General features: G+C 41.2%; 2 protein-coding genes, 2 long non-coding RNA genes, 3 other non-coding genes and 6 pseudogenes across 32 annotated transcripts, besides 10 other annotated features; 3 read left to right on the top strand and 10 right to left on the bottom strand.

The window, feature by feature from the left end:
* Window positions 1–15,571: 15,571 nt before the first annotated feature.
* On the bottom strand, window positions 15,572–33,051 carry L1TD1 (LINE1 type transposase domain containing 1). 2 transcript variants are annotated; one of them, NM_001164835.2, is made up of 5 exons: window positions 32,979–33,051; window positions 31,372–31,465; window positions 24,343–24,453; window positions 20,264–21,381; window positions 15,572–18,117 (listed from the first exon to the last, which is right to left on the bottom strand). In NM_001164835.2, the coding sequence occupies exons 4-5, from the start codon at window positions 21,269–21,271 to the stop codon at window positions 16,528–16,530; spliced, it is 2,598 nt and encodes an 865-aa protein (NP_001158307.1). In that variant the 5' UTR covers window positions 21,272–21,381; window positions 24,343–24,453; window positions 31,372–31,465; window positions 32,979–33,051; the 3' UTR covers window positions 15,572–16,527. The 2 variants fall into 2 exon arrangements, with proteins under 2 accessions (NP_001158307.1, NP_061952.3); NM_019079.5 differs by lacking the exon at window positions 24,343–24,453.
* Window positions 32,196–33,051: an enhancer, noted in NCBI's record as "OCT4-NANOG-H3K27ac-H3K4me1 hESC enhancer chr1:62660521-62661376 (GRCh37/hg19 assembly coordinates)". NCBI's record gives its function as "activates a minimal SCP1, AML or CMV promoter by ChIP-STARR-seq in primed H9 embryonic stem cells {active_cell/tissue: H9 hESC(primed)}" and the evidence as "EXISTENCE:reporter gene assay evidence [ECO:0000049][PMID:30033119]".
* Window positions 33,052–33,908: an enhancer, noted in NCBI's record as "OCT4-NANOG-H3K27ac-H3K4me1 hESC enhancer chr1:62659664-62660520 (GRCh37/hg19 assembly coordinates)". NCBI's record gives its function as "activates a minimal SCP1, AML or CMV promoter by ChIP-STARR-seq in primed H9 embryonic stem cells {active_cell/tissue: H9 hESC(primed)}" and the evidence as "EXISTENCE:reporter gene assay evidence [ECO:0000049][PMID:30033119]".
* RPS15AP7 (ribosomal protein S15a pseudogene 7) lies at window positions 36,929–37,408 on the bottom strand (annotated as a pseudogene).
* On the bottom strand, window positions 38,377–38,803 carry PIGPP2 (phosphatidylinositol glycan anchor biosynthesis class P pseudogene 2; annotated as a pseudogene).
* Window positions 50,366–50,913: an enhancer, noted in NCBI's record as "NANOG-H3K27ac-H3K4me1 hESC enhancer chr1:62642659-62643206 (GRCh37/hg19 assembly coordinates)". NCBI's record gives its function as "activates a minimal SCP1, AML or CMV promoter by ChIP-STARR-seq in naive and primed H9 embryonic stem cells {active_cell/tissue: H9 hESC(naive and primed)}" and the evidence as "EXISTENCE:reporter gene assay evidence [ECO:0000049][PMID:30033119]".
* On the bottom strand, window positions 63,985–485,420 carry PATJ (PATJ crumbs cell polarity complex component). 24 transcript variants are annotated; one of them, XM_011540462.4, is made up of 46 exons: window positions 485,345–485,420; window positions 464,986–465,042; window positions 464,721–464,887; window positions 461,427–461,621; window positions 458,478–458,617; window positions 456,274–456,469; window positions 452,566–452,694; window positions 439,928–440,146; window positions 436,453–436,552; window positions 432,342–432,433; window positions 430,472–430,613; window positions 426,131–426,277; window positions 422,376–422,452; window positions 419,370–419,426; window positions 404,821–404,955; window positions 400,317–400,478; window positions 394,115–394,246; window positions 371,661–371,870; window positions 366,233–366,349; window positions 363,267–363,662; window positions 352,534–352,657; window positions 343,492–343,663; window positions 328,246–328,317; window positions 326,441–326,618; window positions 319,418–319,528; window positions 313,236–313,313; window positions 300,071–300,170; window positions 237,536–237,732; window positions 209,953–210,044; window positions 189,851–189,923; window positions 176,842–176,934; window positions 154,805–154,879; window positions 148,333–148,450; window positions 143,252–143,385; window positions 127,492–127,581; window positions 119,380–119,463; window positions 113,654–113,847; window positions 111,221–111,368; window positions 110,682–110,768; window positions 106,605–106,719; window positions 104,842–104,879; window positions 99,806–99,928; window positions 98,955–99,059; window positions 79,510–79,616; window positions 74,419–74,542; window positions 63,985–66,992 (listed from the first exon to the last, which is right to left on the bottom strand). In XM_011540462.4, the coding sequence occupies exons 2-46, from the start codon at window positions 465,005–465,007 to the stop codon at window positions 66,846–66,848; spliced, it is 5,814 nt and encodes a 1,937-aa protein (XP_011538764.1). In that variant the 5' UTR covers window positions 465,008–465,042; window positions 485,345–485,420; the 3' UTR covers window positions 63,985–66,845. The 24 variants fall into 24 exon arrangements, 23 of the variants coding, with proteins under 23 accessions (XP_011538764.1, XP_011538766.1, XP_011538765.1 ...); XM_011540464.4 differs by having other exon boundaries at window positions 127,540–127,581; XM_011540463.3 differs by lacking the exon at window positions 485,345–485,420 and adding an exon at window positions 480,768–480,801.
* On the bottom strand, window positions 149,041–149,114 carry MIR3116-1 (microRNA 3116-1). The gene has a single exon (NR_036058.1). It is a non-coding gene; the product is annotated as a microRNA 3116-1 (primary transcript).
* Window positions 149,044–149,111, top strand: MIR3116-2 (microRNA 3116-2). The gene has a single exon (NR_036059.1). It is a non-coding gene; the product is annotated as a microRNA 3116-2 (primary transcript).
* Window positions 155,159–155,452, bottom strand: RN7SL180P (RNA, 7SL, cytoplasmic 180, pseudogene; annotated as a pseudogene).
* Window positions 182,038–182,567: an enhancer, noted in NCBI's record as "H3K27ac hESC enhancer chr1:62511005-62511534 (GRCh37/hg19 assembly coordinates)". NCBI's record gives its function as "activates a minimal SCP1, AML or CMV promoter by ChIP-STARR-seq in primed H9 embryonic stem cells {active_cell/tissue: H9 hESC(primed)}" and the evidence as "EXISTENCE:reporter gene assay evidence [ECO:0000049][PMID:30033119]".
* Window positions 187,920–188,522: an enhancer, noted in NCBI's record as "H3K27ac-H3K4me1 hESC enhancer chr1:62505050-62505652 (GRCh37/hg19 assembly coordinates)". NCBI's record gives its function as "activates a minimal SCP1, AML or CMV promoter by ChIP-STARR-seq in naive H9 embryonic stem cells {active_cell/tissue: H9 hESC(naive)}" and the evidence as "EXISTENCE:reporter gene assay evidence [ECO:0000049][PMID:30033119]".
* Window positions 188,514–189,089, bottom strand: LAMTOR5P1 (late endosomal/lysosomal adaptor, MAPK and MTOR activator 5 pseudogene 1; annotated as a pseudogene).
* On the top strand, window positions 196,692–242,234 carry LOC107984965 (uncharacterized). 2 transcript variants are annotated; one of them, XR_001738097.2, is made up of 3 exons: window positions 196,692–196,774; window positions 221,172–221,215; window positions 242,068–242,234. It is a non-coding gene; the product is annotated as an uncharacterized LOC107984965 (long non-coding RNA). The 2 variants fall into 2 exon arrangements; XR_001738096.2 differs by lacking the exon at window positions 242,068–242,234 and adding an exon at window positions 225,919–226,003.
* Window positions 276,764–277,566: an enhancer, noted in NCBI's record as "NANOG-H3K27ac-H3K4me1 hESC enhancer chr1:62416006-62416808 (GRCh37/hg19 assembly coordinates)". NCBI's record gives its function as "activates a minimal SCP1, AML or CMV promoter by ChIP-STARR-seq in primed H9 embryonic stem cells {active_cell/tissue: H9 hESC(primed)}" and the evidence as "EXISTENCE:reporter gene assay evidence [ECO:0000049][PMID:30033119]".
* Window positions 276,889–277,183: a silencer, noted in NCBI's record as "tiled region #795; HepG2 Repressive non-DNase unmatched - State 13:Ctcf". NCBI's record gives its function as "represses a minimal TATA promoter and a strong SV40 promoter by Sharpr-MPRA in HepG2 cells {active_cell/tissue: HepG2}" and the evidence as "EXISTENCE:reporter gene assay evidence [ECO:0000049][PMID:27701403]".
* Window positions 277,567–278,370: an enhancer, noted in NCBI's record as "NANOG-H3K27ac-H3K4me1 hESC enhancer chr1:62415202-62416005 (GRCh37/hg19 assembly coordinates)". NCBI's record gives its function as "activates a minimal SCP1, AML or CMV promoter by ChIP-STARR-seq in primed H9 embryonic stem cells {active_cell/tissue: H9 hESC(primed)}" and the evidence as "EXISTENCE:reporter gene assay evidence [ECO:0000049][PMID:30033119]".
* Window positions 284,412–284,912: an enhancer, noted in NCBI's record as "H3K4me1 hESC enhancer chr1:62408660-62409160 (GRCh37/hg19 assembly coordinates)". NCBI's record gives its function as "activates a minimal SCP1, AML or CMV promoter by ChIP-STARR-seq in primed H9 embryonic stem cells {active_cell/tissue: H9 hESC(primed)}" and the evidence as "EXISTENCE:reporter gene assay evidence [ECO:0000049][PMID:30033119]".
* Window positions 375,298–375,401, bottom strand: RNU6-1177P (RNA, U6 small nuclear 1177, pseudogene; annotated as a pseudogene).
* Window positions 381,724–381,825, bottom strand: MIR12132 (microRNA 12132). The gene has a single exon (NR_162146.1). It is a non-coding gene; the product is annotated as a microRNA 12132 (primary transcript).
* On the bottom strand, window positions 411,378–411,481 carry RNU6-414P (RNA, U6 small nuclear 414, pseudogene; annotated as a pseudogene).
* Window positions 484,959–485,668: a silencer, noted in NCBI's record as "silent region_944". NCBI's record gives its function as "represses an Ori minimal core promoter by ATAC-STARR-seq in GM12878 lymphoblastoid cells {active_cell/tissue: GM12878}" and the evidence as "EXISTENCE:reporter gene assay evidence [ECO:0000049][PMID:35858748]".
* Window positions 485,116–485,902, top strand: PATJ-DT (PATJ divergent transcript). Its single transcript, NR_185910.1, has one exon. It is a non-coding gene; the product is annotated as a PATJ divergent transcript (long non-coding RNA).
* Window positions 485,903–490,204: the final 4,302 nt, after the last annotated feature.

The following is a 490,204-nucleotide window of genomic DNA, read 5'->3' as shown; positions in this document are numbered from 1 at the left end:
GCTCCCTGGAGTTGTACAACAGAGCGCCCTAGGTCCCAACATGAGGTAGGACAGAGCCTCACAGGAGGAGAGACAGGGCATCCAGGCCTTGAAGTTCAGAGGTCTGGTCAGGTAGACAAGGGGACAGAGAGGCAGGCGGGACCATACCAGGGGCCAGGATTTGCCGCCCAGGAGCCTGACCAGGAGTCAGAGGAAGTCGGTGGTCCCAAGATGGGGTTCGGTCCAAGTAGCAAAGAGGGCAATAATTCAGGACAGCAACAATTATGGAGCCACCTGGGTGCCAACCCCAATCAGACCCGATCTGGGTTTTAACGCACTCACATTCGAGGCCGGGCGCAGTGGTTCACTCCTGTAATCCCAATACTTTGGGGGGCCTAGGTGGGCGGATCACCTGAGGTCAGGGGTTCAAGACCAGCCTAACCAACAAAGTGAAACCCCATCTCTACTAAAACAAACAAACAAACAAACAAAAAACAAAAGTAGCTGAGCGTGGTGGCACATGCCTGTAGTCCTAGCTACTCGGGTGGCTGAGGCAGGAGAATCGCTTGAACCTGGGAGGCGGAAGTTGCAGTGAGCCGAGATTGTGCCACTGCACTCCAGCCTAGGCAACAAGAGCGAAACTCTGTCTCAAAAAACAACAACAACAACAACAACAAAAACCACTCACATTCGAGGCTGGCTGTGGTGGCTCACGCCTGTAATCCCAACACTTTGGGAGGCTGAGGCGGGAGGATCGCTTGAGGCCATCACTAAAAATACAAAAAAAATTAGTCGGGCATGATGGTGGGTGCCTGTGGTCCCAGCTACTGGGAGGCTGAGGCATGAAAATTGCTTGAGCCCAGGAGGCGGAGGTTGCAGTGAGCCAAGATTGTACCACTGCACTCCAGCCTAGGTAACAGAGCAAGACTCTGTCTCAAAGAAACATAAAAAAATAAGTAAAATAAAATAAAACATTCATATTCAAATCTAAATGGACATAAGAAAAACAAAATATAAAAACACTCACAGCCCAGCAGGGAACAGACACAGGAACCAAGGGGTCAGCTGAGCCAGGACTGAGCTGGGTCTTGAAGCATGAATAGGAAGGAGTTCACTCAGCAGAGATGTGGGGTAAGCATTCCAGACTAGGGGTGCAGGCAGGAAAGAGCACCGTGATGTCCTCTGACATCCAGCAGTGGGTGGCTACCTGGGGCCGAAGTACTTAGGGGATTACAATAATCTTAAAGGCTATTGTTGATTGATAACTCTGTACATTCACATGCTTAACGTAGATGCCAAGTTTGTTGAAGAGTGAATTTCATAGGCTTCAAGACCATAGCATGCCATGCTGGACCGTAGCTTCAGAATCACCCCATCCTCCTTGAATTCCTCTGGGGTTCCCTTAGGTAACCTGGAGGAGAAGGGAGGGAAGGTGGATGGGGAGGCCACTGGTGCTCTGGTCCTCTCAGAAGTCCTCAGGTTGTGCCAGTTGGCTCTCTTTAGAATGTGTGCCAGCAGGCTGGGCATGGTGGCTCACACCTGTAATCCCAGCACTTTGGGAGGCCAAGCTGGGCAGATCACCTGAGGTCAGGAGTTTGATACCAGCCTGGCCAACATGGTGAAACCTTGTCTCTACTAAAAATACAAAAATTAGCTGGGCGTGGTGGTGCACGCCTATAATCCCAGCTACTCGGGAGGCAGAGGTTGCAGTGAGCAGAGATTGTGCCATTGCACGCTAGCCTGGGCAACAAGAGTGAAACTCTATCTCAAAAAAAAAAAAAAAAAAGAATAATACACAAGATCAAGTGGAGTTTATTCCAGAAATTGAAGAATCAAAGATGGTGCTATATTAAGAAATTTTGGGCCACACGCAGTGGCTCACGCCTGTAATCTGGCACTTTGGGAGGCCAAGGCGGGCAGATCACTTGAGGTCAGGAGTTTGAGACCAGTCTGGCCAACATAGCGAAACCCTGTCTCTACATTAAAAAAAAAAAAAAAAAAAAACTTAGCTGAGTGTGGTAGCGGGTGTCTGTAATCCTAGCTACTTGAGAGGCTGAGGCAGGAGAATCACTCGAACCGAGACAGAGGTTGCAATGAGCTAAGATCGCATCACTGGACTCCAGCCTGGAGGACCGAGTGAGACTCCGTCTCAAAAAAAAAGAAAGAAATTTTGTAATGTAATTATTAAGTCAAAAGAGAAACTATATATATAATCACCTTTATTAATGTTGAAAATACATTTAGTCTGGGAGTGATGGCTCACACCTGTAATCTCAGCACTTTGGGAGACCAAGGTGGGCGGATCACTTGAGGTCAGGAGTTCAAGACCAGCATGGTCAACATGGCGAAACCTCATCTTTACTAAAAATACAAAAATTAGCCTGGCATGATGGGATGCGCCTGTAATTCCAGCTACTAGGGAGGCTGAGGCCCGAGAATCGCTTGAACCCAAGAGGCAGAGATTGCAGTGAGCCGAGATTACACCACTACACTCCAGCCTTGGTGACAGAGTGAGACCTTGTCTCAAAAAACCAAAAAAAAAAAAAAACAACGAAAATACCTTTTGGCCAGGCGTGGTGTCTCACGCCTGTAATCCCAGCAGTTTGGGAGGCCGAGGTGGGCAGATCACTTGAGGTCACGAGTTCGAGATCAGCCTGTCCAATGTGGTGAAACCCTCTCTCTACTAAAAATACAAAAATCCATCATGGCTAACACGGTGAAACCCTGACTCTACTAAAAATACAAAAAATTAGCTGGGCGTGGTGGGGTGCATCTATAGTTCCAGCTACTCAGGACGCTGAGGCAGGAGAATCGCTTGAACCCGGGAGGCAGAGGTTGCAGTGAGCCAAGATCACGCCACTGCACTCCAGCCTGGGTGACAGAGCGAGACTCCGTCTCAAAATACATACAAAAATTAGCCAGGTGTGGTGGCAGGCGCCTGTAATCCCAGCTATTTGGGAGGCTGAGGCAGGAGAATTGCTTGAACCTGGGAGATGGAGGTTGCAGTGAGCCGAGATCGCGCCACTGCACTCCAGCCTGGGTGACAGTGCAAGACTTTGTCTCAAAAAAAAAAAAAAAGAAAATACATTTCACAGCTGGGCGCGGTGGCTCACGCCTGTAATCCCAGCACTTTGGGAGGCCGAGGCGGGCGAATCGCCTGAGGTCAGGAGTTTGAGACCACCCTGGCCAGCGTGGTGAAACCCCGTCTCTACCAAAAATACAAAAATTAGCTGGGCATGGTGGCAGGTGCCTATAATCCCAGCTACTCGGGAAGCTGAGGCAGGAGAATCGCTTGAACCCGGGAGGCGGAGGTTGCAGTGAGCCGAGATTGCACCACTGCACTCCAGCCTGGGTGACAGAGCGAGGCTCTGTCTCAAAAAAAAAAAAAAAACAAAAAAAAACCCCAGAAAATACATTTAAATAAAATTTCTATACCCATTCCTAGTAAACTTCTCTCTTAGTCACCTCAGGCTGCTTTAAGAATGTATCATAGACTGGGTGGCTTAAACAACAGGCTGTTATTTTCTCACCATTCTGGAGGCTGGAAGTCTGAAATCAGGGTGCCAACATGGTGAGGTTCTGGTGGGGCCGTCTTCTTGGCTTGCAGACAGCTGACATCTCACTGTATGGTCACATGGCCTTTCTTTGGTGTGTGCTCATAAAGACAGAGCTCTCTGTCCCTCCTCTTATAAGGAAACTAATCCACTGCAAGGCGTCCACTATCATGGCCTGATCTAAACCTAAGTACTTCTCAAAGGCCCCACCTTCAAATACCATCACATTGGAGGTTAGGGCTACAGCATATGAATTTCGAGGGGACACAAACATTCAGTCCATAACAATCTCTTAATACATATTTACGGGTAGTTCTTTATCTTACTCTTTTATATTGATTCTTCTAAATAGAGACAGAGTCTCACTATGTTGCCCAGGCAAGTCTCAAACTCCTGCGGTCAAGTAATCTCCCAACGTTGGCCTCCCAGAGTGCTGGGATTACAGGCGTGAGCCACCGTGCCTGGCCACCTTTATTCTCTTTTTACCTCTAACAAAAAGTAAATAAAAGTAGCCGGGCGCAGTGGCTCATGCCCGTAATCCTAGCACTTTGGGAGGCCAAGGCAAGTGAATCCCTTGAACCCAGGAGTTCGAGACCAGCCTGGGCAACATGACAAAACCTCATCTCTACAACAAGTACAAAAATTACCTGGGGGTGATGGCGCACACCTGTAGTTTCAGCTACTTGGGAGGCTGAGGTGGGAGGATTGCTTAAGCCTGGGGAGGCGGAGGTAGTTGTGAGCCAAGATCGTGCCACTGCACTCCAGCCTGGGTGACAGAGCCAGACCCTGTCTCAAAATAAATAAATAAATAAATAAATAAAAGTTAAAAGAATTAGTTTGTATTTTCTATTTAATTAAAGATAAAAAGGGCTGGTTTGTATCTTTTTCTTGGAGTCTTATTTTTCCCCTTAAATTTTAACTATCATCATCTTGTCTGATGTCTGTCTTCTCATTTAATTCCATTTTTGTAACTTTTAAAAATAAATGAGGCCGGGCACAGTGGCTCATGCCTGTAATCCCAGCACTTTGGGAGGCAGAGGCGAGTGGACTGCCTGAGGTCAGGAGCTTGAGACCAGCCTGACCAACATGGTGAACCCCTGTCTCTACTAAAAATACAAAAAAAAAATTAGCTGGGCATGGTGGTGGGCGCCTGTAATCCCAGCTACTCAGGAGGCTGAGGCAGGAGAATTGCTTGAACCTGGGAGGCAGAGGTTGCAGTGAGCCAAGATCATGCAACTGTACTCCAGCCTGGGCGACAGAGTGAGACTCTGTCTCCAAAAAAAAAAAAAGGAAAAAAAAAATAAACCCCAAGCAGATATAATAAAGGACACTTCATACAAATGAATCAAAAATGAATTAAAGCCAATTAAAGAAAAAGTTGAAAACATGAAATTAGAGGGAATAAAAGATATGGTGGGTGAAATAGACCCAGTTCTTTAGCCCTGTAAAAAAATAAGATAAACCACATTTTTTTAACTTTTATTTTTTTTGGAGTCAGAGTCTCACTCTGTTGCCCAGGCTGGAGTGCAGTGGCATGATCCCGGCTCACTGCAACCTCCGCCTCCCAGATTCAAGCGATTCTCCTGCCTCAGCCTGAGTAGCTGGGATAACAAGTGTGCGTCACCATGCCCAGCTAATTTTGTATATTTAGTAGAGATGGGGTTTCACCATGTTAGCCAGGCGGATCTCGAACTCCCAACATAAGGTGATCTGCCTGCCTCCGTCTCCCAAAGTGTTGGGATTACAGGCGTAAGCCACCACGCCTGGCCTTATTTTTATGTTTTTGAGACAGGGTGTACTTCATCACCCAGACTGGAGTGGAGTGGTGTGATCACAGCTCACTGCAGCCTCGACCTCCTGGGCTCATACAATCCTCCTACCTCAGCCTCTCGAGTAGCTAGGACTACAGGCGCACATCACCACACCTGGCCAGATTTTGTAATGTATTGTGGAGACAGGGTCTCACTATATTGCCTAGGCTGGTCTTAAACTCCGGAGCTCAAGCAATCCTCCTGCTGCAGCCTCCCAAAGTGCTGGGATTATAAGCGTGAGCCCCCACGCCCAGCATAAAGCACATTTAAGGATACAAAATTCGGCCATGCGCCGTGGCTCATGCCTGTAATCCTAGCACTTTGGGAGGCCAAGGTGGGCAGATCACTTAAGGCCAGGAGTTTGAGACCAGCCTGGCCAACATGGTGAAACCCATCTCTACTAAAAATATAAAAATTAGCCAGGTGTGGTGGTGCATGCCTGTAATCCTAGCTACTCAAGAGGCTGAGGCAGGAGAATCATTTGAACCCAGGAGGCAGAGGTTGCAGTGAGCCAAGATTGTGCCATTGCACACCAGCCTGGGGGACAAGAGTGAAACTCCTTCTCAAAAAAAAAAGGCCGGGTGTGGTGGCTCACACCTGTAATCCCAGCACTTTGGGAGGCCAAGGCAGGCAGATCACGAGGTCAAGAGATCAAGACCATCCTGGCTAACACCGTGAAACCCCATCTCTACTAAAAATACAAAAAAAAATTAGCCGGGCGTGGTGGCAGGCGCCTGTAGTCCCAGCTGCTGGGGAGGCTGAGGCAGGAGAATGGCATGAACCCAGGAGGTGGAGCTTGCAGTGAGCCGAGATCATGCCACTGCACTCCAGCCTGGGCGACAGAGCAAGACTCTGCCTCAAAAAAAAAAAAAAAAAAAAGATACAAAATTAAAAGCCCAATTTGCATAGCTAGATGAGTGCAGTATGGTGGAAGTAATACAAACAGAGGTGTTCTAATCACACTAGAAGTCAACATTGAGCATCGCAAGGTACCATTTTTTTCTTCATTAAAATGTGTTTTAAATTATGCCCTTTGTTGACAGGAAGAGGTGAAAAGCCAGCTCTCTCAGTTGAGACAGTATAAATCACTAACTCTGTTTTTGAAAGTAATATGGATAATATGTAGCACAAGCCATAAAATGACCAGACCCTTTGGTCTATTAATTCCAGTCTTGCTAGCCTGTCCTACCATAAGGGTGGGGTGGAGAAGGAGGGTAGGACTAAATAAAGGAAATTCTTATTCATAAAAATTTACATTTGTATATATGGTGATTAGAAACAAAATGGCTGCAAGGTCCAATGGTTATTTTAGAGGAAAGATTTAATTTAAAAATTGGCCGGGCACAGTGGCTCACACCTGTAATCCCAACACTTTGGGAGGCCAAGTTGGACGGATCACCTGAGGTCAGGAGTTCGAGACCTGCTTGGCCAACATGGCAAAACCCCATCTCTACTAAAAATACAAAAAAAATTATCCAGCACCTGTGATCCCAGCTACTAGGGAGGCTGAGGCACAAGAATTGCTTGAACCCGGGAGGTGAAGGTTGCAATGAGTCGAGATCGCACCATTGCATTCAAGCCTGGACAACAGAGCGAGACTCTATCTCAAAACATAAATAAATAAATAATTGACTTTTAGCAGCTTTAATTGCTTATTATTATTATTTGAGATGGAGTCTCACTCTGTCGTCCAGGCTGGAGTGCAGTGGCACGATCTTGGCTCCCTGCCACCTCCACCTCCGGGTTTCAAGCGATTCTCCTGCCTCAGCTTCCCAAGTAGCTGGGATTATAGGCATGCACCACCACACCCGGCTAATTTTGTATTTTTAGTAGAGACAGGCTTTCTCCATGTTAGTCAGGCTTGTCTTAAACTCCCGACCTCAGGTGATCGGCCTCCCAAAGTGCTGGGACTATGCGCGCAAGCCACCATGCCCGGCCTACTTTTCATATTCTTATGCAAGTTAAGCAAATAATTGAAATATCCCTATTTGTTTATAGACTTGGGTCAGGATGTTGTATAATAACATCTCTAGACTTCTTCAATGTCTCATCTGAAGTGTGAGGCTCCTCAGTCCTCTTTCTCAGGTGTTCAGAGAACACAGTATTGTCCCTTTCATATAACTCAGAAGCCTTAACATTCTTTAATGTCTGGTTTTCCCACTAAGACCATAAACTCTATCAAGTCAAGGAAAGTCTTTCTTGGCATAAAAATATTTGGGCCACCGGTATTGAGTTCACATCCTCCATTGTTGCAGTGAAAGGAGAGATAGATGTCACAATCCCTAACAGCCTGGAGTTTTGCTGCCCTGTTTTTATACTACCATACAGAAAACTTAAATGTCTGCATACTGTCATTTAAAAGCTAATAATAGAGAAGTAAAAAATATGGATTTTTAAATATCTCTAAGCCCCAGCCATACTAAAGGAGAAATAATTCTCTGCATGAGTCAAGTCCTCTCTCCAGCCGGGCACGGTGGCTCACGCCTGTAATCCTAGCATTTTGGAAGGCTGAGGCAGATGGATCCCCTGAGGTCAAGAGTTTGAGACCAGCCTGGCCAACATAATGAAACCCCCTCTCTACTAAAAATACAAAAATTAACCAGGTGTAGTGGCGCATGCCTGTAATCCCAGCTACTCAGGAGGCTGAGGCAGGAGAATTGCTTGAACCCAAGGGGAGGCGGGGAGTGCGTAGGTTGCAGTGAGCCAAGATCGTGCCACTTCAGCCTGGGTGAAAGAGTGAAACTCCATCTCAAAAAACAAGTCCTCCTCTCTCCTCTAGGTTTTTTCAGGCTATTCTTTCTCTTTTTTTTTTTTTTTTTGAGACAGAGTCTCACTCTGTCGCCCAGGCTGGAGTGCAGGGGTGTGATCTCAGCTCACTGCAACTTCTGCCTCCTGGGTTCAAGCAGTTCTCCTGCCTCAGCCTGCCAGGTAGCTGGGACTACAGGCGCTCGCCACCATGCCCGACTAATTTTTGTATTTTTAGTAGAGATGGGGTTTTACCATGTTGGTCATGCAGGTCTTTAACTCCTGACTTCGTCATCCGCTCACCTCAGCCTCCCAAAGTGCTGGGATTACGGGTGTGAGCCACCACGCCCGGCAGGCTATTCTTTCTATCTGGAAGCCCTTTTTCCTGCCCTTGTTGAGCTAAGTCCTAGGATCCTTCAGGACTTGATTCAGTTATCACCTCCCTTAAGAAGTCTCCTTTCAGGCCAGGCGAGGTGGTTGCAAGAATTTGGTGATCTACAGGTACCCTCTAACTCTCTTCCTATGCTGCCTGGGACATGGCCGGGTGTAATGAGTGGCCCATGCCTGTAATCCTAGCACTTTGGGAGGCCAAGGCAGGTGGATCACTTGAGGTCAGGAGTTCGAGACCAGCCTGGCCAACATGGTGAAATCCCATCTCTACTAAAAATACAAAAGTTAGCCAGGCAGTATGGCGTGCGCCTGTAGTCCCAGTTACTGGGGAGGCTGGGGCAGAAGAATCCCTTGAACCTGGGAGGCGGAAGTTGCAGTCAGCCAAGATTTTGCCATTGCACTCTAGCCTGGGTGACAGAGCCAGACTCTATCTCAAGAAAAAAAAAAAAAAAAAAAGACAAGGACACGTGGGCTGGGAGCTTCTAAGTCCCTAGGATGTTTCTATTTCTTTACAAATCTGGTAGTAGATGGGGATGTAAAATGGTGTGGCTGCTGTAAAAAACCGTAAGGAGGTTCCTCAAAAAACTAAAAATAGGCTGGATGCAGTGACTCATGTCTGAAATCCCAGTACCTTGGGAAGCTGAGATGGGAGGATCACTTGAGCCCAGGAGGCCAAGGCTGCAGTGAGCTGTGATCATGCTACTACATAGCAGCCTTGGTGACAAAACAATACCCTGTTTAAAAAAAAAAAATTAAAAGTGGAATTACTATATGATCTGGTCTGGACAGGGTGGTTCATGCCTATAATCCCAGCACTTTGGGAGGCTGAGGCAGGTGGATCGCCTGAGGTCAGGAGTTCAAGACCAGCCTGACCAACATGGTGAAACCCCGTCTCTACTAAAAATACAAAAAAATTAGCTGGGCGTGGTGGCGCACACCTGTAATCCCAGCTACTCAGGAGGCTGAGGCAGGAGAATTGCTTGAACCTGGGAGGCGGAGGTTGCAGTCAGCTGAGATCATGCCATTGCACTCCAGTCTGGGCAACAAGAGTGAAATTCTGTCTCAAAAAATAAACAAACAAAACAAAACCATATGATCCAGCAATTCCATTTTGGGGCAAGAATTCAAAAAGATATTTACACATCCATGTTCATTACAGCATTATTCAAAATATCCAAGAGGTGAAAACCACAAAAACGTCCATCTAAAGGTGAGTACATGAAGATGTGGTATAAACATACAAAGGAATATTATGCAGCCTTTTTAAAAGAAGATTCTTTCACATGCTACAACATGGCTGAACCTCGAGGACGTCACACTGAGTGAAATAAGCCAGTCACACAAGGACAAATACTGTATCCGTCCATTCACATGAGGTATCTGGAATAGTTAAAAAATCACAGAAACAAGTTGGGTACGGTGGCTCATGCCTGTAATCCCAGCACTTTGGGAGGCCGAGGCGGGCAGATCCTTTGAGGTCAGGAGTTCAAGACCAGCCTGGCCAACATGGTGAAACCCAGTCTCTACTAAAAATACAAAAATTAGCTGGGCAGTAGTGGCATGAGGCTGTAATTCTCTGCTACTCAGGAGGCTGAGGCAGGAGAGTCGTTTGAACCCAGGAGACGGAGGTTGCGGTAAGCTGAGATCATGCCACTATACTCCAGTCTGGGAGATGGAGTGAAACTCTCTCCCTAAAAAAAAAAAAGAAAAATCATAGAAACAGAAAGTAAAAAGGTGATTGCTAGAAGTAGGGGGAAGGAGGAATTAGTGTTTAATGGGCATAGAGTTTCAGTTTTGCAAGATGAAAAAGTTGTAGAGATTTGTTGCACAATAATATGAATATACTTAGCACACTACTGAACCGTACACTTAAAATGTTTAAGGTGTCGGCCAGGCACAGTGGCTCACGCTTGTAATCCCAGCACTTTGGGAGGCCGAGGCGGGTGGATCATGAGGTCAGGAGATCGAGACCATCCTGGCTAACAAGGTGAAACCCCGTCTCTACTAAAAATACAAAAAATTAGCCGGGCGCGGTGGCGGGTGCCTGTAGTCCCAGCTACTCAGGAGGCTGAGGCAGGAGAATGGCGTGAACCCGGGAAGCGGAGCTTGCAGTGAGCCGAGATTGCGCCACTGCAGTCCGCAGTCCGGCCTGGGCGACAGAGCGAGACTCCGTCTCAAAAAAAAAAAAAAAAAAAAAAAAAAAAAATTAGCTGGGCGTGGTGGCGGGCGCCTGTAGTCCCAGCTACTCGGGAGGCTGAAGCAAGAGAATGGCGTGAACCTGGGAGGCGGAGCTTGCAGTGAGCCAAGATAGCGCCACTGCACTCCAGCCTGGGCGACAGAGCAAGACTCCGTCTCAAAAAAAAAAAAATGTTTAAGATGTCGAGTTAAATCTTATGTGATTGCAAGCACAATTAAAAATAAAAATTTTTAAAAAACACCTGAAGGCAATACACGAAAATACAAATAACGTAAGTTTGAAAAACACAGATGAACCATTTGAAATTTAAGATCACTGACCGGGCCCTGGCGCAGTGGCTCACACCTGTAATCCCAGCACTTTCGGAGAATGAGGTGGGTGGATCACGAGGTCTGGAGTTCGAGACCATCCTGACCAACATGGTGAAACCCCATCTCTACTAAAAATACAAAAAATGAGCCGGGCACGGTGGCACGTGCCTGTAGTCCCAGCTACTCGGGAGGCTGAGGCAGGAGAATTGCTTGAACCCGGGAGGCAGAGGTTGCAGTGAGCCCAGATCGCGCCATTGCACTCACGCCTGGCAACAGAGCGAGACTCCGTCTCAAAAAAAAAGATCATTGACCGGGCTCAGTGGCTCACGCCTCTAATCCCAGCACTTTGGGAGGCCGAGATTGGTGGATCACAAGGTCAGGAGTTCAAGACCAGCCTGGCTAACATGGTGAATTGCTACTAAAAATACAAAAATTAGCTGGGCGTGATGACACACACCTGTAATCCCAGCTACTCAGGAGGCTGAGGCAGGAGAATTGCTTGAACCGAGGAGGTGGAGGCTGCAGTGAACCGAGATCCCACCACTGCATCCCAGCCTGGGCAACAGAGCGAGACTCGTCTCAGAAAAAAGAAAAATAAAATAAAAACAATAAAAAAAAATGGGATTACTACCCAGATATATGAGGAACTTCTGCAAACTAGCAATAAAAAGAAAAGAGGTGTTTGTTTTTGAAATTGATGAAAGAACATTGATGGTGGCTCATGCCTATAATTCCAGCACGTTGGGAGACCGAGGCAGGTGGATCACCTGAGGTCAAGAGTTTGAGACCAGCCTGGTCAACATGGAGAAACCCCATCTCTACTAAAAATACAAAAATTTTCGGGCCGCGCACGGTGGCTCACGCCTGTAATCCCAGCACTTTGGGAGGCCGAAGCAGGCAGATCACCTAAGGTCAGGAGTTTGAGACCAGCCTGGCCAACATGGCGAAACCCCATGCCTACTAAAAATACAAAAATTATCCAGGCATGGTGGCACATGCCTGTAATCCCAGCTACTAGGGGGGCTGAGGCAGGAGGATCGCTTGAACCCGGGAGGCGGAGGTTGCAGTGAGCCGAGATCGTGCCACTACACTCCAGCCTGGGCAACAGAGCCAGACTCTGTCTCAAAGAAAAAACAAACAAAAAAATCAGCTGGGCATGGTGGCTGGCGCCTGTAATCCCAGCTACTAGGGAGGCTGAGGCAGTAGAATTGTGTGAACCTGCCAGGAGGCGGAGGCTGTGGTGAACCAAGGTCGTGCCACTGCACTCCAGCCTGGGCAACAGCATAAGACTCCATCTCAAAATAAATAAATAAATAAATAAAAGATATTAATCAGCAATTCACAGAAGACAAACTCTAAATGGCTGAAAAATATATGAAGAGATTCTCAACTTCACTAATCAGAGAAGGGATATGGTTTTGTGGTGGTAAAAATGAGAATGCAAGGGAGGATACAGGGAAAATACATATTTCATCCTAGGCCTTCAGGTGGAAGAGACTCAATATACAAACATACAATGGCCAAAGCATACTTGACAACAGAACTCTCACCAACAACTTCTGCAGCAATCACTGGGGAAGCCAAACCACAACCTTTGCAGCAACTGGCCCAGAACGGTCAGAGTTGGTCAGCGACGGCCAATTTCCCTATTTTTGCTCCAAACTCAGGACCAAGCAGAGAAAAAGATATATTCCTCAAAGCCATCACATAAGAAGTCCTGCTTCTAGTTAGCCTCTCCATGCCAACAACTTCCAATCAGAGGACACACATACCTGAGGCCATCCCTTTTTATTTCACTATGAAGCTTTTCTGCTCCCCCTGACTGCCTCTGCCTCTGAGTCTTTGTCAAACACTAGTGATGGTGGCTGCCTCCTTTGCCAGACCAAGGTCTGAATTATTTGTTTGTTTGTTTGTTTGTTTGAGATGGAGTTTCGCTCTTTTTGCCCAGGCTGGAATGCAATGGCACGATCTCAGCTCGCTGCAACCTCTGCCTCCTGGGTTCAAGCGATTCTCCCGCCTCAGCCTCCCAAGTAGCTGGGATTACAGGCATGCACCACCACGCCCGACTAATTTTGTATTTTTTAGTAGAGACGGGGTTTCTCCATGTTGGTCAAGCTGGTCTCGAACTCCCAACCTCAGGTGATCCACCTGCCTCAGCCTCCCAAAGTGCTGGGATTACAGGTGTGAGCCACCGCACCCGGCCATTTGTTTGTTTTTGAGACTGACTGTCGCTGTATCGCCCAGGCTGAAGTGCAGTGGCGCAATCTTGGCTCGCTGCAACTTCCACTTCCTGGGTTCAAGCAATTCTCCTGCCTCAGCCTCCCAAGAAGCTGGGATTACAGGTGCACACCACCACACCTGGCTAGTTTTTGTATTTTTAGGAAAGACGGGGTTTCACCATGTTGGCCAGGCTGGTCTCAAACTCCAGGCCTCCAATGATCCACCCACCTCGGCCTCCCAAATTGCGGGTAGGCGTGAGCCACTGTGCCCGGCAGAGCAAGGTCTGAATATATAGCCTAAGTTTCTCCCCATTTGCATGGTCTTCATTCACTATCACAGTACTACAATCACTTCCATACATTAAGAACACACTCACAAAATGATGTATTTTAGAAGAAATCCATGTCTCCAAGGATTTACATGACACATGGAGTAGGTGAACACTGGGAGGCAGGGGAAGAATGAGTGAGGACTGAGGATAAAGGGGAAAATCAAGAGAGGGACCCTGCCTAGACTTGATCGAGTAGCAGGGACAGGAGATTCTCAATTCTATCTACTTTCTGCACTGGAATTCTCTTTTCCTTTCCCTCAGCCTTGGAAAAAAGTGGCTTAATTACTATACTCAAATAAACCCCACAAGATAAGACAAGTCTTGACTTTGTATAAATATGTCAAAGTGCTCAGGCAAGGTGGCTCAACGCTTATAATCCCAGCACTTTGGGACGTTAAGGTGGTGCTGATCACTTGAGCCCAGGAGTTTGAGACCAGCCTGGGCAACATGGTGAAACTCTGTCTCTACAAAAAACACCAAAAAATTAGCTGGGCATGGTGGTGCATGCCTGTGATTCCAGCTATTTGGGAGGCTGAGGCAGGAGGATCACTTGAGCCTGGGAGGTTGATGCTGCAGTGAGCCCTGATGATTGTGCCACTGCACTCCAGCCTGGGCGAGAGTGAGACCTTGTCTCAAAAATAAATGTCAATGTAAGCATCCATGTTGAGGCTACTGCAGAGGTGCAGACTTCTCTCTCAACCTGGCTGCTGCAAATAAATCAGTAAGCAGATTCCTGTGGTTTGGCCTCTTCTAATCTTCCACCCACCAATATCTCTGCAGCAACCGGCTATGAGTCTAGGGGACAGCGGTGTTTGAGAGGTGAATTGGGTTTGTGACTACTGCATTCATTTTGTAGGCCTGCCATCACAAAGTACCACAAGCTAGGTGACTTAAAATAAGAATGTATTCCCTTGTGGTTCTGGAGGCTAGAAGTCTGAGATCAAGGTATTGGCAGGATCATGCTCACACCAGAAGATCTAGGGAAGATTCCTTCCTTACCTCCTTTAGCTTCTGAGAAGCTAAAGTTGCTGAGAACACATGGTGTTCCTTGGCTTGCAGAAGTATCACTCCAATCTCTGCCTCATCTTTGCAGACAGGGATTATGGGATTGAGCCATCACGCCTGGCCTGATTTCTTTTGAGACGAATTTCACTCATTCTGTCTCCCAAGCTGGAGTGCAGTGGCACAATTTTGGCTCACTGCAACCTCCACTTCCTAGGTTCAAGCGGTTATCATGCCTAGCTTCCCAAGTAGCTGGGATTACAGGTGCCCACCACCACACCCAAGTAATTTTTGTTATTTTTAGTAGAGATGGGGTTTCACCAAGTTGGCCAGGCTGGTCTCGAACTCCTGACCTCAGGTGATTCGCCCGTCTCAGCCTCCCAAAGCACTGGGATTACAGGCATGAGCCACCATGCCCAGCCTTTTTATATTATACCAGTTATGCCAAAATGCTATTGTTTGGGGTTAAAAAAAAATGGAATATACTGAATTAGTCCTAGTAGCAGTCTAAATGACTAGACCACTCCCTCTCCTTAATTTCTTCACTACTCATCCATTGCAAGTGGATTTTTTTTTTTTTAGACGGAGTCTCGCTGTCACCAGGATGGAGTACCGTGGTGCCATCTCAGCTCACTGCAACCTCCGCCTCCCAGGTTCAAGGAATTCTCCTGCCTCAGCATCTTGAATAGCTGGGACTACAGGCAAGCACCACCATGTCCGACTAATTTTGTTGTATTTTTAGTAGAGATGGGGTTTCACCATGTTGGCCATGATGGTCTTGATCTCTTGACCTCCTAATCCACCTACCTTGGCCTCCCAAAGTGCTTGGATTACAGGTGTGAGCAATGGCACCTGGCTGCCTCATTTCATTCTTAAATAATTAAATGAAAACCTAAGTGTCACATGCTATGGAAGAGATTTCATCTCTCCAGGAATGGGTTCGTGCAGTAAAATTTAACTTATCACACTACGTATGACAAAGTACTTCAGAAAATGTAAGATCAAAATTTTTAAGCAAACAGTATACAGTATTCAAAGGAAAAAGATTTAATATATTCGAGTCACATCATGACAAATGATACAAACTTGTGAAATATCATTTCTTCCTCTTTTTGTATTTTTTTGTAGACACTTTCGCCACATTGCCCAGGATGGCCTTGAACTCTTGGGCTCAAGTGACCCACCTGCCTTGGCCCCCTAAACTGCTGGGATTACAGGTATGAGGAACTGAGCACTTTTCTATTTTAACTAACCTTGCCATCTTTTCCCGTGCTTTTCTGTTACTGTCCCCTCCTGTTTTCCTACTACATTGACAGGTTATCTTGACAGGTGCAGCCCTCCCCCAACAGTATAGAAGTTTATTCTTAGACAAGCTAGCACAATATACTTTTTTTTGAGACGGAGTGTCGCTCTGTGGCTCCGGCTGGAGTGCAGTGGTGTGATCTCGGCTCACTGCAAGCTCCGCCTCCTGGGTTCACGCCATTCTCCTGCCTCAGCCTCCCAAGTAGCTGGGACTACAGGCGCCCGCCACCATGCCCGGCTAATTTTTTTTATTTTTAGTAGAGACGGGGTTTCACTGTGTTAGCCAGGATGGTCTCGATCTCCTGACCTCGTGATCCACCCGCCTCGGCCTCCCAAAGTGCTGGGATTACAGGTGTGAGCCACCGTGCCCAGCCAGATAATATAAATTCTAAAAAGACTAGTCAACTGCAGTAGGGAGGTGGTGGGGGGGAAGTAAAACAAGGAATTCTATCTGTAACTGACTGTGATCAACTGAAATAACTCACTACATTGAGACCAGCCTATTTTTTTTAAACATACCCTTTATTAACATCTAGGTAATATCTGTAATATTCCTTGCTCCTCATCCCCAAGTACGCTATTAGCTGTCCATCCTTCTGGGTAGAAGTGTATTTTCGTTTTACTTGTTGATTTTTGGATGCATGCTGGGGGAGGAAAGCATATTGTTTGTAGTCACCCTGGCGTGCTAAGGTATATTATTCCCCAGTAATTCTCTCAAGGTGGGCATATGCAAAACATAATCTCTAAATTCTTCAATACTAAGAAATACCTTTGTTTTACCCCTAAAATCAAATGCCATTTTGGCTGGATATAGGATTCTAGGATTAAAGCCTTTTTCCAGCAGAACTTTGAAGACATTGCTCCATTTACTTCTAGCATCCAGTGTGTCCAGTGATAAGTCTGCTGTCAACCTGATTCTTGTTCCTTGGTAGGTAATTTCTCTTCTCTCTCTAGAAGCCCTTATTATTTTCTCTTTATCACTAGAATTCCAAAATTTCACCAAGATGTGTCTAGGAGTCAGTCTCTTTTCATCAATTTTACTAGGTACTCGACAAGCACTGACAATCTCAAGACTTGAACCTTTCTTTAGTTCTGCAAAGTTTTCATCAATTATTTCTTTAATTATGTCCTCTGCCCTATTCTCATAACTCTCCTTTTCTGGAATTCCTATCAAACGAATGTTGCAACTTCTAGATCTCTCCTCTATATCTCTTTGCCTTTCTTTACTAATTATCTGTTTGGTCATTTGCATTGTATCCTTAGAGAATTCTTCAATTTGATCTTCTAGACTGTCTATTCTTTCTTCAAGTATGTCCATTCTGCTACTCAGATCATCTACTGAATTTTCAATTTCCAAGACACCTGAATGGGAACTTTTCAAATTTCCAATCTCCTCTTTTATCTCTCTGATGCTATTAATCACACTACTTCTCAAGTTTTCTTCTGTTTCCTCTGTTAAGTCTGCTTCTTTGGATGTTAGTTCTTCTGTGTGCAGAGTTCTGTGTTTCTTTTCTTCTGTTTTCTTAAGTTTGGTGACTCCTGTTGAAATACTCAAATTTGTATGTGAATGCTTTTTATGCTCATCATGACTCATCTCTAGTGACTTTGAGGGAGAGGCCAAACATAAGGTCAGACAGGGTGTGCCAGTTCCTTGACTTGTGGGCACAGCTGTTTCCTCTTCCTCCTGGGTTTTGTGCACCACCTGGTGTTTCACCAACTTTTTCTTCCCAGAGTCCCCAACCAAATAACTAAAGGGAATTTCTTTTTGTCTACGTGAGGCTTTTTTCTCAGTCAGGGAGGTAGTCTTTACCTTTCCTGTTTCAGAGCTCTTTCCTTCTTCTTCCTCCTCTGATTCAGAATCCTCTACAGAGTCAATGAAAGTAGTTTCCATGCCATCACTGGTTATCTCAACTTCATGCTTTGCATCTACCAAAGTATGACCCTGAAAGGTTGAGTCCTGTTCTGAAGTCTGTTCCTCTTCCTCCTCTAGCCCTGAGGCCTCATCCTCCTCCAACCCTGAAGCCTCTTCTTCTTCTTCCTCCTCCAGCCCTGAGGGCTCTTCCTCCTCCTCCTCCAGCCCTGAGGTATCTTCATCATCCTCCATCCCTGAGGCCTCTTCATCCAGCTCCTCTAGCTCGGAAAACTCTTCCTCTTGAGTCTCTAAGTTTTTCATCTCCTCTGGCTTAGCAACTTTTACTTCTTTAAGAAATAGGAAGCTCAAGCCATCACTGGTTATTTCTCCAGCTCTATGCTTTGAGTCTATTAGGGTTTTATCCTGAAAGTTAAACAAAGAAGAAAAAAAAGAGTTATTTGTTTAAATCATTTGTCTTTTAAAGAATTAAAATTTCAATTTCACTAATTTTAATATGGCTTCAATTCTGACAGAAAATATCTGAAAAAGTGCTTAAATATTAATTGTTCTTGAAGGCCTAGGTCCCCAAACAAGTCAAGTCTCCCTATGATCATCTCAAGATATTTGTCATTTCTTGTGTAATCTTGAAACAAATTCTGAGGTCATAATGTCTACTTTCTTCCTTCTAGATCCCTGAACACTTACTGCTGTGTATGTGATTGATCCTCAGTAATTACCTATTTTAATCAATTGTCTGCTTATTGTATGTGAGAGTCCTATGGTAAATAGGCATTGTAATCTGGCTAAAGTTTACAATCTGCTTTAGGAAGATCATAAGCACACACAAACAAAAACCCCAGGCTCACATTTACCTTTCTCCACAGACAACAAACCCAATTAAAAAAAAAAAAAAAAAGACCCCAATTGCAGTTTACACTCTAGCCTTAGGACTTTAAAGACAAGCAGGCTTTGGTTAGGAATACAACAAGCTCAGTTCAAAACTATTCAAACCCTGGCCCGATTGCCACATTTGCTACTAGTGCCTCAATTTTCCTTATAAAGCAGGGTCTAATGGCAGCATCACTCCAGGATTTTTGTAATATAAAGTAAGCAAGGTATTGAGCTTCTGATGATGTCTGCAATATAAATGTTGGCTCCTAATATTCCTTGAAGCCCTTAGTCTGCCACTGAGCTTTTCAACCTTCCCAAACCCACCAGACAGGTTAGGTGCCTCATCTGTGAAACACTGGAAGGCAGCTAATTTCTGAGATTAAATACTGATTCTTAAATAATTTGTTGATTCAAGTGTACCTTTTCCTTATGGATTCTCACTTTGCAGAGGTTACACTTGGAAATGTTGGAAAGGCAGAGGAGAAGCGTTCATTTGAAAACATGTAAAAAAATATTGGCTTACGAATATAGACCTTGGCTGGGCATGGTGGCTCACACCTGTAATTCCAGCACTTTGGGAGGCCAAGGCATGTAGACTGCTTGAGCCCAGGAGTTCGAGACCAGCATGGGCAACATGGCAAAACCTCGTCTCTATAAAAAGTACAAAAATTAGCTGGGTGTGGTAGTGCATGCATGTGGTCCCAGCTATCAGGAGGCTGGAGTAGGAGGATTACTTGAGCCTGGGAGGTGGAGGGTGCAGTGAGCCCAGATTGAGCCACTGCACCCCCACCAGGGCAATAGAGCAAGACTTTATCTCAAAAAAAAAAAAAAAAGCCCCTTCCAGCACAGCAGCCATTGGAGAACAGCAGCCACTGCTCTGTGTGACCCCAAGGCTTTGGGTCTCAACAAGGGCAACAAGGTGATCAAGAACATGAGCAAAAGCCCAGGCACTGCCGCTGTTTCAGGCACCTGACCAAACACACTAAGTTAGTGTGGGACATGATCTGAGAGGTGTGTTGCTTCGCCACGTAGAGTATCACACCACGGAGTTGTTCAAGGTCTCAAAGGACAAACAGGCCCTCAAGTTCATCAAGAAAAGGGTGAGGTCACACATTCACACCAACAGGGAGAGGAGCTGAGTGCCGTCTTGGCCACCATGATGAAACCAGCTGCCAAGAAGGACTAAGGCCCCCTTGCCCTCTGCCCATAATAAAACCTTCACAGAAAAAAAAAGTGCCCTTTAAATCATTACTTTTAATATCATGCTTTTACTTTTAAGGAATCATTTTTTAAAATTTGATTTAACCGGCTGGGCCCAGTGGCTCACGCCTGTAATCCCAGCACTTTGGGTAGCCGAGGTGGATCACCTGAGGTCGGGAGTTTGAGACCAGCCTGACCAACATGGAGAAACCCCGTCTCTACTGAAAATACAAAATTATCTGGGCGTGGTGGTGCATGCCTGTAATCCCAGCTACTTGGGAGGCCAAGGCAGGAGAATCACTTGAACCTGGGAGGCAGAGGTTGTAGCGAGCCGAGATCGTGCCACTGCACTCCCACCTGGCCGACAAGAGCGAAACTCCATCTCAAGAAAAAAAAAATTGATTTATCCTTCAAAATAACCATGCCTACTATTACATTTATACATAAGCTTTATACATTTATACATTTGTATGCTTACCCTTTTTTCTTGAATTCCATATTTTCTTCCTCCTTGATTTATTTCTTCCTTTTGTGGGAGTACATCTTTCAGTAATTCTTTCACAGAAGATTTTTGGCTGGCAAATTTTCTAAGGCTTTGCAGATCTGAAAATGTCTTTATTTCACCATCACATTTAAATGCTAATTTAACTTCACACAGAAATTTAGGTTCAAAATCATTTTCTCTCAGAATGTTGAAGACATTACTCCATTGCTTACTAATATCCAGTGTTGCTGATGAAAGGTCGGCTACCAGGGTAAGTACTGCTCCTTCATCCATCAACACTTTTTCTTCTCTGGAGGCTTTTAAAACCTCCTCTTTATTCTTCAATTTCTGAAATTTTCTTTCCTCTCTCATTTCTTTGACAAATTCATCCTCTCCATCCTTCCTACTCTCTCTTTCTGTAAATTCTAAATGGACATTGCGATTTCCATCTCTGTCATCTATATTGCATAAGGTTTCTTCCATACTTCCCATGACTTCGTAACTTCGTGATTCACCCTGGGGTAATTTCTTACCATCATTACTATTGTATTCGTTAGTGTTGTCTAATTTACCACTCAGCTCATTTACTTCTAATTTAAAGGTTAAATTTTCATTATCATCACCTATTTTAGAGTTTTCTCCTTCTATTTTCCCTACCATCCCTGTTTTTTGTAATGCTAAATTGATTATTTGCTGAAACTCTGTCCTACTACTGGAGTTCTCTGAATTCTTTACCTCAGGTATTGTAGCTTTTCCCCCTAAAACTGCTTTTAGGTCATTTTTAAGAGTTTCCCTCATCTCCTCAAACATCAGGTCTTGAATTTCCATTAAGACCTTAAACTTATTCATAATTGCTGATACGTCCTTGCATTTTAAATCTAATACCGGAGCTATGTCCTTATCAGTTTCTGTTAACTGCTCTCTTTTCATATAGGTGATATTTTCCTTTTTCTTTGCAAGTCTAGCAAATTTTGATTGTACACTAGTAGATACATCAGACATTGTGGATATGTTGTCAAGACTGGATTCTGTTTTTAATTCCTACAGAATGATTTTTGTTCTTACAGGCCTGCTAGACTTCAGAAGTTAAAAAAATCTTAAAATACGTCAATCTGAAATACAAAAAAATGAAAAATTACTTACTAAAGAATTCTCTTGAGAAACTTGGTAAGAATATGAGCTTAGTTAAGAAAACTATGCTGGGTGCACTCCATAATAAATTAATAAAAAGTTCACTAGCAAAATGGGTAAGATTAGAAAATTAGAATTCAAAATTTATAAATTATCATGAAAATTCCCTTTACATAGTGATTTGAATGCAATAAATTAACCAAAGAGCAGATAACTAAGAATGAAGCTGTCTGATTTGCCATACTATTAACTTTGTTGTCTGTGTTCTCTATAATGAGATTAATTATAATAGATGTTATTCTTTAAGAAACCAACATATGTATCATACCAAATCATCCAAATCTAAGCTAACTTGAATAGAATCTTACGCAAAATTGAGAAATAGTTGTCCCTTTTGAATTGCAGAGATTGTTAACATTAAGACTTTTTCTGAAAACCAATTATCAAGTCAATTCAAAATGACTTTCTTGGCCAGGCATGGTGGCTCACACCTGCAATCCCAGCACTTTGAGAGGTTGAGGTGGGAGGATCACTTGACCCCAGGAGTTCGAGACCAGCCTGGGCAACATAGGGTGACCTGTCTCTACAAAAAAATAAAAAATTAGCTGGGCATAGTGACACACGCCTGTGGTCCCAGCTACTTGGGAGGTTCAGATGCAAGGATGACTTGAGCCTGGAAAGTTAAGACTGCAGTGAGCTGTGATTGTGCCCCTGCACTCCACACCTTGGGTGACAGAGTGAGACCTTGTCTCAACAGAATAATATTGTTAGGCAGGCACAGTGGCTCACGCCTGTAATCCCAGCACTTTGGGAGGCTGAGGTGGGTGGATCATTTGAGGTCAGGAGTTCAAGACCAGCCTGGCCAACGTGGCAAAACCCCGTCTCTACAAAAATACAAAAATTAGCCAGGTATGGTGGCACGTGCCTGTAATACCAGCTACTCAGGAGGCTGAGGCATAAGAATTGCTTGAACCTGGGAGGCAGAGGTTTCAGTGAGCCAAGTTCAAGCCACTGAACTGCAGGCTGGGCAACACAGCAAGACTGTCTAAAAAAAAATATATATATATATATATATATATATAGAGAGAGAGAGAGAGAGAGAGAGAGAGAAAGAGAGAGAGAGAGAAAGAGAGTTTTCGTTGGTTTTATTTTGTTTTTTTCTTTTGACAGTCTTGTTCTTGTCACCCAGGCTGGAGTGCAATGGCGCGATCTCGGCTCACTGCAACCTCCGCCTCCCAGCTTTAAGCAATTCTCCCGCCTCAGCCTCCCGAGTAGCTGGGATTACAGGTGCCAGGTAATTTTTTTTTGTATTTTTAGTGGAGACGAGGTTTCACCATGTTGGTGGCTGGCCTCGAATTCCTGACCTCGTGATCCGCCTGCCTCGGCCTCCAAAGTGCTGGAATTACAGGCTTGAGCCACTGCACCCAGCCAAGAATATTGATTTTTAGAGTACAGGGAGATCTAGAAAAGGCTTCCCTGGTGAAGGCAGGTGAATCACTTGAGCTCAGGAGATTGAGACCTGCCTGGGTAACATGGTGAAACTGTCTCTAACAAAAATTAGCCTGGTGTGGTGGCGTGCACTGTAGTCCCAGTAATAAGGGAGGCTGAGGTAAGAGGATCACTTGAGCCTGAGGGAGGCAGAGGATGCAGTGAGCTGACATCGCACCATTGCACTCCAGCCTGGGTGACAGTGTGAGACCCTGTCCCCTCCCCTGCAAAATAAGAATCACATAAGCAGCTAAAATGTCATTCTTGTCAGGGCAAAAGATATATGCTCAGCACCCAACCAAGAATTTCAAGCAGGGCACGGTGCCACACCTGTAATCCTAGCACTCTGGGAGGTTAAGGTGGAATGATTACTTGAGCCCAGAAGTTCAACATCAGCCTGGGCAACATAGTGAGACGCTGTTTCTAAAAAATAATTTCAGAAATTTTTCATTGCAATAAAAATTGAATCAGGAAAAAGGATAGCATAAAAGTAAAAGATAAATTAAACTTAAAAACTTCTATGTTTAATGTTTAAATACTAAAGGTTAAAGTTATTTAAATTTTAAAATGACTATTCAGTCAAACTAATGGAGAAACTTAAAATACTAAATCAAAATGATAACTACCTATCAAAACTTGGGGAATGTAGCTAAAGTGGTGCTTTGAGGAAAATGTATAGACTTAAAATTTTAGAATTTTCTAGAAAGAATAAAAATTAAAGTTAAATTACCAGATCAAGGGCAAAATCTACCCAAGAAACCAAAAGAGATGCGCGCAAATCAAAGAAATGAAAAACAGAAACTTATAGAGAATTAACAAAACCAAAATACAAATAAGGAATACTATGAATAACAAGGGGACACAACTACAGATAAAGCATGGTTCAAAAATGGGAGCACCATTCAACTTTCATAATTAAATCAGAAAATTTAGAAGCAACTATTATCTTAGCTGTGCCCAAACTCTTCTAGAGAATAGCGAAAAAAGGCCAGGCACGGCGACTCACATCTAGAATCCCAGCACCTTGGGAGGCCAAGGCAGGTGGATCCCCTGAGGTCAGGACTTTGAGACCGGCCTGGCCGAGATGGCGAAACCCCATCTCTACTAAAAATACAAAAATTAGCAGAGGCCAGGCGTGGTGGCTTACACCTGTAATCCCAACACTCTGGGAGGCCGAGGCAGGTGGATCACAAGGTCAGGAGATAAGACACCATCCTGGCTAATACGGTGAAACCCTTTCTCTACTAAAAATATAAAAACAAAAAATTAGCTGGGTGTGGTGGCAGGCACCTGCAGTCCCAGCTACTTGGGAGGCTGAGGCAGGAGAATGGCATGAACCTGGGAGGCAGAGCTTGCAGTGAGCCTAGATCGTGCCACTGCACTCCAGCCTGAGCGTCAGAGCGAGACTCCGTCTCAAAAGAAAAAAAACATTAGCCAGACGTGGTGGCACGCACCTGTAGTCCCAGCTACTCAGGAGGCTGAGGTATAAGAATCACTTGAACCTGGGAGGTGGAGGTTGCAGTGAGCCAAGATCACGCCACTGTACCGGGCGACAGAGTGAGACCCTGTCTCAAAAAAAAAAGAGAGTAGAATGATAGTTACCAGAGCCTGGGAAGGGTAGTAGGTGGGTGGATGTAGGGAATAGGGATGGTTAATGGGTACAAAAATAATCTAGTATTTGATAGCACAGCAGGGTAACTACACTCAACAATAGCTTATTGTATACTTAAACAGTATAATTGGAATGTTTGTAACAAGAAGAAATGATAAATGTTTGAGGTAGTGCATAGGATACCCCCATTTACCCTGATGTGATTATTACACATTGCATGCCTGTATGGAAATAAATATATACATCTACTATGTAACCATAAAAATTTAAAACAGGCCAAGCGCAGTGGCTCACACCTGTAATCCCAGCACTTTCGGTGGCCGAGGTGAGTGAGCGGATTGCTTGAGCCCAGGAGTTTGAGACCAGCCTCAGCAATGCAGTGAGACCTCATCTCCAGTTTTTTTAAAAAACAAATTAGGCTGGGTGAGGTGGCTCATGCCTGTAATCCCAGCACTTTGGGAGGCCGAGGTGGGCAGATCACCTGAGGTCAGGAGTTCGTGACTACCCTGGCCAACATGGTGAAACCCTGTCTCTACTACAAATACAGATTTAGCTGGGCGTGGTGGTGGGTTCCTGTAATCCCAGCTGCTCAGGAGGCTGAGGCAGGAGAATCAGTTGAAGCCAGGAGGCGGAGGTTGCAGTGAGCTGGGATCGTGCCATTGCCTCCAGCCTGGGCGACAAGAGCAAAAGAGCAAGACTCTGTCTCAAAAAAAAAAAAAAAAAAAAAAAATTAAACCCTGGATGTGGAAGTTGCAATGAGCCCAGATCACGCCTCTGGGCTACAGAGTAAGCCTCTGTCTCAAAAAAATAAAAAATAAAAAATTTTAAATGAACAGCTAAAAAAAAAAAAAAAGAAAAGAAAAAGAAAAAAGCATGATAGTTACAAAAAATTGTTTAAAAAACACGGCACTCATTTATCACAAAGTAACTTCCAAAATATGAGCAACAGGAGGTAAGGGGGACAAATGTATACAGAAAATCTTGATTACACCAGAGTAAAGGTCAAAAGAGGAAACATGTAAAACATGTAAATGATTACTAAAAAAGAGAAGGAATCAATATTAATTACACATTTCACCCTCAGCCTTTTTTTTTTTTTGAGATGAAGTTTCACTCTTGTTGTCCAGGCTGGAATGCAATGGCATGATCTCGGCTCACCGCAACCTCCACCTCCCAGGTTCAAGCGATTCTCCTGCCTAAGCCTCCCAAGTAGCTGGGATTACAGGCATGTGCCACCACGCCTGGCTAATTTTGTACTTTTAGTAGAGACAAGGTTTCTCCGTGTTGGTCAGGCTGGTCTCGAACTCCCAACCTCAGGTGATCCACCCACCTCGGCCTCCCAAAGTGCTGGGATTACAGGCGTGAGCCACCTCACCCAGCCTCATCCCTCTTAATTAAGTAAATTTTAAAAACCCAGCACCAGTAGTGTCTGAATCTAATCAAGGACTGAGAAAGCAACCAAATAGTCCACCGGACAGGTCCATAGGACCCTATACAGGACTTCAACAGGAATAAAGGGGCCCACTCTCATTCAGGAGACTAAGGGAATTCACTAGATGCAATGTACGCTCCCCCTATTTTGGATCTCTATTTGAATGAATCAACTGTAAAATGCAGGGAGTACTGAATATGGACTGATTATTAAATATTGAGGAATATATATTTTATTAACTGTAACAATACTGTATTTAGTTAAGAAAGTCTCCTTATTTTATAAGAGCTACATACTGAAGTTTTTACAGGTGAAATGGCATGATGTCTGGGATTTACTTTAAAACACAGCAAACAACTAAGAAAGAAAAAAGAGAGATTAAACAAATGGGGGAAAATATTTGTTTTTGAATCTAGGTGATGAGTTCTTACTTTTATTGATGTTTGAATATGCTAATTTTTTTTTTTTTTTTTTTTTAAGCAGGGTCTCACTCGCCGAGGTTGGAGTGCAGTGGCACCGGGTCTAGCCTGATAATGCTTCTAATATTTTTTTTTAAACTGAAAATCCTTAAGGAAAACCACTGAGCTCTCCCTGGTGAAATAGACTTCTACTTGACTTGCCAAGATGACACAGAAAGCTGAAAACAAGGGTAAACTTCTACAGGCACATAAGGACAAATTTTTCTGATAACAATTGTGCCTTTATTGTGTCCAATAAACGCTACAATAAATGTACTTGAGGCCGGTTGCAGTGGCTTATGCCTGTAATCCCAGCACTTTGGGAAGTTGAGGAGGGCAGATCACCTGAGGTCAGCAGTTCCAGACCAGCCTGGCCAACATGGTGAAACCCTGTCTCTACTAAAAATACAAAAATTAGCTGGGCATGATGGCGGGCACCTGTAATCCCAGCTATTCCAGAGGCTGAGACAGGAGAATCACTTGACCTCGGTAGACAGAGGTTGAATTAGGGTTAACGCCACTGCACTACAGCCTGGGCAACAGAGCGAGCAAGACTCCATCTCAAAAAAAAAGTAAAAATAAAAATAAAATAAAACAAATAAACTAAAACTAAATAAAATATTTTTAGGAAAGACAATGTAAATCAATAGTAAACATGTGAAAGGTGGCCCAATCCCAGGAGTTGAGTACATAATAAAAAAACAATGAGACCACTTTTACCCATCAGAAGTAGGAATAGTTATTAAACATTTCAGGAAACGAAAAGCCTATTATTAAAGTCAGAAATAATACATATACTCTCCCCTTGAGAATCTACCATTAGGAATGAAACCACCTGTACACTTAGGAATACATGAATAGAAATTTTAGTACTGAGTTTTTTCTGGCCAAAAAATACTAGAAAACAATGTCCTTTAATAAGAGAAGGGTGGAACAAATGATGATTTATGCACACGATGGGATTATATAGAATAGATATAACTATATATAAGTACATAAATACATTAATTTATAAAATATACATTATAATATACATTATGGCCAGGCACAGTGGCTCACGCCTGTAATTCCTGCACTTTGGAAGGCCAAGGCAGGCGGATCATCTGAGGTCAGGTGTTCAAGACCAGCCTGGCCAACATGGTGAAACCCCGTCTCTACTAAAAATACAAAAATTAGCCAGGCGTGGTGGCGGGCTCCACCAGCTACTCGGGAGGTTGAGGCAAGACAATTGCTTGAATGCGGGAGGCGGAGGTTGCAGTGAGCTGAGACCACGCCATTGCACTCCAACCTGGGCAACAAGAGTGAAACTCCGTCTCAAATAATCATAACCATAATATACATTGTTATATATATATACACCATGTTATGATATATATACTCTATATGGTGCATACAATATGTTCAACGTACATATAAAAATTATACCATACATAATAAGAGTATATTAGAATCATACCCATTGGTTAAGGATGTCTTTGGTATACTAGAGGGAAAAAATGGTGCAGAAAATATAGAGTACAATCCAATTTTGTAAACACATATACAAAAACCATATGTACAGTAAACACAAAAAGATTATATTAGTCAGGAGAATGCAAATCAAAACACATTCCAGTGTTTGAACACCCTGATTACAGCCAGTGCAGGGGCAAATATCCACCCTGGCCACATTCATAGTGACCCTGGGGATTTTTTGACCTTTTCAGTAATTAATCTGGCCAGTGCCCTATTATCTAACACTACCTTTTTTGGGTAATGTGTTTTCCAAGAGTCACTCTATAGTACATGACAGGTGCAATGAGAAACTCGAAATTAAGTTATTTTTTTTAAAAGAGACAGGGTCTTGCGATGTTGCCGAGGCTACACTCAAACTCCTGTCTCAGCCTCCTGAGTAGCTGGGAATACAAGCACGCACCACCATGCCTGGCTTAAAACTGAAAATTACAGCCGGGCACGGTGGGATTTATTATTTGTTGTTAACTGTATCAAATGCTGATTTTTTTTTTTTTTTGATACAAGAGTCTCACTCTGTGGATTAGGCTGGAGTGCAGTGGCACAATCTTGGCTCACTGCAAACTCTGCCTCCTGGGTTCAAGCGATTCTCCCGCCTCAGCCTCCTGAGTTGCTGGGACAACAGGCACACGCCACCATGCCCGGCTAATTTTTGTATTTTTAGTAGAGACGGGGTTTCACCATGTTGGCCAGGCTGGTTTCAAACTCCTGACCTCAGGTGATCCACCTGCCTCAGCCTCCCAAAGTGCTGAGATTACAAACATGAGCCACTGCTCCCAGCCTCAAATGCTAAATGCTAAATTATGATTAGCGTTTAATGACAATAAATATATGTGACCTTTTTCACATCCAAGATATCAGATACTCTGAATTCTAGCCAGACACTACCCAGGCACTCTGGGTTCAAAATCCCTGATCAAGAAGAAAGCAGAGGCTGGTACAAGTTTAGCAAATTTTGTCTCAGGGTTGGATGGTAGCCATCAAAAGGGCTCAGGGACCAGACGTCCTGGCTTCTGCCTGCAGTCCCAGCTACTTGGGAGGCTGAGGCGGTCAGATTATTTGAGCCCAGGAGTTCAAGGTTACTCTAAGCTATGATTGCATCACTGCATTCCAGCCTGGGTGACAGAGCAAGACCCTGCCAAAAAAAAAAAAGTGATTAGGGAGACCGGAGATTTTCACCAGTGTACTCCCAAGTTCTGCTTTGTATTTTAAGGAGGTTACTTTAAAAGTATACAATACAGGAGAGCACCGGTTGGAAAGGGCAAGAAATGTTTAGCACTTCCCTCAAGGGACTGGGGGTTGGGAGGGCGGATAAACTTCCTTTAATTTTAGGGATGGAAAAAAGCTTGTTGATTTGCATTGCCTTGGCTTGTGACTGCCATCTTTTCATATGTTTATCTGCTTGCATTTCCTTTGTGGTGTATTACCTTTTCAACACTGGCAGCCTGTTCTTATCGGCGGGGTGGGGCGGCGGCGGGGGGTCGGTGTGTGTGTTTTTCTGAATTTGCTGGGGGGATTATGGACTTCTCTTTTCTTCTTTTTTTTTTTTTTAAATAAGAACAATTACTAGTCCCTCACCTCAGTCTCTATTATCTGACCTCTGAGGCCACCCAAAGTTTGGTGTGGTATCTCTCACAACGTACAGGTGACTTTTGTGTTTTTGCTTTTTTTTTTGAGATCTCACTCTCGCCCAGCGTGGCAAGCAGTGGTGTGATCACTGTTCGCTGGTCACAAACTCCAGGGACCAAGTGATCCTCTCACCTCAGTCTCCTGAGGAGCTGGTATTACAGGCATGCTACCATACCAAGATAAAGTGCCTGGTTTTTATGGGTGCATGGGAGGACAATAAAGGAGAATGCCAACTTCGACTTCTAGTTAGTACGTCTCTCTCCTTGGGTATGGGGACATTTACTTTTTTTTAATAGCTTTATACTTTTAACACTATTTTCTTTTTTTCAATAGGCCATTTGTAATCTTCCAGTTATATATGCACACCTCACTCTTCTATGTGTGACATGCCATATTTTGAACATATTTTGGTTCAATAAGTAATTCCCTCAGCAGTGGGCATTCAAGTAATTTACAGGGTTTTGTTTTGTTTTGTTTTGTTTTCTTCTGTTTTTGAGACAGAGTCTCACTGTCGCCCAGGCTGAAGTGCAGGTGGCACAATCTCAGCTCACTGCAACCCCCGCTTCCCAGGTTCAAGTGATTCTCCTGCCTCAGCCTCCCGAGTAGCTGGGACTACAAGCGTGCACCACTGCACCCAGCTAATTTTTGTATTTTTAGGGATGGGGCTTCACCATGTTGGCCAGGCTGGTCTCCAGCTCCAGACCTCAGGTGATCCGCCCACCTCGGCCTCCCAAAGTGCTGGGCTGGGTGCGGTGGCTCAAGCCTGTAATCCCAGCACCTTTCGGGGCAGCAGGAGCACTTGAGGCCAGGAATTTGAGACCAGCCTGTGCAACATAGCAAAACCATCTCTAAAAAACTTTTTTAGATAATAAAAAATTTGGAATATATGAGCTTCTTAACCTACTACTAAACAAGATTGAGTAGCAGGACTAAACTATATATATATATATATATATATATATATATATATAATTTATTTTTTTTGAGAGGGCGTCTCACTCTTGCCCAGGCTGGAGTGAAATGGCAGGATCTCGGCTCACTGCAACCTCCACCTCCCAGGTTCAAGCGATTCTCCTGCCTCAGCCTCCCACGTAGCTGGGACTACAGGAGCGTGCCACCATGCCCAGCTAATTTTGGTACTTTTTAGTAGAGATGGGGTTTCGCCATGTTGGCCAGACTGGTCTCGAACTGCTGACCTTAAGTGATCTGGCCTCCTCAACCTCCCAAAGTGCTGGGATTACAGGTGTGAGCCACCACACCTGGCCCTACCTTTTAATCTTGAAGTAGTGAGAATGCAAAACCTGCAACAACTGTTATGTGAAACAAAATGTGGTTTCTAGCGATGACGAACTGTGGGTTCTGCTAATAGCACCAGACTGCAAAAGGGTCCTGACCCACACTAGATTATAAGTAGGGCTCATTTCTTTATCAGACCCAAGGTCATTTCCCTTGTTTCACTCTAAAATACCCCTCCCCAGTCCAGGCGCAGTGACTCACGCCTGTAATCCCATCACTTTAGGAGATGGAGGTGGAAGGATCACCTGAGGTCAGGAGCTCGAGACCACCCTGGCCGAATGGCAAAACCCCGTCTCTACTAAAAATACAAAAATTAGCCGGGTATAATGGCAGGCGCCTGTAATCCCAGCTACTTGGGAGGCTGAGGGAGTAGAATCGCTTGAACCCAGGAGGCGTAGGTTGCAGTGAGCGGAGATGGCACCATTGCACTCCAGCCTGGGCGACAAGAGCGAAACTCCGTCTCAAAAAATGAAATACCCCACCCCAACCCCACCCGCACACTTACCCGCCACTAATCCTACCCCTAATCCACTAAACTACTTACCAAGTCTCAGCAGTTCATCCGCCTCTGTACCTTCGCTGGGAAGACGAACTCCGCAGAGCAGGACTCGGGTCTACTCTAAGCTGTGCCTTGGTGCCTAGAATTCAAGTCAAGTTCATAACACCAAAGTTTAAGGTTTATTTAATGTAGAAAATCACCTTATATTGAAGACTGGGAAAAAAAAGCACTTATCTATGCATGTGTTTGCTTAAAAAGGCACACACAATTAGCAGAGTCTGGGGTGTAAGTCGGGAGAGGGCTGCAGGGAATGGGAGGACCCAGAGGTGGATCTGAGGAGGCCAGGGAGGGGCCGGAGAGAATGGTTTCTTCTTTGTGAGAGTTGGGGTCTATTATTATGGAAGGCACGCTTTCCTTTTGCAATTTGAACAAGAATTCGATTTGCCTAACAATCGGAGGAAATTGAAGAAAATGCAAAAGTTATTACTTCCAAATCAATTTTTCCAGTCACATAATTAAACACTTTTTTTTTTTTTTGAGACGGAGTTTCGCTCTGCCGCCCAGGCTGGAGTGTAGTGGCCCGATCTCGGCTCACTGCAACCTCCGCCTCCCCGGTTCAAGCGATTCTCCTGCCTCGGCCTCCCTAGTAGCTGGGACTACAGGCGCGAGCCAACACACCCGGCTAATTTTGTATTTTTGGTAGAGACGGGGTTTCCCAAGTTGGCCAGGATGGTCTCGATCTCCTGACCTCGTGATCCGCCCCCGCCTCGGCCTCCCAAAGTGCTGGAAAATAACACGCCCGGCCCTCCATCTTTTTTTATTTGAGACAGTTTCGCCCCTGTTGCCCAGTCTGGAGCGCAATGGCGCGATCTCGTCTCAGTGCAACCTCTGCCTCTCGGGTTCAAGCGATTCTCCTGCCTCAGCCTCCTGAGTAGCTAGGATTACAGGCATGCGCCACCACGCCTGGCTAATTTTGTATTTTTAGTAGAGACGAGGTTTCTCCATGTTGGTCAGGATGGTCTCGAACTCCGACCTCAGGTGATCCGCCCGCCTCGGCTTCCCAAAGTGCTGGGATTACAGGCGTGAGCCACTGCTCCCGGCCCCTCCATCCTTTTTCTAAAGCTAGGACTTGTCAAGCACCACCTCATTTTCTTGACTTTATTTTTTCTTCACAGAACTACTTTCATGTTTCCAATTTGGGGATAGATAAGTCTTAGGAGAGTTTTTTTCTCATTGCGCCACGGACAGTAAGGGAAAGAGCAGGGAGTCAAGTGAGGGGGCCAACTGCCTGCCCCTACCCGGGCCCCACGCACGCACCCGGATCAGCCTTGCCTGGGGCACCTCGGGCCTCACGTACCTGGGCCAGCCTTACCCGGGGCACCCCGCGCCCTTCGCGCCTGGACCAGCCTTATCCGGGGCACCCTGGACCTCACGCTCCTGGACCAGCCTTACTTGGGGCGCTGCGGACCCCACGCGCCTAGACCAGCCTTACCCGGGGCACCCCGGACCCCACGCCCCTGGACCAGCCTTACCCGGGGCACCCCGGACCCCACGCGCCTGGCCCAGCCTTACCCGGCGCGCCCCGGACCCCACGCGCCTGGGCCAGCCTTACCCAGGGCACGCCGGGCCCCATGCACCCGGGCCAGCCTTACCTGGCGAAAAAGGAATCCGCCTGGACGACTGAGGAGCGAACAAAGTGAGGATGGAGCCTTGTAACTAAGGACTGAGAGGATTCCCGATCTCTGGGGCTGGCTCCTCCCCTCCTGGTGTGTCCCAACCCCCTCTGTCTACATACCCGCGCCTCCTCCCCGGAAATCGCATTCCGCCCTAAGCAATTGCTGACTTCCATTGCTGCCCCCCGACTGAGTCCAATTCCCTCTGTCTCCACCGTGCCTCCGCTTGAACGAGCCCCACCCCTCAGACCCGACTCCAGACTCAAATCTGAATAAAGGCACCACTAAAGCGCCTCATCACCCAGGCCTGAACCCCAAGGTCACCTCATTCCTTTTCTTCAACCCTCGCAGTTAATCCATTCCTAAGTCCTTGAATTTGCCGGCGTCTCTCCAACTCCACAGCTCCAGCCCAGTCCAAGCCCCCGTTGTCTCTCACCTGGATCACTGAAATCACCTCCAACTGCTCCCTGGCCTCTCCCACGACCCCTCTGTAATCCTTCTCCCCCTCCAATACTGTTCAGTGGCTTCCTGTTTCGGTTAAATTTCTACCTTCTCATTCTATCCGGACTGCCCCTTCAACATTGTCTTAGCACTACTCTTACAACAGAAACACTCTCTTTCTGTTCCTCAAAAAACACGGAACTACCTGCCTCAGGGCCCTTGCACTGGCTGTTTCCTCTGCGAGTTATTTTTTTCTTTTTCTTTCTTTCTTTCTTTCTTTTTTTTTTTTTTTGAGACAGTCTCTGTTGCCACAGCTGGAGTGCAGTGGCATGATCTTGGCTCACTGCAACCCCGGCCTCCTGGGTTCAAGCAATTCTCCTGCCTTAGCCTCCCAAGTAGCTGGGATTACAGGAGCACGCCACCACTCCCGGAAAATTTTTGTATTTTTTTTTTTTCTTTTTGAGACAGAGTTTTCTTATGTCACCCAGGCTGGAGTGCAGTGGCGCAATCTCGGCTCACTGCAACCTCTGCCTCCTGGATTCAAGCGATTTCTCCTGCCTCAGCCTCCTGAGTAGCTGAGATTACAGGCCCATGCCACCACGCCTGGCTAGTTTTTGTATTTTTAGTAGAGGGGGGTTTCACCATGTTGGTCAGGCTGGTCTTGAACTTCTGACCTGGTGATCCGCCCACCTCAGCTTCCCAAAGTGATGGGATTACAGGCGTGCGCCACCACGCCTGGCCACCTCTTTATTTTCCCAGTTCTTTCAGGATGGCTTCTGTTCATCCTCAGGTCTCAGGTCCAATGTTAACTCCTCTAACAGGCCTCCCAGACTACCCTTTCTACAGGAGCCAAACTCCCCATATCCCAATACTCTTTTTTTGTTTTATTTTTGTTTCTTAAGAGAGGGTCTTGCTCTCTAACAGAGACTCAAAGGTTCTGGGTGGTTGGACTCCCCAGGCCTGACTTGCAAGGCTCAGGTGGAACTTGACTTGCCCAAAGTCATGCAGCTAATAAGCAAAGAAGCCTCAATATCTGGTAGTTCAGTCAATACACAGCATATGAATAAACAAAGAGAATTCGGTCTTTTGCTTTTAATCCCTTATTTCTTCTTACTGCCTAAAATCCCAGCACTTTGGGAGGCTGAGGTGGGAGGATCACTTGTTCATAGTTTAAAACAAAGATGATAACAGCCCTTTCCCGAAACAAACCCTGGGGATTTAGACTGCCTTTGCAGTACTAACAAATTAGCCACAGGATTAGAAATTATGGTTTAGGAGTCATGCAGCTGGAGGCTACAAGACTCTGACTCTCCCCAAATGGCTTCTGGGGATAAGACCACTACTGCAAAACCTAAGACCAGGGAGATATTCCACAGATATTTTGCAGATCCTGCACTTGACGGATCAGCTGGTACCACCCAGATCAATAAACTGGCTGATATGATCTTGGTGGCCCCCACCCAGGAATTGATTCAGCGCAAGAAGACAGCTTTGACTCCCTATGATTTCATCTCTGATCTGACCAATCAGCACTCCCAGCTCACTGGCTTCCCCCCTCCCACCAAGTTGTCCTTAAAAACTCTGATCCCTGAATGCTTGGGGAGATTGATTTGAGTAATAAAACTCTGGTCTCCCACACAGCCCACTCTGTGTGAATTACTCTTTCTCTATTGCAATTCCCCTGTCTTGATAAATGGGCTCTGTGTAGGCAGTGGGCAAGGTGAACCCATTGGGCAGTTACAATCACACCACTACACTCCAGCCTGGGTGACAGAGCAAGACCTTGTCTAAAAAAAAAAAAAAAAAAAACTGGGCAAGGTGGCTCAAGCCTGTAATCCCAGCACTTTGGGAGTCCAAGGCAGGTGGATCACCTGAGGTCAGGAGTTTAAGACCTGAGGTAAGCCTGGCCAATATGGTGAAACCCCATCTCTTATAAAAGTACAAATATTAGCCAGGCGTTGTGGTGTGTGCCTGTAATCCCAGCTACTCAGGAGGTTGAGGCAGGCGAATCGCTTGAACCTGGGAAACGGAGGTTGCAGTGAGCTGAGATCGTGCCACTGCACTCCAGCCTGGGTGACAGAGCAAGACCCTGTCTCAAACAAACAAAAAAAACGAAAATTTGAACACTGACTGGATATTTGATGATATTAAGAATAACTGTTGGGCTGGGCGCGGTGGCTCACGCCTGTAATCCCAGCACTTTGGGAGGCCGAGGCGGGGCGGATCACGAGGTCAGGAGATCGAGACCATCCTGGCTAAAACGGTGAAACCCCGTCTCTACTAAAAAATACAAAAAAATTAGCCGGGCGTGGTGGCCGGCGCCTGTAGTCCCAGCTACTCCGGAGGCTGAGGCAGGAGAATGGCGTGATCCCGGGAGGTGGGGCTTGCAGTGAGCCGAGATCATGACACTGCACTCCGGCGTGGGCGACAGAGCGAGACTCCGTCTCGAAAAAGAAAAAGAATAACTGTTAATTTCAGTGTAATAAGATTACTGTGATTAGATTTTTTAAAGGTTAAAGCCTTCTGTTACTTAAGATCACGTGTTCTTGGGCTCTCAGTGCAATAGAAATTGACATGAGGCTGAAGGAGTGTTCCCATACAAGGCTTGTTAGAGCTTATGCACAGACATAACGGAGAGGACTACCTGACTAACTCTGCTTTATTAGACAATCAGGGGTAGAGTATGCAGGTTGGGCTGGGCAAAGCACATGAGGGGTAGAGTATGCGGGTCAGCCTTATCTGGTTTTGATGGCTTTATTGAGTAATGGATCACCCACCTGGTGGTCTGGCGAACAGCAACAAGGCTGTAAATCAATTGTTCAGCATTTCTTCCTGAGGTGGGACACTCCACAACCTTAGTTTAATATTTAGATTTCCTAAAGCCAGTTCCCGGAATTCTTTTAAGTAAAAGGCAAGGTTAAACATTATGGGCGGGGTGCGGTGGCTCACGCCTGTAATCCCAGCACTTTGGGAGGCGGAGGCGGGCAGATCACGAGCTCAGAAGATCGAGAACATCCTGGTTAACACGGTGAAACCCCGTCTCTACTAAAAATATAAAAAAATTAGCCAGGCTTGGTGGCTGGCCCCTGTAGTCCCAGCTACTCAGGAAGCCGAGGCAGGAGAATGGCATAGAACCCGTAAGAGCCAAGATTGCACCACTGCACTCCAGCCTGGGCGACAGAGCAAGACTCCATCTCAAAAAAAAAAAAAATTATGAAAGAGGTGCTGTGCCCCATCCTTATTATATTTCACTTCCAGCCCTATGCTACTAGATTTGGGGTAAAAAGACTGGGTTCTGGGTTCCAATGGGCCAATCAAGGCCTATTTATATGAAGAAGTGGAGCTGGCTGGTGGCAAAGGGAATAGGCTAGTGAGGTGGTGGTGTCCTACAGCAGAGGCCTTGATGCTGGTGCATGCTGCCTCTACGGTACTTGGAGAACTTCCAGCAGATAAGTTGGCCTAAACAGTTGCTTTGTTTTGTTTTGTTTGTCCACTGAAGCATTTTATTTGTACATGTGTATTACATCCCTAGAAAAAGAATTCCAGGATTTTACTCGCTGTGTGTTTTCATTTTGCTTCTTCATGGCCCATGATGTCAGGTGAGGTTGTCAGTACAATGAAACCAAACAGAGGGGAAGGGAAGAGATTATTCTGCCATTTTTCTAGATCTTTGAGTTATATGTCGAATCTGGGCCTGATCACTGCACACTTGTGTAACCTTGTCTGAGAGATTCTCAACAATTTTCCCAGCTCTGTGATCATCGATGACCTCAAATTTGCCAATGTTCAAATTTGAACATTTGAACATGCTTCATCATCAGAGTGAGAAACCAGATGTTGTCTTTGGAGCAAAGCCTAATAAGAACCTAGCCTTTGCCTCTCTCTTCAGCATTGTTGATGCTCTTGAGAACATCTGCCAGGACATTTATGTGCACCATTATGGTGGCACAGTAAGACGGCAGAAAGAGCTTGTTGTTGTTGTTTTTAATTATTATTATTTTTTTTGAGACGGAGTTTTGATTTTGTTGCCCAGGCTGGAGTGCGATGGTGCAATCTCGGCTCACTGCAACCTCCACCTCCCGGGTTCCAGCGATTCTCCTGCCTCAGCCTCCCAAGTAGCTTGGACTACAGGCATGCACCACCATGCCCAGCTAATTTTTGTATTTTTGGTACAGTTGGGGTTTCACCATGTTGGCCAGGGTGGTCTCAAACTCCTGACCCCAGGTGATCCACGCACCTCGGCCTCCCAAAGTGCTGGAGTTACAGGCGTGAGTCAACATGCCTGGCCTTTTTAAAAAATATTCATGAAGTATTGTAAAATTCTGTCCATTAGTAACTAATATTTGAGAACATTTACAATATTAATGGAATTTAAAGATAAGTTAGATGTATGTTTTATTTTACATTTCAATACATCTTAATAGGAGATAAAAATAATTACGGTCACAATTATAATGGCAAAAACATATAAATGTTTGGTGTTAGAATATCTATATACAATTCAGTTTTTGGTATAAAGTTCTTGGTTGCCAAAAAGAACATTAGGTTAACTTCATTAACAGGAATATGTGTTAATGCTGGTATGGCTTCTTGGTATTTTTTTCGTTTGTTTTGTTTTGTTTTGTTTGAGACGGAGTCTCGCTGTGTCGCCCAGGCTGGAGTGCAGTGGCGGGATCTCGGCTCACTGCAAGCTCCGCCTCCCGGGTTCACGCCATTCTCCTGCCTCAGCCTCCCCAGTGGCTGGGACTACAGGCGCCCGCCACCACGCCCGGCTAATTTTTTGTATTTTTAGTAGAGACGGGGTTTCACCATGTTAGCCAGGATGGTCTCAATCTCTTGACCTCGTGATCCGCCCGCCTCGGCCTCCCAAAGTGCTGAGATTACAGCGCCTCGGCCTCCCAAAGTGCTGAGATTACAGGCCTGAGCCACCGCGCCCGGCCCTTGGTATTTTTTTCGCTGTTAATTTTTGGAATAGTTGCGTATGATTTTACGAATGGAGTTGAGTGGAGAGAGAGATACTCATTACTTTAGTGCCAAAAAAGAGTACATAACTGGTTACTATAGTACTAAGGAGGTAGACAGGTAATGCAACTGCCCAGTATTTTTGAAGCCAATAATTTAAGCATGAAGAATTTTGCCAAGATTCAGGAGCCAAAGTCCATAGTAGACAAGGCATGAAGCCAAATTGGGAGTTTAAGAAAAGAACAGAGCCATACATTGCTCTTTCTGGCAGATGTAATGGTGAATTCTCCATGACTATCCTACGGCTTTAGACAGTCTCAGCGCTGGGTCCTCTGTGCTAGTGATCAGGAAGCTGCAGGAGGGGGAGACAAGAAAAAATGAGGGAGGCCGGGCGCGGTGGCTCACGCCTGTAATCCCAGCACTTTGGGAGGCCGAGGCAGGCGGATCACGAGGTCAGGAGATCGACCCATCCTGGCTAACACGGTGAAACCCCGTCTCTACTAAAAATACAAAAATTAGCTGGGCGTGGTGGCGGGCGCCTGCAGTCCCAGCTACTTGGGAGGCTGAGGCAGGAGAATGGCCTGAACCCGGGAGGCGGAGCTTACAGTGAGCTGAGATTGCGCCACTGCACTCCAGCCTGAGTGACAGTGCGAGACTCCGTCTCAAAAAAAAAAAAAAAGAAAAATTGAGGGAAAGGTGAACATGCCATGGTGCCCCAACTCCATCCCAGTCACCCTAAGGCGACCAGTTTTCTGAGCCTCAACTTAAACATATATCTATTTTTAAGCGAATCTCCCTAAAAAGGCGACTGAGGTCTGAGAGATTCCCTTTTCTTACCCTTACCTGCCTTTTCCTCAATCTTTCTTTTCCCACTGTGTAAAAAGATGACATTTCTGAACTCATTTTTTTTAAAAGGAGTTTCACTCTTGTTGCCCAGGCTGGAGTCCAATAGCGTGATCTCGGCTCACTGCAACCTCCGCCCCCAAGGTTCAAGCGATTCTTCTGCCTCAGCCTCCCAAGTTGCTAGGATTATAGGTGCCCACCACCACACCTACGTAATTTTTTGTATTTTTAGTAGAGATTGGGTTTCACCATATTGGCCAGGCTGGCCTGGAACTCCAGACCTCAGGCGAGCCACCTCGGCCTCCCAAAGTGTTGGGATTACAAGCGTGAGCCACCGCACCCGGACTTCTTAACTCATAGGGGTATTTCTGCTGGGAAAAATCTGGTTGAGCGCAGGAGTTTGAGACCATCCTGGGCAACAAAGTGAGACCTTGTCTTTACTAAAAAGTAAAGACCCAATTAGCTGGGTGTGATGGCACACACCTGTAGTCCCAGCTACCTGGGGGGCTGAGGTGGGAGGATCACTTGAATCCAGGAGTTTGAGGTTGTAGCAAGCTGTGATTGTGCTACTGCACTCCAGTCCAGCCTGGGCAATGCAGTGAGACTCTGTTATTAAAAAACAAACAAAGCTGGGCGCAGTGGCTCATGCCTGTAATCCCAGCACTTTGGGAGGCCGAGGCGGGTGGATCACCTGAAGTCAGGAGTTCGAGACCAGCCTGACCAACATGGAGAAACCCTGACTCTACTAAAAATTAGCTGTGTGTGGTGATGGATGCCTGTAATCGCAGCTACTTGGGAGGCTGAGACAGGAGAGTCGCTTGAACCCAGGAAGTGGAGGTGGCGATGAGCTGAGATCGCACCATTGCACTCCAGCCTGGGCAACAAGACCAAAACTCCATCTCACAAACAACAACAACAACAACAAAAACAAACAAACAACAACAAAAAACAAGCCAGGTGCAGTGGCTCATTCCTGTAATCCCAGCATTTGGGAGGCCTAGGCAGGCGGATCACTTGAAGTCAGTTCAATACCAGCCTGGCCAACATGGCAAAACCCTGTCTCTGCCAAAAAATACAAAAGTTAGCTGGACATGGTGGCAGGCACCTATAATCCCAGCTACTCGGGAGGCTGAGGCAGGAGAATTGCTTGAACCTGGGAGGCGGAGTTGCAGTGAGCTGAGATCTCGCCACTGCACTCCAGCCTGGGTGAGGAGTGAGACTCTGTCTGAAAAACAAAAACAAAAAAAAACAAAAAAAAAAAACAAGAAAAAACAAACAAACAAACAAACGCCCGGGGGTGTGGTGGTTCACATCTGTAATCTCAGCACTTTGGGAGGCCGAAGTGGGCGGATCACCTGAGATCAGAAGTTCGAGACCAGCCTGGCTAACATGGTGAAACACCGTCCCTACTAAAAATACAAAATTAGCCAGGTGTGGTGGTGCAGGCTGTAATTCAAGGTACTTGGGAGGCTGAGGCAGGAAATCTCTTGAACCTGGGAGGCAGAGGTTGCAGTCAGCCGAGATGGCGCCACTGCACTTTTGTTTTTTGTTTTTTAAAGAAAAGTATATAGAAGCAGGCCTGGCATGGTGGATCATGTCTGTAATCCCAGCACTTTGGGAGGCTAAGGCAGGCAGATCACCTGAGGTCAGGAGTTTGAAACCAGCCTGGCCAACATGGTGAAACCCCGTCTCTACTAAAAATAAAAAAATTAGCCGGGTGTTGTGGTGGGCACCTGTAATTCCAGCTACTCAGGAGGCTGAGGCAGGAGAATCCTTGGAACTCGGGAGGCGGAGGCTGCAGTGAGCTGAGATCGTGCCACTGCGCTCCAGCCTGGGTGACTGAGGGAGACTCCATCTCAAGAAAAAAAAAAAAAAGAAAAATATAGAGAAGCAAACATAAATCACCTCAAATACTTTGACGTACATTCTTCCAGATTTTTCAGATTTTTTTCTATGTACATATGTGCTTATATAAAATATGAATTGTTTACATCTGTGAACTTTCTTTCTTTGAGGATTTTTTTTTTTTTTTTTTTGACAGGGTTTTGCCCTGTCGCCCAGGCTGGAGTGCAGTGGCGCAGTATCGGCTCACTGCAACCTCCACCTCCCAGGTTCAAGCAATTCTCCTGCCTTGGCCTCCAGAGTAGCTGGGATTACAGGTGTCCACCATAATGCCCGGCTAATTTTTGTCTTTTTAGTAGAGACGGGGTTTCACCATGTTGGCCAGGCTGGTCTCAAACTCCTGACCTCAGGTGATCTGCTCACCTTGGCCTCCCAAAGTGCTGGGATTACAGGTGTGAGCCACCGTGCCTGGCCTCTTTGGGAATTTTAATCAAAGTTGAGTTATATAAAAATTAATTGGGGAAGAATTACGTATTATTCAAGCTTTACAGCAATGAAGATGAAATCTCAGGCAAGTTACTTAACTTGCTTTGTGCCTATTTCCTGTAAAATGAGAAATACTATGGTATCAGCCTCATAGAATTGTTGATTAAATAAAGTCAAACATGCAAAGGTGCTTAAAATTGTGCCTATGGCATAGTAAGCCTTCCATAATTTTTTTTTTAATTTTTATTTTTTATACAAGGTCTCACTGTGTTACCCAGGCTGAAGTGCAGTGGCACAATCTCAGCTTGCTGCAACCTTTGCCTCCCAGGTTGAAGTAATTCTTTTGCCTCAGCCACCCTGAGTAGCTTGGATTACAGGAATGCACCGCCACAGCTGGCTAATTTTTGTATTTTTAGTAGTGATAGGGTTTTGGCATGTTGACCAGGCTTGTGTTGAACTCCTGACCTCAAGCAATCCACCCACCTCTGCTTACCAGTGTTGGGATTACGGATGTGAGCCACCGTGCCCAGCCCATAAATGTTTACTATTAACATTGTTAATGCCATCATTTGTTTAAAGTTTTTAAAAATTTTTATTATTTATTTATTAATTTTGAGATGGAGTCTTACTCTGTTGCCCAGGGTGGAGTGCAGTGGCACCATCTCAGCTGACTGAAACTTCTGCCTCCCAGACTCGAGAGATTCTCCTGCTTCAGTCTCCCAAGTAGCTGGGATTACAGGTACGTGCTACCATGCACAGCTAATTTTTGTAGTTTTGGTAGAGACGGGGTTTCACCATGTTGGCCAGGATGGTCTCGAACTCCTGACCTCAAGTGATCCACCTGCCTTGGCATCCCAAAGTGCTAGGAATACAAATGTGAGCCACCGTGCCTGGCCTCATTCTTTAAATTAGAGATGAGGTCTCACTATGTTGCCCAGTCTAGTCTTGAACTTCTGGGCTCAAGGGATCCTCCCATCTCAGGCTCCCTGGGATTACAGGTATGAGTCACCACGCCCAGCTGTTTAAACTTTTTGCATGTTTTTTTTTCTCTGAAATAGATCTTACACATTTTTTTTTTGTAGATATTATTCTTGAATAGCTGGGTGCAGTGGCTCATGCCTGTAAGCCCAGCACTTTGGGAGGTCGAGACTAGAGGATGGCTTGAGTCCAGGGGTTCAAGACCAACCTGGACAACATGACGAAACCCTATCTCTATAAAAAGTGTAAAAATTACCCAGGCATGGTGGTACGCACCTGTAGTCCCAGCTACTCAGGAGGCTGTGGTGGGTGGATCACGTGAGCCCAGGAAGTTGAGGCTGCAGTGAGCTGAGAATGCACCACTGCACTCCAACCTGGGTGTTGGAGTGAGACCCTGTTTAAAATATATATATTATATATATATATATTATTCCTGAGTAAAATTGTAAAATTGATGTTCATTACTATTGTGAATGATACTTTTCCCCTAGTCTATTCCTGATATGTAGGAAAGCAGTAGCTGATAGCCTATGGCTCATGTAGTAGCTCATAGCCTGGCAGTAGTTCATAGTCTAGCATTGAAACCGCCTTTGCAAAATTATGACTGAGACAGTGAAAGAGATCTAACCTAATCAGCTCTATCTTGCTTCTAACCTCCAAGCTGTCCCTGTTCATTCCTGGGCATAGGCTGAACTAACTTTGAGAGAAACTTAATTTATAGTTTAAAACAAAGACAATGACAGCCCTTTCTCAAAGCAGACCTCCTTCTTGCCGGGGGCCTAGATTGCCTTTGTAAGACGAATGCTAGCCACAAGATTAGAAACTATGGTTTAGAAGCCGGGCACGGTGGCTCATGCCTGTAATCCCAGCTCTTTGGGAGGCTGAGGCTCTTTGGGATCATTTGAGGTCAGGAGTTCCAGACCAGCCTGGCCAACATGGTGAAAGCCCGTCTCTACTAAAAATACAAAAATTACCCGGGGGTGGTGGCGCATGCCTGTAGTCCCAGCTACCAGGGAGGCCAAGGCAGGAGAATTGCTTGAACCCGGGGGGTGGAAGTTGCAGTGAGCTGAAATCGTGCCACTGCATTCCAGCCTGGGCAACAGAGCAAGACTCCATTTCAAAAAAAAAAAAAAAAAAAAAGAAACTATGGTTTAGGAGTCACGCAGCTGGAGGCTACCGAGTTCTGACCCTCCCTGAACTGCTCCTAAGATCAGTGCTTGAGATATTTTGCAGACCTTGCAATTGATGGATCAGCAGGTACCACCCAGATCAATACACTGGCTCATTTGATCTTGTGGCCCCCACCCAGGAACTGACTCAGTGCAAGAAGACAGCTTCAGCTCCTTATGTTTTCATCCCTGACCAATCAGCACTCCTGGCTCATTGGCTTCCCCCAACCCACCAAGTTATCCTTAAAAACTCTGCTTCCCGAATGCTCGGGGAGACTGATTAGAGTAATAAGAAAAGTCCGGTCTCCCACACAGCCGGCTCTGCATGAATTACTCTTTCTCTATTGCAATTCCCCTGTCTTGATAAATGTGCTCTGTCTAGGCAGTTGTTGGGAGAAAAGCTGAGTGTTGGGAGAGAAGCTGAGGCAGGGCTTGCATGTGTCCTAGACTTGCTGGCTCCTTGCTTCTAGCACTGCCATTATGTCAAGCAGCCATATGTTTCTCATTCACTTGATACACTGTTTCCTTTCAACCCCCACATCCTCACCACCTGTTTCTTTGTTGGATTACCAATAAATAGTGTGGGCTCCCAGAGCTTGGGGCCTTAGCAGCCTCCACAATAGCAATGGACCTCTGGTCCCACTTCTCTCTCTCAAACTGTCTTTTTCTCAATCCTTTGACTCTGCCGACTTCGTTGCCCCCACGACCTGGTGTTGGGTCTGATCACCCCAACATTCCTGGCTGCCCAACGTGGGGTGACAAAGACCCCAGTGAAGCAACGCTAGAGCATGGGGTCTAAAAGAAGCTTGACAGGAAAGCTGAGCACTTGGAAGAACCAGAGTAACAATGGGACAAAGTGAAAGCAGACATTCCGCTTATTTACATTTCTTAAGGCATTTATTACGAAGAGGGGGAGTAAGTTAGTACTCAGAATTTGTTATCACTCTTTAGTACAGTAAAGCAGTTTTGTCCATGGTTTCCTGAACAAGGGACTGTGGAGTTGGATGAATGGGAGAGAATTGGAAGAGATTTTAAAAAGGCATATAAAGAGGGAGCAGAAATTCCAGTTTTCATTTGGTCAGTGTGGGTGCTAATAAAGACGGCTCTTGAGCCATTTCAAACAGATGATGAGGCAGATTCAGATGAGAAAGAGGACAAGTGTAAAAAACTAACTTCAGATTCTGAGTGTGAGCAACAGCTACCAGAGGAGATTAAAGAAAAGAAAGGAAAATAAAAATATGTTTTACTAGCCCATCGCTTCCACCTGCTGAATTAAGTGAATGGCCACCTCCTGTCTCTCCCCTTAATGGGCAAGAAAAGAAATTAGCTGAAAAACTTACTGCTTCTGTAGTTGCAACATTAAAACCTGGAGCGATTGGTGGTACTATACAAAATTCTATTCAAAAAGCTACAGCCAAGGGAGACCTTGAAGCATGGCAATTTCCCATTACTATAATCCAGCAAGGAGGACAGAATATAACTAATTGGGCCGCTTTTCCTTTTAAGTTACTAAAGGAATTTAAGCAAACCATTAATACGGACCGAACCCTCCTTTTGTGCAAACTTTATTTAAAAATATGACTCTTGATAACAGGTTAACACTGTATGATTGGGATACTTTGACAAAATCTGTTCTCACTCTATCTCAGTACTTGCAGTTTAAAACCTGGTGGGCTGATGAAGCTCAAACTCAGACAAGGGAAAACATACAAGCACAGCCACCTGTGCCTGTTTCCTTTGAACAGTTAATGGGAGTTGGCCCTAATTGGGGTCGGTTAGAGAATCAAGCAGTAATGGAGGATGTTGCCATTGTTCAGCTGCGCTTTGTGTGCTTACAGGCGTGGGAAAGGATAAATGTTACGAGGGAAAAATATCCTTCTTTCAGTTCTGTCCGACAAGGACGTAAAGAACCATATGTTGATTTTATTGCTTGGTTCCAAGAGGCTGTGTATAAAGCCATAACTGATAAAACGGCTCAGGATGTTGTAATACAGCTTCTTGCATACGATAATGCTAATGCAGAGTGTCAAACTGCTATTAGACCCCTGAGAGGGAAGGCTCATTTAGCTGAATATATTAAGGCTTGTGATGGCATTGAAGGTAACTTACATAAGGCTACTGTTTTAGCTTGGGCTATGGCTGGATTAAGAGTAGGAAGGAGTATGCCCCATTTCTCAGGCTCTTGCTTTAATTGTGGGCAATTTGGACATACAAGAAAGGAATGTAGAAAAGGAAATCAAAAGGCAAAAACTACTGCCATCAATCAACAGAAAAGTCCCGGTATATGTCCCTGGTATAAGAAAGGCAATCACTGGGGAAATCATTGTCATTCTAAATTTAGCAAAGATGGACAACCTATTTCAGGAAACGGGAAGAGGGGCCCACCTCAAGCCCCTCAACAAACCGAGGCATACCCGGCACAGCCAGTGCCCTTACAAATGTAAAACAATTGTCCCCCGCCTCAGCAGGCAGTGCTGCTGCCTGTAGACCTCTACAGCACAATTCCCATCTCCTTACTTCTTGGGGAGCCACCAGAGAAGGTCCCCATGGGAGTTAGGGGACCCTTACCGTCAGGAACAGTCGGTCTATTACTTGGAAGATCTAGTCTAAATTTAAAAGGTGTTACTGTACATAGAGGAATAATTGACTCTGATTATACTGGAGAAATTAAATTAGTTATTAGTTCCTCGACTCTGTGGTCTGCCTCCCCAGGAGAGAGAATTGCTCAGTTGTTGCTGTTAACCTTACATAAAGCTAGGAAGCAGCACAGTGAAAAGAATAGGAGGCTTTGGTAATACTAATCCAGCAGGAAAGGCTGTGTATTGGGTTAATCAAGTGTCTGACAAAAGACCTATTTGCACAGTAACCATTCAGGGAAAAGATTCTGAAGGACTAGTAGATACTGGAGCTGATGTCTCTATTATTGCTGTAAATCAATGGCCCTGGCACTGGCCTAAGCGAAAGGCATCCATTGGTATTGTTGGAGTAGGAGCTGCCTCGGAAGTTTTTCAGAGTTCTTTGATTTTACCATGTCAAGGGCTGGATGGTCAGGAAGGGACAATTCAGCCTATCATTACACCTCTTCCTGTCAATATATGGGGTAGAGACTTATTGCAACAATGGGATGCTGAAATATCTATTCCTACGGATCAATATAGTAATAATAGTAGACAAATGATGAAAAATATGGGATATCGCCTGGGAAAAGGACTAGAAAAAGATAAATGACCAATCAGAACCTTTAGAATTAAAAGGGCAAACAGGTCGGACCAGATTGTGGTGCCATTTTTAGGAGCGGCCATTGTTGAGCCTCCGGCTCCCATTCCTCTTGTTTGGCTAACTGCCAAACTGGTTTGGGTGGAGCAATGGCTGCGGAAACAGGAAAAACTGGAGGCTTTAAAAGAACTGTTGCAGGAACAATTGCAAGAGGGACATATAGAGCCTACTTTCTCCCCTTGGAATTCTCCTGTATTTGTCATTAAGAAAAAAGCTGGTAAGTGGAGAATGTTAACAGATTTAAGGGCTGTTAATGCTGTGATTCAACCCATGGGCACACTATAACCAGGGCTGCTCTCCCCAACAATGATCCCAAAATACTGGATTGAATGTGCCTTAACTCGAAATGTGACTGATGAACAACTTTATCTTTTATTTCATTCTTTACAGCAAACAATACAATAAAGGCATTCACCTTTCTGTATCACTCATATGAGAGCACATACTAACCTCCTCGGCCCTTTAACTAAACTTAATCAAAGGGCGGATGCATTGTTGTCTGCAGCCTTTGCTGATGCACAAACATTTCATTCTTTAACCCATCTTAATGCCGCAGGCATTAGAAAAAGATATGGTCTATCATGGAAACAAGCTAAAGAAATTGTGCAACACTGTTCTGCCTGCTAAGTCCTGCATCTGCCACATCAAGGACCAGGAGTTAACCGTAGAGGTTTATCTCCAAATTCCATCTGGCAGATGGATGTAACACATATTCCTGCTTTTGGAAAATTGTCCTTTGTTCATGTTTCAGTAGGTACCTATTCACATTTTATCTGGGCCACATGTCAAACAGGGTAAGCTACAGCTCATGTTAAAGGACATCTTTTATCTTGCTTTTCAGTTATGGGAATCCCCGAAAAAATCAAAACTGGTAACAGCCCAGGATACTATAGTAAAGCCATGGCTACATTTTTTCAACAATGGAATATTACCCATACTGCAGGTATTCCGTATAACTCACGAGGACAAGCAATAGTGGAAAGAGCTAATATAGTACTTTAAAAACTCAAATACAAAAGCAAAAGGGGACCAGGAATATAAGACACCGCATATGCAATTGCATTTAGCTTTATTAACATTAAATTTTTTAAGTTTACAAAAAGATCAACCCATTACGGCAGCTGAACAACTCCTGACAGGACAAAAGGAAAATAAAAAGGCTGGACAAGATATATGGTAGAGGGATGCACATACAAAGAACTGGGAAAAAGGAAAGATAATTTTATGGGGAAGAGGATTTGCTTGTGTCTCTCCAGGTGACAATCAGGTGCCTGTGTGGGTGCCCACCAAACATCTAAAGTTCTATCATGAACCACAACATCTAGTGGACCCACCTGTACAGTGCAAATTGAAGGTTTAAGGATTGCTTTTAAGCCTTGATTTGCTTTCTCTGTGCCTTCTGTTAGAAGGGGCCTGCTTCTCGTTATCAACAGTAAGTTTTGCCCCATGGTAATTAACCAAAGAGGCAGAAGCTGAGTTACAAATGCTTCAGCAATAGCATGCCTCCCAGCTACAGCCACAAACGTTTTTGCTTCTGTTTCAGTAGATTTACTAACATGGGGGTGAAGGTATGCTTGTGTTTTTGCAGGAGATGAACAAACCACGTAGGTGCCCTCAAGATGTGTACGACCATGGAACAGGAGACTGGAAGGACCCATGGATCCCAACCATGGACTGGGTTCCCCTAGTATGAGCCATGCTGAGAAAGTGCTGGAGTGCCAGGGTTTTACCTATAGATACTTAACGAACCAATGCTTTCTGACTGAACTCCTCTCTACCCTGAATACAAGAGACCCTAATAGGTAGGCAGGAGTATCATCGCCCCTATTCAGCATGAAGTTACAGAAGGTGGACCTTCATCCTTCTGCAACCCCTAGGATTAAGGGTCCTCTGTAAAAGGGAAAGGGGAAATATGTAGGAAGCATTCAAACCAGAGCGACTCCATTTTGAATAAGGGCTAAGAAAAATGAAGCTGGATCACCAACTGGCAATTAAGGGCTGCACAGCCTGTGATTGCCTTGCTCAATTAATTTTAGAAAGAGGCCACCTTATGCTAGTAATAATGATAGCTGTGGCGGTTTTTACAAAAAAGAGAAGGGGGGCATGTTGGGAGAAAAGCTGAGTGTTGGGAGAGAAGCTGAGGCAGAGCTTGCATGTGTGCTAGACTTGCTGGCTCCTTGCTTCCAGCACTGCCATTATCTCAAGTAGCCATATGTCTCTCATTCACTTGATACACTGTTTCTTTTCAAACCCCACATCCTCACCACCTGTTTCTTTGAGCACCAATAAATAGCGTGGGCTCCCAGAGCTTGGGGCCTTCGCAGCCTCACACGATGGCCCCCTGGGCCCACTTCTCTCAAACTGTCTTTTTAATCATTCCTTTGACTCCGCCGGACTTCGTCGTCCCCATGACCTGGTGTTGGGTCTGATCACCCCAACAGCAGTGGGCAAGGTGAATCCATTGGGCAATTACAGCATCTCCTGGGAAAGATAGATTCTGTAAACAGGTAATTTTAACACAACATGTTAATTGAAAAGGTAAAAATAAGCAAGCAACAGGTTTCATGGAATGGCAGAGGAAGTTGCATTAGCAAAACTTGCAGAGGATGTCTGGGGAAAAGTTTCTTGGAAGTTGTAATAGGGAACTGAGTCTTGAAGAACAAGGCATTTTGCACAATGTGTGGATGCTGTGCTCTCATAAGTCAGGGAAAACAAACCTTGTAAACAATTTGAAGAGATTTATTCTGAGCCAAGTATGAGTGACCAAGGCCCAAGGCAAAATCTCAAGAGGTCCTGAGAACATGTGCCCAAGGTGTTGGGTTACAGGTTGGTTTTACACGTTTTAGGGAGACATAAGCATCAATCTAGACACGTAAGGTATGCATTGGTTTGGTTCAGAAAGATGGGATAGGTGGATACAAAGATTTTCTGATTGGCATTTGGTTGAAAGAGTTATTATCTAAAGGCTAGGAATCAATAGAAAGGAGTATCTGGGTTAAGATAAGGGGTTGTGGAAACCAAGGTTCTTATTATGTAGAACAGATGGTAAATGTCTCTTATCAAGCCTTAAAAGGTGCCAGACTCTAGTTAATCTCTCTGGATCAGGAAAAGACCTGGAAAGGGAAGGTGATTCTCTACAGAATGTAGATTTCCCCACTAGAATGTAGATTTGCCCACCAGGGCCATTTTAAAATATGTCAGAAGAATATATTTTGGGGTAAAATACTTTGGATTTCTTTCAGGGCCTGCTCTCTGTCATGTGAAACTATACTAGAGTCACGTTGGAATTTGGTATCTTATTGCTACAAAGAGTGGGCTTTGTCAGTCTTAGGATCTCTATTTTAATGGTTTGTTTTTGTTTTTGTTTTTGTTTTGAGACAGAGTCTCGCTCTGTCGCCCAGGCTGGAGTGCAGTGGTGCCATCTTGGCTCACTGCAACCTCTGCCTCCCAGGTTCAAGTGATTCTCCTGCCTCAGCCTCCTGAGTAGGTGGAATTACAAGCGTGTGCCACCACGCCTGGCTATTTTTTGTATTTTTAGTAGAGACGGGGTTTCACCATGTTGGTTAGGTTGTTCTTGAACTCCTGACCTCCTAATCCACCTGGCTTAGCCTCCCGAAGTGCTGGGATTACAGGCATGAGCCACCGCATCTGACTTTTTCTTTTTTTCATTTCTTTTGAGAGGAGGGCTTGCTTTGTTGCCCAGGCCGGTCTTGAACTCCTGGGCTCAAGCGATCCTCTCAAAGTGCCGGGATTACAGGCGTGAGCACCACACCAGGCCTAAAATCTCTTATTTTAATGTTAATGCTGGTCAGTTGTGCCTGAATTCCAAAAGGAGAATGGTATAATGAGGCTTGTCTGATCCCCTCTTCCCATGATGGCCTGAACTGGTTTTTCAGGCTTGCTTTAGAATGGGGGTGGGGGTCTCCATTCAGTTGGTTGGGGGGCTTAGAATTTCATTTTGATTCACACAAAACTAACTCTCAGTGGAGGTCCCAACGTGGTGGGCTCTGCATCTAGCCCTCACTGATGCCAGGACTCAAACTAGGAGCAAAGGAAGAGAACCAGCAAGATGGGTTCAACAATCTAGGGAACCTGGTGCATCCCCGTCCACTAGCCCTGGGACTAGAGGTGATTTTTTTTTTTTTTTTTTGATGGAATCTCGCTCTGTCACCCAGGCTGGAATGCAGTGGCGCGATCTTGGCTCACTACAACCTCTGCCTCCTGGATTCAACTGATTCTCCTGCCTCCGCCTCCCGAGTAGCTGGGACTACAGGTGCGTGCCACCACACCTGGCTAATTTTTTTGTATTTTTAGTAGAGATGGGGTTTCACCGTGTTAGCCAGGATGGTATCTATCTCCTGACCTCATGATCTGCCCACCTTGGCCTCCCAAAGTGCTGGGATTACCAGAGTAAGCCACTGTACCCGGCTGGGACTAGAGGTCTTCTCTCACTTGCACCTGGGGATGGAGGCTAGTTGCTGTTTTTCCTAAATTAAGGCCTACCCTCTTATAATGGCTGGCCCTAACTCTGCAGCCAATATATTAAAAAAAAAAAAAAAGGCGGAGGGATTAATTAGAGCTTTTTTATTTTTTATTTTTTGACATGGAGTCTTGCTTTGTCACCCAGGCTGGAGTGTAGTGGCACAATCTCAGCTCACTGCAACCTCCACCTCCCAGTTTCATTCCTGCCTCAGTCTCCTGAGTAGCTGGGATTACAGGCACCTGCCAACATGCCCGGCTAATTTTTGTACTTTTAGTAGAGACGGAGTTTCACCATGTTGGCCAGGCTGGTCTTGAACTCCTGACCTCCTGATCCGCCCACCTCAGCCTCCCAAAGTGCTGAGACTACAGGCGTGAGCCACCGCACCTGATGCTTAGAGCTTTCTTTTTGGGAGTGTAGTACTCTTCTAGCCTTGTGGACATGTCCTAATTTGCTATGCTTTCTGGAGAGAAGGGTGGCATCTATGGAGATGGGATGCCTATTCCCACCTGTTATAAGTCTTTCTCATTTCTCACTTGCCATCATAATTTCTGGGGAGCCCTCTTCTGACTTAAGTAATGAGATCAAGCAATTTCTTTTGAACAAGATTTCCATCTTTCTAGCCAGGCAGGAGCCAGGTAAATGGAAAACCTGCGCCATCTTCTGGCTAAGATGTGAGTAGCTTTCTGAAGAGTCATTGTTCTTTAATATTAGATACAGGTTTTCCTCTGCTTTTCTAGCTGTTAAATTGGAGGTTCTTCAAAGAACTTTAGAGTATGTACGCCTGTGCGTGTTCAGTGACGAATCAGGGAAGAAACTAGGTTGAAATACAGACTCTGATTTGTACATGTATACCTGCAGCGATCCAGGGTTCTGATGTAAACTGTTCATGGGCCACACTCTGAGAAACAGTAAAAATGTTGCAGTGAAGGCCAAAACTTCATTTCATTAAAGGGAAAATCTGATCACAAAACTCTCCAGATTAAAACAGCTCAGTTGTCCAGGTGGGGTAGCTCATGCCCATACTCCCAGCACTTTGAGAGCCCAAGGCAGGAGGATCACTTGAGGCCAGTAGTTTGAGACCAGCCTGGGTAACATAGTGAGACCCCATCTCTACAATAAATAAGTTAGTTGGGCATAGTGGCATGCCTGTAGTCCCAGCTACTAGGGACACTGAAATAGGAGGATTACTTGAACTCAGGAGGTGAAAGCTGCAGTGAGACGTGATCGTATCACTGCACTGTGGCCTGGGCAACAGAGAGAAACCCTGTCTCAAAAAAAAAAACAAAACAAAAAAACACAAGATCAGTGACTGCATAATGCTGAAAGGATAAATTCCACACTCCGTCAAGTGGCTTAGAGGGCCCTTCCTGAGCGGGACCCTGCCTGTCTGCCTGGTTGCCTGTCTTTCCACTTCTCTCGTCTTATGTTCCAGTCATACTTGATCCAGGAGTTTTTGGAATTCACTATTCTGGCATCCCACTTTGAAATGTTGCTGCTCTCCCTGGCCACCGTGCCATAGTACTCCTCATTGTTCCTTCACCTGACCACCTGGCTAACTCTTACTGTTCTGCAGCCTCTGCAGGTGGTTTTCCTGACCCTTCTTGTACCTCTCATGTCTTTTTTTTTTTTTTTTTTTTTTTTTCCCCGACATGGAGTCTTGCTTTGTTGTGTAGGCTGCAGTGTAGTGGCGGGATCTTGGCTCATTGCAACCTCCGCCTCCTGGGTTCAAGCGATTCTCCTGCCTCAGCCTCCCTAGTAGTTGGGATTACAGGCACCCACCACAATGCGTGGCTAGCTTTTGTATTTTTAGTAGAGATGGGATTTCACCATGTTGGCCAGGCTGGTCTAGAACACCTGACCTCAAGCGATCCACCCCTTTGGAGTCCCAAAGTGCTGGGATTACAGGCATGAGCCACTGCACCCAGCCCTCAGCTCATATTTTTGTTGTTGTTGTTGTTGTTTTTGAGATGGAGTTTCACTCTTGTTGCCCAGGCTGCAGTGGCTCAATCTCAGCTCACTGCAACCTCCACCTCCTGAGTTCAAGTGATTCTCCTGCCTCAGCCTCCCAAGTAGCTGGGATTACAGGCATGCGCCACCACACCCAGCTAATTTTGCATTTTTAATAGAGACGGGATTGCTCCACGTTGGTCAGGGTGGTCTTGAACTCCCAACCTCAAGTGATCTGCCCACTTCGGCCTCCCAAAGTGCTGGGGATTTACAGGCGTGAACCACCTTGCCTGGCCTCATGTCATTTTTTAATAAGAGACAGTTTCACTATGCTGCTGAGGCTGGGGTACAGTGGTTTTTCACAGGTGTGATCACAGCACACTACAGCCTCAAACTCCTGGACTCATTCAGTCCTCCCGCCTCGGCCTCCAAAGTGCTAGGATTACAGGCATGAGCCACTGTTCCTGACCAGTAAGTTGTTTTTGTTTGTTTGTTTGTTTGTTTTTTGAGACAGAGTCTTGCTCTGTCACCCAGGCTACAGTGCAATGGCATGATCTCGGCTCACTGCAATCTCTGCCTCCTGACTTCAAGTGATTCTCCTGCCTTGGCCTCCCGAGTAGCTGGGATTATAGGCATGCACCACCATGCCCAGCTAATTTTGTATTTTTAGTAGAGGCGAGTTTCTCCATGTTGGTCAGGCTGGTCTTGAACTCCCGATCTTAAGTGATCTGCCTGCCTTGGCCTCCCAAAGTGCTGGGATTACAGGCATGAGCCACCACGCCTGGCCTACAAATCAATTTTAATTACTGTCAGGGCCGGGCACGGTGGCCTACGCCTGTAATCCCAGCACTTTGGGAGGCCGAGGCGGGTGGATCACTTGAGGTCAGGAGTTCGAGACCAGCCTGACCAACATGGTGAAACGCCATCTCTACTAAAAATACAAAAAAATTTAGCTGGGGATGGTGGTGGGTGCCTGTAATCCTAGCTACTCGAGAGGCTGAAGCAGGAAAATCATTTGAAACCGGGAGGTGGAGGTTGCACTGAGCCGAGATTGCACCATCACACTCCAGCCCGGGCAACAAGAGGGAAACTCCATCTCAAAAAAAAAAAAAAAAAAAACGACCACTAAATCTGCTAGTGTTTTCCTTTTTTTTTTTGAGACGGAGTCTTGCTCTGTCACCCAGGCTGGAGTGCAGTGGCTCGATCTCAGCTCACTGCAAGCTCCACCTCCTGGGTTCACACCATTCCCCTGCCTCAGCCACCCGAGTAGCTGGGACTACAGGCGCCCGCTACCACGCCCAGCTAATTTTTTGTATTTTTTAGTAGAGACGGGGTTTCACCATGTTAGCCAGGATGATTTCGATCTCCTGATCTCATGATCTGCTCGCCTCGGCCTCCCAAAGTGCTGGGATTACAGGCGTGAGCCACCGTGCCCGGCCTCTGCTAGCATTTTCTAAGTGTATCCTATAATAGCAATCTTACTTAGAGTACTCAAAATGATAAATTCTAGCAACAAGTCTCCTTCAGAGTGCAGACATTGGAAAGGAGCAGGATATGGGCAGGGTGGGGGCGGGGGGGCACCCGAGGACTGAAATCCATGGCCAAACCCTGAAACCCTCACATCTGTATCTTGTTGCTCAATGTCCAGGCCAGGCAAATGGATCTAACTGGCCAATGGAAAAGCTGGGATTAGAAGGCAATGGAACCTGGTCATAGTCAGAGACAAAGCACCAACAGGTATGAGGATCACGTCCACCTTCCCGTACTGTCAGTTAATAACCTGGCTGGGGTTGAAACTGACCTTCTGAGGCTCTGGCCACACTGGAGGTCAGGAATGCTTGCACTACAGCCAGGCCTTTTCTGCCTTCCCTCCCCTCCTGTCTGGTTCCTACTGAGGACTCAGCTAAATGAACATGTTTTTCTCCATTGGTCTGGATGGTTCCAGAGACAATCAGCTGCAGTGCTACAGTGGAAAGTTGGAAGGAAGAGAGTGAGTTTGGGAGGATGTGGCCCAAGCCTGGACTGACTTCATTTCTAGCCTATGAAGATGATTAAACAGCGACTTAGGGTCTAAAGACCAGTACCTTCCAGGTAGCTCTTTAGGTCTGGAATTCTCAGCTCTGCATTCCCTCTCTCAAGGTCTCATCTCTTCCGGAAGAGTTAGTTGGTTATCTGATGGGATAGAAAATCTGAATATTGGGCCAGGTGCTGGTGGCTCACGCCTGTAATCCCAGCACTTTGGGAGGCTGAGGCCCCTGAGGTCGGGAGTTCGAGACCAGCCTGACCAACATGGAGAAACCCTATCTCTACTAAAAATACAAAATTAGCCGGGCATGGTGGTGCATGCCTGTAATCCCAGCTACTCGGGAGGCTGAGGCAGGAGAATCGCTTGAACCCAGGAGGCGGAGGTTGCAGTGAGCAGAAGTCGTGCCATTGCACTTCAGCGTAGGCAACAAGAGCGAAAGACTCCATCTCAAAAAAAAAAAAAAAAAAAGCAAAAAGGTCTTATAGGGAAAAGAGAGATCAGACTGTTAGTGTGTCTATGTAGAAAGGGAAGATATAAGAAATTTCATTTTGACCTTACCCTGAACAATTGCTTTGCCCTGAGATGCTGTTAATCTGTAACTTTGCCCCAACCTTAAGCTCACAAAAACCTGTGTTGTATGAAATCAAGGTTTAAGGGATCTAGGGCTGTGCAGAATGTGCCTTGTTAACAAAATGTTTACAAGCAGTATGCTTGGTAAAAGTCATCGCCATTCTCTAGTCTCGATAAACCAGGGGCACAATGCACTGCGGAAAGCCGCAGAGACCTCTGCCCTGGAAGGTTGGGTATTGTCCAAGGTTTCTCCCCATGTGATAGTCTGAAATATGGCCTCGTGGGATGAGAAAGATCTGACCATCCCCCAGCCCGACACTCGTAAAGGGTCTGTGCTGAGGTGGATTAGTAAAAGAGGAAAGCCTCTTATAGTTGAGATAGAGGAAGGCCACTGTCTCCTGCCTTTTCCCTGGGAACTGAATGTCTCGGTATAAAACCCGATGGTACATTTGTTCAATTCTGAGATAGGAGAAAAACCACCCTATGGCGGGAAGCGAGACATGTTGGCAGCAATGCTGCTTTGTTATTCTTTACTCCACTGAGATGTTTGGGCAGAGGGAAACATCAATCTAGCCTACTTGCACATCCAGGCATAGTACCTCCCTTTGAACTTAATTATGACACAGATTCTTCTGCTCACATGTTTTGTTGCTGACCTTCTCCCTATTATCACCCTGCTCTCCTACCACATTCTTCTTGCTGAGATAGTGAAAATAATAATCAATAAAAACTGAGGGAACTCAGAGACCGGTGCCGGTGCAGGTCTTTGGTATGCTGAGCGCCGGTCCCCTGGGCTCACTTTTCTTTCTCTATACTTTGACTCTGTGTCTTACTTTTCTCAGTCTCTCGTCCCACCCAACTAGAAATACCCACAGGTGTGGAGGGACTGGCCACCCCTTCAAGTCTGAATGTTGTTTGCCTGGGAGTGAAATTTCCTGTAACTCCTTGAGGAGCTTTAAAAAAAAAAATACCGGTTCTTAGATTTCTCCCTTTCTCCCCCTACTCTGGGGTGTGCTTGGGCATTGAGCCTTTAAAATATCCCCAGGTGATTTGAATGAATAGCCCAGGTTAAGAACCACTGCCCTAAAAAGAGCAGCAGGTTTGTGCTATTTCTTTTTTTTTTTTTTGAGACCGAGTCTCACTCTGTCATCCAGGCTGGAGTGCAGTGGTGCAATCTCAGCTCACTGGAACCTCTGCCTTCCGGGTTCAAGATCCTCCTGCCTCAGCTTCCCGAATAGCTGGGATTTACAGGCGCCCCCAAGCCCGGCTAATTTTTGTATTTTTAGTACAGACGAGGTTTCACCATGTTGGCCTGGCGGGTCTGAAACTCCTGACCTCAAGTGATCCACCCGCCTCGGCCCCAAAGTGCTGAGATTACAGGCATGAGCCACCGCACCCTGTCAGGTTTGTGCTTTTTGGACAGGTGGGGCTGTGTGTTGTACCTGTCTGCTAACAAATGTTCATACACCTGGGCATGGTGGCTCATAACTGTAATCCTGGCACTTTGGGAGGTTGAGTGGGAGGATCGCTTGAGGCCAGGAGTTTTAGACCAGCCTGAGCAACATAGTAAGACCTCGTCTCTACAAAAAATTTTAAAAAGCCCACTGTGGTGGTGTGTACCTGTAGTCCTAGCTACTCAGCAGGCTGAGGCAGGAGTGTTATTTGAGCCAAGGAGGTCGAGGGTGCAATGAATCCTAGTCTCACCACTGCACACTAGCCTGGGTGGCAGAGTGAGACCCTGTTTTAATAAAAAAAAAAGAAAGAAGTTCAGTCTGGGTGTGCTGGCTCACGCCTGTAATCCCAGCACTTTGGGAGGCTGATGTAGGAAGATCACTGGAGCCCAGGAGTTCAAGACCAGCCTGAGCAACATGGCGAAATCCTGTCTCTACTAAAAGTACAAAAAATTTGGTGGGTGTGGTGGCATGCACTTGTAGTTCCAGCTACTGGGGAGGCTGAGGTGGGAGGATCACCTAAGCCTGGGAGGTCAAGGCTGTGGTGAGCCATGATCGCGCCACTGCACTCCAGCCCAAGCAATAGAGTGAGACCCTGTCTCAAGAAAAAAAAAAAGTTCGTACAGGTGCAGACTCAGTCTGAGACTGGTTCTAACAGGTAAAATACCTCCAGTGGCAAGGCAGCAAGGAAGGAGCCTTGTGTTTCTTTCTGCCTTTAGCCACTGGAGGCAGAAAAGAACTCGGCAATTTGTGAATGACCACAGACTGGAAAAAAAGGGGAGTGTTCTCCAGGCTTTCAAAGTTTAGTGTTTAGAATCACCAGAAGAGCTTGTTAAAACTCAGATTTTTTGGCCCTACCCCAGAGATTCTGATGCAGTTGGTCTAGGCTAGGGCATACATTTGCACCTCTCCTAGGTGATGCTGATGATGGTGGTCTGCAGTCACATCTTGAGCAGCAGTGCTGTCTATGCCAATGGATAGTGTGCGCAAAGGCCTAAGGGTGTGAGAGTCCGGCTTATCCTGGGATAAGTGCTTAGTGAGACGAGAGTTAACACGACTGCTGGAGGTTAAGGTGGAAGCTAAATTATGAAGAGCCTAACATCCATGCTGAGTTTAGACTTGACCCTGAGTCCACTGAGAAGCCACCTAATTAGGTATACAAATACTTAGGGTCCTTGGGTGGTGGGGTGGCAGAGGCAAGATCTCAAGCCATCTGCTCCTGAGGGTTCTGGGATGGTAGAAGTGATGATGGTGACTGCACCACAGTTGTGGACACCAGAGGGGGCGGGAGGCTGGAAAGGGGTTGTAAACAAGGATAGTGGACACTTCTGCACTTTCCCTAAGGCAAGGCCGTCCCTAGAGGGGTCTGTTCAAGGTCTCATGATGTCTGATGCTTGATCTGTGAATTTGGAGGGTGTTTTTGGATGAGATCAATGTTCCTTTTTTTGTTTGCTTTGTTTGTTGTTGAGATAGGGTCTCGATCTTTCTCCCAGGCTGGGGTACAGTGGCGCCATCTCAGATCACTGCAGCTTCTGCCTCCTGGGCTCAAGTGATCCTCCCACCCTCAGCCTCTGGAGTAGCTGGGACTTCGGGCACGTGCCACCATGCCCAGCTGTGAAACATTCTTCACAGAAAATTATCTTCTGGGTCTTGAGCCTGCTGGCCCACAGTGTAGATTTTGGACTTGCCCACATCCGTAACTGCAAAAGCTAATTCCTTATGATAAATCTTTCTGAATACATACAAATCCTCTCGGTTCAGTTTCTCTGGAGAACACTAACTAATACAATGTTGGACAGGAAGTTTCTGCTCTCAGTCTTTAAGAACAGGTGAATCTTATTCCTCATGGCATGGGGGCCACTGGAGTATGTTTCTTTTCTTTTTGGGGGGAGTGGGAGAGGAGGAACAGGGTCTCACTCTGTTGCCCAGGCTGGAGTGCAGTGTGTGATCATCGCTTACTGCAGCCTCGACTTCCAGGCTCAAGCGATCCTCTCACCTCAGCCTCCAAAGTAGGTGGGGCTGCAGGTGCGTGCCACTGTGCCAGGCTGATTTTTTAAGTAATTTATTATTTTTCAGATAGGGGCCTTACTGTGTCACCCAGGCTGTAGTGCACGATCAAGGCTCACTGCAGCCTCAATATCCCTGGGCTGAGGTGATTCTACCACCTTAGCCTCCGGAGTAGCTGGGACTACAGGTGTGCCACCAGGCCCAGCTCATTTTTGTGTTTTTTGTAGAGACAGGGTCTTGCCATGTTGCCTAAGCTGGTCTCAAACTCCTGTGCTCAAGCAATCCGTCCACCTCAGTCTCCCAAAGTGTTGGGATTACACATGTGAGCTACTGAGCCCAGCCTAATTTACTTTTTGTGGAGATCAGGTCTCACTATGTTGCCCTAGCTGATCTCGAACTCCTGGGTTCAAGTGATCCTCCACTTTAGCCTCCCTGGACTGTTTTCAGACAGCTATCCTGAAGTTCCCCAAAGAGTAACACATGGCTCTGGGGTTGAGAGGAGTTGAATGATGGAGTCCCTTTAAGACATTACCGTTTCTTCTGTTCTCCTGGGAGAGTAATGCTGGGGGCATGCCCAGTAAAGCCATTAGGCAGGAGGAGCCATTGAAACACCTCATCTGTCATCAACTATGTCTATCTAGAGAAGAAGAAGGTTTAAACCATGAGGGGGGAGGGTATCCAGAGTGCCTGGCCTTGGAAATTCTTCCCAGGATGTGGAGATATACGGTGAGTGGATAGACTAGGTCTTCTTTGTCTACATCCAAAAGATGTGTCCTTTTTTCATTTGTTTGTTTTCTTCTACTCTTTATTTTAATCTTTTTTAAATCTTGTGCTTGTATTGTGGAACCAAATCTTGTGGTTGTGTTGAGGGAAAACTGAAATAAACTTACAAATTCAGGCTGTGCACACACATGTTTATAGTGGCTTTATTCCTAATTGCCAAAACTTGGAAGCAACCAAAATGTTCTTTAGTAGGTAAATGGATAAACTGTGGTACATCCACACAACGGAGTATAACTCAGTGCTAAAAAGAAATCAGCTATCAAGTCATGAAAAGACATGGAAGACGGGCTGGGTGCCGTGACTCACGCCTGTAATCCCAGCATTTTGGGAGGCCGAGGCAGGTGGATCACCTGAGGCCAGGAGTTCATCACCAGCCTGGCCAACATGGCAAAACTCCGTCTCTACTAGAAATACAAAAATTAGTTGGGTGTGGTTGCGCACGCCTGTAATCCCAGCTACTCAGGAGGCTGAGGTAGGAGAATCGCTTGAACCTGAGAGGCGGAGGTTGCAGTGAGCAAAGATTGTGCCACTGCACTCTAGCCTCTGAGACAGAGAGAGACTCCATCTCAAAAAAAAAAAAAAAAATTGGTTTCCATGGTTGGGAAGGGGGTTGGAGAAGAATAGGGAGCACACAAAGGACTTTTAGGGCAGTGGAAATACTCCATATACCTTTATGGTAGGCACATATCATATATTTGTCCAAACCCATAGGATGTACATCACCAAGATTCAACCCTCAGGTACTCTATGGAGTTTGGGTGAGAATGATGTGTCAATATAGGTTCATTCACTGTAGCAAATGTACCATTCTGGTGGAGGATGTTGATAATGGGAGAGGCTGTGTGAGTGAGGGCACAGGTATGTGGGAAAGCTCTGCACCTTCCTCGCAATTTTGCTGTTAACTTAAAACTGCCTTTTGAAATTTTTTCGCAGACAGGGTCTTACTTTGTGACCCAGGCTGAAGTGCAGTGGTGCAAACACAGCTCACCATAGCCTCAACCTACCAGGCTCAAGCAATCCTCCCACCTCAGCCTCCCGAGTAGCTGAGACTATAGGCACAGGCCATCATGCCTGGCTAATTTTTGTATTTTTTGTAGAGATGGGGTTTCACCATGTTAGCCAAGCTGGTCTCAAACTCCTGGGCTCAAGTGATCCTCCCACCTCGGCCTCCCAAAGTGTTGAGATTACAGGTGTGAGCCACCGTGCCTGGCCAAAACTGCCCTTAAAAATAGTCTTAACACAGCGAGAGCCCCATCTCTACAAAAAGTTTAAAAAAAAAAAAAAAAAAAATTAGCCAGACGTGGTGTCGCACACCTGTAGTCCCAGCCAGTTGGAGAACTGAGGTGGGAGGGTCACTGGAGACGGGGAGTTTGAGGCCACAGTGAGCCGTGATTGCATCACTGCACTCCAGCCTGGGTGACAGAGTGAGACCCTGACTCAAAAGAGGAAAAAAAAGCTCTCGAGAATATTTCGAACTAATTTAGTAGCCATGTGTGAGTACTCTACCGTAGTTTGCTAAGTTGGTGAATTCCCACTAAGGTTTATTGGAAAACTCTTAGGACTGCAAGCTAGTGGGGGACTGGGATAGTCACTTCCTTTCTCTGGCACGCGTCTCCCACTTGTAAAATGGGAGGAGTGGTGTAGCAGGCAGGACCGACTCCCAGTTCTGAGGTTGCCTCCATTTCAAAAAAACTGATTCTAGAAGGAGGATCAGATACATGTTTGTTCCTGTATAATTTTGCCAAGCATAGGTCCTGATACCCAACAGCAATCTCTCAGGGACCCAAGACCAAAGCAACTTTCTTGCTTCCTCCTTCACATGACTGGAAATGGATATGCTGCTCAGGCAAGGCAGGGGTGAGAGTCTTTTATACACCGTCAAACACACACACACACATGACTCTTCCAAATGTCAGTTTATCTTGGGATTGTGTAGAGAGTGAAATGTTTTTTTTTTATCTTTACTTAAATATAGAGCATCTGAAGATTGAAAGTCAAGCTGTCAAAAACTTAACATTTGCACTAGGCTGGCATACAACTGAGACTATAACCTAAATTTAAATTTTTGTGTTAAAAAAAAAACTCACTGTTCTGGTTGACTTTAATAGAAAAAATATAAATAAAACATAAAATTAAGAAAATTGGGTGCAAAAAATTTTAGTTGTGCCAGACAAGGTGGCGTGCACTTGCAGTCTCAATTACACAGGATGTTGAAGTGCAAGGATTGCTTGAGCCCAGGAGTTCAAGGCCAGCCTGGGCAACATAGCAAGATCCTTGTCTTAAAAAAAAAAAGAACAAGAAAAGAAAAAAGGAAAGGAAAGAAGGAAGGAAGGAAAGAAAGAATTAAGACTTACCTATGGTTCAGGAAACAACTGTTTCATGTGCTTACTTTGAAACTTGAAAACCAATGCTGTAAGGAAAGGAAATGTTGCTGAATCTCCCATGAAAAGAAGGCTGTAGGCCAGGCACAGTGACTCACGCCTGTAATCCTAGCACTTTTGGAGCCTGAGGTGGGCAGATCACAAGGTCAGGAGTTCCAGACCAGCCTGGCCAATATGGTGAAACCCTGTCTCTACTAAAAATTCAAAAATTAGCTGGGCATGGTGGCACGTGACTGTAGTCCCAGTTACTTAGGAGGCTAGACAGGAGAACTGCTTGAACCCGGGAGGCAGAGGTTGCAGTAAGCCAAGATCACACCACTGCACTCCAGCCTGGGCGACAGAGCAAATCTCAAAAAAAGAAAAAGAAATGGCTGTCGTTCTGATCCTGATAATGAGTATTCCTGAAGAGGGGATATCTTCCCTAGGTCACCTGGGCAGGTGTGGCTGTGAACAGGGGTTGGGGAAGGATGCCAACCACTGAGTCAAATGGGCTCTCAATTCTAGAAGTTAGGAGAAACCAGGGACCTTATTGGTAGAGCGCTCCCTTAAGTGTAAAATGCTTACATGAGATTGAATAATCATATTGTGAGACATTTATTCCCAGTAGCATCAAGGATACAGGACTTTTGCTTCCGCATGAAGGATAAGGTGCTCTGGGAATTGCCCTCCCACTGTAGTAAACAACTAGAAAAATGGACATAATATATGAAACATTTTTAGACATCAGATAACAGGCAGCATAGGATTTTGATCCCTGCAAGAAGGAAAACAAGGTAAATTCTACAACTGTCCCAGTTTTATCCCTGGAGGCAGTATCCATGTCACACTCAGGAAGGGGAAACTCACACAGAGTCCACGAGTAGAGGAGAAAGAGATTCACGTTCAGGGAGGCCAGCCAAGTTGGCTAGAACATGTAGTGTCTGGAAAGGAGGGAGCTGTAGGTTGACAGAGCCATGGAGATCGCCTCTTTGTCAAATACTCACCTGCACATGCATGAAAGGGCCAGGAAAGAAACATTAGAGGTTGGCTGGGCATGGCGGCATGGATCCTGAGCCACTGCGCCCATCCTAATTTTTGTATTTTTAGTAGAGACAGGGTTTTGCCATGTTGGCCAGGCTGGTCTTGAACTCCTGACCTAGGTGATCCATCTGCCTCGGCCTCCTAACGTGTTGGGATTACAGGCGTGAGCCACCATGGATTCCAGATTTTAACAGGACACCAAAAAACCTTGTGAAAAGTTGGACTTTTTTTTTTTTTCTATTAGGGAAGAAAATGCTGAAGAAAAAGCACAATTAGATCCAGAAAGTACACTTTTTCATATATAATAAAACTCCATTTGCTCTGTAGGCAACTACATTTATTTAGAATCTTTGGAAATATCTTACACATACAAACATTCAGCAGTTTTATTCTTCCTGGCTTACTTCCCTCTCATGCTAATTCCGATTAGTGATATCATTACTATACTGAAATGGCCCAAATGATGAGGCCAAATATAAGAGCACTACTTCTTTCACAAATTTCCATCTTCATAGCCTCTCAGCTTGTCAGTAAGTTCTGAGGCAAAAATATCTTTTTGGAAAGGCAATTACGTATTAGTCATGTGAGCGGAGACAGAACCGATTATGACAAGTACTAGTTCTATCAATTTAGTGCAGTAAGAAGTATAAAGCATCATAATTCCTTCATCAATATACTTTTACTAGCACGACCTAAAAGGATAATGTATAAAGAAACACCACAACAATGTATTATCTCAAAATGTGTATTTAATGGCCATTCCATCAAAATAAAGCAGAATCCCATTTCAAAACTATTATATGTATATATATTTTTAAGGTGCATTTTCAAGTTTTATTTGGGTTTCATTTCTTCTTGGCTTGCCTGAGGTGTTCTTGCAGGTACAATTAACACAAAATGTTCTGAGGGTAGTAGCTTTTCATGCACTGAAGAATGAGATCCTAACAACATTGCACATCTTGGATACATTAGAAATTTTAAAAGCCATGTGTAATTTCAGAAAACTTAATACCGTCATGAAAGACATTTTCAACACAAAATTTAGGCACTCTATACTTTGGAATAGCCATAAAATATTCCAACAAGAGTTAATGCACTTTGTGATTACATCTACTCAAAGATAATTCTCAATTAAAATCTATACTTATTAAATAACATTTTAAATTAGAGCCCATTAAATTTTGATAATTACTGTGAAATATTTGCAGCATTGTGTTGTAGTTAAATAATGCTGAACTACTTCTATTACTGACTCTAGTACTCATCCTTCATGGTTTTTTTTCTTTTTCGAGACAGAGTCTTGCTCTGTCACCCAGGCTGGAGTGGAGTGGCACGAACTTGGCTCACTGCAACCTCCACCTCCCAGGTTCAAGCAATTTTCCTGCTTCAACCTCCGGAGTAGCTGGGATTACAGGCGCCTGCCACTGCACCCAGCTAATTTTTGTATTTTTAGTAGAGACAGGGTTTCACCATATTGGCCAGGCTGGTCTCGAACTCCTGACCTCATGATTCGCCTGCCCTGGCCTCCCAAAGTGCTGGGATTACAGGCGTGAGCCACTGCACCCGGCCATGGTACTTTTAAAAACAGAGGACTCTATAGCATCCACCAGTAAGCATCTCTCCCTTTTTCTTGCTAATATATGAATAAGATTGCCAATAATCAACTTAAAGGTATTCTTGTATTTTCTGCTGTAGTTGATTTCTTAGCATGCAAAACTTCAGCAAATGGGAGTCTCCTTGGAGATCAGGAAACATCAGCCATGCATTTTCATCACATATTCCTAGGCTCAATTCATTTGCTCACTTTGCAGCTAAGTATGTTGCTCCCTTAGGTTCTTGCAGTCCATGCTGCTGGCCTGACTACTATGGAGGTAAAGGGAAATATAATCAAATATGTCACCCACTTTGCATAAGGCCAAGGCCACCTAGACCTTGTCTGACTTGAGACAAAACTTGCTGATCTCTGCCGTGTGGTTCTGGGGCTTCTACCTCCTTTTCCTAAGACCGAGGGGTGGGAATGATGCCTGCCAACTGAAATGCCATTAATTCCAGGTGATCTTCCTGGACTTGAATGTAATTTAGCACTGTTAGAATTCAGAACATGTATGCTAGTTGTTCCTGCTGAGAATAAGGTTCATTTGCTCAGTGGTATGCATTTATATGGCACAGAAAACAATTAGTCTTTCAGAATTTTTAGAAGATTACAGTCTGTAAATTGACTCATCAAAATCACCAATGACTAGCATATAAAGATCTATCCAGAGAAATGAATTTGAGACTTATTTGACCATAAGTCATACAGAAGACAGCACAGTAATTTCCCATAGGAGAATCTGGTATTTCATCTTGGGGATCACTGGTAAATTAATTACACTGCTAATGTTTTCTTGCTTACTTGAAGAGACAATTAGCATAAGTAAATCATGAGTGAGATGACAAGTTGCTTAACATTTGTTTCTGTCCATTGGATGAGATCTGAGGTTGCTGTTAAGCCTCGGTGTGAGTAGGGGATAGGGAGAGAAGAGTATAAGGAAAGAGAAGTTAACTCCAGTTTTGGTAAATATAATCAGAACCAGTTGGTTAAAATCAGAATACTGGGCTGGGCGCAGTGGCTCACGCCTGGAATCCCAGCACTTTGGGAGGCCAAGGCAGGCAGATCACCTGAGGTCAGAAGTTCAAGACCAGCCTGGCCCACATGGGGAAGCTCCATCTCTACTAAAAAAACAAAAATAAACCCAGTGTGGTGATGCATGCCTGTAATCCCAGCTACTCGGGAGGCTGAGGCAGGAGAATCGCTCCAACCTGGGAGGCCGAGGTTGCAGTGAGCCAAGATTGCGCCATTGCACTCCAGCCTGGGTGACAGAGTGAGACTCCGTCTCAAAAAAAAAAAAAAAAAAAAAAAAAGAAATCGGAACACTGAAATTAAATGCAAAACAGGTAGACTCATTTAAGTTTTAGAAATCAACCTCGCCAACAGGTGACAGGAACTGGGAAACATTAGGAGATGATTGTTGATTTGGGAAATTCACATGAAACCTCAGCCATTTCTCCTGAGCAGAGAGGGCAAGAAATAAGAATGAAGGTGCATTTTAGTTGAGGGTGCTTTTCATACCCACTCAGAACTTCATCTGCCTGTGGATATTCTAAACAACAACATCTATCTTGTGATCAGGCCCGAGGCTCATGACAGCACAGTTAAGGTTACAGTCCCTCTCTGGTGTTTTAGAATGGCGACTGCTTGCTCATGAGTAACACCTTCCAGGGTCTCGCCATTAACAGCTAAAATCTGATCCCCTCGTTTTAATCGGCCGTCATCTGCAGCTGCTCCCTACAAACAAGAAACATTTCAGTTTAATCCAGGGTAAAACACAGTTTATATTAAATTGATATTAAAACCTCTAACATCTGTCTGGTGTGCATATTAAAAGAGTAACTTTAAAAACTACCAATTAAGTTTTTTCTAGGTAATGTTTTAAATTAGGAAAAAAGTAAGATATGCTGTTTGAATAATAATGGTTGAATAGTAACTATAATTATGGATAATCTAAATAACATACTAGTAGAAATGTACTGATACACTGCTTTTAATACAAGTAGAACCTTATTTCACTATTTAGTATTAAATGGAATTGGATGTCATATCATGTCCTATTCATGAAAACGTAATATACAGAAAAAGGCAGATAGAACTGAATCTGGTGTTAGTCTTACTGCAAATACCACCATTATACAGAGTTCCCATTGCATTATTAAGCTATCAGCACTGTGATCTGTCAAAAATAAGTGTAGTCTTTAAATGGGTGAATTGTATGGTAAGTGAATTATATCTCAATAAAGCTGTTATCTACATATAAATATATACGAGTGTAGCATCTCTAAAATTTTGTAATATATTCAAAACCTTCCACTTTATCTTTGATCATCTAAATAGGTTTCTAAATGACTACTTTTATTATATACTCAGTCATGCATAGTTCCTCAAAACGGCACAAAGCCAGTGAAACTTCAGGGTTTTTTCACTCTAAAGCTGCATATCTAAAAATGCCACGATATTACTAGAAACATTTTGGACTGGTAAGGGAAGAAAAGACCTTAAAAAATGATTTACAGGAGGTTTCACCATCTGTAGGGGTAACTGTTTCAGTCCCTTGAAAAGTCAGTGCCAGAAGAATCCTCTAAATGAGGTCAAACTTCAGTGGGCAACCAAAGCCCACAGGCACTTGGCCCTCGACCGACTCAATCAGAAGCCGAGCTAGGAGGCACTAACGCTCCTGAGATCTGTGTCCATGTGCAGCTTGGAGGTCCTGAGGTGCTGGGGAATCAGACAGGTTTTCTAAACCGTGAGAATGGTGGAATTTCTAAATGAATGTGCAATAAAGAATATTCAAAACCTGCTGGGTGCAGTGGCTCATGCCTGTAATCCCAGCACTTTGGGAATCTCAGGCGAGAGGATTGCTTGAGCTCAGGAGTTTGAGACCAGCCTGGGCAACATGGTGAAACTGTCTCTACAAAAAATTAGCCAGGCGTGGTGGCTTATGCCTGTGGTCCCAGCTCCTCGGGAGGCTGAGGCAGGAGGATCACTTGAACCTGCAGAGGTTGGAGTGAGCTGAGATAGTGCCACTGCACTCCAGACTGGGTGACAGAGTGAGCTCTGTCTCAGGAAAAAAAAAAAAAAAAAAAGTATTCGAAATCAGGTCTATACTGTGGGCAAAATATCAAAACTAAATATTAATAACTTGCAACTGGCTGGACATGGTGGCTCATGCCTGTAATCCCAGCACTTTGGGTGGTCAAGGCAGGAGGATCACCTGAAATCAGGAGTTCAAGATCAGACTGGCCAACATGGTGAAATCCTGTCTCTACTAAAAATACAAAAATTAGCTGGATGTGATGGCGCATGCCTGTAATCCCAGCTACTTGGGAGGCTGAGGCTGGAGAATCACTTGAACCTGGGAGGCGGAGGTTGCAGTGAGCTGAGATCATCCCATTGCACTCAGCCTGGGCAAAAAGAGTAAACTCTGTCTCAAAAATAAACCCCAAAACTTGCAACTTCACTCAAATCTTTTAAGAAAGTAATGTGTCAACTGTATTAAAGACAAAATTAAACAAGTAATTTTACTGGATAAAATCAGAATTACTAGGCAAAGTTGATTTTATTAAATTTTACATGCTAAGATTTAAGGGCTTCAGTAAATCTCAGATATCTGTGTAAATTAATTTTTTAAAAACTATGTTAAGCTATTTATCTTTTTTAGTAATGCAAGGAAAGAATTTTTAAATTTTTTTGAGAAGGAGTTTCACTCTTGTCGCCCAGGCTGGAGTGCAATGGTGCGATCTCGGTTCACTGCAAACTCCACCTCCCAGGTTCAAGCGATTCTCCTGCCTCAGCCTCCCAAGTAGTTGGTATTACAGGCGTCTGCCACCAGGCCCGGCTAATTTTTGTATTTTTAGTAGAAACAGAGTTTCACTATGTTGGCCAAGCTGGTCTCGAACTCTTTTTTTTTGTTTTTTTTTTGAGACAGAGTCTCGCTCTGTCGCCCAGGCTGGAATGCAGTGGTGCAATCTCGGCTCACTGCAAGCTCTGCCTCGCCGGTTCACACCATTCTCCTGCCTCAGCCTCCCGAGTAGCTGGGACTACAGGCGCCCGCCACCACGCCTGGCTAATTTTTTGTATTTTTAGTAGAGACGGAGTTTTTTACCGTGTTAGCCAGGATGGTCTCAATCTCCTGACCTCGTGATCCGCCCACCTTGGCCTCCCAAAGTGCTGGGATTACAGGTGTGAGCCACCGTGACCGGCCTGGTCTCGAACTCTTGACCTCAGGTGATCCACCTGCCTCAGCCTCCCAAAGTGCTGGGATTACAGGCATGAGTCCGTGCCCAGCCAGGATGATTTTTTAACTTTCTAGGATTTGGACTTCTTCCAGTGTTGCAGTGCTTGGTTGATGAGCACTTACTGATATGTATCTACTCTCCTACTTTACCAATGCCGCATTTGTAGACTACAGGGAAAAAGGTAAAAAAGAAATAAATGCATGGCTTGAAAACCTCTACCTACTTTGTAATTGTGGCTCTTTACTCACTTGCTATTTGTCCCAAGTTGGTCACTTAGTCTTCTCAGATGCCGTAAAATGGGCATCTACTATCTACCTTGTGGCCTGTTCTAAGGATTAAATGTATGACATATGGCATTTACTCAACGTGGTGGTAATATAATAAAATAAAACACTAGTGACAACCAAGTTCATGGCTCAGATTTCATAGGCTCTGAAAAACTGCTCCTGAAATTTTTAGAGTTGCTGAAGTGTTTAGGTCAATCTCTTATTGGCTTAGGGTAACATTCAGCTGCTGAAGGGACTAAGACCTAAGGCTGGCTTGGATTATTTTTTTTTTTTTTTTTTTTTTTTGGAGACAGAGTCTCACTCTGTTGCCCAGGCTGGACTGCAATGGCATGATCTTGGCTAACTGCAACCTCCGCCTTCCAGGTTCAAGCCTTTCTCCTGCCTCAGCCTCCTGAGTAGCTGGGATTGGAGGCACCTGCCACCATGCCCGGCTAATTTTTGTATATTTTGTAGAGATGGGGTTTTGCCATGTTGGCCAGGCTGGTCTTTAACTCCTGACCTCAGGTGATCCACCTGCCTTGGCCTCCCACAGTGCTGGGATTACAGGCATGAGCCATCATCCCCCTCCTGGCTTGGATTTTTAAGTTTTCAACCGGATACCTGAAAGAAAACGGAAGGACTTGACAGCCTATTAGTCATATTGACTAAGTCTCTCAACTTCTATACGCCCAAAGTGCCAGTGATCATTCGCAGGCACTTTGGGTGTGTAGGAGTTATAAGGGGCTGAATTAAATAATTTCTGGAGGGGTTGAATTAAATAATTTCTTAGTTGAGCAAGATAACTTTTTTTTTTGAGATGGAGTCTTGCTCTGTCATCCAGGCTGGAGTGCAATGGTGTAATCTCCGCTCACTGCAACCTCCACCTCTCAGGTTCAAGCGATTCTCCCACCTCAGCCTCCCGAGTAGCTTGGATTACAGGCACCTGCCACTATGCCCAGCTAATTTTTGTGTTTTTAGTAGAGACTGGGTTTCACCATGTTGGCCAGGATGGTCTTGAACTCCTGACCTCACGTGATCTGCCTGCCTCTGTCTCCCAAAGTGCTGGGATTACAGGCGTGAGCCACCGTGCCCGGCCTAATGAAGTCTTTCTAAAATGAATTCTGATACTGAGTTACACATTTCCCCCACAGGAATTTTGAAAGGTATAGATTTTCATGTGATCTTTTTGGTATCCTAAGTTTCTTTTAATTTTTTTTTTTTTTTGACAGGGACTTATTCTGTTGCCCAGGCTGGAGTGCAGTGGTGTGATCACAGCTCACTGCAGATTTCACCTCCTGGGCTCAAGCCATCCTCCCACCTCAGCCTCCCAAGTAGCTGGGACCACAGATGTGTGCCACCATGACCAGCTAATTTTTAAATGTTTGGTAGAGACAGGGTCTCTCAATGTTGCCCAGGCTGGTCTCAAACTCCTGGGCTCAAGCCATCCTCCTACCTCAGCTTCCCAAGGTGCTGGGATTACAGGCGTGAACCACTGTGCCCAGTCACACAGATTTTTTTAAAACTCACCAAAGTAAATCTTATAATAAATCCTTTGGGACTATTTAAATAATAATAATAACTATTATTTACATTGGAGGTTTTTTTTTTGAGACTGAGTCTCACTCTGTTGCCCAGGCTGGAGTACAGTGGTGTGATCTCAGCTCACTGCAACCCCCGCCTCCCAGGTTCAAGTGATTCTCGTGCCTCAGCCTCCCGAGTAGCTGGGATTACAGGTGCCTGTCATTACGAATGGCTAATTTTTGTATTCTTAGTAGAGATAGGGTTTCACCATGTTGGCCAGGCTGGTCCTAAACTCCTGACCTCAAGTGATCAGCCTGCCTCGGCCTCCCAAAGTGCTAGGGATTACAGGCGTGAGCCACCATGCCTGGCCTACATTGGAGTCTAAAAAAAAATTTTTTTATTTTTAGAGATGGGGATCTCATTTTGTTGTCCAGGCTGATCTTGAACTCCTGGGCTCAAGTTATTCTCCTGCCTCAGCCTCTCAAAGTGCTGGGATTACAGGTGGAGCCACCATGTCCTGCCCTATTGGAATATTCTTTTTTTTTTTTTTTTTTTTTTTTTTACAGAGTCTTGCTCTGTCACCCAGGCTGGAGTGCAGTGGCGCAATCTCGGCTCACTGCAAGCTCCGCCTCCCGGGTTCACGCCATTCTCCTGCCTCAGCCTCCCGAGTAGCTGGGACTACAGGCGCCTACCACCATGCCCGGCTAATTTTTTTATATTTTTAGTAGAGACGGGATTTCACTGTGTTAGCCAGGATGGTCTTGATCTCCGGACCTCGTGATCTGCCTGCCTCGGCCTCCCAAAGTGCTGGGATTACAGGCATGAGCCACCGCACCCGGCCTGGAATATTCTTTTAGTAAGACTGACTGCGCTAAGTGGGCCACTGGATAAGGCTTAGAAATTTGTCTTTTTTTTTTTTTTTTTAAATTCAGAGCTTTTCATTTTTAGGTGTGCCATTCTGTAAGTAACGAAATACATGAAGAATATTCAATATCTATTCCTTACAATGTTTCTACTTCTATGGGTGCTTCCTAAAGGACCTCTTTCAATGGGACCTTTGAGAGGGCATTCTGTGTGAGCCACAGTCCATTCTTTATTCCCACTACTCTTGTCCCACTGTGTGGATGCTGGTGGGTTCTTTTAAAAATTCACCAGCAATGCACAGCCATTTTACTCTTAGCTGTATGTTCTGGTGCCCCGTCAGGGTGTCTGGCTCCCAGCTGTATGTTCTGGTGCCATCAAAAGGTGTCTGGGTCCCAGCCCACCAGTCTATTGAAAGTGCAAACAGCTGGGGCAGTCTGCTAAGCTCTGGGTCCAGGTCAAAAGGCCTTAGAAGCTGACCCATGTTCTGTCTGTATCCAGTTATCATGAAGTGAACGGGTGACTGCAAACATTCTGGAGGAGCTTTGTGGAGGCAACAGCAGGCCAGCAGAACGTGTTAAAACATGGGGGCTAACTCTGCAGCCTTCCCACTGTCCTTATCTACATAGCTGGCTATTTCAAAAGCAAAGTATAATAATGCCCTCCAAAGAATAATTATCCCAAGAACTTAGGGTGTTAAATGTGTCATAGGAGAAGGATGGTCAGTTTATGGTTTATCTACCTTGGGGATAAGCATTCTGCTACCCAGAATGTTTCTGTGCTGCCTTTCCGCTCCTCTTTTGCCTATCACCAGTTTAACAGGTTGTTTGGGAATAACATGCCTTATTAGGCATTCTAGCAAGATGCAGGAAGGGGGTAAATGTGCAGCTGCTCAATGTGGTCCAAAAGTAAATGCCAAATGACTAAAGGGTTTTATGGCAGGTCACTGGGCCCAATTAACAGGTGATAAGATCTAAGATCTGCACAGGTAAAAGCAAGCTTGTATTTAATGTATAGTTTAGCTTTCTGGAAAGAGACAGATTCCTTCTTATTTCTCCTTTCAAAGACCTTTATCTCTCTCTCTCTCTTTTCTTTTTTTTTTTTTTGAGATGGATTGCCCAGGCTGGAGTGTAGTGGCATCATCTGGGATCATGGCAACCTCTGCCTCCCAGATTTAAGGGATTTTCATGTCTCAGCCTCCCAAGTAGCTGGGATCACAGGCATGTGCCACCATGCCCGGCTAATTTTTGTGTTTTTTAGTAAAGACGGGTTTTGCCATGTTGACCAGGCTGGTCTTGCACTCAGGTGATCCACCCACCTCAGGCTCCCAAAGTGTTGGGATTACAGACGTGAGCCACTATGCCCAGCCTCGAAGACCTTTATTTCTTTAGGAAAACAAAGCAGTTCAACAAGATCTGTTCATAAACAAATGACTATGATAAAACCAAAGAAGAAAAAAAAACTGTAGTATCAATTTGAAATACTTCTCAGAGATCTTCAAAATTTATAAAAAATTAAATTCCAATTAAAAAAATCAGTGAAGTTAAAAATAATTACTCAGGCTGGGCACAGTGGCATACACCTATAATCCCAGCACTTTAGATGGCCGAGGCAGGTGGATCGCCTGAGCTCAGTAGTTTGAGACCAGCCTGGGCAACATGGCGAAACCCCGTCTCTACCAAAAATACAAAAATTAGCCAGGCGTGGTGGCATGCGCCTGTAGTCCTAGCTACTGAGGCAGGAGAATTGCTTGAACCCGGGGAGGCAGAGGTTGCAGTGAGCTGAGATCAAGCCATTGCACTCCAGCCTGGGCGACAAGAGCGAAACTCCCTCTCAAAAAATAAAATAAAGAATGCACTGATTCGAGGCTTGCACAGCACAAACCTTTCTGCCTCAGCCCCCTGGTGCCTGTTATTTTCAAGAAGAAAGCCAAATCTTTTTTTTGTTCTAGCTCAGAACAATACTTCCAAGGACACCTTCTAAAGAGTGGCACTGCTCCTTATGCTGTGTTGCTGAAAGAAGACACTCTAAAAATCTGTGAGCATCTGCTTCTGTCACAGAATCCAAAGGAGACTGCACTTCTTGTGACTCCGCCATTGTAAAAGAACTCTTCTCCCACTATTCCTGTGTGAGAATTTCCTATAAGATTCAAATGAAATGAGCATACATGCACACATCCAGGTTTGACCCAAAGTAAAGCAAAGCAAAGCACTTAAAAGAAATCTCACCTAGGTTTAATTTTTTTAAAAAAGTACATTAAAAAAGAAGATATACCTTTGCAAATACAGTCTTGACATAAATTGGCAGGTCTCCATGGGGACTTCCATAACCCCCTACAATACTAAACCCCAAGCCTTCAGAGCCTTTCTCCAAAGTAATAATCTTAGGTGGAGGTGTTCTGAAAACACAATGCATGCTGTTTAATTCGAGAATAGATATTGAGAGGGAATTTCATTTAATTGGAAGAATACAGATTTGAGAGAGACTTTCATACTGCAAAACTATGAAGTTTGGTTTATCAGATCAAACTCTCAGAAAGCAATCTAGAAAGTTATTTTCTAACTTCTCATGTCATGCTAATTAATCACCAATATTCTTGATGTTTTAGAGGTTTCTCTTTCATAAAACTCACTGATTGCTAATTAAAGATAAAGTCATGATGCTGAAATTGTCAAAGCACTCTTCTATATGCTTAGTTTTTAACTCTTTTTTTTTTCTTTTTTTGAGACGGAGCTGGGACTATGGGTGTGTGCCATACCTGGCTAATTTTTGTATTTTTAGTAGAGATGGGGTTTCACCATGTTGGCCAGGCTGATCTCGAACTCCTGACCTCAAGTGATCTGCCTGCCTCTACCTCCCAAAGTGCTGGGATTACAGGCATGAGCCACTGCACCCGGCCAGTTTTTAACTTTTAAACTTACTGCTGACAGCTGAAGGAAGCTGTCGTCACATCCTTGAAGCATGTGCATGGAGACAGAGGTAGCGTGTCTCCTAGTGTGGTGGGAGACTGCCAGTCTTCACATAAACTCTTGTCCATAACAGATAACATCAGCTCGCAGCTCAGGAAACTGCTGCTCCTTTTCTTTTACCTTTTTTTTTTCTTTTGAGACAGAGTCTTGCTCTGTCACCCAGGCTGGAGTGCAGTGGCACAATCTTGGCTCACTGCAACCTCCACCTCCCGGATTCAAGCAATTCTCCTGCCTTAGCCTCCTAGTAGCTGGGATTACACACGTGTACTACCATGCCCAGCTAAGTTTTGTATTTTTAGTAGAGATGAGGTTTCGCCATGTTGACCAGGCTGGTCTCGAACTCCTGACCTCAGGTGATCCACCTGACGCCTCCCAAAGTGCTGGGATTCCAGGCGTGAGCTGCCGCACTCAGACTGCTGCTCCTTTTCTGCCGGAACGCCCTGGCCACTTCCACCTAAGGCAGGAACTCATTCTCCAAACTCACTTCCAATGTGAGGCTCTCCTGCCTCCCTTGGGAGGATGGGTCCCACAGCCTTTTCTGTGCTTCCCCTACATTGAGTCCAAATTTCCATTTTGGCACTGACTGTATCATATTGTAATTACTTAGCCATCCATTTCCTCTACCAGACTATAACCTCTTTGTCTTAGTCATCTGAGACTTCCCAGTACCATGTGTGGTGCTTGTCAGAAACTCAGGATCATGACTGTGTAGATGAGAACTGAAATCCAGGAGAGAAGAGAGAAACCAAGGTGAAACAAAATGGAGAAAGAAAATCTGTTTCAAATGTAAAATTTAGCTTTTCAAAGCTTCATCCAGTGTGGAAGTCTTCTCTCTTAGAAACAACATGGCTAAAAATTAAATTACCTATGTGGGCTCCCAGTAATTTAATCTTAATCTAAGTTTAGGTGATGCCAATTTCTTATTCCCAAATGCTATTGCTCAAAAGGCAGAAACCCAGACCCTGTCTTATTTATGATAGGTAGTTCATATTCGTGTACTGGCAGCATCCTTTGTTTTGTGGCAACATGCATGTCTGAGAGGCGAAGTCATCTCATATAAACTCAGCCATTCATGTACTTAGAGAAATTTGCAAAATGGGGACACAAGCAATCTTTGAATATGTTGTTCTATTTAACTAGAATATTCTTCCCTCTCTCCCTCCTCAATTTTGCTGGGTTTATTTATTTATTTTTTTGAGACGGAGTCTCGCTCTGTCACCCAGGCTGCAGTGCAGTGGCGCTATCTCGGCTCACTGCAAGCTCTGCCTCCTGGGTTTATGCCATTCTCCTGCCTCAGCCTCCCGAGTAGCTGGGACTACAGGCGCCTGCCACCACTCCTGGCTAATTTTTTTGTATTTTTAGTAGAGACGGGGTTTTTCACCATGTTAGCCAGGGTGGTCTCGATCTCCTGACCTCATGATCTGCCCGCCTCAGCCTCCCAAAGTGCTGGGATTACAGGCGTGAGCCACCGCCTGGCCAATTTTGCTGGGTTTATTAAAGGGTTTTCAGCTGGTTCACATTGTTACCAGTTGTTTGTTGATGTACTTACTGTTTGTTTACAGCAGACATCCATAGTTACTGCTGACGATCTATGCTATATAAATTGTTAACTGATTTCTTTTTCTTGTTGTTGTTGTTTTGTTTTTTGAGACAGAGTTCCACTCTTGTTGCCCAGGCTGGAGTGCAATGGCGTGATCTTGGCTCACCGCAACCTCTGCCTCCCGGGTTCAAGTGATTCTCCTGCCTCAGCCTCCCGAGTAGCTGGGATTACAGGCATGTGCCACCACGTCTGGCTAATTTTGTATTTTTAGTAGAGATGGGGTTTCTCCATGGTCAGGCTGGTCTTGAACTCCTGACCTCAGGCGATCTGCCCACCTCGGCCTCCCGAAGTGCTGGGATTACAGGCGTAAGCCACCACGCCCGGCCTTGTTAACTGTTTTTAACTGTTTTGTTTGTCTTTACATTTTTTTATAAACACAGGGTCTGACCATGTTGCCCAGGCCTTGGCCTCTCAAAGTGCTGGGATTACAGGAGTGAGCCACCACACTTAACTATTTTGAATGCCACCTGTTTATTCCAATTCTTTTTTTTTTTTTTTTTTTTTTTTCTTGAGACAGGGTCTTGTTCTGTCTCCTAGGCTGGAGTACAGTGGCACAACTGCAGCCCGTTGCAGCCTCAAACTCCTGGGTTCAAGTGATCCTCCTGCCTCAGCCTCCTTAGTAGCTGAGATTACAAGCATGCACCACTATGCTGGATCCAGTTCTCTTAAAACTGGCTCCAGTTCTCTTAAGCTTAAGCATCAGCTTCTCCAACTACACTCCTTAACTGAGTTATGCCCCATATCCATGGTTTCACAGGACCCTCTCTCAATGAATTTAGCTCTCCTACAGTTATCTTTTATAACTATGGATTTATGGGTCTGTTTTTCCACTTCTCTGGCAGCTCTCTGGGGACTGGGGCAATATCTTTACTTACATTTCTAAGTTTGAGTCCTCAGGACCTAGCACTTGTATCTAAGTGTCTGGCCTTAGAATGGTGCTCAATAAATATCTGTTGAGATACTGATGAATTGCCCCCTATAGGTGAATGATTATGACTCATGAATAAGGCTCTACTTTTCCCCACTTTGTGGCCTTACAAGCACTCTCAGTAACAGCTCACCAGCTGGATACAAATTCGATTCATGTTTCTTCTTTCAAACACAGCCCCCATTTCCAAAGATACTGGAATGAGAAGCTAGATGCCCAAAGCCATTGCTTTAGAGCTACCTCCTGTGGCCATCAAATCATTAAAGACCCTTATAATTGTGCCTATCTATACTCAGGGACATGTTTTCAGGGGAAGAGGGAGGAGTGTGGCTCTACTCCTCAACTGGCAACATCAGATGGAATTTGCCTCTATTGATCTCACAATATCATAACATTTTCAACCAATTAGTTTAAATTTACTTTCATATAGAAGGCTAGTAAAAAAAAAAAAAAATCCCAGTGTTAGCAGTGGTGGGATTATGAGTGATTTTTAAATTCCTTTAAGCTTGTGGTTCCCAGCCTGCCAGAGGCATGGAATTATAGCAAAGGAATTAAGATTACAAGGGGATCTCTGTATTTCCATAGCCACATCAAAGGATGCTAAAGGTACGCTGTACTTCCTATAAAGGTCCTGATTTTTTTTTTTTTTTAAGGAAAAGGCCACCGTAATTTGAAAAATGTTATATTTCTATGTGTTGTCATATGTTCATGGCATGCATGTATTAACTTTTATAATGAGAAAAAGGTAGAATGAGCTTAATTTAATATTCTTTCCTCAAGAAAAATAAACTCAAAGATGTCATTTAGGTGGGGAACTACCAGGAAAAAATTGGGACGGGCTATGACCATGAGATCCTTCAAATGAACCATCCAGATTTGTCAACAAACATTTATTGAGCACCTACTAGTGACCAGGCACTGCTGGTACCTGAGAGGAATAGCTTTAGGCAGCATTTCTCAAAGTGTAGATCCTTTGCCCATCTGTAGCAGAATCACTCTGGGAAACTTGTTAACATCAGGTTTCTGGAATCCACCACAGACCACCTAGTCAGAATTTTGGGATGTGGCCTGGGAATTCGCATCTTTAAACATGCTCCCTAGATTACTCCTCTTTTTTTTTTTTTTTTTTTGAGATGGAGTTTCCCTCTTGTTGCCCAGGCTGGAGTGCAGTAGTGCAATCTTGGCTCACTGCAACTTCCACCTCCCGGGTTCAAGCAATTCTCCTGCCTCAGCCTCCCAAGTAGCTGGGATTACAGGTGCCCGCTACTACGCCTGGCTAATTTTTTGTATTTTTAATAGAGACAGGGTTTCATCATGTTGGCCAGGCTGGTCTCGAACTCCTGACCTCAGGCGATCCACCCGTCTCGGCCTCCCAAAACGCAGGGATTACAGGCATGAGCCACTGAGCCCGGCCCTTAGATTACTCTTATGCATATTCTAGTTTGAGAAACCCTGCTTTAATGAACAACTTTAACTGCGATGACTGGTTTTAATGAAACATGTCAGCAAGTATAACAACAAGATTTCATCTCAGAACAAGATTTTAGCCTAGAAGTTCAGGAAACGTGGTTCCTTGCACAATAAAGCAGCGTGCACCTGGGCTATACATCCGTGGTTTCTTAGGGAAGCAGGCATAGGCACTGTGTCAAAGTGACCAGATGCAGTGTGTGTGCAGGCCCTGCAACAATGGTCTTTCAAGAACTCATGTGGTGGAATTAAGCCTTGTGAGAAATAAGGATTCCCTAGAATTTAGAAAAAGTCACGGGCGCTTTGGCCACTTCTCCTTTAGAGTGCACTTGAGTGTCTGGAAAAGTTCTTCCGAGCTTTGCCCACATGCATAATAGGCCCTCTGCATCTGAAATACTCACTCTGTGTCTTCTGGATGGTGTTCAGCAGTGGGCGAACCAAGGTGGTAGCCTGTAGACATGTTTTCAAGCTGAGCTGCTATGGCGCTTATATTGGTATCTGCTACAACCTGGGGAAAAAGTGAAAAAAAGGTATTTCATTATAAAGAAGGGGAGAATTAGAGAAACCATGCTGTATCCAAGGGTCAGTTCTCAATCCTAATCTTATTCAATTTATCTAGACCATTTGACACAAGGACTATTCTCTCAAACTTTTTTTTTTTTTTTTTTTTAAAGACAGTGTCTCACTCTGTTGCTCAGGTTGGAGTGCAGTGACATGATTTTGGCTCTCTGTAGCCTTGACCTCCCAGGCTCAAGCAGTCCTCCCACCTCAGCCTCCCACGTAGCTGGGACCACAGGCATGCACCACCAGGCCCTGCTAATTTTTTTTTTGAGACAGTTTCACTCTTGTCACCCAGGCTGGAGTGCAATGGCGCGATCTCAGCTCACTGCAAACTCTGCCTCCCGGGTTCAAATGATTCTCCTGCCTGAGCCTCCTGAGTAACTGGGATTACAGGCACCCACCACCATGCCTGGCTAATTTTTTTTTTTTTTTTTAGTCGGAGTCTCGCTCTGTCACCAGGCTGGAGTGCAGTGGCACGATCTCGGCTCACTACAACCTCTGCTTCCTGGGTTCAAGTGATTCTCCTGCCTCAGCCTCCCGAGTAGCTGGGACTACAGGCGAGTGCCAGTACGCCCAGCTAATTTTTATATTTTCAGTAGAGGCGGGGTTTCACCATGTTGGCCAGGCTGGTCTTGAACTCCTGACCTCAGGTGATCCGCCCACCTTGGCCTCCCAAAGTGCTGGGATTACAGGCGTGAGCCACCAAGCCCAGCCCTGGCTAATTTTTTTGTATTTGTAGAGGGAGTTTTTGCCATGTTGCTCAGGCTGGTCTCCAACATCTGAGCTCAAGTGATCCGCCCGTCTCGATATCCCAAAGTGTTGGGATTATAGATAGGCATGTGCTCCTGTGCCCGGCCTTCAACTATTTTCTTCATTTCTTCGTTTGGCTTCCATGACACCACAATTCACTAGTTTATTTTCCACACTTCTGGCCATTCCTTCTATTATTTAAACCTCTAACTGAGGGCCACAGGGCTTAGTCCTTGAGCTTCTTATCTTTTCCATTAAACATATTATCCCATCCCATTGTCTCCCATTCCATCCCATCCCATATCCCATCCCATCCATCTCATGAATGTAAATGCCATCTAAGTGATGATAATCCCTGAATCTGTACCTCTAGCTCCAATGCTTACCTAACACCAGATCCATATATCCAGTCACCCACTGGATGTCACAACTGGATATATGGATCCAGTTGTCACTGGGTCCATAGACATCTATGGGACGTCTCCAGGAATCTCAAAGCTAACATGTCTAAAATGGAGGCTTTGCTCCCTGCAACCTTTGCTCCTGGAGCCTTCTTCATCTTGGGCAACTGTAGCTTGATTTTTCCAGTTTCAAGGATGGTGTCATCCTTGGCTCATCTCTGTCTCTCACAACCCACATTCCATCCTCATGAAATTCTATTGGTTTTTCTTTTTTTTAAATTTATTTTTATTTTTATTTTTTTGAGATGGAGTTTCACTCTTGTTGCCCAGGCTGGAGTGCAATGGCGTGATCTTGGCTCACCGCAACCTCCGCCTCCCGGGTTCAAGCGAGTCTCCTGCCTCAGCCTCCCGAGTAGCTGGGATTACAGGCACCCGCCACCACGCCTGGCTAATTTTTTTGTATTTTAGTAGAGACGGGGTTTCTCCATGTTGGTCAGACTGGTCTCGAACTTCTGACCTGAGGTGATCTGCCTGCCTCGGCCTCCCAGAGTGCAGGGATTACAGGCGTGAGCCACTGCAGCCAGTAAAATTCTATTCGTTTTTCTATGAAATTATTTCTAGCCTTCTCACTGGTCTTCTCGCTTCAGCCCCTCCATCCATAGCGGCTAGGATGTTTCTGTTACAATGGAGCAGATTATTCCAATCTTTTGCTTAAAACTGTCCAAAGGAAACTCGACTCTCTTGGACCATCACTGAAGTCCTTCCTGTAACCTCTAGGGTCATCTGCAGTGATGTGTCCTGTGACATCTCTGCCTCTCCCCTAACATTCTCCTTGGCATTCTCTCCGCCCCATTGTGCCGGCCTCCTCACTGTTTCTCTCACATGCCAGACGCATCCCCACCTCAGCACTTTAACCGCTGTGCCTTCTGCCTGGCACGTTCTGTATTTGGCATCTGTGTGGTTGGCTTCTTCACTACTCTGAGGCCTTTGAGCCACCTTCCCTGGCCACTCTAACCTTTCCACACCAACATCCCAGCTCCATGTTTCATGTTCCCCTTCCCCGCTTCCTGGTTCCTTCTAAATATTTATTTCTTTCATTTATTTATTTGTTTATTTATTTTTGAGACAGAGTCTCACTCTGTCGCCCAGGCTGGAGTGCAGTGGCACGATCTCGGCTCACTGCAGCCTCTGCCTCCCGGGTTCAAGCAATTCTCGTGCCTTAGTGTCCCAAGTAGCTGGGATTACAGGCGCATGCCACCATGCCTGGCTAATTTTTTTGTATTTTTAGTAGAGACAGGGTTTCACCATGTTGTCCAGGCTGGTCTCAAACTCCTGACCTCAAGTGATCTGCCCGCCTTGGCCTCCCAAAGTGCTGAGTTACAGGCATGAGCCACTGCACCTGGCCTTTTCTTTATTTTTTGAGACAGGGACTTGCTCTGTCACCCAGGCTGGAGTGCAGTGGTATGATCTCAGCTCACTGCAGCCTTGACCTCCTGGGCTCAAGAGATCCCCTCACCTCATCCTCCAAGTAGCTGGGACTACCGGCATGCACCACCATGCCCAGCTAACTTTTTATTTTTTGTAGCGACAGTGTCTCACTGTGTTGCTCAGGCTGGTCTTAAACTCCTGGGCTCAAGTAATCCTCCCACCTTGGCTCCAAAAGTAAGGAGGATTACAGGCGTGAGCCACCTTACCTGGCCTGTTTCCTTCTTACCACCATCACTATCTAATGAACTGCATACATCTTACCTTGTTTATCTTATTTATTGTCTATCACTTCATATTAGAATGTAAGGGCAGGAAGTTTGTCTGCTTTGTTCACTCCTGTATTCCCCATCACATAGAAGAGTGCCTAGCACATAGCAGGTGCTCAGTAAATAACTGGTGAATGAAAGAATGGATGAATATCTCTGACTCCCTGAGATTTGCCTCTTAGATAGTCCTAAACAAAGGTATAGTAGAATAGGCTGTGCACGGTGGCTCGCACCTGTAATCCTAGCACTTTTGGAAGCCGAGGTGGGCGGATCACTTGAGCTCAGGAGTTCAAGACCAGCCTGGGTAACATGGCAAAACTCTGTCTCTACTAAAAGTACAAAAGAAATTAGCCGGTGTGGTGGCACAGGCCTGGAGTCCCAGCTACTTGGGAGGCAGAGGTTGCAATAAGCAGAGATCGTATCACTGCACTCCAGAGTAAAACTGTCTCAAAAATAAAATAAGATAAAAATAAACCCACAAACAAAAACAAAGGTATAGTAGAATAATGGCACTTTGTATTCTGCTAATTATATATATATATATATATTTTTTTTTTTTGCAAATAACATTCTAGAGCATTTAGAAGAAATATAGTATAGCTCTGGGAGTCCACAACAGGACTCAGGATGGAGTTCCAGAGTTCAGTTTCAGCCTCTTATCAATGCCATATGTGAGTTTCAGCTTCCTCATCTATTAAATGGGAATCATAAAAGTCTGTTTTGCCTCCTTATCCTGGAGTTGTCTTCCACCTCAACTAGTTACCAGAGATACTTTCTCAAGAGCTCCTTGGTTACCTCTGCTTCTGGGTTATAATTCTCACTGCACAAATACAGAGGGAACTTTGTCTGCCAGCAATGCAAAGCTCGACTTGATTGCAATTTCAGAAAAGGCCAACAGAGGGCACAGCTGCCTAAAATGCTAAATTAAGCTTCATCTGTTAAGTAGAGCAGAAAAAGAAAGAAAATAGGCCTGCCCCAGAACACATTTTGGGTGAAGCATCCTATTCTGGGGAAAACACTGCTATGTCCAAGTTACAGAATCTTCTGGAAGTACCACTGTATGAAGAATGAGAACACATTTTGGGTGAAGCATCCTATTCTGGGGAAAACACTGCTATGTCCAAGTTATAGAATCTTCTGGAAATACCACTGCATGAAGAATGACGGAATGAATTGGGAAATATTTAGGACGAAAGATTAAAGGAGGAAACGATAGATTTCTCCCTGCCCCGAAAAGTCTCTCCTCTTAGCACCAGCTTTCTGCTCTCTTCCACAGCAAGTGTACTGGAAGGTTAACTTGTCCATGAACTCTTTTATCCTCCCTACTCTTGAAGTCCACCATCTTTATAAACCTACCCCACTCCAGCTTCCATCCCCATCTCCCACCCAAACTTCCATGACCCACACTCTTCTGGCTTTCCTTCTGCAGGGGCCTGTTTCTCCATCTCTTTGCTCTTCTTCCATTCATCTCTCATGGTGCAGTCCTGGGCCCATTATCCACTTGCACACTCAGGCTCAAGTGACAGCATGTACATTCCCACAGCTTTACATTCCAACGTGCTCACAATCCCAGCTTAGGCCAGCGTGGTGGCTCACGCCTGTAATCCCAGCACTTTGGGAGGCAGAGTGGGCTGGATCACCTGAGGTAAAGAGTTCAAGACCAGCCTGGCCAACATGGTGAAATCTGGTCTCTACTAAATATACAAAAATTAGCTGGCGTGGTGGTGGGCATCTGTAATCCCAGCTACTTGGGAGGCTGAGGCAGGAGAATCGCTTGAACCCAGGAGGCAGAGGTTGCAGTGAGCCGAGATCAAGCCATGGCACTTCAGCCTGGGTGACAGAGGGAGACGCTGTCTCAAAAAAAAAAAAAAAAAAAAAAAAAAAAAATTCCCAGCTTAGTCTGTGATATCCAATTGCCAACTTGACATCTGCATTTTAATATCTCAAAGATGTATCAAAATTAACACAATATTCAAACTTTTGATCTAACAATTCATCTCCTTCAATTCACTTTTCTTCTAGTTTTCCTCATTTTAGTAAATGGCACCTCCAGATGCCAAGTTAGAAATATACTGGGTGAAATAGTGAAAATACTGGTGTGCTGGCTGGTGCCTGTCTAACTGGAAAGGATGCTAGGATGCCAGCCATATAGCTGATCGCTCTCTGAATATCTGATCCCTCCACTCCTGCTTGCTGTACGTAATCCATCAAGTCCCCTGGATTCTACCTCCAAAATCCTTCTCAAAACTTTACTTTCCATCTACAGGTGACCATCCTAATTCAGTTCATCATCAAGTGCCTGTTAGCTGGAATCCCCATTCACCTTTGTCTCACCTCATTCCCACACGTTAGCCAGTTACCTTTTCAAATATAAAACGGGTATCCGCACTCCCCTGCTTAAAACCTTGTAGTGTTTTCCCTTTGGACTTGGAATAAAATTCAGACTTTAATTATGCATATAAAGTTCCCTCCATAGCCTACTCCTCTAATCCTGTCTCTCTCTCGACTCCACCCCACATTCCAGTTCCCTCTCCAGGCGGGGAATTCCCCCCATCCCCCAAACCAGCGTGCCTGGCATCAGCTTAAATGTCACTTCCCTTCTACAAGCCTGCTTTGACCATCCGTGTTTAATTTCTCCTGTTTTCCTCTCCATAGCACTCTCCAAGTATTTCTCACAAATTATGGTGATTAGCATCTATGTGCATGTTGACTGTATTTCCCACCCAATCACAGGATCCATGAGGATCAGGACTGCTTCTCCTCAGCACAATGCTAATGTGTCTAGCACATAACAATTGCTTAATAATTGTGGAGTGAATGAGCGAATCTAAAACTGTCATAAGGAATAGGGATTATGGGACTCAATTTTCTGTGGTTGCTTTTTGGGACTCAATTTTCTGAATTTCCACAGAGCAGGGTGAGACTGATGGAGGTTACAAGGAGATAGGTGTTGGGTTCTTAAAGGAGAAAAAAAAAAAGTAACAAGGCAGTTATGGAATGGAATGGCACAGTTTGCTAGGACATGAGCACCTCAGTGGAGCAAGCATTCAGATAGAGGCTTGAAATTAATCAATTCAGGATGTAGTGGAGGGGAGTCCTATGCTTTGTGGGAAGTTACACGGGTACTGTTGTCAGCTGTCCATGAAACAGACTGTCCTTATGGGGCTGAGGAAGAAAGTCACTAAAATAGTGTTTTTTTTTAAGGTATCGTCAAATGCCAAGATGTGACAGCAGCCTGCTCCTTCCTTTACTCGCTCATTTATTCAACATAATACAGCATCACTATGGCTGAATATAAAATGAGCACTTACTTTATGCTTATTTTTATTTATTTGTTTATTTAATTATTTATTTTTGAGACAGAGGCTTGCTCTGTTGCCCAGGCTGCAGTGCAATGGCACAATCTCGGCTCACTGCAACCTCTGCCTCCCGTGGTCAAGCAATTCTCTTGCCTCCGCCTCCCAAGTAGCTGGTATTACAGGTGTGTGTCACCACGCCCAGCTAATTTTTTGTATTTTTAGTAGAGATGGGGTTTCACCACGTTGGCCAGCCTGTTCTCAAACTCGACCTCAGGTGATCAACCTGCCTTGGCCTCCCAAAGTGCTGGCCTCCCAAAATACGGGCGTGAGTCACCGTATTTTTTTTTTTTTTGAGACAGAGTCTCACTCTGTTGCCCAGGCTGGAGTGCAGTGGCACAATCTTACCTCACTGTAACCTCCACCTCCCAGGTTCAAGCAATTCTTGTGCCTCAGCCTCCCGAGTAGCTGGGATTACGGGTGCATGCCACCATGCCTGGCTAATTTTTGTATTTTTAGTACAGATGGGGTTTTACCATGTTGCCCAGGCTGGTCTTGAACTCCTGGCCTCAAGTGATCTGGCCATCTCGGCCTCCCAAAGTGCTGGGATTACAGGCATGAGCCAACGCGCCCGGCTATGCTCATTTTACATTCAGCCGTGGTGGTGCTGCATTATGTATGTCTTTAAGCATCCTTCTGAGTCCCTGCTATTATTTCCATATTACAGATGAGGAACCTGAAGCAGGGAGGTTAAGTCACACAGGTAGTAAGGGGTAAAGCCAGGATTTAAATCCAAATCTAGAATCTTGTACTCCTAACTGTGGTGTGAGGCAAATCACCTTGTGTGAGGCAACAGAGTTTATAGGCCATATTTGGAGCATGGGAAGGGGAGGGGCAGAGGGACAGTGGGACAAGAAGATGCAAGTAGAGCAGACCATCATGATGGCATGTGCTTGGCACCAGGGGGTACTTCACTCTCCGGGGTACTTCACTCTCCAGGGTACTGCAGGGAGACAGCCTGAGGGGTGGGAGGCATAACACACCCACCACCTCACCCCCACTTCCTAGAAACCTTCCTAGCTTTCTAGGAAGAAAGCTGTCTAGCTTTTATTTTATTTTTAGAGATGAGGTCTTGCTCTCTCACCCAGGGTGGAGTGCAGTGGTGCGATCATAGCTCACTGCAGCCTTGAACTCCTGGACTCAAGTGATCCTCCCACTTCAGCCTTCTCAGTAGCTGGGAATACAGGCGTGAACCACCGAGACCAGCTCATTGCCTTTTAGAAAGAGATTATCCTTTCAAGAGTCCATGAAATCCACCATACAAATGGTAAAACCAAAGTCATAGTTTTATTTGGGTAAAAATCAATTTTTTTTTTTGAGGTGGTGTCTCGCTCTGTTGCCCAGGCTGGAGTGCAGTGACATGACCTCGGCTCACTGCAACCTCTGCCTCCCAGGTTCAAGTGATTCTAGTGCCTCAGCCTCCCCAGTAGCTAGGATTATAGGCACCTGCCACCACACACAGCTAATTTTTGTATTTTTAGTAGAGACGGGGTTTCACCATGTTGGCCAGGCCGGTCTCAAACTCCTGACCTCAAGTAATCCGCCTGCCTCGGCCTCCCAAAGTGCTGGGATTACTGGCGTGAGCCACCACGCTCGGCCAAAAATCAATTTTTAAAAAGTCTAGCTGCAAAGTATAAAAACACTTCTGTAGCATCGTCTTATGGAAAAACTCACATCCCTCTAAAACCTGAAGTCATTTTGTTCACTCCTCCACCCCGAAATGAAAAAAACTGATAATACTGAATCTTAGAGACCCACCCAGGACACTTGGGGTTGTCCACGCTTCTGCCTATTTTGTAGAAGTGGAATCCAAGGGGCTGAATGAGAAACGTGATGGACTTTCACTGACAGCTTGGTCTTTTGCAGGAAGACAAGGAGAGCACAAATATGTCACCTTAAGAATGACTTTAGGCTGGGCAAGGTGGCTCATGCCTGTAATCCTAACACTTTGGGAGGCCCAGGCAGGCAGATCACATGAGCCCAGGAGTTCGAGACCACCCTGAGCAACATGGTGAGACCCTGACTCTACAAAAAATACAAAAATTAGCTGGGCGTGGTGGTTCATGACTGTAGCCCCAGCTATTTGGGAGGCTGAGGTGGGATGATCACCCGAGCCCGGGAGGTTGAGGCTACAGCACGCCATGATCGTGACACTGGATTCCAGCCTGGGCAACAGAGTGAGACCCTGTCTCAAAAAAAAAGAAAAAAAAAAAAGAATGACTTTTAGACTTTACAGCTCTAAGAAATCCCCATCAAGCCCTTCTGTCTTAAGAGGTGATTGGCAAGTAACTTGATAGGCAGCAGAGTTAAACCTTCCTGGGGCTTTGACTTGTGAAAGGGGATAATCTGATCTCCAAAGGGTGTGTTCAGCTTTGAGTTCATGTAAGTTCAACTCTGAGATATGGTCTGTGAGCTGGCTCAGCCCCGCCACTGAAGAGCTCTTCCACCATCACCATCAGGGACTGACTGAACAACACAGAGGTAAGGCTGGGAGATGTTTGTGTGCTTTGGGGAAGGCAAAGAGTCTAATGAGAAGTTTGCTCTTTTTTTTTTTTTTTTTTTTTTTTTTTGAGATGGAGTCTCGCTGTGTCGCCCAGGCTGGAGTGCCGTGGCGCAATCTCGGCTCACTGCAATCTCTGCCTCCCGGATTCAGGCAATTCTCTGCCTCAGCCACCCAAGTAGCTGGGACTACAGGCGCCCGCCACCACGCCCGGCTATTTTTTGAATTTTTGGTAGAGACGGGGTTTCACCATCTTGGCCAGGCTGGTCTTAAACTCCCAACCTCACGTGATCCGCCTGCCTCGGCCTCTCAAAGTGCTGGGATTACAGGTGTGAGCCACCGTGCCCGGCCAGTTTGCTCTTTTTTAAAAGTAAATCTTACACTCCTGGCTGTAAACTTCTGCGAAAGGTTCTGAGAATAGAGATGGGGGCAGAGGAAACCCAGTGGGAGCAAAGGTTCCCTGCCCTCCAGAGAGCTTGCAGCCAATGTCATCTAGTGTGGGAGGCAGATATGAATACATGCAGGTCAGAGTGGATAGAGGAGAGGGGAAGGAAAGGGATTCCTTCTGGGGAAGGCACAGGGACTCTGAGGTCCTTACCCGGACAATAGGCATTAAAGTATCTGTAACTTGAATGTGCTTCAGAGCTGTAGTGTTTGGAGTCCTTTCACCTGGGTGGGGCCAGCTCCAATCCTAAGATCTGCAGCTGTGGTCTTGCATTTTGCATTACTCAGATCAGCAAACTTTTCTCTCATGTCCCGCTAGACCCAGAGGCCTGGAAATGTGTCTGGTGCCCCGGCCCTCCAACATGGGGGAGGTGGGTTAAATTTATGCTTGCAGGTCCTTTAAACTTATGCTCCTTCTTGGCTGGGTGCAGTGGCTCACACCTGTAATCCCAGCACTTTGGGAGGCTGAGGCGGGTGGATCACCTGAGGTCAGGAGTTTGTGACGAGCCTGGCCAACATGGTGAAACCCCTTCCTACTAAAAATACAAAAATTAGCTGGGCATGGTGGCACACACCTGTAATCCCAGTTACTAGGGAGGCTGAGGCAGGAGAATCACTTGAACCCAGGAGGCGGAGGTTGCAGTGAATTGAGATTGTGCCACTGCATTCCAACCTGGGTGACAGAGTGAGACTCTGTCTCAAACAAACAAACAGAAAACTTAGGCTCCTTCTTGTTAGGCACAGTGCTGCTGTAGACATCTTGAGTGGTTGTTTAAGGGCAGGTAACTAGATCTGGAATTGCTGGTGATGGGTATTGCATCACCATTAAAGTTACTAGAACTTCCTAAGTCGCCAAATGGTTGTGTTTACTTAAAGTCTCACTAGGCATTTAATGAACTACTTGGTTTCCCCTCATCCTCCCCAACTCTTATGATCAAATATTTAGTAATTGCCGACCTGAGGTGGAGGAGACCCCTGGTCTGAAGGAAGAGAAGGAACTCTCCCAACCCAAAGAGGGGGAGGCCACAGACCTGAAGAAAGAGGTGGAGAAAATCTCCTCATCCGAGGAAGAGGAGACTGTGAACCTGAAGGAAGAGGTGGAGAAAATCCCCCCACCTGAGGAGGAGACTATGGACCTGAAGGAAGAGAAGGAGGAGATCCCCCCACCTGAGGTGAGGGAGGCCACTGGCCTGAAGAAAAAGCAGGAAGAAATCCTCCCACCAGAGGACGGGGAGGCTGCAGCCTTGTCCTCTGCGCCTACGGAACAGTTAGAGACGTTTGCATCTGTGGAAGAACAGACAAGCCTGCTTCCCTCTCAATCTGTGTTCCCCCCACAAACTGCTATCCCCCCTCATTCTGTGTTCCCCCCTCCAGAGGTATTTCCCCCTCAGGCCTCTGTCCCCCCTCACTCTGTGTCCCCCCCTCCGGAGGCATTTCCCCCTCAGGCCTCTGTCCCCCCTCACTCTGTGTTCCCCCCTCCAGAGGCATTTCCCCCTCAGACTGCTGTGCCCCCTCACTCTGTGTTCCCCCCTCCAGAGGCATTTCCCCCTCAGGCTGCTGTGCCCCCTCACTCTGTGTTCCCCCCTCCAGAGGCATTTACCCCTCAGGCTGCTGTTCCCCCTCATTCTATGTTCCCCCCTCCGACGAAACTCACTTATTCCATGTTTCCTTCTGCCAATGGGTTTCCCCCTCACTGTTTCTCCAACAGGGTTCTCCCTCTGATGTGAATTTCCTTAATTTGTGCCACCTTCCCCACTGTTTTCCTTTAAGAAGATATTTATTTTCATGTACTCTCTTGTGCTTTGCCTCCATGTTGCATTTAATAACTTAGGGTAAAAGGAACATTAAACTTAATTAGAACTATATGTTCTACAGTGAAATATTGTGTATTTATTAAGCTTTCGAAATGAGTAATAAAGTAGAGGTCTTTACTGCATGGACCTAGGTTGAGTATCTTTCTTTAAAAACAGGTTTAGGTATTATGTTTTGGAGAATTGAGAAGTCAAAATAATTTCCAGATAAGAAAGATATTACAATGCATAAAAGCTTGAGCTCCTTGCTTAGAACTCTCCTAAAGGTTCCTGCGAAAGAAGATGATTAGCCCTTAGACTTATTAGGACCCAAGCCTTTCAGTACCAAATCTGAAATTTAGCACTGGCTGGGTGTGGCGGCTCATGCCTGTAATCCCAGCACTTTGGGAGGCTGAGGTTGGAGGATTGCTTGAGCCTGGCAGATCAAGGCTGCTGTGAGCCATGATTGTGCCACTGCACTCCAGCCTGGGGGACAGAGTGAGACCCTGTCTCAAAAAAACAACACACCACACACACACACAGACACACACACACACACACACACACACAGACACACACACACACACGCAAAACATAAAAATCCTCAGCACTTACATGCAGCTGGACCCTCAAACTATGGGTGCACACATGTTGAAAACAAACAGGAAGGCTGTAAAGTTAAGGTGATCCCTGAGAAAGCTGGCATCTTAAGATGGGGACACATTACAGAAAAACACACACACACACACACACACACAAGAAAAGCCCATGCCTGGCCTTTGGTGTAACTTACTGAAATAGAAAGCACAGCTGCTTAAAGTTTTTGTCCAGAATCTAGTGACCCTGATTTTAGTGACACCAGAATATATTGATTTTTATGTGTCTGTTAAAAATTTAATGATCGGGCTGGGCGTGGCGGCTCACACCTGTAATCCCAGCACTTTGGGAGGCCGAGATGGGCGGATCACTTGAGGTCAGGAGTTCAAAACCAGCCTGACCAACATGGAGAAACCCCATCTCTACAAAAAACACAAAATTAGCCGGGCGTGGCGGTGTGAGCCTGTAATCCCAGCTCAGCTACTCAGGAGGCTGAGGCAGGAGAATTGCTTAAACCCAGGAGGCAGAGGTTGCAGTGAGCTGAGATTGCACCATTGCATTCCAGTCTGGGTAACAAGAGCGAAACTCTGTCTCAAAAAAAAAAAAAAAAAAAAAAAAAAAAATCTAATGGTCTGAAGAAGTGTGAAGCACTTGGAGTAAAATTCGAAAAGGGCAAACTGACTTCCAGCCACATTGCCACCTAGTGGCACACACCTCAAATGCCACCTGGAAAACCACTCCACTTCCAGGATTTTATAAAGGAATTTTAGTATCCTCTAACTTCAAGCCTATGTTAGTACAATGAAAGTAATAAGATACCACTTAGTATTTATCATTTGCAACATCCTGTATTTATTAGACACTTTACATCACACTTCATCTAATCCTCAGAGCAACCTTTTTAAGAAAGGAGCTCCACAGTCCCTGTTTTAGAGGAATAGAAGGTGAGACTTTAGTAAAAGGATTCAAACTCACGACTTTCTGACACTACAGCCTACCTCTCCTACCTAACTTGGGCTAGGTGTTCATTTCAACTTTCAAACCTTGGGTCTTTGTCCTTTTCCTGCAGTTTATCACTGTCTTCATGGCATTAATTTGGCTTTTTTTTTTTTTTTTTTTTTTTGAGACGGAGTCTCGCTCTGTCACCCAGGATGGAGTGCAGTGGCGCGATCTCATCTCATTGCAACCTCTGCCTCCCGAGTTCAAGCAATTCTCCTGCCTCAGCCTCCTGAGTAGCTGGGATTACAGGTATGCATTACCATGCCTGGCTTATTTTTGTATTTTTAGTAGAGGGGGTTTCACCACGTTGGCCAGGCTGGTCTTGAACTCCTGACCTGAAGCGATCCCCCCCACCTCGGCCTCCCAAAGTGCTGGGATTACAGGCGTGAGCCACCACACCTGGCCTAAGCATTAGTTGGCTTTTTATTTGCAAACCCTGGAGACTACTTTTCTTACCCCTGGCTGCATATTAGAATCACCTGAGAAATTTTAAAATCATCTGATGTCCATGCCATATCCCAGAAAAATTAAATCTGAACCTCTGGGGTGGGGCCCAGGAACAGGTATTAAAATCAGTGATTTTATTATGCAACTAAGGTAAAGACCTAATAGCAGATCATTCCTTTAGTGATACTCACATAGGCCATGACGCGCCTGCTCTGCACCCTCAATGACACACCTTTTCCATTTCCAACCCTGGGTAAGCCATCCGTCTTCCTCCCCTCCTGGAATTTTTCTGGACTACATTGGTAACTGTGCTGATTTGTTCCCCTATTAGTTCATGTCCTTCAGCTTGATTGGAATGGCTCAGCAACTCCATGTGGGCAGCACTGAGGAGGTATCTGCTCTGGGCGAGGCCTGCGCCCGAGGCACAGACACAGATTTCTCCAGCTTTGGAGAACCATGGTCTGGAAGGACATCAACACCCAGGCACTCCCTATTCTTCGATGGAGAGTTTCTAAACAAAGGATTTTCCAATATTTATAAAGAAAAGAGGCCGGGCGTGGTGGCTCACACCAGTAATCCCAGCACTTTGGGAGGCTGAGGCGGGCGGATCACCTAAGGTCAGGAGTTTGAGACCAGGCTGACCAACATGGTGAAACCCCGTCTCTACTAAAAATACAAAATTAGCTGGGCGTGGTGGCACATGCCTGTAATCCCAGCTACTCGGGAGGCTGAGGCAGGAGAATCGCTTGAACCTGGGAGATGGAAGTTGCAGCGAGCCAGGATCACGCCATTGCACTCCAGCCTGGGCAACAAGAGCAAAACTCAGTCTCAAAAAGTAAAAAGAAAAAAAAAAAAAAAAAAAGAGAGGGCTGGGTGCGATGGCTCACACCTGTAATCCCAGCACTTTGGGAGGCTGAGGTGGGACAGTCTCTTGAGTGCAGGCCAATAATGAGACCTTGTCTCTCTCTTAAAAAAAAAAAAAAAAAAAGACGAGAGTACGGTGAGAAGGGTGTTTCAGATGAAGAGAATAACGTGGGGAGACCTTTTTCATCCCTAAATAATGCTCTACTCCACTGGGTCTGAGGCATGGGATCTGAATTAGCAGCATCACCAATACCTAGGAGCTTGTTAGAAGAAATGCAAAATTGGCTGGGCACGGTGGCTCACACCTGTAATCTCAGCACTGTGGGAGGCCAAGGCAGGCGGATCACCTGAGGTCAGGAGTTTGAGACCAGCCTGGCCAACATGGTGAAACCCTGTCTCTACTAAAATACAAAAATTAGCCGGGCATGGTGGTGGGTGCCTGTGGTCCCAGCTACTGGGGAGGCTGATGCAGGAGAATTGCTTGAACCCAGGAGGTGGAGGCTCAGTGGAGCCGAGATTGTGCCACTGCACTCCAGCCTGGGCTTCAGAGCGCAACTCTGTCTCAAAAAAAAAAAAAAAAAAAGCAAATTCTTGAATCCCACTCCACTCCTGCAAAATCAGAAAGGCTGGGGGAGCCCTCCAGGTGTTTCCAGAGCGTGCTAAAGTTTGAGAAGCACCATTCTACTCAAATCTGTTTAGCTGCTTTTCAAACAGACCTATATTCTTGGTTCTTTTCTATTCTTTTTTCTCGAGACGGTGTCTCACTCTCGACTAGGCTGGACAGCAGTGGTGCAATCTCGGCTACTGCAACCTCTACTCTCCGGGTTCAAGCTGTTCTCCTGCCTCAGCCTCCCAAGTAGCTGGGACTACAGGCATGTGCCAACACACCCGGCTAATTTTTGTATTTTCAGTAGAGATGGGATTTCACCATGTTGGCCAGGCTGGTCTCAAACTCCTGACCTCAGGTGATCCACCTGCCTTGGCCTCCCAAAATGCTGGGATTACAGGTATGAGCCACCACGCCTGGCCATATTCTATTTTTTCTAAATATTTCTTTTTTGTGTGTACATAATAAAAAATGAAATAGTACAGTACATGATAAAAAAAATTCAACACTTGCCCTCCCTAGAAGCACATTGAACTTTTCTCTTTTTAATTCTAAAGAATAAGCTAAATAATATTCTTATATGCCTATTTTGAAATGTACTATCTTGGTGTCCACTGACTCCCTACTCTAAGAGATGAAAATTTAGCTCGCCAAACTCTTCCACTTAACTGTTACATCATTTCTAAGTTCTACTTGTTTCCTGTGTTTTAAAAATCTACTCAATCCTCTGTAGTTCTAATACTTTCCAACAACTTTTTACCTCAATTAAAAAAAAATCACACCTATTCACTTACTTATGTAATTTTTTTTTTTTAATTTTGAGACAGGGTCTCACTGTCATCCAGGCCGGAGTGCAGTGGCACGATCTTGGCTCACTGCAACCTCTGCCCCCCGGGCTCAAGCAATCCTCCCACCCCAGCCTCGCCAGTAGCTGGGACTACAAGTGCATGCCACTATGCACGACTAATTTTTGTATTTTTTTGTAGAGACGGGGTCTCACCATGTTGCCCAAGCTGGTCTCAAACTTCTGGGCTCAAGCGATCTGCCAGCCTCGACCTCCCAAATTGCTGGGATTATAGGTGTGAACCACTGCACCCGGCCCATTTATATAATTTAAAAAGTCAAAATGATTCTATAGTATTTAATGAAAGAGTCCTTGCTCCTTTACCCCCATTACAGATTCTTACTCCCTAAAAGCAACTACTTTCAGCTGTTTCTCCTAGTATTTGCTTCCATATTCACGTTGCCCAGGCCAGAATGCAGTGGCGAGATCTTGGCTCACTACAACCTCTGCCCCTGGGGTTCAAGCGATTCTCCCGCCTCAGCCTCCTGAGCAGCCAGGATTACAGAGGTGCACCGCCAATCCGGCTACTTTTTTGTATTTTTAGTAGAGACAAGGTTTCTCTATGTTGGCCAGGCTGTGCTTCCATATTCTTAAATAACAGTTTTACTTCTATTTCTTGATTTTAAAATTTTTGATATCTAATCACTTCTTATTGTGGAAGATAAAGATTTAACTCACATTTTCCTTCTACCAAAACACCACAAATCCCCATGCTACTAATAATTCATTCAGCTGGGCGTGGTGGCTCATGCCTGTACTCCCAGAACTTTGGGAGGCCAAGGCGGGCAGATCACTTGAGGTCAGGAGTTTGAGACCAGCCTGGCCAACATGGTGAAATCCCATCTCTACTGAAAATATAAAATTAGCCAGGTATGGTGGTGCATGCTTGTAGTCCCAGCTACTTGGGAGGCTGAGGCAGGAGACTTGCTTGAACCCGGGAGGGGGAGGTTGCAGTGCACTCCAGCCTAGACAACAGAGCGAGACTCCATCTCAAAAAAAAAAAAATAATAATTCATTCATCCTAATATTTGGTTATATTGGTTTTTATTATTATGACATTATAGTTAAATAATGTTATTATTTACTTATTTAGAGCTGGGATCTCACTCTGTCACCCAAGCTGAGTGCAGTGCTATAATCATAGCTCACTGCAGCCTCAAACTCTTGGGCTCAAGTGATCTTCCTGCCTCATCCTCCGAGCAGCTAGTTTCTATGTGCCTTTTTTTTTTGAGACGGAGTCTGACTCTTGTAGCCCATGCTGGGGTGCAATGGGGTGATCTTGGCTCATTGCAACCTCCGCCTCCTGAGTTCAAGCAATTCTCCTGCCTTAGCCTCCTGAGTAGCTGGGATTACAGGCATGCGCTACCACACCTGGCTAATTGTGTCTTCTTATTTATTTGTGAGGAAGACAGAGCTGAACAAATTATATCCATGTGTGAAAATATCAATAATACTAGATTTTGCTAAGGGAGAGAGACTTTTTTCTGGTCAGTTACCATTTGAAGTAGGATCCTCCTAAGGTCTTTGTAATTCAAGGTCCTGGGCTCAGCACTGAAGAGCTGCACTGTACTGCCTCTAGGGGTCAGCATAACGTGAAGGATGAGCAAGCACAGCCACCCATTTCAGAAAGCAAAGGATTTGTAGGGTGGAGGAAGCAATGCAGTTAACTGTGTAGGTTTCCACTGAAAGTGAGGACCAGGAGTTGAGGGGAAGCAGATTCTATGCCCAGTCCGCACAGTGTTTTGGTTTGTGTTCAATAGAAAATCAGGGACCCAAATAATTTAATAATATTTGGCCTATCACATAAACTCCCTTGAAATTAATGACAGGATTTTCTTTTCTTTCTTTTAAAATTTTAACTTAAAGACTAGTGTGATAGTAAACTGACAGGATTTTCATTATACCCCTCATACATACTGAAAGCCACTTACTTTTTAAATGTCTGGACACTTTGGACTTACACCACAGAGATGTAAAACACCACAAATTGCTTCTCCCAAATGTAATGGTTTTTCTTTTTTTCTTTTGAGACGGAGTCTTGCTCTGTCGCCCAGGATGGAGTGCAGTGGTGCCATCTCGTCTCACTGCAAGCTCTGCCTCCCAGGTTCACGCCATTCTCCTGCCTCAGCCTCCCCAGTAGCTGGGACTATAGGCGCCCGCCACCATGCCCGGCTAATTTTTTGTATTTTTAGTAGAGATGGGGTTTCACCATGTTAGCCAGGATGGTCTCAATCTCTTGACCTCGTGATCCGCCCGCCTCAGCCTCCCAAAGTGCTGGGATTACAGGTGTGAGCCACCGTGCCCAGCAGTTTTTCTTTTTTTCTAATTTTTATTTTTTATTATTAAAATTAAATTTTTATTTTTATTTTTTTTGTAGAGATGGGGTATCATACCATGTTGCCCAGGCTGGTCTCAAAACTCCTGGGCTCAAGCAATTCTCCTGCCTTGGCCTCCCAGAGTGTTGGGATTATAGGCGTGAGCCACTATGCCCAGCTATGTAATGGTTTTTCAATTTGAACTTCCTATATGATTTTTATTTATTTTGAGCCAGGGTCTCACTCTGCTGCCCAGGCAGGAATGCAGTGGCACAATACTGGCTCACTGTAGCCTCCAACTCTTGGGCTCAAGCCATCCTCCTGCTTCAGTCTCTTGAGTAGCTAAGACTACAGGCACACACCACCATGCCGGGCTAACTTTTTAACTTTTTTGTAGAGACGGGATCTTGCTATGGCCTAGGCTGGTCTTGTACTGCTGGCCTCAAGTGATCCTCCTGCTTCAGCCTCCCAAAGTGCTGGGACTATAGGTGTGAGCCACTGCACTCAGCCCAAACTTCTTATTTTAAGGCTAGAATGATGAGTGGCTGGCTGGCCCTCTCTCTAAGGTAGTAAGTGGTGGGCTTTATTCTTTATACCTATAAACTAATTTATTTTATTTTATTTTTGAGACAGTCTCACTCTGTCACCCAGGCTGGAGTACAGTGGAGCAATCTTGGCTCACTGCAACCTCCTTCTCCCAGGTCCAAGTGATTCTCCTGCCTCATCCTCCTGTAGCTGAGATTACAGGCACCCACCACCATGCCTGGCTAATTTTTGTACTTTTAGCAGAGACGGGGTTTCACCATGTTGTCCAGGCTGGTCTCGAACTCCTGACCTCAGGTGATCCGCCCACCTCAGCCTCCCAAAGTGCTAGGATTACAGGCGTGGGCCACCGCGCCTAGCCACCTATAAACCACTTTATATTACCTCTGCAGACCTATGGTAAGCATACATTTCTGGGGAAACTCATTAATGAAACTCACTGCCAGTATGCTGCCTCTCAGTCACTGCATGGTGTCAATCTCAGAGACATCTGAAGGGCTAAAATATAAGCAGGGGTAATTAACAGCACACTTTGCTTTTACATCCTGGTATATTTCCTTGTGCCTCTGAACAATACAGCTGGGGACCACAGCTGATAAACAATTGTCTGCCTTGGTTGATGACTGCTACGCGTGACAATTTAACAGTGTTGGCAATCTATGCTAAAGGAAAAAGACCATTGTATTTTTCCTCTTCCTTTAAGGGGAAAAGAAGAAACAGCACTTGGGCAGTTCAGTAACAGTCTTTGGGCATAAGAAAAGAAATCATTTCTTATTCCTTACAAATTCTGATTTACAAAAGAACACTGGAAACTAAAAGCTGTGTTGATTTATCATGTGAAGCAGAGAGTAATTTTTCTCCCCTTGTTATGCTTTCATATAATCATGCTCACTACCTGTATGGGTGGCATTAAAGAATTTCTGAATAAAAATAATAATTTCTTGCTTTCAACCTTCGTAATTCACATCAGCAAGCACCCTGCTGGGTGGCGATGTCTACTGCCAGTGACGCTCAATCTTTTTTGCATGCCACTTATCTGCCTTGCACAGCTGCGTGCTCCGTTGATCGCAATACCTGCAGGATAATGCGCCCGTAGGCGTTCTTCAGCAGATTAACCACATCCGCGTGAGACAGCCCATCCAAAGGTTGCCCGTTAATGCTGACAATCCGATCTCCAACCTGGAAGTACAAAAATGACAGAAAATCACTATCATTAAGAAAAATTAAATTTGAGAAGAATGCTTAAAATTCTTTGCGAGTCCTATTTCCCATTTGTGGCTATTGTGAGGATTCTGCGTTACTACCGTGCATGCATGTTCAAGAAGCATGAGGAATTTTTTTGGCTTTCCCCAAATACAGACAAATCAGAGCAACAAGAAGGGGGTCACATTTGATTATTAAAAGGCACAGTAGGCCATTTTTGTATTTTGGTAATGGTGGTGTTTCATACAACCATTTGCCAGTAAAAGCGAAGTGTACACATCAACCGTTCAATAAAGTTCTAATGAGGAAGCCAAATATTTTCTGCTATATTTTTCTACTGAAGTTAAGATTAAGGGGCAACAAGGGGGAGAAATCATAAAAATGGTGATTCTTTTGATTGAGGGAAGACTCTAAGGTCAAATGTCTCTCAGTTGAGAGCTGATTTTGGGTGGAATGAGGTGCTTAAAAGGGTAAAGGAGGGTTTGCAAAGGGGCTGCAATTTCTTCTTTTATGGAGAAGCTTTGATACAAATAATAATATTTTTATGTGCCTGGGGACCTAATGAATTTCTAAAGGTATCAAGTTTATCTAATGCATCTTGCCCTCAGCCTGGGTCTCTGATGGCTACTGGAATTCCAACTTTAAACAAGGTGCCCAGGGCTGCAACTTCCTCTCCCACCCCAACACATATTGTTAGTCTTTCAACCAGTTCTCTCGTTTACTTTAAGCTTCTGTGTCCGTGCGGCCACTCCGCTAGCCTGAATCATGGCAATAAATACGGGGATATCTCCTAAGGGACTTCCTCTTCCTCCAGCAATACTGATTCCAAGGGCATCACTGAGCTCCTAAAAAAGGAAGAAAACATAATGCTTTTATATTTAATAAAGAGCCACAAACTGACTATCCCTAGATAGATAGCTGTTGGAACAAAATCCCTCCATGAGGTAGGAGGCCAGGATAACATAGGAGTTAAATGTGGAACCTTTGGAGTAGACAGCTCTAGCTCTTTTTTTTTCAGTTTCGCTCTTGTTATCCAGGCTGGAGTGCAATGGCACGATCTCAGGTCACTGCAACTTCCGCCTCCCAGGTTCAAGCGATTTTCCTGCCTCAGCCTCCTGAGTAGCTAGGATTACAAGTGCGCGCCACCACACTTGGCTAATTTTTTGTATTTTTAGTAGAGACAGGGCTTCACCATGTTGGCCAGGCAGGTCTCCAACTCCTGACCTCAGGTGATCCACCCGCCTTGGCCTCTCAGAGTGCTGGGATTACAGACGTGAACTACCCTACCCAGCCCCAGCTCTAGCTCTTAATTAGCTGTGGGGTCTTGGGGGAAGTTACTTAACCTTGTGAAAGTTGTCAGAATCAAAATGGAGTCATTTGTGTCAAAAAAAAAAAAAAATTCCTTACCAATAGAGCCCGGAAAGGCTATGAAGAAAGAGTTCTCAGGCTTGTATGCCTGATAACAAAAATTATCACAAAAGACTGCAAAAACCACAACCCTGCAGGAAGGACATCACAACCTTTCATAAAAAAATACTTCTACAAGTGCATCTGTCCAGCAGATGCCTGTCCAGCCTTGGGCTGTGTGTCACCCCTGTTATTAATCTTTGTAGCCAAGGATAATTATCTCAAAATAATTATATATTTCTCATTTTGTCCTCTAAAACCTTTTATTTTCCTTACCTCCCTGAATATGCACATAGTCTACTATGGCCCGCATATTCCCATTCCTGAATAAACTGGCCCGCATATTCCCATTCCTGAATAAACATCATTTTCCTTTAGAGAGCCTCTCTGTTTGTTATTTAGGCTGACTACCTCTTAAAGCCTCCATCTCTATGTATAAAATGAGAAGAATACTACATACCTGACAGTGTTGGTCTGAGCATTAAATGAGATAGTATGGCACTGTCATGGCCTACAGAAAAGGCTCAATAAAAGGCAATAGCAGGAGTAAATTAAACACACACACACACACACAACACCCTATGCAGCTCCTTAGTTTAGTGGCCAATTCCGATGCAGACTTGGCAAGTATGTTCTCATATGGTGTTTATGATTAAACTGCCACACATACTATGCTCTTCTGGGTGTGAACAAACACATTTGGCTTTAAAAGACTGCGTTAAAACAAAGGATCTGAGAGGACACCCACTGTAGTGACAACAGTTTGAAGACAGACATAAAATGTGGCTGAAAATGTTCCCCAAGACGGACTCTGGTGAAGAGACTTGGCTCTAGTCCAGTTTTTTCCCCACATTAGTATCATAGGGTTAATATTTTTAAAATCACTAAAAGAACAAATGACAAGTTCCAGTTCTGGCATGGCAGCACAGGCACGTGACAGCGTATCTCTCCTGCTGGTTACAATCAAGATGTCTAGTCAAAATGTAAAAAACAACTACCTGTGGCCTCTGAAACAAAAAGAAACCAAATAAAGTATGGTGGAGAGTCAAAACTTGGAGAAATGGCAGCAGCAGGGGAAGTTCCCAGTTTTATTTTTTTTCCTGGCAGCTGTACCCTGAAGGTGATTCCCAGTCAAGGAGCTGGAAAGGTACGGTGAATGCTAACATTCAGATAGAAATTCCATCCTTCTGGGCAGAAGAATCAAGAAAGAGGGAAAGAGAAGAAAAGCAGAGAAGAGGAAGCTGAAGAAAACGAATCCTCAATTCTGTTTGTGAACCCACAGAACTCTCAGGCTGCTTATGTGTGAGACAGACCCAAACCAGCATAGCAGAAGTTTAGAGGCTGGGTGTGGTGGCTCACTCCTGTAATCCCAGCATTTTGGGAGGATGAGGTGGGTGGAACACTCGAGGTCAGGAGTTTGAGACCAGCCAGGCCAGCATGGCGAAACCCTGTCTCTACTGAAAATACAAAAAATTAGCTGGATGTGGTGGCACGCACCTGTAATCCCAATTACCTGGGAGGCTGAGGGAGGAGAATGACTTGAACCTGGGAGGTGGAGGTTTCAGTGAGCCGAGATTGCACCACTGCACTCCAGCCTGGGTAACAGAGTGAGACTCTGTCTCAGGAAAAAAAAAGAAAGAAATTTATGCTTGGATCACGTGTGGTAGAATAGGGTAGGTAGGAGCAGGCTTTATTACAAAAGCCTGTAAAAACAAGTGGCTGAAATGACTAAGGAAATATAAAAGAATATTATTTTTGAAATCTTAGAGGAGAAATTTATGCAATAATGTTTTGGCTTTGTTTAAATCCATCATGATGTTTCCTTAATTTATCTATAATTATATATACTGTTGGTACATTTAACTTCCCCATCATAGGAACATTTGAGTTGCTACTCTGGTGGAAAAATACCGGGAACAAATAAGGCAGATTTAGTCAAAGCTGTAGCTAATAACAACAGAAGCCACTTCCTGGGCATTCCTGATGCACTAGGTGCTATGCTAAAGACATTACATTCATGACCTCATGTAATCCACACAATAATATTTACCTTTGAGGTGAGTTAGTGTTATCACCCCCATTCTACAGATGAGAAAATTGAGGTTGAGTTGCTAACTATTATAGAGCTAATGGCGTTTTTTTTTTGTTTTTTTTTGTTTTTTTTTTTTTTTTTGAGACAGGGTTTTACTCTGTCACCCAGGCTGGAGTGCAGTGGCATGATCACGGCTCACTGCAGCCTCAACCTCCTGAGCTCAAGCGATCTTCCCACTTCAGCCTCCCAAATAGCTGGGAGCTGGAACCACAGGCATGCACCACCACGCCTGTCTAATTTTAAAAGAAATTATTTGTAGAGACGGAGTTTCCCCATGTTGCCCAGGCTGGTCTCAAACTCCTGGGCTCAGTGATCCTCCCACCTCGGCCTCCCACAATGCTGGGATTACAGGTATGAGCCACCGCACCCAGCTGTACAGCTAATGTACAGGCTGAATTGGGTCCCCCTAAGATTCACATGTTGAAGCCCCAAGTACCAGGGCCTCAGAATGTGACTGTATTTGGAGATAGGGCCTTTAAAATGAGGCCAGGGTGTGCCCTAGTCCAATGTGACTGGTGTCCTTATAAGAAAAGATTAGGACATAGGAGAGACACCAGGGATGATGAGTGACACACAAAAAAGGCCACGTGTGGCTACAGCAAGAAAGTGGACATCTGCAAGCCAAGGAGGGGGGCCTCAGGAAAAGTCAAACCTGCAGACACCTTCATCTTGGATCTAGCCTTCAGAACTGTGAGAAAATAAATTCCCACTGTTTAAGCCACCCAGTCTGTGGTGTTTTATAACTGCAGATCTAGCAAACTAATGCAGCTAATAAATGGTAGAATGCCTTCAAACAGAGGTATCATTAAATCTAGAGAAGTAAGTTATGCTGGATATCACTTTACTGCAGTGGATTACCATGATTACAACAGGGTCATTATTTCTTCTTGAACCCCTCATTTAGGTCAAAGTGAGCAAAATAAAAGTCTACTTTTGGCCGGGCCTGGTGGCTCATGCCTGTAATCCTAGCACTTCAGAAGGCTGAGGTGGTCGGATCGATTGAGGGCAGGAGTTCGAGACCAGCCAGGCCAACATGGAGAAACTGTGTCTCTACAAAAAATACAAAAATTAGCCGGGCGTGGTGGTGTGTGCCTGTAGTCTCAGCTACTTGGGAGGCTGAGGCACGAGAATTACTTGAACCCAGGAGGTGGAGGTTGCAGTGAGTTGAGATTGCACCACTGCATTCCAGCCTGGGCAACACGGTGACTCCATCTCAAAAAGAAAAAGAAAAAGAAAAAAAGAGTCTACTTTCATTAGATATCATCACACAGGAGTCTGAAAATCAGGGTTCGACAAATTTATGAATGAAATACATCTTATATAATCTTCTCAAAAGGGAAATTTAGCAACATGTATAAAAGCCTCTAATAACAAGCTTGGCTTTTGACCCCCAAGTTTCATTTCTAGGAATTAATCCTGAGGAAGTTACTCATGATTTGGGCAAAAATATAAAGATGTTTTACTATAAAAGATAGCAAAAATTGAGAAATATGCTAATTGTTCAATAATAGGAAACTGGTTAAGAAACTTATAGCACATTTGGCCGGGCACGGTGCCTCACGCCTGTAATCCCAGCACTTTGGGAGGCCAAGGCAGGTGGATCACGAGGTCAGGAGATCGAGACCATCCTGGCTAACACGGTGAAAACCCGTCTCTACTAAAAATACAAAAAATTAGCTGGGCGTGGTGGCAGGCGCCTGTAGTCCCAGGTACTCGGGATGCTGAGGCAGGAGAATGGCATGAACCCAGGAGGTGGAGCTTGCAGTGAGCCGAGATCGCACCAGTGCACTCTAGCCTGGGTGACAGAGCAAGACTCTGTCTCAAAAAAAAAAAAAAAAAAAAAAAAAAGAAACTTATAGCACATTCATAAGATGGAGTACTATGAAATCGATAAAAATCATACTATATGCTCTCAAAAAATACTTATTTAGTATGTGCCACATGATACCATTTTTGTTTTATAAAACTTTACATGTACAGGTTAAAAGACTAAGATTGAAAAAATAAATAAATAAAAATAAAACTTACACATAGCACAGAATATAGTGGATGAGATTTGCCAAAAAATTCATAGAGGTCATCTCTGTGCTCTACTGTACTTTTCTAAGTCTATTTATTGATGTTATTTAGACCATATTTTTATCTCAGTAACTTGAAAGAGCACACTCACAATCCAATAAACTGTATTGGGGAAAATGTACATTTAGTGCAAATCCAACACAAACCAGAAAAATACATACAGCAAAATGACTGACTTACCCTGTTTATCTCAACAGTCCTTGGTTCCATATCTGTGCCTATAAAGAAGCAACACAATTAACTTTTTAATATTAAAAAATAATATATTTAGCATATAATATTGCCCCATGAAAAATGGTTTCATTTTCTAGGTCTTTCAAGAGAAGACACTAAAGCAAGCAGGTATTGTACCCTTCCTCAGCATCCAAGCTGGTAGCCAAGTCACCAGGGGCCATGTCCTCTTTTTTTTTTTTTTGACACAGAGTCTCGCTTTGTCACCCAGGCTGGAGTGCAGTGGCACCATCTCAGCTCACTGCAACCTCTGCCTCCCAGATTCAAGCAATTCTTCTGCCTCTGCCTCCAAATAGCTGGGATTACAGGTGCCTGCCACCACGCCCGGCTAATTTTTGTATTTTTAGTAGAGACGGGGTTTCACCATGTTGGCCAGGCTGGTCTCAAACTCTCGACCTCAAGTGATCCACCTGCCTCGGCCTCCCAAAGTGTTGGGATTACAGGCGTGAGCCACCGTGCCCGGCCTGCTGTGTCCTCTATTTTAAAGAAGTGCTCTCTGTTTGAGATCAATGTGGCCATAACCATTTGGTCTGACAAAAGTGGATGGGCTATATAGCAGCAGCTGCCTGGAACATGGTGAGTAAATGCTTGGAGGATGACTCATTTTTGTGTGTGTGTGTGGTTTTTTTTTTTTTTTTTTTTTTAGATGGAGTCTCACTCTGTCGCCCAGGCTGGAGTGCAGTGGTCCGATCTTAGCTCACTGCCATCTCTGCCTCTTGGGTTCAAGCGATTCTCCTGCCTCAGCCTCCCAAGTAGCTGGGATTATAGGCATGTGCCACCATGCCCGGCTAATTTTTGTATTTTTAGTACAGGCGAGGTTTCTCCATGTTGGCCAGGCTGCTCTCAAACTCCTGACCTCAGGTGATCCGCCTGCCTTGGCCTCCCAAAGTGCTAAGATTACAGGCATGAGCCACCGGGCCCGGCTGAGTCATTTGTGTTTCATTGTACATTTTTTTCTACCTTAATCAAAGATAACCCTCCATTCAACAAAAGACTTAAAAGGACCCCTTGTCCCACCCTGCCCCCAAGGATATACACACTTTTTTTTTTCTTTTAACTGGCCCAATTTTCCCATAGAAGGTATACACACTTCTGACCTTTCTCCAGTGACCTGTAATTTATTAATTTTCTCTTTGTAAGTAATTTTATTTTACCATGCACTCCAGCTTTCTGCTTTTCTGTTTTTCAGGTGCTTTGTGTTGTGCCACTGAAGGAATTTCTTTTTTTTTTTCTGGAGACGGAGTCTTGCTCTGTCACCCAGGCTGGAGTGCAGTGGCACGATCTTGGCTCACTGCAACCTCCACCACCCCCGCCAGTTTCAAGCAATTCTCCTGCCTCAGCCTCCTGAGTAGCTGGGACTACAGGCGTATGCCACCACGCCCGGCTAATTTTTTTTTGTATTTTAATAGAGACGGGGTTTCACGGGGTTAGCCAGGATGGTCTCGATCTCCTGACCTCAGGTGATCCGCCCGCCACAGCCGTCCCAAAGTGCTGGGATTACAGGTGTGAGCCACCATGCCTGGCCACCACTGAAGGAATCTCTATGGCTTTCCTACCTTCAGAACATGCCTTTCAGAAAGCTCAGCTTATGTGGCCAAGCTCAAAAAATTAAAAAACATTTATATTAAAGAAGACTGGTTTTTAAAAAACACATTTTTTTTTTTTAATTTGGGTAACAGGATAGTTTTGCTCTGGGTGTGTCCGTGTAATACCTGAATTTTTCTGGGAAGGATCTGAAACTCTTTTTGTGCCAACCAGGTTTTGCAGGCCAGTGATGACAGGAGCGAAGGAGGGATGACAGCTGCTGTGTGCACTCTGCTGACTACCCTGAAAGAAAGACCCAGGGGTCACCTGTGTGCAGACACTGACTTGACCCCCTAAATGCATACTTATCCATTAGTGTGCCAATTACTGATGTCACCATAACCATCTAACAGAAAATCGTGAGGAGGCCAGGAAAGAAAACAAAAATCACCCACACTATTCTCTTACTACCTCAACCCAATCCCATTTAGACATTTCCTCCATTGCTTTCTCCATTATGTGTGCTTTTGTATATGGTTTCAATCACCAAGGTGGAGACCATAGAATCATTTCAGCTGTTCTTGCTCCACATAAAATCAAAACCATTTTCCTAGGTTGCCACATAGTGTTTATGTATATATAGTCAGCTAATGGGCACTATGTTTCATTTGGGGTTACAGTCAACTTTATTACCCAAAATGTATTATGTATTTTGCTAAAACAAGTATAATAAGACCTTGATTAGCAGAAACCTGCCAAAATAGAACCCTCAATTGTGGGGAAAAAAGCACCAAATCTGAAGGGAAAAAGACTTGTTTTAGGGATATATAACATTTTTTTCTCAAAGATTTTCCTAGAATCAGTAATAATTTAGTCCAATCTGCTAGATCTCCATTACCTGTCCCTTTATTCATTTAAATGAATATGTGAGGTTAATACTGTGTAGTCTTTTAAGGCTAGTGGCTGTTCAACAAAAACTGTATACATAGTGAAGGGCCTTTCTTATGTAGACGAAAACATTGCAAATAATGAATATTTTTTTCTACCAAATTATTCTGCATCAAAATTTTAAGCTAAGCCTAAGATCACTGTTATCAGTTCATAAATTATAATTTGGTCCATTTTCTTAACTCTATGATGAAAGTTGTTTAATATTTTAATTCCTAAAATATGAAAACCTTCAAATATATAGAAAAGCTGAAAGAATTATACAATAGACATCCATATAAATAGCACCTAGATTTCACAATGAGTATTTTGCTATATTTCCTTTATCACATAGCCATTTATCTATTCATCACTCATCTTTTTTTAAAAAATTCATTTCAAAGTAAGTTGTAGATCTCAGTATACTTCATAGTGGCTATATACATTTAAAGGAGTGTTTTTATACTTTTCCTTAAAGGATATGATTTAAGTAAATGGTACTATAATAGATAACTAATCAGAACTGAGGAAGTACAGTATATTATAACTTTTGCCTTTAAAAAATTTCAGAAAGGTGTGTTTGCCAAGACCTTTATTGCATTGTATTGTAATTTTTGAGGAGTCTCCCTCTGTCACCCAGGCTGTAGTGCAGTGGTGCAATTTCAGCTCACTGCAACCTCCGCCTCCCAGGTTCAAGTGATTCTGTTGCCTCAGCCTCCTGAGTAGCTGGGGTTACAGGAGCCCACCACTATGCCCAGCTAATTTTTGTATTTTTAGTAGAGACAGGGTTTCACCAGGCTCTTTGGCCAGGCTGGTCTTGAATTCCTGCCCTCAAGTGATCTGCCCGCCTCGAACTCCCAGTGCTGGGATTACAGATGTGAGCCACCACGCCCGGCCCCAAGACGTTTATAAAAGTACACTTTGCCTGACTGTGTTCCCTTAGTTGGCTGAGGAAAAGATCTCGCAAGTATTTTTTCCTCTGTGGAGTAAGGAAATTTCTTCCTGGTTTGGGGGAAAGTCATTTTAAAAAAAGACACTTGGTGGCCCCAAAGCTAGAAGTTATTTCTCTCTTAATGAACTCACTTTCTATGAATTAAGTCAAGAGCTTATTCTCCTTAGCGCTCAAAAGAAGGCATTGATCTCCCTATTTTGTAACTGCTCAGAAGGAAATCTGTGTTCCTACAAGATCCTGATTTTTTAAATGGGTCTGGATGTAAAAATGTTTGGCAATGGAATCTTGTTTTTGCCCACCAGGGTCAGTCTTCAACTCATCATGATGGGAAGACATTTCCTTTTCACAGTCGGCTACCAGCCTTCTTCTAATTAGCCAAATAGGGCAAACTCTTCTATCTCACCCATAATTTTAAGCACAAGGTGATGATAAGATATATTTACTGTTTTTAAAAATTGAATTAAACTCCTACCCTCTGAAATTAAAATTCTGTGTAAGAAGATTAGGGCAAAGTATTTGATACTTTGTCCCAGGTTTCCAAAATATGACAACTCACATTCATATACCAGGTAAGTGGAGACGATAGGTTTTTTTTTTTTTTGATATTTAATGATGTAGCTTCTAAATTTGGTAGTTCTGTCTTTGAGTGTGAACTTAAAAATTATGAAGATGCGGCTGGGCGCGGGGGCTCACACCTGTCATCCAGGCACTTTGGGAGGCCGAGGTGGGTGGATCACCTGAGATCAGGAGTTTGAGACCAGCCTGACCAAGATGTTTTGAAACCCCGTGTCTACTAAAAATACAAAAATTAGCCGGATGTGGTGGCGGGCACCTGTAGTCCCAGCTACTCGAGAGGCTGAGGCAGGAGACTCACTTGAACCCGGGAGGCGAAGATTACAGTGAGCTGAGATCGCGCCATTGCACTCCAACCTGGGCAACAGAGTGGGACTCCGTCTCAAAAATAAATAAATAAATAAATAAGAAGATGCTCACATACATCTCTCAAGAGGGACAGAAATCCATTTCTATCCACTACCTTACCTATCGATCAGTCCAAACTTTTCTTAAATCACACAAACACCTGTTACCTCTTTGTGCCTTTGTGTATGCTATTTTCCCTGTCTGAGATGCCTTTTCCTTCTTTTCCCCAAACTCCATTTGGAGTGAGATTCAATGGAACCTCCTCTGTGTAGCTTCATTCTAATCTTCTGTATACAATAAGGCTTTAATGAAATCATTCAACAAAGATGAGTCTTCCATTAAGGAAGAAGCCTGGCTAGACAACTGTTTCGTTTGTTGATATAAGTCTGGTCAATATCATCACTAACTATTAACTCATGGAATCCTACAGCAGCACCATGTCTTAGATATTTGCTGCCCATTATGTAAGCCAGAAATGAAAAAAAAAAAAAGTGTTTCAAACTTAATATGGTGTTTATTGGGTTTGACTGCTTTGAAGATTCCCTAAGACAAGCCAGCTAGTCTGTAATCCTATCTGAACAATGGTATTTTCCTCACTCATTTTTTAACACCAGTGAGGAACAGGAGGCAGCTAATAGCTTTCCAGAAGTAACTGTGTGCTAACTGTAAGATCAGAGCACCTTCTGAACAAAGGCCTTGGAGAGGCTTCAGAAATAAGGCAACCAGGGAGGGGACCAAAAGTCATGCTTTTAACCTCAAAACTAAGGCGGCCTATCCATAACCCAGAGAGGAGACTTAGGGGTCACATATAAGTTTCTATAGTCTCATTATGTACCACATGGGGCTAACCATACAGTCTACCATCTTGATTTTGTCAGCCATTACAATGAAAAAAATATAGTGAAATATACTTTGCTAAAAAAAAATGGCACTTACATCAGCTTTGCAAATAAATATAAGATGTTTGCTAACCCACAAAATATCACCCACTAAGCCCTCCCTCCCACAGGAAAAACCCCCACACTTGGTTCTCCTAGGAATATGCCATTAATTGCCCTCGGCATGTGTGAGTGGCTAGTCACAAGTTAACTTTATAGCAATATTTAATTGAATGAATAGAACAATGTTGTGCTAATGAGGGTCAAATTGCCACCAGATGTTGCCTTTTTTTTTTTTTAAATAAACACAGCTGTGTACATGCGTGCATAGGCAATATAGAACTAATAGAGAGAAAAGAGCTTCCAAGAAAACATTTGCAAGCAATAAAGGAGAGAAAAATCTAGGGATTAATGAATTTCCATCCCACCTTTCATTTTTATTTCAAACACATGAAAGTTCACTAAACTTGGTGCTGTGAATATGCTGTACATTAGATATTATTTCCAAACAACCATTTATTAAATGGGGAACTTTCTCCCAGTGGGGGCAGAAGAGTGAGTCAGTCTGATGAGAAGCCATCGACAACCTGACTGTTCTGTGATGTCGTCCTTGCGGAGGTCCAGGAACCAGCTCGGAGTCTTCCAATCTCTAGCTGCACAAGTCCCTGTGCACACTTGGAAAGGCAAGAAAAGAACAGAAATGAAAAGTAGTAGCATTTATATTCTGAAATATCTTAACAGAGCCTCTCCCTGCAGCCACAAATTATAAAAGGGTAATGAAAGCAACAGGCATAGCCCTAGAGAGAGGAGGATGAATTCTGTGGCTCCTGGAGGGCCCATCTCATCAAATGCATTTAAAGAACAGTGATGGATACTTAGAATTCTCACAAGTATGAAAAACTTGCTTGTGAAATCCCAAAGCAGGTTCCCTTTCATTCTGTTAGTCAATATAACAGAACTTTCTTTTAAAGCTATTCTGGCTCATTTAAAATAATCAGAGATTAAATTTCTAGTAAAAACTAGAGTTAGTATAAAATCCAACCCATTTTATAATCAAGCTAGACTGGAACAGTTCCCACTGGACTTCAGTTGTGCCAGCTGGGTAAAAAGCAGCCTAGCAACTCACCTTGAGGATGGTGGCCACTGTCTCCTGTGAGGCATTTCTCATGTCCTCCCCATTCACAGATAAGATCTGATCTCCCTGAATCAATCTCCCATCCAGGTCTGCGGCTCCGCCTTTCACGATGTCAGAAATAAACACTCCGCTTCCATTTCTGTTAATACCATACAGCAGTGCAGTATTGGCACAACCTAATATTTCCATGCATAATACGTGTGTGTGTGACAGGATGCACACACATATATGCTCCTTTCTTCTTCCAGTTTTGTTTTCTTTTTGTTTCTTTCATACCTTGGTAATTTGCCTTTATCAGCACTTGGAGCTTCCTCATTTTTTAAATAGCTACATACTATTCTATGATGTTTCATAATTTCACTTACCAGTAGCTTACTGATGGACATACAGGTTATTTCCATTCTTTAACTATTGCAATGAGCAATGAATACTTGTAAGTATATCTTTAAGATAAAGTCCTGGTGATGGAATTGTTAGTCAAAGAAAATAGTGACTTTTGAGAACTATACATCTCATCCTTTACAATGCAAGTTTTTGTGCTAAGGAATGTAAATGTTCCTTACAAACTCAACCTGAAATACTGACATTCACTAAAAGCAAAAAACATTGCTGTAAATAAAACCGCACCAGGTATACGCATGTGTCAAAACAAGAAAGCAAACTTCAACACTGGCTCTGTCAGTTGCTCTGCACCCAGATGTGCACTGATTTTTGTTTAGAAATGTAAGAGACTCAGCTTTTTTTGTTTGGTAATGCATTTTCAGAGTGATGGTTCTATGGTGCTGAAGTAAAAAAAAATGAAATTATGACAGCACAATACTTGGCCCAAAATCAGTACTCAAAAATTGTAGCTAATATTTTTATTTTAATAACAGCTTGGCCTGCTGGACAGACACTAGGCTAGTCACCAGAGGTCTGTGAGGGCATATAACATAACATGCATAAAAGCAACTTGATTTCTTCCTTAACAAGATGGTTGATACACTTTAAGGCCATATTAGGATATTACCTGGAAATCCTATAGCCCTGTTGGGATAAATACATACTAGATACCTAAAAGCCAGTAAACCATGGAAGCTAGGCTTTGTTTCAAGCTATTACTTACCTTTCCAATTCACTGCAAGAGAAACTTAGTAATATTATCCTGGAACAAACGACTGTTAAGCAGTATAGACTTCATTTTTCTTTATTTAAAAAATTTTTTTAGAGACAAGTCTTGCTATGTTGCCAGACTGATATTGAACTCCTCACCTCAAGCGATCCTCCCAACTCAGCTTCCCAAAGTGTTGGGATTATAGACGTGAGCCACTATGCCTGGCCTAGGCAACATATACCTCTTTTTATTTATTTATTTATTTTTGAGATGGAGTTTCGCTCTTGTTGCACAGGCTGGAATGCAATGGCGTGATCTCAGCTCACTGCAACCTCCACCTCCCAAGTTCAAGCAATTCTCCTGCCTCAGTCTCCCAAGTAGCTGGGATTACAGGCGTCTGCCACTATGCCTGGCTAATTTTTTGTATTTTTTAGTAGAGATGGGGTTTCACCATATTGGTCAGGCTGGTCTTGAACTCCTGACCTCAGGTGATCCACCCACCTCGGCCTCCCAAAGTGCTGGGACTACAGGCATGAGCCACTGCATCTGGCAGCAACATATATTTCAAAAGAGTAGCCTGGCCACTAGGATCTACCTACCTACATTTTTGGTGCAAACTATTACTTTGGGGACATCTTTCTTTTTTCCTTTTCTTTTTTTTTTTTTTAATTTACAGATGGGGTCTTGTTATGTTTCCCAAGAGGCTCAAGTGCAGTGGCTATTCACAGGCATGATCATAGCACACTATAGCCTTGAACTCCTGGCCTCAAGTGATCTTCCCACATAGCTGAGACAACAGGTACATGCCACTGTGCCCAGCAGGACATTTTTCTTAATAGAAAACTACTATCGTGAAGAATTATGTTTATCTCTTAACTATGTCTACTCAACTAGTTTCAACATAGTATGAAATTAACAGTATCACGAAAAGCAATGTTCCATGTTAATTTCCATGTCGAAGCAATGTTCTTGACCCAACATTGGATAAATCTCATTCTTGATGCTAGCTATTTCTTGGGTATGGTTGCTTTAATCAACCTCTGCAAAACTCCGATCTTAGTAATTCCAAGTGAAAGAACCTTGCTAGTTGTTCTTACTCTGTACAGAAATATATCAGTCTGGATTGATTGGACTTGGAGTTCTATCTTGATATGACAATTTTTCTGGTAAGACCTTGCTCAGAAATATGACCCATGTTGTCAAATTTTCATAAATATCTTATTTTTAGAAATCCCATCACTACTTTACATTAGGCTTTCTCTTTCAGTGTTCACAGGCATCAGAGCTCTGGATGAAAAAGGCAGATCCCAACTCCCACAGCACGTCTTTACCGTTTCCCAACGATGCTCAGGCCCAGGCCCCGGCCAGCTTTCTTCTGCAGATCCACAGGGAAAATCTCCAAGTTCTCCTCATCCCGGTAGTGTGCCTCATCTCTATACACCACCAGCCGCACCTTCTGGGGGGTCTGCCTCAGGGCTGTGATGGCTTCTTCGTGGCTGGAGTTCCTCAGGTCAACCCCATTAACCTGGAACAATGGGCATCCTGAGCTGGGCTGCTGATGGCAGAGGTCTCTGCCTTCTCTGTCTGCTGAATCTCCTTGATCTAACCAGTAAAGAATCTCTAGAAATTTCCAGCCAATCTCAAGGCAAACAGGTAGTGACCACAAGCAGTATGAGCTGCTTTGAATATAAAGGAGATGGCCCTTAAAATATCCTACCCAACATGTGCACAAAGGGTGGATACATGATAATGCAATTTTACATAGCTATAAACTTTACTGTGAAATCAATGAAAGAGACAGGAGAGTGTGCATGCAGGGACTTAACTAGCTCATTTAATTGAGATAAAAGGGAAATAACTATTAATGTTTAGTCAGCATTTTTAGATTCAGTTTGCTTATTGGATATGACATCTTCACTCTCATTTATTTGTTTATTTTTTTAGATAGGGTCTTGCTCTGTTGCCCAGGTTGGAGTGCAGTGGCATGAATGCTGGCTTACTGCAGCCTTGACTTCCCAGACTCAAGTGATCCTTCAACCTCAGCCTCCTGAGTTTCTGGGACTGCATGTGTGTGCCACCATGTCTAGCTAATTTTTTAAATTCTGGAGAGATGAGGTCTTGCCATATTGCCCAGGCTGGCCTCAAACTCCTGGGCTCAGGTGATCCTCCTGCCTCGGACTTTCAAAGTGCTGGGATTACAGGCATGAGGCACCATGCCTGGCTGACATCTTCACTCTTATTTGCTCACATCACAACGACTTCATAACAGGCCCAGAAGGAGATGAGGGAACAGTATTTCCAACAGCATCCAAGACCCCTTGAAGTCTTCTCACTGGAATCTGGTTCTCAGTGAGCACAGACAGGACCATGCATTAGAAAGCAGTGTACCGAAAAGAGCACTGAGTAAAGCCAAGTCATGTAATCTCTGAGCCTCTGTTTCCTTTTCTGTTAAATAGACATTATAGCCAAATTATTTATTCTTTAACTTAAATACTTCTGCAGTGCTTGTGTGCTAGTCCTTAATGAATATTTACTCATTTAATCCTTATACTAACTCTCTGAAATAGATATTGTTATTATCACCATTCATAGAGGAGGAAACTGAGGCACACAGAGGTTTAGGGACTTGACCCAGGTTACACAGCTAGCAGGTGGAGGAGCCAAGATTGAAACCCTTCCACCCTCAGTTCCTATTCCATGCTGCCTCATCATTAACTCTTAGAATGGGTTACTGGAGATCCCCTGTCACAAAGAAAGTCAAATACTGACATTGGTTAGTAAATTTGATATGAGGGAGAAATCGAGGAGCAGAGTAACCTTGGATTCAAAGGAAAGAAGTCAGAGGTGGTGATTCCCTCAAGGTTGCAGCTAGGAAAAGAGTCAAATGAGGGGAAGGATAAGTCCAGCCCACCAGGCAGATGGTAGAGTGCTTGAGCTCCCCCAAGATGTCAGTTCCATTCCTTATTCTGGTCCAGCCCTGTGTGCTACTGGAAGGTCAGGCCAGCCTCTGAACCTTTGTTCCTTTATCTGTACAATGAAGCAATGGTCTAAGGCTTTTTCTTTTTTTCTTTTGAGATGGAGTGTCACTCTGTCACCCAGGCTGGAGTATAGTGGTGCGATCCCGGCTCATTGCAGCCTCCGCTTTCCGGTTTCAAGCAATTCTCCAGACTCAGACTCCCGAGCAGCTGGGATTACAGGGATCAGCCACCACGCCTGGCTAATTTTTGTATTTTTAGTAGAGACGGGGTTTCACCATGTTGGCCAGGCTGGTCTTGAACTCTTGACCTTAGGTGATCCACCAGCCTTGGCCTCCCAAAGTGCTGGGATTACAGGCGTGAGCCACCGCACCCGGCCCCCAAGGCTTTTTTAATTCTAACATTCTAAAGACTAAGGACCAGTGGCATAAAGAATGGTTACGGGAAAGGAGAAAGGAAGAATGAACCCTTCTTGGAGAAGGTGACTTTTGAACTGCCATTTAAAACTGATTCTGTGAGCCAACCAAATGTTTAAAAGCCTAATTTCCAAGCTGCTGTTTATTTTCTGGTATATCTTGGTGGCTTGTGTGTTCACTTAGATGAGCTACATCCAGAATAACAGTGGTAAAGAACATGGGTTTTGGGCTGGGCGCGGTGGCTCATGCCTGTAATCCCAGCACTTTGGGAGGCCGAGGCAGGCAGATCACGAGGTCAGGAGTTCAAGACCAGCCTGGCCAACACAGTGAAACCCCGTCTCTACTAAAAATACAAAAAATTAGCCAAGCCTGGTGGCAGGCGCCCATAATCCCAGCTACTTGGGAGGCTGAGGCAGGAGAATTGCTTGAACCTGGGAGGCGGAGGTTGCAGTGAGCAGAGATTGTGCTGTTACACTCCAGCCTGGGCAACAGTGTGAGACTCTGTCTCAAAAAAAAAAAAAAAGAACATGGGTTTTGGATATAGATGCACTTCAGTTTGAGTGCTGATTCCAACTTCCTGGCTATATGAAACCCTGTGTAAATTACTTAAGCCAAACTTTTGCCATGTCATCTATGAATTGGAGGTAATAATATTTACTTAGTGTTGTGAAGGTTAAATGAAATAAACCCTGTAAATCATTTGGCACAGGGCTTGGCACACAGTTATATCCAATGTAAGTTAGAAGTTGGTATTTTACAAGGAATTGAAGTAACTTCAGTGAAGGCTGTTTTTCCTCTCAGCATGATCATTCACTGCTACTTTAGGCCAATGAATACATTTTCATTGTCTGTGAATGAAACACAAAGAGGAAAAGTGTATTTCCAGGAAATGTGGTCTGAGTTATTTTCCTGTATTCCAACAGATGGCACACAAGACCACTTCTGTCACTCAATAAAAAAAACCCAGTTACCTCTATGGGTTGAAGGTGAACTTTCTAAGCCTCTAAATACTGTTCGAAAGGCCCTAACAAATATACTTTTAATTAAAAGCATTGTCATTAAGCTCTAATATTACAAAGCAATTTCTATTAAATTCCAGCATGACGGTATCTGCTCGGATGGAAGTGATCTAAGTTCATGGTTTCCATTTGCTCCTCTGAGAATCAGGAGATACCACGAAATGTGCCGATAATCATGAGAGAAATATCATGGCGTGGCTAGAACATTGTGGGGAGATGTATTATGTAAGTGCCTTACAGAAGCACAGTATGCATTATTTAGAACATTGGCTGTAGAGGAAGAGGGGTGGAAATAGCAGGGCTTCCTATTTGAGAAGAAAGGCTCCAGGAAGACCCAGTAGTCAAAGGGAGACTACCACATCCCTTGGGTGGAAGGGCCATGTGGGGAAGTGGGTGAACACAGTTCTTGAGAAGGAAAGAATAACAAAGCTAGTGCAGCAGTTCCTCCACATTTTATTGCATAGGGAAAATCAGACGTTAACTCTCTACTCTCTTCTGCTCCCACTTGCAGACTGCGGGGAGGGTATGAGAAGGAACTGGCCTAAAAGGAGAACCAGAAAGGAGACACAGCTGACGCTCATCATATTAATAGAATCATAAATCTTGCCATGCCAAAACATTATTCGTCCCTATCTTTGGAAGCAAAATCTGGCATGTTCTAACCTTAACATGAGGATAGTATTAAAACCATGAAAGGCCAATTTGCGGAATGCGGAGGACTCTCACGAGTGCAAAGGGCATTGTTTGGGAAAGTGCTGATGTAGTGTTACGCTGTTTCATGGTCTCAAAATATCCCACGAAAACAGGCCTGTCTTCTCAAGGCCTCCTGTGGGTCACAGGCTGCCGATGCCTCATCACACATTTGTACTCATCAGCCACAACCAGAACCAGTCCAATGTGAATTAGAAAGCTGTTTAGAAAGGAAACACGTTCCCTGACCAAACTGAGAGCTGTATTTCTTAGCTAAACAAGTGTTAGACTCTCATGAACTAGACCTTGTCTGAGGTAAGAGAGGAGCCTGTACTGGCCATCTTTAATGAGACGTATAGGCCATCCATTCAGAATAGATAATATAATGCTGCCAGTTGCCAGGAAACTGTTAACTTGATTTTTGAAAAATTCTCCTCTCACTTAAAATAAATTTGCTTTATTCAGGTTAACCTTTACTGGGTGTTTGCTTGTACTTGAATATACTTTATAGAAGAGAGCAGCTACAGAGGGTCTACCTAATACAAACAGAAATAGTTTAAAAAAATCCTTATTGAGGTATAATTGATATAAAATAAACTGCACAAACTTAAAGTGTACAATTTGATAGGTTTTGCCAGATGGGTACTTACACCTGTGAAGCCATCACCACATTCAAGATAATGAACATGTTAGATTTAGTTTCAAGTGACCATTATAACTTGCGGACTTAGAAATCATATAAGTATCAAGGCATATGTGCCATTTTAAATATTTAATCTATTCATCTTAAAAAGCCAATTATGATAACACCAATTGATTTGAAAATCTAGGGAGGGAAAAACAAAGAAACCCCAAACTCCTGACTGCTAAAAAACCATGTTGTATGCTAAGGCAGTCAAGCCAGCTCCCAGAGAGGTCTTGCTTATTTTTCTAACCTCATACACTTGTACCTTAATGAATGTACTGGGAATATGTCTTAATCCAATGATGAAACACAGTAAAGGCCTGCAGAGAAATCCTGTAACTTGGGCTGAATTTAATTTGCAATCAGCCTGGCCTCTCCTTTAACCCCTTCTCGCCTATGTTTCCTGCCCTTAATTATATCTCTGGTTTCATCTTGGGAGGCAGAAATGAACCACCAAAGGGAAAAATAAAATTCTATGATGTCATTTGTAAGTGCTATATTAAAGTTGCAAAGCAAAAATGCACATGCTCACCATAAAATGCCAACTATTCAATTAAGTTCATTCAATGAAAAAAAAAAAAACGTGGCCTAAAGGTTTCACACCATCGAGAAAGCTCTTTAGTTCCACCTACCAGAACGCCTGGCATCGCCTTCTCCTTCAGCCATTCCATAGTGCAGACATTGCCTGCTTTGGTACTTTTTAAAAGGCTTTAACAACTTTGCTAAATGAGAGTCAATTTGAAAAAGTTAAGCATTTCAATTTTTAGTAAGCATCATAGGGGGAAGATTTTACATTTTCATCAACTTGAAAACATTGGTGGCAAGGCATGAACTTCCATTTGGCATAAAGATTTATTAAGATTAAGAAAATATGATTTAAGCTGCCATAAAATCTTTAAAATATCAGGTATATATGTGTATGTGTATGTATCTATATGTATGTGTTTTTAGGAGGAATTTAGTAGGGTATAATGGAGAGGCAAAAAATTTGCAATATTATATAGTCTCATTTGATATTAAAATAATAGACCCATAAGTTCTATTTTTCCTTTTAGTTAAAAAAAGTTTTCATAGACAAATGTAGATTGATAACCTGTCATGATTCTAAACCACTGTATAATGTACACTGAAGAAAAAAAGAATATGATAAGTATTTTGTTAAATGGGAGAGGAATCAGTGAAAATACAGTTGAGTAGAAAGACAACTTTATGGATCGAGACCAGCAAAGGAACCACATTTACTGATATAAAATAAAATTCAAAACCATATACCTCTAATATCTGGTCACCAGCCCAAAGTCTTCCATCTCTGGCTGCTGCCCCTTCTTCATAGACTTCATGGATAACTATAGCATTCTATAAAAAATAAAATCTTACTCATTTTCAACAACCACAAATGCTTCCTTAAGCAAACAACCAATAGGCAGCAACCCATAATTTTCTATTTGTTAATAATGTTATATTTTATCTGACATAAAGATAAACAATATACACAGTTATGATATATTCAGAGGTATAATTAAATTTTCCTAAGATTATTATTTCATTCCTTTAAAACTGGCTCTGCCTAATACTTCATGTTAAAGTTCTTCCATGTGTTTTACTGTTAACCCTGTACATTGCTGCTGTGTATGAACTTGAGGTGAACTATGTGTCATTCTTATTTACATTTTATAGTGTATTTTGAAACACGGTTTCAGGTATTTATTGGTATTCTAGGATTTGGCATAGATGTGTGGCCTGATGAAGGAGGTTTTGCCAGGCCTTATTACTTGGGCAATGAAAGAAAAGAACTTAGTGGAATGAATGGGTCCTGGAGGAGAAGAAAACAGGAGCAGGGGAAACAGCATTCATGGACTTAAGTGTGAAACAGCCATGGGTTCAAATCCTGACTCTGCCTTCTTGTAATCTTGGGCAATTAATTCCTCTGAACTCAGCAATCTGAGCCATAAAATTAGGACAACAATATCTACTGTAGGTAAGCTTTGGTTGGGAAAAGTGTTTCATAGTTAATGAATTAAAAAATAATTTGTATCTCTTCAGATTCATAACCTTAAAAATTATTTATCATCATAAAAATGACATGTACCCACGTATAGGATTCAAGTAATACTACCACAGGTTGTTGCAAAGCACAAAAATAGACTGCTTCCCACCCAGACTCAGTCCCATCAATCACCACTCATAGTTTCCAAGGATCTCTCCAGACAATTCACATTTATGCACCCAAATATTTATATATTTTGATGAGAGACTATTCTAAAAATATTAAATTGAGCTTGCCCACCCTCATCCCCCTCCTGTTGAGCAAGTAGTCAAGCTTTGAAATTCTTCGCTTTGGGGATTTTTGTGGAGCTGAAAACTGAAGTAACCAGAAGTCATTGGCTCTTTCTGTTTTTAATAGAACCGAAGAGTGCTGAATGGATTATGATAGGTGTCTTAGAGGGCTGCTGAGAGAGGGACACAGCTTCTCCTTTTTTTTTTTTTGAGATGGACTCTCACTCTGTCGCCCAGGCTGGAGTGCAGTGGTGCCATCTTGGCTCACTGCAAGCTCCGTCTCCTGGGTTCACGCCATTCTCCTGCCTCAGCCTCCTGAGTAGCTGGGACTACAGGTGCCCGCCACCACGTCCGGCTAATTTTTTGTATTTTTAGTAGAGACGGGGTTTCACCGTGTTAGCCAGGATGGTCTCAATCTCCTGACCTTGTGATCCGCCCGCCTCACCTCCCAGAGTGCTGGGATTACAGGTGTGAGCCACTGCACCCAGCCGAGAGGGACACAGCTTTTGAGTGGAGATTAGAAACAGAGGTCTATGGGTCCCACAGTGGGGATTTGAGTCCTGCAGTGCCCAGGGTCCTCCTATTCCTTGCCCCCAGTGCACACACACAGGTTTTAAGACCCTGCTGGCAATGGTCAAGGGCTGACATCTTTGACACTTGTCAGAGCCTAGAGGCTGACACCTATAGGACCCCAGGCATGAAAGAAGTCAAGCAGCAGGACTTCTGGACTTGAGAGATCTTATAGGCTTGGCCAAGAATAGGCTTGATGATGAGCAGGCAGTGCTGATGGCAATGACCACAGGGGCGTCATCAATGTCTGGGTGTTTGGTTGGTACCCTTTGGAGTTAACGAGCCACCAAAATGGCTGAGGTTGAATTTCACCTTAGTCCAGAAGTATGGAGCCTCAGAATTAAGTTCATATGAAGTAAAGAAATGAATATTTCTTGCAAAAATGTGACAAGATAGACAAAATACACACACCTACCCACACTCACACCCACACCAAACCTTGTTTGTTTGCTTTTTAACTTAAAAAATTTTTTTTGAGATTGCATCTCCCTTTGTGGCCCAAACTAGAGTGCAGTGGCTCAATCATAGCTCACTGCAGCTTCGACCTCCCGGGCTCAGGTAATCCTCCTGCTTCAGCCTCCCAAGTAGCTGGGACTATACGTGTGCACAACCATGGCTGGACAATTTTTTTTTTTTAAGTAGAGATGGGGGTCTCACTATGTTGCCCATGCTGGTCTCAACCTCCTGGGCTCAAGCAATCCTCCTGCCTTGGCCTCCCAAAGTGCTGGAATTACAGGTATGAGCCGCTGTGCCCAGCCATATATATATATATATATATATATATATACACACACACACACATATACACATGTATATATGTGTGTTTGTGTGTGTGTGTGTGTGTGTGTGTGTGTGTGTGTGTGTGTATATATATATATATATTTTTTTTTTTTTTTTTTTAAGAGGAGTCTCACTATGTTGCCCAGAACTCCTGGGCTCAAGCGATTCTCCTGCCTCATCCTGGGAGCTGGGACTACAGGCATGTCCCATAGCACCAGGCTTACTTTCTATTAAAAACAAAATAACAACAGAAAAACAAAAAAAGGGCTTCTATACAAATTCCACAATAGAGAAGCAACAAAAGAAAACAAGAGGTCTATAACTAAATAACCCATCTGGATTCCAAATACTTTTACAATGCTAAATACCGTACTTTCATTTTATCACTATACAGTTCTGAAAACATTCTTTATTACAGCAATTAGAGAGGCAGCCCCCAAAAGCCAGGAAAAGTTTCTGGATCCAGACAATTTACATTTCAGATTCTGTACCAGGAATACATTTTAGACCTTTCTTTGTTTTAACTCTGATTTATGAAATTTCCAGACCCAGGGAGTGTTTACACTGCTAAGAGTTTGTTTCTCTGAACTGTTTCAGGGGAATGATTTGGAGGAAACTTGCGGGGTCAGTGGCTTGCGGTGATCCCTGCGACACTAATGAGATCCTACCAAAGGTCATTTGTATTAAGGTAGTACGAGGAGAAACTAATGCAGACTCCTGGTAGCACCCTGTAATGATACTGGTTTTCAAAGTTTGGTCCCCAAATACCCTATTTTCACTGGATTGAAAGAGTCACACACTACACTCGGACTATGCATGGCTTTTACAGAATTTGATTTTCAGCAAAAACTCCTTTGATCTTGGAACATTACAAAAGGCAAATAGAAAATTTCTGTTCACTCGTACTCAAAAGAAAGAAAAGACCCCCTTGGAATTTTTATTCCATAAAAGCGGTCTGAATTCAAAATCCTTAGATATTTTCTGGCGCTCAATGAACTATCCTACATAAAGGATGCCAGTGACCCTAAAGGAATAATATATTAATAGTTTCAAATGCTGAACTCACTGCAAATGATCCATTTTTAGTCCGTAAGTCTTTCTGTATTTAAAATTCTCCATTTCTTTCTTTCTTTTTGTTTGACTGCTACTGTAATTCCTCTTAAAGTTATTAGTGAAGGCTGGGCATAGTGGCTCACGCCTATAATCCCAGCACTTTGGGAGGCCGAGTTGGGTGGATCACTTGAGGTGGGTGGATCACCTGAGGTCAGGAGTTCGAGACCAGCCTGGCCAACATGGTGAAACCCCGTCTCTACTAAAAATACAAAAATTAGCCAGGCATGGTGGCACGTGCCTGTAATCCCAGCTACTCGGAAGGCTGAGACAGGAGAATCACTTGAACCCGGGAGGCAGAGGCTGCAGTGAGCTGAGATCACACCACACTCCAGCCTGGGCAAGACAGAATGAGACTCTGCCTCAAAAAATAAAAAAATAAAAAATAAAGTTATCAGTGAAGATACAAGAAAATACGAGACACTGTGACCTGTCAATAGAAAACGGCCACATTTCTTTTTTTGTTTGTTTGTTTTGTGTTTAATTCATCTAGTGTATTTAGGGGAAAAAAAGGCCACATTTCTTATTGTGTGCCCCTGTAGTCTATGAAGCTGTGGTTCTGGATAATTACATTAATTGGGGGTGAGAGGTGGAAGGTGGGGACCAAGAGCTAAATTAGAAATGTGGGCTCGTGAATTCAAAAGAAAACCTGATTTATGTTTTAAAACATGCAATTCAGAGAGTGGAACAGAAGAGTAAAAAAGATACTGGGTTGGGATATTTTATGCATCTACTTTGTGAATAGATGGAATAATAGGTCATTAATGAAAGACTGACCTTTATTACTTTAAATTAAAAATTTGGTGTTGATTATGCATATGATGCTTATCTCATCATTGGATATCCTCCTAAATTTTAATGCTCTTGAATTATTCAAGCAAAACTGCAGCTCTGAGTGCCTTCTCCCCTACCCGCCCTCCCTTCCTATCTCTGCATATGTAAATAACATTCCAAAACCCAAGACCTCAGTGACTCCAGCCTACAAATACCAGTGATTTCTAAAACTCATCTATTCCAAAAGCAGTCCATTAATCAACCCACTCTGCAGGTGGCTTGCTGGCTCACTCTGAAGACAGGCTATAGAGGCAAAGGATTATGAGCTAGGCTTCTGGAGTCAGACTTCTTTGGTCTAAATCTTGGCCCTGCTACTGTTGGCCGTGGGACTTGGGGGGAAGACTGTTAACCTCCCCAGGGCTCCGCTTTTTAGATGGTTTTAACAGTATTATCTACCAATAAGGCTTTACGTACAGTGCGAGCACACAGTAAGGAAGCGATAGATTGCTTTTTTTTTTTTTTTGGGTTGAGACAGAGTCTTACTCTTTTGCCCAGGCTGGAGTGCAATGGTGCAATCTCGGCTCACTGCAACCTCCACCTCCCAGATTCAAGTGATTCTTCTGCCTTGTTCTCCCATGTAGCTGGGACTACAGGCATGTGCCACCATACTCGGCCAATTTTTGTATTTTTTAGTAGAGATGAGGTTTCACCATGGTGGCCAAGCTGGTCTTGAACTCCTGGCCTCAAGTGATCCACCCGCCTTGGCCTCCCAAACTGCTGGGATTACAGGCATGAGCCATTGCACCCGGCCAGGTAATATTTTTAATAGCACCTGTCCATTCTTATTTATTTTACATCTATGTGCCATAGATGCTACACACTTCCCATTTGTCCAATTTAATCCTCATAACAACTCATCAAATTCAGTGTTATTAGTTCCACTTACAGCTGAGGAAACGAAAGCTCATAAGGGTTCAGACTTGACTAGGTCTCTGCAGCTTCTAATTAGGAGAGATGAAATTCCATCTCAGGATTGTTTAACACCAAAGCCTGTACTCCCACCACGATAGTAAGCTTCTCATCTGTTTTGAATATTTGATTTTGTACTTGTACAAAAGCTAGCTTGGGATTTTCCATATGGCATCAATTCTGTTGAAATATTGTCACCTCAACTCCACAGCAGAAACTTGAGGGCGTGAGTTGATTATTTTACAGAGAGTGAACAAAAAGATGACTTGTGGAAGCAGAAGTTGAAGCCTTTGACTTAATGAGGCGAGGCGATGATCTGTAGATCTCACTAGCTAGTGCTGGCACATGGTTAGGGGTTTGCACTACAGAAAGCATGATGCATAGGCCCCCTCCCAATCTCCAACAGAGTCCCTCTCATTTGTTATTCTTTTTTTTTTTTTTTTTTTTTTTTTTGAGACAGGGTATTGCTCTGTTGCCCAGGCTGGAGTGCAGTGGCATGATCTTGGCTCACAGCAAAGTGGGCCTCCTGGGCTCAAGCAATCCTCCCATCTCAGCTTCCCAAGTAGCTGGGACGAAGGCGTGTGCCACCACACCTGGCTAATTGTGCTTTTTCGGTATTTTTTGTAGAGACAGGGTTTTGCCTTGTTGCCCAGGCTGGTCTTGAACTTCTGGGCTGAAGTGATCCTCTCACCTCAGCCTCCCAAAGTGTTGAGATTACAGGCGTGAGCCACCACCACGCCTGGCCCATTTGTTATTCTTATCTCTTTCCTTCCTTACCTTCAGCTTTTCAGTCCTATTTCTGTGCACCTATATTATTCACTTAATGATTTTTTTCTAAGACAAATACAAAATATTACAATAGATACAAGTGATACATTGATGTTCAAAACAAAAAGTTGTTTAGCCCAAGAAAAAAGATTAATTTCTATCAATTAACGGCACAGAACTGAGGATCATTTATAGGTGATCAAGACTGACAGAGTCAAAAATGAATTTCCTCCTGGTAGTTGTGTGATTTTCACTGGGACAACAGAAATGTAAGTAAGATGACCTGTTTATTTACTGCTTCAGACAAGACCAGTGATTTCCTTTTGAACGTTTTATTTATTTATTTATTTATTTATTTATTTATTTGAGACAGGGTCTCGCTTTGTTGTCCAGGCTGGAGTGCAGTGGTGCAATCTTAGCTTACTGCAGGTTTGACCTCCTGGGCTCAAGTGATCCTCTCACCTCAGCCTCCTGAGTAGTTAGCACTTCAGGCACATGTCACCATGCTCCGCTAATTTTTAAATATTTTGTAGAGACAGGGTCTTGCTATGTTGCCCAGGCTGGTCTCAAACTCCTTGGCTCAAGTGATCCTTCTGTCTCAGTCTACTAAAGTGGTGGGATTACAGGTGTAAGTCACTGTGCCCAGCCTGGATACTTTAAAATTATTCATTTGACTTGCCAACTCAAGAGCCAGTGAAGAACATAATCAGTGAAAGGGAGAATCTCCCAAATAGTGGTTTTCTCATAGCCAGAAGGGTCAGACAGGATTTGAGAGACATGGGAAGTCTTCTGCTTAAAAACTTCTCCCTCAACAGTCTGTCTGAAACACCTTTAACCAAGGAAAACTCCCTTTATTCCACAATTAAACACTTAAAACATCAAATCTTTATAAACATTTAAAACATTAAAGAAAAAATGGACAACCAGGAAGAAGTAGCTGGCTAGCAAATTCATCATGTTGCTTAAGAAACTACTATCTTTAGGCTGGGCACAGTGGCTCACGCCTGTAATCCCAGCACTATGGGAGGCTGAGGCAGGCAGATGACCTGAGGTCAGGAGTTTGAGACCAGCCTGACCAACATGGTGAAATCCCATCTCAACTAAAAACTCAAAAATTAGCTGGGCGTGATAGTGCGTGCCTGTAGTCCCAGCTACTCAGAGGCTGAGGCAGGAGAATCACTTGAACCTGGGAGGCAGAGTTTGCAGTGAGCCGAGACTGTGTCACTGCACTCCAGCCTGGGTGACAGAGCGAGACTCTGTCTCAGAAAAAAAAAAAAAAAAAAAAGAAAAGAAAAGAAACTACTGTGTTAACGTCTCCATTCCTAAGAGAGTATTTATTTTTAAACATGGATAATGTATGCACATGGTACCATACTCAAAATAGTATTCACTGATAAGTATCTCTCTAGCACTTGTTCCTCAGCCACCCAATTTCTCTATCTAGAAACAAGCAGTATTAAGTTTTTTGTGTATTTTTGTGGAGATTTTCCATATATCTATATTTGAAGTATAGGCTACCAAGTGCTTGAGGGTTATGCTTTCTTTTATCTGCTACCTCCTTTGTTTCATGAAATTCTACAAGTGCCACCTCTTCTATAACACCTTCCCTAACTCCCTCCCCTGATAAAGTTGATTGATCCTTCTTGTGAGTCACCACTACGTAAGTTCATTAGTACCACTGAACTTATCACAGCATCATGAATGTCTGTTCAGGGCTCTATGTCTTGCGCCACCTCCCATCCTTGATGGAAGCCTTCAGGACAGAGGCTGCTTCCAACTCATCTTTTTATTCTGGTGCCAAGTCCAGAGTAGGCACTCAATAAACATTCATTAAATGATTGTCAAGAAATTGGTTGGAGATAGATAGAGGTTACAATGACTCAGAAAGGGGAGGCTGGAAAAGTTAGTGTGTCATAATCTTACTCCAACCAAAACCAATTGTATGGTATGAATGTACCCTCCAAAATTCATGTTGAAATTTAATTGCCATTGTGACAGTATTAAGAGGTGAGACCTTTAAGGCGTGATTGGGTAATGAGGGCTCTGCCCTCAAGGATGGATTAATGCTGCTATCTTGGGAGTGAGTTCCTAATAAAAAGAGTTCAGCCCCCCTCCCTCTCTGCCTCATGTGCTCACTTGCCCTTCAACTTCTGTCACAGGATGATGCAGCATGAAGGCCCTCACCAGATGCTGGCTCCATGCTCTTGGACTTCCCAGCCTCCAGAACTGTGAACCAAATACAATTCTTTTTTTAATAAATTACCCAGTCTCAGATATTCTGTTATAGCAGCAGAAAATGGAGTAAGACACCAAGCTTCTGATGGTAAAATAATAGTGACACACAACCAAAATACCCATCACAAATGGATTTTAAATCCATTGAAGTTTCCAGAGGATTTACTTTAGCTCAGAGAGCAATTTAAGAGAACCAAGTATTAAGGACTTAATTATCACTGAGCCCCACAAAAATCCCAAACTCCCCCAAGGGGATTTAAATTCTGAATTGTTGGAAAAGAATTTCACAACATGCAATAGTATATCCTTAGACAGAGTCAATGTCACCAGACACTTCAGCTCATCAATCACCATTTTTATTGTTCAAGCTGCCAACAGGTAGATAAAGTAACTCATAAACACACCAATCATTCAGCAAAAGGCAACCTTATTGTCACAATAGACTCATAACACTTAAAGAAGCCAGGTGTTAGAAAAATTAACTAAGGGTCTCCTGTGGGCTGAAGGATATCAATAAGTACCCTTTTGTGGGTGAACTATTTTAGTAGATGAGATTTTACATTTCTAGATATTTAGTAGATTGTTTTAACAAGCATTTTAGGACAAAACTTTGACAAATAATCATATGTAGATACTATTATAAAGAACTATGAATACACGGCTTAATTACACTGCTTGCAGGCATGTTTTACTTAATTTGATCACTACTCTGGAATTAAACTCAATCTTTGCCATACTCATAAAAGTCCCTACCTGCACTCCCTACACATACAAAAAAAATCCTAAGGGACATTTTAACTACAGAAAAGTTTCACATTAAATCTCACATTGAGGTGAAAAACATATTCACCAGTGATCCAGAAAGAGTGTTATGTCTTATTACCCTGCATTAGGGGAAAAGTCCCTCCTAACAAGAAAAACCCATGAGGACCAAAAAAAAAAAAAAAAAAAAAAAAAAAAAAGTTGGAGATATTGTATACAAAAAAATAGTCATATGTTTTCCTTTGAAAAAAACTATGGTTTGGATCTGTGGCCTTGGAGGAAGGATGTAGCTTTTAAACACCATTTAATAGTTTTTCCCCTCTATGGCTGTCCCTGTTCAGAAATCATAAAGACAGCCATGTCTTCTACACAGTAGATGACTTTCTCAGCAGGAAAGCCGTAAACCAACGAGGGCTGATAATATGGCGGAGGTGGCAAAATCCTCAATCTAGTGCTGTGTAAACCAAAACTACATCCAAATCTACACTGAAAAACACATGGTTATGCATTAAGTTACTGATTTGTGATGTCTACTACAGTTATAGAGTTTAAAAAGAAAGGGTTAGGTTAAAACTTTTAAAGTATATTTCACTTTGAGCAAAGCTGATAGACCCCAAACTGTATTTATATATAAAAAAGGATTCAGTTAACAGAGTAGAATTAAAAAAAATAAAAAAAATTTGAATGTTTTAGAACACGATTCTTTTCCATCCTAAAGCCTTTGTGACCAAATGCTTTAAAAATTTTAAAAAGCTTCCCTATTATATTCAACTAGAATGTGATTTTAAAAAAATGTGCAGTAGTCTGTGAAAGAAAAGACTCAGGACTGGGGGGTCAGAGGAATTAAATTTTCTGACAGCTCTGCAGGTAACCAACTGGATCAATTTGTTCATGACACTAATATTACCAGTAAAGCACAGAGTTGAATGAACTACATGACTTTTTTTTTTTTTGAGACACGGTCTCACTCCGTTATCCAGACTGGAGTGCAATGGCACAATCTTGGCTCACTGAAACCTCCACCTCCTGGGTTCAAGTGATTCTCATGTCTCAGCCTCCTGAGTAGCTGGGATTACAGGTGCACACCACCACACCCAGCTAATTTTTGTATTTTTAATAGAGATGGGGTTTCGCCATGTTGGCCAGGGTGGCCTCAAACTTCTTTTTTTTCTTTTTTCTTTTTTTTTTTGAGATGGAGTCTCCCTCTGTCACCCAGGCTGGAGTGCAGTCGTGCAATCTCGGCTCACTGCAAGCTCCACCTCCCAGGTTCACGCCATTCTCCTGCCTCAGCCTCCCGAGTAGCTGGAACTACAGGCACCCACCACCATGCCTGGCTAATTTTTTGTATTTTTAATAAAGATGGGGTTTCACCATGTTAGCCAGGATGGTCTCTATCTCCTGACCTCGTGATCCACCTGCCTCGGCCTCCTAAAGTGTTGGGATTACAGGTGTGAGCCACCACACCCAGCAAGCCTGGCCTCAAACTTCTGACCTCTAGTGATCTGCCCGCCTCCGCCTCTCAAAGTGCTGGGATTACAGGGGTGAGCCACTGCACCTTGCCTGAACTACATGACTTCTAAAGTCATTCCAGTTCTAAAATTCTAGGCCTCTATGAACCCAAATGTTGTGTAGAGTGAAGCAGATAAAGTCACTGTTTTATACAGATATTTAGGTCCTACCTAAGAATAAGACCTCCTTCTAAATGGTAGGTCAGAAGAATCCTAACTCGCATAGGTTGAACAAGATATAAAAGCTATGGAGGCTGGAGTCAGACTCTGTTTTAGTTACCTTTGGCCGCAAAACTTAGTGGCTTAAAACAACTATTTATTTGTTTACAATTCTATGGGTTTGCAATTTAGGCTGGGCTCAGCTGTGCAGTTCTTCTGCTTTACATTATGTTGCTTGGGTTCTGAAGTGAGCTTGCTGTCAGGTTAACCCAGGCTGGTTGTGTCCTGGATGGCTTTACTGTCATGTCTGGGGCCTCAGCTAGAATGGCTGGGCCTCTCTCCCTCCACGTGGTCTCTCCACATGCTGTTTCATCCTCCAGGAGGCCAGTCCAGACTTCTTCACAGGGTAGCAGTGTTTCAGGAGAGCAAGAGCTAAAATTGCAAGGCCTCTTGAGACCAAGGCTTAAAAGTCACACAATGCTACTTTTGTCACTATTGGTCAGATTGGATTCAAGGAATCTGGAAAGAGCTGCATAAAATTTATAGTCTTTTTTTTTTCCTTTTTTTAAAATTTGAGACAGCACATATAGCCAGTTTCAATGTACCACAGATTCTATCAAGGTTGCCAGAGGAATTTTCCAGCCTGCAAACAGTGGAAGGCAGCAATGTATGCTGGGAAGAGTACTGGCTATGGCCAGATAAACCTGTGTTCAGATTTTAGCTCTGCCACCTATCATAGATTTATGATACTTCCATTAAGTTATTTAACCTCTCTGAGCCAGTTTTTCTGCCTCTGCAAAATGGAACTAATAAATCCCCCCTTTTAGATTTTCAGGATGAGATGGGGTTATATGCCAAGTAAAGTGTCAGCTAAATCACAGGTATTGAGTAATTGCTCATGAGAGCTCCTAACATAGATACTAAGTTTGAAGGGGCATATCTAGTATATAAAACATCTATGTTGGGCCGGGCGCAGTGGCTCACGCCTGTAATCCCAGCACTTTGGGAGGCCGAGGCAGGTGGATCACCTGAGGTCAGGAGTTCAAGACTAGCCTGGCCAACCTGGTGAAACCTCGTCTGTACTAAAAATACAAAAAGTTAGCTGGGTGTGGTGGTGGGTGCCTGTAATCCCAGCTACTTGGGAGGCTGAGGCAGGAGAATCACTTGAACCCGGGAGGAGGAGGTTGCAGTGAGCTGAGATCGCGCCATTGCACTCCAGCCTGGGTGACAAAGTGATCAAAATTCATGACTCTAAGGATGAGTGACACCAGTCTTGTCCATTTTTTTCATTTCTAGTTTTCCTGTTATTATGGTGATCCCAAAATATAACTGAAATATAATCTTTCAAGAAAGATTATACTACAAGGATATTTTAGATTATTTTTCCCAAGTCACAGACTACTCAGGATTAAGCTCAAAGGACCATGTGAATGCCAACAAGCTCTAAGCCAGACTGCAGGAGTCTCATTCCCAGACATTTTGATTTTTCTTGGTCAAGTACAATCCTCACTGATCATGGATTCCATATCTGTGAATCCATCTACTCCCTAAAATTTATTTGTAACCCCCAAATCAATGCTCTCAGCACTTTTGCCATCATTCTCAAATGTACAGTGGTAGAAATTTGAGTCTTCTGATTTCCTTTTTCCCAGCTGGAGTTGAAAAAGGTGTTACTTTGCCTTCTTGTTTCAGTTCCCATACTTCTTGTTTCATGTTGTTTTGCTTGCCAGCTGCATAGTTGAACAGGTAAACAAGAACCCTTTTTGTGGTCTATTTAGTGTCTTTTTTTGTTTTAATTTTTGTGCTTTTTCTGTTTAAAATGGCACCCAAGCATAGTTCTGGGGTTCTGTCCAGTGTTCCTAAGTACAAGAAGACGAGGATGTGCTTCATTGAGAGAGTATGTGTGTAGATAAGCTGTGTTCAGGCATGAGTTTCAGTGCTGCTGGTCATGCATTCAATGTTAATGAACCAACACTATATATTAAACGAGGTGTCTTTAAGCAGAAACATACATAAAGCAATGTTGAAAATGTTGACTAGAAGCTTGGAAAAACCTGCCTCTGTATTTCCCCTAGCAGCAATGGTTCACTCTTCACTAATCAGTGTTTGCCTTGACTTTATAGAATACAACTCCTGTGAACAGTGAGAATCAGCTATAATTCCTACTGTTGCTTTTCCCGGGTGATACTTTACAAAAAAAAACTGGGAAGCACAATGTGAAAGGCAGAAATGCAGACAAATGCTTTCTCTAATAGAGTTGACAGGACTCATGTTGACAAAGGCAGTCCTTGCCACAATGAGGCAGGGGTTGATGAATCCAAGGATGAGAAACTTAAAAATGCATTTCCTCTATGCTGTGGCATGTATTTTTATGCTTATATGTCAATGCATTTTGTGGATCTATATTTTTTGAACCAATTACAAAGGTAAAATGCAGAGATGATTCAAGATGAGTTGGAAAGTTACTTATCTTCTCCACCTTTGGACCAAGAACTTTTCTCTTCTTTGATATAAAGAGTTATTTGGTATCACCTCATTGATTCATGAGAAGCAAAAGATTAAGCACTACTTAATTTCAGTATCTCACAAGAGCATGCAGGACCTGAGGCAGAATGTAGTCAATCGAAATTATACTTACTTTAAGATAATTTTTTTCTTATTTTAACAATTTTACAATTTGGATGAATCTAACACTCAAGTGTACATTCAATCTACTACTTTCCCACCATGGGTCACGATAAAAGATTATTGCCTTTGAAGATACACAGTGTTTGCCGAGCTGATGTTGTTTTGCCTGCCAGCTCCATAGGTTGAACAGATAATTGTTTCTGTTCAGAAAACCTGAGGGACTGTAGCTGTAGAAGGGAAGTCAGCAAGGGTCAAAGGAACTTACTGATCATACTTGAAATCATAGTTTTAAAAAATCTGGATACTCTATTTGGTTCACAAATAATAAATTAGTTTACTGCACAGATTTTCCCCAAAATCTCACAACACAGTCAGACTTCAGTTGACCCTTACAAAACTCTGCTATAAAATAAACACAGAGCTAGTCTATATATCCTAATATTCATTTACAAAATCCCTCAAGAAGGAAGAAAATGGATCATAATGTTCAGTACCTACTGTTTTGAAATATTTGAAACATTCTCAGCTAATAAACTATAGATAACGTAAGTGGGCATTATAACAGCAATAAATAATGGTGGCTCTTTTGACATAAAAAAGATTAAATACTCACTTACACTAGAAGAAATAACACTAACATCTCTGTGTGTGTGTGTGTGTGTGTGTGTGTGTGTGTGTGTGTGTGTGTGTGTGTTGAGACAGAATCTAGGTTAGGTTCAGTGGTTCATGCCTATAATCCCAGCACTTTGGGAGACTGAGGCAGGAGGATTGCTTGAGCCCAGGAGTTTGAGACCAGCCTGAGCAACAGAGTAAGACCCTATCTATATCATTATTTTAAAATATAAAAATAAAAAAAAGAGAAACAGAGTCTTACTTTGTCACCCACGCTGGAGTGCAGTGGCGGCACCACAGCTCACTGTAGCTTTGAGGTCCCAGACTTAGACAATCCTCTTGCTTAGCCTCTCAAGTAGCTGGGACCACAGGGCACACACCACCACACCTGGATAATTTTTAATTTTTTGTAGAGACAGGGTCTTACTATGTTGCCGGAACTGGTCTTGAACTCTGGGCCTCAACTGATCATCCTGTCTTGGCCTCCCAAAGTGCTGGGATTACAGGCATAAGCCACTGTGCCTGGCTGTGTGTGTTTTTTAATGCAATGGACTATGCAAGCAATCCTAAAACCCAAACTCAGGGATTGCAAACTATTACATATATTTACAGGTAACTAATATGTGAAATAAAATCACAGCAATACATGGCTAACATAAGAACTGCTGTAAATATATTAAAAGGTTTTGCATTTCAAGACTGAGCAAGTTTTCTCTTCTTAAGCTCAAAAAAGAAATGGCTTTATATTTATTTAAAATGGAATTCCGTTACCCAAGTCTTCATTTAACAAAAAGTTGATACTTATCAATATGAATATAATTTTTCATACAGAAATATAGACTTATTTTAAGGAAATGGTATATGATTTGCATTATATTTTATAAATCCCCACAGTTCCATTTGGTTATTATTTATTAAATTTGACTTAGCTTACATAATATTTTTGCTTATATTCATATTCTTTAAGACCAGAAATGTCCAAATCTGGAATTCAAAGGTACTATTCATTAACATTCTTTCACTGTGATTCATAGACTTTTTGCAAACTCTGCTTTGATTTTAAAATAAAACTAAGGTAATAAGATGTTTTGTATAAAAATATATGACTTAAGCAATAACAATAAAAGGAGCTTGGCTTTGGTGGATCACATGCCAAAGCAAACCACACTCCTCATGAAATAGACCGTACAAAGTTCACGTCAGGGGGAATAACAAAATAAAACACTTAATCAAATATAAAATAGCTTTCTATTCTGCTTATTTAAAAAATATCCAGTGGTTTAAACTGCTGTAGTCCTACGTTTAAATTATCAAAAGCAGTACCAGAATGCAACATGATGAGGGGTTAAGTGAGGTCACTTCAGAACAACATATGGTTATAGCTAAAGAACAGGTATTCTTTATTTCAATTTCTAGATAGATGAATTTTGCCACATAGTACCCAAATGGGAGAGTATGTCTACCATGATATTTCTTGCTAACGTAGCTGCCCTATAGAACTTCTGTTTAATAAGAATGAATTAAATTGGTATTAAATCAGGTGATTGAAAAAAATGTGGATTTGAAACTTGGAGAGAAATGACAAGATTCTAACTCTCGGCTGGGCACAGTGGCTCATGCTTGTAATCCCAGCACTTTGGGAGGCTGAGGCGGGCGGATTGCCTGAGCTCAGGAGTTTGAGACTAGCCTGGGTAACATGGTGAAACTCCATCTCTACTAAAAATACAACAAATTAGCTGGGTGTGGTCGCGCGTGCCTGTAGTCCCAGCTACTCAGGAAGCTGAGGCAGGAGAATCTCTTGAATTTGGGAGGCGGAGGCCGTAGTGAGCCAAGATCGTACCACTGTACTCCTGCCTGGGTGACAGAGCGAGACTTGGCTCAAAAAATAAAAAAATAAATAAATAAATAAATAAAAGTCGTTTTCTTGCCAGGTGCAGTGGCTCACACCTGTAATCCCTGTACTTTGGGAAGCTGAGCCAGGTGGATCACCTGAGGTCAGGAGTTCAAGACCAGCCTGGCCAACATGGCGAAACCCCATCTCTACTAAAAATACAAAAATTAGCTGGGTGTGGTGGTGGGTGCCTGCAATCCCAGCTACATGGGAGGCTGAGGCAGGAGAACTCCAGCCTGGACGACAAGAGTGAGACTCCGTCTAAAAAAAAAAAAAAAATTCCAACTCTGACATTCGCAGGACTTTTTATCATTAAGAATATCTAAATCTAAAAAGAGAATAGTGCTTGAATCACATTTTTTTTTTTTAACAGGCAAGGTCTTGCTCTGTTGCTCAGGCCGGAATGTAGTGGTGCAATAAAAGTTTACTGCAGCCTTGACCTCCCAGGGTCAAGCCATCTTCCTGCCTCAGCCTGCCAGGTAGTTGGGACTACAGGCACATGCCACCATGCTCAGCTAATTAAAAAAAATTTTTTTTGAGACAGGGGTCTTGCCATGTTGCCCAGGTTAGTCTCAAACTCCTGGCCTCAAGCAACCCTCCCATCTCAGCCTCCTAAAAGTCTGGGATTACAGGTGTGAGCCACTGCACCTGGCCTTGAATCACTTAATTTAATTTTCTTTCCTTTTTTTTTTTTTTTTGAGACAGGGTCTCTGTTGCCCAGCCTGGAGTGCAGCGGTGCGATCTCGGCTCACTGCAACCTCCGCCTCCCGTGTTCAAGTGATTCTCCTGCCTCAGCCTCCCAAGTAGCTGGGACTATAGCCACGTGCCACCATGCTCAGCTAATTTTTGTATTTTTAGTAGAGACAGGGTTTTGCCATGTTGGCCAGGCTGGTTTAAAACTCCTGACCTCTGGTGATCCGCCCACCTCGGCCTCCCAAAGTGCTGGGATTACAGGCATGAGCCACCCTGTCCAGCCTATTTTATTTTTTTTTAAAATAAGAGATGGGGTCTCACTATGTTGCCGAGGCTGGTCTCAAACTCCTAGGCTCAAGTGATCCACGTGCCTCAGCCTCCCAAAGAGCTGGGATTACAGGTGTGAGCCACCTTGCCCAGCCAAATCACTTTTTTAAAGTTTGATGTTGAAAAACAAATATGCAATTGTCTAGGAACAAAGCCACATTTCACTGTCCAGGTAATATACCAAAGACACACAGACAAAGTTAAGGATCTACTTTAATACAAATGTTTATAATTAATAATAACTGAACTCAGTTTAAATAGGCACTGGGTAAAGTTCTTCATATTCATTATCTTAATTAATTCACATGACAATCTTAAGAGGTAGATTTTTGTTATCACCACAGTGGCACAAATGAAGAAGCAGATTTAACTTAGAAAGGCTGTCATTTGTCCAGAGTCCCACAGTTAAATATCTAAAATTCTAATGCCAAAGAACCAGCATCATTACTCTGCTATGGTGCCTTTTAGGTTTGGTAGAACACATTGTCTATAGCCTGGGATCTCTGGCAATGGTATCAGGGAAGGAAAATGCATAGAAAGAGGGTCCTAGAGACCTCATTCTCATTCATATCCTGGGATTCACAGCCTGGGATCTCATTCATAGCCTGGGATCTCTGGCAATGGATCTCAGGGAAGGAAAATGCATAGAAAGAGGGTCCTAGAGACTGCATTCTCATTCTTTCTCCACTTCATTTGTTCAATTCCAAAAACAGTTCAAGTCTGCCAATAATCCAAGATAAAGGATTTAGTTCTGAAGTTTTTCTTCTCTATAATTCCCAAGCCTGATAATAACCCCAGTGAGTGAGTCTGGAGAGCTATCTTTTACTTCTTCTGAGGGTATTGCTGATAAAACTTCTAATCAACGAGTATACATCTCTGAGAAGTGGACATTGAAGGACATCAGGGAGGAGTTTAAGGAATACGATGCAAACATCAGAAAAGGTAAGAGGCCTTGGTCTTTCATTTGACAGAGTAGGATGAGTTCTCTAAGCTGTAGGATTTCATGCAAATTCAACACTCCAACAAGACCAGAGGGGTGGAGGGAGATAGAAGACAGGAAGAAAGGATGGACTGATGGATAGAAGGAAATAAAAATTATGAATTAATATACTACCTCTGATATCCAATATGCCTTATCTGGCTTCCCGGCTAATAAGAAACATAACAATAGCTTATATTAATTAAATCTAGAAAGTGGATGCCATGGCTCTACTCTTTTCTGGCTTCCAGAGGAAGCCCCTATTTTAATAGTCATTATTATGACTTTTCATTGGTTTACCTCCTATATTAGACCATAATCACTAAAAGTCAATAGAATTAACTTGAACGACTGTGTGAGCTCTTCTAGGACAAGGTTATCTCACTCAATCTTGTATCCTTAGCACTAAGCAAAGGGCAGCCTTTGAGCAAACATATGCAACCTATCACAGAAGAGCCGCATCCACCAAAGGCAAGCCTGGGAGCAACATCACAAGATTAAAACAACAGGCAGAAGTCTGTCATTGAGGATTGGGTCCAGGTGTGCTTGTAAACCTTCCCAAGAGGTTCACCCTCATCATTACCTCGGCATTTTAAAAGGTCGATTTAAATACAATGGGATGCTAAGTGAGATCTCCCTCTGTGATCTCAGAAACCGTCTGTCTTGGCTCCAGAGAAACTATTTATAGCAGAGAGGACTGATGTGGTGTCAAGACCAGGTTCCAGAGACTTAACTCCTCTAAAGACAGCAAAAATATCTTTTGGACACACAACAAAGAAGACACAGAAATCTTAATTGGGAGGTTTGGAGCAGATGTTAAGAAGGGTCACCAGAAGTCAGGACATACTCTTTCCCCATGCCAGAGCTGGAGTCAGGATGCATCACTTAACCAAATGTGCGAAGGTTCTTCTGTAGTGAGTCTCAATGTTTTCCACCATTTCGCTTTGATATGCTCTCATCTTTGTTTGCTAACTTTCTGCTAGCTGGATGCCATCCCAAGACCTGACTGGAAAATGTGACCTATGGTATCAGTTAGGTTGCACATTCCATGTCAAAATTTGGAAGGGGAAAAAAAAAAAGAAAAATGAAAGATTTGCATTGTGGTAAATAATAGCTTTATTTGTTAAAGTGCTTTCCAACCCTCACTGTTCAGCCTCACTGAAATGACAGACAGGCCTATATATTTCTCCTGAGTCTAACTTATGGCTTTTGATGAGGTACCTGAGGTTAGGAAATAAAAGCTGTGTCCCATCCCTCATTTTAAAGTCATGCTTATCCTTCCAAGGACAATGGGATTTACAGTCTGAAAAGGCAGAACTATATATTACGAACCTCAAGAAGCTCTTGATTTTTTTTTTTTTTTAGCTGCCTCACAGTGGCAGGGAAAGGAGAGTACAGTATTTAGCAAACAGCCTCACATTCCTTGCAGGAAGTGATGGAATTCAATGGAAACCCTCAAGCTATCAGCCACCAGCACAAATGAATGCAATATTGAAGACCCAAGAGCAGCACAGAAGACACATCTCGTTCAGGTATTCCAACCAACCCAGGTAAAACAAAGTCAGATTAACAGCGGCAAAAGCAAAACCACAACTCATTCAGCTAGGCTGGACGTGCTGATGAAATTCTTCCGATTTCCTATGGGAAATCTATTCCCATATAAAAAGCAATGTAAAAAGACTTTTATTTACAAAAGTAATCAAAGGTTAATTTTCTGTTATGAAGGAATTCACTACAGAATTTAAACTGTAACTTCCCAGGATTATTGTTTTTAATATTCATGAACACCTCCTCGGGAAAGTGTGGAAACACGCCTTGGAAGCAGCCATCACCCAATGTTCAGGGTCAACCAGTAGTTTCTGAATATATATATATATATATGTTCTATATATTCTATATATATATGTTCTATATATTCTATATATATGTTCTATATATTCTATATATATATATTCTACTGTTTATAAGATATCTGATCCTCACCATAACTCAACAAGTCAGGAATATTAAGGTCATTTTGCATATGTGAAAACAGAGAGTTGGAGAAGGTATGTGCCATGGGCAGTGGCTTACTGTGTGCTAAACATCCTATGAAGGTCATCTCTTTGATCATCCTAGTAAGTCTACAAGGTATTATTATCTCTGTAAATAGAGCAGGAAATAGACTGAGAGGTTAAGAAGTCTGCCCCAGCTAGTAAATGGTAGAGAGGGAATATGACTGAGAGCTAAAAGAGAGGAATGGTCAGCATCACCTCTGAGTTTGGCTGAAGACCAATCACAAAACCCAGGGAAGACTTCTTTGGGAAGAGTGGCTTAGAGGAGGTAGAGAAGCTTGATGGGAGCGGAAGGAGGGCAGAAGAGAGCAAATTCAGGGGAGCAGGGCAAAGTCCGAGATGCTGGAGTGCATATGTAGGTTTGGGGAACGATGGTCTGGTCTGGTCCTATGTTGGTGGTATGTGAGACTTTCTACATAAAGTGGGAGCTAGCTGGGTGGCTGGCGCTAGTCAAAGTGTTTCTGTGAACTGCTGAGAGACCAGATGACATAAAATTACAAAGAATTGGCTGGGCGTGGTGGCTTATGCCTGTAATCCCAGCACTTTGGGAGGCTGAGGCAGGCGGATCACCTGAGGTCGGGAGTTCAAGACCAGCCTGACCAACATGGAGAAACCCCGTCTCTACTAAAAATACAAAATTAGCCAGTCATGGTGGTGCATGCCTGTAATCCCAGCTACTCAGGAGGCTGAGGCAGGAGAATCGCTTGAACCCGGGAGGCGGAGGTTGCGGTGAGCCGAGATTGCACCATTTCACTTCAGCCTGGGCAAGGAGAGCGAAACTCCGTCTCAAAAAAAAAAAAAAATTACAAAGAATTATTAAAAATACGATTAGAAGATACAGCGCAGACCAAATTCCTGTATGTATGAAGCCACACAGCAGTTCCTGCTTGCAAAGGCAAGAGGAGAATTCAGGACATAAATTTTCATGAACTCCAGAGAAAAATGTTAACAGTACTTTTATCAAGCAGAAGGAGATAAAATCCTTTCAGGTTCAGGTGAGGTGGTTCACTAGCAGGGTGGGGCTCAAAGCCAGGATTTTCTAGACGGGGCCCAATGGTAGGAAAGGGAAGGACCATGACCAGCAAACATGTAAAAGGCATTAATGATAGGGACAGGAGGCAGAGAAATTCTAGGCAGACATGGGCAGATCCCCAGCAAAACCCCACCTTTGAGCCGAGAAGCCTGAAACCCTTGGTCCAAAGTGATAACTTCTATCCCTGTTTGCCTGCTGTCTCCTGATTGGTTCTTTCTGAATAATGTCTTTTTACCAATCGAATGTTGCTTTTCCCAAAACTACCTACGGCCCGCCCCGCCCCCCATCCTATGCCTACAAAGATCTCAGACTCAGTTGGTAGAGGAGAGAAGCAGCTTGACTGAGGAGAAGCAACTTGACTTTAGAGGGATGGCTGGACTTTGGAGGAGAGACAGCTTAACTTTAGAGAAGAGCCAGCTGGACTTCAGGGAAGACTCTCTGCCTGTGCTGTCCCCTCTCCAGCTCCCCTCTCCACTGACAGCCACTTCCGTTGCTAAATAAAATTCTTCTTCTCCACCATCCTTCAAGTGTCTGTGCAACCTAATTCTTCTCGGACGCCGGACAGGAGCTTGGGACTCACCGAGTGCGGGTACCCAAAAAAGGCTGTCACACTGGCCCTTTGCCCTCCCTGGTGGGGAGCAGCTGCCCCATGCAACAAGGCAAGGGGCCCACTGAGCTGATAACGTACCGCTGTCCACGGACGACGGAGGTTAGCATTGTAACACACTCTCTGGGGCTTCAGGGGTCGCAGGCACCCCTACCTGGTCTGGCCGAGGGGACCCCACAGAGCCTGCTCCTGCCGGCACCCAAAGCAGCCAGCTGGGTCCTGCACTCGCTCTCTCATGAACTCCATCCTACAACAGGCTGAGCGAGGCGCTCCAAGTAAACAGTACCCCTGTTGCAAGTCTGATGAAGGGGTCAAGAGAAAACTCCTGCATCATCAAGACCCTGGTTTCTATCGCCTATGCTGTTCTTGAGTTTCCTAGTGCTTTAGGGAACTAATATTTATTACACAAAAGTAGATTAGGATCTCCCCACCCCCAACAGTACTACCACAAAAATGTTACATTACTGCCCAATGTGGAAAAAAATAGTTTTATAGACCCTGATATGTTTGTTTTATCTGGCATGTACAATTTATTGCTTACTAAATAAAATGGGCAAAAGAAATACCAAAATATTCATTTAAAACATATTCATTAACAAGAGTGATTGTCTCTAGGGAGTCGCCCTGGTTTTAGGTAGTGAAGGGCAGAGCTAGGGCAAAAAGGTAGGAGGGAGATTTATTTTTCACTTTTTTCCTTTTATGGCAACTTAACTTTGTATAAGATGCAGGTATTACATACACACACACACAATTTTCCTTTTGTATCAATTTAACTTTGTATAATATGCAGGTATTAAACACACACACACACATACACACACACACACATGCATTAATTAATCACATCTTGAGTAAATCAAAACCCAGGAAAAGTTTTCATTTTAATGGCGCTACTGAGCAGTGATAAACAAAAGGTATTGAATAATGAAAAATCAATCATCCTGGCCAGGCACAGTGGCTCATGCCTGTAATTGCAGCATTTTGGGAGGCTAAGGTAGGAGGATCGCTTGAGCCTAGGAGTTCAAAACCAGCTTGGGCAACATAGCAAGACCCCATCTCTATTTATTTAAAAAAATAAAAAACAATAAAAAGTCAATCATCCCAGGAAACACTAATATTCTACACCGACTTCTAAAAAAAATTATGAGTAGATATGAAAATGGTCAGTGTAAAATGAACCCTAAATTGTTAGGCCGGAATAATTCATGCATACCTTTTTTTTTTTTTTTTTTTAAACAGAGACAGGGCCTTGCTCTGTTGCTCAGGCTGGAGTATAGTGGCATGATCATAGCTCACTGCAGCCTCAAACACCTGGGCTCAAGTGATCCTCCTTCCTCAGCCTCTTGAGTAGCTGGGAATACAGGTGTGTGCCACCATGCCTTGCTAATTTAAAAAAAATTTTCTTTGTAGAGATGAGGTCTTGCTATGTTGCCCAGGCTGTCTCAAACTCCTGGCCTCAAGCTATCCACCTGCCTCGGTTACCATGCTGGCCTGATGTATACTTTTTATCTACAATTCCATTAAATAATGATGATGAGAATAACAACAGTTCCTACTTACTGAACACTTACTATGTGTGAGGCATCCTCTTAAATACTTCTAAATGCTGCTGTGATACTGTTGGTCTAATAAGTATTTATAAAAATATTCAACATCCTAGATGGAGAAAATCCTGATGAAAGTTTTTTGTTTGTTTTTTTTTTAAGACAAGGTCTTGCTCTCTGTCACCCAGGCTGGCGTGCAGTGGCATGATCACGGTTCACTACAGCCTCGACCTCCTGGGCTCAAGTGAATCTCCCACCTCAGCCTCCTAAGGAGTGGGGCTAGAGTGCAGTAGCACGATCTCAGCTCATTGCAGCCTCTACCTCCTGGGTTCAAGTGATTCTCCTGCCTCAGACTCCTGAGTGGCTGGGACTATAGGTGTGCACCACCATGCCCAGCTAATTTTTGTATTTTTAGTAGAGATAGGGTTTCACCATGTTGGCCAGGCTGGTCTTGATCTCCTCACCTCAAGTAATCTGCCTGCCTCAGCCTCCCAAAGTGCTGGGATTACAGGCGTGAGCCACTGTGCTCAGCCCACCCAGACAATTTTTGTACTTTTTGTAGAGATGGGGTTTCGCCACGTTGCCCAGGCTGGTCTTGAACTCCTGGGCTTAAGCGATCTGCTTGCCTTGGCCTCCCAAAGTGCTGGGATTATAAGTGTGAGCCACCGCGCCCAGCACTGTTGAAAATTAAACACTGAGAAAAACTTGAAAACTAGCTAGACTATGGATGCACATCTATTTATAATCACATTTTCTCCTCATACTATGAAAAAGGCAAGTCTTGCAGAGTTGTGGCGCAGGGCCAAAATTAACCTCAACAACTAGTTCTATGACAGTGGATACATTTTATTTCTAGAAACTTACCAAGGGTGTGTCTTTTCCTCCCACAATGCTGAGACCAAGCCCTGAACGTCCCTTGGATATTTCTATAATCATTTCCTGTCCAGGGACAATGGGACACGTTGCGGGGTCCACTGACAGAGGAGCCTGGAAACCACCTGGAAAAGAATTGAACACAGCATGACTGGCATGTAAGAGCTGCAGCTCAGCCTGCACGTTCCATCACGTGGGGAGTGTGGGGCTTGCATGTGTTTATCACTGCACTCTTTTCCTGCCAAACACCATGAAGCAAAAAGCTGGGTCATTCCTGCCTCTTCAGCCAGGGATGACACTGCTGAGATTAAAACGATAACTCCCACCCCTCAACCCATCAATTTTACTTGAAAGTTTTAAATCTTATTTTATTTATTTATATTTTTGAGACAGAGTCTTACTCTGTCGCCCAGGCTGGAATGCAATGGTACGATCTCAGCTCACTGCAACCTCCACCTCCTGGGTTCAAGCAATTCTCCTGCCTCAGCTTCCCAAGTAGCTGGGATTACAGGCACCCACCACCATGCCTGGCTAATTTTTTTATTTTTAGTAGAGACGAGGTTTTGCCATGCTGGCCAGGCTGGTCTCGGACTCCTGGCCTCAGGTGATCCGCCCGCCTTGGCCTCCCAAAGTGCTAGGACTATAGGTGTGAGCCACTGCACCTGGCTAAAAGTTTTAAAATCTTAAAATACATCATGAAAATCTGTATGGAAAAATTACAATGATTAAATGATTAGGTATATGAAGGCCTATGTTACAATGAGAATAAAGGCTGGTATAACAGGAGATTCTGAGCTATAGGATACTAATTAAGAAACAATGCCTAAATACTTTCAATTAGAGCATATCAGATGAATTAAATTATTAAGATGTATAAAGAATTTAATCAATAAAGTATGAAATACCTGAAAATAACAATTACCTAAAATTTATCCCCAAATATATTACATATATAGTAAAGCAAAATATATTATAAACACAAGACTCAAAAATTACTTGCGGGGTTCATAGAGGAAAAGTTTATTTAAAAGTTATTGCTTTTTTACAAAGGTTTATTTTTAAAAACAATTGTTTTAGGTTGGGTTTTTCCAAAGAGTGAGGGAAAAAATGTTTATAGGCTAAGAAAAAATGTTTACTAACACCTGTTTATCCAGCATAAAATCTACACACATGCATTTTCCAGATAACCTATTAAAAACTCAAAACATTCAGCCGGGCACGGTGGTTCACGCCTGTAATCCCAGCACTTTGTGAGGCTGATCACCTGAGGTGGGAGGATCACCTGAGGTCAGGAGTTCGAGACCAGCCTGGTCAACATAGTGAAACCTCGTCTCTACTAAAAATATAAAAAATAGCTGGGCGTGGTTCATGCCTGTAATCCCAGCTACTCAGGAGACTAAGGCAGGAGAATCGCTTGAGCCCGAGGCAGAGGTTGCAGTGAGCTGAGATCGCGCCATTGCACTCTAGCCTGGCCAAGAAGAGTGAAACTCCGTCTCAAAATGGCAACAACAACAACGAAACCTCAAAACATTCAAAATGTTGAATAGTTTCAAGAGATGCTCATATAAAATGTTGAATAGCTTCAAGAGATGCTCATACAAATCATAGTCTCCAGAGAATGTCATATTTTCTGATAACTGAGTTTGATCACCATGAGTATTGTTTCTTACATTATGATATAATTCAGGAAAGGGCTGATGAGAGAGGGCTCCATCTGCTGGTCAGCTGCAGCTAATGCACAGAGCTGAGATGAGATCCCAGTGCTCATTAAACCTATGTAAAAGCAGGGGTCAGCGGACTATAGCTCGCGGATCAAGAATGGCTTTTCACTTTCAAAAGCTTGAAAAAAAATCAAAAGAAAAATAATGTCTCAAAGCATGTGAAAATGATATGAGTCTAAATCTCAGTGTCTATAAATAAAGTCGTATTGGAACACAAACCCACTAATTCATTTATGCCTAGCCTATGGCTGCTAGCATACTACAATGGCAGGGGTGAGTAACTGCAATAGCGGTTGTGTGGCCCATAAGCCTAAAATATTTACAATCTACTTCTTTATAGAAAAAGCTTGTCAATCTCTGGTATAAAACAAAAAGAAACAGGCTCTAGGTAAGCCTGTGGGGGTTCTGCTCTAACTAAGTGATAATCATGGTCTTTGAGATGAAAAGGCACAGGTTTTGGAGTGGCACAGAGCCACAGTTGAGTTCCTAAGCAGGAATTTAACAGGAGGGTGAAAGTGGAGCTCACTTCTCATCAGAAAAATGCATGTAACCACTATTAAAGAGGCTGTTAGAGAAACTAAATGAACAGTGTGTGTGAGGTGCCCGGCCCAGAGTCTGGCACATTGTGGGTATTCACATATCTTGTTCCCATCCATATGGAATTTATTAATCTAAAGGCCTCCTGGTTAACAGCAAGAAATTCAGTGATACAACCATAAAAAGTGCCATATTTAGAAGTAGCCTATGGCCAGCCTATGGTGGCTAGCACACTACAATGGCAGGGGTGAGAAACTACAACAGAGGCTGTGTGGACCACAGCCTAAAATATTTACTATCGACTTCTTTATAGAAAAATCTTGCCAATAAGACAAAAAGAAAGGCTCTAGGTAAGATACAGGCAAGGCAGAATATTAAATTGTAAACCAAATTTGTCTTTAAATCTTTTTGCAGCATATGTATTTTATACCACATTTCCCATTAATTTACAATAAAAATGACGTACGATAGTGGCACACTTTCATGGGTGCTTTAAAAAGTTTCTATTGCTTTTAGGTCGGGTGCGGTGGCTCACGCCTGTAACCTCAGCACTTTGGGAGGCTGAGGTGGGCGGATCACCTGAGTTCAGGAGTTTGATACCAGCCTGACCAACATGGTGAAACCCTGTCTCTACTAAAAATACAAAATTAGCCAGGCATGGTGGCACATGCCTGTAATCCCAACTACTAGGAAGGCTAAGGCAGGAGAATCACTTGAACCCAGGAGGCAGAGGTTGCAGTGAGCCGAGATCACACCATTGCACTCCAGCCTGGGCAACAAGAGCAAAACTCCATCTCAAATAAATAAATAGATAAGTAAATAAAAAGTTTATACTGCCTTTGTAAATGACTAGCGTAGTCTCCTGAGTGAGAAGAGAGAAAAAAACCTGGTGAGACATCCTGGAGATGGCATTTCTTTTCCCTCCTCCACGTTTGCCTCACCCTAGCCAGTCCTGAGTCAATCTTTTTATTTACTTCTCTCATGGAATCCAGCCCCAAACCCAGCTCATACCAAGTCCTCAATAAATGCTTGGTAAGTAGATGAGTAAATGAATAAAATTTCTATAGATTCAACTGTAGGATGATGAACTTCATTTATTTATTTATTTGTTTATTTATTATTTAACCATGAGAATGAAAACCAGGAAGGATGCTGAATTTCTGTCATCTAAGTATAAATATGTGATATATATTACCAAAACTCAACTTGTCTACCTCCATAGTCAGCATGCATTGTTGGTAAAGTGCCAAGTATACATATTTTAATAGGGCATTACAGGCCAGACTGTCTCTGTTGTGACTACTTAACTCCATCATTATAGTGTGAAAAAAGCCACTGACAATACAGAAACAAATGAGTGTCTATAAACCTGTATTTGTGGACACTGAAATATGAATTTCATAGAATATTTTAATAAAATTTTCTTAGGTGTTTTTTCAACCTTTAAAAAGTGAACACCTTTTTTAGCTTGTAGACCATACACAACTAGCTGGTAGGCCAGATTTGACCCATGCGCCATAGTTTTCTGACCACATGCATCAAATGTTTTAGTACATCTACAATGCTTTAAAATAGTACCTGCTTGATGAACTTTATGAAGTTAATATTTATGAAAAAATATATAAAAGGCAAATACCACAAAGATTTCAGAACTGCTAAATTAATGCAGGGTTATGCTTTGCCATTGGTGAGTACTGTCTTTTAAAGAGTTTTATTTTTTACTGATGTATACTGCACAAAAGCAAAGTAGGGCTGGGCACAGTGGCTCACGTCTGTAATCCCAGCACTTTTGGAGGCCGAGGCAGGCAGATCACTTGAGGTCAAGAGTTTGAGACCAGCCTGGCCAACATGGTGAAACCCCATCTCTACTAAAAATGTAAAAATTAGCCGGGCATGGTGGTGAGCACCTGTAATCCCAGCTACTCAGGAGGCCGAGGCAGGAGAATCACTTGAACCCAGGAGGCAGAGGTTGCAGTGAGCTGAGATCAGCCCCCTGCCCTCCAGCCTGGGTGACAGAATGAGACTCTGTCTCAAAAAAAAAGAAAAAAAAGCAAGTAGAAATACCTATTATTCTTTATAAAGTTCTATTTTCAACCCCCAGTCAGCATAATTCAAGCCAGGAATTTAAAGACAGAATGTGCATGCCAATTTCTTTAAGCATTGAAAATCAACATTCTTCAAACAGCTTAAAGCAACATTTGCAGGGCTAAAAATTGGGTTTGATAGGATTTTTAAAGAGATATTACTCAAGACCTAAATATAATCTTTTGTAGAGATTAGAGAAGAATAATACAGAAGCCTCAGATTCAAATAACATTTACTGAGGTCCTTTTCTTTTCCTTTTTTTTTTTTTTGAGACAGAGTCTCACTCTGTCACCCAGGCTGGAGTGCAGTGGTGCAATCTCAGCTTACTGCAACTTCTGCCTCCTGGGTTCAGGCGATTCTCCTGCCTCAGCCTCCCGAGTAGCTGGGATTACAGGCATGCGCCACCATGCCTGGCTAATTTTTCGTATTTTTAGTAGAGACAGGGTTTCACCATGTTGGCCAGGCTGGTCTTGAACTCCTGACCTACTGAGGTCCTGTTCTGTTCTAGTGCTCTTATATTCAAAAAGCAACAGGCAATGGCGATGGCAGAGAGGAGGAAAAATGATGTAGGAAATGAAGTGACCTATCCAAGCCCCAAAGCTAAGGAAGCGGAGGAAGTATCCAGAGTCAGACTTCTGCCTCCTGGTCCAGTTCTCGTTTTAGGACATTATGATCCCTTGCCTTCTCTAAGGCTTAATGAGCCAGATCTGCTGAGAGAAAGAATCATACCATAGCCTGTGAAGTCTGCATCTGTTGAATGGTATGATGAAGCTGGTGCTAATGGTATCTCTTGTGAACTGAAGGAGACTTTTGTTGGATATTTTTGCTGTTTCATCTGGCTGACAGCCTACAAAAGAAAGGAAAATTAGATGAATATCAAAAAGGAGAAAGGTAACAAGAAAATACTTTAAAACTGGTGTATTGTTACCAAAACAATGGTGCAGTCCAATGATGTCTTTTGAGAATATAAGGTTGGAGGGTGGCAAGAAGTTAGGATGATTTATGCCTCGTTCCTCATTCTTCCCTATTTAACTTTACAACTAAAATGCTTTGATGAAGGGCAGATCAAGGAAGGGAGGAAAGATAAAAGCTGAAGATACTCTGTCAGTGTGATCTGTACATGAAGCTGGGGGTGGGAGGCAAAACAAAAATTATCTTGCAATTTCTACTCATTCTGATGAAATCAGCAAGAAGCCCCTTTATCTATGGACTTTGAAGTGACTTATCTGTGTTGTGCACATTGAAAAACAATCTACGCTGGGGATGTTTAGAGCATCAACACTGTCCATTTCTTCTGGACACACTAGAGTCAAAGATGCATTTGGTAGGTTAATTAAGCAAAATGAGGGGCAGACAAAGAAAACCAACACCTACTGAAAGCCTACTAAATGCCAGCTACATCAGTGACATTTAATTCACATAAAGGAAGCATAGCTCCTTTATTGAGTCCCTACTATGTTCCAGGCACCTACGATACCCAGTGCCTGGAACATAGTAGGGACTCAATAAAGTGCTTGATGAATGAATGAACAAGAAAGAAAGAACAAAGAAAAGCAAAACTGAAGACATGAGTAACTCAGGGTAGAAAGTGAACTTGCAATTCAGTGAAGGTACAGGGACCTCTACTGTGTGAGTTTGGGAAAAATTAACTTGTAATTCTGGATTTTTGCTGACAGTACCTCCAATGAATATTAATATTAAAAAACTAAGGGGCCAGGCATGGTGGCTCACGCCTGTAAACCCAGCACTTTGGGAGGCTGAGATGGGCAGATCACCTGACATCAGGAGTTCGAGACCAGCCTGGCTAACATGGTGAAACCCCATCTCTACTGAAAAAAATACAAAAATTAGCCAGGCGTGGTGATGCATGCCTGTAATCCCAGCTACTTGGGAGGCTGAGGCAGGAGAATTGCTTGAACCCAGGAGGCAGAGGTTGCAGTGAGCTGAGACCGTGCCATTGCACTCCAGCCTGGGCAACAAGAATGAAACTCCGTCTCCAAAAATAAATACATACATACATACATACACTAAGAAAAACCAAAAGGACTCCTTGCTTATTTAACAGGCAGTTAAGAAATATAGGTAGTAACCTGACCTGCCTTCTGGATCTGCAGTTGGCCAGGGAACCCATCCCCAGCTGGAAGAGTCTGGTAGTGAAGCACCAGGTTGCCCCTGGAGTCTAGAAATAGGACCAAGGTAACTGCTCCAGAACTGTAACACCTCAAGATTCTGTCAGTGGAAAGCTGTGCCTCAATACAGGGCATTGTGCAGTGTGCAGTAACAACAAAACAATACCATCCATTGTGCATATGCACTGTGCTTTCTAGTTTTCAAAACACTTTTACATCCATAAATTCATTCAATCACATGAACAACCCCGACAGTTAAATATTACTTTTTTTCTTTTTGCAGAAAACCAAGCATAAATGTCAAGTGACATATTTGAAATCACACTGCTAATTAGAGAAAGAGGTAGAACCGGAAGTCAATAGTTGAAGAATGCTACAAGCTTAAAGTGTTTATCAAACAGCTGATAGGCAATGATTCTATGGAGTTTTTTTGTTTTTTCCTGCAGTTTTTCTATCACCATCTTCTTTTTTTTTTTTTTTTGGACAGGGTCTCACTCTGTCACCTAGGCTGTAATAGTTGTGTGATCTCGGCTCACTGAAGCCTTGATGTCCTGGGCTCAGGTGATTCTCCCACCTCAGCCTCCTGAATACCTGGGATTACAGGCGCACACCACCACGCCTGGCTAATTTTTTGTATTTTTAGTAAAGATGGAGTTTTGCTATGTTGCCCAGGCTGGTCTCGAACTCCTGGACTCAAGCAATCCACCCACCTCAGCATCTCAGAGTGCTGGGATTACAGGCATGAGCCACTGTGCCCCGCCACTATCAGCATCATTTAATATTGACTAAAAAGAGACTTTTTCAATTACATATTTATCAGTGATTTTTAAAGGAAGAAAGTAGAAAAGGACAAATAAGGGGTTACTATAAGAAAACAACATTGAGAGGACTTAGATATCCAATTATTCTAAGGACCACATTTACTAGCCTCATTGAAGGTAGGTGTGCCAACAGGCTAAGTCCTGGTCAATGGGATGTAAACAGAAGTGAATGTACAATTTTTAGGTCATTCTCCTAAGGAGAAAGATCCTGTCTTTCCCTTCTCACTGCTTGGAATACAGATGTGTTGGTAATAACTGAAGCAGCCCTCTTAAACTAAAGAATGGATGCCACCATTTGAGGGTGGTAGAGTAATCAAATAAGAATGGTATAGTAATCAGATAAGAGGTGCTTGGGTCTCTGACACTTTGGAGACACCATATCATTCCCCAACTGACCACACACAGCCACACACAGACTCTTATGCTAAAGAGAACTTCTTGCAGCAATTGAGCCTGTGTCTTAACTCACACAGTACTTACCTCCAACTTACATTTTATATCACCTCAAGAAAGAACATGGATTCCCAACAAAGCTGGGTGCAAGCCGCAGAGTTCTTTTATGAAAAATCACGCGACTTTTAAAATAAGAAAGCACTAAAGAGAGCAATCTAGATTACTAAATTACGACTTTTCTATAGCATGAGATGATTGTTGCTTTTCTTTATATCCCAGTTTCATGTAGCATCTGGTGCATAATAGGTCCCTGATAGATACTGGTGGAATTGAATTCAATTTAACAATAAGGAAGCAGTCCATAGAATCCAAGTGAAATGTCCAAACATATATACATAGAGGCTGGCCTCCAGTTGTCGGTATGTGTGGTGATGGATGAAGGAGTGTTCCCATGACTCATTCATTGGCACAAAACCAAACTACTGTGTAAGAAAGATCAGAAAGAATGGATTTGCTGTTGTATGTTACTGTATTATAAGAACTGAGATGGACTTTATAGGTCATCCAACCTAACTAAACCTGTGGTTTTCAACCCTGTTTCATAATAGGAACACCTACGGAGCTTTTAAAAATTACAGATGCTAGGATCCCCATCGCAGGCAAAATAAATTAGCATCTAGGGGTGTGGGTCCCAGGCAGGTTTTTTTTGTTTTTTGTTTTTGTTTTTAATTGAGACTTATTGATTAAGACTTAATCTTCTTTTAAGAAGCCCTGGCTTAAGAATCCATGGTTTAACTTTAAACGATGTCTCAAAAACAAAACAAAACAAAACAAAACTTGCCTGGGATCCACATCCCTAGATGCCAGTTTATTTGGTCTGGGATGGGGGTCCTAGCATTCGTGATTTTTTTTAAAGCTCTCTAGGTGTTCCTATTATAAAACAGGGTTAAGAACCACTGGTTTAGTTGTAAAACACCCTTGTAGTTGTATCAAAATTGTACTTGTCAGTGTTTTTCTTTTCTTTTTTTTTTTTTTTGAGACGGAGTCTCGCTCTGTTGCCCAGGCTGGAGTGCAGTGGCGCGATCTCTGGTCACTGCAAGCTCTGCCTCTCGGGTTCACATCATTCTCCTGCCTCAGCCTCCCGAGTAGCTGGGACTACAGGCACCCACCACCACGCCTGGCTAATTTTTTGTATTTTTAGTAGAGACGGGGTTTCACCGTGTTAGTGAGAATGGTCTAGATCTCCTGACCTTGTGATCCACCCATCTCGGCCTCCCAAAGTGCTGGGATTACAGGCGTGAGCCACTGCGCCCGGCCCTTGTCAGTGTTTTTCTAGAGAAAGGATTTACACTTCATCAGGCCCTCATGAAAGGAAAATAAACATCACTACTCAAAAGAAGGTATATGTTGCTAAGTTTGCTATCACTAATTAGCTGTGTGACCACAGACAAGTCACTTGACCGCCCCATCTATAAATTGGTGATACATCTATATCTTGCAAGGTTGTTGTAAAAATTAAAGGTAAATAAATAAACCCATCATTGTGCCAGAAATAATTTAGGCTCAATTAATAACAGCTATTAATGCTTTTATGTCCTTTTAGAACATATCAATAAATGATCAGCCAGCTTCTGATTGAAAACCTTCAGGGATGGAAAATTCCACTTCCATGAAGAAGCTCATTCCATTTTGGAGCAGCTCAAAGGGTGGAAAAGTTCTGTATAATGAGCTGCCAGCCTCACTGCAGATGATGCCCACTGACCTCTGGGCCATTTCTCTTTGGAAGCTGCAGAAAGGACTTAAAATCACTTTCCCAAAGGAGAATAATTTAGATGTTTAGGTGCTCATTGTTCTGCAAGAAGAAGAATGTAAGATGATATTTAGGATTCGCCCTAGCTCTAAAATTCTATGGTTGTAATATTTTAGAGATGTTTGATATGTGCTTGAGGTAGGTGGGAGTATATGAAGTTTTGTTTGTGTGTTTGTTTTTGAGACAGAGCCCTGGTCTGTCATCCAGGCTGGAGTGCAGTGCTGTGATCTCAGCTCACTGCAACCTCCGCCTCCTGGGTTCAAGTGATTCTCCTGCCTCAGCCTCCTGAGTAGATGGGATTACAGGCAGCTGCCACCACGCCTGGCTAATTTTGGTATTTTTAGTAGAGATGAGGTTTTGCCATGTTGGCCAGGCTGGTCTCGAACTCCTGACCTCAGGTGATCCACCCGTTTCAGCCTCCCAAAGTGCTGGGATTACAGGCATGAGCCACTGTGCCCAGCCGGGAGTATATAAAGTATTAATACCTTAATGTATTTGCAAACACATTCAAGCAAAACCTGCTTTTAAATTTAAAAATTATAATTGGCCAGATGCAGTAGCTCACAACTATAATCCCAACATTTTGGGAGGCTGAGGTGCGAGGACTGCTTGAGCCCAGGAGTTTGAGGTTAGAGTGAGCTATGATTGCACTACTGTACTCCAGCCTGGGTAACAGAGTAAGACCCTGACTCTTAAAAAAAAAATTGCTTAAAGGTTTTCAGTTGAACTGAATTTGGTTATTTTTAAGGTTCATTCTGTATCTATTTTTTTTTTAATTTTATTATTATTATACTTTAAGTTTTAGGGTACATGTGCACAACGTGCAGGTTTGTTACATATGTATACATGTGCCATGTTGGTGTGCTGCACCCATTAACTTGTCATTTAGCATTAGGTATATCTCCTAATGCTATCCCTCCCCCCTCCCCCCACTATTTTTTTTAATTTGGGTTTTCAGCATATAATTTTACAGAATTTTCAAAGGCATTTTCTTTGGCAATGTTTGAAATATATATTTCCTGTAAACTCTAGTAATCTATAGTTTCTTAAATATAAAAATAGCTAACACAGTAATAATGTATACATTTTAGACACATAAAAACATAGATTAGTACACAGATATGAAAATCTGGAGTTAAAAAAAGCAAGGAAAAAGCTCAACAGCAACAAAAGTATAAAAATGTGATAAAAGTTTATAGTTCTTTAAGAGAAGTGAAATTCAAATGTAAGGAACACTGAAGTTATTTTATAGAAATTCTTCCATTTGTAATTTTTATTTCTAATATTGTGTAAGACATGGTGCTCTCAGAAATTTTTTTGGAGATGGAGTCTCAGTATATCGCTTAGGCTGGTCTGGAATTCCTGGGCTCAAGCAAGCCTTCTGCCTCAGCTACCTGAGTAGCTGGGACTACAGGTATGCACCACTGTGCCTGGCTAGATAGAATTTATTTAAGTGCAAGGGTGTTTTCAGGGATACCCTTTTATTATTTATTTATTTATTTATTTATTTAAAGACAGCGTCTCACTCTGTCACCCAGGCTGGAGCGCAGTGGTGCAATCTTGGCTCATTGTAACCTCTGCCTCCCAGGTTCAAGTGATTCTCAGGCCTCAGCCTCCTGAGTAGCTGAGACTACAGGCATGCACCACATCTGGCTAATTTTTGTATTTTTGGAAGAGATTTTTGTATTTTTAGCAGACTTGCTATGTTGGCCAGTCTGGTCTGGAACTCCTGACCTCAAGCAATCTGCCTGCCTTGGCCTCCCAAAGTGGTGGGATTACAAGCATGAGCCACCATGCCCAGCCAGGGATGCCCTTTTAAGCATCTGTTTAGGGGGTTGGGACAGAGAGGTGAACACAAGATATTTGCATCAACTTGCACAGAATCAATGATACAGTTGTGGCTTGATTTCAGGTTGCATGACACTCCACAACCTCCTGTCAAGTAATAAAAGATCTGATCTCATTGCAATCACCTCCTTTTCTTTTGGAACCCGGTCTATAACGCACGCAACCCCAGAAGAGCAAAACCTAAAGTACAAGTTATGTACATTGTCAGGTGGGTATTCCAGTGCCTTCTGCTGATCTGCCACCATGCCCTGACCAATCACCTGGGACATGTCTTCCTGAAATGTAAAAGACACAACCAATTAGCAGCATTGGAGGGCTCAACCGCACTTTCCAATTTCAGCAGTTAGTACATTTAATTGGGCTTCAGTCTACTACAAAAATGACCAAAACACTGGGCAAAAAAGTTTCATTCACCCACTGGACTAACTCTTAGAAATGAACACAGCCTTGTCATTTCCAAATGTTTTTTCAGCCCTTTCAGATCTGTGAGGCCTTAGACCTATCAGATTTCTTTTCTTTTTCTTTTTCTTCTTTTTTTTTTTTTTTTTTAAATAAAAGACAGGGTCTTTTTATGTTGCTGCTGGAGCGCAGTGTGTTCTTCACAGGCATGATCTCACTGCTAATCAGCACAGGGGTTTTCACCTGCTCTGTTTCTGACCTGGGCTGGTTCACCCCTTTTTAGGCATCTTGGTGGTCCCTCCTCCCAGGAGGTCACCATATCGATACCGAACTTAGTGTGGACACCCAATTGGCAGAGCTCGTTATAGCGTCAAACTTCTGGGCTCAAGTGATCCTCCTGTCTCAGCCTCCTGAGTAGCTGGGACTACACGAGCAACAACACACTCGGCCAGATATCCTTTGATGGTCATTCCAGCCAGAGTTTTTTCTTTTTCGTTACACTAATATCCCTATAAAACTATCTGTTCAGGGCTCAAATCCTGAACTAGAGTTTTTTCCCCTTAAGACATTCAATTAGAATTAAAAAACAAAAAAACAAAAACAAAAAAAACCACGGCTACAGAAAATACTGGGGGATAAAGGTAAGTTAGCTCTAAACCCCACGGAGGAGTGCAGAATCCAGACTTGGGAGAATCCAAACTGCCTAAACACGTGGAAAGTGAAGCATAGCGAAAGGGCAGTTTATTAACTGAAATAAATAATAACACCAATAAATTGACCAGAATGTTTATGTCTGCCTCCCATCATATCCTATTTTTTTTTTAATAGGCACATTTTCAGGGGAAATTATCATACGATGGTTTACTTTAAGGCATAAATTCCTGCAACTGGGTTTGGACAAAGCAGGGAACAGGAGAGACTGGTTTGGATAGGAGAAAGCATGGGTTTACTCTGTCTCTTGGTAACGTCTGAGAGACACCCAGGTGGTGAGGTGTAGTACACAGACAGCAGGTAGGTAAGCTGATCTGGAAGGTAGGGATAACTTGTATAATGAATGGAATGTTAGGAGTCTGTGATCCTAGCTCTTCAACTTAAGAGTTCTGCAAACCTGGCCGGGCGCAGTGGTTCACGCCTGTAATCCCAGCACTTTGGGAGGCCAAGGTGGGGGCGGTGGATCACCTGAGGTCAGGAGTTCGAGACCAGCCTGGCCAATATGGCAAAACCCCGTCTGTACTAAAAATACAAAAATTAGCTGGGTGCCTGTAATCCCAGTTACTCGGGAGTCTGAGGCAGAAGAATTGCTTTTACCTGGGGAGGCGGAGGTTGCAGTGAGCTGAGATTGCACCACTGCACTCCAGCCTGGGTGACAGAGCAAGATTCTGTCTCAAAAAAAAAAAAAAAAAAAAGTGATCTACAAACCTGAACAGGTTATTTGCCCTCTTCAAGCCTTAATTTCCCCATCCATAAAATGGAAAAAAATAAAAGTAGCTATAATTTCAGGATGCTGAAAAGATTAAATGAAGTAATACATGAGCACCCTTAGCAACACACCTGGCAATTAATAATATTTACTAAAGATGCTAATGATGATAGTAAATGGAATTGGGCTATGGTAGCCCCATGTTCCTAAATGCACTACAGGGGACTAGTGCAGAGCCCAGAACATGCACCCATAACCACGGTGCTAAGAGTCTTGGAAGCGACCTAGAAAGGACACTTTTCTCCTGTAGGAAATGCTGGAGGCAATTTTTAGAGTAAGTAAGACTAACTTACCTTTGTATCTCACAGTATTTTCTGTAACTGGTTTTTGTTTGTTTGTTTTTTGCTTTTAATTGAATCTGACATCCCCTGCCTCGGGTCTCTTTCCTAGGCATGTTCACACAGCCTTTCTTCACCAGGCTCCCATTCGATGTATAACAATACAATAGATAGTGACCAAGTTATGCCCAGCTGTTCATTGTTATTAGATTCAGTTACAATCTCATCCTATGTCCTTAATTCCCCATTGGTTTACAACCTGAAAGATTTAACCCCAGTAAGCACTATCCTGAGACTGGAGCCTAGGTCTCCTGGATGACCATGCCTACACTTAGCTGCCTACTTTCTAACTGATTTTTGGGGGGCCAGACTTATCTCACTCATTCAGATTCTCTTTAATTTTCCCCTTCTATGAGAAAGATCCTAGGACTGCTCCCCTGCCCTTTATAAATTTTGCTTCTAAACAGATGATATGATATAAAATGAACTAAAAAAATTACCTCCTCTTGTAATTCTTCCCTTAGCCCCTGGGTGGTGCCCCTTCCACAAGATGAACCAATGAATTTTATCACTTATTTGCAAGATTATATTGTATCTTTTTATGTATGTGTCTCCCATATCTTAATATGATCGACTTTGTCTTATTTCTTTCTTCAACATATGGCAGAATAGAATATGGGCTTTATAAAGTGTTAGTGCTGAGTGAATCAAAGTTCGGGAACTTAAATCTTAAATGCACCCACGTGGATTTGAGAACCAGCCATGAAAGGAAGGTCACACAGTGAAGATGACTCTGTGGCCTTTACTTTAAAGGATCACACTTGAAAAGAGAGAAAAAAGACGTGAAAAGGTCAATAAGGCTCATGGGAATTTTTAGAGGAAAAACTCTAACCTGCCTCGTAAACAGAAACTATTGGTGTTACTCCTACCAGTGTGTATCAAATGGCCTTAGGAGGAGCAAAAGTAAGTGCCTCTGTTTGAAAATGATATTGTAGATCTGCAATTCGACCTTGGTTTCAACCCCAATTAACCAGCAGTGGGACAAAGGACCTGACTTCCCAAACTACAGGTTTAAAAATCCAATTTGCACATCACATGGAAGAAGTACTAATTTGGTTTTATTCTTCCTTATCATTTGAACTTTTTAGAAAAAAGAAATGGCACTGGAATAACAGCCAGATAATCTGGGTTCAGACTTGTTCTGCTACTTACTAGCAGTAATAGTGTTTGGAAACCTTCATTTTTTTATTAAGAATGCAATAACTGCTACCTGAATAAGGGGTTGTGAGCAAAGTTGAATTCAATACATGCTTACTGAGCACCTACTACATGCCAGCACAAACAAAAAGAAAAACAGAGGAGCCCTTGCCCTGAGCACATTTACAGACCTAGTGAGACAGATGTTAAAGAAATAATCATAGAAATGAATACAACTGAATGGTAGATGCGTGAAGGTGTGTGGTGGGTAGCAGGAGCCTGAAGTGTCAGTTTCCTTCCTTTTTTCTTGTCCTCAAAAATGTAGAAGGAATAGATGAGAAAACTGGATTTCTGAAAAGCATCTGGTCTGACGCACTGTCTCATTTCTTATATTGATTACTCTTAAACATCCGAGCCAAGGGATGGAGCTGGTACGTGATGATGATGAAAATTATGACAGCTAAAATCTCCTGAGTATGTGCCTGTTACTGAGCTAGGCATATTACCCATTTGTTGGTGTACACAACAGACCTGTGTATTAGGGACAATTATTGCTCTTATAATTATTGCTCTTATAATATAATTGAGGTATAATTATATACCTCAGCAGAGCTGAGGTAACTGCGGCACAGAGAGGCTAAATTATTATTTGCCAAGCCAGAACTTAACTCAGACACATCTTGCTGCAGAGCCCTTGCTCTTAACTGAGTAAACCTTCAGGGAAAGGGAAAGTACTGTTTACCTCCTCCCAGCAACACACGCAAGATTCTTAGCCAGCAATGACATAGTGATTCCGTTTTTAGATCCAATATCAGGTCAGAACAAGTCATGCCTGCTTATTTTAAACTTGGGTTGGGAAAAAAAATCATGGCAGTAGCCACGGCAGTGACCTTGGGTCGCTTTCCTTCATATTTTGTGTTTAAACATGAATTTATAATTTGCTAATTGCCCAATTATTACACAAAAGGAGCTCTTAATGCCTTCAAAACTGAGGTTTGGGGACATTCTAATGTGTTTACTTTGCAAGGGACCCCTAAAAAAGAAGAATGAAGAAATGTTGTAGAAAGGTCATCTCATTTCATGAAATAAACTGATATGACACATTCTGGCAGCATGATGCTATAATCTTCAGCACAGCACTATGAGCTCTGAAAGAAAATGCTTTGTGGGCCAGGAAAATTACTGTGATCAAGTGAAGGAGCTTCTGAAGGGTGGACATAAAAGGCAACACTGGCAATATCCCATATAACAGATGGGTGACATGTCCAGCTGACAATCCCCAAAGCTGGTTGATCTCTGTCCCAAAGCTGGACAATCAAAATGCCCTGTCTCTCTGGCCACAGTAACTGGTCCAAGGGTGGACACTTGAACCACACAAGAATATTCTACGGATTTTCCAAAGTAGACCCAAGGGAAGAGTCAGCTCTTTTCTGGCAGAGAGGCTTAGGAGCTTTGGGCAGCCATACACACATCAGGCTGAAGAAGCACATCTGCAGGAGGAAAGTCAGATAAACAGAGAGAACCCTGGCAGCAGCAGGCCTCTGGTTCCAACCACCTCTGAGGCTAAGTGTCAACCACACGCTGCCTGCAAGTATATGAAAAACAAACAAACTAACTAACAAACAAACAAACCTCTAGCCCTTGAGTAAATTTCTCCTTTTGTCTAAGTAATGTCAAATTGAGATTCTGTCACTTGCAACAAAGAGATCCCTAATTGAAACAGGGTGGAGCCCATCTCTCCCAGAAAATATCCACCAGGATAACAAACTCAGATGCATCCAGGCATCAGGCTGCAAGGGAGCCAACTGAAGGTGAATGACGTGAACTGAGTATAAGACAACAAATTAGGCCAGGCGCGGTGGCTCACGCCTGTAATCCCAGCACTGTGTAAGGCCGAGGTGGGTGGATCACTTGAGTTCAGGAGACTGGCCTAGGGAACACGGTGAAACCCCATCTCTACAAAAAATACAAAAATTAGCCAGCCATGGTGGTGCACACCTGTGGTCCCAGCTACTCAGGAGGCTGAGGTAGGAGGATCGCTTGAGCCCGGGAGGCAGAAGTTGCAGTGAGCTGAGATCGTGCCACTGCACTCCAGCTGGGGTTATAGAGTGAGACCCCATCTCAAAACAAACAAACAGAGATGGTGGTTCAGCCTAAAAGCATTCAAATTTAACAATTCTTAAAATATGCCCATCAGACAAACAACAAACAAACACTAATGTTTACTACTACTTTTGGTCCTTGGGCTTCCATTTTGTAGCTGAAGCTGCCTTTGCAAAATTATGACAGTAAGAGAAATGTGACATAGTTGACTTGATCTAGCTTCTTGACCACCTCACTGTCCTTGATCATTCCTGCATGTAGGCCATAGTAACTCTGGGAGGAATTTAGTGGATAGTTTAACTTGAAAGCAAAGATGATAATAGTCCCCACCTAAAACTAACCCCTTTCTTGCTTAGGGATCAAAAGCTCCTTTTGTAAGAGTAATGAAAGGCCACAAAAATAGGATTATCGGGGCTGGGCGTGGTGGCTCATATCTGTAATCCCAGCACTTTGGGAGGCTGAGGTGGGTGGATCACAAGGTCAGGAGATTGAGACCATCCTGGCTAACATGGTGAAACCCTGTCTCTACTAAAAATACAAAAAAATTAGCCGGGCGTGGTGGCATGTGCCTGTAGTCCCAGCTACTCGTGAGGCTGAGGCAGGAGAATTGCTTGAACCTGGGAGGTGGAGGTTGCAGTGAGCCAAGATTGCACCACTGCACTCCAGCCTGGGTGACACAGCGAGACTCCATCTCAAAAAAAAAAAAAAAAAAAAAGAAAGAATAGGAATTATGAGAGGGGCCTGAACTCTTTGCTAAGAGAGGCATAATTTCTATAATCCCTTGCTGCTCAGGGGTCATATGGCTAGAGGTCACAAGATTTTTGATTTCCCCAATTGTAGATAACATCACTAGTGTAGAACCTAAGGTTGGTTCTTTGAGATATCTTTCAAACTGACCCCACGTGGACTTGTGACTCATGATTCAACTGATCCTGTGGCCCCACCCAGAGGTGGATCAGTAAACAAGGACTGTGTCCACACCTCTATGAATTCACCCCCAACCAATCAGCAGCACCCATTCCCTAGCCCCCTGCCCACCAAACTGTCCATAAAAACCCCAAAGTCTGAGCCTTCAGGGAGACTGAACTCCAGTTCTCCTGTGCATGGGCTGGTCTTGCGTCAATTAAACTCTTTCTTTACTGCAATGCTGTGGTCTCAGTGGGTTGATTTTGTCTGTGCAGTTGGCAGGAGGAATATACTTAAAAAGCCCTTTCCTGGGTCAGTTCCAGCCTAATTCCTACTCATCTAACCACCTGGATTAGGTGAAATCACATTAGCAAAGTTCCCACAGGCCAGGTGTGGTGTCTCCTGCCTGTAATCTCAACACTTTGGGAAGCTGTGGCAGGAAGACTGCTTGAGCCCAGGAGGTCAAAGCTGCAGTGAGCTGTGATCACACCACTGCGTTCCAACCTGGGCGACAGAGTGTGACCCTGTCTCAAAAAAAAAAAAAAGTTCCCACAGCACGTTACCTTGTCCTTCAATAATACTTATTAACCTTAATAATTACTTATTTAAAGTTGGATTCAAATCTTGGCTATGACACTTATTAGTTGAGTGTCTCAGTTTCCTTATCTATAAAATGGGAATAGTAATAGACCAATCTCATATAAGATACAAATTGATGCACTTGGAATAATGCCTATAGAATGCATAGTAAATGCCATGAAAGCATTAGCTGCTGTTATCCTCGGCAGTTCTGAAAGCTCCCTGAAGGCAGGATTCTTCACTGTCACTACACCTTGTTTAGTGCAGAGCCTGGGACATAACTGGCCCTCAATACAAACTTGCTTAGTTTCTGAAAGAGAAGGTAGATTTATAGTTCCCTTTGAAAGATAACAAAATCAACACACGTTTTAGATTATAGGCTCTTATTATGTGTGCAAATAAGGCTTCCCAGAAAACCGAAAACTTCATAGACTCAGAGAACAGTGCCCAAGCAGCAGCACTTGTTTCTGAGGAGCAGTGGGATTCTGAAAGGAGGGGATGTGACCGGTGTGAGAAAGTCTGAGTTCTGGGTTCTGAGCCCTGTCATTTTACTTCTCTAAGCCCTGCGTGCTAAAAATTACAATTGTGAGATCACTTTCTCAATTTAGAAAAAATCTGATAAGCAAGTGATTCCTTCTGGGCAAGTTAAATTTCAAGTTGAATCAGTCTCCACATTGGACCAGTTACAGTGGTTGGGAATGAATGTAAGCTAGTAGATATCAAAGCTGTAAATTATTATTTTTTTTGAGACAGAGTCTTACTCTGTCACCCAGGCTGGAGTGCAATGGTGTGATCTTGGCTCACTGCAACCTCTGCCTCCTGAGATCAAGCGATTTGCCTCAGCCTCTCGAGTAGCTGGAATTACAGGCAAGCGCCAACTATGCAGGGCTAATTTTTGTATTTTTAGTAGAGAAGGGGTTTTGCTATGTTGCCCAGGCTGGTCTCAAACTCCTGAAATCAGGTGATCCGCCTGTCTCGGCCTCCCAAAGTGCTGGGATTACAGACATGAGCCACGGCACCCAGCCTAAAGCTATGAATTTGTGTCAAAATTGTGTGCCTACATTTCTGCTGTCTTTGAGTTCATGAGGTTACTTGCTCTGTTACCCTGGTGTCTCTACATTATCTTCATTTACTACAGTGAGAGGAAGAGAATAGAAGAAAAAAACAAAAGCTTTTCTCCAGAGACTTTCCTGAAGGAAGTAGACTTGACTGTAAAACCTACAGCCTTTTTTATCACCAAGAAAGGGAAATTTATCATGTACGCAAATCTCAAGTGGTTTTCAGGAATACAAGAGATAAAGAACAATGAGCTGTGAAAAATGCCACATATTTGAATGCACTTGAACTCTGCCATTGGCAATTTGCATACTGTCACAAAAGAGAAGGCAGTGCTGACTCAGTCACACTTTCTTGCTCCTTAGAGGGAATTCCTAGACTCCTGCTACAGATGTATTTTTTATGTTGCATCTGAAACAGAAAAAAAGGTTTGCACAGTGACATTTGCTCCCAATAGCAAACCAGAAATCCAGCAGTTGATAGAGTGCAAATTGGGGGTAAAAATTGATTTTAAGCATACAGTTCAAGATCTCATATTAAAAATGAGTAGGATATAACACCTGGGAATTCTAGCCTGGAAGTAAGACCAGCAAGAAGCCCATAATCATTAGAAACACATTTTAAGCTGTTTTTTCATACTTGGATACCAGCACTTTAAAAACACTTATGAAGGCCCGGCGCGGTGGCTCATGCCACCCAGCACTTTGGGAGGCCAAGGAGGGCAGATCACTTGAGCCCAGGAGTTCGAGACCAGCCTGGCCAACATGGTGAAACCTCATCTTTACTTAAAATACAAAAAAAATTAGCTGGGTCTGGTGATGCACACCTGTAATCCCAGCTACTCAGGTGGCTGAGGCAAGAGAATCGCTTGAACCTGGGAGGTGGAGGTTGCAGTGAGCTGAGATTGTGCCACTGCACTCACTCCAGCCTGGGCATCAGAGTAAGACTCGGTCTAAAAAAAAAAAAAAAAGCATTATGGCTCATACCCCATTTATACTTCAAAAGTCATTAAGTCCATAAGACTAAAAACAAAAACCATATTATCATCTTAGTAGACTCAGAAAAAGCTTTCGATAAAATCCAACATACCTTCATGATAAAAACCCTCAACAAACTAGGCATTGTAGGAACGTACCTCAAAATACTAACAGCCATCTTTGACAAACTCACAGCCAACATATTGATTGTGTAAAAGCTGGAAGCATTCCTCTTCAGAACTGGAACAAGACAAGGATGCCCACTCTCACCACTCCTATTCAACATAGTACTGGAAGTGCTAGCCAGAGCAACCAGGCAAGAGAAAGAAATAAAAGGCATTCGAATAGGAGAATAAAAAGTCAAATTCTCTGCCTTCACTGATGATATGATTCTGTAACTAAAAAACCCTAAAGACTGCCAAAAGACTACCAGACCTGATAAATGACGTCAGTGAAGTTTCAAGACACAAAATCAGTGAACAAAAATCAGTAGTATTTCTATACACCAATAACATTCAAGCTGAGAGCCAAATCAGGAATGCAATCCCATTTACAATAGCCACACAAAAAAATACCTAGGGATACATTTAACCAAGGAGGTGAAAGATCTCTATAAGGAGAACTACAAAACACTGCTGAAAGAAATCAGAGATGACACAAACAAATGGAAAAACATTCTATGCTCATGGACTGGATGAATCAATATTGTTAAAATGGCTATACTGCCCAAAGCAATCTATGCATTCAATGCTATTTCTGTCAAACTACCAATATCACTTTTCACAAAAGTAGGAAAAGCTATCCTAAAATCTGTATGGCACCAAAAAAGGGCCTAAATAGCCAAAGCAATCTTAAGAAAAAAAAAATGAAGCCAGAGGCATCTCATTATCTGACTTCAAACTATACTATATAGCTATAATAACTAAAACAGCATGGTACTGGCACAAAAACAGACATGCAGGGCAACAGAACAAAACAGAGAACCCAGAAACAAAGTTGCACACCTACAACCAACTGATCTTTGACAAAGTCAACAAAAATAAGAAATGTGGAAAGGTTCCACATGTCAATAAATTGTGCTGGGATAACCAGCTATCCATTTGCAGAAGAATTAAACTGGATCCCCTTCTAGTACCATACATAAAAGTTAACTCAAGATGGATTGAAGACTTAATTAAGACCTAAAAGTATAAAAATCCTAGAAGAAAACCTAGGAAATGCCCTTCTGTACATCAGCCTTCACAAAGAATTTGTAACTGAGTGCTCAAAAACAATTGCAACCAAAACAAAAATTGACAAGTGGGACCTAATAATTAAAGAGTTTCTGCATAGCAAAAGAAACTATTAACAGAGTAAACAGACAACCTACAGAATAGGAGAAAATATTCATAAACTACACATCCAACAAAGGTCTAATATCCAGAATCTATAAGGAACTTCAACAAATCAACAAGCCAAAAACAACCATATTAAACAGCAGGCAAAGGCAAAGGACAAGAACACACTCTTCTGGAAAGAAGACATACACCTGGACAGTGTCTCATGCCTGTCATCTCTGCACTTTGGGAGGCCAAGGCAGGAGGATCACTTAAAGCTAGGAGTTCTACATCAACCTGGACAATGAAGTGAGACCCCCATCTCTACAAAAAATTTAAAAATTAGCCAAGTGTGGTGGTGCGCCTATAGTCCCAATTACTTGGAAGGCTGATGTGGGAGGATTGCTTGTGCCAGGAGTTCAAGGTTGCTGTGAGCTATGACCACACACCACTGCACTCCAGCCTGGGAAACAGAGTGAGACCCTGTCAAAAAAAAAAAAAAAAAAAAAAAAAAGGTTGCTGTGGGCTATGACCACACCACTGCACTCCAGCCTGGGAAACACAGTGAGATCCTGTCAAAAAAGGAAAAAAAAAAAAAAAAAAAAAAAAAAAGAAGACAACATAGAAGCAGCCAACCAACATATGAAAAAATGCTCAACATCGATAATCACCAGAGAAATGCAAATCAAAACCATGAGATACCACCTCATACCAGTCTAAATGGCTGCTATTAAAAAATAAAAAAAAACAGATGTTAGTGAGGCTATGGAGACAAAAGAACTCTTATATGCTATTTATTGGTGGGAATGTAAATTAGTTCAGCCACTGTGGCAAGCACTTTAGAGATTTCTCAAAGAACTAAAAATAGAAGTATCATTCAACCCAGTAATCCCATTACTGGTTACATAACCAAAGGAAAATAAGTTATTCTACCAGAAAGACACCTGCATTCATATGTTGATTGCTGCACTATTCACAATAGCAAAGACATGATATCAACCTGGGTGCCCATCAACAGTGGACTGTATAAAGAAAATGTGGTGTAAGTCTTGGTGCGGTGGCTCACGCCTGTAATCCCAGCACTTTGGGAGGCCGAGGCGGGTGGATCATGAGGTCAGGAGATCGAGACCATCCTGGCTAACACGGTGAAACCCCATCTTTACTAAAAATACAAAATATTAGCTGGGCATGGTGGCAGGTGCCTGCAGTCCCAGCTACTCGGGAGGCTGAGGCAGGAGAATGGCGTGAACCTGGGAGGCGGAGCTTGCAGTGAGCCAAGACCACACCACTGCACTCCAGCCTGGGCCACAGAGTGAGACTCCATCTCAAAAAAAAAGTAAATGTGGTGCATACACATGAAATGCTACACAGCCATAAAAAACACTCAACGAAATCATGTTCTTTGCCACAACATGGATGCAGCTGCAAATTAACACAGGAACAGAAAACTAAATACTGCATGTTCTCACGCATAAGTGGGAGCTAAACACTGGATACACATGGACATAAAGATGGGAAAAACAGGCTGGGCACGGTGGCTCATACCTGTAATCCCAGCACTTTGGGATGCCGAGGTGGGTGGATCACCTGAGATCAGGAGTTCAAGACCAGCCTGGCCAACATGGCAAAACCCCGTCTTCACTAAAAATACAAAAATTAGCTGGGCGTGGGGGCGGGCACCTGTAATCCCAGCTACTCGGGAGGCTGAGGCAGGAGAATTGCTTGAACCTGGGAGGTAGAGATTGTAGTGAGCCAAGATCGCACTACTGTACTCCAGCCTGGGTGACAAGAGTGAAACTCAATCTTAATAAAAAAACAAAAAAAGATGGGAAAAATAGACACTGGGGACTACAAGAAGAGGCAAGGAGAGAAAGAGGGAGGGAAGGCTGAAAAACTACCTACTGGGGACTGCGCTCACAGAGGTTCAATCATATCCCAAACCTCAGCATCACACAATATGCCCTTATGACAAACCTGCACATGTACCCCCTGTATCTAAAATAAAAGTTGAATGGCTGGGCGTGGTGGCTCACTCCTGTAATCCCAGCACTTTGGGAGGCCAAGGTGGGTAAACCCTCTGAGATCAGGAGTTGGAGACCAGCCTGGCCAACGTGGTGAAACCCTGTCTCTACTAAAAATACAGAAATAAAATAAAAGTTGAAAGGTCTGGTGCAGTGGCTTATGCCTGTAATCCCAACACTCTGGGAGGCTGAGGTGGGAGGACCGCTTGAGGCCAGGAGATCGAGGCTGCTGTAAGCTATGATCTTACCACTGCACTCCAGCTTGGGCAACAGAGCAAGACCCTGTCTCCAGGACTCTTCAGTTTATAGAGAGATTTACTTACATTATCTAATACGATCCTCACTCCCTCCCACCTACCACCACCCTATTTTCACCCATCAAGTTATGTTAGTGTAGAACTGCTGAACTGAACATGGCGAAACCCATCTCTATAAAAAATACAAAAAAATTAGCCAAGTATGGTACTGTGCGCCTGTAGTCCTAGCTACTTGGGAGGCTGAGGCAGGAGGATTGCTTGAGCCCTGGAGTTTGAGGTTGCAATGAAGCTATGTTTGCATCACCACACTCTGGCCTGGGTGACAGAGCAAGACCTTGTCTCAAAAAATAAATAAAAAATAAAATAAAAGTTGAAATTAAAAATAAAAAAAGTCAGCCCAGTCAAATCCATAAGGCTCTGAATCCTTACTACAGCACTCACAGGCTCTAAGTCTTTGAGCACGTGCATTAACTTCTGGTCCCTCAGCTGCAAAATGGAGATGACGACAGTATTAACGCTTTCATTACGGGAAGGACAGAGGTGGAGAGCAACAGTTTCTGCTCAGTTCCTAACAAATAAGCATAGAATCCAGGTGGATGGTATTGCTATTATTATTGCTGTTTCTATCAGGATAAATGAGATCATATTTTAAAGTGCCCATTATAGTGACAGATATGTTTCTTGTTTTACAGAGACATCTAAAAACAGACAAGAATGAAGGTAATCCTCTTCCCACACAAATCTGCTCTTCCTCCTGTTTCTTTTCTCAGTAAATAGCATCAACCAGCCACCCAGTCAGCTGCCCATGATGCATCTGAGAATCATTTTTGCCTCCTCCCTCTTCAACTTTCATATCTACGTAACCATCAAGTCCCATCCATTCTGACTCCTGTATATGTTGAAAATCTGTCCATATTTCTCTGTCCTAATGGCCAGATCCTTGGTTTCAGTCATTATTAACTTTCATCTCAGTTACTCTAATAGCTTTTTAATTCTCTTCCTGACTTCAGTTTTGACATTTTCTAACTGATTCTTTATATTTTATATGTATATAATTTTCTTTGCAAAATTGAAAATTGACAAAGTATCTAACCAATTCTTTTTTTTTTTGAGATGGAGTCTCGCTCTCTCACCCAGGCTGGAGTGAACTGGCGCAATCTCGGCTCATTGCAACCTCCGTCTCCCGGGTTCAAGCGATTCTCCTGCCTCAGCCTCCCGAGTATCTAGGATTACAGATGTGTGCCACCATGCCCGGCTTTGTATTTTTAGTAGAGACGGGGTTTCACTATGTTGGCCAGGCTGGTCACAAACTCCTGACCTCAAGTGATCTGCCCACCTCAGCCTCCCAAAATTCTGGGATTACAGGGGTGAGCAACCATGCTGGGCCTAACCGATTTTTCAAAGGGCACCCAGAAGGATCTTTTCAAAAGGTTAATCTCATCTTTATAATCCTCTGTTGAAAACCATTTCAAAGGCTTCCCTTGGTATAAAGTCCTTTTTTCCTGGTCCACAAGGCCCTCTGCCAGCCAACCCCTGCTGACTTGGTGGTTTTCACTTCCTGCTACTATATCTGCATGTCCATAGTTCTGTCTCTAGGATTAGGCTAGGAATGCAGACGTGAGGACCTACAGGTGATGCCATTAGGGAAGCAGGCTGCATTAGAGAAGAATGAAAAGGCAGGTACTGAGATAAACTCGGAGTACATAATTGAAGGGCAGCTTGGAATGCTGGTCCATTTCCAGTGGAAAATGGAAACCTGGATTTTTATGGAAAATCTCCTGATTCATAAAACTTAGCTCAAAAATCTTAAGAATGTTGCATAGACTAAATGAAACACATTTGTGGGCTGAATCTGACTCCTAACAACCAGCTTGTGACCTCTGCGTTAGACCAAGTGTGGCACACTCCTGGACATGAAAGCGGTCTTACTTATCTTCACATGCCTAGAGCTCGAAACGCTGCACAGATTCTAACAAAATGTGTACTGAATAATGAGAGCTCTGGCACACCTACATTTCATATAGGCAAAATCTGGTATTAATGATAGCTACCAATAACTGAGCTCTTACTGCATGCCACGTGCTGTGTCAGAAATTTCACATACAAAATCATACTTGATCCTTATAACAAAGAAGTGAGCACCATCTTCTCTAATTTTTGGATGAAGAAAAATAGGCAGACAGGATAAGCCCCTTTCCCACAGGCAGGATCTAAGTCTGTTCAGACTTCAGAGCCTATGATTTGTATCTGACAGCCTTTTTCATCTGGAAAAGCAAGTGTTCCCAGTCCATTTGGCAATACAGGTGTTATTTGTAACACGTGACGCTGTTTAATAAATATGTTTAATTTTTTTATAAGGATCAAATGCATCAAGGTGGAGAGTAAAGAATGCTTCTAAAATGTTGGTATTCTAGCTGACAAGGACTCTGAAATGGTAAAATGCACGGTCAGCTGCAGTGTGCATTTCCATGTCACAGCTCATTTAGGTTACTGGTAAGTTACCTCTGAAAACAATTCATGCTTCCTCAGGCATCTTTCTATCCTGTAAATTCTAAAATCTCCACAAAGAAACTCCAAGAAGAATGCTGCCCTGAGTAGACTGGAATACTCTCATTTTTGTATTCTTGCCCTAAGGGTCAGAAATTATATTTCACAATGAAAGACAACAGTAAAGACAAATACCACTGGAAATTTGAAAAATCATAACATTCTGAAAATTTTTGAAAAATCTAAAGAGTTCTTGAGGCAGCTGTATACAAACCAGGTCTGTAATGACAAGTGTCACTTGACATATAGAGCCCACTGCTGTTATGCAGTTGTACAAAATGAGGGAAGTACAGTAAGCACATCTGTCCAGGGCAATTCTAACACAGTTCTCTTGGGCTCCTGGCCAAGCTTTGGGATTATGGTTGTTCTGAAGCCCTGGATGCTATGGCATTTGCCATTTAAATAGCTCTAAACCTGCATTCAGAGGAAAGCTTTAAAGAACACTTACAGACACAAGGTTTACATACTGGGGGCAAGAAACGTCAATTATTTTACTGACAACTCTCTGTGAAACTTACCTAGTAAACCCATACATTGCCTTGCTGAAGAGTCAAGCATGTTTATTTTACATGATTTTTGCAAAGACAAAACATGAGAATATATATTGTTTCCACCATCTCTCATGGACTGCCAGTGCTGCAATCAACTCTCAACCAGGGCATCAGCGTCCGCTCTGGCCTGTTCTATCTGATGCCACACTGCGGCTACAGTGAACTGGGAGTCATCTCCTGCAGACCTCTGTGGCCTCCCACTGCCATCAGCATGGAGATCACAGTGCTTAACATGGCCTGGCTGCTGCTGATCACTCCAATTTCGCTTCCATCTCACCAATCTGGCAACCACAGACTTTCAGTTCATCAGACTCTCAGAGGCTCTAAGGTTGCCTAAAACCTTCCTTTGTTTTCTTCTTTGTCCCATTCCCAATTATTGTCAGCTTCTCCTTCAAATTCATCCCCAGGGTAGCCCTCCCTCTCAAGGTCAAATCCCCTTTCATACGCTCTCTTAGCACGAAGCAACTCTAGTTCTTAGCTTTGATTAGAGTTGAGGTTTCAGGCCCAGCACAGTGGCTCACGCCTGTAATCTCAGCACTTTAGGAGGCTGAGGTGGGGAGATCACCTGAGGCCAGGAGTTCCAGACCAGCTTGGCCAAACATGGTGAAACCCTGTCTCAACTAAAAGTACAAAAATTAGCCGGGCCTGGTGGCGCATGCCTGTATTCCCAGCTACTCAGGTGGCTAAGGAACGAGAACTGCTTGAACCCCAGAGGTGGAGGTTGCAGAGCAGGGAGCTGAGAAAGCGCCACTGCACTCCAGCCCAGGTGACAGAGTGAGACTTAAAAAAAACAAAGTGTAGTAACCTCCAATTTGAGCCCTGGCTTCAATGGGTGATTTTTTATTTTTGAGATGGAGTTTTGCTCTTTCACTCAGGCTGGAGTAAAGTGGTGTGATATTGGCTCACTGCAACCTCCGCCCCTGGGGTTCAAGTGATTCTCCTACCTCAGCCTCCCAAGTAGCTGGGATTACAGGCATCCAACACCACGCCCAGCCAATTTTTGTATTTTTAATAGGAACGGGGTTTCGCCATGTTGGCCAGGTTGGTCTCGAAGTCCTGACCTCAGGTGATCCACCAGCCTCGGCCACAACTTTTTTTTTTGAGATAAGGTCTTACTCTGTCACCCAGGCTGGGGTGCAGGGGCGTGGTCATAGCTCACTGCAGCCTCAAACTCCTGGCCTCAATTAATCCTCCCACTTCAGCCTCCTGAGTAGCTGGGATTACAAACTGGAGCCACTGTGCTTGGCTCCAAGGCAATTTATTTAACATTTCAGTGCTTTATCTCTTACATGGAAATGATACTACTATATAACTACTATTGTTATGTGAATAAGTTAGCATGTGTTAAAGAGCTTAGAATAATATATTAACTATGATGGTGAACTTTAGGTATCCATCTGAGTGGATTAAGGGATATCTAGCTAGCTGGTAAAACACTATTTCTGGGTGTGTCTGGAAGGGTGTTTCCAGAAATGATGGGCATTTGAAGCAGTGGACCAAGCAAGGAAGACCTACCCTCATCCAGTTTGGGCAAGGCACCATCCAATTGGCGGAGGGCCAGGTAGAACAAAAAGGCAGAGGAAAGGTGAATTCGCTCTTTTCTGAAGCTGGGACACCATTTTCTCCTGCCCCTGGACATCAGAACTCCATGTTCTCCAGCCTTTGGACTGCAGAGCTTTTATCAGCAGCCCCCTGGTTCTCAGGTCTTCACACTTTAACTGAATTTGCTCCTGGCTCCCCTGGTTCTCCAGTTTGCAGACAGCCTATTGTGGGACCTCTCAGGCTCCATAACACGTGAGACGATTCCCTTAATAAATCCCTTCTCAGATATCCATATATCCTATTGGTTCTGTCTCTTCGGAGAACCCTAATACATTAGTAATTGTGCTTTTCAGGTTGAAAAAGTCACTTCAATTTTTCAAGTTATATCTTAATGCTTCACTTGGAATAGTTGTTCCTTCTATGGCTACCCCTTAATGCTTTAATCAGAATGACAGCATCATCCTCATTAACAACAATTCACTCTTTGACAGTGACTACAGCGCACTCTGGTATGGATTAAGTAGTACTTTACTGTTATCAACTCATTTAATTTTTCCTCCCATTTTACAGAGGCATAAACTGAATCACAGAGAGGTTAAGTCATTTCTCTAAGGTTATAATTGTTAGCGAATAGCGGAACCAGGATTTGAACCCAAGTAGTCTAGCTCCAGTGATTGCACTCTTACTAATTTAATTATACCACTTCAAAAGAGCATATTATATGAACATAGATATTCTGAACATTATAAGCACACAAGTTTATACCCAAAAGATTAAAGTAATTATTTTAGGGATCTTGAGCTCCGATGTCAGCAAGCTACCAGGACATCATGAGGCTTTCTGAATGAGTTCCACTTCTCCCAATTTCCAGTTTTTTGATCTTACACTGAGCAGATAAAGTCTCATCTATAAATCTGGGATAAATAATTCTTCTCCTTCTCTTTACATATGGTTATTTTGGGGATAAGATTAAGATCACAAACCAACTAAACACCATTTTAGAAAAAAACTTAAATTTTTTTTTCTTTTTTTTGAGACACAGTCTCGCTCTGTTGCCAGGCTGGAGTGCAATGGTGCGATCTCAGCTCACTGCAACCTCCGCCTCCCAGATTCAAGCGATTCTCCTGCCTCAGCCTCCCAAGTAGCTGGGACTACAGGCACCCGCCACCATGCCCAGCTAATTTTTGTATTTTTCGTAGAGATGGGGTTTCACCATGTTGGCCAGGCTGGTCTCGATCTCTTGACCTCTTGATCTCCCCGCCTCGGCATCCCAAAGTGCTGGGATTATAGGCATGAATCACCGTACCCCGCGAAAAAACTTAAATATTAAAAAAATTAAGCCAATGAGATTATAGATGAAACTGTTTTGCAAATTGGAAAGCTCTGTGCAAGTACTTTCATTCAAGTTCTTTTCAAAAGGCTTCTAACAGGCTCTCATCTAGACTTCTGAAATAGATACCAGACACTTCCCTGCCTCCAGTCTCTCACAATCAGAATCTATGTTTCACAAACCATCAACTGATCTACAAAAAAGTTATTTCCCCCTTTAAAAATATTTTAAAGAAATGGAATACCTTCTGAAATTATTATAAACTCCTTGGCTATGCATCTAGGGCTACTGAGACACAGTCCAAAGCCAACCAACTGAATATACTGAAAATAGCACTGGAGTATGCATAGGCCACGGCTTAGCCTCAGCTCTGAAAATAACTTTTTTTTTTTTGGACACAGGGTTTCACTCTGTCACCCAGGCTGGAGTGCAGTGGCACAATCACAGCTTACTGCCACCTCAACCTCCCAGGTCCAAGTAATCCTCCCACTTCAGCCTCTTGAGTAGCTGAGACTACAGGTGCTTGTCACCACACTCAGCTAATTTCTTCTTTTTTTTTTTTTTTAAATAAAAATGGGGCCCACAATGTTGCCTAGGCTGGTCTGGAACTAGGCTTGTCTTGAATTAATACTTCATTACAAGACAATGACATTTATGTATATGTTAGGTTGAACCATATGAAATTTTTACCTACCAAAATGGCAATTTCATATGATTCAATCCAACATTTTGCTAATTGATGTACTGTCTATCTTCCTTCCCCCTCCAACTGTGGAATGAGTCCATGAGGGAAGGCATTTTTGTACATTTTGTTCACTGCGGTATCTTCAGTACCTGGAACATAGTGGTATTTGGCAAATATTTGTTGAATGAATGAAATGAATTTACTAAGCTCTATTTGCCCTATATTCTTCTGTGTGATTTATATTTTATAGCCCCTTTGTTTCCTAATAGCATCCTAATTACCGTCATTCCTCAGCTGAGGAAACTGAGGTTTGGTGAGGTCAAGTGACTTCTTCAAGACACTTTTTTTTTTTTAGACGGAATTTCGCTCTTCTTGCCCAGGCTAGAGTGCAATGGCGCGATCTCGGCTCACTGCAACCTCCATCTCCCAGGTTCAAGCGATTCTCCTGCCTCAGCCTCCCAAGTAGCTGGGATTACAGGCATGCGCCATCATGCCTGGCTAATTTTGTATTTTTAGTAGAGACGGGGTTTCTCCATGTTGGTCAGGCTGGTCTTGAACTCCCAACCTCAGGTGATCCTCCTGTCTTGGCCTCCCACAGTGCTGGGATTACAGGCGTGAGCCACTGTGCCCGGCCAGACACTCTTAAATAATACTTTATGCCAGGCCATTTATATTTATGCTATAAAAGTTGTCCAAATTCAGGCTATCTTTCCTTTCTGAACTAGAACATGCAGAGATTCTACTGCAAACAGTGATTAAGAAACTCCAGAACCAAAAGGACAGATGGTGGGTAAGGAAGGGAACAGAGTGGAAAAAGACAGACACTAGTCAATGGGTATGGGAAAGCCTTCAATTGTTGGTGAAGTGCAGTATGAAACATTATCTAAAAATGACCCTCAGGCCTCCAGGCCCTCTGCCTCTTCAACTGTCTTGACACCTGCAGCCCTGTCACTGGTGTTGCTTACTTGGGAACTGGGAGTGGATGATGGATGGCTTTTACCTTTGGCCTGCACATGAGCCTGGCTGGGACTACCAGATTCTTCCAGCAAGCAAGAGAGTATTCTCACTCTTTTTACCATTTCCTCTGTGGATGAAATTGGGGATGCCTACCTACAAAATTCTGTTGCTTTAAAAGACTTTCCCCTAACCTGACTATGGAGATATAGTGCCAAACAGAACAAGTTAACATATTTTTAAGTAAAGGGGCTTTCGGTTTGAAATTTGTTGCTGTTCCTCATTTCCCTGTAGTGCAAAAATGCACTCTACCTTTTGGAAAGGGAAATCATAATTTTTTACTGCCATTATTCTTTTTTCTTTTTTTTTTTTGAGACGGAGGTTCACTCTTGTTGCCCAAACTGGAGTGCAATGGCGTGATCTTGGCTCACCGCAACCTCTGCCTCCCCCTGGGTTCAAGCGATTCTCCTGCCTCGGCCTCCCGAGTAGCTGGGATTAGAGTCATGCACCACCACGCCCAGCTAATTTTTGTATTTTCAGTAGAGACGGGGTTTCTCCATGTTGGTCAGGCTGGTCTTGAACTCCTGACTTCAGGTGATCTGCCCGCCTTGGCCTCCCAAAGTGCTGGGATTATAGGCTTGAGTCACTGTGCCCGGTCATTTTTTTTTTTTTTTTTTTAGTCAATCTCTGGTAAATAAACTGCTAGTACTCTTCATGCCAGGGGTCTCAGGTCCCATGTAGGGTTTATTCATGAGTGGCCCATTACAATTTCCACTCTTGCTGAAACATTCTTTCCCTTCAGCCAGAATAAGCTCACTTTCTAGGATATGCAATCTGTGGCAGTCGCAAGATATATTTTCCAAAACCTGAAAGAGGATAAATGGATGATTTCTCAAATGCCCTGAAGTAAAATGAACAACTCTGGGCTGTCATAAAATCAGAGTTAGATGACACTCCTAAGTGATTAATTCTTTGAGATTTGTAGGACATTTTTAAACACAGAGGGGAAAAAAGCCTACATTTCTTCTAGAATTTGTAGTCTAACCCTGGAAGTGCTGGGCTACAAAACAGAAAAGCAGATGATGAGCCAAGGCATGGGAGTCAGAGGGTAGGGCAGCCATCTCCCAGCCTATCACATACTGGCTGGGGGCCTTTGGCAAGTTAGTTAACTTCTCTAACTCTCAGTTTCCTCACGTGTAGGAAAATCAAAGAACAGGAAATGCATGCAGAACACAGCACAGTGTCTGATATGCAACAAATGTTCAATAACTATTAAATAACAAAATATCAAACATTAGGGTACATAAGGAGAAAGAGTTCTCTAAAACTGCCTCTCTTCTAATGCCCTAGCCCCTGGATAAGTTTAAGTATCTTTTGCTTGGAATCAATGGAATAAATTTAACATTTTTTCTTGTGCCTCCAGGACTAATTAAGCACAGCTCTGGCCTTATAAAAATCCAATATTAAACCAGATATAAAGGATAAATTGCAGGCCAGGCACAGTGGCTCACATCTGTAAACCCAGCACTTTGGGAGGCCAAGGCGGATGGATCATCTGAGGTCAGGAGTTCAAGACCAGCCTGGCTAACATGGCAAAATCCCGTCCCTACTAAAAATATAAAAATTAGCTGGGCATGGTGGTGTGCGCCTGTAGTCCCAGCTACTCTGGAGGCCGAGGCAAAAGAATCGCTTGAACCTGGGAGGCAGATGTTGCAGTGAGCTGAGATCATTGCACCACTGTGCTCCAGCCACTGCGCTCCAGCCTGGGCGACAGAGTGAGGCTCCATCTCAAAAAACAAAAACAAAAACAAAAACAAAAAAAAAGAGGAGAGATTGCTTCCTTAATCCCAGACAGCACAATTCAAGTGTTGCCAAGGTAAGAGAAGATGCTCTTCTTCAGAGTCAATGGGTCACTCACTACATATAATAGCTTCTTGTCTCACAGACGAAGATTCCTGAGAGAAGCAAACATGATAGGTGGTTCTTTCCAAGGTGGTACAAAATATAAGTGATACATCCCTAAACAGAATACAGGATGAAAAATACTCAAGATTCTCACCAGTTTGAAGCTTTCACTTTCAGGCAATTGTTTAATACCAACTTCGACGCTGCCATCTTCCTCACTACTAATAGGTTCGGTGCCGCTCTGATCCTATGGAACGTTAAAAAGAAAATGGCAAAGATGTCATTCTTCACTTACACTCCCTCGAATTGTACAGATACTCAATGTCATTTGCTCATCATATGGTTGTGGTGGATATTGTTTCCTCTGAGGAAGTATTTTCTGTTTCTTTCTTTCTAGCAGAAGACTGTTTTGTTGTTGTTGTTTCAGGTATCTATCTCTGCTGCTCACAGATAGGCCTTAGGGAAAGCTGGTCCCCACCCTCTGTTTCAGGTGTAGGCCTGATTGCCTAGGATAGTCTTTTTCTTTTCCCAGTGATTTTGTCCAGAATGGGCAGATCAGGAATAGATTTTGTCAGTTCTGGCCAATGAAATATAAGGAGAGGTTTGCTGGAGATGTGTGGAAAAGTTCTTCTTTAGTCTTAAGAGAGCTGCAAGAAGTCCCTATACCTCCCAAATTAACAAGAGAGCATGAGCCCAAGTTTCCATGGACGACCGTCCCATGACAATGAGGGAACCAGCCTTAGGATAAGGCTGACCCTGTGGGTTACAAAGCAAATGTAGACATAGAAAGAACTGGTTCTCTGCTGGCAAAACTAGGTCACTGGATTGAGCAAACTTGGAGCCCAGCCTTATCCTTAACCACCTTCTGTGAGAGCTAATACATTTCCTTTTGCTTCAACCGGTTTGAGTTAGCCATTCTGTTACCTCCAGCCCAAGCTTTCTCACTGAGTCAGTTGACTGTTTTTTGTATATGACTAAACTGTTTGAGATAAGAGACTGGGTTTATCTTGTTGATTTCTTTTATTTATTTTTTTTATTTAATAAAAAATGTTTCTTTAAAATTTAATAAATGAATTTTTTTTTTTTTTTTTTGGTGGGGCAGACAGTCTCACTCTATCGCCAAGGCTGCAGTGCAGTGGCACGACCTCCGCTCACTGCAACCTTCGCCTCCCGGGTTCAAGTGATTCTTGTGCCTCAGCCTCCTGAGTAGCTGGGACTACAGGTGCATGCCACCACACGGGCTAATTTTTGTATTTTTAGTAGATGGGGTTTTGCTGTGTTGGCAAGGCTGGTCTCGAACTCCTGACGTCAAGTGATCTGCCTGCCTCAGCCTTCCAAAGTGTGTCTTGTTGGTTTCTGAAATCAAGTCCCATCACCATGCCTGGCACGTGGAAACCACCTAACACTGATGGAACTAATGAATGCACTGAGTACTTGTTTTCTTTCGTGACTTTTTCCTGCAGAATCCTGAAAATATGTATTTACATAAATGAGACACCTGGCAATAATACATACCACTAAAAATCTAAAACACATTAGGCATCTCCTCAATTGAATTGTGACATATTAAATGTTATAGTTAACTAACTAGAAGTTATTTTACTTTCTGGGGATATATAAGGAAGGATAAGGATGACAAATGGAATATCCACATTGTACTTACCTGGACTTTTATTTTTAATCACCACCATCCTGGGATTACTACAGATTTGGCTGAAATAGTTTATAGGGAAAAGAGTTTTGATTTTGAGACATTCAATCTCACTCATAATTTGATGCAATTAAAGCAAAGAGAGCATTCTTTCAACTATCAAATGGACAACAGAATAGGAAAAGAACATTCAATATTGGTAATGTCAGGGAGAAAGGAATTTTTATACATCACTGAGTGAATATAAATTAAGATAATCTTTTCAGAAAAAAAAATACTCTGTGTGTGTGTGTGTGTGTGTGTGTGTGTGTGTGTGTGATTGCTTACTTCTGGGGAGTGGAATTGGGGAACGGGTAATTTTTGCATTAATTATTTCTATACTGTTTGATTACAGAAGAATTATCACATACGATTGCATATTTAAACATAAAGTAAGGGGAGACTATGAGAAACACCTAAAAGAAGAAAAAAAAATTAAAGAAAGCAAGCAGCATGGACTTTAGAATTGGGCAGATTTGGGTTCAAATCTCAACTTTGCCACTTAGAATTATATGACTTGGGGCAAGTTGCTTTCAAACCTGAGTACAGGTTAAGTATCCCTTATCCAGAATGCTTGGAAATGTTTTGGACTTCAAATTTTTTCAGATTTTGGAATGTTTGAATTATACTTACCAGCTGAGCATCCCAAAACCAAAATGAAAAATCTGAAATCCAAAATGCTTCAATGGGCATTTCTTTGGAGCATCATGTTAGTGCTCAACAAGTTTCAGAATTTGGAGCATTTCTAACTTCAAATTTGGGATGCTCACCTGTAACTTAACTTGTTTTTAAAGTGCAGATAAAATACCAGATTAAAAATACTACCCTATAAGGTTGCTTTAAAAGATTAATGAGTTAATATGTAAAATATCCATTTGCATAACACCAGGTACAGTTAACTTTTGTTTCTAGATTTTAAATATAATTTACTATTTTCTTTTCTTTCTTTTTCTTTTTTTTTTTTTTTTTTTTTTTTTGAGACAGAGTCTCGCTCTGTCGCCCAGGCTAGAATGCAGTGGCACGATCTCGGCTTACTGCAACTTCTGCCTCCTGGGTTCAAGCGACTCTCCTGCCTCAGCCTCCCGAGTAGCTGGGATTGCAGGCACCCACCACCAGGCCCAGCTAATTTTTGTATTTTTAGTAGAGACGGGGTTTCGCCATGTTGGCTAGACTGGTTTCAAATTCCTGACCTCAAGTGATCCACCCACCTCAGCCTCCCAGAGTGCTGGGATTACAGTGTGAGCCACCACGCCCGGCCTTTTCTTTCTTTCTTTGTTTCCATGTGAATTTGACAGAACTGTTTCTAGCTTTTTGTTGAAGCAGATTCTTTATTCTTGCACTATCTCATATAGTCTTCCTAATAACCTGCTAGGGGAATGTACCACCATGATCCCAATTCATAAATGAGGATAATGATACATTTTAAATCACTTGCTAAACAACTCCAGGCAGTAAAAGGTAGATCTAAGATTCAAAGCTGGGAAAGGGCCATGCTAGGCCCTCAATAAATGATGCTCTCATTTCTCTCTCGTTCTTCCTTTTCAGTATTGAGTGTTGACAACTGATCTTACAGAAGATAAGACTCACAATCTTTCAAACAATTATTGTTAATAGACCATGGATTTTCTAAAACATGTCTTAGGATTTTTTTAACCAGAAAATTGTATTAGATAGAACATCCTCTTCTCAGTGAATTTTGGATAATCAAGGAGTTACCATGTGAAATAAACATACCCAAGTTAATACATCTTGAAAACATACAGATTTTCAGCATTTTTGACAGTGGTAATGTAAGTGTTAGAAACAGAAATTCTGAACAAAGGAATTACTCTTTAAAAATCAGTATTTAATCTATGGAAAACTTGTAATATCCAAATTCCTTAGTGTGTCTAGTTCTGCAAGCTGTGGGAGCCCCTGAAGAAGGCCTGGCGAGGTTACGGTGGCCAAGTGGAGCTTTGAAATAGTCAATGTTGGGCTGGGTGCGGTGGCTCACGCCTGTAATCCCAGCACTTTGGGAGGCTGAGACGGGTGGATCACGAGGTCAGGAGTTCAAGTGGGCAAGATGGTGAAACCCTGTCTCTACTAAAAATACAAAAAAATTAGCCAGGCGTGGTGGTGGGTGCTTGTAATCCCAGCTACTCAGGAGGCTGAGGCAAGAGAATGGCTTGAACCCAGGAGGCAGAGGTTGCGGTGAGCCGATATCACGCCACTGCACTCCAGCCTGGGCAACAGAGAGAGACTCCGTCTCAAAAAAAGAGAAATAGCTAATGTTTGTAGCTGCAGCACATTAGACTGTAGAACGAACCCACAGGTTCTGTTAGTAACCCTGCAAATGGCCACCACCTCTGGTCCCAGAAGAGAGAGATTCTCACATGAAGAGGCGTCAGCTGAAAACATTCATCTAATTATGCACATGTCCCCTTAGGGAAAGGAAAGCGTTCCTTAAATAAATTAGAGGAACCTTTACTTTTACATTTCTCAGCAATATGCATATTGAAGATAAGATATTCTTGGTCTTTATAAAATGAATACTAAAGTAGAGGAGAAAACAGCTGTTTAAGGGATGCGTCAACCTGTAAAATTTAAGAAAACATGGGCAAAGCAGTCTAGGTTCCAAATAGTCTATGCATCCTTTAAGATGTGAATAGAAACAAAAAATACTCTCTATGTCTACACCACATCCCACACTTAGAAACTAGAGGATCAAATGAAGCAGAATTTATCATTCAAAGCCAGGTCTCAAATGTCACTTGTTCCATTGTATCTTTTCCTTCTCCTTACCTGGGGGACATCTCTCCTTCCTCTAAATTGTAACATTCTACCTGAACCTCCTCTGTCACTTAACATTCATCTCTTTTGTATCCTAATTATGCATGTACAGAACTGATCTCCCTGACGGGACTGAAAGATCCTTGAATCGAGCATCTGGGCCTCATTCATTCCCACTGCCTGATTCATTTTTCACCCTAGGTCTGTTTTACTTCAAATTCCATACTCTTTTTAACTGTACTACGCCTCCCCACTTTTCCTCTTAGTCTGAGATGACTCCGTAGAGGAGGGTTTGAAGTCCAAATCTAGATGGAGTTGGGAGTCAGGCAAAAAGGAAGTTGGAATTGAGGGAGGATAGCAATAAAGCATTTACTTTCTAGGAGAGCTAAAGTCTGTAACAGTTTGATGTTCACATTCATGTTACATTACAAGTAGAGCTAAAGTTGTAATGTTTATGCTAAAATGAGGTACAGAACATAACAATGTGGATCCTTTCCCTCCCTCCCTCCCTCCCTCCCTTCCTTCCTTTCCTTCCTTCCTTCCTTTCTTTTTTCTTCACCATCTCACTCTGTCACCCAAGCTGGAGTGCAGTGGCATGATCACAGCTCACTGAAGCCTCGACCTCTTGGGCCCAGGTGATCCTCCCACCTCAGCCTCCCAAGTAGCTGGGACTACATGCATGCACCACCATGCCTGGCTAATTTTTTGTAATTTTTGTAGAGACAGGGTTTCACCATGCTGCCCTGGCTGGTCTTGAATTCCTGAGCTCAAGCACTCCTTCGGTCCTAGCCTCCCAAAGTGCTGGGATTACAGGCATGAGCCCCTGTGCCTGGCCACAACAATGTGGATTCTGCTCTGAGAACAGAATGGCTCATGAGGTAAGGAGTCTTCAAAATACCCCACTCACCAGGAGCTTGGAAAATAGCCAAGAGTCTGATATGGGAAAGGGAAAACAGGTCAGCAGCGTGATTTCTAAGGCACGAGTGAATTAGAGTGGTTTGAGGACCATCTGGCTGACGGATGGGGGCCAGTTGACACCCAAGATGACTCAGCTAATCCGGATGGCTGGGTGTTCCTGTCGTCTCTTGCTGATCTTCAAACCACCTGTCCAAAGCTGCCTGCTCAGCCAGGCAGCTTAAGGAGAACAACTTCTCCCTATGAGATCACAGTCAGTGGATTCCACAGTCAATTATGTTTTGTAGATGAACAAACAGAAAAGGCAAGACTTGTAAGGTTTGCAGATCAACCCCTACTGAGGTTAGTCTTTTTCAGACCTTTAGGAAGTTCCAAATTCCCTCCCCTGGGCTCTCCCAAAATCTTCCACATAAGTGATTGCAGAAGTGATAATGCTTATTATTTTAAACTCCTTTTTTTTTATATCCACCATTTGTCTATAATTTTCTTCAAACTGAACAGCGAATCTTGATAGCAAGAATGCTATTTTATTTGAGAGTAGGCATTCAATAAAAGTTAAATTCGTTAAGGATGTTATTGTGGATTGAAAAAACATTTCCTTTTTTTTTTTTTTATTTGAGACGGAGTTTCACGGTTGTTGCCCAGGCTGGAGTGCAATGGCACGATCTCAGCTCACTGCAACCTCCGCCTCCTGGGTTCAAGTGATTCTCCAGCCTCAGCCTCCCGAGTAGCTGAGATTACAGGCGCACGCCACCACACCCAGCTAATTTTTGTATTTTTTTTAGTAGAGACGGGGTTTCGCCATGTTGGCCAGGCTGGTCTTGAACTCCTGACCTCAGGTGATCCGCCAGCCTCGGCCTCCCAGAGTGTCGGGATTACAGGCGTGAGTCACCGTGCCTGGCCCATTCCCATATTTTCTAAATCCAATGTTCTTTTAGAAAACACACAAAATAATTTTAGTCTCATCGCCAACCTAAATTCACAAATATTTCCCTCTGCAAAACCTTGTTTACCACATGTGACAAACTGAATTTCTTTCTTCTAACCCCAAACGTGAGCTTATTTACTAGGCTGCTCAGAATTCTAGAAAGGCAAGGCAAAATTAAAATAAAATGGAAATTATGCTAATGGAACTCCCTGCATGATCAACCTCCCTGATCTTTATGAGGCCTGTTCCATCTCAGTTAGTACTTTAAAAAACACAACTTCTAAGAAAGCAAAAAGGAGGTCCTTGTTTGTATTGAAGATATTCTAAAAGATTTAGGCTGTCCTGTCAATAAATGGAATAAGTATGTCGGAACCCAAGTTATTTGAGCCCTCAGTACCTCTTACTAGACGACAGCAATGGCTTCTTAATTGGGTTTCCCTCTTCAAGATGTCTTTAACATTGCTATTAGACTAATCTTTCTGGAGTACAGCCTTGATCAGATTGTTTCATTGTTCAAAATGCCTTCAACAGCTCCGAAACCAAAGAATGAAATTCAGACCCTCTGGGATTTAAATGTGGAATCTAAAAAGTTGAACTCATAGAAGCAGAGAGTAGTGGGAGGGGCTGGTGGATGGGGTGAAGGTTGAAGACATGTTGGTCAGAGGATGCAAAATTTCAGTTAAAGTAATAAGTTCTAGAGATCTGTTGTACAGCAGGGTGACCACAGTTAATAACAATGTACAACAATGTACTGTATTCTTGAAAATCTCTAAGAAAGTAGATTTCAACTGTTCTCACCACAAAAATAAGTACGGGAAGAAATACATATGTTAATTATCTTGTTTAGCCATTCTACAACATACACATATTTCAAAACATCATGTTGGCCAGGTGCAGTGGCTCACTCCTGTAATTCCAGCACTGTCTCGAGGGGCTGAGGTGGGAGGATCTCTCGAGCCCAGCAGACTGGGCATGGGCAACATAGTGAGATTCTGTCTCTGCAAAAAAATCTTATAGTAGCCAGGTATGGTGGTGCGTGCCTATAGTCCTAGCTGCTCAGGAGGCTGAGGCAGGAATATTATTTGAGCCTGGGAGGTCGAGGATGCAGTGAGCTGAGATCATGCCACTGCACTCCAGCCTGGCAACAGAGCGAGATCCTGTTTCAAAAAATAACTGCCCCCCCCAAACCAAAACCAAACAAAAAAACCCATCATGTTGTATATGATAAATATATACAATTTTTATCAATTTAGTTTTTAAAAGGAAAAAAAATCCTGTTTTGTATGTAACTATTAAAAATGGAAGATGCTGGAGGCTGGGAGTTCTACTAGAGGGCTGTGATAATATAAGTACAATCACAACAAAAATGAGGTCTTATCATGTGCCAGGAATAGTGCTAAGCCTTTTATAAACATTACTTAATACTTCTAACAAGTCCATAGAATTAATTATTATTATCAAACCCATTTTAAATGTGAGGAATTGAAGTTTATAGAGCATAACTGGCTCAAGTTCACTCTGCTAGTAAATGGTAGAACACTGATTGAGACTTGGCTCTGTCTGACATCCAAGCTTATGTTCACATCACTATGCTGTAGAATTGTGCCAATGGTATTATAATTACCACAAGCACTGCATCATAATCCCTTATAAATATATATAGCTGTAGGAATAAAATATTTTTACACCTGGCCCTCATAACTACCCTTTGACACAGGCAGAGGAGGCTATTAACCTGGCTTTACAGAAAAAGACAGACTTTGGGAGGTTAACTGCCTCTACCAAGGTTGTATGCCCACAGGTAATTGGTAGAGCCAAAACCAAAACCCACATAGTCAGAATTCTTGCTCAGTGTTTTATTAGCACTCTTGCTCACTCAACTAGCACAGAACTACATGAAACAATTTTGTTCTCTGCGATACCCTTCGGGTCTAGAACATTGACACATAATAAGAGCTCAGTGACACTAGGCTCGGTAGCTCACACCTGTAATCCCAGCACTTTGGGAGGCTGAGGTGAGAGGACTGCTTCAGGTCAGGAGTTCAAGACCAGCCTTGGTAACATGGCGAGATCCTGTCTCTACAAAAAATTTAAAAATTAGCCAAGCATGATGGTACGTGCCTATAGTCCCAGCTACTTGGGAGGCTGAGGCAGGAGGATTGCTTGAGCCCAGGAGTTTGAGGCTGTAGTGAGCCATGATAGCACCACAGAACTCTAGCCTGGGCTACAGAAAAAGATCTTGTCTTTTTTTTTAAAAAAATAGCTCAATAAGCATTTGCTGAACAAAGAAATAAATATGAGATACCATTAACATATAATAAAACTGCTACTTAATAATACTGAATTATTATTATCAGGTCCAATTTAATAATGATATGGCTCTATTTCATCTATTTGGTTATGATTTGAATGGGCTGTCTCTTTTAGCCATATGCTGGATATGAGTTATGCTTTAGTACTCAATAGAAACATCTAAGGGGGAAAAAGATATACTAAGAGGGTCCACATAGGCAAATGGGAAAGGAAGAGAAAGTGGTCAGGGATATGCGTCCTCTTCACATACCGCCCACAGGAGGGGTGGCATTCATCATTTGGTAGCAGTTACCACAGCCAACAGTCCAGAGTGGAACTAAAAAGCCCTCTCTAGAATATAATCAAATTGTGATGGTTCAATAGAAACATCGCCCGCATAGCATATGCTGTTAGAGAAAGGGATTTATTATTTATTTATACATTTAAATGCCTAATGTGATTTCATTATTTTTGAAAATGAAATACAAATAATGGCACACAAATTTGATTAAGATACGTGATAATGTTCTTGAAACTTAAGACTGGCATTATTTATACTTTACATATTTTTTACATACTAGCCTGCTTTATTTTCTTATTATTATTATTTATTTATTTACTTATTTATTTTTGAGATGGAGTCTTTCTCTGTCGCCCAGGCTGGAGTGCGGTGGCACGATCTCGGCTCACTGCAAGCTCCGCCTCCCGGGTTCACGCCATTCTCCTGTCTCAGCCTATTTTTTCTATTTTTTAGTAGAGAGGAGGTTTCACCATGTTAGCCAGGATGGTCTCGATCTCCTGACCTCGTGATCCACCCGCCTCGGCCTCCCAAAGTGTTGGGATTACAGGCGTGAGCCACCACGCCCGGCCTAGCCTGCTTTATTTTACATACTAGCTTGTACTTTTTATTTTACATACTAGCCTGCTTGTTTTAAAAATAAAATCAGTCTTCTAAATTTTCAGAACAGCTATTCTTTGAAAGACTCTAGTAAATAGTACCACTATCTACCCAGTTGCTCAAGCCAAAAATCTAGGTTTATCCATGACTCTCTACTTCCCCTCAGCTCCCTCGTTTAATTAATCAAGTTTGACTCAACCTCCAAAACATCAAGGATCTGCTCACTTTTCATTGCTTCCAATACCAACACTTCATCCAAGCCACATTAGGGCCTCACTGGAGCTTTTGCCTTTTACCATATTACTTTCCCACCAACCCACTCCCTACCTAGCAGCTGTGGGAGATGAGAATATGCCACTCTAAAAAGGAAGGATCCATGAGCTGAAGGCAATTAGGAAGAAGCAGATGCAGGAAAACCCTCTGCTCTCCCTCTATTTGTCTAAAAGCAGGACATACATATATAAAGACAAAGGTATCCCCCTCCCTCTGAATCAGGGAGAGCAAAGGTTAACCCCTGAAGGTAACACAGAATGTTTATCCCCTGGAGATGGCACCAGGGGAATCTACATGAGCAAGCTATACCAACTAGCCTTTATCTGCCAGTTGTTTGCCTTCCCTCAAGTTGCCACCCCTAGAGACAAAGTCCTCTTCCTTTGTCTTGTCATTTCTCTAAACATTTACCATTTTTGTTAAAGATGCTATTTAAGCTAGAATTTAAATCTATCTCATTGAGAACTACTCATTCCCTGAGTGTTTGCCATGTATATAAGAAACACATATGTCATTAAACTTCTGTTTGTTTTGCTCTTGTTAATCTATCTTTTGTTTCAAGGGTCCATTCCAACTAAGAACCTATGAGGGTTGAAGAAAAAAGTTATTTTTCTTCCCCTAAATAGCCAAATGGATCCTTTAAAAACTATGTATCAGGTCACCTCACTCCCCTGTTTAAATCCTTCCAGTGGCTTCTACTGCATCTAGAATAAAACCCAACCTTCTAACTCTGACTTACACAGCCTTTCTCTCCCTCTTGTCTCATATTTCACTGCTCTCCCAGCTTCTAAGACGCTTCCAGCCATATTCCTCAAACACGCCCCAGCTCATTCTCACCTGAGAGCTATTTCTGTCCTCTCAGCAGGGAAGGCTCCTCCCTCTTATTTTTGAATGTCTGGCTTTTTCTTTTAATTTTTATCTTATTTAAATTTTACCTTGCCCAAGTGTAACCAAGTACTCCCATTTTTCTAAGAGATAATTATTTTTTTCTCTCTTCTCTCCTCTTTCCCCCAGTTCCCCACTTCCTACTCAGCCCTTTAGAAATGCAAACATAGGGTCATGCCTGTAATCCCAGCACTTTTGGGAGGCCCAGACGGGCAGATCATCTGAGGTCAGGAGTTCGAGACCAGCCTGGCCAACATGGTGAAACCCCGTCTCTACTAAAAATACAAAAATTAGCCAGGCGTGGTAGTGTGCGCCTGTAATCCCAGCTACTCGGGAGGCTGAGGCAGAAGAATCGCTTGAACCCGAGAGGCTGAGGTTGCAGAGAGCCGAGATCACACCACTGCACTCCGCCTGGGTGACAGGGTGAGACTCCATTTCAAAAAAAAAAAAAAGGAAGAAAGAGGAAGAAAGAAATGCCAGTATCGCCTTTTACCTCCCCTTCACCAGATGCTCCCTAGAGAGCAAGTTCATCTAACTATGTGCTTGGGAGAGATCCAGAAAGGAACCCTCACTCACCAGGAGGTTGGCTGGATCAATAACAGCTGATTTCTATGGGCCCCCACCCCCCAACCAGGAGACTGCCTCGAGAGATATGAAACTCTGTCCCACCTGGCGAGTTTTTGGCCTAGTCCTGCACAAGAAGGCACCAGCAGTCACCAGCTCGACTGCCCAGTAGATAAGGCACCGGAGCTAGCACATGGACCTCCCCGTTGCTCATTTCCTCCTCTGCCTTTTAAAAGTGCCAGGTTTCTGCTCCAAAAGCGAAGCAGTTACCCTTAAAGCAGGAAGCCTGTACTCCTTCCCCAAAGCTAGCTTTGGAATAAATCACCTTCTTTATACCAGACCCCCTTCTTGATAACCTGTGTTTCGGCTACACAAGTAGCCTTCTCTGTAACTCAGGAAAGAGGTCACATTCCCCACGTTAATTCTCTCCAAGGCACTGCCCACTATATGATAATTCTTTTGGTTTATTTATTTCTTAATTTGTATCTTTGTGTCTTCAACCATGAAGAGAGAAAGATGATAACAAATTGGTAGGAAGCCTTAGTTTTATTCACACCTAGATCTCTAATGCCTAAAAGAGTGCTTAACAAATAATATGCACTCATTGAACACTTGTTTTTTTTTCCTCCAAACAGATTTATTGGATATAGCAAAATTCTATACACAAAGTGACCTGGACCAACTGCTTCAAAACATGATCCTTTCTTACTAATATTTTGATAGGTCAGTCCATAATGTTAAAAAGCAATTTACTCTTAAGTAAATAGAAAAGTGCCCACTGCACATTAAATGAATGGCCTAACTACTGGAACTTTAGTAGTTCTACAAGACAATTAACAAAGGTAGGATGGAGTTCCTATGACAGGCTGCTGAAGAACAGATACGAGCCATCAAGAGGCCATTTTGTGTACTGCCACTGTGAAGCCATCATGCTTCTGGATCATAATGTTCCCATTATCTGATGCTGGACACACTACAGGAGTATCAGTGGGGTCAGAGGTTAGCTCAGCTGCTTGTTGGGCTAGAACAGATATCACTCCAGCATGCTCATCTGACAGGGTCCCATGGCAACCCAGATTAAGTGAATCTGTGCACAGGACTCCAACAATGGAGGGATTCTTCATTGTATCTTCTATGCGCTGCTCCAAGGTCGCCTCCATCCCACCCACCGTCCACCCCGGCCCAGAACCCTGAACACGTGTTGAAAGAATAAAAATAATGTGTATTGCACAATCACATTTTTATTAAAAGGGACACTATATATAGCTATTTATGTTTACTGTAGAAACAAAGAAAAAAGTATGAAAAGATACTGAATAGTGAACGTTAACTTCCTTAGGGAGGTAGTGAAAGAAAAATTAAGATTTCTTTGAATAACCCTGCACTATTTAATTAGTAACAATAAGTATGTATTTCTTTTTGGAGTTAAAAAATAATTCAATTAATATAAAACGAGAAGAGAAGGAATATCCCCTCAGCTGGGGACACAAACTGATTACACAATTCTTTATCTATCTACTCCAGAAGCTGACCAATATTACAGCAATCTTATTATGCTAGTAATTTCGCCATTCACAGATGAAAGCAATTATTTAAAGACACCTTGATCACAGGTATTAAAGTATTTCAAAACCATAAAGAAAGGGGTACAATTCAGTCATAAACAAAGAGAATTTTCTTGTAAATTCTGAAATGCTCAATTAGGACAAAATTATATATTTAGAGGAGACCTTGAGCAACTTTGAGGAAGGTAATACTTATATGGTTAGGTTCTAATATATTTACTTAAAAAGTTACTTTATAATCAATACCTCAATACTTTCCATTTTGGTTAGGGAAATTTTCCACGAGTTTGGAATACCAAATACTGAATATCAAAAATGTCAGATTGGGGGAAAATGCTCATGACAAATCCATCTAATATACTAAGAGCTAATTAGAAACAACCTTACCTCAATAGAAGATGGAGAACTTGATGGCACTGGAAAGGGAGTAACGGCCATCTGATTGACTGCATCCTCGTTTCTGTGAAGTGTTAAAATAGGCAGAATCAGTACACAGTAAATGCTAAGTTCCTGGCTCAAATTATAAATACTTCCTCAGTTCTCAGTTGAAAATGCACACACAGCATCATAGAATTAAATATATATATATAAATATATAGCTTCCATATATATAGCTTCCAAGCATGCAAAGTTACTATGCATAAAAAATATGTGTAGCTCAAAGGATACTAAGATGCAATTATTAGTGACAAAGAGTGATGATGCTAGGAGTTACTCAAATCCCACTTAGTAAGTCAGGTGCTGCAGAGGATAAGTTTGGAAAGGCTTTGGCTCTTTCAGCACTGCAGAGTATAAATTTTTCAAATGGCCATGTGCAACCTTTAGGCCCCATTAATGTCTGGGGCGTTTTGTTCTTTGAACTGGAAAGGATCCCAGCCTCCTCACTTGGCTTCTAACTTTGTTTTGCCAAATGAAGGATGATGGGGTGTCTACAATAGGGCTGCAAGGTGGAGTATGAGGAGGAGTGATTGAGGGGGAGGGCAGAGCTCCAGACAGACAATGCTTTGTGGGTAGGTGAATTCTCCTCCTCCTCATCCCAATGGAGTAGAGTAGATGGCAGCTGAAACCTCATCACCAGGGTGATCAGAACCTATAATACTGGTTCTGATTATCTGGACCTATTTTCACCACATTACTAGCAAATGGTTGGCAGTGGTCTGTGGGAGATAATGACTATCCTTTATAGTCATTATACCCATTATGATGCACAACCAACATAATTATCTCAAGATTTATGTGAAGTTTGATTTTATGTTTCACAATATAAACCAAGGAAGCTCACAATCAATGCTTCCTGCTGATATGTAAAGTTCTTAGACTGTTCGCAGATTTCTCTCCATATGACCCATGTATATAGAAGAGCTATTGCCTGACTTGGGAGGGCATTCGAAATCCAACCCCATTTTATGCTTTACTTTTCACCAATTGGATTAGGAGACCATTCCTCCCTTGGTGATTTAATCATGTCACTGCCTTTTCTTGAAATGCCTTTCTTTCTCTTTTTTCTTTCCCTTCCTCCCTTCCTCCCTCCCTCCCTTCCTTCCTTTCTTCCTTCTTTTTTTTTTGAGATGGAGTCTCACTTTGTCACCAAGGCTGGAGTGCAGCGGCACAACCTCAGCTCACTGCAGCCTCCACCTCCTGGGTTCAATCGATTTTCCTGCCTCAGCCTCCGGAGTAGCTGGGATTACAGGCATGTGCCACCACACCTGGCTAATTTTTGTATTCTTTATTTAATTTATACCCCACCCATCCTTCCCCTCCAATGTGAGTTCAATGACCTCTAACTAGGTGAATTATTCCCTTCCCTTAAATTCAAAGACTATTGTATATATGGATGTCTTCCAAATTCACATATTTAGCCTAAATCTTTTGAGCTTAGGACTAGGACCTGTGTACCCAACTGTTACTTTATATCTCCACTAGATGTCTTACACGCATCTCAAATAAAATAGACCTTTTTTATCCCGCTCATTCACCATATGGTTCCACAGCCAATTCTCTCCACCAGAGTAAATGTCAACAACATCTGTCCAGTTGTTCAACCAGGAAACAGGGGTCATTCTTGAAAATTATCTTCCTCATCTGTACTTCCAACCACTAAGTCTCATGAATTTCACCTTCAAAACATATCTTGGATCTTTCCACTTCTTTCCATCCTATCCTATCTATAAGCCATCATCATTTCTCACCGGCATGTAAGAGCAACCCAGTTACATCTTCTCTCCAACCCATTCTCCACCCAGCAAAGTTATTATGATTCTAACACATAAAACTGATCATATTTCTAACCCCTTCTTATGGCTTCTTAATGCACTTAGGATCAAGAGCAAAGTCGATAAGGAAGCTCTGAGGTCCCAGCCCCCATCTCTGGCCCCCTCTAGTGCTTCTTCCCCTTGCTCACTTATGCCTCAGTCCAGCTGCACAGACTTTCTTTCCACTTCTTAGCTGAGCTGAGATCTACCCGCCTCAGGGTCTTCTCTTACCCCACTCTCTTCTGCTCTGCTTGACAAATACTTTGGCTGATTTACTCCTATTTCTCCTTCACAGCTCATCATAAACGTCATTTCCTAAAACAAGCCTTCCAGGACCTTCTTAATATGCTCATAGCACCCTAGACAATGATTGCTGTTATAGGTCTGCTCCTTTCATATTTTACCTAACTGATCTGTGTGAACATTTGCTCCAAATCTGAATTTCTCTCTGGGTGGGAAGCATTCCAAGGACAGGACTCATGTCCGTCCTACTCCCTATGACACTATCTAGGGGTAACACAGTGCCTGGCAAGTGTTTGTGCTTAACATAGTTATTGAAAAAAAAAAAATGAATGAATGGTGGGGTGGGTTGGGGTGGGATGTAATGACAACTCTCTTCAATAAGGATACAGAAAAGTAGGAGTCTCAGTTCCAGCCCTGCCGCTAACTAACAGAGTGACTTTGGGGAAATCACTTCTCAGAGTCTCAGTTTCTAAAACCCTTAAGTAAGTAGCTTAACTATTAAGAATCCTAAATTGGTTACTTTTTTTGTGGAATGAAGCACAGTATAAATAAAGACATGAAGTCTAGGTGCCATTTCAAGCTCTATGCTTTTTGGATTCTTAGACTATCTATCTAGGCGTGAACCAAACCAAAGCAATTGGGAGAAAAACTACAACTATAAAGTGACATAGCGTATCAAGCGCATCTGTTTTTTCTGACTGCATTTCAGGTGCCTTGAGCAGACACTATTATGTTAAGAGATGGCTTAGCTATTGTTTTTCAGGGAGTACAATCCATTCCTCAGTAGTTTGCTCACATATAGAAAAAGTAATCCATCACTTGTGGGTAAAGAACAGTATTTTCCCAGTCATAATTCCTTTTCCCACTCAATTTCTCCCATTGAACACCACAATAAAGCTCAGCTTAGGGCCGAAAGCCAACAGGCCATGTCTGCTGTAGATCTGGAACTCACAGCGCAGAGTATACTTGGCAGTAATTAAATAGGTGACTTTTCATATCTCTTTCAAAGGTTACCGGCATTAAAAATATGGCTGTACATGAATTCTTATTGAGAGATCGTGATGAACTGAACCAAGTTAGCTCAAATTGGCCAAGTTATTCCTTCACAATTTAATGATTTTTTCACAAATTAGTATGACTTTAATGGCCTTTAAAGTCCATATTAAATTTTTTTAACCTTACATAATAGAAAACCGACAATTACTCTCACTGAAAAGAAGAAAGCTGCTATAAGAAGTTACAGTTCATAATCCTTTATCATCTACTTAATGGTTAGTGGTCACATCCCTCAGCATCAAGCCATGGAGAGCTGACATAGCTGCTATTTTAAAGAGAAAAGTAGGAAGACGGCAACCAAAGGAGAGAAGGCATTTACACTTCAGACAAGCAGTGGGGCCTGGATGACATCTGGAGAACCTTTGAGCCCTCATATCCTATGATTCTCATAAGTAATGATATCTGTTTGCTTTATAATTAAGCTTTTTTTTTTTTTTTTTTTTGAGACAGAGTCTCTCTCTCTCGCCCAGGCTGGAGTGCAGTGGCGCGATCTCGGCTCACTGCAGCCTCCACCTCCCAGGTTTAAGCGACTCTCGTGCCTCAGCCACTCGAGTAGCTGGGACTACAGGCGTGTGCCAACATGTGCAGCTAATTTTGGTATTTTTAGTAGAGATGGAGTATCACCATGTTGGCCATGCTGGTCTTGAGGTCCTGGCCTCAAGTGATCTGCCCGCCTTGGCCTCCCAAAGTGCTGGGATTACAGGTGTGAGCCATCAAGCCGGGTGAAACTTTCCTTTCCATATAATTAGCCTAAGTTTCTTAGGCCCCAGTGCCTCAAAGAGAACACAGTCAGGAATTGTAATTGTTTGTGGGTGTTTTTATAATTATCTTTAAGAGCTGCTGGGAGAGAGATAACGGACTTTTCCCACAGATAAGGGTGAGACCTGTTTTCCAGAGCACGGAACACTGCATGTGTGTCCTCATTGCTGTACTTGCCATGCTCTGTTAAAATTACTTGTGCTGGTTTTTCTCCCACTCTGAGCACAAGGATGAGATCTTATTACTTCGTATCTCCAGCTTGTAGTGTGGTACCTGGCAGGGAGTAGGTGTACTGTGATGTAAATGTCTGTTGAACAAAAGTGATCTTAATAAGGCAGAAAAAAGAAACCAGAATTACGGAAACCGCCCCATGCTTTCTGAGCTGTTTCCATGAGTTAGTGAGGCTGTGCTGCCTGTAGTCGGCCAGCTATCAGTATTTACCTCATGTAAGGGCCATTTCTTGGGGTGTCCACCTAGCTCACAGTGATTCCTCGGATGGGCCAAAATGTCTACACTAGGTACTAACAGCCCTGCCCTCAAGCAGATTGGATAAAGGGGGCAGATGCCTGCCTCAGTCTGGGGCAAATTCTCTCTCCCAGAGGCTTAACATTTAGAAGAGACATATAAAGATCAGGAGTGCAATGTGAAGACTACCAACGGGAATGCTCAAGGATAAACAGGGGTTCAGAATTCCCTTCTGCTGACATCTCTAGAGCTGCCCTGGTTCCATCTCTGGAGCCTTATTGTATGGATCCTTTTTTAAGAGTCCATGAGGCATCTGGACTCTTACAATACATTCTCCTTTTAGTTTAAGCTGGCTGGTGGTTACTTTGATTGGTTGAAACTCAACTACATAGCTTTGATTTTATTTTGAATATATACATTTCTTTATTTAACAAATATTTATACTATGTACACAAAAATGGATAAAAGACCATTCTTGCCTTTGATGATATTAGCAATTAGTGAAGAATGCAGCTAAGTAAATGAACAACTACAATTGTGGCATTAATACCTGATATGGTTTGGCTGTGTCCTCACCCAAAATCTCATCTTGAATCGTAGTCCCCATAATCCCCACGTGTCAAAGGAGAGACCAGGTGGAGGTAACTGAATCATGGGGGCAGTTTCCCCCATGCTGTTCTTGTGACAGTGAGTGAGTTCTCAGGAGAGCTGATGGTTTTATAAGTGTGTGGTAGTTCCTCATGCATTCATTCTCCTTCCTGCTGCCTTGTGAAGAAGGTGCTTTGCTTCCCCTTGCGCCGTGATTATAAGTTTCTTGAGGCCCCCCCAGACACGCTGAACTGTCAGTTAAATCTCTTTCCTTTATAAATTACCCAGTCTCAGTATTTTCATAGCAGTGTGAGAACAGACTAATACACTACTCAAGGGATCTCAATTTAGTTTTTCTCCAAAAGCATGCTAAGAATACCTCTAATTCAGCTTCTTGTTTGTAGAATATATTTATGTTTGTGGAAAACACACATTCTGGATCCTGATTTGAATTCTGCTTTGTTATAAAAATGAAACTCACATTGGTAAAAATCATATAACTTGTGTTAGACAAAATGCTAACAAGTCTCCCAAAATTCCTGCCCCCAGTTTACAGACAAATTTCACTTCCATAATTAAACTATATGATAAGTCACAGCTGACTGTAAGATAAAGGGAGATTATCAGTTTGGACCTGACCTAATCATACAAGCCCTTCAAATCTGGAGATTTCACTTAGAACCTCATATCCTAAATCCTTAAATTAGTAGGTTGACTTAAATGAATTCTAAACCAATTAAATTCTTTGTGGAATGCCTAGGAAGTCAGAGATTGGAAGCACCATTGTTTGCTTCAGGATGGAGGGGGCTTCCTGACAAGGACTGTGGGGGACCTCTAGGAGCTGAGAGCAGCCCCCACCTGAGAACCAGCAAGAAAATAGAGAATAAGCCTGGAAGCAACTTTTCCCCCAAAGCCTCCAGACAAGACCTCAGCCTGACCAACGCCTTGACTTCAGCTTGGTGATATCCTGGGCAGAGAACTGAGCCATGGCTTGTCATGCCAGCATTCTGACCTACACAACTGTGAGCCAATAAACAGGTATTGTTTTCTGCCGTTCAATTTTGGTAATTTGTCACATAGCAAGAGAAAATTAATACATGACACAAATTTTGATTTGGAAAACATGGTCACCGGAAATATAACTAGAAACATAACATTTGACCGCTTACCAGGTACCATTGTTCAAAATCCTTTACATACATTAACTCATTTTAACCTTCATAACAAGTCTAGGTAGTAGTTAGAATTATTTTTTTCATTTTCTCTTGGTTTTACAGAAAGGTTAAGCAACCTGACCAAAGTCACACAGCTTATAAATCACAAAGCTGACAAATAGCAGAGCTGAGGTTCAAAAACAGCAATCTGGTTTCAAAACCTACTCTTAACTACTATACTACAGTGTTTCCCATTTTCATAGCCTATCCAGAGCCACAGATGTCTCCTTCTCTCATATACGCAAGTTAAAATCCCTAGGTGAGTCCAGGCGATTAAATTTTGGGCTATTACTTTTTAAATTATTTAATAAATTTCCTTGGGGTAAAAATACATGCAAGGTTCTAAGTCTGCTCACTGTATTAACTGCAATCTGTCCACATTTCATATGTGGGTCCTGGGTGTTTTATCTATTAACATATTACCTATCCCTTATAGAGATATAATGACTATAAAATGCTTTAAAATTTCATTTTGTGTGATGGGGCAGGTATAGTGGTGAATATTACAGCGGAGTGTAATTTCCTCAGTACTATTCTGGGATAGATATTAGGGCTGTTCATAAATCCTCTAGCTTCAACTTTTCTTCCTCTTTAAAGGTGAACCAGTGCTTGATTAGCTACGTTTCCTGTTTCTGCATTGGTGATCATGGAAACAAATGCTGAGAAGGAGCCTCTGCTGCCTGGGTACGTGAATGACCACGGTGAACAGAGGGCTCAGTAAGGAACCCTGACGGGTATGTAACATGAGAAAGAAATAAACCTTTGTTTATTTCTTTGTTGTCTTAAGCCATGAGTTTTGGGGCTGTTTGTTACTGAAGCATAACTGTGTCTACCCTGATTCTAACATGCTCTATACAAGTTTATTCAATAATTTTTTAAAAAGCCACGTTCATACCTTATTCATAGTAACTAAAAACTGGAAACAACCCAAATGTTCACCTACAGGAGAATGATCATCAAATTTTTGTATATTCATAGAGTGAAGTATTACTCTGTGATTAAAGGAACAAACTTTTGATAAACACGACATGGATAAATCTCAAAAATGTTATGTTAATGAAAGAAACCAGACACAAAAGAATAAATGCTGTTTGATTCTATTTACATTAAGTTTAAGAACAGTTGAAACTAACCTATAGTGACAGAAATCAGGAAGCAGGTGGCTCTTGGGAGAAGGAGAGAGTGACTGTAAAGGGACACCAGCAATCTTTTGGAGGTGAACGAATAGTCTATATTTTTGTTTTGTGTGGAGGTTACACAGGTGTATGCAATTATCAAAACTCAATAGACTTAAGACATAAAATCTATTGCACTGAGTATAAATTATACCCCAATTAAAAATAAATCCATGATAATGTGTAGTACAAGACAACTATGTTGGCTTGGAAATGAATATAAGCAAAGGCACAGACACCAAAGCAAAGGTATGGATTCTATCACTGATAAGATATAAATAAGATACAAAACAACTTAAAACCCTGGTTTCTCAACCTTTAAAATTGGGATAATGTCTAATATTAATAGAATTGTTATGAGATAATGTAAACGTCAAAGCCAAAGCACACTAACAGAAGTAAATATTTAATGTTTTATGGCTTTGTGATGTTAAATCTCAAATGCTTAAACTTCCAGGTGCTACATCCTCGGTTGCTATTAATTCATTCAGCCATCAACCAAAAAATTTAAAACACCGCTGAGTCTAATGGTTTAATCTAAAGGCTTTATTCTTCTTTTTTCTTTTAATCCCACAGTTTCCATCCTAATTCATGTCCTTTTCATGTTGCCTGGTCTATGACAACAGTATCACTACTTGTTTTCTTGTTCTGCTTTCTCTGCATCTGAATCCATCCAAATTGCTCCCTCTCAACTGTGAAAACTACCCACTGGAACCGAGCCTGAAAATAACCCAACATCAATGAGTTCCCTCTATGGATGTTTGTTTTGCCTGATGTATAGTTTCTTATTTGCATGTCTTTGTAGTTGCTGGAGAACTTCTTACTTAACTGTATGACCTTTTATGGCATATGACATACAGGAGGTACTCAGTAAATCATGAATTTGCTGATGCCATTTGGACTCAGTTCTTTCCTATGTAAGTCTACCTAGCTAGTATTAAATATTAACTAACTCTCGCTGTACCCACTTCTCCAACAGCAATCGCTTGCTCCTTTGAATTTCTAAACTGCTCATGTGGCTTGTCTCAGTAACTTCATTCTATTCTTCTAAGGGTATTTCACTGTATTTTTGGATGCACATATATGTCATATACAGCACTTTGTTGATATAACATTATATATTTATTCTTTATCCCTCAAAGGTGTAACCATAATTCAAACTGTAATAAGGGATTTCATTAACATGTTATTTGATAGCCCTTGACTAATTCCTTAGGATAAATATGGGATACTCTAATATAAACTCGAAAAGAACACTGTAAATTGTTGCCAAAAGAAAAATTAGTGGTCATGAGGAGAACATACTCATGCTTCAGGGAAACACAACAAGCCCATGATGACAATTTATGAATGATGAAAAATAAGACATCTAATGTAACAGGCAGTGTGTGTATGTTTGTAGAATGCCATCACTTCATCAGGATATGAGATATTCCTAAGAAGCATTTCTGCCTCTTCTAAAAGCAAGAAAGTGTGTTTCATCTTAAAATTCATAGGGAATTTCAAGGCATCCCAAATAGCCAAAACAATCTTGAAAAAGAAAAATAAAGTTGAAGGTCTTACCTTTCCTTGATGTTCAAACCTACTGCAAAGCTACGGTAATCAAAACAGTGTGGTACTGGCATAAAGATAGACATATTAACCAATGGAATAGGACAGACAGCCAAGAAATAAACCCTGGTATACGTGTATGTATGTATGTATGTATGTATGTATGTATTTTGAGACAGGGTCTCGCTCTGTCACCCAGGCTGGAGTGCAGTGGCATGATCATAGCTCATTGTAGACTTGAAACCTCAAACTCCCAGGCTCAAGCGAACCTCCCACCTCAGCCTTCTGAATAGCTGGGACTACAGGTACAGGCTACCATTTCTGGCTTTTCTTTTCTTTTTCTTTTTTTTTAAACACAGTCTTCTTCTGTTGCCCAGGTAGCAGTGTGGGTGACATGATCATGGCTCACTGCAGCCTTGACCTTCTGGGCTAGAGCAATCCTCACACCTCAGATTCCCAAGAAACTGGGACCACAGGTGTGTGCCACCACACTGGGCTAATTTTCTTTTTGAATTTTAGTAGAGATGAGGTCTCGCTATGTTGCCCAGTCTGGTCTTGAATTCCTGAGCTCAAGCAATCCTCCCACCTCAGCCTCCCAAAGTGCTGGGATGACAGGCGTGAGCCACCACACTCACCCTGTATATGATTAAGGGATTTTCAACTAGAACACCAAGACCATTCAATGGGGGAATGGATGATCTTTTCAACAAATGGTGCTGGAAAAACTGGATATCTACATGTAAAAGAATGAAGTCTTCTGGATGAAGGTTACACTGATGGGGTGCATCTGTAATCCTAGCTACTCAAAAGGCTGAGGTGGGAGGATGGCTTGAGGCCAGGAGTCTGGGGCCAAACTGTGCTATGATCATGCCTGTGAAGAGCCACTACTCTCCAGCCTGAGCAACATAGAGAGATCCTCAACTCTAAGAGAGGGGAAAAAAAGAATGAAGTCATAGCCTTCCTTTATACCATATATGAAAATAAATTCAAAATGAATCAAGGGCTTAATATAAGAGCTAAAACTATAAAACTCTTAGATGAAAATATAGGGATGAAATGCTTTGTGACATTGGATTTGACAATAATTTCTTGAATACAACACCAAAAGCACAGGTAACAACAACAAAATTAGATAAATTGGACATCAAAATAAAAAACCTTGTGTATATCAAAGGGCACAATCAACAGAGTGAACAGGCAACTTATGAAACAGGAGAAAATATTTGCAAATCACATATCTGACAAGTGGTTAATATCTACAATATGTAAAGACTCCCATAACTCAACAACAGCAAAACAAACAATCTCATTAAAAAAATGGGCAAGGGACTTGAATAGACATTTCTATAAAGAAAACACACAAAAAGCCAATAAGCACATGAAAAGATGCTCAATATCACTAATCCATCAGGAAAGTGCAAATCATGCACATCAAAATCACAATGAGATACCACCTTACACTCATTAGGATGGATACTATCCAAAAAAAAAAAAAAAAAAAAAAAGGAATGTTGGCAAGGTTATGAAGAAATTAAAACCTGTGTACATTGTTGGTAGGGATGTAAAATGGTACAGCAACTATGGAAAACAGTATGGAGGTTCCTCAGAAAATTAAAAATAGAATAACTGTATGACTCAGGAATTCCATTTGTGTGGTATATATCCAAAAGAATTGAAAGCAGGGTCTGGAAGAGATATCTGTATATCCATGTTCATAGCAGCATTATCTACAGTCACCAAAAGGTGGAAGCAACCCAAGTACCTATCAATGGATGCGTGGATAAACAAACATGGCACATACATAAAATGGAACGTTATTCAGCCTTAAAAAGAAATTCTAGCACATGCTGTGACATGAATGAACATTGAAAATACATGCTAAGTGAAATATACCAGTCACAGAAGGACAAATACTGCATGAGTCCACTTATGTGAGGTACCTACGGCAGTCAAATTCAGAGACAGACAGTAGAATGGTGGCTTCCAGGGGCTGAGAGGAGGGAAGAATGGGGAGTTGTTGTTTAATGTATACAGAGATTCAGTTTGGGAAGATGAAATAATTCTGGAGATGGATGGTGATGATGGTTGCCCAACAGTGTGAATGTACTTCATGCCACTGAACTGTGCACTTAAAATGGTAAAGATGGTACCTTTTGTGTTATATGTTATACTCGGTTGCTCCCACCTTTTGGCTACAGCAAATAATGTTGCTATGAACACGGAAATAGAAATATCTCTTCCAGACCCAGCTTTCAATTATTTTGGATATATACTCCACAAGTAGAGTTGCTGGGTCCTATGGTGAAATTGTGTTATGTTTATTTCATTGCAATTAAAATTACCTGAGCAAGAAAAGAAGTGAAAGTGTGATGAAAATATGTTTGAATTATTTAGAATGTCACTTAAAATCATGATTGTCTTCAGCATGCTCTGGGCCTGCCTCTTGGAAACGTCCTTTCAGCAAATCCATAGGATCTCATTTTATGCCAACAAAATACCGTTTTATCAAAAGCAGAAGTTATGTGCCTGAATTCAGCCTGGATTGTTGAGCAGGCTGACTTTATTTATTGCAACTTGTTCTAAAATGATTACAACTACAATCTAGTGCCTGGTACATCATTTAGGTGCATGTACACACACACACAGACACACACACACACACACACACACAAATGTTGAATAAATGAACACATCAACACAACTCACCAGGCCTGGATATTGCTTTCTGATTATACTAAATCTAGTCATCTGAGACATTCCAGGATAGTAAAAAGTAATCTCTATACTTCCTGTATTAATTGGAACATGACACTGAATTAACATTCAGCCAGGAAAGCTCCATGTAAATGAACCAGAAGTAATGTACAAAACAAAGCAAATCATTCTATCTCAATGGGAAAACTCCTTTCCAAAAAGATTCCAGGAGATATTCCTAACTATATGAACAGAGTAAACAGTTCCAATTCACAATTAGAAGAAACTACCAAAATAGCTGAGTATGTCAAATCGGAAATAAAAGTCCATTGACAGTGGAATAATGAGTTCTATTTACTTGGCCCTTCAAACAATGTCAATTACTAATGAGGGCTGCTGGGAGAAAGCAGTTTCTAGACCCACATTCTACACAGGAGGCCTGAGGCATGTTCTAAATAATTGTCACCAGTTGTGCCGAGGAAAAGGTGGCTCATAAAATATTTGGCAGTGCAGGCTGGCAGGGGAGTTGATGTGGGGAACTTAGGACTGGATGGAATGGATGACTTGGCCTAATAAGTTTATCAAAGAGAGCCTTTTATTTATTTATTTATCTATTTGAGACAGGGTCTCTCTCTGTCACCCAGGGTGGAGTGCAGTGGCACTACCTCAGCTCACTGCAACCTCCACCTCCTGGGTTGAAGTGATTCTCTTGCCTCCGTCTCTTGAGCAGCTGGGATTACAGGCACATGTCGCCATGCCCAGCTAATTTTTTGGCATTTTTAGTAGGGACAGGGTTTTGCCATGTTGGCCAAGCTGGTCTCGAACTCCTGGCCTCAAGTGATCAGCCGGTCTTGGCCTCTCAAAGTGCTGGGATTACAGGCATGAGCCACTGCGCCCAGCCATCCAAGAGAGTCTTTCTAAAAGATAGTACCATAGATACTCTCAGCTATTCCCCTCTTATTCCTGGCTGGCAAATCCTAAACGTTCAGATACACAGACCTTAATATACAGCCCTCACCATAAGGCCATGTGCTGGGATCCTCACCCTCAGGGACAAACTGGGACAAATCCTGCCTGATTCCTCTTTGATAATCATGGTAATCTCATTTCAAGAGCCAGCAACGGTTTGGCAATGGTAATGAGTGATGCAGGAGATCCTCAGTAGAGACTTGTTCAGAGGCTTTATACTCTGCTAAAGTCGTTTGAAGGATGAAAAACTCAGAATTCTAAGGCTAAAAGCTTACAAGTGACAGGAAGATGCACAGAGGAAACCAAATGTCTCACTCTGGTTGCTCGTAATTTGTTCAGATAGCTCTATTTCTTATCTGTTCATTAAGATTCTTTGACAGTAAGCAATAAAAATAAATTTGGGCCAACTTAAGCAAAAGAAAATTTACTGGAGGGATACTGAGCTCTCACAAAATTGATAGGCTATAGGATCAGGCTTGGGACAGTTGGGAACTAAGAGACTTCCAGAGGACAAGGAAGTAGGAAACAGAATGATGTAGCAGGAGTGTCTGGCCAGGGCACTGTGGCTCTATGAATAAACACCATTCGTATCAAGTCACTCACATTGCTTGCTTCCAATTCTATGCCTAAGGTATCATATTGCCAAAATGTAAGACACATTGAACACCCGCTGGCCACACTTTGGCAGTGAGAGAAAGAATTGGCTCCTTCACCTTCCACAGAGGGAGACAGGCATCTAGATGTATTGTTTCACTGTGTGTGTGTGTGTGTGTGTGTGTGTGTGTGTGTGTGTGTGTGTGTGTGTGTGTGTGTTGGGAGGTGGGAAGTGGGGGTCTACCCAAGGAAACAGGAATTCCACTGGGCAAATAGTATAAATATTGACCAGCAAAAAAGAAAAAAAGCAAGCTCATGTCATCCCTGATGACCATCTCAATTAGTTGTTTCTGAGTGCCAAAAGAGGTGAAACAAATGTAGGCATAATTCCTGTAAGCTAATATATGCAGGTATTATATTAAGGAATGGACGTAGCAAAGAAAAAATTACCAATTCTGCCCACGAAAGAGTAAAACTGAATAGACCAATATCAACTTCTGAAATTGAATTGGTAATTAAAGAAAACCCTGCCAACCAAAAAAAGCCCTGGACCAGATGGATTCACAACTGAATTCTACCAGATGTACAAAGAAGAACTGATACCAATCTTACTGAAACTATTCCAAAAAAATCAAGGAGGAGGGGCACCTCTCTAACTCATTCTATGAAGCCAGCACCAGCCTAACACCAAAATCTGGCAGAGACACAACAAAAAAAGAAAACTTCAGGCCAGTATCCCTCATGAACATAAAAGCAAAAATCATCAACAAAATATTAGCAAACCGAATTCAGCAGCACATCAAAAAGCTAAACACCACAATCAAGTAGGCTTTATTCCTGAGATGCAAGGCTGGTTCAACACACACAAATCAGTAAATGTGATTCACCACATAAACAGAATCAAAAGCGAAAATCATATGATGATCATCTCAATAGATGCAGAAAAAGCTTTTGATAAAATCCAACATGGCTTCATAATAAAAACCCTCAACAGACTATGCATTAAAGGAACACCTCAAAATGATAAGAGCCATCTCTGAAAAATCTGCAGCCGACATCATGCTACCTTACAGAATTCAAAATGATTGACATACACAGTTATACTTACTCAATGATACTTTCCTAAAGAAGGATTGCTTCTCTCCTAGAAGCAAATGTCCAGGTATTTTGATTGGGTATCCAATTGTGGAATCTTTGGGTTTCTATACATCCTATGACTTTGCTTACTTATCCTTCGAGTCTTAGCCTAAGCATCTTTCTCTGTGATATCTTCCCATGGGCCCCAAAGACTACATCAGATGCATCTCCTATATGTCCCTATAGCATCACAGTACTTATATCACTGGATAAGGTACTAGACTATTGTTTATTCTCTGTCTCCTCCTTTCAGACAGAAATTGTGTTCTTTCCATCACTGACTCCACAGCATTAACACAAGTAGGTGTTCTGTAAACACCTGTTAAAAAAATGAATGAATGTTTCTTTATGAAAGTTAAACTCATGCTTATGCATGCATTCTTTTTTCCTGTTTACCAAAACTAGATCTAATGAATCAAGAGCACAAGAAGGATTTTTTTTTTTTTTTTGAGATGGACTTTCACTCTTTTTGCCCAGGCTGAAGTGCAATGGCGCGATCTCGGCTCACTGCAACCTCCACCTCCTGGGTTCAAGTGATTCTCCTGCCTCAGCCTCCCAAGTACCTGGGATTACAGGCACCCGCCACCACGCCCAGCTGATTTTTGTATTTTTAGTAGAGACAGGGTTTCACCATGTTGGTTAGGCTGGTCTGGAACTCCTGACCTCAGATGATCTGCCTGCCTGGGCCTCCCTAAGTGCTGGGATTATAGGTGTGAGCCACCATGCCCAGCCAAGAAGGATTTTTAAAATAGGCATCCGAGTTGCTTCTTCAGATGGTCATCTCCTTAAGATGACTCTGGCATTCACATTAATTCAAGCAATATCATCTTTCAGGGATATGGCCAGAGGATAACGAGCCACACTATATTTTTAATTACAAAAGGAAGACATATGTTCAATCGATACAGGAAGGTGGAGCCCATGGTGAGTCCACTTTTACTCAGTGGGGCTTGACAGCTAGCACTAAATCTTTCCAAGGATTTCAGTTTCATCTCGTTTCCTTTAGCCCCAGGAGTTTTTACACAGTACACATTTTCCACATGTAATTAAGTAATGGAGAGTGAGTTGTTATACATGACATTCAATTTTTGATAGTGGGGGAAGGTACGACAAGAGCTGCAGGCAAGATCATTAATCTCCTTGGATCCCTGCACTGCCAAATACAGCAATTCATTTGTTGTGTTAATACAGCTCTCCTCTTGTACTTAAATTGGTGTGCTCACATGAAGGGGAGAATGCCAAACACGAAAACCCACAGAATTGAATGTAGAGTACATAGCAAGCACCCAGATTGTAATACACATCTGGATGATCCAGAGTTGAATAATTTAGTGTATCAGGGACCATATGTTTAGGGTACAATTTCCAGGATTATCCAAAATCTAATGATGCGAAAAGCAAAAGGGAAAAAGTGATTATGTAAGTCATGTATAAATAGCTGCAACTTGCTGATTTGTGCTAATGACACACAGACCCCTTGCCAATTATAGATAAATTAGTATATGAATAAATACAAGTGTTAAAAGAATATGACAAGGACCTGATTACAAAATGTACATTGCTATAGACTAAAGGCCTTAGTTAATTAAAATGTTGCCTGCAGCATATTTTAATAGCTTTCTGTGATTACTGCTAATCGTTCTCTAAAACCTGTGGCCAGTTCCCATTTCCATCTCAATTGTCAATACATTTGAAAAACAGTTGTCAAGGTATAAAAGCCAAAATTTTCTGTATAATGGAAAAGCACAGAGAATAATTTCAACTAAGGAAGGAAATTTTGCCAAATAGAAGTGCAAATTGTAAAGAAATACAATTTATAAAAACTAGTCCTCAAAGTAACGTTATAACACAGTACAAGTTATGCAGAGTTTAAAAGAAAAACAAAGTCGCATCTGTGGTACTGAGATGATTTAAGTGTTAACTTCTGGAAACTTGATAATGAATCGAATTTTAACTTCTTCAGGATTTGATTCTAAAATAAGCAAAATCAGGATTCTTATAATAAATAATTATTCAGAATCACTCCTATATGTTTTTTCTCCCTATAAAAGAAGGTATAAAAAAACTTAGCTAATTTGGGAAAGTACTGGGAAGAGGGACTGACGTATGAGGAATTTTGTAAAATACTGAGTTACAGAAATATATATATTTTTAATCCACAAAATAACAACAACAACGAACTTACTATAATTGTTGATTTTGGACAATAAGTAACCTAGAGTTGCTTAGTAGGAGTGAAAAGGAAATTTATTCAATAAAGCTTTCTGAACACTCATTATATGCCACACACTGTAATTGAATGACCATGCAGGAAAGGTTTGTGCTACAGTCTGAATGTTTGTGTCCCCTCAAAATTCATTTGTTGAAACCTAATCACCAACATGAAGGTATTAATAGGCAGGGCCTTTTGGAAGGTGTTTACGTCATGAGAGTGGGGCCCTCATGATGGGATTAGTGCCCTAGAAAGTAGGCCCAAGGGAGCCCCTCCTGTTACGTGAGGATACACGGAATAGATCTATGAAACAGGAAGTGGGCCCTCTCCAGACATCAAATCTGCTAGAGCCTTGATCTCAAACTTCCTAGCCTCCAAAACTGTGAGAAATAAATTTCTGGGCCTGGTGCAGTGGCTCACGTCTGTGATCCCAGCACTTTGGGAGGCCGAGCCAGGCAGATCATTGATGCCAGGAGTTTGAGACCAGCCTGGCCAACATAGTGAAACCCTGTCTCTACTAAAAATAAAAAAAAAACTAGCCGGGCCTGGTGGTACACACCTGTAGTCCCAGCTACTCGGGAGATTGAGGCATGAGAATTGTTTGAGCCTGGGAGGCAGTGGTTGCAGTGTGCCAAGATCGCACCACTGCACTCCAGCCTGGGTGACAGAGCAAGACTCTGTCTCAAAATAAATGAATGAATGAATGAATGAATTTCTGTTCTTTATAAGACACTCGGGTATTTTGTTATAGCAGCCCAAATGGACTAAGAATTAGATTACAGATTTTAAATGTACATTGATACTTCTAAATTGCTTAAAATCACTTCCAGTAAATAAGCATTCAGCAGCATCCTTAATCTTGTGTATACCATTAATTTAGTCAACAAATTCTTTTCTTGATTCTGTTCTGTTCAATGATCAAAACTGAAATAATCAGACTGTAAATTGATGGAGCTTTACTACTATGATTAAAATTCTATTCAGCTTTCCCTTCTGTCTTCTAAATAATTTCAAATTATTTAACCTTTCTTTATGGAAGGAGGAGGGTTTTATTTCCCAACTACACAATTGCATTACATTATTTCCTTTGGACTCTATTCAATTTTCTTTTTGCTCTCTTTAAAATGGCATGGCCCATGTGGATAATAAAAGCCCCACAAATGCTGAAGAGGTACGTACTGTTGATAACAGCTCTTGTGGTAGCAGCCATCACTACGTACTAAATGTACATTTACATTGCATATGTACATAGTACATTGTACCATTTGCAATGGTACAAATCTGCACCATGTGCAGATGCTGATACTGTTAAGTGCTACATATATCTTCTCATGTACTAGCCACAGAATTTTTTTTTTTTGAGACAAGGTCTTGCTGTCGCCCAAGCTGAAGTGCAGTGGCGTGATCATGGCTCACTGCAGCCTCAACCTCCTGGGCTCATGCGATGCTCCTGCCTCAGCCTCCCGAGTAGCTGGGACTACAGGGCACATGCCACCACGCCTGGCTAATTTTTTTTTCTTTTGCACAGATTTGGTCTCACTATGTTGCCCAGGCCAGTCTCAAACTCCTGAACTCAAGCCATCCTACTGCCTTGGCCTCCCAAAGTGGTGGGATTACAGGTGCAAGCCACCGCGCCTGGCCCCCACACAACTTTATGCAAAGTTTTCAAGTCTAAACACACTACTTTTGTGGACTTCTCTTAATGAACAACATCTTAATCTCTTGAGTGCTGACCTTTCTTCAAAGTCTACTCAAGTTTTTTTTTTTAATCAACTAACTCTAATTTTATAACCCTTGCCAAAAGAAAGGACAAGAAAACCAAAAAGGAGACTGGTGTCTAACAGAGGATGTCAAAGGAGAGTAAGGATAAAGGGCTCATCTTAATATACAAAGACATAGGTGAAGGAGGAAGCTTTCACTCTCTGAAAATAGAGTGAAAAACTAGAAAGCCAGAAAGTGCCACTAGATGAGAGAAAAGGATGCTAATATAGGATTTCCTTTTTTTTTTTGAGACAGAGACTCGCTTTGTCAACCAGGTGGGAGTGCAGTGGCGTGATCTCGGCTCACTGCAACCTCTGCCTCCTGAGTTCAAGATGCAATTCTCCTGCCTCAGCCTCCTGAGTAGCTGAGTAGCCACCACACCTGGCTAATTTTTGTATTTTTAGTAGAGACAGGGTTTCACCATGTTGGCTTGGCCAGGCTGGTCTCGCACTCCTGACCTCGTGATCTGCCTGCCTTAGCCTCCCAAAGTGAGCCACCATGCCCGGCCTTTTTTTTTTTTTTTTGAGACAATCTCTCTCTGTCGTCCAGGCTGGAGTGCAATGGTGCGATCTCAGCTCACTGCAGCCTCTGCCTCCTGGGTTCAACCAATTCTCTTGCCTCAGCCTCCTGAGTAGCTGGGAGTAGAGTTGTGCGCCATCACACCTGGCTAATTTTTTGTATTTTTTAGTAGAGACAGGGTTTCGCCATGTTGGCCAGGCTCGTCTCAAACTCCTAATCTCAGGTGATCCTCAGGTGATCCTCCCAAAGTGCTGGGATTACAGACGTGAGCCACCGTGCCTGGCCCTAATGTAGGATTTCTTCAGGAGCAAAGTAGAAGTGGGAAGGGATATTTCAATCACGTTAGTGCCCAAGCTGGGAATAAAACTACCTCCTAATCCCAGTGGTCCCTGGGAATGGACAGATCTTACTGCTGGTAACTAACGAGAAAGGGAAGAATAATAATGATTGTCATAATCCTAAAATAGCAGCTAACATTCTTTCACCCCTTACTCTATGCTAGATGTTGTATTGAGCATTTTCAATTTCTGAAATATCACAATGAATGAGGGAGATGCTTTATTATCCCATTTTACAGATGATAACTGAGTCCCAGAAGGAAAAAGAAGCAGAGCTACAGTGAACATAGAGGGTTAGGTACATGACCTAAAAGTAATTCAGATTTACTTGTCATTTCAGTCCAGTAAAGAGAATCAAACAACCTCATTTCTATTGCTAATGTGGCAATGTTGACTACAAACAGTAAGATTCCTAATTCTGATTTACTTGTACCATGAGGGCTCAATCAGCTTGCAGGGAGGTCTGAGTAAATGTGAAGCCCCAAACACACAACACAACTCTAGGCAGCAGTGCTGAACATCTTCTCTACTCTGAGCTTCTCACCAGCACTCTTAAAAGGAAGCTCCTAAGAATGTCCTCAGTTCTGTTTTCCTGTTTGTTCTTTAATGAAGACATTAATGATTCAGCAAATGTACCAAATAGTAGTGACAGGAAGAGAAGTTAGCAGGTTTCATTATATTTATATACAGGAAAAATGGATCCAGAAAGGGAAGAATGTTTTATAACTGAAATATAAATACTAGCCTCAGCTACCAATTCTATCCCATGAAACATAAGCAAATAAGACAATCTCATAATCAAAACAATCAATACTTTTCTTGAAGTGACAGTTACAAAAGGAATATATGTTTTTAGAAGGAACAGTGATTTCGCTAGACAAATCAAAGATGACATAGTCTTACACTAATAACATCTTCAGAAGAGGTCTTTGATTTTGCAAAACCAGATCTAGCAATCTTACCTGATGAAAACCAGCTTGACCTTTGATGGGGCAGTCTTAATAATGGCAGATGCATTTTGGTGACTTCTTCCATACAGAATCTGATTGTTTATCTGTTTGGGAAAAACCACAATGTACTAAATTATACATGTCTACAAGTATATATGTATATACTTGGAATTAAATGATAAAGTCTACTGAATTTCTTTTCTTTTCTTTTCTTTTTTTTTTTTTTTTTTGAGACAGTCTCACTCTGTCGCCCAGGCTGGAGTGCAATGGTGCAATCTTGGCTCACTGCAACCTCCGCCTTCTCGGTTCAAGTGATTCTCATGCCTGAGCCTCCTGAGTAGCTGGAATTACCAGCATGTGCCACCACGCCTGGCTAATTTTTTTGTATTTTTAGTAGAGAAGAGGTTTCACCATATTGGCTAGGTTGGGGTTGGTCTTAAACTCTTGGCCACAAGTGATCTGCCTGCCTCAGCCTCCCAAAGTGCTGGGACTACAGGTGTGAGCCACCACACCTGGCCCTAAGTCTACTGATTTTTTTTTTTTTTTGAGGCGGAGTCTCGCTTAGTCACCCAGGATGGGGTGCAGTGGCATGATCTCGGCTCACTGCAACCTCTGCCTCCCAGGTTCAAGCAATTCTCCTGCCTCAGCCTCCCGAGTAGCTGGGACGACAGGTGTGCACCACCATGCCTGGCTAATTTTTGTATTTTTAGTAGAGATGGGGTTTCACCATGTTGCCCAGGCTGGGTTAGGACTCCTGACCATGTGATCCTTAGGCCTTGGCCTCCCAAAGTAAGTCTAATGATTGTTAAGTGGGTATATTAGGACTCTCAAATGCTAAAAATCTTAATATTCTTTGTAGTAGAGATTCAAACAGTAATTCTAAACAGCTATCAAAAATCCTTAAATTCAGTTTTGACTACAGTTAATGAAGAACATACAGTCCTTTATCCTTTTGCTAAACTTCAAGAAAGCAGTAGTTAAGCCTGATACAAAAAGTTTAGGACACATATTTCATTTCCTACAGCTTTCCCAGATTCCTTAAAAATGTTGAAAACAGACCAAATTGTGGTATTCACTGGAGCTCTGGAGAGCCCATTAAACATGATTTTGTAAACATGTCAAGGTTATTACATAACATAAATTTGTTACTCTAGGGAAGGTAAATATTATATCCCTGTTTTAAGTCAAATTTTAAACCAACTACACAGAAAGATTTTACTGAACGCCATCAATGAGTCATATGCTCATATCCAAGACATGGTAGAATTTTAAACTTGATTGGATCTACCAAAAGATGACCTAAACAACATTTAAATTCTAAATTTCTTTATTCCTGATTTTCCCACTGATAAACTATGATGATAGCTGGAAACTCTCTTATTTTATTTCACCCAATTGATAACAGCTCATACAGTTTTGACTTTTTCCTTCTATCTCTTTAAAAAGTAGTTAATGATCTATAACTATACTATTCCTATTCAAGTGTGGCATTGACAATTTCTACTATTTAAGAGATAGTATAGTGTACCATATAAGGGACAGTAAAAGGAATTGCAATTAGCATCTAATTTGTTCTGTCTCTGGAATTTTGCATTTTAAGGCACACCTGATGTTCCTTTCAAGACATCTAAAAATGTTATTTTTTTGTCAAAATAGTTATAATGTGACAGCATGTGGAAGTGAACACTTTAAAATATGAAATGAAAATATAGTATTTTCAACTATCTAAAAAGTGGCCCTTCCATCACCTTTCCTAAGTGGTAAAGCTGGGATTCATATCCAAGGCTGATGGAAAGACCAATCTTGAGCTACCTCCTCACTCTGCCTCTTATTCTATCAGCTTTCGTTCTGCACCAAGATCATCAATCTCACCGGGCACAGTGGCTCACACCTGTAATCCCAGCACTTTCGGAAGCCAAGGGAGGCAAATCACTTGAGGTCAGGAGTTCGAGACCAGCCTGGCCAACATGGTGAAACCCTGTCTCTACTAAAAATACAAAAATTCAGCTGGGTGCCTATAGTCAGCACTTTGGGAGGCTGAGGCAGATGGATCACTGGAGGCCAGGAGTTCGAGACCAGCCTGGTCAACATGGCGAAACCCCATCTCTACTAAAAAATACAAAAGTTAGCTGGGCGTGGTGGTGCATGTCTATCGTCCCAGCTACTTGGGAGCTGAGATGGCGCCACTGCATTCCAGTGTGGGTGACAGACTGAGACTCTGTCTCCAAACAAAAACAAAAACAAAAACAAAAAACAAAAATTAGCTGGATGTGGTGGCACACACCTGTAGTCCCACCTACTGGGGAGGCTGAGACAGGAGAATAGCTTGAACCTGGGAGGCAGAGGTTACAGCAAGCCGAGATTGCGCCACTGCACTCCAGCCTAGGTGACAGAGTGAGAGTCCATCACGCACACACACACACGAAATCATCAATCTCATAGAAAGCACCGATTTCCACACTGTCAGTTCTCTGTGCCTCAGTTTCCCCTTCTCTAAAAGAAATCTAAGTACCTACTTCACAAAGCTATTGTGAGAATTAAACAAGATAATGCCTTTACATTTTATTTAGAGTACCCTTGATATCAAAAGGATTTTTAATTTTTATGGGTTCGAAACTACTCATCTTTGCTATTACGTTTCTTTCTTTTTTTTTTTGAGACAGAGTCTTGCTCTGTTGCCCAGGCTGGAGTGCAGTGGCATGATCTCAGCTCACTGCAACCTCCGCCTCCAAGGTTCAAGCAATTCTCCCGCCTCAGCCTCCCGAGTTGCTGGGATTACAGGTGCCCGCCACCAAGCCCGGCTAATTTTTTTTTGTATTTTTAGTAGAGATGGGGTTTCACTATGTTGGCCAGGCTGGTCTTGACCCCCTGACCTCAGGTGGTCCGCCCTCCTCGGACTCCCAAAGTGCTGGGATTACAGGCGTGAGCCACTGCGCCCGGCATACGTTTCTATTCTTAATATCATGCATTTAAAAATACGTCCACTGTCTAGATTATATATTTTCTCCTGACACTTCAGAGTTCAGCTTTTCTTATATTTGTATCTTCTTACCTACTTAGCTACAAGGGAAATGGTTAAAGAAATCATGCAGTGGCCAGGTGCAGAGGCTCACAGCTGTAATCCTAGCACTTTGCGAGGCTGAGGCTGGTGGATTGCCTGAGCTCAGGAGTTCAAGATCAGCCTGGGCAACATGGTGAAACCCTGTCTTGACAAACAATATAAAAATTAGCCAAGTGTGGTGGCATGCACCTGTAGTCCCAGCTACTTGGGAGGCTGAGGTGGGAGGTTTGCTTGAGCCTGTAAGGTTGAGGCTGCAGTGAGGCAAGATTGTGCCACAGCACTCTAGCCTGGGCAACACAGTGAGACCCTGTGTCAAAAAAAAAAAAAAAAAAAAAAGGAAAGAAAAGAAATCGTCTTTAAAAGTTTGTGAAAAAGCATACTTAATGACATAGAAAATGTTCAAAATATACTAACTGGTAAAACCAAGTTTTAAAATAGTATGTCTAGTATGATCATGTTTTTTGCTGACCATATTTTCCAATCTCGTTAATTTATAATTAACTACAAACAAGGTACTTTAAATCATATTTGAAAATCAGATAAGGCCAGGTGTGGTGGCTCATGCCTGTAATCCCAGAGCTTTGGGAGGCTGAGACAGGAGGATCACTTGAGGAGTCTGAGACCAGCCTGGGCAACACAGAAAGACCCTGTCTCTACAAAAAAATAATAAAAAGTTAACCAGTTATGGTGATGTGTGCCTGTAATTCCAGCTACTCAGAGGAAGCTGAGGTGGGAGGATCGCTTCAGTCCAGGAGTTAAAGACTGCAGTGAGCTATGACTGTACTACTGTACTCCAGGCTGATTGACAGAGTGAGAAGAATGGGGGGCTGGGTGCGGTTGCCCATGCCTGTAATCCCAGTACTTTGGGAGGCCGAGGTGGGCGGATCATTTGAGGTCAGGAACTCAAGACCAGCCTGGCCAACATGGCGAAACCCTGTCTCTACTAAAAATACAAAAATTAGCTGGGCATCGTGTCAGGCGCCTGTGGTCCCAGCTACTTGGGAAGCTGAGGCATGAGAATCACTTGAACCTGGGAAACAGAGGCTGCAGTGAGCCAAAATCGCACCACTGCACTCCAGCCTGGGCAACAGAGCAAGACTCTGTCTCAAAAAAAACAAATGACGTTTGGAATGAGCCTGATTCAAGGCCTGGCATTCAGTTAAGCATTTGTGAATGTCTATGTCTTCCCCACTGTGTTCAGCCTCTGCTTCCAGAAGCTTTTTCTAAATCACCTATCCTACCCTCCTGTCTTTGAATCTTGTGGCACTAGGTTTAAAAAAATTTCTCTTCTTGCACTTATACCACAACACAACATGGTAAAGTCAGTCCTTGTTGGGCAGTAACCATCAGCGCAGGCACGCAACACCTACTGAACTGAGTGGAGCTCCTTAGGGCAGGAGCCAACATCCTCCTCTAGGTGGTTCCCAGCTTTTCATGCATAGCTTGTGCATAGTGGCCCTCAATGAGGATGTGCTGAGTTGCAGTCCTGAATGGAAGTGGTGCTTAATCAACTGCGAGTAGGCTTTCACTAACATGGGCTCCAGCCTTCGAAGTGACTAAGGTTAAAAAAAAAATGGTTTTGATCAGCAAAACGCTTGAGCATGTAGGAAATCTAACTGTTTCATGTTTATGGATATGTCTGCTTCTTTAGTGGTGGTCCTCCATTTTGGTAGAATAGAATCTATGGTACTATTATTCTGAGAGAGAAAAATGAGATCCCAAATGAAGAAAGCAGATCGTTAATTTTAATTTACGTAAGAGGAAATCTGAAGTTATGCCTTTCACGGTTCTGTTTCTAAATGTGCAGAGCCTCTGGCAGTGGAAAGGCAAAGCAGCTTGCTTGCTGTTGATGTTTTTTCCAGTGCCAATACGGGTGTTTATGGCTAAGGCAGCTGCTCCCGGCAACATGCCGAGGCCTCTGGAGAAACTCTGCTATGCAGTGGAAAACTGGGAACAGAGCAAGAAACCCAAGAAAGAGTGAACCTTGATTCAACTGGATTAAATCTAAAAGAAAAATGCTGATCTCTGGATAGAAAAATAAATCCAAGACAAAGACTCTTTTATGGCCTTAAAAATAACACATTTAGGGTTAGGGCTAGGGAAAAAAAAAATAACACATTTGCAGCCATTCGCTTTTAGGAGAGGTCTCTCTTTTGTTTTCTTCTTATTTAATATAAAACAATTTCACTATTTAAATAAAAGTTATACAGCTTCCAACTATTCAAGCAGTTTTCATATTTTTTCATCACTAAAGGAAATATGCTCCACTGAAAATTCAATAACTAGTTGGAAAGAATGATATATTTTATGCACAATTAGCTTTAGATTATCATCTATTGTATTATTGAGAAGCTGTTCTCTGAGGGCATTATTCTTTAAACAACAGATATAGAAAGTCTTCCAAATAATATAGGCAAAAAAAGAAAAAAAAGAATTCTTTTTTGGAAGTCTATTAGGTTAACTACAGTTAATAAAGGCTACCATTTACTGAGTGCAGAACACCGTGCTAAACTCATTATGCACAGTATCTCATTTAGATCTCAGAACAACTGGGGTATGATTTACTTTCACTAGATTATGAAACTATAATTTGCCCAAGGTGCTTTAGCAATTAGTTTAAAAGTCTATAATCCTAGGGCATACCCAGAGGTCATATCATCTGAATGGTACACATAAAAAATGAGATAATTTCTAACAGCCATCTCTATAAAAAGATGAGCAAGAACAGATGGTCACTCTACCATCTTAGGTCTTGGATTTTGAGATAAAAAAGTCAGTATCAACCAAAAACCAGGTCACTACAACACATGGGGGAAATGCCCAATAGTTGACTTTTAAGCTATATTTTGTTTTTTGCTTGCTTTTTTTTTTTTTGAGACAGGTTCTCACTGTCATTCAGACTGGAGTGAAGTAGTATGCACATGGCTCGCTACAGCCTCAATCTCCTGGGATAAAGAGATCCTCCTGCCTCTGCCTCCTGAGAAGCTGGGACCACAGGCATGCGCCACCATACCCAACTAAGACTTTTAGGCTTTTTAAAGTCCCAAATGCAATATGGAGTCCCATACAACTGCACCTTTCTCTTCATGCAAACAAATTGCACCTTGAACAATAACATACCCTTATGACACTTTTTTCAGTATATAGGTACATCTCATTTTATTGTTTTTTTTTTTTTTACAAATGGAAAGTTTGTGGCAACCCTGCATTGAGCAAGTCTACTGGCACCATTTTTACAGTGGCATGTGCTGACTTCCTGTCTGTGTCACATTTGGGTAATTCTCTCAATATTTCAAACTTTTACATTATTATTCTGTCTGTTATGGCGATATGTGATCCATGACCTTCAATGTTATTATAATTGTTTTGGGGCACCATAAACTGTGCCCATATAAAATGGCAAACTTAATTAATCAGTTAACACATAATTGTGTGTTCTGATTACTCCACTGACCAGCTGCTCCCCATCTCTTTTTCTCTCCTCCGAGGCCTTCCGATTCCAAGACACAACAATATTAAAGTTAGGCCAATTAATACCCTACAATGATCTTTAAGTGTTCAAGTAAAAGGAAGAGTCCCACATCTCTCACTTTAAATCAAAAGCTAGAAATGATGAAACTTAGTGAGGAAGGCATGTCAAAAGCTGAGCTAAGCTGAAAGCTAGGCCTGTTGCACCAGTTAGCCAAGTTGTGAATGCAAAGGAAAAGTTCTTGAAGGAAATTAAAAGTGCCACTCCAGCGAACACAGGAATGATAAGAAAGCGAAACGGCCTAATTGCTAATATGGAGAAAGTTTGAGTGGTCTGGATAGAAGTTGGAATCAGCCACAACATTCTCTTAAGCAAAAGCCTAATCCAAAGCAAGGCCCTAACTCTCTTCAATTCTATCAAGGCTGAGAGAGGTGAGGAAGTTGCAGAAGTTGTTTGAAGCTAGCAGAGGTTTAAGGCGAGGAGTCTCAATCTCATAAAATGCAAGGAGAAGCAGCAAGTGATGATGTAGAAACTTCAGAAAGTTATTCAGAAGATCTAGCTAAGCTCAATAATGAAGATGGTTACATTAAACAATAAATTTTCAACAATAGCCTTTCATGTGAAGAAGGATGTGTTTGCTTCCCCTTCAGCCATGATTGTAAGTTTCCTGAAGCTTCCCCAGCCATGAGGAACCATGAGTCAATTAAACTCCTTTCCTTATATGGAATCAACCTAAGTGCTCATCAACAGGTGAATGGATAATGAAAATGTGGTATATATACACAATGGAATAATATTCAGCCATAACAAAGAATGAAATCCTGTCATTTGCAATAATATGGATGGAACTGGAGGCCATTATGTGAAGTGAAATATACCAAGCACAGAAAGAGAAATATCATGTTCTCACTCATATGTGGGAGCTAAAAAAGTAGATTTCATGAAGACAGAGAGTAGACTGGTGATTACCAGAGGCTGGGGCGGGGTGGGGAGGGGGTTTTTTGGGGAGCTGGGAGAGAGGAAGGAAAAAAAAGAATATACCTGTATTTATTACCACTGAGCTGTACACTTAAATAAATGTGGCTACAAAAAAAAAAATCAACATTAACAGGAATTTTGGAGAAGCTGATAACAACTCTCATGAATGACTTTGAGGGGTTCAAGATTTCAGTGAAGGAAGTCACTGCAGGTGTGGTGGAAATGGACAGAGAACTAGAATCAGAAGTGGAGCCTGAAGATGGGACTGGATTGCTACAATCTCACGATCAGACTTGAACAGATGAGGAGCTGCTTCCTATGGATGAGCAAAGAAACTGGTTTCTTTCTTTCTTTCTTTTTTTTTTTTTTTTTTGAGATGGAGTCTCACTCCCCCAGGCTGGAGTGCAATGGTACGATCTCGGCTCACTGTAACCTCCCCCTCCCAGGTTCAAGCGATTCTCCTGCCTCAGCTTCCTCAGTAGCTGGGATTACAGGCGCCCACCACCACACTAGGCTAATTTTTGTATTTTTAGTAGAGATAGGGTTTCACCATATTGGCCAGGCTGGTCTCGAACCCCTGACCTTGTGATCCGCCCACCTCGGCCTCCCAAAGTGCTGGGATTACAGGCGTGAGCCACCAGGCCTGGCCAAAAGTGGTTTCTTGACATGAAATCTCCCGGTGGAGATGCTTTGAACATTGTTGAAATGACAACAATGAATCTAGACTATTACATAAACTTCATTGATAAACCAGTCCTAGACTCCAATTTTGAAAGAAATTCTACTGTGGGTAAAATGCTATTAAACAGCATCCGATGTTACTGAGAAATCTTTCCTGAAAGGAGACAATCGATGTGGCGAATGTCATTGTTATCTTAAGAAGTTGTCACAGCCACCCCAACCTTCAGCAACCACCACCCTGATCAGTCAGCAACCATCAACATGGAGGCGAGACTCTCCACCAGCAAAAAGATGACAACTTGCTGAGGCTTAGATGATCGTTAGCAATTTTTAGAAATAAATTATTTTAAAATTAATGTATCTACTTGTTTAGACATAATGCTAATGCACACTTTATAGACCATAGTATAAACATAACTTTCACATATGCGGGAAACAAAAAAACACACATGACTCACTTATTCTGATACTTGCTTTATTGTGGTAGTCTAGAATGGAACCCATAATCTATCTGAAGTATGCCTGTAAATAAATAGGTTCAATATATATATAGGTTGACTACCCTTTTAGCTTTTTCTGACCCAGCCCCAAGGAAAACAATTAAGATATTTCATTTTGGATCAAATATTGCTCCCCACCTTTCATGACCTGAGTGCTCATTCAGATTATCTTGAAATTGGGAAAATATTATTTTTTTCCATTTACTTCCAGTAAATTGAGAGGTAGAGAAACTAAGTGCCTTTCCCAAAGTTTCTTCTTTCAAAGGTGACTGAATGATATAAAGGAAGAATAATAAATTATGTAGACATGTCTTTATCTTTGATATCATCCCACAATGGTGGGAAGAACTATCTTTATTCCTGATTTGATGCTTCCCAATTTACCCAAATATCTATTTATTATCTTAAAATCCAAGATCTACAACTCTTTCATTCAATGGTAATCATATATCCTGATTTTCCTGAGACAGCCTACTTTATTTATGTTGTTCCAATTACTTATTTATTTATTTATTTATTTTTGAGTCAGGGTCTTGCTCTGTCGCCCAGGCTGGAGTGCAATGGTGCGATCATGGCTCACTGCAGCCTTGACCGCCCAGACTCAAACAATCCTCCCACCTCAGCTTCCTGAGTAGCTGGGACTACAGGTGCGCACCACACACCGGGCTCATTTTTTTATAAAGACGGGGTCTTGCCATGTTACCCAGGCTGGTCTTGAACTCCTGGACTCAAGCGATCCACTTGCCCTGGCCTCTCAAAGTGCTGAGATCACAGGCATGAGCCACTGTGCCGATTAGTAGTTACCCAGTTTGGATGATAAATTATATCTTTTTCCCACATTCATCAAGCCATGACTATGGGAAGTGATTTAATGGCATTCTATCTCAATTTCTATATCACTAAGATGAGAAAGCCAGACCAGATGAGGAATGTAGTAGAGATCTAGGGGGATCTTTGCCAGCACACAACTGCTTCTCTTTGTAAGGGACTGTCCTTCAAATCCTCTCATCACAAATACCATCCTTTATGGTGGGCAGCCAAGTTTGTGTTGCTTGTCATGACACTCCAGGCCACAGCTGAGGAGCATATAACATAGGCTAGGACAACCAAGATTCTCTCTTTAGGGGGTTTTAAATTGGAGCTGAGACAACAGCTAGCTTTTTTACATGTTCATTAAGCTTCTGTGAGATGTCCATATTCTGCCACACAGATGAAGGGACTGGAAAAGCCATCATTTCCCAAAGCCCTGGTGCATCCCGATCTTCAGATTCCAGGAGGGATTCACACCATTACAATAGATTCTACTTTTTTGGTGAAGCTATTGTTATGGGCTGAATTTTTATGTCCCTCTGCAAATTCATATGTTGAAGCCTTAATTCCCAATACGATGGTATTTGGACGTGGGGCCTTTGGGAAGTAACAAGGTCATGAGGATGGAGCCCTCATAGAGGAAATTAGTGCCTTTACACTAAGAGACATAATCTCTCCCTTCACCATGTGTGTGCATACAGCAGGAACATTGTCTGCAAACCAGGAAGACAGCCCTCAACAAGAACCAAATTAATCAGCATCTAGATGTTGGGCTTCTCAGCCTCCAGAACTGTGAGAAATAGATGTCTATGGTCAGCCCAAGCTGACTGGGACAATTATTTGAACTAATTTCTGTTCTTTGCAACCAAAAAGTATTCATTGATATGGTTTCTTAGGCTCCTGCTAATTCTGAATATTAATTTGTAAATCTAACTGACATACCTCTTTCAATCTCCTAGTCTTGTGCTCTTTCAGATGTTCAGTAATTTGCCTTGGCATCCAAAAAGATACAAAAGAAGAAAAAAGAAAAAGGGAAAAAGCTTTCTGTCCAAAGGAGCTTTCTATGCTCTTGACCTACAATTCTGGTTTTCTTATCTGTTTTTAGCTTCCTCATCTGATTACTGACAAAGTGGGCCTTCTGAGGTCTTCCAGATAGTTCTAGTAACTTCTGTCTCAGCTTCATGATGCCTAGTCCCTGAAAGACAGTAATATTTTACCTTAGGGGTGAGTTCATTTTTTTCCCAGGTTCTGAATTTCCAACTCAATAAAATGTCGTTCAGTAGCAAATTATAGTAGCTCTGGATACTGAAGATAACAGCCTCAAATGAGAAATACCTCTATAATCAGGTGCCACATAATAATGCCTCAGTCAAGGATGGACCACATATATAATGGTGGTCCCATACAATTATAATACCATATTTTTACTGTGCCTTTTCTGTATTTAGATATAAAAATATTTACCATTGTGTTACAGTTGCCTACAGTATTCAGTACAGTAACATGCTGCCCAGGTTTATAGCCTGGGAACAATAGCCTTATACCACATAGCCTAGGTGTGGAGTGGGCCACACCATCTAGGTTGTACACTTTATGACCTTCATACAACAAAATCACTCAGTGACGCATTTCTCAGAAATGTATCCCTGCCATTAAGGCCTGACTGTATTTGCAAAGCTTCTAAGCTATATTATAACGGATTTTCATTGTGTTTTGACTTTTCCCCTTATAGACTGGTTTCAACTACTGTAGTGGGGGAAGACAATCTGATATGAGGTAAGTCTTCTTATATTTATGTACCAGAGATGGGATACTTAGTTATAACATTAACCTAGCAGAAGTAGAATTAGGGTTAATCCAGTGAAAATTCAGCAAAAGTAAATGAATTCAAATCCTTTTGTTATACTATACAAACTTTCACTTTAGAGATCTTTAATGAGATTTGTTTCAATAAAATTAACTATTCAAAAATATCATGAAGTGATAGGTTTTCAACTACTGTTAATTTTTTATAGTTCAACTAACATGAATAGAAATTTATACTGGGCTGAACACGGTGGCTCACGCCTGTACTCCTAGCACTTTTGGAGGCCAAGGCGGGTGGATTGCCTGAGCTCAGGAGTTCGAGACCAGCCTGGGGAACATGGTGAAACCCTGTCTCTACTAAAAATAGAAAAAATTAGTGGGGTGTGGCGGCATGCGCCTGTAATCCCAGCTACTTGGGAGGCAGAGACAGGAGAATTGCTTGAACCTGGGAGATGGAGGTTGCAGAGAGCCGAGATTGCGCCATTGCACTCCAGCCTGGGGCGACAGAGCAAGACTGCGTCTCAAAAAACAAAACAAAACAAAACAAAACAAAAAAAGAAAAGAAATGTATACTGAAGAGCAGCTCAATTAAATCTACTAAAAAACCCTGCCAAATTGGAAGTAAAAGTTAATTAACTTAAGCTAGGAATGGAAATATTAATTATATAAAAATTAAAGTTTAGCTCAAGTAATAGATTTGCCTGAGGTGTGAATATCACGTCATAATATATTATACCTAACAATACCCCACCCACAATTTTATTAAAGCAGAAGGATTGATTATGAAAAGTGACAAATTATTATTAAAGAACTGAGTTGAAATTCATGTAATTTGAATTGGTGATAATTAAATCTGAGAGTCCTTCTCTGTAATTTACTTTTTTTTAAAGAGGCAGGGTCTTGTTCTGTTGTCCAGGCTGGAGTGCAGTGGCACAATCATAGCTCACTGTAGCCTAGAAGCCTCTAACTCCCAGGTTCAAGGAATACTCCCACCTCAGCCTCCCAAGTAGCTAGGACTACAGGTGTGTGCCACCACGCCTGGCTAATTTTTTTGGTAGAGACAAGGTCTTGCTATCTTGCCCAGGGTGGTCCTGAACTCTTGGGATCAGGCAATCCTCTAATCTCAGCCTCTCAAAATGCTGAGGTTATAGGTATGAGCCACTGTGCCTGGCCCAACTTTTTTTCTTTAATAAACTCTTTTACTGAATGTAACACACAGACGAAAAAAAAAAAAAAACCACATCATATTGAATATTTTTATAGGTTAACTTTTAATCTAATAATTCCACTTCTAAGAATTTATCCTAGGCTGGGCGCCTGTAATCCTAGCACTTTGGGAAGCCAAGGTGGGTGGATCACTTGAGGTCAGGAGTTTGAGACCAGCCTGGCCACTCAGGAAGCTGAGGCACAAGAATAGCTTGAATTCTGGAGGTGGAGGCTGCAGTAAGCTGAGATCACGCCACTGCTCTCCAACCTGGGTGACAGGTGAAACTATGTCTCAAAAAAAAAAAATCCTAAAAAATTTAAAAACCCAGTCATCCCTCTCATGGCTATTCCTTTAAAAGAGAAAAAGTGAAAAAAACTACGTATTAACCAACAAACAATTATACTAATAATCGTATATCAATAAATGGAAAACTGTGGTATTAAACAGAGGTAGGGGAGGATGATACAGATGTAGATGCATTGTCATAGAAAGAAAACACTGCATGCAGAGTGAAGAAAATAACAAATTTCATGCAACCTATTTACCACATTATTTTCATTTATGTAAAAGTTTCTGTGTGGGTTTAAAGAAAGTTCTGTGAGTATCTCTACTAAATGTCAGCAATGATCATATCGCTGGTGGGATTTAAGGTGATTTTCAGTTTGTTTTTCTATATTGACATTTTATAACTATAATAGTACCATTTAATAAATGTTTACAACATAGAAGGCACACACACATACATGTGCACACATGCCTAATACATTACTTGTCTCACTCAAACCAGTAGAGAACTGCATGGTTACGTCATTATATAGATGGAGAAATTGAGGCACAGTGAGTTTAAGAAATTTGACCAACATAACACATCTAGAATCAGAACTTATAGCCAAAATATCTTTCAGTTTAAAAGCTTATTAATTAAAAACATTCCCTAAGGGTATTTACTCGGGGTGAAAAAAAGCCATAGTATAAGTAACTCATTTTTAGTCCTATGAAATCAGAATTCCAATTTATAGGGCTCACAAAGTAGAAACCCCAGACCAAGAAATATTCCAATAAAAGTATAATAGGTATGTTGAATATTCACCCATTTATTCACTTAACAATCATTGCATAAGTGATGAGGATACAGGAATTTTCATTACCATTGTCATCATAGCTGCCATGTATTAAACACTGTGTTCTAGGTACCAGATTCTCTGAAAGTCACTTTGTAGAAATGACTTTATTTAGTCAGATACAGTTGCCGCCCTCAAGGATCCGGTACTCTGTAAGTGACATGGTTTTGGAAACAAATAATTGCATTGCCATATGATGTGTGTAGGCATAAAACAAGAAGCAATTGTCTCATCTTGGAGTTGGGTAGTTTGCTCTTAAGAAGCAGTAGACAGATGTTTAGACAGAAGCTTAGCAGGCACAGGGGAAGTGAGTGGCAAGAGGACTCCATGACTGGGGAAAAGCATATGAAAGGCACGCAGGTGTGAAACTCAAGGTCTCTCTGTAGGAACCACAGGTACTTTTACAGTGTAGCTTTCGGGGTGGGGAGGAGAGAAGTAGACTGACAGAGATAATAGAGGTAGTTTCTTCTTTCCAAAAATCTTGGGCACTGGCCCCCATGAAGAAGATGCCCACTTTCCAAACCATTGCTCCCACTTTGCAGATGGGAGAACCAAAGGGAGGAAAGGAGTACCAGGCTAGGGATGGGACAGGGCAGATGCCTGAAACTCAGGTGAAACACAATTTCACAATAATGAAAAAAGACTTCTGAATAAATTATCACATTAATTTTTTCCTTGGAAAAGACAAAATAGTGTACAACAAGCAGCCACTTCTTAATACCTTGGGCAAAGGAGCAGGTTTCAAGGACTCAGTTTAATGGAAATCGCAGTGCTGAAGTAAGATCTTCCACAGCTGCAATTTAATCTATTTCTTGTGAAGTATAATGTTTCCAAAGGATCACATTCATTTAAAAGGCTTAAAGATGAGAGATTTATTTTCTCTCAAACAAAACTAATTAAATTGAAATACATTCTAAAGGCAGCATAATAGTAATATGCAGCTCACACATCTGTCTAAATTTGTTATATTGGGAAAAGAGTAAGATATCCTTTTGAATTCTAAACCCTGACATGTTTTTGAAAAATACTGACTTCGAGAAAATAGAGAAATATGTTTCTGTGTTGTTCTAATTTTGAATACTCCTGTGAAAGTTGCTCCAATTGCCACAAGCTGTTTCACTTGACCAAATGAAGTAGGTGACTATAGGTAATTTCCCATTAGCTGCATGGCAAAGGAAAGAATAAATGAATGAAAGCACAGTATAATCCACCTCTTATATTACAGAGGAATCAGTGGTTTCCTAGGACATTGAGATATTACAGCCTAACTCTATCAATGGTATTATTAGCCACCTAAGCAGACAGGACTGGTGACCAATGACCGGGAATTTATTCTTCTAAGAACATTGATATATGCTACCAGTCAAGACTTTCCCTAAACTAGGAATGCTTAATGTTTGCTCCTTTTCATAAAAACAGCTGATCTAATTAGAACCCCACCTCAATTCTCTCTGTTGCTAGAAATCTTTTTCTCTTGCCTTCAAAGTATTTCACTTGTCCCTTGTATAGACATAGTGAAAAACCCATTCAGTCATCAAAGGACTCTATCACTCCCTAACTGTGCTCCCTTCCAACTCCAGTTTCTCTCTCTCTTTTTTTTTTTTTTTTTTTTTTTTTGAGACAGAGTTTCGCTCTTGTTGCCCAGGTTTGAGTGCAGTGGCACGATCTTGGCTCACTGCAACCTCTGCCTCCCGGGTTCAAGTGATTCTCCTGCCTCAGCCTCCCAAGTAGCTGGGATTATAGGCATGCACTACCACACCCGGCTAATTTTTTTGTATTTCTGGTAGAGACAGGGTTTCACTATGTTGGCCAGGCTGGCCTCAAACTCCTGACCTCAAATGATCCACCCGCCTCAGCCTCCCAAAGTGCTGGGATTACAGGTGTGAGCCACTGCGCCCCGCTCTCTTTTTCTTTCTTTTAAACAGTTATCTTGTTAGTGAATCAGTCCTGTAGGGGCAGGATTACATGATATACAGTTGATAGCTTTTAAAGTATAACTCATCCAGAGTCCAGTACTACCACACTACCCACCATGAAAGAGAAGGTTGGTGTTTCTGTACTTTTGTAATGACGACGTTGAGACTCACAAACTCAGTGACTTACAAAGGGGTTCTAGGTAAGGAGGTGGCAGAGCCAGAATCCAAGCTCAAGCCTCCTGATCCCAAAGCCTCTAGGTAGGTTTGGGGCCTCTGGAATGGGTAACAAGAAGATGGAACTTGGTGCTATGGGACTCCTGCTACCTCTGTAATACTCAGCCTAATCACCCGCATCCCCAGCTTCCCTGCCACCACTAAAACAACAAAACAAAACCCAGCACCCAATTCTCATTCATTATTTTTTTACAGTGGTAAAGAAAGAGAAAAACCCAACTCAAGTGTCAGCTTTAAAAACTCTGGGCTGTCACGTCCTTTCTGTTTGTTAGTTTTTGTGAAGGACCTCATCAAGGAGAACTACAAACCACTGCTCAATGAAATAAAAGAGGATACAAAGAAATGGAAGAACATTCCATGCTCATGGGTAGGAAGAATCAATATCGTGAAAATGGCCATACTGCCTAAGGTAATTTATAGATTCAATGCCATCCCCATCAAGCTACCAATCACTTTCTTCACAGAATTGGAAAAAACTACTTTAAAGTTCATATGGAACCAAAAAAGAGCCCGCATTGCCAAGTCAATCCTAAGCCGAAAGAACAAAGCTGGAGGCATCACGCTACCTGATTTCAAACTATACTACAAGGCTACAGTAACAGCATGGTACTGGTACCGAAACAGAGATATAGATCAATGGAACAGAACAGAGCCCTCAGAAATAACGCCGCATATCTACAACTATCTGATCTTTGACAAACCTGAGAAAAATAAGCAATGGGGAAAGGATTCCCTATTTAATAAATGGTGCTGGGAAAACTGGCTAGCCATATGTAGAAAGCTGAAACTGAATCCCTTCCTTACACCTTATACAAAAATTAATTCAAGATGGATTAAAGACTTAAACGTTAGACCTAAAACCATAAAAACCCTAGAAGAAAACCTAGGCATTACCATTCAGGACATAGGCATGGGCGAGGACTTCATGTCTAAAACACCAAAAGCAATGGCAACAAAAGCCAAAATTGACAAATGGGATCTAATTAAACTAAAGAGCTTCTGCACAGCAAAAGAAACTACCATCAGAGTGAACAGGCAACCTACAAAATGGGAGAAAATTTTCGCAACCTACTCATCTGACAAAGGGCTAATATCCAGAATCTATAATGAACTCAAACAAATTTACAAGAAAAAAACAAACAACCCCATCAAAAAGGACATGAGCAGACACTTCTCAAAAGAAGACATTTATGCAGCCAACAGACACATGAAAAAATGCTCATCATCACTGGCCATCAGAGAAATGCAAATCAAAACCACAATGAGATACCGTCTCATACCAGTTAGAATGGCAATCATTAAAAAGTCAGGAAACAACAAGTGCTGGAAAGGATGTGGAGAAATAGGAACACTTTTACACTGTTGGTGGGACTGTAAACTAGTTCAACCCTTGGGGAAGTCAGTGTGGCGATCCCTCAGGGATCTAGAACTAGAAATACCATTTGACCCAGCCATCCCATTACTGGGTATATACCCAAAGGACTATAAATCATGCTGCTATAAAGACACATGCACACGTATGTTTATTGTGGCACTATTCACAATAGCAAAGACTTGGAACCAACCCAAATGTCCAACAATGATAGGCTGGATTAAGAAAATGTGGCACGTGCACACCATGGAATACTATGCAGCCATAAAAAATGATGAGTTCATGTCCTTTGCAGGGACATGGATGAAATTGGAACTCATCATTCTCAGTAAACTATCGTAAGAACAAAAAACCAAACACTGCATATTCTCACTCATAGATGGGAATTGAACAATGAGAACACATGGACACAGGAAGGGGAACATCACACTCTGGGGACTGTTGTGGGGTGGGGGGAGGGGGGAGGCATAGCATTAGGAGATATACCTAACGTAAATGACGAGTTAATGGGTGCAGCACACCAGCATGGCACATGTATACATATGTAACTAACCTGCACATTGTGCACATGTACCCTAAAACTTAAAGTATAAAAAAAAAAAAACAAAAAACTCTAGGCTGGGCACGGTGGCTGTCACCTGCAATCCCAGCACGTTGGGAGGCCGAGGCGGGAGGATCACCTGAGGTCAGGAGTTCGAGACCAGCCTGGCCAATATGGTGAAACCCCATCTCTACTAAAAATACAAAAATTAGCCGGGCATGGTGGCAGGCGCCTGTAATCCCAGCTACTCAGGAGGCTGAGAGGCTGAGGCAGGAGAATTGCTTGAACCTGGGAGGCAGAGGTTGCAGAGCTGCGATCACACCACTGCACTCCAGTCTGGGTGACAGAGCAAGACTCTGCCTAAAAAAACCCAAAAAAACAACAAAAACAAAAACCACAACTCTGCCTCACCTCAGCACACTACTACTTTCTTCCTTAACTGTATATGTATATGTGTGAAAAACTTTCTGTAATGACAAAACTTTCACCTATCAGGTTGCCTGAGATCTTATAATACCCAGTATTTGCTAGCTTTTGGGGTGGAAGGAGTGGAACGGTCTCTCTTATATACTGGTTTCTGTTTTGTTTGTTTTTTTGAGATAGAGTCTCACTCTGTCACCCAGGCTGGAGTGCAACGGTGTGATCTCAGCTCACTGTAACCTCCAACTCCTAGGTTCAAACGATTCTTGTGCCTCAGCCCCCCGAGTAGCTGAGATTACAGCTGTGTACCACCATTTTTGGCTAATTTTTGTATTTTTAGTAGAGATGGGGTTTCACCATGTTGGCCAGGCTGGTCTTGAACTCCTGACCTCAGGTGATCTGCCCACCTCAGCCTCCCAAAGTGCCTCTCTTATATACTGTTAATGGGGCAGAAAATATACAAATAAAGTAAAATACAAAAGGCTAATATAAGAAAACTTCTCTCAATTCTAAGAGCATATTTTTCCAGGCTGCATTTCACTACAGTCACTACAATATCCATAGGACAGGAAGGAAGTTGGGAAAGCGCTGGACAAAGGAGGAAATGGAGGCCCAGAGAACAATCCCAGTAGGTTATGGAAGACATGGGGGAAAATCGCAGAAAGAAGAGTCGAGAGAGGCACTGCTGAAAATTACTCCTTCCATAAATTTCTTCCCCAGCATACATTCCTGTCGCTATTTTTTTTTTAACAGATTTCTTCAGTAATCTGCTTCTTCAATCATCATTTTTACTTTCTATTTTCATGGCACTTTCCATAATTTTAAGATAATTTGGCTCACTGGAGAGACCACACATAAAGCTTTTGTGTGAGCAATAATGAGGACTGCAGTAATAAAAAATAAACGATTGTCCTTCCTCCAAGACAAGAATATGGATTTTTGGCCTCAATATTTCAGTGGCATAAGGAAGTATGACTAAATAATTTAACTCTTCCCCTAACAAGCCATAGTCAGAAACAAAAATGGCAGAAATAGAGCTCAAAGACTTCACAGCAGGAAACAAAAAAGAATGAGGCCAACCGATACGAACTAGGTTTTACATAATAGTTCCTGCAGTTGGAAAATAAAACTCGAACTCTATGAAGGAACTGAAGGGTAAAGGTCTTTAATTATGAAGTTCAGACAAGCTCTCCTAGTGCAAGAACAAGCTCAAAAAATAAATTTTCTTCTTCTTTGGTTCTTAAGTGATGAACATAATTTCACTAACTACATTCTGCTTTTAATTAATTCAAAGTGGCGTTAAATTTTTAGAAGACAGGCTGGGCACAGTGGCTCACATCTGTAATTCCAGCCCTTTGGGAGGTTGAGGTGGGAAGACTGCCTGAGCCCAGGAGTTGGAGATTAGCCTGGGCGATACAGAAAGACTTTGACTCTACAACAAATAAAATAAAAATTAGCTGGGCTAGGCGCAGTGGCTCACGCCTGTAATCCCAGCACTTTGGGAGGCGGAGGCAGGCAGATCACTTAAGGTCAGGAGTTCGAGACCAGCCTGGCCAACATGGTGAAACCCCATCTCTACTAAAAATACAAAAAAAAATTAGCCAGGCCTGATGGCTCATGCCTATAATCTCAGTTCATCGAGAGGCTGAGGCAGAAGAATAGCTTGAATTTAGGAGGTGGAGGTTGCAGTGAGCTGAGATCATGCCACTGAACTCCAGCTTGGGTGACAGAGTGAGATTCTTTCTCAAAAAGAAAAAAATATATATTATATAATATATATTTATTATATATAATATATATAATAAATATATAATATATTATATATAATTAATATATATAATATATTATATATACATATATAAGCTGGGCACAGTGGCATGCACCTATAGTTCTAGCTACTCAGGAGGCTGAGGAGGGAGGATCACTTGAGCCCAGGAGTTTCAAGTTACAGTGAGCTATGATCATTCTATTGCACCCCCAGCCTGGGTGACAGAGCTAGACCCTGTCTTTTTTTTTTTTAAAACAAAACAAAACAAAACAAAACAAAACAAAACAAAAAACCGCACACATAAAAAACTAAGAAGATAAGAATAGCATGGAATTGTATTGTGAGAAACTATCTTGGGTGTTTTAAACTAGTACTGGATAAATTGCATTAATCTTTATCTACTAAAACTATTAATACAAAACGGTAATGAATTCACTTATTACCTTCTAGAATCATTATTAATCCAGAACTCAAATAACTTAAAAACACAGCCTACTGCCAGGCAAATAATTAAGTACTCAATGTTAGCTCAATTCCCTATTCAGCACCCTAACCACACTCTCAATTTCTTTTAATGAGCAAGTCTTTTGTAACTGAAACTGAGTATAACACAACTGATTACTTAAGGAACATGATTAGCAAGACACAGATAGCTATTGGTTACAACGCTGTAATGACCAGAGGACTGCACTTAGTGTGTGAGGCTGACCACTCAGCCAGCACCACAGTCTTCTGGTGACTTTTAGAGTTGTGAACCGGGTTGCAGATCATCTTACGAGTAACAAAATGAGGTGACTTTGGCTCTGCATATGGGAAGGTCATATTCAGGGCTTGCTTACAATATGTATTTGTGTCAGGTTTAATCACTCATTTTTTAATAGCTTTGAGATACAATATTGACATATAGCAAATCACATACTAAAGTGTAATATTTTAGTATTAGTGAATAGTATTTAGTATTAGTGAAACCATAGCTACAATCGAACACTTGATCAATTTATTTTTACACTTTTAGCTATTTAGAACCTATCTCTGGCCAGGTGCAGTGGCTCACCCCTGTAATCCCAGCACTTTGGGAGGCCAAGGCGGGCAGATCACTTGAGGTCAGGAGTTCGAGACTAGCCTGGCCAACATGGTGACACCCCGTCTCCACTAAAATACAAAAATTAGCCGGGCATGGTGGTATGCACCTGTAATCCCAGGTACTCGGGAGGCTGAGGCACAAGAATCACTTGGACCTAGGAAGCAGAGGTTGCTGTGAGCCAAGATTGTGCCACTGTACTCCAGCCTGGGCGATAGAGCAAGACTCCATCTCAAAAAAAAAAAAAAAAAAAGAAAAGAAAAGAAAAAAAGAACCTATCTCTATTAATAAAGCTACAGGAAAAGTCATTTTCTTGCAATTTTTAATTCTTTGTTCTTCTTCCTGTTCCTCAAACTACTGTTTCTATAATGGGATATTTTATTACATGAGGTCTCTGAGGGCATAGTTATTTCATTAAGAAACACACTTCATAAAATTGCATCCATGTATGGTAATCTAAAAAAGCCAATCTAGATGACAGAAGCTTCTGACTATAAATTATAAGTAATCTTATCCATACATACACAGAAGCTAGTGATTTATTAAGTACTCTACTGTACTTCCAAACACATCTAAGTTTTCCAAAAGATTTCAAAAACAATTCACTGGCAGCAAGCAGAAAGTCAGGGATAAACTGCTGAGACAGTGGTGCTGGTAAGGGCTCCTGGTAGGACTTTTGCATGAAGCAGCTGCATGTATACCTGGGCCAGTCATTTAACTTTTATGGTTTCGGTTTTTTCTCTTATAAAATAAATATTACTGGACACTGAGATCTGAGATTACCTGTAGCTCTATGTCTTTATCCCTGAAAAATATGGGACACATTCATGCTTTTGATTTTTCATGATTCTTAAATATCATTTTACACATAAGCAAAATGACAGGATTTTACTTGGGTTATCCTTTAGGTGAATGATACAAAGGGAATGTACTGCATACTTCTTCTATCTCAAAAGGCTTGGGAGGCAGACAAAACACAGCTCAATACACTAGCCCAATCAATTGTGCACCTCTTGTGCCACCCACTTTGTTCCTTCTGGCTGCTTCTGGAACCTGACAAATCACTCCAATTCCCTGCACAGCACCATCAACTCTTTTTTCCTACATTGGCACTGAAGGGAAGATTATAAATGAATCCTGTATTCATATGACAGCCCCATGCTCAGGCCTGTGCATTTTCCGGGACTAATTGCTTTGGGAAAGCCAATACTCTAGCATAAGTCTCATTCCAGTCCACATGGTGATTATATGTTAATGCCTTTTGAAATTAATTCAGTAACCCTCTTACTAGCATGGAAGTAAAGGGCAAAGAAGCTGAGATTTAATCATATTGTCTTTTAGGGGCTTAATGTAAAATTTCTTTTGTATGTGAACCAAGCCATTGATGGACAGAATTTGCTGAATGCTCTTCCACTGTAATGGTGCAGTCCCGCAGCAACAAAACTGCTAGCAAATGTCACACCAAAAGTGTGTCATGGACAGGGCTCTCAAAGAGAAGCTGAGTTTCTGGCTTCAAAGAAGCCACAATGTATGCTCAACCTCTCTTTTTGCTATTTTCTATAAATTAACCTCATCTAAGCGTCTGAAGGAATTAAGATCAAATATAACTAAAAGGAGGCTGTGAGCAAAGCCATATCATAGAGACAAAACAATAATGATAAATAATATGTGCAAATAATGAAGTTATAAAAATAATCAAGACATTGAGCATTTTACTTCAATTGAGGGAGAGACGATAAAAATAAACAGTGTCAGGGGGTAAAGCAACCACTCATGATTTGCTCTCAGAAACCCAATAGGTATAATCTAAAAGCCCACTTGCAAATGCTTCCCATATAATGCAGTATACTTCTACAATCTACTACACTGCAATATCCAAAGAACAGCTATTATAACACTGGCTTTAGCTTTCTTGGTACTCATCATTAAATAAATTTCCTATACTCAGCTCAAAAGCACATTGGATTTGATATTATACTACATACAAATTCTTCACATATCATAGAGTAATAATTGCAAATTTTTCTGAGTTATAAAAAGAAAACAGGGAAATGGTTCTCACATGAATTTAATTCTCTATCATCTCTGACCTAAAGCCCAATGAGAAGATGGGTTATAAATGCTTAAGAATCCTGTATATGGGCTGGGCATGGTGGCTCACCCCTGTAATCCCAGCACTTTGAGAGGCTGAGGCAGGTGGATCACCTGAGATCAGGAGTTTAAGACCAGCCTGACCAACATAGTGAAACCCCATCTCTACTAAATACAAAAAATTAGCCAGGCGTGGTGGCATGCACCTGTAATCCCAGCTACTTGGGAGGCTGAGGCAGGAGAATTGCTTGAACCTGGGAGGTGGAGGTTGCAGTGAGCCAAGGTGGCGCCATTGCACTCCAGACTGGGCAACAAGAGTGAAACTCTGTCTTGGGAAAAAAAAAAAAGAATCCTGTATATGCATTTTTCCATTCTCCCAGCTCTTCAGGATGTTGCATAGAGCCATCAAGGAATAAAAAGATGACTTCCCTATGGGACAGACTTTCAGAGACAAAGGCATTAATATAAATGAACTAAAAAGAACTGAGCTATACAACGCTGAAAAAAAATTATGAATAAAATCAAAATCATCTGAAATGTATTAAGGTATTGCTATGTACCAGATACTCTTATTAATTCCCACACTACCCTCTGAGGTTGATGCTGTACAATCACTAGACTGGAAGCTCTGTGAGGGCAGGTATTATGTATTTTGTTCACCAGCAGAGAATCTACACTTTGTTCATACAGCACCTGCTATATGACAGATGCACAGTAAGATATTTGCTGAATGAATTAATTTCTCCATTTGAAAAAGGAGGTAGCTGAGGCTTAAAGAAGATAAATAATTAGCCAAAAATACATGATGCCAGAATCTATATTCCAACATATTTTTATTCGTTATTTTTTTTTAAACTAGAGAATCTTTGTGGAGTGATGGGGAGTTAAGTTATTGGTATGTTTAATCTTTTTGCTCATTCCATCTCTGAATGAAGATGAAATTGCTGAATTGCAATGAAAGGGCCAAATTCCGAAAGTCAAAGGAAAGCATAGGAGGAGTCCAATAAAGCAAAATGTTATTTTTTATCCAGCAGAGTTCTTCTAGACTCTAGCTTAGCAAACAGATACCGGAAGTTTCTAAGGGAGTGGAAGTCTGTTTTCATTAACAGTTAACTATTCACCATGCTGTGCTATTGTGATATAATCAGAAATACATATTTGTTCTCTGCTTGCAGTTTCTGGCACAGAGCTCCTAAAACCCTTGGAATTTCCTGAGCAACAGGGGTGCTAGGTGTTAGGTACATCTCTTGTTTTAATATTTGGTCTCTGATCTGGGTTCCTGACACAGAGCTCCTAATCCCTTGGAATTCCTTGGGTAACAAGAGTGTCTTTTGTTCTAATGAGGCAACTCTTGGTGGGTTCTTGAATGGGAGATGATTGCCAGAAGGACCAAACCACAGCTAAAAGCTTGGAATGTTCAGTTCCGACCCTCAGGGAGAATGAGGTAATAATTGCTCATGCCTACATGATGAAGCCTTAATAAAAACCCCTGAACTATGGGGTTTGAAGAGCTCTTGGCTTGCTGAACACGTGGACCTGTCTGGTGGGTAGCACGCCCAGACAGGGCATGGAAACTCTGCCCTCCCCTTCACTTACACCTCAATCTGTATATCTATCTCTTCATCTGGTTGTTCACCTGTATCTTCGTAACTTCCTTTATGACTAAATATAAGTAAATTGTTTCCCTGACTTGTGTGAGCCACCCTAGCAAATTAATCAAACCTGAGTTAGGGGTTAATGGGAACTCCCAATTAAGAGCTGGTTGGTCAGAAGTTCAGGTCATAACCTGGGATTGCAAACAGCCTCTAAAGTGGTGGGAGACAGTATTGTGGGACTGAGCCCTTAACTTGTGGGACTGACGCTGTCTCCAGGTACCTAGTGTCAGAATTGAATTGAATCATAGGATACTCAATTGGTGTCAGCTGAAGAATTGCTTGGTATGTGGGGGATAGTCTTCACACACTTGATGTCAGTTGATGTTCTGCTGTCTAAGAGAAGGAAAACTCTTTACCTCTTACATACATTATGCTGAGCAACTTCTGAAATACAACCAATAACCAAAAGAATCGAGACAAGTTACGGTAGGTCTTCCAAGTCCAGTGCTTGCTGCCACATACATAGTGCTGAATTTTGTGTTTGACCTGTAAAACACTCTCATTACTCTGCAGCCACAGCTCATTTGTTACCACTGTCTAATAAAATGTCAGACAGAGAAATAAAATACCCATGCTCCTGTTGGTCTGGATATCACAGGACATTCCATCTTGAGTCTTAATAAGGTAGAAAGAACAGAACAAGAATCTTCATATTCCAAATTATAGCCTTTGGAGTATTTCCATGTACCAAGCAAGACAGGAAATCTCTGTCTAGATATGTATAACATAACAGAGTGACTTAATGTACATGATTCCCTGAAGACTAAAGCATCAAAAATCAGGAATCTCCTGAATCTAAACAAATTGGGTTGGTTAAAGAAGTCCCATGGGGACCAGGCCTGGTGACTCACGCCTGTAATCCCAGCACTTTAGGAGGCTGAGGCGGGTGGATTACCCGAGGTCGGGAGTTCGAGACCACCCTGACCAACATGGAGAAACCCCATCTCTACTAAAAATACAAATATTAGCTGGGCATGGTGGCACTTGCCTGTAATCCTGGCTACTCGGGAGGCTGAGGCAGGAAAATCTCTTGAACTTGGGAGGCAGAGGTTGCAGTGAACCGAGATCGTGCTATTGCACTCCAGCCTGGGCAACAAGAGTGAAACTCCGTCTCAAAAAAAAAAAAAAAAAGAATCCCACAGGGAACATAGTATACTTTAGTGGCTGTAACACGGGTCTTGGAGTCTGGCAAGCCTGAGTTCTTATCCACACTTATTCACTTAGTTCTGCAATATTAGGTATACTATTTACCCAGTTTCTAATCCATAAAATGGAGATAATAATAGTTGTTACCATAAAGGATTTTTAAGAATACCGAATACAAATATGTACAATGCATATGCACAGTGCTAGCAATAACTGAGTACACTGGCTCTAACTTTCATCATTTTTACTACCAGCATCACTTTTGTCTCATCTCTGAGGAAGTCTCTAAACATAAGCCAAAGGAAACAAACTGAGGCAATGAATAATATTGGTTACATAAGGTCATCTTTGACTTTATTTATGTAATGATTATGCTAGTCAGTGTTACGACCCAATGTGGGTCCCATTCGTGGTGCTATATTATAAAAGAACAAGAAAAGAAAAGTAATCCTGGAAGTGACTTCTTTGCAGAAACAGGTTTTAAGTGGGGAGAAGCAACCAAGGTTTGGAAGAAAGAGTTGATGGCGATGGTCTTCCTGTTGCACCTGGCCAGCTGTGGCAGTAGTTATTATTAGGCAAGTAAAATTATGGATGACTGTAAATTCTATTCTGAGTCAGAGTCTGAGGAGGAAATCGTAAAATGCAAAATCAGTAAGCCTTCATTTCAAGTAAGCAGTCTAACACTCAGTGTCTCCATGATTTAGCTCCCCTAAATGTCCTAAAGTTGGAACATTTTAACAAATAGGCTTTAAAGCACAATGGTTTACAAAGAGCTACAAGTCAAACTGCCTGCCATTGAATCCTAACACCATCATTTACTTTGTGATCTCACCAGTAAAAGAGGTTGTTGTGTTTGGTACCAGGTATATTTTAGCTGTTATTGTCATCATCATCATCATCATCATCATCATCATCATCATTGCATTTCTTATTTTGTAGTATAAATATCTTTTCACGTCTGTTTTCTTCTTCTAGACTGTGAGCTATACTAATGAAGGAACTGGATGTATTCATCTCTTTTTCTGTTTCTGGTCCTAATAGACACTCAAAAGTGTTAGCTGAAAGAATGAGTGAATGAACAAGCAAATGAGTATCAAACTAAGATAAGCTCAGAACAGATACCTTAAATTTAAGTGTAGAAGAATAAGAATAACCTTTTCAGATTATTAATGAAATTATCTGGAGTAATTAAAAGAGGATCAGTCATCTTCTTAGCTTCTCTTTTGTCTATTCTATTCCTAAAGAAAGAACCTATGTAGCCTTACCCATATCCTGAACTTCACAGACATTAACTATTATTTTTGAGAAGTTCACAGGCTCTTGTTGGCTCTAACATCTTCCCCACTTCCCCCCAAAAAACTGAAGAACCACAACAGTTACATGTATGACTAATTTAAAACCCAAAGAGAATTTTGATAAATACTATCAAAATTAGGTTAATATACAAATTAATTTTGAATACTTAAAAATTGATATTAAAAACAAAGGTTTTAATATGTTTCCATGATATTTTACTGAAGAACTTCTAAAATATTCTGTGAGATTAGTTTTTACTTAAGCAGCAAATAACATTTGCAAACAACAGTTTGATTTCTGTTCTTGCTTTGAAAAATGATTTTAAGTAGTTGAAGGAAATATAATTTGACATCATTCTTCCCTTTCACCTCATTTTCCTATACAACATCCACTGCACCCATCCACTTCACCAAAAGATAAGTTAAAAACACATGCTTCTCACCTCTAAGAGTTCATCTCCAATACGCATTCGTCCATCTGCGGCAGCAGGTCCTTCCGGGTTAATTCCCACCACAAATATGCTCATGCGTGATCGGTCTTTATTACCAGCAAGGCTGAGTCCAAGTCCATTCTTATCTTTTTCAAGTTCAATAATGTGCAGTTCTCCAGGCAGATCTGCATATCTTTGTCTGATTTTTTCTATTAAAAGAATTTTTTTAAAATTAAATAGAGTAGCTTGATCTGTATTATTGAGATGTCAGCATTTCCCCATCCTTACTGTGATTTCTCAACTATGGTACCTTTTTTGTTTTTTAAGAGACAGAGTCTTGCTATATTGCGCAGACTGGAGTGCTGCAGTGGCTATTCACAGGTGTGACTATAGCACACTACAGCCTCCAACTCCTGGGCTCAAGTGATCCCCCTGCCTCAGCCTCCCAAGTAGCTGGAACTATAGTATGTGGCACTGTGCCAAGCTCTATAATAGTTTATTTTTGAGAATGAAGGTACTTAAGGTCATGCATGGCCTTAGATGTAGGTTACAGTTAAAAATTATTTTATTTCCTCCTAAGAAGTTTAACTCACCCATAAGACCTTCTGATTGTTCAGGTTCACACTGGCCTAGACTTTCTGTGGACTCTTTTCTTACCTAAGTCAATCAACACAAAGTGGTAGAAACCATGGTCCCCTTCCTATCTGCCCCAACCCACCCGCACTAAAAAGGGAAGCAAAAACATTAGCTGAGCACCAGATTTGAGGCAAGCAAAGTATTTGGTCTTAGAGATTTAACACTGAACAAAACAATCATGGTTTCTACTCTTAGGACTTACGGTCCAGTAGGAAAGAAAATCAACAATTCTAAATAATTACATTAATATATATTAATACAAAGGGTACCAAATAACACTGGGTTATGGGAGCAAAAGCAAGGGGAATTAAGGGTGTTGGTTTAGCTCTCATATTTGAATTCATTCCACAAATCTACCATTTACTCAATATCTAACAATGAATACATTGGTTTATCTCTATGAGGTTCCACTTTTTCATCTGTAAATTGTTACTATCCATTTCATGGATGTTGAGAAAATTAAACAACATACATGTTGAAGGGCTTAGCGGCTCATAGTTTATAGGTGTTCTATACTTCTCTTATTCCATCTTCTGTCTCACTTTGCTACCTCTATGTTAGGGTCAAAAGGACCTGTTTTAGGAGATGGCTGGCTGTGTCTCACTTGTGTTGGTTCTGTGCAGCAAAACCACACTGACAAATCAGTGTGAGGATGGTACTGCTTTAAGCATGTGCTGTGCCCCGCAGAACACAAGATCAGGCCAGGTGTGCCACCACACTCAAAGGCTTCATGCCTACTACCATGGCTGGAAGCAATCATCTCATCAGCTTTTAAATAACAAATTCGTAGATTGTGACCCTCTTGGAACCCTAAATGCTCATTCTAATGCTTCACTTATATTACATTTGCTGTCCTTAGGAGGGAACCTTGCAAATTAAAAGCTCAAGTCAAATCATTTGTCTTAAGGTAGAGTGGGGAAGAAGACAGCCCAGTCCACTCTATCACTTTACCAGACTTAACAAACACTGCTTTATAAGTGAGTAGGTAAATTTAAACTTGTAAAAATGACTTTATGCATAAATTTATAATAAAAGAATAAAGCACAAGGGGGGGCTTATTTTAGAATGAAAATAAATCGGCTTTACAAGAATTTTGAAGAGAATCTTAAAGAACACTCACTGAACAAAGCTTGTTACTAATAATAATGAACACATTTAGCAAAATACAGTAAAATGAAGGACTTGCAAGATCACAAAACTGTTAACTATATAGGAAAAGAGTTAAGTCATATTAACATTGAAGTGAATAAATACAAGGCATTTTTGCTGGTCGGCAACCAAGAACAAGATGCTGTGTGGGTACTTGAATGAATAGAGACATGTAAGACATGCATTACAGTAAAGATGCTCACACAGCATAACAGGAGAAATAAAGTTAACACAACAAATATTCAACAACTACAATTATTTTTGAAATTCCCAACCATTACGACTGCTGGTCACTGAATAAATACTAACTTATTAGTTAATTAGATCAGTGAATAAATACTAAATTAATTGTGCTACCAATAATTGCTTTTATTTTATTTTATTTTATTTTTTGAGATGAAGTCTTGCTCTATCACCCAGGCTGGAGTGCAGTGGTGCGATCTTGGGTCAGGGCAACCTCCACCTCCCAGGTTCAAGCGATTCTTGTGCCTCAGCCTCCTGAGTAGCTGGGATCACAGGAGTGCGCCACCATACCCAGCTAATTTTTTAATTTTTAGTAGAGACAGGGTTTCGCCATGCAGCCCAGGCTGGTCTCAAACTCCTGATTTCAGGTGATCCGCCCGCCTTGGCCTCTTATAGTGCTGGGATTACAGGTGTGAGCCACCATGTCTGGCCCCAGTAATTGCTTTTAGAATTCCAAGAATGGATATGGCTAGAAAAGATGTTTTGGAATTAGCAAAATTTAAGCAGAGTCTTGAGTAAGGTATGGAATTTGATTATGTGAAGAAGAATCTTGGTGGGTGAAATGGCAAGAGGAAAACGCAGTTGGGATGGGGAGGAGAACATGGGTAGCTGTTGGCTGCAAACTGGAAATTCTTTGGACTAGTGAGTGGGTGATCAGAAATAAGACTGAAAGGTTAATTGATAGGCTGTTTACAGCAATAATATTCCATTTTAGGGGTTCTGCAGAGGTGCCATAGAGTCCCCCAGGGATGGGGGGTTGAGAGGAGGCTCCATTTAAGACCTTTTCTCCCGGATTCAACCAGAGCACTTATGCTCTCATCTGCTTTGTTTATTGGACTTATAGGGTAAGATGGTTAAGAAATGATATCGCAGCTAAGAAAACAACATGAAACACCAATTTTAACACACCTCTCTCAGAAAGTAATAAGGCATCTTTTTTTTAAAAAAAAAGATGTTGATAACTTTAACAAGACAATACACTCAAAATAGTAGATATAAGATAACTCTACAACTGACAGACACAAAATGCACATTTTTTGCAACTCACACACAGAACAAGTACAGAAACAGACTGCATATTGGGCCATAAAAGAAACTTCAATAGCTCTCAAAGACTCAATATTACACAGGCTGTGTTCTTGAAATATAGTGCAATAAAACAAAAAAATTATAAATTAACAATAAAAAGAGAACTTTAAAAACCTCAGGTGTTTAGAAATAAATTAATATTAGCAAAAAACCCAAGATCTTAAACAGAAAATTAAGAAACACAGTATTCACAATTGAATAAAAATTATAATTCTAGATGTCAAACTTGAGAGACACAGCTAAAGAAGAACTTAGAAGGCAATTTTATAATTTTGAAGAATTTACCAGAGAACAAGAAAAGTTAAAAAAAAAGTATTATAACTAAGAAATTGGAAAAATACATAGCAAATGCAAAGAAATAAGAAGACAGAAAATAGCAAAGATAAGGGCATCTACTAATGAATGAATATGGAACTATCACCAACAAACAAAACAAAATAAAAATGCATTCTGAAGTTCAGTGAAATTAAAACCTACTTCTTAGAAAACATTAATAAGATAGGCTCTTTAAAAACTTAACGAGAAAAAATAGGTGATGAAAATAAATTACAAAGCTGGATACAGTGGCTCATGTTTATAATCCCAGCATTTTGGGAGGACTGCTTGAGCCCAGGAGTTTGAGACAAGCCTGGGCAACATAGCGAGACCCCGTTTGTACAAAAAATTTAAAAAGTTAGCCCAGCATAGCGGCACGCGCCTATAATTTTGGCTGCTCTGGAGGTTGAGGCGGGAGGATCATTAAGTCCAGGAGTTCAAGGTTACAATGAGCCATGACTGTACTACTGCACTTTAGCCTGGGCTACAGAGGAAGACCCCCATCTCTAAAAGTAAATAAATAAAAATAAATTACAGAACTAAAAGAGAAAAATAACTGCAGACAGGTTTTTTAAATAAAATTATGGACCGTACATCAACACAAACTATAAGTTGGTACATTTTAAAATCTATATGATGTAGACACATTTCTCAAAAAAATTAAAACACAATATTTAGTGCAAGAATAAATGTAAAACTGTAATGAACTACTAGCTATTAAAGACACTGAAATGAGGCTGGGCACGGTGTTTCATGCCTGTGATCCCAGCACTTTGGGAGGCTGAAGCATCACACATTCTTGTGGCAGAATAGGAAGGGTAAGGGTTAGGGTCACAATTAAGTCCAAACACAAGCTGAGGCACTTAACATCTCTGATTCCTTGGACCAATTACTAAACCTCTATGAACCCAGATTTCTTATGTAAAATGGGGTTGTTACCTTAAAAGTGGATGTTGCCTAAAAATGCCTGGGAGATAGGAGTCCAAATAATGTTAGGGGAAACAAAATCTCATGATTTTTGTTTCCATGATATAGTTATGTCGAGTTTTAAAGTTAGTCTTAAGTTGGTGACCAAGCTGCTCTTTTCTACTTAACTTTTTGTTTGTTTTAAGAAAAATGGAGACTTAAGGAAGAAAGAAGTTTTCCCCATGATGGCATGAAGAAAAGCCACACAGTCCTCTGGCGGGAACCATTAGAGGAAGGGACTAACATTGTTCTCCCCTGAGTCTCTTCTTTGAGGCAGGGAGAAGACCCTGGAACATCTGCAGGTGCAGAGAAATGCCACCACTGGATCAAGTGTTTGTCCTGTGATATGGAGACCACTCAAACAGCTTTACAATTGTGTGCTAGTCAAGTGTAGAATCAAAACCCTTTCTGTAGTTTCTGTTTGAGAAAATAAAAAAGTTCTGGAGATGGATGGTTGTACAATGTGAATGTATTTAACACTGAACAATACAATTAAAGACGGTAAAATAGTAAATGTTGTTATGTATATTTTACCACAATTTAAAAAAGACCCCTATCAGTGGCTTAAAATACCCTCAAAAAATTGGTTCCCTTATCAATATCCCACTGAGGGACTAAGTTATAGATTTATTATTCTGACTTTTGAAACCAGCAGCTTCTTTTTTTTTGAGTCAGAGTCTTGCTCTGTCGCCAGGCTGGAGTACAGTGGCACGATCTCGGTTCACTGCAACCTCCACCTTCCGGGTTCAAGCGATTCCCCTGCCTCAGCCTCCCAAGTAGCTGGGACTATAGGCATGCGCCACCGCGCCCAGCTAACTTTTGTAGTTTTAGTAGAGATGGGATTTCACTACATTGGCCAAGATGGTCTTGATCTCTTGACCTTGTGATCCGCCCACAACGGCCTCCCAAAGTGCTGGGATTATTAGGCGTGAGCCACCATGCCTGGCCAAAACCAGCAGCTATATTTTTCTAGTCAATGCTTTTTTGTGACCCTACTATAATCCTGCTTATTCAATGAATTACTATGAATTGAATCCAAATTCATGCCAGGCTTGTGATACAAAGGGAATATAATACTGAATTTGTTTTCAAGGACCTCAAAATCTATCACTGGAGACAAGCACGCATATGACTAGTTATAATTCAGAGAGATAAGAGCATTGAGAAAAATACCAGTAGCTGAAGTTACCCACTTATTTCAGTGTGTTGTCAGGAAAAACAACTAATATCTGCAAATATACTGAATAGTATAGATGTTCTAGCTAATTCTCAACCCACTGGTCAGCTACACTTTCTACTGTATCATGCCAAGGACTCGTTTTGGTTGACATTTCCAATAATCCTGCATCTATCTTGTTCTGACTTTATTTGCCTAAATGCTAACAGATGAGTTATTCAGCTTTCCTTAATTTCTTTTTATTGTTTTCTGTTTTGTGGGAGAATGAAATAAGCTCAACAGAATAAAGCTCAGCAAAAAAATCCCAACCCTGAAACATTAAAGAATTGGGTATACTTAAGGCCGAGCACAGGGGCTCATGCCTGTAATCCCAGCACTTTGGGAGGCTGAGGTGGGCAGATCACTAGCCAGGTCAGGGGTTCGAGACCAGCCTGGCCAGTATAGTGAAACCCTGTCTCTATTAAAAATACAAAAATTAGATGGCATGGTGACACATGCCTGTAATCCCAGCTAATCGGGAGGCTAAGGCATGAGAATCACTTGAACCCAGGAGGGGGAGGTTGCAGTGAGCAGAGATGGCACCTCTGCACTCCAGCCTGGGTGACAGAGCAACACTCTGCCTCAAAAAAAAAAAAAATAATAATAATAATAATTGAGCGTATTTCATAGTTATACAATTTTATTAATAATTTTGGGGGGCCAGGTGCATCATCCCAGCATTTTGGAAGGCAGAAAGATTGCTTAAGGGCAGGAATTCAAGACTAGCCTGGGCAATATAGCAAGACTCCATCTCTACAAAAAATTAAAACATCAGCCAGGCATGAGGGTGGACACCTGTAGTCCCAGCTACTTGGGAGGCTGAGGTGGGATGACTGCTTGAGCCCAGGAGGTTGAGGCTGCACTGAGCCACAGTCACGCCACTGCACTCCAGCCTGGGTGACAGAGCAAGACCCTGTCTCTAGTTTTGTCCATCTGTCTTCATGGTCCTAGCTGAAAAGTATCTTTTTAGATTCCTTATTTCCTTCGACTTCCCTCCCCTAGAATATAAACTCCATGAGCTCCTTGTCCACCCAACTCTCTGCAGTCTTCTGTACCCACAACAGTGTCTGGCATATATTAGATAGTCCATCTAAAACTACTGAAAACAGAAATGAGTGATTTTGAAGATCCTCTTCAATTGCTAGGACACACTGTTCTGACATTGCTCCAAACAATGCTACATAAAAGTGATTGGAAATCTAAAAGCTTTAGACAGATACAATTTTTTTCTCAAAGATAATTATCCCTTCAGTTAAAAGAAGTAAAAGTTTCCTCTTTAGAGCTGTATTCAAAATTAAAATCCATTAGTAGTACTAGAAAAACAAATTACTACGTGCACATTATCTTTTAAAACCCACTTTATCAAGCTGAAGAAACTTGATAAGCAAAAAGATTTATAGGTAATCATTTTTTTCAGTGCCTCATAAAACAGAAAGCATAATAATAAGAGAATAAAAGTGCCAAATACTCTGTAACACATATACTTCCATTGAATTTTTATTAACATTTTCAGGCCTCAGAATTTGGGTTATCCTATGACTTTTATTTAGACTCATAGTTAGATGGAGTTTAAAAGATGACAGGTCCAGCCCTTCAGATACATTAATTGCTATGTTTTCACCATATCATGAAATCAGAGACTTTTAATTCAGGCAAAAGGAACTAAGAAATCATGGACCTTCTCTTACAGTCACCCCTCCTTAATTTCAGACTCCATTTGATAAAGAAATAAGACCACAGAATGAAAATCTCATATAAGGTTATGAAGCTAATTTATGGGTAGAAACTATAGACTAAAGAGGTAAAGAGTATTCTTTTATTAGGTTGGTACAAAAGTAATTGTGATTTTTGCCAGTAAAAGTAATGAAAAAAACCATAATGACTTTTGCACCAACCTAATACTTGAAGCCAATGAAGTTCTCCCTTAAAATTAAGAAACAGAAAAAACAAAGAACCCATCCTTTGTTGCCACACAAAAATACACACCACACACACATAAATTATGTCAGTACTAGCTTTTGGCAACTAAATATGAAAAGTGTTAAAAAGTCTTCTAGCATATAGTTCAATTTTTTTTCTCTAACAAATCATGTATAAAATTCTCCAATATCATTTTAAAGGAAAGATAAAATGACTTTGAATTTCTCCCTCAGTTTTAAGAAGCTATCGTCAGAATCCTCACATGGTCACAATACCTCCTTATATGAAAGAAACATTTCACAGTTCACTGTGTCATCGATTCTTCCCCACACCTTCGTAAATGCCTCCATTTGCAGATGAACTGACTGATACTCAGAGAACTGAGGTGACCTGGCCAATGTCAGGGTCAGTTCTGCTGAATCCAAGTGCTGTGACCTGTTCATCACACCACAGCCATCTCTTCAACTGGTAGACATTTTAGGTAATAAGATCCCTTCAGAGATGAAACAATGGTTCCCAGGCCTATCTCCTTAGATTATTTGTCAGGCTTAGATTTATTGTTATTGTCAGGATTCAGAACACAATACCCTAAAATGTAGCACCTTAGCAGACTGAGTATTTTACACTGAAGGAAACTGAGAAAACCACAGAAGCAGGATTATGTGTTCTGACCTTCTCTTACCCCCTTCTCCTGAAGTGGCCACAGAAACTAGAAAGCCCCCTGCCCCCACTTCCCAGAAGCAGGCCACAAAACCTAAGAAGGTCACTCTCTGACCTCCCTCCCTTCTCCCCTGCAGATGTGTATGTGACAGGTGTCCTGCCCTATACTCAGAGGAAGGGAATAGCATACAGAGATGCACAAGAATCGCAACAAGGCTGAGTGCGGTGGCTCACGCCTGATACCCCAGCACTTTGGGAGGCCAAGGCGGGTGGATCACCTGAGGAGGAGTTTGAGACCAGCCTGGCCAACATGGTGAAACCCTGTCTCTACTAAAAATCCAAAATTAGCTGGATGTGGTGGCACATGCCTGTAATCCCAGCTACTCGGGAGGCTGAGGCAGGAGAATCGCTTGAATCTGGGAGGCGGAGCTTGCACTAAGCCGAGATTGTGTCACTGCACTCCAACCTGGGCGACAGAGTGAGACTCCGTCTCCAAAAAAAAAAAAAAAGAATCACAACAAATAGGCTTTCCTGAGTTTCCCCCAATTTCATACCACTAGATCATACCCTTTTGTCCTCCAGTCATACTTCTGCAGGACTGTCCATAAAAACACAGTTTTCCCTGGGTCTTTGGGTCTTTCTTTCTGAAGGCTCCTGTGTTGTATAAAATTTTGGATAAACAAATTTGTTATGCTTTTCTCTTGTTAATCTTTTTGTTATAAGGGTCTCAGCCATGAACCTTGCAATGGGTGAGGAAAAAATAATACTTTCTCCCCCTTACTACCTAAAATATCACCCTTGGTGCTTATAAAACAGAACCATGACTGGGACCCACTAGCTGAGATTCTGAGCCAGGTTTTCTGGGGTAAGGTTTAGGAATCTTTGTAACAAGGTGCTCAGGTGCTTCTCATGGGCCACTAGGTTCGTAAACTACAGATTAATCTCTCATGCAGTGCACTCATTTCTTTCCAGGAAAAACATGTTGATGATGACAGTCAACAAAAGTTCACAGAGACCAAATTTAAGGCAGCCTTCACAAGACTAATCTAACATGGACACTATCTCTGTCTCCACAGTCAGGCTTCGGGATTAAATAAAAGGTCTATTTTGATTGCATAATAGATTTCCCTTCCTCTCAGCCTCCTAGGCTGCCTCCCTCCATCCAAAATCTCTGGGGTTTCCTGTAATCTCTGTGACAATTGCTTCTCTTTAGTAAGTACAACAAAAGCTGAACCTAGAATTTCAAGGGGAGAGGGAAAAATGATTTGGTTTTTGAAACTGACTTGGTTTTTCATTTTTAAAAAATCAAGACACTGCAATGCCAGTTTAGTTTTTAATTCAAAACTTAAGAGAGAAATGGTAGCACTCCTCCTGTGCATGGCTGAGTCAGCACAAACTGTTGCGCAGTATCAGACATGTGGCTCCACTGCGGGGAACCCCGCATGGCCTGGCATTTGCTCTAAGGGCTGCTGGGAGTCGTTGCCACAGCAACCAATGGGGTGAGAAAAGGATAAGTGGAAAGAAAATGTATAGAGAATGGTTTTCTTAAAATTTACTAATTTCAATTTCACTGAAAATACATGATTTTAAAGAGGTGGAGTAAAGAGTATTCTTTTACTTGAAGCCAGTGAAGTTCTCTCTTAAAATTAAGAAACAAAAACACCAAAGAACCCATACTTTGTTTACTATATGAAAATGCATACCACACACACACACACACACACACACACACACACACACACACAAATTATATAAGTACTAGCTTTTGGCAACAAAATATCAAAAGTGTTATAATGATCTAGAATCTTCCACATCTGGTATTTCTGGGAAATATTTGTAAAAACAACAACCATCTTTATATAGACTTTTGCTGATTTTATTTATTTTTTATTTTTTTTGACACAGGGTCTCATTCTGTTGACCAGGCTAGAGTTCAGCGGCATAATCATGGCTCACTGCAGCCCCAACCTCCTGGGCTCAAGCAATCCTCCAGCTTCAGCCTCCTGAATAGCTGGGACTACAGGCATGTGCCTCTATGCTCAGCTGTTTTCAATGACTTTTGATGGGATTCAGTACACCCTACATAACAATATGGCATCTTCGCATTTGAGAAAACAGCAGAGGCAGGAAGGTAACTCTCACTCCTCCTACCCCTTCTCCCCTGAAGCAGGTCATAAAACCTAAAAAGGATTTCTCTGATCTTCCCCTGAAGCAGGTGATAAGACCTTCATTACAGAGGTGCCCTGCCTATACCCAGAGGAAGGGAGCATCCTTATCTCTGAAGACACAGGGACACAGAGAAGAATCTAAGCAGCAGACGTTAGTAAGTTCCTCCTAGTTCGTTACCATTAGATCATGCCTCGTTTGTCCAATCTTACCACTCCATGGCTATTTACTTCTTTGGTTTAAACCTAGCATAAAAACCACACAGGTTTGTTTCCTTGGGACTTCATTTCCTTATGAAGGCTCCTGTGTATATTAAATAAATGTGTATGCTCTTCTTTTGCTAATCTTTTTTTTTTTTTTCTTTTGAGACGGAGTCTCCCTCTGTCGCCAGGCTGGAGTGCAGTGGTGTGATCTTGGCTCACTGCAATCTCCGCCTCCCGAGTTCAAGCCACTATCCTGCCTCAGCCTCCTGACTAGCTGGGATTACAGGTACACGCCACCACATCCAGCTAATTTTTGTATTTTTAGTAGAGACAGAGTTTTACCATGTTGGCCGGGATGGTCTCAATCTCCTGACCTCGTGATCTGCCCACCTTGGCCTCCCAAAGTGCTGGGATTACAGGCCTGAACCACCGCGCCTGGCCTAATCTGTCTTTTGTTGTTATAAAGGCCTCAGCCATTAACCTAAGATGGGAAGGAAAGATATTTCTCTTCCCCTCCACTTACACAGTGTGTCAGTCAAGTGGCTGTAGTTCTTTTTTCAAATAACCTAGATGCCCTCCCATTTCTAAATAAAAATCAGAGATGAGTAGATAAGTAAACTACTTCTTTTGGCACCAGGCTTTATTCCAGTATCCCTGAATGAACATCAGACTAGAATAATTGGAGAGAGAACAGTCTCTTGATGCAGCTGAACACTCATGCTTGTTTTAAACATGGATTGTCTAGCCCCAGGACAATGTTATCTGAAGAAAGGAATCCCAAGTTGCTCATAATTCTCTATCAAAGCATCAATGCCTTTTTCTTGTTCAAGAAAGTCAATAACATTTCTCCATTGTCACAGTATGTTTTCCTATCATCATAGGATATTAGGTGTTGCTAAGTAACAGAGCCTTTCTCCCAAGAAAGAAACTTAATTCAAGTCACTGCCCAGTATTTTAATAGCAAATGTTCAACACACTGGAATAATGACTCAATACAATTTCAGAAACATTTAGTTATCTGGTCTGTTTCCAAATAACAAAGAATAATATAATACAGAGAAAACATTTAAAAACACTCTTCTATACATCAAATATAACAATTCCACTTAAAAAAAATCAGGTATAATAAACATCTCAATCTAATTTTTCTTATGCACTAACCAACTTCTAATTCTCTGAGTTAGTACTTTTAGATTTAAGAGGTAAAAATATATAAAAGAAACTGTAACTTATCAGAAGAAACAGCACAGGCTGGGCGCAGTGGCTCATGCCTGTAATCCCAGCACTTTGGGAGGCCGAGGCGGGCAGATCACCTGAGGTTGGGAGTTCGAGACCAGCCTGACCAACACGGAGCAACCCCCTCTCTACTAAAAATACAAAATTAGCTGGGCATGGTAGCACATGCCTTTAATCCCAGCTACTCGGAAGGCTGAGGCAGAAGAATCGCTTGAACCTAGGAGACAGAGGTTGCAGTGAGCCAAGATCGCACCATTGCACTCCAGCCTAGGCAACAAGAGCGAAAAACTCTGTCAAAAAAAAGAAAGAAGAAAGAATAAAGGAAGGAAGGAGGGAGGGAGGGAGGGAGGGAGGAAGGAAGGAAGGAAGGAAGGAAGGAAGATATGAAGATGAAAGTCCAAACAAGTAGAGAAAATGTCTCTTCCTGTAAGAGATGAACAACATCAACCATAAACAAATAGAGAAAATAAGAAAATGATGACTTTCAGAGAAGAGAGAAGAAATAGTCAATCAGAGGAGGCACAAAGTGACTTCTGGGTATTAGTAATGTTTTATTTCATTACCTGGATGGTGGTTACATGGGAATATGTTCTTTGTGAAAATACAGCAAACTATAGTATAGTTTTCTGTTTGTATGTATTTCAATCAACTTATTTTTATTAAAAAAATTTTTTTAAGTTTTTTTTTTTTTTTGAGTCTTACTATGTTGCCCAGGCTAGAGTACAGTGGCTATTCACAGAGGCCCCATCATAGTGTACTAAGCCTCAAACTCCTGGCCGCAGGGATCCTCCTGCCTCAGCCTCCTGCATAGCTGTGGGACTACAGGTGTTCACCACAGCACCCAGCTAATAAATTTCTTTTTTAAAAAGAGATGTAAAATACTGTAATGCCAGCCGGCACAGTGGATCATACCTGTAATCAGTGTTGTGGTTGAATCTGGGAGAAAAAGTCTTAAATGGAGCCCCCCACTCAACCCCTCATCCCTGGGGGGACTCTAGGACGCGTCTACAAAACACCTAAATTGGAATATCATTGCTGTAAACAACCTATCAATTAACCTTTTTAATCTTCTTTTTAAAATTCTACTATTATTTCCTTTTTCTTACACTGGGAAAGATGAATTAACCTTTTAAACCTTCCACCTTATTTCTTATCACCTACCCACTAATCCAAAAAATTTCCAGTTTGGGCTGGGCACAGTGGCTCACGCCTGTAATCCCAGTACTTTGGGAGGCTGAGGTGGGCCAATTACTTGAGGCTAGGAGTTCGAGATCAGCCTGGCCAACATGGCAAAGCCCCATCTCTACTACAAATACAAAAAAATTAGCTGGGTGTGGTGGCACACGCCTGTAATCCCAGCTCCGCGGGTGGCTGAGGTTGGAGAATCCCTTGAGCCTGGGAGGTGGAGGATATAGTAAGCCATGATCACGCCACTACACTCCAGCCCGAGCAACAGAGTGAGACCCCATCTCTAAAAAAACAAGCAAACAAACAAAAAATACTATCATGTGAGGACCTTGTTTGAATCTGATTTGAACAAGCCAATTGTAAGAATATTTTTTGAGACAATAAATTTAATTACAGACTATATATTAGAAAAACCAAAAAATTATGATGTTAGGAAAATTAATGGTATTATAGTTATATGTTTAAGAGATGCATGTGTATGAATAAAATGACATAATGTCTGGGGATAATTTGAAAATATTTCAGTAAAGAAAAATAAAAGAAAATATAAGGAATAGGTGAAACGAGTATAGTAAAATCTTGGTAATTACTGAACCTGGGAGAACATATGGGAGAATTTGCTGACTATTCTCTTTATGTTGGTAAATGTTTGAAAATTTTCACAACTAAAAAAACAAAACAAGTCCGGGCACACTGGCGCATGCCTGTAATCCCAGCACTTTGGGAGGCTGAGGTGGGTGGATTACCTGAGGTCAGAAGCTCGAGACCAGCCTGGCCAAGATGGAGACACCCCATGTCTACTAAAAATATAAAAATTAGCCAGGCATGATGGGTGGGTGCCTGTAATCCCATCTACTTGGGAGGCTGAGGCAGGAGAATCACTTAAAACCAAGAGGCAGAGGTTGCAGTGAGCCGAGATTGTGCCATTGCACTCCAGCCTGGGCAACAAGAGCAAGACTCCATCTCAATAAAACAAACAAACAAACAAAAAAACCCCTCACAACAATGCTATAAGTATAACCATCCCATCTTACAGATAATGAAGCTGAGGCCAGTGGAGGTTATGGAACTTGCCTAAACTCAAAGTAAGTAATTGGTAAGATTTGGGTTTCAGGTTTGGGTCTGTCTCACTTCAAATCCTGTGTGTTTACCCATCAACACAAAGAAAATAAAGAAGCACGTTATGTTCACTTCTGCTAGAGTAGCAGAAGGAAAGCCTAAAACCTTCCTCAGCCCTTTTGGAATCGACAATTTAAGGCGAGACATGGAACACGTATAGGCAATCCCCAGAGCTGAGCCTTAGGAAGCATGGCTGCAGCACACACAGGATGACTTGAAGAGGGGACAAAGAGACAGGAAGACCAAGCATGACTATAAAAGTAGACTGGTGGAGAAAAAATTAGAGGCAAAATTAGCATGTGGTAATAGAAAATAATTTGAAAGCCAACAGGCTTTTGAACTGTTTAGAAGTCCAAAGTAAAGGAAGCTGAAGGCTAACAAGGAAGCTGTTATCTGATCCTTAGAGGCATGGAGTGAAACACAAGCAGGTGAGAATTTACTTTGGGCTGATGTATGGTATCCACAGACAGCTGCAGCCGAATGTGGCTTGGAGCTCAGGAATGAAGGAGACGATAAGCCTGAAACTCCTGCTAGGACCAAGTGGACAGAGGTTCTAAACACCTGGACGAGGCAGAGATACTGAAATGCTTTGAACAGTGTTTGGAGATGAATTACCACTCGACAGTGGGAAGGAGGGCTGACAGGCCAAGAATAGGAAAGCTGACCATTTAGGAGGATATTACCATGTATCCAGCAATTATAGGAATGGATGTACACCGGATTAAGGGCATCAACTGGAAGAGATTAAAAAGAACTCAAAGAGCTGGAGAAAAAAGGAATAGCTGACTTTACTCCATTTATCTATTAAAAAAAAATTCTGAATACTGGCTCTGGGCTAGGCACTATGCTATTTGCTAGAGATATAAGGGTGAAAACAAAGGAAGTAAAGATTGAATTAGGTACTATCAAAAGCATAAAGAGTTCCAAATATGATTTGAGATCTTTCAATCACATAACAGGAGACAAAGAAGGATTCAACTTTGGCAATCAGTACCTAAACTCTTAAGAATCACACTTAATTTGGGTCTGGGCATGGTGGCTCATGCCTGTAATTCCAGCACTTTGGAAGGCTGAGGCAGGAAGAATGCTTGAGCCCAGGAGATCGAGACCAGCTGGGAAACATAGTGAGACCCCCATCTTTACAAAAAATAAAAGAACATTAGCCAGGTGTGGTGGCTCATGCCTATAGTCCCAGCTACTCAGGAGGCTGAAGTGGGAGGATTGCCTGAACCCAAGAGGTCAAGGTCACAGAAAGCCAAGATTATGCCACTGCACTCCAGCCTGGGCAACAGAATGAAACTCTGTCAAAAACAAAACAAAACAAAACAAAACAAAAAAACAACCAACAGTGAAATCACACTTAGTTTGGAGATGGAAGGAAACTAGTCCAGAACCTTCACAATCAAGGACACTACAGGTCACAGAGCTTAATCACAAGTGAATGGCAAAACAATATCATCCAAAACTCCTCATGAATTAAGCCAGTTTTGTAACTGAGTACCCTCATTTTTCTAGGAGATAGAGAATGAGTTATTTTTAAATTATTATTTTTTAGTATAAAGAAAGTGACTTTTTGTTTCAAAGCTAGCTTAGGGAAAGAAGTACAGGCTTCCTGCCTTGAGAGTACCACTTTGCTTTTGGAGCAGAAAGCCCGTTTGTTTGTTTTTTGAGACAGAGTCTCATTCTGTCACCCTGGATGGAGTACAGTGGCATGATCTCAGCTCACTGTTAGCGGATGCTGAGTCAGGAGAATCGCTTGAACCTGGGAGGTGGAGGTTGCAGTGAGCCAAGATTGCGCCATTGCACTCTAGCCTTGGCAACAAGAGCGAAACTCTATCTCAAAAAAAAAAAAAAAAAAAAAAAAAGAGAGAGAGAGAGAGAGATGGGGGTATCTCTGAGGCAATTATCTAATGGAGAAGACCTAGTTGACAAATGATCAATTTACAATGACAAAGTTCAAGTTCAATGACCACCTTTAGGCTTAAAACATAAAATGAAATTAGTTTAGTACAAGGAAGTTTATCCATCCTAATTGGTGGTCACATAGGCGCCCATGCTCAAACTATCAGGCTCACAGTATCAGTTTTGCTCGACATGTCCTTTGAAGCCTTTCTACAGAAGTGTACCACTATGCCTAAACCAGCATGTCCCACTGTGGTCCCAGGATCACCAGAAGTAGTCCTGTATGAAGTGCTGGTGTCTGGGATCCATGTCATATCTACAAAGTCGAAATCTCTGGGGATGGGGCCAAGGAGTCACCATTTAAAAAAGAAAAAAAAAAAGATCTTTATGAAATTCTTATGCACACTAAGAACACTAAGATAAGTCCCTATCCCAGCTCAAAATGCCTTTATAGTCCTTAGAAATGCCTGAATATGAGATTCATAAAAAACGATCTGATTATTACCTCAGATTTTTAACTCAGTCTTAAAACAGTAAACATGCTTTAATTTTGAAAACAGCATTGCGAAAAGCCAAATGTAATTTTAGGAACACTCTCTACAATCATTTGTTGTATATTTTAATTATCAGGAGGACATAGTCCTTTAATCACTATGAAAGTGGTGAGTTGCAAGCTCACTATGGTTACAGTGCAGTAGAAATGTGCTGGGGTTGGGCTAAGTTTGCTTCCTGGTCACCTCACAGTCATGCAATAATGCTCAACAAGAGCTCCGCACCACATCAGATCGTGGTCATCAGCAGTGGCACTGACAACATTAATATTTAATTATATTTCCTAGAAGGAAAAATAATGGTAGTTTTCAGTAATTAAAGGAAACTGTAGTAGAATGCAGAAAAAGGGTTAAAACATGTTATTTGCCAAACTGACCTGGTTCCTTTAGTGACTGATAGCGTGGAACTTCTCTCTGCATACCTGCTTAGGAAACCATCAGGCTGTGTGCCCAGAGCCCTGTACATACGTATTATTTCCAATAACCATCAGAACAAGCTTCAGGGAAGAAGCAGAATTCCAGCTGAGATTGGACGGTATTTTGTTGTGTCATCTTTAGTCATTTATTGCTCGCAGCCCCACTCTCTTGTCAGCTCAATGAGAGAAGAAACTAATTCTGTCTCGTGTAGGCAGAGTTTCTGGCCCAGAGTGGGTACAGCATAATATGTCAATAAATTACAGAAACACAAGCTTGCAAATTTGTCATTATCTGAATTGGTCAAGAAACAGGCTATTTATTAATAAAAATTTCTAATTAATACACTTTTACTTCCCCTAGGAATTAAATTTTAAGAATAGATTCTAAGATTAAGCTGATAGAATACCTTTTTTGGGTAATCCAAATGTTTCATCATTATTAAAAACACTGTCTTTGGGGTATTTTGAACCACAGCCTATCAGAAAAAAAAGTATACAAGCTTTAGAGTCAGAAAGAGCTTCACTAATAGGTACATGGTGAAGTCAAAAAGATCTATTTTGCAAATTCCCCTGAAGCCACACTGTACCTGTTGACCTCCTGAAAATTAATTAACTGTGCATCTGGTTCTTTTAAGTAATCACTTTTCTTGCCCTAGGAATGGCACAACATAGAATTAAAGAATGTAAAGTATTTAACTTAATGCCTCACACCTAGTAGTTATATGTACCAGAAGTTTGCTCCCTCACAGCCAAAACTTCCCTTCCTTATTTCTTATAGAGAGTGTCTTAAAGTAACACGCAAACCAATTTTAATTACATAACCTTACTTTTAAAAATTATTGTTGTCATTTCTTTTACAAATGAGGAAACAGGCTATGAGAGTTTAAGAAACAGCCACAAAGCGACACAGTACATAGCATTGTTTTAACATTTAACTTTTAAATGAAGACAACAGAAAATCCCATGAGATCCCTTAAAAATAGTATTATGAGAAAGAACATCAGCAATATTATAAATTGTTTAATACAAGTTGAGCATTCCTAATCTGAAAATCCAAAATTAGAAATGCTCAAAAATCTGCAACTTTTTGTACACCAACATGAAGTCACAGTCGCATGAAGCCACACCTGACCTCACGTGACGGGTCACAGTCAAAACTTTGTTTCATGCACAAATTTATTTAAAATATTGTATAAAATTATGCTCAGGCTCTGGGTATAAGGCATATATAAAACATAAAGGAATTTTATGTTTAGGTTTGGGTCCCACATATAGCTTATTAGGTATACATAAACATTCCCAAATCTGAAAAAATCCAAAATCTGAAACACTTCTGGTCCCAAGCATTTCAGATAAGACAGATTCAATCTAAACATAATTATTTTTGCTCAGACTTATTTATTTATTTATTTTGAGATAAGGTCTCACTCTGTCACCCATGTTGGAGTGCAGTGGTATGGTCATGGCTCACTGCAGCCTCAACCTCCCGTGTTCAAGTGATCCTTTTGCTTCAGCCGCCCAAATAGATGGGACTACAGGTACCCACCATTGTACCTGGATTTTTTTTTTTTTTAAGAGATAGGGTCTCACAATGTTTCCAGGATGGTCTCAAACTCCTGGGATCATGCAATCCTTCTGCCTTGGCCTCCCAAAGTGTTGGGATTACAGGAGTGAGCCACTTTGCCTGGCCACCCAAATAATTCTAAACAATAACAAATATTTCTTTTAACAGCTTCACCCCACAGTATGTCACAGTCTATGCTGTTTTTTCTTTTTTCTTTTATTTTTTGAGACAGGATCTCACTCTGTCACTCAGGCTAGAGTGCAGTGGCATGAACATGCTCATTGCAGCCTCGACCTCACAGGCTCAAGTGCTCTTCTTACCTCAGCCTCCTGAGTAGCTGGGACTACAGGCATGCACCACCATGCCTGGCTAATTTTTAAATTTTTTGTAGAGACCCTGAGTTTAAGTGATCCTTCTGCCTTGGCCTCCCAAAGTGCTGGGACTACAGATGTGAGCCACCACACCTGGCCTTACGCTGTTTTAAACAGTTGGGGAAAGAAACCAGACACTAACAAAATCTTATTTACTTCTGCAAGAGGCTAACAGTATATTCATATTTTCATGGCCAAAAGAAGAGGCAGGTTGGTAGAGTGTAGAGAGACAATGACTTGGGGTTAAGAACCTAGACTCTACTTTCTAGCCATGAAATCCTGGGCAGTTCACTTAACTTAGTCCAGCCTCAGACTGGTCAATGAGTTAAATGTAAATTATCTTGCCTGCCTTTACCAGCTCACAGAATTTGTAAGATGATCAAAATAAAGAATACCTGTGAAAAAAACTTTAAAAACTGTCATGCTCTAAAAGCATGCAAAGGAGCTGGCAATTTTCTTAAAGAATGTTTTGTGGTTTTGAAGCTTTCGTTAATTAAGCTTGCTTGTGAGAAAGGAAACATAATTCTGATTAAATTTCTACTTCAATGAGTATTAGACCAGGTGACAAACTCTCAGAAGTATCTTATAGTTCTGTAATTTGGACATTGAATACTTTGATGATAGTATCTTCTGAATAGTTCAAAATTTCTGGATTAAAAGTTAACCTCTTGAGTGGCCAGGTGTGGTGGCTCACACCTATAATCCCAGAGCTTTGGGAGGCCAAAGCAGGCGTTAGTGTGAGGTTAGGAGTTTGAGACCAGCCTGGGCAATAGATGAAGAGGTCATCTTTACAAAAAATTTTTAAAAATTAGCCAGGCTTGTGGCACATGCCTGCAATCCTAGCTACTTGGGAGGCAGAGGTGGGAGGATCACTTGAGCCCAGGCATTTGAGGCTGCAGTGAGCTGTCATCGCACCACTGCACTCCAGCCTGGGAAGAATAGAAGAGCACAAAGGATTTTCATGGCAGTAAAACTGCTCTGTATAATACTGTGTGGTAAGATACATGTCATTATAATTTGTCAAAATGTACAGAACATATACCAAGAGTGAATTCTAATGCAAATTATGGACTCTCGGTGATAATGACGTGTCAATGTAGGTTTGTCGAATATAACAGATGTACTCAGGTGCAGGATATTGATAGTGGGAGAGGTTGCCCGTGTGTCGGTGGGGGAGGTATTGGGAACTCTACTTTCTGCTTATTTTTTCATTGAACCTAATACTGCTCTAAAAATTAAAGTCAAATAAAGAGAGAAAAAATGTCTATTACTCCAAACTATAAAATTTGTAGAAGAAAAAATAGATGACAAGCTTCATAACTTTGGATTTGGCAATGGTTTCTTGGATATGATACCAAGAGCACAGATTACAAAAAACAAAAAACAAAAAAAAAAATACAAAAAACCAAATAGACAAATGGTACACATCAAAATTTCACAACTTAAAACATTTGTTCAAAGTACACAATCAAGGGCCGGGCACGGTGGCTCATGTCTGTAATCCCAGCACTTTGGGAGGCCGAGGCGGGCGGATCACTTGAGGTCAGGAGTTCGAGACCAGTCCGGCCAACATGGTGAAACCCCATCTCTACTAAAAATACCAAAATTAGCCAGGTGTGGTGGCATGCACCTCTAGTCCCAGCTACTCAGGCGGCTGAGGCACGAGAATCACTTGAACCCAGGAGGTGGAGGTTGCAATGAGCTGAGATCACACCACTGCACTCCAGCCTGAGCGACAGAGGGAGGCTGTGTCTCAAACAAACAAAACAAAGTACACAATCAAAACAGTAAAATGGCAACCCACAGAATGGGAGAATATATTTGCAAATTATTTATCTGATAAGGGTATATAATATCTAGAATATATAAAGAACTCCTAAAACAACCAAATATAAATCAAATAATCTGATTTAAAAACGGGCAAAGGACATAAACAGACATTTCTCCAAACATGGTATACAAATAGCCAATAAGCATGTGAAAAGAAGCTTCATCAACGAGAAAAATGCAAATCAAAATCACAATGAGGTATCACCTCACTCCCACTAGTGTAGCTACTACCAAAAAACCAGCAAATAATAAGTGTAGACAAGGATTTGAAAAAACTGGAACGTTTATGCATCGTTGGTAGGATTGTAAAATGGTATATAACCCCTATGGAAGAGTATGGACATACCTTAAAAAAATTAGAAATATCATATGATCCAGTAATTCTACTTCTGGGTATATCTCTAAAATAATTGAAAGCAAAGTCTTGAAGAAATATTTGCACACTCATGTTCATAGCAGCACTATTCACAATAGTCAAGAGGTGGAAGCAACTCAAAGGTCAACCATCAGATGAATAGAAAAAAACACAAAGTGGTCTACACAGACAATGGAATACTACGCAGCCTTCAAAAGGAAGAAAACCCTGTCACATACTACAACATGAATGAACTTTGAGAAAATTATGCTATGTGAAATAAGGCAGTCACAAAAAGTCACAATGCAATATGATTCCACTTACACAAAACATCTAAAGTAGTCAAATTCATAGAAACAGAAACTGTAATGGTGGTTGCCAGGTACTAGGGATGGGGGAAAAGGAGTTCTTATAAAACTTTTTTTTAAAAGCAGGAAGTTATTTTTTAATAGGTATAGAATTTCAGTTTGGGCATTGCATGTTCTCACTCATAGGTGGGAATTGAACAATGAGAACACTTGGACACAGGGTGGGGAACATCACACACGGGGGCCTGTCGTGGGGTGGTGGGAGCGGGGAGGGATAGCATTAGGAGACATACCTAATGTAAGTGACAAGTTAACGGGTGCAGCACACCAACATGGCACACGTATACACATGTAACAAACCTGCACGTTGTGCACATGTACCCTAGAACTTAAAGTATAATAATAATTAAAAAAATACATTAAAAAAAGAATTTCAGTTTGGGAAGATAAAGTTTTGGAGAACTAGTTTACAACAATCTAAATATATTTAACACTACTAAACTGTACACTTAAAATGGTTAAGATGATAAATTTTATATATTTTTTACCGTAATAAAATAAACAACATAAGAGTCTATTTTTTAAAATAAGTCGACCCTTGAAAAGGTATTTACGGCTAACGTTGTGATCAAGCTCTGCATTTGCCGAAACAACTGAGAGTGAAGGAGACCCCATGTGTATTCTAAAGAAAAGCCACCGAATGAAAGAAAGCATCTATCCCATACACCTAAAGAAACTGACAAAAAAAAGATTAAGTCCTGAAAAACTGGTAGCTAAGATGAGTTTAATAAAGATGCAGAAAAGCTACCAAAGGCTGTCAAAATAAGCTGACAACACCTGTCATTCACACCCTTCCCACAGAGTCATAGATACTTGTTTTCTCTCCGGTGTTGGTATTTTTGCATGGTTTAATGCTTTACTCCTTGGGCTTTCATATCTTCTTGGATTTTTTTTTCAGGCAGGGCTGAGATGATGACATCGAAAAGGAATTATATCAGACATTGCAGCCAGTCTGTTTTCATTTTTGTCTCATCTTTAGACTCTGAAAGCAGCTGATAGTCAGGTCCTGGACAGGATCTTGCAAATCAGTGAACAATTGCTTTTCTCACAAGATAAAAGATAAACGAGAGGGAAAGGAATTGAGATAAAAAGCAAGCAAAACAGAAAGGCAAAAGCAACAGCAGAGGAGGAAATCAAGCAAGGAAACAAATATTTAAGATTAATCCAAAATCTCTTATGGGCAATTCTAAACCCAAATTTCTAATAACAAATGTTGCCTTTTGAGTGACGGTTACCTTTAAATAAATCATCTCATTTAATACTGCAACAGTCCTTTCTAAAAACAAGAAACAGTGAAGCTGAGAAGGATTAAATGAACTGCTCAAGAACAGCAGCTTGGGAGAGAATCAATATTTTAACATAAATCACTGTCTCTTTTACAAATTATAAATCACACACATTTCCTTAAAAGGTAAGATGAAACTGTACTTAGCACTCTTATCTTTTTTTCTAACATCTAATCAAGTCAATCTTATGAAAAGCAGACATTGAATGCTTCTGAAAGGTATCTTTCCTTGAATAGAAAGTTCAACTCTTAGAGATAGTTTAAGGTTAAATTAGTAAAACTATAGTTTAACTATCAAAAGCAAGTTTAGAAAATTCAAGATTTTAGGAATAAAAAGGCAGTTCTTAGTATATCTAAATAAAAATAAAATGGCTAATAGTAAGCATTTAGTTAACTGACTAATGCTTGATTTGCAAGTATTAATCTTACAAAGAATGAGAAACTGAATATTTTTAATCCTCTCCATGCAATTCAACTCTGCAATAGAATTCTATTGTCAGAGGTGTTTGAACCAGAGCAACTCCATCTTAAATAGGAGCTGGGTAAAATAAGGCTGAAACCTACTGAGCTGCATTCCCAGATGTTGAAGGCATTCTAAGTCACAGGATGAGACAGGTCAGCACAAGATACAGGTCATAAAGATCTTGCTGATACAACAGCTTGCAGTAAAGAAGCCGGCCAAAACCCGCCAGAACCAAGATGGCCACGAGAGTGACCTCTGGTTGTCCTCACTGCTACACTCCCACCAGCGCCATGACAGTTTACAAATGCCACGGTAACATCAGGAAGTTACCCTATATGGTCTAAAAAGGGAAGGCATCCACCTCTTGTTTAGCATATAATCAAGAAATAACCATAAAAATGGGCAACCAGCTGCTCTATGGAGTAGCCATTCTTTATTCCTTTACTTTCCTAATAAACTTGCTTTTTTTTTTTTTTTTTGAGATGAAGTCTCGCTCTTGTCGCCCAGGCTGGAGTGCAATGATGCAATCTCGACTCACTGCAACCTCTGCCTCCCAGGTTTAAGCAATTCTCCTGCCTCAGCCTCCTGAGTAGCTGGGGTTACAGGGGCCCACCACCATGCCAGGCTAATTTTTGTATTTTTGGTAGAGATGGAGTTTCACCACATTGGCCAGGCTGGTCTTGAACTCCTGACTTCAGGTGACCCACCCGGGTTGGCCACCCAAAGTGCTGGGATTACAGGTGTGAGACACCGCATTTGGCCTAATTTGCTTTCACTTTACTCTATGGACTCGCCTTGGCGCGAGATCCAAGAACCCTCCCTTGGGGTCTGGATCCTAACCCCTTTCCAGTAACACTATGACCCTAACAGATTACCATTCAAAAATAAAGACAAGGAGGCACTGGCAGGAGAAAATCCAAGCTACCTGGTACAAAGCACCCAAAGTCTACTTCAACATAAATAATAGACCAGGTGCGGTGGCTCACGCCTGTAATCCCAGCACTTTGGGAGGCCAAGGTGGGTGGATCACAAGGTCAGGAGTTCGAGAACAGCCTGGCCAACATGGTAAAACCTCATCTCAACTAAAAATACAAAAATTAGCCGGGCATGGTGGCATGTGCCTATAGTCCCAGCTATGTGGGAAGCTGAGGCAAGAGAATCCCTTGAACATGGGAGGCGGAAGTTGTGGTGAGCCAAGATCGTGCCATTGCACTCCAGCCTGGGAGACAGAGCGAGGCTCCACCTCAAAAATAAATAAATAAAAATAACATAAATAATAACAGCTTCCTGAATAAATTCCTAGGTGAGTGTTCCTGTGGAACCTGGATCATCCTATTTCACTCTCTCAAACTCTCCTAGTACAAATCTCTCCTACTGTGGCCAAAGCACTGCCTCCTCGGTTAAAACGGGCAATAAAACCTAGTGACTAAGAGTGTGGGCTCTAGAGTCAGAATGTGAGTTCAAATCCTACTTTTGCCACTCGCATTTGGGTGCTATGCCTTCTCTGTACTTCTCAATTTCTCCCGTCACTGGTTAACTCTGTCCCTTGTCAACTGAACTACTTAGCCTCCTGCTACCCACTTCCCCTCGTGGGATCAAATAATAAAAATTAAAAAGGTTCCACTGGTTGACAACGTTAGTGAGAGTGAGAGTTAGAGAACCATTTTGTTCACTAAATGGTTAGGTAACTTTGGGCTCAGAGGTATCAAAAACAAGTACAGATGAAGGTAGAAGATATTAAAGATAATAATTACTGTATTCAAATGCAAATAACATCTACTGACCCTAATTACCATATTCAAATGAAAATAACTCTACTGAGTTTTAGGCACAGTACAGGCTTTTTCATGTTTTTTTCATTGAATCCTGAAACTAATTTTTGAGGTAGGCATTAGCCATGTGTCCTTAAGATGAATAAACTGAAACTCAGAAAGTTTAAATGGCTTGATTGAAAAGGTACAACTAGAAAATAATAAAGCTTCAATCTCTACACATGAAGGCTCCTTTTTTTTTTTTTTTTTTTTTTTTTTTTTTTTTTTTTTTTGAGACAGAGTCTCCTTCAGTGGCCCAGGCTAGAATACAGTGGTGCACTCTCAGCTCAGCTCACGTCACTGCAGCCTCCACCTTTCGGGTTCAAGCAATTCTCTCACCTCAGCCTCCCGAGCAGCTGGCGCTACAGGCACACACCACCACGCCCGGCTAATTTTTGTATTTTTAGTAGAGATGGGGTTTCACCATGTTGGCTAGTCTGGTCTCAAACTCCTGACCCCATGTGTTCTGCCTGCCTCAGCCTCCCAAAGTGCTGGGATTACAGGCATCGGCCACCACGGTCGGCCAGCAGGATTTAAATACCTTTTTTATTTCTTTTTCTTTTTTAAGAGTTGAGGCCTTGCTCTGTTGCCCAGGCTAGACTGCAGTGGCACGATCTTGGCTCACCGCAGCCTCAATTTCTGAGCTCAAGTGAACCTCTTGCCTCAGCCTCCCCAGTAGTTAGGACTACAAATGTGCCACACCACGCCCAGTTAATTTTTGTATTTTTGGTAGAGATGGGGTTTCACCATGTTGCCCAGGCTGGTCTTGAACTCCTGGCCTCAAGCAATCCTCCCATCATAGCCTCCCAAAGCTCTGGGATTACAGGCGTGAGCCACTGCACCCAGCCTTAAATATCTTTTCTATGTGTCATGGAAATCTTTTCTGGAAGCTTTAATCTGCTAATCTATATATATAGTTAACTGGCTATTTTAAGAATAGTCGAGAACACATAAGAAATTATACTGCTTTTTAGGCCAGGTGCAGTGGTTCACGCCTCTAATCCCAGCACTTTGGGAGGCTGAGGTGGGAGGTTTACCTGAGGTCAGGAGTTTGAGACCAGCCTTGCCAACATGGTGAAACCCTGTCTCTACTAAAAATACAAAGATTAACTGGGCATGGTGGTGCACGCCTGTAATCCCAGCTACTTGGGAGGCTGAGGCAGGAGAATGACTTGAATCTGGGAGGCAGACGATACAATGAGCTGAGATCATGCCACTGTACTCCAGCCTTGGTAACAGAGAAAGGAAGGAAGGAAGGAAGGGAGGGAGGGAGGGAAGAAGGAAGGAAGGAAATTATAATGCTTTTTAATACAACTTAGTGTGAACTAAAACTGTGACAAAACAGTTATTACCTCTAGAACTCATTATATTAGAATAAATAACATTCAACTAAAGCTTTTAAAATAGTTCCAAGAGAATCAAAATACTATATAGGCCAAAATTTCCACTCCCTTCTGATTTGGATAGGTAAGTATAAGCAAGCAACTAAACAAATTGTAAAAAGGGATAATGTGTGCTGCTGCTTTTTATTCTATACAATTAACCCTCAGCAATCCAAGTTTAAACTGTGTGGGTTCATGTATATGCAAAATTTCTTCCATCTCTGCCACCCCTGAGACAGCAAGACCAACCCTGCCTCTTCCTCCTCCTCAGCCTACTCAACATAAGGATGAGGATGAAGACCTTTATGATGATCCACTTCCACTTAATGAATAGTAAATATATTTTTTCCTCCTGATGGTTTACTTTTTTTTCTTTTGAGACAGAGTCTCACTCTGTCTCCCAGGCTGGAGTGCAGTGGCGCAATCTCAGCTCACTGCAACCTCTGCCTCCTGGGTTCTAGTGATTCTCCTGCCTTAGCCTCCTGAGTAACTAGGACTACAGATGTGCAACACCACGCCCAGCTAATTTTTTGTATTTTTAGTAGAGACAGGGTTTCAACATGCTGGCCAGGCTGGTCTCAAACTCCTGACCTCAAGCAATCTACCTGCCTTGGCCTCCCAAAATGCTGGGATTACAGGTGTGAGCCACCACGCCCAGGCTGGTTTCCTTAATATTTTCTTTTCTCTAGCTTACTTTATTGTAAGAATATATATAACACATATACAAAATACGTGCCTAACTGATTGGTTGTGTTATTGGTAAAGCCAAGAGTAGGCTATTAGTAAAGTTTTGGGAGATTTAAAAGTTATATGCTGATCTTTAACCTACCAGTGGAAATCCTGCTAATTTGTCCTTTGATATCCATTCTACCTTTTCTCTTGAATAATAGACTGCGTATTTTTTAGCTGGGCATATGTCTGTACAGAAGAAAAAGAACATTTCTCAGCCTCCTTTATAACTATTTGTGTAACTAAACTCTGGACAATGGAATACAACTTAAAGAATTATGTGCTATTTTCCAGAAATATCCTTAAAAGGAGGAAGGTTGCCCTTTCTCTTTTCTCCTTTCCTTTCTGGCGGCTGGGCTGGCATGCCGCCTTGATAGCTGCAGCTAGTATCTTCTTGACATTTTGAGGTGACATGGAGGATGGAGGTCACACATAGGAAAGCAACAATATGAAAGAAGCCCAGGTCTCAGACGCTGTGCAATGTCCACTTCCAGGTCCATATGTGTGAAAAAAATAAACTTCTGTCCTCTAGAATAGCTGTTATTTTGGGGTGTCTTCACTCAGAGTCAAACTTAATCCTTAAGAATATATCTTCTAATTAGTCCTCCTGTTGCAATTTGTCAACAAGTTAATTCTCCCTAATGATCACCGATTAATCCTCTACTAACTAAAAGAAGTCTTCAAAACCCTCCATCATCACACCACAAACCCAGTCCAATTACTCTACACATCTAGATTGATTTGCCTTATATCTGCTTTTTCAACTATAAAACTGCTTTGTAAAAATAACTGAAAACTAAACTCCAGACAGTGTATCTGAAATGAATATTTCAAGAAGGAAAAAATATCGAGACAGAAGGACATATAGTCAGTGCCCAAGCCCCTCCAAATTACATGCCTTCTGCCTAATTTTAATATCCTGTTATTCATCCATTTGCTCATTTAATATTTACTGAGTGTATCATCTGTACAAGGCATTAAACAAGACATGTTGAATTAAAAATTAATCAAGATAGACTATTCTCATGAGGCTATAAATATAATGAATAACCATGTATGAATAATGATAATATCATGGTAGGCTGTGGAAGTAAAAATGAAATAATAGAGGAACCAACAAAAAGAAATACAGAAGACAATACTTCTAACTGAGAGAGTCAGGAAAGGTTTCCCAGTAAGAATAGATGGTATTGTTTGAGTGTCAACACATAGGGCTGCAACCAAACAGAGACTTCCGTATTCACATTTCTTTTCTTTCTTTTTTTTTTTTTTCTAAGACGGAGTTTCATTCTTGTCGCCCAGGCTGGAGTGCGATGGCGTGATCTCGGCTCACTGCAACCTCTGCTTCCCAGGTTCAAGTGATTCTCCTGCCTCAGCCTCCCGAGTAGCTGGGATCACAGGCATGCACCACCACGCCCAGCTAATTTTTGTATTTTTAGTAGAGACGGGGTTTCGCCATGTTGGTCAGGCTGGTCTCAAACTCTTGACCTCAGGTGATCCACCTGCCTCGGCCTCCCAAAGTGCTGGGATTACAGGCACGAGCCACCGCGCCCAGCCCTGTATTCATATTTCTTTTGTCTGCTTTATATCATTTTTCCACATCTTTTGCTGTCAGGTTGGTACTTTTCATGTATTGATCCTGCAGTCAGCAGGCCTGTCTAAAGTGTTTTTGCAAAATATATTTTTTTGTCTCCTATTATATGACTATAAAATATGATAAATTATAATAAAACATTTTATTGCAAATTGGTAGCTAATAAGATCTAGTCAGGGATTCTTTTTCAAGCAAAGTAAATGAGCTGAGAGTACACATGTAGTTATATCCATTTTGGCCCCTGGGAATCTCTTCTGATCATTTCTTTCTTGGCTTTGTGCCTTGGGTAGGACTGGTCAAGATGTCAGAGAGCTAAGTTTCAGAATATCTAGTAACACAGTCAACCATGATTGGTTGTGCAGTATGTACACTGCACAAGGGTGCCAGGCTGCGATAGTGGGTGGGAGTTGTTATGGAATCCATTTGACTGTGTCCAAGGATAAAGGCATTCCTTTTTTCTTTGATCAAAGGCCTTTACCTTGCTAAATCATCTGAGTGCCTCCCTGTTGGCATCGTTCCAGAGCGTGTAGCTTTCTCCAACTCACCCAAAGGTACTGTTCCAGATATTCCACAGAATTAATGACAGTAAAGGGAAGAAAACTTTAGGCTTAACTTTTCTCAGACTGATTTTGAAAGCTGAACCATAAACCTGTCTATGTCTCCATTATTAAAATGGACAGTCCCTTTCCTTCCCATATGAGTGTCTGAATATATTTACAAGATACCAATCCTTCCATCTTTAACTCTGCCCCTTTCAAGAAGATATAACTGTCTAGAACTCAAGAATCAGAAATCAGTGTTTCCCCCTATCTAGACTGGATGAAGCCAAGAGCACTGAGAAAAATGGTCAGCAAAATTATCATTTCTAGAGAACCCACTGGCATCAAGATTTTGGGAAATTTCTTTTAAAAAAATCAAGAGGAATTTGAAATGTTCTCCATAAAAATTGTACTTCGTTCAAAGGTAAAACTTTTTTTTTTTTTTTTGAGATGGAGTTTCGCTTTTGTTGCCCAGGCTGGAGTACAATGGCATGATCTCGGCTCACTGCAACGTCTGCCTCCTGGTTCAAGCTGATTCTTCTGCCTCAGCCTCCCAAGTAGCTGGGATTACAGGTGCCCACCACCATACCTGGCTAATTTTTTGTATTTTTAGTAGAGACGGGGTTTCACCATGTTGGCCAGGCTGGTCTCGAACTCCTGACCCCAGGTGATCCAGCCACCTTGGCCTCCCAAAGTGCTGGGATTACAGGCGTGAACCACTGCACCTGGCCAGATAAAACAATTTTTATGCTGAACTCAGATTTGTGTAATAGGAAGATATGAGGGAAAGGATGGTCATGCAGGGAGAATGTTCTGCATTTCATATGTATTATGTCACTTAGTCCTCTAAATAATCCAAAGAGGTAAGTGCTTCCATTTCCACATTAGAGTTAAGGAATATGTTTCAGAAAGATTAAATAAAGAGATGATCTGGGGCTAAAATTGCATGACTCCAAATCCCATGCTCTTAACCACTAAATAAATGGTTTATATAAACTTATACAAAGATAATTAGACTCATTAGAATACCCAATATTGATATTGAATATAACCATGAAACATCATTTACTTATTTATTTATTTTTTAGAAATGGGGGCCTTGCTCTGTTGTCCATGCTAGGGTGCAGTGCTGTGATCCTAGCTCACTGAAACTTCAAACTCCTGGGCTCAAGTGATCTTCCTGCGTCAGCCTCCCAAGTAGCTGGGACTACAGGTGCATGCCACCATGCCTGGCTAATTTTTAAGTTTTTTGTAGAGATGGAAGTCTGGCTATATTGCCCAGGCTAGCACTTATTCTTTCATACAACATTAAGCAATAATTATGTACAAAGGACTGTGTTGAGACCCATATGACAGAACCATTCTAAAAAAGCAGTGGTGAGGCTGGGAACCATGGCTCCAAGCACTCTGGGAGATCAAGGTGGGAAGATTGCTTGAGTCCAGGAGTTTGAGACCAGCCTGGGCAACCTGGTTAGACCCCATCTCTACAAAGAATTTTTTAAAAATTAGCCAGGCATGGTGGCATGCACCTGTGGTCGGTCCCAGCTACTTGGGAGGCTGAGGTGGGAGGATCGCTTGAGCCTGGTGGGTCGAGGCTGCAGTGAGCCATGATTGTGCCACTGCACTCCAGCCTGGCAATGGAGCAAAACTCTGTCTCAAAAAAAAAAAAAAGAAAAGAAAAAAAATATATTATATATATAATATATATATAGGCAGTGGGAGAGCTCTTTATAGAAATAGAAGTTGTCATTTCCTGACATTCAAAAATTTATCTATTTAATTTTCTTTCTTAAGTTTTATTGTAGCTTAACCAATTTTTGGAGATAAGATGTTATACATATTTATTATCTGCTATGTAATCCCCGGTCCCATACTAATTTCTTTCAAAAAAGTTATACTATAAAGGTCTAGCTGGCCTATTTTGATATGAAGTATCATCTATTCATCCTACCTTTCATGATTTGTATAGATTTGGAACAGTGCTGTTTTTACCTCCCTTGAGCTATGGATTTTATGGATGATATAATAAAGATAACCTCCTCCTCCTTTCAATCCCCCAAATACCCCTCCCCACATTCCAAGAAAATTCAAGGGATTAGCAGACATTTTTGGACTCTTTATGGACTGACAGATTCCAGGCTAAAGGCTCACATTTAGGCTCTTCGTATTTACTGAAAATGTGTATCTTCAAGGTTTTATCTGCCCTAACAAAACAGAACATCCACTCCCCCTAAAAATCACAGGACTAGAAGGAATTTTAAGGGTAATTTAGTCTCACACTCATTTTACAGATTAAGAAAGTGAGGCTCCAGAGAAAGTCAATGACTTGACAACTTGGTCACACACTAACTAGAGGCACAGCCTTGATTTCTGGGCCTCCATATTCTCCCTCTACCAGGTAACCCCTGGGGATCACAATCTCTCCTCTGTGTTCCCTGAGGAAAATCAAAATTCAACATGTATTTGAGGCCGTATATAGGGTCACAGTGGGCTTTTTCTAAGAGGATAAAAAAATTTGCCAAATAAAGCAGACGACACTGCTTAAATATTGGGAAAATCTTCAAGGGAAATCTTCATGGTTTACAAATGGTAGGGTACTTTAACCATAGAGGGCTTTAAGGTGTATAGATATTTTGCAAATATTACACAAGAATATAGGGAATAATATAATATAATGATATTCTATACTAAAGTATTCTTATCTAATCAATTTAGTATTTGCCACTACCATTTGCCAGAAACAATTAGGGTCATGTTTTAAAAAGTTAAGGTAATATTTGAACAGTTAACTTCTTTACAGCAAGGGAAAAACCTAAATAACTAACCAGATTAAATTTAGGCCATGAAATTAACAGAGAGTTAGAAATAATGAGTATACAACTGGTAGTCACAATAAACCTGTAAACAAATTACAAATTACAAACATGTAAACACAATAAACATGTAAATCACAGAGTATACCACAATAAAGGTAACAACTTTCAATCTTACACAAAGGAAAAATAAATGTACCAACATACACAGAAATACATATACATATATTTTGTATATAGCTAAACTTTTCAGAGTGCTTACCATTTACAAAGCAATGTATTAAATACTTAATATATTTTATGCCATTTAATCACCAGGAAAACCTTATTAGGTAGGTAGCATTATCCTTGGTTTGTAGAAAAGAAAATCAAAGTTCAGAGAATTTTCTAATAACGAATTTGCTCAAGTATACACAGTTGACAAGCTATAAGGTAAGATCTGACCTTGAACTCACACCTGATTCAAAGCTTCAACTTCTATAACGTAACTTAGGGGTTGGCAAACTTACTTGAGAGAGCTCGACAGTACGTACTTTAGGCTTTGGGGATCCATGGTCTCTGCTGCAATTATTCAACTCTGGTTTTTTGTAGTTTGAAAGCATCAACAATAAGACTTTTCTTTACCAACACACATAATGGGCCACATGCTGCACCAAAGGTTCACGGGTCACAAAGTGGAAAACTTCTACTCTTTCCTATTTGACCAAGAAACTATCCCGTAACTTGCCCTGAACATGGTGCAATGCATAAATCATATTATAGATTAGTTCAGAAACCACTGAAGAAGTGAACACAAAGTAAAAATGAACTGCTCAATTAAAGTAAGAAAAAAAAGACGGAAAGCAGGAAAATAATCTGCCCATTATTCTAACGCTCATCATTCCCAAATATATAATTCCTTTATGATTATAGAAAAATTATTTGTCTGATAAAAACCATTGTTCCACTGAGAGAAAATGCCCTTTCTTTATATAATATCATTGTACCATGCAGCCCATAAAAAGAACCTTCTAAGTAATACGTGTAGATGGCAGAATGATTCCCTTTTCTTTAGTGAGCCATTGTTCCATGAGAATACCCACTTTATAAATGGAATAGATTTGCCCACTCTCTTATGAATATTCATTAGGTTACATGCAAAATGACCTTTTCTACATCAGTTCAAATAAGGTTTATTAAACATCTACAGTTACCTAAACTCTGGCCATAGACAGCTAAACCCCTAGTCTCAACACAGCACTGTAAGTGCATTAATGGCCACATACTCATGGGGAGGAAATGACTATTTAAATGCAAAGCGAAAGAAACAGGAGCACAGGCCTATGATGGGAGTAACAGACTCAAGGGGGACTGAAGAATGGAAAGCTAGTTTTTGCAGGTTCTGTGATCTGTGAAAACACAGATTATCTGCCTGCCAAAATGATTGTTCTCAAGGAACAGTTGAAACACGTGACTAAACAACTTGCAAATGATCATATAAATGTGACTTAGCAATAAATCAAATCCAATGTCTTGTCATTTGAAGAATCAAAGTATTTAACTTAATTTTACACAGTAGCACAGAGCTGTTTTCAAAGACTTCATGTGGCACAGATAAACAGCCACAACCAATGTAATTTTGTTATTAGATGATCACTATGAACATGTTTTATCCCTGCAGGTATAATCAAAACATTTCCAAGAAGCATGAGATATACTCAAGCGAACACTTAGATGACAGAACCTAGAAACTACCCATTAGATATAAATTTCTTTTTTTAACCTTTCATACCTCATTATCTTTTGCTTTATGGAACTCTAAGGTGCTGCCTTCTCATTCCCAGCCTGCTCTTGTACCTGCACTGGCTTTTGTAAGATTCCAGAGAGCAGATATGGAAAACCCGAAGCAGGTTCAGGCAACACTGAGCCAAAACCCAAATGAAATTCAAAACCTTTAACAAAATGCTCGTACATTTCCATCTTACTTAGGTCAAACATGAAAATACTGAGTGACTCACACTACAATTTGTAAAAATTTCATAATTAAAATAAACTGGAAACCTAAGCACTCACCCATTCCCATCTGGTTAGCATCAGGAGACTTGCTATTTCTTCTCCAAATGCAGACCTTCCTCCGCAATGGAAGATAAGTCAGTTTGTGCTGAGAAGCCTGGCTCATACTGGGCAGCGTGTGATGCCACGGGGAGGTGTACCCTAAACCTCATGGCATGCCTCTGATACTGTATTTTTCTCCAATTCAGCTTCATGTGGTTTGTGACTTTTTCTTTTAAATTGGAACTTTCAATATTAAAATGTGGTTTGCTGGGGAATACAGTAAACATTTTTCAAAATCTGGAACTTCAGTATGCTTTTTGGAGTAATTCCAATTATATGTCTCTTTGTCCAATGAGTGGATGTACAACATGAATTACCAAAAAAGAGAATAGCAATCAATTTGGCTTCACTAATGAAATGGATTACTTGAGAAGATGCATGAAGACACGAAAAATTAAAACTTCTTAAAAGTACAGGCTTTGTAGTCATCTAGACTTGATCTATAAAATAATAAGACTTCAAAAAACTCATAACATTATATGTGTTGAAGAAAACAATGTGTGTAAGGCATTTAGCACAGTGTCTAGAACCTAAGTATTCAAAAAAGTAAAGAAATAAACCTATAAATTTCATTTCAGTGTTCTCAAATGTAGCTACTTGGATTAGCTATCACTATAATTTCTATTTCAGAAAATAAATTCTTGAACTTAAAGTTTTAGAACTCTGTTACACATGTATCCCCTCTTGGCACAGATCATTGCTATCGTTTCCCTCCTACAAGCCAGGCTTGTAGCACTTCTTCTAGTAGACTCACAAGTCTGGAGCTTGGACTCCAAGCCACTCTCACCAACTTCATAAGCTCAGTCTCTTCCAGAGGGCCTTCCAGTGCATGTGTCTCTGCACCTATATATCTTTTTTCTTTTTAGAAATTTTATAAACTTCTTGAAGGCAAAGTTCATATTAGATACTGTATTTCTCCTCTTAACCTTAGGGCTGTATTAGGTTCCAAAAATGCTTAATGATGCATCACCACAGTAACTGCGGCTATGCTATACTTCCACCAACCAATGGATAAACCCCTCCAAGCATTCTATAAAAAGAGTTTTACTATCTAAAAATGGGAATAATAATACTAACATGGAATAGATGTATTCAAAATGTGCAATATGAATTCCTCACACTATACAAGGATCTTAAGAGTTTGGCATACCAGCCAGGCACAGTGGCTCACGCCTGTAATCCCAGCACTTTGGGAGGCCGAGGCTGGAGGATCATGAGGTCAGAAGATTGAGACCATCCTGGCTAACATGGTGAAACCCTGTCTCTACTAAAAATACAAAAAATGAGCCGGGCGTGGTGGCAGGCACCTGTAGTCCCAGCTACTCAGAAGGCTGAGGCAGGAGAATGCTGTGAACCCGGGAGGAGAAGTTTGCAGTGAGCCAAGATAGTGCCACTGCACTCCAGCCTGGGCAACAGAGCGAGACTCTGTCTCAAAAAAAAAAAAAAAACAATAGAGTTTGGCATATCATAAATGTAAGAAAAAGATAAAAGTAAATTGTTTAAAAAATACATATCTAAATATGTAAACATGATAGAAACTTAGGAGTGATATTTCTTACCTCCTGCCCCATTACATTCAGCAAAAAAGAGGCAGTCTCTGCAAGAAAGTAACTTTAACTGCTACTTAATTTTTGATATATTATTTTCTTAATTGAAATAACAATGCCCTCTCTTTGTTCAACATTGGATCAATTAAAATGATGAGTGTTTAACCTATACTTATATATATCAAACCTAAAATACTTTAAAGTGACATAAAACTACTGAAATCAAAGCAACATAAACCCATGTAAAATAATGTGTTTCCAAGCAAGAACAAAAGAAAAGGTAAATTCTCTACAGACCGAGGCCTCATCCTTTATTTATAATTCTACATATTACTTTTTGTAAAATATGCCAAAAAGAAACATGAAATAGAAACATGCTTTTAAAATTGACTGAATGCCAAAGCAGTGAACATAATATAAGATAGACTAAGTCATAAGACTACCAAAGTGTATTAAAATACTTTGGAGTTAAATGTGTATACATAAATAGAAGCTTTTAATAAATGTTGAAAATACTGATTATAGAAAATCAATCCTGATCATGAACACTGAAAAAGTAACTTACATATAACACATAAATATGTGTCCATTTATGAGACACTTTGATAGTTAACAGCCTTTCTAAAAGTGAGTTTATATATTAGTTCAACAAAGCGCAAAGGACACATAAATTCCTAATGACTAGATATACTTGACTCACTTTCTAGAAAACTGCAATGGGGATTTTCAAGGGTTCCACTGCGGTGTTTGGAGCCTGGACAGTGGCGACTTCAAGTCAGTGTGGTAGAGATTAAGAAAATGATCAGGGATGGCCAGTTATACTCAGGAGATTAAAGCATACATGTATTATAATCTGGAGAAATAGATTTTTAAAATCAAGAAATTTCCTAAAATAAAAGGAAAATGAATAAACTGCTCTGAAGAGTCTGAGGAAAAGCAGGCAGGATCCACAAATATCCAGGATGATCCCTATAAGTTGCCTTGTCAATACAAGTTTGAGAAGCAGTATTAAAAAGATGACAGACAACTGAAAGCAATTCCAACTGCAGAATGAAAAGAAACACAATATAGTCAGACAGTTGTCACTACAGGGAATCTGTGACGCATCCATTTAGGAGCTATAGCATTTCCTCCAAATCAAAATAACAGAATTGAATACTAGGTAGTTCAGGACCCCCACAGGGATATCTTCAGAAATTATATTTTAAACAAAAGTTCTTGCTCAATAGTTTTGACAGCATAGCCACAAATAAGGTTGGCTAGCTTAAATCAGGAATGCAGCAAATATTCTACTGTTGCAGTAGAAATAACCTAATTTGCGTGTGCACTGCTGAAAATAAAAAGAAAGGCTATAATGTCATGTCTAACTCTTGAGTTAACAATTGCCTCCCTTAGGCAATAATACTTATGCAAGAATACCCCTATTATGTCTCAATATTCCATTTTATTTAGATAAAAAGAAGCTCTGATTTTAAGAAATTAATTTTTTAAGTCAGGCAAAAGCATAAACTAAGAGTACTCTATTGCATGAAATTATATGGCCAATGTAGCAATGATTGCAAGAACCATTATGTTAACAAGGAAGTCAGTGGTAATACTTCCAAGAGCTGAGCCCCCACCCCTAACGAATTTAAATTTGTAGATTTAGATGAATGAGGCACCAAACACAACTAGCAAATAAAATAATTAATGTGTTATTTTACAATTTAGAAAAAGCAGCCTTTTGTTTACTACTATGAGTCCTTAGTGATATTCTGCTTTCATCTATAACAAAATGCTGAATGGTCAGTTTTTAAAATTAACCAGAATAACCTAGTTCTAACATAAATAGTCTTCCCTTTTTATTATGGTGAAGTCACAAGTAACAACAATAATGATAATAAATGTCCTGGAGGTCTACTTCTCAATTACAATTCTGAAAGGAGAGAATACAGCATGAACAGTGTTGAGAATCTTGGCAGTGAAACTACTGGTATATCTTTGACAGTCTGATTAAACTGCTCCACTTTTCAAAAACATCATAAGGACATTCAAACTACAGTGCACATGAAAGAAAATTGCAGGGGTTTGTTTCTAATGTACAATCACCTTGCACATGCATATGTGCCCTCGCTCTCTTACTTAAGAAAAATGCCTTGGCTTACCATTGTCTAAACCTTTAAAACCACATTCTGCACCAACACTAAAACAGCATCAGATTGCATTCCGAAAGAACCACAGATCACACAGGCAACAGAAATCTTACCTGGGAAACCCCCTTGGACCATTGTTGTGTTCCCTTCAGGGTATCTGCATTCCTGACAAATATCCAATGCTGGACGCAGCTCAAATCCTCACCACAGACTCCTCTCTCTTCTGACGACCTTGGGCCTATTTTTCTCTCTCTCTCTCTCTCTCTCTCTCAGATTTTGTTCTCTTTAAGGGCAACCTGTCAATCTATTTATATCAGGAAAAGCAATCAATTAAGCTAATTTCAAGCTAGTCCTCAAGCTAAACAGTCACCTCTGTCAGCAGGTGAAAGCTGCCTGGAAAACTATGCCGGAGAAGCAAAATCCCTGGTTTCCCACATCAGACCCTTGGATGCTTCACGCTGCTGACTGTGACACTCAGTTACCCTGCTCGCCTCAGGATAATAGCTCTATTTCAGAACAGGAGGCATTATAACCTCAACCATTTATTGTGGCCAGCTTCAATTAATATCATTTTAATGACCCAGCTTTCCTGCTGAGAAACGGTTCATCACATTAGTTACATCTTTCAAATGCAAATTAAAAGGAAACAGCAGTTGATTTTAGCCTGTCCAAAGTGAGGGGAACAGTCACCAACTTGCTCTCTCCTTAATGCTCCCAGCATTGAATCATGTTTATAACAAAGAAGCTGGTGAACCACACTGAGCATGTGGTATCTCTCCCCTAGCGAGATTCATTTGTATCTCAGTAACATTCTAAACGTGCAGTAAAGATTCTATTTAAGCAGTCAAGCCTTCAAGTTAGCTTTCAGGGGGGAAAAATATAAAAAAAAAATGTAGCTTCAGAAAACCCACTAGAAAAATGGTTGAGATTTCTTAAATTTCACTCAAAGTGCTACAGTGCACCCCCTACCCTACCCTACCCCCCACACACCTGAATACCATTATTTAACCAATTACAGTGACTTCAGAAGTATCTACCAATTATACAGTATAATCTTTCTTTGTAAAATGCAGAATAAAAAAATCATCTATGTGATCACTGTATCATATGAGTAATACTTAAAAAGTCAAGAATACCCAAAGAAAACTCAAATACTACTCAAAAGGTATTAAACAATACAATTTTTAATTTACAGTTATAATAAATACATCCAAATTATATCAAGCGCTGAAGCTGAGTTTTCAGAATAAAAAAAACAATAAAAAGCCAAGTTCATCAGTTTTCTCCAATTACAGAGCTAGAATACAAATTCTACTAAATAACTTTTTTTTTCCTTTTTTTTTTTTTAGACAGAGTTGCCCAGGCTGAAGTGCAGAGGTGCGCTTTTTAGACAGCTCTGTTGCCCAGGCTGAAGTGCAGAGGCGCGACCTTGGCTTACTGCAACTCCACCTCCCCGGTTCAAGCAATTCTCCTGCCTCAGATTCCGAGTAGCTGGGATTACAGGCATGTGCCACCAGGCCCAGCTAATTTTTGTATTTTTAGTAGAGATGGGGTTTCACCATGTTGACCAGGCTGGTCTTGAACTCTTGAGCTCAGGTGATCCGCCCGCCTGGGCCTCCCAAAGTGCTAGGTTTACAGGCATAAGACACTGTGTCAGCCTATTTTACTTAACTATGAAAAGCCCAAAAATGGATGATTGTGTAGGAAATGAGAAAAAGAATTTACATAAAACTAAAAAATGAAATCAGCCTTTATTTCTAACACTTTTCCATCCTATTTTGCATTGCCAAAAACAAACAAACAAAAAACAAAAAAAAGAACAAACATACTCAAATATTTGGTGAAATGAACATATAAATTTTGTTAAACACAGTTTGACGTGAACATTCTTAACATTCTTTAAATGCTTGGTAATAATTGCTGTTGATTGTAGTGACACCTATTGGCAAGGTAGAGATCAACTACAGAGTCCACAACGATACAAAAAATAGACAAAATTTTAAACCAAAAGAACTACTAGTTGCTCAATAAATCTTTATTACAAGTTTGCTTCATGCTAAAAACTGGCATGGCACACAGAGAAAGGCACTGGAAGGAAGTGCCTACATGTGGCCCTGAACATCAAATGAGAACCAGATTCTAGTGCTGGTTTCATCAGTAACTAATTTAGTGGTTTGGGGCAAATTAATCACTCTCTGTCTCAGCCTCCTCAACGTAAAATTAGATACCAAATGAGCTCTAAGGTTCTCAAACGCCATCACTGTCAAAAAAATACGTTGCTGTTGATTACTATACTTTTATTCCCTTATTTATTTATTTTTTAGGTGGAGTCTCGCTCTGTCACCCAAGCTGGAGTGCAGCAGCGTGATCTCGGCTCACCGCAACCTCCGCCTCCTGGGTTCAAGCGATTCTCCTGCCTCAACCTCCCCAGTAGCTGGGATTACAGGCACGTGCCACCACACCCAGCTAATGTTTTGTATTTTCAGTAGAGATGGGTTTCACCATGTTGGTCAGTCAGGCTGGTTTCGAACTCTTGACCTCAAGTAATCCGCCTGCCTTGGCCTCCCAAAGTGCTGGGATTACAGGCATGAGCCACCGTGCCTGGTCCCTTCTTTGCTTTTTTGAGACAGAGTCTCGCTCTGTCACCTAGGCTGGAGGGCAGTGGTGTGATCTTGGCTCACTGCAGCCTCTGCCAGGTTCATGTGATTCTCCTGCCTCAGCCTCCCAAGTAGCCAGTATTACAGGCATATGCCCCCATACCTGACTAATTTTTGTATTTGTAAAAAGACAGGGTTTCACCATGTTGAGCGGGCTGGTCTCGAACTCTTAACCTCAAGTGATCCACCTGCCTTGGCCTCCCAAAGTGCTGGGATTACAGGTGTGAGCTGCTGCACCTGGCCTATTCACTTCTTGGAAGTAATTTACAACCTGATCTCTCTTCTTTAATGTAGATCCTTTTATAATAACTTTTAACTCTCTTACGCATGTGATTCTTTAATTTAAAATTATATTTAACTTTGAAACATTTTTAAAAGTTTTACTGAGTATAATTTGCACACTATAAAATTCACTCACTGTAAATATACAATTCAATGATTTTTAGTATATTGGAGTTGTGCAACCATCACAACTATTTGGTTTTAGAACCTTCCCACTTCCCACCACCCCCCAAAAATTCCATCAAACCCAATCGCAACCCAGGCCTGCTTTCTCTCTATATAAATTTGTTTTTTATGGACAGTTTATGAAAATGGAACCATACAGTATGTAATGTTTTGCAGCAGGCTTCCTTTTTTTTTCTTTTTTTTTATTATTATACTTTAAGTTCTATGGTACACGTGCACAATGTACAGGTTTGTTACGTATATATACATGTGTCATGTTGTGCTGCACCCGTTAACTTGTCATTTACATTAGGTATATCTCCTAATGCAATCCCTCCCCGCTCCCCGCCGACCCCACAACAGACCCCAGTGTGTGATGTTCCCCACCCTGTGTCCAAGGGTTCTCACTGTTCAATTCCCACCTACGAGTGAGAACATGCAGTGTTTGGTTTTCTGTCCTTGTGATAGTTTGCTGAGAATGATGGTTTCCAGCTTCATCCATGTCCCTACAAATGACATGAACTTCTCCTTTTTTATGGCTGCATAGTATTCCATGGTGCATATGTGCCACATTTTTTTAATCCAGTCTATCACTGATGGACATTTGAGTTGGTTCCAAGTCTTTGCTATTGTGGATAGTGCCACAATAAACATACGTGTACAAGTGTCTTTATAGCAGCATGATTTATAGTCCTTTGGGTATATGCCCAGTAATGGGATGGCTGGGTCAAATGGTATTTCTAGTTCAAAATCCTTGAGGAATCACCACACTGTCTTCCACAATGGCTGAACTAGTTTACAGTCCCACCAACAGTGTAAAAGCATTCCCATTTCTCCACATCCTCTCCAGCACCTGTTGTTTCCTGACTTTTTAATGATTGCCATTCTAACTGGTGTGAGATGGTGTCTCATTGTGGTTTTGATTTGCATTTCTCTGATGGCCAGTGATGATGAGCATTTTTTCATGTGTCTGTTGGCTGCATAAATGTCTTCTTTTGAGAAGTGTCTGTCCATATCCTTTGCCCACTTTTTGATGGGGTTGTTTGATTTTTTCTTGTAAATTTGTTTGAGTTCATTGTAGATTCTGGATATTAGCCCTTTGTCAGATGGATAGATTGTAAAAATTTTCTCCCATTCTGTAGGATGCCTGTTCACTCTGATGGTAGTTTCTTTTGCTGTGTAGAAGCTCTTTAGTTTAATGAGATCCCATTTGTCAATTTTGGCTTTTGTTGCTATTGCTTTTGGTGTTTTAGACATGAAGTCCTTGTCCATGCCTATGTCCTGAATGGTATTGCCTAGGTTTTCTTCTAGGGTTTTTATGGTTTTAGGTCTAACATTTAAGTCTTTAATCCAACTTGAATTAATTTTTGTACAAGGTGTAAGGAAGGATCCAGTTTCAGCTTTCTACATATGGCTAGCCAGTTTTCCCAGCACCATTTATTAAATAGGGAATCCTTTCCCCATTTCATGTTTTTGTCAGGTTTGTCAAAGATCAGATGGTTGTAGATGTGTGGTATTATTTCTGAGGGCTGCTTCTATTCCATTGGTCTATATCTCTGTTTTGGTACCAGTACCATTCTGTTTTGGTTACTGTAGCCTTGTAGTACAGTTTGAAGTCAGGTAGCGAGATGACTCCAGCTTTGTTCTTTTTGCTTAGGATTGTTTTGGCAATGCGGGCTCTTTTTTGGTTCCATATGAACTTTAAAGTAGTTTTTTCCAATTCTGTGAAGAAAGTCATTGGTAGCCTCATGGGGATGGCATTCAATCTATAAATTACCTTGGGTAGTATGGCCATTTCCGTGATATTGATTCTCCCTATCCATGAGCATGGAATGTTCTTCCATTTGTTTGTATCGTCTTTTATTTTATTGAGCAGTGGTTTGTAGTTCTCCTTGAAGAGGTCCTTCACATCCCTTGTAAGTTGGATTCCTAGGTATTTTATTCTCTTTGTAGCAATTGTGAAGGGGAGTTCACTCATGATTTGGCTCTCTGTCCATTATTGGTGTATAAGAATGCTTGTGATTTTTGCACAGTGATTTTGTATCCTGAGACTTTGCTGAAGTTGCTTATCAGCTTAAGGAGATTTTGGGCTTAGATGATGGGGTTTTCTAAATATACAATCATGTCATCTGCAAACAGGGACAGTTTGACTTCCTCTCTTCCTAATTGAATATGCTTTATTTCTTTCTCCTGCCTGATTGCCCTGGCCAGAACTTCTAACACTATATTGAATAGGAGTGGTGAGAGAGGGCATCCCTGTCTTGTGCCAGTTTTCAAAGGGAATGCTTCCAGTTTTTGCCCATTCAGTACGATGTTGGCTGTGGGTTTGTCATAAATAGCTCTTATTATTTTGAGATACATCCCATCAATACCTAGTTTATTGAGAGTTTTTAGCATGAAGGGCTGTTGAATTTTGTCAAAGGCCTTTTCTGAATCTATTGAGATAATCATGTGGTTTTTGTCTTTGGTTCTGTTTATATGATGGATTACTTTTTTTGGTTTGCATATGTTGAACCAGCCTTGCATCCCAAGGATGAGGCCAACTTGATTGTGGTGGATAAGCTTTTTGATGTGCTGCTGGATTCGGTTTGCTGGTATTTTACTGAGGATTTCTGCATCGATGTTCATCAGGGATATTGGTCTAAAATTCTCTTTTTTTGTTGTGTCTCTGCCAGGCTTTGGTATCAGGATGATGTTGGCCACATAAAATGAATTAGGGAGGATTCCCTCTTTTTCTATGGATTGGAATAGTTTCAGAAGGAATGGTAGGAGCTCTTTTTTGTACCTCTGGTAGAATTCGGCTGTGAATCCGTCTGGTCCTGGACTTTGTTTGGTTGGTAGGCTATTAATTATTGCCTCAATTTCAGAACCTGTTATTAGTCTATTCAGAGAGTCAACTTCTTCCTGGTTTAGTCTTGGGAGGGTGTATGTGTCCAGGAATTTATCCATTTCTTCTAGATTTTCTAGTTTATTTGCATAGAGGTGTTTATAGTATTCTCTGATGGTAGTTTCTATTTCTGTGGGATTGGTGGTGATATCCCCTTTATCATTTTTTATTGCATCTCTTTGATTCTTCTCTCTTTTCTTCTTTATTAGTCTTGCTAGTGGTCTATCAATTTTGTTGATCTTTTCAAAAAATCAGCTCCTGGATTCACTGATTTTTTGAAGGGTTTTTTGTGTCTCTATCTCCTTCAGTTCTGCTCTGATCTTAGTTATTTCTTGCCTTCTGCTAGCTTTTGAATGTGTTTGCTCTTGCTTCTCTAGTTCTTTTCATTGTGATGTTAGGGTGTCAATTTTAGATCTTTCCTGCTTTCTCTTGTGGGCATTTAGTGCTATAAATTTCCCGCTACACACTGCTTTAAATATGTCCCAGAGATTCTGGTATGTTGCGTCTTTGTTCTCATTGGTTTCAAAGAACATCTTTATTTCTGCCTTCATTTCATTATGTACCCAGTAGTCATTCAGGAGCAGTTTGTTCAATTTCCATGCAGTTGAGCGGTTTTGAGTGAGTTTCTTAATCCTGAGTTCTAGTTTGATTGCACTGTGGTCTGAGAGACAGTTTGTTATGATTTCTGTTCTTTTGCATTTGCTGAGGAGTGCTTTACTTTCAACTATGTGGTCAATTTTGGAATAAGTGCGATGTGGTGCTGAGAAGAATGTATATTCTGTTGATTTGGGGTGGAGAGTTCTGTAGATGTCTATTAGGTCTGCTTGGTGCAGAACTGAGTTCAAGTCCTGGATATCCTTGTTAACTTTCTGTCTAATGTTGACAGTGGGGTGTTAAAGTCTCCCACTATTATTGTGTGGGAGTCTAAGTCTCTTTGTAGGTCTCTAAGGACTTGCTTTAGCAATCTGGGTGCTCCTATATTGGGTGCATATATATTTACGATAGTTAGCTCTTCTTGTTGAATTGATCCCTTTCCCATTATGTAATGGCCTTCTTTGTCTCTTCTGATATTTGTTGGTTTAAAGTCTGTTTTATCAGAGACTAGGATTGCAACCCCTGCTTTTTTTTTTGTTTTCCATTTGCTTGGTAGATCTTCCTCCATCCCTTTATTTTGAGCCTATGTGTGTCTCTGCACGTGAGATGGGTCTCCTGAACACAGCACACTGATGGGTCTTGACTCTTTATCCAATTTGCTAGTCTGTGTCTTTTAATTGGAGCATTTAGCCCATTTACATTTAAGGTTAATATTGTTATGTGTGAATTTGATCCTGTCATTATGATGTTAGCTGGTTATTTTGCTCGTTAGTTGATGCAGTTTCTTCCTAGCATCAGTGGTCTTTACAATTTGGCTTGTTTTTGCAGTGGCTGGTATCGGTTGTTACTTTCCATGTTTAGTGCTTCCTTCAGGAGCTCTTGTAAGGCAGGCCTGGTGGTGACAAAATCTCTTAGCATTTGTTTGTCTGTAAAGGATTTTATTTCTCCTTCACTTATGAAGCTTAGTTTGGCTGGATATGAAATTCTGGGTTGAAAATTCTTTTCTTTAAGAATGTTGAATATTGGCACCCACTCTCTTCTGGCTTGTAGAGTCTCTGCTGAGAGATCCGCTGTTAGTCTGATGGGCTTCCCTTTGTGGGTAACCCAACCTTTCTCTCTGGCTGCCCTTAACATTTTTTCCTTCATTTCAACTTCGGTGAATCTGACAATTTTGTGTCTTGGGGTTGCTCTTCTTGAGGAGTATCTTTGTGGTGTTCTCTGTATTTCCTGAATTTGAATGTTGGCCTGCCTCCCTAGGTTAGGGAAGTTCTCCTGGATAATATCCTGCAGAGTGTTTTCCAACTTGGTTCCATTCTCCCTGTCACTTTCAGGTACACCAATCAGACGTAGATTTGGTCTTTTCACATAGTCCTATATTTCTTGGAGACTTTATTCGTTTCTTTGTACTCTTTGTTCTCTAAGCTTCTCTTCTCCCTTCATTTCATTCCTTTGATCTTCAATCACTGATACCCTTTCTTCCACTTGATCAAATCGGCTACTGAAGCTTGTGCATTCGTCACGTACTTCTCGTGCCATGATTTTCAGCTCCAACAGGTCATTTAAGGACTTCTCTACACTGGTTATTCTAGTTGGCCATTCGCCTAATCTTTTTTCAAGGATTTTAGCTTCTTTGCAATTGGTTCAAACATCCTCCTTTAGCTCGGAGAAGTTTGTTATTACCAATCGTCTGAAGCCTTCTTCTCTCAATTCGTCAAAGTCATTCTCTGTCCAGCTTTGTTCCGTTGCTGGTGAGGAGCTGCGTTTCTTTGGAGGAGAAGAGGCGGTCTGATTTTTAGAATTTTCAGCTTTTCTGCTCTGGTTTCTCCCCATCTCCATGGTTTTATCTACCTTTGGTCCCTGATGATGGTGACATACCAATGGGGTTTTGGTGTGGATGTCCTTTCTGTTTGTTAGTTTTCCTTCTAACAGTCAGGACCCTCAGCTGCAGGTCTGTTGGAGTTTGCTGGGGGTCCACTCCAGACCCTGTTTGCCTGGGTATCACCAGCAGAGGCTGCAGAACGGCAGATGTTGCTGCCTGATCCTTCCTCTGGAAGCTTCGTCTCAGAGGGGCACCCAGCCGTATGAGGTGTCAGTCACCCTCTACTGGGAGGTGCCTCCCAGTTAGGCTACTCGGGGGTCAGGGATCCACTTGAGGAGGCAGTCTGTCTGTTCTCAGATCTCAAACTCTGTGGTGGGAGAACCACTACTCTCTTCAAAGCTGTCAGACACGGACGTTTAAGTCTGCAGAAGTTTCTGCTGCCTTTTGTTCAGCTATGCCCTGCCCCCAGAGGTGGAGTCTACAGAGGCAGGCAGGCCTCCTTGAGCTGCGGTGAGCTCCACCCAGTTCCAGCTTCCCGGCGGCTTCATTTACCTACTCAAGCCTCAGCAATGGGGGACACCCCTCCCCCAGCCTCACTGCCACCTCGCAGTTCGATCTCAGACTGCTGTGCTAGCAGCGACCGTGGGCGTGGGACCCTCCAAGCCAGGCACAGGACATAATCTCCTGGTATGCCGTTTGCTAAAGCTGTTGGAAAAGCGCAGTATTAGGGTGGGAGTGTCCCGATTTTCCAGGTACCCTCTGTCACAGCTTTCCTTTGCTAGGAAAGGGAATTCCCTGACCCCTCGCACTTCCTGGGTGAGGCGATGCCCCGCCCTGCTCCATGGGCTGCACCTACTGTCTGACAAGCCCCTGTGAGATGAACCCGGTACCACAGTTGGAAATGCAGAAATCACCCAACTTCTGCGTTGTTCACGCTGGGAGCTGTAGACTGGAGCTGTTCCTATTCGGCCATCTTGGAATCTTCTCAGCAGGCTTCCTTTACTTAGCATGATGAGAATGTAGCAGCATTGAACTCCTTTTCATTGCTGAATAGTATTCCACTGTATGGATATACACTATGTATATCCTGTCACCAGTTGATGGACATTTGGCTTGTTTCCAGTTTTTGGCTATTATGAATAATGCTGCTACGAACTTCTGTGGAGTAGAGTTTGTGTGGACACATGTTGTCATTTCATTTGGGTATATACCTAGAAGTGAAATTGCTGGGTTGTATAGTAAACCTATATGCAGACTTTTAAAGAAACTGCTGGCTGGGCATGGTGGCTCATGCCTGTAATCCTAGCACTTTAGGAGGCTGAGGCAGGCGGATCACCTGATGTGAGGAGTTCCACCAGCCTGGCCAACACAGTGAAACCCCGTCTCTACTAAAAATACACAAATTAGCTGGGTGTGGTGGTGGGTGCCTGTAATCCCAGCTACTCAGGAGGCTGAGGCAGGAGAATTGCTTAAACCCGGGAGGCAGAGGTTGCCGTGAGCTGAGATCGTGCCCCTGTACTCCAGCCTGGATGACAGAGTGAGACTCCCTCTTAAAAAAAAAAAAAAAGAAACTGCCAAACTGCTTTCCAAAATGGCTGGACCATTTCACACTCCCACCAGCAGTGTATGAAGATTCCAGTTGTACTGTCTATCATTTTGCATTAAAATCATTCTAGTGAATGTGCAGTGATTTTAGTTTGCATTTCCCTAATAACTAATGATATTGAGGATCTTTTTATTAGCCATTCAGATGTCTTTGGTGAAGTATCATTTCAAGTTTTGGCCCATTTTCAAAAATTGAGTTAGTTGTTTTCTTATTATGAGCTGTAAAAAGAAATGCTTTTTTTCTTTCAAATAAGCATATTTTGTTATATAGAATTCAAGTAAATTAAATAAAGTTGAAAGCATATATTTTTTCTCAAACCTCCTCTCTCAAAGTAGTTCTGTACATTCTTCTGTACTTTTTTCAATAAAAGAAAAAATACTAGGAATCCTGCAAAGTTCAGCTTTGACCTTTAGAATTTGGTTAAAAACTGCTATTTGGCTTTGACCTCCAGAAGGCCAAATGAAAGATACATCATTCATGGCACCACTGAAGCAGTGCAAGATCAATAATCTGGTGACAGCACATGTTAAGAATGAAAACAAAACTGTATTTATTAATGGCAATAATTCAAACAAGACTGACATTTGGATTTACTGTTACTATTTAGAGTAGCATTCTTGAAGTAACTTTGAAGTGAAAAATCTCTTTCAGTGACAAATGTGGTTGCTATGCTGAAATTCTATCAATTAATTGAAGTAGAATGGTTATTACTACCAGAGTAAAATATTAAAATAATTAAAGACAGGGATGAAAGCTGTAAGTTTTTATATTAAAATTTATTAAAAAGTTAAGTAGGAAAAAATGTTGACAGTTAATATGACTATTAAGAGAATTAACTTTTATTTATTTATTTATTTATTTATTGAGACAGAGTCTCACTCTGTTGCCCAGGCTGGAGTGCAGTGGCATGATCTGTGCTCACTGCAACTTCCACCTCCGCAGCTCAAGCAATTCTCGTGCTTCAGCCTATCAAATAGCTGGGACTACAGGTGTGTGCCACCACACCTGGCTAATTTTTGTACTTTTTGTAGAGATGGGGTTTCACCATGTTGGCCAGGCTGGTCTTGAACTCCTGATCTCGAGAGATCTGCCTGCCTCAGCCTCCCAAAGTGCTGGGATTACAGGCATGAGCCATCGTGCCCGGCTGAAAATTAACTTTATAAACAACATTATACTCTTTGTGAGTCAACAACTGTTCATAAAACGTAAATGCTACAAGGTAGAATAATAAAGTTATGCCATAAGTTTGTTGGGAATGTTTGGCAAACTAGCACTCACATTAAACAAAGTAAACTTTAAAAGCTATTATTTTTAGTTTTTAGATTCCATCTGAACCATTAACTTTTCTCAAAAAATTTTCCTGTGTATTCTTCCTACGTAGGGAGAAATGAAGTTAAAGTAAAATGTCAACCCTACAGCATCAAAATTCCATAGGAAATATGCCAATTCATATTATATACAATTGCTTCTATGGCATATCCACCTTTGATCCAGGGAAAATAAAGAGTAAGAAGAGAAAAAGTATTAGAGAAAAGTGAAGTACTCCAAAATGCCTTTCTCTCCTAGTGATCTCAGTTGAAAGTGAAAATGTAATACTGTGAAGATGCAAAGGTGAGCAGAGAGAATCCAGCAGTAAACAGTGTTAATAAAGTACCGGTCCTATTCAATCTTGCTAAACTTAAAAAAACTGACTTCCAAAATTTAAATAAATTAAATAATAATTTTAGATAAAAGGTTAACATACTCTTATGCTAGAATTTCTTTTTCTTTTCTTTTTCTCTTTTTTTTTTTTTGTTTTTTGAGATGGAGTCTTGCTCTGTTGCCAGGCTGGAGTGCAATGGCATGATCTCAGGTCACTGCAACCTCCACCTCCCGGGTTCAAGTGATCCTCCAGCCTCAGCCTCCCGAGTAGCTGGGACTACAGGTGCGTGCCACCACACCCAGCTGATTTTTTGTATTTTTAGTAGAAATGGAGTTTCACCACGTTGACCAGGATGGTCTCAATCTCTTGACCTCGTGATCCGCCCATCTCGGCCTCCCAAAGTGCTGGGATTACTGGCGTGAACCACTGCGCCCGGCTAGAATTTCATTTTCTAATGGCAATATGTGGCACACATTGAAGAATTTTATATTACTACTGATAATAATAAAAAGCAGTAGCTAGCACTTCTGCTAGCATTTCTGGAGCACTTCCCATGTGCCACTTCTTATATAAATGCATATCTTCTAATCTCTCATAATAACACTGTGAAAAGGGTATTATTGTTATCATATTCCCAATCTTAAAATGAGGAAACTAAAGGAAATAGATGCGACTTGCTCCAGCTCAAATGCCTACAAAAATTTAGAGGCTAAGTGGCTTAGTCAAAGTAAATGATGTATTAAATACATAAATATATATTACTACAATTGCTATTAGTAAAAAATGCTGAAGTAAACATCTTTGTAGAGATATATATCTAAATACACATATATTTACATGGACAATGACTCCCTTAGGATATGAAGCTGAATTATTCTGTCAAAGAATAAGCATATATAGGCCGGGCGCGGTGGCTCACACCTGTAATCCCAGCACTTTGGAAGGCCGAGGCGGGCGGATCACCTGAGGTCAGGAGTTTGAGACCAGCTTGGCCAACATGGTGGAACCATGTCTCTACTAAAAATATAAAAATTAGTCAGGCATGGTGGTGGGTGTCTGTAATCCCAGCTATTCGGGAGGCTGAGGCAGGAGAAACACTTGAACTGGGAGGCGGAGGTTGCAGTGAGCCGAGATCACACCACTGCAGTCCAGCATGGGCGACAACGTCTCAAAAAAAAAAAAAAAAAAAAAAAAAAGCACATAGAAACTTTTTATACATGCTGCCAAACGGGTGCTCAAAAAGAGGTAAAATGATTCCTATTCCTACCAACAGTATATAACAACTCCTGTTTTTCTACAACCACTCTAACAATGATGATTAATATTGTTAAAATATTAAGTACTCTGATAGGCAAAAAAAACCTGATTTTTATAGTTACACTTATTATTAGTGAGGCTGAACACAGATATTTTGTACTTGTTACCCAAATATAACTTATTTTGTTAAATACTGCCTGATCTTTGCTTGTTTTTCTATTGTCCTCTGACTGTATATATATGTGTGTGTGTGTGTGTCTTTCTTCTGACTGTGTGTGTGTGTGTGTGTGTGTGTGTGAATGCAAAGTTTTTAATTTTTATGTAAGAAAACACATGATCATTGTCCGTTATTGTTTTGGTAATAATAATTTGAAAGGCTTTTCTCTGTACCAAGGTTATATTTTAAAAATACCTTATATAGACTTTTTGTAGTATTTCTATGATTTCAGTTTTTAGAATTACATGAATTTTTTTTTTTTTTTTTTTTTTTTTTGAGATGGAGTCTCGCTCTGTCGCCCAGGCTGGAGTGCAGTGGAACGATCTTGGCTCACTACAACCTCCGCCTCCTGGGTTCAAGCGATTCTCCTGCCTCAGCCTCCCAAGTAGCTGGGACTACAAGCGCCCGCCACCACGCCTGGCTAATTTTTTTTTGTATATTTAGTAGAGACGGTGTTTCACCAAGAATTACATGATTCTTTTTAAATCAATTTGTAATTTTCTTGAGAAGATCTCCACATTTTATCCCCAAATGAGTACACAGTCGATCATTTATTGAATCATCTATCTTATTTCTACTATTTAGAAAAAAAAATTTTTTTATGCTCTAAATTCTAAATAAACACCTGGGACTATTTCTACACCAATTTTAATGCAAATATTGAACTGATTTTATTCCTGCAGTTAAAAAATTATTTATTTATTTATTTTTAACAGAGATGAGGTCTCACTATGTTGTCCAGGCTGGTCTCAGACTCCTGGGCACAAGTGATCCTCCTGCCTCAGCTTCCCAAAGTGCTAGAATTACAGGTGTGAGCCACCACACACAGCCTATTACTGTTAGTTTGTTTTTTTATTTCAACTTTTATTTTAGATACAGGGGGTACATGTGCAGATTGGTTACATGAAAATATTACATGATGCTGAGGTTTGGCATATAGATCCCTGTCATCCAGGTAGTAAGCATAATACCAGATAGATAGCTGTTTTGTTTTGTTTTGTTTCTTGTTTTTTTTTTAAACACCCCACCCTCTCTACTACTGCAACTTTAAACAATGTTTATAATCAAGAATGCTGTTACAATACTAGCACTCTGGACAAAATAATTCTTCCTTGTAAGGGACCATACCTTGATACCCCAACCAATCAATGACAGTAGAATCCCCCATCCACTTAGACCAGGGGCCACTTGGCAAGGTGCAGAAACGTTTTTGGTTGTTATAACTGTGGTGAGTGGGAGGGTACTATCAGCATCTAGTGGGAAAAGGCCTGGGATGCTGTTAAACATCCTACAATGCAAAGGACTGCCCCAAAACAAAGAATTATTCTCTCAAGACAGCAACAGTACCAAGATGGAGAAAACACTCACATTCATGTCTAAAAGCTCCAGACTGAGTTTGAAAAGCACCAGTTTAGAAGAGATTCAGATACAAAAAAAGGCAAGTCCCTAGGCCAGGCGTGGTGGCTCATGCCTGCAATCCCAGCACTCTGGGAGGCCGAGGCAGGTGGATCATCTGAGGTTGGGAGTTTGAGACCAGCCTGACCAACATGGGGAAACCCTATCGCTACTAAAAACACAAAATTAGCCAGGTGTGGTGGCGCATGCCTGTAATCTCAGCTACTTGGGAGGCTGAGGCAGGAGAATCACTTGAATTCAGGAGGCGGAGGTTGTGGTGAGCTGAGATCGTGCCATTGCGCTCCAGCCTGGGCAACAAGAGCAACGCTCCGTCTCAAAAAAAAAAAAAAAAAGAAGAAGAAAGTCCCTCGTCATTATCTTTCTTTTCCAAAACTGCCTAGTATTTTATCTCTAAGTCAATTTTCAATCAAGTGCTTGTATTTTTTTTAAAGACTATTCCACCTAGCAAGCAGATGGATTTAAATTACCTTAAATTTACAGATGGATTTAGAAATAACTGAAATCTGTAATACACTTAGTTTTCCAATCAGGAAAATAGTATGGCACTCTATATTTTTCCCAAAATCTTTAATAAAGTTTCCTAATTTTCTATAAGAAAGAAACTATATTGTAGTCCCAGCTACTCAGGAGGCTGAGGCGGGAAGATTGCTTGAGCTCAGGAGGTCAAGGTTGCAGTGAGCCAGGATCATGCCACTGCACTCTAGCCTGGGTGACAGAACGAAACTGTCTCAAAACGAAAAAAGAAAGAAACTATGGGGATTGTTAACCAGTGGTCCTTGAATTCTTAAATGGGCTTCAAGACTCCCACAAAGCTGAAAAAATGTTACATAAAATGTTGTGTGTATATGTGTGTGCACCCATGCACATGGGTGACAGTGTTTCTGTGTATTTGCATACATTTTTCTGGGGAGTAGGTTTATAGCTTTCATTGCAGTGGCACTGAATAAACGACTCGAAGCTATGAGTCATTGCCATGACTTTTATGTTCCGAATTGCATTGTTCCTGGATATTTCCTATTTTTTACAGTTATTGCTATTAGGAAATTTATATCACATTTCCTAAGTAGATAATACTGATAAGAAGATTTAAAAAGATGTATCATTCGGCCAGGCGTGGGGTCTCATGCTACCTGTAATCCCATCACTTTGAAAGGAGGCCGACGTGGGCAGATCACTTGAGCTCAGGAGTTTGAGACCAGCCTGGTCAACATGGTGAAACCCCATCTCTACTAAAAATACAAAAATTAGCTGGGTGTGGTGGTGTGTGCCTGTAATCCCAGCTACTTGGGTGGCTGAGGCACGAGAATCGCTTGAACCCTGGAGGCGGAGGTTACAGTGAGCCGAGATCACGCCACTGCACTCCAGCCTGGGTGACAGAGCGAGAGACCCTGTCTCAAAAAAAATAGAAGTACAATTCATATATAGCCTTACTTATTATAGCCAAAATACTCTGTAGGTTTTGAATTTTTGAGACTGACAATTATATGACCATCTGTAAATAATAATTTAATTTGTTCTCTTCCTTTCCGGCTTTTTTTTTTTTTTTTTTTGGTCTTGGAAGAGGAGAGGAGGTGAGCTTAATGCATTGCTAGGTTCTTGAGGACAGTGGGGCTAGCAAGTATTCTGTTTTCTCCTAAACTTGAATATAGAATATTTTTTGCAAGAAGGGGAGAGGTTTGGGATAGGTTTCCTACTCCACTCCATGGGAACACATAAGAATTACTTTTTAAAAAATTAAAATATATATGTATATATATTTTATATGTGAAATGAATTTTAAATAAATATGAAGTGGAGTGACTGCTAATGAGTAGGGATTTGGGGGGAAGTGTGATGAAAATGTCCTAAATGTTCTAAAATTAATAGTGGTGACAGTTGAACAATTCTGAATATACTGAATTGATAGCCACTGAATTATGCATTTTAAGAAGGTGAATTATATGGTATGTGAATTATATCTCAATAAAGTTGTTATTTTTTTTAAAGTTATCCCTTCTAAGCTTAAAAAAGACTGTGACTCTGAGTAACAGAATTGATAATAAACCACATTTCACAAGGACTTAGCTAGTATCCTGTTCTTAAAATAATTGAAATAAAACAATAAGAATTAAAGTAAAACATGAAGATGCAAGGAATTGGTAATCTAAGTTTTTATTTGCATCGGGCAGTACACAGGTTAATTTTTTTTTTTTCAGACAGGGTCTCACTCTGTTGCCCAGGCTGGAGTATAGTGGCACAATCATGGCTCACTGTAACCTTGACCTCCCAGGTTCAACTGATCCTCCTGCCCCAGCCTCCTGAGTAGCTAGGATCATAGGCATGCACCAACACACCCAGTTAATTCTTTTGTTTTTTGTAGACAGGGTCTTATTATGTTGGCCAGGCCAGTCTGGAATTCCTGGGTTCAAGCAACCCACTCGCCTTGGCCTCCCAAAGTGCTGGGATTAGAGGAATGAGCCACTACGCCTGGCCACACAGGTTAATTTTATAATTATGCTTCATAATCCAAATATACTCTTTATACCAAACATTCCATTATGATATAAGATGACCAGGTCTTTTCTGGGAAAAACAAAATTAGGGTGGAAAAACAAAATTAGGGTAGAAAAACAAAATACCTATGACAGCGTGCTTTTCTGAAATTAAAGTATAAAGGAAGGGCTTTAGGATTCCTACAGTGTGGGGTTCCATTCATATCTCTGCTAGGTCCTTAAAAGCCAGTGGCAGCAAACAAGTCAATTATACTGAGTTTCTAGGACCTTATCTGCATAGACAGAGACATGTCTATAATGTGGTTCTCATTGTTTCTTTATGACTACTCTCTTACATGTTACAAAAAGTCATTCCAAAGCCTTCTGCTCCCCATAGTTGAAAAATGTCGCTGAAAGAATGAATGCTTGCAGGTTAGAAAGACCTGGCTGTTGTAAAAGCATTTAACCTCTGGGATCAAAGTGATCAAAGCAGGGATTTCTGGGGATAGACGCTTCTCTCTCAGGAGACTGAAGCTTTTAGATAAGGTAGGAAATGGCATGTGGGGAAAGAGAAGTCAAGCTGTTCTGCACAGAATGCTCCGAAACTAGGTGGATGGTGCGGTTCGGCAGAAAGAGTATCTCCGAAGCACCACGAGCAAACCTGCATTTTCATCACATCCCCACTGTTGACTATCCGAGGCATATACCCTCTGCCATTAATTCGGCCAAATACTAGGTTTGTATAACGTCCCAGGCCAAAACAGAGAGGGTCATTAGCCTCATGGAACTTAGAGTGTTAAGTGGGGAAGACAGATATTAATCTAGTAAGTACATTAAAATGATATTTTGTTAACTGCTATAAAGGAAAAATGCAGGAATCTATACTGAACTAAGGAGTCAGGCAAGCTTTTCCAAAGGAGGTGACACTAAGCTGAAATCAACAGAAGGTATAATACCTTCTTCAAAGGCTCTTCTGTATATCCAATGAGAATGCATTCAAAGAGTTGGGGAGAATGTATGGCACATAGCAGGTACTCAAGAGACTGTGATTATTACCGTGTAATTACTAAAACTGTGGTGATAAAAATGTAAAGGGCTGGGCATGGTGGCTCACACCTGTAATCCCAGCACTCTGGGAGGCCAAAGCAGGCGGATCACCTGAGGTCGGGAGTTCAAGACCAGCCTGGCCAACATGATGAAACCCCATCTCTACTAAAAATACAAAATTAGCCGGGCGTGGTGGCGCATGCCTGTAATCCCAGCTACTTGGGAGGCTGAGGCAGGAGAATCACTTGAACCCGGGAGGCAGAGGTTGCGGTGAGCCGAGATCGTGCCACTGCACTCTAGCCTGGGCAACAAGAGCGAAACTCCATCTCAACAACAATAACAACAACAACAAAATACAAAAATTAGCGGGGCGCAGTGGCATGCACCTGTAATCCCAGCTACTGAGGAGGCTGAGGCAGGAGAATTGCTTGAACCCGGGAGGCAGAGGTTGCAGTGAGCCGAGATTGCACCACTGCACTCCAGCCTGGGCGACAGAGCAAGACTCCATCTCGAAAAAAAAAAAATGTAAAGGAACAACTACGAATGCGAAAGAGACTGGGAATAAAGATTCATGTATGTTTGTTGATCCATTGTCAGGAAGAGAAATAACAAACAGAAGAGAAGTTTCATTTTAGGGTTGGGGGATGGGAGTGCTGGTAATGGCTTGAGCCAAAACTGAGACTAGAAGGTAAAAGGTCAGCCTTGGAGAAGACATAACATTTTATTTTGGTTAGAAAATTGAAAGTGCTAGTGGAAAAAAGACATGGCATCTTCTTAACAGCCTACTAAAAATTTGGGTCATAAGATCAAAGAAGGATTAAAGTTAGAAAAGAAGACTTTCAAGTCACCACATAACAGTCAACTGAGTGATCTCTTTATGCTCTCAGTGATCTTGAATTCTTTTTTTCCTTTTTTTTTTTTTTTTGAGATGGAGTCTCACTCTGTCGCCAGGGTGGAGTGCAGTGGCACGATCTCGGCTCACTGCAACCTCTGCCTCTCAAGTTCAAGCGATTCTTCTGCCTCAGCCTCCCAAGTAGCTAGGATTACAAGGAGCCCGCCACTACGCCCAGCTAATTTTTTGTATTTTTAGTAGAGACGGGGTTTCACCATGTTGGCCAGGCTGGTCGTGCACTCCTGACCTTGTAATTCGCCTGCCTCAGCCTCCCAAAGTGCTGGGATTACAGGCGTCTGATTTTAATTCCAGGTATGAAAGGCCATTTCCACAAAGTTAAGTCAAAAGTTCCTGCACCATCAATACATACCTTTGACAAATCCTGCAACCTTTGATAATGGTAGTTTTGCCAAGAGCTACGCATTGATGCAGTACATTGTTTCTTAATTTTTTCATAATTCTCAATTAATTTCACTAATTGAACCAGAGTTCAATTATAAGACTTCTTACGATAATTAGACACCAGGATGTCATAAAATATGTGCAACTATGCAAGATAAGTGAGCTAAAATAGAAATGCCCATTACATACCAAACTCTCTATATTGGTTGTTACATTTAAGTTTCATAATAATCTGAACAATAATTACTATGCTTATTATTTTTTGAGGGGGTCGGACAGAGCCTTCCTCTGTTGCCTAGGCTGGAGTGCAGTGGCGCAATCTCGGCTCACTGCAACCTCTGCCTCCAGGTTCAAGTGATACTTGTGCCTCAGCCTCCCGACTAGTTGGGACTACAGGTGTGCAACACCACACCCAGCTAATTTTTGTATTTTTAGTAGAGACGGGGTTTCACCATGTTGGCCAGGCTGGTCTTGAACTCCTGACCTCAGGTGATCCACCCACCTCGGCCTCCCAAAGTGCTGGGATTACAGGGGTGAGCCCCTGCGTCCCGCACACTACAGTTATTTTATCAAGCGTCCTCTTTCTCTTCTTCCTCATCAATTTCTTGTTAAATTCAATGGTTATTTTCATGTCTCCAGCCTCCTCAACTTCTTAGCAGCATTCCACCCTTGACCATTGAAGGTCAGTGACAGCCTTCTTGAAACACCTTTCTCTCATAAACAACACAATCCCCTAATCTCCTGGAAGTGCTCCTTGCTGGCTCATGGAGCAGGTGCTGGGTTTGCTTCTTGTTGCTGTCTACACACTACTCCTAAGTAAACTTATGGGCTCCCATGACTTTAAAGACCATTTCGATCAGTGGTTTCGGTTTTCAGAGTGTAGTCTCTGGATCGGAAGTATAATACCAGCATCACCTGGAAACTAATTCTAAATGCAAATGATCAGGTCCAGGCTTAAGGAATCAGAAATGGCTGGGGCTGTGTGTGTGTTGGGGGGGCAGGCAGGGAATGACCATGACTATCAATTACTGTTTTAACAAGCTTTCTGGAACCTCCTGAGGCACACTGAAGTTTGAAAGCCATGGATCTAAATTAGTGTTTTTCATAATGCAGGTTGCGACTTGTTTGTTAGTCATAAAATATACTGAGTTGCAACCAACATTTAAAAACATGAAATAGAATAAAATAAAAAGAATAAAATTCACACATTATAAAGGTAAGTAATATTTCATGAAACTTTTGTTTCAGTTTTACATACATGTTCCTGTGTGTATGTGTGCATCTATACTGGTTAAGTGAAGTGTATTTCACTGTGGGTCACAGTCTCAAAAAAGCCCTTATCTATATGATGACTACATGAGCCAGATCTTTGCAGTGTGGTTCCTTCTTCATTTAGGTTTCATTTTTGAGACAGAGTCGCACTCTGTCATTCAGCCTGGAGTGCAGTGGCATGATTTTGGCTCACTGAAACTTCCACCTCACAGGCTCAAGCTATCCTCTCACCTCAGCCTTCCAAGTGGGTGGGACTATAGATGTTCACCACCATACCCAGTTAATTTTTTGTAATTTTTGTAGGGATGGGTTTTGCCATGTTGCCCAGGCTGGTCTTGAACTCCTGGACTCAAGTGATCCACCTGCCTTAGCCTCCCAAAGTGCTGGGATCACAGGCGTGAGCCACTGCACCCAGCCTATTTGGGCTTTTCTTAACAATTCTTTGTCTCGTCCAATGCACTTATTCTCATGCTATCATGTTTTGTTTTTATTTTTTATTTTTGTTTTAAAATTTATTTTTAACATAATTTTTAAATTTTATTACTTTGTTTTATTCATAGTCCTTATCACTATTTAAACTATCTGATTGTTTATAATCTTTCTCCCCACCAGAATCTAAGCTAATGAGAGCAACAGCCATGTTCCCTGCCATATTCTCAACACCTAGAACAGTGTCTCCCAAATGCATAACATCCACTCAATAAACACTTCTTATCTGAATAAACTTTATAAATAAGCAACTAGCAAAGCCAGCTCTTAACATGCTTTAGACTAGTGTGTGATGGCTCACGCCTATAATCCCAGCACTTTGGGAAGGATAGTTTGAGCCGAGGAGTTTGAGACCAGACTGGGCAAAATAGCAAGATTCCATCTGTACAAAAAAAATAAAAAAATTAGGCTGGGCGTGGTGGCTCATGCCCATAATCCCAGCACTTTGGGAGGTCGAGGCGGGCGGATCACCTGAGGTCGGGAGTTTCAGACCAGCCTGACCAACATGGAGAAGAAACCCTGTCTCTACTAAAAATACAAAATTAGTGGTGGCGCATTCCTATAATCCCTGCTACTCCGGAGGCTGAGGCAGGAGAATCGCTTGAACCCAGGAGGCAGACGATGCAGTGAGCTGAGATCATGCCACTGCATGCCAGCCTGGGCAACAAGAGCAAAACTCCATCTCAAAAAAAGAAAAAAAAATTAGCCAGGCTTGGTGGCACACACTTGTGGTACCAGCTACTTGGGAAACTGAGGCTTCAGTGAGCCATGATTGAGCTACTGCACTCCAATCTGGATGACAGAACAAGACCCCATCTCAAAAAACCCCCAAAACCATGTGTATCTCATCCCTGGATCTCTCTAATAAAATCAGCACTTCCCTGTAGGCCTAGGGCTTACACTGCAGCCATCCGCTTCAGAATCATGGTCCTTGGGAAAGTTATGTAGCCATACTTTCATCACTGTAAAAACAAAGGCTTAGTCTTCGGACAAGAATCTGATAAAACAGCAACCCGAAATACTTTTAGTTTAGACAGATGAGCAGAGTGTTCATTTAACATGAGTCAAGGAACAAAGAAAAACCCATGGGATCTATTTCAAAGGGAAATACGGGAAGGCCAGAGGCTTCAGGTTCACTTGCATTTCAAATGTGAATTATCTAACAAATACCTCCATACAGTTCAAATTCTTCTGGAGGAGGTTAACAGTAAATTTAATGGGGTGTAAAATGGGGACTGTACACGGGGAAGGAAAAAAATTAGGAAGCAAAATGAATGAAGAGAAAAGTAATATATACAGCCAACATAGGTCTCCTGGAGAATCTGTGAAATGTATAATATTATAGCTCAAGAATGGCTCAATATTAGAAGTCTTTTTCTGCATTTAAGGTAAATTAGCCTCCTTCCTGACCCCACTGCTGCCGTGTATATGTGCCTGTGCATATGAGCTTGTAACTTTGGGGAGGACACTGCTGAGTCTGCCTATTTTAGGCATAAAAGTGATATTTAAAAGAGAACCCCAAATCACTCTGTACCTATTTCTTTTCTTTTTTTTAAGAGAGGGGGTTTCACCATGTTGGTCAGGCTAGTCTTGAACTCCTGACTTCAGGTAAGCCGTCTGCCTCGGCCTCCCAAAGTGCTGGAATTACAGGCGTGAGCCACTGTGCCCAGCTGTACCTATTTCTGCAATCATAATGAGTTTTAAGTAACAGCAAGTATCGATGATGTTATAGGCTCTGGAGTAAGAGTACATGGGTTTGAACCCCATTTCTACTATTTGTTAGCTGTCTAACTTTGGACACATTCTTTAATTTCTCTGAGCTTTCATTTGTATAATTAGAACTTCACAAAGTTAGTATGTTGACTGAGTTAATACTACACATAAAGGCTTTAAAACAATGCCTGGCACATGGTAAACCAGAGCATTTACTAGGTATCACACTGCCTGTACTAAGCTCTTCAAAAGCTTTTTCTCCTCTAATTGTCACAACAATACTATGAGGCAGGTTATAAGATATTCGCTCACCCCCACATAGATAAGCAAGTGTGAATCATGAAGAAGTTAAATAACTTTTCCAAAAACTCACAACTAGCAAGTAATAGAACTAGGATTAGAACATAATCTTAGGTGCACACCTCAACCAGGTTTCCCAATAACTGGGCAAATACTGGCCTTCTAGGAAACCAGAATGTATGGAGTAACAACAATTCAGCTCCATTCCGTGGCAGCTGACATGATATCTATATCAGAACAAGGAAATATATTACACATGTGCACATACATATCAACTTTTTACACCATGTGTAGCTCTCCAAAAAGAAGCTGAGAACTAAAGCCCACAGTACACTTATCACACTTTATTCCCATGCCTTTGCATTATCCCTTCCGAGGTGGTGGCTCAATCAAGACAAAAGGAGCAATGTGTTATTCACTTCATAGCAGACTCACTTAACACTGTTACTAAAAAGCAGATGGTATTCAACAAAGATTTATTGAATGCATGAAGAAAATGACACGAGAAAGGGCTTCATAAAATTGCAAAGTACAATTCAAGTTTTTATAATCAGCTTAATTATCATAAAGTTATTTATTTTATATTTTATTTCTATTTATATATTCGTTATTATATTAAGAAAAATATAAATAGTAATTATTATAACCATAATAGGAGCTATAATACTTATCAAAGACTCACTATGTGGCAGGTTAAAGGCTTTATTGCTTTATTTTAATCCTCATTACAACCCTATGAAGTAGGTATCATTATTGTACCCTTTTTATAGAGGAGGGCATATTTAAGGTCACACTCTAGGAACTGCTAGAGTAAGAATTTTGACTCAATTTCAATATTGAATTCCTTTTCTATATTGTAGAAGGGAAAACATTCTGTTAAGGAAACATATGTTTCACATACCATAAAATTCACCAGTTTACAATGTATAAGTCAGTGATTTTAATATATTCACAAACTGTACAACCATCACCACTATCTAATCTTAGAACATTTCATCACCTCCAAAAGAAATTTGGTATACATTAGCAATAGTATACACTAGACGCACATAAAAGAAATGCAAATTATTTTAGGTAAAGCCACAGTTAAATATATGTATGAATGCATATTTGATTCATCTAATGCAAAAGAAAATCATGAAATGAATTTTAAAGGACAAAATACAAGTTGGTGGGCCTTCTGTAATCCTGCATTAGCAACATCACTTTGAGTAAGGCAAGTAATCAACAACTGAAATCTACATCCAACCCAGATAATTATGGGTCAAATTCTAATTTCAAAGACTAGGGACATTTTTGTATTCACAACCAAACAATAAGATTAGAAGGGAATATAGGAAAAATAGTGTACAGCATAGCTTCCTTCAATATTCCCTTTCTCAGTGTCCAAGGGAAAAGCTTAGGAAATGACGCCACAAAAGCTTCAAAGGTATAGATTTGATTTTTTAGCATACATTCATGCACATTTTTGAAGAACTCACAGCCATATATTTGATAATTTACAACAGTCGTTAAAACATAATTTAATAAGTTCTGCATCTACCCTAAATAGTGAAAAGGCACTCACGGTCGGTAAAGGCATCTTCTTCTTCATTTTCATCACTGTCATCAGTCAGAGCTTTATAAGGAGGAGGAAGTTTCATTGGCGGTGGAGCAGTTCCTTGCCTCTGAAGATGCAAAATTTGAGAGAAGGGTTAAATGCTTCTTGTACAATGCTCTTTCTTCAATGACAAAAAGCATAAAAAGATAGTCTGGAAATATTTAGACCATACCCAACTTCATTCATATCATGAGGACTGTAAAACAAACACAATGTATTATTTTAGGCTTATGTTATAATATAAAAGTGACTCTGTGGTATAAACACACTAATGCAGAAAAACAGGAATTTAAGAGCAAGCTTTTAAGACTGCTGACCTACCTAAAGGAGTGCATTCTTTCTCTAGTGAGACAGTCAGTTATTTGTATCTTCTATACATTGTAGAAGCTTAATTTTGTTATTAATCAGAAAATTCAAATGAAAGACATTTCTAAAATAAATGTAAAAGTAAAAACTATCCATTGTATTAATTCTACAATGATTTAAACTTTTTCTTCAATTGTAGAAGTTACAGATTTTATTCTTTAAAAGACACGTGACATACCAAGATTTTCTAACTGAAAATGTATTCATCTATAATTTATAGATGGTCAACACACATTTTAACATTTTCAAAAAGAGATATCTTCATGATGAATAATTATATCTGCATAAATATTCATTCAATTCACATACCAAATGATACAGCACATCAATATTTGGTTCATACACACAATTAAAGTAGAACTAAACTCTATGATCAAATTACCTTCACAGAATGAAGACATTTTCTTGAACGCTGGGAAAAATAAAACATGCCAAACTCAACGGTGAGACTCAAGCTGCTAAAAAGAATAGGAGCCGATATACCCAAGCACTCCAGAAAAAACAAAATAACTGGATTATGCTACAGGATTTCAGTAAAGTACATTCAATTATGCTTTATATGACAAAACCACTAATGGCAGGATACACTTCAGTAAGTGGCCAATGAGTGGTCCATTACAGAAAGCAGGCTTGTAATAAATTCCTCCAAAATAGAAAATACTATTTGAGAGTCATAAAGGAAAGCACACACCCATATTTACTTAAGATAATGTCGAACCAAAGCAGAAACTATATACACTTGTAGAAAATCCAAAAATCTATAAAATGCAACAGTGATGGCAGAAGATGCCAAATACAAAATGCCTCTTAGGCAATAGGAGAATACAGAAATGTGATCACTTTGTCTCTTTAATTCTTGTAAGTTGAAAAAAAAACTTAAAAGTGAGTGAAATGAAGAGTAAAGGCAAATGAACTCTTTTCAGTAAACCTTTTCCTCAGAACCAGGATATTCTATATCAAAGACAATACTCAGAACAAAGACAGCCAGGTTTTAAACTAATATTAAGAGATGAATTCTCTTTAATGGAATTTTTTACATCTAAGGCAAAACTGTACCACTGATTTATTTATTTAGCTTCTACTGATATTCTTGAAAAAGAATATAGAATAAGCATGTCCTGGTCTCCTTATAGTCTGAATGTGGATTGCCAGATACTGCATGTGAGAGAAGGGTGTGTACAGGGCCAGGCTCTCCCCAGATGTGGCAAAGGCAGCTGGAGCAAGGGATGTACAACTAGATCAGGTGATTATGACCTTCACCAGGGTAGAGCACAAAACAGACTCTGGTATCCTCAACTCTGAGAACAGTCCTGGGAACACAGTAGGCCTCCCTGAACTATTTGCTGAATGACTAAACAACTGGTTGTCACTTGTGCTGTTTGGGTTCCCTGACGCATTATTAACCTTAGAAAAATGTCAGAGATGCAAATAATTCTTGTTCAATGTCATTGCATATTAATTTTGTCTGGTAGAGATGCAAATGATTTTAGTCCTATAGAAAAGATCACTTCAAAGGTTACAGTTTTATTGCCCTGTAAGACATTAACCAGTTTTGTATCTAAATTGGAATCTTAAGCATTCTTTCTTTTAGCACTCTCTTCAATAGCACTTCACTCTCTTCAATTCTCTCTGAACCAGGCTTACCATCTTATTGGTTCCCTCATTAATGAGTTAAACAAATACCTGGCACCTGCACATTTTGCATAATTTTCAGTCATGTTTTTATTTTTTTCTTAAATTATACTTTGAACAGTTTTGGAGGTCCCACAGAGATGCTCAAGCAGACTCACCTACCAGAACCAATTAAATTGTGATGCCTCAGAGATGCAATTCATGAGCTGTTTAAGCCCATTTACATGATTTTTTGGCACCCACAGTTAATTCCAAGTGGCAACAAACTTTGCTTTTTTGACAGTTTCTCTGATTTTTATTTCCAGTTCTATGATTTTGTTTCTGATATGAGACCAAGTTTGGTTCTGATGTGTACTTGTAATTCCTCGCTGATAGTAGGAATAAATGAAGTTTGGTTTTATGGTCTGACCATTTAGAGTTATTTGTTGGGATGAGAATCTATATTATGCTGCTTCTATAAAGATCTATTCTCGATTGATTGAGAGACAACAGAGAATGCATTTTTTAGTCTTCTTGTTTGCCTGTCTGTCTTTTTTTTTTTTTTTTTTTTTTTTTTTTTTTTTTTTTTTTTTTTTTTTTTTTTTTTTTTTTTTTTTTTTGAGACGGAGTCTCGCTCTGTCACCCAGGCTGGAGTGCAGTGGCGCGATCTCGGCTCACTGCAAGCTCCGCCTCCCGGGTTCACGCCATTCTCCTGCCTCAGCCTCCCGAGTAGCTGGGACCACAGGCGCCCGCCACTACGCCCGGCTAACTTTTTGTATTTTTAGTAGAGACGGGGTTTCACCTTGGTCTCGATCTCCTGACCTCGTGATCCACCCGCCTCGGCCTCCCAAAGTGCTGGGATTACAGGCGTGAGCCACCGCGCCCGGCCGCCTGTCTGTCTTTTTGTACAAGAACATGTCTTGGGTCCTACTGGAAAGAACAGCTCTTTAACGTAAAACCAGTAGGGTTTTACATTCCTATGTCTACATTTGACATATGGCTATAGCTGCAGGACAGAAGCAGAATACATTGTGTATCTGCACTGGAGAAAGAAAAGTCCTTACCTTTCATTTTGAGTGTGAAATATTTTCCTACCTTCAGAGCATATTAATAAATTAGATATAAATCTCTCAAAATAAAGAATCTCTTTCTGATTGGTTTATATAAGTGAGCATTATTTAAATGTAATATTCCCAGAGTTTCCAGAAAATAGTTGACTAAAGTTATACTACTTTAAATGTACAAGCCTTTTAATAATAATTTTAAGAATCTCTTTTTCACAAAAACCACAAACTCAGAATCATTTTTATATAAGGATCCAAATTCACATAATCAAAGTTCATAATCTCTTGAAGAAAGAGAATATGTGAAATAACACTGAAGAAAACCTTAGAAAATAGCCAAGAGTTTTTAGGAACCCACAGTTAATACTAGTATTTCTTTTCTGTTTTTGAGACAGAGTCTCACTCTGTCATCCAGGCTGGAGTGCAGTGGTGCCATCTCAGCTCACTGTAACCTCTGTCTCCCGGGTTCAAGCAATTCTCCTGCCTCAGCCTCCCAAGTAGCTGGGATTACAAGCTCGTACCACCACACCTGGCTAATTTTTGTATTTTTGGAAGAGACGGGGTTTCACCATGTTGGTCAGGCTGGTCTTGAACTCCTGTCAAATGATCTTCCTGCCTCGGCCTCCCAAAGTGCTGGGATTACAGGCATGAGCTATTGTGCCTGGCCAGTATTTCTATGAATCCTGATTGCCTATTCTTTCACTCTACGTAATGCAAAACAGGTCAAAAAACAGTGAACTGAGGCAAACTAGAACAAAACTAGAGACTCATTCAAGATCTGCTCATTAGTTTTCTGTTCGTTTGTTTTTAGTCACTTTTTTTTTTTTTTTTTTGAGATGGAGTTTCAGTCTTGTCGTCCAGGCTCGAGTGCAATGGCGAGATCTCAGCTCACTACAACCTCCGCCTCCTGGGTTCATGCGAGTCTCCTTCCTCAGCCTCCCAAGTAGCTGGAATTATAGGCATGTGCCACCACAGCCGGCTAATTTTTTTTTGTATTTTTAGTAGAGACAGGGTTTCACCATGTTGCTCAGGCTGGTCTCAAACTCCTGGCCTCAGGTGATCCACCCACCTCAGCCTCCCAAAGTGCTGGGATTACAGGCATGAGCCACCACGCCCGGCTAGTCACTCTCTTTTTTTAAAGTGAATGATCTCAAACCAAACCTAGACCTCTGTTAGAAATGAGTTTCGGGTGATTTGTATTGTCAATGATTCTAGAGAACATGTCTTGCTTTTATATTAAGGAGAAAATAAGATAAACAAAAAAAACTTCTTCTAGTGATAATAATTTTTAAAGAGATAGATTAGTCTCCTGGCCTCCTAACTTTGAAAAGAGTACGCTCCCAAAGCATGCTGGGCACATTTTTATTTTCATACTAATTACATTCTCTTTATTTCACTACATGTGGCACCATGATCTGAATGCCTCTTATGGTGAAGGCGCCTTGTCATTCCAGAATGTAGTAAAATGCTTGGCATCTAAGATGCAATTTCAGAGAAAAGTAATACAGTAAAAAGAGCATTCTGCAACCACTAAAAGACCATCTGTAATGAAGATGTAGATTCTGATATGATTTCTCCTGTTGCCACATTAACGCAGTGGCTAGGTGTTTTTCTTTGTGACAAATAACTCAGTTGACTTTTGGTATTACTGGGCTCCTACTGGGGTTTTTACTGAATGCAAATATCCTTGCCATGTATTGAAATTCAATTGGTTTAATGGAGCAGTCCAAAGTTGATAAGAATCACACATTTACTTTTTTCTTTCCTGGGATCTTATGTGGAATTTTCCTGAATTGATTACATTATCTTGTTCCCAGATGTGGCTGGAGTAGTAACAAGTTCATTCACCTACGTGGTGTTCATTGTCTGTGTCCCCACAGAGTATTACCTTATATGTTTCCTTTTTGATGTTATATCCCCAGATTGTTGCACAGTAACTGGTTCACTATAGGTAACCAATAAACACTTGATGAATGTTCACATCTTTGCATCAACATATGAATTGACAAAATTCCAGCAATAGGGTAGATTAGATATTCAGAAGAACCCTTCTTAACCACACAAAAATGACAGATTAAAGTTTAAACAGTGCTTTTGTGACATGTGACTGAAGTCAGAAACAAAAATCCTAAATCAGGAGGTCCAGTGGAGCACTGGAAGGTGACACTTGCCTGGAGGGCATCTGCCAATCCTTGGAAACCTAAAGCCAGAGATCTCTTTTGATTTTAGGACTCTTTATTCATTCAAGAAATATATATGATGCCAGGCAGTGTTCTGGGTGATAGAGGTAGAGTAATAATGCAACAGATGAGGTCCCTGCCCTCATGGAGCTTAAATTCCAGTCCCTTCCAGATGTCACATTTTGTGGGTTTCCATGTCTTGTCCCCAAATTACTTTAAAGTAGCAGTTACTGGCCAGGCATGGTGGCTCACATCTATAATTCCAGCCTTTGGGAGGCTGAGGCGGGCAGATCGCCTGATGTCAGGAGTTCAAGACCAGCCTGGCCAACATGGTGAAACCCCATTTTTACTAAAAAAATAAAAAAATTAGCCAGGTGTGGTGGTGTGCACCTGTAGTCCCAGCTATTTAGGAGTCTGAGGCAGGAGATTTGCTTGAACCTGAGGGGTGGAGGTTGCAGTGAGCTGAGATTGCACTACTGCACTCCAACCTGGGTGACAGAGGGAGACTCCATTTTGAAAAAAAATAAAAATAATAAAAATAAAGTAGCAGTTACTGATTCTATCCTGTTTGCCTTGCCCCACTAGAAATGCAAGCTGCAAGACAGCAGGAATTTTTTTTGTCTTTAACAGCTTTAATTCAATATATTGAAGTATAATTGACATGTACAAAACTGCACACATTTAAAGGATACAATTTGAATCCATCACCACAATCAAGATAGTGAACATAACCATCATCCCTAAAAATCTGTTCATGTCTTTTTTAAATCCCTCCTTCCCACCTCTTCCCCTGACACCTCATTCCCAAGGAACCCCTGATCTGTTTTCTCTCACTACAGATTGTATTTTCTAGACTTTTTTACAAATATAATCATCCAGTATCTACACATTTTTATTTAATGAGAGATAAGGATTTAATGAGTCCCAAGTGCCCCCTTGAGGCCAAGGAAGGTGGGAAGTTAGACTAAAAATATCACCCTCCCAAATTCCTATCCCTGAAAATAAAGGCTTGTACCTCTAAAAGATTGACAAAGAATTCTGCAACTAATTACCTGCAATCTGTAGGGAAAAAGAAACACCTCTGCAAGCAATAATCACCATCTTCTGGAATCTTATATATTACCTATGCTTATTAATAGGTGTCCCTCTAAAAAAACCCACAACAGCCTGATCATATGACATGTGCTACTGCTAATCTGAATATAATCTTTGTGATTAAAATCTGAACTGAAAGACAGTGGCCAATCCAGTTAAACAGACAATCCTTTAATTTGGTAAACAACCTAATGACACTTTTCCTCATCTTTTTGCAAAAACTCTTTCCTTAAATCCTCAAGGAGTCAGTGTCTTGACTGGCCCCCATGTATATGTCTGTAATTAAAGTTGTCCCATGGGTTCAATTCAGTTATGTCTTTTTTCCTAATGGGGTGAAATCTGTAGTAGATAAAGGTTTAAAAAAATAAACAAACCAAAATATTGATCACAGAAGATATATTTCCTGGTCTTTGTCTTAGCTTGAGGTGGAAGAGAAAAAGAGGAAAAAGGTGCACCTTAAGAATTCCATACAAGAGGCCAGGTGCGGTGGTTCATGCCTGTAATCCCAGCACTTTGGGAGGCTGAGGCGGGTGGATCACCTGAGGTCAGGAGTTCAAGACCAGCCTGGCCAACATGGTGAAACCCCATCTCTACCAAAAATATAAAAATTAGCTGGGCATGGTGGGCATTCCTGTAATCCCAGCTACTCAGGAGGCTGCAGCAGGAGAATCACTTGAACATGGGAGGTGGAGGTTGCATGAGCAGAGATCACTCCACTGCACTCCAGCCTGGGCAACAGAGCGAGACTCTGTCTCAAAAAAAAAAAAAAAAAAAAAAAGAATTCCATACAAGTCTAGATTCACTGAAGTTAAAGACCTGACTTCATTTTATGTGTGTGGCTTAACGAATTCCAACCCAACATGCCAGGCAAATATAAAAAGAAAGTCAACATGGTTTCAGTGATAGTGGGTATATTAGTCCGTTTTCATGCTGCTAATAAAGACATACCTGAGACTGGGAAGAAAAAGAAGTTTAATGGACTTACATTTCCATGAGGCAGGAGAGGCCTCATAATCATGGCGGAAAGCAAGGAGGAGCAAGTCACCTCTTATGTGGATGGTGGCAGGCAAAGAGAGAGAGCTTGTGCAGGGAAACTCCTGGTTTTAAAACCACCAGATCACACTATCACGAGAGTAGCACAGGAAAGACCCGCCCCCATGATTCAATTATCTCCCACCAGGTCCCTCCCACAACACTTGAGAATTCAAGGTGAGATTTGGGTGGGGAGACTGCCAAACCGTATCAGTGGGTGAAACAGATGTTTAAGGTATTACTAAACACTGCCACATATTAATAAAAGGGCCAATTTCCCAAGGATGATATAAAAATTTTAAACTTGGATGTACTTAATAAATTAACTTGAAAACATGTGAAATAAAAACTAAAAATACACAAAAAACAGACTAATTTTAGTATCAAAAGGGGCAATCATTAGGTTATGCTAACAAAAAAAATCAGTAAGTATAAGAAATCGGAATAACTCAAATAGTTAGTTTGATCTATCAACTTTTTATAAAAACCTGTACTCAATAACTAAATAATAGCTATCCTTTTTAATCACAAATATAACATTTCATAATAACTATGTACTAGGCCATTAAAAACATGTCTCAACCAATGTCAAAGAATTAATATTACATACACAACAATCTCTGATTATAGCTAAATTAGAAAATAAGAACAAAAAGATTTTAAAAAATATTCATGTGGAAACTTCAAAATATATTTCTAAATACATTTTGGGTCAAAGAGAAATCACATTGGAGCCTAAAACAAAAACAAAAACAAACAAACAAACAAAAAACCCTTAGTACCAAAAAACAGAAATTCAATTTAAAATTTTAGAATGTAGTAAACAGGAACTTAGCAAAACTTAGGCTAGAGGCAGTGGCTCAAACCTGTAACCCCAGCATTTTGGGAGGCTGAGGTAGGCAGATTGCTTTAGCCCAGAAGTTTGAGATCAGCCTGCGCAACATGGCAAAACCTCATCTCAAAAAAAAATACAAAAAACTAGCTGGGCGTGGTGGTGCGCGTCAGTGGTCTCAGCTACTTGGGAGGCTCAGATGGGAGGACTACTGGCAGTGAGGTTGCAGTGAGCCATGATTGCCCCACTGCACTCCATCCTGGGCAACAGAGTAAGGGCTGTGTCTCCAAAAAAAAAAGAAAAAGAAAGAAAAAATTTATAACCTTAAATGATTATTTTAGACAAGAAAGAAAGTAGAAAATAAATAATCTCTGCATTTAACTAAAGATTATTAAGGGGTGAAAAAGGGGAATGAATTCAAACAAGGAAGTAAGGCAATATAAAGATGAGAACAAAATTAATTAAGCAGAAAAAAGATATAACAGATAAGACGAACACACTTCAAAAGGTAATTCTTCAGAAAAAAAAATTAAATGAAAAATTACTTTCAAGATTAATCAAGAAAAAGATATAGCAAATAATTACCAATTTTATTTTTTACAATTTATTTTTCATTATTATTTGTTTTATTTTATTTTTTACTTTTTAAAAATTTTTTTGAGACAGGGTTTTGCCCTGTCCCCTAGGCTGGAGTGCAGTGGTGTGACCATGGCTCACTGCGGCCTTCCCTGGCTCAAGTGATCCTCCCAGCTCAGCCTCCCAAGTAGCTGGGACTACAGGTGCACACCACCACACCCAGCTAATATTTTATATTTTGTAGAGACAGGGTCTTCCCAGGTTGCCCAGGCTGGTCTTGGAACTTCTGGGCTAAAGCAATCCTCCTACTTAGGCCTCCTAAAGTTCTGGGATTACAGGAGTGAGCCACCAGGCCTGGCCATAATTACCTATTTCAGAATGAAAAAGAACTACTATGAATGGAGCAGAGATGATTAAAGTTAAGAGAAATGGCTGGGCACGGTGGCTCAGGCCTGTAATCCTAGCACTTTGAGAGGCGGAGGTGGGCAGATTGCCTGAGCTCAAGAGTTCAAGACCAGCCTGGGCAACACGGTAAGACCCATCTCTACTAAAAAATATACAAAAATTTAGCCAGGCATGGTGGCGCATGCCTGTAATCCCAGCTACTCGGGAGGCTGAGGCATGAGAATCACTTGAATCTGGGAGGCGGAGGTTGCAGTGAGCTGATGCCATGCCACTTCACTCCAGCCTGGGTGACACAGCAAGACTGTCTCCAAAAAAAAAAAAAAAAAAAGAATACACAAACAACTTTATGCCAACAAATGTAAAAAACTTAGGTGATATTAATATTCCTACAAAAGTCAATGACCAAAAATGACTAGGAGAAATAGAAAATCCAAATGATTCAATAACTATTAAAGAACTAAATCAGTATTTAAAATTTTTCCCACATAGAAAACACAGGCCCACAACGGCTTCATAGGGTAGCTTGACTAAAGATTGAAGGAATTGATAATGTTTTCTTTCTTTCTTTTCTTTTTTTTTTTTTTGAGACAGAGTCTCGCTCTGTCGTCCAGGCTGGAGTGCAGTGGCGCCATCTTGGCTCACTGCAACCTCCACCTCCCAGGTTCAAGTGATTCTCCTGCCTCAGCCTCCCAAGTAGCTGAGATTACAGGTGCACGCCACCAGGCCCAGCTAATTTTTGTATTTTTAGTAGAGACGGGGTTTCGCCATGTTGGTCAGGCTGGTCTTGAACTCCTGACCTTGTGATTCGCCCACGTTGGCCTCCCAAAGTGCTAGGATTGCAGGCATGAGCCACCACACCTGGCCAATAATTTCTTTTTTTATACAAACTCTCAGAGAACTTAAAAGAACACATGCTCCTACCGATCATTTTAGTAGTTTACCATAACCAAAGCCAGATAGGACAGTATATAAATGAAAATTTCCAGGCAAATCTCACTCATGACCATGGATGGAAAAATCCTAAAATAAATATCAGCAATGGGGAAAAACAAAACAAAACAAATAAATTGCATTCCAGTAATTCAAGATTGGTTCAACATTCTGAAATCTATTAATATAATTTACTACATTAAAGGATTCAAGGAGAAAAAAATTTATAGATGCACATACTTCTTTCACTGGAGATTAGTAATATATCTGATTAAATTCAATGCCAGTGCCATTCATGGTAAAAATTCTTAGCAAAGTAGGAATGAAAGAGAGTATTTCCTTAACCTGATTGAAGCCACCTTTGCAAAAATTATAACTGTCAGAAAACTATGGCAGTGAAAGAGACCTGACCTAACCAACTCCATCTTGCCTTTAACCTCCAATATCTTGGCCTTGTTCATCCCTGTGCATAGGCCAAGCTGACCATAGGAGGAATTTAGTTTATAGTTAAACTTTGGAACAAAGATGGTAACAGCTCTTTTCCAAAACAAACCCCCTACTTGCCTAGGGACCAGACCATCTTTGCAAAACCAACAAATTAGCCACAAGATTAGAAATTATGGTTTAGGAGTCATGCAGTCAGAAGCCACACGATTCCTAACCTCCTCAGTTGCTTCCATGGATAATGTTACTATTATAAAAACTAAGATTAGTGTTTAAGGTATTTTCCAGACTCTGTATTCTGATGGATCAGCCGACGTACCCAGACTGGTAAACTGACTTCTCTGGTCTTCTGCCTCACCTCCCCCAAGGAACTGACTCAGCACAAGAGGACAGTTTTGGACTCCCTATGATTTCATCACCAACCAAACTAATCAGCATTCCCCATTCCCTACCCCCAAAACTATCTTTGAAAGAAGACTCTAGCCTCCAAATTTTCAGGGAGGCTGATTCAAGTAATAATACAATTCCGGTCTCCCATTTAGTCAACTCTGTATGCATTAAACTCTTTCTCTACTGCAATTCCCCTGTCTTGATAAATCGACTGCATTTGGGCAGTGGGTAAGATGAACCCATCAGACAGTTACATGACAGATTATCTACAAATACCTACAGTACATCATATTCAACAGTGAAATATTAAAAGCTTTTCCTTAAATATCAGGAAGAAAAATGACAAGAATGTTAGCTATCATTACTTCTACTAAACACAGTACTGGAGGTCTTAGCAGATACAATAAAATGAGAGAAAGAAAGATTGGAAAGGGAAAAAGAAAATTACCTTATTCCAAAGAGTTTATTATTTATTATATGTATAGAAAATCCAAAAATAAAAATCTACATAGAATAAGAATTTGAGATTCATATTCTTATTAAAAATATCATATATACACACATATATATATGGAGCAGACACACAAAGACACTAAAAGGTTCTATATGAAATGTTTAATAAGTTTATCTTTAGGTGGTAGGTTTATATTTTTATTTTTTTGTTTCACCATTATGGTTTTCCCAGTATTCTCCACTAGATTATTGTATGTTTTAAAAGAATAATGTTACAAGATGTCAAATAAATATATAAAAGTCAATTTTATGTCTACATACTAGAAACAAACAGAAAACACAGTTTAAAGAGATATCATTAAATAGCAAAATAAAATACCTAGGAATAAATCAAGATTTCAGTATCTTTTTAAAGAAAATTATAGGCCAGGCGCAGCAGCTCATGCCTGTAATCCAAGCACTTTGGGAGGCCGAGGCAGGTGGATCACAATGTCAAGAGATCGAGACCATCCTGGCCAACATGGTGAAACCTTGTCTCTACTAAAAATACAGAAATTAGCTGGGCATGGTGGCACATGCCTGTAATCCCAGCAACTTGGGAGGCTGAGGCAGGAGAATCCCTTGAACCCAGGAGGTGGAGGTTGAAGTGAGCCAAGATCACGCCACTGCACTCTGGCCTGGCGACTGAGCAAGACTCTGTCTCCCAAAAACAAAAAAAAAAAAGAAAGAAAAGAAAATTATAAAAATTAATTAAAAGAAATAAAAGAATTTAACAAATTAAAAAATCATATTAATGGCTTAAAAGTCTCAACATCCAAAAGATATAACTTCTTTCTAAGTTAATCTATAGATTCAACAAAATTCCAACCAAAATCCCAAAAGAAACTTTTGTGGAATTTAATAATCTGATTCTAAATGGATATGGAAAATAAAAATGATATAAATAGTTAAGACATGTCTAAGAAGAAGAAACATATAAAAGAAAGTGCTCTATCAGGAAAAAAGATTGATTACTAGGCTTTAATAATTCCGTCAGTGCAGCATTTGTACTGGGATAGACAAGTTGATCAAATGGAACAAAGAGAAAGCTTAGAAACAGACTCCCCCTTGTAACCTGAGATACAGCAGAGTTGGACTGCAAATCAGTGGGTAAAGGAGGTCTATTTTAAAACAGTGGGACAGTAATTCCCCAAGAGAACAACAAGTTCTCTTGATGAGAAAAAATGAAAATTCATCCCTACTTGACACCACATCTTAAAATAATTTTTAGGTCAACAGATTCTACTTTAATAGAGGTGGGCAAACAGGAATGGAGGATTAATTCTGATTGACAGGAAGGATAGTTTTCTCAGGAGAGATGACCTTTGATGTGGTCCTTAAAGAATGAAAAGGATTCTTATGGGAGAGCAATGTGGGAAATGGACTTCCAGGCGAGAGCAGCAAGATCAAAGTCTCAGTGTGAGAGGCATGTTCTGGGAATGGACAAACAACCAGCCTGTCTGAACAGGAAAGAAATCTATAGACGTTGATGGCTGACTGGCCGTTTATAGTATTTTTGCATCTATGCTGCACCAGGTTTCTGTCCTCCATCCTGGTAAGAACCAGTCATATTTGCAGGGAAAAAAATTATAAATATAGTGCTCCTACAACACTGACACTCATCAAAAAGCCACTTCTATTATAGCCCAGATATGGAAAACAAAAACAAAAACAAAACAAAAACATTTTTTAAATCCTTGAGAGGTTCAAGTTACCTTTTCTTTCTTTTCTTGGGTGTCCTGGTTCTGGTTACCGGTGATTTTGTTGGCCTTGTTATGTACGTTAGGAATGACCTATGGTGACAAAAAAAGGGGTGGGGGGAAGAAAACGTTTAAACGACATAATCATTCCTTTTTTTTCTCTTGACATTCCACAATGGAGAATTTTTTTTCAATCATTACATTTCTGTTTTTTTCTTTTTCTGAGATGGAGATTCGCTCTTGTCACCCAGGCTGGAGTGCAATGGCACAATCTCTGCTCACTGTAACCTCCGCCTCCTGGGTTCAAGCGCTTCTCCAGCCTCAGCCTCCTGAGTAGCTGGGGTAATAGGCGCCTGCCACCACACCCAGCTAATTTTTGTATTTTTAGTAGAGATGGAATTTCACCATGTTGGCCAAGCTGCTCTCAAATACCTGACCTCAGATGATCCGCCCGCCTCAGCCTCCCAAAGTGCTGGGATTACAGGCGTGAGCCACTGAGCCTGGCCTATCATTACATTCCTTAATGTATTTGTTTAAACAGCTAAAATCTTAACTTTGTAACTTCATCTAAAGAGTAAAAGTATGAGAAGTACAATTCAAAGCAAACAATAAAACTTGGAAAGCCTGAGAAGATACATAACTCTAAAATATTATAAAGTTATATATATGCCATCAGGGCATAAAAATGCAGGTTTCTGTACGTAGATCCAGAAGCTGAAGACGAAAAAGACTAAAAACAAGTTCACATACTGACTGTAGTCCAAACATCACATTTTGCAAGATAGAGTTTTAGGGGTGATCTAATTAATTATCCAAGAACATAGGATAACACATCTGTTTGACAGATTTACCTTATTCATCATTGTACCCCCAGTTCAAGCATGTTATCTCCCACACTGTGTGTACTCAATATTCCACTATCACTATTAGCATAAGGAGGAATTAACAAATCTATTCCCACCACTGAATAAGCTTAATGAGAGTAGAACTCAGTGTTATTTTTCACTATTTCTCTGGTGCTCAGAAATGGCCTAATACATAGCTGTACATAATAAATGTTTATAAATGAACGAACCAGTTTAATTTTATAAAAAGAAGCTCCTCAAAGAGCTAGCACAGATAATCTTGGCATAAAATCTGGTGAGAGACATGAAGATTAAAAGAAAAAAATAGACCAAGTATAGTGGCTCATATCTGCAATCCCAGCACTTTGAGAGGCTAAGGCAGGAGGATCGCTGGAGTCCAGGAGTTTGAGACCAGCCTGGACAACAAAGGGAGACTCCATCTCTACAAAAATTTACAAATTAGCTGGGTGTGTTGGCGTGCGCCTGTAATCCCAGATACTTGTGGGGCTGAGGTCGAGGCTACAGTGAGCCACAATTGCACCACTGAACACCAGCCTGGGTGACAGGGCAAGATCCTGATTCAAAAAATACATAAATAAATTAAAAAGAAAAAGACAAAAAAAAACTCCTTGCTCAGGAAATTAAAAGACTGCCTGCCTGGAGATAATTAAAAACAAAACAAAAAGCCCATTTTCCCCTAAATGCAATTTAAGATTAAATTTTCATTTTTAATATAGAATGTAAATAAAGTTTAGAATGAGAAAGTCTCAGAAACGTGTCATTTACGTAAAAAACAACAGTAACGATACACTAACATATATACAGTGCTATGTGAAGAGGCACTGTGCTACTAGTAACCTAATATTTCTATCTCTGTTTAATACATATAACAACCTAAGACAGATTTCAAAGACTGGTGGGGTTTACAGGCATGTGTTCCTTGTCCTGAAGAATCTTAAACAAAACACTTTGCCTCCCTGACAAGTCAGAAACTATCTGCCCACACTACTACTTTCTCCCATAGAAAAACTAGCTGATGCTAAATAGAAGCTTTGGGATGAGACAGAATGTCAGCTGCCACTCACAATGTTTACGCTGCCTTCCCTCCCCTCCCCTCCTCTCTACCTTCCCCTCCCCTCTTCCCTCCCCTCCCCTCCCCTCCCTCCCTCCCTTCCTTCCCTCCCTCTCTCTCTCTTTCTTATCTTTCTTTCTTTCATTGGTTTGTTCATTCGTTGAGACAGAGTCTCACTCTGTCACCCAGGCTGGAGTGCAGTGGCCACTGCAGTGCAGTCTTGGCTCACTGCAACCTGTGTCTCCCAGGTTCAAGCAATTCTTGTGCCTCATTCCCAAGTAGCTGAGGTTACAAGTGTAAACCACCGCACTCAGCTACTTTTTCTATTTTTAATAGAGACAGGGTTTCACCATGTTGGCCAGGCTGGTCTCCAACTCCAGACCTCAAGTGATCCTCTCACCTCAGCCTCCGAAAGTGCTGGGATTACAGGCGTGAGCCACTGCGCCCAGCCCACTGTTTTTCAAATAGCAGAGAAATGTTCTTCTGTACATATATCTTTAGCAAAATTTAGAAGACAAAATGCTCAATGAGACTCCACCTTTCAGGAAAACAGAAGACTGTATTTCTCGTGAAAGTAAAAATATATTTATAGGTGATTAATATGCAAAATGTTCATGTGTCAAAAAAAGTAGGTACCCTTATAGAACAATGGTATTGGTAAGCACAACTGGAATACAGGAAGAAAGAAAGCAACACGTGATGATAAACATAATGAGCTGAAGATATCCAATTTTTTAATATAAAAATATATATATATTAATATAGAATGAAAATAAAGTTTAGAATAAATGAGAAAGTCTCAGAAATGTGTCATTTATGTAAAAAAACAGCAGTAATGATACATTAACATATATACAGTGCTATGTGAAGAGGCACTGTGCTAGTACCTAATATTTCTATCTCTGTTTAATACATATAACAACCTAAGTCAGATTTCAAAGACTGGTGGGGTTTACAGGCATGTGTTCCTTGTCCTGAAGAATCTTAAACAAAACACTTTGCCTCCCTGACAAGTCAGAAACTATCTGACTTGTCATATATATGATATATATATATATATATATATAAAAATATATAGATGATGGAATTTCTGTGAAGTGCAGTTATGTTATTAAGTGGAAAAAATTACCTTACAGAAAAACTTTCTATGGGCCTTACTCTCAAATAAGTATTTGCCAAGTACATCCAAGTAGATACACACATTTTTCCAGAAGGCTGAAAATACACTTGAGAAAGTCAGGGTAAGAAGATTTAAAAGGTGTATTGGTGGCTAGGTGCGGTGGCTCACTTTGGGAGGCCGAGGTGGGCGGATCACGAGGTCAGGAGTTCGAAACCAGCCTGACCAACATGGTGAAACCTCATCTCTACTAAAAATACAAAAATTAGCTGAGCGTGGTGGCATGCACCTGTAATCCCAGCTACTCAGGAGGCTGAGGCAGAAGAATTACTTGAATCCGGGTGGCGGAGGTTGCAGTGAGCTGAGATCACACCACTGCATTCCAGCCTGGGCGAAGAGCGAGACTCTGTCCCAAAACAAACAAACAAACAAAAAACAACAACAAAAAAAACCCAAGAAAGTGTACTGGTGATGCTCCTAAGGCAGCTGATAATGCACACAGATAAAAACAACCGCTCAATTCATAGTGTTGAGGAGAATGTTTATGTGACCAAGGTACTTTTAGACATCACCTTTGATGGGCACAACATTAGAAAATGACTTATTTTGGGGGTTTTAAGGAAAGTTCAAAATTTAATGTAAACTAGATAAAAATGATTAAGCATTGCCTATATTTTCTATTTCTGGATAATCAGTACTACTTGCAATAATAAGTAAACCAAAGACAGCACCATTTTACAAAGACATGAAACTTGATTCTCCTTTCATTTGCCTCACTCAATAAGAATCACTTTGCCCTGTCCAGGTGCAGTGGCTCATGCTTGTAATCCCAACACTTTGGGAGGCCAAGGCAGGAGGATTACTTGAGCCTGGAGTTCAAGACTTGCCTGAGGAATAAGGGGAGACCCTGTCTGCGGGAAAAAAATCAAAAACTAGCTGGGCATGGTGATCCATGCCTGTGGTCCCAGCCACTTGGGAGGCTGAACTGGGAAGATTGCTTGAGCCAAGGAGATCGGGGCTTCAGTGAGTCATGATTGTGCCACTGCACTCAGCCTGGGTGACAGAATAAGACCCTGTCTCCAAAAAAAAAAAAAAAAAAAAAAAAAAAAGAGTCACTTTGCCCTATAAACAAAGTTGAAAATGGAACAAGTCATGGACATGGTAATTAACATCATCAATGGGATATGCTCCCTTGGCTAGAACCACAGATGGTTCAATGCCTGATGAACTGAATGTACAATGTGGCAGTCTATTATACTACATAGGGAATAAGTAACTTGAGCATGGCATGGTGCTGAAGAGATTTTCTTTGTTTGAATAATTGAAAGAAATTGCACTGTTTGTGTCATCCAAACAAAAGTTTCCACCTCAGCTCACTAGCAAAGGTTGGATTGAAAGCTTAGCCTTTTTGGCAGGTCATTCACAGCTGGCCACACAAATGTATAATTTGATTGGCTCATTCTCATTCAAAATTATTGATTTGGAAGTATAATTTGGCAAAGAACAATCTGGCCAATTTTCCTGTTGAACTAGGTTTCCAGAAATAAAAGCCATGGCCTCAACTATATTCTCAATATTGTAAGAATTAAAAACTGAATTCTAAAAATTCTTATTGAATTTCAAATTTTATGAAAACAAGAGAACTTTATTCAGCTCACCTCTCTCAATTAGTCTTGATGATGTAAACATAGTGCTAAGAATGGAAGGCACCATACTGCAAAATGCAGTGACACAGCAGAGGTGCCAATGCAGGCTGCAGCTCACTGTGCATAGGCAGATTACAAGCATGCAAAATATTCCATCAATGCCCCCACCACTGGGATAGCCAAACATATACCCACCCAGTTTGCCATATAAGTATTATTTTCTTTTTGCCTTGACATACAAAAATTGGAATGCACTACAAAACTATATTGGAAAGCAAATAATTTTTTAAAATATGCAGTTAGAAGTGCATATGTAAGCCTGGGGAACAAAGTGAGACCCTATCAAAAAACAAAAAAAAATTCACCAGGTGTAGTGGCATGCACCTGTAATCCCAGCTACTTGGGAGGCTAAGGCAGTAAGATTGCTTGAGCCCAGGAGATAAAGGCTGCAGTGAGCTATGATCATGCCACTGCACTCTAGGCTAAGTGACAGAATGAGACTCTATCCCCAAAAACAAACAAAAAAAGAAGTGTCTATGTTTTGAACAGCTGTCTTCCATTATAAAATGAAGAAAAAGAATATTGAATATTGCTTCCAGTTTTAAGGGTGATGTTTCTGTTGCACATTGTAGTATAAAATCCACATCCTGCCACTGACATTTCATATCAGAGTTCCAATTCCATACCAAAGGAGTAATTAATTACAGAAGAAAAATTGTAGGTCAGGCGCAGTGGCTCACACCTGTAATAACAGCACTTTGGGAGGCCAAGGTGCGCAGATCACTTGAGGTCAGGAGTTTGAGACCAGCCTAGCCAACAAGGTGAAACCTCGTCTCTACTAAAAATACAAAAATTAGTGGAGCATGGTGGCACATGCTTGTAATCCCAGCTACTCGGGAGGCTGAGGCACAGGAATCACTTGAACCTGGGAGGCAGAGATTGCAGTGAGCTGAGATCGTGCCACTGCACTCCAGACTGGGCAACAGAGCAAGACTCCATCTCAAAAAAAGAAGAAAAAGAAAAATTTTATGATTAAATATTGCTGTTTTTACATTTGGAATCTCCAACATTAGAACACACAACAGTACAACATGTCAACACGTTTTTATTTTTACATCCTTTAATAAATATACACAACATGTGATAGTATCTCTACAATGTTTTTACACCTGACCCTCTGTTCAAAGTATTTCATAAACAAAGTAACTGGCTCAGAAAAGTAACCTGCAAGTTAGCAAAGCTGGTAAATAAGGAATCAAGAAATTGAAAACAGGTCTGTTTGATTCCAGAAGCAGTAACTTAAACCAATGCACACTGTAATGACTCCAATTTGACCAGAAGATCAAAACTGGAGGGGAAAAAAGGGAACCTTATGACTAAATTTTTATGAAGCTCATACTTTAAATATAGTTTGGGAACTACAATGAAAATATGTGGAAAATACTTAGAGGCCAAAGCTTGGTCTGCAGGTATACAGAGTGTTGTTAAACTTTTTGAAAATATGAACTAAAACTTACTCGTGGAGTGGATGACAAACTCTGAACAATGAACACCACAGGGTTTCCTGCATTCTTAATGGCCTCAACTGCTTCGCTGTGTGAGGCATTCTGCAAATCTACTCCAGACACCTGAAACACAGAAGCAAGTTATTTCAATTAGAACAGCACTAGATATTGTGGACAGGTTAATTCAAAGTTCATGTGCATTATCTAGTTATAAGAACAACCAGAGTCTAATGAGTAGACGGTCAGAAAAAAATAAGATTGGCCCATAAAAAGCTTGGCAATTTTAGAAGAACATGTTCAAGGAAAGTAACATTTCACCTTCAGAAAAGTAGATAAGAAAAATACATTAATAAAAACATCCCTGGTTAAATATAATTATCCAAAACAGGTAGCTCAGTCAGTAACAGAACCTTAAGATGTCTGTCACCTCTGCCAGGAGCACAGTACATAATTCTGAGTGGGATAAGGGAGGCTGGGAATATCTATGGACTTTTATCATCTCTCCATTAAGCTCAGAGGCATAATATTTTAAGTAAATTGCTTGTTATCACAATTGAGTAGTTGAACATTTCTCAAATTATGTTTAAAAAGAAGTACCAAAAAGCATCCACAAGTTCTTTTACTAAAACTATTTATGTGTTCAATAAATTTGAGTAAGTGTAAACAGTTCCTTATTATAGAAAATTTCAGAGAACATAACTTGCTAACATGCCCATAAATCTCCAAGAGCACACTCTGTATTTCCAAAACATGTTTAACAGAACTAATTTTTCAAACCTATAATGTAACAAAGCCTTGGTAAATGCTGGGATGTTCTGTGGTCTCAACGGATAGTGATAATTTGTGAAGACTGCTTTGCTATTAGAGGACCGAGGAAACAGGAATGTGGGTGGAAAGGGATGTAGGATGTTTTTAAGATAGAAGGAAATATTACAGCAATAATGATACAGTGCAGAGAAAAAAATGGATGATAAAGGAGAGACATGACAACTGTAAGGTCAATATCCTTGGACGGTCAAGAGGAAATGATTCCTACTGCACAAGTTAGAGAGACTGGCTTTGGATAGAAGCACAAATGTAGTTCCTTTGCTGTTACAGAGGCAATTAGAAAAAAGATTTGGTGAGCACTGGAAGCAGGGGAAGTTCCCTTTAACTGCCTCTATTTTCTCAACGAAACCTGAAACTAGGACCTTAAACTGAGAGCAAGACTAAGGAAAGAGGCATAAGGGGTTTGGCACAGTTACCTGTTGTATTACTTTGTTCTCACGCTGCTATAAAGAACTGCCTAAGACTAGGTAATTTATAAAGGAAAGAGGTTTAATTATCTCATGGTTCTGTATGGCTGGGGCGGCCTCAGGAAACTTACAATCATAGGGGAAGGGGAAGCAAACACGTGGCAGGAAGGAGAAGTGCCGAGAAAAGGGGGAAAAGTTCCTTATAAAATCATCAGATCTTGTGAGAACTCACTCACTATCACAAGAACAGCAGAATGGGGCTAACCACCCCCATGATTCAATTACCTCCCACTGGGTCCCTCCCATGACATATGGGGATTTTGGGAACTACAATTAAAGATGAGATTTGGGTAAGGACACAGCCAAATCATATCACTTATAAAAACTGGAGACTGAACCAGCTAGGAGAATAATACAGGACAGCAAGGCAAAACTAAAGAACCGCTTGAGTGGCTGCTCATGAGCTTCTAATGAGACCAGATACCATGGCTGGTTATTTCTCCAGCCATGCTAGAGACCTGGAATAAGCAGAGCTGCACTTAACTAGGGTGTGATTCTCCCAGACAAGTTCAGTGAAAGGAAAGAGGATCAACAGTAGGAAGCACATGCAAGGAAGGGGTTGGAGCCACCAACCACTGAACTTGAGCAGGCTGAGGAGAAAGTGGGCACATGAGAAGCTGAGGACATAGATGTGTGTGCCTGTGGTATAATATGAAATGTTCTTGTTCTTGTCACAGAGTACCCTTGGAATTTCCTGAGTGATAGGAGTGTCTTTTGTTATGCATTAATAGCCCCTTTCACATCTGAGTTTATGCTACTGAGGTGGCTTGGGGTAGATCCCCTGGATAGCCTCGGGATGGGGCCAGTCACCACAAAGACCAAAGGATTAGAGAATCCCTGCATTCCCCCTACAATCTCCAAGAAGTGAGGGTGGGGGCTGGAGATGAAGCTCTGTAAAAACCCTTGAACAACAAGATTTGATGAGCTTCTGGGTTGTTGAACATGTTGACATGCTGGAAGGGTAGCAGGTGGTATACCCAGAGTGTGGATGCTCTGTGCCCTCCTCTGCATACTTTGCCCTATGCATCTCTTCATCTGGCTGTCCATCTATAACCTTTGTATAACTGGTAAATGTGTTTCTCTGAGCTGCCCTAGTAAATTAACAAAATTCAAGGGGAGGGATGTGGGAACCCTGGTTTGTAGCCAGTTGGTCAGAAGTATAGGTGACAACCTACTAAGATTGGCGTCTGACCTGGGGGCAATCTTGTGGGACCAAGCCCTTAACTGTGTGATGTAATGCTAGATCCAAGTACATAGTATTGGAATTCAATTAAATTATAAGACAGTTGGTGTCCGCTGGGGATCTGATACTATCTCCAGATACATAGTATCAGAATTATAAGACATCCAGTCGGTGTCGACTGGAGAACTGCTTAGTGTATGGGGGTAAACCCCCACACATCTGGTCACATCTAGTATTCTGTTTTGAGTGTGAGAGTAAAGGGAAAAGGTTGGTAAGAATATGGAGAAACTTACACATTGCTGGTGTGAATGTAAAACGGTATAGCCAGCCACTCTGGAAAGAGTTTGACAACTCTTTTCAAAACCAAAAGTACAATTACCATAAAACCCAGTAATTGCACCCTTGGGTGTTTATCCTACAGAAATGTAGACTTATTTTCACTCAGGAATTTGTACATAAATATTTAGAGCAGATTTATTTGTAATAGTCAATAATTAAAAACTACCCAAGTGTCTTTCAATGGGTGAATGATTAAACAAATTGGTACATCCATATTATGAAATGCCACTGCTATGGTTGGAATTTATGTGTCCTTCACAATTCATATCTTGAAATCCTAACTTCTAAGGTGAAGGTATTAGGAGGTAGGTAGGGCCTTTACAAAGTGATTAGGTCATGAGGGCTCTGCCCTCAAGAATAGGATTAGTGGCCTTATAAAAGAGACCCAAGATAGCTAGCTCATCCCTTCCACTATGTGAGGACACAGAGAGAAGGCACCATCTCTGACACCCCAGAAAACAGGTCCACACCAGACACTGAAATCTGCCAATGCCTTGATCTTGGAGTTCCCAGCCTTCAGAACTATAATGGAATTTCTATGTTTATGGTATTTTGTTTTGGCAGCCTGAATTTCCAAAGACACCTGACTCAACAAAAAGGAAGAAAGTGGTAGTTTCTTTGTAGATAGAGGGTCTCACTATGTTGCCCAAGCAAGTCTTGAACTCTTGGACTCAATCCATTCCTGCCTCCGCCTCCCAAAGTGCTGGGATTACAGGTGTGAGCCACCTCACCCAGCCATGGGAATGAACTATTAATGTGCACAACAAATTGAATGAACCTCAAGGAGATTATGCTAAGTAAAAAAAGGCAATCTCAAAAAATACATAATGCATAATTGCATTTATAAGACAATTGTGAAATAACATATTTATAGACATCAAGAAACAGAAAACTGGTTGTCAGAAGTTAGGGATGGGAGAGAAAGGGAAGAGGCAACCAAAAGTGAAGAAGGTGCCTGCTTCTCCTTCCACCATGATTATAAGTTTCCTGAAGCCTCCCCAGCAATGTGGAACTGTGAGTCAATTAAACCTCTTTGTTTTATAAATTATACACTCTCAGGTATTTCTTCATAGCAGTTGAGAATGGACTAATACAGAAGGGTAATGCAAGGGAGTTTGGTGGTGATGACACAGCTGAGTTTCTCAATTGTGGTGGTGCATATGCAAGGTTTTACATGTGATAAAACTGTATAGAGCTACAAACACACACACAAATCAATGCATGAATAACTGGTGAAATCTGAATAAACTACGGATTGAGCCAATGTCAATTTCTTGGTGTTGCTATTATAGTATAGTTGTATAAGATATTAAAATTGGAGGTGACCGAGTGAAAGGTACATGGGACTTCCCTGTACACTTCTTTGTAATTTCCTATAAATTTATGATGATTTCAGAATACATTAAGAAAAAATATAATACGAAACATTAAAAAATTAAGTTACAATAGATCAGCAATCAAAGTAAAAAGTGAATTCGTCTCACTTATTTTCTAGATGATTAGATTCAAAAAACAAAATTTAGTTGGATGTTGCTTACAAAAAATACAACTAAAACTAAATGAAAAGAATGGTGGAAAAGAAGGAATGAAAAAAGCAAAGTACTGTCCGGGCGCAATGGCTCATGCCTATAATCCCAGCACTTTGGGAGGCTGAGGTGGGCGGATCACCTGAGGTTAGGAGTTCGAGATCAGCCTGACCAACATGGCAAAACCCTGTCTCCACCAAAAAATTCAAAAATTAGCCGGGCGTGGTGGTGGGTGCCTGTAATCCTAGCTACTTGGGAGGCTGAGGCAGGAGAATTGCTTGAACCTGGGAGGTGGAGGTTGCAGTGAGCTGAGATTGCGCCACTGCACTCCAGCCTGGGTGACAGAGAGAGACTCCATCTCAAAAAAAAAAAAAAAGCAAAGTACCATGTAAATTAATAACTAAAATAAAACAAGGTTACCAATATTAATAAAATAGAATTTAAGGCAAAAAGTAACTAATAGGAATACAGAAGAAAACCACATAATGTCAAAAGCAAATCACCAACAACAAATCCACTAAATATGTACAGCAAAACCAACAGAATTACAAAGAATAGCAAACAAATCCATAATCACAGTGGGGGACAAACTCTAACTGAAACTGAGGAAAAAGACCAAAAAAATTAGTAAGAATATGGGACTCCTTATTTGTTTATCTAACTGACTATTATTATATGGATGTCAAATAGGCATCTTAGCCTAACATGTCTAAAACATGTCTCCCCAAATCTGTTCCTCCCACAGTCTTGCCCATCTCAGCAAACAGAAATTCCATCTTCGATTCCTCAAGCTGAAAAGCTTTTGAATTATCTTTGCCACTTTATTCTTTTGCATCCATTCTGTTAGTAAGTCCTATTATTCACCTGCAAAATATACCACAACCTGACTGCTCTCCTCCTGGTCCAGGCCGCCATTCTTTCTCTCCTAAGTTACTGCAACAGCCTTCTGGCTGAGGCCCCTGCTTCCATCCCTGCCCCTGAAGCCAGAATACTCCTTTGAAACAATACTTACCTGTTCATAATTCTCCAGTGACTCTCCGCTGCGTTCAGAGCAGAAGACCTTCCAGAGCTTTCAGGATCTACGTGATGTGGCTTCCCATCACTCCTCAGCCCTTTTCTCTTACCCCTTCTGGCTTGTTCATGCTATGCTATCATTGCTGGACTCACTGCTGCTCCTTGAACACATCCAGGCAAGCTCCTACCTCGGAGCTTTTGCATGTTTTTCTTCCTCCATATATCTATATGGCTCACTCTCTCATTTCCTATATTTGTCCCAATATCATCTTCCATAACAAAGTTATTAAAATTGCAACTATTGCTTTCACCATCCCCAACCCCAACGCTCCTTATCCTCCTCCCCTGCTTTATTTTGTTCCCTAGCTACTTATTGCAATCTGACATTCTACATATACTTATTTTATTGTCTATTCCCCCATTCCCACTATCATGTAAACACCATAAGGGAAGGGACTGTTGGTCATTTTCTTCATTGCCATAAGTAGTATATTTGAAAATTGTTTTAAATATTGCACAGCACAAATATAACTCAACATTTGTATATACAGACAAGCTTTTATGTAGTTCCTTAATTTAATCCTCACAATAATGCTATCGATTTTGAATTCTCATTTCCATTTTATCTGAAAACGGAAAATAAGTAGGTCTAATGACTTGTCCAAAAACACATAGAAAATAAAAAGGACAGACTCCGACTCCAACCCATGACATCCAGGGCTCTTTGTATTCTATCACAGCTGAAACACCATGATTAACAGTTAGCATCATAAAGAATGAATCAAGAACAAGCAGATTATGGGATTACAGATACCCACCATGGTGTCACCCAATTAACCCAATGCAAAGAAATGTATCACATTCAGACCTCAGGGCATTCTCAGTGGTTTAATATGCCTTTTTTTTTTTTTCCTGCTTTGAGACAAGAGTGTCGTTCTGTCACCCAGGCTGGAGGGAAGTCCGATCTTGGCTCACTGAGACCCCCACCTCCAGGGTTCCAGCGATTCTCCTGTCTCAGCCTCCTGAGTAGCTAGGAATACAGGCACGTGCCACTACGCCCGGCTGATTTTTGCATTTTTAGTAGATGGGGTTTCACCATATTGGCCAAGCTACTCTCAAACTCCTGACCTCAAGTGATCTGCCTGCTTCGGCCTCCCAAAGTGCTGGTATTACAGGCATGAGCCACCGTGCTCGGCCTGATGTGCCTTTAAAACTTAGCGCCCACAGAGCGTATCCGGTGCGAATCATGGATCCTCCCCTCACCCAATAGAGTCTTCAACCTTCCAGGGTCAACTTCTTTCTCTAAACAAGCATAATATCCTCCTGACACATAATTATAAAATTTAGGGCTTCAGGAAAAAAATTTAGAGCTTGTTAAAGAATGTGGGAGAAGCATAATGCCTACCATCTGCCCTGTTCTATATAGAGCCCTTTGTTAGTTAAAGTGTTTTTTTGCAATCAGCTGAAGTTTTTATCATTTTATTTGTTTACCCCTGCCCACACTCACTTGAGAAACTCATAAATTGTGCATACAATGTACAAACTAAGGCATATAAATAGAGCACACCAACTGTACACACACGGTCCCCAACACATAAAGAAAGGTCTTCTAGCTAAATGATTATTTCACTGTCTTACCGTATGTTTCCAATAAAAACAGTACTTTAACATCATTTACCTCAAGTATTTTATCTCCAGTTTTAAGTGCGTTCGTCTTCCCTGCTGGACTGTCTTCTAAAACTTGTTTGATGAATATACCTTTAAGCTCCTCTCCATTCTTTAGACGTTTTATAACAGTTTGTCCACCAACAATACTGATCCCAAGAGACACATTGGGTTCTCTAAAAATCTCAACACTATATAAAGGAAAAAAACAAAACTCACTCATCAACAAGTTTAATCTGTTGGACTGTAAGTATTCCATTTGCATCATATCCTTGTGACTCATATTTTATATAAATTTTTGAAATATATTTTTACAAATGTTATACAAATTATACCTAGTTCCAACATTATGTTATCAATAATTCATAACAAATGAAAGTTTTAGTTCTGAAAAGCATAGATTTCTAGAACAATAAATATAACTCTAAATATTCAGTGAAGATTTAGTTAAGCCCAAATATTCCCATCTCCTATTATAATATATTTTCTGTCATTAGTCCTTTTCATTTGTATCCATAACATTAGCAAAGAATGGACTGAAGAAATAACAAATGGGCAAGACAAAAATCAAGAAAGCCACATATGGCTTGGCGCGGTGGCTCACGCCTGTAATCCCAGCACTTTGGGAGGCCGAGGCGGGCAGATCACGAGGTCAGGAGATCGAGACCATCCTGGCTAACATGGTGAAACCCCGTCTCTACTAAAAATACAAAAAATTAGCCGGGCGTAGTGGCGGGCGCCTGTAGTCCCAGCTACTCCGGAGGCTGAGGCAGGAGAATGGCGTGAACCCGGGAGGCAGAGCTTGCAGTGAGCCGAGATTGCGCCACTGCACTCCAGCCCGGGCGACAGAGCCAGACTCCGTCTCAAAAAAAAAGAAAAGAAAAGAAAAGAAAGCCACATATGTCATTTCGGCAAAAAGTACAGACTTTCAGAACAAAATAAATTAGCCACTGAGTGGCTCGTTGTCCAAGTTGCTTTTCCCAGTCAGCAGGTTTAACTCTGTGGTTCTTTAATCAGAGGGCAGATTTTACCTGCTCCTAAGGCCAGAAGGTTTTGTTTTCTTCCTACCTCCGTGTCATTATTTAAAAGAAAGTATGAACTGAAAACTGCCTCCCTCAAAATATTATAGGTTTTGCACTGCAGCCAATAATTAACTCATTAAAAAAAGTAACTCTGAAAACAACTCTTAAATGTTTTAAGACAAATTCAGATTTCAATTACAAGCAAAGAACCAGTTTGGGTGGAGATATCCATTAATAATGGACACGGAATACAGAGAGCAGCTAAAGGAAGACTTTCATCATCTTAAAGTGCAGCCCTGGTGAGGACTTAAAACTACAGCGACTGGTGAGTACTTAAAACTTCCCCCAGATCCAAGGGAAGATGGGTTTTCAACACATTCTGTTAGCACAAACGTGGACTCTCCACCAGGGGAGGAAGGTAGAGATAAACTGATATATACTAGAAACTTCAACTACTGTTACTGTTGTTTACCAGAAAAGAAAGCTTTACTGCATTCAAGGCAGCTTTACCTGACTTGCTTAATGACATAGTGATAAACTATACTTGTTAGATGGACATCTAAGTTGCTTTCTCTGAAAGAGTATCAAAGATGTTCCTAATATTAGTTACAGTCATTTTGTTCAGCTAAAAATCTCTAGATAAGACAAAATGAAACCAAAACGTAGGCCAGCTTACAGGTGAATTATCGCAATTCTCAATCATTAGAGTAGGACTAAATAATGTTCTGTTAAGTTAAAGAAAAGAGCAACTGGTTGTGCTCCTATTGAGAAAGCCACAATAATGTCATCCACATACATTCTCGGTGGACCCCAGTGGCTAAAATTTGGAGTTTCTTCTCCTTCGCCTTCTTCTCTCTCAGGTAACTCACTACAGAGGGAGAAAGAAAAAAATACACACAATTTTAGGGCATACTCATTATTAAAGGTCCTTGGAAGGTTTTGAAATTGTAAAATCTATAGGTAGTTAAATGATTCTCAATTTTTAAGTTTTTAAAATATTTACATCAATAAATATGCAAAGCAAAAATATATTGCTTTAACATTCAACTCAACAAATCCCCACCCAGCATTAGAAAATCACAGAATTATTATAAACACTTTTATTAGTGATATTCTAGACACTAAAAGTTTGCGTTTGATTTGTGCAATTTCAAATTTGTTTCTGTATCAATATGTAAAATGTTATAAAATGTATTCCTTAAAACTTGGTATTGTTTGACCAGCTAAGACACAGAAATCAACATGTATCATAGATATCAAGTATAAATCAACATGAACAGGTCAATATGATCCCTCTTTCTAGCCCTAAGTATTTCCCCGTCATTTGTATCCCATGAATATTTTGCGTACTTATATGGAACTTTTCAGTTACTTATATTATCTAATATGATCCTCACTGCTTCCCACCTACCACCAACATATTTTCATCCAGCAAGTTAAGTTAGTATAGTACTACTGAACTGAACATGGTGAAACCCTGTCTCTACAAAAAAAAAATCAGCTGTGCATGGTGGCACATGCCTGTAGTCCCAGCTACTTGAGAGGCTGAGGCTGGAAGATTGCTTGATCCTGGAAGGTCAAGAGTGCAATGAGTCATGTTTGTGCCACTGCACTTCATACTAGGTGACAAAGCAAGACCCTGTCTCAGAATAAAAAAAGAACTGCTGAACTGGATAACGTAAAATGCTGAGTTACGGAGTATTTGGTTATCAGATTAATGCAATAGTGAATAGACAGTGCCGTGTATTATCTGGAAGAGAAATCAGGAGTCCTAAGCTCAAGTCTAACTGATACCATGAAATAGGTGTGTGGCTTTGGACCGCTAAATGAAATCAGTCCGATGTTGTAAATTGTATTACTCTATACAAAAATCTAGGCACTACCTCTTCCACTTCATTTTCATAAAAACCCTTGGCCAGGTGTGGTGGCTCATGGCTGTAATCCCAGTGCTTCGGGAGGTCAAGGCAGGAAGATCACTTGAGCCCAAGAGGTCAAGACCAACCTGGACAACATGGTGAGACCCCATCTCTAAAAAAAAAAAAAAATTAGCTGGGCATGGTGGTACACCTGTAATCACAGCTACTGGGGAGGCTGGAGCAGGAGGATCATTTGAGACCAGGAGTTCAAGGCTGTAGTGAGCTATGATCACACCACTATTCTCCAGCCTGGGCAACAGAGCAAGATCCTGTCTCAAAAACAAAAATCCCTCTAACCTATAAAGTAAGCACAGCAGATCATATTATATTTTACACAGGAGGAACTGAAGCTCAGAGAAGGCTTAAGCATACAACCTCACAACCTTTCCTCATGTATCCAAATCTGTTTTAGCCCTAAGTTTCAATACTCCCATTTTTCTCTGAACTTAAGTAAGTCTTATAAAATGCAGCAAAACTCCACCTTCTTGGCCCTCTACAGACTTAGTATCTAGGATAAAACTGTTGTAAGGCCATGTGAAAAGGAGAAGGCTGAAAGGATCTAGACAAGCCAAATATCAGTTAAGAAATTAGGATCATTACATCTCACCCACTACCAGATGTCTTTCTTACCTTAGCTAGTCTAATTTTTATTATTGAAAGTATCACAGCATTAGGGGAAAACAACTTGGCAGACCCTTGCTGGTTACTTTCTAACGTCTTTTTCTCCCCTTCTTCCATAAATACATAACCCCTCTTTTATTCTAGGTGGCACTATGCCCAGCTTTGAAAAAAATACATTTTCTAGACTTTCTTTCAGCTAATGGGAACTGTGTGCCACAGTGCTGATCAGTGATATGGAACCAAAAGTCCCTAGATGAGACTTCCAGGAAAACTCATTAAAAGGAAGGAGAATCAGCTGGCAGGAGCCTTTTGCTCTATGCCCTCCCCTTCTTCTTGCCTAGAATTCACAGGTGAAATTGGTGGCAAAACATTCATCTTCAAATCATACAGAAACAACGAGGAGTAAGGCCATACATTAATGGCAGCAGAGCAGAAAGGACGAAGGTATTTAAGACCCTGATGACAACAGCACCACACCATCCTAAGACCACCTTCTTCAGGACTTTTCACATGAAAAAAACTTGCCTTTATTTGGTTAAGCCACACTAAATGGGGTTTCTGTTTATGAGTATGTAACTGTAATCCCTCAATGATACACCCACAATTCCACCAATTCAAGTAAACTGTTTTCACTTTAACCTATCACTTGCTTGTTCTTTGCAACTATATTAGCATTATATAACTGTAATTATAGCACAAACTGTCCTATTTTGATGGTCCTATGTAATAATAACAAGGACTAAATTAGATATTAACTGAGGCTCAACCAATATTCATTTCCTCTATAATTTTTTTCACTTGAACTTATAACAAAAATCTACCCACATAGTATCATTACCTTCATCGTTTTTTATTTACTAGTACCTTAATAGGCCATCGTATTGATGTAATTTATCTGCTATCTCAATATATTATGCACTTAGATTGTATATTAGTCCATTTTCACACTGTTATAAAGATACTACCTGAGACTGGGTAATTTAAAAAGAAATGAGGTTTAATTGATTAACAGCTTCACATGGCTGGGGAAGCTTCAGGAAACTTACAAACATGGCAGAAGGTAAGGGGAAGGAAGGTGTATGTGGCAGCAGGAGAGAGTGCACAGGGGAAACTGCCACTTTTAAATCATCAGATCTCGTGAGAACTCCCTCACTCTCATGAGAACAACATGTGAAAACTTCCCCCATGATCCAATCACCTCTCATCAGGTCCCTCACCTGACACATGGGAAATACAATTTGAGATGAAATTTGGGTGGGTACATGGAGCCAAACCATATCATTCCACCCTGGCTCCTTCCAACTCTCATGTACTTTTCACATTTTATAAGCAATCATGCCATCCCAACAGTCTCCCAAAGTCTTAACTCATTTTAGCATTAACCCAAAAGTCCAAGTCCAAAGTCTCATCTCAGACAAGGCAAGTCCTTTCCACCTAGAAGCCTGTAAAATCAAAAACAAGTTAGTTATTCCCAAGATACAATGGGGGTACAGGCATTGGGTAAATGTTTTCATTCCTAATGTTCTCCAAATGGGAGAAACTGGCCAAAACAAAGGAGCCACAGGCCCCATGTAAGTCCAAAACCTAGTGGGGTAGTCATTAAATTTTTTTTTTTTTTGAGATGGAGTCTCCCTCTGTCGCCCAGGATGGAGTGCAGTGGTGCAATCTTGGGTCATTGCAACCTCCACCTCCCAGTTCAAGTGATTCTCCTGACTTGGCCTCCCACGTAGCTGGGATTTCAAGTGCACACCACCACACCTGGCTAATTTTTGTATTTTTAGTAGAGACAGGGTTTCACCATGATGGTCAGGCTGGTCTCAAACTTCTGCCCTCAGGTGATTTGCCTGCCTCAGCCTCCCAAAGTGCTGGGATTATAGGCGTCAGCAACCGCCTGGCCATAATCATTAAATCTTAAAGCTCCAAAATGATCTCCCTTGACTCCATGTCTCACATCCAAGAAATGCTGATTCAAGGGGTGGACTCCCAAGGCCTTGGGCAGCTCTGTCCCTGTGGCTCTGCAAGGTACAGCCCCCATGGCTGCTTTCACAAGCTGGAGGTGAGTGCCTACAGCTTTTCCAGCTGCATATGCAAGCTGCCAGTGGAGATACCATTCTGGGGTCTGGAAGATCGTGGCCCTCTTCTCATAGCTCCACAAGGCAGTGCCCCCATGGGGACTCCATTTAGGGGCTTCAATCCTGCATTTTTCCTCTACATTGCCCTGGTAGAGATTCTCCATGAGGGCTCTGCCCGAGTTGACTTCTGCCTGGACATCCAGACATTTTCATACATCCTCTGAAATCTAGGCAGAGGCTCCCAAAGCTCAACTCTTGTCTTCTGTGCACTCTCAGGCCCAACACCACATGGATGCCACCAAGGCTTGGGGCTTGCACCCTCTGAAGCAACAGCCTGAGCTGTACCTTGGCGCCTTTTAGCCACAGCTGGAGCTGGAACACCTGGAATGCAGGGTACAAAGTCCCAAGGCTGCAGAGAGTAGCAGGGCCTTGGGCCTGGCCCACAAAACCATTTTTCACTCCTAGGCCTCTGGGACTGTGATGGGAGGAGCTGCCACAAAGATTTCTGACATGCCCTGGAGATATTTTCCCCGTCTTGGCTATTAACATTCAGTTCCTTGTTACTTATGCAAATTTCTGCAGCCAGATTGAATTCCTCCCCAGAAAATGGGTTTTTCTTTTCTACCACATGGTCAGGCTGCAAATTTTCTACACCTTTATGCTCTGCTTCCCTTTTAAATATAAGTTCCAATTTCAAACCATCTCTTTGTGAACACAAGCCAGGTCACCTCTTCAATGCTTTGCTGCTTAGAAATTTCTTCTGCCAGATACCCTAAATCATCTCTCTCAAGTTCAAAGTTCCACAGATCTCTAAGGCAGGGGCAAAATGCTGCCAGTCTTTTTGCTAAAGCATAGCAAGAGTGACCTTTGCTCCACTTCCCAATAAATTCCTCATCTCCATCTGAGACCAACTCAGCCTGGACTTCATTGTCCATATCACTATCAGCATTTGGTCAAAAGTATTCAACAAGTCTCTAGGAAGTTCCAAACTTTCCCACATCTTCCTGTCAGCTTCTGAGCCCTCCAAATCATTCCAACCTCTGCCTGTTAGCCAGTTCCAAAGTCGCTTCTACATTTTCAGGTTATCTTTATAGCAGTACTCCACTCTGCTGGGACCAATTCTATTAGTCCACTGTCACACTCTATAAAGATACTACCTGAGACTGGGTAATTTATAAAGAAAAGAGGTTTAATTTACTCAAAGTTCCACATGGCTGGGGAGGTCTCAGGAAACTTAAAATCATGGTGGAAGGCAAAGGGGAAGCAAGGCACATCTTACATGTTGGCAGGAAAGAGACAGTGTAGGGGAAACTGCCACTTTTACATCATCAGATCTTGTGAGAACTCCCTCACTATCATGAGAACAGCATGGGGAAACCGCCCCCACGATCCAATCACCTCCCATGAGGTCCCTCTCCTGACACATGGGGATTACAATTTGAGATGAGATTTGGGTAGAGACACAGAGCCAACCCATATCAGATTGTACCTTGTCTTTTATAATATGGACATTACTGCAAGGAATATCTTCATGCTCTGCTGTATTTTAGAATTCTCTGTTTTTTTTTTGTGTTTTTTTTTTTTTATGAGATAGAGTTTCGCTCTTGTTGCCCAGGCTGGAGTGCAATGGCACAATCTTCGCTCACTGCAACCTCCACCTCCCAGGTTCAAGCCATTCTCCTGCCTCAGCCTCCCGAGTAGCTGGGATTACAGGCATGCACCACCAAGCCCGGCTAATTTTGTATTTTTAGTAGAGATGGGGTTTCTCCATGTTGGCCAGGCTGGTCTTGAACTCTTGACCTCAGGTGATCTGCCCGCCTCAGCCTCCCGAAGTGCTAGGATAACAGGCATGAGCCACATGCCCGGCCTTCTGTTAAATATTAATTGAAATAAGATTCAAAACAAAACCTAAAACAATACAAACCTTCCTCCTCTCCATTTTCCACCTTCCTGTACCCCAAATCATATAGGCATTAAGGAAAAAAAAAAAGGCAGGTATTTCACCATGACACCTTTATGCTATCATTATAGGCATTCACTTCTTTTTTTTTTTCTCTTGTTTTGTTGTTTTGCTTTTTGAGCAGAGTTCCACTCTGTTACCCAGGCTGGAGTGCAGTGGCACAATCACAGCTCACTGCAGCCTCACCAGGTAGCTGGGACCACAGGCATGCACTACCATGCCCGGCTAATTTTTTTTACCTTTTGTAGATACGGGGTCTCATTATGTTGCCCAGACTGCTTTCAAACACCTGGACTCAAGCAATCCTCCTGCCTCAGCCTCCCAAAGTGTTGGGATCATGGGCATGAGCCACCACACCTGGCCTAAATTCTTTAATTGGCGAAAAAAAAAAAAAAACACCCTAAAATAGAAGGGAAAGCAACCTTCAACAAATAGTATGGGCTATTTGTTTCTTAATTTTAAAAAGTAAAAACTAAAAATTTCCTAAATTGCCAACTCTCACATACAATTTAGGAGAAGGGGTGGGGGAAACCACTCTATCTAGAATATGAACAATTTTAGATTTCTTTGACAAAGTATGTCACAAAATGATTAGTCTGTTGGAAGAAACTCAGAGCATATTACCTTTCTTCTAGGTTTTAGTATACACACATTTTATTCAGATGAGTTCATACCTAACGAGAGATAAAACTTGTGAAAGCTTATCTAGATAGTGTGAGTAGTTTCAGAAATACAGTCACAGGAGATGAGCAATTAAACAAATTAATGTAGTCACTTTATACTGATGAACATATGTACCTTTTAACCCAAATTTAAATTTAACCGAGAAAGTGAAATATTCTTACTGTACATATTAAGATGTAAATTTGCACAAACATATTTGAAACTTTAACAAGGAATTTCTAACCTCAAATTTTATAATTTGCACTGTCACTAAGTATGATCAATAGCTCAATCAGTTAGAAACTCAAATCTTAAAATAACAGAACTTTCCAAACCTACAGAACATACAACACCAAGAGTGAAACCTAATCTAAACTATGGACTCTGGGTGAAGATGATGTGTCAGTTTATCAATATTATCAATTGTAACAAACGTGCCACCCTGGTGGGCGATATTGACAATAGGGGAGGCTATGCATGTGGGGGTAGGGGGTATCCTCGCTGTACCTTCTTCTCAATTTTGCTGTGAACCAAATACTGCTTTAAAGAAATAAAGTCTTAAAAATGAACTGAACTTTTGCCTCTTAAATTCAACCAGAGATTTATAACCAAATTTTTCCCCAAAGGAATTAACCATCCAATTGAAACAATGTGTTTTATTTCAGGCCTTTATCACAAATGCCTAAAGTTATAATTCTTTACAGATTTGGGGGGGTGGGTGGAGATAGAGTACCCCATGAGCAAACAAGTGGATATTAATGGTAAGACTTCATGATATACAAACTCTTTGCAAATAAAATGTTCATCATACAAAATCTGATGACTCCAGACAGCCAAGGTGACCTTTCCTCTTCAGTAGTACTTAATTTCACATAAAATTTCTACATACTAAGCAGTATGAAGGTCAAGTAAACTCAGCACCCAAAAATGATGGAAGCAGGGAGAGCTCCAATTGTGACTAAGTAATCTCACAATTTTTTTTCCTCCTTAAATACACATTCTATATGGCAATATTCTATGATATACCACAGGGAATGTGAGCAACTGGAACCAAAAAGAATGGGCACTAGTGTCTTCTAAACTAGTAGGGTTATTTGTACAGATGTTCTGCCATGATTTTGAAGTTGCAGAGCAAATTATTACCTGACACCAGTATATAAAGAATTAGGCATTTCCTTGCATTAACATTCAGACATTGTCTTGAGTAAAAGAAGGTAGACATAAAAAAAGTAGCTACTGTATGACTACATGTACATGTGTTCTAAAACAGGAAAAACTAATTTACAGTATTAGAAATAAGATTAGTGGTTGCCTGGTGCAAGACACACAAAGGGGCAGGAGGACTTTCTGGGTGATGGAAATGTTCCTTATCTTCATTGGAGTGTATATTACATGAATGTATACATATCTTAGTAGGCTGTACCTTAAAATGTGTGCATTTTATTAATATGTAAAATGGTGTTTAAGAGCTTCCTTAAGAAACAGAAGTTCAAGCCATACAGGGTAAGTTGCTTCCAGAACATTACGTCTCTTCTGGCCTTCTGTAGAGCCTGAATTAGTAATCAAAGATCTAATTATATTTTCAAAGGCATTAGTGTAGTATTTCTATGTACCTCTTGTCCTAATTGTTCACATTCGCCTTCATCTGCAGTGTGGGCCACCGCTGCAACAGCACTGTAAGAACCTAGAAGTGTCACGTGCTCGAGGCCACAGACTCCCACAAACACCCCCTTTTCTCTCCCAACTCACACTCCAGAGTAGCCCTCTCTCTGAAATGCAAATATTCATTCTCTCCCTTTTCTTCCATCTCCTCCTGATGTTCTGAATTTACATGTAAGTTTTGGCAGTTTAATTCAAATGTAAACCTATTAAATATCCACCATTTATGTAGAAGGCACTAAATGCCAGGCACTGTGTTGGGAGCTTAAAATATCACGTTAACTTAGTTAATCCTTTACCCAACTATGACACCTAGCCTCCTATTTCTCCTCCCACTATTCCTAACAAAGTGTCCAATACCTGAAGCCATCTCTACTCATTTGCATCCTATTACACCTATAATTTTTTTTTCCATTTTAAATATGTCTTTCTTCTAAAGTTCACCATCCTCCCAGACATCAGCCTCTGACACATTGCTTTACTGTGATTTGATCCTATTACATTTTTTTTTTTGTTAATCAACAACCTCCTTGAGTCTTTTAATAAACCCAGCAACAATGAATACTACCCTGGGTATATGTCAGGGCCCATGAGCCTATCATTGTCACTGCCACCAACATCACTGCAAACCTTCTATTAAACGTTTACTATTGGCAAGGCTGTTATATTAAGCCTGTTAAATGCATCCTTTCCCAGCTTTATTGACTTTTAGTTGACAAATAAAATTGTATAAATGTTTTACATGTACTTTAAAAAAAATAATAGGCCAGGTGCTATGGCTCACACTTGTAATCCCAGCACTTTGGGAGGCCAAGGTGGGAGGATTGCTTGAGGCCAGGAGTTTAGACCAGCCTGGGTAACATAGTGAGATCTTATCTCTACAGAAAATAAAAAAATTAGCCAGTCATGGTGGCAGGTGCCTGTGATCCCAGCTATTTGGGAGGCTGAGGTGGGAGGATTGCTTGAACCTGGGAGGTCAAGGCTGCAGTGAGCTGTGATCACATCACTGCACTCCAGATTGGGTGACAAAGCAAGAACTTGTCTCAAAGAAGAAGAAGGAAAAAAAAACCAATAAAAAATAGTGACCAGGTCTCACTGTGTTTGCCAGGCTGGAGTGCAGTGGTATAATCATAGCTTGCTATAACCTCGAACTGCTGGGCTCAAGAGATCCTCCCTCCTAGGCCCCCAGAATAGTTAGGACTACAGGCATGCACCAACATATCAGGCTTACTTTTTATTTTTTTGTAGCAGCAGGTTTTCACTATGTTGCCCAGGCTCGTCTTGAACTCCTGGCCTCAAGCGATTCTCCCACCTTGGCCACATAAAGTGCTGGGATTACAGGCGTGAGCCACCACGCCTGGCCTGTATGAATTTTTATTCAATCTACAGAACTACCTACTTTACGGGTGACAAAAGATAGATACAAAGGAAACCCTTTCAGGGTCATACAGGTATAAACAGCAGAAGAAAGATATGAACATCACTCATAATACATCCACACCACAGACCTCCTAATGTCTGAGAAATGTCCATGTCCCCCCTAGGGGCACCCATAGGTCTTTAAACAGCCAAAAATAACCGAGATGAGGAAGAAAAAGACTGAAACCAGGCGAGGTCTGAAAACACGATCTCAAGTGACCTTAGGAACAAAGAAGGATACAGTAGTCCCCTCCACTCAGCTAAGGTATTGCTTTCTGCAGTTTTGCTTTCCTTGGTATCAGTTAGCTGTGGTCAACTGCAGTAATGGCAAAAATCTTAAATGGTAAATTTCAGAAATAAACAATTCATAGGTTTTAAATTGCATGCCATTCAGAGTAGCATGAAGAAATATCTTGCTGTCCAGCCTGGGATGTGAATCATCTCTTTGCCCAGCATATCCATACGCTATATATGCTGCCTGCGCAGAAGTCACTCAGTAGCCATCTCAGTTATCAGATCAACTGCTGCAGTACTGATCTATTTGATTACCAGTTATTGTTGTTAATCTCTTACTGTACGTAATTTATAAATTAAACTTCATCATAAGTATGTACGTACAGAAAAGACAGTATATATAGGGCTTGGTACTGTCTGTGGTTTCAGGCACGCAGTGGGGTTCTTGGAACATATCCCTTGAAGATAAGAAGGGACTACTGTGCTCTGAACCAGAACACCTGAATTCCTTCCACAGAATTATACCCTGCCTGCCCACAGTCCCCTTTCTAGAGATCTCTCCTTTCAAGGGGCACCTGACCTCTTAATACCAGTCCTACCTCCTAAGGTAAGGAGAAGTTAGTGCAAAAGTGCACTGTAGATAAAACATCACAATCATTAGATACTTACCCTTGGTGCACTCACACGCACGTAGACACACAACTCTGCTGGGTCGTACACAAAAATTAATGCAAGGAAGAAACTGTAAAATACCATTTAGCACTTCATGACACCCTGATTTTCTGAAAGACTATCATCTAAAATAATCTATGCATTACTCAGGCAGGCTCCTGAGTGGCAATAAATATTCACCTATGAACCTAACTCCATGGGGCATACCCTTAAAGATTAAAAGAAGGAATATGATTTACAAGAACTCTTCTGGAACCTGCTGGGATTTAAATATACCCTAAATCTCCAATAGCAAGCCAAAAAAACAACTTTCAAGTGCAAGGCTAATCTCCTAAGACAAGGTTAGGTTGGAGTCCTTAAATGCCTGTGCCTGCATAAGAAATCAGCTTGTCAAATACTCATTTTGAAAGAAAAAGCAATGGGATAAGAACAAAGTATATCTTCCCTCTCTGAAGCTGGGGTCAAATTGAGTAAGAACAACTGATGCTCCACTTTCTCTTCTGTCCAAGAAAGGAGGGGTGGACTTAGAAGTTTGCTTAGATCTTTTCTGATTCTTCACATTCTACAGTTACAATTCTACAGTTTAGAGAAGCAGTCTCATTTCTGCATTCTTCTGCCAGATTCAACTATTCACACTAAGCAAAAGAGAAATTTAAAAAACAATGGAAAAATAATTTGAACACTTTGGGAGGCTGAGGCAGGCAGATTGCTTAAGCCCAGGAGTTTCAGACCAGCCTGGCCAACATGGCGAGACACCATCTCTACGAAAAGAAAAAAAAAAAGTACAAAAATTAGCCATGCTTGGTGGCACATGCCTGCAGTCCCAGCTACTCAGGAGGCTGAGGTGGGAGGATGGTGTGAACCTGGGAAGCGGAGGTTGCAGTGAGCTGAGATGGTCCCACTGCACTCCAGCCTGGGCAACAGAGTAAGACCCTGTCTCAAAAATAAAAAGAAGAAAAAAATTTTGACTAAATAAAAAGCCATAAAATATGTTTCTAACTTCTCCACTTCCAGGCATCTGTCCTAAGGAAACAAATCCTTTGCTTATTTATCACTGTGCGTTTCCCCAGAGGCTGCACCGGATATCACATTAGGACACCGGGCCTGGCAGCACTCTCCCTCTGCATACCGGCCTGGCTTTTGCAGAGTAGAAAAGCTGTTGGGCCTTTCTGTATCTCTTCCTTCCACTCAGATATGGGCTATGCAGAAGCACAGAGAACTTTTGATGAAGTTTCTATCTAAAACTCTGGGTAAAATTTCAGGTTGCTGAACAGAGAAATGCACATCATCTAAATCTAAGATATCTCCCATGTCAACACAAAAATCACACTTGGATTAAGGTTTTAATAAAAATGTTTAAAGCCAATTAAGCCCACCCTATCTATCATCCCTGTTATGTTTTGCTGAAAGCTCCAACTCCTTTGTGCACTTCTTATCTCCCTACTCATAATGCCACACCTTTCTGGGTTTTCCTTCAAATGTGCTTCCTTTGTCACGCCGCACCCCAAGACCTGCCATGCACATCATCCATCATGCTGCATGGAATCTGCTAGAATTATAAACAAAACTATCCACACCCTGACCTCTTCACTGAATGTTCTCTGAACCTCCTCTTCAACAGCTCTGGTTCTCTGCCAAGTATACCACACTCAAGTGGGTGAAGCTCATTCTCTCACTCCCTGGGGCATTGGAAAAAGAGGGTAAATATTTTTCAAAACTCCCTACCACTAGGTGGTTACTCTCCTACCACTCTTTCAAAAGCTAATCTCTGCTCCAACACCTTTCCTTTTAATGCCTACTTTATTAGCACTTCATCACTCTTAGTAGTAAATAATCTTCTCCCGAAGTGACAGAAACAAACAAACATCATCATTGGACAAGAATCTCTTTGGATTCCTGCTCTCAAGCTATAAAAAGTACCTACATCCAGACCTTCCTTTCCTTCCTGGCACCTATCTTAGTGGAGGAGGTGAGCTTCCTCCTATCAAACTATCCAAGGTGATTCCAAGTGTGCAATGTTCTCTCCTCCCTCCACCATCTCCACAGACTATATTTAATCACCCCCTTTATGGCATCTGCATATTCCACAAGCAAAGAAAATTCTCTTCAGTTTGATATACATATGAATGTAGTAATATATAATATAAATGTTGTATGTCTTATATACATTATATATATACACATATATATATTTTCCCATTGCCTTGATACATTAATACCATCTAGTTATCTAAGTAACATGTATTTTTTTTTTGAGACAGGGTCTCGCTATGTCACCCAGGCTGGAGTGCAGTGGCACAATTATAGCTCATTGCTGCATCAACCTTCCAGCCTTAAACGGTCCTCCCACCTCAGCCTCCCTAGTAGCTGGGACTACGGGTGCATGCTATCACAACAGGCTAATTTTTTTTTTTTGAGATGGGGTCTTGCTCTGTTGCCCAGGCTGGAGTGCAGTGGCACGATCTCGGCTCACTGCAACCTCCACCTCCCAGGTTCAAGTGATTTTCCTGCCTCAGCCACCAGAGTAGCTGGGGTTACAGGTGCACACCACCATGCCTGGCTAATTTTTGTATTTTTAGTAGAGATGAGGTTTCACCATGTTGGCCAGGCTAGTCTCGAACTCCTGACCTCAGGTGATCTACCCACCTCAGCCTCCCAAAGTGCTGGGATTACAGGCATGAGCCACCAGGCCCAGCCCATGACCAGGATTTTCAAAACACTAGTCAGCTCTTTCTGTGTCCAATTTTTAACCTTGTGTTCAATTCTCAATACACAACTCTCTGAAATCTACTCTACTAACAATGTTCAATGCTTACCAAGGGCATCCATGTGGCCAAGCCCCGGGAAAACTTCTTTGTCTTATCTACATTGACCCTATTAGCATGTGAACATAGCCTGTGAGGACACTTTTGTTAAAATGTTCTCTTCCTTTGATTTCTAAGTCAATCTAGTTCACTCATTTTCTCCTACCTTTTGTTCATTCCAGCTCACTCCTTTCTTCCTCTGTTCATGCCTTAAGTATTGCTGTTTTCCAGGACTCCAATCTTTTTTTTTTTAATTATACTTTAAGTTTTAGGGTACATGTGCACAATGTGCAGTTTAGTTACATATGTATACATGTGCCATGCTGGTGTGCTGCACCCATTAACTCGTCATTTAGCATTAGGTATATCTCCTAATGCTATCACTCCCCCATCCCCCCACCCCACAACAGTCCCCAGAGTGTGATGTTCCTCTTCCTGTGTCCATGTGTTCTCATTGTTCAATTCCCATCTATGAGTGAGAACATGCAGTGTTTGGTTTTTTCTCCTTGCGATAGTTTACTGAGAACGATGATTTCCAATTTCATCCATGTCCCTACAAAGGACATGAACTCATCATTTTTTATGGCTGCATAATATTCCATGGTGTATATGTGTCACATTTTCTTAATCCAGTCTATCATTGTTGGACATTTGGGTTGGTTCCAAGTCTTTGCTATTGTGAATAGTGCCACAATAAACATATGTGTGCATGTGTCTTTATAGCAGCATGATTTATAGTCCTTTGGGTATATACCCAGTAATGGGATGGCTGGGTCAAATGGTATTTCTAGTTCTAGATCCCTGAGGAATCGCCACACTGACTTCCACAGTGGTTGAACTAGTTTATAGTCCCACCAACAGTGTAAAAGTGTTCCTATTTCTCCACATCCTCTCCAGCACCTGTTGTTTCCTGACTTTTGAATGATTGCCATTCTAACTGGTGTGAGATGGTATCTCATTGTGGTTTTGATTTGCATTTCTCTGATGGCCAGTGATGATGAGCATTTTTTCGTGTCTTTTGGCTGCATAAATGTCTTCTTTTGAGAAGTGTCTGTTCATATCCTTTGCCCACTTTTTGATGGGGTTGTTTGTGTTTTTCTTGTAAATTTGTTTGAGTTCATTGTAGATTCTGGATATTAGCCCTTTGTCAGATGAGTAGGTTGCGAAAATTTTCTCCCATTCTGTAGGTTGCCTGTTCACTCTGATGGTAGTTTCTTTTGCTGTGCAGAAGCTCTTTAGTTTAATTAGATCCCATTTGTCAATTTTGGCTTTTGTTGCCATTGCTTTTGGTGTTTTAGACATGAAGTCCTTGCCCATGCCTATGCCAGGACTCCAATCTTGACCCTATGCTTGCCTTATTGTTTAAGCTTCGTGTTGATGACCATTCAAATCCAAGAGTTTCACCTACGCTTAATCTTGCTCCCAATTACCCATGTCCAGACAGACCTCAACATTAATTCCCAGACCCACATATCTAATTGATTACATTTAACTTTGTTGTTCTATGGCTACTTTAACCATCAACATGTTCCAAACTGAACTCATCATTTTCCCTTCCAACCTGTTCATGCTCCTATAATATTATATTGAAGCACTAATTTCTCATATCTATCTAGTTTCCTAGTCCAAAAACACAAGTCATCCTCAACTACCCCCTTTTACACTCAACATGTAATGAGTCAAGGGATTCCTGTAGATTTCCTCACTCTTAAATTGGTCTTCTTTTAATTTGTCCTCAAGTGCATCTGCTTGAGTTGTTAAACTCTGAATTAACCTCCCATTCTCTAAGCAGATACTCTAATCCATTTTGTGCACCACTGCAAGATACAAAATTGTACATATGGCAAAATTTTAAGTATATGAAATTCTCATAGTAATTGTCAAATATAGTGGATTTTATTCATAATATTTTTCTGTATTTTCCAAACGTTCTACCAAAATCACGCATTTTTTAAGCAAAAAAAAAAAAAAAAAAAAAACCACTATTTTATAATGTGAAAACAAAGAGAAATGATATCATACCATGTATCAGTGGCATATCTAGAAGACAACATTCCTGTGTATGCTGAGGCCTTGGAAATAACTCGTGTCGCTTGGTGTTGATATAAAGGCAAATCTTCTTGCTCCCTCCTTTGAGCCACAACAGGAAGGTCAATGAGCAAGCTAGGACCTTGGACATCATTCGGGATCATGCCTGAAGAGCAAATCCAGATGACAGTGAACACAAGAGGCACTCATTCTCCTTTAGTCATTCAACAACTAGGTATGGGCACCTACTATGGGAGGGGACTCTTCCAGGTAGGAGACTGAAAATATTAAAGTAAATAAATAAAGGCTTTAATATATCAGATGATGATAGGTACAATGGTGAAAAATAAAGAAGGAAGGAATATAGGAATTGTTCAACAGAAGTCGGTTACAATTTTCAGTGGCCTCACTAAAAAAAAATGGCATTTATGCAATATTAATATTACTAAAAAATCTAATCTTACTACACATTTTCTCTTATCAACTTAAGCTTTCCTAATAAGTACTCTGACATTTCACTGATTTAAAAAAAAAAAAAACCTCCACAGAATAACAAATAAACCATATTAAATCACTTCTATTTTTAAAAGGGTTTTGTTTATAAATTTCAGAATTCTTTTACATTCTTTTTTTTTTTTTTTTTTTAAGAGACGGAGTCTCTCTCTGTTGCCCAGGCTGGAGTGCAGTCGTGTGATCTTGACTCACTGCAACCTCCGCCTCCCGGATTCATACAGTTCTCCCTGCCCCAGCCTCCTGAGTAGCTGGGACTACAGGTGTTGTGTTGCATGCAAAAATACAATAATTTTTGTATTTTTAGTAGAGACAGGGTTTTGTCATGTTGGCCAGGCTGGTCTCGAACTCCTGACCTCAGGTGATCCACCTGCCTCAGCCTTCCAAAGTGCTGAGATTACAGGCGTGAGCTGCCACACCTGGCCTATACTTGTTCATTTAATTCTCACATCAAACTATGAGTTAGAAAGAAAAGACACTATCAACCATATTTTATAGATAGGAAAACTGAGGTTAAGAAATTTTGCCAATTTTTTACCAGCAGGTAAAGGGTACAGATTGCCATAATTTATTTAAATATTTACAACAAACTTCCTAGCAATTAATTTTGATTTCTATTTAGAAAGGTTCACATAATAAGCTTGAGAAGTATGGTGGGGACAACATTTTTGGACTTTACTTCTTATGTTCTTCCTAGTTGTCGGTAGCATATTATACAATTATCATGTTAAGAAATTAAAGGCTAGTATTTTCTCCTTATATTTGCCCAAATAAACTAAAGAAAGCTCCTTTAGTCTCACCACAATAGATCATATGTTGAAACATGTATATATAGTAAGCACAGTATAACTATCATATATAGACATGTGTGTGGGTATGTCCACATATATTGTCTATACACATCCTCACACACACACTATAAAAAGATAATGCATAAGGTATAATATATAGGATTCAACACCATGGTTATCTATGGAGAGGAATTTAAGCTGTGTTATAATGGTTTATTGTTTAAAAGCAGAATATTGGCCAGGCGCAGGTGCTCATGCCTGTAGATCCAGCACTCTGGGAGACTGAGGCAGATGGACTCCTTGAGCCCCAAGAATTCAAGACCAGCTTGGGCAACATGGTGAAACTCCATTAGCCAGGCTTGGTGGAGCACGCCTGTAATCTCAACTACTCGGAAGGCTGAGGCAGGAGGATCACTAGAGTCGGTGAGGATGATCACAGTGAGGAGTGATGTCACCACTGTACTCTAGCCTGGGCAACAGAGTGAGACCTTGTATCAAAAACAAAAACAAAAGGAAAAAGAAACCCAGAAGATTTGGGGTTGAGGGAGAAAGCTGAGATGACCCAGTTATGAGGGTAGACAGGTAGCGTTTCATACAAACTGGAAAAATTTGGAAGACTATAAACCAAATCGCGATTACCTCTGCAGACAATTTCTTATTTCTACTTTTTGTTTATCTGCATTATCTTATTTATCCTCTAGGAACACACTTAATTGTTTTTTGTCACCTAGCAAATAACCTCCTTAAGAACTTTGCATTTCTTATTCTCTCAGCCATATCCCAAATGTTTTCACACAGGGCTGGCTTACTTTACTCACGTGTCAGTCAAATGTTACCCTATGAAAACAGTCAGCCTGACCACTCCATATAAAATAGGCCTCCTCCTCAAACATTCTCTATTTCTTTTTACTGCTTTATTTTCCCTCATGAACCCTATCATATTATACATTAATTTGTTATTGTCTGCCCCCACCAGAATGTGGGCCGACTTTATTTTGTTCACTGCTCCACTCTCATGACCCCCAGAGCAGCACTCTTATACAGAAAGCACTAGCAAATATTTCTGAACAAGTAAATATGGTACTTGCTTAATACACCAACCAACAATGAGTTTTTAAGTTTAAAAAATATGAGTATACTGTTTTCCGAAGTAGAAAAACAAAGAAATCTACAGCTAATGTTATGGTTAGAATGGAAGTCGCATCTATTGTGCATCCCACGGTCCATTCTACGGAACAAGTGTATCTTTGATAATCTCGTAAAGGAGCTTTGAGACTTCTGATTAAACATCTTCAGTGATTTGGGAATGCCATTTATTCAAATTATATAAATGGGAGGCCTAAAATAATTGTGCTTAATCAAACAAGGTAAATGGAGAGCCTAAAGAGCGGGCTGGGTGCGGTAGCTCACACCTGTAATCCCAGCACTTTGGAAGGCCAAGGTGGGTGGATCACCTGAGGTCAGGAGTTCGAGACCAGCCTGGACAACATGGCAAAATCCCGTCTCTACTAAAAATACAAAAATTAGCCAGGCGTGGTGGCACACACCTGTAATCCCAGCTACTCAGGTGGCTGAGGCACGAGAATCTCTTGAACCTGGGAGGCGGAGGTTGCACAGAGCCGACATCATGCCACTGCACTTCCAGCCTGAGTGACAGAGCAAGACTCTGTCTCAAAAAAAAAAAAAAAAAAAAATAACTGTTTTAACTGTGGTTCATGGATCCTGGGAAGCTGCCCCCATAGGCCCCAGGATAAGGCTTCTGAGCATACAGGTCAAATTCAGGGTCCTTCCCAGCACACAAAGTCCCCACAGCTGGGCTCTCCTGAATGTCTCCGCTACCTGCCTTATGTATTCTTCACTCTGCACTGAGCTGTTTTGCTAAACTCTTGCAAACATGATGCTTTTCTCTGTCTGTAATTCTAGAAAATAGAGAACAACAAATAGTGCCTTAGGTTTCCCAATGCATTGCACAGTACCTTGTAGATAGATTTTATTTTATTTTATTTTTGAGACAAGGTCTCGCTTGGTCACCCAGGCTGGAGTGCAGTGGTGCAATCTTGACTCACTGCAACCTCCGCCTCCCAGGTTCAAGCGATTCTCCTGCCTCAGGCACCTGAGTAGCTGAGATTACAGGTGTGTGCCACCATGCCCGGCTAATTTTTGTATTTTTAGTAGAGACAGGGTTTTGTCATGTTGGCCAGGCTGGTCTTGAACTCCTGACCTCAAGTGATCTGCCCGCCTTGGCCTCCCAAAGTGTTGGGATTACAGGCATGAGCCACCGTGCTGGCCAAAACAGTTTTTCCTGCAATGTATTTCTTTGAACACTGTGTTCTTGGAAGAAAAAATATTTAAAATATCACACATTATGTGATTAAAGTATGACTGAAAGCTCAAACACGTGTAAGATGATAAAATACTATTGTACTGGGTTGAGTAATAATAACATAGCTTTTATCCAAATGATAAGAAATCAAGTGTATGCTCTTATCAAGATTGTGGACATCTATTTTTTGGTTTGCATACCTTCTACGGATTTAAAAAATATCTGGTAGAGCTTAACCTAGAAAATGTAACAAAGAAAAAAAGTTCTAATGCACCTTCTATATTTTGTTTTGTTTCCCATCAAATAAATGTGAGAAGACACAAAACCTTAAGTATTTTACTTCTTTGGCTAATGGGGGAAGAAGCTGAAGCTACAAAAATACCTTTAAGTGTATCCAACATTCTGTGGCTGTTCTTCATTCACGCATTCACAAATTCACTTAACAAATGTTTATAGAGCACCCACTACTTGCCAGGAACTATTCTAGGCATTAGAGATAGCTAAGTGTACAAAACTGACAAAGTTCCTATTCTTGGGAGCTAGCATTCTAGTGGAGAGAGATACAGAATGAACACAGCATGATTTCAGGATATGGTAAGGTCTAAGAAGGAAAATAAGGCAACAGGTAGGAACAGAAAGAAACAGGTGAGTAGCTGGTCGGGTGTGGTGGCTCACGCCTGCAATCCCAGCACTTTGGGAGGCTGAGGCGGGTGGATCACTTGAGACCAGCCTGGCCAGCATGATGAAACCCCATCTCTACTAAAAATACAAAATTAGCCAGGTGTGGTGGCGTGTGCCTGTAATCCCAGCTACTCAGGAGGCTGAGGCAGGAGAATAGCTTGAACTCAGGAGGTGGAGGTTGCAGTGTGCCAAGATCACACCACTGCACTCCAGCCTGGGTGACAGAGTGAGACTCTATCTAAAAAGAAAAAGAAAAAAAAAAAATAGATGGAGTAGTCAAAAACCTGGATGGTGATAGGGAATCAGTCCCATAAAAATCTGCAATACCATTCTAGGTAGGAGGAACACCAAAAGGAGGAGGCTTGATGAAAAAGAGGGAATTTTACCAATATTTTGATTTGCCACTACAAAAAGCACTGTTGCTTAGCAATATACCAAGCAAAAGAATGGGACCCAGAAGTAGCTGGGCTCCAGAAAAAAAAAAAAGGAAAAATTCTAAAACCCTAAGTCCTGTGAGCCTTATTTTTTCTTCTCACCATACCGGAGAACTCTGCAATGATAGGAAAACCAAATTACAAACAACATCTCTCCCATCTTAGAAGTGGGCAGTTAGGTTTTGGGTCCAAACAGCACAGCTTCAAACTTTTCTTCTTTTTAAATATTTTATCTTATTTGATGGAGGCCTTCATTCTAGATCGTCAGGGTCACTTTGGATCTTAGTTCTGTCATCCAACATACTGACAATCCTTCCCAATTTCCTGGAATGTGTGAATTCATCCAATATGCCATCTGTGCCATTACCCCATTTCCCGAGAAAAAGAATAACCAAGGCAACTTGTGCATAGAGTCCTATGGCCTATGTTAGAGACCTGTACTTATGCAGGCATAAACCCATTAATCACTCATAGGATATACCCCAGTAATTCATTATAAATTATCAGCCAATTGTTTTTATCATGTTTATAAGAATATGATGAATTGTGCATCAAATGTCTTCCTTAAGTCCATAAATTTGGCCAGGTGCGGTGGCTCACGCCTGTAATCCCAACACTTTGGGAGGCCAAGGTGGGCGGATCATGAGGTCAGGAGTTCAAGACCAGCCTGGCCAACATGGTGAAACCCCATCTCTACTAAAAATACAAAAAAATTAGCCGGGTGTGGTGGCACACGCCTGTAATCCCAGCTACTCAGGAGGCTGAGGCAGGAGAATCACTTGAACCTGGGAGGAGGAAGTTGTAGTGAGCCGAGATTGTGCCACTGCACTCCAGCATGGGTGACACAGTGAGACTCCGTCTCAAAAAAAAAAAAAATCCATAAGTTCATAGTATATTTGGGGTACTTGCCTTAGTAGAAAATCATAAATGACCTCTGACTAAGCAATGTAGATACTCTTTTAAAACTTTTTTTTTTTTTTTAAATAGAGATGGGGTCTCCCTATGTTGCCCAGGCTGGTCTCGAACTCCTGGACTCAAGTGATCCTCCTGCCTTGGCCTCCCAAAGTGCTAGAATTGCAGGTGTGAGCCACCACACCCAGCCTAAAACTTTTCCTATAATCATCACTGAAACTCTTTCCATGCATTCATCTTGAACAAATTTTCTGGTAAACTCACTACCACTTCTGCTTTTTATTTCATCTAGAAACTTTGGAATCAGGGTCCAATCAGTTGGCAATGTTGCAGATATGGGGTGAAAATACTGTCATGCTCAGGTGGGATTAACGGAAGTCTCAGTTACCTTTCCCCCATCCCCATACTCCCCTTTGCTCCCATCCTTGAGGGCCTCCATTCCCATATGACAATCAAAGCACTGCCCCACTGTTCCAGCTTTGCTGATGTCTGCCTCCCCCTCACTGAGGACACTGAGGAGGAAGGACCAGGGCAGGACTGGTGCTCAGGCAGGAATGGCTTAAAACCAGAGTTTTCAGAACAGGAAACTGGTTCTCTATGTCCCATCCAGCTACACTGGAAAAAGCAGTCTGTTAAACTACACCACTAAGTTGCATAGGTTGGTGCAGTTTAAAACTTCATGAATTGCTCCACACAAAGGCTACCTGTGCCCTCTGCCCCACTGCCTCCTCCATGGACCCTGTCAGTGCACAGGCACACATTTCTAACCTGTCACAGCGCTTCACGCAGTTACACTTTACAGAGCTGTCCACCAAGTGCACAGAGAAACCCAGGAGCCCATGAAAAAGATTGAGTCCTGTAGGGCCTCTGTAATCAGGTAATGGTCATAACAGGGGTACAGAGGTTAGAAAAACAGGGAGATTTTTAAAAAATAAATGCTCTAGGATTTAAGTTGTATTAATCCACTCTCACACTGCCATAAAGAACTACCGGAGACTGGGTAATTTATAAAGAAAACATGTTTAATTGACTCACAGTTCCACAGGCTGTACGAGAGGCATGGCTAGGAAGGCCTCAGGAAACTTACAATCATGGCAGAAGAGTGAAGGGGAAGCACGCATGTCTTCATATGGCAGTAGGAGAGAAAGCATGCGCAAAGGGGGAAGTGCCACACACTTTTAAACCATCAGATCTCTTGAAAATTCACTCACTATCATGAGAACAGATGGAGGAAATCTGCTCTCATGATAAAATCACCTCCTACCAAGTCCCTTCCCCAATACTAGGAATTATGATTCAACATGAGATTTGAGTGGGGACACAGAGCCAAACCATATCAGAAGTTAATGCTTATAGGAGAGGAATGGAGGAAATTTTCTAAAGGTCTACATTTGATGAGATGCAAGAATGGAATAACAAAATAAAGGCAAGCAGAATCCAAAGTAGAGAAGAGATCGGGTTACTATACAACTTAGCAACTGAAAAAAAAAAAAGTAATGAACTGATATGCTGTTGAATAACCACGTGAGCAGTACATCATTTCCTCATTCAGTAAATATTTCTTGAGCACCTACTATGTGAATATAATCAGATACAGTCCTCACCCTCCTGAAGCTTAGTGTGTAGTTAAGAGACAGGCCTGCAAGTAAGCATGTGCACTGAGTCTTGACAATAACACAAAATCAATTTGGATTTGCAAATGGCACAACCCAGTCTTCGAGCAAAGCCTGGGAAACAGAACTGCCTTCTGTCTGAAATCTTCCAAAATCTTGTAACACTAAGTGTATTACTCAATGCAATAATGTCAATAATTACATTATTAATTATGCAAATTTAAATGCTTAGTTTTATAACCCATGAAGAGTATATGCTTTTCAAAGATACACAATTTTGGATTAACCAAAAGGTCAAGAATATCTCTTTACACAGGGGTTCTCAACAATGATTTCTAAATTCATTGTTCTGCAGATAAATCTAAGATTGCCTCTTATTCCACTGCTCCTCCACCCAAACACCAGCCCATATAGCTAGTCTATTTCTTTTGATCTTGACAGTATAAACCAGTGGTTTATACAGTATACATGTGGCCACATCTGGAGACATTTTGATTTTCATCATTACTGGGAGAGGGTGTGCCACTGGCATCTAGGGTTAGAAGACAGGGACGCTGCTAAGCATCCTACAATGCACAGGATACCCCACCCCCACCAAAAGACTCATCTGGTCCAAAATCGTGCTAAGTTTGCTACAGTATTAATAGTAATGAAACAGATATGGTCTATTTATTCATTTACTCAAACATTTGTGCTATAAATCTTCTCCAACTATTTAATAGAGAACTATAAGAAATGTGGTGAATTTTAGAAAGCAATATACCTGGAGAGTTTTATTTTGGGAAGTCCCATTTTTCTTCTAGTCATGATCTTGAAAACTTGGGTAGATTCATCTAATCTTAGATATTTAAAATTAAGTATTCATACTCTGTCTTTTTTTTTCCATGCTCTGTTTTGACCCACAGGAAACTGTATGTTATCATCTCAGAGACGCCTTCAATTTTTACCCTTAAGTATTCCATTTTTTAGAATTTACTTAATAGAATCCTAATCTCATATAAAACTGTTACATCACTTTCTACAGCCCTCTCTCCCCTTACAACATATTACTATACAACACAGAGAAAGACTTTTAAGTAGTCATAACAAGTGAAGGACAGCATAAATCCTCAACAATGGCTCTATAAATCCCAGTGCTATGAAAGCATTTAACAATCTCCCTAGGGATGTCAATTTTATAATGACATTCAATATTTTAGTGTTAGATGAAGAAAAATTCTTTTTTAAAGTCAACTTTTCAAACATATATAAGAATCGATATTGAGGGGCAGCAGGGAGAGGCACTATACTTTTAGAATTCTTTAATGGAAACTAAGTTATTAATGTACTAAAATTGACTGTAATATATGGCTATAAAAATGTTTCATAAATGTTTAAAATATGCCTCTCTTTATTAATATTTAACAGTCCCATTAAATGAGCTAGCAATATTACTTAAGAGCATCAGAGATTTTAATATATATTAGTAGAGACTTATTTCAGATTTGGTGTAAGGTTCTAGTCTGAGTTTCAATCCATACTGCTAATAAAATGCAACATGAGGCAGAGAAAATGTAGCCTTCTCAAAAAACAGAATCTGAAAACTCTAAGTTGAAATCTGAGGCATGTTTATTCTTTCAGGTAATTCTGAAGCAGATTAATTATTAAGCAGACATAAATTCAAAGCATCATAATGAATAAAAATATGACGGTGAAATTCATGTATACAAACATAAAACTGAAAGCTTGCAAAATAATGTAATTTGTGTTTATGAGAAACAAAAGTCACAAACCTAAATCCAGACTAGTTTTTGCTAATGAATTAAGATTTTCCAGGTCGTCAAATCTGCCTTGTTGACTGTTTCCTTCAGTTGATGGTACAGATGGTAGGGACTCCATGACAAAATTTTCTTTCATCTTGAGAGGAAGAAAAATAGAAATGCATTAGTACTTTATGAAAAAAATGTATTACTGTACAGTTGATCAAGCCAAGTAATAATGATAGTGGAAAACTGGCCTTGCAAACAGGCATTCTCAAGTAATGGTTTATACTGTGGTAAGCAGTAACAAATGCTGGTAACAATATCTGCAAGAGTATAGGCTAACAAAATCTGTTTATTCTAAAACTTGGATTTTTAACCAAAAAAACTGTTTTATAAGCATTAATAAGTGGATTTAAATAAACATTTACCAAGGTAGAGGAATAAAAGATCTATCAAGTCAAGCAAGGTCAACTGCTGATACACACAGCCTCCTGGATTGTGTTGCTCTGATATCTACAAATAAATAGCTTCCTTGCTGACTCCAAAATATGTGATAAATTTTCATATCTATAAGCGTTTGTTAGCACTCTTATCTGCCTGGTGAATACCTAAGTTATCAAACCTAAAACCTAAAACCTACAGATAAGTGCTGTTGATAACTTAACTGCATTTTCCTCCCATCTTGCTTTTATATACATGTTTTTTATGGTTTTCCAAAGTCACAATCTTCCAGAATGCTAAAATATTTATGTTTCCCCTGACCCTGCAAATTCATATGTTAAAATCCTAACCCCCAAGGTGAAGATATTTAGAAGTGGGGACTTTTGTGGGGTGATAGAGTTATGAGGGCAGAGCCCTGGTGAATGGGATTAGTAGTGCCTTTATAAAATAGGCCCAAGGGGCTGGGTGTGGTGGCTCACACCTGTAATCCCAACACTTTGGGAGGCCAAGGCAGGTGGATCACTTGAACCAGGCATTTGAGACCAGCCCAGCCAACATGGGGAAACCCTGTCTCTACTAAAAATACAAAAATTAGCCAGGCATGGTGGTGCATGGCTGTAATCCCAGCTACTTGGGAGGCTGAGGAGAACCACTTGAATCTGGGAGGCAGAAGTTGCAGTGAGCTGAGAACAGGCCATTGCACTCTAGCCTGAGTGACAGAGAGACACTGTCTCAAAAATAAATAAATAAATAAATAAATAAATAAATAAATAAATAAATAAAATAGGCCCAAGGGAGCTCATTCCACTCTTCCACCCTGTGAGGACACAGCTAAAGGATGACATTTATGAACCAGAAAGGGGGCCCTCACTGATGCAGAATTTTTGCTCCTTAACTCAGCTAATCTGGGTTCTTGTCTCATGATCAGGAAGAATTAGGCACACGGACACACTGAAGAGTGAGGAGGGTGGAATTTTTAAGCAAAAAGAAAGCTCTCAGCAAAGAGAGGGGGTCCCGCAAGCAGATTTTCACATCCCAAATTGAATACCTGGGCCACCCCACAGCAGCTGAAGAGGCCAGGCTCCTCCCCTGCATAAGACACAAATTCCTGGTGGCTCCACCCCATTCCCCCCAGTGCATGGGTCTCCAGCCTGCTGTGGGCATGCCTAGGCAAACTCCCTGTGCAGGTTCCCTTATCTGTACAAAACATGTGGTGTAAACACTTGTAGGGGAGGTCAGAGATTCTCCAGGGACCCTTCCTAATCTGCCTAAGCCTTTGTCCGCCTCCTGCCTCTAACATCACCAGACACCAAATGTGTGGACACCTTCATCTTGGACTTCCCAGCCTTCATAACTGTGAGAAATAAATTTGTTTTGTTTATAAGCTACCCAGTTAATGGTATCTTGTTATAGCAGGCCAAACAGACTAAGATAGAAAACATCATATTTTCACTTTAAGTATCTTTTTATATTTTAAAAAATTTTATTGCCGGGTGCAGTGGCTCATGCCTATAATCCCAGCACTTTGGGAGGCCAAAATGTGTAGATCACTTAAGGCCAGGAGTTTGAGACAAGCTGGTCAATATGGCGAAACCCCATCTCTACAAAAAAATTATAAAAACTAGCCAGGCATAGCGGTGTGTGCCTGCAGTCCCAGCTACTCAGGAGGCTGAGGTGGGAGGATAGCCTGAGCCTGGGAGGGTGAGGCTGCAGTGAGCTGTGATCATGACACTCCAGCCTGGGCAAAAGAGTGAGACCCTGTCTTTATAAATAAATAAATAATAAAAATAAGAAATTTTATCAGTACAAATTTAAATGACTATTTTATAGCCACCTTAGGGATGTACCATAATTTATTTAAGGTAACACTATGTTATTCTTTATTGCTGGAATTTTGGTTGTTCAAAACAAAATGTGAATTTTGTTTTGAAAATGGTCTACTTTTTCTGTAAAGTGGTCAGACTTCAATGATAAGAGAAGGATCATTCATAAGCCGATATACAAAATACTTCCAGCTTTGCAAAGTAGATTATGAATTTGGTAATGCTGGGCAAGGTAGCAGAGCCCCAGCAACAGAAAGTGATTGGCACGCAGGTAGTAAAGAGAATTTACTGACAACAGCACAGGCTTGAAAAGTCAAGTTTTATTAGACAGAAAGAACACTGTAGTGGGGCGCTTCAGCAAGAGAGGACTGAGTGGGCCTCCGAGGATTTTCCTTAGGGGTATTTATAGACCTTAAAGCAGGAGCGTAAGGGTAATTTGGACCCTATTAGTTTTGCAGGTCATGATAGATTGATTACATTTGTAGACATGTTGGTGCCTTGATGTCAGCAAAGGCTGCACAATGAGTTTCGATATGCATGCATTCAGGAGACATATAGAAATTCTAGCTACTTATAAATTTTTGGGAAAGCAGCCTGGTAACCAGATGCTGGCTTTAGATAACAGGGAAGTCTAATTGCTTCTAAATTCCTCAGATAAGGAGTTTTGCCTCTGGATGGCATAGTTGATGACCACCAGGTAATCTTTGCTCTCTTCATTATACATCTAAATTCCTCAGATAAGGAGTTTTGCCTCCAGATGGTCTGCTTCATGGTCACCAGGTGATTTTTGCTCGCCTCGGGTAAGTATGTAACTATATCAGATAACTAATGGAGCCTAAGGAACATAGAATTCAACTCAAATATTAAATAGGGGTAAGAAAGGGGATCTGACTACATAGTTGCCTAGAATAAAATAAGCAAGAACTTCTTACAGAAAACAGTGAGGATTTGGAAGGAACTGAGCAGTTAAAAAGAAGAAGGTTGTAATTTGGGGCCATTTGGACTTCTTAAACAAAGTTAATGGTAATTCTGTTAATAGTAAATGAAGAAGAAGAAAATTGATATCCAAATCTGGGATTTCAATACATTGGGTATGATAGGTGAGATATTTATAAACAGGAATTTCTGGCTGGGAGCAGTGGCTCAAGCCTGTAATCCCAGCACTTTGGGAGGCCGAGGTGGGTGGACCACTTGAGGTCAGGAGTTCAAGACCAGCCTGACCAACATGGAGAAACCCCGTCTCTACTAAAAATACAAAAAAAAAAAAAAAGCCAGACGTGGTGGCTCACGCCTGTAATCCCAGCACTTTGGGAGGCCAGGGTGGGCAGATAGCCTGAGGTCAGGAGTTTGAGACCAGCCTGGCCAATGTGGTGAAACCCCATCTCTACTAAAAAATGCAAAAATTAGCTGGGCGTGGTGGTGGGTGCCTGTAATACCAGCTACTCAGAAGGCTGAGGTAGGAGAATTGCTTGAACCCAGGATACAGAGGCTGCAGTGAGCCGAGATCACACCACTGCACTCCAGCTTGGGTGACAGAGTGAGATTCCATCTCAAAAAAAAAAAAAAAAAAAAAAATATATATATATATATATACACACACACACACATATTTATATATATGCGTATATATGTATATATACATATATACACATATATATGTATATACATATATATACGCATATATATGTGTATATACACATATATATGTACATATATATGTATATATATACACATATATATATATACACAAAAAATTATCCAGGCATGGTGGCGCATGCCTGTAATCCCACCTACTTGGGAGGCTGAGGCAGGAGAATCGCTTGAACCTGGGTGGCAGAGGTTGCGGTGAGCCAAGATTGCACCATTGCACTTCAGCCTGAGCAACAAGAGTGAAACTCCATCTCAAAAAAAATAAAAAATAAATTAAATAAACAAGAATTTCTTTTTTCTGGTTTTTTTTTTCAAATAGAGAAGTTTTTTTTTCTAAAAAGAGAAGAAAATAAGAACATAGAATTATTCTTAGGTAAATAACCCTCAGGCAAAAAAAAAAAAACAAAAAAAACAAAAACCAAATCTTTAAAAAATGGACAAAGGACTTGAACAGACATTTCTCCAAAGAATACATAAAGATGGCCAAATAAGCACATGAAAGGATGCTCAATATCACTAATTGTTAGGATAATGCAAAACAAAACATAAGATAGCACTTTATACTCCTAAGAAGCAAACAAAAAGCCAACAAACAAGTGTTGGAGAGACTGTGGAGAAATTTGAAACCTTGTGCTTTGCTAATGGAAATATAAACTGGTGCAGCTGCTTGCTGTAGAGAACAGTATAGCTCCCCAAAAATTAAATATAGAATTAGCATATGATCCAGCAATTCCACTGCTGAGTATATACTAAAAAGAACTGAAAGCAGGGATTTCAACAGATATTTATATACCAATGTTCATAACACCATTATTCGCAATGGCCAAAGGTAGAAACAACCTAAATATCCATCAACAGATGAATGGAAAAACAAAATGTGGTATATATGGTGGGGACCTATAGGAACCTCAGAGTTGGTATTGGTAGTGACAGGAGGCAGAGAAATTTAAGGGCAGGTCCCTGACAAAACCCCACCCTCAAGCCTAAAACCATGGCCCAAACTGTTTTCCTGCTCAAATGTTACCTTTTCCTAAACCACCCATGCCCTCGCCCTGCTCTATCCTGTGCCTATAAAGACCCTAGACTCAGCTGGCAGAGAGAAGAAGCAGCTGGATGTCAGGGACTACAGCTGGACATCAGAGAAAAGCAGCTTGACTTTAGAGGGACAGCTTGATGGTGAAACTCTGGAGAATAATCCAGCCAGAGATGGCTGGACTTCTGGGGAAGATTACCTACCCACCTCCCCATCTCCTTTGCAGCTCCCCTTCCCACTGAGAGCCACTTTATTGGCAATAAAATCCCCGCATTTGCCATCCTTCAATTCATTCATGCAGCCTCATTTTTCCTGGATACCAGAAAGCGCTCAGGAGCCACAAGTGTGGATACAAAAGGCTGTCACACTGGCCCTTTGCCCTCGCTGGCAGAGGGCAGCGGCCTCACGTGAAAAGGCAGAGGGCTCACTGAACTGTTAACACTTAAGCCGTCCGCAGATGGCAGAGCTAAAAGATCACCGTAACACGCCCACTGGGGCTTCGGGGATTGCACGCACCTCCCCTAGATGCTGCCGCTGGGCCTGCACAGAATTTGCTCCTGCCAGTACCCAAAAGCGCTTGCCCAGGCTCCTGCACCCGCTCACCTGAGTGCTCCCCTCCCATGAGGGGTGAACGCTGCAGGTCTGAGTGAGTGGAGTTTACTCTTGCCAGTGCCAAAGCAGTCAGATGGTTCCAGCAGGCATGTACTCCAGTTCCCACCTTGTTCACTCACACACTCCCTCCCTCGAGGAGAGCAGTGGGCTGAGTAAACAGGGCACCTCTGTCACAAGTCCCACAAAGGGGTCAGGGGACTATCTGGCTTCAGTATGAAGATTATTATAAACTAAAGATACTTTAGATTTAACAGATGCAGAAAAAAGCCTTCTCAGAGCTTCCCTTATGTGACTAAGCAGCAAGTTCTAGGAAATGAGGCTATCAAACATTCCCTCTTGAGGTGGGTCGACCCCCAGGAAGATTGAGAGTAAGCTACTATAAATGCCCTCTTGAGGAATGGCAATAAGCAAACAGAAGGATCAGTGGCCCTGCATTTAAAAAATTATCAACATAATCAAAAATGTTAACTTTGGGAGGCCGAGGCGGGCGGATCACGAGGTCAGGAGATCGAGACCATCCCGGCTAAAACGGTGAAACCCCGTCTCTACTAAAAATACAAAAAATTAGCCGGGCGTAGTGGCGGGCGCCTGTAGTCCCAGCTACTTGGGAGGCTGAGGCAGGAGAATGGCGTGAACCCGGGAGGCGGAGCTTGCAGTGAGCCGAGATGGCGCCACTGCACTCCAGCCTGGGCGACAGAGCGAGACTCCGTCTCAAAAAAGAAAAAAAAAAAAAAAAAAAATGTTATTTCCATTTGTTCTCCTAAAAACCCGTTTGTCTTTCCTAAACAAACCTAGTTGTTCTTCTCATAGAAGCTTTTTCTGCCCTCCCTTTCCCCATGTTACGTATGTAAGCTCTAACTTTAATCACTTAGTGAGCTTGCTGCTTCTTTTGTTGCGTTCATGTGTGTATAAATAAAACTTTATTCTCCTGTTAATGCCTTATGTCAGTTTAATTTGCACTCTCCCAGGCACAAAATAGAGGGTAGAGGAGAAGTTTTTTCTCCGAGACATATATCTATAAGGAAATATTTTATTCAACTTTTTTTTTTGAGACGGAGTCTCTCTCTGTTGCCCAGGCTGGAGTGCAGTGGCGCAATCTCAGTTCACTGCAACCTCTGCCTCCCAGTTTGAAGCGATTCTCCTGGCTCAGCCTCCCGAGTAGCTGGAACCACAGGCATGCACCACCATGCCTGGCTAATTTTTCTATTTTTAGTAGAGATGGGGTTTCACCATGTTGGCCAGGCTGGTCTCGAATTCCTGACCTGAAGTGATCCACCCACCTTGGCCTCCCAAAGTGCTAGGATTACAGGCATGAGCCACCATGCCCGGCCTATTCAACTTTAAAAAGGGAGGAAATTCTGACATATTCTACAACATGGATGAATCTTAAAGACATTACACTAAGTGAAAGAGCCAGACACAAAAGAAAAATATTGTACCATTCCACTTTTTTCAGTTGCTTTAGTATAGTCAAATTCTTAGAGATAGAAAATAAAATAGTGTTTGGTTGGCAGGGGATAGAGAGAGAGGAGAAAGATCAGATTATTGTTTAATGAGTAGAGTTTCAGTGTGGGATGATAAGATCTGTAGCAACATGGTGGCCATGTTTACACAAAAATGTACATGTACTTAATGCCACTGAACTATATACCTAAAAATGATTAAAATGGTAAATTGTGTGTTGTGTGTCTTTTACTATAACTAAAAAATACCCAGATCTATAGACCTTTAGTGTTTTTACTCTTCAGCTAAAGTGAAGTATGAGGGTGGAAGAGAAAGATAAAGTTTGAAGTAGTTAGGTACCATTTGCCCTCCACAAATATAGCTGACATCTATAGCCCCAAATGGATATTACAACCAAGACAGAAATAATAATGTTCCTTCACCATTTGGGAGGGCACCCTCTAGAATAGTATTGGGAATTACATATTTGTAAGGGATTTGAATGTGTTTTTAAAATCTTCTCAGAGCTTATAATATTAGATAATATTATTAGATAAATTATCACAAGGGTCCATCAGCAATACAATGGGGGCAAATATTCAAGCCCATCCTGATCAACGGGTGTAAGTGTTCCTCACTGTGGAAGGGAGGAAAAGAGCCAATACCTTAAGAAAGCACATATAATTACTTAAAGAAAATAAAATACTGTTTAGGCAAGAAACATTCGGGCTGAAATAGTCTTACTCAATGCTGGTTTGGGGAGCCTATAGAGGTTACCTTTACAGCCTACGTGAGAATTGGCAAAAAAAAAAAAAAAAAAATTTTACAGATTTTAAAATATGAATAAGTAAACTTCCAGAGTAAATATTATAAATATACATTTGACTGTTTCATCTACAGCCTTAAAAGTGTATACATTAAAATAAACTGATATTTCAGGTTGCCTTTTGTTTCGGTAAACAGAAAATTTTCTTTTTATGGAAGAAAATGGCAATAACAAGCAAGTATGGCTGAATCAGTAATGAGAAATAAAAAGAGGGAAGCTAGGAAATTTAACATAGATTTAGTAATCAGAATATGCATTCTTCAAATTGTAAGCACTGACTATTGTTTTAAACAAGCCTCTTGAAGAACACTTTAACAAACAATAGAGTAAGTGGTTATGTCAGAGGTGCTGGAACCAGAGCAACTCCATCTTGAATAGCGCTGGGTAAAATGAGGCTGAGACCTACTGGGCTGCATTTCCAGATGGTTAAGGCATTCTAAGTCACAGGATGAGACACGATGTTGGCACAAGATACAGGTCATAAAGACCTTGCTGATAAAATGGTTGCAGTAAAGAAGCCAGCCAAAACCCACCAAAACCAAGATGGCAACGAGAGTGACCTCTGGTCGTCCTCACTGCTACACTCCCACCAGCGCCATGACAGTTTACAAATGCCACAGTAACATCAGGAAGTTACCCTATATGGTCTAAAAAGGGGAGGCATGAATAATCCACCCCTTATTTAGCATATAATCAAAAAATAACTATAAAAATGGGCAACCAGTAGCCCTCAGGACTGCTCTATCTATGGAGTAGCCATTCTTTTATTCTTTTACTTTCCTAATAAACTTGCTTTCATTTTACTCTATGGATTCGCTCAAATTTTTCTTGTGCGAGGTCCAAGAACCCTCTCTTGGCATCTGGATCAGGACCTCTTTCCGGTAACAGTTATATTGTGAAGAGCATCAATACAAACTTATAAGAGGGATTTTTTTTTTTAACTTAACGTTACACAAATGACACTTGAGATAAGAATAAAATTTTGAGTGACAGTACAGATTCAAAAATTGCTGTATCTCAAACAACCTAGTTAGAAATGAAGATATATTTGGAAAGCTGTGTTAAACGATCAAAAAGTGATTCTAGTGATAATGTAGATACTGACATTAAATATGCACTGAAGAATTCAAATAAAATTATATAATTAAATATGAGAATAGGCAAAAAAAATTTAACATCTCACAGGTTTTCAAATTGAATGTTTAACTAAACTTACAAAGTAAATATCGTAAGTATACATTTGACCATTTCATCTATAGCCTTCAAAGTTTATATATGAACTGGTATTTCAGGTTGCCTTTTATTTGGGTACATAGAAAATTATCTTTTAATAGAAGAAAACAGAACAAGGGAATTTTTATGAATATTCAGTAATCTTTCCAATTTGATTCATATAACTGAATATGTATGCTGTTTGGCGTTAAGCACTGACAGATATGAGAGGGACTGGCAAATATAGAAAGTACCAACGTCAACGGAGCACACCAGATTCCATGTGACCTCTTTCCAGAGGCAACCAGGCATCATTCACATATTCCAAAAACATCTGTTCTCTGGTACACTGCCCAGGGCCCTCTATCATGGTGAATCCTCCAGGGTCACATAAATAAAACCAGCACAGCACCTTGCCCAACAGAGGAAGCCACCAGCATTTGCATGAGGGACAAAGTGAGGAAATGTCTAAGGGAGGCAAGGGCAGAAACACCCTCTATCTGCCCACTGAGAGAACACCTGAAGCCACACTTTGCACATCACAACAGGAAAGGTGCCAACCTCAGAGAGGGAAGCAACACGCTGCATATGAACATATTACTAAGCTGTCTTTTTAAAAATGTCCCCATACAGTAAGTCTGTTTCCATTTGCCTAAAAGTTAATTTGGGGCAGGAAATAAAAAAAACAAAAATATTTTTTAAAGTCCTTAATTAAGGATTCCAATTAGTGACTGCTTGACTATAATTTTATGAAAAATAAAGTTTATTGGTGATATAATAGTAAAGGCAAATCTATTAAAATATAATGCTCTTCGCTGGGCACAGTGGCTCCTACCTGTAATCCCAGCACTTCGGGAGGCCGAGATGGGAGATGGGAGATGGGAGATGCTTGACCCCAGGAGTTCAAGACCAGCCTGGGCAACATGGCAAAACTCCATCTCTACAAAAAAATTTAAAAAAAAAACAAAACTAGCCAGGCATGGTGGTACATGCCTGTGGTCCCAGCAGCTCAGGAAGCCGAGGTGAGAGGATCCATGGAGCCTGGGAGGTCGAGGCTGCAGTGAGCCATGAATATGCCACTGCACTGCACTCCAGCCTGGGCGACAGAGAGAGGCCCTGTCTCAGAAAAAAAAAAAAAAAAGAGAAAAGAAAATTTTATATACATATATATACACGTATATATATACACACACACAATGCTTTCCCTCCAAGTTGTAAATAAATAGCATCTCAAGTGTAAAGATAATTTTCTAGAGTTGAGTGCTTTTAGCATCATACATAACACAGAGAAAAATGTGGGTGACCAAGATATAAACAAGAATATGTATGTACTAACTTGGCCTTGATTTTGCCTGATAAATAAACTATGTGAAAAATATACAGCTGTGTTTCCCCAGGGAATTTTTTTTTTTAAATCACAAATGTTAAAAGAACTCTTCTCTGAAATGAGAAATTGGAAAAACATCACTAAAAAAGCAAAGCAAAAAGCCCTAAAACAACAGCAAGGCAACTGCAGTTTATTGACCCCCATGAGAAGATGTGAAATACAGAAAAGACGAGCTTATACTTACAGCTAGACACTGGATGACACATCTTGTAAACAGTGACGACTTACGGAAAGGCCCATTTAAAAACAAACAACATTGAAGTGACATGAGTTAGAGACAGGGACAGGCGAGGAGAGCAGAAGGGGAGGTGTGGAATATCTATTCTAATCTCTTACCACATTTTCAGGGCAATAGCCATACGGCTGTGCCTCCTGGGAATAGACAGTCCTCCCGGTTCTTGCCTCTTGAGACTCGGATGGTTCATTATCATGCAACCACTGTGTACCAAAGTGAAGTTCATTCACAGAGGGCACAGGAGTGGCCTCTTGAATGTGCGACAAGGGATACAACTCCATGGATGGTGAGGGATCTTGATATAACTCATATTCTTCATCAACAAGAATTTCTCTTTCTTCATCCATTTCCTGCAATCTAGGAGTCAGAAATTCATGCATCTCCCAGGCCTCCTTGCTTTGCTCTATCTCTTTTTGTTGGGAATGGAAAGACTTTCCCAGATCTAGAAATGGTTCATCCACAAGTTCTTCTTTAAAATATGGTTCATCTCTAAATCCCTATAAATAAAAGATGCAAAAAAATGTGAAGTTACGCCTGTCCTGAAGCTGCACTATATAGATAAACTGGAAAATTTTCAAATGCTGGCGTGACTGCATATGCCAAGGCACAGCTAACATGCACAGCTCTCCACAGCAAACATGGAGAAACACAAGCTCACCTCCACACAATCCTTAACCCAGAAGAGGGACAAATAGTAAATTATGAGGCAGAAATCTGCCCTTGGCAAGGTGAATGATTTTGCTAAAACGTTCATTATACATTAACCACCTGACAATTCTCCACTAGAAATAGGAATTTTGTTAAACTCTTACACTAAATATTTAACCCATAAAAAGTAGTACATAAGTATACATACACTGCAAACTATTATTTAAGAAAGCAAAGACTTAAAAGGTCAGGATTTTCAAGCTTAAATAACTCAAAAGAAATTATAACTATCTGAATGTTCAGAAAACATTCTCTATAAACTAAAGATATGGGGAGTATGTCTCTACTTTGAGTATGACTCTTTTATAATATAAAAAATAACAAATCTTATTTTTCATCTGTGTTGAAAATAAATATGAAGGAATGAATACAGTATTTTAAAAATTAATTTATATTTCACTAATCAGAACAGCTAGTGCATACCACTGAAACTAAATGTGCAGAAACTGTGTGGGTTCCTGGCTAAAACCTGGCATATAGATTTGCTCAGACCATGACCTATCTCTGGAGAACCTCTGGGTGCCGGGCATAATGAGGTCCTCTTCTTTCTAAGAGATCAAAGATCTTTCCTATTTTAAGTCTTATTCTTTACTACCAAGAAGTAAATTCCTGGAATAAATCTATTCTTTTCTATTGTCTTCTCCTTGCAGCTAAACATCATTGTAGTGAAGCTTTTAAATTAACACAGTAGGGCTGGGCATGGTGGCTCATGCCTGTAATCCCAGCACTTTGGGAGGCCAAGGCAGGAGGATCTCTTGAGTACAAGAGTTCTAGACCAGGCTGGGCAATATAGTGAGCCCCCGTCTCTACAAAAAAATTTAAAAATTAGCCAGGCATGGTGGCATGCGCCTGTGGTGCCAGCTACTTGGGAGACTGAGGCAAAGAATTGCTTGAGCCAAGGAGACTGACGCTGAAGTGAGTTATGATCACACCACTGCCCTCCAGCCTGGACAACAGAGCAAGATACCATCTCAAAAAAAAAAAAAAAAAAAAAAAAAACTGAAAACAGTAATACTGCCCTGTATTTTTTTTTTAATGTGGTTAGAGGATGTATTTGAACACATCATATGGTTATGAAATTTTTAAAATGTCGGCACTAAAAAATATAATAGACATCATAGAAACATATATCATCTTGAGACACTGTCTACATATTATGCAAAGAATATCACTAGACAGTTGTTATCAAGTAAAGCAAAACCATACTCTAACTGCAAAGAGCAACATAAGTATAATTCCTTTTAAGAATAAAAAAGGAAAGCTTCAAAATAAATTTTCTAAAATTAAAGCATAAGGTAGGGTTTGACTAAATAACTCTTCTTTAGAAAGTATTCAATATGAATACTTTTTGTGTAGTTCCATTTTTATAGCATTTTAAATGCAGGTCTATTTTCAACAATATGTTCTACCATCCAAAATTTTAGGAATACATTAGTGTATGTTTGTTCTTTGAAAATGCTTTACGTCGTGCCTTTATCATTTAGAGAGGCAATGTGATATGGAAGGAAAGAATTTAGTTTTAAAAAAATAGGCTGGGCGTGGTGGCTCACGTCTGTAATCTCAGCACTTCGGGAGGCCGAGGTGGGCACATCACCTGAGGTCAGGAGTTCGAGACCAGCCTGGCCAACGTGGCGAAACCCTGTCTCTACTAAAAACACAAAAATTAGCCAGGCGTGGTGGCGCACGCCTGTAGTCCCAGCTACTCGGAAGGCTGAGGCAGGAGAATTGCTTGAACCTGGGAGGCAAAGGTTGCAGTGAGCCGAGATCACACCACTGTACTCCAACTTGGGTGACAGAGTGAGAGTCTGTCAAAAAAAACAAAATAACAACAACAACTATATATATATATGTATATATACAATGAGGCCAGGCACAATGGCTCACACCTGTAATGCCAGCACTCTGGGAGGCTGGGGCAGGTAGATTGCTTGAGCTCAGGGGTTCAAGACCAGCCTGGGCAACGTGATAAAACCTCATCTCTACCAAAAATACAAAAAATTAGCTAGACGTGGTAGCACATGCCTGTGGTCCCAGCTACTCAGGAGGCTGAGGTGGGTGGATCACTTGAACCTGGGAGGCAGAGATTACAGAGATCCCAGATCCCACCACTGCACTCCAGCCTGGGTGACAGAGGGAGATCCCATCTCAAAAAAGAGAGAGAGAGAGAAAGGAGGATTAGTTCATTTATATCTATTTAGCCAGGGATGGGGACAAGCTTTTGTCTTCTTTATGTCTTTATTTATTTCTACTTAGCCAAAGGATAAGGACAAGCTTTTGTCTTATTTTCTTTTTATTCTTTCTACATAGAAATTTTAGCTCATAGCAAATCATTCAAATGGGAAATAAATTTATTAAATACCTTGGGTGCTTCGAGTATTAAAGATGAATTTATATCATGAATTGTTCCTGAAAATTCAGTCTTGTCTTCATTACTGCTTGAATGTAAAATATAACAACTTTCTTCTTCATTATCTTCCTGAAAATATAAACCACTTTTATTTATAAATAAGAAAATATTGTGGGGTGGGGAGCAAGGGGAGGGAGAGCATTAGGACAAATACCTAATGCACACGGGGCTTAAAACCTAGATGATGGGTTGATAAGTGCAGTAAATCACCAATGCACACATATACCTATTTAACAAACCTGAACATTCTGCACATGTATCCCAGAACTTAAAGTAAAAGAAAGAAAGAAAAAAGAAAAGATTCATTCACGTAAAAAAAAAAAAAAAAAAAAAAAGAAAGAAAGAAAATATCCTGGTTTCAAACTCTTCAGATTCTCATCTTTCCATTAAGACAAATACACAACACAAAATTTATTCAAATTGTTTCATTAGAACAAACTTTCTTTAATAACTAAAAAGAACTCCATATTCAGGTCAGAGCTTCCCAAACTTTTTAAAGTATTTCTTAAAGAAAAATCACTTTCCCAGGAATAGACCTTGTATATATAACTATGTACCTGGCACAAAATTAAGTACTGTAAATATATTTAATATATTAATTAATACATTAATATATACTCTAAAACGTGGGTCCTCTTATTAGCCCTATTTTACTGGTGAGCAAAAGTGGACACAGTAATTTGCCAAACGCTACATATCCCAAAATTTCGACCCTGGCTGTCTGGTACTAGAGCCTATGTTCACAATTATCATGCCATGCAATCCTCATCTTTTTTTTTTTTTTTTAAATTGAGACAGAGAGTCTCGCTGTGTCACCCAGACTGGAGTGCAGTGGTGTAATCTTGGCTCACTGCAACCTCCACTGCCCCAGTTCAAGCGATTCTCCTGCCACAGCCTCCAAAGTAGCTGGGACTACAGGCAAGCAACACCTTGCTGGCTAATGTTTTTGTATTTTTAGTAGAGACGAGGTTTCGCCATGTTGGGCAGGCTGGTCTTGAACTCCTGACCTCCCAGGTGATCTGCCCGCCTCCGCCTCCCAAAGTGCTGGGACTACAGGCGTGAGCCACCGCGTACAGCCAATCCTCATCTTACAGATGAGCAAAGTGGAAGCTGATGAGGTTGAATAACTGGCACAAGGACACGTAGCCTTGCAAACCACATAACTAAGCAAAAACCCATAGCTGTCTGGCTCAAGAGTTTTATTGTCAGTTCTGCTCCATCACTTCTGAAGATATAATGCAGTTTTTAAAGTCATTTCAGCCAGGGCGTGGTGCCTCACATCTGTAGTTCCAGCACTTTGGGAGGCTGAGGCAGAAGCATCACTTCAGCCCAGGAGTTCAAGACCAGCCTGGGCAACATGGAGAGACCCCATCTCTATTTTTATGTTAAATAATAAAAATAAGTCATTTCATTCATTTTTGGGGTCTGATATATTTGAGGCTGCACTTATCAACCTGTCACCTAGGTTTTAAGCCTCTTTTTAGAAAAGAGCTAAGATGAAAATATATAACATGAAGTGTATAGATATATACATACTATAGCTATATAAATACAAGACTTAATACAAATAATTTGTTCTCATCACCATTATATATTCACAGTCTTTCTGCTCTACCCTGACTTGGGATCTGCTTATTCACATTCTCTGTCCCCACTTGCACTGTGGATTGAGTAAATGTTCAGTAAACATTACTTAATTAGGCCAGGCGCAGTGGCTCACACCTGTAATCCCAGCACTTTGGGAGGCCGAGGCGGGTGGATCACCTGAGGTCAGGAGATTGAGACCAACCTGCCCAGCCTGGAGAAACACTGTCTCTACTAAAAATACAAAAATTAGCTGGGCATGGTGGCGCATGCCTGTAATCTCAGCTACTCGGGAGGCTGAGGCAGAAGAATCACTTGAACCCAGGAGGCGGAGGTTGCGGTGAGCTGAGATCACGCCATTTGCACTCCAGCCTGGGCAACAAGAGTGAAACTCCATCTCAAAAAACAACAACAAAAAAAAATTAGTTAATTAGATAAGTGGCCGTCAATTTTACTATGAGAGAGAGAGAAGGGGAGAGAGAGAGGGAGAGAGAGAGAGAGAGACACCTCAGAGAAGATCCATGCCTGGTTCCTTGAATCACTATTTATAGCTCATGAGCAGTTTTCCCAGAAGACCCCAGATGTTAAAGGAAGCTTACTTAGTAGTTAAAAAGAAAAAAAATTCTTGAAATTGACCTTTCTCTCAATCCCTTCATTGGCCTCCCACTCCTAAGTATTCTTGGCAGCCTTGGACTCACTGAGGGAGGCCTGGGTGAAGTTCCACCCACAATCATTATGTTCCAAAACACTCTCAGAGTAATGCTCCAAGGTCCTTCCACCAGAAATAGCATGAGGATCCACACCCAGTTGCTACCAACTCGTTTTTGTTTTGTTTTGTTAAATGGCCCGAGACTTCCTAAAACTGCTTGAAGGTAAAGGCTCTGCTGTTGAAGTGCTCTAGGACACAAATAGTTTGGGATGTCCCCATGCAGCCACACTAATCTGGCAAATAACCATCAGGGAAAGTCTAGACAAAGTTCCTGCTACAACCCAAAACATTAAGAAGATGAGGTCCCATAAAAACATTAATAGTTTTCCTGTCCTTAATTTATCCAAAACACAAACCAAGCACCTCATGGCATCATCTGTTGACCACGGCAATACCCACACCAAATACACAAAAGGTCAAGAACTTACTTAGCTATGTGCTATATTCCACTTTGAAATATTTAAAGTGTCTGATAGATGTAATACACAGGCCAGAATAAAAAAGTAATACATGAAGACCACCTTTTGGTCTCCCATGCAAAAATACCATATGCTGTACATGAATCTATTTATATATGATTGATACAGTTTGTATATTTGTCTCTGCCAAAATCTTATATTGAATTTTAATCCCCAAAGCTAGAGGTGGGGCCTGGTGGGAGATGTTTGGGTGACAGGGGTGGATCCCTCATGGCTTGGTGCTGTCTTCGCGATGGTGAATGAATGAGTACTCATGTGATCCTGGTGGTTTAAAAGTGTGTGGCATGGCCAGCTGTGGTGGCTCACGCCTGTAATCTCAGCACTTTGGGAGGCCAAGGCAGGTGGATTGTTTGAGCTCAGGAGTTCAAGACCAGCCTGGCCAACATGGTGAAACCCTGTCTCTACTAAAAATACAAAAATTAGCTGAGCGTGGTGGTGAGCGCCTGAAGTCCCAGCTACTTGAAGGCCAAGGCAGAAGAATTGCTTGAACCTGGGAGATGGAGGTTGCAGTGAGCCGAGATTGCACCACTGCAGTCCAGCTTGGATGACGGAGTGAGGCTCTGTCTCCAAAAAGAAAAAAAAGTATGGCTCTGTGGCATCCCCCACCCCACTCCAACTCTCTCTCACTCCTGCTTTTGCCATACGAGTGCCTGCCCCCACTTTGTCTTCTGCCATGAGTAAAAGCTCCCAGAGGCCTCCCCAGAAGCAGATGCCACCATGCTTCCTGTACAGGCTGTAGAACTGTGAGCTAATTAAACCTCTTTCTTACAAATTGTCCAGTCTCAGGTATTTCTTCACAGCAATGCAAGAACAGCCTAATACAATGAACACATCTATCTATATTTACCTATCCATCTATCTATACATATGAGCACTTATAGTATGTTATTCGTATGTTAAGTTAAAATGTTTCATACATTAAAGAATTGGAGTTAAAAAAATACCTTCGGAATTCTCTAGTCTTATTCAGTCTTTTCAAAGATGAAAAAAATAGGCTTAGAGAAGTGGTATACCTATTGATCAAATTACTAGTACGATGTTTCTCAAAGTACAAAATTCTGCATCAGAATTACATAGGTGACCCATTGAAGAGGTAGATTCCTGAAGAGCATATCAGAATTACTAAATGAGAATCTCTGGGAGTAGAACCTGGGAAACTGCATTTTAACTACCTCTCAGGTGATTCTTATATATATTACATATCTTTAAGTTTGAAACCTACTGGGCTAACTCATAGCAAAGCCAGGGGGCAGAGCCCAGGTTTCTAGAAATCCAGACTAACAATTTATTACAACCAAGCTATCTGTTTCAGACATGCTGCATACAAACTAGGCAAGTGACAACATAGTAAGACAGGCATGTACAGCACTGTGGCTAAGAGCACAGGGTTTGAAGGTGCCCTGCTGGGTGCACATTACAACTCTGCCCCTTACTAGTTATAAGAACTTGGGTAAGTTACTCAATTCTCTGTGCCTCGATTGATTCATCTGTAATGAGGGTAACAAAAGGACTATTCTTAAAGTTGCTGTAAGGATTAGGTTAGTTAATAGTTAATAAGTGTAAAGGGCTTGAAAGAATGACATTTAGTAAGCACTTAATAATAATAAAACTGGCTGAAAATCATCATCATTAAGTTTTTGTTGTTGGTGGTGGTGGTGGTTTGTTTTTTGCATTAGAGGCCTCCAGAGCACCATAACTGTAATGTAGCCTTCAGTCATAAGCAGTAACCTGACCATTAGATAAAGCAACAAGATGACTTCAAGATGGTTTGACATTATAGGGGTTCTTGATGCTAGGAGTTACAAGGTGCTTTGATGGAGAGAAAAGCATATTAAACTCTCAGTGTTATATGGTTAAAATGCTATAGCTGCAAGGATTTCAACTTATCATACCATCTTGACACCATTCCCAAATGAAAGTTAAAATGGATACTTATTTTAATTTACATATAAGAATAGCCAGGTGCAATGGCTCACACCCCTAAAAAAGCACTTTGGGAGGCCAAGGCAGGCAGATTGCCTGAGCTCAGGACTTCAAGACCAGCCTGGCCAACATGGTGAAACCCCATCTCTACTAAAAATACAAAAAATTAGTAGCCAGGCACAGTGGCACATGCTAGTAATCCCAGCTACTTGAGAGGCTGAGGCAGGAGAATCGCTTGAACCCAGGAAGTGGAGGTTGCAGTGAGCCAAGATCGTGCCACTGCACTCCAGCCTGGATGACAGAGAGAGACTCTGTCTATAAAATAATAATAATAATAATTTACACATAAGAAATGTGCTGAGAGCTTAGAAGTCTGTGCTAAAAGCATAAAGATGAAAATAGTAGTAAGAGTGGTAGTAGTAGAACTAGCAACATTAGCAGCTAGTATTTATGTAATAATATGCTATGCACTTAATGAATATAACCTTTAAATCCCAAAACCCTATGAGGTAGACATTATTTTTTCTGATATTGTAAGTCAAGGACATTAAGAAACCTGCCCAAGGTCACACACATAGTAAACAGTAGAACAGAAATTCTTGGCCAGGTATATGTGTCTCCAAAATCCATGTTTTTAACTGTTGCACTATTATCACTTCCTATATTAACAAAATACAACACTTACCACCAAAGGCTTACAGATGCCAAGGTGTACTAGGCCTGGTGGCACAGCTTTCAATATTTCCACAGCTTCAGCAAGTGAGGTGTTGTCCAAACAGTATTCATTGACTGAGACCAGGCGGTCTCCAGGTAATAGTCCCCCACTTCTTTCTGCTACACCATCTGCTACCAGGGAGCGGATCACAATCACTGATCTTGTAGGATCTAAAGGGTCCTGTGAATCGAGCAAAGAAGAAGGATGAGTCCATGCACTGAAAATAAATATGCAGCCTTAGGACAGCTTGAGTTGACTGATGAATCTTATTTGACCACTTACTTCATGTGTCTGGCACTCTGGTGATAATCTTCTAAACAGGTAAAAATAAATTAAAATCTCACTCTAAGCCAAGTATGGTTGTACACCTCTGTATAATTCCAGCTTCTTGGGAGGCTGAGGTGGGAGGACTGCTTGAGCTCAAGAGTTTGAGATTAGCCTAGGCAATATAGCAAGACCTTGCTAGAAAAAGTTTTTGTAATTAAAAAAATTAAAAGGCCAGGTGCAGTGGCTCATGCCTGTAATCCCAGCACTTTGGGAGGCCAAGGCAGGAGGATTGCTTGAGCCCAGGATTCAAGACCAGCCTGGACAACATGACGAAATCCCATCTCCGCAAAATATACAAAAATTAGCCAGGTGTGGTAGTGTGTGTTTGTAGTCCGAACTACCAGGGAGGTGGAGCAGGGGGTGCTGAGGTGGAAGGATTGCTTCAGCCCAGGAAGTCAAGGCTGCAGTGAGCTGTGGTTCAGAGCTCACTGCAGAGCTGTGGTGACAGACCAAGACCCTGTCCCAAAAAATAAATAAATAAAACATCACGCAAATATCAGGTTGTATCAAGGTGAAAATATAATCTTAACAATTTCAGTGGCATGTCTGAGTGCCCAAAATATATAGATTTCCTGTTAAAATTTTTGGTGATTGATATTTGGCTGGACCATACGAGGTCTGGGAACAGCTGGGCAAGATTCTCTGACATTCTCAAGCACAGTCATATGATGGACCAAAGATAAGCCTGTCTGTTACTCCTCTAGAGCCGTAAGTAAGCTCCAAGAAAAGCATGAACGTAATCATAAATATAAAATGGGAAATGATACTCCGTTCTTATACCTTCACCAGTAGTACAGAATCCTCCTATAAAACCACACAAATCCAGAAAAGACATGGAAACCATGGACGATTCCACTGTATTTTAAAAAGTATATTTATAAATAATGTGACCTAAAATTATGATATAGTACCCTTAGGTCACAACTATTCCAATACACACTTAAATATGAATTTATGAACAAAAGCAACATACAGATCTTTCACCCGTTGGGAGAGCCCCATATTTCTTGATATTAAACACCGAGGACAACATTGACATTCAATACATCTGGTTAATGAAAACCAATTTATATCTCCACTACTGTTTTTTAATTTATTTAACCAACTGATATATAGCACTTACTATATGTTGGGCTTGACAATCACTAACTTATCTAATCCTTACATCTCCAGGATGTAGGCAAATTTATTGTCTGTGTTTTACAGATGACGAAACCGAGGCTCAGAAAGTTAAGGAAACTAGCCAATATCACCCAGCGTATATGTGGCATAGCCAGAATCCAACCAGGCAGCCTGGCTCTTAAGTCCTTACTCTTGACCACCTCACTCTGCAGCTTGCTCTGCATCATTAATGGTCAGAAGAAACGGGAAACAAAGAGTTGTAAATTGAGAAGAAAGAAATATTCATATGGCCATCTTATGATTGAGCAGAGTCTCTTAATTTGTCTTAATGGTGGAGGTGTATGGCACTATTACTGAACTTCTAACTTAGCAAGGGAGAGAAAAAATGACATCCCAATCACAGCAGCATTCACGTTGGTTTCTCTATGCTTCTCCCATTGTTTCATTATGCACATGCTGTTCCACAAGGCAACATATTGTAACCTGAGATTCTACTACTCTAGCCTCTCTTAAAACCTTCCAGAGAAAGTAGAGAAAAACTGCTAGGTTTTCTGTGGGAATTACAAAACTTTGGAATTAGCAAAGTAAGAACTTGCCAAGTTCCCGGCTATGTCTGTTTGAAGTGGCTGATGATTCTTTTGAAGTTTTCTGATCCAGTTTTCTATGCCTCTGTGTTTCAAACATCAGGGTTCATTTTCAAAGTACTGCATGGAATTTTAACCAAATATACCATATTTAAATCAACAAAGGCTACACAGCTAATTCCTTGAAGAATGCCTTCAAATGTAACTTATCTTGCTTTTTGCAACTAACCCTGCCTTTCTACCCCCGAGTCAAGAGACTCTTCAAAATTTTCTTACAGGCTCTGATGTAATATAACACCACATATTTATGAAGAGGATTAAAAGTAAAAAAGAGCCCAGGGAACTCACTAATAAAGTAGTGTTAAACTATAATTACACCAGTATTTTCAAGTAGAGGGAGCTATTGCATAGGAAGAGAACAGAAGAGAACCAAAAAGTACAGTGGCATATCAGCAGGCAATCGACGTGGTAATATAAAAGAGCTGTCTATTTTGTCACTGGCAACCATGAATCACAACACACTTTTCATCCTGAAATATGAAACCATTACATTTTAAGTTTGACACACTAATAAATAAGCTGTACAATTATTTCCTTCATTTAGGATGTCAGTTTTTGATGAAAGGCTTTTTTATTGGGGGGAGAAGGGAGACTACATAATAGCTTATTCCTCTCATGAACTGCCCAGCAGCTAACATTACTTCATATTAATAATTTCTACACTTCCTTAGAGAAAACTGCAACAGCAAAATATACCAAAAGCAAATAAATGGTTGCACCAAGTTGTTTGTGAACAATCTCTGCAGTTTCAGATAACACCAAAATTTAAAAATATTATTTTTAACCCAAATAGGTGAGGAGGTTTTCAAAATGCAACCCACTGAATTGATAATTTAGGAACATTCTAAAGGACGATTCACCAGAAGGAAATGGAAATAGACTTCTACCCTTGAAAGGTGAATATATTTTCCTTATTGCCAGAAAAGTCATTGTGAGCACTAATTTACACAAAGTGAGGCCTTCTTTAGACCTCAAACTAGTGACAGGAATGCTTTCTTACTAAAATGTATTCAGGTTTAGACCACTAGTTATGCTAAACACTAAATCCAATCTACCACCCCTTTTCCTGGACGACAGAACCCAAAGGCAGCTTCTTTGTCATTTGGGGGGCAGGGAGGGGACAAACTAGCTACCTCTGAAGATGCCCCATTATGTATAATCACTGCTTCATTTTTTATGATGACTTTTCTGCCTGTGATTTCCCACGTAGCTGAATGAAATCGCTTTAATGAGTAACAGTCATTTCCTTTCATTTCCTTTACATCACATGCAGCAGCCACCCTATGGAAAAACAGCAGCTGCTACTGCCTACTGAGGTGGCTGCTATTCTTGAGGCTTTGCTGCATAAAAATGCTCAAACACCAGCCTGACTCAGGCTGCTTCTCATCAGAAAGGTCCATTTTCTGAAAATACAATCTATGATATTATGTGCATGTTATAGCAAACAAATGTTATAGAGACACTTCTCAAAACCCTTACCCAACCCCCAGGCCCCCAGGCATATTTACATAGATAAATATATGAAGCGCTTCACAAATGTGCATGTTATTCTTGCACAAGGGTCGTGCTGATCTCTGTATCATTCCAATTTTAGTACATGTGCTGCCAATGTGCACACCCCTGATGGCACCTTGCTGAAATTATTTTAACTGTCTTCCTACTAAAAACAAAATCCCCATCAGTTTTTATCACCTTTCATCATAATTGTAAAATCTCTAATATTTCTTCTTTTGGTAAATAACACTGCAAGGAACATTGTGTTTAAGAATCAAGATGCCGCTTTAGACTAAATAGCCAATAGAGGGCACCAGAGACCAATCATAGAACATGAGAAACATGTACTATGGGAGCCATTCTCTTCTGAAGGAATTTTTTTCCTCTTTATTCAAAAGGCTTATATTATTATACACACTGTAACAGTGTACCATATGTTTGGTTCAGCCCATTTATTTCTGAAAGTTGTACCCTACACCTCTTTTTTTTTTTTTTTTTTTTTTAAGACAGAATCCCTCTCTGTCACCCAGGCTGGATTCTCATGCCTCAGCCACCTGAGTAGCTGATGTTACAGGTGTGTGCCGTCACTCCCAGCTAATTTTTCTATTTTTAGTAGAGATGGGGTTTTGCCATATTGGCTAGGCTGGTCTCGAACTCCTGGCCTCAAGTGATCCTCCCGCCTTGGCCTCCCTATATCCTCTGAGTGGCATCAGCATATACTCAAGCATTCCCTTCTCCCCCTCACCCCTCCATTGAGTTGCTCACTAAGGCATGTCAGTTCTTTTTATCTCAGCCTTTTATCTCTTCTGATTCTTCCTTTCCATTTCCACTGCCACAGCCTTGGTTCAGCTTCTCGTTACTTCTGAGCAGCTGCTACAGTTTCCTGATAAGTCTACCTGTCTCTAATCTTGCCCCCATGAGTCAATTTTCTAGAGAGATAATAGAACCATCTTTAAAAATAAAAAGGTGATCATAATTCCTCCTCTGCTTACAGTACTTCAGGGATACCTACTGCCTTCAAGATAAAGTCCTAACTCCTTTATTCTTCGTGGAAGGAAAATCCTTCAGAACTGCAGTTCTGTCTCGTCTCTCACTTTCCCCATACATATCACTGCCTGCTCCCGTTTGCCCAACACTTTATCCCAGGTATTGTGAAAGGCCTTGTCATGCTGCGTGGCTTAATGCAAACCATCCCCTCAGCCACGAACGCCCTCCCTGACCCACTGCCACTTGTCTAGAGTTTGCCCCAGAGTCAGCTCAAGTGTCTCCTCCAATGAGAAGCATTCCCTTACTCCCTGAAGACCCAAGCACTTCCTACTCTGTGATATCCCTAAACCAAAAAAGACCTTCAATTACAGCATTTATCATAATATATTTCCTTTACTATTTGACCTTCTAGAATTAGTTTGGTCTTCCTGTTAGATGTATCCACAGCTTGTTGCATTTTCTTCATTAAAATACTTTTTACATTTTACTGAAATTATTGTAAATTATTTCCTTTAAATTACTTCCTACTAAAAGTAAGCTTTATGAGACCAAGAATGTGTTTGCTTAGTTTTTGCTTGATTTTCAGGGCCTACTACAATGCTTGTCATGGAGAAGGCACTGAAGAGTAGTTAAAATGTTGAATGACTATCTATTTAGTTTGCGTCTTCCCACTGGACGGCAAGTACACCAAAAGCAAAAGCCACATCCCATCATATAGGAATAACAACAACAGCTGGTAACACTTACTAAGCTCTTGCCATACCAGGCACTGTTCTCAGAATCTTATTTATTTGAACCCATTTAATTCTCACACCATCATGAGGTAGGTATGTACCAACATTATCCCCACTTTCCTGGTGAGGAAATTGAGAAAAATTAAATAACTTAACCAAAGCACATGGCTGGTAAATGGCAGAGCCAGAAATTAAGCCAGCCAGTCAATTCCCAGAGTTTGTGCTTTTAGCCACACTAAGCAATGCTGCTTCTCTAACTTAAGTATTTGCTAAATGAATGAAATGTTGAAAGAAGACAAATATGTTAGAAGATATTTTTATCATCTTACCAAAGTGTATAAAACTGAATCCCCTAAATATTGCACTTGGCCACCAGAGGTTCATGTTTCAGTACCTAGCAGATGAAAAGTTAGAGGGTACAGAATGTGCAGCATGCCTGCATGTACAGGTAAAACATGCATTTGTTTGCCAAATTTCAATGTACAGTTACTTTCTCAAGAATCCATTCATTTGGTGGGCGTAAGAAGACTGTTACATGAACAGATTCAAACATGTGATAATCATTATGCCCAAATGGATGGGATTCAAAGTTTCTGATGTGTCTATAAAATGTATTATATGAATATTTGTGTACATTCCCAAAGATCAAAGAGACCAGATTTCACATAAGCTAAGGGAGAGTGCAAGAGCATCACCTAGAGCGGAGAGGTGGTTCAGCGGAAACAGGCTCTGTCACAGACAGAGACATCAACTCGAAGATGTGGAGAGCTCTAGCTGTGAAATTGCTCTAAAACCTAGATGACAAATCCAAGCTACCATGGCAAACTCAGTGAAAAGACACGAAGTAGAGAATGTGACATAAAGAGGAGACAGAAGGAATCAACAAGAAAAGTGTCATAGGTAATAAACTGGCAAATGCATCAATAAGAGGCATTTAGGAAATAAGAACAGGAGATATATACCAAGAATTGTTCTAATATTTAACATTTATATGCTTAGCAGTATTACCCCAATAAAGAAACACAAGGTGTAACAAAGACTTAACTACATTCAAAATGAAGAATATCTTTTGGGTTTGTTTGTTTTTAAAAAATTTATTCTGTATGTAACACTCAAACTTTTAAAGACATCAAATAACAGGATAGGAATTTAAAGACCACACAGCAGGATGGCAAAGAGATGGATCATAGTTTATTTCCTTTGATAATTTTGACTCTTACTGTCAACTGAGTGTATTACATATAAAGTTGGTCAACTAAACTCATGAGAGGAAATATGGTTAACTCATAGAGTCTCTTTTTTCTTTTTTGAGACAGGGTCTCACTCTGTCGCCCAGGCTTGAGTGCAGTGGCACAATCACGGCTCACTGCAGTCTCGACCTCCTGGGCTTAAGTGCTCCTCCCACCTCAGCCTCCTGAGTAGCTGGGACCACAAGTGTACACCACATTCAGCTAAATCGTTTTTAATTTTTGTAGAGATGTGGTCTCCCTGTGTTGCTCAGCAGATCTCAAACTTCTGGGCTAAGGGATCCTCCCACCTCAGCCTCCCAAAGTACTGGGATTACAGGCATGAGCCACTATGCCTGACCTAATTTATATAGTCTTAATGGTATGTTATTAAAGTTCTAGGCTGTGTTGTATAGTTCACCACACCAAAATACCTGCTCTACAGCTGTATTACAGAGGTCCTTCACAAGGATGAAATGATTCCAAGGAAGGACTAGCAAAACAACTTCAATCAACTCTGAAATAGAAAGTACTCTACAAGTGAAAAGAAACAATCTACCAACCAACAAGTTCAATGCTGTACCACATGTCACTACAGAACTAGGCTTTCAGCTTCATTCCACAGATATGTATTTTTATTTCAGTAAGAGAAAGTATGTTTCAAAGATAATTTTAAAGGGACTACACACAAATTTCTGGACAACATGAATAGTTAGCTCTGTAATATTGGATAAGAGAATTATTCCAACTTAATAATGGTCAACTGAGGAAACTATGAAACAGCAGGTAGCCAGATATTGGCTTCTTGAAAAGTATACTCTTAAATGTGGCCATTATTATTTGAACTAAGGAGTATTAAGTTAAAATCTAAATTAATTAACAGCTAAATTAATCTTCAAAGCAACATCTCAAGGAAGTTGCTAAAATAGAGAATGCAGAAAGAAACCATTAAGTTTAAAAGGGAGACAGCTGGCCGGGCATAGTGTAATCCCAGCAATTTGGGAGGCCAAGGGGGTAGGATCGCTTGAGTCCAGGAGGTCAAGACCACCCTGGGCAATACAGTGAGACTTTGTCTCTAAAAAACATTAAAAATAAATAAATAAAAGGGAGACAACTATTTCATTCTGGAGGTAGGCAAAAGGAGGAACTGGGTACAAAGAGGCAAAGGAAAGGTTCTTTTATACACACGTACACTCACACACAGATTTGTATACCTTAAGGAAAAAGGAAAACAGTGATCGGCACAAGCTCGGTGGCACAGCTAGCATGAATTAAAATTTCCGTTGTGAGTAATGTCAGAAAACAAGAATTCCAAGATTTTTAAAAAGCAGAAAAGATATATAAGAGACAGACAGAATGAAGGCAGATATTCAGCCCATTAGTGTTAAGATGAGTGTGGATTAGAAGAGACAAGTTTTGAGACCTAGCCCGGTCCCCACCTGGATGTGTAGAGTTTCACGAGTGTCTTCGTTTCTCTGAGTCAGTTTCCTCACAAACATAAAATGAAAAAGTTGGATACATGAGTTATGATCCCTTCTTTCAACTCTAAAATCCTATAACTTAATTTGACAGAGTATCTTGACTCAAATTTGTCCCTAGTTTCTATCCAAACATTCACAAAACCACTATAAAAAGTAACGAAAGACAGAAGTTAATTCAAAACACTGCATCAGCAATGAAATTGATGTACATTTTGGTCACAAAACTCAAAAAGGGTATTTACTATAAAAAAAAACAACAAAATACATATGACAGCATGTCTCCTTTTTTGATAAGATATATCTTAAAACACCTCTTCTTTTTCCTTTGCCATTTTCAGAGCAACAGAAGCCATGTCAGGAACCATTAGCTGAATTAAAATCACGAGAACAGTTCTGGTTTAAAACAATAGGGTATAATTAATCATTTCAAAAGACTGTCTTCTGATTTGACCAATAAGCTAAGCATTTACTTTTGGGAAAGAGAAATAAATGTGTTTATAGTGAATGCAAAGTAATAACTAATTGATTCTAATGAATAATGAGCAAGCTATCTTATCTAACATCTAACTCCATTTTTAACTATTTTATAATATAGCAAAGTATTACACTAATCATACCAATTACCACAGCACCATCATGTTCAAAATAAGTGCCCACAAAGTACATTCAGTCCACTCAAGATAGATTAAACTGATACGGTTCCTGGCTCCTTGTGTCTTATTACTTCCTAAACACTATTAGGCAGTAAGAATAGATTTTTCCACACATCAGACATAGAACTAAACAGTCCCAGAGCTGCACAGTAAGCACAGCACAGAAAGCAATAAAAAGCAAAATGGAAGAGAAGTGGACAAAGGAACCTGCTAAAAGATCAAAATATATTCTTAAGAGGAACAAAAAGTACATAAGCTTGCACATACTTTTATCCTATAAAGCTTAGTACTTTAAAAACCTATTTTAAGCACCCCAATATTTTAAATGGTTTAAGCAGGAGTCCCATGGAAATCACTTCTTGAAGACTATTCCTTTCTCATAACCCTTCTGGTCTCCTGTTGAATAACTTCTTTCTGTATTAGATACATTCCTTGGATGTTTCATCTCTTGAAAATTTTATGTTATGCTGGAATTGTTTACATGGTTACCAGTCAGTCCTGGTCCAGGACTTTTGCTAGTTGTAAGGAAAACAAAACAAATCATACAACTATCCTTTATCTAAAAGCCCCATCATCTTGCTGAAATGCCTAAGGTTCCACCAGGCAGACAGTAGTACCCAAGCACTAAAATTACATTAGTTGTAGCTGGGTGCAGTGGCTCATGCCTGTAATCCCAGCACTTTGGGAGGCCAAGGCGGGCAGATCACTTGAGACAAGGAGTTCGAGGCCAGCCCGGCCAACATGGCGAAAACCCGTCTCTACTAAAAATACAAAAACGTTAGCCAGGCTTGGTGGTGCGCACCTGTAATCCCAGCTACTCGCGAGGCTGAGGCAGGAGAATTCCTTGAACCCAGGAGGTGCAGGTTGCAGTGAGCCGAGATAGCACCACTGTACTCCAGCCTGGGCAACAGAATGAGAATCCCTCTCAAAAAATAACAAAAATTACATTAGTTGAAATGTGAATATACTTAACACTACTAAACTATTCATTTAAAAAGTTATGATGGTAAATTTTATGTTAAGTGTACCTTACAATTTTTATAAATGTAGAATATGAATTTATAAATAAGAAATAGTCCATTATCTTCCAGAAAAAAGTTGTATTAGTTGAAACTGTATTATGATGCAGGGAAAGTACAGACATATAAAACTTAAAAGCTTTGCAAATACTGATTTTGGAATTTAATTTTCCAAACAAATCACTGTCAACTTAACCTAAGCACAAATACTAGCCGAATGATAGTGATCAAGTTGTTTAATCATGAAGATTTGAGTTTCTCATTTGTAAATGGAAATAACAATAGTACAGATTTCACAGTTATTAAAAGCATGTAATGTGCTTAGTCCATAGAAATCGCTTCATAGTAATAACTTCTTTTCCATCATAATTCTCACAGTAATAATAACATTATTATTATATTAACATTACTATTATTACTATGAGAATTATGATGGAAAAGATGTTAAAAGGACATATGGGTTTGAGGAGTTTCCATCCGATTTACTGCCTTCTAAATTCAACTGAGCATATGTAACTTAGACCAACAGTGCTATCATCTGCTAAACCCCTCACCTCGTGGTGTTACATTCAAATATTAAAATATGAAAACACAGGGTTGAATCTATGCCCTCCAGATATGCAGATCTATAACCTCTTGAATGCATAAAGAAAGGCTCAGAACAGCATGGCATCCTCAAACTTCATTCTCCCTGAGCAGACACTGTAAGATTGGAGCCATCTCTAGACTGGGAGATTGTCTGACAACACAGCCACGTCAAAGTCACAGGATGCCCTTCATTCTTTAGAAAAGATTCTGCAGTGTTTTGCTCTTTTTAATCCTTGAAAGGTCAACCAGTGTTGATATACAGCACACAATATGTAGAAATAAAACTTTGCTAACTTTGAAACTGTACAGGAAAAAGGCCAAGGAGTCCTGCTAGGAAATGCAAGGTAAAGCATACAGTTTATACTCTCGGGTGACAAAAAATAAATAAATAAATAAAAATTATGTCAGTGAAGAGCTTTGGCCAGGTGAGAGGAGTAAAGGCAAGGGATCATAAGGCTTCAAGAATAATCTGAAGAAAAGCTTTTAAAATTATATTAAGTATGTTTCTCTAGAATGACAAAATAACTAGAAATTTCTATCACCTTTCAGTTGAGCCATAATTATGAAGAATTAGTATTGTTTTTGGTCTACAGACTATACCTGACAAAACCACAGACTCAGGAGCTCAGCTCCATTTACTAACTGGGTGGTCATGAGTGAACTCCTTAACCTCAGCATCAGTTTTCCTTATCCATAAAACAAGGATGATTACAGGACCTACAGCCTGGAGGTTGTAGAAGATTTTATCAGTCAATATACCTAAAGTGTTTTAAACAATTCCTGACACAGAGTACAGTAGTCCCCCCTTATCTATAAGGAATACGTTCGAAGACCCCCAGCAGATACCTGAAACCACAGATAGTACCAAGTCCTATATATATTATGATTGTTCCCTTACATACTTACCTGTTGTATTAGTCCATTTTCACACTGCTCTAAAGAACTACCTGAGACTGGGTAATTTGTAAAAGAAAGGAGGTTTAATTAACTCACAGTTTCGCATGGCTGGGGGGCACCTCAGGAAACTCACAATCATGGTGTAACGCAAAGGGGAAGCAAGGCACATCTTACACAGCAGCAGGAGAGAGAGAGAATGAGGGGGGAGCTTCCACACACTTTTAAACCATCAGATCTTGTGAGAACTCACTCATTATCATAAGAACAGCATGGGGGAAACCATCCCCATGATCCAATTACCTCCCACCAGGTCCCTCCCCTGACACATGGGGATTATAATTTGAGATGAGATTTGGGTAGAGACACAGAGGCAAACCGTATCACCTATGATAACGGTTAATTTATAAATTAGGCACAGTAAGAGATTAATAACAATAATAAAAAAAGAACAAGTATAACAATACACGGTAATAAAATTTATGTGAATATGGTCTCTCTCAAAAATAGCTTAATATTTTCAGACTGCAGTTGACAGTGGGTAATTGATGCCATGGAAAGGGAAACCTCAAAAAAGAGGGAACTGTAAGCAGTACGTAATTGTTAGCTATTAAACCATGTGGCCATGTTTTCCAAATAAAAAATCAGAACACAAAGTTTTCAAAGGATTTTTCATTAAAATAAATAAAATTTGAAAGTTAAGGAAAATATTAAGCAATTTAGTTACAAAAGAAAATAAAAACATGAAATCAGGACTAACTTATTAATTCTGGGTTATTCACTGTGGCTGGAATGTCCAATCCCTTACTGTCCACACAGCAGACCTCAATTCCCCCTGGGGCCTCTCTGGATCCCAAGAAATAACACTCAGAGAGTCTTTTAGTCTTACTTTCACCATTGCTAAAATTATAACATATTGTACAGAGCTGTTGCCAAGTCTGTTCTCTTTATTCTGTTGTAATATATGCTTATTTGTCCGCTGTCTGTCTACTCCAAATTGAATTTAAACTCCATGAGGACAGACTTCATCTAATTTGTTCACTGCTAGCTCCCCAATGCCTAGAACAATACCTGGAAGAGGAGATGCTCAGCAAATATTTATTATATATAGGAGTATACCTTTTCATTTTTATAGTCTCCATACTGGCTCGTATCTTTTAAAGGTGAGAATGAATAACAAGCACAACAAATCTGTACCCAGATTCTATCTTTGAAAATCTTCATTATCATTATCATCATTTTTCAGTAAATATAATAGGAACACTGATTATTTTGAGTTAAGAAAAGCATAGGCATTTATATGCATTTTTTTTTTTTTTTTGAGACCTGATCTCACTCTGTCACCCAGGCTGAAGTGCAGTGGTGTGATCGCAGCTCACTGCAGCCTCTGAACTCCTGGACTCAAGCCTCCCGAGTAGCTGGGACTACAGGTGCACGCCACCATGCCTGACTAAGTTTTTTTGGTTTTGTAGAGACAGTTTCACTGTGTTGCCCAGGCTGGTCTTGAACTCTTGGCCTCAAGTAATCCTCCTGCCTCAGCCTCCCAGTGTTGGGATTACAGGCATGAGCCACCACACCCAGCCTATATTCATCTTTTTATTTAGTCCTTGTAATCTTATAAAGCAAATATTACTTCTATTTTAGATATTATCATTTTAGTAAACAGAGAATAAGAAAGACTAACAAGCTTGCCAAAGTCCCAAGAGTATATCCAGAATGCAAACCTGGACGTTTGGGAGCTTTCTGACTCGTAAGCTAGTCCTCTCAACCATACCATATGTTCAGTGCTGTACTGATAAATGTAATATCAGATTAAAATAAAATACAGAGGAAAGGGCTGAAAGGGAAACTTGAGCCCTAGAAATGGTGTGTAAAAATCAGCCAGTCAAGTCAATCTGCTTTCAAGCATCATTCACAGACTAGATGTTTGGTACCAGAAGGAGGCAGCACCACTTCCTGGCACTCACTGGGAAAGCCTGGCTTTTCTGGATCACTGCCTGCTCCAAATGACACTCACAAACAAGGTGGAGGAGCACAAATCATCACACCTTGAACAAACAGATTTCCAATACCTACTTGTTAATCTGATTCAATCACTCTGGCACACTCTAGGAAGGGCTATGACTTTATCTACTACCATGGTTCTTAATACTGACATCACACTCAACTGGGAACTCCAGAACACATCCATTGCTACAGGTAGAAGACTGGTGATGAAACACCTCTGGGGACCGAGTTTCTTCTTTCGATTAACTGTTCCTATTCCTTTTTTTTTTTAATAGCTGTTCTGTTTTTTAATTACATGAGGGACAGATGCATAGCCAGGCTGATACCCACTCACTTCCTGGATATCTTGAGCACTTTGCAGGAGAGATGTGATTACCAGTTATGGCAGTAAATCTGAGCACCTTTATGGCCACATTTTAGCTCTCCATGGCCATTCCAAAAACACTAATATTTATAGTTTGGCCACGTCTGAAACACTCACTAAAGGTAATACAGTAGATTCACCATCTTCAGGATCCTCTCCTCCTCAACAATGCCTTCAAGTATGAAGCAGAAACTGTCATGGATAAACACGTGTTAAAAGGAAAGCTACCCTATGAGAAAGCTGACAAGCATTTGCTGCTTGCCTGTTATTCTCTTTCGCCCCCACTAGACACAATGGGATTTTTTGCCACATTCGTATTCCAGAGCGATGAAATCCCTGCAAAGTTCAACATCAGGCCTGACTTAAGATCTTTGAGGCCTCCTGCTAACTTTATCCCCCTGCAGCTGCCTCACTAAGGCAAGCTTTTGATCTGTACTATCTGGATTTCAAGCTGATATACACACAGCCTCTTTGATCTCTTATTAAGTGGCTTCTGGTCTCCTGATGCCTTTAGTCTTGCTGCACTGAGGTTTTTGGAAGTCAGTCGTCATCCTGAGCACACTACAAACTGCACACACCAGGAGTGGGCTCCCTTCATTCACCCACTTTGCAGGCTTGAAAAGCAAAACTTAAGCCATGAGAGAATTTCCCCAGTAGCCACAATCAATCCACTCCATGAGCACACCACTAAGAATTATTTTTCAAATGAAGCAGCTTAAAATGATTTAAGGGATACAGAACTTTCCCATAGAGGGAAAGGAAGCAAATCCTCTGTGAAAAGAAATCTTCAGCCCAGTTGGCACTGGAACTTACAGTACTTTGATGTTAATAAAAATAAATGTGGATAGGAGTCAGGGATGGGCAAAAAGTAGCCTTTATCAGTTCCCCTAAGTTCCGTTAAGCAAAAAGTGACCTTTAAATGCAGCTGTGTGGTTTGTTCAACAGTAAGGCATATGATATATCTGCAAGACTACAGATACTGCCATTAGTAGCAGATTGACTGCATTTTGCTTAGTACCAATATCTTATATGGGTGACGTGGACCCAAAGAGCTCCCAAAAAAAAAAAAGGCAAGAGAAAAAAAAAACCTAGATGTCAGTGGCCATGTTATAAGATCCCTTGAGCATTAATGTGAAACTGTATAATAACTTATAGTACATGCCTATCCTTTATATTTTAGATTCTGGAAATAATATGGTTACATACCTGACTTTATAGTGTTACCACTCTATATACTATTAATGTGTTAAAATTATATCAATACCTATCAAATGCTAAATCCTACATTCTGTAAACTGATTAGCTAAGATGAACATGAAGACAGTAGGCTTGCACAGGCTATTGAAAACTATATACTGATATTAGCATTTACTCAAATTCTCAAATCTCTTGGTAAAAATTAAAGTCCTAATGCCCTCCCCCCAACCCCACCACTTTAAGCTAAATTCTCTAATAAACAAAAGTAAAACAAGATTAAAATTTGTGGAAGAAGAAATAAATAAATAAAATTAAGTGGAAGAAATAGAAATAGAGTTTGGGGCACTAATATCATAGTCTGAATATAAACACTTTATGCCCACTTAGCTACAAAGGCCAATAAATTAATTACCGCCATATATAAAGTTGAAACAAAATTGATAGTTATATATTGCTATCACTTAATCTGTCCACATCATAGAAAACCATTAGCAAATTCATGAATTACACACCTGCTTACACTATCTTCCATGAGAATTATCGGAATAAAGAAATAACTCTACATAAGAAAGGATCCATTTTAAGTGGTCTAAATATATTTGAGTCTCACAAACTTAAATGCAAGCTATTTGGTAAATATGTACCAAAATTTAAAAGATACAGTATGCTCTTCTGATGAGTAATTCCACTTCTAGGAATTTATCACCTACCTATTACAAGATTTATTCCCACCTTTTAACAAAAGAGTATCACAAAAATATCCACTAAAGCCTTACTTAAAATGCCCACCAACTGGGTACAGGAGGCTGATGAAATAAATTATTGTACATCAACAATAAAAATACTATGTAGTCATTAAAAAGAGGTAGCTCTATAAGTACCAAAATGAAAGAGCATATAATTTTAAGAAAAAAAATACAGAGCCTTTAAAGTGTGTATGATATAATCCATTTATATGTCAAAGTTTTTTTAAAATTAAATAAGTACTATTACTTATATAACCATGTATATATAAAATGTTTCTGGAAGGATGGACAAGAAAAACCAAGGTTTTTTACCTGGAAGAAGTAAGGGATTATGGTCAGAGGTAGATTTACTTGTCACAGGATATCTTTATACACCTTTGAATTTTTCTGCCATATGTATGTATTACCTATTTTTAAAACATTTTCAATGTGCTCAGAAAGTCATTCTGTTGTGCATAGGGTAAGGAAAAAGACAACTTAAAGACATACATGAAATGTATACAATCCCGTCCTACAACTTTTATAAATCTTTTAAAAAGAGAATTCTAACAGAGTTAATAGGCAGTCAAAACTACACACTAGATTTTTTGCACAAATACTAAGGCATACTATATTCAAGACTCAGTAACACTGCAATATTTTATATTTTGGTTTTATAACCCATTTCCTCTTTTAAGAAAAATTAATAACTGTCAATTTTTATAGGGAGAAATATTTCCACTATTCTTTTTAATGAGTCGCCATTTGACTTTGGTTTCGAGCAAATTTTTAAAGCATTACTAACAGTATTTACATATGAATCACCTCCCAATGGCTATGTTATTATGATTTCTATTTTTATCTCTCTCAGACTTTGAGAGAGATAAAAATAGTGTTTCAAAAATATCAGCTTTGGCAAAAATTGAGTCACTCAAGAGGGGAGAGGAATGAGGAATAGGATGTAGGAGGGAGGAGAATTATTGGTTAATAAATTTTATCTTCTAAATCACTGAAATTCAAAAAGTACCAAGGATGGCAATATCATGGCTAATGTTCAAAAATTAGCTAATGTCAAACATTTCCAGTGAATTATAATCATGAGGGGTTATTCAAAGTTCAACATAAATCAAAACACCAGAAAATATCTACTTGCCATGTTTAATTTATAAGGTCAACTGAAGGTAAAATCCATACAGTTCTAATTTTTTTTCAAGCTTTTTGGTAGAAATTAAAAATTACAGACTCTTGGACTACCTAATCATTGTTTCATTATTGAACATTAACCCACAACAAATTACTTGCACTAGTTTAGGATTCTTAAATTTGCAATGATGGTCTTCTGAAGCAATAAAACTAGCTCTTACACAATGCATATGAGCACACTATATTAATTTTTAATACCTGCTAAACTTTCATATAAGCATGAAAAATGAGAATACTATCTAGTAGCTTAGTTTTTAAGATATGAAATTTTTCACAAGCTGAAAAAACAGAAAGGTCTTCTGTAATAAGTTTACTGTATGGATGCCCTATAATAAAATGCACATGGAAATAGCACTCACAAAGGAAAGAGCAGTATAGTATGATGGTTAAAGGCATAGACCTGGTGGAGGAGTCGGCGGCAGAAGAAAAAGAAAGAAAAAAAAAGACCTGGGGCCCAACTGCTTCAGTTCTACCATATACTACCTGTATGAATTGGACTAATTACTTAAGTTTTCTGTGCCTCAGTTTCTTCACTTCTAAAATGACAACAATAAGAGTATCTCTTTCATATGGTTCATGTGAGGAATACATAGCCTAATACATGTAAAGCAATTAGAACATTACCTGGCACTCAGTAAACATTCAGTAAATGTTACCTAACATTGTTATTAATACTAGTGGGAGTATCAGTAATCTTCCACGGAGACCATAGTCTAAGGAATAAAGACATTACACATAAATACTAGGGAAAGAAGACAGAGATAACTAAGGTATAATATAAAAACCTCACCTACAAACTGGCAAGAAATTACAGTATAAAAACTTATAACCAAGTTTCTGAAGAGTTTTGTTGCTTAGAAACAGAGTACTCAGTCGGCCGGGCGCAGTGGCTCACGCCTGTAATCCCAGCACTTTGGGAGGCCAAGGCAGGTGGATCACGAGGTCAGGAGATCGAGACCATCCTGGCTAACACGGTGAAACCCCGTCTCTACTAAAAATACAAAAAAAAAAAAAAAAAAAAAATTAGCCAGGCGTGGTAGCAGGTGCCTGTAGTCCCAGCTACTCAGGAGGCTGAGGCAGGAGAATGGCGTGAACCCGGGAGGTGGAGCTTGCAGTGAGCTGAGATCGCGCCACTGCACTCCAGCCTGGGCGACTGAGCAAGACTCCATCTCAAAAAAAAAAAAGAAACAGAGTACTCAGTCAAGCCATCATATTCATGCTCTTGACAAATTACACGCATTGTTTGCCATGACACAATCCTATAAGGCATGACAATGGAGATCAGTGAATCTCCTAATACGGCACACATACAGAGTGGGATTTTAACTAGCCACTACATGAAGTGGCTAGGCGTATTTGAGACTAACAAATATTCTACCTCTGTTCAAATAATAGCCAACAAAGCTACTACCACTGTACCCTAAGAGCTAATAAAGAAACTTATAACCTAATCACATTTATTGTCTTCCCTGTTGCTTTCTCTTTTGTCTTTGACCCAATCTAATTTAAAATGTCTTTAATGAAATGAATTTTCACACTTTGTACTTTGGCCATATGACTCAGTTGTAGAACTGTGTATCAGACTCAGCTGATCATTTCACGTATAAAGGCATACCTCTTTTCTCTGCTCAGTTACACAACTTTCATCAATATTCTGAGTCACTGACCGGTCCAGAGAGCTACCCTATTGTTCTATAGACTAATTCAAGCTCCTTTATCTGCTCACTCATCTTTCCCTTTTTTTTTTTTTTTTTTAAGACAGAGTCTCACTCTGTCTCCCAGGCTGGAGTGCAGTGGCGCAATCTCAGCTCACCGTAACCTCCGCCTCCCAGGCTCAAAGGATTCTACTGCCTCAGCCTCCTGAGTAGCTAGGATTACAGGCATGCACCACCACGCCTGGCTAATTTTTGTATTTTTTAGTACAGACAGGGTGTCACCATGTTGGCCAGGCTGGTCTCAAACTTCTGGCCTCAAGCAATCTGCCCACTTTGGCTTCCCAAAGTGCTGGGATTACAGGTGTGAGCCACTGCGCCTGGTCTCTTTTCCTAAAGTTCAGTTCAATTTATATAAAACGCAAACTTCTGGCCAATAATCCACAATTGGGTAATTCACATATGGCTCATCAAGAATTGGCTGCATTTTAGAATACAATTTTAAGATTAAATTTAGACTTCACTAAACAAAGGCATCTACTTATTAATTTTTGTAATCTAACTAGAGAGTTAAAGAATTGATAGAGTACAAACATTATAGTGTGGTGCCATCTTTGAGGACAGTATCAAAAACTTTTGTGTTTATTTTCTAAACTGAATAATTGTTAATATATTTCCATAATAACATAACATTTCCTATTTCCTTACACACTAATTCATTTAAACCACACAATCCTTTGTGCTAGACATTACTATCTCCATTTTATAAATTTGGAGGTACATAAACACCAATGAAATAGATTAATGTAATTTTGTTAGGCTCTTCAAAAAGTTCTTGTTCTAGAGAAAAGGCTGTTCATGAGAAAAGTGGTTAAACTGAAATGAGATATTCCAAAGTAAATTTTCAATCTCTACAATAATGCTAAGTAAGCCCTTTACAACGTAAAAGTTCTCTCCCTCTACCAATACTTTCTCTCTGTAGCTAAATGTTTCTGCAGTACTTTTTGTTCTGAACATGCTAGGCCTGGCAGGGCAAGAATTTGCCTTGGCCCTACTCAGCTACCTAATAAATTCATACAGGACATGCTGAATGCAATAATAGCCAGGGACGTGGCCTTTCATGGCTTTTGCTAAACCCTTTGCCTGGCCTTGCAAAAAATATTCTTGAACTTTAGAATTTATTACCTAATTACAACAAGGGATGGTATAACCGATTAATTAACTTGCCCAAAACCAAATTTGAGTTGTGTTTACCTGTCATCTAAATGTCATGGTAGATAACAGTTCTAGGTACCACTGACAAATGGTGAAAAATGTGCTGTACACATCTGTAAGTACACTTAAGACTGACTTAAGAAAAGCATCCAAGTTAGGATTGAATGTGTTCCCCTCCCCATTCCCCAAGGTTTAGCTGTAGAAGTAAATAAGATGAGCCCTTTAATCTGAATCAAAATGGCCTTTAGGAAATTAAGTAGTTATGTTCTATAAGAAGCACAAAGACAAAAAGAATATCTAATCCTTTGTTGGCAGAAAATTATTTTACATAATTTGTACAGAAACAAATGTCAGTATGTGTGCTGCTGATTGAGAGGTAAATAAGAGGAAAAGGAAAATCCTATAATTCTATAAATTAAAAATAAAATTTCAAGAAACAATAGAAGTTACAATACATACCTACAGGAATGCAATGAAGAACAAAAAATTCTACATTTAGAACTGACTATAGATGTTTTTAAGCGTAAAGCTCAGAAGGGGGTTTTCCTTTTAACTAGGGATTAAATTCTTAAGGACTATCTAGTTTTTCTTTCCATCCTTTACTGAATTTTTTTGAGTTCTGAAACATTTCTCTGACTTAATATGTGCACTATTCAAAATATAAAACTTACAGATAATGTCAGTTAAGAGCATCAGAGCAACCATTATGATATAAATATGTATTATAAGAATGCAAATATATATAGATTCCTACAATAATAGAAATGCAAATGTACCTGAATATCTAAGACCACATCTGAAAGGTATCTTCTAAATTAAATCCCAATTATCAAAATCGATTATTAACAAATTCCCATTAAATCTGTTCATTCAATTCCAGTTAATTTTGGCTAACCTAGGCTGGGCATGGTGGCTCATGCCTCAAATTCCCATTAAATTTGTTCATTCAATTCCAGTTAATTTTGGCTAACCTAGGCTGGGCGTGGTAGCTCATGCCTGCAATCCCAGCACATTAGGAGGCTGAGGCAGGGGAATCACTTGAGGTCAGGGGTTCGAGACTAGCCTGGCCAAAATGGTGAAACCCCATCTCTACGAAAAATAGAAAAGTTAGGAGGGCATGGTGGTGCGTGCCTGTAGTCCCAGCTACTCAAGAGGCTGAGGCACAAGAATCACTTGAACCCAGGAGGCAGAGATTGCAGTGAGCCAAGATCGCACCACTGCACTCCAGCCTGGGCGACAGAGTGAGACTCTGTCTCAAAACAGAAAACAAACAAACAAACAAACAAAAAGGTCAGGCCTATTTTTGGCTAACCTAAACTTTATTAAATCATTCTGCAAATATTTATTAACCACCTAGTGGTTCTAGATAATATAGCTACAATGGGGAAGGAAAAAAAAGAGTCCCTGCCATTTGTTTTATATACTCTAATATTAACCAATATATAAACTTGCAAATGCTTAACTGTGTTCAGATTTCTTGATAAATATATTTTCCAAAATATTTGGAATCAAGAACTTATCATTCAGTAATATTCCAAAGAGAAATTCTAAAAAGGAAGAGGGCTATCTGGCACAGAACTATGCCAGCAAAAATGAAATAGATTTCTTTTTCAGTAAATTTAAATCACACTGCCAAAATACAGAATTTAGACTGAGCACAGTGGCTCATGCCTGTAATCCCAGCACTTTGGAAGGCCAAGGCAGGCTGATCACTTGAGGTCAGGAGTTCGAGACCAGCCTGGCCAACATGGTGAAAACCCATCTCTACTAAAAATACAAAATGTAGCCAGGTGTAGTGGTAGGCGCCTGTAGTCTCAGCTACTCAAGACACTAAGGCAGTAGAATCACTTGAACCAGGGAGATAGAGGTTGCATGCTACTGCACTCCAGCCTGGGAGACAGAACGAGACTCTGTCTCAAAAAAAATAAATAAAATAGAACGTAATATTCTTATACAATGCTCAAACTATTTTAATTTATTCCTGATTGCCTTATTATATTAAAAAAGAATTGATTTTTAAATATCACTTGGCATTTTATGGGCTTTAACAGAGTACATTTTGCTTTACTAAACCACAATGTGTTAAGGCAGCACCAAAGTAGTAAAATATGCATCTTAAAAGTTAAGAGATTTCTTGGCAACAATTTTAATTCCCCCAAATAATCAGCAGTCTGAATATATGACAGTAACTGGTAGAACCGTACAACATAGATGTCTTGTTGTGACCTTTTACATCTCCCTCCCCCAAATGTATTGGTAACTTTACCCTAGTTATAATTGGAGTAGCTATAAATAAATACATAGATATTATGTATTAACATAAATGCAATATATAACTTGACCAAGAACACTTCTATTTATTTAAGCACATTGAAATTAATAGGTAAGCTAAACTATAAACCTTCATGTGAAGGGGAGGGAGAGGAGAGTATGAATTGGGAACGAATGCTAATGTGTATGGGATTTCTTTTTTGGGTGTTGAAGATGTTCTAAAATTAGAGTGTGGTGATGGTTGCACAACTCTGTGAATATACTAAAAACGACTGAACTGTATGCTTAAAATGGGTGAATTTTATGGTATGTGAAAGATATCTGAATAAAGCTGAGGAACAAAAGTCCTCCATATAAACAAGTTCATCAAGATCCTGCTCTAAAAGCACCCATGGATATATAACTATTGCTTCCCTTATTGTCCAGTTCCTATATAATCCATCATTTTATTCACTAAGGGAGCTACTAATTTTAAAGGTAACAATTGAAAGTAGTATAATATCCCATCTTTGGGATTCAGTTTTGCTTAAGTCAATAGGGGTCTTAAACAATTGCTACTTCCCATAACTTTAATACAAACCAATCACTCCAAAGAAAACACCTCTACACAGGTTCTTATACCTGGTAATCCAAAATGCTGAATCCCAAACCTTTACAATCTTTTACTAGTTCAACAATCTTGACTTCAGGGGACCACAGTGCTAATTCCCCATCATCATCTTCTTCAGTATTGACATCCATATTGTGGTCAACCTGAAATACCAAAGAAGATAAATGCTTCAAAACACTATGCTTTCAATTCTGAAAAGAATGCACACATCAAGAATCTCACAGCTTCTTCTCAAACTGAGAATTCTCTTTGGCATGCGTAGTTTTTCTTTTTAATCTTTGTAAAAGGGGCATGCTCTGGGGCACACACACTCCAGGATAAGATCTTATAAAAATTCAAGTGCTTAAAAATTCAGACTGTTCATACAGTTTTTTTTATTAATGTGAAGAATTTATTTCATTCAAAGTATTAACACTGACCTCTTATACTTCAATGAGTTCTGTCATCCCATTAGAAGCATAAAAGGAAAAATATGCAATTTAAGTAAATGAAAACATCATACAAAGTAGAAGCTTATAAGATACGTAAGTAGCAATACCTGGCTTCATAATTACAGAGAGAGACAAAGAAAGAAATATCAACACAGAGATAGGCTGGAGCAGAACAGGGAAACCACTTCTGCTGGCTCCAGGAAGTTTTCAAGAAAAGCTTTACTAGAAAATAAGGTGAGAAAAAAAAAATCCAAGTCTTTGGACATCATTTAAGTCTAAAATGAATAAAAATCACTGAGTTGAAATAATGAAAATCTGATCTTAGAAGAAATAGGTTAGCACAACTGCCCAGTATACAGGTCCTTTGTTACTTTTCTTGATTTTACTCCTGAAAGTCCCTCTATTCTAGACTCCCTGTCTTTTTAGGAAGAAGAGTCATTGCTATGTGGAATTCCAGGAAGTTAAATGAGAGGGTCAATGAATCTACTATGCAGAAGAATGGCTGCTTCAAAAAACCTTCTGTTTTTATACTAATTATAGCATTGTACTATTGTTTTCATCTGATTGACATTCCCCCAAAATACTCTAAACTTCTATCTGAAGCTCAAAAATTATCTTTTACAGCCCAAGCAATGAACAAAATACCTGGCTCCTAAGCTAGAATGGAAACTCTGTGAGGGCTACCACAGAGTTTACCATGGTTATCAGCTCAACTATATAATGCCTGGCTCATAGTAGGCACACAATAAATAGTTGTTCAATACATTAAAAATTACCTATCTTTGAGTGTGTTTCTCTTGAAACTCCTTCTCAATAAAGGTACCAAGTAAATAATTTTTAAAAGTAGACTTTCTAAATCTTTGGGTAACCTCAGTAAATAAAAATGCATCATCTCTACACACATAATTTTGAAACACCAGTATAAGAGAAGCAATTTAATGTAAACAAAAAAGGGAAGGGAAAAACCCTCTATAATTAGGAAAATAGCTAGTTTAAAAAATTTATTTTATTTATTTATGTATTTATTCTCTCCAACATTTATTTTAGGTTCAGGGGGTATGTGTGCAGGTTTGTTATATGGGTAAATTGTGTGTCACAGGAGTCTAATGTACAGATTTTGTCACCCACATAATAAGCATAGTGCCTGACAGGTAGTTTTCTCATCCCCACCCTCCTTCTACCCTCTACCCCCAAGTAGGCCCCAGCGTATATTGTTCTCTTCTTTGTGTCCATGTGTACTCAATGTTTAGCTCCCACTTATGAGTGAGAACATGTGGTATTTGGTTTTCTGTTTCTGTGTTAATTTGCTTAGGATAATGGCCTCTGGCTCCATTCAGGTTGCTGCAAAGGACATGATTTCATTCTTTTTTATGGCTGGATAGTATTCCATGGTGTCTATGTACCACATTTTCTTTACCTAGTCCACTGTTGATGGGCATTAGGTTTGTTCCATGTCTTTGCTATTGGGAATAGTACTGTGATGAACATACACATGCATCTTTATGGCAAAACAATTTATATTCCTCTGGGTATATACGCAGTAATGGGACTGCTGGGTTGAATGGTAGTTCTGTTTTAAGTTCTCTGAGAAATCTCCAAAATGCTTTCCACAGTGGCTGAACTAATTTACACTCCCACCAGCAGTGCTAATTGTTTCCTTTTCTCCACAACCTCCCCAGCATCTGTTATTTTTTAACTTTTTAATAATGGCCATTGTGACTGGTATGAGATGGTATCTCATTGTAGTTTTGATTTGCATTTCTCTAATGATCAGTGCTATTAAGCATTTTTTCATATGGTGGTTGGCCACGTATATGTCTTCTTTTGAGAAGTGTGCGACGTGTCCTTTGCCCATTTTTTAATGGTGGCTGTTTGTTTTTGCTTGCTGTTTTAAGTTCTTTATAGATTCTTGGATATTAGATCTTTGTCAGATGCATAGTTTGCAAATATTTTCTCTCAGTCTGTAGGTTGCCTGTTTACTCTGTTGATAGTTTCTTTTGCTGTGCAAAAGTTCTTTGGTTTAATTAAGTCCCACTTGTCAATTTTTGTTTTTGTTGCAATTGCTCTTGAAATCTTCATCATGAAATCTTTGCCAAGGCCAATATCCACAATGGTAGTTCCTAGGTTTTCTTCCAGGGTTTTTATAGTTTTAGGTTTTACTTTTTTTTTTTTTTTTTTGAGACAGAGTCTCGCTCTGTCACTCAGGCTGGAGTGCAGTGGCGCCATCTCAGCTCACTGCAACCTCCACCTCTCGGGTTCATGCCATTCTCCTGCCTCAGCCCCCCCAAGTAGCTGGGACTACAGGTACCCGCCACCACACCCAGCTAATTTTTTGTATTTTTAGTAGAGATGGGGTTTCACTGTGTTAGTCAGGAAGGTCTCAATCTCCTGACCTCGTGATCTGTCCCCTTGGCCTCCCAAACTGTTGGGATTACAGGCGTGAGTCACCATGCCCGGCCTACATTTAAGTCTTTAATCCATGTTGAGCTGATTTTTGTATATGGTGAAAGGAAGGGGTCCAGTTTCAATCTTCGGCATATGGGTAGCCAGTTTTCCCAGCAACATTTTCCAAATAAGAAGTCCATTCCCCATTGCTTGTTATTGTTGACTTTGTTAAACAACAGATGCTTGTAGATGTGCACCTTTATTTCTAGGTTCTTTAACCTGTTCCATTGGTCTATGTGTCTATTTTTGTACCAATACTATGCTGTTTTGATTACTATAGCCTTGTACTACATAGTTTGAAGTTGGGTAGTGTGATACCTCTGGCTTTGTTCTTTTTGGTTAGGACTGCTTTGGCTATTTGGGCTCTTTTTTGGTTCCAAAAAATTTTTCTAAAAATTTCCTTAAAATTTAGAAAAATTTTAGAATAGTTTTTTTCTAATTCGGTGAAAAATGTCACAGAAATAGCACTGAATCTATAAATTGCTTTGGGCAGTATGGCCACTTTAACACTATTGATTCTTCCTATCCATGAGCATGGAATGTTTTTCTATTTGTGTCATCTCTGATTTCTATCAGCAGTATTTTATAATTCTCATTGTAGACATCTTTCACTTCCCTAGTTAGCTGTATTCCAGTTATTTTGTTCTTTTTGTGGCTATGTGAATGGGATTGAGTTCCTAATTTGGTTCTCAGCTTGGATGTTACTGGTGTAAAGAAATGTTACTGATTTTTGTACAGTGATACCGTATCCTGAAACTTTCTGAAGTTGTTTATCAGATCTAGGAGGCTTTGGGCAAGAGACTATGGGGTAGAAAAACATTTTTTAAATTAGGATTGGTCCAGATCTTAAACTGTCACTGCAAGACACGGGTGGTCAATAACCGATCCACAGTGGATTGAACCTAACATGGGAACAATATGAAGCTGAAAACTTGAAATGAGTGGAAACATTATGGATCAATAACCTCTGCATATTTCAGTCTGATGTGTGGAAGTGATATACTTAAAAAGAAAACACTTATATCTTCCAACAAAAAGTAAAGTTCCAATGGCTAATACAACATGATTGATGTTTTACTGGGGCATTTAATATCCTCACTGATTAATGAGTATTAGAATTTTGGCTAAGCTGCCTAACCAGATAGGGTTTAAGAATATAAGATGGTATTAGGAGAAATGAAAAAAGAGACAGATGGAAAAAGAGCCAAGACTTTAAGAAACCACACACAATTACAAAACCTGTGTTTATAGAAATTTCAAGGCATTCAAGGTACATAAGATATTATACTGCAACCTGAAATATATCACTTTGATACAATCAATTCTGCATAACTCCTGTATTTACAGAATGGAAAGCAATCAACTAATGGGCAGGAAGGTTGACATTTAGCATGATTCAAAGCTGTTGTTCACCATTGTGGTAAAGCATGACAGACGGGGGCAGAGAGTCAGCAAGTGGGGTTTGTGATTTACACACCTTGCAAGATTAGATTAAAGGCATTGTTATCAGCCTTTAGAGGGAAGCCACCACCCATATTTCATTTTGGTAAGGACAGCAAAAGTCACAAAAGTGTGGCATTTGAGTACCCTCCTTGAAATAGTTTTTACACAAGTTAAACATTTTTTTAAAAAAGAGTCAACCAATAATCAAAAATTTACCAAGCCCCTCTTATATGCCTAATATAGACTAAAAACACTATGAAATAGAAAATAATTTTAAGATATGGCCTTTGCCCACAAGGAGCTGACAGTCTTCTTGGATAAACAAGATTAATACATACTAAAGTATCTATAAGACAGTGTTAGACTCTCATGTACTTCAGGACATAAGAAAACAAAAACGGATGGACTGGCAGAGACTCAAACAGCCATAGCCGACTGTTACTGAGCACTTCCCACGTACAAGGCATTGTGTTAAGAAGTTGCTCACATTACCACATTTCCTTCTTGCACAAACTCATGAGATGGGTAAGTATGATAAGTATCACCATTTTTCAAAGGAAAAATATGAACAGAAAGTCATTTGCCCAAGATTCACAATTATGAGGTAGTAGGGGCAGGATTAGTTTCATGTATACTGAAATCCAGAACTTAAGTAAAAGGCCCCATGAATCTGAACTGGTGTTAGTGGAATTACAACCTAAAAGAGATTGAAAAGGGGGGAAAGTAGCATAAAAGATGAGGTTACAAATAGCATAAGATGGCAAAGTATGTGCTCAAAACTCTTCCAGCTGGGTACAGTCGCTCACACCTATAAACCCAGCATTTTGGGGGGTTGAGGTGGGAGGATTGCTTGAGTCCAGGAGTTTGAGACCACCCTGGGAAATACGGCAAGACCCTGACTGTACGAAAAAAATTTTTTAGTTAGCTGGGTGTGGTGGCATGTGCCTGTGGTCCCAGCTACTTGGGAGGCTGAGGCGGGAGGATTGCTTGAGCCCAGAAGGTCGAGGCTACAGTGAGCCATGTTCAAAACACTGTGCTCCAGCCTGGGGAGATCCTGTTTCAAAAAAAAAAAAAAACTCTTTTCATAGTAACAGTGCTCTTTAAAAAAATAAATAAATAAGGAGTACCAAGAGCATATAAAGTGTTATTTCATTCTCTGATCTTCTGAAGGGTTTTATGGCAATTTCCAGACTCACTTTGAAATTTATCATAGAGTTTCTTTTTTTTTTTTTTTGAGATGGAGTTTCGCTCTTGTTGCCCAAGCTGGAGTGCAATGGCGTGATCTCAGCTCACCGTAACCTCCGCCTCCCGGCTTCAAGTGATTTTCCTGCCTCAGCCTCCCAAGTTGCTGGGATTACAGGCATGCGCCACCATGCCTGGCTAATTTTTTCTACTTTGAGACAGGGTTTCTCCATGATGGTCAGGCTGGTCTCCAACTCCCGACCTTAGGTGTTCCACCCACCTCGGCCTCCCAAAGTGCTGGGATTACAGGTGTGAGCCACCGCGCCCGGCTGAGTTTCATAATTTTAAGGCTCTTAAAAAGGGGAGTACATTAGATATGCAACACTCGCAAACACCTTAAACTTATATAAGACAAACTGCGTTGAACTAGAAGCCAAAAGTAATGAATCCAGGCAATTACTAAAAACAAAGATTCTCTAAAATCAAAATCCATGTGCATCAATGTTGCCAACATGTCAAGGAAAGGGAAGGAAAGAATTTTTTGATGTTAAATGAAGAGTAACAATTTGAAAAGCTATGCATTGTTGCCTTAGTCAAGCAAAAAAAGAGCAGAGTGGAATGGTTTCCCCTCCCTTCTTATTGCAGCACAGTCTTCGGGGCATCTTTGATGAATGGGCATGCCTATGGGAAATGCACTATATTCATTTAGTACCTCTGTCTCAGGAAGAGAGGTTTCAGTGCGCCTTGGTTCATCTACAGAAGCTTCATCATCAAACAACCTCCGACAGCAAACCAAAGTAAAAGGGGGTGGCACTTCTTTAAGAAAGGAGACTGCTTCTCGGCGAGATTTTCCATAAAGCTGCATGCCATTGACCTAGGAAGACAAGGGGATAAGTCAGAACTGAGCCAGCCCCAAATGAAAAAACAAAAATCTCTTATTTATATCCATCTACCAAAATGAAAATAGGACATCATTTTATTTTCCCTGTAAACAAGGGGCCTCGCTTTCATCATATTATTTATGATTAAATAATATGCAAATAAAAATGTTAGAAATCCTTAAAATTTTTAAAATCTAAGGCTAAATCTTTGCATGTATTGATGGATAAAGTACAAAATGCATGCAGCATACGCCCTTACTGGGTAAGGGATCTACCAAATTTTTTGCAGCACTGTGGTTTCTCCTTTCAATACTCCAATGTCATACTCTCTTACCTACCTCTACTCAGCTCCCCTTAAACACACTAAGTATCATTTACAGCCCTTTAAGACTGTTTCCCTTTGCATTTTCATTTTATAAGAATATCACTACAGAAATTTAAGGATGTTAAAAAAATGTTTAATTTACTGCTTAAAGTATAGCTAATAAGTCTAGAATACTTGGCTGTCAAAATTTAACGTCAGTCCACAATATTCTTTCACATCCCACACACTCTTAATACCATCCTAGAAAAATAACTTCTATTGAAAAGAAATATACTTTTGCATCAGTTACATGCTCTGCTGATACAGCAATCAAGCATATATAGAAAATACTAAAATAATTTTTAAAATAATTTTATGCAAGTGTCTCATATGTTTAAAAGAAAAAAGTATTCTTTATTAATGATTAATCCTTGTCACCAAAAAATTATCTAAATTTCATATTACTTTTGGCACATAATAATAATACTTGGCTCCAAAGATGATTTGGCTACATAATTCTAATTTTTCATATATATAACTTGAGCTCAAAGGGTCCTGTCAGTTCTAACTATAGGTCTCTAAGAGCTGATCTGTCTGCTACTCCCAAAAAGCTGAGGCATGAACAGAATCCAGGCAACAAATAATCTTTTCGCATCTGACTCCTACCCTCCTGGGAGGGTTTAGAAGCAAGCATTATTTGTTTTAAAGATATTTCTAGTCTGGCATTAATTTCTAATAGGTGCCGTGCTAATGTTCAGATAACTGGCCAGCCTGACTTTACTCGGAGAAGCCCTTCTACAAATCTTTCACTGCACCAGAGAGGAAGAGGACACTGGGTTGCTGGAAACCTTCAGCAGCGGGCTGAGTCTCAGGTCCACTATTCCTGGGAACCACTCTCAAGCCTGTAACATATCAAGCACTTTGCCATCAAGTCAGACATATCTCCCTGCCTCTTAATTATTTACAAAGAAACCACCACATGGTAAAGAGACCCACGTGCACTTTAGGAAGCTAGCTCTACTGGTAAGTCTTCATGACAAATGAAGAGGTCTAGGCGACAGCAAGCTCAGCAGTTGATGAAAGGTTTTTCCTTGGGATAACTGCAAGTCAACCTTTACACAAGAAGAGGCAGGGAGGTACCCATCACTGGTCACACCGTATCCATGATTTCAACTGGTGTCACAGGTGCACAAAGTTCTAAAATCAACTAAATGGGTAGTAACTTACACTAAAAAAAGGCACGGAGATAGAATCAGAGCAGGAATTCTTCCCATACATGAGTATGAGTTTGTGTTTCACTTCAACAAATTAGAAAGTCACTTTTCAGGTTTTTATCTTGGAGTGCCTTTAAATATTTATTTATCTCATTATTTATTCATTTGAATTGTCTCCAATTATTATACCAGTGCCTGGTAGTCCTCCTCACTGCTCTGTTGCTAAAGGGATTGGTCTCATTTCCCATTACCAACTCCTATCTAAGGGGATTTATAGCTGCTGTAAATAGCTGTTCTGGGCTGAGACTTGGCACAGTGTTCTAACCCCAAAGCATATTTGTGTTTCTGGTTTTAAGTTCCAAGGAGTACATTAAACACACACACACACACACACGACACTTTGAGTTCAGGAGTTTATTTGGCTAACTGTACTGAGACTTTTAAATTTTGTATTTTTGGTTATTCAGAAGCAGCTAATTTTTATTTTAGAATTCACAATACTTCTCAAGGTCCTTCAACTTGTGACCCTCCTAAGTGCTGTCAAATCTCAATTATCCCAAGTTTTTGACTGGAAAATGCACACACACATACACACTTCCAGAGTACAGAACATTGCACAAGTGTGGCCCCACTATTTTACCACATCCAACCATTATCCCAGCCCATATAGCCTGTTAAAATGCCTTCTTCACAGTGATAATATTGCCAATACCCCAAAATGAGATAATGCTTTATAATTTACATGGATGGTATTTCATTAGATCCTTACAAGCACATAGTGAAGTGGGCATTTATTGATGAAGGAACTGATTCTCAACAAAGTCAAGTGACATGCCAAGGGACACATGCTAACCTGTGGCAATTCAGACCAAAAGTGGCTTTTCTGACTCCAAATCTGTGCTTCCTTCCTTATCCCAAGCTCTTTCACCAGATTATCTATATTTAAGAATTCAAAAAATCTTCACACTACCTTATTATAGCACATTCTTTTACAAGGTGGTAGGCCCATGGGATCCTAGTCTTGGCTAAATCATACAGAATTCAGCTGATGGCTGGGATCACCTATACTTTCTATACTGTGATCCAGCCAACATTTCTTTAGTGCCTACCACATACTAGTAGTGATTTATACTTAATACCACCAAATTTCACACTTAAAAATGGTTAAAATGGGCCAGGCATGGTGGCTAATGACTGTAATTCCAGTACTTTGGGAGGCCGAGGTAGAAGAATTGCTTGAGGCCAGGAGTTCAAGACCAGCATGGGCAAAATAGCAAGACCCTGTCTCTGCAAAACAACTAAAACTAGCAGGGCATGGTGGCGCACAGCTATGGTCCTAGCTACTCGGGAGGTTGAGGTGGGAAGATTGCTTGAGCCCAGGAGTTTGACGCTGCAGTAAGCTATGACCACACCACTGCACTCCAGCCCAGGCAACAGGGTGAGACTCTGACTCTAAAAAAAAAAAAAGGAAAAAAGGTTAAAACGGTAAATTTCATGTTATATATATTTTGCCACCAAAAAAAAAAAAAGTGGACCGGGTGCAGTGGCTCACACATGTAATCCCAGCACTTTGGGAGACTGAGGTGGGTGGATTGTTTGAGTTCAGGGGTTTGAGACCAGCTTGGGCAACATAGCAAGACCCCGTCTCGAAAAAAAAAAAAAAGTGAATTAAATTGGTTATACTCATACCTCCATTTCTCCCAAACAAATATATCTCATTTCTCAATACGTAATAACTACATACTACAGCAATAGTTTCCAATCTACAAATGATCATGTATGATATCCACAAAGATATGGCCGTGCCCAGCCAATAAGAAGCTGGGTCAAAAAGAAAGCATAATTATTCTAATAAAATGTAGGGCATTAATCTGCAATAAGAAACCTAATACCATTCCCTTGAACACCTCTAAAAATAAGCAACTTACTACATCTTAAAACAGGACTCCAATACCCTACCCTCCCATGCTTATGACAGAATTTGATAACTAGTCATAGCACTTTTCCCTCTGAAATTGAAATTCAACCAGAATCCTTCCCATTATACTCCTTTAGGTGGCTGGACACTACTAATAAATTACAATTACACACAACATGAGACCTACTTGGTATCCCTGTCATTTCACTATGAGCAAACATAAATTTTAGAAAAAAAAAATCTCTAAAATCAAGGCCCATGGGATTCTGATCTTGGCTAAAGCTACTAGGTTGATTCTATTGAATCCAACCTAGGGCTTCTTGTGTATCCTAACACTTGGGAGAACCCTCTTCTATGCAGTCTTTTTGTGTGACCATTCCCCAAGACCTTTCCTCTCAAGAAAGTCCTTTCAAAGCAGAGGTGCTCTAGAACTGCTTTGATTAAAGAGAGGCTGGAGAGCCTGGGCAAGCCCAATAGAGGCTGCCATTTTGAGGGAGAAGTCCCAAGGAGAAAACGTGAAAACCAGTATGCCTGAGGTCATTCAGCTGTAGTCCTTGTTAGAAATAATCAATAAAACCTGCAAATAAATGTGGTTATATGTTGCAACAAGGCTCAGGGATTCAAATTTTGCTAAAAAAGAATACTAATATGCTATCAAACTTCTTTCCTAGTCATTCATTTAAATAAAGAACATCTCAGGAGCCTCAAAGATGGGGAAAATAAACTGAAAGCATAGCTACTTCCTTTATCATCCAGTAAGCTGTTCGGTTTTTTCAATCTAAGAGGCTCATATTACATTGGCATTGGTGACACTATAACTCAGGGGATTTGTGATGAGAACACGTTTTCCTAAAACTTACAGATTCTTGCCTGTGTCTTTCTTTCCCCATAAATTTTACCTCAAGCAGCTCATCTTCTGGCTGTAGGAGACCCAATGTATCAACAGGACCACCAGAAACAATTGAAGAAATATAATGGTGCCCATCAAAGGAATCCACTTCCACACCAAGCCTCAGAGTGTGAATAGGCAGCAGCTGTAGCAAAACACAAAGCAATGATCAAACATGACAATGACACATCCGGCTATTCATCCTCCATCCAGTGCTATTTTGAAGTGAAAAACCCCACCTCTTGAATTAGATCACCAAAATCCTAAAAGAGGACAATAATAGGAAAATTAGCTTCAGGTAAAATTATGAAGTCATTGGTCATCTTGTTCTCACTCCTCTTTTCCTTCCGGATTCCCTGGAAATGAGGAGACAGATGTATACAGTCTTACCTTCAATTCTAAGCTCCAGGCAGTCCACACTTCCGTAGTCCCCAGTATATATGCTGTGTTTCACTTTTCTATGGGACTCCCCATCCCCTAGAACATCCTAACTTTTCTTTATTATCTAATTAACTTCTACTCACACTAAATACCATGGCAGGAAGCCCTGAGTTCATGAGCCTCCATCTGGGGTTCAAGACTGCCCTCTGTACATCTCCATCACATCTCACAACATACTGGGCTTAGAATTTCTTTTCTTTTCTTTTTTTTTTTTTTTTTCTGACACAGTCTCGCTCTGTTGCCTAGGCTGGAGTGCAGAAGCATAGTGGTGCAATCTCAGCTCACTGTAACCTTCACCTCCCGGGTTCAAGCAATTCTCATGCCTCAGGTTCCCAAGTAGCTGGGACTACAGGCGTGCGCCACCATGCCTGGCTAATTTTTTTGTATTTTTAGTAGAGACGAGGTTTCGCTATGTTGAGAATTCCTAGTCTCTTGACTGTCCCTCTTCCACTCCTTACCTGAATGCAGAGTCTGTACCTTTAATCTCCATAACTTCAGCCCTGGAACAGTACCTGGCACTAAACATGGGCTCATTAAATGTTATTTGAACTAATCCATGAAAAATAGTGCCTCATTTAAGATGTCCTTTTCCATCTAGCCAACTTAAGTGAAAACATTTCCGATTTGGGAAAGGCAATCGTTTATCCATTCTAGGTCTGTGAGGATTCATATGGGCTGAGATACGAGTCAAGGGCTGAGAAACTCTAGCCAATGTCGAGTAAAGAGATGAGTGTCTCAGTTGCACCCATCTTTGTTGGTTGTAACAGTCAAGGGCATTCACCAAACTCCATTCCCCTGACTTTCAAAGACAGACTAAAGATTTCTCATTGTGGCCTTATAATCTCAAATACGGTAAATGGTACTCATGATGATTTGCATTTCCTGTATCAATAGTCTGATACCTAAAAAACACCAGACCTACCTCGAACTATATTTTATAAGGAGAAAACCCTACACAGGGTGGCAGTGCATCTACCATGTGGCTCTCTTCCTCTTCTCTGTGATCTTCTATCCCTGAGCTTGCCACCTCCCTCAGTCTTCTGCTTTCAGTCCCCAGAGTGCCACAGGCCTTCCTTCAGACAACATCTGAGGCTCACTTCTGTCTCACTATAGACATGCAGACAAATGTGAAGTGGCAAGGAGTCTGGCTGACTAAGACCTCAACACGCACATGAGGGACTTCTAGCCCTGGGATAATTTCCTGAAAATTAAGTGCTCCTGACCACTAAGCACTTCAGGATCTGCGACCATCTCTGGCAAGAAGATGTTCTAGTTCTCTAAATGAAAGGCTAAGATAGTTTTTCCGGCCGGGCATGATAGCTCACGCCTGTAATCCCAACACTTTGGGAGGCCGAGCGGGAGGATCACAAGGTCAGGTGATCGAGACCATCCTGGCTAACACGGTGAAACCCTGTCTCTACTAAAAATACAAAAAAATTAGCCGGGCATGGTGGCAGGCGCCTGTAGTCCCAGCTGCACGGGAGGCTGAGGCAGGAGAATGGCATAAGTAAACCCGGGAGGTGGAGCTTGCAGTGAGCTGAGGTTGCACCACTGCACTCCAGCCTGGGCGACAGAGCGAGACTCAGCCTCAAAAAAAAAAAAAAAGATAGTTTTTCCTCCCGTTCCCTCTCTTGTGCTTTCTTTCTTCCTCACTGCTGCCACTTCATTCTCCTGTCATTGTACCAAATCATGGGTATGGATAGCTAAGGAGATATTAGTGTCATGTAGCAGGACATCTAAAGGAGGTGAGGAAAAGCTCTCAGAGAAATGCTTCTGTATTAACAGTTTACCACTCATCTCTGCCAACTGTCTTCCTTCCTTGTTTATGAGCCAGATGCTACAGGGCAAAGAGTTGCCAGTGGATCCACCATAGCTCATCCCCAGTGCGGTGCTGGGTCTTATACTGGCTTGAGAGCAGACTGCTAAATTTTCACTGATTTTGCAAGCCAGTTGTTAAACAATTTAAAATTAAACCATATAAAGTTACAATTAATAAAAATAAATGTAGGCCGGGTGTGGTAGCTCACACCTTTAATCCCAACACTTTGGGAGGCCAAGGCGGGCAGATCACCTGAGGTAGTGAGTTCAAGACCAGCCTGACCAACATGGAGAAACCCCATCTCTACTAAAAATACAAAATTAGCTGAGTGTGGTGGCACATGCCTGTAATCCCAGCTATTCGGGAGGCTGAGGCAGGAGAATCGCTTGAGCCCAGGAGGCAGAGGTTGCAGTGAGCTGAGACTGAGCCATTGCACTCTAGCCTGGGCAACAAGACTGAAACTCCGTCTCTAAATAAATAAATAAATAAATAGGCCAGGCACGGTGGCTCACGCCTGTAATCCCAACACTTTGGGAGGCCGATGTGGGTGGATTGCCTGAGGTCAGAAGTTCAAGACCAGCCTGGCCAACTGAAACCCTGTCTCTACTAAAAATATAAAAATTAGCTGAGCATGGTTGGGCACACCTGTAATCCCAGCTACTTGGGAGGCTGAGGCAGGATAATTCCTCGAATCCAGGAGGCAGAGGTTGCAGTGAGCCGAGATTGTGCCACTGCACTCCAGCCTGGGCGACAGAGCGAGACTCCATCTCAAAAAATAAATAAATAAATTAATTAAATACAGTAAAATAAAAATAAAAATAAATGTAACAAGTACTCAAAATGCATCACTTCCTAATTATTTTTCACTCTTTTACTAATATCTATGTTCATGAAGTGATTTATATCTACTATATCTGTACAGAGAGGAACACTCTCTATCAGAACTCAAAGAACACTGAGGGGTGGACAACTGAAAGAGACACATGAAGTGCTTGGTTTGGTTAGTTGCTAAATGCAGGTGGGACAAGTGATTAAACAGTCTTACTCCTACAGAGAAGCCTGCAGCATTGAAGCGCTACTGTGCATTGCCTCTCAGCTCACTGATCAGTGACGCCATTTTGGTAGCTTTATATCTGCCATGGTGGGAGTATTTACACCACAGATATTGGTACATGCTACAAATTGGAGCTGCCTTCCCACCCGCGCCCCCCCACCGCCGCCTGCCGCCCCACGCTGCTTTTGAGAGCTAGAAACTTACCAGCATACCACTGATCTATAATATAGTTTGGACATGATATTCAGCATATATGTACGGGGTATAAACTGTGTGCAAGGCATTGGGCTATGAGCTGGAAATATAGGATGAAGTCTTTGCCCTCCTAGAACTAACATCTAGCATGGCAGACAAATAAATAGGCAAAAAGGTAAGTAGACAAAGCAAATACATAAATAAACAACCAATCAACAAGCAGCAGGATTATCACAGTCCTGATATGATAGGCAAAGAATATAAGGAAACACATCCAAGGAATGTGTGACCGTTGTGTGAAAAACAAACAAGCAGTTACTAATTGTGTTAAGTGCTGCAAGGAAGGAATCAGGGTTATGATATCAGAGCCCCACTAGTGGAGGTCATTTTGGGAAGTTGGTCAGAGCAGGCTCCACAATGAAGGGGACACTTAAGGTGAGACTTGAGGGATAACAGTGAGTCAGCCCTACAAAAAAGCCTACTGGGGGATGGCTGTGGGAGGTGAGCAAAAAGGATAATTGCTAAATTTCTGGTTTGAGCAAATGAGTACATGGTGGTAACAACTTCTGCATAGAAATAAGGGTCCAAATTAAAACAAAGATCCCACTGTACACACAGAGATCTTTGCTACTTACATAATGACATGCCCTCATACAAGATAAAAGGGTTAAGGCAAGAACTGGTTCCAATCCTCTCCCAATCCGCATCTATTCATATGATGACCCCCATTCCCACCTCCATGGAACAGCTGGAGTCAGGATTCGCAGAGGCTCACCCATGTCATCTCGTGCCCTCCAGACATGGGCTGTGCCTTCTAGGCTATTCCCCCAGGTATCTGTAAACACCACATGCTCCCTAGAAAACTTAAATGGTGAACAAAACATGCTCTATCTTCAATTAGGGTGAACAAATAAACCAGAAACAATGCTTATGAAATCTGTCAATCTGAAGGATGCCTACCTAATATTAGTTCTGAATCTAAATCTGAGTACAGCTGGGTTTCTAAGATTTCATGTTACATTGCTGCAAGCTTCTCTGCGGGAGCAGGACTGTTTAATTACCTGTCCCAGCTGCATTTAGCAACTAAACAAATCAAGCATTTCATCTGTCTCTTTTAGTTGTCCACCCCTTTCAGTATGCAGAGTTCTTAGCAGCAAGTGCTGAAATGACAGAGTGAGTGAAACAGACGACTGGTGCCTTCACACACACCGCATGTCATGCTTTTTGATGCTTATTCAACGTTTTGTGAGGGGTTCTATTTAAACTGACAAAGTTAATGAGCAACAGGATTTTCATGATCCTGATATAAGTAAAGGATACAAGGAAATGTATTCAAGGGAAGCATGGCCATTGTGTGCTTTACTGTCAGTGCAAAAATGAAGATCAAATGAGATCAAGAAGGCTTGAGGCCTTCTGCCCACAAGTGGCGAGACCTATCATGAAACAAACTACAGCCCATTCCTTTTGCTCAAAGCTTTACTTTTAGGATACTATAACAGGATATCAAAATGCTTAAGCGGGAATATAAATGATATTGCTTCAGGGGGAGAAGAAACTTCTGGAAAGGTATGCTTCAAAAAGGTGTCGGTGGGATGGGGAAGGATTTTCCAAAAATGTTGAACTTGACAGAAAACAGAACAGAAAGAACCCATGATTGGTTCTTGTAACTCTCACACACAAAGTATTAAATAGCCATTTATGTTTAAAGATTAGGGAGTTACTAAATTTACCATAAATAAAAAACAAACTTTTCAAGAATGAGGCTACAAGTTTTAAAGTAATGGAAAACCACAAGCATGATGGCCTCCGAACTTAGGTGTGCCCCCTCAGAGGTTATACAAAACAAACGATCCATTAGAGCTTCATTTATGTTTTGTTTTTCTCACCCTTCCAAAATTTTATTTTATTTTATATTTTTTGAGACAGAGTTTCGCTCTTGTTGCCCAGGCGGGAGTGCAATGGTGCGATCTCGGCTCACTGCAACCACCGCCTGTCAAGTTCAAGTGATTCTGCCTTAACCTCCCCAGCAGCTGGGATTACAGGTGCACACCACCATGCCCAGCTAATTTTTGTATTTTTAGTAGAGATGGGGTTTCATCATGTTGGTCAGGCTGGTCTTGAACCCCTGACCTCAGGTGATCCACCCACCTCGGCCTCCCAAAGTGCTAGGATTACAGGCGTGAGCCACCGCTCCCGGTCCCCTCCAAAATTTTAATTCAGAATGTTCAAAAAATGTGTAACAGGTACTCTGTTATACAGTAGTAAATTGAAAGTTCTCTTCAGTCACCTAATACTAAGGTCAAACATCAGTTGCTATTTAGCATTTTATATATAATTTATGTTTCCTGCCTGGCCCATGTGATATATCTGAATTTTTGATACTTGAACTAACACTTTGCATTTGGCTTTCTCCCCCTACCTATGTTCACGGTAGTGCCTTCACCTGAAATACCCATTGTACTCATTTGTACTCCAAATCTATTCTTCAGAGCATAGTTCAAATGCCATCCTACCAATAAGCTTCCATCTGTCTTGAGGAAGTAATATCCTTCTAGAACACACATTAGGCATTTTAGCAGTATCTGAATAATAATTCTCTACGGAGTGAGGCAAGAAAGGAATCAAAATTCCCTTTAGGAACCTTACCCCAAACCTACAGAATCAGAGTATCAGCAAGGAGGAACAAAACAGGGCATGTGTATTTTGAAAGAGCTCCTGGGATGTTTCTGATATGCCACCTGCACTACTAGGTAACCACTGCTACTATAGTTATTTGATTCTGTGTCTTACGTTCTCCACTTAAAAAGAGAGCAGCAAAGTATAAAATTACATCCTGGAGAACTGATAACAGCATTGCTTCTGTGGATGAGAGGACTGGGGTGGGAGAAAAAAATCACCTTTTGCAGTACATATTTCTATACCTTTTAAATTGTACGTCTTGCCCATATATTATCTATTTAAAATTTAAAAGAAGAAAAAAGAATGATGCCAGCTTAGAAGCCAGATAACCCTTGATTTGTTTCCTTTTTTGAAAATTTTTTTATAAATTTATTTTTTAATAGTTCTGGAACACTTCACGAATTTGTGCGTCATCCTTGCACAGGGGCCATGCTAATCTCTGTATCATTCCAATTTTAGTATATGTGCTGCCTAAGCAAGCATATGATTTGTTTCCTAATTCCACCCCCTTACTAGCTGCATATGATCTTGGGCAATTTACTTTTACTGCCTGACAGTCAAGTTTCCCATATTAAAAATGGGAAGGGGAAAATGCTTGCTGACCAATAAGGTTACTATTAGAAATATAGGAGAAAATATATTTAAAGCAAAGAACCGGCCCTGGTAACTGAACAGTAACATCCACCATAACTCTTGGAAAGCCCAGTACATCCCTCTTGCCTTAAAAATTATATTTGTTCATTATAAAGTGGTTGGGGAGAAACCATATTTTAATGTTCTCCAGGTCAGGAAATATAACTCAAGAGAGAAATAAAGTTAAATTTGTCAACTTTTTTTGTCAAAACCAGAGAGCAGGACCTGGTGTTTTTGTTTCCCACACAAGCGATATTACTGATGCTCACTTCATATTACAATTGATGGCCAGCAGAAAGGTCACTAGAATGAGCTTAATGCTTCTCCCTCATAGAGCTGTTATTATCTTAATAGTAAACACTTGCCAAGAAAGCCATCCCTAAAAGTGCAAGTCTCCCTAGATGCGGGAAAACTGTTCTTGTGTCATGATTAACAGCTTCCTAGAAGCAGTGCAGCTAATGCTTAAGTCACTGTAAATAGCTTTCACCTCCCTCTTTCTCCACAACTCCACCTACCTCAGAAGAAAATCTTATCTATTAACATTAGCCCATAATATATGAAGATGCTTCTTTTTTTAAAAATATAGAGACAGGGTCTCCCTCTGTTGACCAGGTTGGTCTCAAACTCCTGGCCTCGAGATCCTCTGCCTCAGCCTCCCAAAGTGCTGGGATTATATGCATAAACCACCCCGCCCAGTCATGTAGATGCTTCTGGAATCATCCCTTCAAGAGTGATGGCCATGGGATGGCAACCATCTAAAAGCAGCTAGACCCATAGAAACATAATTGTTCTAATCAGAAAGCTGATGAGACAGAGGAAAAACCTCCAGCCTGGACCTAAGATCATAGACAAAACCCTGCTCAAAACCTCCCACTGGTGTTACCTGTGACTGAGGATAAAGTCCATACATATCACAGTGGCTCCCAAGGGGCCCTTTAACACCTAGTCTTCCTCTGCAGCATCATTTAACAATATTCTGCTCTTCACTTAGTTTGACCCAGACACTCTGAAAGAAACAACTTCTATTCCCCCAACACACAAGCCCTTTCCCACAGCAGAGCCACTGTACTTGCTGCTTCTCTTTTCCACATTCTTATCCTTCAAGCCTGGGCTCAGAAAGGCTTTCCCTGGCTCCCTCTGAAGTGTCCCCCACCCCAGTTATGCTCAATTTACTGTTTATTCATTTGCAGCACTTCTTACAATCTACAACTATCTTATCAAGTTATTTTTTACTTGTCTATTACCATGCCCCTATACAATCGCAGAATCTAAGCTCTATGAGAGCAAGGACCCTTTCCATTTTGCTTCCCACAGATGGTAGCACAGTGTCTGGCACAGAGTAGGAGCTCAGTAAATAGTTCAGGAATGGATGAATGCATTCTAAGCTACCACCTGCCTCTGCTATGATCTAGTTGTATAATTTCGGTCAAGTCATTCAACCTAGGCAACCTTTACTATCCTCTTGTCTGTAAAATCGGTTTTGACTGGTTAGTTAAAATCTCCCTTATATATTGTAGGGAGAAATTAGTAGCTACTGAATTAGGACGCAAATTTCCAATTATAAGAGGATTTTTAAAAATCATAGCTGATCAAAATGAAGAAAAATTCTATGGACATTTAATAAGTAAGAAATTAACGTAGAAAAATGTAAAAATATATGATAATGTTACATGGAAAAACTACACACCCCTTCTATCCCACATACATGCGCGCGCGCGCGCACACACACACACACACACACACACACACTAAACAAAAGGCAGGTAATACTGACTGCAAATACATAAATATGTAGCTAACAACTAAATACGTAAAGAGAATAATGCGGCCGGGCACGGTGGCTCACGCCTGTAATCCCAGCACTTTGGGAGGCCAAGGTGGGCGGATCACCTGAGGTCAGGAGTTCAAGACCAGCCTGGCCAACAAGGTGAAATCCCGTCTTTACAAAAATACAAAAATTAGCTGGGCGTGATAGCAGGTGCCTGTAATCCCAGCTACTCGGGAGGCTGAGGCTGAAAAATTGCTTGAACCCAGCAGGCGGAGGTTGCAGTGAGCCGAGATGGTGCCATTGCACTCCAACCTAGGCAACAGAGCGAGACTGAATCACTGAATCTCAAAAAAAAAAAAAAAAAAAAAAAGAAGAGAATAATGTAATTTTGGGTGACTCTTTTTCTTCTAGTGAAGAAAACAGGGAAACAAGAAAAGCAACTTTTTGCCACAACCAAATTTCAATTAATTAAATGTTTTTAAAAGCATATTAAAAGAAAAAGACCTTTGGAAGTTCAGTCTAAAAGTGCTAGAGGCATATAACTGGGAAACAAAACTACCATTTATTGGCCATTTCTTATATCTTGGCACTAAGCTATATTAATTAAGGTATATACGAAATACTATTTCTCTTTAGTCTTCTACAACACAATTATTATTGTTCATATTATTTAGAGAAAAAATTAGGCCAGTTATTACCTCCGAAAGCATTTCATCAAATGTTACTTTCTTAAACCTTCCCTGACCAACCTATCTAAACTTGCAAATAAACCCCCACTCCTGAATTTCCTATGTTCCCTGCCTTAATATTCTCCATGGCACATATCACCTATACGGTATAACTTACTTATTTTTGGCCTCCTCCCATTAAAATATAAGTTCTATAGGACAGGAATTTTTCTTCCTGCTTTGTTCTCTTCTGGAACCCGAGCACCCAGTAGCGGACCTAGCACAGTGTACATATAATACATATTTGATGAATGAATGAACAGCCAAATGTACTAGTGAGTTTTTATAAGGTGGTTCTGAAAGTGTGTTCAACTCAAAGCCCTTCTGCCCATTTATACCAGAGTTACTGAGTACAAATATGTATATGTGTGTATGTGTGTGTGTGTGTGTGTGTATATATATATATATATATATATATATATATATATATATATATATGTACATTCCATAGAGGTTGATCAGGAAAGACAACACAGTAAGTGTGGAGGCAGAGAACTAAGGAGTGAGAGTGAGAAAGAACATCTTCTGCCTGGAGAAAGAGAATCACACTCTTCAAAAATGTACACAAAGTGTGCTTTGTGCCTTTTTTCCTTGCTGTCTTTTACTTATTATAAAACATGATGATTCAGGGTCTTAGGCTTTGAATGTGGGAGGACAGACAAGTAAAGCTGAACCACGTGATGAATGGAGCCTGATCAGGGCAGGACTTCCCTGAAAGGACATATCCTGAGTTCTAAAGTAATATGACACAGGAGGCTAAAAAGCTAATCAGGAAACCCTGGAAAAGCAAAGCAAGTATTTCAGCAGTCCACACTACTAAGGAGAGAAGATTAGAGTTCAGGTTCCACCAGGATAAGAGGACTGGTAAACACCCCAGGGTCTTTCGTGGATTACCCGGGAGGCTGTGTCTTTTTTTATTTTTTTTAGACAGAATCTCGCTGTATTGCCCAGGCTGGAGTCCAGTGGCACAATCTTGGCTCACTGAGGCCTCCACCTCCCAGGTTCAAGCAATTCTCCTGCTTCAGCCTCCCGAGTAGATGGGATTACAGGCACCCACCACCATGCCTGGCTAATTTTTGTATTTTTAGGAGAGACGAGGTTTTATCATGTTGCCCAGGCTGGTCTTGAACTCCTGACCTCAGGTGATCTTCCTGCCTCGGCCTCCCAAAATGCTAGGATTACAGGTGTGAGCCACTGTGCCTGGCCAAGACTGTGTCTTAAAAGTGAAGCAAATCAGAGGTGGTCTGACTCTTACAGAACTGTACCTCTGCCCCGTCTCCAAGATGAGCACCCACCAATACCACCACACACACACACACACACACACACACACACACACTCTCTCTCTCTCTCTCTCTCTCTCTCAGTCACTCACATTCTCTCTCTCTCTCTCTCTCTCTCTCTCTCTCTCTCTCTCTATTCCCTCCCCTTCCTCTATCACCACATTAGCAGGCACGGTAAGACCTCTCTGGACAGAGATAACTGATATCATCTGAAGCCTTTTATAGTTGTCAGATATTTAATCAAATTTTGGCATAACAAGAGATATACCCAAACAAAAAGACAAAACATCGAATGACAGAAACAGATCCAAAGTTGATCCAGATATTGGAATTACTTAAAGTCTTTATAAGCTATGGTTAACATGTTGAAGAAATAGAGGAAAAGATGGCAAATACAGAAATAGATGAAAAATATAGTGTTTTTTTTTTGAGATGGAGTCTCGCTCTGTCGCCCAGGCTGGAGTGCAGTGGCGTGATCTCGGCTCACTGCAAGCTCCGCCTCCCGGGTTCACGCCATTCTCTTGCCCCAGCCTCCCGAGTAGCTGGGACTACAGGCGCCCGCCACCACGCCCGGCTAATTTTTTGTATTTTTAGTAGAGATGGGGTTTCACTGTGTTAGCCAGGATGGTCTCGATCTCCTGACCTCGTGATCCACCCACCTCGGCATCCCAAAGTGCTGGGATTACAGGCGTGAGCCACCGCGTCCAGCCTAGATTTTTTTTTTTTACTTTGGGAATTTAGCTGGAGAATTATAATGTAAAAAGAAATAAAATGAAAATTCCATACTAGATAAATAACTAAAATTAAGCACTTAATAGATGGGCTTTAGCAGCTGATTAGGCACAGGAAATTTAGTAAACTAGAAAACATTTAAATAGAAAATATCTAAGAGTTTAGTGTAAATTAAAGAGCAATTTCATGCAACACTGATTTATATGATAATAATAAAAATAATAATAAGAGCCTGGCTGGGCACAGTGGTTCACACCTGTAATCCCAGCACTTTAGGAGGCCAAGGCTTCACCTGAGGGCAGGAGTTCGAGACCAGCTTGGCCAACATGGTGAAACTCCATCTCTACTAAAAATAGAAAAAATTAGCCAGGCGTGGTGGTGGGCACCTATAATCCCAGCTACCTGGGAGGCTGAGGCAGGAGAATCGCTTGAACCCAGGAGGCGGAGGTTACAGTGAGCCAAGATCACACCATTGCACCCCAGCCTAGGCAATAAAAATGAAACTCCGTCTCAAAAAACAAGAGCCTACTATGTGCTTGCAACTATTCTAGGCATATTACAGTTAATACCTATATAAATCTATGAGGCAGGTACAATATTAAGCATAATAGAGTTAATTCCTATATAAATCTATGAGGCAGGTATTAATATTTCCTTTTTACATACAAAAAACTGAGACATGGACTTTAGATCATTTTCTAAGATTACACAGCTATGAAATTCTGCATAAGCCAGAATTTGAACTCAGGCAGTTTGGTTCTAGAATCCATGTAATCAGTACACTATAATGCAGTAATTAATAACAAATGAAGCTTGATGAGGTGTTTGTCTTTGAGACGGAGTTTCCCTCTTGTTGCCCAGGCTGAAATGCAATGGCGCGATCTCAGCTCATTGCAACATCCGCCTCCCGGGTTCAAGTGATTCTCCTGCCTCAGCCTCCTGACTAGCTAGGATTACAGGTGCCCACTACCACGCCCGGCTAATTTTTTTGTATTTTTAGTACAGACTGGGTTTATTTATTTATTTATTTATTTATTTATTTATTTATTTATTTATTTTTTGAGACAGAGTCTCGCTCTGTTGCCCAGGCTGGAGTGCAGTGGCACGATCTCGACTCACCACAATCTCTGCCTCCTGGGTTCAAGCGATTCTCCTCCCTCAGCCTACCAAGTAGCTGGGGCTACAGGTGCATGCCACCATGCCCGGCTAAGTTTTGTATTTCTAGTAGAGACAGGGTTTCACTATGTTGGCCAGGCTGGTCTCGAACTTCGGACCTCATGATCTGCCCGCCTCGGCCTCCCAAAGTGCTGGGATTACAGGTGTGAGCCACCACACCCAGCTTTGTATTTGTATTTCTTACTCTCATTTTGAATTAAATCCCTCTCAATATATTGAGATGGCATTAATATTTAGTCACTACTCTAATCTGACTTTGTAAATAATTTAAAATTAAACTACAAGGCGAGCCATATTTTCCTCAGATTTTGTACATCTGAGGAAAGCTTGGTCAGTTGGCCGACACAGTCACAACAATGAAGTGACTCAAGATGCAGGTAAACTGGGAAGGGAAGAAAGACTCTCAAGTGTCAGCCTTGAAAATTCAAACCTGGCCAGGCGTGGTGACTCATGCCTGTAATCCCAGCACTCTGGGAGGCCGAGGCAGGTGGATCACCTGAGGTCAGGAGTTCGAGACCAGCCTGACCAACATGGTGAAACCCCATCTCTACTTAAAAAAGAAAAAAATTAGCCGGGGGTGGTGACACATGTCTGTAAAGTCCCAGCTACTTGGGAGGCTGAGGCAGGAGAATCGTTTGAACCCAGGAGGCGAAGGTTGCAATGAGCTGAGATCATGCCACTGCACTCCAGCCTGGGCGACAGAGCAAGACTCTGTGCAAAAAAAAAAAAAGAAAGAAAAGAAAATTGAAACCTATAAAATTATGGCATACATAGCATAAAATCATGGAAGATAAATATTGATTACAAATATTCAACCAAGAAGAAAATGGTAGCACTATCTAAAGACTTTTCAACTTCTTATGAAACCTTCATGGGATGCAGAAAATACATTTTTAGCCTGGCGCTGTGGCTCATGCCTGTAATCCCAGCACTTTGGGAGGCCAAGGTGGGTGGATTACCTGAGGTCGGGAGTTGGAGACCAGCGTGACCAACAGGGAGAAACCTCGTCTCTACTGAAAATACAAAATTAGCCGGGCATGGTGGTGCATGCCTGTAATCCTAGCTACTAGAGAGGCTGAGGCAGGAGAATCGCTTGAACCCGGGAGGCAGAGGTTGCGGTGAGCCAAGATTGTGCCACTGCACTCCAGCCTGGGCAACAAGGGCGAAACTCTGTCTCAAAAAAAAAAAAAAAAAGAAAATACATTCTTAAAACTGCATGTGACAGAAGAGTTTAAGGTAGGCTCAGCACTTATATCCCATGCAGAATTACACTATGACTTCTGAAACCACTCAGGCAAGAACATCTTTCCTTTCTTATCAATTGTTGAGGAGGCCGCCTACAAGGCTTCTCTAAGTTTCAATTGCCCTGGCCTCTGCTTATCCAGAATGGGAATGTTTAGTGACAGGATGCTAAAAAATGTTGGAAAAAAAACTGTCGAAGTTGTCTTCTGGCACCTTGCCAACAGAAATAAAGCTTACCAAAAACGTTTTAAGTTCAAGAACAACTACTGCCTACACTCAGAAGATAAACCACTTTTCTTTCCTTGAACATCTGAACCTGAAGCCTTTTTTAAAGCCTGTATTCCCGGGTCTTGATTTTTAGGAAACATTCATTAAAGGACTCCTTATAATATCTAAAAAACTAACGCACACTGCACAATGTTACTCTGCATACTACCTCTAATGTGGGCAAAGGAGTCAAACCTGGGTTTTGGCTTCTGAACATGACATAGGGATCCTGTGTTCTTCCCAGGCATCATCTTTCATAACAGTGAGACCCATCACATTTCTAGGAAACATGCAAGACTAAATTCTGGAAACTTTAGGTCACAGCACTAATTTAGTTTCTTCAGCAAGAATTTAAAGAAAGTTCTTCAAACGATAAAAAAATGGGCCGAGTTCAGTGGCTCCACCTGTAATCCTAACACTTTGGGAGGGAAACACGGGAGGATCACTTTAGCCTATGAGTTTGAGACCAACCTGGACAACATAGTGAGACCCTATCTCTTAAAAAAAATAAAACTGTTAACTTTGTTATAAAAAATGCTTACCTTTGAATATTTCTGTAACTCAGCATCATCTGCAATCTGTGTGTCCAAAGTAGCAACCTAAATTTACAAAAAAAATTTCCAGTATTTGTAAAAGCATAACTGTATTTCCTCCTACATTTTCTGAAAATATCTGTAAAACCTATATATTGATAACTCTATTTGACCTACATTCCGATACCTTTCTTATATTTTTGAAATCTATAACACATAATGTGAAATTTCAGAGTATATTTGATTTTTTTGTTGTTGTTCTCCACAACAATCTTTTTTCCTAAATTACATAAATTGAACAGAAGGTGATGGGCACATATATATACTATTTTTAAAAATCCATGACCCCTAAAATTTTAATATAATCCTCCATTATCCTGGATGCATAAAAATTTTACTCTTTTGACAAAATCAAAAATATGGCCATTTTTACTTTCAAACCCAAGCCTCAAAACAAAATTTGCAAGGTCAGTAAAGTCAGATGTGTTTGGAAAAACTAAAGCATCTGACTTTCCACAACAAGCTCAAACCATTTCCCCAGGAGAAATAGCTGGCAAAGACATAAACGGAAAGACCTGGTCCTTGGTGGAAAGCTCATGGAATACTTAAAGCTTTTAATCCTGGCCTAAAACTATTGTTCTAAGCTTCAATGGTGGACATCCACAGAAGTGAATTCCTTGCAAGCAAAAGTATGTTACTGATGATTTGCATCTGTAACTTGTTAATAAAATATGATGCATCTGGCGGGAAGGGATAAGTTAAACAATGACCCAACTACAGCTTCTGAAAGTACTGCATTTCAGATAAGCAGATCCTGTAAGAAAGTTTTTTAACAAAATAAGAAATATTGGAGTACACGCATTCATTCATTCTCCATCATGCCTAGCTTCTTTCTGCCAACCATTCCTCGGTACAAGATGCTACAACTTTTAATGGATAGCTGTCACTTTAAATTTCCAACTTCAAATTCTGTCTCCTCTTTATAATTTGTCTGTTATGACCTCACCATGTAATAAATAAATGAAATTTAAAAGTTTAATTATAAGGAGAATAAAATTTTAACAGAAGGCTGGCAGTGGCTCATGTCTGTATCCCAGAACTCTGGGAGGCCAAGCAGGGTGGATCACTTGAGCCCAGGAGTTCGAGACCAGACTGGGCAACACAGCGAGACACCATCTCTAAAAAAATTTGAAAAATTAAGCGAGCGTGGTGGCTCATGCTTGTAGTTCCAGCCAGTCAGGAGGCTGAGGTGGGAGATCACTTGAGCCCAGAAAGTTGAAGCTGCAGTGAACTATGATTGTACCACTGCATTCCAGCCTGGGCAACAGAGAAAGACCCTGTCTCTCAAAAAAATGTTTTTTTGTTTTTTGTTTTGTTTTGTTTTGTTTTTGAGGTGGAGTCTCCCTCTTTTGCCCAGCTGCAGTGCAGTGGCACGATCTCAGCTCACCACAACCTCCGCCTCCCAGGTTAAGCAATTCTCCTGCCTCAGCCTCCTGAGTAGCTGGGATTACAGGTGCCCACTATCACACCCAGCTAATTTCTGTATTTTTAGTAGATACAAGGTTTCACCATGTTGGCCAGGCTGGTCTCAGACTCCCGACCTCAAGTGATCCACCCTTCTTGGCCTCCCAGAGTGCTGGGATTACAGGTGTGAGCTACTCCACCCGGCCTAAAAAATGTTTTTAACAAAAAAAAGAGCCCATCATAAAACTGGCCATTTGTAAATACTGTTACAGCAAATTTATTTGAATACCAAACCACTAAGATAAGTAGGAAATGCCATTTGCTAGGTGATAGCCTAATAACCATATTCAAAATCTGTGAAGCAAAGAAACAGCAGCTCATGAGAACTGACACACAGGCATAAAGTTACCAAGAGAAAGTGTGAATTGTATTGACTCATCTTTTTTTTTTTTTTTTTGAGGCGGAATCTCGCTCTGTCACCCAGCCTGGAGTGCAGTGGCATGATCTCCGCTCACTGCAAGCTCCACCTCCCAGGTTCACGCCATTCTCCTGCCTCAGTCTCCCGAGTAGCTGGGATTACAGGCGACCGCCACCACGCCCGGCTAATTTTTTGTATTTTTAGTAGAGACGAGGTTTCACCATGTTAGCCAGGATGGTCTCGATCTCCTGACCTCGTGATCCGCCCGCCTCGGCCTCCCAAAGTGCTGGAATTACAGGCGTGAGCCACCGCGCCCGGCCTTGACTCATCTTAATGACACTGAAAATTCTGTGACAACAGATGGTGGTTAGGTAATCTAAACCAAAAAGATTTTAAAAATCTCCAACCAGCCAACCAGTACTAATTATAAACATATGTAAGAAAATGTGAATGAGAGTAGAAATGTAAAAGAGTATTTTATTACTAATGCATTTAGTGAACACTGTAGAGGCTTGTCTAAGCACAACCGTCTGCCTTCATGTGGATTCATATGGGGAAATGTAATCAGTCCCTTACTCAATGAATCTAATAGCAGGTGAAAGGAAGTCTAATGGACCACTGGCACTATAAACTTATACCTAACCTAAATTACTTCCTGTTCTTCCAAATACATTTGATAATCATTCTTTCATTTTTCACATAAAACTGTAAGATTCTTTGTGAAACATAGGACTAATATCCACAGTCCTTTCAGTGTACAATAAAACAAACAGATCATAAAAGCAATCATAAAAATGCCAGCAATTTTAAGCAGCTGATACAGGTTATAAATTTAAAGGCAAGCCCTCTCTCCCAACAGTTTTCTGTCTATTGTCGACTTAAATGGTTTCAACACGAACTGAGTGTCTCCTAATGTTAACTGAAGTTTGTGTGCAGTCCTTAATTATTCTTACTGCTTAAAATGCTAAAGATGGGGGGAAAAAAATCGATTGATCCACTAGGGAAGAAAGGCAGGAAGGAAAAATAAAGTCAGGCGGGCTATTCTTTGACTCACCCATTTCTTTGGATCGTACTGTTAGAAACTTGATGTGAAATGAGACATGAATGTTTTTTATTAGAGCATTTTAACATACCATTACTTCATAATCAGGACCCAACAGGTTTTCCCATCTGGATTTCAGCTCATTTTCTGGAGAGTCTGGGACTTTTTCTGGATATTAAAAAAAAAGAGAGAGAGCGAGAGAATGTTGAAACTACTGTGAGCCAAACACACTTAACTGCTAAATTCTTCAATAACAGCCCAGTTTCAGTAAGTAAAGGGGAAATGAATAAAAAGGAAAATGCATTAACTTAGGTCTGCTAGGTAAAGTAAATCAGAGGTGACTTATAAAACTAACATAAAATGTAAAGATCAGCTGTGACCAAATTATGAAGGTGCTTTTGTTGTTAAGGGATATTTTAAAGGAAAGAGGACGTGATGAGTTATACATGAAATTTAAATTATATACAGTTTATATGTAAATATCCTATAGTTTACAAGTAAAATGCATGTGGCTTTGCTTTATAATACATTAGGACATAGAAGGATTTAATTTAAATGTTAATCACTTCAAAGTAGTTCCATTCCAGCTGCCCACTAGAAAAGTAAAAACTTACCAAGATATCTTTACTATCAGCAGCGCATATCAACACAATACATTCAGACTTTTCACATGGGTAGCTATAAAGGCTTGTCTGGTTTAATTCAGTCAAAGTTCCATGAGCTTTAATACAATAGAAACTTTGGTTTCACACTAGTCTTTTGTTGCTTGGTTATTAAGATATTTGTATCTTTACGACTTTTTTGAGTGGAATACTGTCTTTGTTGCATAGATAATTTTACAGTGCCAAAACAGATTTTAAGTGTCTTGCCTGTCCTCCACATGACTGTAGCCAGAAGCTCAGTGCACGGTGCATAGTATGAATAATGTCTAACAGGCAAAAGTCAAAGTACTAAAACTGAAGTTATACCTTATACCCATAGCAGTAGCAGAAAATGAACAAACTTCTACGTTTTTTAACTTAAAGAAAAACTGTCTCAATTTTGTCTTAAGATTAAACAAGTCACAGAACAGTTATCACAACTGATATAACCATCTGCCTAAAATCAAATGTTAACTTGCAGTATCAGCTCTTTCAGTCTTCAGCATGGACAGCTCATCTTGGATGCATATAATGTTTAATCACATAATACAAATCATTAAGTGAAACAGGCTAACCTCAAAAATCAGTGACTAAGACTAATGAACATTAAAGAACTTAAATTACTACATTTATAAAAGAATACCCATGAAATAACTATATCAATTGCTATGCTAGATTACATTTAGGTGATAACTAACCAAAGATCCTATTAAAAACAAAAAATCAAATTCATTTGGGCTCTGCACCTTTGCACCTATTCCTGTTAGCATTTCCTTAAGAAATTACATTAAGAGTTCTAACATCTTGCCTCATAAATTTCTTCTAGGCAGTAATTTCTTAACTGGTAAACAAAACTGAACAAAATTGGCAATTTATTTGTTGAATTCTAAACTTAAAAACATGGCTCTCATATGACAGTTAATATAAATGTATAAAATAATGTTGACATTTCACCAGCAATTTTTTTGACTATATTTTTACCTTTCAGTTGTACAATGAAAACACAGTCATGTGTTTTAAACCACAGTACAAAGGCCTAAGTGCTGGAGAAAAGAGATATGCTTTCAGCAGCTCAATAAATCCTAGGCTACACAAAATGATCAAAAAATGAATAACATGATGATCTGAAATAATTATTCCAAAGACAAAAAGAGAGCTAACCTCATAGCAGTTAGTAGATTTTGATTTTACTCTAAAGCTAAAATTATACATATGCAAGAAGAAAAAAACGTAGTGAAGTTGATCCAAAAAGCACACATAAAATATTTCTAAAACTAATACTTCCTGGTCAACTGTAAGTATAATTTTTAATTTTTGCATATATAACCAAAAATGGTATGTCATTTTTAAAATCTGTATTTCTTTCATTGCGAATGAGGTTGATATGCCAGTGTTGTTATTGGCTTTTTGTATTCCTCTTTCGTGAACCATCTGTTCATTGTCTTTACCGGTTTTCGTTTTAGCAAGTAGGACTTGATTTAAAACGGGAACATAACATATAAGATGCCAAGACCGTTATATTGATGACGAAAATCTTGTAGTGCATGTGTTGGAGTTAAAGTCTTAAGTATCAAGAAGTAAAATAATTTCATTGTTTCTATTACTAACATTAAAAGTTGAGTGCAAATTGTATAAAATTAGGTACTTTGATTAGTAAAAAAAAAATTGAATGTTTTATCTTTTATTTATTTTATTAAGCATGCCCAGTTATGCCAAGCATAGTAAATAATGTTTTTAAAAGGTCATGTAGCATTTATAATAGAGGAGTATTGTTATCCCTAGTATAAGTGTAATGGTGATACGAAAAACTTTGTCTTGTCATTGTAATAATAAAAAAATGAACATTATGGAAAAAATACTTCTAAAACTATATCTAATTTCAGAATGTACTTGATTTTCATCTGACATTTTTCTGAAAATCTGAGCTCAACTCAGATTTGCAAAGATAAACTGCAATCTACTTGAGTCAAAAAGAACAAGGTAAATTTCCAAATCATAGGCTATTCTTTCCTGACCTGAGACAAGACAAAGCCAAAAGCCAAAACTTCTCGGGAACATGGATGGTGTTAAGTACTCAAGGAGTTTCATTTAGCTGGCGAGGCTTTCCAGAGCACTTTTGTGCAGGGAACTGTGTGCAACTGTTACTCAATGAGCTTGGAGAGTAGAGTCCACTATAATAGCTAAGGTATCAAAATACAAAGTAAAAGGACAAAGCTGCAAATCAATTAAAAAAAATTAAAGAATAAAGGTATAACAGCTTGGCAATTCAATGCAACTTATAGAAATGCATACATTATTAATTTTTATAATAAAAAACATGTATAATGAAAAAGAAACATATGCTATATGTGTATAAACAGCAATAATCTATAGATATAGACATATCAATGATAATATATAAGCTAAGGTGGTTCACGCCTATAATCTCAGCACTTTGGGGGGCCAAAGTGGGAGCATGGCTTGAGCTCAGGAGTTTGAAACCAGCCTGGACAACATAGTGAGACTCCATCTCTACAAAAATTAAAATAAAATAAAATAATTAATATAAGTAAAGAAAGATTAAAATGTTAAATGTTGATATTGGCTGGGCACGGTGGCTCACGCCTATAATCCCAACACTTTGGGAGGCCCAGGTGGGCAGATCACTTGAAGCCAGGAGTTTGAGACCAGCCTGGCCAACATGGTGAAACCCATCTCTACTAAAAATACAAAAATTAGCCCAGTGTGGTGGCATGCACCTGTAATTCCAGCTACTCGGGAGGCTGAGGCAGGAGAATCGCTTGAACCCAGGAGGTGGAGGTTGCAGTAAGCTGAGATCATGCCACCGCACTCCAGCCTGGGCATCAAGAATGAAACTCCATCTCAGGGCCTGTCGTGGGGTGGGAGGAGTGGTGAGGGAGAACATTAGGAGAAATACCTAATGTAAATGATGAGTTAATGGGTGCAGCACACTAACATTGCACATGTATACATATGTAACAAACCTGCACGTTGTGCACATGTACCCTAGAACTTAAAGTACAATTAAAAAAAAAAAAGAAAAAAAAAAGAAACTCTGTCTCAAAAAAAAAGTTGATATTAAGAATATCCTATTTTATGTCTCCAAAATGCCTCTAAGATTTCTCATACTATATTAACTATAAAGACAGAAAATGGTTAACAAATGAAGAAGTCTGTTATCGCAAAGTGAATGCTTTGTGCCTACCCAATTTTTCTAAGGCTTGTATGTTGTCATTTTTTAAAGTATCAATTCTTTCTTTAATTTCCTCATCTTCACCATCCACATTAGTTTCAGTTTCCACTGCTCCAGTTAGAAAGAGAGCTGGTGGTTTCAGTGGTTCTACAACAGTTCCTAAAACAAAAAAAAATAATTTTTTAAAATTTTGTTAATGCTAACTTGAATTATTAGTTGTTGAGGACTATATTTAAGTGAGCAGATTTTACTGCTGTTCTCCCATTTCTCCCATTTCACAACCTTATTAAATCTGAGGTAACTTATATATATGATTCCTTAAACCCAAAATGCCATGTGTAATAGACAACCAATCAATTCCTTAAAAAATGAACTTATTAATGGATTAATGGCATTGAAAAGAATAAGGAACTAAACAATGGGAAGACACATGAAAAAATGCCCACCATCACTGGCCATCAGAGAAATGCAAATCAAAACCACAATGAGATACCATCTCACACCAGTTAGAATGGCAATCATTAAAAAGTCAGGAAACAACAGGTGCTGGAGAGGATGTAGAGAAATAGGAACACTTTTACACTGTTGGTGGGAGTGTAAACTAATTCACCCACAGTGGAAGACAGTATGGCGATTCCTCAAGGATCTAGAACTAGATACACTATTTGACCCAGCCATCCCATTACTGGGTATATACCCAAAGGATCATAAATCATGCTGCTGTAAAGACACATGCACATGTATGTTTATTGCGGCATTATCCACAATAGCAAAGACTTGGAACCAACCCAAATGTCTATCAGTGATAGACTGGATTAAGAAAATGTGGCACATATACACGATGGAACACTACGCAGCCATAAGAAGGATGAGTTCATGTCCTTTGTAGGGACATGGGTGAAGCTGGAAACCATCATTCTGAGCAAACTATCACAAGGACAGAACACCAAACACCACCATGTTCTCACTCATAGGTGAGAATTGAATAATGAGAACACTTGGACACAGGGTGGGGAACATCACACACCGGGGCCTGTTGTGGGGTGGGAAGAAGGGGAGGGATAGCATTAGGAGAACTACCTAATATAAATGATGAGTTAATGGGTGTAGCACACCAACATGGCACATGTACATATATGTAACAAACCTGCACGTTGTGCACATGTACCCTAGAACTTAAAGTATAACAAAAAAATTTAAAAAAAGAAAAGCTTCTGCATAGCAAAATAGGTAGTCAACACAGTAAACAGACAACCTACAGAATGGGAGAAAATATTTGCAAACTATGTCTCCAATGAACAACTAATATTCAGGTTCCAGAAGGAACTCACACAACTCAGTAACAATAAAACAACCCACCATTAAAAAGTGGGCAAAAGACATGAACAGACATTTTCTCAAAAGTAGAATATAAGTAGCCAGCAAACTAACAATCCTGCAATTAAATCCACATTCAAACCACAATGAGATACCATCTCATATCAGTCAGAATGGCCATTATTAAAAAGTCAAAAAACAACTGATATTGGCAAGGATGTGGAGAAAAGAGAACACTTATACACTGTTGGTGGGGATGTAAATTAGTACAACTTCTGTCGATGTGGAAAACAGTATGGAGATCTCTTAAAGAACTAAAAATAGCACAACAATTTGACCCAGTAACTCCACTACTGGGTTTCTACCCAAAGGAAAAGAAATAGTTCTATCAAAAAGACACATGTACTTGTATGTTTATTTCAGCACTATTTGCAAAAGCAAAGCCATGAAAGCAATCTAAGTGTCCATCAACAGATGATAGGATACAGAAAATGTGGTATGTATATATATATAGGCATAAAAAGAATGAAACTATGTTTTGTTTCATGGACTACTATACAGGCATAAAAAGAATGAAATTATGTTTTGTTTTGTTTTCAGCAACATGAATGGTGCTGGAGGCCATTATTCTAAGTGAAATGACTCGGAAACAGGAAATTAAACACTCCATGTTCTCACTAAGCTAAACAATGGGTACACACAGATATGCAGAAGAAGATAATAAACACTGGGGATCCCAGGATGAAGGAGGCTGGTGGAGCGGGGGTGAGGGTTGAAAAATTACATATTCAGTATGATGTTCACTATTTGAGTGATGGGTATACTAGAAGACCAAACCCCAACACTATGCATATATATCCATGTAACAAACATGCACATTTATCCCCTGAATCTATAAAAATAAATTTTAAATTAAAAAAACATTTATATAAATATTTATGTAAGCAATTTAAGGTCAATATGGCATTTGTGCCAGGCGTGGTGGATCACGCCTGTAATCCAAGCACTTTGGGAGGCCAAGGCAGGTGGATCACGAGGCCAGGAGTTTGAGACCAGCCTGGCCAACATAGTGAAACCCCATCTCTACTAAAAACACAAAAAATTAGCCAGGCATGGTGGCGGGCAGCGCCTGTAATTCCAGCTACTGGGGAGGCTGAGGCAGGAGAATCACTTGAACACAGGAGGTGGAAGTTGCAGTGAGCCAAGATCGCGCCATTGCACTCCAGTCTGGGCGACAAGAGTGAAACTCCATCTCAAAAATAAATAAATCAATAAATCATTAAAAAAAATTTTTTTAATGGCATTTGTACAATTTGGACTATTTAGGCAATTTTTAATTTCATACACTGGATGCAGTTGGCAGGGCATCTGTCTTTCAGCAACAAAAGTTCTACTATCACATAAAAGAGAAAAAGTTCCAATTTAAATACAAATCACTATCGGCTGAAAGCAAAGGCTTCCAGGTGTATTGTATCTTCAGAAGAATATTTTCAGAGGAAAAAAATGATCTTCTGTCAAATTCTAATTGAAGTATTTCTTACTCCCTAGTTATACAACTAGTCACTTTTTTTTTTTCTTTTAAGAGACAGGTCTCACTCTGTCACGCAGGCCGGCAGGCAGTGGCATGCTCACTGAAGCCTCAAACTCCTAGGTTCAAGTGATTCTCCTGCCTGAGCCTCCTGAGTAGCTGGGACTACAGGTGGGTGCCACCAGGCCCGGCTAATGTTTAATTTTTTGTAGAGAAGGGGTCTCTCTATGTTGGCCAGGCTGGTCTTAAATTCCTGGCCTCAAGTGATTCTCCTGCCTTGGCCTCCAGAAGTGCTGGAATTACAGGCATGAGCCACCAAGCATGGCTAGAATTACTGCACCCAGTAATTCACTCATTCTAAATTGAATATGTGTTTCCATGATTATCAACTTTTGTTCATCTATATGTTTCTAAGTTGATAATTAAAAACTGACATGCAGCCAGGCACCGTGGTTAACACCTGTAATCCCAGTAGTTTAGGAGGCCAAGGCAGGTGGATCACTTGAGCCCAGGAGTTCAAGACTAGCATGGGCAACACAGGAGAGACCCCATCTCTACAAAAAAAATAAAAATAAATTATCTGGGTATGGTGGTGCTCACCCGTGGTCCCAGCTACTCAGGAGGCTGAGGTAGGAGGATAACTTGAGCCCAGGAAGTAAGGCGGCAGTGAGCCATGAACATGCCACTACACTCCAGCCTGGGCAACAAAGTGAGACCTGTCTAAAAAAAATAAAATACAAATACGTGTTTTATTTTCTCTCAGTATACTTCAAAAAGTAAATCAAGAGGCAGATTAGAATAAAATATATTGTTAAAAGTAATAGGAAACCTGGCTGGGCGCAGTGGCTCACACGTGTAATTACAGCATGTTGGAAGACCAAGGCAGGCAGATCACCTGAGGTCAGGAGTTTGAGACCAGCCTTACCAACACGGTGAAACCCTATCTCTACTAAAGATACAAACAGAATTAGCCGTGTGTGGTGGCACATGCCTGTAGTCCCAGCTACTTGGGAGGCTGAGGCACGAGAATCACTTGAACCCAGGAGGCAGAGGTTGCAGTAAGCCAAGATCGTGCCACTGCACTCCAGCCTAGGCAAGACAGTAAGACTGTCTCAAAAAAAAAAAAAGTAATAGGAAACCCGAAGTCTGCAAAATGTCAAAGTATTAGACAAATGAGATTCCCCTAACAAAAGGTGTCAAAGCTTTATTATTCAAATATACGTAATCAATGAAATTTGAAAGCTTTTAGAAAAAATGATTTTCAACTCCATTTAGAGATGCTCTCAGAGCTTAGTGCATGTCGGGTGCACATCCTACCATTCTGACTGACATAGTAAGCAAAGAAAACACTTGCTTCAGTGAACAAATGAGCTGACTCATTTCTCCATCAGTGTATTACACGAGGTGGGACAACATTTCCTGCTGAGACTCATGGAGCAACTTCCATAATTGAACTGCTCTTCCAAATGTAAACTACTTGAGGGATAGAGGGGTGGCAAATTAATCACCTCTGTCTGAAGGTGGTTCAAGTGGAGAAGTAGATGAGGATGTCTTCCTTCGAACTAGGGTTAGGTGTACCACCTGCCCTGCATTTCGTAATACTTCAACAACATCATGGTTGGCAAAACCCTGAATGTTCACGCCATCGACCTAAAACATCAAGAGAAACATTAAGCAGAGGTTTTAAATTAGCTACTATTTTTAGCTCTGGCAACACTGAATAAAATGAGGCAATTTCTTTCATTCCAAAAATAAATTATTTAGGCCGGGTGTGGTGGCTCACGCCTGTAATCCCAGCACTTTGGTAGGTCAAGGTGGGTGGATCATGGATCACCTGAGGTCAGGAGTTCGAGACCAGACTAGCCAACATGGTGAAACCCCATCTCTACTAAACATACAAAAATTAGCCAGGTGTGGTGGCAGGCACCTGCAGACCCAGCTACTCGGGAGGCTGAGGCAGGAGAATCGCTTGAACCTGGGAGGCAGTGGTTGGAGTGAGCCAAGATTGTGCTATTGCACTCCAGCCTGAGCGACAGAGCAAGATGAAGCAAGGATAGAAGGAGGGAAGGAAAGAGGGAAGGAAAGACGGAAGGAAGGAGGGAGGGAGGGAAGGAAGGAAGGAAGGAGAAGGAAGGAAGAGAGGAAGGGGGGAAAGAAAGGGGAAGAAAATAGAAAGGAAGAAAGGAAGAAAAAAAAGAAAGAAAGAAAGAAAAAGAAAGAAAGAAAGAAAGAAAGAAAGAAAGAAAGAAAGAAAGAAAGAAAGAAAGAAAGAAAGAAAATAAATTTAGACCTTAGGATATATTTTTGAACAAGGATGTAAAACTAGTAAAACATGCTGAGAAACTTCCTCACACACTAGAAAGCAAATTCAAATTTGTCACTTAACTAATAGCCTGAGAGATATAAAGGACTTTAATCTCTGATGCAATTCAAAATTCAAAATGCCATAAAAGATGGCCAGTTATTACACAAGATGTATTAATAGAAGCCATTATTATCAAAACTGAAGAGGTCATCTAATACTTCATCCCTCTATTCATATCACCACATGATATTTTCAAGAAACACACTGATCTCCCTCCAATAGGTCTTCTAGCTTTCTGAAAAAGTGTGAGCAAGAACAGTATTCTTAATCTATGTCAAGCCCAATTCCTGAAGTCTATCAGAACCAATAGGCTTCCTCTCTCAATCTTCTTTGAGCTAGCTGTAAGTATTTCAACTTTCCCCATAAGGCTTTTAAAGCCAAGAGTCATGAAATGTGCTTTCTTAGATAGATTTGAAGGACAAGGATTCAAAGCATACCACCCAGCATTTGTTTCTATGTTAAGCAATGTGTGTGTATACATATGTATAGACATTAATATAAGCGTATATATAAATTGAACTAATTTCTACTAAATGGGGGAAAGACCAGTTTTAATTGATAAAAGGTGATATTATATTCTTAAATATGTAAAATACCTCAATTTTAGTTGTACTTATAATTATTGTTAACAGAAAAACTACTTTTACAAAAAGATAGAAAGAGCTGGTTAATGGCCTATTAATTATAGATAAAATGGGTGAGTTTAAAGAACACAGTGTGGTCCTCGCAGGGTTTTCTAGGATAATGCTAGAACATCTTTCAAACATACATGTATAGAAAAAATATACTTTTTTACCAATATGTTTAGTGAATCCTTTCTTCACTGACGGTGAAAAAAAATTTAATGTAGGAAGAAGAGTCCAAAATAATGAGATTTCACTGTATAACAAACTTAATTTTTTAAAAAACCTTATAAAACTATATTAAGCTATTCCCCCTCTCACATGTATTATAATAATGATCAACCTTTTTTTCAACTAGAATCAAACCTAAAACAGAGGCGAGTTACTTACAGCAACTATTTTGTCATTCACTTGAATGTGGCCATTGTGGTACGCAGCACTGCCAGGTATTATACTTTTCACATAAATCCCTGAAGCTTCCCCTTAAGGTGCACAGACATACGGAAAAAGGAAGAAAATTCTAATTAGGCCTTGATTGCAAAATTTGTATCAAGAGGTTAATTAGCTAACGGGGTTGACTGGAGGTTTGATAAATACTATTTTGAACACAAGCAGAGAAATTGATGGATTATTTCAAACTGCCACCATCTCAAGTGACCTGAATTTGAAATGATTTGACTGATGACTACTCTTCCGTTAAAATAATCAGTAGTGGAACCCTGATGAAATGTACTCTAATTTAAGCTGGAATTCAGGAGAGCCCAGAGGAAGTCTGACTCTCTCTCAGTCTGTCTCTACTCTTATTACTGATGTGGCATAAAACTTCTTTTTTTTTTTTTTTTTTTTTTTACCATCACTATGACAAGAGTCTCCTAGGTCTTCCTGCCTATATTTAGATCACTGCTCATGTTAGCTTCACAGACACAGAAATAAGAAAACTATATATGATCTTTTTGTTTGTTTTTTGAGATGGAGTTTTGCTCTTGTCGCCCAGGCTGGAGTGCAATGGCACGATCTCAGCTCACTGCAACCTCCACTTTCAGAGTTCAAGTGATTCTCCTGCCTCCTGAGTAGCTGGAATTACAGGCGCCCACCACCACACCCAGATAACTTTCGTAATTTTAGTAGAGATGGGGTTTCACCATGTTGGTCAGGCTGGTCTTGAACTCCTGACCTCAGGTGATCCGCCCACCTCGGCCTCCCAAAGCACTGAGATTACAGGTGTGAGTCACCACGCCTGGCCCAGAAAAGTACATATGGTCTTAACAACAACAACAACAACAACAAATTAGTATGAGCTCAGCAACATGAAATAATCTTTACATATTATAAAATAAAACATTGAAACAGACAAATGGCTATAAAAAATTTTTAAATTAAAACTTTGATTTTAAAGCATGCCTTCCCATGGGAAGGGACAGGAAGGGAAATTGGAAAATAAAACACAATAGATCTGCATGATTTTACATTTTTATTTCCAAATAAACTCAAAACATTGTTTGTAGGCCAGGTGTAGTTGTTCACAGTTGTAATCCCAGCGCTTTGGGAGGCTGAGGGGGGAGGATCACCTGAGCCCAGGACTTTGAGGCCAGCCTGGGTGACATAGTGGGATGTCATCTCACAAAAAATTTAAAAATTAGCTAGGTGTAATGGCGCATGCCTGTAATTCCAGCTACTCTGGAGGCTGAGGCATGAGAATCACCTGAGCCCAGGAGCTTAAGGCTTGTCTCTTAAAGAAAAAAAAAAAGTCCGGGCACAGTGGCTCACGCCTGTAATCCCAGCACTTTGGGAGGCTGAGGCGGACAGATCACTTGAGGTCAGGAGTTCAAGACCAGCCTGGCCAACATGGCAAAACCCTGTTTCTACTAAAATACAAAAATTAGCTGGGCATGATGGTGGGCACATCTAATCCCAGCTACTTGGGAGGCTGAGGCAGGAGAATCGCTTGAACCTGGGAGATGGAGGTTGCAGTGAGCCGAGACTGTGCCATTGCACCCCAGCCTGGGCAACAAGAGCGAGATTCTGTCTCAAAAAAAAAAAAAAAATTGTAGAAGAAAAATAAACATAAATCACTTTCCATTGCCAACGAAATAATATATAAATTTCATGGAATCATATTCAAGGCCCTCCATAATCTGCCCAAATTTATTTTTTGACTTCAATTTCCACTACAACTTTCCAAGAAAATAAAAGTCTGGACACACCAGGCTTTTTTTTTTTTTTTTTGAAACAGGATCTGGCTCTGTTGCCCAGGTTGCAGGTTGGTGTGCAGTGGCACAATCACGGCTCACTGCAGCCTCTGCCTCCCCAGTTCAAGCGATCCCACCTCAGCCTCCCGAGTAGCTGCGGCTACAATTTTTTTTTATTTTTTGTAGAGACAGTGTTTCACCATGTTGCCCAAGCTGGTCTTGAACTCCTGGGCTCAAGTGAGCCATCAGCCTCAGCCTCCCAAAGTGCTGGGATTACAGGCATGAGCCACCAAGCCCAGTCCGCAGCACGCACTTGACATTTCCCCAAAACATCTAGCATTTTCATGATTTTACCTTTTCTCTAGTTTCTTTCTTCTGGTAAACTCTGACCTATCGAAACCCTTCTTTTCCATTCATAGCTCAAATGCCGCCTTCTTTGTGAATTCTCCATTTCCCTCTGACAAACTGAATATGTCATCTGCCATACCATGATAGTTTGCTTGTACAGTGGGCCCCGCATATCTGTGGATTTCACATGCGCACCCATAGTCCCAGCTACTGGGGAGTCTGAGGCACAAGAGTCACTTGAAAGCGGGAGGCAGAGGTTGCAGTGAGCCAAGATCACGCCACTGCACTCCACCTCTGGGTGACAGAGCGAGACTCCATCTCAGAAAAGAAAAAAAATGATAATAATAATTTTTAAAAAAGAACTAAGTGTTTCTTATATGTTTGTCTCCCTGAACAGACTTCTCTTATTCATTTTTCTACCCTCTCCAGAACTGCTCAAAAGTCCAATGAATAGAATAAAGCAAAAATCATTTTCAAAGACTACTTGTTAAAAAGCATGTTGAGTTGTGTTTGGATTTATGTGCTCCCTGCCACCCCTAATTACCCAGTCCAAAAAACTTTTGAGGGTAAAGAAGTAAAATGGGTCAGGCACGGTGGCTCATGCCTGTAATCCCAGCACTATGGGAGGCCGAGGCAGGCAGATCACCTGAGGTCAGGAGTTTGAGACCACCCTGGCCAACATAGTGAAACCCTGTCTCAGCTAAAAATACAAAAATTATCCGGGGGTGGTGGTGTATGCCTGTACTCCCAGCTACCCGAAGGCTGGGGTAGGAGAATCTCTTGAACCTGGGAGGCGGAGGTTGCAGTGAGCCAAGATCGCGCCACTGCACTCCAGCCTGGGCGACAGAGCGAGACTCATCTCAAAAAAAAAACAAAAACAAATAAACAAACAAAAGAAGTAAAATAGTAAAATGATACTTTCCTTTATCCAGTAATATAAACATTAAATTTTCTTAATGTTCTACCAGTCATTCACTTTCACTTAGGAACAAAACCATAAGTTTAGGAACTAATGATTCCTCTAACCAGACTTAACATATTGAAAACTACTTGATGTGGTTTTTTGCAACATTATTATACAATCCACACTGAGCTCTTTTGAATGTCATTAAATTCTGAACCTAAATAAAGGTGGCACGTAGAATCTAAAGGTTTGAAAAAAGATAGTTCATTAGGCTAAAATAACACAAGGTGGTCTGACATGAATTTCATTCAGGACTTTGAATACATTAGCACTCTTAATCCTTCCACCTGCTGTAAGTATGCAAAATAACAATTTTTTTTTAAGGAAATGAACTCTGTAATCTTGCTCTTAAAAAAAATTGAACATTTTATAACTCTGAATTTTCATATTATTAGCAAATATTTGTGGAAAGGTTTATTTTTTCTTACCCTAATAATTCTCTTATAATAAAGGAATAAATCTTATAGTGAAAGTTACCAAAGCTTTGCAGATAGGAGTTGAGAGAGTTTTAGTCAGGGATACTTGAATTGTGTACTTATTCTCATAGTTTATTTCTTTCACATGAAAAGAAAATAGTTCTAATGAAAATGCTTGTTTTAACTTTTTTTTTTAGTGATAAAACACAATAGTCATACTTTGGGAACATTTACAATATGAAACATATACAGAAATCAATTTAATTATCACAAATCTAATCTATCATAATATGTTAACAATGTTCATAATATAGCTATTTTACAAACAAGAGAAGATACAATTCAAATATTATACACTAAGCTGGCCAATTATATTCTTTTGTTAATGGATATCAAGCCAGCTATAAAACTATTGAGATAAAAATGTGATTCTGTAATCACTGAGAAGTGACTGCTTGCTAGTATAGACTCATGGTTTTATTGTTCAAGATTTAAATTAAAATCTGCAAGTATTTAATTTCACTATCTAGAAACCTTAACATCCTTTACAATTTCCAAATATAAAATAGAAATGATTCATTTACCTGTATGAGATGTTCCAACATAGCCAACAATTCTAATTCCAAGACTCTGCCCATCTTTTCTCACAAGCTCAACATTATAAGTTTCAAAAAGAGAACTGTCCTAAAAGGAAAAAACAAATTTAATTATATATGCTTAGTGGCATACCTGTGTGTACATAGTCAATCTGTGCAAGGTTTGTCAAGTATTTTCTTAGCATCTATGGCAGGCAGAATTTTAAGATGGTCCCATGACCTTCAATTCCTGGTGCTACTCCCATATTGATGCCATATTACATGGCAAAATGGAGACTATCCAAGTGGGCCTAATCTCATCACTGGAGTCCTTTAAAGGCAGAGTTTTCTCCTGCTGGTAGCAGAAAGAGAAATGAAAAAGATCTGAATCATTAAGGACTCAACTTGTGGTTTGAAGATGGAGGGAGTCACGTGACAAGGAATGCAGGGGACCTTAAGGAGCCGAAAGAGGTCTCTGGCTGGCAGCCGACAAATAAAAAGGGACCTCAGTCCTATAGTTGCAAGGAACAAGAATCTGCCAACAATCTGAATGAGACTGGGTATGGGCTGTCCCCAGGGCATCCAGAAAAGAGCCCAGCCAGGCCCACACTTTGATTTTGGCCTTTGTAAGAAGCTAAGCAGAGGCCAGGTGCAGTGGCTCACACCTCTAATCCCAGCACTTTGGGAGGCTGAGGTGGGTGGATCACCTGAGGTCAGGAGTTGGAGACCAGCCTGGCCAGCATGATGAAACCCCGTCTCTACTAAAAATACAAATATTAGCCAGGCATGGTGGCACATGCCTGTAACCCCAGCTACTCCGGAGGCTGATACAGGAGAATCGCTTGAACCCAGGAGGCAGAGGTTGCAGTGAGCCGAGATCACACCACTGCACTCTGGCCTGGGCAACAGAGCAAGACTCTGTCTCAAACAAAAAAAAAAAACAAAAAAAAGAAGAAGAAAAAGAAGAAGAAGCTAAGCAGAGAGCCCAGCCAAGCCCACCCTGAATTCTGACCTACAGAACTGTGAACTAACTATGAACTAACAAAGGATATTGTTTTAAACCAGTAAATTTGTTATACAACAATAGAAAGCTAATATAACCACTTAGAAAAAAGGCTGTATTTGTATCTGAAAGAACTATGAACATAAATTTAGAAACAAAACATAAGACTAATTATTGTTCAGTAATATAAAAATATCGACCTAAAACTTATTTTATTTTCTTCTTCTTCTTTTTTTTTTTTTTTTTCTCAGAGACAGGATCATGCTCTGTCACCCAGGTAGGAGTGCAATGGAGCAATCACAGCTTATTGCAACCTCAAACTCCTGGCCTCAAGCAATCCTCCCCCTTCAGCCTCCCAAGTAGCTGGGACTACAGGCGTAAGCTACTGCATCTGGTCCTAAGACTTACTTTCAATACTCATCTTTTAAACATTTCTGTAAAGGAGTAAGGTGTCTAAATACATAATACTTAGCTTTTAATTCAAAACATTAACATGAAAAAGTAAATAATTGATTGGATCAAGTTTCCACTTATCACATATCCACATTTGTCTCTCACTACAAAGTAGAAGGCTCCAGGGAACTAGAGTAATGGAGGAAAAAGAAAATGTAACCACAATTTGGAGAAACTTTTTATTTTTTTGAGACAGAGTCTCACTCTGTCACCGAGGCTGGAGTGTAGTGGAAGGATCTCGGCTCACTGCAACCTCCAACTCCCAGGTTCAAGTGATTCTCCTGTCTCAGCCTCCTGAGTAGCTGGAATTACAAGCGTGTGCCACCAATCCTGGCTAACCTTTGTATTTTTAGTAGAGTCAGGTTTCACCATGTTGGCCAGGCTGGTCTCGAACTCCTGGCCTCATGTGATCCACCCACCTCATCCTCCCAAAGTGCTCGGATTACAGGCATGAGCCACCAAGACCGGCTGGAGAAACTTTTTAAAGGTTCTGATATTTCAAATAGAAAACTTCCACTCATACTGTTCCAAGTAGAGAAAGGCAACAACTTCCCAGAATACACAGAATGACATCTCAGGTGATGATAATCAGTGGCCTTCCACCCTTTTCCACCATAATCATTTCTCTTTCCTTTTGTTTTTGTTTCAGTTTTTTTTTGTCTGTTTTGTTTTATTTTATTTATTTATTTATTTTTTTAATAGAGTCTTGCCCTGTTGGCCAGGCTGGAGTGCAGTGGTGCAATCTCAGCTCACTGCAACCTCTGCCTCCTCGGTTGACATGATTCTCCAGCCTTAGCCTCCCAAGTAGCTGGGACTACAGGTGTGTGCCACATCTGGCTAATTTTTATATTTTTAGTAGAGATTGGGTTTTGCCATCTTGGCCAGGCTGGTCTTGAACTCCTGACCTCAGATGATCCACCCACCTTGGCCTCCCAAAGTGCTGGCATTAGAGGCGTAAGCCACCGCATCTGGCCCATTTCTCTTTTCTTTCCTCTTCCTCCTGGACCCTCCCTTCAAAACCTATTTCTGGTCATCATGGTGGCTCACGCCTGTAATCCTAGCACTTTGGGAGACTGAGGTGGGCGGATCACCTGAGGTTGGGAGTTCGAGACCAGCCTGACCAACATGGAGAAACTCCATCTCTACTAAAAATACAAAATTAGCCAGGCGTGGTGGTGCATGTCTGTAATCCCAGCTACTCAGGAGGCTGAGGCAGGAGAATTGCTTGAATCTGGGAGGCAGAGGTTGCAGTGAGCCAAGATAGTGCCACTGCACTCCAGCCTGGGCAACAAGAGCAAAACTCCATCTCAAAAACAAAACAAAACAAAACAAAACAAACAAACAAACAAAAAACTTATTTCTTTGCTTTTACTTTATTATGTCTTCATTAAAAGCCCATGTTGAGATAATGGGAAGGAGTTTGGAATGGACCAGAAAGATGTGAATTCAAATTCCAGTTTTGCAACTTACTCCCTATAAGGTCTTTAACATGATGTTTGACTTTATTTTCCTCATCTATTAAATGTATAATAAGGCCTATCTGGCAGAATTACTGTGAAGATTTCAGATGACCTGAGCAATTCCAGGTGCTTGATAATTTAAAATAATAACTATTATTATTACATAATTAAAATAATTAGTATAATAAATATTATTGATATCCATTCCCTTTAACCAGCCTGTGGCTACCAGTGATAATTCTCACACATCGGCCAGTGTTTACAGTTTTCCCTCCACCACCTGGATGTCTCCTCACCAGCCCAATGAAATAGACAAGGCAAGTATTATTATTCTTCAATTTATAAATAAGTCACTGACGCTCAGGGAGGCTGAATGACTTAACCCTGAGAAACAGTGAAACAGAAAACCAACATGTCTAATGTCTCCCAATAAGTTTTTTTTTTCCTGTTTCACTAGTGAGCGCACAACTCACACCAATGTGGTGCTTCAAGTTGAAAGAATTTCTTATCTTACAGTGTGTCACACCCAGGCTTTGGTTTAAGATGAAAGAATGATATGTATACTCACAGAACCAGGGCCCTTGCTGGCTACAGTAGGCAGGGCAACAGGTAAGGCTGCAGGGGCAGGGGGGGTGACTGAAATGTCACCAGCTGGATCTCTAGCAACGAGCATCCTGACTGAATTCCCACAGTTCCTTAGAACTTGTGCAACTTGCTCACTGGTCATTCCCTGCACGTTTGTGCCACCAATCTTCAAGATGTGGTCCCCTGTCTGGAGTCTTCCATCCTTCAAGAAAAAGACAAAATTATTTTGAGAAATAAATGCTGTAACTTCACTGGTTAATAACAATTCATCAGACTTTCAGCTCTGGCAAAATGGCTGACAAAGAAGCCACCTAAAATGCTGAATAAAATGGAATACTGTTAATAACTGGTTGAAATGGCAAGAGTAAAGGAATTTCATGTAGAACACAAAGGAATGGCTCAAAATGAGAAAAGTAATCAGTATTCTAAAAAAGGCCTTTGTTGAGGGTATAAGCTCATGCCTAATGGCCTAGAGTTGGGTGTTAATGGTCACGTGTGCAAGGAAGAGGACAGAAAGGCCAGGGCCTCAAGAAGGAAAGGTCAGAACAGAAGCCTCCAGCATAAAACTGGGAACTTCACAACCAACATCCTCAGTGACATGTTTGAGGAATAGAAAGATGCCAGTGCGGCTACAAGAAAATGAGGAAAAAGAAGAGTAGTCTAAGAGATGGGAGAGTTAATGGAGTCAGACAGTATAGGGCATCTTCTTTTCATGATTGGGAAGAGAAGGCATCGAGCAGAGTTTTGAAACAGAGGAGTGACATTACCTGACTGACTTTAACAACATAATTCAAGCTTCTGTGCTTAAAATAAACTACAGAAGAGGAAACAATAGAAGCAAAGATACAAGTTGGGAGGCCTTAGCAATAATCCACAATAGCTTGGGTGTGTTTCACAGTTGGGGTGTTCAGAAGTGAGATTCTAGATAGATAGACAGATAGATAGATAGTTTTTTGTTTTGTTTTGTTTTGAGTCAGAATCTCACTCTGTTGCCCAGGCTGGAGTGCAATGGCATGATCTCAGCTCACTGCAACCTCCGCCTCCCAGGTTCAAGCAATTCTCCTGCCTCAGCCTCCTGAGCAGCTGGGATTACAGGCGCGCACCACCACGCTCGGCTAATTTTTGTATTTTTAGTAGAGATGGGGTTTCACCATGTCAGGCTGATCTCAAACTCCTGACCTCTTGATCCACCCGCCTCAGCCTCTCAAAGTGCTGGGATTACAGGCATAAGCCACTGCGCCCGGCCAAGATATATTTTTAATAAACTGTCAATAGGATCTGCAGATAGCTTCTATATGGGCTGTGAGGGAGGAAAAGGAGTCAAAACTCCAAGTTTTTAGCCTGAGCAACTAGAAAGATAGAGTTGCCATGAACTGAGATGCAGACTACAGAGGTACAGATGGGCGAGGTGGAAATCAGGAGTTCAGTTTCAGAGCTGTTGTCTTAGATACCTATTAGACATTCAAGTAGAAGTAACAGGTATACAGCCAGATACACAAACCTGAAGTTCAGTAGAGAAATCCAGACTATGTATTTAAATTTGGGAGCTGGGGAGAGGTCAAACAAACAAACAACAACAACAACAAAACACCTTGCGGGTCATTAGCACATAGGAGGTATTTATAGTCATGATTCTGCCAGCACAGTGGCTCACACCTGTAATCCCAGCACTTTGGGAGGCCAAGGTGGGTGGATCACTTGAGGCCAGGAGTTCGAGACCAGCCTGGCCAACATGGAGAAACTCCATCTCTACTAAAAATACAAAAATTAGCCAGGTGTGATGGCACATGCCTGTAATCTCAACTACTCGGGAGGCTGAGGCATGCGAATCACTTGAACCTGGGAGGCGGAGGTTGCGGTGAGCAAAGATCACGCCACTGCACTCCAGCTTGGGCGACAGAGCAAGCCTCTACCTCATAAAAATAAAATAAATAAATAAATAAGTCAAGATTCCAGATGAGTTGAAAGAAAAGATACATAATGTTATATTTCTTAAGCTAGGTGGTATGTATTACACACTGGTAATTATTGTTTTGTTTTGTTGAGATAGAGACCCACTCTGTTGCCCAAGTTGGTCTTGCAAATAATTATTGTTTTAATTATCATTTAAAATGTGTACAGATATTATATACATTCTTTTATATGTATGTATATTTCATACACAGAAGGTAAATAATAATTTATCAAAATGAGTATCTGTTCAAAGTGTTCATCATTTCCCTTCTTTGATAAATTTTTGAAACAGCTAATTTTTACAAAATTTTTCCTAAATTTGTTTAGTCAGAAATTCTGAATTCACTTTATTATAGTGTATTAAAGATACCACAATGTTAACACAGCTGGCTTCATTTAAACTTATACATGCAGAGCACCTTACAGGTTCAAAATCACTTTCATGTACCATCTCACTTAGAGAAGGACAACTTTCAAATGAGAAAATTGAGATACAAACAGTTTGACTGACTTGACCAAGGTCACAAAGCTGATAAAAAGGTTGAACCAAAGCTGAATCCAAGTTGCTCACCGAAGACTATTCTCATTTCAGTTATTTGCCTTATACTTCAGTATCTCCAGAGTAACATTACTGTAGCAAGTCAATCTCCTACAAGCAAAGGCTGCTAGTAGATAGTAAATTTATTGCTTTCCTATTCTCCAAGAAACTGCCTATAACTCTCAAAAAGTTTGAATGAAATGAAGATGAAAAATAGATATCCTGCAACATGGAGAGAAAGCTTGAAAAGAGAGCAATGACTACTGGGTTAATCCAGTTCTGAGCTTCAAATTCCTAGTTCCAGGTGGCACCACCGCAAGCTAAAGACGACAATCTGAAGGAAGAAGTTTTTTAAAAAACCCTTAGACTGAAAAGTCTATTCTCCATCCTTCCTTTTCTCCAATTTTACAGGAACCTAAATGAAGGAATGCTTTAGATTGAAATAATACGTACAAAGCTCTGTGCTTTGTTGTAAATGCTGCAGAAGCCACTAGAAGGGACTGGAAGTGTAGAGAAGTGGTGCAGCGGAAATGCAATTTAATTCAGAAACATCTGGAAAGACTTAGAAAACAGAAACAGAGGCAAGGAGGACATTGTTATGAAAAAAAGAATGAAGAATTGCTGGATTTCTACTTTAATAGTGATAATCTGATATTCTGTTTTCATGCATGCAACAGACTTGAAACAACATAAGCAACTACTTAAGAGAAAGTCAGTGGTGCTGATGAAAAATAAGGGTAAAGTTGCCTCTGTAAATCAAACTATTCTTCAACAGAATTATGCACTGATCAAAAAATTAAAAAATATATATGTCTAATAAGTGTTTTCATACTTGGCTTGGCCAAAGAAGGGCATTTTATCATAAAGTATATTTTTAGTCACTTCCTAGGCATTATTTTTCTTCTATTTTATCTCAACTCTTAATTTAAAATGATGTCGATAATTTGCATCTGTCACTGAAAGTCAAACATTTTCTTGCTACAGAAAAGCAGGTGTTCTGAAGAATTCATAAGTACAAAAATAGTCATTAGTCAGATTGATAGAAAGACACCAAAATGACAGCTACCTTGTCTAAGTCCAGCAGCCCCAGTCTGCATTTTATTGATATTTTCTGATCAACATTTTCCGTCCATAACCTGTCTTCTGTGTGAGGAAACTAAAAGGCATAAAGTCCCTTTTGTTCTTTAACAGAAATCATCAATCAATGAAAACCAATAAATAGCTATGCCAAGATTCAAGTACGTAGCGTGCTAATCAAACATTCACATATAAAAGTTTTATTAATCCATAGATTCTTTCAAAAGAGAAAAAAATTATGCATATTGGCAAAGATAGTATGAAAGGCAGAAAAATTAAAACAGCTGAAGCAACAGGGTATCACACACTTACAGTGAATGTACACCTGTAATCCCAGCACTTTGGGAGGCCGAGGTGGGCAGATCACCTGAGGTCAGGAGTTTTTGTTTTTGTTTTTGTTTGAGAGGGAGTCTCACTCTATCACCAAACCAGCCTGGCCAACATGGTGAAACCCCATATCTACTAAAAACACAAAAATTAGCTGGGCATGGTGGTGAGCGCCTGTGATCCCAGCTACATGGGAGGCTGAGGCACAAGACTTGAACCTGGGAGGTGGAGGATGCAGTGAGCCAAAATCATACCACTGCACTCCAGCCTGAGCAACAGAGCAACACCCTGTCTCAGAAAAAAAAAAAAAAAAAAGTAGCAACTCTGGGCTAAAAAAAAACTCACATTACTTTGCATTTTAACTTCTCTGATATGCTGTTGTGGATGATAATTTAAAAAAAAAATTTTAAACCTATAGGAATTCAGACCTGAGCTACAAAAGAAGAAATCAAATTTGTTTCTTCAAAAACTAAAAAATGAATCCAGGTACCATGGCTCATGCCTGTAATCCCAGCACTTTGGGAGGACTGCTTGAAGTCAGGAGTTGGAGGCTGCAGTGAGCTAGGATCGCACCACTGCACTCTAGCCAAAGTGACAGAGCAAGACTCTGTCTCTATTTAAAAAAAAAAAAAAAAAAGAAAAGAAAAGAAAGGAAAAAAAAAGGCACCAAATACTTCCACAACTCAGACAATGAAATCATAACTATGTTTGATTCCAGGCCAGTTTTATTATTGGTCTTCAATCAAAAGGCAACATGCCATTGATAGAAAAGGGTAACTTTACAAAATAAAATACACTGTTTCCCTAAAGGAATTAAAGAAACTATCCTATCCTACTCAAATTCCCAGAGCACTCATTAACTGATTTTTATAGATAAAGAAAATATCTGTTTATATAATCACTCAAAGCAAAATTGCTTGGGACTAACCAACCATTTAGTGACCTCAAGCTGGGCCTTCCTTACTCTACACTGAAAGTCTCTCAAAGTTCACATCCACCCTCAAACCCTTGCTTGGTTCCATTCCTTCCTAGTATTAGGTTACTGGGTAGTCAGTAGACTCATATTATAACTGTTTCATACCAAAATGTCAATCATTTATGACAACCTTTAAATAGGCTGTGTTCTGAAGACAACGAGGTATTCCGGTATACCTGACCGCCCTAGAACTTCGCCAGACCACATGAAAGAGGTTTCTGCACTTCAAGGGTTTTACACTGCCTGTTATCAATGTCACACAAAACAAAACAAAAAGTACCTCCCAAAAAAATGTTTAACTCTTGCCACAACTGATAGAATGTTCTCAAGGTGAGTGTTTCAAGCACTGTGAATTTTGGAGAGGCTCTGAGGCTTACAGGGAGATAGGCCTTTTAGCTACCCTTTTAATATCATAGAATTTCTCTATCCATGGAATTGGCCTGATTATATTAACTGATTGGACATTGTAACTAGATCTCAACAAATGTTTCTTAAAAGATTCCTATAAATCAATTTTTTAAAATAAATAAATGCTATTTTCTACTTCATTTCTTTTACATCATTAGCAGCAGGACACAACAGAAAGACAGGTAAGGGCTTTGGAGTCAGATGCACCCAAGTTCAAATCTTAGCTCTACTTTGGACAAAGTGTATGGCCAAAGGTCAGTTGTTCATCCTCCCTAAGTCTCAGATCCTTCTTAAGCAAAATGAGAATACATTTCTCTCCCAGTGGGTTATAAGCATTTTGGGAACTAAGAGGCATTGTGCTAAGCATGTTACATTGATTAACATTGAATTTTCACACAGCCTCTTATTTAAGGCAAGCAAAATTATCTCCTGCCAAAAAATAAAAAAAAGCATTAATGGCAGGCCTAAGACTACTTTCCTTGGAAAGGCCTTCTCACAAGGTTAGCCCTTGGCTAACACCTGGGAGCTTAGATTCTGTGAGGGTTCTCACCATTCCCTGGTAAAAATGGCTCTAGGTGCCTAAAGTGTAGTCTCTCCTGAACACCTGCATTCTTCTGCAAGTCTAGGACTTCGGTATATGCTACACAGTGTGTGCCTATGTGACCAGCATCCAGTAACAACCCTGTGCAGAGTCTCTGATGGGCTTCCATGGCAGACATTTCAGATGTGTGGTCATAATTCACCACTGGAAGACTTAAGTGTGTCTGTCCTATATGACTCCATGGGGAGCGGACTCGTGGAAGCTTGTGCCTGGTTTCCTCCAGTCTCCACCTCATGCACCTTTTCCATGTTGATTTTGCTTTGTATTCTTTCACTGTAATAAATATAGCTGTGGGTGTAACTGTATGCTGAGTCCTATGAAACCTCCTAGCAAGTCATCAAATCTAGTGGTCTTGGGGACTATTTTAGAAACATAGAATTAAGCCAAGAAGTCAATTGCCCAGGGTGAGAGGTGGATCCAGAATTCAAGCCTTCATCTGTCTGATTCTAAAGCTCACACACTATAATCCTATGCTCTTTCCTTTCAGAGGCTAATTTGGATGTAGGTGTGCTGAGAATTTCTCCAAAGGTAGATAATAGGGAGGGTGTATACCACATCTTGTGCCATAGCCTAGGGCCTGAGGGTGCTGCAGCTTAAGTCATTTCATGAGTTATAGAAAGCATAACATTGACTGGTAATAAGCAACAAATGGGGCCAGGCTGAGGAAGGAGATAAGTTGGTTATAGCAAGAAGGCTGAAGAGATTTTATCTGCCATCAGCTGACATGAGAGGAAAGGAGAAGTGAATAGTGCTCTGTCCCCTATGGCTAGGCCTTACCATATGCCCTAGAAGAGATAATAGCTCTCTTGTTCCTAGAGCTGGCTACTCCCTGTTGATGGATGTGAACAATTGTGCACAGGTGTATATCAGGAAAAGGAAAACACTAGGATTAACTTTGGATAAATTCAAACAACAAAGCTCAGACTTCAGAATCAAACAGGTACGGGCTCAATCCTGACTTTGTGGCTCACCTAGCTGCTGTAACCTAGGGCAATTTCTTAATGGTTTCCATATCTATAATTTGGGAATAAAACTTCTAAGAGTATTTTGAAGGTTACATGAGAATAATGTACATTAAGCAGATAACAATGTCTGGCGTAAGTACTTCCTTCTCTTTGAGCACTTATGACCCTATGACAAGCATACCCTCTACCTCCTCTTTGATGATCTGAAATAGTGACGATCCCTTCCAGTAAAGGGCGAAAATCAGACTTGGGCTTTTTCCAACAATGCCTCAATGGGATTAATCTGGGAAACTCTGCACATCTTATTCTTGTGAAAATTCATAAAGCATGTTAGTATTTTAAAAGCTCAGAAAATTCTTACAGTAAAGAAACCTATTGGATTTTGTTTAAATTTACTTGACCCTTTGTTGTTCACAATAACCACTCCACTTTGCATTTTGGAAAAAAAAAAATGCCACTCCAACAAACAAACCTATTAAAATTGCTAAGGCAGAGGCAGGAGGAGGGAGGGAATACAAAGAAAGGCATCCCAAAATTTTCTGCAATATTTTATTATTTCCAGGTTATAAAAATTTTTTTTAAGAATCCTTAAAGAATATTGTGTTGTGCCACAGATGTGTGTGGTTTTTGTTTGTTTGTTTGTTTTGAGAAAGAGTCTTGCTCTGTCGCCCAGGCTGCAGTGCTGTGGCGTGATCTTGGCTCACTGCAACCTCTGCCTCCCAGGTTCAAGCAATTCTCATGCCTCAGCCTCCTGAGTAGCTGGGATTATGGGCATGCACCTCCACACCTGGCTAATTTTTTGTATTTTTAGTAGCGACGGGGTTTCACCATGTTGGCCAGGCTGGTCTCGAACTCCTGACCTCAAGTGATCCACCCAGCTCGGCCTCCCAAAGTGTTGGGATTACAGGCATGAGCCACTGCACCCAGCCACAGATGTGTTTTAAAGGTCTATAAAATGAACATTCTCAAACATTCTGGTCTCAGAACTTGCTACAGTTTGGATGTTTGTCCCCCCCAAACCTCATGTTGAAATCTCATCCCCATTGTTTGAGGTGGGGCCCAGTGGGAGGTGTTTGGGTCATGGGGGTGAATCCCTCATGAATGGCTTGGTGCAGTGAGTTCTTGCTCTGAGTTCTCTGCAGTGCGTTTACTTAGTGCAGTGAGTTCTCACTCTGATTGTTAAAAAGAGAGTTGCCCCCCACCCACCACTTCCTCGCTGCCCACGTGATCTCTGCACACACTGGCTCTCCTTCACCTTCCACCATGGAAGCAGCCTGAGGTTTTCCCCAGATGCCCAATTTTCCAGCCAGCAGAGCTGTAAGCTAAATAAACCTATTTTAAATTACCCATCCTCAGATATTTCCTTATAGCAACACTAAATGGATAAAGACAGAACTCCTTTACATTCTTAAAAATTATTAAGGATGGAGGGATAGGAATTACAAAGTAGTACGGGAATCTGCTGGGGGTAATGAATACGCTCATTATCTTGATTGTGGTAATGATGGTATAACAGTTAAATTACATGTGTCATCTGGGCTGTGGTGCTGACTGTTTTGGTCAAACACTAATCTAGATGTTGCTGCAAAGGTATTTTGTAAATGTGATTAGCATATACAAACAGTTGACTTTAAGTAAAGGAAAATTACCCTCAATGATGTAGGTGAGCCTCATCCAATCAGTTGAAGAATTCACAAGCAAAAACTGAGCTTTCCTAGAGAAGAAATTCTGCCTCAAGAATGTAACAGAGCTTCCTCAGACATTCTGCCGGCCTGCCCTATAGATCTCAAACACAAGACTACAACATCAACACTTGTCTGGGTTTCCAGCCTCCTGGCCTTCCCTACGTATTTTGGACTTGCCAGCCCCCACCATGGCATGAGCCAATTTTTTAAAATAATATCTTTTTTAAAGTAATCACACGCATGTCCTATTGGTTCTGTTTCTCTGGAGAAATCTGGTAAAGATGAATCCACAAATGTATACATATGCAAAAATTGGTACTGAGGAATTTTTAAAATATTTAATATTTAGTATGTTAATTTTTATCATTTATGTATATTATGTCATTATATTTTTAAAAGAGCTATATTTTCCAAAACAAAAAATATTCGCCAGGCTTGATGGCTCACACCTGTAATCCTAGCACTTTGGGAGGCCGAGGCAGATGGATCATAAGGTCAGGAGTTCCAGACCAGCCTGGCCAACATAGTGAAACCCCATCTCTATTAAAAATGTAAAAATTAGCCAGGCATGGTGGCACATGCCTGTAGTCCCAGCTACTTGGGAGCCTGAGGTAGGAGAATCGCTTGAACCTGGGAGGCAGAGGTTGTGGTGAGCCAAGACTGCACCACTGCACTCCAGCCTGGGCAACAGAGCAAGACTCCATCTCTCTCTCTATATATATATATATTAGTAAGAGTGGGACTGTTTAATATTTTTACAAATCTCTTTAATATCTGGCTTAAAACAGCTGGACTCATCTGCTTCTGCATTCAGTATGTTACAATATACTGTTTTGGATGATGTATATGAAGAATATCTGGCCTCAATCAGATATATAGTTGGAAAGGGGAGGGGTATTATAATAGTCCTTTCAGCCTATTCTTTGATAACACACCAAAACTTGGCAAGTGGTGGTTTCTTATACAGTTACAATGTAGAATCTGGAACCATATCAACAAACTTTCAGACACTATTTTATTAAAATCCACTGATCTATCTTGATTTTTGAAAGGATCTTTTAGCTACATATTATTTTGTCATATCACATATTGGTCTTCAGAAAATATTGAGGCTGGGTATGGTGGCTCACACCTATAATCCCAGCACTTTGGAAGGCCTAAGCAGGAAGATCGCTTCAGGCCAGGAGTTTGAGACCAGCCTGGGAAACAAAGCGAGACTGTCTCTACAAAAAATAAAAATAAGGCCAGGCGGGTGCAATGGCTCACACCTGTAATTCCAGCACTTTGGGAGGCCAAGGCGGGAGGATCACTTGAGCTCAGGAATTTGAAATCAGCCTGGGCAACATGGTGAAACCCCACCTCTACAAAAAATAGAAAAACTAGCTAGGCATGGTGGCCTGGGTCTGTAGTCTCAGCTCCCCCAGAAGCTGAGGTGGGGGGATCACTTGAGCCCCAGAGGCAGAGGCTGCAGTCAGCCAAGATAGCACCACTGCACTCCAGCCTGGGTGACAGAGTGAGACCCTGTCTCAAAAAAATAAAAATAAAAATAAATTAGCCTAGCATGGTGGTACATGCCTGTAGTACCAACTACTCGGGAGACTGAGGTAGGAGGACTGCTTGAGCCTGGGAGGTCGAGGCTGCAGTGAGATAGGATCACGCCACTGCACTCTAGCCTAGGCAAAAGAGCAAGACTATGCTAAAAAAAAAAAAAAAAAAAAAAAAGAAAGAAAGAAAGAAAAAAGGAAGAAAATAGAATATCCATTCACAGTTATGCAGACCTTCCAAATACCGACATATTTCATCATATAATATCAAGACAATCATATTGGTTAATATCAATCAACAATCTAATCAGAAATGCCTTTCTTTTCTTTTGTTTTTATTTTTTTTCTTGAGACAGGGTCTTACTCTGTCGCCCAGGCTGGATGGAGTTCAGTGCCACAATCTCGGCTCAAAGCAGCCTCTACCTCCTCCCACCTCAGCCTCCCAAGTAGCACCATGCCCAGCTAACTTTTGTGTCTTTTGTAGAGACAGGGTTTTGCCATATTGCACAGGCTGGTATCGAACTCCTGGGCTCAAGAGAGCCTCCCACCTTGGCTTCCCAAAGTGCTGGGATTACAGGCATGAGCCACCACGCCCAGCCTTAGAAAAGCTTTTAAGTATTAGGGAAATGTCATGCTTATGGTAAAATACAAATTTTCCAAAATTCTAATTTTTTGCTTAAGCTCAAATTTTATTGTTGCTAACAAACAGTGTCAGTTGTTTTCCTTGAAATAACAGGTTCACATCATCCATTCTCAAGAAAACATCTTCCAAATACCCAAGTCTGGATAAACATAATTTTTCTGCACTTATTTTTATAAAAATAAAAATGTGTTCCACATAAAAAAGTAGCAGATTTGGCTGGGTGCGGTGGCTCACGCCTGTAATCCCAGCACTTTGGGAGGCTAAGGCGGGCGGATCACGAGGTCAGGAGATCGAGACCATCATAGCTAACACGGTGAAACCCCGTCTCTACTAAAAATACAAAAAATTAGCTGGGCATTGTGGCAGGCACCTATAATCCCAGCTACTCGGGAGGCTGAGGCAGGAGAATGGCAAGAACCTGGGAGGTGGAGCTTGCAGTGAGCCAAGATCACGCCACTGCCCTCCAGCCTGGGCAACACAGCGAGACTCCATCTCAAAAAAAAAAAAAAAGTAGATTAATCTTGCAGGTGACTTTCCTTAAGACAACCATCAAACTTCAGTACATAGCAAGAATGCTAGGTGGTACTTCCCATTTTGACAATATTCAAAAGACATGTACTAAATGCCATCAAACTTCAGTACATAGCAAGAATGCTAGGTGGTACTTCCCATTTTGACAATATTCGAAAGACATGCACTAAATGATCAAAATTTACTAAAATTAATCATTTTACTGCATCTTAAAAAAATTCAAGTAAAACGGCATTTTTTTTCTTTTTTGTTGCAAGCACATGGCAGAAAATAATGCAATCATTACTATAACGGTTTGTGGCCACTGCCTTTGTTTTGCACCAAGGCACCAGCAGTTTTAGCCTGCAGCTGCTTTTGTACCATCAGTACAAATGTTAGCAGGGTGAAAGGGATAATAACATTGTGGTATTATTGTAAAAGCTGTTTGGATCTCACAGACCACCTGCAAGGCTCTCAGAGCCCTCCAGAGGCCCACAGACCAAACTTTGACAACTGCTGTTCTAAATAAATACTCTTAGGAGCTGAAATGATGATAGGAACATCAGTGGCTCCACAAGCTGCATAAGGTGAAGCAATAGTGATCAGAAATGAAGAGCCAAGGAACTTGCCTTGAAGCTGCATTTGCATGGCAAGTTCATTTTTACTTACGTATGTCTATCAAAAGGGATAAATTTATATGTAACTGGGCAATAATCAGTGAAATTTTACATATCATTCTGATTATGGGAATAACTAAAGTTATTTCTGATTTATCATGCCTATTCTATATGATATGGGCTTATTATTACGTGGCTTCAGAGTCAAATTTCTAAACTAATTTCTAAAAACTAAATGTAGTAATTAACATTTCTTCAATATAAAATTAAGCAGAAACAGTTGCTAATTTTTTTAATAGCCCACTTTCAGTTTAAACACTGCTAAACAATGAAAGGTAGTCATTTAACTTATAAGACCATAAATTTTAATTCAAGTGAAATTTACCATGTATAATATTGGGACAAATGTTTATAATCACTGTATCTTCTGATTTTAACATTTAGGTCATCGAAAGACACACTAGAGGAGAATAATACAGATGTTCAAAATGCAATATTCATTAACAATGCTTTTCAATAAAAAAAATTGTCCTCTGATGTAATCATGAAGCCTGTCAATTATAAGCAAAACAAACCCCAAAAATGTTGATTTAGGAACTGTTTAAAATAAGACTGAGTGTAGCCTAATAATACTTACAGAATAAATCATTTTTAAGCTATACTTAAATTCTTGTTATTAAGTCATATATCCTGGTAACTCATGTTATAAAATTACATTTCAATTCATACAACTTAAATTTTATAAAACCAAAATGATAACAAGGAAGGTTGACTTACTCGATCTGCTAATCCTCCAGGAACTATAGTCCTCACAACCACGCCACTTGTTTTTCCTCCAACTATTCCAAAACCTAGTCCAGAGCCATCATTAATGAGCTCAACCTCTTCAACATGGCCCCAACAAACCTACAAATTAATGGCAAATAAGAGTCGCAGTATCAGTAATACACACAGGTTCTTAGCTTTCCAATACAATCATTACCAAAGTAACAGATTTGCAACAAATTGAACATTCATGCAATTAATCAAGGCAATGTTCTACAGGCTAAGATATACAGACAGAGATAATCATATGGTCCCTGACCGTAGGGATCTTATAATCCAGTAGAGAGAAACTAAAACACAAATAATTAAAATACAAGGCAGAATATTGGATCATAAGGCACTAGCCCTAAGAGCACAGGAAACATTTCTCATTCCTTACGCTGCACTGGATATCCAGCACAGGGCCCAGCACATAGTAGGGACCAGTAAATATGTGTCTGCTTGAAAGAGAATCACAAAATATTATAAAGATTTTTTACAGGGAGGGGAGCACATGAAGTCAAAACCAATGAAGAATTACAGAAAACTTCAAGGAAAAGGGGCATTTAAGTTGCACTACAAAGGAAGACATTTAAGCAAAAAGAAAATATAAGGGCAAAGCTAGGCCAGATAACACAATGGATGAAAGATATGGTCAAAGGTTGGATTTAACTGGGTAATCAAGTGGAAATAGTTAAAGGTTTAGAAGAGAAATGACAGGACCAAAGTAGTGGTTTAAGAAAATTCATATGTGAAGAATCTAATGGTGGTAGGACACGAAGTGTCCTATAGACGAAGTGGAGAGACTAATGAGGGAGAGGACAGGTAGGCCCCATTAAAGATATTAGCAATAGGACTATACAAATCAGACTAAAAGACATAAGTGTTTCCCCTCTAACTAGCAGGTTTCTATAAGAAATGTGCATTACTTCACATAATCCACCTGCAGAACAATATCCTCCCTCTCAAGATCATTAGGGCATACTCATTACTTAGTTTTTCTTTCTTTCTTTCTTTTTGAGACAGGGTCTCACTCTGTTACCCAGGTTAGAGTGCAGTGCATGATCAGAGCTCATGTCAGCCTCAAACTCCTGTGATCATCCATCCTCCAGCCTCAGCCTCCCAAATAGCTGGGACTACAGGCATGTACCACCACGCCCAGCTAATTTTTTTTTTTTTTTTTTTTTTGAGATGGAGTCTTGCTCTATCTCCCAGGCTGGAGTGCAGTGGTGTGATCTCGGCTCACTGCAAGCTCCACCTCCCAGGTTCACGCCATTCTCCTGCCTCAGCCTCCCGAGTAGCTGGGACTACAGGTACCTGCCACCACGCCCGGCTAATTTTTTGTATTTTTAGTAGAGATGGGGTTTCACCGTGTTAGCCAGGATGATCTCGATCTCCTGACCTCATGATCCGCCTGCCTTGGCCTCCCAAAGTCCTGGGACTACAGGCGTGAGCCAAAGTGCCCGGCCATTATCTTTTGTAGAGGTGGGGTGTTTTTTTTTGTTTTTTGTTTTTTGTTTTTTTGAGACAGAGTCTCACTCTGTCACCCAGGCAGGAGTACAGTGGCATAATAGCTCACTGCAACCTCCGCCTGCCAGGTTCAAGCAATTCTCCTGCTTCAGCCTCCCGACCAGCTGGGATTACAAGCATGCACCACCACGCTTGGCTAGTTTTTGTATTTTTAGTAGAGACAGGGTTTCACCATGTTGACCAGGCTGGTCTCGAACTCCTGACCTCAGGTGATCCACCCACCTCGGTCTCCCAAAGTGCTGGGATTACAGGCATGAGCCACTGTGCCTGGCCATAGAGGTGGGGTTTGACTATGTTCCCCAGGCTGGTCTCAAACTCCTGGCCTCAAATGACCCTCCTGCCTAGGCCTCCCAAAGTGGTGGGATTACAGATGTGAGCCACCATACCCATCCAGTTTTTCTATTACACTAAATTGCAAAGTTACTATGCAGTCTTAAATAAAAAGCATTATTGGAGGGCCGGGTGCAGTGACTCAAGCCTGTAATCCCAGTACTTTTGGAAGCCGAGGTGGGCAGATCATGAGGTCAGGAGTTCGAGACCAGCCTGGCCAACATGGTGAAACCCCATCTCTACCAAAAGTACAAAAAAATTAGCCGGGTGTGTTGGCACGTGCCTGTAAATCCCAGCTACTTAGGAGGCTGAGGCAGGAGAATCACTTGAACCCAGGAGGCGGGGGTTGCAGTGAGCCGAGATCACGCCCTGCAGTCCAGCTTGGGTGACAAAGCAAGACTCCATCTCAAAAAAAAGCAATATTGGGATTGTTTAATAAATTCATGTCTAGAACATCTACTATCTGGGAAACAATAATGTTTGCTAAAATAATGTGCCTGACAATACCAGCTGATAGCAGCCAATATTCAGAGAACGTATATGCAGCACCAGGCACAGTGCTTAGTTCTTCACGTGCCTTCTCATTCAAGCCTCATAACATCTCTGAGAACTAGACATCATATCTTCAAAGGAAGATATGAGGTAAAGGAATCTGCCTGGTGTGACACCACTAGGATATGGGAGAAATAGACTTGAATGCATCCAAACCTGACTCCAAAGCCCTTGTTCTTTATACGTTAAACAATGCCCCACTTTATTCACTGTATTTATTATGTAAATTCTGCTGTATAAATATTGCTGATTACAACAGGGAAAATGCCTATACATTAATTTTTGTTGTGACCTTGTATTGTACTGAGACAGTCTTATTTTTTCTTTTGTCCCAATGAATAAAAATTAAATAAATCAGCTAGCACTTAGTGTTATAAGAAAATAAGATTTATTAGCTTGCATTCTGACGATGCAAGCCAAAATCTGTAAAACGTTAAAAAGCAAGTTCAAGGGTTCCCAAAAGAGACATACACTTTTATTCTTTCAAATTGTTCAGTATGTATCTTTACATGAAAAAAAGCCTGCTATAATTTTGCAATATCAATAATCTGGTCATAAATCCCCTTATAATTTTCAAAAATAATGTTTTTCAAATAATCAAACCTTACTTTAAACACTCAACAGTAAATCTCTAATAAAAACTCTCAATTAATTGGCTACATCACCAAGGAATACAAGACTCTCCATCACTAAATAAATTACACCTAATACTTCAATTTGGCCTCCATATTAAATAATAATCTTAAAGGGACCCACAGGACATTGAAAAGACAAAAAAAAAAAAAAAAACGACCGTCATGAAACATCTTGTTTAAATATGCTAACGCTGCATTCAGAGATATGATCATCTTTTTTAACCATGAAAAGTAAAACGGGCCAGGCACAGTGGCTCATGCCTGTAATCCTAGCACTTTGAGAGGCCAAGGCAGGTGGATCACCTGAGGGCAGGAGTTCGAGACCAGCCTGGCCAAAATGATGAAACCCCGTCTCTACTAAAAATACAAAAGAAATAGCCAAGTGTGATGGTGGGCGCCTGTAGTCCCAGCTACTCGGGAGGCTGAGGCAGGAGAATCACTTGATTCCAGGAGGTGGAGGTTGCAGTGAGCCAAGATCTGGCCACTGCACTCCAGCCTGGGCAACAAGAGCGAAACTCCATCTCAAAAAAAAAAAAGGAAAGAAAGGTAAAATGACACCTTCTAAATGTCTTTACACTTCTTACGATCAATGGCATTATTCAAAATTAAGTATTTTTTCAAATTTGCAACTCACTGTTTCAGGCAGAGTTGTATCATTTAGGCTGCTAGAAGTACTGCTTTTTGTGTGGACTGGTTCCCTGGCCACAATCAGTCTCAAAGATCCAGTGGTTTGTTGTAATAATGCAATTGCTTGCTGATGGGAAATGTTCTGATCCAATGGCGTGTGATTAATGGCCAATATTTGATCATTTTCCTTTAATCTTTGATCCCTTAATCATGTAAGAAAAGAAATTTTTTAAGTGATCTAATAACCTGATTTTTAAAAATCTATTAAAGTTAAGCAGTTTGTTGCCTATGGTACTACTTTACTTAGTACATTTATCAAATAAATTATTTAATTATATAACAGAGCTCTTCAGAGTGTTTTTCACAGAAGTTATTAACTAATTACCTAATTTGGTAGTGCATCCTTAAACACACAGACACACTTTAAAAGCTATCTGCCTAGAAAAATAAACAAAAACAATCTATAGGACCCCACCGCCAAGGTTTTGCAAGTATGGACACTGCCTCCATTACTGCATGAACCCAAACCTCCCGAACCCCTTCCAATCTGATCTCTACCCATACCACACTGGGGTAACAATATTCTCAACTACACCAATAACCTCCTCTCACCCCATCTTCACTGTCTACTTGTCCAATATTTATCAATAGAGGCCAAACCCTCCTTGAAAATTCATAGAGATTACTTCCAAATTTATATCTGAGCTTTTTTTTTTTTTTTTCAGGCATGGTCTCACTCCTATTTGCCCAGGCTGGAGTACAATGGCACAATCACACCTCACTGCAGCCTCAGCCTCCCAGGCTCAGGTGATTCTCCCACCTCAGTCTCACGAGTAGCTGAGACTACAGGTATGGACTACCACACCCAGCTAATTTTTGTATTTTTTGTAGAGATGGGGTTTTGCTATGTTACCCAGGCTGATCTTGAACTCCCAAAGTGCTGGGATTACAGCCATGAGACACTGAGCTTGGCCAATCTGAGCCCTTTTAATCTCTCCCAAGCACCAATCTCCCAACTGCTAGCCAGGGTAAGAAGGACTCTTTTTAAAAGAAATTAGCAAAATCTCTAAAGAAAAATAGTATTTACTGAGCACTTATCATGAGTCAGGTACTATGTTGAGTGCTTTACATGCATTATCTCACATAATCCTCACAATCACCTTTTAAAGTACTTAGTAAATTTTAAATATTAAGGAACTGAAGCCTAGACAAGCCTAGCATCTTATCAGGAGTCAGATTCTGAAGCACAGGCTTGAACTTCTTATGTTAAAGTGCATCCTAAAGATAGCCTAGGATTTACTCTGTCCTGGTTTACTGTATTTGATTTTATTATCTCCCAAACACCAGATATTCTTCCTCTTCCTGTTTACCCATTCTCACTACAGTTCTTGAAGAAATGCTGCATTAGATGGCAGAACAAAGATGCAAAGTCACGGAAACTCATTATGTTTGAAATCTGAGTTGGGGAGACTAGAATTAATCCCCCAAGAATGGAGGATGTGAATTCAAAAATGTATTATCAACTAAGAATTTTATAATAATATACTACCATTGTTGCTATTATTCTAACACGTGCATTGGAATAGCATACTTATTAAATGAATAATAAACCAAAGACTGGAAATCAAACAGAGACAAAATAAAAGGCTTGCAAATACCCCTTAAAAAATAAAAGCAAATGCAAACATGGGAGATAACATAGACTTGAGGGGCCTCTTAACTGACAATAAGCATAATAAATCAGGTAGAGTAACATGACCACCAAAATGTTGTTATAATCTTAAGAATAATAAACAATATAATATGCAGAATGAGAACTTCAATATTCCTATCTTACTGATCAGTCCATAGCTAAAATACCATGTTCAGTTGTAAGAGAGGGAAATAGCGCACTAGCTTTGCAGTCAGATGGTCTTGGAATCACATCATGGCTCCAGCATTAACAGCTCTGTGACTATAGGTTGACCACTGAACCTCTCTGAATCTCAGCTTTCTCATCTACAGAATGGAATGATGATACCTATATAGTGGAACTGCTGCCATGGGGTATAGGATTTTCGCAAAAGGCCTGACAAATGCATAGCAAAAACGAAAGCAAAAATGTTAGCTGTTACTGTTACTGTTTTTATTACTAGTTTTTCACTCTCTTTATAATAGTTTTCAGAATTATCAGGAAACAATTAGCAAAATGAAAATAAACAGCTTCCTCACCTGTCTGCTACACTCCCTGGCTGGACATCCTTCACGAAGATATCAACTTTTCCGAGATTTTGACTTCTGAGGGCCACCACACTGAATCCAAGGCCTCCAGTTGAAGGCCGTTCTATATCTATATATTCAATTTGCCGGCCCTAATGAAGGAGCGTTAAAAAAAAAAGTCAATGGTGTACATTTAGCCAACATACTCTGTCTGCAGAACTGAAATTGCTTAGCATAAAAGCAGCTTCCCCTAAGAACCACATAAACTCAGCATTTCAGTAATAAATTATTTCTGGAAATCCTCTCACCTGATTATTTCAGTAGAACGTAAGAGAGAGTGTGTGCAGTGTTCTGCAACCTCAGGGAATCAGAGGTATTTTCACACTTCATTCACATTATGAGATGAATTCCAAGCTGGATGGAAACTCCTGAGAAAAATGCCTTTTCCCATAGTAAATTCTGAATTACTTTTTTACATTGAATTTCCTTAAATTCTCTCAATGCAAAGTACATTTTTATTTTATTTTTTTTCTTGGAGACAGGGTCTCGCTCTGTTGCCCAGGGTAGAGTGCAGTGGCGTGATCTCGGCTCACTTCAGTCTCCGTCTTCTGGGCTCAAGCGATCCTCCTGCCTCAGCCTCCTGGGTAGCTGGGACTATAGGCATGCACCACCATGCCTGGCAAATTTTTGTATTTTTTGTGGAGACGGGGTTTCGCCATGTTGCCCAGGCTGGTCTCAAACTCCTGAGCTCAAGCGATCCACCCGCCTCAGCCTCCCAAATTGCTGGGATTACAGACGTGAGCCACAGTGCCCAGCCGCAAAATATATTTTTAAATGAGGAAAATAGATATATCAAAAATGCCAGTATTTAGCCTGTCAGAACCAGCTGCATTTTATAGGGCTCTGTTTTTAATTCTATTGTTGATTAATTGATATCTATTTATTTATTTATTTATTTATTTTTTGAGACGGAGTCTCACTCTGTCGCCCAGGCTGGAGTGCAGTGGCGCAATCTCGGCTCACTGCAAGCTCCGCCTCCTGGGTTCACGCCATTCTCCTGCCTCAGCCTCCCGAGTAGCTGGGACTACAGGCGCCAGCCACCACGCCTGGCTAATTTTTTTGTATTTTTAGTAGAGACGGGGTTTCACCGTGTTAGCCAGGATGGTCTCGATCTCCTGACCTCGTGATCCGCCTGCCTTGGCCTCCCAAAGTGCTGGGATTACAGGCGTGAGTCACCATGCGCAGCCCAATTGATATTCTATTTATTAGGTAAATTCAAAAGACTCTGAAAAGGCCACCATTTACACGGGTTCTACCTGTAAGAACAGGTAGAACTGTTCTTGTGACAGCCAGGTATTTTATTGCTTTAGTTAGTAACTGCACTTATGAGAACTTCATAAATGTAATCAACTAAAAAAAGCACCACATAAAAATAATTACTAGTCAGATGAAAGAGATAGAACTGGCCCGGCGCAATGGCTCATGCCTGTAATCCCAGCACTTTGAGAGGCCGAGGCGGGAGGATCACGAGGTCAGGAGAGACTATCATGGCCAACATGGTGAAACCCTGTCTCTACTAAAAATACAAAAATTAGCCAGGCGTGGTGACACACGCCTGTAGTCCCAGCTACTCGGGAAGCTGAGGCAGGAGAATCGCTTGAACCCAGGAGGTGGAGGTTGCAGTGAGCCAAGATTGGGCCACTGCACTCCAGCCTGGGCAACAGAGCAAGACTTCATCTCAAAAAAAAAAAAAAAAGAAAAGAAAAGGAAAGAAAGAAAGGGATAGAACTATAAAGTCAAAAACTAGGACCAGAATATTATTTAATTATCACACCTTAAACAGATTCTATTTAACACTGCAACTTAAGTTTGTCTATTTATTTATTTATTTTTTAAGAGACAGGTCTTGGCTCTGTCACCCAGGCTGAAGTACAGTGGTACGATCATAGCTCACTACAGCTTTGAATTTCTGGGCTCAAGTGATCTGCCAACATCAGCCTCCTAGGTACCTGGAGCTACAGGTGAGTGCCACCATGCCCGACTATATTTTTATTTTTATTTTTGTAGAGATGGGGGTCTCCCTACATTGCCCAGGCTGGTCTTGAACTCCTGGCTTCAAGCAATCCTCCTGCCTCTGCCTCCCAAAGATTATAGATATAAGCTACCACATTCAAACTTCATTTCATTTTTAATGGCACTTGAAGGTCGAGGTGAACATACATAAAACTAACATGTCCAAAATTTTAATTGTTTATTATTTAATTTTTAATAGGTATTAGGGGCTACAACCAGATTATCCTTCCAAATGTTTTCTAGATTTTCCAAATTACATTAGTTCTAATTTCCATTAATTATGGGGTGTCACCCAGGCTGGAGTACAGTGGCGCAATCTCGGCTCACTGCAACCTCCGCCTCTGGGGTTCAAGCGATTCTCCTGCCTCAGCCTCCCAACTATCTGGGATTACAGGTGCCTGCCACCACGCCCGGCTAATTTTTCTATTTTTAGTAGAGACAGGGTTTTGCCATGTTGGTCGGGCTAGTCTCAAACTCCTGACCTCTAGTGATCCACCCTCCTCGGCCTCAGAAAGTGATGCAATTACAGGTGTGAACCACTGCGCTTGGCCAAAAATCTTATTTTAACAAGAATAGAGATGTGTTCAATTAGTCATTGTCTAAAAACTCTCCTTAGCAAGACCTTATCTCAAAAAATAAATGTTAATTTTTTTTTAAAAAGCTCTCCTTACCACATACATGGATACTTTCCTTATGTAATTTTAAGTCAATAAATTTTCAACACACAGGTTAGAAAATGGTGTCAGTTTCTCCTAACAATATAAAAATAGAAGCAAGCAAAATACATACTAATACATTTTACAGCAAAAAGAATGAGTATAAGCTCCTTTGTAAAACTAAAACAGGAGAAATGAAGCTAAATATTTCCATGAGAAGATACAACTTTACCTGAGCCATCTGTTGAATGACTGAGTTAAAGTCTTCATTTCCCAACTTCGGGGTCCACGGAAATAACCCAGATACAGTCGAGTTATTAGAGGGCCTGTGGACATTTCCATTAGTGATGGAACCATCTGTGAACACTAACAAACCTTTCCTAGAAAAATCAAAGTTGGCTGAACAATCTGAGGGTATATGGTTGAGCTGTTGGAGAGAAAAAAAAAGAATCAACAGAAATCTATAGAAAAATTGTTTCTATTTATTAAATATATTTTGACCATTACATAGATACTTTGCACATTAAATATATACATGGAAAAGAAATAAGGTAAAGATAGATCAAATCTGTGTATTCACAAGGCTAAAAATTTTTTAAATTTAGTATTACACAAAATGTTTAATAGCTTAAAATTTGTTCTTATTTCCTGCCTTCTACCACTAGTCCAAGTTAACAGCATGTACACTGACATCTTTTTACACTTCACATATACAGATGCATCCAGTCACATAACAGTGTAAGGCACTAAACCTTTTTCCATTTATCTGTACAATTCCACGTGGGGAGCAACAAAAGATCCACAGGTAGTATATAATGATAATAACTGTACTTATTGAGTGCTTGCTATGAGTAAGTACTATACCAGCATGATTGCAGGTATTATCATTTAATTCTTACAACAATCTAATGAGATATCATTATCCCATTTTGTGAGCCTAAAAACCGAGGCACACAGGGGTTAAGTAACTTACTCAAGATTAGCAGTGAGTCACGGAGCCACTTAAACATTGATAGAAAGAGGAGAATCATGTAATTATGGTGGACATAATTTAAAATATCATTGGCTGATACAACTGCCAAAACAGTAGAATAAAGGTAACATTAAGAATAAATGTCAGTGGTGAAACCCCATCGCTATCAAAAATACAAAAATTAGCCGGGCATGGTGGTACACACTTGTAATTCCAAGGTACTTGGGAGGCTGAGGCAAGAGAATTGCTTGAATCCCGCAGGTGGAGGCTACAGTGAGCCGAGATTGCACCACTGCACTCAGCCTGGATGACAGAGCAAGACTCTGTCTCCAAAAAAAAAAACAGAATAAATGTTAGGCCGGGTGTGATGGCTCACACCTGTAATCCCAGCACTTTGGGAGATCAAGGTGGGAGGACTGCTTCAGGGCCAGGAGTTCAAGACCAGCCTGGGCAACATAGTGAGACTCTTGTCTCAACAAAAAATACAAAAATTAGCTGGGCATGGTGTCACATGCCTGTAGGCCCAGCTACTTGGGAGGATGAAGTGGGAGGATTGCTTGAGCCCAGGAGGTTGAGGCTACAATGATCCATAATCACACCACTGTACTCTAGCCCAGGCAAATACTCTGCCTCAAAAAAAAAAAAAAAAAAAAAAAAAAAAAAAAATGAATGTCAATAAAACCTCAAAGAAAAAATAAAAAACCCCTGGCTACAGGGATTATACAGTCCAATGCATAAAATATGACTGTGTACATAACAACTCCAAACTATACAAATATAAAGAATTGTTATTAGGATAGGGTAGTTACAGCCACTCTTAGTCCAACAAGTGTGATAGATTTCTGCTGATCTTTGCCAATTTCAGTTGCTACCAACAGCATTCACTATTGTGATATTCTGTGACCAAGAGAAATACAGAAAGCTAAACATCAATATAGGCAGTGCTAAAATTAGGGTATAAATTCTGGTCTAAAGAAAGCAATTCACAGAAAGACACATGTAGAATTTAATCCTTAATTGGCTATAAACAAATCACTCACAAAATACTTAATGGGCAAGCATTTTAGTTTATCAGCAAAAACCATTTTTTCCCAAATTTTGTAAATTTTCACTTAACTGTGCTAAATTAGCTCCAATTATGTTTTAAATTCTGCCCAAATTTCATCTATGGTATAGCTACTATTCAAGTTCAGCTTCCAGAATAGGTGATTTAAAAGTAATTTGCCATCCCTGACCCCAAAACAAAGAATCCAAGAGGACAGTTAAAACAATTAATTTCTGGTTCAATCTCAGCACCAAAAAAAAAAAAAAATCCCACAACTGCTAATTTGCACCCCTCTAAGAAGAGGTGATATGTGTCCCTTATTCAATAATGATGTATTAGAGCCTGAAGAATCCAGATAGTGTGGTAAATGAGTAGAAGAAACATAACTATATATTTAAATACCAGGTATTCTGCTTCCAAGGAACTTCTAATCAGAATACGCATGAAAGACAACAAATATTTGATAATTAAGAGAAGTGTGACTATTGTGCTATAAGGGCATGATCACTTCTTGTTAGATAAAAGACTTCGGCCGGGCGAGGTGGCTCACGCCTATAATCCCAGCACTTTGGGAGGCTGAGGCAGGTGGATCACAAGGTCAGGAGATACAGACCATCCTGGCTAACACAGTGAAACCCCGTCTCTACTAAAAAAAATAATAATAATAACACACACACACAAAAAAAAAGACCACACACACACACAAAAAAAGACTTCATAAGGAAAATACGCCTGGGCAAGGTGGCTCATGCCTATAATCCCAGCACTTTGGAAGGCTGAGGTAGGAGGACTGCTTGAGGCCAATAGTTTGAGACCAGCCTGGGCAACATAGGGAGACCCTGCCTCTATAAAATTTTTAAAAATTAGCCCAACTGTGGTGGCACACACCTATCCCAGCTACTCTGGAAGCTGAGGTGGGAACATTGCTTGAGCCTGGGAGGTCAAGGCTGCAGTGAGCTAGGATCACAGCACTGCACTCCCGCCTCAGTGACAGAGAGAAACCTTGTCTCAAAATAAAAAGAAAATATATTTAAGTTAAGCACTATTTTATAGTTTTGAAGATGTTGAGAATTCTCAAAGCATCTGACCTTTACATACTTAAATAAGTACAAAAACCATATTCTAAAACCAAACACAATTTTTTTTTTTTTTTTTGAGACAGGGTCTCAACTCTGCCATCCAGGCTGGAGTGCAGTGGCATGATCATAGCTCACTGCAACCTGGAACTCCTGGGCTCAAGCAGTCCTCCCACCTCAGACTCCTGAGTTGCTGGGACTACCGGTACATGCCACCACATCCAGTTACCAAAGAAAAAATTGATTATTGATATTTCTAAATTATCTATGCCAATGCTACCCACAGGTTATAGGTTACAGGTCCCAATACAGTCTCTTTGCTGAACTGAGTCCTTAAAGATAATTTGTCTTTGTCTATCTCCTCTATCTTTCTTTGATGGTTTGAATATATTAATATAATATATTAATGTAAAACTCTGATGGGTAACTTACTTGACCCTTCAGTTGCTTGATGGACTGCTGAAGTGTGAGTATCTGGTTGAAGAGAGGACTCTTTAGTGTCTCATAAAACATAGATAACTTCTCATTCTGCGACGTGTCACCCTTCTCCTGCAATTTCATTTTCAGGCGATCAAGTACCTGCAGCACCTGCAGTTTATCTTGGGTCAAGATGAATAAGTAGAGTAATAGTTAAGTCCCATTTGAGATTCCATTTTTAAATAATTAATTTAATTATAGAACAATATATCCAGTATACCTGTAGCAGGATTTTCAGGCATTTTGAATTATTCTCTTCAATCACTCTTAAAGACACCTAAAGAAAAAATTTAACAATATAAAAGATGAATTTCAATTGTATATGGCTACAATCCTGTAGAAAAATTAAGGAAAACCTCAAGAACATTCTTTATCAAGGCTCCACTCAGTGAAATTCAAAATTATAACCACAATGAGGTGCCACTACACACCCACTAAGGTAACTAAAATTTAAAAACAGACAACACTAAGTTTCAACGAGGCTGTGAAGTGCCTGGAACTATTATTGTACATTGCTAAGAGAAACGTAAAATATCACAACCACTTCGGAAAATTGGTAGTTTCTTATAAAGTTAAAAATACACTTACTATATGACCCAGCACTTCCACTCACAAATACTTACTCAGTATTCATGAAAATATATGCTCACAAAAACGCCTGCACATGAAAGTTTACAGCATTTTTATTTACAAAAACCCCAAAACTAGAAAAACCCAAGTGTCTAGTAACAGATGAATAAACAAATGGTATATAATATTCAGAAATAAAAAGGAAAAATTACTGATACACACAACAAGGATAAATCTCAAAAATGATATGTGGAAAAAAAGAAACCTGACCCAAAAAAGGCACAAACCATACTGTATGATTACATTCATATGAAGTTCAAGTACTGACAAAACTAATCTACAATTATAGATTAATTTACCTGGGGCAGGGTCATAGGGAACTGACTATGACAGGCTTCAGAACATGCTACTCCCAAAATATGACACCTTGGCATTGTTGAATATTTTAAGTTGAAGGAATCTGAGAAACAGCAGGTGCAAAAAAGACTTCCCCTGAAGCAGATCATAGGATCCTCATGTGAGAGGTGTCCTCTCTATACCCAGAAGATAGCAGCATCTTAATCTCAAAAGACAGAGTGGCCGGGCGCATTGACTCATGCCTATAATCCCAGCACTTTGGGAGGCCGAGGCAGGAGGATCACTTCTGCCCCAGAGTTTGAGGCCAGCCTGGGCAACACAGTGAGATTCCATCTCTACAAAAAAAATTCAAAAATCAGCCACCCATGGTGGCACATACCCATAGTCCCAGCTGCTCAGGAGGCTGAGGCAGGAGGATCACTTGAGCCCAAGAGGTTGAGGCTGCAGTGAGCTATGATCATGCCACTGCACTCCAGCCTGGGGAACAGAGTGAGACCCTGTCTCAAAAATTAAAAAAAAAAAAAATAGAGGAACACCCAGAGGAATATGAACAAACAGGCCTTGTTAAGTTTTTCCCTGTTTACTACTCTTGGCTCATATCCCTTTCTGTCCTATCACATTCCACAACTCTTCCTTCTTCATCAAACCTAATTTAAAAACACTCAGGTTTTACTGTTTCTTCGGGTCTTCCTTTCCTTATGAAGGCTCCCATGTCACATAAAACTTATATTAAACAAGTTTACATGTTTTTCTCTTGTTAATCTACCCTTTATTACAGGGGCCCCAACCGAAAACTTAGAAGGGTAGAGGCTATTTTCCCTCCCCTACACTGGGAAGGGGTTCAAGGAAGCTTTTTTGGAGTGATGGACACATTGTGTCTTGAAGGGGGTATGGTTTACACAGATGTATATACTTATCAAAATTTATTGAACCAGGCCAGGAGCAGTGGCTCACTGTGATCCCAGTACTTTAGGAGGCCAAGGCAGAAGGATCACTTGAATCCAGGAGTTTGAGACCAGCCTGTGCAACAAAGTGAAACCTCATCTCTACAAAAACAAAAAAATTAGCTGGTGTGGTGGCTTGTACCTGTAATCCCAGCTACACTGGAGACTGAGGTGAGAGGATCGCTTGAGCCCAGGAGGTTGAGGTTACAGTGAGCCATGATCATGCCACTGCACTCCAGCCTGGGTGACAAAGGGAGACCCCATCTCAACAAAAAATAAAAGAAAAATTCCCAAGCTGTACAAATGATCTCAGACTCTTACTAGTCATCTACAGCTTGAAAGAAACCACCCAGGCTGGGCGCCACGGCTCACACCTGTAATCCCACACTTGGAGAGATCGAGGTGGGTGGATCACCTGAGGTCAGGAATTCGAGACCAGCCTGGCCAACACAGAGAAACCCCGTCTCTAATAAAAATACAAAAATTAGGCGTGGTGGCACTCACCCATAATTCCAGCTACTCGGGAGGCTGAGGCAGGAGAATTGCTTGAACCTGGGAGGTGGAGGTTGCAGTGAGCTGAGCTCATGCCACTGCACTCCAGCCTAGGCAATAAAGCCAGACTCTGTCTCAAAAAAAAAAAAAAAGAAAAAGAAAAAGAAAAGAAAAAAGAAACCACTCAAAGTGGCATTCTCTATGGATAATGTTTTCTTAATTCCAGTGATTTGATGAAATTAATCTAAAATGTAACGTAATTAAAAACTCAAAAGGCTAGCAAAACCCTTTGCTATGACCAAAATGAGACATTTTCAGTGATCATTTTTACTAGTGATACACACTTGTAATGAACCATCAAAGAAATACAAGTATTATACAATCAAAATTTTCTTACATCAACCTGGATATGGTGGCTGAATGACATCTTTATCTTCTAATTCAAGATCATTAAGCAAAAAAACATATTGAAAACCAATAACGGATGCCATTGACATTGATAAAAGGTCTAAGTATTCCATCCAAATGTTCACTGGATTCAATGGGAATACCAAAAGAAGTGCTGAATAGAGCATCAAAAAAACACTTCTGATGTGCTCAGCATCTCAACTGTACAACTCTTACAACTACCCAGTGACAGGTAACTGTGAATAACAAAAGGGCAGTCATGACAGCACTGTACTCTCATATAGCAGCATACAGCCCAACAGGATTGACAAGAGCGGCCTGCTGGTCATTAACACATCAACCTCTCTAAATCGAAGAATGCAAACTAAAACAATAAGATGACATTTTTTTACTGCCAAATCTCAACTGACATTTATTGATTTATTAGAGATTAATAATAGTTTATACTCCAAATGTCATGAAAAAATAGGTGGAAATAAAAATTTACACAATGTATACTGACACTGCTAAGTTGTCCTAAGAGTGTACAATTTTTACTTCTGAGTGTCACTCTGAAAGAAAAACTGGCAAAGGGGGACAAAGATGTGTGTGCAAGGGTATTTACCACATTTTTAATAGCAAAACTCCTGGAAAAAGTAAATTATCAAAAGCGATCAGCCCGGGCGCTGTGGCTCACGCCAGTAATCCCACCACTTTGGGAGGCCAAGGTAGGCGGATCACTTGAGGTCAGGAGCTCGAGACCAGCCTGAACAACATGGTGAAACCTTGTGTACTAAAAACACAAAAATTTGCTGGGCGTGGTGGCAGACGCCTATAATCCCAGCTACTTGGGAGGCTGAGGCAAGAGAATCACTTGAACGCAGGAGGTGGAGGTTTCAGTGAGCCGGGATCGTGCCACTGCACTCCAGCCTGGGTGACAAAGCAAGACTTTGTCTCAAAAAAAAAAAAAAAAAGCAATTAAAATGATGAAATAGGTCTGAATGTACTGAAAAGGGGATGAGGGGGAAAGGGTTAACAGCAAGCCTGTGGCTCACTCCTTCAGCCACAGGGGTGTCCAATCTTTTGGCTTCCCTGGGCCACATTGGAAGAGGAGGATTGTTTGGGCCACACATAAAATACACTAACACTAATGATAGCTGATGAGCTTTAAAAAAAATTGCAAAAAAATCTCATCATGTTTTAAGAAAGTTTATGAATTTGTGTCAGGCTGCATTCAAAGCCGTCCTGGGTTGGACAAGCTTGGGGGATTCCCTGCATGACAGCTGACTTCCTAGCAAACATGATAAAGGTTTGTAATAGATAAGAAATGGTCTCTTATTTTAAAATATCAGGATATATCTGGTCTCCCTTAATTGCCTTCTGTAAATAATCTGAGAATTTATGGATGTCTGGGGCATGGCTAGCTGGAAAACAGGAGAAAATCACAGGCATTTTCTATTTGTGTAACTAGAGATTCCCCTTGGCAGGTTCAGTGGCTTTGGAGGCTGAGGCCAGAGGGTTGCTTGAGCCCAGGAGTTTGAGGCTATAGTGAGCTATGATTATGCCACTGTACTCCAGCCTGTGAGACACTGACTCTTTAAAAAACAACAACAACAAAAACTAGAGATTCCCACAACAGAAAAGGCTTTCTTTAGGAAAAACATTTGTTAATCCAAAGCAAAAACTTGTGTCCCAAGGTTGAATTTTACTTCTGTAAACAAATTAAGAACTACAGTAGGGCCGGGCGTGGTGGCTCATGTCTGTAATCCCAGCACTTTGGGAGGTCAAGGTGGGCGGATCACTTGAGATCAGAAGTTCCAGACTAGCTGGCCAACTTGGTGAAACCCTGTTCTATTAAAAATACAAAAATTAGCTGGGCGTGGTGGCAGATGCCTGATATCCCAGCTATTCGGGAGGCTGAGTCAGGAGAATCGCTTGAACCCAGGAGGCGGAGGTTGCAGTGAGCCAAGATCATGCCACTGCACTCCAGCCTGGGTGACAAGAGCAAAACTTCATCTCAAGAAAAAACAAACAAAAAAAACTACAGTAAGTTTATCATAAATACATGTAGAAGTGACTTCATATCAGTCATATGTAACTATTTTCAGTATGTTGATAATATGTCCCAATGTAGAAGAAAGTGAAATTCTTTGGAAGCTGTGCCTGCTGGCTGGGGGCTCCTCCAAGAAGGAATGCTCATCTGTGTCTGCGGCTTCTGCCTGTAACCTCTGAATCATGAGTAAGGTTTGGAGTTGGGTAAGATTTCACATTCAGATGAAGATGCTTTGACAATCCAACCCTTTGCATTAACACAGAGAAGTTAATCCAATATGCACAACTGAATGAGGAAAACAGAGTTTCAGAATGAGTGCATTATTTTCACGTTTGTAAGAAAAAAAAATGTGTGTGTGTAGGTTTCTAGAAGAAGAGTTAAGCCAAGCATGCTGGCATGTGCCTGTAATCCCAGCTACTCAGGAGGCTGAGGTGGGAGGATCACTTGAGCCCAGGAGTTCAACATCAGCATGGTCAACATAGCTAGACATACATATCAAAAAAAAGAGATTTAGAAAGATAGTCAATGTAGTAACAGAGACTACTACTAGAAAGTAGACATGAGGATGGAGAGATTTAAAAATTAAACTTTTCATTTTACAACTTTAAATGCTGCAGGTATTAATTTTATAATTTAAAAACTAGGGAGCCAGGCATAGTGGCTCATGCCTCTAAACCTAGCACTTTAGGAGACCAAGGCAGGTGGGTTGCTTGAGCCCAGGAGTCTGAAACCAGCCTGGATAACATGGCAAAGCCCTGTATCTACATAAAACACAAAAATTAGCTGGGTGTGATGGTGCACGCCTGTAGTCCCAGCTACTCAGAGGGCTAAAGTGGTAGGCTCACCTGGGCTCAGGAAGGTTGAGGCTGCAGTGAGCCGAGATAGCACCACTGCACTCCAGCCTGGGTGACAGCATGAGACCCTGTCTCAAAAAACAAAAATAAAAATAATGAAAAATAGGGCCCAATGCAGTGGCTCACACCTGTAATCTCAGCATTTTAGGAAGCCAAGGTTCAAGAATTGCTTGAGCCCAGGATTTCAAGACCAGCCTGGACAACATAGTGAGACCCAGTCTCTACAAAAAATTTTAAAAATTAGCCAGGCCTGTTAACACACGCCTGTGTCCCATCTACTCAGGAGGCTAAGGTGGGAGAATCGCTTGAGCCCAGAAGATCGAGGTTGCAGTGAACCATGATTGCACTACTGCACCCCAGTCTGGCAACAGAGCAAGATCAAAAAAAAAAAAAAAAAGTAAAAGTGACACAAAAACGATGGCCATGACAGTCTGCAAGCTACACAGTGGGATAATTATACTATAAGGCATATACACACAATAGCAGAGCAGAGGTATGTACCACGTGCTAAGAGAAATCATAAAGAGTGACTAATCCTACCTACAAAGTTTAGGAATACTGGAATGAGAACACAACAGAAAACTCTCATTGTAAATTTAAAAAACAGGCCAGGCATGGTGGTTCATGCCTATAATCCCAGCATTTTGGGAGGCAGGTGGATCACAAGGTCAGGAGTTCAAGACCAGCCTGGCCAATATGATGAAACCTCATCTCTACTAAAAATATAAAAAATTATCCGGGCGTGGTGGCGCACGCCTGTTGTCCCAGTTACTTGGAAGGCTAAGGAGAGAGAATCACTTGAACCCGGGAGGCAGAGGTTGCAGTGAGCCGAGATCATGCCACTGCACTCCAGCCTGGGCAACAGAAACAGATTCTGTCTCCCAGAACCAAAAAAAAAAAAAAAAAAAAAAAAAGTGTCCTGGTTTTAGCAATATATAAGGCTACCCTAGGTTAGTGGTTCTCAAACTTTAGCATGCATCAGAATCACCTGTAGGGCTTGTTAAAACACAAATTGCAGAGTCCCGCTCTCAGAGTTACTGATTCAGTAGGTCTGAGGTGGGCCCTGAAAATCTGCATTTCTAGCAAGTTCTCTCCTGTGACCCTGTGATGCTCCTAGACCAGACACCACAACTGAAGAACCACTGCATACAGGTGCAAAAGTGCGTGACTTTCTGTGAAAACAATAACTAGCTTTTAATAACCTAATATAAGATCTCCAGAAGTAGCAGAAAGGGGAAAAAAGACCACAGTTACTCCAAGTATAGACTGCAAACTGATGCTTGGCCCATAAAGGCACAAGTATCGAAATTGGGAATGAACATTTAGAAACTTTCCTGCAATATGGCAGAGTAAAATGTCTTACATTTAGTAATAAAAAACTTGGTGGCCAGGTGCGGTGGCTCACGCCTGCAATCCCAGCAGTTTGGAAGGCCAAGGTGGGTGGATCACCTGAGGTCAGGAGTTCGAGACCAACATGGAGAAACCCCGTCTCTACTAAAAATACAAAAATTAGCTTGGTGTGGTGGCAGGTGCCTGTAATCCCAGCTACTTGGGAGGCTGAGGCAGGAGAATCGCTTGAACCCAGGAGGCAGAGATTGCGGTGAGCCGAGATCATGCCACTGCGCTCCAGCCTGGGCAACAGAAACTCCGTCTAAAAAAAAATAATAAAAAGACACGTGGCCTTATTTTGTATGTCTTTTGAAAATTTCATTTTTTCTAATAACGTATTTTACAAAAATATCAGTTCTTGAAAGATTATAGAGTGGGGAGCCTGATCTTTCACCACTGATAGTTTGAGAAGCTCTGATTTAGATAGACTAATTTGAAAGGGTCCTTGTAAACAATGCTAAGCAGACTGGTCTTTATCCTGTTAGCAACAGGAAATAATTAAAGGCTTTTAAGTAGGGAAGTACTGAGTCCAGATTTCTATTTTTAAAATGTAATTCTGATAATAGTATAGATTAGTGGTCTTCAAACTTTTTAAAACACACATTCCCATCAGTAAAAATGTGTTGGCCATGTATCTCAATTTATTTTTAAATAATTATAAACATATACTACTATACTAACATATGTTTTAAAACATACATAAAATAGAAACTTTATGAGGGTAAGGTAAAAATGGTAAAGTTTTATTGTCATTTTCCTAAACTCTTTTTTTTTTTTTTTGAGACAGAGTCTTGCTCTGTCGCCCAGGCTGGAGTGCAGTGGCGCCATCTCGGTTCACTGTAAGCTCCACCTCCTGGGTTCACACCATTCTCCTGCCTCAGCCTCCCGAGTAGCTGGGACTACAGGCACCCGCCACTACGCCCGGCTAATTTTTTTTGTATTTTTAGTAGAGACGGGGTTTCACCATCTCAGCCAGGCTGGTCTTGAACTCCTGACCTCGTGACCAACCCGCCTCGGCCTCCCAAAGTGTAATCCCCCAGGGATTACAGGCGTGAGCCACTGCACCCTGCCCATCTTCCTAACCTCTTAATGGATCATCTTGCACATTTTGGAGACCATTCTGGAGTATCCCTTGGTAAGGATTAAGGGTAGAAATTGGTTGGCCGTCTACCTCTTATTTTATTCTATTTTTTCAGAAACAGGGTCTCATTATGTTGCCCAGGCTGTATTTGAACTCCTGGGCTCAAGAGATCTTCCTGCTTCAGCCTCTTGAGTCGCTGGGACTACAGGTGCTCATCATGAAACTCAGGTCTCTGACTCATAATTAGTAAGGTTAAACTATGTCCACAAAGCAGGCCTGGAAAATTACAATTCCATGGTGAAAAGAAATGTCTAGGGAAGAAGATTAAAGCTTTACGAGTATATAAGGCCAGGCACGTTGGCTCATGCCTGTAATTCCAGGACTTTGAAAGGCCCAAGTGGGAGGATTGCTTGAGCCCAGGAGTTTGAGACCAGCCTGGGCAACATAGCAGAACCCTGTATCTACAAAAAAAAAAAAAAAAAAAAAACATGCAAAAAATTAGCCAGGCATGGTGGCAAAGCTGTAGTTCCAGTTGCTTGGGAGGCTGAGGTGGGAGAATTACCCAAGCCCAGGAAATTGAGGGTGCAGTTAGCTATGACAAAAAAGAGTATATGACAAGAAAAGGAAGAAACACAAGTAACTCTACAACTCACTATCCATCAAACAGCACTCAGGCTAAATGGAACCTATGTCTCACTCAGGGTATGGTCATAGGAAATCTTTGGTCATTCAAATTGACCTGTTTAGTTAAGAAACCAACAGGGCTTATGGAGGGGGATTTCAACTTTGTTGAAACACGGTGAAACTGAGTCTAACTTGTCATAGATAGGCTACCTACAATTGGTCACAGCTAGAAATTAAGATGCCACATTGTACTACTGTCCTCATAGTTGGACAGCCTCCAGAGAATGAGAACTTTATTATGCTTGGGAGCTTCCACTCCATCATTGATCAAGAGAGTTTGTGCCATGAATTTTTCATATCTGGTTCACTGTAGAATGTGATTGAAGGAAATTATTATAATATTGTGGCTTTTTAAAACCCAAGGCCTAGGCCAACGCCAATTAACGGAGTATTTGAAGAGAGATAGAAATTTAATTTTAAATTAAATTATATTTTATATTTATTTTATTTATTATATATTTTTTATTAAACTCTTGATCTGATTAAGATAAAAACTTAATAAATAAAATATATAGGCTGGGCACAGTGGCTCATGCCTGTAATCTCAGCACTTTGGGAGGCCAAGGCAGGTGGATCACCTGAGGTCAGGAGTTCGAGACCAGCCTGGCCAATATGGTGAAACCCCATCTCTACTAAAAATACAAAAATCAGCTTGACGTGGTGATGCACACCTGTAATCCCAGCTACTCGGGAGGCTGAGGCAGGAGAATCGCTTGAACCCGGGAGGCGGAGGTTGCAGTGAGCCAAGATCGTGCCACTGCACTCCAGCCGTGACAGAGTGAGACTCTGTCTCAAAAAAAAAAAAAATATGTAATAGAATCAAGAATTTAGGCAAAGTAAGGATTCTGAGAAACACTTTTTGAGCTCCCAGTACTTCACAAGAATGTAATTCCCCACTGATTTACTAAGACATATGATATATCTAACCTGAAATTTGGGGAGAAAATGATCACTTGCAATATCTTTGGGAAAGAACAGGTGTTCAGCCTCTAACTGCACATGTGAATTGGGAAGGTCACAATTAGACCACACATAACTACCCAGTGGGAATTTTCCAGAGCTCATTGAACCAGGGAGTTTGAAAAATCAATGAGCAAGTGTAAATATAATTATATTTATGCTTATCAATATCAAGTGCAAAGATCAATGTCAAGTGTAAATATAGTCATGATTTCTGAAGTTTTTCAAAAATTGAAGGTTTAAGTTTCTATTGTTTCCTTTGGAGTACAAAGCTCAGGATGTGTCTAATTATCATTCCTTTGTCCTCAAAGCTCAGCATTTATGAGGTACTGATTAAACGAAAAACAAACTTTCCTAGCCAAAGAATAATGGTTGCTCTCCACCAGTACTTCAAATAAATACATCTGCTGCCATACAAATGCAGATTCAAGTCAGGTGTCCTAGCATTGTGTTCCTACCAAATAACAAGACTTTTCTAAATACCTTAAATATAAAAATACTATATTTTGGACCACTATATCCCTGGAATTTGGGAAACATATATAAATTCCAGAACAATCCTGACAGTTTGCAGATATATGCTTAAGCCTAAGCAATGTTTAAATCCTCCTGACAGTGAACATTCAGGAAATGTTGAAATTGAAGTTGAAAGACACCACTTTAAATTCAGAATCTGAAATTAAAACTTGTGAATAGTGCTTCAATGAACATAAATAAATTTTTTAAAAAAGAAATGAAGGCCAGGCGCGGTGGCTCACCCCTGTAATCCCAGCACTTCGGGAGGCCGAGGCGGGCACAAGGGAGGCCTTGGACCACAAGGGCAGGAGTTTGAGACCAGCCTGGCCAACGTGGTGAAAACCCGCCTCTACTGAAAATACAAGAATTAGCCAGGTGTGGTGACAGATGCCTGTAATCCCAGCTACTCAGGAGTCTGAGGCAGAAGAATCGCTTGAACCTGGGAGGCAGAGGTTGCAGTGAGCCAAGATTGTGCCATTGCACTCCAGCCTGGGTGACAGAGCAAGACTCCGTCTTAAAAAAAAAAAAAAAAAAAAGAAAGAAATGAAAAGAGTCAGTTTTTCAGAATAATTCAGTTAACTCATGCTAATTTTCTCATTAAACTATTCAAAGTTAACCAATGCATATCAATACTCTTCCTATAACTTGGCCACTTTTGTAGGAACAAAGTTAAACTGCTATATGGTAGGCTTCTTTTTTTTTTTTTTTTGAGATGATGTTTTGCTCCTGTTGCGCAGGCTGGAGTACAATGGAGAGATCTTGGCTCACCACAACCTCTGCCTCCCGGGTTCAGGCGATTCTCCTGCCTCAACTTCCTGAGTAGCTGGGATTACAGGTATGACCCACCACGCTGGGCTAATTTTGTATTTTTAGTAGAGATAAGATTTTTCCATGTTAATCAGACTGGTCTGAAACTCCCAACTTCAGGTGATCCACCCGCCTCGGCCTCCCAAAGTGCTGGGATTACAGGCATGAGCCACCACGCCCGGCCTTTTTTATTTTATTATTATTATTATTTTTTTGAGACAGGGTCTCACTCTGTTGCCCATGCTGGAGTGCAGTGGTGCGGTCTTGGCTCACTGCAACCTCCACCTCCAGGGTTCAAGCAATCCTCCTGCCTCAGCCTCCCTAGTAGCTGAGACTACAGGTATGCACCACCATACCTGGCTAATTTTTGTATTTTTAGTAAAGGCAGGGTTTTACCATGTTGGTCAGGCTGGTCTTACACTCCTGTCCTCAGATGATCTGCCTGCCTTGGCCTCCCAAAGTGCTGGGATTACAGGCTAGAGACAATGCACCCAGTCTATGGTAGGCTTCTGTATTCTGGTTGGTAGCAGTTTTCTCCAACGAGCAACAATGACAAAAAAAATCTGGGCAATTTTCACACTTAGAGGTCTCTGATCATGTAGCCAGTCCCCACTAAAAAGACCTGGGCATTCATACTATTCACTAATGATTAGTTTCCACCTCAAAAATGCTATTCAATTTTACCCGCACTGCCGACTGTACACTCCCAGCTTCTCCCCAGAAATTATGGTCATATCAGGAATCAGGCGTGGTGGCTCACGCCTGTACTCCCAGCACTTTGGGAGGCCAAGGAGACGGATCACTTGAGGCCAGGAGTTTGAGACCAGCCTGGCCAACATTGTGAAACCCCGTCTCCACTAAAAATACAAAAATTAGCCAGGTGTCATTGTGCACACCTGTAATCCCAGCTATTCGGGAGGCTGAGGCAGGAGAATCACTTGAATCCATGAGGCAGACATTGCAGTGAGTGGAGATCGCACCACTGCACTCCAGCCTGGGCAACAGAGTGTGAGACTCCATCTCAAAAAAAAAAAAAAAAGTAAAATAAAATAGAAAAGGGAAAGGGATACTATGAAAAAAGGTAAAAACAAAGCAAGGAAACATAGATGCCATTGGAGAGAGTTAATTCCATGGGGAAGGGGTTCAACTGTTAGTGACCTTTCAGTAGATAACTACTTTAAAAATGAGAATACTTCAAATTTTAAATGGTGGGAAGATTTACAACCTGACCCTCAACATTCACTTATCTCCCTCTTCTACCACACTACGTCCTGGAACTTCATTACAAGCGCCGAAAAATGGGTCGGGCGTGGTGGCTCATGCTTGTATCCCAGCACTTTGGGAGGCCGAGGCAGGCAGAACACCTGAGGTTGGGAGTTCAAGACCAGCCTGACAAACATGGAGAAACCCCCGTCTCTACTCAAAATACAAAAATATTAGCCAGGCATGGTCGCGGGCACCTGTAATCCCAGCTACTCAGTAGTAATAGTACCAGGAGAATCACCCGAACCCGGGAGGCAGAGGTTGTGGTGAGCCGAGACCACACCATTGCACTCCAGCCTGGGCAAAAATAGAGAAACTCCATCTCAAAAAAAAAAAAAAAAAGCTCCAGAAAATAACCCCAAGGGATACCAGGCAGAAGCCCTGCCCACCAGCCCCTATTGTCAAAGCAACATCCACTAATTATTATTAATGGAAGCTAAAGTGAAATGAAACTGACCTGTCCCTGAAAGCCCACAGACCCAGGCCTAAAAGCCATCTACCAAACCAAGCAAGGTGTGCAAAGGGTCAAAGCAAGGGCAGGACCTTGGTCTGCTTTGGTTCTAAGAGTACAACCTACATTAGAGAATGTTCATCTCACAGTGGTTCCACTAACTTCTTTGAACTATGAGGCAGCTTCCCAAGTGCAAGCAATCAATACAGACAAAATTCAAATGTGAAATTCTTAAAACACACATTGTCCTGGTTTACAATATTACTGTTCAGCAGGTTTTTAAACTTTATATAAATTACATCATACTGTATACTTATTCTTCAGCAACTTGCTATTTTAAGCTCAACTTTACATTTTTAAGATTTATTCATCTGTTATCCCAGCACTTTGGGAGGCCAAGGCAGGCAGATCACTTGAGCCCCAGTTTGAGACCAGCCTGGGCAACATGGCAAGACCCCATCTTGACAAAAAAATTTAAAAATTAGCCAGCTGTGGTGGCACACACCTGTACTCCCAGCTACTCAGGAGACTGAGGTGGGAGGATCAGTTGAGCCCAGGATGTCTAGGCTGCAGTGAGCCATGATCACACCACTGCACTCCATAGCCTGGGCAACAGAGTGAGACCCTGTCTCCAAAAAAAAAAACACCAGGCTGCGGTGAGGGGTGTTATTCATGATGATATAGGCAGTTCCTGCTCAGCCACTGTAACAACTAAGTAACATTCGATGGTAGGAATACATACTTTCTTCACCCAATCTCCTGTTGACGAGAATTTAGATCATTTCCTATTGGTCACTAATACAAAAACAGGATTAGAACTAAATGTGTACTTCAATAATCAACTTTTTGCCAGTTGATTCAATAGCCAATTATTGAAATATGGGAAATTCTATAGCCTATGAGCTTTGAAATCAGAGACTCAGGGTTTATCCCTAGGACCCGCTCTGTAGGCCAATTGTTTAAATCTCCCTACACCTCAGTCCCCTTGTTTGTAAAAAAGAGTTAATAAAAATTACTTCATGGCTGGGTGTGGTGGCTCACGCCTGCAATCCCAGCACTTTCAGAGGCTGAGGCGGGTGGATCACGAGGTCAGGAGTTCGAGACCAGCCTGGCCAACATGGTGAAACCCCTGTCTCTAATAAAAATGCAACAAGAGCAAAACTCTGTTTAAAAAAAAAAAAAAAATAGCTGGGCGTGGTGGCGGGCACCTGAATCCCAGCTACTTGGGAGGCTGAGGCAGAAGAATTGCTTGAACCCAGGAGATGGAGGTTGCAGTGAGCCAAGATGGTGCCACAGCACTGCAGCCTGGGCAACTCCATCTCAGGAGAAAAAAAAGAAAAAAAAAATTACTTCATATGTATACTGCAAACACTAAAGAGGATAATTTAGAGCATTTGGCCTAGCACATGGTACACATTCAACAAATGATAACTACTATTAGCATCTCTTTTCAATCAAAATGATTTAAAACATGGCAAAACCCCATCTCTACAAAAACAAAAACTAGCTGAGCGTGGTGGTGCGTGCCGGTGCGTGCCTGTAGTCCAGGCTGAGGTGGGAGGAACCCTTGTGCCCAGGGGGTCAGGGCTAGTGAACCATGATCATGGCACTGCAAAAGCTAATAATTAAATTATTGTAGCAGAGATTTTAGTGTGTAATCAGTAAGTTAGTTCTGAGAAGACTGAAAAATAAAATGTTTCACCACTGTAGTGAGTATAAGGGAGGAGGTTATAGAGAGGACCTATAATTTGGAGTATTAATCCATTTACATGGCCAGGCGCAGTGGCTCACGCCTGTAATCACAGCACTTTGGGAGGCTGAGGCGGGCGTATCACTTGAGGTCAGGAGTTCGAGACCAGCCTGGCCAACATGGTGAAACCCCGTCTGTACTAAAAATACAAAAAATTAGCCAGACGTGGTGGTGCATGCCTGCAGTCCTAGCAACTCAGGAGGCTGAGGCAGGAGAATGGCTTGAACCTGGGAGGCAGAGGTTGGAGTGAGCGGAGATCAAGCCACTGCACTCCAGCATGGGCAAAAGAGCAAGACTCGTCTCAAAAAAAAAAAAAAAAAAAAAAAAAAAGGCATTAAGGCAGTATACACATAGCAGTGTAAGTGCTTTGGTAAACTAAACCCTCTTAAGAATAAACATATTCAGATCAGTGGCTCACACTTGTAATTCCAGCACTTTGGGAGGCCGAGGCGGGTGGATCACGAGGTCAGAAGTTAGAGACCAGCCTGAGCAACATGGTGAAACCCCGTCTCTACTAAAAATGCAAAAATTAGCAGGGTGTGGTGGCGCACGCCTGTAATCCCAGCTACTTGGGAGACTGAGGCACGAGAATCACTTGAACCCAGGAGGCGGCTCCAGCCTTCGCAACAGAGTGAAACTGTGTCTCAAAAAATAAAAATTAATAAGATATTTTAGATTCCTTTTTACATGAAATCTGTTCAAAATCTTGTGTGTATTGTGCATTTACAGCACATTTCAATCCTAACTAACCCAATATAAAGTGGCCCATGCCCACGTGTGAGAGTGGCTTACTGTAGTAAAGTTTTAATCTATGCCTTTCCAGAAAGATCCCTGTTTGGTTTTGTTTTTTCTTCCTCCACCGTGTTTTTAGGAAAGACTTCATCAGTTCAGCTCATATGGTCTCTATGCCTTTTCTTAAAGTAACTATCTGAGTAAGAGCACTCACAAACTTGAGTTCTTCCCAATAAAAAGATCACAACTCCATAATTTTACCGGAATTAAACATAAGGGAGGAACAAAAAGCAGGAGAATAACAGCTTACAGATTACAAGACACATTCTTGAACATTCTTTTCTTTCAACCTCGCCAAATCTCTGTAAGGCAGACCATTTGCAAATGGGACCAGATTCTGGAGGACCAGAATTAAATGACTTGTCAAGCGTTATATGGTAGGTGGACCCAATTCCTTGTCTCCAAACTTTACTGGCTGGACAGCTGTACGAACACAAAAAATAAGTGAGCTCTACATCTTCAGCATCGATCTATCCCACTGACTTAAAAGGAAGGGTATTGACAGGCACTAAATTTCTCCCCATTTGCACCGGAACCTAAAATAAGGGCTTTAAAAAAGGCATCCAAATCTACACAAAACCCTAAGGAAGAAAACATAGCAATGGTCATGCAAATACCAAGGTAGATTGGTCCCGTTTCTCAAAAAACTTACCAAGTTGGCTCACCAAGGGGAGCAAAGTCTTAAGTGAACAAATTAAATCCCACTTTGGCTTCCCCAACCTAATATATTCTTGTTAAACTTTAACAAAGCAAGTAAATTCAGCCTGCTGGCTCCTCAGTGTAAGGATAATTATTAAATGCTGTTAAGTAAAAATGCAATTGTAAGAACTAGAAAATGCTGAGTCATTGTCTCAGAATCACAAGGTTCTAAATGTGAATTCACTATGAGAACATATATACAGATTTTTCTCTTTAACTTTAAAAATGCAATCTGAAAGAAAATACATCCTAATGTTATTAGTGGTTATCTCTCAATAGTAGTCTGTGTACTTTTAGTTTCTTTTTTGAAAATTTTCTCCAATTTTTCTACAATGAATATGTTAGCTTTATAGTTACAGAAATATTAATGTATGGCTTAAACTTATTACGGTTTCATTAAATGCAGAATAGAGCTTAATTTTCTATTCAGCTTCAAACACAACTATTTTTCTGATGGGAAACCCATTTTATGTGACCTTGTGATATTGCATATTGGTTTTCATCCATGATTCCTGGTTTATAACTCCCATAACTCTTGTTACAGTCTTTTATTATACTGTTGGGGTGCTTTAAGTCTCAGAAGCAGTCCCCAGAAATATCTCTGACACTCTCCTGCCCCTCCTTTCATTCGCTCCTTTTTCTCCCCAAGGCAGGACTCTAATCTTCCCCTGCTTTTCCATCTTGAAGGTGGCTGTAAAGAAATTCTCTGGGCCAGAAGGGTGGCTCACGCCTGTAAGCCCAACACTTTCACAGGCCAAATCGGGAGGACGGCTTGGACCAGGAGTTCGAGACCAGCCTGAGCAATATAACGAGACACAGTCTCTACTAAAAATTTTTTAAAAGAGGCCAGGCGTGATGGCTCACATCCGTAATCCTGGCACTTTGGGAGGCCAAGTCGGGCAGATCTCTTGAGGTCAGGAGTCCGAGACCAGCCTGGCCAACATGGCAAAACCCTGTCTCTACTAAAAATACAAAATATATATATATATATTACCCAGTGGTGGTGGCGCACACCTGAGGTTGTGACGCTGAGCCAGGACAATCGCTTGAACCCAGGGAGGTGAAGTTTGCAGTGGGTGGAGATCGCGGCACTGCACTTCAGCCTGGGCAACAGAGTAAGGCTCTGTCTCAAAAATAAATAAATAAAATAAATGAATAAAAATTTTTAAAAAAAAAAATAATTGCCAGGCCCGGTGGTTCACGCCTGTAATCCCAGCACTTTGGGAGTCCAAGGCGGGTGGATCGCCTGAGGTCAGGAGTTCGAGACCAGCCTGGCCAGCATGGTGAAACCCCATCTCTACTAAAAATATAAAAATTAGACAGGTGTGGTGGCAGGCGCCTGTAATCCCAGCTACTTGGGAAGCTGAGGCAAGAGAAGCGCTTGACCCTGGGAGGCAGAGGTTGTAGTGAGCCAAGACAGCGCCATTGCACTCCAGCCTGGGCAACAGAGCAAGACTCCGTCTCCAAATAAATAAATTAATTAATTAAAATAAAATAAAGTAAAATAATTTTGGCTAGGTGCAGTGACTCACGCCTGTAATCCCAGCACTTTGGGAGGCCAAGACAGGTGGATCACTTGAGGTCAGGAGTTCGAGACCAGCCTGGCCAATATGGTAAAACCCTGTCTCTACTAAAAATACAAAAATTAGCCAGGTATGGTGGCACATGTCTGTAATCCCAGCTACTCAGGAGTCTGAGGCAGGACAATCACTTGAACCCGGGAAGTGGAGGTTGCAGTGAGCTGAGATCACCCACTGCACTCCAGCCTGGGCAGCGGAGCAAGACTCTGTCTCAAAATAAATAAATAAATAAATATTTAAAAAAATTATCTGATCTCCCTTGTCTGATTGTAGGTCATAAGACCCCCATAAGAAGGGGTCCTGCCCATACCCTGGAGGAAGGAATGCTACAGAGAGAGGCCAAGAAAAATCTGAACAGATAGGCATTGCTGGGTTTCCCTACCCCATGCTTCAATTATGTCTACTCAATGAAGTCTCCATAAAAAGCCCAAGAAGATGGGGTAGGGAGAGCTTCTCAATATCTGAACACATGGAGGTTCCTGGAGGGTGGCATGCCCCTTCTCATACCTCACCCTGTGCATCTCTTCCTCTTGTATCCTCTGTAATATTCTTAATAATAAACTAGTAATAAACCTAAATAAGTGTTTTCTTGAGTTCCGTGAGCTGCTCTAGCAAGTTAACCAACCCAGAGGAGGGAGTTATGGGATTCCCAATTTATAGGTGGTTAGTCAGAAGCCGGGGTAAAACAATCTAGGACTTGTGATTGGCATCAGAAGTGAGGGCAGTCTTATGGGATCTGACACTATCCCCAGGTAAATAGTTTCAGAATCGAACTGTTAGATGCTCAGCTATTGCTTGATGCAGAACTGATGGGCCCACACATTTATTTGGTCACAGAAGTCCTCAGTGTTGACTGTAGTGGTGTGAGAGCAGAGGAAAAAGTTTGTGTTTTTTCTCTTACTCCTAATAGGATCTGGACTAGTAAGGGCAAATCTCTTCAGAACTCATTTTATAAGTTCTATCCATAAGTATTTCCATATTTATTAACTTTGTTATTATCTTTGTGAAAGTTGCAGATACCAGGTCAAAATCACTTTTTGTCAAACCCAAACAAACTAGAGAGCCTGAGGGAGAAAGCTCATGCTTGCAAGTCTGAGATAAAGATCGGTCTCAAGAAGGAACTAAAATAACCACCCAAGAAATTCTTTCTTTAGGAATGCAGTAATTCAGATAAGATAAGATAAGATAATCTTTTTTCCTTTTTTTTTTTTTTTTTTTTTTGAGACAGGGTTCTTGCTCTGTCACCCAGGCTGGAGTGTAGTGGTGCAAACACCACTCACCACAGCCTCCATCTCCTGGGCTCAAGCAATTCCCCTGCCTCAACCTCCCGACACACCTGACTATTTAAAAAGCTTTTTCTGTAAAGACAGCCATGTTGCTCAGGCTGGTCTCCAACTCTTGGCCTCAAGCGATCCTCCTGCCTAAGCCTCCTAAGTAGCTGAGATAACAGGCATGAGGCAGGTTGCCAGGCCTGATAAGATGCTCTCCATAACACCTGCCCAGTAATGGCATCTTCAACAATGGCCAACTCTGGCTTTCAGTCTGCAAAACCAATAAACTCTGTTTTCACGCAGCTTATCTGCACTTACTTTGCCAATAAAAGTTTCCTTTTACCCTCCCCTCTTCCATGCATATATGGCTTGCCAGGCCTGTGCACCTCGGGCTATAACGCTCATTTCTCATTCCCAAATAAATTCAACACATTTGGAGTGTTTTGTTGTTGTTGTTATTGTTAACATCTTAAAGGCCATTAGGGGCCCTAAAAACATCAAAGCTCACTTTAGCTAAAAGGCTCAATCTCACCTAACATTTTCTAATGCTGCAAACAGATTTAAGTTTTTAACCGCTGCCCCTGCCTCCACTCCTTTCAAATAGATGTGTGCAAATTAATTTGCAGCCAATAGGAATTTAGCCCAGAATGTGGTAGTATCATCCTCAGTGGAACCGACATTGTCCTTCTGGGTTTCCAAAGGCTTCTGCCTTCCTTTAAGAAACACTTGTCGCGCACCTACCAATAGCCAGACCCTAAATGCAGTCGAAAAATAAGGCCCTGAAAGGGGCACCCTCTAAATGGCAGAGGCAAGCCAGTAAACAACCAACTGGAATTCAAAGTGACAAGAGCCACTTGGAAATATGACAAAGTGCCAAGTGAAGGGGTGTTCACTTAATTCGGCCTGCGTGCGGGACGGCTGGGGCGCTTTGGAGAGTGGGAGTGATCTGAAAATGCTTTCCTGAGCTTGATTTAAAAGCAGGAGTCCAGGAATTTCCCCTAAGGCTGGAAGCACTTTCCGACAGAACCTCCCCATCTACGCAGCAAGGCTGGCAGAGCCCAGGGCCTGACCGCTGGCTTGGGAACCTCCGCTACGGGATGACCAGGCGCCGCGACGCGGCCGGGCCCAAGTCGCCCCCTCAGCCCGGCTCTGAGCACCCCCTCCTCTTTGTCCCCTCACCCCGTTCCCTCCTTCCACGGCCACCGATGGAGGGAAAGACTCCGCCCAGCTCTGGGAGCGAAACAGGGGCACCGATCTGGGCGCAAAATAGGATCCGTGCCACCCCCGAATACCAGTGGGCCGAGATTCGAGGCCCGAAAGGCCTGGGGAGGCGGGGCGGCGCCCCTCCCTGCCCGCGGCCTCGGCGAGCCCTGCGCGGCGGGGCGGGGACCACCGTGGGGTCACCCGGGCCCGACGCAGGAGGACGGCGCCCCCGCCCCGCCTCCCGGGTCAGCGCGGACGCACGCCGCGGGCGCCCCATCCTCGCCGCGGCCCCTCTGAGCGCCCGGCGGCGCCCTCCACCTCCGGCTCCCACCCACTCCAGGCGGGCGGGCGGGGAGAGCGCGGGGGCAGGGCAGGCAGGCCCGGGAAGCCCCGAGGGAGCTGCCCCCGGCCGGCCTCCAGGCGCGGGGACACCCAGGGGCGAGCGCGCACTGCACAGCCGGGACCTCACGCTTTACCTGGTGCGCTGGAGGAGCAGGTGGGAGCCCGGGTCGGGCGGGCTCGGTGTCGGCCCTGCCTCACCTGGGCGGAAGTGAGAGGCCCAGGGTGACCGCGCCTCACCTGGCAGGCCCTCCCCTCGCCCCGACTCTCCCCGCCCGGGGCGGGGCACCGGGGTGGCGCAGGGGGCGGGGGAGGGAGCCCGGGGCCGCGGGAGGCGGGCTCCAAGGAGGGAGGACGGTTGCCCTGGCTGTTTACGTGCAGGTGAATTCCTACCGGGCGCGGGATGGCCAAGGGCCTGGGAAAAGTGGGCTGTGGGGGCGGGGTGGCGGATCAGACCGCGCGTGGTGGGGACAGCCGCCACTGACGGGGAGGGAGATCCGGACAGACCGGTGTGGTTGGAGGCCTGCGTGTAGAGCGAGACCCAAGATCAAGGAAATTGAGGAGGATATCGATGAAAGCGTTGGGTCAATCCGCTTAACACTTTGTCTTTTTGCCCCTTTCCTTTCCTGTTCTCTCATCCCTCCTTTGTTTTCTCTATTCGCTGACGCAAAATAAAATATTCTAAAACGTGTAAATGTGGGAGTCATTATTTTCTTCTCATTTAGTGGAAGAAAGAAATCCAGCAGTATTTGCCTGCTGTATGCTAGGTGCTAGCTTATGCAATGTCTCATTTACTCTCTGAAGAAACTAATGAGGAAACCGTGCACCCTGTAGGTTGACTGGCCCAAAGTTTGGAACACAGGCAAGGCATTTTGACTCTAACTACAGTGATGATTTCACTATACGTTAATTTTCTTTTATTTGTGATGTCACACCTTCGAGAAAAATATGTCCCGATAGCCTTCTTCCACTCCCTTTAATAACTTTAGGCTTTTGATGATAGGGGTTTTACTTTGCCTGATACAGTCCACACATTAACGATAAAGAGAATCAATCTTCAGGTATCTTATTCATAGAGTACATACAGTAATTGTTAAACACTGTGATTGATTGTGGGAAGATGTGTAAAATGGTATCCCTGTCCCCAGGAAGATGAGGAATAGATACAAAACAACTACAACATAAAGACTTTCAGGCGGGGCGCGGTGGCTCACGCTTGTAATCCCAGTACTTTGGAAGGCCGAGGCGGGTGGATCACCCGAGGTCAGGAGTTCGAGACCAGCCTGACCAATATGATGAAACCCCGTCTCTACTACAAATACAAAAATTAGCCGGGTGTGGTGGATGCGTAGTCCCCTCTACGCAGGAGGCTGAGGCAGGAGAATCACTTGAACCCAGGAGGCAGAGGTTGCAGTGAGCCAAGATCCTGCCACTGCACTCCAGCCTGGGTGACAGAGAGAGACCCCGCCTCAAAAACAACAACAACAACAACAACAACAATTAGCCCGGAGTGGTGCCGTGAGCTTGTAGTCCCAGCTACTCTGTGGGGCTGAAGTCGGAGGATCACTTGAGCCCAGGGGTTCAAGACCAGCCTGGGCGACAGAGCAAGACTCCATCTCAAATAAATAAATAAATAAATAAAATTAAGATCATGCACTTGGTGCTTTGTAGTTTGCTTCCTTGTTTTAAAAGAAATGTAACACTTGTTAGTCATGGTAAGAAGACACACAATATCAGCATGGTTTCTGCTTTTTAGGAACTAACAAACTACTGAGGGAAATAACAGGCAAATTGCCAGATGGAAGCCAGACCTCAGAAAATGAAGAGATCTATTATGTTTTTTGAAAGCATGGGTTAGAACTTAAACAGGTCTTAACCAGAGTCTGAGATTAATTTAGGTAAAATGGAGAAGGAAAGGCTTTCCAAGTCGGGGGCAAAATAAAGTTGGAGATTGAGTGGGAAAAGGGAGAGGATTGAAAAACTACCTATCAGGTACTATACTTATTGCCTGGGTGATGAAATAATCTGTATATCAAACCCCATGGCCTACAATTTGTCTATGTAACAAACCTGGTTTTTTTGTTGTTGTTGTTGTTTTGAGACAGAGTCTCGCTCTGTTGCCCAGGCTGGAGTGCAGTGGCACAGTCAGCTCACTGCAACCTCTGCCTCCCTGTTCAAGCCATTCTCCTGCCTCAGCCTCCTGAGTAGCTGGGATTACAGGTGCCAGCCACCACACCCGGCTAATTTTTTGTATTTTTAGTAGACATGGGGTTTCACCACGTTGGCCAGGCTGGTCTCAAACTCCTGACCTCGTGATCCACCCGCCTCAGCCTCCAAAAGTGCTGGGATTACAGGCGTGAGCCACTGCACCTGGCCTACAAACCTGTGCATGTAGCTCTGAACCTATAATAAAAATTAAATAGGAAAAAAAAGAAAGGTGGAGACCAATTATCTCAAAGAATCACCTTGCAAACATTGGTCTCTTCTTTTTAAATTTATTTTTATTTATTTATTTTTTAAATTGAAATTGAATCTCACTATGTTACCTAGGCTGGCCTCAAACTCCTGGACTCAAGCAATCCTTCCACCTTAATATCCTTCTTGAAAAGCTGAGATTATAGGCACCACCACTACACCTGGCTATTGCACCTCTTCTTTATTTATTTATTGTAGAGAGATGGTCTCACTATGTTGCCCAAGCTACTCTCAAACTCCTGGCCTCAAGCCATCCTCCTGCCTCAGCCTCCCAAAGTGCTGGGATTACAGGCATGAGCCACCATGCCTGGCCTCCTCTTATTTTATTTTGTATTTATTTAATTAATTAATTTTTTTTGAGACAAGGTCTCACTCTGTCACCCAGGCTGGTGCACAGTGGTGCAATCATGGCAGCCTCAAATTCCTAGGCTCAAGCGATCCTCCCACTGCAGCCTCCCGAGTAGCTGGGACTATAGGCATGCACCATCATGACTGGCTTATTTATTTATTTAGACAGAGTCTCGCTGTTGTTGGCCCTACCCTGGAGTGCAACTGGAACCTCCGCCTCCCAGGTTCCAGCAATTCTCCTGCCTCAGCCTCCTGAGTAGCTGAGATTACAGGCGCCCGCCACCACACCTGGCTAATTTTTGTATTTTTAGTAGAAATGGGTTTCACCATGTTGGCCAGGCTAGTCTCAAACTCCTAACCTCAGGTGATCCACCCACCTCGGCCACCCAAAGTGCTGGGATAACAGGCATGAGCCACCACACCCAGCCTGCCTCTTCTTACTTTAATATTAAATGATGTTGTGAACATATTCCCCTATTTTCAAAAAGCTATGTAACTTTAAGTTGACCATGAAACCAAGTCCAAACTCCTTTTCTTGCTATTCAAGGCCCTTCAAACTCTCCCCTGCTTGCTGACTCTTTTCTTTTCTTTTTTTTTTTTTTTGAGACAAAGTCTCGCATTCCAGGCTGGAGTGCTATGGCGTGATCTCAGCTCACTGCAACCTCCACCTCCCGGGGTCAAGCGATTCTCCTGCCTCAGCCTCCTGAGTAGCTGGGATTACAGGCGCCTGCCACCACACCTGGCTAATTTTTGTATTTTTAGTAGAGACGGGGTTTCACCATGTTGGCCAGGCTGGTCTCAGACTCCTGACCTCAGGTAATCTGCCTGCCTTGGCCTCCCCAAAGTGCTGGGATTACAGGCGTGAGCCACTGTGCCCGGCCCCTTCTTGCTGACTCTTCAACCTAATCTCCACTTCACCTCTGGAGGATCTTACTCTGAGCAAATTTATCTATTCCATATCCATGGAACACCAATGGCTTTTCTGTTCGTTACCTACCCACTTTCCCCTGCCTGGAATGTTCTGTAAGCCCTACCCTCCTTCTAGGGCTAGACTCAAGTCTAACCCCTTCTGAAAAGCTGCCTCCCTGGCCACCCCAGGAAACATCATCTCTATCAGTTTTAACCTGATTTTCTCTACATTTCTGTGCTGTTAATTAATTTTACCTCACCAACCACCCTTCTTCCTTTGTGTTGTTAATTAACTAATTAATTTTTTCAGGCCAGGTGTAGTGACTCATGAATGTAATCCCAGCACTTTGGGAGGCCGAGGCGGGTATATCACCGGAGGTCAGGAGTTCAAGACCAGCCTGATCAACGTGGGGAAAACCCACTAAAAATACAATAATAACCCAGGCGTGGTGGCACACACCTGTAGTCCCAGCTACTCAGGAGGCTGAGGCAGGAGAATTGCTTGAACCCAAGAGGCGGAGGTTGCAGTGAGCCGAGATCATGCCACTGCACTCCTGCCTGGGCAACAGAGCAAGACTCCATCTCAAAAAAAAAAAAGAAAAATAAATAAATAATTGAGACAGGGTCCCACTCTGTTGTCCAGGCTGGAGAGCAGTGGTGAGATCATAACTCACTGCAGCCTTGAACTCCTGGGCCCAAGCCATTCCCCCATGTTAGCCTCCTGAGAAGCTGGGACTACAAACATGCACCACCATGCCCAGCTAATTTTTTAAATTTTTTATATTTAGAGACAAGGCCTCTCTATGTTGTCCAGACTGGTCTCAAACTCCTGGGCTCAAGGGCTCCCAAAGTGCTCCCAAAGTGCCTCGGCCTCCCAAAATGCTGCGATTACAGGCGTGAGCCACTATACTCGGTCTGTGTTAATTTAATGTAAACTTTTTTTTTGGCTCTCATTTGGAATTTAAAATTTTAAAAATTTATCCAATAAATTTTTAAACAAGGTTTAGCTGTACCTGAAAACGTTTATATCTGAGAATCCTCAAGAGTGTCTTTTTTTGGCCAGGCACGGTGGCTCATGCCTGTAATCCCAACACTTTAGGAGGCCAAGGCGGGCAGATCACGAGGTCAGGAGTTCGAGGCTAGCCTGACCAACATGGCTAAACTCTGTCTCTACGAAAAATACAAAAATTAGCAGGGCGTAGTGGCGCACATCGGTAATCTCAGCTACTCAGGAGGCTGAGACAGGAGAATCGCTTGAACCCGGG

Source organism: Homo sapiens, chromosome 1 (genome assembly GCF_000001405.40).
Source record: "Homo sapiens chromosome 1, GRCh38.p14 Primary Assembly".
Classification (NCBI taxonomy): Eukaryota; Metazoa; Chordata; class Mammalia; order Primates; family Hominidae; genus Homo; species Homo sapiens.
The sequence above is the reverse complement of the archived record's forward strand: the minus strand, read 5'-3'. Positions and strand labels throughout refer to the sequence as shown.

Bases quoted from the DNA above. Each gene is read 5' to 3' on its own strand.
- L1TD1 (NM_001164835.2), bottom strand. From the start codon at position 21,271: ATGTCTGATGTATCTACTAGTGTACAATCAAAATTTGCTAGACTTGCA. The intron at 18,118-20,263 runs GTAAGCATACAA...TTTAACTTTCAG, and splicing joins ATGGAATTCAAGAAAAAAGG to GATAAAACCCTAATAGACTC.
- PATJ (XM_011540462.4), bottom strand. From the start codon at position 465,007: ATGCCTGAAAATCCTGCTACAG. The intron at 432,434-436,452 runs GTAAATGAATCA...GTGCACCTTAAG, and splicing joins TGTTGGAACATCTCATACAG to GGGAAGCTTCAGGGATTTAT. The intron at 343,664-352,533 runs GTTTGTGACTTT...TTTGCTCTTCAG, and splicing joins AAAAACTAGTCTGGATTTAG to GCATGATCCCGAATGATGTC.